Source organism: Dromiciops gliroides, chromosome 2 (genome assembly GCF_019393635.1).
Source record: "Dromiciops gliroides isolate mDroGli1 chromosome 2, mDroGli1.pri, whole genome shotgun sequence".
NCBI classification, from domain to species: Eukaryota; Metazoa; Chordata; class Mammalia; order Microbiotheria; family Microbiotheriidae; genus Dromiciops; species Dromiciops gliroides.
Genome location: NC_057862.1, coordinates 433,929,052 through 434,457,972, shown reverse-complemented (window position 1 = coordinate 434,457,972; position 528,921 = coordinate 433,929,052). Strand labels below are relative to the sequence as shown.

Below are 528,921 nucleotides of genomic sequence, written 5' to 3'. Positions count from 1 at the left end.
CACTGTTGAAGTTTTTGAGTGTTGTGCCCCTAACTCCATTTTCCCCATAAGCCCTGTCATTTTTATTGAGTGATGTTGCATATCTCAATGATTTTTAGGAAGATATATATTAATTATAGTAGAACTAACTGGATATAAGAACACATAAAGAGCTATTGCTGATAGATAACAAATTGGGACCAGAAAGAAACTAGGAAGAGTTATGCTGGATTATATTTGGGGAAAATGCAGTTCTTTTAGTGATCCTAAGCTTTATTTAGGTGTAAAGCCTCATATTTTCAATATTTATTCTCCTATTTTATGGTATGTAGTTATGTCTTAGAAAATACAGTCTTGAGGGGCAGCTAGGTGGTGCAGTGAATAAAGCACCGGTCCTGGATTCAGGAGGACCTGAGTTCAAAACCGGCCTCAAGTCACTTGACACTTACTAGCTGTGTGACCCTGGGCAAGTCACTTAACCCCCATTGCCCCGCAAAAAAAAAAAAAAAGAAAATACAGTCTCTAAGAAATCAAACTTTAGGGGGGCAGCTAGGTGGCGAAGTGGATAAAGCACCAGCCCTGGATTCAGGAGGACCTGAGTTCAAATCCGGCCTTAGACACTTGACACTTACTAGCTGTGACCCTGGGCAAGTCACTTAACCCTCATTGCCCTGCCCTCCTCCCCAAAATCAAACTTTTGGTTGACTTTAAGAGTTATGGGCAAAGTTGGGCTGCTCAATAGTTCCAGTGATGACTTACAATGATGAAGTTGTGTAAAGTATATTATTGGAAAAAAATGATCAGAAAAGGAGATGGTCAGTCGTGGTAGGAGTCAGTGAGAATAAAATTCAATTGCTCTACTACTACCCGGAAAATAGATAAAGATGTAGAAAGACTCCAACATGTTAGGTGGGTTTTCCTTAGAGGATCCATGGAAGAAAATGAATAAGACTCTAATGAGAAGAGCATGTATAGATGGATTGTCATCTGTATTGCTAGAGTGAACCCTGGTCCAGATGAGATCTTAGATCCAATGGAGTATGGCAGCTATGTAATGCATTGGCATAGAATGCTGGGCCTGAAGTCAGGTAGATTTGAATTCAAATTCAAACTCAGACACTTGCATCCTCAGCTTTGTGACCTGGACAAGTCACTTAACCTCTGTTTGCCTCAGTTTTGTCATCTATTAAATGGGAGTTAATAATAGCACCCAACTTGCAGGGTTGTTGTAAGGATCAAATGAAATAAGTTTTGTAAAGCATTTAGCATAGTGCCTGCCCAGAGAGGTAGTTAATAAATGCTTTTTTTCTTTCCTTCCTCCCTCCTTCCCTCCATCCCTCTGAAATAAAAGGATAGTAATGTAGTATGGTGAAAATAGCACTATATATGGTTCTAGAAATGTACATTCTAGTCCCAAGTCTGCTACTTGCCATCTAGGTGACCTTGGCTAAGGAATTTCAAATGTGATAACAGGTGCAAAGTCATTTGCAAACCTTAATGCGCTATACACGTTAGTTATTATTATTTCATCTTTCTAGTAATCACATACCTTATCTATAAAATAAGGCTGTTGGATTAGAAGATTTTGAAGGTCCTTTACAGTTCTAATGCCTATGATGTGACAGCCAGGGTTAACATTGATTATTCCAAATCAGTGTTTCCTACAACTCAGCACTGCCTCTATGCCCCTCCCTCGCCCATTTGGCAACTTTTTAAAGGAGAAATTTACTGAAAGTACAAGGCAACAAAGGCTTTACAAACTTGCATCGGAACAGACTGTTTCTTCTTCTGGGGAAGCAAACACTGTTGCCAGCATGAGACCTTGGTTCCTCCTAGAAAAAAGTACATAGAGAGTCCAGCCTATTCCTCCGGGCAACTAGGGAAAGATGTGTCAAAACACAGGGCAAAATTTCTCCAGAGCTAGGAGGAAATAATGGTTTGACTGCTGGCCCTTTGAATACAGAAAGAATAAGGCCTCTGTCTAAAAGATTCAGGCTGAAAAATGGGAAGAAAGAAATGGATTAGGAGAAGGAAGTATTTTTCTTTTTTTGTGGTTTTTTAAAATGATGCTTTGTATTTTTCCATTGCATTCATTTCTCTCTTCTCTCCCCAGCAAACCATCCCTTATAATAAAGATTTTTAAGAGGGGGAAAAAAGCAGTTCATCAAAACCATTCAAGGCTAATGACTTACATTAGTGCGTCTAATGTCATGTACCACATTCTGCACTTACCCATAGTTCAATATTTCTGGAACAATGAAAGGGACATCTACTTAATTTTGTCTATTCTTCCTCCCAACCAAAATTTATTCTTCCCTCCTGACTCTGGACTTTTATGCCTTACCCCTGCATAGACCTTTCCCTCACAACTTTTCATCTCCTTCTTATGTGTTGTCTTCTTCCATTAGAAGTGCCTTGAGGGTAGAACTCTTTTCTTTTTGTTTATATTTGTATATCCAGTATTTTTTTTTTTGCGGGGCTATGGGGGTTAAGTGACTTGCCCAGGGTCACACAGCTAGTAATTAAGTGTCTGAGGCCAGATTTGAACTCAGGCACTCCTGAATCCAGGGCCCGTGCTCTATCCACTGTGCCACCTGGCTGCCCCAATGTAAACTCTTAATAAATATTCTATCCCCCCCCTCATTTATCCATCAGCCTGTCTATTCAGCTACCTTTCCATGTATGTTGTTGCAGTCTTTGTATGTAAGAAACTACTCCCTTCATATACACATATTTTGGTTACTGAAAGGGATACATTTGTGTATGTAACACTAATAAAATTTGCCTGAGAAGAAATTTCCCTGACATAAAATGTTGAGGAGAGACATAGACTCTTCTGAGGACCTTAGAGAGAACTGCCCCCTATATTAAATGAAATAAATAAAAAGTATGAGGACTTTTTTAAAGGCTGAGCACTGACTGCAAGGCACTGTAGTCCATCAGCTCATTTGCCTTTGACAATCTTCAACATTTTGAAGTATATAGCTGATAAATTATAAATCAAATAACTGTTTGGGAACCACGGGAAGATTATATAAGGACTGCTGGGATCATACTGGACAGAAGAGTAGAATTTCTGAGTTTTACACTATAAATTAGAAATGAGTCACTGCTGACAAGTATGCCCTGATTTGAAGCATTAAAAGCTAGAGAGCAGAGGAGAGGTAACATAGGAGATGACCACATGAATACAAAAGCAATTGAGGCGGCAGCTAGGTGGCACAGTGGACAAAGCACTGGCCTTAGAGTCAGGAAGACCTGAGTTAAAATCCGGCCTCAGACACTTGACACTAGCTGTGTGACCCTGGGCAAGTCACATAACCCCAATTGCCTTACAAAAGAAAAAAAAAAAAAAGGAAGCCAGGAAGCCAAGCTCAGGAGCCAGAAGAGGGAGAGGAGGTAAGGAGAGGAGCTGTTGATAGAAAACAGAATCTGGGAGGTGATAGCAGCTGATCAAAGTTACTCGGCAATATTATCAATGTGTTGTTTTTTTTCTGGGAGTTGTGCTGATTGGAAGACAGGAGTTGCTTTTCCAAGACCTGATTGACTGGAGAAACACAAGATTGACCTCTAACACTATCTATAGCCTGAAAGAGAGAAGGTTTAAGAGGAAGAAGGGGCAGGGGTGGGGGGTGGGGGTGGAGAAGGGCTTTTCATTTTCTTTGTTGTGAGAAAAGACATTGCTTTGCTAATTACTGATTGAATAAGACAGAATCTGCAACTATTTGAAGAGTTGTTATCTATAGCTTGGGACAGCTAGGTGGCACAGTGGATAGAGTGTCAGGCCTGGAATCAGGAAGACCCCAGTTTAAATCTGGCCACTATCATCTCTGCAGGTATTAGGGGGTAGGAAGGATGTTGAGAGAGAAGAGACATGGATTAGGGGTAGAGGAAAATAAGAAGGTGGTAGGAAGTAGAAGGGAATAAGTAATGATTTTTCATACTCATTAAAATTCCTCCCTCTCTAAAACAAATTCATAAACCATTACACAATGGCTAAATGATCAAAGGTTATGAACAAATAATTCTAAAAAGAATTGTAAACTATTTTTTTTTTTAGTGAGGCAATTGGGGTTAAGTGACTTGCCCAGGGTCACACAGCTAGTAAGTGTGTGTTAAGTGTCTGAGGCCGGATTTGAACTCAGGTACTCCTGACTCCAGGGCCGGTGCTCTAGCCACTGCGCCACCTAGCTGCCCCAAGAATTGTAAACTATTAACAAACATGTTAAAGATTGCTGCAAAACACTAGAAATAAGAGAAATTAAAGTCAAAACAATTCTGGGGTTTCAGTCTTTTGAAGGAAGTGAAGTTAAGTGACTTACCTTGGGTTCACACAGCTAGTAAATGTCTGAGGCTGAATTTAAACTCAAGTCCTCCTGACTCCAGGGCCACTGCCCCAGCTAGCTGCCCCCACACCCAGTAAACTGGAAAAAGCCCCAAAATGACAAAAGCTAGAAATAGTGTTGTAGGGGTGATAGAAAAAAATGACTATACTAAGGCACTGGTGGTGGAACTGTGGCTTGATATGGAAAGTAATTTATAATTATGTAAATAAAATTGCTAAAATATCCATACCCTTTGACTCAGATGTTCTATTGCTAGACATATACCCCAAGGAGATTGATGATAAAGAGAAAGGACTTATATACAAAAAAGGGCCAGCTAGGTGGTACAGGGATAGAGTGTCAGACCTGGAGTCAGGAAGACTCAATGATTCCCTGGCTTAAAATCTGACCTCAGACACTTACTAGCTATGTGACCCTGTTTACCTCAGTTTGCATCATCTGTAAAATAAGCTGGAGAAGGAAATGACAAACCAATTCCAGTATCTTTGCCAAAAAAAAAAATCACAAATGGAATCACAAAGATCATCAAGATATATCAGTCTTGAGGAGCAGAACCAGGAGAACATTGTACACAGTAACAGCAACATTATGTGATGAACAACTATGACAGACTTGGCTCTTCTCAGCAGTACAATGATACAAAACAATTTCTTTCTTTCTTTCTTTTTTTTGTTGTTGGTTTTTTTTGTGAGGCAATTGGGGTTGAGTGACTTGCCCAGGGTCACACAGCTAGTAAGTGTCAAGGGTCTGAGGCTGGATTTGAACTCGGGTCCTCCTGAATCCAGGGCTGGTGCTCTATCCACTGCACCACCTAGCTACCCCTCAATCCAAAACAATTTCAAAGAACTCATGATAGATAATGTTCTCAACATCCAGAAAAAAAAAGAATTGTGGATTATGAATGCAGATTGAACCATACTGTTTCTACTTTTGGGCTGTTTTGTTTTTTCCCCTTTTTTCTGAGGTTTTCCCCTTGTGTTCTGATTCTTCTTTCACAATATGACTAATGCAGAAATACGGTTAATGTGATTGTGCATATATTATCTATATCAGACTGCTTTCCATCATGGGGAGGAGGGAGGGTGGGAGAAAAAAATCGGAACTAAAAATCCTATGAAAACAAATGTTGAGGGGGCAGCTAGGTGGCACAGTGGATAAAGCACCAGCCCTGGATTCAGGAGGACCTGAGTTCAAATCCGACCTCAGACACTTGACACTTACTAGCTATGTGACCCTGGGCAAGTCACTTAACCCTCATTGCCCTGCCCAAAAGAAAGAAAGAAAGAAAGAAAGAAAGAAAGAAAGAAAGAAAGAAAGAAAGAAAGAAAGAAAGAAAGAAAACAAATGTTGAAAACTATCCTTATATGTAACTGGAAAATAATCAAATACTTTTATTAAAAAAAGATATATCAGTCTTTTTCGATATGTTCATTAGTTTTACTAAAATGTTTTCCCAGTCCTTTGAAAAATGCCTTGTGGGGCAGCTAGATGGCGCAGTAGTAAAGCACCGGCCCTGGATTCAGGAGTACCTGAGTTCAAATCCGACCTCAGACACTTTACACTTACTAGCTGTGTGACCCCGGGCAAGTCACTTAACCCCAATTGCCTCACTAAAAAAAGAAAAGAAAGAAAAATGCCTTGTAAGGATGGTGCTCTAGAGGAGGCAGGGGAGAATAATTCTTTGTAAAATGTATTTGTAAAAACAAAAATATCAATAAAATTATCTTAAAATAGACGTATAAATCAAAACAACTCTGAGGTTTTAGTTCATACCTAGGACATTGACAAAAATGACAAAAGATGGAAATAGTCAACGTGGGAGCAGCAGACACTTTAATCCTAGGTCTCTCTAGATCTCATCTTCCTCATCTATAAAATGATACATAGCCGCTAAGGTCCTTTCCAACTCACAATCCATGAGCCTATGATCCCATAATACATTGTTGGTAGAGGGGCAAATTGGTCCAACCATTTTGGAAAGCCATTTGGAATTATGCTTATTTTTAAACTTTTGTGGGGCGGGCGGGGGAATGAGGGTTAAGTGACTTGCCCAGGGTCACACAGCTAGTAAGTTTCAAGTGTCTGAGACTGGATTTGAACTCAAGTCCTCCTGAATCCAGGGCCAGTGCTTTATCCACTTCACCACCTAGCTGCCCCCTATTTTTTAAAAAATGATTAAATCATTTAAAAAATTATTAAAATGTTCATCCCACTGGGGCCAGAGATCCCACTTGTGAGGCATAGATCCCAAGGACGTCAACAACAGGAAGGTCCCATATAAACCAAAATTTCATAATAGCACTTTTTGTGGCAACAAAGAACTAGAAAAAAGAGATTGCTGATCAATTGGGGGATGGCTAGACAAATTGTGGTGTATCTATCCATCAATCGATCCACAAGCATTCAGTGCCTGGGAATATTAAGACAAAAGTGAAACCAACTATGCCCGCCTTTAGCTACTAATAATCTAGCTGGGAAAGACAACATGCATGCGTGTGTGTGTGTGTGTGTGTGTGTGCGCGTGTGCGTGTGTGTGTGTGTGTGTGTCCAGATGTATTTTCATTTTTGCCATTTTACTGATTGTAAACTGAAACCTCAGGGTTGTTTTTATTTATATTTCTCCTTTTTGAAATAAAATTGTATTGATTTCTTCTGTTTTTATACCATCTGCATTTCCTACTGGTCCTTCTTTCTCCCTTTCCCCAGAAAGCCAACTCTTATAACAAAGAATTAAAAAAAAAAAAGTTTGGTCAAGTTAACCACTACATAAAAAAAGTCTGATGTTATGTAATAACAATAACAATAGTCAACATTTATATAGGACTTTCAAGAGCAACTGGTTGGCATGGTGGATAGAGCACTGGGCTTGGAATCAGAAAGACCTGAGTTCATATCTGGTCTCAGATTATACCTGTGTGATCCTGGGCAAGTAACTTAACCCTGTTTGCCTCAGTTACCTCAACTGTAAAATGAGCCGGAAAAGGAAATGGCAAACCATTCCAGTATCTTTGCCAAGAAAACTTGTCCATGGGTTCATAAAGACTCAGACATGACTAAAAAAATTCAACAACAACAGCATGTGCCAGGCACTGTGCTTTATTGTTATTTCATTTGATACTCACAACAACCCTGGAAGGTAGGTGCTATTATTATCCCCATTTTACAGATAAGAAAACTGAAACAAACCAGGGTTAAGTGACTTGCCCCAGGTTACACAATGAGTAAATGTCTGAAGCTGGATTTGAACTCAGGTCTTCCAGACTCCAGCCCTAGAGCTCTATATGTAGTCTTGCATACCCATAAGTCTCTAACCTCTTCAAGAAAGGGATGATCATATTTCTTCTTTGAGCCCAAGTTTAGTCATTATAATTGTGCAATATTTTGTTTTATTTGTTTTGCTGTTGTTGTTTTCCATTTTTCTATCTGTAGCAAGGACCATCTTCCCACATGTAGCATGGGGCTGTGACTGTGTGGCTCAAAGGGAGGCAGAATGGATATCTCTAGCCTCTTCTCCCCACCCCCTCATCCTTCTCCAATGGAGACTTTAATTCCTGCCAGGAGTGGAAGTAGGAGATTGGGGCCAAAAGCTTGGCCTCTCTTCTCAGAGAGTAGGGTTACAAGGCTAAAATGATATCTGTCTGCTCCCTTGAATATTATCAGTCTTGGGGATGTGGTTGTCAGGTTCAAGCGAACTTTGAATTTGTTTTATTACTGGAGAAAGGAGGATCCCAAGCTTCATATCCAAAGTTTGCCACCTTTTGTACCAAATACAAGTTCCACAGTAAACACACATACCAGGTAGCAAAGAAACCCATTTATCCAAGTCTATAGCAAAAAAAAAAAAAAGAAGAAAAGAAATCAGAAAAAATATAATTAATAGAATATATGCCAGATAAGACAGAGTGAAGGAGCTTTTTTATTGAGAGCTCAACCAAGAGAATCCTAGATCACACCCACAAGAAAATTCCCTGAAGTCTTTAGTGTAGCAAGATGGGGATAGGGACATGATAGAGCTGGCCAGCTCATCTTATTGTCATCTTCTCAGGAATGTATACAAAGTACATACAAGATCATTTGAGGGGAAAGTCACTGGCAGCTGGGGTAGATCAGGAAAGGCTTCATATAGAAGGTGACACTTGAGCTAAACCTAGAAGGAAATGAGATTCTAAGAAGCAGAGGTGATAAAGGAGTGCACTGCAGATACTGGAGACAACCTAGTACAAAGGGGTAGAGATAGCAGATGGAATACTATATAAGAGAAACAACAAGAAGCCTAATTTGGCTAGACCAATGTGTTTATGAAGGGGAGTGATGTATATAATAAATCTGGAAAGGCAAGTTGGAGATAGGTTGTGAAGGGCTTTTTATGGCAAAGAATTTTATTTGATCCTTTAGGTTATAAAGAACCACTGGAAATTATTGAATAGGGGAGTAACAAGGTCAATAAGTATTCATTAAATTTCTATTATATGCCAGGCACTGTGATAATTGCAAGGGATACAAAGAAAGGCAAAAGACATTCCTTACTCTCAAAGAGCTTACAGTGTAATGGGGAAGCAATATGAAAACAACTATATGGTAACAAGGTATACACAGGATAAATTGTAGATAATCAACACAGAGAAGGTGGTAGCATTAAAGGGAATCAGGAAAAACTTCAATGCAAATTCTCCCTTAGGGTCCAAGGGTTAATCTTGGTTTGGGAGTGAGATTTATTCATACCATTTACCATGATAACTCCTGAGCCCCTACTAGTGTATGTCCCATTTATACAAATCAATCACCATTTGTTAAGCTCTTATTATTGTTCAGTCATTCAGTCTTGCCTAACTCTTCATGACCCCATGGGCCATATTTGTCCATGGGGTTTTCCTGGCAAAGATATTGGAGTGGTTTGCCATTTCCTTCTCCAGTGGATTAAGGTAAACAGAGGTTAAATGACTTGCCCAGGGTCATACAGCTAGTGCCTGAGACCAGATTTGAATTCAGGTCTTCCTGACTCCAGTCCCAGTGTTCTATCTTCTGAGCCACCTAGTTGTCTCCTTAATAAGCTATAAGGCCCCCCAAAATCATATTTACTCAATAGAAGGCAGAGCAGAAATGATAAAATATATCATATTATTCATAAATTTGGGTCACATTCTCCCACTGATGCATAAGGAAGAATGAACACACACACACATATACACACACACACTTATAGAAACCTAGCAGGGAGACACATAAACAGGAAAATTCATGTATCTGAAGCAACTCATTACTCTTGATGTCCTTGGTCTCTTTCACAGAGAACAATCTGCACCGGCTAGGCAAAACTACTTCTCTGTTATTCTGGAGTGGTGACAAACTCTTTTAGCCTATAGTCATCCTTGGCAGGGTACTAAGAAGGTGTAATACCTCAGTGGCAAACAGTTGCCTTAAGCCAGAACATTTCTAGGCTCTCTCAGGTCTGTTCAGAAGGTCTGAATAGTTTCTCCTTCTCAAGCTATAGATGACTTGCCCAGGGTCACATAACTAGTATTTGAGGACATATTTGACTCCAGGCCTGGCACTCTATCCACTGTGTCACCTAGCTGCCCTACATTTGGCTTAGACATTTATTAGCTGTGTGATCCTGGGCAAATCACTTAACCTCTCTTTGCCTCAGTTTCCTCATCTTTAAAATGGGGATAAATAATAGCACCTACCTCCTAGGCTTCTTGTGGGGATCAAACGAGATAATAATTATAAAGTGCTTAACATAATGCCTGGCACATAGTTAATATTATATAAATGTTAACAGTCCTCCCTTCCCCCTAAGCTCTGGGGACAGAATCTAATACCAAAACCATCAGTTTAGAGACTTCGTATCCAAATTTCTTCTTTGTGTCCTTGAGGAGACCCTAATCTGAAGGGAGATATGGTTTCCACTCCCTCAGGGATTCTAAAGAGGAAGGCAACATCATAAAACATAACTAATGTAAGAGCAACAGTAATCTAGGAAATTGTAACACGTCCGATGAGGACATATTAGAACGACAGGAGTTTTAATGCCTAATGGCAAATATTGAGAAAGAAGCATTCAGTAGCAAAATGAGTCAGCATGTATTTGCCCAACATTGTCCTTCAAGGGAGAAGCCAGTTTCAATTTAATGGCTGGTCCCTGTATTTTAGACAGCAATACTCCCTAGATTACAAAGTGGGAAAAGTAATTCATTGGCCTACTGCAATTTGATGGAAATAGATTATTGTAACATACGATGCCTTTTGATTTGGTCCCATGTTCACCACTGGCTTGGTCTACAGTGGGAAAAGAGTTGAATGTGGATTCAGAAGACCTAGGTTGAGGTTCTGGCCCTGAGCGTTACAGCCAAGCAGAATAGATGGAATACCTTTTAGTATTTGAACACAGCTATTATGTCCCCCTGAGTCTTCTCTTTTCCAGATTAAACAGCCTCAGTTTCTTCAACTGATCCTCTTGTGTCATGGGCTCAAGGCCCTTGACCATTTGGGTTGCCCCCCCTTTAGACACTTTTCAGCTTATCAACTCCCCTCTTCCCCCTTCTTCTTCTTCTTCTTCTTTTTTTTTTGGTGAGGCAATTGGGGTTAAGTGACTTGCCCAGGGTCACACAGCTAGTAAGTGTTAAGTGTCTGAGGTCGGATTTGAACTCAGGTACTCCTGAATCCAGGGCCAGTGCTCTATCCATTGTGCTGTCTAGCTGCCCCTCTCCCCTTCTTCTTAATGGTATTTTAATTTTTTTCCAATTACATGTAAAGATAGTTTTCCAATTACATTTTTTTTTGTGGGTCAATGAGGGTTAAGTGACTTGGCCAGGGTTACACAGCTAGTAAGTGTCAAATGTCTGAGGCAAGATTTGAACTCAGGACATACTGAATCCAGGGCTGGTGCTTTATCCACTTCGCCACCTAGATGCCCCCCCCCTTTTTGTATGTCTTTTTTTTTTTTTTTTTGCAGGGCAATGAGGGTTAAGTGACTTGACCAGGTAAAGATAGTTTTCAACATTCATTTTTGTATCAAGTCCCTTATAATGTGTTGCCTAGAACTTAACACAATACTCTATATGAGATATAAGGGCAAAGTACTGCCATAATATCATCTCCCTATTTCCAGAAGATCTACCTTCTTCTTTTTTTTTTTTTTTTAGTGAGGCAATTGGGGTTAAGTGACTTGCCCAGGGTCACACAGCTAGTAAGTGTTAAGTGTCTGAGGTCAGATTTGAACTCAGGTACTCCTGACTCCAGGGCCGGTGCTCTATCCACTGCGCCACCTAGCTGCCCCAGATCTACCTTCTTAATGCAGTTGAAGAGTGAGCTAGCTTTTTTAGGCTGCTATATCAAACTATTGACTCACCCAGAACTTGCAGTTCACTAAAACTTCCACATTTTTATCAGAATAATTGCTTTTTAACCACACTTCTCCCATCTTATACTTGTGAACTTGATTTTTTTGGACCCAAGTCTAAGACTTTGCCTTTAACCCCCACTGAATTCCATCTTATTGGATTCAGCCCAGTATTCTTGCTTATTAATATCTTTTTTGGATCCCAACTTTGTCATCCAGTGTGTCAGCTGTCCCTCCCAATTTTGGGTTGTCTGCAACATTGATGAGCATTCCATCTATGCCTTTGATAACAATGTAGAACAGCACAGGGCCAAGCACAGATCCCTGGGGCACTGCACTGGAGACCTCTTACAACATTAACATTTTTTGGGGGAGGATGGGGCAATGAGGGTTAAGTGACTTGCCCAGGGTCACACAGCTAGTAAGTGTCAAGTGTCTGAGGCTGGATTTGAACTCAGGTCTTCCTGAATCTAGGGCCAGTGCTTTATCTACTGTGCCACCTAGCTGCCCCCACAACATTAACATTAAACTATAAACAATGACTCTTTGAATCTGTTTAGCCTGCCAGTTCTGAATCCATTCGATTGTACAATTTTCTATCGATATCTCTCTATTTTTTCCACAAGAATAATATAAGATACTATTATTAAAAGCTTTGCTAAAATCTAGGTAAACTATATCCACAGCATTCCATTCCTTGACTAGTTCAGTAATCCTTTTCCAAAAAAGGGAGGAAAAAAGGTGAATCTGGCACGACCTGTTCTTGATGAAGCCTTCCTGACTCTTTATAATCACCACTTTTCTATCAAGATGTTCAACCATTATCTTTTTAATGATCTGTTCTCTTAGAACTCTCAGAGTTGTGTTCCAGACCTAGATCTAATGATCTGTAATCTTTTCTCATGAGCAAATTTACTCACCAAGAGAAAGGGCCCCTGGTACAGCCACAGACCTAGCCCTGCTTCCCCCTTTCAGGTGTATTTCTCATTGTAAATTAATAAATGGTTATCTTGTTTACAAATTGGTCTCTTGTGAGTTTTACTGGGTGCACTCATTTCCTTGGAGCGTGATCCTCTCTGAAGGAACTGAAGAAATTGGTTTTTTGAACCTGCAAAATTTGAGTATGAGAGCCCAAACTCCAGGAAAACCCACTGCACAGAGATGCCCTTGGCACAAGATGAGCAATCAGCTGTCCTTTTAGTTAAAACAGGGTGCCATTTTTTTCTTCCCCAACTCTCAAGAAATTCAGACTCTTGAGTTCTTGATATTCTGCATTTATTGTCCCCTGATGGGGGATCCTGAGGTTAACCAGCAGCTGTGGTAGGAGACTGGATGAGACCAGAATGGCCATACTGAGAAACAGATAAAAGCAGGGACCAGTTGTCTCCAATTCTTTAGCAGCAGATGGGTAAAGATGGAGGTGGGTCTGGTAGAGGGAGCCAAGATGGGATGCAGTCTGTAGAACTTGGGATGTCTAGAGAAGGAGCCAGGAATGGGAGAGTGAGACCTAGGAAGTAGGAGCGGGACTTGGAGTGGATCTGGGTGCTAGTTTGGCATGGTTCATAGATGACACAGTAACAGAAAGAGATTGAGACAAGGAAAGAGACACAGACAAATAAGAGACAGAGAATGGGGGAGAGAGAGAAGTAGGGACAGAGGCAGAGAGAAGGACAGAAACAGAGACAGGAAGGAGAAGAAAATGGAGAGAGAGTCACAAAGAAAACGATACATGATACAAGATACAACACTCACCTCAGGATACAAGAATAGAAGGAATGGGGAGAAAGAAAAAGATATAGAGGATGAGGATAAAGCTAAGGATAGTGATAGGATGATGAGACAGCAAGGGAAAATTGGCAGTCAAATACAGAAACAGAATAGATAAGGAATAAGAGTGTTAATGAATCACATTTAGATATCAGAGATATAGAAACAGAAGAAGAAAAAGAAAGACAGACCATCAAAGGGAGAAGGTGAGATGTAGGAAGGAAAATAAATTGCAGAATAGAGAAGAGGGAAAAGCACAGAGAGGAAAGCAAAGAGAAGAGGACAAGGAGATAAAGAGATACTAGGATTCTCCTCTGTGGGAAGACAGAGGTGGGTACGTGGGGCTCCCATCTCCTCTGTACCCAGATTGGCCCAAGGCCTCTAGGAAATACCCCTCCCTTTGGTGTTCTCCTAGGTCCTGGAGGGGCTCATACTCACATCATACTCAGGTCTCATCATTGATACACTTCTCTGGGGCAGGTGAAATTTGGGGAGGAAGGAAAGAAATAGAAGTCATCAGTGAGGGCGGGGAAACTCCCTGACCTCCAAAGACATACTTTCTCCCATCCCCACACAGATACACACCGTCCTAGGCCTTACCATCTTTGGGGAGGAAGAGAAGGAATTCACCAGTGAGGCCTAATGATTGGGCAAATTCAATGAACTTTTCCTTTGGCTCAGACTTGAGCTCTTTTGTTCTCCCTGTAGCCAAGGGGGGCAACAAAACTTCAGTCCCTGAGCTTTTCTCCTGGGGTCCAACTCCTGGACCTATTCCTCTCCCCAGTACTCACCTCAAACCCTTAATGCTGTCTTGAGTTGTGGCTGAGCCCTTCCTAAGAGACTTAATTCCATGTGCTTGGCTCCCCAACCATCAAGCAACAAGTGCAGAGACAGTGCAAGAAGCCATTGGGAACAGAGCCAGAGTTTTAAGATTCTAAGATGTGAGTGACATGTCAGTGACTAGAATTTGGGGCTAAGTTCCACGGATAGGCAATCTCCCCCTTAAATGTAGGTGAAGGGGAGGGAAGAGAGAAGTGGAAGAAGGGTGAGGGGATCTATCAACAAACATTTATTATGCACCTGCTATATGCCAGGCAATGTGTTAAGTTAAAAGGTCAGTAAAAGGAGGGGGCTCAGTAAAAAATGTGGCCAAAGCACATTTATTATTATCCCTTCTAAGGAATTATAATAACATAGATGTATAAGAATATATACACATATAAATATATGTATATTATAATGATAGCTAGCATTTGTGGAACTTTAAGGGTTGCACAGCACTTTATGTATGTTATCTCATTTGATCCTCACAACAACTCTGTGAGGTAGGTTCTATTATTATCCCCATTTTATAGATAAGGAAACTGAGGCTGTGAGAGGTTATATGACTTGCCCAGGGTCACATAAATATCAAGTATCTAATATAGGCTTTGAACTCAGGTCTTCCTAAGAAGAAATACAGTGCTCCATATGTATATGTGTATATATATATGTGTGTATAACTGTATATGTATATGTATGGGTGTGGGTATGCATGTATATATGTATGTGTGTGTACAGCAGCTAGATAATTAATATGCATATATAGGTGCTAAATATATACATATACATGTGTATTTATGTATATAGATAATATACACATATGTATAGATAGTATGTATATACACAATATGTGTGTGAATTTGCATATATATATACACACATATATGTCTATAGCTATATCTATATCTGTGTTTGTTTTCAAGCTTACAAATCACTTTCCTCATTATAACCCAGCGAAGTAGTTGGTATGAGTATTATTAATCTCACTTTACAGATGGGAAAACTGACAATTAAAATTTTAAAAAAATTTTTTTTTTTTTTGTGAAGCAATTGGGGTTAAGTGACTTGCCCAGGGTCACATAGCCAGTAAGTATTAAGTGTCTAAGTCCAGATTTGAACTCAGGTCCTCCTGACTCCTGGGCTGGTGCTCTATCCACTGCACCATCTAGATGCCCCAAACTGACAATTTAAGTAAATGGCAAAGTAAGGACTTTGTCTTCTGACTCCACACCCAATGATGTTTCCACAATGACCTTTCCGCCAGGTTGCCCCTGACTATGGGAGGCAGCTGGCTGGTGGGGGATAGGGATACATTGAAGGAGAAGAAGTTCAGTAAGTGGGACCCAGGGATTCTCTCCTCCCCTGGCACTCCTGTCTCCCAGTCAGGAACTCTCTGGTAGCATGGGAGTGGCCAGAGATGCCACCAGCAAAGGAATTGGAGAAGCAACAAAAGACGTACCATATAGGCTCACCATGAAGTTCACCTTGTTGTTTTGGGCACTGTGAAAGTATAGGATGGCAAACTCGTCATAGTTGGTCTTCACCACTCTGAACACATACTTCGTAACTCCATAGGCTGGTCACGGTGGGGGAGGGGTGGGAATGCAGTCAGAGACTCAGTAATCAGGAGGGCTGGTCCCCATCTGAGGCCCCAAGTTGACCTCTTCTGGCAGTGCTTCATCAGAAGAGGAGGATGACACTAGAATCCTCAACCCCAACCCAAGGCAGAAGATGCTGTTGGGCATTATCCCTTTCTCAGTCTTCTAGCAGGATCCCTCCACCTAAGCAACTTGTCTGAGTGAGAGGTCCCCATACTTACCTTTGAAGTTGTCCAAGGCAAACTGACCTGGTTTACCCTGTGGGACAAAAGTCCTGAGCCCAATATCACAGGACTCACCCCTGGAAAAAGGAATGGGATGGGGTATGTGCATGTGTGGTGGGGTCCCATACACTCTGATTCCCCAGACCGCAGAGCATACACTAAGACTGTTATCAAATCACTAGGTGAGATATATGCTGGGCCCCAGTGTGAGCAAGATGGAGTCCTGGAACCCAAGGGCCTCAGGTGCTTGAAAAGAAGGGGGAGAGGACCCTTCTCCCCACTCCTAGCCTCCCCGCCCCCCAAGTGCATCCCTCACTTGATCAGATTGGAGATGACTCTGTAGCTGTGGTCTGCTTGTAGCTGGTATACAGTGGCATACATCTTATAGTGACTCGGGCCTTCAGTCGTGATGTTTCTCCCTGCCAGGCCGATGACGTACCATTTCCCTTGGAACTAAAGGGAAGGCTGGTGACAGGAGGTCCACAGAATGCTTACCCTAAGTACCCGCTAGGTTGCCCTAGCAACCATTTTTTAGGAACCCAGGGGCAGTACAACCCCAGAGAACAGAGAAGCTAGAAATGATCTAGTGGCAAGTGGGTAAATGGGGCTAAACTGGAAAGGGGAAGTTCCTTGGGTTCTGTTCTGGGTGGAGGTCGATGTTTTCTCTACAGAACCTACTATGTGCAATACATTTCACGAAGAGCTAAGAATATGCAAAAAAATGCAGTGAACGAAATAAAATTAAAAATAGCACAGTCCCTTCATGGATATCAAGAAGTATACAATCTACTATTAGGAAAAATAATTCAAGATATACTTTGAAAGGGGCAGAGCAGAGGTCCATTCAAGTGTCCTGAGAAAAGAGGAATGAGAGAAGCTATCTAGCGGGGTGGGATCAGAAAAAGCTTCCTAAGCATTGGGCTCCTGAGCTGAGCCTGACCAATGAATGGGGGATTTCTATGGATTGCTGCCATTCTGGGTGATGAGAAAGCCATACTGTAGAGTAGAAGAAAGAGCACCAGATGTGGCATCAGGAGACCTAGGTTTGAGTCTTGGCATTGTAACTTACTACCTGTGTGATCTCGGGTAAGTCCCTTGACTCCTCTGGTCTCAGTTTCTGCCTCTTTAAAAATGAGGAGCCGGAAAAGATGGTCTCTGAGGTCAATTAACCAAAAACCATCCTGTAAGCACCTACCATGTGCCAGGCACTGTGCCCCATGCTAGGACTACAAAGACAAAAGTAAACTATTCCTGCCCTCCAGGAATTCAAGTTCTAACATGTACATGTGTAAATATGGATGAAACACAGACAAAGTGAACCCAAGGCTATTTAGGAGTTTCTTCTAGTTTATGACATTCTAAGTCCTATGTCTGCCCTGAACAATTAATACTCATAGAAAGGCTCCAGGAGAGTGGGAATCAAGTCTCCCCCATCCCATCAGTAGCTTCCTCAGGGCTGAGATGCCTCTGACATCAGACAGAGACAGAGCTGGAACCAGAACTTCAGTCTTCTGACTCATACTTGACCTTTCCTAATATCACCCAACTTTGTTCTTTTCATACATCTTTATCACCTCTATCCTTTCCCTGCTTCTCAAACTCTATAACAGGAATTTGATGTACAACTCTACCCGCCCCCCCTCCTTTCCCATAATACCTGGAGTTCTATTGGACCCCACTTACCTTCTTTGCTTGGAAATCAAGCTGCAGAGGAATTTTTGACAGGACTGGTTCAGAATCTTGAAGATGATCCCTCATGGTCCCAAGCAGGAGCATCCCTGTCCACATTGGACTTAAAGCCATCTCTCTTTTGGTTGGCTGGATCAATGGAGAGATCCTGAGGAGGCGTTGGGGGCTGGACCTGATCAGGTAGGGAAGGAGGTGAATGAAGGACTAGGCCTTTTATGGGCCCAACTTGGTGCCTAGCCACTGGTCAGTTCATTCATTCACTGCCACATTTAGCAAGGGTTATCACCTTGTACTGCCAATACTTTGCCCCCTTTCTCCTCTTGGTTGGGATTTCAAAAACTGGTGGAGGAGAGAGGGTGAGCAGGAAGGTTTTGGTGGAGAGAAGAGGTAGAAGAGACTGAGAAGGCCCTGTGCTGATTTCTTCCCTAGCTCCTCCTGTTTTTGTGTCCCTGAAAACATCTACCCATTCATTCATTCATTCACTCATTCATTCATTCATTCATTCATTCATTCATTCATTCATTCATTCATTTAAGCAAGTATAGAATGAGCACCCACAACATACATAACCCTGTGCTACATGCTAGCTAAAGAGAAAGTGCAGCTGGAAGGCTGGGGAGCCCAAGACTCTGGGAGTCTCTACCTCTGTTCTAGTGTTGTCCTCTTCAGGGGAGAGCCCAGGTGGTTCCCTTCTACTTAAGTTGTTGGGCAGGATCCATCCATTATCAGGTGCCGGCTGAGGAGCTGAGGCGAACCCGTCTCTGCTCAAAGTGGGATGGGCTCTTCTCAATAGCCAAAGGGAAGAGTGTAGGTGTCCAGCAGTACACCGTCTGGCAGGGTAAGGGAACCACCTTCTTTCCCTCAAAGCCTCCTGCATGTCAAGAATGTGGTGTCCCTAGCATGGAATGTCCTGTATTTTGCTCCCCAGGCCCCATAGATAGGATCACACTGAATGTTTTTTGAAGAGAAAAGGACAGGTCTCCTGCTCTATTTTCAAAAGCCTCCAGACTACTGGCACAGGGAGAAATGGCATCCTCTGAATAGAAATTCCAACCTAAAGGGACAGGGCCAAGGGTGTACAGAGAGGACTTGGCATTCAAAGCAGGGCCCATCCAGCTGCCAGGACACCCCCTGGGCAGGATGAGAAAACTCATTTCCACTCATTCCCAGCTGGTCCATATGAGGGGCTTGGTCTAAATGATCTTTAAGGTCCCCTTCTGTTCTAAATCATCTGTCCCCTACCCCCATGCTCAAAGCTCCATGGGAGGATATGGCAGGTGGCTCCCAGGTGATGTGGTAGGGATGGGGTCCTTAGTCATTGCTCCAGAACCCTCTTACGGACAGTGCTTTCAACATTGCTCAGGAAGGACCCAGGAGGGAAAAGAGTAGGCCTGGAGAAGGATGTGACAGTGAAAGCAGCTCTTAACCTCATTGCACCATCCCCACTGTTAACCTTAGCAGGAATATGGTCAACAGGAAGGATTGAAGCCAGCTTCCTACCAGGCTGTGTGGGGAAGGGGCAGCAGATGGACTCCACATGTATCCACTTTGTAGATAAACATGATGACAGGGCAGTTTTAGCTGGAATTTCACAAAGGATGGGGAAAGGGTGAAAAGGTTATAATTATTCCTCACTATCACCACCCATCAGACCCCAAATAGGACCCACTTGGTAGGTGCAGCAAAGTTTCAGACTTAGAGAATAGAATCATCATGGAGAGCAGAGATTCTTAAACTGACATCTATGGACTTTAAAATTCTTTGTATTATTTTGCTAACTTTTCTCCTTTGCTTTACCTTGAATTTATTTTTAATTAAATTTTATTTTTTTAATTAACAAACATCTTCTGTCTCTCTGCATCTTTCTGCATCTTTCTGTGTCTGTCTGTCTTTTTTTTTTTCTCTTTTTCTCTTGCACCACCCTCCTCACCACGAGGGAAGGAGGGGAAGGAAAGACCCTGCAAGAAAAATACAAGCAAAACACATTTCCACCTTGACTGTGTCCAAAAACTCATGCCTCACCCCGCATCACCTCTCTGTTAAGAATGGGGTAAGCGCCGGCCCTGGAGTCAGGAGGACCTGAGTTCAAATCTGGCCTCAGTCCCTTAACACTTACTAGCTGTGTGACCCTGGGCAAATCACTTAACCCCAATTGCCTCACACACACAAAAAAAGAGTGGGGTAGCATTCAAAATCATCAATCCTCTAAAACTATGGCTGATCATTGTATTTATCAGTGTTTTTAAGTCTTTCAAAAATGTTTGTTTTTACAATGTTGCTGTTCTGGTATAAATTGTTCTGGTTCCTCTCACTTTGTTCTGTAACAATTCAAAGTGAGGGGATGCCAGCTCCCCTCACCCCTTCCTTGTACTTCTAATTATGTGGGATAACCATCTTGCTCCTCCACTTTTCTTCCCTTTTTTCCCCTAGCATTCCTTGCCCCGCTCTCCTTCATTCATTTAAGAAAAACAAAATATATATCAAAAGCCCTACCAGGCCCTCCATCTCATTTGGATTCCTCTACCACTCCAGCTAACAAAATTCTAAAGGGATATATATCATCCTCACCTCCATTAGAAAGTAAACACTTCATCCTTATAAAGTCTTTTCTTATTAGCCTTATTTACCTTTTTTAAAAAATTTTTTTAATTAAAATTTTTTTTTTAGTTTTCAACATTTTTTTTTAAATAACATTTTGAGTTCCAAATTTTTCTCTCTCTCCTCCTTCCTTCCCCCCTCTCCAGGACAGAAAACAATCTGATATAGGTTATACATGTACAATCACATTATACATATTTCTGCATTAGTCATGTTGTGAAAGAAGAATCAGAACAAAAGGGGAAAACCTCAAAAAAGAAAAAAAAAACACCAACAAAAGTAGAAAGAGTATGGTTCGATTTGAATTCAGATTCCACAGTTATTTGTTGGTTTGTTTTTTTTCTGGCTATGGAGAGCATTTTCCATCATGAGTCCTTTGGAATTGTCTTAGATTGTTATACTGCTGAGAAGAGCTAAGTCTATCAAAGTTGATCATCACACAATGTTGCTGTTACTGTGTACAAGGTTCTCCTGCTTCTGTTCACTTTACTCAGCATCAGTCCACTTAAGTCTTTCCATGTTTTTCTGAAATCTACCTTGGTTTACCTTTTTATGTTTCTTTTTACTTTTATATTTGTATTTCAAAATTTCTGCTAAGCTCAGGTATTTTCATCAATAATGTTTGGAAGTCTTCTATTTTTATCTCTCTTTTGCTTTTTAGAATATTATATTCCATGTTCTCTCCTTTATAGTGGTAGCTGCCAAATCTCTGATCTGACTGTGGTTCTTCAGTACTTAAACTCTTTCTGACTGATTGAAGAATTTTCTCTTTGATCTGGAAGTTCTGAATTTTGGCTATGACATTCCCAGGAATTTTCATTTGGGGATTTCCTTCAAGCTTATGGATTCTTTCTATTTTTACATTACTCTTTAGTTCTAAGAGATATGGGCAATTTTCATTTATGATTTTCTGAAATATGATACCCAGGTGCTTTTTTCTTTTCTTTTCTTTTTTGTTTTTTTTTTGTTTTTTGTGGGTTTTTTGGTCTTGACTTTCAGGTAGGCTAATGATTCTTAAATGATCTCTCCTTGATCTGTTTTTCAGTTCAGTTATTTTTGATATTTGATAGCTATTATTTTCTTCTATTTCTCAATCTTTTGACTTTGTTCTTCACATTATTGTCTCATGGAATCATTAACTTCTTGTTGGACCATTCTAATTTTTAGGGAATCTGTTACTTGGGTAAAGTTTTGTAGTTATTATGCTAAGATATTAATTCTCTTTGCAAGATTCACCTCCATAGCTTTCATTTCTTTTCCATTTCTTTTCCTCTATTGCTTTCATTTCATTTATAATACCCATTTATACTTATTTTAAAATTCTTACCTCATTTCTTCCAGGGATTCTAATTAATCTGGTGGACAAACTATGTTTTTCTTTGAGGCTTTGTTTATAGGCAGTGTTTGGAGTTATTCTCCTCTTCTGGGTTTGTGTCTTGGACATCCCTAGCTCCATATCCTTTTTGGCTTATTCATTTTTTCTAGAGATCTGCTTTGGGCAACCTGGCATTGGTGGATTATCTTAGGGTTCTTTAGGGGCTTAGTGGTACCACTGAGAAACACCCCTGCACCGCTTCCCTAGGTAGTGACTGAGTCTATGATCTGCTCTGCATGATCCTAGGCTGGGGCAATTGGGCATTGAGTCCATGTTCCAGGTTTCTGAAGCAGTTGGTCTGAACTAAGGCTAAGCCAAAGGTCAGTTCTGAAAATTTGTGTGCTGTGGGACTAGCTAGGACCAGCTGGGTATGAAATCTGAGCTCCTGAGTATCTGGAAGAGCCTTCACTTTTGAGTTTGAAGCCTGTGGCTGAGTGATTAGCTCTGGGTACACCCTGCTGCCGGTCTAGCTTAGAACTCTGGGCATTGACTCTGGGATCCCAGTCCACTCTTGTTCCAAAGATCCTATCCTGGCCATTTGCCTGTAGGTCAAATTTATGACCTTGGACTGGAAAGATGACCCATTGTCCTTCAATTTCCTACTCACTCCACTGGCATTCTTAGATCATTGTAGTAGTGGTAGGAGGAGCTAGCCACTGTACTGTTTCCTCCTATTCTGCCATCTTGGGTGGTTTTAAGAGTAAACTGTATTTTCATATAATTAAGTTTCCTTGGCCATCATATGGATTTTGTTTTATGCATTTAAAAACAGTATTCTGAGAGGGGGCCCAAAGGCTTTACCAGATTGCCATGACACAAAAAAAGATTGAGAACTCTTCATCTAGACCAGTTCTTTCATTTTGCAGTCAAGGAAGCAGAGGCCTAGAGAAGGTTAAGTGACTTGTCCAAGTCTGAAAGAGTAAAAAGAATTTGGCATGAGCCTAAAAGTTCTAAATTATGGGGATAGCCAAGGAAAGTAGCTGACAAGCTTATTTTTTGCTTTGTTTAGTTTTGGGTTTTTTGATGAGGCAGTTGGGGTTAAGTGACTTGCCTAGGGTCACACAGCTATTAAGTGTCAAGTGTCTGAGGCTGGATTTGAACTCAGGACCTCCTGACTCCAGGGCCGGTGCTCTATCCACTTTACCACCTAGCTGCCCCCAAGCTTGTTTTCATATCTGGAAAGAAAACTGTATGCAGGGGCTACTCCACAGAGATTCAGAGTGTCAGACAGAGCTCAAAGGACCATAGGGAACTCTCTAGTCTAAACCCTTCATTCTACAGATGAGGAAACTGAGACCTAGCAAGAAGTACTTTGCACAAGGTCACATGGTCAGTGGGAGGAGGAGTCAGGATAGGTACCGTATCTCCTCCTTCCTGGACCAGGCCTCTCTGCCCACTACTCCACACTGCTTCTTCATCTGCTATCCCATCCTGGACAGAGAATAGCCCATGGGTTCTCCTCTTTCCTCCCTGGTATACAACTATCTCCTCCCCCAACATTTCTTGGGTAACTCGGTCTTCCAACCTCATGCCAGTCCCTGCTCTGGGTCCTCTGCCCTCTTATCCTCAAGGTCCCTAGGACAGGGACGCTATGGGAAAGCGTACACTATCTCAGGAACAAACTGTTTCTTTTGGGCTGAATAAATACTGTTGCCACTGTGAGACCTTGATCCTTCTTCCCAAAGCATCCTGAGAGAGAGTCCTGTGAGCAGACAAGTTAACCCCACCCTAGGCAAAGGTTTTTTGTTTCTTTTCTTTGAAACAAAAGGCTGAGATAGATGCCAAAATAGAGCATGTGTGTGTGTGTGTGTGTGTGTGTGTGTGTGTGTGTGTGTGTGTGTGTGACCAGAAATGATGAGTCAGAAACACAAAAGCCTAAGACAGTTAAAGAGTCTACCAGATGTTGGACATGAATTCTAGGGCAGACTCTGTCAGAGAGAAATGAGACAATCAAAAAGAAATCATCAGATGGGACAGGAACAATTTTAATGAAAAAACAAATCACCCTCATACTTCAGTCTCACCAGTCCTTAAGTGCCTTATGGACTTGGGAAATGCCTTCAGACACTGGGCAGGCCAAAGAGCTAGAGTCACCTGGAAATTAACGGCCCTGCTAGGGTCAGGGGTCAGCACAATCAGAGGTCATTGTAATTAGGGTCATTGGCTTAGAGGATTGGGGAGATAGGGGGGTCAAAGGTCTGGAGAAAGCACCAGGCCTGGACTCTTGGGAACTAGGCCCTGATCTCTGAATGGACAGCAGTCATGATGAGGCCCTGGAAGCAGCTGATAAGCCCTCTGCCCTCTCAGTGGAGAGTGCACTGTGCCAGGCCCCGGCCTCTCCGTTCAGACTCAGCTTTTCATGTCTGCAACAGAGAAGACAGACCAGGCACTGTAGGCAATTGTAGTCTTTGCCCCTACCACCCAGACCCAGTGATCTCGTAACACTAATGGCTCACATTCATATAGTGGTGTAATGTGTACCAAACACATTCTTCATCACAACCTTGTGAAGTAAGGAGTGAAAGTATTGCCCCATCTTACAGATGAGGAAACTGGGGGCTTTCTGGTCAAGATGAAAGAATCAGAAATTCAAAGGGAGCTCCCTACTCATATGCCTCTCAAAAAAATAACAAGTGAAATAAAAAGAGGTGAATAACTTTTTAAAAATCACACAAAAGGGCAGCTAGGTGGTGCAGTGGATAAAACACTGGCCTTGGATTCAGGAGGACCTGAGTTCAAATCCAGCCTCAGACACTTGACACACTTGACACTTACTAGCTGTGTGGCACTGGGCAAGTCACTTAACCCCAATTGCCTTGCAAAAAAAAAAAATCACACAAGAAAATGAAAATCAGCCAAAATACAGGAGAGAAGTGGAGAACATTGATATGATAAGGAAAAAATGAAGTGAAATAGCAAAATTATTAGAAACATCACAGATGAAAAAAGAAACAATGCACACTATCCCCAAAGACTTCCTCAATTGGATAAAGTGACACATTTGATTTAGATATGAATTAACACTGTTAAGAAAATCACAACAGCTTCAGAAAAAGTTTTTTTAAAAATTGGTGGGGGGGGCAGCTAGGTGGCGCAGTGGATAAGGCACCAGCCTTATATTCAGGAGGACCTGAGTTCAAACCCAGCCTCAGACACTTACTAGCTGTGTGACCCTGGGCAAGTCACTTAACCCCCATTGCCCTGCAAAAAACAAAAAAAAACAAACAAAAAACAAACAAACAAACAAAAAAATTGGTGGGGGGCAGCTAGATGGTGCAGTGGATAGAGCACCGGCCCTGGAGTCAGGAGTACCTGAGTTCAAATCCGGCCTCAGACACTTAACACTTACTAGCTGTGTGACCCTAGGCAAGTCACTTAACCCCAATTGCCTCACTAAAAAAAAATAAAAAAAAAATTGGTGGGAATGAGGGCTAGAATAAAAATATTTTTAAAATATTTTTTTTAAAAATTAGGAAGAATAGCTGTGTGACTCTGGGCAGGTCACTTAACCCCAATTGCCTCACCAAAAAAAAAAAAATTAGGAAGAAGTAATAATAATTGTTAAAAACCCAGTGAAGAGGGGCAGCTAGGTGGTGCAGTGGATAGAGCACCGGCCCTGACTCCCTGGAGTCAGGAGAACCTGAGTTCAAATCCGGACTCAGACATTTAACACTTACTAGCTGTGTGACCCTGGGCAAGTCACTTAACCCCAGTAGCCTCACCAAAAAAATTTTAAAACCCAGTGAAGAAATTTTAACAGGGAAAGCTCAAAAAAAAATCAAGTGAAGCAATGAACAAAAGACTTACCATAGCAAAAAACAGGACTACAGGGCAACATACACTAGAGTAGAAAAAACAAGGCCGGAAAATGATTCAATTATTGAAAGAATTGTAAAATATAGCCTCAAGAGACAGTCCTGGAAGCTAGGTCAAGCCACAGCAGCAAGCACAAATTTAGGAAAACAAAAGAATATGAACACCATATTTCAGGAAATTGTTCAAGAAAACTTTCCAAAATGAACAAAATGAAGTAGCAATCCTTAAACAGAAAGAATTCATGGTAGCCCACTGAGGAAACTGAGGTTCAAGGAGGCTTAGTGATAAACCCATAGCTAGTGTCTGAGCTCAGATTCTGGTCTCTCAACTCCAAGGCTGGAGCTTTTTCTATTAAACCACATTGACATTGTTGGGCTCCTGGAAAATGAAAAGCTGACGTTCCCTAAGGATATAATGATAATATAATGAGGATATATAATGAGGTATTAAGGAGGATTGTGTGTTTTAGGTGGAGGGAGAAGCTAACCATGAAGTGCCCATTCTCCTGGACTGGAGATGATCTGTATGTTCCCCTGTAGAAAGCCCAGAAGACAAGTCCCTCTCTGTTCCCTCTTCCCAATCCCAACCCAAGGTTGCACTCACCATCCAGGATCTGGAAGTCATGGGAGGAGTCACAAAACCCTGTGGGCATATAGGTCAAAGGTCAGGGCATCAGAGCAGGCACAGAGGGTACCATGGGACTAAAAAGTACCCATTAAAACTCTTTATAGTCTCAGTTTTTGTCCAAATAGAGGGAAGAAGAGAGGGCAAGGGGGAGATCGAGTCAAGGTTAGAATCACCACTTGTCCACTCAGTCAAAGGCCCATAAAGTTTAGGGCTGTAAGGGACCTTAAGAAATAATCCTGATTTCATTTTACAGCTTGAGGAAACTAAAGCTTAAAGAGGTTGTGATTCTACCTAACCTAGATATAAAGGGAGATATATCATAAGTAAATTAGAAGAGCATGGAACATATTAACTATCAGATTTATGGATAAGAGAAGACTAGATGAATAAATAAGAGATAAAGAGAATTGTGGGATATAAAATGGATAATTTTGATTAAATTAAATTAAAAAGGTTTTGAACAAATAAAACCAATGTAGCCAAGATTAGAAGGAAAACAGAAAATTAAGGGAAAATTTTAGAGCCAGTTTCTCAGATAAAGGCCTTATATCTCAAATATATAGAGAACTTAGTCAAATTTATGAGAATGAGTCATTCCCCAATTGATAAATGGTCAAAGGATATAAAAAGGCAGTTTTGGGAAGAAGAAATCAAAGCTATTATAGTCACATGAAAAAATGCTCTAACTCATTATTGATTAGAGAAATGCAAATTAAAACAACTCTGAGGTACCATCTGACATCTATCAGATTGGCTAAAATAATAGAAGGGGAAAATGACAAATGTCAGGAAGGATGTGGAAAAATTGGGGCATTATTACACTATTGGTAGAACTGTGAACTGATCCAACCATTTTGGAGAGCAATCTGAAATTATGCCCAAAGAGTTATAAAACTGTATATACCCTTTGGCCCAGCAATACCATGATTAGGTCTTTTTCACAAGGTGAAAAGGAAAAGAACTAATATGTTATAAAATTGTAGCAGTTCTCTTTGTGATGGCAAAGAACTGGAAAGTGAAGGGATGTCCATCAATTAGGGTATGGCTAAACAAGTTGTGACATAAGATTGTGATGGAATACTACTGTACTATAAGAAATGACAAGCAGTTTGGTTTTAGGAAAACACAGAAAGTCTTTCATTAGATAATGTAGAATGAAATGAGCAGAACCAAGGGAACATTGTATATAGTAATAGCAATAGTATTTGAAGAGTAATAGTGAATAACTAAGATATTTTGAGTAATATGATCATTCAAATCAACTATGAAGGACTTATGAAGGAAAATGTTATCCATCTCCAGAGGAAAAAACTGATAAATGGAAATATGTATTATATGGTACCAGATATATATGTCTATATCCAGTGTTACCCTTTTCTAATGTGGGGTTGGGAGGAAGAAAGGGAGAGAACTCGGAACTCCAAATGTAACAAAAAATTTAATAAGACTTTTTCAAAAGAGAGGTTGTGACTCATTCAGTGTTGGATAGTGCCTCAGAAGGGAATAAGGACATGCATGGACAGTGGGATCCCTTCCAACTCTGAGGCTCTTTGAATCTGTGGGCTGGGAAAGCCTGGAGTGTATGAGACTGGTTCCAACAGCTAAGATAACATGGGTGGGAAAACTCACCATAGGTAGGGAAGTAAAAGGTGAAGTCTTCACTTAGTGCAGCATCAGTGACACGTTGCTCATACCTGCTCAAGACATCATCACTAACAGGGAAGGACCTAGCTACAAGGGGAAAAATGAAGTAGTCTTTTTTTTTTTTTTTTAGTGAGGCAATTGGGGTTAAGTGACTTGCCCAGGGTCACACAGCTAGTAAGTGTTAAGTGTCTGAGGCCAGATTTGAACTCAGGTACTCCTGACTCCAGGGCTGGTGCTCTATCCACTGCGTCACCTAGCTGCCCCTTGAAGTAGTCTTAAGAATGGGTCTCTGGATGGAGCAGCTAGGTGGCACAGTGGATAAAGCACTTGCCCTGGATTCAGGAGGACCTGAATTCAAATTTGACCTCAGACACTTGACACTTACTAGCTGTGTGACCCTGAGCAAATCACTTAACCCGAATTGCCCTGCACCAAAAAACCCCAAACAATCAAACCAAACCAAACAAAACAAAGGAATGGGTCTCTGGAAGCTACTTGGGCAGGCAACTCAGAGTTGAATCTGTTTCTGTGTCTATGTCAATACAAGTGTCAGAGGCTAGGGACAGGGATGGGAGGTGCATCAGTCTCAGCTCTTAACTCTTTTTCTCTTTCTCCACCATCCTCTGTGCAGCTCTCTGTCCCACGTCCATTTCTACCACCCCCCCTTACCATAGAGCTTTATGGAGAATTGCTGGTCCCTCTGATAGTACAAGATGGCATATTGGTGGTAATCTGTTTCCCCTACCACCACTTCCACACCACTGCTTCGTTTTCGTCGGCCTAGGAACAGATAATACTGTCATCTCACCTTGGATCCAGTGCCTTAAAGAAGGAGACTGAGCACCTGTCTCAGGGCTACTCTGGAGTGCTTCCTCTCCCTTGCTACCAATTCTTTACCACCCTGACCTATTCAATACCTAGGGTCCTTACCCAGAATTCTAAGCACCTATTGCCATCTCTTTAATCCCCCTGTCACTCCCTCCCAGCTAGGACTCATTGGAGTTGAGTCTGGACCTAAGATGTTTTGATTCTGGGCCCCTCAGTCACTATCGTTACCCATAGCACTGAGTTTAGCCCCCTCCCCCAATGCCCACTCTCACCTTGGAGATGGTATCTGCCCTCGAGCTTGGTGGGCCCATACTTTTGTTTGATTTGCCAGCAGATCCCATCCCTAAAGAACAGATACATTAGGACTCCAGAGATGGGGAAGGCAATCTGTCATTCTGGAGGGTTACTCAAGAAATAACTTAGGTTAGATATTAAGGAGCACTGAAGCATAGGATGTCAAAGGAGACTGGAATGGGATACAGAGGAAGACTGAGAATTCTCTGAGATAACTTCTCTGAGCCTCAGTTTCCTTATCTGTAAACTGGGGATAATAATAGCACTTACTTCATATGGTTGTTATTGGGATCAAATAAAAAGGTTATGTTAATATGTAAAATCCTTTTCAAATCTTAAAGTTCTAGTTATTATTATGATAATGGTAGGATAGAGGTGATCCTGGGTTCTTGGAGGTTATGTCAATGAAATGTAATTTTTTATAGGTCCTATCAAGCTTGAAAAACCTTAAGTTTGATTACTACATGTCTTGTTCAAGGACCAGGGTTGTTTTTTTGTTTTGTTTTGTTTTGTTTTGTTGTTGTTGGTTTTTGTTTTTTGTTTTTTGGAGGGGCAATGAGGGTTAAGTGACTTACCCAGGGTCACACAGCTAGTTAAGTGTTAAGTGTCTGAGGCTGGATTTGAACTCAGGTCCTCCTTAATCCACGGGCCAGTGCTTTATCCACTGTACCACCTAGCTGCCCCCCAAGGACCAGTTTCAAAAAAGTTTTTTGAGGCTCATTCAGGTTGACTTCTGGGAGATTTTATTATTATTTTTTTTGTAAGGCAATTGGGGTTAAGTGACTTGCCCAGGGTCACACAGCTAGTAAGTGTTAAGTGTCTGAGGCCAGATTTGAACTCAGGTACTCCTGAATCCAGGGCCGGTGCTCCATCCACTGCGCCATCTAGCTGCCCTGAGATTTGATTTTTTTATCCACAGAATCTCTTGAAGGCTTATCTCCTAAGGTATAGAGGGATTGTGATCTCCTCTAGTGGAAAGAGCACCTACAATGCTAAAATCTTGAATCCCTGAAGTATTGGAGTAATAAAATAATAGCTATACATTTATTACCGATTGGGTGCTGAGCAAGACATGACTTGATGGCTAAAATGATGCAACAGAAGCTCTCTTTCTCTTTCATGAATTGACATGACAAACTGCCAGACTACAAATACAGAGTTAAAACATTCTGGAGTACTCAACCAATAAACCCAACTAGAGCTACATCATTATCATAGTTTGAATTGTTGCCCACAAGTGCCTGGACACAACACTGATTCATAAAAACTCAAGAACAATGAGGTGGTGGTTTTTTTGTTTTGTTTTGTTTTTTGTTTTTAAATGGGGCAATGAGGGTTAAGTGACTTGCCCAGGGTCACACAGCTAGTAAGTATCAAGTGTCTGATGTAGAATTTGAACTCAGGTCCTCCTGAATCCAGGGCTGGTGCTTTATCCACTGTGCCACCTAGCTGCCCCCAAGAACAATGTTTTTAATAGATTCCAGCAGGGGCATGTAGGGGCAGAGCTGATTTTTAAATTTTTAGGGTGAGCATTTACAGCTTGGAAATTGGTAAACACAAACACTAGGAATCAGGGCTTGATTTATCATCTTGTTGATTGTCTAGGGTCTAGATTTTTAAAAAAATGATAGAGAAAAAGTTAATAATGCAGACTAAATGGGGGCAGCTAGGTGGCACAGTGAATAAAGCACCAGCCCTGGATTCAGGAGTACCTGAGTTCAAATCTGGCCTCAGACACTTGACACATACTAGCTATGTGATCCTGGGCAAGTCATTTAACCCCCATTGCCCCGCAAAAAAAAAAAATGCAGACTAAATGTAAAAACATGTCCTGTATCTTTAACAGCTGGAGAGCTGGCTGTTAAAGATTTATCAGGACATTTTATATTCATGATTTCTTAGCTACAGGAAAGAAAAGTTTTCAAAGTATTGAGACCCAGCAGAAGGAGTGGAAAACATATATGGATGGGAAGAGGTTTGTGGATCCATTTTCTTGTCTGCTATTGTATTTGTAGGTGGCTCAGTGGATAGAGCACCCCCTGGAGTCAGGAGGACCTGAATTCAAATCCTACCTCACACACCAGCTGTGTGACCCTGTGCAAGTCACTTAACCCTGTTTTCTTCAGTTCCTCGTCTGTAAAATGAGTTGGAGAAGGAAATGGCAAACCATTCCAGTATCTTTGCCTCCCCACCCCCACCCCACCCCAAACAAACAAACAAACAAAATCCAGATGGAGTCATGGAGAGTCAGACATAACTAAAATGACTCAACAGCAACATTGGGGTTGTACTAAGGACACTTGTGTCTAGCCAACAGAAGATAAGCTTCTATCCTAATGCTTGTATTGAACTGCAAAAAACAATCATTTCATCCCCATGTACAGTCATCTACAGAACATTATATATAAATGAACGTTAGCAGAAGATTCATTTGTCTACCTAAACTCCATTGAAAAAAATGAGAATGAGATAGTGATGATAATTTTTCTTTCCCATCTTTCAGCTGAAAACAACAACAACAATCTTGTAACCAATATGCATAATCAAGCAACACAAATTCACACATAGTTGATGTCTAAAAATGTATGTATATCTCATCCTGCATTTTGAATCTGGATGATAAATCTTCCTAAAGAGAAACAATAAGCCCCTCCTGGTTCCACTTCAGCCCCTTAGCCTGAGACAGGCTTGACCCCCTTTAGAGTATATAAGATATAAGATACAGTGTGCTGCAAAAGTCTTAGTTCAGTTTTAAGCTTTGGGGCACCCTGTGAGAGTATATATATATATATATATATATATATATATATTTGTGTGTATGTATTATATATGTATGTGTGTTCATTTAGACATCTAGGTGGTGGAGACAGAGCAATGGATTTGGGGACAGGAAGAATTTAGTTCAAATTTGTCCTCAGACATTTACTAGTTGTATGACTTACATGTAGTTACTGCTTTTTGCCTCAGTTTCCTCATCTGTAAAATGGGCATAATAACACATACTTCCCAGAGTTGTTATAACTCTTTTTTAAATTTTAAAAATTAAAAAAAAATTTTTTTTTAGTGAGGCAATTGGGGTTAAGTGACTTGCCCAGGGTCACACAGCTACTAAGTGTTAAGTGTCTGAGGCCGGATTTGAACTCAGGTACTCCAGGGCTGGTGCTCTATCCACTGCGCCACCTAGCTGCCCCTATGATAACTCTTATAAAATGCTTTGCAAACCTTAAAGCCTTTGTCAATGCTTTATTATCATAGGAGAAGACACTTGTAGGATTAAAGTTGCTGAAGCAAACTCAGAAATCATTTACTACAATAACCTCATTTTACATAAAATGAAATTGGGGCCCCTAGAGAGGAAGGGCTTTCCATCTAGTTACCCAAGGAGCAAGTCACACATTCTATCATACATCATGTCACAAACACTATCAAACTCATGCCTTCTGTGAAAGGCTATTTCTCCATATGTTACTCACAGTTTCCTGAATGTGTTGACAGCCAACCCCGGGCTGGACACTGCAACCTGCATCAGCGTGGCCTCCGACCTGTGGCTAGACTCCAGCAGATGGCTGCATTTGGAGGCCACAGCCACAAGGAGCCATGTTCCTGAAAACTGAGGGGACAGGTAGACTGGGACTAGAGAGCCTTGACCATGGGTCCCAGGTTGGGGAACAGACTTAGAGTGTCCAGGGGGCCAAGAGGGGAGTGGGGAAATCTCCAGGACACTAGGAGGCAGAGGCAACCCTTTCTTCCCAACCTGTTTTAGTCACTAAGGGTAGCACAGTATCTACAAGACAAAATGAGCCTAGGATCCCAGAAGTCTTAGGGCAGCTGATACAGAGACAAGCGAGACTGAAGGTATTCCTGTTCATTTTTTCTGTATCTTTGGGGAACCCTTGTTCTAGGAAGGTCTCTATAGCTTCGTTTTCACTTCTGCCTCTGGGAAGATCCTGCTTTGGGCAGAGGGGTCCTTGGGTTTTCTAAAGCAACCCTGCCTCTGCTCCTCTCTGTAACCCCTTTTCCCCCTCAGAAGATGAAAGCTGAGAAGAGCCATGCAAAGGGCCAACTCTTTCCTCCTTCTTTCATTGTCCCTACCTGATGTGGGTTGAAGTTGACCTGAGGCTGGATTTTGTCAATGGGAACCAGAGGCTGTGGGGGCTTCTTCCGTCTCTGACCAGGGGTGCCAGGGACCAGGAGCAGAGTGAGGAGGAGAGCAGTCCTCAGTAGTATCATGGTAGGGGTTACTCAGCTTGGGAGTGGGGATGATTGCTAGAGCTGGGAGGAATGGCCCTGGAGCTGGGGAAAGGCTAATCAATAAGTCAAAGTCCATTTGTCCACATGAGGCTTCAGCAAGGCTCTTTGTAGCCTAAATGGGTCATGGGGAAGAGGAAGAGTGACTTCACCAAAGGGGGAGCCTTCATTCTTAGATGCCTTGCTTTTGGGGAGCCCCTGGCCTGAACTCTGCCATCATCAGAAGCGTATGGTATAGTAGAAAAGTGAATATAAATTTGTTGATTGATTAAAACAGATAGGATTGGGCAGCTAGATGGCGTAGTAGATAGAGCACCGGCCCTGGAGTCAGGAGTACCTGAGTTCAAATCCGGCCTCAGACACCTAACACTTACTAGCTGTGTGACCCTGGGCAAGTCATTTAATCCCAATTGCCTCAATAAAAAAAAAACCAAACCAAAACCAAACCCAGATAGGATTGTGGAAATGAAAGATCATTTCCCTCATTTCAGCTAGGTGGTACAATGGATAGCACACTGGGCTTGGAGTCAGGAAAACCTGAGTTCAAATCCAGGCTCAGACACTTACTAACTGTGTGATCCTGGACAAGTCATGTAATCTCTGTTCACCTCACTTTACTCAACTATAAAATGGGTATAATAATAGGACCTATTTCCCAGGGTTGTTGTCAAAAACCAAATGTGATAATATTTGCAAAGTGCTCAGCACAGTGTCTGGCACATGGTATGTGCTATATAAACACTAGCTATTGCTCTTTGTATATAACTTATATCTCTCTTTTTCGGGGGGGTGGGTGCAATGAGGGTTAAGTGACTTGCCCAGGGTCACACAACTAGTAAGTGTCAAGTGTCTGAGGCTGGATTTGAATTCAGGTCCTCCTGAATCCAGGGCCGGTGCTTTATCCACTGCACCACCTAGCTGCCCCCTGTCCTTCATTCTTGAAGAGGACTACGACATTGGGGTGATATTGTGACTAGCAGTAAATTGGATTTAAGTGAGGGAGAGCTGTGTAAAGTCACCAACCTACTCTTTCCTCTAGAACCATCTGGGTCCACGGGCAAGATATATAACAGGATGACTGGAGAGGGTCCTGGGTGTTTAAGGCAATTTGGGTTAAGTGACTTGCCCAGAGCCACAGAGCTAGTGTCTGAGATAAGATTTGAACTCAGGTCCTCCCAACTTCAGGGCCAATCTGTATCACTTAGTTGCCCCAAATGTGAGATAACAATAGCCAGGCAGACCAAAGGGTATGTTTTTCCTGTTTCCCTTCCACAATACTAAAAGAACCAAAGGAAAGACTCCAAAAAATGGTGGATCCTTTATGGGAAACCGAGGACACACAAAATCCCATAGGATAAAAAGATGTGAAGGAAGAGCTACCTTCTTCTTGTAGTAGAGGGAAACCCCATAAAGGGGATGTAATGGTGGAAAATGGGGTACGGGTTTGTTGGGAATTGGGGTTCTTAGGAATTCCTCTTTAAAGAATTACACCCTCTTGCACACAAAATGTAGTTAGAATAAGGTGATAGTTTATTTAGGAGCAAGGGAAGGGAAGGGTGGGGGGAGGGAAACCATGAAAGAAATCCTTGGACTTTTCATGGGGAGATTTGGCATAAAGCACATGGCTCAGAGGTACCAAATCTCCTCGAACAGGAGACTGGAAGGTACTTTTATAGAGGACTGATGGGGGTGGACCATCTGCCCGTGAAAAGTTCCTCTAGTGAGAGAGGACCATCCCCCACTGGTGGTAGCTGGGGGAATTGGGTGAGGAGTGGAGGACCATCCCCCACTGGTAGTGACTAGAGGAATAGGGTGAGGGGTGGCTACGGATCCCTCTTCAGAACACAAAGGCCGCAGCCACACCCAAATTTATCTCCCCAGGGTAAGGGAGACCAGAATGAAGGGTAGGAATCCGAAGCTAGCTCAGTCCGATTTGGTTCAGCTTATCTTTCTAGGCATTATCTGTCCTCTGGTTTAGTTTCTCTAGGAGAAGATTCCTTGGTGTGCCCCAGAGAACTTCTGTAGTGCCCTGCACCCCATGACAGGGAGATGCTGAATTCACCAAAATACTAGGTATGACATGTTTCTTTGTGTGTCCTATCCTTCCTACTGCACTGTGTTAGCAATAGCTCTCGTTTCCTTGGAACAATCCTGTAAGGTCCGAAGTAGGGTTGGGGAGGGCAGCTAGGTGGCGCAGTGGATAAAGCACCGGCCCTGGATTCAGAAAGACCTGAGTTCAAATCCGACCTCAGACACTTGACACTTACTAGCTTTGTAACCTTGGGCAAGTCACTTAACCCTCATTGCCCTGCCCCCACCCCCACCCCAAAAAGAAAGTAGGGTTGGGACTGAACCTGTGATTTCATTGATCTAGAGAATTTCCCTCCACCAAAGCAGGTTAGCATCTTCACTGTAATACATAGTCCTAAAGAATTGTCTACGTCCTGGAGCACTGAAAGAGTAGGTGACTTGTCCAAGTAAGTACGTAAAAGAGGGAAGACAAGGCTTCCTGTGTCCAAGGCTGGCTGTCTATCCACTACTAGGCCACCCTGTTACTGAGGTGGAAAGTACAAATATCACCGTGCCCATTTTATAAAAGAGGAAATTGAGGCTCAGAATAATGAAGTAGAAGTAGATTACCAAACTTCTTTGCCTTAGACAGTCCTTCGAAAGTTCCAAAAAATCATTTTCCCAGTACCAAACCCCTGGTGATAAACAGCTCTGAATTTAGACAGGTTATATCCTTGCAAGATAATCACAGGCAGGGTTTTTTTAATTTTGTTTTTTTGTTTGTTTGTTTGTTTTTTTACCAGCCCGATCCTCAAATCCTTTCCAGCTCTGTAAATCTGTTCCCTACTTGTTTCCCAGTGGCGTAGCCTTTAAGAACTCAGAGTTCAGTTCAATTCATCAATGTTCATTAAATGCCTGATATGAGCAAAGCAAAGGGGGAACTAAGGTAGATATGAAAGACACTACCTTCAGGGAATTTATAATCTCTCAAGAAGGCATCAGAGGATGAGGGTGGGGGGCAGCTAGGTGGCACAGTGGATAAAGCACCGGCCCTGGATTCAGGAGGAACTGAGTTCAAATCTAACCTCAGACTCTTGATAACTTACTAGCTGTGTGGCCCTGGGCAAGTCACTTAACCCTCATTGCCCTCAAAAAAAAAAGGCATCAGAGGAGTACTTTGATGGAGGCTGCCTATGTTATTTGCTGAATTCATCCATTTGACAAAGATTTATTAACCATATACTATTGAGCTCTGTGCTCAGCACTGAGGAAGAAAGTTTAGAAAAGTCATGGATCTTGGCAAAGAATTGGAAATTGAGGGAATCACTGAACAAATTGTGGTATATAAAGATAATGGAATATTATTGTGTTATAAGAAATGATGAGGGTCAGCTATGTGGCACAGTGGATAGAGCACCAACCCTGGAGTCAGGAGGACCTGAGTTCAAATCTGGCCTCAGACGCTTGACACTAGCTGTGTGACTTTGGGCAAGTCACTTAACACCAACTGCCTCACTATTAAAAAAAAAAGAAATGATGAGCAGGCAGATTTCAAAAAAACCTGGACTTACATGAACTGACACAAAGTGAAGTGAGCAGAACCAGGAGAGTGTGGTACACAGTAACAGCAACATTGTTTGCTGATCAACTAACTATGGATGATTTAGCTCTTCTTGGCTGTACAATGATCCAAGACAATTCCAAAGGACTCATGATGGCAAATGCTATTCACTTCCAGTAAAAGAACTGATGGAATCTGAATGCAGATTAAAGCATACTATTTCCATTTTTTTTACTTTTTGTGTATGTGTTTTTTTCTTTTGGTCTGTTTCTTCTTTAACAACATGACTAATATGGAAATATTTTACTTAACTGAACAAGTATAACCTTTATCAAATTGTTTATCATCTTAGGAAGGAGAGAGGTGAGGGAAGGAGGAAGGGACAAAATTTGGAACTCAAAATTTTAAAAAAATGAATGTTAAAATTTGTCTTTATCCAATCATTCTGGAGAGCAATTTGGAATTATGCCCCAAGGACTATAGAACTCTGTATACCCTTTGATTCAGCAATACCACTGCTAGGTTTATATCCCAAAGATATCCCCAAAAAGAGAAAAAGACCTATTTGTACAAAAATATTTATAGCAGCTCTTTTTGTGGTAGCTAAGAATTGGAAATCAAAGGAATGCACATCAATTGGTGAATGGCTAAACAAACTGTGGCATATGATGGTGATGGAATATTATTGTGCTATACGAAATGACAAAGCAGGATGACTTCAGAAAGGCCTGGAAAGACGTGTATGAACTGATATATAGTGAAGTGAACATAACCAAGACAATATTGTGCACAGAGACAGCAATATTGTTTGATGAAGAACTGTGAATGACTTGACTGTTCTCAACAATACAATGATCCAAGACAATCCCAAAGGATTATTGATGAAACATACTATCTACTGCCAAAGAAAGAACTGAAATCAATGGAATAGACTGAAACATACTAGTTTTAATTTTCTTTTGTTTTTTCTTTTAATTAAGTTTTCTTGTACAAAATGACAAATATGGTAATGTTTTACATAATCACATATGTATAACCCATATCTGATTGCTTGCCACCTTAGGGAGAGGAGAGGAGAGGGAGGGAAGGAGGGATAAAAATTGGAACCCAAGGGGCAGCTAGGTGGCGCAGTGGATAAAGCACCAGCCCTGGATTCAGGAGGACCTGAGTTCAAATTCAGCCTCAGACACTTGACACTACCTGTGTGACCCTGGGCAAGTCACTTAACCCCTATTGCCCTGCAAAAAAAAAAAAAAAACTGGAACCCAAAACTAAATTTTTTTTTTTTGCAGGGCAATGAAGGTTAAGTGACTTGCCCAGGGTCACACAGCTAGTAAGTATCAAGTATCTGAAGCTAGCTTTGAACTCAGGTCCTCCTGAATTCAGGGCCAGTGCTTTATCCACTGCACCACCTAGCTGCCCCCCCCAAAAAACTATAAATAAAAATGTTTATTACATTAAAAAATTTGTCTTTACCTGGAATTGGACAAATAAAATACTATTTTTAAAAAAGAGAGAAAAGTCATGGACCTTACCATTTACTTGAAGAAGTAAACAAAATGATTATGGTTAGTGCATAAGAGAGGAGAAAAAATGTTATATGGGTGTCTAAGGTGAGAGGAAGGTCATCACTCACCAGGGAGGGTTTCATGCTTAAAGTAACATTTGTGCTGGACTTTTCAGGATGGGTAGGAATTCTTTTTTTGTTAATTGTACAATGTAGTTTATTATAAATCACAGAATTAAGATTTAAATTTTAAGGTTAACTTTCTTGACTACATTATATCCATATAATTATATCCAGCTATCAGCAATCTAAATTTATAGCCCAGTGATACTAATAATCAGAATTTCTCTGTGATTCAGTGGAGTGTTTAACTACTAATATGCTGTGTTCTATAATTTAAAATATCAAATTTATTAAAATTACACCAGATACATCATATATACATAAACAAGAACTATCACATTCACTGGTTAACTAAATAAATGTTGCTTTCATTTTCAAAGGTATTATATTTCTGGGGCAGCTAGGTGGTGCAGTGGATAGAGCACTGGCCCTGGATTTAGGAGTACCTGAGTTCAAATCCGGTCTCAGACACTTGACACTTACTAGCTATGTGACCCTGGGCAAGTCACTTAACCCCCATTGCCCCCCCCCCCAAAAAAAAGGTATTATATTTCTGTACCTGAAAACTTTAAAGAATCAACCTGCAGCAAGAGTAGGCTGTAATGTCTAGTCTTTAATTAAAATTTGTTTCTATTATTCAAATATTATGAAAAGTAATTCTAACACCAAACTCTTCAATTATATACAAATAACAATGCATATATTTTCTTGAATTGCTAAAGAACTGACCATGTATGTATACTGTAATATAGCTTGTCTGAAGAAATGTCCTCCAAAGAGATGGTTAGGAATTCAACAAGCAAAAAATAAAATAAAATAAAATAATTAAAAAGGAATTCAACAAGCAAAGATGTTGAGAGGGGATATTTCAAGCAGAAGGAATAATTTGAAGAGAATGAATGAATAAATGAACAATGACTTCCAAAAGGTCAGAGAGAAAACATGCTGGAAAGCACACTGAATTCAGATTCATGAGATCAGGTGCTTCACTTGTCTGGGCCTCAGTTTGTTCATCTATAAAATGACGGGGTTGGATTAAATAATACCTAAAGTCCTTCCCTGCTCCAGCTCCAGTTTCTGTGACCTGGTCAGACACAGTCATCCTGGATTACCTACCGTGGGTTCTGAGACCTTCCCTTCTGCTCCACAAGTACTAGTTGTGCTTGTGTGGACTCCAGTAGGGGATCTGGTTCCCTCTCTCTATGGAAGGCTAGGGAGCAGTCCAGGGGAATGTTATAAATTGTCTCCCAGGATTACTGAATCTCCAAATTGGAAGATAAGAGGTTGGTAGATAAAGAGCACTGGCCTTGGATTCAGGAGGACCTGAGTTCAAATTCGGCCTAAGACACTTGACACTAGCTGTGTGACCCTGGGCAAATCCCTTAACCCCCATTGCCCCACAAACACAAACGCAAACACACACACACACACACACACACACACACACACACACAGAGAAAAAACCCACCTTATTAAAAAAACAAATAAAAACATTAATTTGTAAAGGCTAGTTAGTAGTAGTGGTAGTAGCTGTGTGACCTTGGGCAGATCACTCAACCGCTCTGGACTTCAGTTTTCTGATTAATACAATGATTGGGTTGGCCTAGAACGTCCCTAGCAAGTTTATTGCTAAGATTCAGGCCACCTACGGTTCAGGAACGTAGCCTTGCTGCCCTCTGGTGGCCGATGGCAATCACGGTTCGGGAAAGTGTTCGGTCTCGCGCAGGCGCAGAATAAGAGGGAGCCCAGCGCGAGAACCAGAACCGCTCGAGAGAGGAAGGGGGCGGAAGCGGGGTAGAACGACTGGGAGGAGCCTTCATCGATGCTTCTGTGTTCGAGGCATCAGGCCTGGGGAGGACCCACATCATAGAGACGCGGAGAGAGCGACGGCAGCGGCGACTCGGCGCGCGAGCGGAAGTGGGGGCCGGGGGCAGAGCGGCCCGGCCCGGGGCTTCTCTCGCCTCGCCCCTTGAGCCCCGCCCCCCTTCTCGACCCGGCTCCGGCTTCGGTTCCGGCTCCGTGAGGCGGCTCCCGCGGGGTGAGTGGGGGAGCGCGTCTTGCGGCCCCGCCCCGTCGTGGGGAGGGGGCCCCCCCCTCCTGCTGTGAGCGCGCCCCTACAGTGCCCCGCCGAGGCAGGCCTCCTCCCATCAGGGCCCCCACCCAAGAGACGCCTCCCTGTGGGAGGACCTCCCCCCCAGCCCAGCTCCTGACACACCTCATCACCCCCACAGGGCCCCCCCCCCCATAGGGACTTTCCCCACTTCCATGACACACCGCCTCAGGGACTCCTCAACTTCCCTGACATCCCTTACCCCCAAAGGTACCCCCTCCCCTCCGCAACCAACCTCTCTCCCAAGCAGGGATCACCCCACCCTCCTGACACCTCACCCCAAAGAATTCCGAGCAGGGACTCCTCCCCAATAGGTACCTCACCACTAAAGGACCCTCCAGCAACGACCTTCCCCAACAGATACTTCACCCTCAAAGGACCCTTCCCAATAGCAATCCCCCCCACCCCCCAGGACCCACTTCCCTAACAGACGCCTCATCCTCAAAAAACCCTCCCAACAGGGACCCCTTCAAGGGAACCCCCACCCACCTCCCTAACAGATACTTCACCCTCAAAGGACCCTCATCTCCAGGGTCCACTTCCCTAACACCTCCCTCTCAAAGTATCCCCCTACCAGGAATCCCTTCTCAGTAGTGACTGCTCCAGGGGAACCCAACTCAACAAGACACCTTTTAAAGCCTTAAAGAGATTCCTCCCCAACAGAGACCTCCCCAAGTGACACCTTCTCCAATAGTGAATCCTCCCCCCTTGGGGTCCCTTCCCCAATAGTGATATCCTCTCCTCAATAGCAGATCTCTTAAGGGATCCCTTTCCTAAAAGCATCTTCTCCAACAGAGAATGTCCCAAGGGATCCTGTCCTCTAAAATGACTCTCCCCAACAGCAAGCACATCCTCAAACATTACTTTCCATCCATCTCTGACACCCCCTTCTTTATTCTGTTTTCCTGCCAACCCTGACCTCCTCCGCCCCTCCCCCCAAATTCCCCCAGCTACCTTGAGGAGGGTTTCCTACAGCTGGACCCTGGTACACTGAAAAGGCTCTGGAGTCAGGGACTTGCATTCAAACCCTGCCCTACATCAATCATTGTGTGACCTTGGGCAAGTCATTCTATCTCTCTAGCCTCAGTTTCCTTATTTGTAAAATAAGGAGGGGAGTGTGGACCAGATGGCCTCCAGGACAGAGTCTCTTTCAGCTCTAGATCTCTGTTCCTGTGATTCCTATGTCATCAATCCTCCCTTCTCTCTCAGTGTCTTCAGGATTTAAAAACCCTGCTTTTGCCTCCTGAGTTATGTTGGAGCACTGAATGTGTGGACCTTCAGGAGAATGGGAGAGATTCTGCTCCCTAGGAAGTTGCTTTGAGGAATACGAAGCTCCTTCCTTAAGGGACCATTTAAAGGGGAACCAGCCATTATTGGAAAAAGAAATCTCTGCCAGTGCAGCCACTTTTGAGAAATTTGGGAAACACAGGGGTCTGTACTTCCATTCTAGCAAGGCTTCCCTGGGGGAGCCTGCCTGAGTAAACCCCAGGACTTGGGATTGGGTCTTACGTGGAGAACGTCATGGCCATATCTGTCTATAGATAGTAAGCATCATTACCAACCATGTTAAACTATGTCTTCCACTTAGGAAAGCATATTTGGGATTCATGTGATAGCAAGGCATGAGAAATCTCCCAGACTAGAGAGCCTTAATTTCCAGGGACTTAGATGAAAACTCCTCAGGTTAAGAAAATCCTGCCAATAGCCCATTTCATTTCTATAATCTAGAAATATGAGTCTCATATTCTGTGTAATAAGCATGTCTCAATATCTGGGCGTATGCAAACTATATATTTTGCTTACAATTTGCTTTTGATTTTCAATTTTCCAGTGCCCTTTTGTCCCACTGCTGCTAGCAGTTCTAGTTCCCTAACCAGGGAGATGTAAATCACATTTTGATCTGTCACCTGGAGGATTCCTTACACAGATAAAGTCTTGACTTCAACTTAGGTTTCAGAAGTCAGGGATCAGCTCCCTTCTTTGGCCTTTCATTGGGCAGGATAAGCTGGTTCTGACCTGCCTCACTTTTTCAGTACCCTGTTTTGTCCCTTGAACCTATGTGGTGAAGGTAGCTTGCTTTTCCTCTGTAGGGAAAGGTCATTAGGTGACAAGTCAGAATGGAATGGTGTCAGGCTGTAGTAACTCTTAAAGGGAGTAGATAAATCCAGGGACTTGGTTTAGCCTGGCACCCTTTGTTTTGTACTCAGAAATCCTTGAGTCTCTCAGACCCAGCTCCTCAACAATTTCAGGCCCGGTCCATAGAAAGCTGATGTTGCAGAGATTGTTAGCCTGGAAGAAGGCAGGTTGTGATGCAGGCTTGAGGTGGCCTTTTTTATCCCTAGATTATTGGTATATCCTTGGAAAATCGTAGAGGAGTCCCCAGCTCACTCATGGGTAAGAATTCCTGGGGCTGATGGTGATCATAGTATAGTTGCTGTTGTTGTTTGGGCTTTAGCATTTAGTCAGCAAATATTAAGTGCATGTTTACTGGTTTACATGTTTACAAGAAAGTCTTCTATAGTTTCTGGGGCCTCAATATAGCTGGTGTTTAGAATCCCTAGTTTCCTTCAAAGTTCCACCAATATGCCAACTTTTACTTAAAGACTTTCCTGGGGCAGCTAGATGGCACAGTGGATAGAGCACCTGGCCCTGGAGTCAGGAGGATCTGAGTTCAAATCCGGCCTCAGACACATGACACTTACTACTAGCTGTGTGATCCTGGGCAAGTCATGTAATCCCAATTGCCTCATCCAAAAAAAAAAAAAAGACTTTCCTATTTCCCCCAGCTACTAGTATTCACCCCCCCCATTATCTTCATACCATACATACATACATACATACATACATGAATATATCACACACAAAAATGTATACTTTACTATTTCTTCCATGTCTACCATCCAGAATTATCTTCTACTTTTTGTATACATAGGGTAGATATATAGAAAGTGTCCCAAGAGTCTGTGCAATTTTAAGTTTTAATAGCTTAAGTTGAGTATTATTATCTCTGTCTCCTGCTTAGATCATAAACTTCTTGAAGGTAGGAACTGTTGAGCTTTTGTCTTTGTATCTTCATTCCCTAACTCCGTGCCTGACAGGTAGCAAGCATTTAATGAACCCTCATTTGATTACTGTGAGAAACAGTGTGGCCATTTGAGTCTCAGAGCCCTGAATTCTTTGTTTCTGGTCTTGCTTTCCTTAATCCATTTCTTCTTAGCTCCCTAGTCTTCACCAGGCCAGGCAACCAAGCTAGACTTGGGGTCAGGAAGACCTAAATAAAAAATATCCCTCAATCTTATTAATTCTGTGACCATAGTGAAGTCTTTTGAGCCTTAAATTTCCTTCATCACTAGATTGTGAGCTTCTTGAGGACAGAGACTTTATTTTGCCTACCTTGTATCCCCACTGCTTAGCACAGTACCTAGCACATAGTAGGTGCTTAATAAAAGTTTATTGACTGATCTACAAAACAGGGATGATATCTACAGTACTTACCTCAAGTTGTTGTGAAGATTAAATGAGATATATAAATGTTAGTTTTGTACTTGGTTTTTATTATACCACTGCCTTGTCCCTCCATTCTTGTTACTCTGTCTGACTCAGGTGCATGTGATTTCAGAGTCCTTGCGGACAGAATGACACGATGGATGATGGGGGCAACCCCTTCCTTCCAGACAGTATTATTTACCAGATCTTCTTGAGCCTGAGCCATGAAGATGTGCTAGCTGCAGGGTTGGTGTGCCGCCAGTGGCAGGCAGTATCTCGAGATGAGTTCCTGTGGAAGGAGCTGTTTTACCGATACTACCAGGTGGCCCGAGATGTTCCTCGTCATCCAGGTCAGTGAATAGATGGTGAGGTTGAGGTTGGGCATCATTTTCCCCTTGGGAAGGAGAGGGCTTTTTTTTTTTTTTTAAACCTCTGAGCTGAACAGCCAGGCTGGAGACATATTAAGCTTGTGTCATAACTTGCTGATGACTTGATGACTGATTCTTGGTCACAGTGAAATAACATTACCCAGGACCATAGATTTAAAGCTGGAAGAGACAGAGACATCTAGTCTAACTCCTTCATTTTAAAAAAGAGGAAGGTGAAGTCCAGAGAAGGAAATTGAGTTGCTTAAGGTCCAACAGTTCTCTGATGCCTTCTGTGTACAGAGCAGTATATTAGAGTCTTGAGGAGATACAGTATTTGGATAAGACAGGCTCTCTGCATTCATGGAGCTTTGTATTTGGTAGTTTCTGGGAAAATTTGGGGGAGATTAAGTTCCAGCCCATTTACCCTCCTCAGCTTAGCCCAGCCAGTGGCTATGCTCTTGCTAGGTCAAGCTGTAATAAAGAATTTGCTCCTTACAAATCATTTGTACCTTTCTCTTCTTTTGCCCTGTTGCTCCCAAATGATACCATCTTATGGCTTTGTGTGATACAGCTGCTGTCTCCTGGTATGAGGAGTTTCAGAGACTCTATGACACCATTCCCTGTGTGGAAGTACAGACCCTGAGAGAACACACTGATCAGGTTCTCCACCTCAGCTTTTCACACACAGGATACCTGTTTGCATCCTGTTCCAAGGACTGTACTGTAAAGGTAAGGGTGTTACTGTAATGGTCGACTTGGACTGCTGTTCCTATTGAGCCAAGGTGCCTTCTTGGGAGCACTGGGAGAGTAATCTGGTATGGTCGACATTTCTTTGTGTGCAGAAATAATCATGGTGACTGGCCAAGGTGTTGTCACTATTGCTCCCTTGGCCTCAGCCTTTTGGGCTAGATTGTCCTGAGCTTGTAGCTTAAATGCTTTCAGGAAAGTGTTAGAGAATAGGCAGACTTAGTGAGGGAGAAATTCAATGGCTTTTGTATCTCTTTGTGGCCTAGGGCCACAAACACTATCTAGGGAGCCTTAGCCAAAGTCCTTTGCTAACATAGGCCCATATCTTAATTCAGTTGTCTAGTAGAAATAGGAACTAGTGGGGGCAGCTAGGTGGTGCAGTGGGTAGAGCACTGGCCCTGGAGTCAGGAGTACCTGAGTTCAAATCCGGCCTCAGATACTTGACACTTACTAGCTGTGTGACCCTGGGCAAGTCACTTAACCCCCATTGCCCCACCAAAAAAAAAAAAAAATAGAAATAGGAACTAGCCTGAGAGGTGTCTGGCTCCTGACCTCTAGCTTCTTGAGTCAAACATAGACCTAGGTACAAATGGAGTTTTGGAAGGTCATGTGTGAGTTCTATATCTAATTAAAAGGAGAATTGCATTGATTTAAAAATGCAAAACAACAGTGGAAAGAATGTGAAGATTTCAGTTTATACTTTTAACCTCGCTGATGGGCATTTGGCATTTTAAGTCCTTGTGTCCAATCTCAAAAGAGTGGAGAGGTTGAGACTGTGGCCATGCTGAAGCCCAGCCAGTTACACTCTTTTGGCTCTGAGATTACCTTCTAGCCCTAGTGACCTTGAGCTACATCTAAACCTTACTTAAAGGGAGGCTACTTTGGGAATGTTGGTGAGTATTCCCAGTTTTAGGGTTACTTAGAGATCTCTGGGTTAGAAATCTTATTTAGTTACCACTTACAGCTCAGCTAGCTGAAACTCAAGGTATGTAGTCCCTTTAACTCTTGCCATCACCTCTGCCAGCTTGAGTCAAGGCAAAATCCCCAATCAACTTGGCTTTGGGGGAAAGAGCTTCCCAGGTCCCAGGATAGTTTTCTCTGTACCTTTTGCAGCTGAAGGGAATGGGAACCATTCCACACACAGCTGAGTTATTGGGGCTTACCACTTAGGACTCTTCTTCCTGTATCCACTACTACTGGCTTACAAGATATGCCTTCAATGGTCGTTATTAGTGGGCATCTAACCCTTTGAAGCACTTTCTCCTTCCTGTCTTTCCTCCTCTATTCTCACAGATCTGGAACAATGACCTGGCCATCTCACTTCTGCACAGCTCCAACATGAGGCCTTACAACTGGAGCTACACCCAATTTTCCCAGTTCAACCAAGATGACACACTGCTCCTTGTGTCAGGAGTCTTCCTGGGGCCCCACAACTCTTCATCAGGAGAGATTGCTGTCATCAGCCTGGGTAAGAGTATGATGCCATCCCCGATCTGTGCAGCTTCTTCCAAAACTACCCCCAGTTCCCTTTGCCAGATGAGTTATCAGGAGCCTGGTCTTATCTTACTGGGGGCTCCTCAAAGAGAGCCTCCTCCCCTCTGAAAGTAGGGGGAAGAGACTACACTCCTATCCTCCCATTCACCCCCAGTTTCACTGTTGGCTTCTTCACCCCCTCCTCCACTTCTTCTCTGCTCAACAGACAACTTTGCTCTCCTCTCACGAGTCCGAAACAAGCCATATGATGTGTTTGGATGCTGGCTCAATGAAACCAACCTGATCTCTGGGAATCTACATCGGATTGGAGACATCACATCCTGCTCTGTGCTTTGGCTCAACAATGCATTTCAGGTTGGGAAGACACTCTCTGAGATTCTTGGAGGACTCTAGCACTAAGAGGGGGAATAGAGGCCCTTGGAATTTTTATGGCCAGGGTTCTTACATGCCATCACACCTAGAGGAAGTTCTAATGGGAAGGGCCCTGAGTGGAAAGCAAGGAGCCCTGGGTTATATATAGTTATGGGGTTTTTTGTTGTTTTGTTTTTTTGGGGGTTTTTTGTGGGGCAATGGAGGTTAAGTGACTTGCCCAGGGTCACACAGCTAGTAAGTGTCAAGCGTCTGAGGCCGGATTTGAACTCAGGTACTCCTGAATCCAGGGCCGGCACTGTGCCACCTAGCTGCCCCCTTATATATAGTTATAATCCTAATTCCATCCCTGATTTTCTGTGGCACCCTGGGTGACTCAACCTCTTACTCTTCCCACTTATGAGAATAATAATCTATCTCAGGGTTCTACAGGTATACTGGAAAAGCAACACACACTAAGCCAACACTGGCAGCTAGAATGCTTCTTACTCTTAGTTTTTCCTTTCCCTAGGATGTCGAGTCAGAGAATGTTAATGTGGTGAAACGGCTCTTCAAAATCCAGAACCTTAATGCCAGCACAATCCGCACTGTGATGGTGGCCGACTGCAGTCGCTATGATACCCCTGACCTCCTGCTGGATACTGGACCCCAGCCAGCTTCTGTCGCCACCTCACCTTGCCGGGTTTTTGACCTGGGTAGTGATAATGAGGAAGAGGAAGGCTGGGTCCGACCCCCACCTGAGGCCCAGCCCCGTCGGGGCCCCAAGGAAGGGCTCCGGCGCTTCCTAGATGATATTATGGAGGGCCGGGCACGACCTGTCTTGTCAGAACAGGAGCTGGAGAGCAAAGTTGCGGAGTTTCTGGCCCAAAACCGGACCAAAGCCCCAGAGGCCAGCAGAGAGAACAGCGACAAGAAGAAATATTTGATCTTCACCACTGGCTGCCTCACATATTCTCCACACCAGATAGGTAACAGCACAAGCTTATATAGCCTAGTGATCAGCTCATGGTGCCCAAGAGAGAGTCAGTAAAGGAAGCATCCCACACAGACAGGCAATTGGAGCGTTATTGAAGGGAAGTGGGAGAGGAGATCTGAAGAGGCCCCTGAGGATGAAGAGGTTATCTAGGTGCTCAAGAACAGGAAGAACCAAACGGGGATAAATTGAATGATCAGATGGAATGGCTAGAGCAGAAATCGGGTAGAGGGATTGGAGAGTAGGCTTAGTAAAGAAAGAGCAGAACTGGGTGTCCAAAACCCAAAAAACTAAAAAAAACTGATGTCAAGCTCCGCACAATGCCTGGTAGTACTGTTGAGAACCACAAGGTGGCAATATTGTGGGGGCTTTTAAGTAGACATTTCCAGGTAGCTAACTAACTGTATGGGGTTTGCAGCCTTGGCATCACAAGTAGCAATTCCTAGCTGAATGGTTGATCCTTATATTTGAGGTAGGTAGAGAGATGACAGAAATACTTGTGGCTCTGTAAACTAATGGAGTACTAATACCCATTTATCTCTGGCCTGTTCTCAACTAAAGGACAATTCACTTGGATTCTGATGCTAGTTCCTTTTACTTGCTGAGCAACTTAAAAGGGCAGCTAGGTGGTGAAGTAAGTAGATGGAGTACTAGGCCTGAATTCAGGAAGACTCATGTTCTCAAGTTCATATCTGGCCTCAAACACTAGCTGTGTGACCCTGGGCAAGTCACTTAACTGCCTCAACTCATGCCTCAGTTTCTTAGGTGTAAAATGAGTTTGAGAAGGAAATGGCAAACTACTTCAGTATCTTTGACAAGAAAACCCCAAACAGGGTCACAATGAGTTGGACGTGACTGAAAAACAGCTCAACGATGACAAATCATTTGGTGTGCCTCAATTCTTGTTGTTTTGCAGGGCAAGGAAGGTTAAGTGACTTGCCCAGGGTTACACAGCTAGTAAGTGTCAAGAGCCTGAGACCGGATTTGAACTCAGGTCCTCCTGAATCCAGGGCCAGTGCTTTATCTAATGCACTACCTAGCTACCCCCCCACCTCCACGCCGTGCCTCAATTTCTATATTTATAGATACATGTCCTAGAGACATTGTGAAGAGGAAATAAGAGAACCTAAGTTAGATAACCCTTTGGAAAAAAATTTAAAGTCCCTGAGGAATGTTAGGTATCATCTTTTTTCCCGTTGCTTTTGTACTCCTAGGCTTTGTCATTTTCTTAGTATCTGTTCAGCTACCTTAAGTAATGCCTTTTTTGGGGGAGGGGGAGACGACAGAAGTAGCAGCATTTAGGGTAGAGTAGAAATGGAAAGGATTTTTAGAGACTTATCCTGGCCATTTTGCTAATAGCCTGTCTTCTCTTGTACCTTCACTTTAAATTTTTCTTCTTCCCTGTCAGGAATTAAGCAGATCCTGCCTCACCAGATGACAACAGCAGGGCCAGTGCTGGGAGAGGAGCGACGTTCAGATGAGTTCTTTGACTCGTTGGATCATGTGATCGACATCCATGGACACATCATTGGGATGGGTCTATCACCTGACCACAGGTGGGGTTGAGGAGCAAGTTATCAACCAAGCAAGCTCTTAGGGGCAAGAATTGGTCATTGACTCAGGCAGGGGTTGCCAGCATGGGGGAATTAGTGGTTCTTCTTTTGGGATCCAAATTCTTCATTCCCCCTACCCAGGTACCTGTATGTCAACAGCCGCTCATGGCCCAGTGGCTCAGTGGTGTCAGACCCCATGCAGCCACCACCTATTGCTGAGGAGATTGACTTACACGTGTTTGACCTTAAGACTATGAAGGAAGTGAAGAGGGCTCTCAGGGCCCACCGTGCCTATACACCCAATGATGAGTGCTTCTTCATCTTCCTTGATGTCAGCAGGGATTTTGTTGCCAGGTACTATCCCCCAGAAAGCCCAAATCCATACATTTAAGCTCCCATCCCAACTGGAATTGACAGGTTTCTTTTTGGGGAGTGAGGTGGGGGAAGAAGGAAGACTATACCCCTATCCCAGCTAGGGTGGAGAAATTACTTGGGAAATCTGGGTTGAGGTGATTTCTACTCATTTACACAAAGAAACCATATGAAGAGTATTCAGGATGACAGGAGATGCTAAGTGTGAAGTATAATAGAAGCCAATGAACAGAGCTTACAGTAGGGGAAGATAGGGCAGAACATATAACCAGCTCTCTCTCATGTCTCACTTTGGGTTTTTTTTGGTGAGGCAGTTGGGGTTAAGTGATTTGCCCAGGGTCACACAGCTAGTAATTGTTAAGTGTCTGAGGTCAGATTTGAACTCAGGTCTTCCTGAATCCAGGGCCGGTGCTCTATCCACTGTGCCACCTAGCTGCCCCTCATGTCTCACTTTAAAGGTTGGTTATAGAGTGAAGGGGCCTAGGCAGTCTAGCACATAGCTGCTTTGGACTCCTACAGGGATCTTGTCTTTTTTCACAGAGTAAGATCCTGTAGTACCAAGCCTGGGGTGGGAGGGGTGAGGTGAAGGATTTGGAGATGGAATTCCATTAGCTCTGACTCCTATCTCACATGTACCTAACAGTGGTGCAGAAGACCGACATGGCTATGTCTGGGACCGACACTACAATATCTGCTTAGCCAAGCTCCGGCATGAGGATGTGGTCAACTCTGTGGCCTTTAGCCCCCTGGAACAGGAGCTGTTGCTGAGTGCCAGTGATGATAATACCATTAAAGTATGGCGGTCACCCGCACTGTGCGCATCCACCAAGCCTCCCGTCCACGGCCCCGTCCACTCTTCTTCTCCTGGTTGGGCAGCCAAAAGAGCTGAGGAACCCCATATAGCTTATCTTGAACTCACTAGTTCTTCTGGAGGGGCAGATACCTTGGTTTACAGGAGATTGTTCTAAGTGCCCAGGCCATCAACAAACCAGAGAGAAGCAACAGTCAAGATTTGTGTGGCTGGTCTGACAAATTAGGACTAAGTCCTCCACCAAGTGATGACTCCCATCTTGTTCTCCTTCAAATCCTAGTTCAGGAACTGATTTTGGAGAGTCCGCCAAGTGACAGTGGCTGTCACACACTTGCTCAGGACCCAATTTTTGTTGATGGCAGTTTGGTACTGATCTGAAGAATCCTTTCCCATTCTTGGGCTTGCAGTAGTTCTGCCACAAGATGAGGCCCAGCCATTAACATGAACTGTTTGGGGGGCATCGTCTGTGTATGACAGCAATGTTGGCAGAATTATAGGAGAAAGAAGAGTTCAGACACAGAGTGCTTCACCTCCAACTCCCACCCCTTTAATTCTAGCACAGGGACAACTGAGTAGGATTTATGATTAGAAATAATTTTACAAAATAGGTTATTTGAACCTTCCTTTTATTTAGGTTTCAGATGTGTTCTATTTCAAAGATAGGGTTCCCAGTTTTTGAGGTTTGTAAGGAAGCTTAATGGTATGGGCTTACCAGGAAGACCTGGGCCCCCTCTTAGAGCAATTGCTCGCTACCCACCTGGAAGCTAGGGACAACCATTCTGATCAAGGGCTCTCAGAGGTTTTCACTTCACGTGTGTTTTTTTGGTAGCACTACAGTTTATTTCACATATGCCATTGACCCACTAAAGGTAAATGTTCTCAAATCTGACTCAAATGAGTTTGTTTGGTCCTTGAGATTTACTTTGGTTAGAGCTTCTTGGCCTTGGCTGAACCCAGTTTGGACCTGAAGCACCTCCATTGCCTTGGCCTAGCTGAGGATTACAAAGAGTTGGGGCAGCTGACAGTTTCAAAGAACCTATTAAAGAATGGTACTGTCACACAGGGTCCAGGGACAGAGGTGGTTCCTTCCTCCTACTCTGCTTTGCGCCATTCTTTTCCTAAGTAATTTATTTGAACACCAGCATCAGTAGCTCCTTTCCTAGTAACTTGGTCAGGAGCCTGTCTGGGAAGCTGCAGGAAGGGGTTGCTGGGTCTACCTTGGTCAACCTGTTGGCATAAGTCCTTGTGGGGTCCTGGGGTCAAACTGCATGTCTGCCTTTCCAGTGCACCTCACTCCAGCCCTGAATAAACACTCATTGAATACTTCTTGTGTCTTACTTTGTGTATGTGTTGTACTGTAATTAAATAGTGTCCTCTGCTTAAAGCAAGGCTTTCAAGGCAGTGCTATTGCTGAAATTCTGTGTAAACTTGTGATTTTAGGTTTTGCTGTCATATGGCTTGAAGTTTCATGCAGTTAAGAGCCACAGATGTCATCCCTAATGCTAGCCAGTACTGAGGTGAATAAATGGTTCAGTATCACTCTCACAACTTCCTGTCAGAATTGTAAAGTGCAAATGCCCAGCCAAAAACTGCTCATCTCATTTGCTAAGGCTCCTGACCAAACAAATGAACAAAGTCTTAAGTAACCTGAGAATCATCTAGCTTCTGTTCTTGTGAGATTCATGATATGAGTAGGGATTGGACCAGATGACTGATCTCTTCTATCACAAATCTAATGATTCCCCTTTCTCTGCTTGAAAGAGCTCAGCAACGCTTCACTGACCCTTTTGGGGACAGAGTACATTACACTTCAGGACAGCTCTAACTTAAAATGCATTTTCTTAAGTTGAGGTATTAAATTAGCTCCCGGGGCAGCTAGGTAACACAGTGGATAAAGCACCAGCCCTGGATTCAGGAGGACCTGAGTTCAAATGTGGCCTCAGACACTTGACACTAGCTGTGTGACCCTGGGCAAGTCATTTAACCCCCACTGCCCCGCAAAAAAAAAAAAAAAAAAGCAAAAATGTAGTTAAGAAAATTCATGTATTTTAAGTTGGATGTCAGGGAGCACTATAAGCCCCAGAAACTGAGGGGGGAAAATTAATTCTAGTCAATTCCCATCACCACACTTTGCAAAGAGAATCTGAAGCATTCTTTACTACAAAGGATATTTTTAATAAGTTAGTAAAACTATCAAAGCCAATAAGGAAACTACTTTTCTCTATTCCACACTTTTTAGGTTGTCTCCATATGCATAATCAAAAAAAGAACTGATTTATAGGAATAATTAGGTTCTAAATAATTTTTGCCTACAGGTAATAGAAACAAAACTGATCCGCGTTAGCCAGATTATTACCTCAATAAGGAAATGGAGCTGGAGAGACTTCACAGGAGCTGTCAATAATCACTTTCTCAAGCAACAAGAATTTATTAAGGGGCAGCTAGGTGGTGCAGTGGATAGAGCACTGGCCCTGGAATCAGGAGTACCTGAGTTCAAATCCGGCCTCAGACACTTAACACTAGCTGTGTGACCCTGGCAAGTCACTTAACCCCAATTGCCTCAATTAAACCCCTCCCCCCCAAAAGAATTTATTAAGCTTACTATATGTTGTGTTGTTTGAAATTATATGGGATCGCCCTATTACTGTCCCAAGTTTTAGGGAATTTAGCTACGGTTTCTAATATATTGTTACTTAGAAATTAGAGGCTATAGCACCAGTTTTGGGCATTAAGCATTTATTAAGGCATATTAAATATTAGTAAAGAGAGAGCATGTGGCTCTAAAAGTTCAGAAGCCCTATATACCTAGGATAGAGGGGAGAGAGAGCCTGGCCGCCTCCTTCCCTGTCCTAGGCCAAGAGAGCATGTGAGAGCGTAAGCTCCCTGCGGTCCGGTGGAGAGGCGGCGGGCCCTTCCACATTGCTTCAAGCAAATTTCTAGCATCATTCAAATCTATTTGCTTTACTGGATTTGAGGGTGGTCCATGAGCATACATGCTGAGGTCATAGTCCAGAGAACAGACCCTCTGAGAGGAAAGCTTTCAGGTAGATGTAGTTTTAATCTCTATTGTTTCTATTCACAGTCCAAGGTCCAACTTGACTGATTCTGGGCTGGTCTTAAAAGGCCAGGCAGTTAGGCCCTCTAGTTGGGGAGTCTCTAGGATCCCAAAACCCATTATTTTCTCACAATGTTAGGCATCAGGCCAGTACAGTAGTCACTAGAGTGCAGGGAAAGGTTAGGAGAACCTTCAAACATCACAGCACAGCATGATTCCCTCCTCAAAATGGGAGAACATTGGTGCAAAATTAGGCCCTACATTTTCAGACATAGCCAATGGTTAAGTGTTTTCCCTATGTTACAAGGGTGAATTCTATTGGTGAGGAAGTCATTTGGGAATGGCAGAGCCATTGATAAAACATTTTTTTTTAAAATTAGGGATCAGATCTGTTAAGTTTAGAGATGTACATCTAGTACAATTTAACTAATGGTGGTAAAGGGGAATTCTAATTACTTCCTCTCAGCTAACTCACAAATGATGCATTAGAAGAGCTTCATTAGCCTGCCATGCAGTAACATGGGAATTTGAGGAATACCTCCTCCTTCATCCTTTAAGAAGTCAAGGGGTAAAGGGAAAAGGACCCACATGTACAAAAATAATATTATAGGTGCTCTTTTATGTGGTGGCAAGGAATTGGAATTGAGGGGCTGCCCATCAATTGGGGAATGGCTGAACAAGTTGTGGTATATGAATGTAATGGAATACTATTGTGCTGTAAGAAACAATGAGCAGGGAGTTCAGAGAAACCTGGAAGGACTTGCATGAACTGATGATGAGTGAGATGAGCAGAACCAGAAGAACACTGTACACAGTATCATCAACATTGTGTGTCCATCAACTGTGATGGACTAGATTCTTCTCACCAATGCAATGGTACAGGAGAGTTCCAGGGGACTCATGATGGAAGGGGATCTCCAAATCCAGAAAAAAAAAAAAGAACTATGGAGTATAGATGCTGGTTGAACCATACTATTTCTTTTGGTTTTGGTGCTGTTTGTTGTTTCTCTATTTTGAGGTTTTTCCTCATTGCTCTGATTCTTCTCCTATAACATGACTAATTCAAAAATATGTTTAATGTCTATATATATATATATATATAATAAAAATATCAGATTACCTGCTGCCTAGGGGAGGGGGGGGAGGGAGGGAGGAGAGAGGGAGAAAAATCTGAAATTAGAAAACTAGTATAAACAATGTTGAGAACTATCTTTACATGTAACTGGAAAAAAAAATACTTTTATCAGGGAAAAAAAAAAGAAGTCAAGGGGTGGGGCAACCAGTTAGGTGGCGCAGTGGATAGAGCACCAGCCCTGGAGTCAGGAGGACCTGAGTTCAAATTTGGCCTCAGACACTTAACACTTACTAGACTGTGTGACCCTGGGGCAAGTCACTTAACCCCAATTGCCTCACCAAAAAAATAAAAAAGAAGAAGAAGTCAAGGGGTATGGGGAGAGGCTGGGTTCCAGAGTCACAGATTATGTGTCTATGGACTTACTAGCCCTCTTCTCCAAAGGAATAAAGACTTGGGGCTTTGAGAAATTCCAGAATTCTCAAAGTATCAAAGGCAGAGCTAAATCTGCCTTCAAAAGGATTAAGTGCTTAAGGGTCAGGCAGTTTCATAAGACTGTCACGTGAAAGAACCTGGAATAAATATGACTTGAATATTATGTGAAACTCACCCCTCAGGTATAGATGAGATAGCTTGGGAATTTGTCTCAATTATTTGTCCACTGGTAGCTTTTCAGCTTCTGAAATTTAGCTGATGCTTTATAACTTTCCAAGCTGGGGATGGAAGCAGGATCACAGAATGGTAACTAAAAGGTCTGGGAATAGTTTGTACCACAATGGTTTCTCTAGAACCTTTGGTTGCTATTATCCATCTCTTATCACAAAGTTTCAAGCCATGTTCAAGGTGGGGAGGGGCAAGAATAGAGGACTCACCTTCCTATCAAACCATAGGACTTGAACCCTATGGTTACTCAGAAGCAGCCAGGGATGACCCAACCTTCCAAATGCTTGTACTGATTCAGATCAGAAAAAGCATTTGAAGAGAGAGAAAGTATCCAAGTACATGTATGTCTTCCCCAACTTAAGTCTGCCCTTTCCACATCTGGATTACTTTGCCTCTGTACCAACAAGCACACAACTGCTCATCCTTCAACCACTCTTCCATCTGGCCTGCTTCCTGACAACAGGTGACTTATGCTCAAGGTTCCCCATGTGAAGGTCACCAAGGAAGTAACCAAATGACTAATGACCCATATTCTAGGCAGTAACTGCAAAGACAGGGTAAGGGGTGGGCAATGGGGGAAGACGACACTGAAAAATCTCAAGTAAATAGTTTCTAGAAAGAACTATAGAATAGTTTTTCAAACATTCAAGGAAACATATAGTTGAATGCATGTCAACATGTTACTATCCACAAAATGGTTTTGTTTTTTTAAAAGATTTAATAGTGATTTTTTCTCTCGTTGGATAATGCAGATAATACAAATCATTGAAGTGGGCCCAGGGGGTGGATATTCCCTACTTATTCTTCCCACCTCCCCCTCCATGTGGTATGACATGAACTACTCAGTTTAAAATTAGTAGGGATTGAAGGACATGATTAACCACATCCTATCATAGAAAGCTCCCTGCATGGCAACCCAATAGAATAGCCTTTGCCACATAAAGTGGGTAGAAGCAGGGAATCAAGAGAAATGAACTGACCTTCCTAGAGTGAAAGGTCATGTTGGAAATTCTTTGGCTGGCTAATTAGTAGTTACTTCTATGAGCAATTCTATCCCCTGGGGGGAATCACTCCCACTATCTTAAGGTGCTCTGTGTCCCTGCATGATCAGATTTAGGTGATCAAAGTGATACAAACAAAGTGATTTCCTACAATCACAGGTGCCAGCAAGAGGCACCTTTTGAACCATAATGGGTCCTTGACAGACTTTTCTTGTCAATTCTCCTGGATCTTTTTCTGCTCTTATGTGCATACTGTGGGCTGCAGGGTCTGAACTAACAACTCTGCTTGGAAGAACCCTCTAAGCACAGTGTCAGAGAGAAATACCTTCTTTCTTGACTAACATGTTTCCCCATTCCCCCCCTCCCTTAAAGTAAGTGTGCTATCCCCACCCTCCCTTATAACAAACACAGATAGTGTTTCAAGTATCTTTATAGGTAGGGGCTTGCAGACCCACAGCAAATTTCAAACCAGTCCTGGGTTGAATTGCCTGTTTCCTAGAAGTGGTTACCCATTCACTGACTCCCAATCTCTGTTGACAAGTCTTAAACCAAGTGCCTCTAATAACCAAGGTCTAGCCAGTGCCTTCTCCTCTTGGTCCTGAATATCACTCTTAGCTGAAGGTCAGGGCCTTTCCCTGCAGGCCTGCCTTGACCCCACCTCTCTGCCCTATGAGCCTGGAGTGTGCTAGGCGGGGCAGGGCCCCTGACCAAGGGTTGTGTAGGTGAGACCCCCTGCCTGAGACACTTCCAAACCAGGCTGGCACTAGGCTCCCATAACTTGATGGAAAGGTGGCATTAGAGAGCCCGTCAAATCAACGATGGCTTTGATGAAATATGCGTCATCGCCGCACATAAGAATTCTTTGACTCCATTTTGGAGACAGGACAGAAGAGGGGGCAGCCACTGGGCAATGTTCATATCACTGACTGGCCTTTGGAAGGAGGAAGATGTCACATCAGGCCTGAAGGCATCAATCACATGTTCCCGGTTTGTTCTGATCTAGCAGCATTAATGTCACCTATAAGCAGAGAGTACAAACAGAAGACAGAGGAAGTAAGTAGTTTCATAGTGTTAACTTGATCTGAAAGCTCAATTCTATTCTCCTATATTCAACTTCCCACCCACCACCTCCAGGATTCAGCTGGGCTGAAAGCCTGGAAAGCCCCAGTAGTAAAGAAACTATCAGCATAGCACATCAGATTCCAAGCTTTGCAATCAGAGCTTCCTGTTTTCCCAGGATCCAAACTGAAGCAAGACAAGATCATTTACATTCCACAAGGAACAGGATGAGTCTTGCTTTTTGCAACAGTAACCATGAAATCCCAAAATCCATACCTCAAAGGAACCATGAATGGCACTAAGTGTTTGATAAATTCTTGGTATTAATTTTAAAGAATCCAAATATTGTCTATTCATTGGCTGATTTAAAGTGAAGAGTTACAAACTCAACACTGACTTCTGTGTTTTTAATCTTTAGTGCTCACCCCATAAAGGTGTTTGTTTATCCAACAAGATTCAGAAGCATATGTTATTTTCCCTGTAGAAAACTTTTCCAGAGGAGAAACACAATTTAAAAGATCTAATTTCTTCAGAGCCATTTGCAAACATAAGAACGAGGGAAGAAAGGCTCTTCAGAGACAGCAACCATTACTCTAAAAACAAGGGCTAATAAATCATTTGGCCCCCAGGTTTAGGACCAACTGCCAGGAGTGTATCTTCCTCCTTTTATTTCTAGTAAGAAATAGAAAAAGGCTGCTTCTCCTTCTGGATTAGCTGCATATTAGGCATAAGAGGCATCGGTAGGTTAAAAAGCACATTACTCTGGCTACTGCAACAAGAAAGAACACTTTTTATTGGCTCAATCGATGGATCTTTAATTCAGCTGACTGAAGACTAACTTTTGGTAGCCAAAATGTAAGATCTATAAGCTCTCAGTTAGAGAGGTGTATAATGTGATTAATATTTGCTTAAACTTCACATGCCAAATGGCCTTTCTAAAGCAGGGTAAATTTTGTAGGTGAAAGACCTAGTCACAGTATCTTCTACAGCAGGACTCATGCTTAATTCTTTAAGCCTGACCTTGGAGAGTCCTCTGGGAACTAAGTGGGTATTTGTGGAGGAGAATGAGATGCAAGATAGTATCTGAGAAGCCCTCACTGCTACCAGAACTGAAAGACAAGCCCTATGTTTACTAGGTCAAGCTTACCTTTTGGTTAAAGGGCCAACGCAGAAGTGCATCATTTGGTCCTTTCATCACGACAAAGAAAAGAGAAAGGTGGGTCCCACGTCCAGTGCCATCCCCATTCAGATAAATTCTCAAACACATCTTATAGCCATATTTGCTCGTGTAGAAGGCTAACAAAGCGATGCAAAATGTACATAATAAATATCTGGACAAAAATGGGGGAGGAAAGAGAGGGAAGAAAAACCTGACTTGTTTTCAAGTAGGACTGTTTTTACAGAAGCTCTCTTGGGGGTTTCCCAACAATCAGGCTTCCAGTTTCCAAAAGAGAGATAGAGGGCTCCCTGTCTAGAAAGGATTCAGTTTTTGGAGCCAAAAAAGAAATGGCTGAGAAGAAAACGTTTTAAATAAAGCAACAACAGCCACCACATTAGTGTCTAAAGAAAGAGCTATCACGTAAGTAAATGAAAACCAACACTTTTTAGGATATATTACTAACCCAATGATAAATTCCCAAAGATTAAAAAATTCACATTAAATAAAAAATGGCCAAATAAAGGATTTAGCTTTAACAATCTAGCTCTAAATGCATAGGTTTTAATGTGAAATTTGAAAGGGGAGGTAGAAAAAGGCAGAAGTCCAAATGCAGAGAAATAGCTGGTCCTAGAATCACTGGTGAAGACATGATATTAAAAATAACAAAGGAGGGGCAGCTAGGTGGCGCAGTGGATAGAACACCGGCCCTGGATTCAGGAGGACCTGAGTTCAAATCTGGCCTCAAACATGTAACACTTACTAACTGTGTGACCCTGGGCAAGTCACTTAACCCCAACTGCCTCACCAAAAAACCAAACAAACAAACAAACAAGGAAATATGACAGGATGTCACAAATGCTGTGGAGACTTTCCCATTTCAAGGTTGTTATCTCAGAAAGATGTGCAGTTTGAATAAAGAGATCCAAAACACAGCAAGGAGAAAATAAACTTCATATTAAGTGCCATAAACTCAAGACCAGAGGAAATTTATAATCAAATTTATGAATTTAATAAGAGCAGTTATGACTGTCTGAAATATCAAACAGCCCTTTCCCCTGATTTATATAGGGAACAGCTGAGAAGCAGTACCCTTTGGTTGACATTAGGGGAATCTTTACTAATCTTTTTTTTTTTTCATTTTTGGTGAGGCAATTGGGGTTAAGTGACTTGCCCAGGATCACACAGCTAGTAAGTGTCAAGTGTCTGAGAACGGATTTGAACTCAGGTCCTCCTGACTCTAGGGCTGGTGCTCTATCCACTGCGCCACCTAGCTGCCCCGAATCTTTACTAATCTTACTGCAATCTCAACTCAAGTTTCATTGAGAAAATTATCTTTTGTTACCTCTGTTTTTTCCTTCCTAATCAAACTTCTACTTTTCCAATTTCAACTGAGAGAAGCCTAGATTTGTGTGATCAGTTCCCTTCTCAATCATTTTAAAGTTATCACTAAGATGACTTGAATAACATCCCCAAAAAGTTAACTGCTTGACACTTTCAAAGTGAATAGGGGGGCAGCTAGGTGGCGCAGTGGATAGAGTACTGGCCCTGGAGTCAGGAGTACCTGAGTTTAAATCCAGCCCCAGACACTTAACACTTACTAGCTGTGTGACCCTGGGCAAGTCACTTAACCCCAATTGCCTCACTAAAAATAAATAAATTAAATTAAATTTAAAAAAAAAGCGAATAGGAACATTTGTGGAAAAGTTGCCTTCAAGGAGGCAGAATTTTTTGCAGGGAGATGTCTTGTATAGAAGAAATATCTTAAACATTTTTATTGTCAAATAAAGCCTTTCATTTTGCCACTAAAGGTCTTCTTTCACATTTGCTCTAGATTAATTCTTTTGAAACATCAGGATCCTATAACCAAAGATCTATGATGTCTTTACATAAAAGTGGAAAAACCTCATTGGAGTCAATTCTTCACTACATGAGCTAGCAAAGAGTGTTAGGTAAAGATAATTCAAAACAAGAGAATCCTAAAAACATTCTTCTTTAGTTCTGGAATATGAAAAAAATTTTGAGGCAGTAAATTTGTCTTATTTAACTTGATCTTAGTCCAAAAAGGCTGAGAACCTGCAATTTCTAGGTTCCCCAGCTGATGTTAAAGATGGGTATATCAAATACCTCTTAGGTAGCAGATGGAAACCAAACTAGAATTCAACATTTGCTTTGGATAAGTCACGTGAGAATAAGAAAAGGCTAACTATATGTCAGGAACAACATGGCTTTCAGGTAGTGATGCTATCACTATGCCAGGACACTGATGGCAGAGTACCAGGAGAAGAAGAGGAACTTAAAGAAATTCACTAGTTGGAGAAGAGCTATTTCCCCTGAATAGATTCCCATTCTTTCTCCTGTTTCACTGCCCAAGTCTAGTCAGTGGTTTTGATTCTTTCATGAAAAAATTAAAATGACTAATGAGGAGGGGGTGTAAATATTCTAAACCTGATTTATAGAACTGCAGGTGACATTTCCACATGCCCACCTGAATAAATGAAATATGTGGAGCACAGAAAAAGATTCCAGTTACAAGGTTATTTTCGAGAGAACAACCTGGAGAGAAGATGGCAGGAGAGCGGCCGGCCATAGCTTCCTGGCGTTTCCTAGCAAAGTCTGTTATCTTCCATATGAAAATTCCATCATAAGTGGAAGCTTCCATCTCAAGGATCTTCTGTTCCATGTCTGCCATTGCCAGGTCTTTCAAGCCTATACTCCTTTCCAGCTGCTGGACCTAATGGTTGGAATACATATTATAGTCTTCTTAGATCTACATATCTGCTATAGCTCCAAGGGAGTGACTGGGGTCCTGTTGGCATCTTCTGACACAAATTCCATCAAGAGCACTCTCAATTGTTATGGGGAAAGCTAGAGAGAGTATAATTTGCCACCGAAATCCAATTCAACAAAATAGACAATCCCAATTTCTCAAATCTGAACTATCAATTTCTTCTAAGATAGAAATTTTAGAGAGACATTTCCCGAGGCATCTCTATGGACTGTTCCTTGAAAGACTGTATTGGGATGTATTTAACTGATGTCTAAAATACAAATCCTTTCCCAAATGTGATCTGGGAATTAAGATTCTAGGCACCAAGAATAACACAGATACCTCAGTCTCAAAAACTATAAAAAGCTGCTGCTATAGAACATTAAAAAAACACCAAGCTCCAGGAATATTTCTACCATTGTGGTCCATAGGATGAAGGAAAAAAGCAGTGACAGTAGATTTCTACTTCTTGAAAACAACGTAACAATTAAAGTAAACAACTAATGTTCACCTGGTAAGGAGCTATCTGGTAAGGATTTTGGGAGATAAGAAAATTAAGTCTTATAATACCTTTTAAGAAATCTTTAGAGCCAGGTCTTCAGCTCCCAACATCACTACTGAAAGAAGGGAGGTAGCACAATGTAGAGAAAACAACAATGAACCAGGAATGAGGAGACTAGGGATATACTCCCACCTCTGTCACTAACTAGATGTGGGACCTTGGTTTCTTCATGTGTAAAATGGAATGGTTGGACCAGATGACATCCCTTGTCTCTTCCAGCTCTAAAATTCTATGCTTTTGAAATGCAAGATTTAAATAAAAAGCAGTAAGAATAGACAGAGTGCCACACATGCAAAACACATGGATCGTGCAAACACAAGTACAGTGCAAAAGGAAGAAAACTTCTGCAACTCTCCAACATTACAGACCTTGGTACTGAGAGATTCAATTTTCTCCTGGTCTAGGCGATGCTGCCTGCTGCAAGCTTCAGCTGTCATGGACACTCTCTCCACCTCCCGATTCAAAACACAGACAATGTTCTCAAAAGTGATTGTTTTTCTTTCCAAAGTTTCACATCTCTCCACCAGCTCTGTAGACTTGGACATCTCTGATCCTAAGGCCAATGAGTTGTTTCCCCAGCCCCCCATGTCACCTTGGCCAAGGAGAGGACCAATATCTCCATGGAAGTGCCTGGTCTCAAGGACAAAGTTTAACAACATGCAGAGGTGCTCAGCTACCTTCTGAATTTCATGATCCTGCTGTTTCTCATTTTCCACCTAGAGAGCAGAGGAACAACTTAGTTAAGTGATTAATTATAGCTTTTATTAACAATTTACAAAGAAGTTAAATTTACAATTTAATTCAAGAAGTGAAAAGAAGAGAAATATACACTTCAGGGTGTAAAGATGAAAATATGGAAAGATGAAGGACCTCAAAGATGTCCAGAAATTTTCATTCTGTGATAAACTCTGAAGAAACAAAATGTTAAAACCATGACAAATTTTGACCTCCCCTCTAACCTCTTTTCCAAGATACCAGTTTATATCCATTATTGACTACAGGTAAATCAGTTAAATTTTACATTCAAGATTAAAAACAGATACATTTCCCATTTTGAGCATAATTTAAGAATCTGAAATGTGATAAAACTGATAGCAATTCTTTCTACTTTCCCAATGAATATAATTGACCAGATCAACCATATTTTGATGTCCCAATCAATGTACAAAATACCTCCTTCAAGGAGCTCATATATAACATTTGTCCCCATGTACCTTACTTTATGCCAGCCTCCAACATAAGCTTCTGCAGAGCTAATACTAACACTCATGTAAATTAATGCAGAATTAATTTTTTTTCAAATCTTGGTCCCTACACTGAGAGTTTTGCTTAAATCCTTGTCTTAGGGGGCAGCTAGGTGGCAAAGTGGATAAAGCATGGGCCCTGGATTCAGGAGGACCTGAGTTCAAATCCAGCCTCAGACCTTGACACTTACTAGCTGTGTGTTCCTGGGCAAGTCACTTAACCCTCATTGCCCCAGGAAAAAAAACACCAAAAAAATAAAAACAAAAACAAAATCCTTGTCTTGGTCCATGAAATTTCCTTAATTGTATATAAATCAACTTACCCTTTTATTTATTTTTGTTTGTTTGTTTTGTTTTTTTGTAGGCAATGGGGGTTAAGTGACTTGCCCAGGGTCACACAGTTAGTAAGTGTCAAGTGTCTGAGGCCGGATTTGAACTCAGGTACTCCTGAATTCAGGGCCGGTGCTTTAACCACTGCGCCATCTAGCTGCCCCCTCAACTTACCCTTTTAAATCCATAAAATCTGTAAGATTTGACCAATGGATTTGAAAGTTCCAAATCTCTTGAGTTAAAGACAGGTTGTATTATTTACAATTGGGTATACAGCATACTCAACACAATGCATTATTGGTATGTGGTCTGAAAGTCTTGTAGATAGGAAATTTCCTTGGTAAATCACTTTGTATTTATTTATTGTCTAGTAATTTTATGGTATTATCATGACCATCTCTGAACATCTACATTTGATGGCTCAAGACTTACTTTACTTTTTTCTAATAAGTTTTCCCTTTATTAGGGATCTACTAGTTAATTTACTAGTTAACACAGATCTACTCTTGGAACTTAAATATTTTTAATTCGTCCTATTATTACTTTGAATATTTTGATGCTTGCTTCCTAAATTTTTTTGTGGCAAATCATGTATATATTTTGCCTCTCTACCACAGATTTAAGTTCCTAGAAGGTTGAGCTGCTTGTTTCAAATAACTATTCAAATTCTGAAAAGGGAAACAAGAAGCAATCTCCTGATAAAATAATCCCTTAGTGTAAGGAATTTTAGGAGACATTCACAGCTGTCAACTTATTAATAAGAATGCAAGATAGAACATAAATTTTATCTAAAAAAAATATGATCTTAACAAACTGAGACAGCAGTATAACAATTTTATATATAAGATTCATTCTGGGGCTTGTAATGTTTCAGCTCTCGAAATAGAAAAAGCCTAAAAGGGTAAGATTCAATTATTCTCAATTTTTCTTTATGAGCTACATACACTGAATGGCAAGAGTCTTCTGCCACTACAAATAAACACAAACTGCACTCACCATTTCAGTACAGCCAACGACATGGAATTTGCAAGGCCCTTTGCATTTGCCACAGGCCTTGACATGGTCCTGAAACTAAACAGAGAGAGAAAAATACAATGTGTATATGATCAATTCAATTCAAAAAATATGTGCTATACCAACTATGTGCTAGTCACTAGGGGGATACAAAAATGAAAAATCAAACAGTCCTGATCCTCAAGGAGTTTCTGATCTCTTCCTACAAGTTAGCATATAGGACAGCTCTTCTTTCCACAGAGGGCAAGATATCCAGGGAGGTTAGGATCACCATCCCTCTGTAAGCTAAAATTAGCCTTGGGCGCCCCAAAAGGGCCACCCCTCCCCCAAGGCGACTGCACTCTCCAAAACCACCCCAGGCATGTAAGCCTCATGTACCATGCCCAGCTCAGCTGAGATATGCCCCAGGTTCCGGGTTCCTCTGCTCTGTGGGGATAAGCATAGAAAACCTCACGCCCTGGGGGTGCCAGCAAATTAGCTTCGTGTGAGTGGGCACAGCTCAGCCCGAGTTTCATCTGAAAGAGAAGGTTAATAAAAGGGGGATGCTACAGAGACAGAGGGAGGAGTGAAGACCCAGTGAAGGGGAATATAGTGAAGACGGATGAGAGGGCGTGGCCAGAGGCACAGAGATGGGTGGAGTGAAGGAGAAGCAAGGAGCCACAGGGGAGCTAGAGTGAAGTGGGGGGGGGGGGGCAGAAGCTATAGCCACCCGACACACCCACAGTCAAGAGATGCACAAGGGGATAGAGAGAAGCAGAGAGTCTGGTGGACGGATGTTCCTTCTTTTCTAAGTTTATTCCATATCAATAAACCCTGTTTGTTGTTAAATTGAAAGAGGCTTCCTAATCTCATTTTCATTCAGTCTGAGAGGGGCAGTTTGGGACAGGGCAGGCCTTTACAGACACCTAACAGCTAATAGCCCCACAGACAGCTAGCCAGGTAGCTAGCTAAAATTTAACAAGAGATTGGCTTAGTGGGGAAGACAAAGTTACAGATTACAAAGCCAGTTATAATTTCTCAGATCAAACAGTTATAAATTTTTTTACACCTCTCTCTCCTCCCTCTCAGAAGAATATGCCCTCCTCTACTGGGAAATAAAAGGCCATATTAGGAGCTCCTCTCTTTCATATTTGACACCCCAAAACTCTCTACATCAATTTCCCATTTCTTCTTTCTTTGCTCCAATCTTTGACAAATTTTCCTTGCTAACACCACCATTATAATTGTGCCATTAATATCATCACTTGCTATTTCCAATGGGAAGCATGTCTCTTTGATCATATCTCACTTAAACACACTTTTAATTTCTCCTTATGTACTGGCTCCTTCCTTTCTGTCTATACAAATATTCAGGTCTCCTCCATCCATGAAAAACTTTCACTTGACCCAGTCCCATAAATTATCATTCCATAATTTTCCTCCCATCCATATCAAATCCTTTTTGACTGATATATAGCTAAAAAACTTAGAAAAAGCTGTCTAGGGGGCAGCTAGGTGGCACAGTGGATAAAGCACCCACCGGCCCTGGATTCAGGAGGACCCGAGTTCAAATCCAGACTCAGACACTTGACACTTACTAGCTGTGTGACCCTGGGCAAGTCACTTAATCTCTGCCTGCAAAATGGAGATAATAATAGTACCTACCTCCCAGGGTTGCTGCAAGGATCCAATGTGATAATGATTCCAAAGACCTTAGCAGAGTGTCTGGCACAGAATAAGTACTATAAAAATGTCAGTTCTAATGATGATGGTGGTGATGATAATGATAGGCAGAAAGTCTTTGATCAGCCAAAGTGAAATCGGATAGAAAATATGTCTGGATTGGCTGAGGGAACTTTGTCATGCCCTATGAGTTATTTATGAAATATCAAGCTAGTATATGGTCCTGAGAGACTGGAATGAGCAAATGCCAAGAGAAAGCACTCCAGCAACACCCCTGAAGAGGAGCTGCTTGGGAGGGAGGAAAATGGCTCAGCTTTTGGCCACGGCCTAGGTCTCCTTCCCCACTCGCCTGTTGGGTTGGAAGGGGACCTTGAAACTTTCAAAGGTCCAGAGGGTTCTGGACTTCTCATCTTCTCATCAGTGTCCTAGCAATGTCCCCTAGGACAGCAGCAGGTGGTGGCAGTGTGTGCATAGGCAGCAGAATAGAGCCTGGATGTGATGTAGAAAAGCAGATTCATGGCACCACAAGAAGCCCAGAAAATAACTTACACTATGCCTAAGGTGAACATCTTGAGTATCCTAAGAAGGAGGAAAATGACTTACAGAAACCAAGATATGTGAGTTACCCTTTTGCCATGTGATCTCTAGGCTTGAATCCACTTTCCCTTGGACTCTGTATGTACTTGTGGGAGAGTGTGTTGGATTTTGGGGGGAAAAGAATGTTCTGTATCAATTGTTCTTACTCTACCATCTTAGTAAATAATTCTTCTAAAAGCTACTTAAGTTTGGCCAAGATGGATAGGGGCTCTGGAAAAGATACTCACCAATTCCTCAGAGCAAATCTCAGAGCACTGAGAAGACCTTGTAGCCATGATCTGGGGCCTAGCCTCATCAGTATGAGTAGGAACTGATATTGTAGTTCCATAACATGTGCTACATGCACATCTCATAACAATTCCTTTCCTTCCATTTATTTGGCTATCCACCCAGCCTAGGCCCTCATCACCTGTCAACTCGACTGTTGCAATAAATTTCTTTTTTCCAGACTCTATGCTCTCTAATTTATCCTCCACAAAACCAATATAATTTGCCTAAAGCAAAGGTCTGACTATATCATTCCCTTATTCAAAAATCTTCAGTGGTTCCTATTCAAGACATGTCTATGACAACATAAATGTCCTAAGTATATCTAAGCAACTCTCTAGCAATCTGTATAATTCAGATATCATTTATTAGGCATATACCATCTGCCAGGTACTGGACTAAGTACTGGGGATGCAAAGATAGAAATGAAAATAGTCCTTGTCCTTAATATACTTAAATTCTATTGGATAAAAGATGAACTCTGGCTTGATTTCACTTCATAGTCTGGCTCCAGCCAATTTTCCAGCTTACTTCATATTATTCCTCTTCATTAAATCTATGTTTGTCATCACAGTGGATGCAACATGTTTTCTAACTACAATCAATAGTATTTGCTCCACCAATTATGAAGGGTAGAATGCTTCATTATAAGGTGAGGATGTTCTCAAAGGGTTGTGGGTATGGCCTGACATTTTAGAATATTGGTTTATTTTTTAGGGTTTTTTTTTTGGTGGGGGAATGAGGGTTAAGTGACTTGCCCAAGGTCACACAGCTAGCAAGTGTCAAGTGTTTTGAGTCTGGATTTGAACTCAGGTCCTCCTGAATCCAGGGCCAGTGCTTTATCCACTGTGCTACCTAGCTGCCCCCTAGAATATTGTTAATGACTTTTTTTGTTTTCAACATCTGGGTAGTAGAGAGAGCATTCAAATTTACTCTAACAAGAAAGTGTTCGTTCTTTTTTTGTCAATGTTTATTAAAATATATAAGGACAAATTTTTTTGTATGATGGCTCTCTGGTAACTGTGAAGGTTATAGTGAAAATATAGGTGATGCAAAAAATAAAAAAGGATCAATAAAAATTTATTTTTTATGAAGAACAAAAATTCAGGACATTTGGACACTGAACCACCTCTGTCAAGAAACTGTAATCTATAAAAGGATCCTGGAAGGTGAATCAACAAATAGTCTTCAACATTAAACAGTCCTCAGAGGAATAGTAGAAAGTATTATTCACTTCCACATCAAAGGGAAATGGACATGGAACAATTAAATGATGTAAATGGGCTTAAATTTATCCATCATTTGAATGAGTTACCTTGAGAATGAGTTACCAGTGAAGCTTTTGCTGGGATACCTGAAATGGGATATACAACCAATTGTCTAATACAATTTCGGTTAACTGACAGGGAAGTAGAAACATGAACAGAAGTGAAAGCTAATGGATTACTATCATTCCTTCATAGGATCACAAAATTAGAATGGCAAAGGACATTAGAGACCATCCAGTCTAAGCCTTTTAGTTTATAGATGAGGAAATACAGGCCTAGAGGGGTTATCTGCCCAAGAATGGCTTAAGGAAATGTAGCATGTGAATACTATGGAATATTACTGTACTCTAATAAAAGTTGACCATAAGATCAGTGATACATGGGAAGACTTATATGAACTGATGAAAAGCAAAGTAAGAAGAACCAGAACAACGATTTTAATAACGTAAACAAAAAAGAAGCTCAATACTGAGCAGCTGTTTTGACCAGTTCTGATCTTGGAGGAAAAAGAAGGAAATATACTTTTCTTCCTTTGACAGAGATGTGAGAGACTGAGTACAAAATATTGCATATACAGCCAGACATGGTAACTGTATCAGATTTTGCTTAACAGGGAGAGCTGGAATTTGATCCCAGGTTCTTGTTAACTTCAAATATAGTGTTTTTCCTACTATATCTTACTTTCTAACTTTATGATACTATAACCTTAGTTAAGCCTGTTAATCATTATATTCCTTGTTTTTCCATCTTTAAAAAAAGGAATAAGTTTGTTGACCTTACTGACCTCAGAGGAATATTATTTTTTGTTTTTTGTTTTTTTTTTAGTGAGGCAATTGGGGTTAATTGACTTGCCCAGGGTCACACAGCTAGTAAGTGTTAAGTGTCTGAGGCCAGATTTGAACTCAGGTACTCCTGACTCCAGGGCTGGTGCTCTATCCACTGCGCCACCTAGCTGCCCCTCAGAGGAATATTATAATAACCATAAGGAAAATGCAAATAAAAGACCTATCCTAGTCAGTAATCTATCTTTTTTTGAGAACCTGTGTCTACTATTATTTATAAAAGTAAATTGTCTTTGCACACAATAGATATTTAATAAATGTATCAACAAAATCAATAAAATGGGCAAGGATAGGTAGACTCGCTCTTTCACAGATTTCAAGACATGTCTATGACAACATAAATGTCCTAAGTATATCTAAGTAACTCTCAGAAAAACTCAATTCCCTAAATAAATTATTGTTTCTTGAGGCCTGCGGATCTTGTGTGTCACTGAGAAATTTTTTTAATTCACATTTACTTCAATACTTTGTTCCTGGTGTTATCCTGGATTAACCAATAAAATCTCATTTGATACACAATTCTCCTGAAATGAAATAATATTGACTGGCAAATCATCACAGCACTAAAAATAATGTGGGGGCAATAATGATCAATCAGCCTAGAAAAAACAGGAAAAAAGCCAGATTGTGAATAGCCTTAAAATGTCAAACATTTATATTTTATCCTAGAGACAATAAAGAGCTACTAAAGCTTCCTGAAGAGAGGAGGGACATGGTCAGACTTGTGCTTTAGGAATATAAGTTTGGGGGCGGCTAGGTGGCGTAGTGGATAAAGCACCGGCCCTGAAGTCAGGAGTACCTGAGTTCAAATCCGGCCTCAGACACTTAACACTTGCTAGCTGTGTGACCTTGGGCAAATCACTTAACCCCAATTGCCACACTGAAAAAAAAAAAAAAAAAAAGGAATATAAGTTTGGCAGCTGTGTGGAGGATGGATTGGAAAGAGGAGAATCTTCATATAAGATGAACAATTAGGAGGTTGGTGTAATGGTCCAGTAGAGGTAAGTGCATAAGAGATGTATAAAACTGTGTAATGTCCAAGGTAAAAGGTCACACTCAGGAATCAATTCATAGGAAAAAAAAATTTTTAATATTTTTAAAAAGCTAATGGAAAGGGGTAGCTAAGTGGCGAAGTGGATAAAGCACCAGCCCTGGATTCAGGAGGACCTGAGTTCAAATCCGACCTCAGACACATGGCACTTACTAGCTGTGTGACCCTGGGCAAGTCACTTAACCTTCATTGCTCCACTTAAAAAAAAACCAAAAAACTAATGGAAATAACCACTTGACAACTTGCCTATAGTAATTTTTGCTGGAAAAATAAAAGGAGATTCCATTTTTTTGTCACTCTGCTATCAATATACTGTAGCCAATAGGAAGAAGGAATATATTTCTATTCATTAGTGCTCTTATCTGCAAGGTCCTTGGCATGTGAGAAATTATTTTTTTTAATTTTCTGGGCCTTTTAGGCCTGAGTCTGTAATTTTGTCTCAATGTCATTCAATATAAATGCAATGTTTACAAAATGAGCAACATTCTCCGTTATATGAAAGAAACTCAACTTACTTTTTCTCGCAGAATTTTCTTCTTACCACAGCCTTCACAAGTCAAGGGAAATTTGGGACAGATCTCATCATGGGCCTACAAAAAAAGAAACAAGAATCATTAAGGCTAACAGTCAAAAGTGACCCTGGACTGAGAATATCTTCCCTCTCAGTTTTTTCAAATTTATCTAATTCTAACTAAATAGCACACCTGGTAATGAAGATTAATCAAGAAAGTTAAGTATTATTTGAGTAATTCTTCCATTTACATAGTTTCTTAAAGCCATGAAAAAGATTTCTTTCCATGACACTGATACCTGAATCATAATGCAGAAATTGAAACCCTTTTCAAAGAGTTTCTTTTCACAAAAGTAGCACTATGTAGAAATTTAACTTCCTAATTCAAAACGCTTTATTGCTCTCAATTAAGAGATTTGTGTTATCTGAATACAGATGGAAGTATATTTTATTGTTGTTGTTAGTTCCTTTTTCTTTTTTTTTCTTTCTTTTTTTTTTTAAGTGAGGCAATGGGGGTTAAGTGACTTGCCCAGGGTCACACAGCTAGTAAGTGTTAAGTGTCTGAGGCCGGATTTGAACTCAGGTCCTCCTGACTCCAGGGCCGGTGCTCTATCCACTGTACCACCTAGCTGCCCCCAGTTCCTTTTTCTAAAGATTTTTGTCTGCTATGTTTTGCATGACTGAACATGTATAACTTATATTGAATTGCTTGAGTTATTAAGGGGGGGAATAGGGAGGAAGGATGAGAATTTGGAACACAAAGTTTCAAAAATCGATGTTACAATTTGTTTTTACGTATAAGGTGGGAAAAATTACAAATAAATAAATAAATTTTAGAGGGGGGGAAAAAAGATTTGTACACCGAGGACAGAAAAGGAGAGCATTTCATCTTTCTTGCCAATGCTCCTTAGAAAAGCAAGTTTGTTCCTGGGCAAGTCACTCAACCCTCATTGCCCTAAAAAAAAAAAAAAAAAGTTAAAAAAAAAAAGGGGGCAGCTAGGTGGCGCAGTGGATAAAGCACCAGCCCTGGATTCAGGAGTACCTGAGTTCAAATCCGGCCTCAGACACTTAACACTTATAGCTGTGTGACCCTGGGCAAGTCACTTAACCCTCATTGCCCTAAAAAGAAAAAAAAAAGTTAAAAGAAAAGCAAGTCTGCCTAGATGTCTAAAATCAGCATCACAAGATCCTACTTCAAGACATCCATGGCAAGTGAACACTACCCCTATAGGCTTAGGCCTTTACATGACCATTCTAAAAGAAACATTAAGATCTAAAGACATTACTAACACTTTGCTTTTATTACCAATGCCATGTATAAGTCATGTCCCCAAAAGTCTTAGTGCTATTTTCTTTTTCTTTTCTTTTTTTTTTTAGTGAGGCAATTGGGGTTAAGTGACTTGTCCAAGGTCACACAGCTAGTAAGTGTTAAGTGTCTGAGGCCAGATTTGAACTCAGGTACTCCTGAATCCAGGGCCGGTGCTCTATCCACTGAGCCACCCAGCTGACCCCGTCTTAGTGCTATTTTAAGCTAAAGAATAATAATAGCTTAAAACTATGCTAAAACTTTTTTAGGACATCCTTTATACATCAGGTCTATTTTTGTTGTTGTTGTTTTTGTTTTTTGCAGGGCAATGAGGGTTAAGTGACTTACCCAAGGTCACACAGCTAGTTAAGTGTCAAGTGTCTGAGGCTGGATTTGAACTCAGGTCCTCCTGAATCCAAGGCCAGTGCTTTATCCACTGCACCACCTAGCTGCCCCACATCAGGTCTATTTTTAAACATTAGTTTTCCTTGCCCTCTTTTAATGTATTTCTTTTCCATCCCAGTACTTAGCAAAATGCCTGGCACATAATAAATACTGGCCCTGAAGTCAGGAGGACCCAAGTACAAATCTCACCTCAGATACTTGACACTTAACTAGCTGTGTGACCCCAGGCAAGTCACTTAACCCTGATTGTTTCAAACATCTTGGGCCATTGCCAGGTGTCCTGATGTATATCTTGCCATTGGACATAGAGGGCTCTGGAGGAAAGAGTGAGGCTGGTGACCTTGCACAGCCCTCCCTAACTTAAATCCAATTCAGTGCAAGTCATGACATCATCTCCCAATGTCATAGTTCTCTTCAAGAATGAAGGACAAGGGGGGCAGCTAGGTGGCGCAGTGGATAGAGCACCGGCCCTGGAGTCGGGAGTACCTGAGTTCAAATCCGGCCTCAGACACTTAACACTTACTAGCTGTGTGACCCTGGGCAAGTCACTTAACCCCAATTGCCTCACTAAAAAAAAAAAAAAAAAAAAGGAATGAAGGACAAGGGGGGCAGCTAGGTGGCGCAGTGGATAGAGTACTGGCCCTGGATTCAGGAAGACCTGAGTTCAAATGTGACCTCAGACACTTTACACACTTACTAGCTGTATGACCCTGGGCAAGTCACTTAACCCCAATTGCCTCACAAAAACAAAACAAAACAAAAAGAATGAAGGACAAGGGGGCGGCTAGGTGGTGCAGTGGATAAAGCACCGGCCTTGGATTCAGGAGGACCCAAGTTCAAACCCGGCCTCAGACACTTGACACTTACTAGCTGTGTGACCTTGAGCAAGTCACTTAACCCTCACTGCCCCCCCAAAAAAATTTTTGGTGAAATGATTTCAATAGCCAGTTATCAAGTAATGAAATCCAAGCTATCTGTACCTATATGAAAATAATCCTCTAAATCACTTGTAATTAGAGAAATACAAATTAATACAATTCTGAGGTTCTAAATCACCCCAATCAGATTGATAAATGAAAAAGGAACTTGACAAAAGTTGAAGGAGTTGTGGAAAAAGAGACACATTGATGCACTACTGGTAAAGCTGTGAATTGACATAGCCATTCTGAAAAGCAATTAGTAACTAGATACACAAAGTTACTAAACCTTGCATTCCCTTTGCCTCAGCAATATCACTATGAAGTTTACACCCCAATGAGTTTTACAAAAGAAAAAGAAAAGGTTCCTCTATATAGTACAATATATTTGTAAAAGCTCTTTTTGTAGTGGTAAAGAACTGGAAACTAAGGGGGTATCAATCAACTAAGAATGGATGAACAAATTATGGTATATGAATGTAACGGAATATTATCGTGCTATAAGAAATAGAGAGAGAGGAGCCAAGATGGCGGAGGAAAGGCAGTGAGCTCCCGAACTCATGACACGATCGCTCCAAAAACCATCCAAATAAGGTCATAGGAAAATACCCGGAGCAGTGAAACTCACAGAAGAATGTGCTAAAATCATCTTCTAACCAAGAATGGCTTGGAAGGTCAGAAGGAGGGAGCTTCTGTGCTGAGACAGGAGTCAGGCCCAATACCACAGACACCCTGACACAGATCCAGTCTCAGGAAGTCCTCACCAGAGAAGGAGACCCCCAGAGCCTCTGAATCAGTTGAAGCACCAGTGTCGTCTGGAACTAAGTTCACAGTCTGGTGAGTGGGCTGAGCCCTGGGCAGGGGAGAGACTACAGGGGTCTATACTGGTGCTAAGGCAGAACTTGGATTTTACACTCCTACTGAGAACCAGGTGGTAGGCTTGAGTGGAAGTGGCCCAGGTTGGGGAGGGGCACAGGCTCGTCAGAGCTAACAACTACAACACACAAAGCTGGTTGATTGGCAAGTTGGTCTGGGGTCATCTAGGACCAGGAAACAGGCCAGACAAGTGAAGAACCTGGTTCTCCTTAAATCATACCACCTGGGACGTCTTAAGCTTGGGATACTGCAGCCTGAAAACAGTGCCCCACTTTAAGGAGCTAAAAGTCTAGTAAAAGAAAGGCGAGATGAGCTGACAGAGAAAGGTGGAGACCATAGAAAGTTTATTCAGTAACAAGGAAGACCAAGGGGCACCCGCAGAGGAAGATGTCAATATCAGGGCCCCTATACCTAAAGCTTCCAAGAAAAATATGAATTGGTCTCAGGCCATAGAGGTGCTCAAAAAGGACTTTGAAGATAAAAATTAGAGAGGCAGAGGAAAAAATGGAAAGAGAAATGAGGGTAATGCAGGAAAGACATGAGAAAAAAGTCAACAGCTTGAAAAGTCAAATGGAAAAGGAGGTACAAAAGCTCTCTGATGAAAATAATTCCCTAAGAATTAGGATTAAACAAATGGAAGCCAGTGACTTTATGAGAAATCAAGACACAATAAAGCATATCCAAATGAATAAAAAAAAATAGAGGGCAATGTGAAATATCTTCTGGGAAAAACTGCTGACCTGGAAAATAGGTCCAGGAGAGATAATTTGAAAATTATTGGTCTACCTGAAAACCATGATCAAGGAAAGAGCTTAGACACCACCTTCCAAGATATTCTCAGGGAAAATTACCCTGAAATTCTAGAAGAAGAAGCTAGAATAGAAATTGAAAGAATCCACCAATCACCTCCAGAAAGAGATCCCAAAAAGAAAACTCCTAGGAATATTATAGCCAAATTCCAGAGCTCTCAGGCCAAGGAAAAAATATTGCAAGCTGCCAAAAAGAAAGAATTCAAGTGCTGTGGAGCCCCAGTCGGGATAGCACAAGTTCTAGCAGCTTCTACATTAAAGGACTGGAGGGCATGGAATATGATATTCCAAAGGGCAAAGGAAATGGGATTACAACCAAGAATCACCTATCCAGCAAAACTCAGCATTATCTTTCAGCAGAAAAAACGGGACTTTAAAGAAATAGAGAGATTGCTTCAAAGAGAATGGGAAGGCTTGTCTGAACTGATTCAGAATGAAGTGAGCAGAAGCAAGGGAACGATTTATACTATAATATCAATATTGTAAAAATGAATAGTTCTGAAAGAATTAAAAACTCTATAATGATCAAGCCTGATTCCAAATAATGAAGAATGCTACCTAGTTCTTGATAAAGAAGTGACAGACTAATATGCAAAAAGATATACATTTCTGGATATGGTCAATATGAAAATTTGCTTTGTTTAACTATGTTTGTTACAAGGGTTTGGGTTTATTTGTTTTGTTTTGTTTTTTCATTGGGGGAGGTGAAAAGGAAGGAGAAAAATTGTCACTCACAAAACCTTCAAACTTACTAGTCTTCAAATATTCCTACTAAATGAAATAAAATGGCTAGAAACTCTTTGGGGGAAAAAGATGTTTCTTATTAACATTGGTCTAATAAATCAATAAAATATGTTAAATCACATCTTTTTGTTATCTTTGTTCTATATAAATACCATAAAAGCTAGAACCCCAGACCACTAAAACCATTGCCACTAGAACACCTTTTTTAGACCATGTATCTGCTTTATGACAAATTACTTTAAAATTATAAAATGCTGTATGTGAGAAATGCAAAAGAACTGAACAGTTTTTAACACATTCACTTCTACCTCAATCAAAAATATTAAGAGCACTCAATGCACCATCCCAAATAATATTCTGTTGCATATCAATTGAATCTTTCACTCCAACAGATTGTTTTTCTCTCCCTCTACCCAATATTAAAACTTCCTACACAATCGCTCAATCTAAAAGGAAAAAACAAGACCTCGACATAAATGCAGAACATCCAACAATAACAAATCTAAGGCAAGTGAACAGATTTCATGTGCATCTGATTCAAGTCCAATAACTGACTTTTATAGCCATCACAATGAGTTCATATTGAGATAATCACCAGAAGTATGGCACAGAGCAGGCACTTAAATACAAGTTTGTTGAACTAAAGGGAAAAGAGAGGAAAGAAAATAGGAACAAAGGAAAAGTCTTAGTAGTACTTCCTCCATCATATAACAGGGCATACCATGCTGTCTAATAATCAACCAAGACTGCTTATGAGAACAAAAACTACTTATGGAAGAGAAAGCCACTGCCATTTATAGATAACATGAAGGTTGGTTCCAGAAGGCAGAAAAAGTGCATCAACTGTGCTCTCTCCTTGTATTCCCTTCAACTCCAGTTCCCCAAACAGTTTGCCCTGAGCCGTACTGAAGACTGGCTTTAAGATGAAATCTGAGGGGCAGCTAGTTGGCGCAGTGGATAGAGCACCAGCCGTGGATTCAGAAGGACCTGAGTTCAAATCCGGCCTCAGACCCTTGACACTTATTAGCTGTGTGACCCTGGGCAAGTCACTTAACCCCAATTGCCTCACCCCCCCCCCCCTGCCCCAAAAAAGATGAAATCTGAGATCCAAAGTGAGTATGAAAGGATTTTACTGAAAGTTTCCAATACAGATGTCATAGATGGTCCTCAAACAATTCATTTTTTCATCCTGATATGATCACAGGGCAGCTTGAGAAATGCCATGGGGAAAATGAAAGCATTAAAAATTGTTCTGTAGGGGCAGCTAGGTGGTGCAGTGGATAAAGCACTGGCCCTGGATTCAGGAGGACCTGAGTTCAAATCCGGCCTCAGACACTTGACACTTACTAGCTGTGTGACCCTGGGCAAGTCACTTAATCCTCATTGCCCCACCAAAAAAAAAAAAAAGAAAAAGAAGAAAAAGAAAAAGAAAAAAAAATGTTCTGTAGTCACTTTACATATCCAAAAGCTAAGTCATGCTACCATACAACTCACCTATATTGTAATTCTTTGTGATGAGAAGAATGAAAGTAAGCAACAGAAACAAAAAATAAAACCAGAAAAGAGAACTAACTTTGCAGATTTAAAAACTAATAAGGTTATTCTATCATGTGTGTACTGTTAATAACCTACCATCATTTTACCTTAAAAAAAAATAAGTTTAAGAGTTCCCAAAATGACTGTCTCTACAGCCCATTAGAAGTTTGTCTGTTCTGTGGCAGATTTCCTCACAGATTACCACAGATCCTAAATTGGTCAATTTGGGTGAAAAGGCAGAACTACACTATAAGAGCGTGATGTGGCCAAGTGACTCCTGCTTTTGGTCTCGTACCTTAATATCAGGATAGTAGAAAAGAACTTTGCAGTATCTGCAGTTGAGGCTTCTCTTTGGGCATTCCCGCTCAGAATGATGCTCCTTCTCACCCAGTTTGATCATCCACTTACATGCTGGGCACTCGATTAGCATGAATGGGCAGTGTCCTTCATGGCAGCTCTGTGGCAACAAAGGGAGCAGGTTCAATAGAGCAAACAATGGGAGGCTTACTGGGAGTTACTGAAATCTGCCAGCTTAACTCCCTGACAGTGCCACAAGAAGAGGGTAATGTGTATATGCCCTCATTTTCTCATTCTGGAATTAGGTTTAAAGGTGCTACACTAAAAACACTAAGCGTAAAATAGTCAAGATTGAACCAAAATGGTGGTCATAAGTTGAAGGAATGTTCTTTCTTTTGCATCTTTTGGTAAATTTGAGAATGGAAAAAATGAACTAGATCCCTTACTGATTGATATGGCTGGATAGCTGTAGCAAAATAAAAGCATGATGAAAATCTGATCTTGTTAGATTTAAGGGGGAAAGAAAAATGAAGATGATGAAGAGAACTCCCCCAGACTTTGCTGAAGAGGAAACAGAACTATCACCTCTTTTAAAATCCATCAAGAGATACCTTTAGAGTTGCTGGCTGTGGAAGCAGTCAGAGGTATAAGAACTTTATTTTCATATGTTTCTTTGCCCTTCAGCAAATTTCCTGGAGTAATAAAACTTGTGACCGCCCTCAGAAGAAGCACGTCTCTCATACCAGCAACAGCCTGGAGAGGCGGTCAAAGGAAACATTCTCCATTTCTCAAAGCGTCTGTTTAACTTCCTGTTGGATTTCCACTATCTGGACTCCCTCTCACATTTATATCACTTGAACACTCAGCAGGCACACTTTTCATCTGCTAACATTGCCATTTCCTCTTCTTGGTGTTCAATTTAGCTCAGAGTGCCAAGCCAGTGAAGACCAAATACCAAATTCTCAAATGTGCCCATTGAAGAAACATTAAACTTAAAGAATGTAACTGATTTTTTACTTTCATTTTAAAAGGCCCAACCCACTAGACTGCTCCTGCCTTGATCACTTTCCTAAGATGCAGGCTATATCCTAACCCAGGCCAGCTGTCTTGAAGACACTTAAGATAAACATCTTTATTTAATTTAGCCAAAATTAGTCAAGAAAAAATGGTTGAGTCAATGCAATTTCAATTACTTAGGGAAAAAAAATCCCTCCATATATCCATAATACTGACATTAGGGTGGGAGCATTAATGTTAGGGACTGCACCCTAAACCTTTGTTGTCATTCTCTACCTATTCCTGTTTGCCTCCTCCTTTTCTCACATTTGCTTTATTCCAAGTATTTTAACATTTCCTCCATTTTGCCACCAAGCTAATTGTACCTGTACAAATCTTTCTTTAAAAAAAAAAAAACTAGGGCAGCTAGGTGGCGCAGTGGATAGAGCACTGGCCCTGGAGTCAGGAGGACCTGAGTTCAAATCCAGCCTCAGACACTTAACACTTACTAGCTGTGTGACCCTGGGCAAGTCACTTAACCCCGAATGCCTCACTAAAAAAACAAAAACAAATAAAAACAGTGGTAAAACATTTAAATAAATAAATGGATGAATAGATGAATAAATAATTTAAAAACAAAGCCAAAAACCCAAAACACTGGCTCCATAGGCTTCACCAGACCACCAAAGGAGTCCACAACAACAAAGTTAAGAACCCCTACAATACATAACTGCACTGCAATTTCTCTGAGCAATGCTAAATGAAAGACATTGACTATATAGTCCACCACAAAAATTCTGCTACAAATATTTTTATATGCAAAACCTTTACCTTTGTGTTTAATCTCCTTTGGACATATGACCAACAGTGATGTCACTGGATCATAGTGTGTGAGGTTTAACGATCTTGCAATAGAATTCCAAATTATTTTACAGAACACCTGGTCCAATTCACCCCTCTACCAACAGTACATAACAATCAAGAATTCCAGGGGTAATGGGGAACTCAGTAGCTATTTACCTATCCAGAATCCAACCTACACCCAAAGAAATATATCATAGCAGAAACACATCTGCTTCTATAACATATCTGATAAATTGTCAACTATCTTGTGCTTGTAGACCTCTAATAAAAAGGAAACAACCACCTCTCACAGTGGCCCATTCTACTTCTGAGCTGTTTTAATCGTTAAAAAGTTTTTCCTGACATCCAAGTTTTGATCTTTGAAATGTTTACTCATTGCTCTCTGAGATCAACCAAACCCAGAACCTCTGACTCCAAATCCCAGGTTTTATCCATAGTATCACACTGTCATGCAGAGAAATCCATTCCAAGCCCCAAATTTTACGAGGTAGGAAAATGAGACACAGGGTCACTGTCTTCCACAATCCCTTCCACATTGATAATTTTGGTCTTTCATCATCTTTGCCAATCTGATGGGTGTGATACAAGGTAAAATCACAGGAATATTTTAATAGGAATTTCTCTTATTATTAGTGATTTGTAGAGAAAAGGACCTATATGTACAAACATATTTATAACAGCCCTTTTTGTAGTGGCAAAGAATTATAAATTGAGGGAATGGCCATCAATTGGGGAATGGCTGAACAAGTTGTGGTATGATTATGATGGAATACTATTGTGCTAAGAAATGACAAGCAGGATTGTTTCAGAAAACCTGGGGAAATGTATGTGAACTGACACAAAGTTAAGTAAGTAAAAGCAGGAGAACATTGTATGCAGTAACAGCAGTACTGGAAGGATTGATCAACTGTGAAAGATTTAGCTACTCAGGTTAGGACAATGATCCAAGACAATTCCAAAGGACCCATGATGAAAAATGCTATCTACCGACTTCTGGGGTAGAGCCAAGATGGTGGAGGAATGGCAGTGAGCTCTCGAACTCATGACATGATTGTTCCCCAAAACATCCAAATAATGCCATAGGACAATGCCTGGAGCAGCAAACCCCACAAAAATGCTATCTACCTCCAGAGAGAGAACTCATGAACTGAGTAGAGATTGAAGAACAGATTTTCATTATGTTTTTTGCTTTTTGTTATTATTAGCAAGATGGCTAATATGGGAATGTTTTGCATGACTTCACATGTATAATTGAGACCACATTGTTTGCCTCTTCAATGGATGGAGGGAAGAAAAAGAATTTGGAATTTAAAAAATTTTATTGAATGTTAAAAATAAAGACAAAAATAATGATCTGAAACTTTCACATGGTAGTTTTTTAAATCTTATTTTTATTATGTTTTTGGTTTATATATCACATTTTTTTATTGTAACGATTGGAATGACGCCACCTGCTGGAGGCATGTCATGTGGTTTTCCTTGGAGTCAGGAAGTGATGTTTGCTTGTGGGGACTGTCTATAAAAGAGGTGAGGCTTGCTCTCTTGGTCTCTTTCTGGAGGACCTGGGGGGGTGGGGGGTGGGGAGGGAGAGAGGAGCTGGAGACATTGGCTCCCTGAGATAGACAGTTGAATCTAGGCCTTTCTCTCTTCACCAAATTCTTATTCTCTTCAATAAATGCTTAAAAGTCTAACTCTTGCTAAAGCTTATAATTTATTGGCGACCACTCATTAGATATTTTAGACAGACTAGATAGAATTTTAGCCCCTTACATTATGAACACATCCTTCTATTCTCTACCAACCATTCCTTGTAACAAAAATTAAAAAAAAAAAAAAAACGAATAAAAGCACTTCACCAAAACTAAGCAATACCTTGACTGTGTTTGACAGTATATGTAATATTCCACATTTATCATCTCCCACCTTTGTAATTAAGGGAGGAAAGTGCAGTTTCTCAACTCTTTTCCTCAGACAAGCTTGGTCATTATAATTATCTAATATTCAATTTCTTTTGCCCCCTATTTCTTTCCAAGTCTATTGTTTTTCTGCTTCTGTTTACAACAATTTGCATAAATCTTCCAATGCTTCTTTTGATTCCCCATATTTGTAATTTTTTATGGCACAGATATAGTCCATTACATTTATGTAATGGGGTTTTTTTTTGTATTTTACATTACATAATGTTTTTATGTATGGGTTTTTTTTTGGCCATTCTCCAAGTGACAGGCATCTACCATCTGTTTCAGGTTCTGTGCCACTATAAAAAATGCCACTGTGACTATCTGGGGACATATGGGTCTTTTTTTTTCCTGTCTTTGACCTCCTTGGGTGCACATATCTTGATTTCAGGGTCAAAGGGTATGGCTATTTTATCTACTTTTATAAAGTAATTCCAAATTGCTTCCCAGAATGATTGTGCCAATTCACAATTCCACCAGCAATGGACCAGTGTGTCTTTCTTTCCATAACCAGTTAAATACTATTCCTTTCTTTTTCATCTTTGATCTGAGGTGACCTTAGAGTCATTTTAATTTGCATTTCTCCTATCAGTGATTTGGAGAAATTTTTCATAAAGCTGTTAATACACTGTCTGCCCTTTTTTGGATAATTATTTGTTCACATCCTTTGACAACTTATCCATTGGGGAACAGTTCTGGGTCTTTTTTTTGGCAAGGCAGTGAGGGTTAAGTGACTTGCCCAGAGTCACACAGCTAGTAAGTGCCAAGTGGCTGAGGTCGGATTTGAACTCAGGTCCTCCTGAATCCAGGACCGGTGCTTTATCCACTGAGCCACCTAGCTGCTCCTGGTCTTATTTTTTGTTGTCGTTTGTTGTTCAGTCATTTCAGTCATGTCCAACTCTTCATGATCCTGTTTGGGGTTTTCCTGGCAAAGACACTGGAGTAGTTTGACATTCCTTCTCCAACTCATTTAACAGATGAGGAACTGAGGCCAACAGGGTTAAGTGACTTGCCCAGGGTTACACAGCTAGTAAATGTTTGAGGCCATATTTGAACTCAGGTCTTCCTGACTCTAGGCCCAGTGCTCTATTCACTGTATCACCTAGCTGCTCCTTGGTCTATATTTGTATTAATTCCCTATTTAAATCGCATATGAGAGATATCTGATGCAAAGGATTTTTCCCCAGTCAAAAGTTCCCCTTATTATCCTTAATGCATTGATTTTGTTTGTGCAAAAGCTTTTCAATGTTATGAAATTTAATAAAAAATTTTTTTATCTTCTTTGTTCCTCATTTGGTTAAGAATTTTCCCATATTGACTTAGGTCTTCTCAGCAATACAATGATCCCAGACAATTCCAAAGAACTCATGATGGAAAATGTTCTCCACATCCAGAAAAAAGAACTGTGGATTCTGAATGGAGATTGAACCATACTGTTTCTACTTTTGTGTGTGTGGTTTTTTTTCTTTTTTGAGGTTTCCCCCTTTTTTTTGGATTCTTCTTTCACAACATAACTAATGCAGAAATATGTTTAATGTTATCGTACATATACAACCTATATCAGATTGCCTTCTGTCTTGGGGAGGGGGGAGAAAATTTGGAACTAAAAATCTTATGAAAACAAATGTTGAAAACTATCTTTACATGTAACTGGAAAAAAATAAAATACTATTATGATTTAAAATAATTTTCCCATATTAGGGTATAGTACTTTATCTTGTTCTTATCTAATTTTTAAAAATAGTGTTATCTTTAATATGTAGGTCCAGGATTAATATTCATTTTGAGTTTACTGTGGTATATGGTACAAGATACTGGTTTAAAGCTAATTTTTGCTAAACTGCTTTCCAATCTTTACATCAGATAAATGAATGTTGACCTTTTCACTTCTTCGGAAAATTGCCTGAGAATAGTTTATTTTCACTGACATGAAACTGAATGTGACATGTATTTTAGAAGGTAAGGAAAATAAGTCTAATTAGAGAACATTTAAATTGGAACACAGAGAAAATAAAAAGATAAGTAGCAAAGTTAGGTGATGGATGGTCCTGAATGCCAACATTAAAAGCTAAACATATTTTAACAGATAATCTTGGTCTTTTTTGTGTTAAGCAAGTCAATCAATCAACTAACCAATCAAAAAGAATTCATTAATTAATTATAATGTTTTACAGACTGTGCTAAGTGTTGGAGAAATAAAAAGGGGCAAAAAATATCCCTTTCCCTCAAGAAGTTTGTATTCTTTTTTTTTTTTTTTTTTGGTGAGGCAATTGGGGTTAAGTGACTTGCCCAGGGTCACACAGTGTTAAGTGTCTGAGGCCGGATTTGAACTCAGGTACTCCTGACTCCAGGGCTGGTGCTCTATCCACTGCGCCACCTAGCTGCCCCGGCAAGAAGCTTGTATTCTAATAGAGAGAACATGAAAATACATAGGTACATGCTATATCCATGCAAATTAGATGGAAGGTAATCTTAGATGGGAAGGTTTTAGCAACTAAAAGGGACCAAAAAGATCTCATGAAGTAGGCAGTAGCTGAGATGAATCTTGAAGGAAGCCAGGGATTATTCTAGTAAATAAAGGTGAAAAGGGAGAGCATGGGGAACAACCTATGCAAAGGCAAAGATATGGGAGATGTAGTGTCATGTTTAAGGAACAGCAAGGAAGGCAATACAGCTAAACATAGACTGCACTAGAGGTGAGTTTTGGTTTTATCTATTTTTATGTTCTCAAACAAAATATAGTTTGCTATATTTACATTGAGGATTTACTAATTAGAGAACACAACCTATTCTGTCACTGGTGACTGGGATAGTATTGACTGGTACCATGCAGTATATAATTATATGTAAAAAAGGAGCCAATGGGTACAAGTGCTCATATGAAGATTGGCAATAACATACTGCATGCATGAGTTTTTGTATCATACCAAAATACTGCTTTGCCAAAGGCCCAAGAGACAAATGAAACACAAAAGGCTTTGTCTAGATTGAAACTATCACCTGAAGATATATCCCCTTTCCCTAATGTTACTTTTACAAAGGATCAAGAATTAAGAAGCTTTCAAATATTCAAATGTAATACATAAATTGGGTATATGGAAATTAAAAAAAAAGTTTTAACTAAGGACATCATAATGAATTCTGGAAAGTAGCTGGACTTACAGGCAAGAAAGAGTAGCTTAGTATAGGGCTACATATTACATGTAATATTACAGTTTCTTTTTAAGAGAAACAGCCACCAATTCTTTAAAAAATGACAAGTGAGGGGTAGCTAGGTGGCACAGTGGATAAAGCACCGGCCCTGGATTCAGGAGGACCTGAGTTCAAATCCGGCTTCAGACACTTGACCTTTACTAGCTGTGTGACCCCGGGCAAGTCACTTAACCCTCATTGCCCCGTAAAAACAAAACAAAAAAATGGCAGGCGCTTTTTGTTTTTTGAGGGGTTTTTTGTAGGGCAATAAGGGTTAAGTGACTTGCCCAGGGTCACACAGCTAGTAAGGGTCAGGTGTCTGAGGCTAGATTTGAACTCAGGTCCTCCTGAATCCAAGGCCAGTACTCTATCCACTGAGCTGCCCCTATATGTTTTGTTTTGTTTTTTGACAGGTGCTTTTAAAAAGCTATTCTTCAGGAACTCTAGAGCAAACGGTCCGGGACCACCTGAATGCATATGACCAGGAGGGAAACCAGTCTGTGTCTAATACTTATGTCTGACACCAGTTCACATATCACTAACTTCTGTGAAAACTGGTGCAGAATTTCAGAAAATTCTTTGCTGTTTTTGATGCCTGCCCTTTTTTTTGGGGGGGGGGGGTAAAAAAGATGGTGGATAGCATAACTTGCTAGATGAACCTTCTCTGACCATATTACCTCTTTCATCATTTTTTCCTGCATTCAAAAGCAGACTGAAATAAGTTTAAATATGAACTATCTGGGGCTCTCCCTAATATTAGTGTTTGTTCTTCAATGATATCCAATTAGTTTAGCAATTGTTTCATTACATGAGTTATATGACCTAAGGGGATTTTTTAGGGCTTCTTTGGAAAACAATTTGACTGACTTTGAAAGGAACATGCCAGAAAACACAGATTTGGTTTACTGTTGTATTACTCTACAGCTTTAAGTATCTGCAAATATGCTCACTGAATATTTTCATTCCATGTGAATTAACACAGCTGCTAAGAGCAAAGATTAGATATTTTAGAAGTGAGCAAAATATATGAAAATCCCAGGGAATTACTAATACAGCCTATGTTGTAACCTCTTTTCTAAGCACTTGGTCTATTCAATCTCATATCCAAGTCAGTCCTTGGGGTGTCATAGTGTAGGGTTTGGATTGACTTTTCAGATCTGGTATCTAAATACCATTTGCTTTTTCTCAGACTTTTTTTCCCCCTCACACACAGTTCTGAGGCTTTCATCTATGGGGCCTAGACATCAAATCCACAAACCCATTAACATTAATGAGGTAGAGGTCTACATCTGTTCAACCTCCCCCTCAAAGTGTCCAAATGTTGCCCAAAATAAGGCAAGAGCCATTGCTTCTAATCAACCTATCAATAGTGGGTTGCTATTAAAATCCTGTTAAGAATGGTGTGTTCACTAATTCATTGTTGGTGGAGCTGTGAACTGATCCAACCATTCTGGAGAGCAATTTGGAATTATGCCCAAAGGGCGATAAAGCTGTGCATACCCTTTGACCCAGCAATACCACTTTTGGGTCTTTTCCCCAAAGAGATCATGGAAGGGGGAAAGGGACCCACATGTACAAAAATATTTATAGCTGCTCTTTATGTGGTGGCAAAGAATTGGAAGTTGAGGGGGTGCCCATCAATTGGGGAATGGCTGGACAAGTTGTGGTATATGAATACAATGGAATACTATTGTGTTGTAAGAAATGATGAGCAGGAAGAGTTCAGAGAAACCTGGAGGGTCTTACGTGAGCTGATGATGAGTGAGATGAGCAGAACCAAAAGAACATTGTACACAGTATCATCAACATTGAGTGTTGACCTACTGTGATGGACTATATTCTTCTCACCAATGCAATGGTACAGACGAGTTCCAGGGAACTCATGATAGAAGAGGATCTCCAAATCCAAGAAAAAAAAAAGAAAGAACTGTAGAATATAGATGCTGATTGAACCATATTATTTCTTTTGTTTTGGGTGCTGTTGGTTTTTTTTTCTATTTTGAGGTTTTTCATCATTGCTCTGATTTTTTCTCTTATAACAGGACTAATGCAGAAATAGGATTAATGTTATTATGTGTATATATGTATATAGATATAGATATATAGATATAACTTATATCAGATTACCTGCTGTCTAGGGGAGGGGGGAGGGAGGGCAGGGAGGGAGAAAAATCTGAAATGGTAAAGCTTGTATAAACAAAAATTGAGAACTATCTTTACATGTAACGGAAAAAATAAAATACCTTATATGTAAAATTAAATTTAATTTAATTAAAAAAAAAAGAATGGTGTGTTCAGACAGAAATAAAAACTTCTAGTAAATCTTTCTTCATAGCACTTAAAGCTCTAATACCATTAAGTATATTGCTTATATATTTATAAGTATTTCTAAATTTACAATAGCACCACTGAGGGACTAATAGGGATTATATTAAAACCTACATTAACAGAAACATTAAAGGCTAGTCAGGGAATCTCAAAATAAATTTTAGTAATACCAAAATTACAAAAACCCCCAAGTCTATAATGGAATTCAATCTTGCCATCAAAACAATAAATGGAAAAATCACTATGGGTCCTACAAATAATGTGGCTAGTGGGGTAGAGGTATGTATGTATGAAATGGGTAGTACTTATTTTGGGGGGAGATTCTCTTTTCCAAAACCACTTTTCTGCCAATTTCAGAAAAACTCTTTCTGAAACAGTAGCATAAAACTTAAAATATTAATTCATTTTACTGAGAAAGCCTGAATTCTAGGCTCCAATACATATGTAAACCCAGACCAATGTTGTCTATAACCTGGATTTAACACACGTTAATTCTCTCAGTCTAATTAACTGGTTTTGCTTCTTGGCTTTAATAAATAAGATTTCTCCAGCAATTCCAAATGGCCAAAGACTAAACCATACAAATCCAATTTCCCACTGAGCTGATTTAAATCCTGTATCACTATGGATTTAGAAGAAGTGCTTTCCTGTCTTAATCCCTAGATGAATCTGGAGTTCTTACACTGCAGCAGATACCACTGCCCCATCTTTCTCACCTTCCAAGAAACCCTGTGACTACATCTTTTTAACTAAAAGGAAGTAACTATTTTTCTCTCATCAACCTTACCTAGATTAACATCTGAGTCATCAATATTTCATTCAATTACAGTCAATTTAACTGTTTTAAGGAAATGTAAGCATACTTCCAAGTTTCAAAATGAGACCAATCTGACTTGATTTATTATTTCAAAGACTATTAATTTCTCCCTATTGTATTGTACATTGGATTTTTTATATTGCACTTTATTCTACCAATGATTAAAAACCAACCTGCATCATCTTTTGGTAAATTTTTTGGTAAGGGTTTCAGAAAAAAGAAAAAAACCAAACCGACATTCAAAGGCCAAATGGGATTTTTCTGACTTTAATTCAAGTATTTTATAGTTTTCTACAGCTTACCAAACAATTCAGACAACTTGGAATTAGAGTAGAAACAGATGTATTCTGAGCAGCCTAAAGGGAAAATCAATTTTGCTAGTTTTAAGAAGAAAAAGGAAATGTTAGTGCCAGAAGGTAGTTGTGTTTAAACTTTATCCAACTAAGGGTATTTAATCTTTTTTCTGGCCCTGTGACATTTGCTAATTTTAAAAGCTAGTGATAAGGCTTTATCATTCATAATCAAAGGCTAACCAGATGAGGAGTCCCTACAGAAACACTTTGCCCTTTTCAAATGAACAAACAATGACTCCTCTTAGGTACTTTCCGCTGCTGTTCTCAAATGGCACAACTAGGGACTTTCCACACTGCATGCCTGGCAGGAGTTACGATTACAGCCCACAGCCCACAGCCCACATTTTTTGGCTGCGGTCTGTGGAGCAAATCTATGGAGACAGAGTTTCTATAAAGCTGCCCAACCACTAAATATACTTGTATTCAGGACTTTCATACATCTTGTGCATTGGGTACAGGCTGAATAAAGCTGTATAGGAGAAACTGGTAAAACAAGGTAACTAGTCCTTCCTCATGCAGTCTCCATTTATTTGTACTCATGCAAACGATAGTACCACACGCCACTCACAGGCTCTCTAGTCAAACAGCCATACCAAATCAAGTATAGAAAGGGTTAGGATATTGAAATATCCAAGCTAGGTCAAATTCTGTTTCATGATAGGCCAGATTGTGCCCTACCTTACTTCTAATTTAAATGTGTTTGTGTTTAAGCAAACAAGCAGACAAGTGATCCTAATAACCTTTTCCTTCCATCATCTGACTAGCTGTGTGATTATGGGTAAATGATTTAATCTCTCTGAGTCTCAATTTCCACATATGTAAAATGGGGATGATAATAACACCTGTGTTAGCTACCTCAAACTGTTATGAGGTAAGGCTCAATGAAATACTATATAAAACCCTCTGAAAATCTTAATGTACTATATAAACATTAACTTATGAATCATCTAAAACTGACTATTCTTTTATCCAGTGGCTCCCAATTTATCAGGCATGTCTTCCTCCAAGGGTTATATACCTCTTCACTTCATTTAATTGTGAGCCTTTTAAATAAATATACGGGATTGCACACATATAACCTATATCAGACTGCTTTCTGTCTTGGGGAGGGGGGAAGAAGGGAGAGGGGAAGAAAAATTTGGAACTAAAAATCCTATGAAAACAAATATTGAAATCTATCCTTATATATAACTGGAAAATAATAATACATTTTTATTTATCAAAAAAACAAACAAATAAATCGATAAATACATGGGGTGGGATCTTTAACATTAAGTGCAAGCACTTTTAGACTGATAATACTGTACAACAAAATGAATTTTAAGATTTCAGATATTAATCAGGGCACAGCATAAAAGGAGCTGAATGCCATTAATTGATAGTTATTTTTAGCATGGTTTCCCAACACCTTAAAATTATTTATAAATGCACAACAATATAGTCATGAGTTTATGAACTCTTCTCCATTGAAATAAGATTTCTTTTCCAAGGAGACACTGGACATGGCAATAAGTTCCCTGAGGAAAAGCAAAAAGAGGACAACAACAAGAGACCACCTCTTCTAGAGAGCAAAAAATGAGCTAGTCAGGACCAGTCAAGACATATTGCCTCAAATGGAGCAGGTACTCCATGAGTCTTGTGTTCCTTGTTTCATGCTCCCAAACATGGATCATTCCTTCTCCAAAGCAGGTGAAGTATTTTACTTAGAACAAGAATCAAAGATCACAAAAAGAGAGGTAGTATAGTATCACCGAACAGAAATGGACTACAATTCAGAAGACCTTAATTGGAGTGGTTCCTCGATTCACTAGTCATGTGACCCTGGGTAATTCCCCTGGCTGGTGAATCAATCTTCTTATTAGTAAAATGGCATTATTGAAGCCTACTTCATCTGCTTCACAGAGTTCTTGGGATGCTTGAATTAATGTACATGAAAGCACTTTATATACAAATATATCATGTTATAATTATTACAAAATTATTTGTCAGAATTACAGTAGAAAAACATGAAAAGCAATGTTTAGCCCAAATGGGGAAGACACTCTAAAGCACAGACTCCACATTTTCTTACTGACAAGCAAGTCAGGATTAACTAAGTTGTCAAAATTTTATACCTAACTCAAAGGAGAATATAAATTATGCCTACAAACCACCAGATTTGACTCCACATTAAAGTTTTTCTTGGAATATTCAAGCTCTTAGCAGGACTGATTATGATTAACCTCTAAGATCTAAGGAAATAATACGTCTTCTAGCCAATAATTATTAAAAAAGCTCAAGCATTTATCTACTAGTTCCTACCTTTTACTCACTGAAATGAAAATTCTCTGCCAAATTTTTTTAAATTACCAGAACACAGAAGGATTTAAGTAACAGTAGACCTTACTCTTCAATATTAGCTACACACACACACACACACACACACACAAAATTTAGCCACAAGCAAGGAATCTTGACAATACTACATTTTAGTACTTTGCCAGCTGACTGTCTGCAAGACAGACCTGCTGTGCAAGCTGACATTGACTCTCCTTTCCCTCTGCCCCCATACAGAGTCAAACACTAAAAGGACATTTGATGAAATATAAGCTCTTTCAGGACAGGTATTGTTTCATATTTGCCAAAATTTTGTATCCCCCACTTTCCCCAGTAGTGTCAGGCACATGGTAAGCATTTTTTAAATGTTTGCTTGCTTCAATTAATTATAAATGTCGGGGCAGCTAGATGGCTCAGTGGATAAAGCACCGGCCCTGGATTCATGAGTACCTGAGTTCAAATCTGGCTTCAGACACTTAATACTTACTAGCTGTGTGACCCTGGGCAAGTCATTTAACCCCAATTGCCTCACCAAAAAATAAAAAAATAAATGTCAAAGGTCTACATGAGAAAAGCTAGTCACTGGTAGTACAAAACTATATTTCCTTTAAGGAATGAATACACATATTTCGACTATACCCTCAATTTTGTGTGTTTTCAAAAGACAAAGAAGGTCCTTGTTTGAAACTGCTGCTATGTAAGTGAAGTGATATACCACACCAAAAAAACAAAGCTATATATAAAAACCACTACTGAATTCCCAGGAAAAGAAAAGTTACTGTACACATTTCCAACAATTTGAATGCTCTGAGTAAGTAATTTTTTTTTATACTTACAGGCTCAAGATATTGTCAATATTTTACATGGAGCTGTCAATAACTTTCATGTCAATCATGTACACTATAAATTCATATTAACCAACTTCAATCAGGCCCTTATTCCAGCAAGACAATCTTCTTATTTCTCCTTGATTACCTCTCTCACTCCTCACAGAAGCTCATCCAAACCTCATCTCTCAAGCTTACATACTTTTGTTTTCTCCTGAACACTTCTCCTACTTCTAGGAAGCAGCTATGAACTTTGCTTCTTACCTAAGAAAAAAACAAGGCCATTTCTTATCCCCTTCTCTTCATCACAAAACCCCTTAATATCATCCTTTAGGTATTCCTTCTCTCCCCTAGTCCCTGATAATGAGGTAGATGGTGACCTTACTCCTTGCCAAGGCTAACCTTGATAGTATCCCCTCCTCTCTTCGTCAGTAGGCTGCCCCCTCCTTCATTCCCTCCTTTCTCTAAATTTCAATATTTTTCCATCTCCCCATTCCTTCCTGCCTTCAAACATGTCTAAGTCTACCCTCATTATTAAAAAGAGAAGGGAAGGGAATAAACATTTATTAAGCACCTACTATGTTCACCATGCTACATGTTGTTGTTTTGGGGTTTTTTTTTGGTGAGGCAATTGGGGTTAAGTGACTTGCCCAGGGTCACACAGCTGGTAAGTGTCAAGGGTCTGAGGCCAGATTTGAACTCAGGTCCTCCTGAATCCAGGGCTGGTGCTCTATCCACTGTTCCACCTAGCTGCCGCAAACATGTTTTTAAAATATTGCTTCATTTGATCTTCACAACAACCATGGGAGGTAGGTACTCTTATATCTCCATTTTACAGTTAAGAAAATTGAGGCAGAGGTTAAGTGACTTGCCTAGGGACACACAGCTGGTTATGTGTCTGAGACCAAATTTGAACCCATGTCTTCCTGACTCCAGACTCACTGAGCCATGCAGCTAGACCCTACCACCTGCCTTCAAGCTAATGTCCTAAATCTTTCTTCTCTTCCTCAGTCCAACTCCTAGAGAAAACTATCTGCACTTATTGCCTCCATTTCCTTTCTTCTCTTTTGCATCTGGCTGCCAATCTCATCACTAAAATGAAATGTCTCTCTTCAAAGTGACTAATGATCTATATTGTCAAATCTGATGGTTTTTCTTCAGTCCTCATCCTTTCTGACTCCTCGGTTCGATTTATCACAGTTGATCACATCTCTCCTTCTAGATACTTGTCTTAACGGGCTTTTGTGACTCTATACTCTCTTAGTTCTCCTTCTCAGTCTCCTATGCTGGCTCACTACCCATACCCTAACTGTGGGTGTTCCCTAGGGCTCTGTTCTTGGCTCCTTCTTTTTCTTTGGTGATCTCATCAGTTTCCATGGAAGTCATTATAATTATCATCTCTATGCAGATGATATGGATGTGTATGTCCAGCTCTACTCTCTTCTCTGAGCTTCAGTACCACATCACTATCTACCTACTGGACACTTCAAACTGGATGTTCTTGTTAAAAACAAATTCAGGGGCAGCTAGGTGGCGCAGTGGATAGAGCACCGGCCCTGGAGTCAGGAGTATCTGAGTTCAAATCCGACCTCAGACACTTAGCACTTACTAGCTGTGTGACCCTGGGCAAGTCACTTAACCCCAACTGCCTCACTAAAAAACAAAACAAGGGGCAGCTAGGTGGCGCAGTGGATAGAGCACCGACCCTGGAGTCAGGAGTACCTGAGTTCAAATCCGGCCTTAGACACTTAACATTTACTAGCTATGTGACCCTGGGCAAGTCACTTAACCCCAATTGCCTCACTAAAAAAACCAAACCAAACCAAACCAAACCAAACCAAAACAAAACAAAAAACAAATTCAACATCTAAAATAGAATTCATTACCTTTCTCTTCAAACCACTCTTCTTTCCATCTTCCCAATTTCTGTCTGAGGCATCATCATTCTTTTAGTTTCCCAGGCTCATAATTTTGAACTTATCTTCACTTTCCCCCAGTACACAGATCCAATTACACACCAAATTTTGCTTTTTTTTTTTAAACCCTCTCCATCTCTTGTATTCAACCCTTTTTCTCTATTCAACACAGCCATCACCTTTGTTCAGACCCTCACTGCCTATTTACTAGATAATGGGAATAGCCTAATTTTTCTCTTTGCCTCAAATTTCTCCCCACTCCAGTCCCTCCTCCACATAGCTAATGAAGTGATTTTTCTTGAGCAGAGGTCTGATCATGTTGCTCCCTCACTCAGTAAGCTCCAGTGGCTCCAAAGTTCTATTTTTCCAGCATGACTTACATTATTCCTTATCCCTGCACTCTGTGATTTAACCAAATTGGCCTTCTTTCTACTTGTTACACCCCATGCCTGGAATGTACCTCCTTCCTAACTCTACATGTCATAGACTCCCTCTCCTCTTCCTTAAAGATACAGATCTAGTATCCTCTTCCAAAAGAAGCCTTTTCTGATCCCAAGTTCTAGTGTTCACCCCCCTCCCTTATTACCTTGTATTTAATTTATTAGTATTTATTGTTATATTGATTCTGTAATTACTTAGATGAGAGGCAGTGTGGTATGATGGATAGAGCTGGCCTTAAAGCCAGGAAGACCTGGGTTGAAGTCTTCCTTCTGATTTATATTGACTTTGTGACCCTGGGAGAGTGACTTGACTTCTCAGTTCTCTAAGCAACAATTCAAGCCTATATACTACAGAGATGGTGCCACCTTGCATTGGTAGAGGGAGTTTTCTCACCCAGGAGTTACCTATACCAATGCAATCAAATAGTAGGTTCAATCCTTATCCCTATCTGCTGTCTTCAGGATATGAGGAATGCCATTACACTAGCTCCCTTCACTGGTCCCCTCACCTGAACTGTCTAACACCTAGGGATATTAATAACCCCCTTGAATTTATTCTTTAGTGATTAACAAACTCTCATCTGTTACACCCATCCCACCACTCCAGTGATTCTGAAGGTTTTCCCTGCCATTGTTCAAACCCCTTTTCTGTCCCCAACAGCCCACTCCCTCATTCCCATCCTCCTCAACCCAACCACCCTAATTTGTTACTCTAAAGTTATCTACCCCCTTCCACTGTGCTCATTGGAACCTCTGCTTCATAGGTAACAGACTTGCTTTAATCTTAAATTTTCTTTCCTACCCTATCTTCTGACATTTACAGAGATGACTCCCTCTTGATGATGCAGCCTCCCAGGCAACCCTTTCTAGCACTGGTTGTACTTTTATTCATTCCCTGACTCATGTTGAGGTGAAGGAGTTGGAATACTTGCTGCCCACTGCCAATTCTAGGCTCTCCATCTACCACCATCATTCACTAACTTCTCTTTTGAGGTTCATTCATTACATATCTACCATCCATCAACCATCTCCTCTTTTTAAAATAGGTTCAGTGCTTGGTTCACAGCCTTTCCTCCTCAACTCCTGAAGCAGACTTCAATATACATACTGATACTCCCTCAGACACCTTAACTCTCCAATTCCACAGCTCAGTTATTTTTTCACATAATCTATGCTCTTCCATCCTATTTCAGCTACACACAGGGATGGTTATAGCTTCCATCTTGCCATCATCCACAAATGCACTACCCCACATGTTCATGCACTCTGAAATTCCTTCGTCTGATCATAATCTGTCGTTCCACCTTTCCTTCTGCCTTGAAACCCCAAAATCTGTTCATCTTCACCATGATCTCCAATCCCTCAGCTCTTCAGTTCTTTCCCAGGCCAATATCCCTGTGATAGCAAGAGTGTCCTCCTTTCCCCTAATTCGACCCTTTACTTGGTGAACCAATTCAATGCTATACTTTCTTCTCCTCTTGAGTTCCTTGCCCTGTTATCCTACTGCCAATCTTGCCCTGCCTAGCCTCAGCCTTACTCTCACCATCCACTGTCTTCACTCCTACTCACATGTTACTAAACAAAGGTGAAGAAATCATGAAGGGGGCAGCTAGGTGGCACAGCAGGTAAAGCACCAGCCCTGGATTCAGGAGGACCTGAGTTCAAATCCAGATGCAGACACTTGACACTTACCAGCTGTGTGACCCTGGGCAAGTCACTCAACCCTCATTGCCCCGCGCAAAAAAAAAAAAAAGAGAGAGAGAGAAATCATGAAGCTATGCTGACTGGAGCCACTACAAATTTATGTTACATAATCTCAACTGGACCTTCATTGTGGCAAGGCAATTCCTTTCTGTCTGCTGAGTCATTTCACACTTCACAGCAGCTTTCTAAACCTTTTCATCCCTCCTCAAACCTCCAGTGGCTCCCTTTCCTCCATTGACCTTCTCAGCTTAAAAACTTGTCTCATCTTTCCCTAAAATTCTCTCTTCCTGCTCTCATCTCCTATCACTCAAATGCCTTCTCTCACCATCTTCTCCACCTGTCTCACATGAAGAGGTGACCATTCTCCTTGCCAAAGCAAATCCTTCTACATTCAAAGTGATCCTAACCCATCCCATCCTCTCCAGAAGATTGCCCATCTTATCAACTTTCCAATTTATCTTCTATTTCTTCCTGGTTATCTCCCTACTAACTACAAATGTGCCCGTGTCTCCTCCATCCTCAAAAACCCCTGACTTATTATGACCATCCCTGCTAGCTGTCATCCTATATATCTCCTTTTTTGTGGCTAGATTCCTTGAGAAAGCTGCCTACAATCCATGCCTTTACTTTCTTTCTTCTCATTATTTTCTTAACTCTATAGTCTGGCTTCTAACTTCATCATTCACCTGAAACGATTCTCTGTAAAGTTACCAATGATCCCTTAATTGCCATATCTAATGGTCTTTTCTCAATCTTCATTCTTCTTGACTTCTCTGAAGCATCTGACACTATATTGATCACACTCTTCTCCTGAATACTTTACTTCCTTTAGGGTTTTCATGACACTACTTTATTCAGATTATCCTCCCACCTGTTCTACAGCTCATTCTCAATCTCCTTTGCGAGACCTTTATCCAGGCCATGCCTGATAAAGGTGAATATATACTAGGGCTCTACCCAAGGTTCTCTTCTCCCTCTATACTATTTCCTTTGGTGATCTCATCACCTCCCATGACTTTAATTATCATCTCTATGCTGATGATTCTCTTTCTTTCTTCTTCTTTTTTTTTTTTTTTGGTGAGGCAATTGGGGTTAAGTGACTTGCCCAGGGTCACATAGCTAGTACGTGTCAAGTGTCTGAGGCCGGATTTGAACTCAGGTCCTCCTGAATCCAGGGCCGGTGTTTTATCCACTGTGCCACCCAGCTGCCCCCTATGCTGATGATTCTCAGATCTACTTATCTCTAGCCTTAACCTCCAGACTCTCATCTCCGACAGTCTACTGGACATATGTCCTGTACATATTCATAAACTCAACATATCCCAAACTGTAGTCATTATCTTTTCCCCAAAGTCCTCCCTACTTCCTAAATTTCCTATTACTGTTGAGGGCATCAGAATCCTCCCAATCACCCAGGCTCATAACCTAAATGTCATCTTTGATTCCTCACTCTCACCCCACTCTATCTAATCCATTGCCAAGTTCTAGTATTTTGACCTTCATAATATCTCTCCCATATGCCTCCTTCTGTCCTCTGACATTGTCACCCCTCTGGTACAGGCCTTCATCACCTCTGCAACACTATGCTAATTGGTCTCTCTCCTTCAAGTCTCTCCCTGCTCCAGTTCATCTTCCACTCAGCTGTCATATTAATTTTCCTAAATCACAGGTCTGACCATATCATCTCCCTGTTCAATTAACTACAATGGCTCCCTATCATGTCCAGAATCAAATATGGTATCTCCTGGTGTTCAAAACCTTTCATAACCTGGCCCCCTCCTATCTTTCCAGTCTTCTTACAGGTTACTCCTTTTCGTGAACTCTGCTATCCAGTGACACTGGCCTCATTGGTATCCCTTGCACAAAACACACCTATCTCTTGATTCTGGGAATTTTTGCTGGCTCATCCTCATGCCTGGAATGATCTTCCTCCTCATCTCCACCTCCTGGCTTCCTTCAGGTCCCAGATAAAATTAAAATCCCATCTTCTACAGGAAGCTTCTCCTAATTCCCCTTAATGCTATTGTCTTCTCTCTGATGATTACCTCCAATTTATCATTTGTAAATATCTTATTTACACAGAGTTGTTTTCATGCTGTTTCTCCATTAGACTGTGAGCTCCTTGAGAACAGCAACTGTCTTCTGCCTTTCTTCTGCAATATCCCTGGCACTTAGCACAATGTCTGGCATATAGTAGAAGCCTGAGGAATTATTTTATTGATTGAATGAACAACTCTATCAAAATCAATTCAACTTCATGAAATATACATTTAAGGATGTAGCTATTACTATCCTGGGCTAACAGAATTTTAATTATAAGGTGCACTTTGGGCATGTTTGTGCCATGCTCCAGTGGTATACCCTTTATTCAGCTTTCATCACATGGCTGTCTGTTCTGGATTAGTAAGAGTTCACATATCTAGCAGACAGACCCCCCCCCCCAGCTGTTTTCAGGCCATTTCTGCCAAGGTGGGCATATCCTCATTAAATAAATTTTAAAATGGATGAATAAATGATTGCGCATGTATAACCTATATTTGACTGCTTACCACCTCAGGGAGCGGGGAGGGTAGAGAGGAAGGGAATGAAAGAGGGATAGAATTTGGAACTCAAAACATTAAATAAATAAATAAACAAGCAAGTTAAGCATATCCTGTTCTCTCTAAAATCCCCATCTTCTTTCCTCCTCTTATTGTGAGCATTCCTGTAAAATGCACCATCCCACTGACTTTCCATATCCATGATCACCATTTTCCTGTATTATATAGTTTTCTCCTCTTAAAATATAAGCTCCCATTCCCCAATTGAGAAATGGTCAAAGGATATGAACAGGTAGTTTTCTGATGAAGAAATCAAAGTTATCTATTGCCATATGAAAAAATGCTCTGGGGCAGCTAGGTGGCTCAGTGGATAAAGCACTGGTCCTAGATTCAGGAGTACCTGAGTTCAAATCCGGCCTCAGACACTTGACACTTACTAGCTGTGTGACCCTGGGCAAGTCACTTAACCCTCACTGTCCTGTGGGCCCCCGCCCCCCGCCCCGGCCCACAAATGCTCTAAATCACTATTGATCAGAGAAATGCAAATTAAAACAACTCTCAGGTACCACCTCATACCTATCAGATTGGTTAATATGACAAAAAACAAAATAATAAATGTTGGAAAAGCTATGGAAAAATTGAAACACCAATGCATTGTTGGTGGAGCTGTGAACTGATCCAACCATTCTGGAGAGCAATTTGAAACTATGCCCAAATGGCTATGGGACAGTTCATACCCTTTGACCCAGTGGTACCATTGCTAGGTCTGCATCCCAAAGAGATCATAGAAGAGGGAAAAGGACCCATATGTACAAAAATATTTATAGCAGCTCTCTTTGTGGTGGGAAAGAATTGGAAATTGAGGGAATGCCCATCAATTGGGGAATGGCTAAACAAGTTGTGGTATATGAATGTAATGGAATACTAATGTGCTGTAAGAAACAATGAGCAGGAGGAGTTCAGAGAAACCTGGAAGGACTTACATGAACTGATGCTGACTGGGAGGAGCAGAACCAGAAGAACATTGTACACAGTAACAGCAACATTGTGTGATGAACAATGGTGATAGACTTGGCTATTCTCAGCAATGCAACAACCCAAAACAGTTTCAAAGAACTCAAGATAGAAAAAGTTCTCAACATCCAGAAAAAAGGACTATGGATTATGAATGCAGATTGAACCATACTGTTTCTACTTTTGGGCTGTTTTTTTCCCCTTCTTTATTGAGGTTTTCCCCTTGTGCTCTGATTCTTCTTTCACAAGATGACTAATGCAGAAATATGTTTAATGTGCTTATACATATATGACCTACATCAGACTACTTTCCGTCTTGGATAGAAGGAAGAGAAGGGAGGGTGGGAGAAAATTTTGGAACTAAAAATCCTATGAAAACAAATGTTGAAAACTATCCTTATATGTAACTGGAAAATAATAAAATGTTTACTCATTTAAAAAAGAATCTAAACTCCTCGAGGTTGAGGACTAGCTTGAATTTTACCTTTGCATCTCCAATGCTTATTAAGCACTGGAGGCAGCTAGGTGGCTGAGGGGATAAAGTGCTTAACCTTATTTCTCCTGTAAAGTGAGAAGCACCTACCTCCCAAGAGTGGTTGTTAAGATCAAACAAGGTAAGATTTGTAAAGCGCTTAGTACCATGCCTGGCATTAGTAAACATTAAATAAATGGTGGTGGTGATGATGGTGGGGGTGCGGGTGGTGATGGTGGTGGTAGTGGTAGTAGTAGCAGTAGTGGTGGTAGTAGTAGTAGGAGGAGGAGGAGGAGTGCCTGTCATATAGTAAGCACTTAAATGCTTTCTCAGTTCAGTCATGTATCCACTGAGACATGCATAAGACCATATAAAAGCAAAATAATAATAACTCTAGTCTTTACCTCATATTCTTTTATAGTGCCTTTCCATGTGCAACCATCATTGACACAGACAGCGGGTAGGCTTTCTACCTCTCTTCGAGCAGCATTATCTGGAAAAGCCTTAGAAAAAACAAAGAGAAGCTCTTCTGAGATTACAATTTCCTCTTTATTACATGGCTCTTTATAAATATCAAAGATTCACCTGTTAGTCATATACGAACCAAACTAATGACATGTTACAGAAGTTAAAGATGAATGCTTAAGTTAGAAGGGCTTTCTAAACATCTTTAAAAAATGACTTGCGTAGAAGGAACACTAACAAACCCACATCATCCATGAACATAAGAACTGTCTGCTTTTGTCTTTGTAACCCCAGCTAAGCCAAGTTTCTTTACAGAACAGTCTCTTAATAAAATTGAAATTTGTTAAGTAATTTTACAGCTCTCTAAAATTTTATCCTATGACCTCTGAAACCAAAAGAAATTCAATTTATCAAATAAAGTATTTTCAATTTAGAGAACTCTTACTTACCGAACTACTTTCTAAAATAGAGATGCCTTCTTCATATATTCCCTCTTGAATGCAGGCAGCGCAATTTTGAGGCCCAGTGCTTATGAAAATAGAGAAGCAAAACCTTACAAATATTCTCTGACAAGGTACAATATCCAACAAATAAATGCTGCCAAAATCATGATTTATTGTTTATTCAGACAAAGCATCATATTTATGTAGATATAATGGAATCCCTAATCCTCCATATCCATTATCTAACTAGCACCCAGATCTTAATTCCCTACAACAATAAGAAAAGACACAGGTCCCCTTGCTGTTCCTCACACAAGACACTTCATTTCTTGATGTCCTCCTGGCTTTCTTCTTGTCCCAGATAAAACTCAATCCCACCTTCTACAGGAAGCCTTTCCTCATCTGTCTAAATGCTAGTGTCTTCCAGTTGATAATTCTCAATTTATCCTATATATACCTTACTGTACGTAGTTGTTTGCATGTTGTCTCCCCCATTAGACTTGGAGCTTCCTGAGAGCAAGAATTGTCTTTTTTGGGGGGGTGGGGGGGAGGAAGAGTGTAGGGCAATGAGGGTTAAATAACTTGCCTGGGGTCACACAGCTAGTAAGTGTCAAGTGTCTGAGGCCAGATTTGAACTCAGGTCCTCCTGAATCCAGGACCAGTGCTTTATCCACTACACCACCTAGCTGCCCCCAGTGATTGTCTTTTGCTTTTCTTCATATCCCTAGCACTTTAGCACAGTGCCTGACACATAATAGTTACTTAATAAATGTTGACTGACTGATAATTCTGCACAAGCAAAGAACACATTCTTACTTTGCTGGGTCTTAAAGTTTCAAAAATCATGATCAGTACCTTATAATGCTGGTCAGACAATAGGAGCAGTATCGATGTCCACACTGAGCTTGAAATGGTCTTCTCAAAATGTTCTTGCATGCAGAGCAGAGATATTTATCTTCTAGTTTTGTTCCTAGGATATCCTTTGAAAATCCAGGCTGAAGCAAATCTAAAGAGCCTGGAGGAGTAGAATTTGCTGTTGCCATGTGAGCCACAACCCCCAAATGAACTTCAAGACCCTGTAAGAAAAAACAGTGGGTTATAGTTTAGTTGAGATTTTTATCTCACTGTTATTTCTTGGGGTAAACAACCCCTTAGCAGAAAAGAACACTGTGTTCACCCAAAACTTAAGAGTTTGGGTTTATGACTATGAATCCCTAATTATAGAATTTTACAGATGACTGGGATTCTAGATATCATTAAGTTTAACTTCCTTTAGAGATCAGGAATTTCAAGGAAGTTAAGTGACTTCTCCAACATTCTATAGTTAGTGAGGGTAAGAACCAGGGCTGGTACCTAGAAGTCCCAATCCAATATAATTAAGTATGCTGAGTAAGGCTCCTCTTTCCTACAAAAGAAGCCTCAATTTCCAACCAGTCAATTTAGAGTGTTTTCATTTAGTAATGTCCAAAGCTTACAGGAAAGGAAAACTCATTACAACTCAAGTTTCAAAGCTGGATTCTTGGACAAGTTAAAGCTGCCCCATACCTGATGGAGGGCAATCTAATAATAGAACTCCCAAAATAGATAGGCTAAGATTGCCCTCATATACCCTACCTACATAGCATCAAATAAATTATATATAGTACATGTTTTCTGCTACACATCTCAAAGTTCACATAGAAAGCCCTATTAGCCTAGCTTTACCCACTCAGTGGAAATGTTTTATTAGCTCAGAATGAAGTAAGCAGAACCTAGATAACAAATTATACAATAAAAATATCATAAAAACAACTTTGAAAAACTTGTTAACTCTAATTCATGTACTGATCAACTGATTCTAGAAGACTAGAGATCAAACATGCTATCCACCTCTTGACAGAGATTTAAAAGACTCAAGATGTGAGAAATAAGATATACATTTTTGGAAACAGACAATATACCTGACTATGTACATTCATTACTAAGGCTTTTAGAGCTTTTTTCCATATGGGGTGGGTGATGAGCTTGAGGGAAGATGAGGAAAGCAGAGGAAAAGGGAAGGGAGGAAAGAGTCATTAAGGAATCTTTTTTCTTTTTTTTTAAATGCAGGAAAGAAGACAGAAGGAAGGCCAAGAGGAATCATAGGCAAGCAAAACAACTTAGAAAGTTTCATGATGAATTTATTATATAATATATTATATATATATATATTATATATTATATAATAAATTCACAGTTTCGTGTACAACCTCCTTTTGTTCTATAATATATAAGGGAATACTTTTTACTTGGTGTTTGTTAAGGTCAGAACAAAAAAATAAAGACAGTATCCTTCTGGGATGGAAAGACTTTGCTTTTAAAAAAAAATAGACAGAGGCAGCTAGGTGGCGCAGTGGATAGAGCACTGGCCCTGGAGTCAGGAGTACCTGAGTTCAAATCCGGCCTCAGACATTTAACACTTACTAGCTGTGTGACCCTGGGCAAGTCACTTAACCCCAATTGCCTCACTAAAAAAAAAAAATTAAAAAAAAAAATAGGCAAGGTAATATAATAAATCCTGACTATCTAGAAATTGGTTATAAAGGCCTTTTGCTTTAACTGTAAGGTTTTCTTTTGGCAGGAAAATTCAAAATCTATTCATGTTATCCTTTATACAAAATTTTTGTAAATTCTGAGGAGGAATAAGGTCAAATGTGTTAGCTAAAGTGAAGCTTTAGATTACACATATGTGAAGTTCTTTTACGGGTGTCTTCTAATTCCTCCAGTAGAAAGTAAAAGTCCTTGAGGACAAGGACTATTTCCTTTTGTCTTTGTCTCTTGAGCTACTACTACCCCTGAACCTATTTGTTGAACAGAAGTGAATTAACATATACGGTAAGATCAAAATAGGAAAAGAGGTTAAGCTGACATGACTTCTTGCTAACCAGTTCTGTGACCACTATTCTCTTTTCAAGATGTTCACTAACCACTCCCTTTAATAACATTTTCTAAATTTTTAAGTATAGAATTCAGGTATATTAGCCCATACTTTTAAGATTTTTTCCTCTTCCTTTTTTGGAAAACAGAAATAACATTTATACCCCTACAATCTCTCCCATTTTTCAATCTTCAAAAGATCACAGATAGTGGATCAGCAATCATACTTACTAGTTCTTTTAGTTTCAAATATCTGTGATTTCATTGGTATGGGTTCCTTCTTCCACCAATGTAGTTTTATAATCTAAACTCTTCATGTGACTAAAAAATTCATCAACCTAAAGTCAATCTGGTGATGAACCTTTGAGAACTTAGCTAGCCTTATCCTCTAACACAGATCAAACTCTGAAGGCCTCTATAATGATTTTTTAAAGTTTTAAATTGACATTGTTTATGATGTCATCTTAATTTCTGAAAATATCCCCAAATACTTATTTCCCTGTCCAAAGAGCTATCCCTTGAAGCAATAGTAGCAACAACAAAATTAATGATACATCAAATAAATCTAATATGCATTCCATGCATATTCTTTGACGTCTGCAAAAAAAGGAGAGACGTTTTCTTCTTTTCTTGGAGAACAAGTTTGGTTATTAAAATTACAAAGCATTAAGTTTCAATTTCTTTTGTTCTCATTTACATTGTTATATACTGTTTTACTGGTCCTGCTTACTTCACTCTGCAACTGCTCATATGTCTTTCCTAGTTTCTCTGAATTCTTCATATCCAAATTTTTTACGGCATAATATTCAATACTTTTATATACAGCTTTGAGGCATTTAAGTCTAACCTTGTCATTTCTCTACTCAATAAACTCCAGTAACTGTTACCTTCAACTCCACTGAAAACTCTTCATAAAATCTGTTCCCTTCCTATCTTTGTAATATTATTATCACTCTCTTCCATATAAGGTGTCCTTCTCCATGTCTGAAATGCTCAGACCCCTCCCCTCTGCTTCTTAGTTTCCTTGGCTCTTTCAACTTATATCCCACCTTCTGGAAGAGGCCTTTCTCTAACACCTTCCTTCACCTTCAGTGCCTGTACCCCCCCCCCACTGACATCATGTTATCTTCCCCTTGAAAGCAAGGACTGTTTTTGACTTTGTATCCCTGGCACTAAGCACAATTAATGAACGTTCCTGAATTGACTTTCCCCAACTGCTTGCCATCTTTGTTTCCATTTCTTTGTAACTACAAAAAAAGTGATACTATGTGTATTTTAGTGTTTATGAGACCCTTCTTTCTCTCTTTGACCTCTCTGAGGTATATTGTTGTTAGTCCTTTGTTTTACCAGTGGGAGCCTACGGTCAAAGGGTATGAACTTTCTCAGTATAGTCAAGCCAATTGGCCCCACCAACAAGGCATATACTATGCCTTTCCTAATATAGTACCTCCAACACAATTTTCTTTTTTCATCTTTTCCAATATACTGGCCATGAGCTTAAACTTCAGAAATGTTTTGATTTGCATTTCTCTTATCATTAGTGATTCAGTTTTCATTTGAGGTTCACACAATTCATCTCTACCACCCAACTAAAATCCAGGTAGTTGTTGTCTATAGACCCCCAGGCCACAACTCTCCCTTCCTCAATAAGTTCAGTATCTCCCTCTTTTGCTTTTTCTTCATTTTATATCATTCAGATGCCCTCTGCCACTATCTTCTTCACCCCTGCCTCACATAAGGTAGCCTTATTCCTTACCAAAGCTAACTCTTACTTGCTCAAGTGATCTCACTCCATCCTCTCTCCTCCAACATGGACCTTTAGTCTCTCTCTGTTTAATGACTCCTTCCTTACTGTCTACAAACATGCCCAGGTCTCCCCCACCTCAAAACACCCTCATTTGATCCTTCCATTCCTGCTAATTTTCATTCTATATCTTGTCTGCTTAAACTCCTGGAAAAGGCATCTTACAAGAGGTGCCTCCATTTTCTCTCCTTACTCTCTTAACCTCCTACAATGTGGCTTCTGACTTTATTATTCCACCAAAATTGCTCTCTCCAAAGTTGCCACTAATTTTTTAGTTGTCAAATCCAATGACCTTTTCTCTATTCCTATTCTCCTTGACCTCTCTGTAGCCTTTGACACTACTGATCACCCTCTTCTCCTTTATACTTTCTTCTCTTTAGATATCCAATTGTTCTCCTAACAATTGTTCTGGTTCTCATATCCAATTGTTCTGTCTTCTCATTCATATCAAATCCTCCAACTATATTTATTCCCCAAGGTTCTATCCTAGGCCCTCTTTTTTCCCCTCTATACCACCACACCTGGTGATCTTATCAGCTCCCATGGATTTAATTACCAGCTCTATGCTATTGATTCTCAAAACTAGTGATCTTGCCTCAACCTCTCTGCTGACCTCCAATCTCATACTTCCATCTGCCTTTCAAACATCTCAAATTGGATATCCAGTAGATATCTTAAATCAACATATAAAGACTGAACTCATTATCTTTCTCCCTAAACCCTCTCCCACTCTTACCTTCCCTATTATTGTCAAGGACACCATCCCTCTCACTTCCCAAGATCTGCTACCTTACTATCATCCTTAACTCCTTACTCTCAGTCCCCATATCCAAACTGCTGCCAAGGCCTGATGATTTCACCTTTGTAACCCCTTCTCTCCTCTGACACTGCCACCACTCAGGTACAGTCTCTCATCACCTCATGCTTGGACTACTGCAATAGCTTGCTGGTAGTTAGGTACAAGTTTTCTTTTGTAATGCTTCTATTAAAAAAACAAACAACCCACCACCTCAATAATGATAAATTTAATTCTGAAAAACTACTTCCAGGCAGGCGTTAGCTTCTATACAAATGGTGAATTTCCCAACAGAACTTTAGTAATCTGCTTTGTCATTTTTACTAAATGTATTAGGAATGAACTCTAAGGTGCTTTTTCTAGTCTCTCTTCACTCTATTTTATTCTTTCACTTGTCTCACCATACAAATGTTTTCCTACAAAGAAATTACAGTAACATCAAGAACTCATTGACCTAATCTGAAGGTTATTAGGAAGCTTTTCAACAAAAGGTTATACATACATACACACATACATGTATAGACACACCTACGTATGGGGAGATTTAAACCTAGCTCTTAATTCTTAGGCAAAGCAGTTGTTTTTTTGTTTTGCTTTTGAGAATTTTACACTTGAGTTATTGTTTTGTCTCAAATCCACATAATCTCTTTAGGAAAGCAGAAAAATATGTCTCCATTCAGCTTATGAACAAGTTGACAAAACTCCAAAATATAGGCATTTTAACACCTCAAGGCTTTAAAGCAGAAAAACTTACTAGTTCTTTTTGTTGAAGTTATCAAAAATCATAAACTTCCTATCTACACTAAATGTTCTCCTTTATCCCAAAGTACTCTTTGAAAGCGCATATAATGATATCTCTACTTGTATGGTACCTATACAAGCCTCATAAGTTATGTTGACCCCTAAAACCATATTACTTTTCACTGGCTTCACATAAGGAAGACAGCAACCAATTTTCAAGCAATTAAAAAAAATAGTCTATACTTTCCCCTCTCCAGGGCAATGCCAAAATATTAAAAAATATTAGCAAAGCTAATTTAAACAATGAATTTAAAATTGGATCAAATCCTGAAATTAATATACAAGTATTCACATAATTTGGAGGGAAAAAAGTTTTCACTTTCAAACTACCATGTATACATTGAACACCACAAAAGACCATTTGTTAGTCTCTAGTGGTCCTTTAAGATTCCAGCAAAAATAAGCTATGTACTCCCTCCTAACAAGCAATATATATCAATAATAACTCACAAACTCATTGAAACACAAAGCAGTAAGGGATCTTGACTCTAGGCAGTATAACATCTAAAGAACTTTCTTTATCTGGGGAGAGAGGTGTTAATTTTTCAAGACCAGAATAAAAACTACACTATCCCTTTTTAACAATGAATTTTAGTGTACACTCTATTCTTTTAGTTCACATATGTCCCTCTCACCTTTCCCAACCAAATCATAAATTCTGTAAGGACAAGAGCTCTTGTCTTTCTTTTTTTTTTTTTTTTTTTTATTTTTTTTATTTTTTTTTTTTTTATGGGGCAATGGGGTTAAGTGACTTGCCCAGGGTCACACAGCCAGTAAGTGTCAAGTGTTTGAGGCCGGATTTGAACTCAGGAACTCCTGAATCCAGGGCCGGTGCTTTATCCACTGCGCCACCTAGCTGCCCCCGCTCTTGTCTTTCTTATCTCTTCTAGAATACCTTGGCATAATGCTGGATTTGTGGATTGATGGTATCCTTTCATATCTCCTTCAATTTAAGTCCATTTTATCCATCCTTAGAGAATATGTTAACAAACAGTCCTATACAGGACTACAAGAACAGATCTTATTTTTCAGAGGAATTTGATGGAAGAAACAAAGATATTTTTGTTTCTAATATCTTTACATCTATATGTCTTAAATCTTAAAATCACTTTTCTGCATCATATTTCCATGAATTTGATATAATAGATATAATGGTTTGCTTAAATATCTAATGTTCAAACTAGCTCTATGAATCAGGTATTCTGAACCCCACATCGGTGTTTTTTCAACCCATCCATACCCAGATATTCATGTAAGTTATTCCAGGATCTTCCTTAGCTACATAAAGGAAATACCTACTAGCCCACTGTTTCCTTTGCTGGATCATTATTTCATGTACTGCCCCTCTAACTCTAGATATATCCAAAGTTTCTGTTCTGAGCCTCTTTTCTCTCTCTATGCCCAAATGAGATCATTAACTTCCATGGGTACAATGAACATTTCTAAGTAAACAATTCTTAAATCTATATATCCAGCCCTAATCTGTCTCCTGAGTCTCAGTTGCACAACACTAACTTCCTATTAACATTCCAACTGGATTTCCCATAGGCATCTCAAACTCAACATGTTCAAAAGAGAATTTCATGTTTTTTCCAAAATCTATTCCCCCCTTTCTGACTTCCCCAATTCTGCCAAGAATACCACTAGCCTCCTAGTCTTTAGAATTATTCTCAACTCTTCAAATATCCCTCACCCTTGATTTCTTTCTTTCTTTTTTTTTAGTGAGGCAATTGGGGTTGTGACTTGCCCAGGGTCACACAGCTGTTAAGTGTCTGAGGCCAGATTTGAACTCAGCTACTCCTGACTCCAGAGCCAGTGCTCTATCCACTGCGCCACCTAGCTGCCCCACATCCTTGATTTCTAATCTGTCACCAAATTTGTCCATTCTACCTCCACAATATCTCTCACACCTGCCTTTTACCTACTAACACATGTGGGTACCACTTTAGTTGAGATTCTCTTACCTGAACAATTAAAATAGCCTCTCAACTGGTTGTCTTCTCATCAGTCTTTACCCTATTTGATCCATACTCCACACAGTTGCCAAAATGAAAGTCCTAAATCATAAGTCAGATCATGTCAATCCCCTCCTTAAAAAGCTCCAAAGGTTCCTTACTGCTGCTAGCATAAAGCTATGAACTCCTCTGTTTTGGGACCAACCTACCTCTCCAAGCATTATGTAAGACTTCCCTTCACATAAACCAAACGATCCAACTAAACTGACCTACCTGCTATATCCTTCACACGACATTCCTTCTCTCATTCCTCACCTTTGCATCTTAGCATACCTAACTTCCTTCAAAGTTTAGCTTAGGTCATACCACCACCTATATGAAGCTTTTCTTGGTGCTACCCAGTTCCTAGTGGTCATAATTTTGTATTTACTTTATAGAGATTATATACCTAATTATATGCATACATTCTCCCTAGAGTACAAGTTCCTCCAGGGCAGGGACTATTTTATTTTTATCTTTGTAACGCTAATGCCTAGCACATAGTAAAGGATGTAATAAATGTTTGACTGATATGAAATATGCCAAATACAGGCATTTTATTGTGCTTAGCTTTATGGCTCTTCATAGATGTGTTGTTGTTTTAAATAAATTGAAGGTTTGCCAATCCTGCATCAAGTAAAGTCTATCAGCACCATTTTCCCAACAGCACAAAGGAAATACCTATTAGCCCACTGTCTCTGAGAAACATTTTGGTAATTCTTGCAATGTTTCAAACTTTTTCATGATCTGCAATCAGTGATCTTTGATGTTATTGTAATTGTTTTGGGGTGCCACAAACCATGCCCATATGGACTGCAAACTTAAACAAACAAATGTGTGATTTGACTGTTCCACTGACCAGTCATTAGAGACACCACAATACTGAATCGTATTACATAAACACAGTTGATAAAGCAGCAGCAGAATTTGAGAGGGCTGCCTCCCAATTTTGAAAGAAATTCTATTGTGGGTAAAAGACTAACAAATAGCATCACATACTATAGAGAAACCTTTCATGAAAGGAAGAGTCTGGGCAGCTTGGTGGAGCAGTAGATAAAGCACCAGCCCTGGATTCAGGAGGGCCTGAGTTCAAATCTAGCCTCAAACACTTGACACTTACTAGCTGTGTGACCCTGGGCAAGTCACTTAACCCTCACTGCCCCACCAAAAAAAGGGAAGGAAGAGTCAATTGATGTGGCAAACTTCATTGTTGTCTTATTTTAAGAAATTGCCAAACACCGCCTCCACAATCTTCAGCAACCATCACCTGATAACCCTCTACTAGCAAAAATATCAATAGCTAGCTTAAGGCTCAGATCATGATTAACATTTTTAAGCAATAAATTATTTTTAAATTAAGGTATATACATTTTTTAGACATACTACTATTGTACACTTTTTTTTTTTTAGTGAGGCAATTGGGGTTAAGTGACTTGCCCAGGGTCACACAGCTAGTAAGTGTTAAGTGTCTGAGGCTGGATTTGAAGTCAGGTACTCCTGACTCCAGGGCCCGTGCTCTATCCACTGCGCCATCTAGCTGCCCCTATTGTACACTTAATAGAAAACAGTAAAATGTAAACAAAACTTTTACATGCACTTAGAAACCAAAAAATTCATGTGATTTGCTTTATTGCATTAGTCTGGAACCAAACCCACGTTATCTCCGAGGTATGCCTATACTCCACTGCAGCATATTTCTATCATTTTTCTATCTCTTGTTCAGCACCTGCCAGATAGTAAGTTGGTAAAAATTTAATTAAAATCCTACCAAAGATATTGGACTGAAATGTCACATGCAATACTATTTATGGGATTAAAAAAAAATTAAAGCTTTGGGACCTATTTAAAATGCAACTAGTCAGGCTAAAGCAACAAAAGCAAATCAAGCAAGCCACTGTTGCTAGGATAATTTCCTTTCCAATTTTGCAATTTCTGATTCTTGTTTATACATGCAACCTTAATATGACAGGGAGATGGAGAACAAATACTTGCCTACAGCAACTACATTATTTTGCAATGTTATTATTTGTGTTGGTAACGTTTTCCAAAACTCCATTTACTACAGACTCAACTCTAGAATACTGAATCTGAAACTACAAATAATGACATCATTTGATATTAAAATAATGCCTGATATCTTCAAAGCACTTTCTTATTATCCGGAGTGTCATTACATAGCACCAAGCAGAGGATTTTTGCATTTGATCCTAAAAATGCTAGGGATCCACTGAAGCTTTTGAACAAGTAAGTGAAAATGTCAGACCTGTAATTTAGGAAAATAACTTTGGTGGCTAACCTTTAGTTAGATGCCTCTGTGAGCTGATCCCTGGATTTGATGCCATAACCACATGTTTCACTGCTCTCCTTAGTTGCATATGTAAATGTGGTTTTAAGAATGGATAACTACTCCAAGAAAACATGAAAAAGAGAATGCTTCAATGACAGAGATAATGTGATAGCTGTTGCTGAGGAGAAGTTAAGTATTGACTCATTTTGCTGAGAAGTTAAGTGTTGACTCATTAACTGTGAAATAGTATCAATAGTACTAAAGTGCAAAGGAAAGTCAAGAAAAGAAGAAAAATGACAAGACTCAATAAACTGTCCATGAAAATCTGCCTAATCAACACACAGAAAACAAGCAAAGACCTTCAAAGGAACCTGACAACTAATGGGATTATTATTGATTCTACTCTAGAGCAGGACTTCTTAAACCTTTTCCAATTGTGACCTCCTTTTGCCCTAGAAATGTTTATAGGTATACATAACCTGTTACTGTTGCCAAATTTTTTGTAACCCCCACATTCAGTTATATAACCCCATATAGGGTTGCGACTCATAATTTAAGAAGCGTTGCTCTAGAGTATGGCATAGACTTCCTTTAGTTGGAAGAACAGTTAAAAAAAAAAGCTGTTAACCAATGCTGAAAAAAAGCTTATTTTGGACATGACAGTACAAGGCTTGGAGTACTAACGATTGTTTTGTTGTTGTTTTTACTGATGAGCCCCCTCACCCCAACCCGCCCCATGAGGGTTACTTAAGTGACTTGCCCAGGGTCACACAGCTAGTTAAGTGTCAAGTATCTGAGGCTGGATTTGAACTCAGGTCCCCCTGAATCCAGGGCCAGTGCTTTATCCACCATGCCACCTAGCCACCCCCATGATAAGACTTTCTTATTCAATGTCATGCCAAAAACACTGGGAAGTCCAGGTGAGCCTTTACGACCTGGGCATTTTAATCAGAATGTAAAGCATTCACTCAAAAAAAAAAGTTTGGGGGGAATTAAAAAATCCAGCATGCCTGAAAGTCTTGTCCTCCTTGAGGTAATGATGAGCTCTAGCAGCAAATATAATAATATAGAGAATTGTTTCAGAATTTACAAAAATTCTCAAATGGAACAACTTATACTATGCCATGCACCACAAAAGGTTACATACGTTTAACAAAGAAGATGGAGATAAAACAGGGAATTTGTTGATTTAAACACCATTCAAAACCTATATGGCTATAATCAAGGCTAAACTTGGAAAGATGGAATGTTTGTCAAAGTTGTGCTTAATATTCAATGTGATGTGTGGTTTCATAATGAAACATTAAAGAGAAACTTGATGCCAAATTCTGTAAAACAAGTGACTATAGCAAAAGGAAAACATTGCTTATTAAGGTTTTTTAAAAATAAAAAAGTATAAGCTTTATTTTGTCAATAAATTAATTTACTGTAACCAAGTTAATTTGTATACCATTGTATTAAGAATTGTTTTTCTAGGTAAAATTGCATTATTGTCACCCTTGATTTTTTTTCCTCTCTCACTTGCTTACTATAAATAACTAAGATTTCCTACACCAGAATCTTCTGGCCAAAAAGTCAGGGAAACAGTAAGCAGGGCATGGGTAGGAACCTTTAGAAATCTCAGCTAGACCAGAGTTTAGAGAAGACTATAGACATTTCATCAATTTTCTGAACATTTCTGTGAGATAGTCATTTTCTCTTTTTTTACCAGGAAAGGAATTAGAATCAGAGTCCAGCTCTAATTAGCTCTCTAGATCACAGTTTAAATATCAAATAACCTTAGATACAATTGCAATCTAAATTATAATATAGTTATAATCTTAGAAATAATTTAATCGGTTCTCCTAACATTGCCATAATACAGGTCATGGGTAATTTTTATCCTGACTTCATAAAAATGGAAGCAGGAACAGGGATCAGACCTAATTCTTTAGTTTTAGGAAGCCTAACTTTAGATATTAATTAATCCAAAGAGATAGGCCATGGGTAGGTTTCAGTTTCATTTTAGCAGAAAGAACAGAGGATAGACCTAAATAACTAAAAAAAGAAAAAGTTAAATAAAATGCATTTAGCACTCTTAGAAGAAAATCTTTTCTCTAACTACAAATTATTGCCATTATATGTGTATCCATTCTAATATTCTAGTCTCAACTAAAATCCCATCTTCTAGAGGAAGGCTTTCCTACTACCTCTTAATTCTACATCTTCCCTCATTTACTTCCTATTTATTCTGTATATAGCTGTTTGTACATATTTGTTGCTTGTTGCCTCCCCCATTAGATTGTGAGTTTCTTTTTTTTTTTTTTTTTGGTGAGGCAATTGGGGTTAAGTGACTTGCCTAGGGTCACACAGCTAGTAAGTGTAAAGTGTCTGAGGCCGGATTTGAACTCAGGTCCTCCTGAGTCCAGGGCCGGTGCTCAATCCACTGTGCCACCTAGCTGCCCCAGATTGTGAGTTTCTTGAGGGCAGAACTATCTTTTGCCAATTTTTTATCTCCGGTGCTTACCATAGGGGCCTGACAAATATGAGGCGCTTAATGAATATTTATTGACTGGACTAGTCACTAAATTATATGTAATAATTCCACTATTCATTCCATGGGCACTCAAAGATGAATGGTATTCATATTTATTTTAGAAATATTTAAAAATATTATTTAAATAATAAAATAACAATCTATGTCATAATAATTCCAGCTGAATCACAGAATTAAGCACAAGAAGATTAATTATAAAATGTTAGAAAAAATAAAATATTTATTTCAGCTGAGGGCAGATATCAATTAATTAAACAAACATAAGAAATTACAAAAAATGTAAAGTTCTAGAAAGCAAAAACAATATAATAAAAAAGTAACAATTAGGGGAAAATATTTTTCTAAATATAAGCAGGCATAACCAAATATAACAGGTAAAACCTTAATATAAACATTAATAAAGCCTAATATGAATATTCAAAAACAGCACCCGATCCCCATTGTATGGTTAAAAAATAGGAGCATAAACAATCTCATTGATTTCACCAATAATCAGAAAATTTTTAATTTAAAACAATTCTTAAGTACTCTTTCCCCAGCTTCAAGGCAACACTAAATTTTTTAACTTGTTAAATTAAAACCGTTCAATTTTCAGCACAGTGGATGGAGCACTGGATCTGGAGCCAGGACAGCCTGATTTCAAATCCAGCCTCAAACATTTACTAGCTATGTGACCCTGAACAAATGACTTAACCTCTACCTCATTTTCCTCAATTGTAAAATGGAGATAATAATAGCACTTCCCTCCCAGGAATGTTGTGAGGATTAAATTAGGTAACATTTGCAAAGTGCTAAGTACAGAGCCTGGCACATAGTAGGGTCTATATAAATGCTAGTTATAGTAATCATTACCATTACTGTCTAGGCAGCTATTCACTAGGAGAACAAGGCTTAGCTGAGTACCACCATCTTTCTTGTCCCATTAACCAACCAGTCAGTCATTCCCCCAAAACTTTCCCCCATCTCCCAATCAAGAAACAATAATCGGGGGTCGGCTAGGTGGCACAGTGGATAAAGCACCGGCCCTGGATTCAGGAGTACCTGAGTTCAAATCCAGCCTCAGACACTTGACACTTACTAGCTGTGTGACCCTGGGCAAGTCACTTAACCCCCATTGCCCCGCAAAAAAAAAAAAAAGAAAGAAACAATAATCAATATTGTTGTTGCTACTTTAAGAATGTGATAACCTATTGGCATTTATCTCCAGTCACTATCCCTGGGACTGTGTAAACTAAGAGATTACCTCTCTACCCCTCAAGAAGAAAGAGGCTCCAGAAGGAGGGGCAGGTCTGTCTTATTTTTGTGTTTGTATCGTTAAAACATGACACATTGTAGGTTAACAACAATTGTTATTGATTTATTACTACTTTTATAACCATCAAATTTTTTAAAAAGTGATAAAAATGTTGGCAGAGTTGTACACTCATACATTTCTGGTGGAATTGTAGATTGGAAGAACTTTTTTGTAGGGCAATCTGGCAATATACAAGAGTCACCAAAAAAAGCATACCCTTTTACCCAATAATCCTCAATAGCGCTGTGACCATGGAGAAGTCATTTGACTTCTCTGAGCATCAATTTGTTCATGTATAAAATGGAGAGTCCTTATCTCACAGAACTGTTGTAAAGATCAAAAGATAAAATGAAAGGGAAAAGGACCCACATGTACAAAAATATTTATAGCTGCTCTTTTTGTGGTGGCAAGGAATTGGAAATTGAGGGGTTGCCCATCAACTGGGGAATGGCTGAACAAGTTCTGGTATATGAATGTAATGGAATTCTATTGTGCTATAAGAAACAATGAGCAGGAGGAGTTCAGAGAAACCTGCAAGGACTTGCATGAACTGATGAAGAGTGAGATGAGCAGAACCAGAACATTGTACACAGTATCATCAACATTGTGTGTTGATCTACTGTGATGGACTAGATTCTTCTCACCAATGCAATGGTACAGAAGAATTCCAGGGGACCCATGATGGAAGGGGATCTCCAAATTCAGGAAAAAAAAACCTGTGGAGTATAGATGCTGATTGAACCATACTATTTCTTTTGTTTTTGGTGCTGCTGTTTTTCTATTTTGAGGTTTTTCTTCTTTGCTCTGATTCTTCTAACATGACTTATGCAGAAATATGTTTAATGTATATATAATAATAATTATATATATATATATATATATATATACATACACACACACACACCCTATATCAGATTGCCTGCTGTCTAGGGGAAGGGGGAGGGAGGGAGAAAAATCTGAAATCGGAAAGTTTGTATAAACAAATGTTGAGAACTATCTTTACGTAACTGGAAAAAATAAAATATTTTTATCAGCAAAAAAAAAAGATAAAATGTACATGAAGTGCTTTGCAAACCTAAAAGCACTAATAGATGCTATTATTACAAAGTTAGTTCCTTGCAAATAGAATTGTTTGATTAATTTTACTTGACTCCCCAATGTTTGGTACATAGTAAAGACTAATTAAATATTTATGTATTGATCATTTGTTTTAAAAAGAAAAAAAATGCTCCAATACAGACATGAATGAATATAAGGGGCAAGAGAGTAAGCATTATACAATTCAACAAGCATTCATTAAGGACCTGATTATGTGTAAAATACTCTATAATAAACTGTTGTAAAGATAACATATGTATAAATTAATTTTTAAGTATCAATAGATACAAATGTATATTTGTTTAGATTTGTATATAATTGAACACAAAAATTATTTAATTTTAAAAGGAGGGGCACCTTTCATTCATTCATCAAATATTTACTCAACATATACCAGTTCAAGTAAGTACAGGAAGGTGCAAAGACTCTACAACATACAATTATTCATTCCAATTAGTCCTTGTTATTATACAAAATTGATTCTTATACTAAACAATTCAACAACTGAAACACTACTAAAATTATTTTTATAAATAACTTTGAAGATATCAAGTCTTGAAAACATTTTAAAAACAACCAGCAACCAGAATTATATGCTGGTTGAAGCATGAAAACAGCAACTTTTTTTCTACCACCTAAGTAAATCTTCCCAGTAAGTAAGAAAGTTTTACAATATGAAGTTCTCAAATACATGGTTGTTAGGCATTTGTATCAAGAGCTAGGAATGTACCATAGCACACTTCTGCCCATAACCAATCTAGCTGTTGGTCATGCCATGGTCAGTAACATTCTAACTACCTGTCCTATACTGTACCAAAGACCATGAAATATCACTTAATAATAGCCTAGATACCTAAATGCCAGAGTTCATGAATGTAGTGTGGGAGGGATTTTCATTAAATATGGCAAAAAGATACAGTCTAACTACATTAACTATATACAACTATACTACTAGAATCTAGCTCTTCTGTACTTTCAAAAATTGGCCAGGTTGTTCATCTAAACATAGGCTATTATTTTTTTATCAAAACATCATCCAAATGTCACAATTTTCAGAAAGAGCATTCTCCCACTAAGTTGAAACCAAAACCAATTATTTTTAATTTATTTTTAGTGAGGCAATTGGGGTTAAACGACTTGCCCAGGGTCACACAGCTAGTTAAGTGTTAAGTGTCTGAGGCCGGATTTGAACTCAGGTACTCCTGACTCCAGGGCCGGTGCTCTATCCACTGCGCCACCTAGCTGCCCCTAACCAAAAACAATTAAACTGTAAGGACCAATCTTGCCCCCCCCCCCAAATGAAGAAATGTACCTCCTCTTTTCCTTGAAGAAGTGAGAGGCTATGGATGTAGAATAAGATACAGACACAATATCACAGGTCCTAAAGTGGTAATTGATCTACTTCAACTCCATTTTATAGATAAGGAAACAGAGGTCCAGTGAGGTAAAGTGACAAGTCTACAGTCACATAGAATGTCAAAAGTGGAATTGGAACACAGGTGCTCCGTTAGTGGGTTTTGCTTAAATGTTTGTCTTTGTCATAGGAGAAAGCTGTTGGGGAAGGAGTGGTACAGGAATATATCTGTAAATAAAGACAAAAGGCATCTAAATAATTTTTTTTTAATTTTGCATACTAACATGGAGAACAACTATTTCACAGCAATGTCTTCATAAAGACTGTTTAGATATGCAGCAATTTGGGGTAGACCCCACAAAGTAGAAATACTAGATTATGGTAAAATACCAGCTTGTGTTGAAATAGTTACAAAACACATTTTTTCATGAATTGAAAATATGATACATTATGGGAGAAAAACAGTATCTTTCATTTATAAAGTATTTTTATCCCTTTAAGTGATTTCACAACTTATTTTATCCCTACAATAACACAGTGATAATAACACTTTAAGGTTTACAAAGGCACTTTACAAATATCTCATTTATCCTTACAACTACCCAAAATGAAAATGCCACTATTATTTTCATTTTAAAGATGAGGAAACTAAGCCAGAAGTTAAATGACTTGCCCAAGGTCACACAGCTAAATGTCAGGTGGATTTGAACTCAGGTCTCCCTGATTCCTGGTCCACTGAGCCACTTAGATGATTCTAATAGATAGGTGGCACAGTAGATAGAGTATAGCGCTTGGCGGCAGGAATTTGGAAGTGTCCTTCCTTCTATCAAGTGACTACAGATTTAGAACAGGAAGCAACCTCAAATGTCATCTAGTCAACTCTCATTTTAGAGATGAGAAAACTGTGTTCCAGAGAGGGCAAAAGATCATAGCTAGAGCTGGACAGGCTCTCAATGGCCATCTATCTTATAGATAAGGAAACTGGCACAAGGAATTTAAGTGATTTGCCCAAGGCCATATTGGTAATATCAAAGACAGGTTCTGAATCTAAGTCTAGAGACATTTTCCAAAATGTAGCACTTTCCCCCCTACACCATCTAAAATCCTACCCATTCTTCAAGGCTCAACACGTATCTATCCTTTAAGTCCTAAGAAGCCTTCTGACTAATTCAGCCCATACAGCCCATCCTAAGATAGATAGATAGATAATACACACACACACACACACACATATGAATGATCTATGAATGTATTAGTCACTATAATAGTTCTGCACTTAACTGTTAAAATTATTTTCCAGTGGCTTACTTTTGATCCCCTAGTAGAATACAAGTTTCTCAAAAAGTAGTACCATGGGGAAGCTAGGTGGCGCAATGGATAGAGCACTGGCCCTGGATTCAGGAGGACCTGAGTTCAAATCCAGCCTCAGACACTTGACAATGTGACCTTGGGCAAGTCACTTAACCCCAACTGCCTCAACCCAAAATAAATAAAAATTTTTTTAAAAGCACCATATATTATATTTCTATATTCCCCAAATCACCTAGAACTCAGTGCTGGGGACTTATGGAATGTTTTTAGAGAAAGCTGGGGTGGGGGGGCAAAGAATCACATAACTTCAGAATTGGATAGGCCCTCAAGAGTTTGACTATAGTCCAACCCACACCCAAAAAAGAATCACCACAAGTACACACTGGCAAGTAGTTAATCAAGCTTTGTAATGAAGAATTCCAGAGAAAGAGAATTCACCAGCTCCCCAAAAGACCCATCCCACTTTGAGATAGCTTTATTTAGTAGGAAGTTTTTAAACAAACTTAAAAATTGTCTCTTTGCAATTTTCAAAAATCCTGACAGTATATCTAGTTCACCCTCTTCCCCATGTAGTCTTTGACTTGCCCAAGATCACATTTTCATCAAGTGGAAAAGCTAAAACTTGAATCCAGATCTCCAGATACTATGTGACAAAATGGATACCTGTTGATTAACCGGTTTGCTCGAAATGATACAACTTGTTAGTAATATGGAGACTAAAAACCAGATCCAGTGTTCCAAATAAGGAGGGCCCAACTTCATTCTAATCAGACTTCCATGCCTTGCCATCAAGGTTTTAAAGACCCTGGTAAACAACAAAATGTACTGTCCTTGATCTAAAAACCTGGCACTCCACCAAAAATAGAAAAAAAAATGTTTTGAGCTTCTTTTTCAACAATGATAAGAGGTTACACTGAGCAAATCACACTACTGACCTGTGAGCCAGTAAAATGCAGCCTGCTAGAGGTAGTAAGACATTCTGTGACCTGGAAATACAGTGAATCTAAATGGCCCTAATGGAGACAGAACATACTCTTGAAGAGCAGTGTGTTAGGATTGGGCATAAAGTGTTCATTCTGCCACACATTAACTATAGTACTGTATGAACTTAGGTAGTCACTTAAAAGTTGCTGAGATTCTCAAGCTTCCTTATCTGCAAAACAGTAAAAATATTTCTTGTATTACTTATTTCACTGGATCATTGTGAGAATCAAGTAAGATAATTTCTTTCCAAAAGCACCAATGTGAAATCTAACGGTTGGAGTCTCTTTTGCCCTATCCTGAACCCCAACACTATGAAAAGTAAGGGTTTAAAACGAATCTATCTTCTATCCAAACAGAACACTTTAGGCCTGTCCCTGGAAAAGGTATGTACACATACATGTCAGGAATCTTTGGAACACTTTAAGAAGGATGTGAGCCAAGTCTGCCCAGGGAATTCATTCATGGAGTACTTAAATTAAACCATCACAATAACAAAAAATTGGTTTTCCGTTTTAGGACGATTCTCAAGTAAAAGTCCTGTGGGTGGGGTAGGGAGACCATGGGAAGGATCCCAAGGGGCCTTCTCCATTTGCAGAGCCCCTCTCCTCCGCACAGAAATAAGCCAAGGGCTCCCAGCGAAGCGCTTCCTGTCAAGCCCCGATCCTAAAGAAGAGCTGGAAATTCCCCTCCACCGGCTCCTTCCCCGCCTCCCCCCCACCGACTTCCTCTCTCCAGGACTCGATGCAAATAAGAGCAAACCGGAGTTTGGAAATCTCGGTTTCCCCCCACCCCCCAAGGTGGCCTCCCCACACCTTTCCCACCCCCGGCCCAATTTCCGCGAGAGTGAGGGTCCTCCCGGGCGGCGCGAGAAGGGGAAGGCCGAGGCCGAGAAGCGTGCCCTGGCCCAGGCCGGCCTGCCGGAGGGGGAGGTGGGCGGACGGAGCCCGGGAGCAGGAGGTCCGGTCCCGAAGGGCCCGGAGGGAACGTTTCCCCCCACCCCCACCCCGCCCTTCTTCGGACGCCTGAGGAGGTGGAGACTCAAGAGACCGGGCCCCCAGCTCCCAGCCCGTCTACCCTCCTCGAGGGGTGGCTGCGGCCACAGCTGCCTCTCTCGGCTCGGGACGGCCCAGCCCCGCTAATGGCAACGGAATTCCCCCTCCCCCTCTCCCGCTCCGGGCTTCAGCGGCTCCGAACCGCCTCCAACTCACCCCAACGGCCGCCGCTCGCCCCGGAACTGGAGCCTGAGTCGCCGCCGCAGCAGCCGCCGCCGGCCCCACCCCCCCACTCCCGGGGAAGTGACTGACAGACAGGAGGAGGGCCCAAGAGGCGGCGGCGGCAGCGGCGGCGGGGAATAGAACTGAGGGGGTGGGGGTGGGGGTGGGGAGAGGGAGCCGCAGCCACTGCCGATTGGCTAGCCCGGGGGCGACCGTTACTACTTAAGTCGGTCTCCCGCCTTTTTCGAGCGCGGTTGGGGGCATCTCTCCTCCCGGGGCGGTGAGGTGTGAGGGAGGCTCCCAGGGGACGCTTGAGTAGCTCGGGTTTAGGAGACAGCCGAGAGGCACTGCCTAGTTTGGATATCCCGGCGGGCCGAGCTGGAAGCCCTTCATATCTCAGTTACTTATGCTTTAAAGAATTAGCATTTTCCCACTCAATTGAAACCAGACACAGTGAAATTGTAATGACTAGTCATTGGCCCCAGGGGGGAAAAATGAAGAAAAATGCATCTCCTCTTTTCCTTAGAGAGGTAAGACACAGTGGAGACTCGCGTGCCCTTTTGATATGGGGTGGGGGGGATCCTTTGCACATAATTCCAACGTGGGACTTAGGGCTACTCTTCCTAGGGCTTCAAGGTCAAGGGTGTCACCCTTTCTCTTTCTTTAGTCTTATCCAGCCAGAGGAAATTTGAGAATACCCCCCACACACACACACACACACACTCACCCATCCTCTTCTTACTGAAAAATGATCCTAGAATTCTCAGATTTTTCATATCCTTTTCCCTTGTCACCTTCTTCCTTCTACCATACTTATTTATATTTATGTCCTATCCTCCCCTCCCTCCATTAAACTGTAAAATACTTATGAGCAAGAGCTGCCTTTAAAAACTAGCACTTCGGGGTAGCTAGGTGGTGCAGTGGATAAAGCACCGGCCCTGGATTCAGGAGTACCTGAGTTCAAATCCAGCCTCAGACACTTGACACTTACTAGCTGTGTGACCCTGGGCAAGTCACTTAACCCTCATTGCCCGACTTAAAAAAACAAAAATCCAAGCACTTCATATCTCCAGTGCAGGACACCTCCAGTAGGTGCTTAATAAATGTTGGATTGAGATGGGGATCCTGAGGTCCAAAAGGAGGTTTTTAACTATGATGACTTGTGCTTCCTGGCCACCAGGATCTTACATTATGACTGATTAGCTTAAAAACATCATTCCGTGCCCCCCAAAACGTACTAGTTTTACCCTGAATGAAGTGTGAAGTAAGTCACTGTATCCAAGAGCTAGAAACAGGTAACCTCAAATTCAAGTCATCACTTTATACATTTCACACAGTTCTCCTCAATGGATAGCAGCAATAATTACTATAACAAAATGTTTTATGTCAGAAGGTTCTCTGGAGGAATAAAAACCACAGACAGTGAAACTTTGCCTAGAAAATACCCTGAATTTGACAACTTTTCAAAAATCATCTCTTTTCAGTGAATTCTTCTGTATTTGATTCTGAACTTATCTAGGGTTATATTGGTCTATAAGGTTAAGATTCTAGTGTTCTGAACAAAATAGAGAGGAAATTAAATACGAGTACCTCAAGCTAATGTTAATTTCTCTTGAGTACTCCGGCACCTTCTAAAGAATGTTAGACTAGAAGGGATCTCTAAATTACCTGAAAATCATTTTTGAAGGCCTAACCAGTTAAGCTCCTCCAGTATAGATCTATATGGAAGATATGGTACCTGATATTGAGATATTAGAGGCAAACAACAAATACCTGGTAGAAATAGCTACAGCTAAAGCAGGATTGTCTACTTTAAATAGGAGAAAGCTAGGAATCTGGAGTTCTGGGCCTGCCACTAACTAGCTATGTGGCCTGTGCAGTCTTATTTACCTCAACTGTCAATGAGGAGAGAGCAGTACCTACTTCATGGAACTAGTGGGATTTTTTTTTTACCCCTTGGGGAGAGAAGTGGAAAGAGAAAGAGGAAATCTGTGCCTATAATTTCATTAACATAGCCAGTTCCCCATGTAGACACTCACTCTACCAATACATTTCAGCAAAGCAATTTCCTTGAAATTTATAGTCTTACAGAGTTGTCTAGAACACTGAGTTTAAGCGATTGGCTCTTGGTCTCACAACTAATATGTATCACAGGGTAAGACGAACCCACACAGCTAGTAAGTATCAAGTGTCTGAAGTGGAATTTGAACTCAGGTCCTCCTGAATCCAGGGCCAGTGCTTTATCCACTGTGCCACCTAGCTGCACCCCACCCCTTGTTTTTTAACTTTAAAGCTAGCACTAATCCCTTACTGCCTCTTAGAAGTGAAAGGTAAAATGAGAGGGTTGTACAATTTAATCTCTAAGATCCCATTCAACTCTAGCATTCTTTGATTCTAAATAGCTATAAGGATGTTATATAATTAGTTAAAATAATCTGAATAGCACACCCTAAATGCTGAAGAGGCAAAGAATAAAGAGTTATCATTAGATTATATTTTACTTAGAGTAGAAATTTCCCCACTATTCCATTCCTATAATAAAACAAGACCTTTTGGGTTGTCAACAAAGACAGATCTCAATTATTATATTAAATTAGATACAACCTAAGAATGAGGCTTATGTCATTAAAAGTAGAAATTTTCTCCATAACAATGATTGGAAATAGTCAAAGTTTCTTCCCCAGGGCTTTATTTTAAACTAAATGGATAACCTAGCTCTCAAGCATTTTCTATTGTAGCACAGAATCTCAGATAACAGATAACAAAATGATACTGTTAATATACTACCACACTAAACAGGAAGCCAATGTGGACCAGGATATGAGGAAGTTGTTCAACCTTATGTCATTCAATTTCTGAGGAATTACAGTAAAATTTCAGGCCCAACCACTACCACGCCCCCCCCCCATTCAAAACCTGAATAATTTAAAATAGATTATACTGAAATTTGCTTTTGTTAAGAAGGGATAGAGAAAGGGCAGTGGTGTAGACTAAGTCAAGAGAGCAGACTGACAATAACTGTGTGGACCTTAGGCCTGTGACTTGATAATTTCTCTAGGCCTCAGTTTTAACATCTGTAAAATGAGGGTATAGGACTGGATGATCTCTAAGATCCCTGTTAGCAATGTTATTTTCTGAACAAATTCATTATCTTTTTTTTTTTTTTTTGCAGGGCAATGAGGGTTAAGTGACTTGCCCAGGGTCACACAGCTAGTAAGTGTCAAGTGTCTGGGGCTGGATTTGAACTCAGGTACTCCTGAATCCAGGGCCGGTGCGTTACCACTTCGCCATCTAGCTGCCCCCAAATTCATTATCTTTTAAAGAAAATTACATTGAAAAAGAGTCAGCATGGTCTAATACAGGGCTTCTTAAACTTGTTCCACTTATGACCCCTTTTCACCCAAGAAATTCTTATACAACCCCAGCTATATAAGTATATAAAATAGTTATACATAACCTTTTACCATTGCCAAATTGTTCACAACCTCCACATTTAGTTACATGACTCCCTATAGAGTTACAAACCACAGTTTAAGAAGCTTTGGTCTAAAGACAGAACCAAGGAGGCCTGAGTTCATATGCTACCTCTCAATGTGATCCTAGGCAAATCACTTAATCTCTGCTCTAGGCAGCCCTCTCAAGGTATAAATTACAGAGAAGCAGGTTGCTGACCTAACCCACCTTGGTAAAAGGAATTTCTCTGGGGAATTCCCTGTACCAATGAAATCAGAGGTCCAGGCCCTGTCCTTAAAGAAAATAAAAGTTTTAAAAGCACTTCAGAAGTATCACTGACATACAATCTATTGTTTTATTAACTATTAATTCTTTTATAAAACTTCCTATTAAGATTATTTGGCAACAAGGTAAACCTGGTGGCACTTTTTATTCTGTATCCTTGAAAGAAAAAGAATTGAATTTATTTTAACATTTTTTTTCTGTAATTTAAATTGGCTTTCCTCTTTATTCTTTCATCTCCAATATGGGAGATTTTATATTACCTCAGAAGAACAATGGAATCAGAAATATTGAAGGGATGATGTTCCCTGGAAGAGACAACTAGGTGGTCCAGTGGATTCAGTGGCCTGGAATCAGGAAGACCAGAGCTCAATTGTGACCTTAGATACTTACTAGCTGTATGACCCTAGGAAAGTCACTTAACCTCTATCTGCCTTAATATTCTCAACTATAAAAAGGGGAATAATAATAGCACCTACCTCCCAAGGCTTGAGGATCAAATGAGATAATATTTGTAAAGTGCTTTGCACACTGCCTAGCACATACTAGGTGCTTTGTCAATGCTTCTTTCCTTCCTTCAAATTATCTTTTGAAACCCTCAGAAGTAACATTAGCTGAACTTGAAGTTGGAAAATAGCTGTATTCAAATCCCCCCTCCTCCAATACTGTAATGTTTATAAAGTGCTTTATAAGTTTTAAAGTACTATATACATTTTAGCTATTGTATTCCATTTCCTGTGTTTCTGGTCCCACTCCTATTACACTGCTTGACATAAGTTGAAATTGTGTGACTCTGTGTTTCCCAGTCCAAATATCAGCACACACTATTGCAACATTTATACCCAACTGCTTGGCTTGAGTAAACAATGCTTTTCCCCATAGTATCAAATCCTGGATGTTCCCTTCATAGATTGCCTCAGTGGTTGGCCCTGCCCATGGGCCCTTTCCTCTTTGATGCATGCCCTTCCTGATTCTAAACCTGATATGGAGACTGCCTGAGATTAGGGTAATTTCTACATCTCATATGAGCCACCATCTTCTGCCTTCTGGCTTCTCTTTTCTCTTTCCCTTATTTGATTAAACTTACCCTTTTCAGAAGTTGACCTCCACCCCTGCTCAGTTCACCACTGTCTCCACTGCCAAAGAAATCCTTTTATCCACTGGACTTACTGACCAACCAAAATAACATCTCTTTACCTTCTATTTTACTGCCTTCCACAATAGATGTAGAGTTCCCTCAGATTATAAGGATAATTAAATTTTTGTAATTTAAACAATTCCCAGTTCCATAAGATAAAATATATACAGGAAAAAATAAGGACAGGATTATGAAAAGGCTTAACAAAATTATTTCTCATAATAAAATATCGCAAATATATTCTCTCTGGAATTAGGGACAAAACTACCAGATGATTTGATGATAATGGCTTTAGGGAAGTTAAAGAACCTTCCCCCCAAAACCCTTACATTTCAGACCATACCAAACCACCACTACCACCCATCACACTCTCGGGAAAGCCATGTAGGTAGGGGATCTCCCAACTTTTCAATCCTGAAATGAATCTAGGGGGTTCCCTCATTTAAATCATACACTCATTCCCCGAATAAGCAGCCCTGGAAATCCTTATCTCCAATTTTACTATCACTGTCATCCAAAGGGTAATGCCACAGCCTTAACTAGCTAGTGGCCCCAGTTGAATTAAAGGAATAATTTTCTCTGTTACTACCCAAGTTGTACCTACCTGATCTGGAGCTGGACTGAGGGGTCCAGAATCAGAGACTACCTGTCCAGGGTCTTGCCCAGAAGTCAGAGAAGCTGGTACTGCATTTTGCCCATGTCTCATTGATATCAGGCTCCAAGGAGTGTCAACCTGTCTCTGCTCACTGGAAGGGAATGTCCTGAGGAGAAAAAAAAGAATTATTAAACCAAAACACTTTAAAAAGTTCTACATGCCAATTTTGAAACACACAGAATAAGTCATCAACCTTCAGAGAAATACAAGTTCCAGTTCCAGATGTTACCTGTTGTTGAAAAATAATCTCCCCATTGTTACAGAGGGAGAAACTGAGGAACAGCGGGGAGCAGTGACTCCACCAAGGTCATGTAAAAGATTGGCAGCGGAGTTGGGAAGATGACCCAGGAGCCCAGAATCAAGGTCCATGCTAACTCTAGGGAGAATTGTGACACACCCACAGAATTAGCACCTCTTGTCTTCCTCCTTAGTAGCCTGTGAAGTTAGTAGAGTTAGTTGGGGCTTGCAGATGTTAAAAACCCAGACTCAATTCTGACGTCACATTACTTTAGCACATTGGGAGGGGCTGCTTACTAGTTTAAAAAAGAGAGTGACTCATTCCAGGTCCCTGAGCAGTCTCTGATTCTCTGTAATCTCTCTCTCTCTCTCTCTCTCTCTCTCTCTCTCTCTCTCTCTCTCTCTCTCTCTCTCTCTCTCTCTCTCTCTCTCTCCAGAAAAGAAAGTAAAACTTGCCCTGCTAAAAGCCTGACCAGCAAGTTTCAGATTTTGATCAGCAAATGAAAATCATAAACTATATGTCTCACTCATTGGACAGGCTTGGGGAAACAGCTTCATGAACTTTAAACAGGAACAAAATACTGAAATGAGCAATAACAAAGCTCTGAGAGAGAATTTGTTGAGAATAAGTAGCTTAATTATTAATGTTTCAAGGGCTAATTTCAGCCCTTCTCAGTCATTTTCTTTAAAGAAGGTCATTCATGTGACATTTTGATTTTTTACAAATTTAAGCATACTGTATTGGAGATCAGGACATTTGCGTGTGTGTCCCACCACAGGATAAATTCTATATTGTGCCAGGTTCCCAAGGATTCAATTTCCCCATCTATAAAATGACACCAACTTAGAGATACTGGAAAAATAAACAGGATTTCTACAAGAACCAGTCATCATACTTGAGACTCAGAAATACCTCTCCCCCCCCCCTCCCAAAAAATCAAATGGAATATAAGGTATGTATAATGTTGGGGAAAAGGTCTTGTGTATGCATAGTGTCTCATTTCGTTTTTCTCCATGTGGAGGGTGTTAGGAAGCCTGTTTCTCAGAGAATTGTGATGATACAGAATGGAAGCACCCTATAGAGACATTGGTGTGTATGGGGACCCCTAGAAAATGTAGTGTGAATACTCTGTTCCATTCTTATGGGGCCAGGCAAACTATACATCTCAGGGTTCTAGAGGGGTCGAGATGTCTCTCTTTTCTACTCTCCATTGACTCAAACCGCCACCAGAATTGCTCCCATTATTAGGTGCCAATGATACCATTTCTGTTCCATTTAACCACCTAAGCTCAGACCAAAGGAATATATACTTCAATGATATGACAAGAGCAGTGTATAAATATTTCCCGATATTGTAAGGCTATGAACTCTTCCCCTACACTACTTCAGAGGGAGAATGGGCTTGACCTAGCTCAGTTCCTACATAGCAATTGCTATTGTTGTATAGTCATTTTAGCCACATCCAACTCTTTGTGACCCCATTTGGGTATTTTTGGACAGAGTTGACATTTCCTTCTGCAGCTCATTTTACAGATGAGAAACTGAAGTAAACAGGGTTAAGTGACTTGCCCAGAATCAATCAGCTAGTAAGTGTCTGGGGTCACATTTGAACTCAGAAGGATGAACCTAACACTTTATCCACTGTGCCACCTAGCTGCTCTCCTATATAACATAGATCCCATCAAGTCCATGATCAAGTTTGGCATCTCTGGTCCATGCATCCTTGTTTCAACTGCTACATGACTAGTGTTCAGAAGCTTCTACCTTGCCCCTCAGGACATCAGTGCTGCACTGACTGCAAACCCAGATGGGATGCATAGGGAGGGTCTATTTCCTTTATATCTCAAGTGCATCAATGTTTCACTGGCTGCAAACCCAAACTCTGGAATTTGAGGATATTTTAGTGACTTCTAGACCTTCCTCATAAGGTCATAGGTTCTACTCCCTTTATCCACCACAGAGCAAAGGTTAGTCAATGAAATCTCTAAGAGAATGAAGGCAAAGAGGCTGTGGCTGAGCCTGACAGATCTTTTTGAATGGCTCTGTAGCCAAATAGCCTCCTCTTCACCACCTGGTTGGTAAATCAGAACTAGCTACAGAACATCTAAAAGTATTCCACAGTCTCTCCAAGGCATTTCCATTCCATATCATCACAGCTTTACTGAAAGTAGGCTCTTCACTGGCCTCTAACTGGCAAGATGCCACCTGGGGGATTCTGTCAATGTGCCAGAATCTCATTACATCTGTTAACACCAAGTACTAGTGGCATGCTAGATGATAATAGCAAATTGAATTTATGCAGAAATTTATACCAATTAATTCATTTGGTCAGAGCTACTCTGGTCCAGTGAGAGAGACCTGTTCACCAGTCAGGAACTCTCTGGTCCTATGCCCTAGACTGTGGGATAGGTAACATCTGCCCCATCACATAAATGAGCATTTTATGTAGGACACTCATTAAAGTCCCTTTGATCAAAACCAGGACATTTGTGTGAGGGTAAGGACCACAAACCATTGACTGGCTGGATACAAACCATGATTGTCTGGAAGAGGGATGGAAGTGGGAAGGGTAGAGGAAGAACAGCATGATTTGTGCCCTCAGCTCAGGAAACAAAGACAGACATTTCCAGGGCACTATTGTGAACCTACTGGTAAGGAGACTACCTTGAAAGAGTGGAGGGAACAGAGTGGGTTGAGGGAAAAGTTCACCCCTCCCTACTGTCTGGTTGTTTGCTTAGTCATTTTCAGTTGAGTCCCACTCTTCATGACCCCACTTGACAGGTTTTCTTGGCAAAGATACTAGAATAGTTTGCCATTTCCTTCTCCAGCTCATTCTGCAGATGAGAAACTGAGGCAAACGGGGTTAAGTGACTTGCCCACATAGTTAGTAAGTGTCTTAGGTCAAATTTGAACTCAGGTCTTCTTGATTCCAGGCTTAGCACTCTATGCACTGCACCGTCCAGCTGCCCATCTGGCAACTTCCTATTAATTAGCTTCTTGCTAGCAAGGTGCTAAACTAAACTCTGTTGTTTCTACCTGGAAGGATTGTAGGCATTGCTAGTGGTCTCTAAATTTTGTCTACTTATAAGAAGCTGCAATTGCCCTTCCCTAGTTATGGTTTTGCCTTTGACACTAGGTAAATTGTAGTAGTCAACTCTGAATCCTAAACTAATTAGAATCCAAGAAATATGTGGTGACACTTTCAACACATACATTTCAGGTTCTAGGAGTCAGGACTTCATTATAGTATTATCTGTCAATAACACATGGATAGGATAAGGGAGGACAGCACTAATTTTCTGGATTCTAAAAGAAGACATCATTTCCCTGCAGATAAGGAAGAAATGATTTTACCTGGAGGTTGATGGAGTCTGTAGAAAAGTGAGGTTCTAAGTCTATAGTATGATTTTACTGTATTTATTAACCAAATTGTTCCTCAAAAAAAGCTTCTTTTTTGAAGACTAGCTTTATGATGTGTCTGGGATTTCAGAACGAGAGGCTAGTTTCATAATCACTCTGAAGTCATCTGACAGCAGCATTTCTATAAAGGCCTATCACCATATTTGGGGCTCAGAAATCCCCCTCCAAAAATAACACCAAAGGGTAGTTTACCAGGCTTTAAAGTCACAGATACAAGCACGAATGTGCAAGTATGCTCATGTACAGCACAGTTCAGAGGCAGCAGAAAGATTTGATTAGCTGGATATGAATATGTTCTCAATCTTGTGCATTATTATTGCATAGCAACTTTTATTCTGGACTGGCTTCCCTCTTCCACCCAGAACACCTCCATTCACTGCCAGTAGGTGTGTGTATACAGGAAATACAAATTCACCTGAATGTTAACCAAAATTTAATCCAATTAAGGTAGCAGTATAAAATTATAAAACCATATAAAATAAGGCTTGCGATATATCCTAGGCTCCAACTGAAATGACCTTTTAATGAATTTTGATATTCAGGAGTAGACTGAATTACTTTATGGAATACTCTGCTGTCTGCAGGTGGTCTTTGAGGAGAGAAAGTAACCTGTCAGAATCTCTTCCCCTTCCAGAAGAGAACTGTGTTCAACTTCTAGATCCCGACACTTTGTAACTGTGAGATCTTAGACAAATGCTTTACCTTCTAGTGCTTTGGGGTTTCCACCCACAATATAAGAATTGCCCCAGTCCTCTTAAATAACTCACAAGAATTCAGTGAATTAATATGATGATTTTATGAACTCTCTGAGAAAATACAGAATTGTTTTCAGGGGTATGCTGGAGCAAACTCTTAACTGACTTGCTTAACAGATTCTTAAACTTTCAGTGGGAGGACATATGCTTCAGAAATTGGCTCATGTTTTGTTGATTGGCTAGACTTAAAGTGTTAATGATGCAGGTTAAACTTAAAATTGTGTGCATACCTTAGTTTTTTTTCTGGAGAACCTAGTTATTAAACACTTAGCAGCACACCCTTGTATTGCTCCATAAACATTGCTTGACCTCAGGAGGAGTAAACTAGATAGCTCAGGGAATGAAGTCATCACCAGATTGGAGACCAGGTGATGTCTACTACATTACTACTACTATTACTATTACCACTACAATTACTACTACTACCACTACCACAGAACTATCATACAACTACTACTACCATACTACTAGGACTATTACTATTGTTACTATTGCCACCATACTACTACCACTATACTAATTGTACTACTATACTATACTACTAGTATTAGTATTATTACTACTACTACTACACTCCTCCTCCTCCTCCTTCTATTACTATAAGTGGCAAGCATTGGGCCTGGAGTCAGGAAGACTCATCCTCGTGAGTTCAAATCTGCCTTCTGATGCTTACTAGTTATGTGACCCTGGGCAAGTCACTTAACCCTGTTTGCCTCAGGTTCCTCATCTGTAAAATGAACTGGAGGGGCAGCTAGGTGGTGCAGTGGATAAAGCGCCGGTCCTGGATTTCAGTACCTGAGTTCAAATCCGGCCTCAGACACTTGACACTTACTGACTATGTGACCCTGGGCAAGTCACTTAACCCTCATTGCCCTGCAAAAAAACAAACAAGAAAACCAAACAAACAAACAAAAAAAGAAAAACATTTTTTAAAAAAATGAACTGGAGAAGGAAATAGCAAACCACTTTAGTATTTTTGCCAAGAAAACCCCAAATGGAGTTAAGGAGAGTTGGACACAAACTGAAATGACTCAACAACAAAAAAAGATAATAGGCATTTATATAACACTTTAAGGTTTGCAAAGTGCTTTATAGCCATTATCTCATTTGAGGATAATGACACCCCTAGAATTATAATTCATTATTTATACTATTACAAAAGCAGTCAATTAGTGTGAGTTATTGCCATCTGCTGGACAAAAAACAGCATTACTTTTGGGAGCACAACTGGAATTTATGCAATCCTGCAATCAATTATTCATTGTAAATGCTTTCTCAGGCTTTCAATGCAAGAATCTGACAGTCATTCTGTTGAATACTAATTCATCTGGTGATACCAGTGACTAGAGTTGTCTCATTATGTCAAGACTACCAATGCCTGTGGACCTAATTGGAGGCTATACTTCACTCAGTGGACTTAGTCATGGTTCTCCCAGGACCCTGCAACAAGAAAAGAAGTTGAGGAGTTAGGAGGCTAAACAAGAATTTCATGTTCTATAGGACTTAGACTTGGAAGGCTCCAAAGAAATCATCTAATACAATTCCTCTTTCTTTACAGACAAAGAAACTGAGGCCCAGAGAGATTAAAGGACTAGACTGTTACATATATATCAAGTGGAGCCATAGAGTGCTGGAACTGGAGTCAGGAGGAGTTCAAATTTGGCCTCAGACACTAGCTGTGTGGCCCTGGGCAAATCACTTAATCTTTGTTTACCTTGAGGGTCTGCAGGAACCTATCTCACTCTACTGTGAAAATAAGTTCCTATGAAATAGAGTGGCCTATTTTAATCAAAAGTCATTTATCGGGGGCAGCTAGGTGGCGCAGTGGATAGAGCACCGGGCCTGGAGTCAGGAGTACCTGAGTTCAAATTCGGCCTCAGACACTTAACACTCACTAGCTGTGTGACCCTGGGCAAGTCGCTTAACCCCAATTGCCTCACTAAAAAAAAAAAAAAGTCATTTATCACCAAAAAAACAAAAACAAAAGTCATTTAGTACTTCCTGTCAACAAATACCAAGGTTTGGTATAAAAGTCTAATGCTGTGCTTATATTGGGAGGGAGGGGGTGGCTCTGACTAGCTGTTAGCATTGAGGCTGGGGGGAGAGCTTTCCCCACCTTGGATTGCTGGTACTTTCAAGTCCCTGGATTAGGAGGCACTATGATGCAGTGAAGAGTCCTATACTGTGTATGGAGTCAGAAGACCTGAATTCAATTCATTGCTGTCACTTAATAAAAATAGCTAACATGGGGGCAGCTAACTGGCCTTAGACACTTGACACTAACTGTGTGACCCTGGGCAAGTCACTTAAGCCTCATTGCCCTGCAAAAACAAAACAAAACAAAAATAGCTTACATGTATATAGCACATAGTATGTGCCAGACAATGTGCTAAGTGCTTTTCAGTTATCTCCTTTGATCTTCACAAACACTCTGGGAGGTAGGTGCAGTTATGATCCCTATTTTGCAGATGAGGAAACTGAAATAGACAGAGGTTAAATGGCTGCCCCAGGGTCACACAGCTAGAAAGTATCTGAGGCTGGATTTAGACTGAGAGCCTCCTGACTCCAGGCCCAGTGTTCTATCCACCAAGCCACCCAGCTTCAATTATTGTTGTTGTTGTTTTATGAATGTTATCTTTCTGTATGTTCTTTTTTCTACTTTGCCCTCTCTGGTGAACTTCTTACTTTATCTGTGTTATCACTCTTTTTTTTTTTTTTGGTGAGGCAACTGGGGTTAAGTGACTTGCCCAGAATCACACAGCTAGTAAGTGTTAAGCGTCTGAGGCTGGATTTGAACTCAGGTCCTCCTGAATCTAGGGCTGGTGCTCTATCCACTGCGCCACCTAGCTGCCCCTGTGTTATCACTCTTAACAGCACATAAAGAATGACCAGCCAATGATGCTGGGTTGGTCAGGGCTATGTGTCCTTAGGCAAGTCATTTAACTCTCTTTGCGTTTGAATTTTCCTATCTATAAAATTAGGGGTTTGGAATAGATGGTCTCTAAAGACCCTCCCAGTTTTAAGCTTCATGTCCTATGAATATGAGCTGAGCTGGCTTCTGGACTTCAAGAGGTTGGACACAGGTGGTTACCTTTTTCTCTCCCCTTCTTCCCAGTTATGTGTGACATGATTTTGCTGGACTCTGTAACAGGCAGGTTACACAGACACTTCTTGATGCCCTTGATGAAGAAATGGAATTATCTTGGTATATGAACTATGGAAGATGGGGAGGAAGGGAACAGTTAGAACTCCTGGGTTCTGTTCTAGTCTCTGGGCCCAGGCTTCTCTAATCCAGACACCTGGTTTCTCCTTGTCTCTGTGGTGACTTTGTGGGGAAGGTAAGGGACAGTCCTTGGTAACGTTAGAGAGCAGTAAAACTGGGCAGAATCTGAGGCCGAATTGGAGAACTACATTACCCAGCAAACCTCTAGTTGACCTTCCTTGGGGGTGTGATTCATACAGTTGCAATGTATCCTGGTCTATGTAGTCTCCTGAACTTGTGGCATTTTTCTAACCTATTAAGAGTCAAGTTGGAGCTGGCTGTCCTAGCCCTTGAAAGGATCCGGGGTATTTCATCAGATTAGTTTCCCACCTCTAACCCAGTTATAGATTATGCCTAAACATTGGAGAAACAGCTACCTCTCTTACTTTTAGCCAAGAAGCCCAGCCTATGGGAGAAGGGGACTCAAATGGCAGTGCATACTATGCTAAATTTTGCCAAGCACTAAATCTGTGATGATTCATGTGCAAAGAAGTGTGTCACTACCTCTGGCTGAGGTCAAGTGTCTAAACAGTTTGCTGGTTATCACCTCTTCCTCCACCACCCTTTTAGTCATTCTTGGCTTTTCTGTCTTTTCTCTACCTCCCCTCCCTGCTCTCCTCTCACATGGCCACCAATCTGGTTTAGTTCCTCTACACTGTCCATTTCTCCTTTGCATGCACTGTTCCAATCAAATTGATTTCCTTGATATTATGAGAATTTAATATACCAGCTCCTGTCTCTGGCTTCCTATTTTTGCCTAGATTGTATTCTCTACATGACTTCTTCTTCTTCTTTTTTTTTTTTTGGTGAGGCAATTGGGCTTAAGTGACTTGCCCAGGGTCACACAGCTAGTAAGTGTTAAGTGTCTGAGGCTGGATTTGAACTCAGGTACTCCTGAATCCAGGGCTGGTGCCATATAGCTGCCCCTGTCCTGACTTCTTTTACTCCTAGCTTCCTGAAAGGCTCAGCTGAGATGCCACTGTCTAAAGGTTGTTTTTCCTATTCTTCACCCCTACCTTGTCAGGGTTCTTTCCTTCTTCCAATTAACTTGTTTTTTTAAAAATTAATAATAATATTCTGATAGTATTAATTTAATAAATAATAATGGCGATCTTTATTAGTAATAATGTAGCAATGAGTGTTGTATGTGGCTTGCAGGGAGACAATAATAGACACCTTTACCATCTCTTCCCCTCACCTTTCTCCAATAGAGACTTAATTCTTGCCAGGAAGGGAAGTAGGAGGTTGGGACCAGAGTCTGGCTACTCTGTTCTCCTGAGACAGGGACTACTGGGCTAGAATTATATCTGTCTGCTACCCTAAATATTTTTTTTTCAGGGCAATGAGGGTTAAGTGGCTTGCCCAGTGTCACACAGCTAGTAAGTGTCAAGCGTCTGAGGTCGAATTTGAACTCAGGTCCTCCTGAATCCAGGGCTGGTGATCTATCCACTGCGCCACCTAGCTGCCCCTCCCCAAAATATTATTAGTCTAGGAGATGGAATTTTTAGGTTAAAGCTAAACTCCTGATCATTATTTCCTAATTGGGGAAGATTGGTGCCTTTGCAGTCTTTCTATTCTCCAGTTTATCCTATACACAATGGCCAAAGTAATATACCTAATGCAAGTGCAGATTTGGCCATGTCACTCCCCTGCTTAAGAAATTTCTGTAGATCCCTACTTTCTCTGGAATAAAGTACAAATTCCTTAAAATTTAAAGCCCTTCATAGCTTGGTTCCAGCCTGTCTTTCAAGATTAATTATACATCATGCCCTCCCCATCCACACCCCACACACACTGTGTTCTCTGTGACCCAGCCAAATTGGCCTTTCCTATTCCTCATACATAACATTTTATCTCATGATTTCATGTCCTTGCACAGGCTCTCCTCCATGCCTATTTAGAAAGGGTAATCAGGAGAGCACCCCGATTTACCAAAATGAGGCACTGCTCATGAAGCTGAGCATGTGCTCTGTAACTGCCAAGGGTGGACACATCTGTTTCTCAGGATTACTGATCAGTGATCAGTGCTCAGGGAAAGAAACACAAAACACAAGAAGCATTCAGGACTTGAGATCCAGTTTCAGGTTCATCTGGACACACATGTTCTCTTTGCCATATGTTCATAACCATCATTGTATTGGAGGCTTTGGGGGAGGGAGGAAAACTACTTTCTCTTCCTCATGAGACCGCACTTAAGTAGGTGCTTAATAAATGCTTCTTGATTTATTGATTGAATGGACCCATTTGGCAATAGAGGGGATTTTCCCCCCTCCTTTTGCTCTCTGGAAATCCAAGAGGGAACTGGCAGAGTCCCAAAGTGATGAGCTTACAAGAGGAAAAAAAGAGGTGAAGCTTTTCTTCTTTCCTTTTATAGACTACTGGGTGGGTGGCTCTTCCTGGTTCAGTAACATATTATCTTTAATAGCCCCCGGCATGGGGAAACAAGGGGGCCAATCAGGAAATACTGGTCACACATATTTTTTGTTTTACATTATTATTTTATGTTATTATTATATATCCTCTAAATTTACTATCCCAAACCCAACTACTGTCAGTTTGAATGTCAAGGCTACTCCTTGTACCTTCAGGGCTCTAGGGTTAATTTCAAGGGGTTGGGGGAGTGTTATATTTCTATTGCTCTATAGCTCACAAGTCCTCACCTGTGTGGTGCTTCTTGACATGATTGTCAGTTGATTATCTTTTCATCAGCAAGACTTAGTTTTTTTAGAAAGGGAATATTTACTAAGGTAAATACTGTACTGGATGACCAAGTGGATAGAGGGCCAGGCCTGGAGTCAGGAAGAACCTGAGTTCAAATCTGGCTTCAGACACTTACTAGCTGCGTGATCCTGGGCAAGTCACTTAACCCTGTTTGCCTCAGTTTTCTCCTTTATAAAATGAGTTGGAGAAAGAAATGGCAAAAATTCCAGTATCTTTGTCAAGAAAATCCCAAATGGGGTTATGAAGAGTCAGACAACTGAAACGACTTAACAACAATAATTTACTATGGTAGAATACTAAAAACGATTGGTACAAACGTTTGGAAAACACACTCAGAGCTTGGAGAACATATGTAGCAAAAAGCCCCTAGAAATCCTTTTGCTAGAGTCCTCAAGATGTTTCCTTTAGGTGAGATGTAACATTTCTGTTGGGTTCTTTGTATTCCAGAATCTGTGTCTGGGAGGTCCTTGGCTCCCAATGTATTCTCTGCCATCTGCTGTTCCAGGGACATTGTAAATTCAAAGATGGGAGGTGGAAGTCCCAAATCCTTCAGATCTTTTGAAATTTACAGGAACTTCCTCCAAATAAGGGTAGGAAAGAGACCAGGCTAAGACTGAGCTCAAAGCTCTGCTCCTCTCCTTCAATCAAGTCCTTTGTCAACGGTTTAACTAGTTGGAACAGTACTGAATAGTAATCCTGAGAAACACAGGTGCCCATTCTTGGCAGTTACAGAGCATATTCTCAGCTCCATGAGAAGTGCCCCAGTCCAGCAAATCAGGGTTCCTTCTAATAATTTCCTCTAAATTGTACTCTCTTCTCTACACTTGCTCAAATCTCTTGGCTTCTAAACTGGGTCCCCTTTTTATATGGGTTGCACAGAATGTTACTGAATCTTTCACTTGATTGCAAAAGACTTCCTGGGGCAGCTAGGTGGTGCAGTGGATAGAGCACCGGCCCTGGATTCAGGAGGACCTGAGTTCAAATTCGGCCTCAGACACTTGACACTTACTAGCTGTGTGACCCTGGGCAAGTCACTTAAACCTAATTGCCTCACCAAAAAACCAAAAAACTGTCATGGGGCGCAGAGCACCCCAGAATTTCTCTGGGGCACACCGAGGAATCTTCTCCTTGAGAAACTAAACCAGAGGACAGATAAGGCCTAGAGGATCCAAATCGGACTGAGCTAGCTTGGGATTCCTACCCTTCATTCCGGTCTCCCTTATCCTGGGGAGATAAGTTTGGGTGTGGCTTCGGCCTTTGTGTTCTGAAGAGGGATCCGTAGCCACCCCTCACCCAATTCCTCTAGTCACTACTAGTGGGGGATGGTCCTCCACTCCTCACCCAATTCCCCCAGCTACCACCAGTGGGGGATGGTCCACCTTCATTAAAGGAACTTTTCACGGGCAGATGGTCCACCCCCATCAGTCCTCTATAAAAGTACCTTCCGGTCTCCTGTTCGAGGAGATTTGGTACCTCTGAGCCATGTGCTTTATGCCAAATCTCCCCATGAAAAGTCTAAGGATTTCTTTCATGGTTTCCCTCCCCCCACCCTTCCCTTCCCTTGCTCCTAAATAAACTATCACCTTGTTCTAACTATGTTTTGTGTGCAAGAGGGTGTAATTCTTTAAAGAGGAATTCCCAAGAACCCCAACCCCAACCCGTACCCCATTTTCCCACTATATCAAAACAAACAAAAAAATAGACTTCCTGTGCAGTCACTGCAAGTTATCTGATGACTTTCAAGGACTTTTCCCACTGAGTTTAAACTCTTGGAATGACTGATTGAGTCCTGTTTTCACCTAATAAATATCCAGATGAAGTGGTTTGAATATATTCTTACATGATATCATGGCTAAATGGGATAGAGTGATTTTAACCCCACTTATGTATGAATTGATCTCTAGAGCTTAGCACAGTGTTTAGAACACAGTAGGTGCTTAATAAATGCTTATTGACTCTTGAATATGCTTACTTTATTCTCCTTCCGTTCATAAGTCTTCTGAAATGTCTAAAACTATTCTTTTTGTCATTTCTCATGATGAAATAATGTTTCATCGTATTCATCTATCATAATTTTTCAGCTATTTTTGTTCATCTGCCATAATTTTTGTTCAGCTATTCCTCAACTGATGAGCACCTTATTAATTTCCATTTTTTTGCCGCTACAAAAAGAGTTGCTATAAATGTTTTTGTACATTTAAATTCTTTGGAATAGTAGTGGTATTATTATTTGGGGTATTAGTGGTATTTCTGGGTCACAGGGTATGCATAGGTACTGACTTTTTGGATATAGTTCCAAATTGCTTATGAGAATGGCTGTATCAATTCACAACTCCACCAACAATGTATTAGTGTCCCTTTCCAACAACTGTCATTTCCCTCTTGTGGTCATTTTACTAATCTGATAGATGTGACATGAAAATCAAGTCAAGTCAACAAGCATTTATTAAGGCCTACAATATTCCAGAAATTGTTCTAAATGATTGGTTTTACAAAGAAAGGGAAAAAAAGATACTCTTCTAAAGGAGTTCAGAGTCTAATGGGGATAAATAACATACAAATTATTGTGTACAAATAAGACATATGTAAGGTATGTGTTGAGTCATTCTTAGATGTGTTCCCCTGAGACCCTATTTGGAGAAGGAAATAGTAAGCCAGTATCTTTGTTAAGAAAACCCCAAATGGAATCACAAAGACATAGATAGACATGACTGAAGAACAATTACTACTGAAACAAGATTTCTCTCTTTCTTTCTCCCTTATTCAATATTTCCTTTTGCCTCCTCATTCTTCTGTAGGTTCTCTTCTTTCTGAGAGACTATAGGAATTATTTTCACTTCTTTGTTAGCCTTTGACTTGATTAGAGTATACTGCATATTCTCTCTCCATCTTTTTCTTCCTCTCTTTTATGTGGTTTCCCATTCTTTTTTTTTTTTTTTAGTGAGGCAATTGGGGTTAAGTGACTTGCCCAGGGTCACACAGCTAGTAAGTGTTAAGTGTCTGAGGCCAGATTTGAACTCAGGTACTCCTGAATCCAGGGCCCGTGCTCTATCCACTGTGCCACCTAGCTGCTCCGCTGGGTTATTTTTAACCCCATCCTAATGACTATTGCTTTTTGGAGAACTGGCATGTAATAGCTATTTGTTTAAATAACCCAAGCTGCTTCCTCCAGGAACAGGAACCTTACCAACTCACAATAAATGGATATGGAATGAGGTTGGGGGAGAGAAAACAGCTAATTTATTTGACGGTAAGAAAAAATAGTAGCCACTTCTTTTCAGAAGCTTTTAATCAGAAGACATTTAAATTATCCAAGAGAATAAGACAATGTCAAAGTAATGTGATTGATGTTTTTCTTCATGTATCGATGTATTTTCCCTTTATATAAAATTTCATTAATATTCATAAGAATGAACCAAATTCTTTCTGAAGGAACAAGGATTGATGTACTTTAATCTTCAGAGTCACTGAATATGAATATTATATCCTTTTCAAGACTTAGAAGCCATTAAATCTAATTTTGTTATTTTGTATTTGAGAAATAGAGACAGAGAGATTAAATGACTTACCTAGGATCACGTAGTAAGTGTCTGAGGCAGGATTTGAACCCATATCTTCCTGGGTACAAATCCAATTCCATATCCATTACACTATGCCATCTAGACTCTAAGCCCTGATTTTACAAAGACCAGGTTCCATCTTGGTAACAACCCCACCCCAATCATGTCTCTTTGACTTGTTTTCTCCACTGCTCTATAAGGAGGAATGGTTGGATGAGAACAATTTGCTCCAATGTCCATGAAGGTGGCTGAAGCAGGTACTGTGGAGTGCTTGGAGCTTAGTTAGACATCAAAGAAGCCAAGGTCATCCACTAAATACTGAGCCCAAACCAGTAATCTTGACTTTTGTCTTGCCACTGGACTTTGATGACTCTGGGAGAGTAAGGCTGAGATTTTAAGCAACTCTGTCTCATTGAAATCCAATTTATGCCCAAATCAAAAGATAACACTTATACCATTTTACTCCAACACAGTGATGGCATTTTAGTCCTCAAGAACAAAGGACAACAACCAACCAGTCAACCAACACTAACTTCAGACTTACCTCTGGGAAATCTTAGAATTTATCCTGAATGTAGCTCATGTCTAGGTTCCCACAGGTAAAAGGGGCTTCAACCACCATACAAATTCTCAAGTCTCTTCTACCTCAAAACCTATAATCCTTTTCAAGCTTACCCCTTCGATCATCCCCCCTGTCTCTCATCTTCAATCACCTATGAACATCTCCAGGTTTTCCTCATCTACAAAAAACCTTTCTCCATCTTCTCAGACTACCATTCTGTATCTTTCTTCCTTTCCCATCCAAAATTATTGAAAAGGTCTTATTGTCCTGCAATCCTTTTCAGCCTCCTTTGGTGTATTATTTATCTCCCAACTACTAATGTTCCTCAAGGTTCTCTCTTGTGCTCTCTTCCCTTTCCTTTTCTTGGCAATATTATTGGTTCTTATGGTTTTAATTATCATCTCTATGCGTATCTCCTTCCTTAACCTTAACCTGTATTGTTTGAACTGCACATTTTAACCCAAATGTTTCATTAGTATTTCAAACTCAACATATCTCAGAGAAAACATTATCTCCCCTTACCCCCCTTTCAAATTAATCCATTCTCTAAGGTTCCCTCTTTCAGGTAAGGACACCAACACCTTCCCAAGGTTTTCAACCTTGAAGTCATCCTTGACTTTTCTCTATCCCTTAAAACTCATAGTTAATCAGCTGCCAAATCCAGTCAGTTTTCTCTCTACAACACCACTTGCCTCTGTCCCTTTTTGTTCATTCACATGGCAAGCACCCTAGTCTAGGCCCTTATCATCTCTTGCCTGCATTATTTTAATAGCTTCCTAATTGAACTTACTTCCAACCTCTCCCTTCTCCAAACTGTTCTCCAGTCAACTGCCAAATTAACATTCTGAAATGAAATTATAGAGGCAAATTTAAGCTAAATATAAGGGGAAATGTCCTGACAATTAGAGTTACCTAAAGGTAGAATGGAGTACCCAAGAAAAAGGAGGTGCACCCATTACTGATCTTCAAGAAAAGACTGGATGACCACTTGTCAATGTAAATAGGGGAGGAGATTCTTTTTCAGTTAAGGATATAGTTATTGATGGTCCAGGAGAATGTCAGCTCCTTGATGACAGAGACTAGTTTTCTTAGTCTTTCTCTACCTCAAATATTGTAGGTGCCTAATAAATACAAAGATACAGGTGTTTCCCCTGTCTGGAACATAGTAGGTGCTTAATAAGTACTTCTTGAATTTCCTTGACACAGAAGGCACCTGTCTTACAGGGCAATTAAGAGCAAAAAGGCAAGGTGGATTGACAGACCACACCCAGATGCTTGGGAAGTAGTATGTGCTCAGAATGCAATCTCTATATTAGCCACTAGGTGGTGCTCTGAGACAGAGTTTACTAGGGCAAGGCCTCCGTTCTTCATGTACTTGCCTAGACCTCTGCACAATCAGACCAGCCTGGCTTCCCATGGTCCTCAGTTTGTATTTTGTTTAGTCTATGGTTTAAAATGCAATAAAGATTATCATACAATATTTCATAATTTTATCTAAATGAGCTCATCCTCTACCCTCATTAAGATTCTTTTCTCCTTCCAACTTTATGGAATTTGAAGAAATATACAATTATATTACTGATTAGAGTAGACTTACTGAACAGTATTACAAATAAAATTACAACATATTTCTTAATTTTAAAAAATATTTATTATAAAATTCTTTTTTTGAATTTTGAGTTCCAAATTCTCTTTCCTTCTAGCCCTCCCTCCCCACTGAGAAATCAAGCAATATATCAATTACACATGTGAAATCATGCAAAACATATTTCTATATTAGCCACATTGCAAAAAAAAAAACCACAGGAAAAATAAAGAAACTTAAAAAATTATATTTCAATTTATACTCAGAGTTCATCAGTTCTCTAGAGGTAGATAGCATTCTTCATCACCAGTACTCAGAATTGTCTTGGATCATTATACTGATTAAAGTAGCCAAGTCTTTCACAGTTGATCATCATTACAATATTGCTGTTACTGTGTACAATGACCTCTTGGTTCTACTCCATTCTTTATCAGTTCATTTAGTTCTTTTCTGTGTTTTCCTGAAACCATCATCCTTGTCATTTCTTTTTTCTTTTCTTTTCTTTTTTTTTTTTTGCGGGGCAATTGGGGTTAAGTGACTTGCCCAGGGTCACACAGCTAGTAAGTGTTAAGTGTCGGAGGCTGGATTTGAACTCAGGTACTCCTGAATCCAGGGCCAGTGCTCTATCCACTGCACCATCTAGCTGCCCAATCCTTGTCATTTCTTATAGCACAATAGTATTCCAAAATCATACCACACCTTGTTTAGCCACTCCCCAGTTGATGGGCAACCAACCCCTCAATTTCCAATTTTTTGCCACCACAAAGAGAGCTGCTGTAAACATTTTTGTATATATAGGCCTTTTTCTTTTTTTGATCTGTTTTGGATACAGACCTTGTAGTGGTATTGCTGGGTGTGCACAGTTTTATAGCCCTTTGGGCATAGTTCTAAATTGTTCTCCAAAATGCTTGGACCAATTCATAGCTCCACCAACAATGGATTAGTGTATCTACTTTTCCCCATTCCTTCCAACATTTGTCATTTTTCTTTACTATCATTGTTAGCCTATCTGATAGGTATGAGGTAGTACCTCAGTTGTTTTAATTTGTAAATTTCTCTAGTCAACAGTGATTTAGATCATTTTTGTATGACTATGGATTATTTGATTTCTTTTGATAATTGCTTAACATCCTTTGACTGTTTATCATTGGAGAATGGTTCTTATAAAATTACTACATAAATACTCATGAACAGCTTGTTATTCATTGCTTCCTGAGAGGTCTGAACTCTCCACAGATTGGTGTCAGCTATAGCTCCTATTAAGATCTGATCTTACAACTTCATTTTCTCCAAGGGAACATATTTGCCCAGAGGACACTTGTGGAGCGAAGTGTCAGGTGTCCTTCACCTCAATATCAATGTTTAAAAGGGTAGAAAAGGACATTTTCACAAATGTGGTTGAGGGTGTTCCTTATGCCAACTCTTGTAGAGATTATGGCTGCTTCCTGGCCCATTGACAGGCAAAATCTGAAGTATAATGTTCAACAAGAAGTTTTCTTTGCTGTTTCTAATATTCATCCCCACTCTTCACCCTGCTGCATCTGGGCCCCATGATTAATTGCACTGCCCATACAATGTATTAGGCATGATTTTCCCAGTTTTCTCTTCCAGACTTTTTGGTGAGCTTCTCATCAGAGTGACCACAGCCTCATTAACAGTTCACAAATTACAATCTCAGATCCATGCATGGCCAGGAAAAGGGGGAAGGGGGAAGAGACAATATCCCCTATTTAATAGAGTCCTTACAACAGTATACAAGCTTACTATGCTTCATCTCTCTCTGGTGTGTCTGGCCAATCTACCATAAGGAAATCAATTGCCTTTGTTTTAAAAGACTTGGCTGCAGTGCAACAATTAGACCATGTTTTAGCACATTTGAACAACTACTTTTATGTTAGTCCCCTGAAACTACGCAGGTCATACACTTTCCCTCTATTTGGCACCTTTAGTATGTGAGGAATATGGGGGAATACTGAAGAAAAGATGAACAAGACCAAGTAGGCATTACATAAAGGTTTGTGTATTGAACTGATGGAATTGGATTGATTCAAAGTCTGTTAAGTTTCTATATCCAAAGGAAACATTCGTTCTAGGAATGTCAGAAAAGTAACCTTGAAAATAATGGTGGCTGATAATGTCATACATTTTTGATGAGTTGGTTAGTTTTGCTGACTCTCCCCCCCACCTTTCTCCTTTTAACTCTTTGTTGTAAAGAATGGCTCTGAGGTAGAGGGCAGGGTGGAAGGGTAATATAATGGGAAATGTAGATGATATAAAAACAAAAGATATTGTAATGCAGATTGGCTTATATCACTGGGTTTAAGCCAGAGCCACGGGGTCCCAGACTGGCTATGGTACAGGGATATAAATAGATAATGTCTGGGATCCAGAAAGCCCAATTTCTATTTTTAGTTGAAGTAGGAAGAGGGCAATGCTACTCTCCTATCTCCAAGAGGGATATTATTAGGCTAGAAGGATATCTATTTATTACATATCAGTTATTGACAGCCTAGGGACACAATGCTCTTTGGAGGGTTCAGAATAAAATCCACTTTTCCTGGTCATTTTGGGAGGAAGGTCCTGTTCTAGATGGGGAGATAATAGCTTCTTCTTAGTCAGCTTAGCTCCCTCCAATCACATGCCTGTCACATAAAAGACAATCATTGTTAGCTAGCAAACACATTTATCCAAGGTAACAGAAACTGGGGAAGTGATACAGAGTAGAATAGACAATGTACTACATGTAGGGGGAGGGTGTGGTGCCCATGTAGGTTATGTAGTATATATGTGTGGGCTTTTCTAAATGCAGCTTGACATGAGGATTTGGTATGTAACTCAGGAATCTTACCCATCCTTCTCAAAAGGAGGCTTTGATTCCTGCCTGGAGGGGAACAAGTGGAGTCAGCTAGAAGGCTGGCTGCTTTGCTCTCCTCAGAGATTGTATATCAGATCAGCCAGGTTGGTGATACAGTGGACAGAGCACTACACCTGGATCTAGACCCTAATAGAAGTCCTAAGTTCAAATCCAGCCTCAGACACTTACTGGCTGTGAGACCCTGGGCAAGGCACTTATCCTTTGTTTGCCTCAGTTTCCTCAATTACAAAATGGGTATAATAATAGCACCTACCTCCCAAAGTTGTGAAGATTAAATGAGATAATATTTATTTAGCACTAAGTATACTGGCTATTATATAGTAAATGCTATATAAATGCTAGCTATTATTATTATTACCCTGCTCAATATTGGCATTCTAGGGGAATAATTTTATCGAGTTAAAGATACTTTCCTGGTCACTCTCCTTTAAAATGGAAGGAGTACCTCAACCTTATATCGAAAGGTTTGACCCTTCCCCCAAATTCTAGTTACACAAGACCATCACAAATAGTGAATAGCAGGGCAGCTATGTGGCACAGTGGATAAAGGACCGGCCCTGGATTCAGAAGGACCTGAGTTCAAATCCGGCCTCAGACACCTGACACTTACTAGCTATGTGACCCTGGGAAAGTCACTTAACCCTCATTGCCCCGAAAAATAAATAAATAAACAAACAAATAGTTAATAGCAAATTAATACATTTATCCAAGCAGATAACAAATAGAAATCAAAGTTATTAAAATATGCTATGCAATAAACAATAAATGAACTCTCCCATTAAGCAAGCTATCTTAGGGACCTAGAAAAAGGTTCCAATATCACTCGGGTGAAATTCCCTGAAGTCTCTAGTAAGGGAAGCTAAAAATTAGGGACATATTGAGAAGCCAGTTTTCTCCTACATGTCAGCCTTTTAAATTGCATTCTCTTTCTCCATAGGTCTCTCCCCAGGGAGAGTTTAGAACTGTGTGTGTGAACTCTCTTAAAAAAGGAAGAAAGAAAAATGTCTCTCTTCTTCAAAGCTCTGTTGTCAACTACACCCCCATGGAGATATGCAACATCCTGTCATCATTCTCTCTACTAATGAAGAGAGTCTTATGCAAATGATACAGGCCTGAACCCTGTTACCTACATAAGAATAAATGAGCTCTTTGACTCAGGAATGATATAAAATCTCAGCTCAACCAAGGAGAGGCAATATCACTGGAGAAGTCTGCTCTTAGCAATCTCTGGGGGTGCAGGTATGGGGGATCACAGGACATGTTGCAGAGCTGGATGTCTGCTGTTCTCATAAGAACTCCCATTATGCACTCTAAAATTTATATGTAGCATCATAGGCTTAACCTTCAGGGAACAACCTAAACCAAGGTGTTGTTACAACATAAATAGCATTTTTTTTTAATTAAAGAAGAGAATGTTGCTGCTACCTTTTAAAAAATAGTGGTTTTGTGTTTTACATTTTGTTACACTGGGATTTCAAGTTCTACAGTAATACCACAATTTCTGATCTATATGGTGTTATGAGAGAGGTGGAGGTATTAGATCAAGCAGGTATATTGGTACCTGACCCAACAGCAACAGATCAGTAGTACCCTGCTAGTACTTTCCCCTTGACAGAAAAAGACAGAAGTTATATCCATTTACAAAGTAGTTTGTAATACACTATACAGCATGGTAATTGACTCTTCTTTAAAAATCTGATCTCAATATCAAATATCAATGATTCAAAGCATTCCTTGGCTCCATAAATTAGCAAGGATTTACTGCCCAAACTATATTGTTCTTGACCGATAACAAAATAGCAGTGATTGGCTGGGCTAATTTAAAGGTTTGGGCAGGATCTCTAGTGACCATCTTTTTAATCCCAGAACTGAAGTGAAAAAACTTATCACAAATCCATGTTTATATCTTATTCCTGGACGACAATTTTTGTTAGTATTTATCAATATGTTGAGCAGTGAGTGTACTGATGGGTCAATTCATGTGATCTCCCAGCTCTTGCAAGAGATTTTGTTAAGTAAGAGAATGTTGGAAAGCAAAGAACACCAGCTTTGAGTTTGTTGGCACTATTTGACATTCTTCTGCAGTCAACACTGAACCACCGAACTGCTTTGTTGAATCTTGAAATGGCCTCTAACCTGTGACATCAGTGACATATACTATCATAGTCAGGGTGTGCTCCCCCAAAGAAGATGGTGGGCTCCATCATCACTAAGGTCTCAAGTGCCATCTATTCTTGAGAACACATAGTCTGACTTCTCCCTGAACAGGAATCCCCTAGAAATAAGGATGGTAATTAGGAGGATGTTATAATAGTGATACGAGTCTATGAATCTTCAACTCTGGGCTAGTCTGTTTCCCCTACTAGAAAATATGCTCTCTGAGCCATAGGAAATAGCTTGGAGCCTCTAGAATACTTCCAACTAGAGATCGGCTCCTACTGTTTCTCAATCTGGTGGCCAGGATGGTCCCATAAAAGAATGAGAGAGAGAGCAATCAGCTCTTTCCTGCTTGAAGTTGCCTTAGTATTGGTGAACTTTGACCTCCTTGGTATTGCTTTAACCACTGAAGAGTTGGGAACTGATTTAGTAGGGTGTGGCTTGAGAGCCTTTTTATAGTCATTCAGCCAGTTTCAGTTGTATCTGATTCTTCATGTCCCTATTTGGGGTTTTCTTGGGAAAAATATTGGAGTGGTTTGCCATTTCCTTTTTCAGCTTATTTTATAGATGAGGAAACTGAGGCAAACAGGGTTAAGTGATTTGCCCAGGGTCACCCAGCTAATAAGTGTTTGAAGTCAGATTTGAACATTCCATAGATCCTATACCCATGAGCCTCTAGAGAGACCCCTGGATTTGAGCTTCCCTCACTCTCAGGCTAGGGAGATCAAAAAGTGTTCAAAGCACTTTCCTCACAACCACCTTGTGAGGTAGGTTGCATGGATGGTATCATTCTTATTTTATGGTGGAGGAAATAAAGTCTGACAGGTTATGGAACTCCTCCAGTGGCGTGACAACTATTGTCAATGTTATAAAAATAAACACATGTATCTCACTACCTTTATATTTTACGTTTGAACCCACTTTCCCTGGGGACTTTGTGTGCAAGGGGAGAGTATTCCTCAGGAGTTTTTAATTTTTTCAAGGCAGTGGGGGTTACGTGACTTGCCCAGGGTGACACAGCTAGTAAGTGTCAAGGGTCTGAGGCTGGATTTGAACTCAGGTACTCCTGAATCCAGGACCAGTGCTTTATCCACTGTGCCACCTAGCTGCCCCCTCAGGTTTTTTTTTTGTTGTTGTTGTTGTTGTTTTGAGGGAAAGGGTGAGGATTGCTTTGTACCAACTATTCTTGTGGTTCCAACTCAGTAAATCCCTTTTTTTAAAAAAAGCTAATAGAGTTCAACTGGTTGGCTGTCATGAGGAGTACATCAGTAGGGGGTTGTGAATGATAGTACTAGAAAACTTCACCCTAAACTTAAAAAGAAAAGCAAGCCAGACATAATAGGGAACTTCACTTTCAGTTATAACCCTCATTTTCTGTTTCGCTGTTGTTAAGGAGTGTTGAGGGGTCCCTTGAACTCATCTTTTTTGGTTGCCTTATTTTCCAGAAATACTGGACCTTGAATGCCTTGAGCTGACATAATTTGTTGTTTGCTTCCCAAGCTGGATCATGTGTCCTTGGGAATCAAAACAGGCACCAGTCAGTCTACACTAAACTGGGAAATTGCTTATGCAGCTGGGTCCCTTGTAGATAAACAGATCATCATATCTTTATGGTCCAGCAGTTCCCAAGGGAAAGAATGTCTTTTACCATTGCTTGCTCCTCCCCTTTGGGAGGGGTTTTGTCCTTTTCCCACCTTTACTGTACCTTTTCCCCTCCCATACCACTCTCCTTTAGGAGGGGATTTTGTGTTTTCTTCTCCTTCCTTTGTTGTACTGTCATAAATATTCAAACTTCTGTATGAATTGTAAACTCCATGAATTTGCTTAGGGGTCCACATGTATGTTCATTTCTCTTATAATAAATCTAGTTGCAACACAATGTCTCATGGACTTGTGATATTGTTTTTCGTTAACACTGTATATTCAGGGCAGCTAGGTGGCACAGTGGATAAAGCACCAGCCCTAGATTCACGAGGACCTGAGTTCAAATCTGGATTCAGACACTTGACACTAGCTGTGTGACCCTGGGCAAGTCACTTAACCCTCATTGTCCCACCAAAAAAACAAAACAAGGGGCCGCTAGGTGGCGCAGTGGATAGAGCACCGGCCCTGGAATCAGGAGTACCTGAGTTCAAATCCAGACTCAGACACTTAACACTTACTAGCTGTGTGACCCTGGGCAAGTCACTTAACCCCAATTGCCTCACTAAAACAAAAACAAAGAAAACCAAAACAAAACAAAACAAAAACCCCACTGTAAATGGAAATCTCCATTTCATTTGGTGCTAGGTTCAGAAAAAAAAAATTAAGCAAAAAAATTATTATACAAAGATTTTCACATAATCATGTTTTCATATAATTTTAGTTACTATTACTCTGCACAGAAAGGCTGCTTCTGAATACTCTGCACAGAAAGGCTGTTTCTGAATTTTTTTATAGTAATAGCATGCATTAATGTTGTGGTATGAGAGACCCCAAACCCCAAAGAATCCTCATACTTTCCTGGGGGAGGGGCAGCTCTTCTCCTACCTCAGGAATGGGTGATTCCTGTACACTGATAAGCAATACCAAGGTTTGCAAGATGATAGGCAGAATATGAATAAATGTGGCAAATCCTACTGATACCCCATTATTCAAAGATCCTCTTCCAGTTATTTTGCTCTTCCCTCCCCTTTGTTTTGTAAAGACACAAAAGACCAGATCTTCTCTCACTCAGGTGGGACAGTTTTCCATAGTGATTGTCCCCCAGCCATATATTCCTCTCTCCTAATAAATCTCTTTTTATTTTACCAGATTTTTGATGAGCCTCCAATTCTTTGGGTGAGTTAGCCACCGATCCAGGTCACAAGTCCCCCCAACACTGAATTCTGATTTCTTAGTTAAATAGTAAAATGCCTTAACTGATTTAAGTTGAAAGAAGAACAGCAGTATGAGTCTTGCATCCACTGTTAGGAATGTACAAATATCTTCCTGTTCAAAAGGAATGTTATTTGTAGGTATAGATAATGATAGCAGTAAACCATTACATTTTTTTTGGTCAGTTTAAACCAGTACCTGATCATCACAAGTGATTTTCTTAAATCAGCCTTTTACTTCAGTCAGTATCTCCAACTGACTTCTCTGAAGTTAGTCCTCTGCCTTGAGTCATCTCTTGCATCACATTTCATAATGATAGACCACAAATCTGGGAAATTAGACTATACCACCTTCCATGCCCCCACCTATGTCACCCATCCCTCCCATGCCAGATTCCTTCTCTTCTTCAGAAATTTCAGTGACTATAGTTAACTGGGAAGCTACATGAGTGGTATAAGCTGGTCTTACAACCTTAGTTTGGACAATTGTTTTTTTTTTTTCATTTTCTCAAGTATGACATCTCTGACTGTGACATCATAACTGATTTCTAAAGAGCTCTGTAATAGTTCCTCAACTATCAATGATCCTTTAACCCCTGCATTCTTAGGAATGGTCACTTCGAGGATTTTCAGTATCTTTTCATTATTTTTATTCCAAATTGTTTTTAATCAACATTAGCTAGAGCTATGATTTCTAAGACTTTTGGAATGCATCAAAGCCATGCACAGTTATCTCATGGATCTATGCCTTCTTCAAAACCTGCACATGTAGTATTTAGTGCATCAATAACTCAGTCTTTCTTTCTTTCTTTTTTGGTGAGGCAATTGGGGTTAAGTGACTTGCCCAGAGTCACACAGCTAGTAAGTGTTAAGTGTCTGAGGCCACATTTGAACTCAGGACCTCCTGACTCCAGGGCCAGTGCTCCATCCACTGTGCCATCTAGCTGCCCCAGTCTTTCTTTTTATTCATTTCTGTATTACTTGTTTCACTAACCTTTATTACAGTTACTCCATTAGAAAATTTGGCTATACATTTATATTTAACTTCTGTTTTTCTTTTGTTTTTGTTGAGGGGCAATGAGGGTTAAGTGACTTGCTCAGGGTCACACAGTTAGTGTCAAGTGTCTGAGGTCAGATTTGAACAAAGGTCCTTCTGAATCCAGGGCTGGTGCTTTATCCACTACGCCACCTAGCCGCCCCCAACTTCTGTTTTTCTTAGGCACTAGAAATAATCTTTAACTGTTTAATGATTTATTTTTTTTCTGATAAAAGTATTTTTTTTTCCAGTTACATGTAAAGATAGTCCTCAATATTTGTTTATACAAGCTTTCCAATTTCAGATTTTTCTCCCTCTCCTCTCCCCTAGACAGCAGGTAATCTGATATGGGCTATATATATAATAACATTAAACATATTTCTGCATTAGTCATGTTATAAGAGAAAAATCAGAGCAATGACGGCAAACCTCAAAATAGATAAACATCAGCACCAAAAACAAAAGAAATAGTATATTTCAATAAGCATCTATACTCCACAGTTCTTTTTTTTTTTCCTGGATTTGGAGAGCCTCTTCCATCATGAGTCCCCTGGAACTCTTCTGTACCATTGCATTAGTGAGAAGAATATAGTCCATCCCAGTAGATCAACACTCAATGTTGATGATACTGTGTACAATGTTCTTCTGGTTCTGCTCATCTCACTCATCATCATCCTATGCAAGACCCTCCAGGTTTCTCTGAACTTCTCCTGCTCATCATTTCTTACAGCACAATAGTATTCTATTACATTCATATACCACAACTTGTCCAGCCATTCCCCAATTGATGGGCATCCCCTCAACTTTCAATTCCTTGCCACCACACAAAGAGCAGCTATAAATATTTTTGTACATGTGGGTCCTTTTCCCTTTTCCATGATCTCTTTGGGGAAAAGACCCAAAAGTGGTATTGCTGGGTCAAAGGGTATGCACAGCTTTATAGCCCTTTGGGCATAATTCCAAATTGCTCTCCAGAATGGTTGGATCAGTTCACAGCTCCACCAACAATGCATTAGTGTTCCAATTTTCCCACAGCTTCTCCAACATATATTATTTTCCTTTTTTTAAAAAAATGTTTTAATTTTTTAAAGTGAGGCAATTGGGGTTAAGTGACTCACCCAGGGTCACATAGATAGTAAGTGTTAAGTGTCTGAGGCCAGATTTGAACTCAGGTACTCCTGACTCCAGGGCCGGTGCTCTATCCACTGTGCCACCTAGCTGCCCTATTATTTTCCTTTTTTGTCATTTTAGCCAATCTGATAGGTGTCAGGTGGTACCTCAGAGTTGTTTTAATTTGCATCTCTCTAATCAATAGTGATTTAGAGCATTTTTTCATGTGGGAATAGATAGCTTTGGTTTCTTCATCAGAAAACTGCCTGTTCATATCCTTTGACCATTTCTCAATTTGGGAATGACTTGGATTTTTATAAATTTGATTTAGTTCCATATATATATATATATATATATATATATATATATTTTTTTTTTTTAGTGAGGCAATTGGGGTTAAGTGACTTGCCCAGGGTCACACAGCTAGTAAGTGTTAAGTGTCTGAGGCCGGATTTGAACTCAGGTACTCCTGACTCCAGGGCCGGTGCTCTATCCACTGCGCCACCTAGCTGCCCTAGTTCCCTATATATTTTAGAAATGAGGCCTTCATCAGAAGTACTGGCCATAAAAATTGTTTCCCAGCTTTCTGCCTCCCTTCTAATTTTGGATGCTATTTAGTGTAATCAAAATCATCCATTTTGCATTTTATAATATATTCTATCTCTTGTTTGGTCATAAACTGTTTTCCTTTCCAAAGATCTGATAGGTAGACTATTCCTTTCTCTCTTAATTTACCTATGGTATCACCTCTTATGTCTAAATCATGTATCCATTTTGACCTTATTTTAGTATAAGGTGTAAGATGTTGGTCTATGCCTAATTTCTGCCATACTATCTTCCAGTTTTCCCAGCAGTTTTTGTCAAATACGGAGTTCCTATCCCAGAAGCTAGAGTCTGGGTTTATCAAACACTACATTAGTAGTGTCATTTACTACTGTGCCTCCTGTGCCTAGCCTATTCCATTGATCTTCCACTCTATTTCTTAGCCAGTACCAGATAGTTTTGATGACTGCCACTTTATAGTAAAGCTCCAGATTTGGTACAGCTAACCCACCTTCCTGTGCATTTTTTTTCATTATTTCCCTGGATATTCTTGACTTTTTGTTTTTCCAGATGAATTTTGTTATTATTTTTTCTAGCTCTATAAAATAATTTTTAGGTAGTCTGATTGGTATGGCACTGAATAAGTAAATTAATTTAGGTAGAATTGTCATTTTTACTATATTAGCTCTGCCTATCCATGAGCAATTGATATCTTTCCAATTATTTAGATCTGATTTGATTTGTGTGAAAAGTGTTTGGTAATTGTGTTCATAGAGTTCCTGGGTTTGTCTTGGCAAGTAGACTCCCAAGCATTTTATATTATCTACCATTACTTTAAATGGAATTTCTCTTTCTATCTCTTGCTGCTGGACTTTGTTGGTCATGTATAGAAATGCTGATGATTTATGTGGATTTATTTTGTATCCTGCTACTTTGCTAAAGTTGTTCATTGTTTCCAGTAATTTTTGAGTTGATTCTCTAGGATTCTCTAAGTATACCATCATACCATCTGCAAAGAGTGCTAGTTTTGTTTCCTCCTTGCCTATTCTAATTCCTTTAATTCCTTTTTCTTCTCTGATTGCTAAAGCTAACATTTCTAGTACAATATTAAATAATAGGGGTGATAATGGACATCCCTGTTTCACCCGTGATCTTATTGGGAAGGCCTCTAACTTATCTCCATTGCATATAATGCTTGCTAATGGTTTTAGGTAGATACTGCTTATTATTTTAAGGAAAGCTCCACCTATTCCTAAGCTCTCTAGTGTTTTTATTAGGAATGGGTGCTGTATTTTGTCAAACGTGTTTAATGATTTCTTTTTTTTTTTTTTTTTGCAGGACAGTGAGGGTTAAGTGACTTGCCCAGGGTCACACAGCTAGTAAGTGTCAAGTGTCCGAGGCCAGATTTGAAATCAGGTACTCCTGAATCCAGGGACGGTGCTTTACCACTGCGCCATCTAGCTGCCCTTTAATGATTTCTTGAACATATTTTTCAATTTGAGATTTCACCCTTTTCTTTCAAAAGCATTCTATCTTCCTTTAACGCAATAACCTCCCCAACTTTTCCAAAGTCATGACTTTGAATATCTTTAAGATTAAGGTCAATCCCTCTTCTCCAAACACTTCTCTACCAGTGAAATAGCCATATCTTCGGGTTAGTCTTTCTATTGACAAAGAAACGTGGAGATTTTTCTTCAACAACTTCCAGTCCAATTTTTAGCCTATCCCAAACCAATGTATTGGGTGATTCTTTTTTTTTTTTTTTGCAGGGCAATGAAGGTTAAGCGACTTGCCCAGGGTGACACAGTCAGTAAGTGTCAAGTGTCTGAGGCTGGATTTGAACTCAGGGCCTCCTGAATCCAGGGCCAATACTTTATCCACTGTAGGAATAAAAATCTGAATCTGAAAATCTGGGGAAAAGAAGATCAAAGTCATGTACCCGGCCCCTTATTAGAAAAGGCCCACCCAAGGAATTGGAAATTGAGGGGATGCCCATCAATTGGGGAATGGCTGAACAAGTTGTGGTATATGAATGTAATGGAATACTATTGTGCTGTAAGAAATGATGAGCAGGAGGAGTTCAGAGAAAACTGGAAGGACTTACATGAACTGATGCTGAGTGAGATGAGGAAAACCAGGAGAACATTGTACATAGTATCAACAATAATAATAATATTGATCAACTGTGATAGACTTGACTGTTCTTAGCAATACAATGGTCCAAGATAGTTCCAAAGGACTCATCATGGAAAATGCTCTCCAAAAAAGAACTATGGAATCTAGATGCAGATTGAACCATACTGTTTCTATTTTTTTTTCTTTTTTGAGGTTTTTCCTTTTTGTTCTGATTCTTCTTTCGCAGCATGACTAATGCAGAAATATGTTTAATGTGACTGTACATATATAACCTATATCAGATTGCTTCCTATCTTGGGGAGAGGAGAGGGAGGGGAGGGAGGGAGAAAAATTTGAAACTAGAAATCTTATAAAAACAAATGTTGAGGGGAGCAGCTAGTTGGTGCAGTGGATAAAGCACCGGCCAGGGATTCAGGAGGACCTGAGTTCAGATCCAGCCTCAGACACTTGACACTAGCTATGTGACCCTGGGCAAGTCACTTAACCCTCACTGCCCTGCCCCCTCCAAAAAAAATGTTGAAAACTGTCTCTACATGTAACTGGAAAATAATAAAATACTTTTATGGGGAAAAAAGAATACTCTGTTGTATTACTATTACATTAAATACCTTTGTTTATTAAAAGAAAGAAAGAAAGAAAGAAAGAAAGAAAGAAAGAAAGAAAGAAAGAAAGAAAGAAAGAAAGAAAGAAAGGGTCCACCTCTCATTATAATATTCATTATCTTGTTAATTGTTAACCTTAGGCAAACAGGGTTCAGTGACTTGCCCAGGGTCACACAGCTAGTAAGTATCTAAAACCAGATTTGAATTTAGAAAGATGAATCTTCCAGACCCCAGGCCCAGCATTCTATCCACTTCACTACCTAGTTGCCTTCTTTGAGAATGAAGGACAAACAACAACAATTGTTAGCCAGAGTTGATTTTCATCTGTCAGGGACAACCACTTTTCCAAAAGTAAACATTTAAATGGACTCCATTCAGGGTCTTTGGCTTCCAAATTATTGATTATCTGCTAGCCTAATTAATAAATTGATTTTAATTACCCAGAAATTATAACTCTCTGTGTTTTCCTTTGTCTCAGGATCACAGAATTCATATTTTTGACCTTTGGTTTATTAATAAAGTATATAGTGATGCTACCTCTGTAAAACTTCATGATTTCAATTATATTTAATTCATTATTCATTTTTTTTACTCCATCCTTTACTGTGATGATACCCTTTCTTCTAGCCTTTTTCCATTTTTATAATATCATTAGATATTATGCTGCCAATTTCTTGGTCTGTTTGCAGAAATGGAAACAACTAGAATAATTTCTTTAGGAGTTGTGACAGGTTTATACTGCTTAAGCTCAGCAATGACAGCCTTAACTGCTAACAACAAACCTCTACTAGTATCCATTAGACTTGTTCCTTTGCTAATCTTCTCAAAGCCTCCTGGCAATGTGGAAGGAGGGTGGCAATGTCACTGGGATAATCCTGGACAAGCCTGACACCAATATTTTTTTTTCTTTCAAGAAATTTATTTTGCAATCATCACACCATCTTCTGTTATCTTAGGAGTTCCCCAACACTCTTCAATAATCACAATTCTCTCCTTTAGCCTCATTGATGGAGGAGGCTAAAAGGGTTAACAGATAAACTGAGGCTTGAGTCCTTATCAATAGTACTTAGGGGCAGCTAGATGGTGCAGTGGATAGAGCACCGGCCCTGGAGTCAGGAGTACCTCAGTTCAAATCCGGCCTCAGACACTTAACACTTACTAGCTGTGTGACCCTGGGCAAGTCACTTAACCCCAATTGCCTCACGAAAAAAAAAAAAGAAAGAATAGTACCTAAAAGTGTTAACAGAGAAACTAAGGTTTGTGTTCATATCAACAGTACTGTAACCAAGAGGGTTCAAGTCCCTATCAACCAACACCATCAACAAAGACAGTAACTAGGGACCATTAACCATTAGTAGCCGTTAATATTCCTAGATGACAGGACACCCAGAAACCAACTCTTAAGTAAAGATATATAAAAAACACAGTGATCCTCTGAGTCTGACAAGTTTAAGCATGTCTTTAGGAACATGTGCAGAAAGAACCAAATGTATCCTTAGGTTCACCTTATGACATGTAAACCCCAAAAACACATCTTCAAGGAAAATGGTATCTGACTTGGAGGTTGTCTTAGGACCCCAGGAAGTCCAAATTAGGATAAGACCTCCCCTGTACATCCTTAAGGAGATTAAGATAATGAGGAGATAACCTACTTTTTCTCACTTATAAATATAGCCATTTTTCTCTCCCTATTTGAGACACTTATCTCCTTGGTGCTCTCCCTGTGGTCATTCCAGTATTTTAATAAAACTTGGGAAACTGAGTCACTGAGTCTTGTAATTCTTTGGGACGTCTCACGATCAATTTGATCAGTTAAATCCACCCTACTACATCACATGGTAACAGCAATATTGTCTACACCTTGGGGCATTAAAGCTCAGATATCTGTTTTAAACTTGACATCTTTAGAATAAACATGAGTAAGTTATGGGGTACTGTTTACTGGACACCTGGAAAAACCATAGTCAAAGGAAGTATTTCTGTTAGAACAGCCTACAAGCCTGTTGATCAGTCAGTTAAGCATTTGTAATTGATTACTATATGCAAGTGCAATGGAGAGAAAAGGAAGAATCATTTATACAGTGCATTCTATGTGCCAACCATGTTACAAAATATTCTTTCATTTGATCTTTACAATAACCTGGAAGGTAAGCATTATTATTATCCCCAATTAAGGAAACTTGCCCATCTAAGGCCACATTTGAACTCAGGTCTTCCTGACTCCTAGTCCAGCACTCTCCATGCTAAATTGCTGGGAATACCAAAAAGAGCAAAAATAGTTCCTGTCCTCAAGGTAATTACAATCTATTGTGGGAGATAACATACAAACAACTAGGTACAAACATGATATATATAGGACAAACTGGAAGTAATCCCAGAGAGAAGGGACTATCATCATTAAGGGGATCTTGGAAAGGTTTCTTGAAGAAGGTGGCATTTTGACTGAAACTTGAAAGAAGCTGGCAAAGAGAAATGTTTTTTAAAGGAGAGAGTTGGTCAAATGGTGTCTAAGGGTTGTTATGCAAAACTTAATAACCTAGATACAAGTAAGATAGAAATACAAATAGATATAAATAAGATGGTTAATGAGTATTGAAATCATCTAGATTGGGGGAAACTAGGCTTCAGGCACTTGACGCTTCCTAGTTGTGTGACCCTGGTTAAATCATTTAACTCTCATTGCCCCACAAAAAACAAAAAACAAAAGGAGTCTTTGAACTCTTTCTTTGGAAGGAGTCTCCGAATGTACATGCCTGCTTGCACTTGGGACAAATAAACTGGGGTTGTGTTTTCCTAACTGCTCTCTGATGTGTTCTGTGAGTTTCTGTTTTCTGTAGCAGACAGGTATGAAAACAATATTTTCACAGGGCCCTTCTTGCTCTAAAGCCTGTGTCATTTGAATATGTGACTGAATTAATTTGGCCTCCCTCTGCTGTGCTTTCCCCCCACAAATGGATTGGATTGTGTCACAGCTGGGTCCCCAGCTCTCCTTCACTTCTTTCCAGCTGTATATGATTTGGCTCCTCTGGACTCAGTGCCAGACAGTTTTATGTGGGAAGAAGAGGAGCAAACAAACAGGTACAAGCCAGAGGCGCAAACTGAGCCCTAAGGGGGCGGTCACAATTCCTGGGTCTTCTTATTGCTAGCTCAGGTTTCTGCAACCAAGTTTTTCCCATCTCTGTAGTGAGTCTGCGGAAAATATAAGGGGCAGGTAGAAGAAAACTTCAGAGACTTCCGGAACTCGAGGCCAAACTAGAGCACTTGTCCAACACTACAATCCCCAGCAAGCCTCTTCTTTAGCGTTGCCCAACTTTGGGGCTGGGGAAACAGTTAGTCAGTCGAAATGCATCCTGGTCTTTGTAGTTTACTCTTCATCCATTAAGTTTCCCTAAACCAGTCATGCGCCGAATTGCATGCTGGAACAGGTAGTTTCGGCAAGCGCGATAACTGCCCTCCCCCTTCCCCCCCAACACTCCCAACTAGCCCCGACACAGATTGTTCCTGACTTCCTGGAGGAAACAACGGCCTCCTTCTCTTGTTATTGGCCAATCGGGGCCGAAAGGTGCGGCTCGCGGTCCGAGAGGGCGGGGTGTGGTTTCTTTGACCGCGCAGGCGTAAGGGAGGCCGGTGAGCGAGGAGACTAGCGAGCGATCGAGGCAGGAGCGTTGCTTTGCGTTGCTCCCCGCGTCCGGCTTCCCCTCGAGTGGAGACTCCTTCCTCACACCCCCGCCATGGCCGAGAGCGACTGGGATACGGTGACGGTGCTGCGCAAGAAGGGCCCCACGGCGGCCCAGGCCAAGTCCAAGCAGGTACGGCCAGCCGGCCGCCACTGCCGCGTCCTCACTCGAGCGCGGGGCTTGCCAGGCCGCGCCGCCTTCCCGGCCGCCTGCCGCAGCGGGCTCCCCGAACGGCTGGGGCTCGTGGGGCCCGACGCCATCGGGCCGAGGCCTCGGCTGCAGCCGCTGCTGAGTCACCGGGCCCGATGCCTCGTCCGGGCTGGACAGCGCATCCCGGACCGCGACCCTGCCACGCGAGGACTGGGGTAGAGAAGAGAACGATGCCGGCCCGGCCTGGGCCCAGCCTCGGAGCTTGGGAGCTGAAGGCCTGGGAAGGGCAGGGCGAGGGAAGGCTAAGGGCCCGCAGCCCGGGCCCCCTTGTGCCCGGGGCTGAGGAGGGCCCGGGGGGCAGTAGATGACGGCAGCTTCTCCCTTGGCATCACAGTGCGTGGGACTCTGGAAAGAGACCTTGGGGTTTCAGTTGGAGTTATCCGGGGCTCATGTCTTAGGCATGTCACTTAACCTCCTCTGGCCTCGGTTTCTACACTTGGATGGTCCCTTCCAATGCCAAAACAGCCCAAGTTAGAGTCCATTCCGCAAACTTGTGCCAGTTGCCTCCTGGCCTCAGGGCCCTCTGCTGGGCCTTGGAGAGATAGATAACATCAGCCTGCTAGTAGGAACCACTCCAAGTGCATCAAGGGCTGTCTTTGTTGCATAAAGGATAGTGTGTTGTCTGTTTTCATTCATGAAATTGTCTTCAAGTGTTTGTGATTTTATCTGTGGGGGTGGCTTCTTTATCCTCAGATACAGCTACCCTGACTGCTTAGTAGTTTTGTGAACTAGGCTTATGATCAGAGGTAGCGTACTCCTCAAGAAAGTACCTGGTAAAAGATATTTTTATGCTTTGCTGGATGGTTTAATGAGTCACTGTGCCCAAACCCTTTATTAATGAGCCATTCTCAACTCAACTAGGCTGATCTTTGAACAGCAAATATACAGACTGTTAATGGCTCATAAAGCCTTTCCAATTTAGTAATATCTGACAGAACTTGCACCGTGTTGGTATAGCTCTTGAAAATTTAGGGTTACCCCCATATTGAAATTAGGGATATGAAGAGGGCTTTATTCCTATTCCATCATACTTTTTAAAAAAGCTGTTTAAACGGGCAGCTAGGTGGTGCAGTGGATAAAGTACTGGCCCTGGATTCAAGAGGACCTGAGTTCAAATTCGGCCTCAGACACTTGGCACTCACTAGCTGTGTGATCCTGGGCAAGTCACTTAACCCTCAATCCCCCCCCCCCCCAACAAACAAAAAGTTGTTTGGGGTGTGTGTGTGAGAAAGAAAACACTGTTTCATAGAAGTGCCCCTAGCAAAGGTTGGCTAATGGGGGGAAATTTAGAGTTAAAAGTTAGAGAAGCTGTTATTAGCCCCATTCATCATTCAACCATGTAATCTAATGTCTGGCACAGTTTTTCCTATCTCTTTGATCTCTTGACCTGGGTTGAGGAATTAGAAAAGCTCACCCACCGATTAAGGAGGATTTTCATCAATGCTTGTAATCTGAATCTCTACTTTAACTCCTTTACATTTAAAATCCTCAATTAAGAAAGCCCAACATCTTTCTGTTGCTGGATTGTGTACTAATGTAAAGAAAACTCACTAAGTTTTTCTTGTTGTGCAACTGTGGGAGGTGAAATTTAGCAGTCTTACAGAACTCCTAATCAGTTATCAGCTTGTATTTCCATATTTTCTTGCCACCCTGCCTTTTGTTCACATTGTCCCCCATGCCTGGAATGCTCTTACCTTCTTAACTCTATTTCTTGTAATACCTAGTTTCCTTCTACTGTTACCCCAAGTCAAGCCCTTTGCTAATTCCTCCCCCTGCCTTTCAGATTACTTTGCATTATCTCTGTAGACATGTTTTCCCCCTAGTACACATAAGTTCCTTGAGGGTAGGGACTTTTTCTTCTTCTTCTTCTTCTTCTTTTTTTTTTGTTTGGTATTAGGAACTAGGGATATAATAATTTGCTTGCTAAATTTTTAATTGGGAGGTCAGTCTGTTAAAGATGTCAAAAGGGAGAGTATATAATTTTTACTCTGGTTTTGTGTCCTAGAAACTTAAGACTGTTTAAGAAAACAGTTCTTTTCCGTCTCTGTGACTAGTTATGGATGTCTGATATTGTTTAGGCTTTGGTTGACCTGTGTTGATTTGAATTTTGTTCTAGTGATTGCTACATTGATTTTATTGGGGGTGGGGTGGGGGAGACTATCCACAAGCATTTAAGACTGTATACAGCTATCAGAAGAGTTGACCAGAATACAGATGTTAAGTCTTTTCATGTTCATGTTCAATATGTAAGCAGCTTTGAGTTTTACCAGAAATATCTTATCAAAATGTTCAGAGGCCTCAAGGACTTAAGATTAAAGTCTAGCAATTAATGCACCTTGTTCTTTTGAATATTTATTAGTGGATTTTTTAAATAGGGAGAACAAATCAAATATATCAAATAAAAGTACAGTCAGAGCCGTGTCTAAAGCTGTTTCATTTTCTAAGAAAATTTCATTGTCATATGACCACCAGGTCCCTTCCTACCCCTCTTCTCCCCTCCAAAAAAGCAATTTCTCTTTCATCTGTTAGTAATTTATTGTGAACTGCTAAAGCACATACTCATGGATGATTTTCATATCAGCAGCTTTGGCTATGTAACCAAATATTATTATGTGCCAGTTTTCTTAAAAAAAAAAAAAGTAATCATTAGGAAAGAGCAAATTGGCTAGTGGTAGCTTAAATGAATACATGCCAGATACTGTAAGACCTAATTCTGACCCCAAAATATCTTCTGATTTTTATAGGCCATCTTAGCAGCTCAGAGAAGAGGAGAAGATGTGGAGACTTCCAAGAAATGTAGGTGCTTTTTAAGTCCAAAAAGGAAGCTGTATATTAGGGATGTGTGTGTGTGTGTGTGTGTGTGTGTGTGTGTGTGTGAGTGAATATTACTAATTCATGGCAAAAGAACTATCTAATCTTTAGACAGCCTAAGGACTTGGCAGCTGAATTTCTGACGTGCTTGGGTGATTGTATTTTCTGGATTATATATAGGAAATAATAATGTGGTCATATCAGAGCAACTTTCAGAGGCAGCTTTGGTTAGATTATGGTCAAGAAAATTTCTCATCTTTTGCCCACCTTGGTGCCCTAGAATCTTTTTCACAATTGTAAAAACATTAATATTAGCATCTGGAAAGCTACGAAATCTGATTTAACATTTTGAAAAGGTTTTCATTTGCTCTGCTCCAGTCCTCTTTACCTTCTCTTCTCTCTTGTTTTGTGCTTAGGGGCTGCTGGCCAAAACAAACAGCACTCCATCACAAAGAACACAGCCAAACTGGACCGAGAGACTGAAGAGCTTCACCATGACAGGGTCACTCTAGAAGTGGGCAAAGTGATCCAGCAGGGCCGGCAGAGCAAGGGACTGACACAGAAGGATCTGGCCACAGTAAGTACTTAGTAGATATAGCTTCATCTAAGTGATTGGAGTTTTTAGAAGAATAGCTATGTTGCTAGTTAAGTATTTGTTGAGCATACTAACTACACAGTAGAGAAGTCAGTGTGTTCTCACTTGTTGAATTGAGACTTCCTGAAATCAAGGTGGAACATCTAGTCCAGTTAAAACTTCCTTTTGCTGCTTCATGACTTTAATCTCATATAGCATATCGCATGGTCCTTCCTAATTGATCTCCCTGTTTCTAGGTTCTCTCTATACTCCATCCTTTATATAGTTGCCAAAATGATCTTCCCAGGTTATAGGTCTTAGTGTATCATCCCTGACTCAAAAAACGTTTGAATCACATTGTCTCTGGCCAGGATCAAATAGAAGTTCTTCACACTGGCATTTAAGGCCCTCCACAACTTGGTTAGAACAGAGCTTCCCAGCTTAATTCGTGTGACTCCCCTTTTCATGAGCTCTGGTTTAACCCAATCAGACTAATAGCTATTCCCCCAAATTCAGCATGCTGACTCCTACCGTTGTGCATTTGCCCCAGCTGTCCTTCGTGCCTAGTACACACTGCCTTCTTTTCTCGGCCTCTCATAGTCCTCACCTTCCTGTAAGGTTAAGTTCATGTGCCACCTTCTTAAAGTACTCCCTTATTCTTTTCCTTCTTCCTTGTTAGTGTGCTTGTCTTCAGATGACCTTTTATTGGTCTATGATTATGTTTTATCCCCATGATAGAGTTTCATGATAGAATTGATTTTGTTTTGGTCTTTGTATCTGCCTTACATATCACAGTGCCTTGCATATCACAGTGCCTTGCATGTAGTAGACACTCAATGTTTGTTGAATAACTCAGTACCAAGAATCCCATGATCATGTTGGTGTTATTGCATGTACTACCTCTACTAGAGTTCTGTTTCTGATGTCTTGGGACCTTTGATCTTATAGACTTATTATGGTACCAGAGGCAACGTAGTACTGTGGAAAGAGCACTAGTTCTGGCAGGATCCAGAACTACCTAGGTTAAAATCCCACTTCTAATGTTTACCTATGGGAGATCAGGCAAGTGACTTAATTTCCCTGGGCGCTCATTTCCTTATTTTTAAAATGAAGAGTTTAAACTAGATAGCTTTTTGAGGTCCCTTTCAGCTCTTCTATATATGATCCAAAATTTACAGTAGCTCTATGAATATAATCATGCCATCTGTCAACTCGCATGCCCTTTGAAGAACATGAAGGAATTTGTAGGATGTATTGGCTTGTTTATTTCTGAGAATTTCCTGTACTGAACTGATGTGTTTAAAGCACATCTTCTCTTTAGAAAATCAATGAAAAGCCCCAAGTTATCGCTGACTATGAGTGTGGACGGGCCATTCCTAATAACCAGGTCTTGGGCAAGATCGAAAGAGCCATTGGTGAGTATCTTTATTTGGCTTGGACCACTATAGTATGACACTTAAGCTTAGAGACAGTTTTATATTTCCCTTAACAACCTAGCCACAGGGAAAAGTAAAGTTAATGGGAGTGCAAGGGGAAAGAGGTCTGGTGTTTTTCTCTTCCTTGTTTAGAGGTAGTGATGTTATCTCTGTTGTTACTAAGAGCTTCATTTAGAAATGATTTGGAAATGAACATAATTGGCCTTCACGCTGTCTTAGGGTAAGTTTGAGAAACTTTAGGGAATGAAAGAAAACCTGGCCTCAAGATAAGTTATATGAGAGTACCTTTCAGTTTTCTTCCTTTAGGGATTTCTCTTTTCAAATTAAAAAAAAAATTTTTTTCAAACTTTTTTTTATCACCCCTCAAATTAGAGACCTCTCATTAAGAACTAAGGGTTGTTCTCCTTACTGTGGTCTATAAGCTATTTGCAGAGGCCTCTGGATCAGAAATTCCCTCATAATTAAACCAAGATTACTTCTTCACAAGTGAACTCTGAGGGGGCAGCTAGGTGGTACAGTGGATAGAGCACAGGATCTAGATTCAGAAGAACCTGAGTTCAAACCCGGCCTCAGACTCTTGACACTTACTAGCTGTGTGACCCTGGGCAAGTCACTTAATCCTCATTGCCCTGCAAAAAAAAAAAAGAAAGAAAATATGTGGGTGTGCCTGTCTCTGTTCTAGGTTTTGGGGAACTTAGATGGGGTTTCTAATATATTGCTACTTATAAATTAGAAGCTATAGCACCAGTCTTTGGTATTAAGCATTTATTAAACCATATTAAATGTTAGTAAAGAGAGAGAACACATTGCTCAGAATTAGAGTACAGAAGCCCTACATACCTAGATAGGAAAGAGAGTGGGGGCCACATGGCTGCCTCCTCCAGTGTCCCAGGCCCAGCATAAAATCCCAGGATGGGGAGAGGTACAGTGAGAAGAGCAGGGGAGAGAAGAGAATGACCCTTGCCCCAGGGGTTTTTATCTTCTCTCAGATAGAGGTGGGTCACTTCAAATTGATCCAAGTTAATTGGCCAGTCCATTGATTGACATGACTTGGGGGGAGCCACCTAGGTGAATTAACTTACTTTAGGTAGTCCAGAAGGTCAATCTACATTTCCTTTGCAATTCTGCTGACTCTGAGCTGGCCTTAAAAGAGGTCAGACAAGGCTCCCTTGAATGGGGGGCCCTCTGGGTCCCCCAGAGCCCCATTTTTTCTCGGCTAAAGAAAAGCCCATTATTACCCATGATAGAAGTGCCTTCATCCTACTTTCCTGCCACTACCCATTTGAGTGGCAGTGAAAAAAAACAGAACATTTTCTTTTAGTTCTTCTCCAAGAGATGTTCCCACAACTCTCATGAATTAGGTTGTTTGTGTTCCGGTTGTCCTTTTTAAGATCTGAAGTGATCATGGACCTTTTAAAGTGGCCATGGAATAATCAGCCCAATTCCCTATAAGGAGTGCCTCATTGCTTTAGACTGACCAGATGAACAGGCAGCAAGTGAGCTGAAAAGTATGGCCTCCTGTTATTTTCGTATATTATCAGGGTGAAATGAACATGTATCACATGCTGGGGTGTATTAGTCTGGTATGACAGGGAACTAGGAGGGTGAGGAGAGGATAGTTGGAGGAGGGCTAAGGTCAGTGGTGATTTTGGAGGTCTGACATCTGCAAACGACTTGCTGAACTTTACCATTTGTTTTATCTGAGAGCTCTCTAAGCAGAGGGCAGGATGAAGTCTTCAGCAGGTTTACTCTTCCCATTCTAGGTCTCAAGCTTCGTGGGAAGGACATTGGGAAGCCACTTGAGACAGGACCAAAGGGGAAATGAACACAAAGCCTCGAAATCAGTTTGTTCAGACTGATCTCATCTGGCAGGTTCTCCTTCACCACCAGAACCAATGTGTCTCTTCACATTGCCAAGCTGAACACAGGGGTATCAGACTTGTTTGGGGGAGGAACCTTCCAAATCTATACCTGCTGTAACAAAAACAAAAAACAAAACCTTGCAAATTAAATGATTCTCCTGACTTTTTTTTCCCCCTTCCTTTTCTGAAGATCGAGGAGCCAGAACGAATAATCCTCTTAATTTTGTCAGAAAATGTTTATCTCTAGAAGCAGTTATAACTTTTGGAGGCATTGGGGCATATGTTGAAATGGGATCAATTTAAATTAATGTGTTTTAAGGGGAGGGTTAGTGTGGAGGGCATTATATCTGTCTGGCACCCAGGGATCTTGCTCCCTGTTTTTGCAAAGAGTGCAAATGTGTCACCAATTTAAGTGACCTCTGTTCTCCCTAGCCTGCATTTTCAAGAGAAACCAATAAAAGTTTGTTACCCTTCTTGTTTGTGGCAAAGAGTTACTTTTTAAGTTTGCTGAATCCTGGCCCTTCTCAGACTTAGCTACCAGACCTTCTTCTAATGAAACACCCAGGTCATTAAGTGTGTTTTCAGTAAGATCTGACCTGCGCTCAGACTGAGAGGGAACAGCTCTTTTTCTGCAGCAGAACTGTCTTAACTTGACCTGTCCAATTAGCAGTGCAGTTGGAGTGCTTCACAGTTGGCCTCTGGCACCAGAGAAAATGTAATAGCCTAAGTAAGTTTTAGGGTGATGGATCCAGACTCCTGCCAAGAACATATTTTGTTTTCATCTTGAAAACTTTTCAGCTCAGATAAATCTCTTTCAGGAGAGAACAACTGTTCTCCTCTTCAGGGTAAATTTACATTACCCGGTATGTATACTCTAAATTGAGTAGGAATAAAACTTTTTTCTTCAACCAAGGCTCTACAGGTAATGGTCACTTCTTTTAGCTCTATCTACAGGTCTCAGACCCTGAAAGCAGAGATGCTTACGTATTTGAAAAGAAATAATCCAGCCAGATGGATTTTAGTTTTTCCTATACATCTAGTGGCAAAGTAATGAGTAGCTAGGTTGCATAAAGTGTTAAAGCCAACTTTATGATATTGTTGTAGTCATTGTACCCCTCCCCAAACAAGGTTGAAGATATTTAGGATTAAGGACAAACACTAGGGACATGAAATGTGGTTCAGCGATAGATGTCAAAACCATGAGACCTCACATGTGTTGAGATTGCTCTTAAATGTTCAAAGACCAAGGTGCCTGGGGCATCCTGAAGCATTGGTAAGCTTAGCTGGACTGGCATTCAGTGGCAGGGAGGGTCCCAGAGGATGTTTTAATCCCTACACATATCCATGGCCCTTTACTGACACATATCCTCCCTCTTACTGAACAGAAGTTCCAAAAAGATCTTTTGGAGATTTTTCTTTCCCTTGGTGTGTATAGATGGTGCTTCTCAGTGTCTTCCGAGTACCACAGCTCTATCCTCTGAACAGGAAGGAAGCTGGTGAAGGCTTCTGCTGGAAGGATTCCTCCTGGTCTTTGAAGGCAGGATTTTGGCCTTCACACTTATTTTCCCTAAGCTGAATTTTTGTCTTTCTAAATTGAGTCTGTATCCTGACTGAACTTTTTTCTTCCACTTCCCTGTAATTTTTACAGCTTCTCGTACCCCTCCTAATAAGAGAAATAAGGGTCTGATCAAGGGAATAAGGGGGAAAAAGGGGGAGAAAATTGACTTTTATAATCCTATTACACCTTTACATTGTATTTTTTAAAAAAATGTTTGTCTTTGGGGCAGCTAGGTGGCACAGTGGATAGAGCACTGGCCCTGAAGTCAGGAGTACCTGAGTTCAAATCCAGCCTCAGACACTTAACACTTAGTAGCTGTGTGACCCTGGGCAAGTCACTTAACCCCAATTGCCTCACTAAAAAAACAAAACAAACAAACAAAAAATTTTTGTCTTTAAACAAAAATACCCTAGTGCTTACCAGCCTGCTGTGTCCCTTTAGTCTTATACTCTTGCTGTCTTGTATGGGTTAGTTCTGGTCTAATACCAGAGTGCCCTTTTTCAGTTCTGCTTAACTGGATCTCTGCCTCTTGGCAAGTTTGCTGATTCAGCTTGCTATCATATAAAATAAGGAGTTCTACCTTCAAGATCATTTCACAGCCTGTCAACAGACAGGTAAAAGGGTGCTACCAAGACAAACATCCAGTGACTCATAATGCTCAAGCATAGGTACAGCAATTGATTGGTCTCTTGCCTAAGTATTCACCACATGATGGAAAGTAGGTGTTTTTAGTTTGTTGAGTAAGAAGTATTAACACAAAGGGTCTTTCACCAAACTTTGTGACATTCTTCAATTCTGCAGAAATTCATCATTAATCAGTGAGAAGTCAAAGTGCTTTTATTCAAAGAACAAGAAGGCCCATCTTCCCACTCACTCAGATCTCAGTTCAAAACCAAAAGGGAGGCTGCCTTGGATTGAAAACAGCTGTCAATGGGAATGAATTTCCAGAAGTTTAACTTTTGCATTAAATGATTTCTCATGCAGCCGTGGTCCATACTGCCTTTCTGTTGTCCTGGGCACCTCTGGCCTGCCTCTATGTTGAGGGGCCATGCCCCACCAGGGACTGAGTTCTCTCCTGTACCTGATGTTGAAGTTACAGAACAAATGGCAATTGATCTCCTTTCCCCCTCAGAATATCTCAATCAGGAGGCCAGACAAAAGATCCTGAATTTCATCTGGGGTGGTCTACTGGTCACCTGTTACTGGGGGCAGGGTGACATGATCCTGAAATGGAAAGGGTTGACTTTATTTTAATGAGCTGCATGATTAGCACTTGGATTATAGCTCAGTGATTCAGTGGATAGCATACCGAGCCTGGAGTCAGGAAGATTCCTTTATGTGAGTTCAAATCTGGCCTCAGACTTACTAGCTGTGTGACCCTGGGCAAGTCACTTAACCCTATTTGTCTCAGTTTCCTCATCTGTAAAATGAGCTGGAGAAGGAACTGGCAAACCACTCTAGTGTTTTGGCCAAGAAAACCCAAATGGGGTCATGGAGAGTTGGACATGGCTCAACAACACAATCACCACAGAGTTCTGTGTGATACAATACCCAAGTAGGTGCAGTATACATTGTTGTATAAAGCTAAATACTGGATCTTCTAATGACTTACCTCTTTTGATATCACCCAACTTAGCAAAGACATGTTCATACAGCAACCTCAAAAAACAGGCGATTCATGCTATAGTCTCCCAATTCTAATCCCTTTTGGCCAAATGTCCCCCAATCTTAGGATCATAGATCTAGAGCTAAAGGATCTCAAGAGATCCAACCCTATCATTGTACAGATGAGGAGGCGGGCTTAGCCCTAGGTAATACAGGTAATAGCCAGAGGCAGGATTTGAATCCAGGTTTAGTGACTCCAGTCAGTGCTCTTTGGTGTCACTGATCAGACAAGTGTTTTGCATACTTTCCCTTCTATATTCTCCCACTTTATAAGTTTGGGAAACCAGAGCTCAAAGAGAAGTGGTTTAGACAAAATTAACATGAAGATTAGGGGTCAGGCTTCCCCTTGAAAGGAGGGAAAGGGAAGCCAGTGTTCATGGTCCCCAACTTCTCCCCTCCCCTTCACAAATAAATTCCCAATACGGGAGACTCACCGAGTTGAAAACAACATTATCAAAGCCAGAGGAAGTGTTGTTCTCCTCTTTCTGTCTCTTAAATGGGTGGCCTCCCTTCTTCAGCCGGCGCCATACAACAAAGGCAAGCAAGCCCAGGATCAAAGCAATCAAAAGGGTGATGGTGACCACAGGTATTGTTGCAGATTTCGAGGACTCCTCTGTGAATGGAGAAGAGAAGTATGGATGTAGCTCTCAGGATCATGAAGGGCTCAAGTCCAGGAGCCCTTCTGGACTGGAAGCTTTCAACCATACCCTTTCAGAGCCCACACCATGGCAGGGTGGGACCCTCCTTGCCACAGAGTCCCTGCCCAGCTCAGATCGCCAGGGTCTCGGGGTGCCAGACACTTTGAACTTGGACAGTAATGAACAAGTTGTCCATTGTTGGGGATAAGCACCAAGAATCATGTTCTTTTTTTTTTTTTTTAGTGAGGCAATTGGGGTTAAGTGACTTGCCCAGGGTCACACAGCTAGTGTTAAGTGTCTGAGGCTGGATTTGAACTCAGGTACTTCTGACTCCAGGGCCAGTGCTCTATCCACTCTGCCACCTACCTGCCCCAAGAATCATGTTCTAAAACCCTCTTCCTAAAGAACCTATTGAAGGTGATGGCCTTAGCTGTTTCTCATATAGCTCACCCTTGGAACAAGGTCTCGGTTCTTTCCTCTCTCGGAGCTGAGAGCCAGTTCAGTGCTACAAAGACCTCTGTCTTTTTTTTTTTTTTTTTGCAGGGCAAGGGGGGTTAAGTGACTTGCCTAGGGTCACACAGCTAGTAAGTGTCAAGTGTCCGAGGCCGGATTTGAACTCAGGTACTCTTGAATCCAGGGCCAGTGCTTTATCCACTGCGCCACCTAGCTGCCCCGACCTCTGTCTTAATCTCTCCAGACCTGCAGATATGTACACCCTTTTAGAGACATGCTACTGTACCCCTAAAGAAGAGGAGGGATAAGCTTTCTTTGGCCAAGGGAGCCTAATTTGTAAAGGCAAGTGATGAGGAGACCAAAAAGAAATAAGCCAGTCCTGGAAGCTGCTAACACAGGCACCAAGTGACTTCTTTTGTTTCAAGAGTAAATGCAGGGGGCAGCTAGGTGGTGCAGTGGATAGAGCACTGGCCCTGGAGTCAGGAGTACCTGAGTTCAAATCCAGCCTCGGACACTTAACACTTACTAGCTGTGTGACCCTGGGCAAGTCACTTAACCCCAATTGCCTCACTTAAAAAAAAAAAAAAGAGTAAATGCAGGGCAACTAGGTGGTGCAGTGGTGCAGTGGATAAAACACCAGCCCTGGATTCAAGAGGACCTGAGTTCAAATCCAGCCTCAGACACTTGACACTAGCTGTGTGATCCTGGGAAAGTCACTTAGCCCTTATTGCCCCACACCCTCCCCCCAAAAGAGTAAATACACTAACATCGTGTGATGATCAACTGTGATAGATTTAGCTCTTCTCCACAATACAGTGATCCAAGAAAATCCCAAAGGACTTATGATGGAAAATGCTCTCCACAGCCACAAAAAAAGAACTGTGGAATCTGGATGCAGATTGAACCATACTGTTTCTATTTTTTGTTTGTTTGTTTGTCTTTTCTTTTTTGAGGCTTTCCTCTTGTGCTCTGGTTCTTCTTTCACAACATGACTGATGCAGAAATATGTTTAATGTGATTGTACACATATAACCTATATCAGATTGCTTTCTGTCTTGGGGACGGGGAGGGAAGGGAGGGAGGGAGAAAAATTTGGAACTAAAAATCTTATGAAAACAAATGTTGAGGGGGCAGCTAGATGGTGCAGTGGATAAAGCACCGGCCCTGGATTCAGGAGTACCTGAGTTCAAATCCAGCCTCAGACACTTGACACTTACTAGCTGTGTAACCCTGGGCAAGTCATTTAACCCTCATTGCCCCACCAAAAAAAAAAGATAGAGAGAGGAAACAAATGTTGAAAACTGTCTTTACTTGTAACTGGACAATAATAAAATACTTCTATGATTTAAAAAAAAAGTGAATGCACTAAATTCAAGCAAAGGAACCACCCATGGGACGCTGCCCTATTCTGGGCCTCAATTTTCTCTGGCAGAATGGAGAAGATCCCTGTCAGGTGATAATGTGTCACCATTCTGAATATCTCAGCTCCTTCTGAGCTCTAGTTTTAGGGTAAGAAGGAAGAAGCTGGAAGCGGGACCACCATGACAGGAGAAAAGAAAAGAATGTGAGGGTTAGCTGAGCGGAATGTGGCTCTTTCATTTTATAGAGACCACAGACATGAATGATGGAGAGATACTGCATAAGGCTATATATGACCTATCCTAAGGAGGGGCGGGGGGGGGGGGGGGAATTAGTCCACCTGCCTCCTTAGAAAGACCTATATTCCCATGACCCCAACAATGTCTCACCTCCAGCAGGTACCAGTGGCTCACAGCTCTGCCCTGTCTGGTACATGATGTCATCTAATGCAATGGGGCCTAGGACAGGCTGGCCCCCCAGGGTGGCCTCAAACACAATCTTCCAAGGGTAGAAAGAAGAGTCAAGGGTCACAGTGGGCAGAGGAGATGCAGATCTGAACCAGACTCCACTTCTGCCTTACCACACAGCCTCCCCCATCTCCTTAACCCCTATCCTTACCTGAAACTCCACCTGGCTCGTCACCTGGATATGGCCTTCAAGCCACTGGTGGCGCAGATATCCCCCAGTACCCCACAAGGTCAGCACACCCTGGGAGCTAATTAGGAGGACTTTCAGTTCGCCCTTGTCTGCCAAGACACCAGTGGGTGAGGTTAGGAGACCTGTCTGTCTAGGCCCACTGTCCCACCTTCAGCCAAGGCATCTCTACCTGACCAGAGAAGAAGGTGGGGTAGCCTTTAAGGCCCTTGACCACTGTTCCACCCTACCACCCTTCTTTCTCACAGCTAAGGCCTTTTTAGTTTCCCTCCACAAGAAGTTAGTCCTTCCCTTGGCTTCCTATTCTGTTTGAATCCCCTCCTTTCTCAGTCAGTCCCGCATGCAGACTCCACTCACAGAAATGCTCTGGAAAGCCCATGTGATACCAGAATCGAAGACAGGAACCACCCATGGGAGTAGGGGGGAGGGGCTCACTTCGAAGCCAAGCTGCCCGACCTCCAGGACCCAGAACACTGGTGTCAAAGAAGGCAAAGTGACCTGGGAAGCAGAGAGAGAGGTAGACACCTGAAAGGAGGCTCTGAGCCCCTTCTCTCTGCACAGGCCCAGGGAGAGCCCAGCAGGGTCTATCACCCCAAGATGGGGTGATCCTGATCCCAAAGATGATTGGAGTGTCTCAACCTGGGGTCCCCAAGGGGTTAGGTCACCATTGGTAGATCTATAAAGGTCTAGACCAAACTATACCCTCTGGCCTCCAGCAGTAACACTGAATGATATTTGGCAATCCCTGAAATTCCCCTCTGCCCCAGTATCCCACTCTAAGTGAGCCTGAAGTCCATTCCCAAGGCCCATAGCCCTCCTGCCCTAGGTTCTGCACCTATTCCCCCAGGGACTTGGGAAAGGTTGGGAGTAGGTAGAAGGGGAGGCTAAGGGCAGCAGAGTTAGCTTTGTCCAGGATGGGGATGGGGATGAAGTTGGGGCGACAGGCAGGGGCACATAGTTCCTCTAAGTCCAGCCCTGCTTTCTCAGGAGCCAGATATGAGGTGGAATTAGGAGAAGCCCAGCCAGGACTTCTGGCCACCAAGAATGACCAGCTCCAACCCCTCCCCTAGACACACCATTGTACTTACCGGTTTCAGTGCCCAGGGTGTGGTCCACAGAGGGCTGGGGGTACCTGGAGGGCGTGGCACCACTGCTCCAGTCCCAGCTATAGCCCCCTAGGCCTGGCCAAGGTGTGTGACTCCAACTGCACATGTCTGATTCAAAGTCACAGGACCCTGCAAGCAGCCCCCAGCCCTGTCACCGTGACTGTTTCAGTCACGGTCATCTCTATCCCCATCCCTGTTATTTTCTCATCCTTGTCCTGATGCACCATCCTCAGAGGACACTCAGACCTGAGAGCCTGGGGGGAAAATCTGTCCCGGTCCTTTCCCAGGAAAAGATTTGGGAAAGAAAGATTCACATGCATTCTGACCAATTAATGATATGCAAATGAATGCAAACATATTGTTCTTTGTTTCTGGTACGAGCATCTTGGGGGAGGGGGGACCTAGACGGTTCTAATCCCCTCCCTCCACTCCAAGCCTCTTTCCTGAGGCTACAGGGATCCTGGACCTCTTCTACCTGGCTGAGGGCAAGGCCCATCCTTCAGGTGAAGATCATCCACAGCAATGTATGTGTGCTCCACCCCAGCTCCAACGGCCTCAAACACCACCTGGGGAGGTGTCAGGGTATCAGGGATAGCTGACACTCAGCAAGGGCCCAGGGTCCCCTCCCCTCACTAGATACCCCATGACCCCAAAAGGGTTGCTGTGAGAATTCCTGCATCCCTGCCCCACGCACTCACCTTCCAGTCTTTTTCAGGCTGGACATACACACTGCCCAAGCGCCAGGCGAAACCACCTTGGGCACTCACACTGAATACCTGGCGTCTCTTGCCCTCTTCCACGTGGACACGGAGTGTGCCTGGTAATGCCCCAGTGGGAAGCTGAGGAATAGGGCAAGGCAGGGCCAACTACCCACCCCTATCCTGAGGGTTTGGCATCCTTTCTCCAAGCTCTGTGACTCCCAAAGGGAGTTCACTGTGACATGGACCAAGTTAGAAATGTGCTTAATTCTTTGTGGCCCTACAGGGAACTCTGAGTCCCCATCAACCTGATAAAAGTTTTCTTTCACTTCTCTGGGAGGGGGTGCTGGTGGTGGCATTTTCTTCCCAGGGTGAGGAGGCAGGGTTAGAGAGGGAGATAATCCTAAACTATAGCCCGTAGGTTGTCCCCCATCTCCATCCTTCCTCACCAGGATTCTGGAGGCTCAGATGATACCAAAAAGTCAAGCAGCCAGGCTGGGCCAGGGGTGAGTACTCTTCAGAGGTCAGGAAGGCTGTCTGGCCCTGGGGCAGGGCACTTGGGCTTGTGTCCACCATCATGTAGTGTCCTGGTAGAGAGGGCCTGCCCCATATCAGCACTTCCCCTGGGTATCCCCATGCCTGCCCGTGGAGCCCTCTTTTCTGACCCAGGGCCCACCCCGTTCTTCACATTCTCTCTCCCAATCCACCCCACCCCCCAATGTGTGCTTTGACTCCTGACTCCCAGTCACCTTCAGGGGTCTCTGTAGTGTGGTCTGCACGTGGGCCCCTTATGGTGGTGCCGGTGGCATTGCCCTGTCGTTGCCAGGTTCCCTGCCCACTAGATAAGAATCCACAGGCTGAGCTTTCAAAGGAACAGCGTTGAGGAGCCCAGCAGGGGCCTGGTCTCACGGTGATGTCATCCACTGCCATGTTGCCATGGTACCCGTTCCTGTGAGCCTCAAACGCCAGCTAGAGAAGAGAACGTGGTGTCTGAAGTTTCCCAGCCCAAGACTTTACTAATGGACAATTTCAGTATCCAGTGAGGAGCTCCCATCTCAACGACAGGCACCAGGTCTGGAGCCCAAGCTCCTCTGGTCATTGACACTCACAAGGACAGGCTCAGCTTTGTGCCCTCTTCCCCAAGTTTCCCCATGTTGTCTCCCTCAGCAGAACTGGAGTTCCTTGCAGGCAAGGCCTGGTTTTGCCTTATTTGCATTAACACCCCACATAGTGCCTGGCATATTGCTTACTTTTGTCTTTTTTGTTTGTTTCTTTTTGCGGGGCAATGAGGGTTAACTCACACAGCTAGTAAGTGTCAAGTGTCTGAGGCTGGATTTGAACTCAGGTCCTCCTGAATCCAGGGCCTGTGCTTTATCCACTGTGCCCCCAGCTGCCCCTGCTTACTATTGTTTATTAAATGTTTGTTGACTGTTTGGCTGGGATTGAACTTCCTGCGGGGCTGGGGGTGGAGAGCTTTCCATGAGGTTGGAAGGGCAGCAAGAGTCTCACATGGTACTTGGTGACAGAATCTGGAGGGTGAGAGAGGGTGGCCCAGGCCTGCTGCCATCGGTTGCCATGAGTGCCTGTCCTCGCCCACAAGTGCATATCAGCCTCTCCATCTCGTCTTAGCATCAGACTTAGTGTCCCTGGGGAGGTAGTAGTGGACTCCATTAGCCAAGCCAGGATCTAGATAAACCGGCCAAATCAGGGTTCCCTGACATCTACTTTGCTTCTGTGCCCTTCCCATTCCTCCTGATTGTTCAGACCCAGCTCAAATGAGCCCACCCTCTGCCGGAGAATCCCCTCCTCTTCAGAGGGCTGCTCACCAATTTGGGGCCCATAAAGGTGGTACCAGAAAGAGAGACACTCATTGTGAGTTGGGGGAACCTGGAGAGCTGTGAGGAGGCGGGCACCTCTTCCTCGGGCTGGAGGCTCCGAGGGATCCAAATACATGAAGTGGCCTGTAGAGAGATAGGAATGCTTGGGGTGGCAAGCCCCTCTCCCACTCTTACTTTCATCTTTACCCTAATCCCTTCCTGTCTCTTCTCCCCTTCCCTGTGCCCCCTCCCCCTTGCTTGCTTAGGGTTCCCTTCCAGCAGGTAGGCGGCACAAAGGACAAGGGTGCCTAGGACACAAGTCCAGCCAGAGGGGATCCAAACATTTGACCTCACCTTGGCTGGTGGTATGGTCATAGCCTGGGCCTTGTATTGAAGTCCTTTGCCACAGGGTATCAGTTTTGTGTTCAGGATACCAACCACAGGAATCCCTTTCAAAGTTACATGAGAGCTCTGTCCAGAAGGGAGGGAAGAGGGAGAAGGGGACTATGAAGAGAGGCAGATCCCATGTACCAGATATCCCCGACTACAGTTATGGTGGGGGGACCCCCTACTGACGTCAGCACCTCTTGCCCTTTTTGCATCCCTCTCTCCATGAGGGGAATGCCCTCCAGGTGTGGGTCCCAGATAGAGGCTTCCAAAGGAAGATCTTTAGGAATAGTTGGAGAATGGGGGTGGGGTATGGGGGGAGGAGTCATAGGTTGTTATCCAGTGTGGGTACCTGTGTCCTTCTCTGTGGTCTCAATAGGGTTACAGTTCACAAAGGCAATTTCATCTACTCCGACCCCTTTTGTCCCTGGGACATTCAAATCTACCATCCCCAGGAGCTCCAACTGAGGAAGATTTGGGGTTCACATTGGAGGTCCGGGTAGAAATAAGAGAGAAAAAAGAAATGAAGGAACCATCTCGGGGCCAGAGGCCTGTGTCCCCTCCCTCAAACAGTCCCCTTACCTTAGGGAGGTGCCTAGAAGTGATTCTAAGTTGTGGCTGCTGCAGCCTCCCTCCTTCAAGAGATTCAATGAGGTTTTTTCCCCAACTGTCTTATTGTTAACAATCATCAAACAAATTTTCCAATAGAGGCAACTAGGGGGCACAGTGGATAGAACACTGAGCTTAGTGTGAGGAGGACCTAAATTCCGATCCTGTTTCAAATACATACTATCTGTGTGGCCCTGGGCAAGTCATTTGATCTCTTTTAAGTCTCAATTTCTTCATCTGTAAAATGAGGGTGATGAGAAGGGGAAAGGAACAAGCATTTATTAAACAGCTACTGTGTGTCAGGAACTGTGCTAAAGCACTTTATAAATAGTATATAATCTGATCCACACAATGTCTCTAGGTGGTAGGTACTATTATTATTCCTGTTTACCGAAGAGGAAATAGAAGCAGACAGAAGTTGTGTCTTGTATAGTGTCATACACCTAGTTAGTACCTGAGTCTAGATTTGAACTCGGATCTTCCTGACTATAGGTTCAGCACTCTATCCACAGTCCTGCCAAGCAGACTTCATAATATAACAGCATAATAGTTGTTATGATAATAATAACAGTACCTACTTTATTGGGTTTGTATGAGTATCAAATGAGATATGAGGTAAGTGCTTTGCAAATATTAAAGCACTCTATAAATGCTAGCTATTGTAATACCATATTCAGAGAAGAGCAAGAAAGAAAGTTATATAAGAAACTATGAACTGTTGCATATGGTTTGCTTTTAAGAAATATATAATTTAAACCAATTGCTCTATCTGTATCCTCTTCACACATCTCATTTTTCTTCTGTGCATCGTTAAAACGTTTTGATACACTCTTTTATTTTGCATATCTATCACTGCCCACTAAGCTACCACCCCTAGCCCAATAGAAGTCTTCCATTGTAACAAATACATATGATCAAGCAACACAAATCAACATAAATCCTTTTGATTGTGTCACATCATCTCAAAGTTGGAGGGCGTTCAAGAAGTTACTTGCTCCTCTGGTTGTCTTCATGACAACCTCAAGAGCTCACCTCATCTCCATTTGATAACTTTCAGGGCTAAGCAATTTGCTCCCTAGCAAGGCAGCTAATTCCATTTTTAGACAGCTCTCTTTGTTAGCAGATTTTCCCTTGTGTTGAATGGAAATCAACCTTTCTGCACTCATTTTCCCTGGCTCTTCCTTTTTGGGGACAAGCCTGAATCTAATACTTCTTCCACATGGCAGCCTTACAGATTCTTTGTGTGTGTGTGTGTGTGTGTGTGAGGTAATTGGGGTTGAGTGACTTGCCCAGGGTCACACAGCTAGTAAGTGTCAAGTGTCTGAGGCCAGATTTGAACTCAGGTCCTCCTGAATCCAGGGCCGGTGCTCTATCCACTACACCACTTAGCTGCCCCCTTACAGATTCTTGAAGAAGCTTCCCCCTTGGGCAGCAGCATGGTGTTATGGATAGAGCCTTGCATTTGAGGCTTTGAGACCTGTGTCTGAATCCTGGTTCTCTTGTTTACCAGCTTTTTGGTCAAGTCTCTCGAAGTCTCAGACTCATTTTCCTCATCTATGGAAAGAGGGAGCTGGACTAGATTATCTCTAGAATTCCTGAACTTTTCCTTCCTCCAAGCTATACGTTCCCAGTCCTCTTAGTCCTTGTCACCCAATGCTTCTCATCTAGGGCCCCCTCTGGGTACCTGGAAAGGCCTCATCCTTTCTCCAAGTGGCACTGTCACCCATCTCCATGTGTCATTGCTGTTTGTCTGAATATGCCAGGCCAACTTATGGGCACCATCTTCTACCACCCGGAGTGCCAGGAACCCTGTGGACAGAGGGAAGTCCAAACTGTTTTTGATACTCTCCTGCAATGACAATCCAGGAACTAAAGAGCCAGGGGAGGGTCTGTGACAGGATATAGAGAGAAATGGGGATTGGTAACAACTTCAGGGGCAGAAACATAGATATGGAGAAGTTCACAGAAGGCCTATGTTCTGAGCTGGGGTTGACAGAGGATACAAGTTAGAAGTGAATTGGAGGTGGGAAGAAGGATGGGAAAGTACCTTGTGGGTGGCCTTCGAGGTAATAGGCCATCCTGAGGGCACAGGCTGGGCCAGATGGGCCTAGAACAGGGGTACGTGCCCTGGCCACCCCCATCAGCTGCCCCCAGGCCTGCTGCACCAACAGGAAGTGTCCTGAGGAAAGAAACAATCCCCTTTTAACATAGTGACCCACCAGTTCAGAAATACCTCCTCCCAATTCGTAGAAGCCCAGCTCATGAACTTTACCCCATACTTTGGATCCTCTGGATTAGAAGAGGCAGGGAGACCTCTGAGAGCATGGGGGTTCACTGAAACCCAGTGTGGGGGAGGTTATCTATGGCATCAGCAAGTACTTAAGAATAGATGAGGAAAAGGGATGCCATTCCTGGGGGGGGGGGTGTCTCGGAGCTCACCAGTTTCATTTCCTTCAGAATCGGTCCTGGGGTCAGAGTTGTTCTGAGCACTGAGCCTCTGCCACTGTAGGTGGCCCACACTGGCATCCTCCCAGCCCCCAGTGTCTGACTCAAAGTTTGTTCCACCTGGAACCAAGCAAACCACTCAGACTGCAGCCCCACCAACTGCCCCTCTTAGACTGCTCCTAGTCTCACTCAGAAAACTTCCTCCCTGCCCCCTCCACCTCATACATACATCCCTTCTCCTCCCAATCAGATCCTCAGTGGCCATCTTTCTCTATTAGGTCAGTCCAAAGCAGAAACCCCAAGAAAAGGAAGGCCTGGTGCTGGCGAGAGGGACCAGCAGGTCCTTCCCTTGCTCAAGATATCCCCTTTACCACAGTTCTCTTCATCCACACCCCCTGCACACTGGGGCACAAAGTCACACAGTTGTTCTGGACTGAGACACAATTCCCCACAGGAGAAATGCCCAGGCTCGCAGAAATTGTCCATCTGAGTCCTGGAGTCAATTTTGGTGAGCTGCTGAAGGTACTGGGGCACACCAGGCAAGGGTCCAGGAGCAGAGGCCTCTGGGGATAAAATGGGTTATCTGTGGTGGGCCCAACTAAAGCAAAGCGGGGCACAGTGACAGCCCTTGGGCCCTAAGCTCTCTGGAGTTTCCTGAGCTGGTCTCTCTTGGGTAGGGAAGGGAAGGATTGGGAGGGAGCTCAGGGCAGATGCAGAATGATTGCAGAAGGTGTGAGGGTGGGAGCATCACTCACTGGACACTCGTTTGCATTGTTGACTTAGGATCAGATCATCAAGGCCCACGACCCCTCCAGGTCCAGTTTCTCCCTTCAGGAGGATCTGTTGGGAGGCGATGGGGAGCTCAGCTCCCAGTTCCAGGTGACATCCCTCCCATATAGTGCTGGTTCTTTTGTTCCTAACAAAGACTCTTTTTTTTCAACCCTCAATTAATCAATAAGCATTTATTTATTATTTTCTATATGTCAGGAAGTATGCTAGGTGTTGGAAATACAAAGACAAAAGTAACAGTCCTGCCCTCAAGGAACTTACTTTCTACTAAGGGAAACAAAATATGTTCAAATATGTCCAAGGTAAATACAAAGTAATATTGGGCCCAAGGACAAGGAGGGGACAGTGGCTCAGAGGATCAAGACACACCTCATGTAGCAGGTAGCACTTGAGCTGAACTTCAAAGGAAATAAGAGACCATAAGAGGTGGAGGTAAGAAGAAAGATTGTATTCCAGGCAGGGAGGCTAGAGTGTACAGAGGTCTGGAGATGGGAGAGAGGAAACTCTGGGTCAAGAGTTTCAAGTAGGTCAGTTTGGCAGGACCATAGAATGCTTGAAGGAGAGCAAGGTGAAATAAGCCTGGGCAGGTGAGCCACCAACCAGAGGAGACTGCCTTGTAGTCTAGAGATGACAGGGAGCAATTGGTGTTTTTTTTTGAGCAGGGGACTGACATACCCAGACCTGTGTGGACAATGGATTGGCATGAGGAGAAGCAAGTCAGGGAGACCAATTAGGAGGCGAATGTAAGAGTTCAGTCAAGAGGGACTGGGGGCCTGGGCTATCGGGGTGGTCATGAGAATGGAAAGAAGGGGAAAGACGAGGGAGATTTGGTGGAGGTGCTATTGACAAGACTTGGCAAATGATTGGATATCGGGGCGGGGCACAGTGAGGAACTGAGGATTGAAGATGATTGAGGATTGGAACTTGGGTGACAAGAATGATGATGGTGTTCTCAACAAAAGTAGGGAGATGAGGGAGAGAGGTGAATATCATATGTTGGGGTTAAGATGCCTATGGGATATCCAGTTGAAAATGTCCAGTAGATACCTGATGAGGTGGGATTGGAGCTCAGGGGAGAAATTCTGCTCTGAGGCTCTAAGGATAGATCTAAAAGTAGGAATCTTTTGAGAGCAGGGCATGCTTGTATGTCCAATCTTTAGGGAGAACATCTGGCCACGTTCCCTAAACTAACCTGCTGCAGGGAACACCAGGCTCATCCCGACCCCTCCTGCTGCTTATAGATCTCTGAGGCATAGTGTCTTGGTGCTTCAGAAATCTATCCTTAACAAGGGCTTGAAAAGAGGGGATTGGATTGAATTCATTTTTGAATCAGACATTTGATGCTATCTCCAAGACCAGAATTCTTCATGCCCTTAGACGTGTCTTGTATACAACACCCAGGACCATGACCTCACTTACCCGGAAGGGATGCTCAAAATAGATGGTGACCCTGTCTCGGACCCAGGCAGCCCCCAGCTCCCCTCTTCGAGTCCGTATGATGTCTGTCTGGGGTGATTCAGGGTCCTGGCTCTGCAGGGACAGCTGCAGACTCCCAGCCTCAGAACCATGTAGGTAGTAATAGAATGTGAACTGGGGGATAGTGAAAATAGAAGTCAGTCTGGGGAGAAGGTGCCTGCCCTATCCTGCCTCACCTTGATGATGGGTCCAGATGGACTTGGGCTCTCCAGCACTGGGACTGGATAAACATCATCCCCATCCCCTTCTCCCATAGCATCCCCTAATGTGGGTGTTGCCTCCTTGGCCCTAGTCGACTTACCAAACAGGTGTTGGTATGTGAAGGATGGAACTCTGGGCTGACAAGGACAGCAGTTCCTTCATCAGCCTTGGAGAGTAGGAAAGAGCCTGGAGCAGGGGTGGGAAGGGGTGGAGAGGGAGTTAGAAGGCAGACTGAGGTTTCAGGAGGAGATGGAAGCAAGAGGAGATCTGGGAGGACTTGAAAGGGTGGAGGGGTGTGCTAGAGGTTAGGGCTCCCTTTCCTGGAGGCAGCCTCTGGAGTGGGCTCGAGTTTCCCACTACGTGTACTGCCTCCACACGCCTCTGCTCCGAGTCTTACCTGATGCACTGTTCTTGCTGTGGTCCCGGATGGGCTCAGCTGATGCTAGGGAGGCTTCAGAACCTTGGGTTATCACCCACCCGGAACTGTTTGTCCATTCGCCCAGACCATTCTCAAAGTCTGTCACTTTATGGCGCACTGCAGAGAGGAAGGAAGGGTTCAGGGAACATCCCTCTCCTCTCCTCCACTGTGTCTCCCCCACCATGCCACACCATCCCCTTTCCATTGTCACCCTCACTGCAGGAGACTTGGTTCTCATCAGAGGTATCCCCACAGTTGTCCTCTCCGTCGCAAAGCTCAGTCAGTGCCACACAAGCATAGTTGTTACAGTGGTGTTGGTATATGGTACAGCTGTTCTGAGGGGCTGAGCCGAGGAAGAGAGGGGTTAGTTCACCTGTCCCAGACCCCCAAGGCAAGGAGGGAGATGGATCAGGAAAAATCACTTAAGGGAGTGAAGGTTACCCAGGAATCCCTATGGCCTCTAAGTATGCTTTAAGGTCACATTATGGGAAGATAGGCAGGCCTGAGATCCTGCCCCTTGTGGTGTACCCCTCTCCCCAGGGGAGGCTGCTGGTCTAGGGATGGAGAGAATATAGATGAGCCAGAACCCAGGGATTAGGCCTTAGGGAGCAGGGGGGAGGAACAGGGGATTTTACAAGGGAGACCGCAGTTCCAGAATTCCATGTCATCCAGGGCCACAGCTCCCCTATGTGTGGCATTGCGTGTAGCAGAGATAGTGACCTAGGGAGACAGGGCAGGGGGGAATCTCAGTTTCTGTTCTGTCCAGGCCTATGTGAGATTCTTCTACAAGGTCACCTTCCTCCCTAACCCCCCACTCCCAGACTCCCTCCCTGTATTAAAGCCCTTCTCCCTGGGCCACAGCTTACCCAGAAATCTCCCTGAACACGCCCTGTGGCCACCACCAGCTCTTGCCAGCCATTTCCTCCCAATTGCCCTAAGCTTTGCCACAATGTAAGCGTCTCTGAGTTGTGTGTTAGCTCCATTCGAAGATTGGCCACATCTACAAGGCAAAGGCTGGGCTTAGGGAGGCTTCCCAAATTTCTTTTGGGGTCCTGAGGCTCCTCCAAACTCCTCAAAGACACACAAGCTTCCCTTCTCTAATGCCTTTCTTTTTCTTCCTTTTAATTTTTTTTCAAGTAACAAAAATTTATTTTTTCTCTCTTACCTCCCCTCCTCATAGCAAATATGCATGGCCAAGTAAAACATATTTCAGTATCGGGTGCCCTTCCAGTTCTCCTAGACAGCGAGCTTCCTGAGGCTGTGAACTGGGTATTATTTATTCATCTCTGTCTAGTACACCCAGCAGGCATCAGTAAATGTGACTAAAAAAATGAACTCTTTTCTGAGGATTCCCAGACAACTCACTCAAGTTTTCTTAATCTGCTCCTCGGGAGAGCTCTTCCCCAAGGAGTCCTCTCTACCTGGAACTTCCAACCACCCTCCAAAACTTTCCCCTGGAACTCCCACTCCTTGCAACACTTCCTCCAACCTAGGTTTGGGAGATAGTGTTGTATGAGGGAGTTACCGAGGCCTGGAAGTCTCAGGGGATTCTGAGGAGGGAAGTAAAGTTGGTGTTTGGGAAGAAAGGATGGAGGAGGGTGGAAGGCAGTGTTAGGTTAGGTGGGGCTGATGGCCTCCTACCTTGGATATTTCCATGGTACCAGAACCTTATTTCACAGGTGGCAGCTGCCTCATGAAGGACAGGGGAGCGCAAGGCAGCTATGGCTGGTTCCTTGCCTTGGTGGGTGCCTACAGCCATGTACCAGCCTGGGCAAAGAGAACCAGATTCAGGAGAGAGGATGAGGGCTTTGGGGAAAGGATGAGGTCCTAGGGAAGATAGTAGAGGATCTCAGGGATGGGAGAGAAACACTCACCCAGGTCAGTGCCAAACGTGTGGTCTGAGTGGGGCTCTGGACTCCTAAAGGCTGACCCTGCCCGGTCCCGGAGCCAGCGGTAGCCAGAAGTACTGATGTCCTGCCAGCCACAGGTGTCTTGCTCAAAGTCACAGGCGAAAGGAGCACGCAGGGAAGGAGACTCTTGGTGGTAACCTTGGGATATCCAGGGAGTTATGTCAAATCAGACTCCCTAGCCTTAGGATAGGGAGTGGCAGTGACTATTATTACTATCCCTCCAATGCCAGGCTCAGAGGTACCCAATAGGATGCTATGGGAGAGTAATGTCTCTTAGCTTCCAATTAGGACCCTGGGGTAGAAAGCTACAGCCAAAGAAGTCCTTTGTCCTTCTCTTGGTGCAAGACCAGTTATTCCTTTGGGGTCTCTCATGTATCTTACTTCATACTACGTCTTTTCCTGGAGGCCCAGGCCAGGGTAGGGGCTGGGGTAGGAAGAACAACTGAATTTGGCTGGGCAGGGTCCCTCAGGTTGGAGCCCCTTCTATGGTCTGGGTGGAAGGAGAGGGGGCATTGGCAATATCTCTCACCACACTGGTTTTCATCGGAGCAGTCCCAGAAGTCACACACGAAATTGCAGATGGTCTTCCTGGAGCTCACGTAGTGACTTGCTAGTACAGATTGAACAAGTGACTGAGTTGGAGGAGAGGGGGCTGGGGCATGGTTCTGGATTCCCCTCTACCTTTCTCCCATTGCTATTCCTCCCGCTTTGAAACTGGGATTAGGGGTAGAGGCAGGAGGTCTAAATGCCCCAAGATAAGGATCTCTCTGTTTGCATGATGCCCTTCCAAGTTTGAGACTGTCCCCCTAGGTCAACTCCCAGACCTAAGGAAGAGGAGAAGGACATTGAAAGGGGAGATTTTTCCAGTCTATTAAAATGGCTTGTGCACCAATAGCTTATTTTCAGAGGGGAAACTGAGACATGGAAAAAAGAATGAATCTTTCTTGGATCCCGGGAGAAGATTGAGAACAGGACCCAGGAATTCTGCCTCTAGCAGACCTCAGAATTAGGGATACCTCCTATAGGAGGGGTTCAAGCACAGGTTTCTGGGCATCCAAACCAGGTAGGCAGAGAATCTAGGTAGGGTCTCTGAACATGACAAGGGCAAGGGAAGGCAGTCATGTGAATTATCCCCAATGAGTTACTAGGTGTCTAAACCTGATAGGATCTGCAGATAAAAAAGGAAAGGCATCTTCCCCACCCAGAAGGTCCAAATATAGCCCCCTTCCTAAGGAGGGGATCCGAAGACTTCGAACATTTTGGAGAGTGATGGTCACAGAAATGAGATGAGATCCTCTCTCCCTCAGGCAGGGTAGGGCTCCCTTTAGCTTCCCTAAGTGTTTTATCTGCTGACCGGGAGTCAGACAGCAGAGGAAGAGCAGGCGCTCTTCAAAGATCTGCCTCCAGTCCCCCTTCCACACCTCCCAGTCAGGGAACACCTACTAGCTCCCAAAGACCTAGTTAAGCTCCTGGATGGAGAACTGCCTTCATGACTCCTCTTGGAAGTGTCTGCACTCCTCCCCCACCCCCCACATCCCTCCATCCTTCTCCAGGAGGGAACTGATTCCCCTGATAACTTACCTGAAAATGAGGCCAGGAAGAGAAGAAAGAGGAGCGGATACATAGTCTCTGGGACAGGAGAAATTGTCTAGGGGAGAGTGGATGGCAGAGTAGAGAGGAGGGGTGCTGTGTGAAGAGGAATGAGGGCAGAAGAGAAGAGTGGATGAGAGGTCAGGCAGCAGAGGGACAGACTGTGCAATGACCAGGGAGCAGGCAGAACTTGGAAAGCCCAAGTGGGGGGACTTTGCCCCAGTTATCAGCTTACTGTTGCTACACAATGCTGATCCCAGGGAAGCAGCATTTCCTAGGACTCCCAACTCCCCCCACATCAGCCCTCAAGCCGACGACGCTGACAATGCTGAACATCCGGCTATAAAATGCATTCCAGAGAGGGGAGGGATGTGCCCCTTGGGCCCCATGGGATGGGGGGGGTCACTTAAACCTGAGCTTGCATTGATCCCTGGACCCCACACGGCAGGCTACAACATTCCAGAAAATGCCTTAGCTTCCTTCCCTGCCACCCACCCTGACGTGGGCTAGCCGGAAGGGTGCACTGGGCATACTGGTGACTGACTTAGAAAAGAGGGGCCAGGACTAAGTGCTTCCCTGATAGAGGGGCAAAACAGAAGGACTGAGGTTAGGCTCCATCTTCAGGGATGCAATCAATGGGACTCTACCTAGCACATATAAAAGACACAAGCTTGGCTCTGCCCTTAGGGCCTATCCTTGGAAGACCATGAACAACCAGTCAACCATGGGAAAGATGCTGGAGGTTAGAACCTCAAAGACAGCAATAAATTCAAATTGAAAGGGAACCTTTTCCACCAGAGAGCTAGGCAGGAGCTGGAAGTCAAAAGGCAGCATGGGTGGATGTTTGCTGGATTATTGGCCTCTTATGACCAAGCACATCCCACGGGCTTATGTGGGGAGAGATGAGCTGAGTGAGTGCCCCAAACAGGGGCAGAAAAGCCTTAGTGGCTTGAAGCTGTAGTGGGCTAAATAGAGATTGTGGACTGAGCTAAGGGAGCTGGGACATCATAATTGTCAGGAGTTTGCTATTGGTTGGGAGAGTGAAGGGAAGTCAGTGGAGCCCATCGCAGGTCACTGGAGCAATTGCTGACTCCACTGCTGGTGGGTTGTCTTAGTCTGGGGGAATGGGCACTGCCCAATCTTCCCTTCCATTAACTGGCTCTGGCTAAGTCCATTGTCCCGCTGGTACTTGATCATCTTATTCAAGATGAATAGGTGACAACTTGTGTACTGTGTTTCTTAGCATGCATTTAGGTAGAGGGAGGTAGAATGAGGGGAGAGAGAATGGGAAATCTGGTTTCCAGGCTAGATTTTCCCACCTCAACATGACCTAGGAAGTTACTTCTCGCTGGATCACATCTCTGCATTGAGGGTTGTTCTATTTGATCCCTAAGGTTTCTTGCCAGGCTGACCTACTAGGATTTTATTATTCTAAAAGACTCTAAAGGAGCCTACTCTGATCTGTTACTACCCAGGACTTTTCTAATCCATTAAAAAGGTGGATTTTGGGGCAGGTAGATGGCGCAGTAGAGAAAGCACTGGCCCTGGATTCAGGAGGACCTGAGTTTGAATCCGGCTTCAGGCACTTGACACTAGTTGTGTGACCCTGGGTAAGTCATTAACCCTCACTGCCCTGCCCTTGCCCCCCCCCCAAAAAAAAAGGGAAAAAAAAGTGATGTGATGAGTAAAACTAAATGTGTGGGTCTCCTATTCCTGTCCCAAGTGTAGGGAAAATTAGCCGGGGTTTCTAATATATTTGTTACTTAGAAATTAAAGGCTACTGTACCAGTTTTGGGCATTAAGCATTTATTATATTAGATATTAGTAAAGAGAGAACACGTGCCTCTGAAAGATAGGAAGGCCTAGCTAGGATCTATGGGAGAGAGAAGAGAAAAAGAACCAAAAAAAGGAAGTTTCTGTGTCTGGGAGAGCAGAAGCTCCCATGCTGGTCCGGAGGCTAATTGGTTGGTAGTATTCAAGTCCATTGATTGACATGACTTGAAGGTGGTCTTAAGTTAGTTAATTTCCTTCAGTTAGTTAGGAGTTTATGTGTGTGTGTGTGTGTGTGTGTGGTGGGTTTGAGTCCCCAAACTCCATTATTTTCTCACAGCCTATAAAAATCACTGTTAGATCTCACAACCTTGTCAACAATGACTATTTCTGGTTTTTTTGTCATAATTTACATTGATATAAGGTGTGAAGTGTGCCCTTGGAGTTGTTTTAACTTATATTTCCATTATTATTAATCTTCATATGGTTTGTTAATATCAATTCTTTTTGAGAACATCCTTTGAGCACATATATAACTGTAAATCTGTATAGTTCTAGAAAAGTTTGGATTTATGTGAGAAAAGTCACTAAACCATTAATATCCATTGATCCGTTATTCATTATACCCCAAGGAGGCCCAAGGCAGAAAACCCCAAATATGCCCAAATACTCATATCAGTACTTTGTAGCAGTAGAAACAAAGTGAGTGTCCCCTGATTGGGACAAACTGCAGTATATGAACATGATGGAGTATTACTGTGTCATGAGAAACCACAAATTTGAGGAATTTAGAAAAAATGTGGGAAGATTTAGAACCAAGACAACTATTTGACCAGTGACTACAGTTAAAGGCAGCTGTATGTTGATTAATTGACCAAAATTTGTCCTGGAGAACAGGTGAAAAAACATAACTCCCTACTCTAGGTAGAGGTGGGGTACTCTAGGTAGAGGTGGGGTACTACAAATACAAAATGTGGCATACTTTCCCAGATGCCTTCCCATAAGTCACTGCATTGGTCCAGCTTAACTGTCTTTGTTACAAGAGAGGGTTTCAGGGGCGGTGGCGGATATCAGAAAAAAACTGTGGTATAAAACCCAAAAAGGCATGAATAAAACATTAAAAAAACAAATACAGGCTGGTTTTACCCAGGTGGCACCAACCTTATTTTAGTTTCTATTACTAAGGGATATGGGGACTAATTGAGGCCCTAGGAGGGAAAGGAATCCCTGTTTCCAAGTCTCCTGGGTTTCAGGAATTACCAAAGGCTGTTGAGTACAGGTCCAGGTAAATGGAACATTTAGGGGCACGGCTACTGAGTTGGGTGGAGCCTGAGCAAGCAAAGTGAAGGCAGAACCTGGGTCTCAATTGCGCAAGGTCCTGCTGGGGCCCCTTCCCAAGATGTCCTTGAGGATAGTGGCCTCAGGCAGAGGCAATCAGGCCATAAACCAGGGCAGAGAAGCCATTAGGAGCAGGCACAGGGGGCTGGGGGAGACACTGTTCCCCCTCCTCTCCTTATCAGGTCCTAAAAGGGGTTGAACTGGTGCTCTGCTGCCCTTCAGCCCCAGGACGAGTCAGCTCACACTGTGCTGGCCTCTGGCTAACGCCTTTGTGGGACAGGAGGGTGGCTTCTCTAGTACTTGGTGCAGCAAGAAGACAATGCATTGATACTCGAGATAGTCTTCACTGTACCCCAGAAAACTGAAAAAGATCCTTCTTCCTGTCATTAAAGATTGGTTCAATTAGGGATGAGGAAACAAATCAAACCAAACCTGGATTAGGACTGGCCTGGTTCAGCTGGAAGTCAGATTGTGAGGCTGGGGAAGGGGCTTTTCTGAGGGTAGGGAGACCTGGAATAGAGGGCTAATCCTTGCTGGCTAAACCCACATATGGGTTCCAGTTCTCACTCCTTCTGCTTTTGTATGGCCATAACATCATAAAGGAACACACACCCTTTTCCCCCAAGATACTCTCACCTAAATGAGGTCTTTCCTGATTCTTTTTCCCACTTTCATCTAGTTATGAGACATCTCTTTCTCTTGTTATTCCTTTTTATCTACTTATTTGCATCTATATTGAATATCCTCCCTCAATAGGATGTAAAGTCATTGAAGGCAGGGTGAATTACATTTTTGTCTTTGTAATCTCAACACCCAGAACGATGCTTTGCACACAGCAGATGCTTAATGTGTTGGGTATTGAAGATGAGTGAAGGTCTGACGCACACGTACACACAAACCAGGGCCCAGAACTGGTGCTACCACTTTTAATTACAGTTGGGGACTCTGTGCCTGACTGCCCCTTGGGGCCCAGCTAGGCACCACAGCACTGGAAGGCACAACAGGAGGCAAACACCAGGGCATCACAAACATGCCTCCTTAACACAACACAACAAAGAGGTGGGGGCCAAGAATTCAAGGATAGGTTTGACAGCTTAGGAAGGCAGCAACCTAGGCCCCATCAGTAACCATCATCAGCCCAAGTGACTTCATAGTTGGGGTAGTGTGCTTTGATTTTTTCCGTCGAGAGAGAATGTTGAGCACGTCCAAAACCCTACAGAAAGAGACAATATTGTCAGATTCTTGGGTCTCCCAGGGCTCCCACCTCCTCTGTTCCAGAGCCCTTTCCCTCATCTACCATCATGCCTCATACATCCCATGCCTACCTCAGAGCACACCTTGGGATAGTCAGCAAATCTCTAACTCTATTCCTAGCTCCAGGGCATGGAACTAGTTTCTCACCTCAGGCTTGGGGACTCAGCCTTTAGACCTTTTCATATACTTTCCCTCTTCTTTTCCCACCTGCCTTCTCCCTATCCCACACATATTTTCCTTTTTCAATAGGGAAACAGCTTTAGAGAAGGGGACTTGAGAGATTATAACCCTAATTCCTTCTTTTATTTTTTGTTTAAAGTTTATTATTTGATTCTGAACTCTAATACCAAAGAAGGGATTATCCATATATACAGCAGAACACAAAAGAGAATTGAATGCAAAACTGTGAATCTCAATTAGTTGCTTTTTGGAAAAAAAAATTAAATTAAAAAAATATACATACACACACATATATAAAAATAAAATAAATTCCATATACTATTTTCAAAACTATCCTGCTTGTCTGTACTCCAAATTCCTCATATTACTGACAGGGAACTGAAGACCAGAAAAGCTAAGTGACTTGCCCAATATTACACAGAAAGTAAATAAAAACGCTAGGATATGAACCTCAGGTTCTATACCTCAAAATTCAGCGTACTTTAAGTTTTAAGACTCTGAATGCCATGAGCCAGGCCAGCAACCTGATCTTGTTGCTCTAAGGCCAGGGGTATTCCGGGTGCCAGTAGGGAGGGGCTCTTGCTGCTGGAAAGACAGAAAAGGGAAAGGCTGGTAGGGCTAGTGGACCTTAGAATTTGACAAGAGGGGCACCCTGTTTGAAACAAGAGAATATATGTAAAGATATTTGCAGAGCTTAAAGTGTTATATAAATGTTAACTGTTATTATTTCTTAACCCTGGAGAAACAGAAAGGAAACAAAAGAAGGGAAGTGGACAAATGAATCTTCAAGGCTTTCAGGGGCACAAAATCTCACCTGCTGTCAGTTACTCTTGCCTCTTTGCAAATATCAGGGGAGCCTCAGACACAGAAGCCCTAATTACCACTACAGAGCCAGTGACCCAGTTAAGGACAGCTCAAGTCCTTAAGGAGGCAGCGTATCCCCTAGTGTAGACTGGCCCTTAGCAGAGAATTGAAGCCTTATCCTGCTCTTCCAGTCTAATGAATGAATGCCCAAAGTGCACAAATCAGAAGAGGGGTCTCAGGTCAGGTCTAGAGACAATGTCTTTCCTTTCCATATCATGGTGCCTTTTCATAGGTGGACTTTGTTTTATATACTAGATGCCCTTTTGAAAGGTTGCCTACAGTCATGTGTCATTTGGGTTGTGGTTCCAGGAATGGGGATGGGTTTTCTTGAGCCATCCACATTCTCTAGCCAATGAACAATGACATATTTAGTAAGAGCAATAAAAATTTTCCCCCTTAGAAGACCTCACATTTTTTATTGGACCTGTAATTTCGTCAGGATAGAGAGATCCTATTGAAAACTTGTACCAGAGCAGATCAACACCTTGAGAGTCACCTGTGGGCATCACGCTTAAAAAATGTTTATTGACTAATTGACTGACTGAGAGGTTAAGTGACTTGGTCTGTTTGACTCAGAGGCCACCTTGATTGAATCTATACCATCCTACTTCTCAGATCTCACACAGCAATATATTTTGTCACTATCTGATACTCTAATCATGTAATATTGTATATTATAACTATCTGTATTCGAATCATCAACTGAACTCTAAGTCCCATGAGGAGAGGCATAATATATACCAACTCTCAGTGCTCTGCATGTACTATGCACTTAATTAAATGCTAACTGAATGAATGCAATTATTTGTAAGGCAGAAATCTGGGGTCAGGGACATAGGCTCTGGCTAAAAGAAAGGGAATGGGGGTGGGGGGGTGGCAGCTAGGTGGTGCAGTAGATAAAGCACCAACCCTGGATTCAGGAGGACCTGAGTTCAAAGCCAGGCTTAGACATTTGACACTTACTAGCTGTGTGACCCTGGGCAAGTCCCTTAACTCTCATTGCCCCACAAAAAAAAAAAAAACCTCCCAAAAACTAAAAAGCAAAGAAAGAAAGGGAACTACATTTTTCTCTATGCAAAAACAATTCCAGGTACAACTTACCATGGAGTAACCATACACATGAATCTTCTTGTCTTGGCTCTGGTGGGAAATTCGGCCGCCACCCAGACACTCACAGTCAAAGCCCTTCTTCTGGATTTCCTCTGACACTTTATCATAGATATCAGCTAGGGAAAAAGGGAATAGTGATTTCACAAAGACAGCCTTGACCTTGATGTTACCATAGATCCAGTTAGCCCTGCCCTAACTCTAAGGAGTTCCAACTAAATTTCTTTTTATATGTTTTTTTTCTCTTCAGTATTATTTTTCCAATTACATGTAAAAACAATTTTTAACCTTCATTTTTACAAACCTGAGTTACAAATTACTTCTCACCCTCAATCACTTTGCCCCTAATTGAGAAGGTAAGCAATTTGATAAAAGTTATACATATGCAGTCATGCACAATATATTTCCATATTAGTCATGCTGTGACAGAGAACAGAGACAAAAAAATAAAACAAGAAAAATAAAGAAAGTAAAAGAAAAATAAACACCAGCATGTCTCAATATGTATTCAGATTCCATCAATTCTTTCTCTGGAGGTAGAAAGCATTTTTCATCATAGGTCGTTCAGAATTGTCGTATTTTGTGTTGCTGAGAACAGCCAAGTCCTTCACAGTTGATCATCATCATACAATATTGCCATTTCTGTGTAAAATGTTCTTCTAGTTCTGCTCACTTCACTTTATCAGTTCATATAAGTCTTTCAGGGTTATTCTGAAAGCATTCTGCTCATTGTTTCTCATAGCACAATAGTTTTCAATCACAATCATATGCCACCACTTGTTTAGCCATTCCCCAAATGATGGATATCCCCTCAATTTCAATTCTTTGCCCACCACAATAAAATCTGCTATAAAGATTTTTGTACAAATAGGTCCTTCACTCCCCCCCCTTCCCTTTTTTAATCTCTTTGGGATACATACCTAGTAATGGTATTGCTAAACCAAAGGATATGCAGTTTTATTGCCCTTTGGGCATAGTTCCAAATTGCATGGATCACTTCTCAACTCCACCAATAGTGTATTAGTGTCCCAATTGTCCCACATCCCCTCCAACATTTATTTTATTTTCCTTTTCTGTCATATTAACCAATCTGAGAGGTGTGAGGTGGTACCTCAGAGTTGCTTTAATTTTCATTTCTCTAATCGATAGTGATTTGGAGTATTTTTTTCATATGACTATAGATTGCTTTGATTGGTCTGAAAATTATTTATATCCTTTGACCATTTATCAACTGGGGAATGCCTTATATTATTATAAATTTGACTCAGGTCTTTATATATCTGAAAAAACGAGGACTTTCTCAAAAATATTTGCTGTAAAAATTTCCCTCCAGTTTTCTGCTTTTCTTCTATTTTTGGATGCATTGGGGTTTTTTTGTTTTGTTTTGGGTTTTTTTTTGTGCAAAACCTTTCTAACTTAATATAATAAAAATTATTCATTTTATGTCTTGTAATGCTTGTTACCTCTTATTTGGTCCTAAATTATTTCCTTATCAATAGATCTGACAGGTAAACTTCCATGCTTCCCTAATTTGCTTATGGTATCATCCTTTATGTTTAAATCATATACCCATTTTAACCTCATGCTGGTATATGCTATGAGATGTTGGTTTCTGCTATACTATTTTCCAGTTTTCTTGGCAGTTTTTGTCAAATAGTGAGTTCTTCTTTCAAAGGTTAGGTCTTTGAGTTTATCAAACACTAGATTGCTATGGTCATTTACTACTATGTCTTATGTACCTAATCTATTCTACTGATCTACCACTCTATTTCTTAGCTAGTACCAGATTACTGTAATGATTACCTCTTTATAATAGTTTGAAATCTGGTACAGTTAGGTCACCTTACTTCACATTTTTTTCACCGATTCCCTTGATATTCTTGACCTTTTGTTCTTCCAGGTGAATTCTGCTACCTTTTTTTCTAGCTCTATAAAATAATTTTTTTGGTAGTATGATTGGTATGGCACTAAATTGTAATATTAATTTAGGTGAAATCATCATTTTTATATTGAGCAATTAATATTTTTCCAATTTTTTAGATCTGACTTTATTTGTGTGAAAAGTGTTTTATAATTGTGTTCATATAGTTCCTGGGTTTGTCTTGGTAGGTGGATTCCCAAGTATTTTATATTGTTTGCAGTTATTTGTAATGGAATGTCTCTATCTCTTGCTGTTGGACTTTGTTGGGAATATATAGAAATGCTGATAATTTTTGTGGGTTTATTTTATATCCTGCCACTTTGCTGAAGTTGTTAATTATTTCAGTTCCTTTTTTAGTTGATTCTCTGGGATTCTCCAAGTATATCATCATATCATCTGCAAAGAGTGAGAGTTGTTTCCTCATTGCCTATTCTAAATCTTTCAATTTCTTTTTCTTCTCTTATTGCTATAGCTAGCACTTCTAGTACAATTATCAAATAATAGTAGTGATAATATTAGGGCATCCTTGCTTTACCCTTGATCTTTTGGGAAAGATTTCTAGCTTATCCCTGTTATAGATAATACTTATTGTTGGTTTTAGGTAAATACTACTTATTGTTTTAAGGAAAGCTCCATTTATTCTAATACTTTCTAGAGGGTTTTTTTGTTTGTTTGTTTTGTTTTTTTAGTGAGGCAATTGGGGTTAAGTGACTTGCCCAGGGTCACACAGCTAGTAAGTGTTTAGTGTCTGAGGCTGGATTTGAACTCAGGTACTCTTGACTCCAGGGCCGGTGCTCTATCCACTGTGCCACCTAGCTGCCCCTCTAGAGTTTTTTAATAGGAATAAGTGCTGTATTTTGTCAAATGCTTTTTCTGCATCTATTGAGATAATCAAGTTTTTTTTTGTTTTTGTTATTTATGTGGTCAATTATGCTGATACTTTTCCTAATAATGAAACAGACTTGCATTCCTGATATAAATCCTACCTAATTATATTGTATGATTCTTGTGATAAATTGCTGTAATCTCCTTGCTAGTATTTTATTTAAAATTTTTCTATCTATCTTCATTAAGAAATTGGTCTGTTTTTTTTCTTTGTTTTCCCTCTTCCTGGTTTCAGTTCAGTATCATATTTGTGTTGTAAAAGGAATTTGGTAGGACTCCTTCTTTGACTATTCTTCCATTATTGAATGTTATTTTTATTGCATTATTCCAATCAACTTTCAAGGGAAACAGTTATGAGTTCTGAAGTGGCATATTTGTTCTGCTTTGGAATAGTCTGTTTCATGTCAGGGATGATAATTATAATAACCTCTTACCTGTTCTTTGAACATAAAATGTCAGAACTGCAAGGAACTTTAAAGAGGCTCTAAATCCAACCCTTTCATGTGAATAGCACTTTATATAACTTATATTCATTAGTTTTGGATCAGGACATGAGTTTGAATCCAATCTTAGATATTTACTAGCTGTGTGATCCTGGACAAGTCATTTAACCTCAAAGCCTCAGTTTTCCCATCTGTAAAATGAGAATAACAAAAACTTACTGGGTTAGTTTGAGGAACAAATGAGATACTATGTATAAAACCTAGCAAATATTAGAAAAGGTGAGTCATTATCATAGACTATTACAGATTTAGGGAATTTTATAGAAGGAAACTTAAGAGATCATCTAAAACAATCTTCTCATCTTATCTTAATGAGGATACTGGTCAAATGACTTGTCCAAAGTATGGCTGTAAAACGTAGCTGAAACAGCATTTGAATACAGTTCTCTGACTCCAAATCTAATCCCCTTTCCACTATCCTGTACTACCTCTCATTTGTGCCTCATATAGTGAGGAAGGCAGGACAGGATTAATGACCCCCATTTTAAAAACGAAGAAACTGAGTTTCATGGAGGGGAAATGACTTTGCCAAAGTCACACCTAGTAAGTGGCAAAGCTGTGATGGGAGCCTTGAACTTTTTTTTTTTTTCGGGGCAATGGGGGTCAAGTGACTTGCGCAGGGTCACACAGCTAGTAAGTGTCAAGTGTCTGAGGTCCTATTTGAACTCAGGTACTCCTGAATCCAAGGCCGGTGCTTTATCTACTGCGCCACCTAGCCGCCCCTGGAGCCTTGGACTTTTGACGTCTACTTTGGTGTCCTTTTTCACTACACCACATTGTTCTTCCTCTTCCATTTTCACCAAGATGAGGATGCTAGTGACCTTGCACCCAAGACGGTAGGAGATGAAAGCCCGTCCAATTCCTCCACTTTACAAATGAGGAAAATAAGGGCCAGTGAGGTGAAGAGACTGCCCAAGGTCAAGATGGTTAAGTGTCAGAGCACGGATTTGAACTCAGGCACTCAAACTTCAAATCCAATGCTCTTTCCACTGTACCACAGTAGTTACTGAGATTAAAACAACTGCACAGCCTTCTGTGGGCAGTGGGAGCCACTGGGATTTGGGAGGAGGGCACAGGAACCGACGCATCTGGCCACTGGAAGAAGACAAATGGGGGAATCCACCGCCACCAAAAGGGTCTTTTAATGTCGCCCAGGTGAGCGGCCCTTGGGTCCACGTGGGGTTCAGACCTGATCTCGCACGGGGGCCCCGCTCGCAACTCCAGGCCCCGCCCTGCCCACTGAGAGCCCAGCCTATAGGCTCGTTCCCTCTTCCCTAGACCCCGCCCAGCCACGCCTCCCCCCTCATGGCCGCGTCTCGTCCTTTCTCACCATGGTACTCGGCCCACTTGTAGCCGCGCACGATCTCTTTGCTTGGGCAGTCCTGGCCATCGGGGTTGGAGTCCCGAGCAGAATGTACTCGGATCAACACATACTTGAAGACACCGTCGGGATCGATGTCGACATCCGGGATCTCAGCGAGGTCGGCCTCCGCCATCTTACCGCAGCGCGCAAACCGGCCCCTCCCACCGATACTCTACACACTTTCTCCCTCTTCCCTTGATCTGCCCGTAGAGGGCGGGCGCAACCTGCAGAATGGCCAATCACGCTATGCAGAGTTCTCTCGCGGTGCGAATTGTAGAAGCGACAGGATTGACCAATCAGAACTTAGTTGATCCTGGTAACGTGGTTGTTTTCGTTAGGGTAAAGGTTCAACTACGGAAGGGGAAAGGAGATTTAATTTTCTCAACTAGAAAAAGGAAACTTTCTTTGCCTTGGATGGAGGAAGGATCTTGCATTAATGAAACAAACGAGGATTTTCGGTTGCGGGGGTTTTGTGGGAGGACTGTTTTTAGGTTTATGGAGAAAGCCTGCCACATTACACACAAGACATGTTTATTCAATTCATTCCCTGAACAATATTCCGGGAACAATATTCTCTGCTGTGTTCAAGACCCCTGCTCTCTGAAGGGAGACAGAGAAGGCCCAGGTCATAGGAACATAATCCCCCTTCATTTTACAGACATGGAAACTGAGACCCAGAGAGGGCAAGTTTCTTGCTCAAGTCCAGCCAAGTAGTAAGTGCCAGAGCCCACTTATAGAAGCCTGATGTCAGAGAGTAACTCATCACTGGTTGCAAATTCAGCCCTCTGGGGGAGTTTACAGTTTTACAGTAGGGAGCACAAGAGAGGGTTCATCAATATACAAGATGAGGTAGAATGGGACAAAGGCATTGAGTCAGGTGCAGCCCCATTGTTAGGAGGAGATAAATTGTTGGAAGGAGGGCAATATTTGGGAAGGCCTCCTAGGGGAGGTGGTCTATGAGCCAAGGGATGTTATAGAAGCAGTGATGTACATTTTGGTTGGAGTTAAAGTATGAAAAGATAAAAATATTACCCCGATTTCCACCATATTGATTTTATAATGTAATTGGTTTTAGGCTGTATTGATTTTTATAATTAAATTGGTGTCTATCTGCCTGAACTCACCTTCCTCAGGAATGCAGTTTTCCCTCCTTGTTAGTTTAAAGGCATGGTTGAAAAGGAATGTTACCATCTGTCCCTGGGACATCTGCTTCTTGTCTGTAAGCCCCAACCAGCTTAACCTGATGCCTCCTCCCCAATACCTGTCAGCTGTTCTGGCCTGTTCTTCTGTAAATAGGGAAAGTTTGGTCTCTCCCCAAGGGAACAGCTAGCCTGGTTATACCTAACAAAGATTACAAGAGGCAGATGAGTCCCATAAAACAATGAACATTGTTAGAGAAGGGCATGTTTAGCCATTCCTGAGTGCCAACCCACGTTTCCCAGTATAGCCCAGTGCAATGTTCCAAAACTACCCATACCCCTTCCATTCCTGTGTGTCCATTTTCATTGGGGTTACTGATCTTCCTGAGGTGGCCAGTCTGACCTGCTTTGTTAATAGTTATATACATTACTAATTAAAACTAATTTTGCTCAGAGTAGGTATTTCAATTTACCTTTATTAAATTTACTCAACACAAAAGGCTGGAAGGAAAGGCAAGTCTGGGGACAGACTGTATAAATCCTAGACTGAGGGGTTTTGGTTTTATTTGATTAAAAAAATCAGGGAATTATTGAAAAGTTTAACACAGGTGTAAGATAGGTTTACATGGATAAGTGGAGTTATTAGTCAATTAGGAGTTGGAAGTGGAAAGGACCTTAAAGACCATCTAATCCAACTTCTCATTTAAAGGAAACTGGGGCCTAGACCAGAGATTTGGCAAAGGTAGTAAGTATCAGTCAGGTTTTGAACTCGGTTTCTTTAACTCCAATTCCATTGTTCTTTCCTTGATGTATATGTGGGTGGGTGTGGGGAATGGGTTTAATGGAACATATGTGTCTACAAAGATGAAATAAGATACTATTTTTGCTCCAAAGGAACTTACGGTGTAATGGAAGTACGGTTGGGTAGGGATAATAGCTGTGCCTTGTGGTGACGTGGTAGAGAGTCTGAAAGAAAACACACCAGAAGCCTTGATATTGAATGGGCTTCAGGGGACCTAGGTTCTGCCTTGCTCCCTTACTTTCTCTGATCTTGTTTCCCTATAGAGGAAAGATTTCGCTAAGATTGCTTCCAGTTGTGATATTCTTTCTCTTTCCCTCTCCCTCAGTCTATCAAACTTCCCTGCCATCCCTTCTCGGAGAGTATTGGATAGGACTGCTGTCCAGGGTACTGTCTAGCCGTCGGCCAGTTCCCTCCTTCCCGACCCTAGCAAAAAGACGCTGTAGTCAAGTTACATTCAAGTTCTATTTTATGATTATCTGGAGGAACTCCAACCACCTCTGAAAGAATTGTTCCCTCTCCTAGGGAACCATCTTCCCCTTGCGGTCACTCAGGACCCCGTTCCAGGGTGTGAACGGGACGCAGCATTCCACGCATGATCCGAAATATTCATGCACGGAGCATAGCCTGGGCTGGAGTTAGGGATCCCGTGGCTTTAGGGAGTGCATGGGGAGGAGAGGGTTGGCTATAGCCAAACAGAGGGGGTGGCAAAGAGATGCCAGTGAGCCCATCCCTTCGGCTCCTTGGTGCAACTTAAATTTATGGGGAAAGGTGGCGGGGAAGGGAAGGAGCGGCGAGCCGCCGTGCAAACACGCGATGGTGCAAAAGAATCCGGGATTGGGAAGAATATACAAGCATAAATCTCTTCTGTGCCCTTCCTCCTTCATCAGTCGTGGGAAGGGTAATTTTCCTCTCCTCTCCCAGCTGGATAGAGCGATAGAAGGTGGGGGTGGGGGGAGAGGTTAGTGGCCAGGGCGTAAAGGGAAGGGGCCGTGGGGGTGAAGGCCAACTGTGCAGCTTAGAGACAAGTGATTTGACTTAGGTCCCCAGAGGCCGCTTCACTTCATTATATACTCCACCCCCATCCCACCCACCCCTATCCCCCGCCCCCCAGCCAAATACACACAGGGTTCCAAGCCACTCCCCATCTCAGCGGTCGTGTAGCTTCTGTAATTCAGCTTTCTCCCCACCCTGCCCCTAGAGGCAGCCTCCGCGATGGAGAATTTCAGGCCCAAATCACTCTCTCCCTCCAAAGGAAAGGGAGAGAATTAATGCAGCACAGACATAGACAAGAGATATGTGTGGGGACACACAAGAAAAGTAAACCTAGCTATATTTGGGAGGGGGCACTTGCCACAGTTCTCTACACTCCACATAGATCCTGTTCCTTGCGTGCCTGAGAATGAGAGATACCACATGAGTAGGGGGGAGGGCAGAACTTGGGATCCCCAGGGGAGAGAGTGAAGGAATGACCAATCTAATTGCATCTTTTGTAACACAGGAATTAAACTAGCCCATGGACACATGTCACTCGTGGGAAAACTGAGATTCAGAGAGGCCTGGCCCTAGTGGACCCAACAAAATCTAAGCAAAGGCATATGGATCTTAGCATGGAAAAAGTCTCTTTGTGTATGTTTATCACATGTAACTTTTCAGTATGAACTTAAAGGCCCTTCTCATCTCCCCTCACTCCATTGCCTGCTCCATTCCACTTTAGCAAAGCAGCTTGCTGTTTTAGCTCTAATGCTCAAACTAAAATGTCACTTCTGATTCCCATCTCTCATTCTCTGGCCTGTTCCATCGCTGTGCATTTGTTCTTGGTGTTTACCGATTTGAAATGCTTTCCTCTTCTTTTTCATCAGTGCATGACCCCTTTGTTTGACCTAAATTGACTCAAATTCCACTTCCTCCAGAAAGTATTACCTGACTAATCTCACCCTACATTGATCTTGTGATATTTTCATAGCACTTGAATATACCCTTGGCATTTATGTTACTATGTACGGATTTTTCTATTTTCTTTTTGTGTCATGAACATTAATAGCAGGAATTGTCCCCCCCCCCCCTTTTCTTCACCATATTACAACACACATTTTTGAGTGAATGTTCAGATCCAGAGAGCGACTGGTGTGCACTGCTTGACCAGTGTCTTTGCATGGAGTATAAATTCTTCCCCCCCCCCCCCAGCCTCTCACTACTTCAGGCTTACTTTCTTTTCCCACAGCCTTTCCTCCCCCACAGCCTTGTTCTAATTCCTGCACCTATACTTCCATCCCTTGATTCCCTTTGAGAATCTTTCCTTCCCTTATTCTTCCCCTCCTCCCAATTACTATAAACTGGGGTATTTCTGTTCTACTGAAGTTAGGTATTTCCATCTCATTTCCATTTATGAGAATGCTTTCTTTCAAGGTTCAGCTCAAGTGCCCCCTCCTTTGGTAAATAAAGCCTTTCTTGCTTTGCTTGTCTTTTATCTTAACTTGTGAACATCTTATCCCTGTCTCCCTCCCCACCCCCTCACTTCCATCATAGAATATAAGATCCTTGAGGTCAGGCACTGTTTTGTTTTCTGTCTTTGTATCTACAGCACCTTGAATACAGTATGTGCTTAATAAATATTTGTTGGTCAAATGTGTCTGTGCATATCTTTTTATGCACATATACATTCTTCAGTAAAATGATCCTTTGTTGCCTCATCATGACATTGAGATGACCTATATTAAAAAGGTTATGCTATCAGAGTACAACCCTTGACTGGTCCTAACATATTGTATGACTTTAGGCCTGGCGACAGCCTATATACATCTGTCATCTGAGAACCAGTCTAGCTAAATTTGGAAGGCCTCGTCACCAGGAAGTTGAGCATCAGGTGAATTTTTCAGTCACAGCAGCTTCTGAAAACTGATTACTAAGGTATAAAGGAAGTTGTGATTTATATCAGTTGTGAAGTCACACTGATGAAATTATAGGTTCTAATATATATGTATATATAAACGTATTCTAATAAATATATTAATATTATGTATGTGCTCATCCTAGCTCCATAATCAGAGTGGGAGCTTCCTAAGATAGCAGGGACTATGTTACCTTTTTCCCCTAATACACAAGACAGGGCACTGCCCAAAGAAGATATGTTTGGTACATGGTAGGGGGAGAGTTGGGGTACTGACTCATCTCTCATTCCTGAAGCTCAGGGAAAGTCCTGCCTGGTTTCCTCCAGCCATTTAGGCAACAGCATTTCCTTGTGTTCCCCTCATTATCCTCTTTTGGGGCTAGAGAATGGAATTGGTGTTAAGGGGCAGGAATATGGCTTATCATCTGATCATAATGTTGGAGGTGTTGGAGGTCTGTACAGCTCTCTTCCCTCTCAAAGTCTTTTCAAAGATCATGAATTCAAACAGGTGACAACATACCCAACCACACGCATCTAGTATGTGAACACCTGCCCACTCTCCTGGGGCATAGGCTTCTACCTATAGATGTGTACACAAACATACAAACAGGCACATTTATCCCCTCCCCCAGACTTGGGAACATTTTTCTCCAAAGAGAGAAAAGCTCCAGGTTAGGCCCTATTCTCCTCTCCCCCCAGTTAAACTTACATACACACACACACACACACACACACACACACACACTCACCTCTATGAGACCAATGTCTCTGTAAAAAGGATTGGGAAGGGGGTGGGGGTGGGGGAAGGAGGCTACAGTAGCAGAACTTGAGCATCCAGATCCTCTACTGACATGGAAGTTCTCCATCCCTTCCCCTTGTCTAGCACCAACCCCCTCCCCCCCCTTCCCCTACTTCTGTTCTTTATCATTGAAAGCCCAGTTTTGGATTCCAGCTGAGGTGGGCTATCTTTCTAAGAGAATGGAGTAGGGAGCAGGGGGGAGAAAGGGCAGGAACTTAGAATATGCCTTCTCTTTTTGAAGGAAACTGGAGGCCTCTCCCCAAATCCTACTTGGAAATGACCTGAGTAGGATGAGGGTATTTAAAGTGACTTAACTGTAGCTTTGGTTAACAAAGAAGTTCAGGATTGGGGGATGATGAGTAGGCATGAAGAAGCACCTGTGGGTGGGGATTAGGAAAGGAGAGGGAAGGAACACGTGACCCTTCACATCCCAGGCAAGGGACTCGATTTTTCTTTTTGTTTGGAGTGGTAGTGACCAGGAGAGACTGGAGAAGGCAATCGATAAAGATTGGCCTGGGAGTAGTAAAGAAGAACGATGGGCAGAGGATGGCCTGGGCCAGTGTACTTTCCCCACATTGCGCCAAATTAAGGATGCCCCTGCACTCCCACATACACACTTTCTGAAGGAAGAAAAAGGCAGGAGAAGCCCCAGGGTGGCCCTTACACCATCAGTTTAGCTAGAAAGCAGAGGAGGGTGGAAAGAGGGTCAACTTATGAGAAAATTAAGCAGAGGATGTGGGGAAAGGAGCCAAAACCAAGAGAAGAGTGGTCCGGCAGGGCAATAACTGGACGGGAGGATGGGGGCGGGCCACACCCAGTAGGAGAGGCTAAGGGCGGGGCCCCAGCCAGAACTGGTGTGTTTGTGGGGGGTGTTGGGGCAGGGGAGAGGCAGCCTGAGGCAGGACCAAATCCCAGAGGGGCGAGTTGAGGGCGAGGCCAAAACCAGGGATTGGTCGGGCTGTGGGACTGAGTGTAGGCTGGGAGAGGCCGTTGGGTGCGAGGCCCAATCTAGAAAGGCGGTTGGGAACCCATGGCGGTTGGAGACAGGCGTCCAAAACCTACGGCCTCCTAGGAAAGGGAGAGGGGTGTGTGTGTGTGTGTGTGTGTGTGTGTGTGTGTGTGTGTGTGTGTGTGTGTGTGTGTGTTGCGGTGTGTGTCACATGATGTCATCGAGCAGGTTGGCACTGGCCACCCAGTCGAGGGCTCGGGGCTCTGAGGCGGCCATGATCATGCACATGAAAGGGCGGCCAGTGCGGCGGTCCGTGGGGTAGATGGTGGTGGGAGTGAAGCGCCGGTTGGCCTCCACGTACTCGCAGAGCTGCTCGTAGATGCGTGGGTACTCGTGGCGCAGGAAGACACCGCGCAGACGCAGCTCGCGCTGGATGTGGATGAAGGCCACCTCGCGCGCGCGCCGGCCGGCTTCGCCTTCCTGGCCCAGGCCCGCTGTGCCGGGCGGCGGCGTCAGGATCAGCGTTTCCATTTCGGGTTCGCGCCGAGGTGCGCGCCGTCTTCGCTCGGGGCTCCCGGGCGTCGCCAGGGCCACCTTAGCGAACTTGCGCACAGTGGGCACCGGGCTCTTGGGCGACGGCCGTGCCGGCACGTCGGGCCCCACGGCTACTGTCACGTTGAGCAAGAAGCACTCGGCTGGCTCGTACTGGCGCCCGGCCGCCTGCAGTTCCTGTCCATAGCCTCCCAGCGGGTCGGCGTAGCCGCCCAGCTCGCGCAGGGACAAATAAGTGGGCGACATCAGCAGGCTCTCCAGGCCAAACTGCAGGAAGTTCTCTGCCGAACCCGGGCTGGGAAAGCCCAGGAAGAGGACCCCGCGGCCGCGCGACAGGAAGCCCACGCGCGCTATGCGCGAGAAGGCGCGGTGCACCGGCGGGCTTTCGCGGCAGAACTGCAGCACGTGGCGGCACACGCTGCCCACTCGGCCGTAGACGCAGCTGGCCTTGTGCACATCCCAGTCCTCCCGGCGGCAGTGGCGCGAGCAGTAGTAGGTGTAGCAGCTGTGGCACGACTTGAAGTAGAGGCAGGCGTTGAACATCGTTTCGGTGCGGCGGCACTTGGCGTTGGAACACGTCATGAGGTCGTCCTCGTCCGCACTCAGCTCCGGGGAGCCGCCGGCCGTCTCGTCTCGTCGTGGGGCTTCCGGGCTGGTAGGCGATCCGGGCTCTGGCTCGGCCTCGGGTTCGGGCCCTAGCTCCGGCTCGGGCGGCCCCCGGCTCTGCCCGTCGCTCAGGAGTCGGCGCAGCTGGCGGCCCAGGCTGTCACTGTCCGGTGGCGTAGGACCCGTGGGGGGCTTGGAGTCGATGACCAGGTCGGTGATAAGCTCGTCCAGCTGCTCCAGGCTGCGCTGCCGAGCTGAGGCGGGGCCGTCACGAGCCGGGGGCCGAGGGGCCGGTGGAGGAGGGCGGCCTCCGAGGTGTTCCCAGCCTCCCACCCGACGCTCCGCAGCGCGCAGATCGTTGTCAGTGATGGTGATCTCCGGGGTGACGTACCAGGCGCGGCTCGGTCCTTCCCCAGCCCGGCCCTTTTCCTGCAGGGACGTCTCCGACAGCGACAAAGCCGCGTACCGCTTGGGAGAGCTGGACAAATTGACCACAACCGGAGGCCGTCGGCCGTCGGGGGAGAGGCCCCGGGATTCCCTTGGCTCGCGGCCCAGCAGGTTTTCATAACTGCGGCCCCTGCACAGAGGGTCCTCTCGGCGTGGGCCCGGCGCCAGTATATTGTCCCACGAGCGAGAATAGTGGCGGCTGTCTGTGGCCAGCCGAGGTGGGCTGGTGCCAGTGCCTCCATGCCAAGAGGATAGCAATGCCCCAGGCCCGGGAGGCGGAAGGGGAGCAACTTGTAGGGTGCGATAGGGGAGGGGTTGCCAGTCTCCCCAGGACTGGCTCCCTCCCCGGGGGTACGGGTAAGTCCTGGAGAGGGCATCCCGTTCGCGGTACTTGGTATAGTCCTCAGTGTAGAAAAAGCGGGAGGAGAAGGCCCGAGAATCTTCTATGTAGCGGGGATCATCTCCAAAGCGGGGACCATAGCAGCGTGGGGCTTCCCCGTAATAGGAACGAGTGGGGGGCTCCTGGATGGGGTAGGTACGAGCTTCTTCCATGTAGTAGCTCCGTGGAGGGCTGGGCCCCTGGGGTTCCTCAGGGTAGTAGGACTGGAGGCCGTGTCCGGGGTAGGGGCGGGCGCCGTAGCTGTCGAAGGCTTGGGCTGGGAGAGTTGGGTAGCCGCTGGGCTCCTCAGTGTAGAAAAACTTAGTGGGGCCTGGAGGGGCAGCGAAAGGAGGGCAGCCCCGTTCGGAGTAGTCGCGGGAAGGCGGCCCAGGGAAGGGACCGTCGCAGTACATCGCCCGTGGCTCCCCACTGTAGGAGTCACTAGGCGTGGGCGTGCGCGACAGCATCATGTGGCGAGGCCCAGGCACTGTGAGGCCCCGGGGAGGGAAGGGTACCCGTGCCCAGGCCGGACTCTCTGCTGGCGGTACAGATCGGGAGGCACGGGCGGCGTGTTGCAGCACAGCCTCATCAGGCTTGATATCTACGCGGCAGCGTACGTGGGGGGCCGGGGCGGGGGCCCGCGCGGGCTCCTCAGGTGGCGGGACGCAGCGGCTGGCAGGGCAGAGAGGTGAAATGCGGTTAGTGCTGCTCCGCTGCGGCTGCAGCTTGATAGGATGAAGTTCATTGGCCAGCGCACGCATGGCCGGGTAGGTGGGCTCTCGCCTTGGAGAGGGCGGCTCGCGGGGCGGAGCCCTCAGCACTTCACGGCCCCTCCGAGGGACTGGGGGAGAGGCGGGCGCCGCTGCTGGCACCAGATTGGTTTTGGCCCTGGGAGCGCTTTTGGAGCGGGCCCGACGCTTGGGTTCTCCATCCTTTCCGCGGTGGCGGGGCCGGGCAAGTTCAGGGCCGGGTGGTCCGCACCGCTGCGCCACGAGAGGCGGCTCTTGCTGGTGCCGTTCGGGACCGCGGGGTTCCATGGCCGGCCCGTCCAGCGCCTCTAAGAAATCAAAGCTGCGGCAGTGGCGCTTGTTGAAAGGCGCGGGAGCCGCGGGCCGGGACATTGGGCTTTCACATGGCGGGCCACTGGCTGCGGGGCCCGGGGCGGCCACCTTGATGTCCTGGTATACGGTTGACACCAGCAGATCCGGTGGGTCCGTTCGGGTCATCTTAAAAGAGGCGCCCACGCCACCGGCTCCGTCTCAGACGGCCTCGGGGGAGTCTGGCCCTGTAGAGGGGTGGGGAAGAGGAGCAGAGTTAGAGTTGGAGACCTGATAACTCTAAATGCCGCATATGTAAGGGATTGGAATTAGGAATATCACAGTTTCTGTAACCCAGCTTTACCTGGCACCGTAGTGCTGTAGTGGCTCTGGAGGTCTGATGCTGGTGGATTGCTTGAAGGAAGCTCCATTCTTGCTGGTCAGCAGCACCTAGAAGAAGTACCTAAGAATCAGTTGGAGGTTTGAGCCCCTTCCAACTCCTTCCCTCCCACCTGGGGCAGCTTAGCTTGGCAACACCGTCAAAATAGCTAGAAGTCTGAGAGCAAATTTCTGGTTTTGTGGTTTGTCCACCTCTTGGCCACTGACAACCAGTTCTCCATCTGGGACTTGGGAGAAGTCCTTGTCACAGGATCTGGCATGGCTCCCTTACCAGGGCTAAAGAACATTTCCTATCATTGGAGCATGCAGGGGAAAGCTAAGCGGATTTGAGCTCAGGAAAGCTAGTTTTGACTCTGTTTTCACACTCACTAGCTGACCAGTATCTGTGTGCAAGTCACCCTTCTAGGCTAGTTACCCCATCTGTAAAATGGGGATAATTCTTGTTCCACCTACCTTACAGTTGTTAAGAGAGCTCTAAGAGCTGAGCTATTCAGCAGGGAGTTCCTACTCAAGAATTAGCAGCTGGTGTTGCCATGGTTACCCAGCTCTGATTATGGGATGGGGAGTATTCATTAATGGTCCTATATGGCCAAGGCCTTGTCATGAATTATTTTTTTGCTATTTGTAAATTAATGAATTTCCTATATGAAATCATAAGGCTGACTTCTAAGAAATCACAGAGGAACTAGTTCTTTTGTCCCTGCATCATGGGTACCTGTTAAACATAATTTTAGAGCTGGAAGGAGACTCAGATGTCTTCTAGACTAGGCATCTCTTCTCCAACATCCTCAGGAATCTTTGCTTGAAGACCACCATTAATAAGGAAGCCCCCATTCCACTTTTTACAGTTCTAATTGTTAGCACACCTCCCCCCTATGCAGAGTTGAAATCTTCCACTCTGCAACTTCCAGCCACTGCTACCAGCACCACTTTGTGTGGCCAAGTAGTATAAAGCTAATCCTATTTTAGAGAGAAGGCATGGTGAATGCATGAGGACATGGGACTGGGTCATCAGGGTACAGTGGAAAAGAGGAGTTGCTCTAGGGTCTGAGAATATAGGTTCAAATCCTTCCTCTGAGTCTTACTCTTGTTTGACATTGGCCAAGTAAGTCATGTTAGCTTCCGAGTCTATGTTTCCTCAACTGTAAATTGATGGTGTTTGGCCACATGGCCTAGGATGATTTCCAGCTGTAGAGCTGTGACTTTATGATGGAAAGGAGAAAGGCATATGGCTGTAGGGCAGACTTCTCCCTTTGGACCCTTTGCCTGGCTCACTTAGGCTAGAATGTAGGGACAGTGAGGCATGGTCACAAATATACACTTGACCCTTTCAGTTTCTACACTGATTATGGCTAAGCAATCAGGAAGACCAGGGTTCAAGTCTCACTGACGTATACTGGGTGTGGGGTGTAACCCTGGCAAATCACTTAACACATAGTACTTTGAAGGAACACTGTACTTGGAATTATAGGATGCAAATTAGGTCTGGTTCTACTTATTATCTGTGCAACCTTGGGAAACTCCCTTAATGGTAACTCTGGCCTTCAGTTTCCTCATTTGTAAAAATGATGGGATTGGATTAGGTGGTCTCTAAGATCCCTTTTAGCTCTAGATCTTTGTATTATCCTATATTCACATATGCATAAGGATACTCATATAATTTCAAATGAAGGTGCACAGAAAGTAAGAAATGTGCAAAATAAAAATTGGTAACTTGCTCCCCGCCCCCAAAGGCTGAAATACATCAATACATGCTACACAGGAGGGTTGTGCCATAGTTAACTCATGATTCCTGCCCCCAAACATACTGAGCCCCAAATGGCCAATATCACAGTAAGGGTTGGGGGAAAATGTACAGTCCCTAAAGTTGAATGTTCCCCACCATAAGTAGCACAGATGGCCCTAAATAGTCTTAGCCAGATAGAACTTCCAACTATAAGCTCCTTGAAGGTTGTTATTAAACTTTTATCATCTGTTTCCCCATGGTCTCTTACAATGAGCTGAACATAATGGTAGGTGCCTAAATGCATGTTAGTTTATTTGAAGCCATGGTGGTCCTATATTGGTAAAGAATATTCAGGTGAATATTCACATTCCATTCTACTGACATACTTTCAATGATTCCCAATTCATACTTTCCACTTGAGCTAAACAACAGTAGTCTCCAGGGCCCAAGGAATATTTAGGAATCAAAACTAGATCAGTTTTCAAGTGGCCTACGTAACACCATACCACCCTGGGAGAAACTGTTAATGTCATGGAAAGTCATTGAGCACTGAGTTTTAAGAGTCAAAGTAAAAAACACACACACACACACACACACACAAAACAACCAAATCAAAACTCTGAAGCATTGAGCACTTAACTATGTGCCAGGCACTGTACTAAGTACTAGGAATGCAAAGACAAGCAGAAATGCAAAGACAGAGCACGAGGCAATATTTATTAGCCTTGTGACTGTGGGTCAGTCACTCTGCAGAATCTGCAATTGAGGATGATATTTGCCTTCCCTCACAGGACAGTTATGAGGAAAGTACTTGGTATTAAATTGAACAAACATTCAGTCCCCATTATAATGTGTATAATAGTGGATAGAAGGCCAGTTCTGGGCCAAAGACCTAGGCTCAAGTCCCCTTTGACACACTGGATGACCCTGGGAAAGTCACTCCACCACAATTAATTCAGCAGCCTCACAGCTCTAAAAGTCACCCCCAAATTTTCCAATCTGTATTGGTAGTAGGAGCTTTCTTCACTGGGAGGCCCTACACTGATGCAATCCTAGTGGATATTAGGATGGAAACCTAATACTTTGCAAATGCAAAGTATTAGTAGAGCCATATATTTTTATGCTGATAGTCTCCCAGAGATGGAAATATTGGCATATCTTATCAGAAGAATTAAACTTTCTGGGAACCCAAGAGGATAGGTAAACAGTGATGATGTGCATCAGCAAGGACATGGATGATGTGAAAAGGGGTGAGCGAATCATATGATGAAAGTTAGGGGTAAGAGAATGGTTATGTGCTTTATTAATTGCCACAAAACATTAAGAGGGCCAGAGAAAGCTCTAGGTACAGTGGATTTCCTATGGTGAATTAATGAAAGGATGTGGGCAACAAATGTATAGAATAAGAAGGTATCTAGAGCAGGTGCAATCTGCACTGGTAGAGGTAGTATGTACACTGATAAGATCACAGACCGATGAGATTGTGGATCCATTTTAGGATGAATAGACAATTCTGTGTACCTGAAATCAGGCTGCCATCACTAACTCAGAGAAGCAGATATTCATGGGCTATGGCACCCACATGAGAAAGCACTTAGGCAAAGAACTGACTGAGGCAGCTAGGTGGTGCAGTGGATAGAGTGCTGGGCCCGGAGTCAGGAAGACCTTAGTTCAAATCTTAGCTGTGTGACCTTGGGCAAGTCGCTTACTCTCTGCTTCAGTTTCTGCATCTGCAAAGTGGGAATAATAGTTGTAAAGATAAAATGAAATAATAGCTAACATATATCTATAGTACTTACTATGTGCCAGGTACTGTGGTAAGCATTTTATAGATATCTCATTTGGTTCTCACAACAACCCTGGAAGTAGATGATATTATGCCTATTTTACTGTTGAGAAAACTGAGGCAGGCAGAGGCTGTGAAGCCAAATTTGAACTCAGATCTTCCTGAATCCAGGCCCAGCACTCTATCTATTGCATCACTTAGCTACCAACTAAGTGATATTGGTAAAGTGCTTTGCAAACCTTAAAGTTTCATATAAAAGCTAGTTTAAAAAAATTACACACATATGCTTACAAATACATGCTTAAATATAAACATTTCTCCTCTTAAGTACCCTGCCTTTCAATTCATCAACCTCCTTATTTTTCTTGATTTGTACTGTCACTCTACCTCAACCCACTTAAAGTGATGATTGTAGCCTTTGATCTGTTCTTTGGAGTTGTTCCTCCTCCATGATCCAAAACTCATATTTCCTGACCATAATTATGTTTCCATTTCTTCCCATACCTAATTCTTTATCCTTATCACCACCTCCAGGCTCTCTATCTCTCCTCTTCCAGGCCATCACACTTGCTCTGGCCTCACTTTCCTCCATTAGTGGTATTGATCTTGTAGTTAACTAATTCAACTACATGGCCTTCTACCCTTCAGTCCCTTGCTCCTTGTCCTGTGTCTCATTATATTTTGTCAGTCCTGGTTTGTCCTATCATCCACCTTCTTCCATCTTGCTGAAAAGCTGCTGAGTGCTTTGTTTGGCTGAATGCAATGTGCTGCTGAAAGCTACACAGCCTTGTGGATGGGCCTACTACAAATTCAAGTTGATATCGAAATCCAGACCCTTTCTGCTGCATGGTAATTCTGTTATTCTTCCATAATTAACCATATTCCCCACAGTGGATGTTCCAAACTTCTCTGAAATCCTCCTACACCACCTTTCTTTCTCCCTCCTCCAGCAGAATCTCTTTTCAGGTCTCCTATTTTATTAAATAGAATCCACCCATCATTCTTTCCCTTTTTGCCCACCTTTATGCCTCAAAACCTCTCATCCCAATCCCAAGGGAGAGTGCCAAATGAGGACATGTGTCAGGTCCACCTCAACTACTATTTCCATTCAGACCCCCATGGAGATAGTCCAGAACCCTGAGCTCAAGAGCCTTGGGAAGAGCAATGCCCTGGTCCACATCATCAACCCTGCCTGGCCTCTGAAGTTATGATGTGTGTGGGGGGGTCAGTCCCACTGGAAAATAGATTCATGACCCTCTACATTACCACCAACCATTGATGGGCTGGTAAACTCAAGAGCCCTGGAAAAGGCCACAACTCCCAGACCACTGACCCTGCTTCCGGTCCGACTTCCAAAGTCACCATCCAGAGGAGCAACCAAGGTGGAGAAAAGGGGCCAACCATCTGTACCAAATGCTGAACAACTGCCATCACCGGGGCAAATAAGGGAGCTGAAGTGAAGAAGCAAGGTCCCTGTGCCAGGCAAGTCAGACAACTGCCACACCCTCACCAGCCCTTCCCCTTGGACCTTGAGAGGAAACAATGGAGAACTTCGTGTTCAAGAGTCTTGGGAAAAGCAGTCTCTCCCCTCCCCCATCTCCCCTTCTAGTCCAGTGCTTGCAGCCATCATCCAGGAATCCACTTGTGGAGTTTCAACCTGGCAAATCTATCTGGAGTGCCAAAGACCCTGCCTCCTCAGCAGCCATAGCTCCTGAAGACCTGGAAGAGAAAGTCCTTGGCCTTGTTACCTAGTTCAGTGTCAGAAATGGATATAGTTTGTCAGTGGACATGTTAAAGAAGACATAATACCATTTATTCTGAAGCTGTACCAAGTACCATGAGGCATTTTCATCTGAAACTTTTATATGTTGCCTCTCTCCCTAGGACAGTAAGCTCTTTGAGGGCAGGGGCATTCTTCTGTATTTGTATCCCCATCGCAGCATAGCCCAGTGTTTTGATCATAATACGCACTTACTTAGTAAATGCTTTTCTTCCTTCCTTCCTTCCTTCCTTCCTTCCTTCCTTCCTTCCTTCCTTCCTTCCTTCCTTCCTTCCTTCCTTCCTTCCTTCCTTCCTTCCTTCCTTCCTTCCTTCCTTCCTCCCTCCTTCCCTCCCTTCCATTCATTCATTCACTCTTCTTTTGCTATAACCTCTAGCCAAGATGTTGACTCCTCTCTCCAAGCTTGTCCCTTGGAACAGCCCATCTCTAGTCTGTTCATATTGAAGCTATTTACAAACTAACTCAGGCCTTCCTCATCCTTGGAAAGCCTTCACTTAACTCTATATCTTTCCCTCAAGATATTGGCTCGTGTCTTTACTCCCTTTCATACCAAAAAAGTCCCCCCCACCCCACTTCTTTACCCTCTTGCAATGTGACTTCTAACTCCAAAACCCAACTAAAACTCTTCTCTCCAAATTTACCAATGACTTCTTTTAATTGCTAAATCCAATGACTTTTTCTGATTTATTGTTAGTGACCTCTCCTGCAATTTATGATGTGGTTTGCCATTCCTTCTCCTGGAAGGGATTTTAGAGGTTATCTAGTCTAACCTCATTTTACAGACAAGGCAATAGAGCCCAGAATGGTTGTGATTTGCCCACGTAATAAGGAAGTGTCAGAGGCAAGATTTGAACTCAGGCTCTCTGACTTCAAAGCTGGTGTTCTTTCTATTCCACCATACCGTTCCTTTTGTCTTCTTCCTTAACTTGTGTGACACTGCCAATTTCTGGTTCTCCTCCTACCCTTCTGACCTATCCTTTCCAATCTCCTTTGCTGGATTATCCATGTCCAGCTCTCTAACTATGAGTGGTGCCCCTGGCCCCTCACAAGGCTCTGTGGACTCTCTTTTAATATACCCCAATTCTTGCAGAGTTTATTTGGTTTCTATCCATTTAAGTGTGTGGCTCCCAAATTTTAATAGCCAAATCTTAATCTCTCTCCTGAGTTTTAGTCCCAGATCAACTATCTCTTGCATCTCCACCAGGATGTTCTATTTGTACCAAACTCAACTTGTCCTTAGGCTTTTCAATTTTCCTGTATTTGTGACTGAGGTTCAAAACTTTAACTGTTTTAAGGCCCCATCTTTCTCCCCTACAGATGGGCAGATTCTATGCCCCTGGAAGAGGAAAAAAAGGTCTGGGGAGGCCTCTTCATATGTATTTATTTCCCAGGTCCCAATACCCATTCCTACCATTTTGCTACCCCTTTCTCATCACCACACATGGCCTGAGCTCTTTCCTCCTTCATTCGTCAATCTCTTCACCATTCCCCCAATGATTGCCAAGTATTGACAATTTTATCCTCACATTTCTTGAATCTGTTACTTTCTTTCCTCTCCTGTAGCCTCAGTTGAGGTCCTAACCCTCTCTTGCCTGGATTATTTTCAGCTTCCTGATTGGTCTCCCTGCTTCAATTCTCTTCCCTTCTTCTATTCTTCATTCAGAAGCAAAAACTATCAGCACAGGCCTGACTATGGTATTCCTGCTCCTCTAGGAGAGAAGACAAATTCCTCACCTTAGCATTTAAAGTTCTTTACAATACAAATCCAGACTCAATCTATTTCATGTTGCCTCCCTTCTTGCATACCATATTACAACAAAATCACCTGCTTGCCATTCCCTGAACTTCATGCCATTTCTCCATCTCCATACCTTTGCATAGATTTTTTCCCTTCTTCCTCATGCCCAGAATGCATTCCTTCCTTGCCTCCTCCCTTGTCTTCTTAGAATGCTTAGCTTCTTTTAAGATGCAATTCAGGTGCCACCTTCTAAGTGAAAATTTTCCTCATGTATTTTAGTGCTTTCACTCCTCAAATTATTGGTATATGTCTTTTCCCAATATAGTGTAAACTACTTGAAGGAAAAGACTTAAAAATTCTTAGTTGCTGATCTTGTGAAGTTCCTTGAGACCAGGGACTTTCATTTTTGTTATTGCACCTTAGCATTTACCAGATGCTTAATGAGTGTTTGATTGTTCTGCATTGGTGGAAGTATTTTTCACACCAGGAGTTACCCATACCCAATCCAAGTAATAAGATGTTATACCAAGGAGGAAAAATCCCTGCTGCTTAGTGCAGCACTTCACATAGAGGAGGCACATCATAAATATGTACTGAATGTTCGAGTGTCCTGAAGGAAATTCCAAGAGAATTCACCCCTTTCCAGATCAGTTGTGGGGGCATGCTGGTGAAACAGAAAAGAGAGGGAGCTCTTTCTTATCTGATATTGGAATATGAAGGGCTGGTCCTTCTATGGATGAGCTCCATGGAAACTAGGGACACGTAAAATATGCACACATGCTGCTGGGAACAAAGGGTAGGGATTAAAGATGTCCAAAAACTAGACTGCCTTCTCATTTCCTTCAGGAAAGAGCCTCTGGTGTTGGCAGAGCCCCCACCCTGCAGGTACACAGAGAACTACTTCCAGATCTTCCCCACTCCCCCACATCCTGGAGTCCCCTCTGCAGTCCCCAGGGCTCCCGCCTACTTGGTGGTAACTGTCACTGTTCAGCATGGCCCAGGAAAACCCAACCTGGAGAAGGGATGGGGACAGAGTTTGTTCCTGTTCTCACCAATTGATGCTCAGACCTTGTGCCCTGGGGAGCTAAAGAGCAGAACATTTCTTTTCCTAAAGTTCTTATACCTGTCCTCTCTGCCCATATCTCAGGCACAGGGTGGACAGACCAGCTGAGGGCTCCATGGTGCTGGCCACACCTGCAAGAAGTTGTGGGGGGCAGAGACATGGCATGACAGGCTGCATGCAGCCCCCAGGGAGGTCAGAGGAGGAGAAAATGGCAATTTTTGGAGGGAGGTGGGAAACAGTTGTGGTGCAAGCCACATTAAAGATTTCAGGGGACTCCACTTATTTGAGCAGGAGCTTTAGGCTGTTTTAAGCCCCTATCTCCCTTATAAATGGGTAGACTCTGTGTACCTCTGACGAGAAGAAAAAGGCTTGGAGAGGTTTCCTCTTGCCCAGATTATTCCTCCCCCCCCCCCCCCCGCCCCCTGCTGCTTTCCAGGTCTCGCCTCCCCACCTCATGTCTACCCTTCCCCCATTCCTTTCCCATTACTATACACTCAGGGCCAGGAAAGAGCTAGGCCTTGGGGGGTTGTGTTAGGACGGCCTGGACCCCCCTCTTCAACCGGGGTGGGGGCATCTTATAGGTGCAGAGACCAGTTGCCGTTCCTTTTCCCCGCCTCTCGCTTTGGGGGTCAGGCGCCCTTCCCTGGCGGGGTTACTGGGGGAGGGTATGATCTGGCGAGAGGAAGAGGGGGACCTTCCGGGGGGCGCCCTCCTCCTGCAGGAACTGTTCTGGGAGGGGGCTGCGTAGCTGCCCTGTTCCCCTCCCTCCCGCTCCCCAAGAGGAATGCTGTACAGGTCCGGGAGCTCAGAGTCGCCCCACATTCTAGCCCTGCAGCTCCCCCGGCTGGTCGTCTCCCCTAGAATCTGTCCTGGGGACTCCCCCATCATCATCCTCATCACCATCATCCCTCAGGTCGCGGGAGGACATCTGGGGACAGAGGGAGGAGGGCTCAGGGTGGGGGTCCCCGGAGAAGATTCAACCCCACCCCCACCCCCCTTTCTCCTCTTGGGCACTTACCTTGGCGCCCCCCACCCGGGCGCCCTCTGGCTGCCACAACGGACCAGGGAAGGGGGGCAGCGCGGCCCCGCACGACCGGCCCGGCCCCGGCCCCGCTGCGGTCGCCCCGGCTCCAGCAGAAGCTTCGAGGCAACCGCGCCGGCCGGGCCCCAGCTCAGTGCTGCCCCCGACGGCCGCTCCTGGGGCCGTGCTTAAAGGGGCAGCGCATCCGGGGACCGCCCAAAACTAAGGATAGGTTAGGTTAGGTGAGGTGGGCCACCAGTCTCCGACCCTGTGCACAGTCAATTCTAACATCTGGAAGTGGAGAGTAACACTTCAGGTGATCTCAGCAATTCCCTATGCTCGAAATCCAACGAGGTGAAACTCTCCCGGCACTCCAAAGCCACTAAGGTCCGTTTTCAAGTTAATGTTTCGTCCTGGACATCCTGTCAGATCTTCCTCAAGGCCAATCTTCCCATACCGCGCTGCCACCCCCTTTTGAGACAGAACCTCTGTGAGTTGTTGACTTTGGGCAAATACTATCTTCTTCCTAGATCTTAGTTTCCTCATATGTAAAGAGGAGGTTGGACCAGGTTAGCTGTAACTTTTTTTCCCCCCATCATGGACCCCTTTGATAAGTCGAGTGAAGTCTATGGACCCCCTCTTCAGAATGTTTTTAAATGCAAAGGAATCCCCAAATTAGTGAAAAATAAAGATGTCATTTCCCTGCCTCCCCTTCCAAATTCATGGGTTCCCTGAAATCTGCGCCTAGCTTATGAACCCCTGGAGTACATGGTCTCTTCCAATATTAACATTTTGTGATTCTGGCTGTGACCGTCTCTCCTTATGTTAGGTCAGTTCTCTCTCAGCCTCATGTGCCTCACGATCCCCTTTGCTGGGAATAAGGACCATAGATCTAGATTTGGAAGGGACCTCAATGGCCATCTAGCTCAATCATGTCATTTGGAAACTGGACCAAAGAGGTTGTGACTTGACCAAGGTCACATAGGCAGGGAATGGCATTTGAATCTGGGTCCTTGTACTCCAGAGGTGGTGTTCCTTCCTTTAAGTTCAAGAAGTTTATACCTTTTCTCTGGGGAAGAGAAATCTGGAATAAATGTGTGGGGATTTCTTTTTTTGGAGGTGGTGGGGGGGGGGGAGAGGGCTTGGCCCCGTTGAGCCAAAGTATGTACTGAATGTGAGTCCTGGTTTTTCTGCTGAGGAGGAGGCCATAAGTGGAGAGGAGAGGATCATGTTTCTCTGGTCCAAGGTGGGAGCAGATGGGATAGTGACTTGTGTGGGGGAGAAGCAGTTCAGCAGGGTCTCCTATTATGTTCCTCCCTCTACAGGCCACTATCCATGAAGGCATAGAACTGCCTGGCATTGGCCTTGACTCTTTGCCTTGTTCTCTTCCTCATAAATTTCCCTACACCCCCCCCCCCCCCCCGTTTCCTGCCCAGTTCCCTGATTCTCTGCCTGTCAGCTCTCCCCATGATTCCATCTGATCCAGGCTAGAAGGTGCGAACACCTCACCTATATAAATACCAGAGCAGATGGAGCTACGCTTTAGGAAGTGGCACTAAGGGCTGGGACCAGGGCCATGGCCTGCAGTCTCCTATTGCTCCAGCTGGTCCTATTGTTGTGCCCAACAGCCACCCTGAGTGCCCCTTCCCACAGGGCAGCTGGAAATCAGGTCCATGAGGTGTCCTATGATAACAGATATGTATATCGCTTTTTAAAGTTTGCAAAACACTATATACACATACATGTGCACACATATATACAGTACATAAACATACGTACATACATACATACATAATTTGACCTTCACAACAGCCCTGAGGTAGGTAATACAGAAATGATTGTCCCCATTTCACAAATGAAGAAACTGGCTGAGAGATTATGACTTAAACTTTGTCAAAGGAATTCCAACCAAGGTCTCATCTTCAGGACCAGTATAAGCTCATCTCCCCATCCCCCTTGCCACATCATTTCACACCCTCCCATCCCCCCTTCATGGAGGTTGCATGTCCCTACTACCTCTGAACAGGTATACAGATCATTTTCACCTGGAGACCCCTCCCTTCCTTGCCCTCAGTCATTAAGGCCTTGTAATGTTTTGCTCAACACTTTCTACACAAAAGGCTTCTGATTAAAATCATGTCTGACTCTGTAGAATGGGAAGAACACAGAAGTGGAGTCTTCCATTTACTAGTTGGGTGAGTCTGGATGCATTTTGTCTCCCACTGTTTCGTTGTTTATAAAGTGTTCACAATTACACCTGACATTTCCATAACTCAGAATTTGCAAAGCATTATCCTGTGTGACTTTCACAGCAAACCTATGAAGTGTTGCAGCTATCAGCTCCATTTTACAAATGAGGAAATTGAATCTGGGAGGTTAATTGACTTGCCCAGGGCCACCCAGTAAGTTAATGCCTGAAATAGGATTCAAAACCCAGGATTTCTTGAATCCAAGTCCTGCACCCCATTCCACTTACCATGTCCTCGAAAGGGGGTGAAGTGGAAAGAATGCTGGTCAGGGATTAAGGGGAGCTTGCCCTGCCTTTTAAAACCATGGGCAAGTAAATGAAGATTTCTAGACATCAGTATCCTCATCTTTAAGAACCCTATAATCTACAACTTGCCCCAGACGATCTCCCTTGGACTTCACACAGCACTTCGTTTTGTGTCTCTTTTGCATACTTAGCATGTACTAGAATGTATTTGCATCTTATTCCCCTAGTTTATCACTTAGGGACTATGTCTTTCTTATCTAGACCTCTTATCACTCCCAGTCTCTAGCATAATACTCTGCACATAGTAGGCACTTAAGGCTAATTTAATGATCAAATAACATGTTAAAGGACATATGATGTATAAATGAATTGAGGCACCTCACTTCTGTGACATGACTATAAAGTAATGAGACCGATTTTCTGCAAATCATACACAATGATTTTCAGTCACAATTTATGTTGTTCTAGGGACTCCCTGAGAACAGGGAAACAGCTTCTGCATCACTGTAAACCCATCTCACAGTTCTATTTTGCTTTTTTCCTCAATGAAAAGAAGCCCCTCCCCCCAAATTTACAAATCATCTGGATTAATCCCATTATGCAAAATTACTGGAAGTCTATGAGCCCTAGAAGGGAAGGTGAAAGAGGCCTTGATATCTTCTACTTAGCTTTTGGATGCTAGAAACAGATATGGGAAGCAAGGGGAGATGGCAGACCAGGATGGTATACTTCAAGGGTCATTCAAGACATCCTTGATAAAATCGTGTTGGGAAATCACTTAATCCCCATTTTTGGTGTTTACTGAGAATCTGTAGTAGCCCCTCAGATGGGTAGGTGGATCCTTGTTATAGTGACTGGTGCCCAAAATAGATTAGGGGAAGGGGAAAGAAAACATGTTGCTTAGCAACTATTAGTTTGAAGCTCTCTAAGAGGGTCCAGCAGTTGCCCTGCTCCTTATTCTGTGCCACCCTTTTCGGCTCCCAGAATTCCTTTAGATGTGTGTGTGTGTGTGTGTGTGTGTGTGTGAGAGACAAGATTCTGAGACACATGGCTGATCCCCTTCCCTTACTTCCAATGGGGGAGGTGGGGCTATGGCTCCTACATTGGTAACTGTTCCCATGGCAACATTGTGGGGGTGGTGGTAGATGCCAGGGAACCATCAAGCTTTTGGAACACGGGTGGAAGAGGGGCAAACAGGGGCAGGGCACTTCCTGACCCAATCCCACTGTGCTATCAACCAAGAAAACAGCTCCCTGGAGGAAGGTAGTAGTAGAGGGGATCAAGGTACAAGGAATGGTGGGCAAATGCAGTCTTTTTCTTTTTTTTTTTGTGAGGCAATTGGGGGTTAAGTGACTTGCCCAGGGTCACACAGCTAGTAAGTGTTAAGTGTCTGAGGCTGGATTTGAACTCAGGTACTACTGACTCCAGGGCCTGAGCTCTATCCACTGTGCCACCTAGCTGCCCCTCAAATACAGTCTTAAGATGTTGCAGTGGGAATCCCTCGTGGCCTCCAGCAAAGGACTCATCCCAGCCTTCTTGGGCCTGAGTAGAAACAAGCACTGGGGTCTTGGAGCTTAGTTTAGTTGTAGAATTATACCTCGTGAAAGGAAAGACTAAGACCTATTGTGTAGGAAAACAGAATCATTGGGGAAAATGGGAGGCAAATTAAGATTCTAGAAGGGATCCTATAGCTTATCTCAAGGTGACCTTGGACAAATCACAATTTCTCCGGGCCAAGGTTTCCTATCTTCTATGAGTTGGTTGGATTAATTAGATGCTTTTTGGGGTCCCAGGCCTTAAAATCTATGATTCTTAAGCTTTGGCCCAGTCTGAATTATGTCACCAAGGATTAGGGGGGAAACATCTTGCAACTCCACAATTCAGTGAGAAATGTTTTCAATAGGATACAATAGAACAGTTAGTACCCTTCTATCCTATACATTTCTCTCTCTACTTTAGAGTTGTACTGTGTCTTCACCCCCTCAATTTTGGGGAGTCCTTGTTTCTCAGTGCCTAGCATAGTGCTCTACATACACCATTAACATGAATGGAATATGTTGAAGCTGGAGGATCAAGAGTGGGAGTACTTGTTTCCTGAAACAGTTTACAGGATTGAGCTCAAGGTTATTTGTATTCATACTAAGCAGGACCTAAAAAGGGACTGCTATATAGGGTCCTTTTGCTCCCCTCATGGCCAAGTCTGGGCCTTAGCTACTGCTTGGAGCATTCACACTGATTCTAGTTTTGTAAATTCAGGGACCAAAAACTATTAGTATTTTTGGGGGTTCATGGAAGGAGGATGCTTTAGTTCAGAAGCATTCTGCCTTTGCCTACTAAATGTATGCTCCTAGGGATGGACCTTTCTGACGTACTTTTTTTTTTTTTTGGTGGGGCAATGGGGGTTAAGTGACTTGCCCAGGGTCACACAGCTAGTAAGTGTCAAGTGTCTGAGGTTAGATTTGAACTCAGGTACTCCTGACTCCAGGGCTGGTGCTCTATCCACTGCACCACCTAGCTACCCCTCTTACCTACTTTTAAGAAACAAGAAATAGTAGTGCTCTCAACTGCTTGGATATTCCCTCCCAATGCCACCTTTAGCCTAACTTCATGATCACCCCAAGTGGTAGGTGGGATGTGGAAGAAAACACAGACAGCAGTAAAAGAGCGCTTTATGGTCAGAGTGGAGCATCCAACAGAACATGATGGGAACAAACCTTTAAAAAAACACAAGTATTTTTACACCCCTGCTTCCCTGTGGTATTTCCTCTCTGAGCCCAAATGCTGATAATTCCCTCTTTCTGGCCATAGCTGAGGCTATGATTCTGAGATCAGATTTGGAAAAAGAAACTGCCTTCCAAGAAGTATTGCTATCCAAGACCCCATTCCCTTGTCCAGTACACACAGATCAGCCACTCTGAAGATAATGGAGCCTGGAAGAAAATGGGCAGGGCTAGGCTGGAGAGAAGCAGCTGTGATTCATTATAATTTCCTCTGGCCAAGTAGAACAGATCCTGGTCTTTGGAATAGGAAAGGGTAAATTTGCAATTTTTTGGAGAATGGGGTGCTAGGAGAAACACTGAACCTTGGACTGGGGTTCTAGAACATTGTGGAAGGGTGGAGAACCCCTTACCCTTATCACCAATACTCTGGAATGGGCTGGTTCCTGTACATGTCATGGTATCTAGGAATGTCCTTTTACTCTAAGGTGAGGGAATGCAGAGCACAAGAGGAGACCATGGGTTTAGGTAGAGATAGGGGCCTGTAATATGCCAAAAAATAGGGACAACCAGGAGACAAGAACTATATCTGGAATGCTTCTGGAAGCCTGAAAAACTCAAGTGGTTCCTTGCTTCCACAGCTCCTCTGCTCCAAAATCCCCTACCCCCCTCCTATGTAAACAGGCTGGGATTCCTGCAAGTGCCTCAAAAGGCTTTTGTCACGTCCCTGAGAAGTACTGTAGGGTTACTGGGGCAATAGGGCAAAGGAATCTGGGCCATGAACCTGGCCAAGGTGGATGAATGGTTTATTAATGTAAAAGACACTTGCATTCTACCACCATTCCCCTTTCACCACCTGGACCCATATCTCTCTTGTGCCCTTGCCTGTAGAGCAGATACTATCAGCTCCTAAACACCATGGATTTCTGGAGCTATGGGGGATGGGGGATGGAGAAAGGTACAGCTGGAACACTTAGTAAACTTGTGCTGGGCCTCTGCTGTCCCAGAATGGCAGGTAGCTCAGCAAAATTTCCCTTACCATCTCTGTCTTAGATTTTCTTATACTGACTACTACAGGGTAAAGGTATCTTTCATTAAGGAAAAAAAAAGTTATGAAAAATAGAGCTGAAATTTCTGATTCCTCCCAAGATTAAGAGAACAACTGGTTAGACTGAGAGCTGCTATTTCTTTAGCAGTCAGAATTGGAGTATCCTGTAAATAGCAATGAATGGGAAGGGTGGGCAGGGATGATGGAGAGCTGTGCCCCTCTCCCCCTTGCACTGGGCTTATTGAAGAAAGGGGTGGGTCAGAACTAAGTTTTGTTTTCCCAGCCCCTCACCCAAGCTTTATACCTGAAAGTTTCCCACCTGATTGGGTACTGGTCCTTTCACACTGGAATGTCTTTACCAGGACACACACTGAATTCCCCATCCCCCTACCTTCATGGCCTCTGAGGGGCATTTGGCAGACCCAGCCCAGGTCCCACCTGGCAGCCCCCATCCTGCCAAGGCTCAGAAGCAGAGATGAATGACAGGTCTGTGGGTTCCCATGCACCCCAGGGCCTAGAGCTCCTCATAGTCTCCACCCCCGTGTTGTTTGGGGGCTATGGCCCCACCCCCAAGGAAGGCTTCCAGTTCATCAATCTCCTCAGTCTTGTCCTTGCTCCGCTTCTTCTTCCTCTTCTTTTCATCCTTTCCTTCTTCCTTGTCCTTGGCTTTTTTGTGCTTGCTTTTCTTTTTTGCAGCTTTTTCCTCCTCCTGGAAGGTAAAGACAAATGATATATTAAGAACTTTGATCGTGAGCTGACCCCAGGGATGGGATGGAGAAGCAGTCTGGCAGCCTTCCTGTAAGCCCAGAGAAAATCAAATTGGGTCGATCCTTCTAGAAAGGCTAATAAAGGCATTAAATCTAACCCCCTCCTCCCAATGCAATAAATTGCAGGTCTGCCACATAAGACAAACTATTATTTTGGTGATGCAAAAGCCAATCAACAAGCATGTAAAAGGCACTATTTCTGAGGTACTAAGCTAAGTACTGGGGATACAAAGACAAAAGACAAAAATATGGTCCCTACCCTTCAAGTGACTCACATTCTAATGGGGAAAGCAACAAACAACTGTGTACACAAGATATATATACAGTAGAAATGGAAGTCAGAATACTTCTTGCTCCCCGCTGTTACTTCCAGATTGTCCCTCTACCACCACCACTCATCAACTGCTTCAGTAAAGGGTAATTCAAATATATCACTCAGATTCTTGTAGCCATTATCAATTGCTAGAATATTTTCCTTCCTCAATGAATTCAGAGCCCACTGGCTTCACAGTGTTTATTCCTATGCCAACTCCTGCCCTTATTCTGATGGTCCTTTCAAATACCCAAATAGCTCAGGTCTCCAAGCAACTACATTCCCATAACCTTTATTCCACCTTGGCTACAGATATAGGTGATGACAAGATCAAGAATATGACTGTAAGTGTTCAACTTTTATGTTCATGATTTCCAAAATTATTTTACATAATCAAAACCTTTTATTATTCCATCTTTCCTTTAGACTTACAATCCCTAACCTTGTTCTTCCTCACTGTTAAACCCCAATATCTCCACCTCTTAGTTCTTTCCTAGGCCATGACATATGCACTGGGTTCACTCCCCCTCCCTATTTTTTTTTTTTACGGGGCAATGGGGTCAAGTGACTTGCCCAGGGTCACACAGCTAGTAAGTGTCAAGTGTCTGAGGCCGGATTTGAACTCAGGAACTCCTGAATCCAGGGCTGGTGCTTTATCCACTGCGCCACCTAGCCGCCCCCTCCCCCTCCCTATTTTTGACCCCTATCACTTCCACTCTATACCATTTCTATACTTGAGTCCCTTGCCCACTTTTTTTTTTTTTTGGGTGGGGCAATGAGGGTTAAGTGATTTGCCCAGGGTCACACAGCTAGTGTCTGGGGCTGGATTTGAACTCAGGTCCTCCTGAATCCAGGGTCAGTGTTTTATCCACTGCACCATCTAGCTGCGCCACCCCCCCCCCTTTGTCTTTTCACTGATCATGCCTAATCAAGCCTCAACTTTTGATTACTCCTACCATGGTATCTTTGCTGATTCACATGCAGTTAGACTGGAGCTGGAGAAAATCATGAAACCATGAGTACTAGATCCACTACAAATTTATTAAATATCAACTGGGCCTTCCTAACCAATTTGCTTTCCACTCACTGGCTATTCCAAACCTTTCTATCCCTCTTCAAGCTTCCTATAAAGCACTTCTTCCCCACAATTTTCAGCTAAGAACATTTTCTCATGCTACCCTGAAAAAACTGAGGCCATTTACTGAGAGCTGCCTTTTCTTTCCTCTTCATTCAGATGTCTTCCCCTACTAATTTCTCTTTTACTCTCATCTCTAATGAAGAGGTGGCCCTTTTCCTTGCCAAGGCAAACACCACTCCATGCATTCCATTCCATCTTCTCTGGCAGACTATTCAATTTCTTCCCATCTATGGGCTGTTTCCCTGCTGCTACAAATCCACTCATGTCTCCCCCATCCTTAAAAAGATCTCACTTAATCCATGTATCCCTACTAGTTACTGACTTGTATCTCACCTCCCTTTTGTGGCTAAAATCCTTGAGAAAGCTGTCTTTACTCAGTGACTCCTCCTCCCACAAAATCTAAATCCTCAGTAATCAGGTTTCCAATCTCATTGCTTAAGTGAAAGTTCTCTCTAACGTTACCAGTTGCTACTTGATCTCTCAAATGCCAAATCTGACAGCTTTTTCTCAATCTTCATCCTTTATGAATGATTTTTCTTGAAGCCTTTGGCACTGTTGATCACCCTCTTCTAGATAGGTTTTTGTGACATTATTCCCCCCGGCTCTTGTTCTGCCCCTTTGACTAATTTTCTCTCTGTTACACCCACTAACAATGTTTCCTAAGGTGTTGTCCTGAATCCTCTGCTCCCTTGATGATCTCATAAGCTCCAATTTCAATTAAGACAATTCCCAGATCTATACATTTACCCTGAACTCTGTCCCGAGCTTCAACTCAAAGAGGATGTACCACCGGCACCTCAAACTCAATGGAAAAAGGCCTCTTGCAGGTGGTATCTGATTTAAGTCTTAAAGGAAGCCTTAGAAACTAAGGATGCAGAGGTAAGGAGGGAAAGCATTCCAAGCATGGGGTAGAGCTGGGGAAAAGGCCTGGAGTCAGGAGATGGAGTGTAGAATGTAAGGAAAAACAAGGAGGCCAGTGTTACTTAATCATAGAGTATATGGAGGGAAAAACAGTGTAAGACGACTAGAAAGGCAGAAGCCAGGGTGTGAAGAGCTTTCTGTGCTAAACAGAGGATTTTTTATATTGGATCATATAACAGAGAGCCACTGAGGGTGTGTGTGTGTGTGTGTGTGTGTGTGTGTGAGAGAGAGACACAGAGACAGAGACAGAGACATGGTCAGAGCTGGCATTACTGAGGTTGGCTGGAAGTGAAGAGACACCTGAAGTAGGGAGATGAATGAAAGGCTATTCAAAGAGAACAGGTGTGAGAAGATGGAGGCCTGCACCAGAGTGGCCATGGGAGAGTGGAGAGGAGATATGGTGTAAGGTGAACAGGATGTAACTTGATAAAAGACTGGATACATGGGGAAAGTGTCAGGAGCAGAGGATCACAGCTATTTTACTTCTAAATCTTTTTGCAGCTCTGAGAAGGACATGAAAAGACTTGGGAAATCTAGCTAGCTCTTGCTTGGGGAAGGAGGCATAGGAGAAAGACACTGCATAGGGAGTGAAGGCAATTTCCTGGATGAGCCTGGATGCTCCATGTGGGGAGGTGCTTGCCCATGACTGGTGTAATTCAACTCTTTCCCACATGGGGATAGCATCATTCTGAAGTCAACTTTAGAAATAGCAAAGCCAAATCTTGCTGGGAACTTGTAGGTTTGGAAAAACAGGATCTTCTCTGTCATTTTTAGGTGTAATACTTCAAATCAGGACAAGAAGGCCAAGACCATAATCATTTAATTGGTGTAAAGGATAGAACAGGACTCAATATGCTTGGTTCCTAGGATAATATTAAGTTCACTGGAGACCCCTTTTCTCAAAGGCCCAAAAGGATTGAACAAATGCTTCTTCCCAATTCCAGTCATTGGAATAGTATTTCCTCCCAACCCTCGTTGGTCCACAATAGAGTGGGTACCTCTTTGATTTTCTTCTTCTTTTTCTTCTTCTCCTTAGAGGGGAGTTTACTTTCCTTATCTGCAAAAAAAATAGGAAATGTTTGTCAGGCTAGAACTTTTAATACTAGGGAAAGTTGCGAACTGTGTCAGGTAGATTCCATCTTCTGCTAACATTGGCTCTGGAGCCGATTTCCTCACCTTTTAGGGAGAGTTTCCCAGATTATTAGCCCTAGAGGTACAAGGGGAGAGGTCTTAAGTTTTTCAATAGGTAAAATGAAGGGGCTAAAAACTCTGTTTTTGAGGTACCTTCAAGCTCAACAGTCCATGTTTCTTAGATACCTCAGAGGATACTATCTACATGAAGGTCTGTATCTGCTGCAAGGAAACCTAGGTGAGGTCATCAGGCTGCCCAGAAGTACTCTTAGGTGTCTTCCATAAACTTCACACCTTGTCCTAGACCTTCAACTCTGTGGGTTAGTCAGTAGTATCTGTGTCTGGAGATCAGGATTATGTTGGAGACAATGACCATAAAAAATGAATGTGATTCTTGTTTTGGAGAAATATGCAATTCAATTCAATTCAATTCAGACTACACATTTCCAGATCATGTTCATATCTCTGCCTCAGTGATGTTCTGCTGTACAGAATGCCTTCCTTCAGGGATCATCAGCTCAGGACCTTTACCTTCCACACAGTCTTCTCTGATTCTTCTAGCTTCTGGTGATCTATCAACTCTCAAATACAGTTTACAGTCCCTGAGATACCAGCACCCAGCTTATGAATGCTGTACTCATCTGGCTGCAGCTATTTCTTCCCTTCCTCCTCTTGGGAATTCACAATGATTGTTGCATAAGCCTCCACTCCTGTTGCAGGTTTAGGGAAATCCATGTTCCCATTATCATGCAGGAGAAGAAAGTGTGGGGAGGGGAGGAAAGATAATCAAGCCATTATCTAGCTAAAGTATTAACTACAATTCAGTTACATTATGGATTAAATTGGCAAAGATTGGCTTAGAAACTCAATCGTTATTTACTTACAAATATTTGTATGGAATAATACAGAATTTTAAATAGTTGACTTATGGTGCTTTTGGCATGTTGGGAAGCCCTAATCTTATTCAATCATTCATTACTTTATAGTATTTTCTACTAAATTTCTAAATGTTTTGCTTCCCTAATCAGTATGGTGTAGCAGAAAGAGTGCCAGATCTGGAGTTAGAAGACATGGATTTGAACACCTTTGCCAATGACTCTTGTGTGACTACTGGCCCACTTATCTCACCCCTTTGAGCCAGTTTCCCCATTGGTAAAATGACAGCATTGGACTAGATGACTGCTAAGGCCCTTTTTCCAGCTCTAAATACAGGATCCAATGATCCTTAAAGGTAGAAACTATTGAGACTGTCTCCTCATCAATTTTGTGCAAAGCTATGTATGCAAACAATAACATTTTGTTGGTTGATTTATTCTCAGTATCCAGCCTCATAATGCCTTACCTCATAGGGAAAATCTGTGGCAAGAAAAGGCTCAATAACTTCCTCCAGGTCCCTCAGAAAGTGAGCCCTGGTGCCCGAGGTCTGTCTCAAGCCAGCTCGGCATTTCTATTCTGGACATGATGCCAAAGGATGACATGAAGGACCTATTAGTGATGAAGTACATCTAAAGGAGAAGGAACTTCCACCTGATGCCAACACTGATCTTGTCACTGTACTCTATAACACTCACTGAACTTTTGACAAGTAGTTGGTTCAGATGTTGAATCTACAATAGTTGGTCTTGGTCTGGTGTACTGACCCAGATGCCTTTAAAAAACCCAACACATTAATATAGCAAGTATCAGGCTTAATAAAAATATATATAACCCACAGCCAGTTAGTAATCAGCCTACCACACTTCAGGCTGAATAAATATCCAATAAAATGGCTTTCAGAAATTTTTTGTTAATTTTTTTAACATTAAAAAAATACAACAAAAAACCCCCCACACAGTAGCCTAGAATGACTTGAATGGTCAACTGTACTGGGCTGTTAAGCCCAGTGCTTCTTGGTTATATTGTAATGTCTATGTTTTCTTTTTCTTCAAGTAAAGAATGTGGTCAGTGCAAATGTAAAACCAGCAATATGGGGATTAGTGGCTACCACAGTGATAAACCCTAAATGACAGAAATAAGACAAAGCAGAAAAAAGAATTTCCAGTTGTGCTATTTAGATGGTCATATGGATAGCTGGCCTTTTCAGAAATCAAGCTGCTAGAGGTGTTCATTCCTGTCACCTGCTCAGATGCTCCCATAGAGAATTAAGCTTCCTTAGGTTATGGAAGGGGACCATGTTCTCAGACTTGGCTGCTGGGAAGCAACAAGAGTGTTTCTACAGATGCTGCAGGTTCAGGTCCTGTTATACTATCTCTTAGGTCCTGTACTTTCTTCTTTTCTAATTCTTCTGCTTTTCCAAAAAAACCTAGAATACTAAATAAATAATGTGTAATAAAACTTCCACTGTCTTAGAAAAGTATCATAAAGTCACACAACTTTCAAAATAGTATATGCTGCAATGGTGACTAATTCCTGAAATTTTCTAGGAAGTTAAAGTGAAAAGAATGGTACCCCAACATCACAGCCATAACTTAGATTTAGATAAGTACGAGGTTTTCTGATCCACTACTTAATGTTTCTGAAACGGTGCCTTGTGGTGCAGCCTGGCTTTGGTGAGAAATGACTTGATAACATGTATGCTAAGCACTTTACCTTCGTCACTGCTTTCTTTAGTCCCAGTCTCTTCCAGGCCCAAACCAAAGAGGTCAGAGTCATTTTTCATTTTAAAGGAGTGAATTGTAGGCTTAATGGGCTGGGGGAGCTTTGCAGTGGGCATGTCTTCATCTGTAACATCTGAGAGGTCCTCTCTCACTGGAAACTCTTCCTGATGAGAGAGAGTGTTATAAGAAGGATCAGTCATAACTCAAAATCCTAGTTTTCTTCAATAAAAATTGTATATTATCTTATTTGATTCTTACAATAATCCCATGAGAAAAGTACTACAGATGTTCCTTCCCCTATTTTACAGATAAAGACAATGAACTTGGAGAAGGTGAGACATACTCATAGTCACAAAGATAGTGTTAAGAGGCAGGATTCAAACCCAGAATTCTTGACTTTAGGTTTAGCATTCTTTCCATTATATTATTCTTTTTCTACAAGAGTGTATGGAATCATAAGATATGAAAGACAGGACTTATGTTGGAGTGTTCAATTTGGAGCCAGAAGATTTTGATTCAAATCCTGGTTCTGTAACTTACTTAGGTGATCATGGGCATGTTACTTAACCCCCTTTGAACTATTTCCTCATCTATCAAACCAAGGGCTTGGAGTAGAGAACTTATTTATCTATGATCCCAGTTCTTCACAAGTCCAACAATTCTTATAGTCCTCAGTATGCATTCAGGGTGGTATCTTCATGGCTGTGCCAAGAGTAACAAAGTTCTTGTTACTCAGTTATTCCCTGAATTTTCCTTCAGTTATTTATTGTACTTGTTACTCAGTTGTTCCCTGAATTGAGAGTCAAATGGAAAGAGCACGGGGTATAGAGTAAGCAGAGCTGGACTTGAATCACTCCAGGGGAGATGTAGACCATTTTGCTTTAAGGCCAGACTTCCTCATCTGTATAATGGGGATTATAATCCTTGTACTACTTACACCAGAGGTTTGTTGTGTAAAGGTACATTGTAGGGGCGGCTAGGTGGCGCAGTGGATAAAGCACCGGCCCTGGATTCAGGAGTACCTCTGTTCAAATCTGGCCTCAGACACTTGACACTTACTAGCTGTCTGGGCAAGTCACTTAACCCCCATTGCCCTGCCAAAAAAAAAAAAGTACATTATAAACTCTAAACTGTTTTATGGGAATGATTGAAGTCTGATTTCAATGTTTCTAAATTCAATTTTAATTCTTTCCCTCCCTCTTCCCCCATCTATTGGGAAGGCAAGAAAAACAAAATGTAAAAATGTACAGACATCCAAAACAAATACCCACATTAGTCATGCCAAAAAGGGAAAAAGAAAAGAAAATATGCTTTGATCTGCTGAGTCTATTTGCCTTCTGTTTGGAGGTGAAAAGAATGTTTCATCATGAGTCCTTTGGAACTGCAGATCTCACCTTCTCTGGACAGTGAGACATTTGTTTTTAAAAAAATATGATCTTTGGGTAGTTTTTTTGGGCAGGGCAATGAGCGTTAAGTGACTTGCCCAGGGTCACACAGCTAGTGTCAAGTGTCTGATGCTGGATTTGAACTCAGGTCCTCCTGAATCCAAGGCCAGTGCTTTATCCACTGTGCCATCTATCTGACCCCTGGGTATAGATTTTTAGAGGCAGATCTTGCATAATTAGGAGCTGGGTGTGACTTGTCAATAGGCTTGGACTCTTCCTATACAAAATGGGTAAGGACTGAGAAAGAGAAAGGAAGAAAGAACTGGTGAATGTCTCTGTAGCTTCCTGATCCTGTATTAGCTTCCCCACAGTTATAGGGTGTATGAGGGAAGGAAGAAAGGGCCTTGGTGCTTGTCATGTTATCAACCTGGATTTTCTTCTCTGTTACAGAACAGCCTAGGGCCAGGCATATCCCAGCAGAATTCCTTTCCCTTTCTGAGCTGTAGACTGGAGAGACATGACTCTGAAAGTTTCTCCTTGATTTCTGCCTGGAGGGCCCACTGCTGCAGTGCAGTGCTCCTATTGCTTTATAACCCTCTCCTTCCTTCTGTTAATAGAAATGCCCAGGATTCCCATTGGAGAGCTGGGAGTGGCAGTCCCTTGAGTGTGATCCAAGATAGTACATGGCCAAGGTCAGAACCTGTCTCAGGCTGTGATACTCCCTCTGGGGCCCATGGATATAGTGACTCATTCCCACTGCTCACTCTCCTAGGAGACTTCTGGGGCAAAGTGGGGGGAGGGGAAGAGAAGATAAAACAAATGGAGTAGAGTGAGAATATTTAATTTACATTTGCTGTTGGACATCTTTTTAGCCTGAAGATGCCTTATGGCAGAGACAACTCAGCAGACTTTTCTCAATAGGACAAATGCCCCAGACTTACTCCATAACAAGCATAATGTCCTGGCAGGTTGGAATTGAAGTGAAAAGTCAGTTCCAGTTCACACAGTCTGCTGAACAGTAAATGCTTTGAATCACCTCAGGAAGATAAAATATTGAAAGTACACCTTGCTGCCCAGAAAAAATGACTTGCCCAAGGTCACACAGCTAGTGAGTAATAAGCAAGCTATTGTCTGGGAATGTCTCCCCATGGGTGGGCTTCATGGCTTGCCATCAGAGGTGATCTGTCTCTACCAAAGGATGGGGGAACACTGGTCACTCAGTCATTTTAAGTGTGGGAGAATATTTTGGGCTAAACTGTGGGAAAGGAGTTGAAAGTCTTGGTAGGGCAAGGAGAGGAGGGAGGAAAGGTAATTCCCTTGTGTCTTGGGAAGCAGGGAGATGTTGGCATCTCTTCTACTTTCATGTATCTAGAACAAGGAACCAGAGATAATACCACCCGTCTGCCAGTGTTCCCCAAGCTGACTCCACCTCGTGAGAAAGCAGATCCCCTCTGTCCCCTCATGCCCTCAATGCTGCTCGGCTTCATTTTTTAGTGGATCAGGACAAAATGGCTAAACCCCCTTCAAGCCCTACCTCTTTTCCCTCATTCCTCAATAGCCAGACAGTGGAGACCATCAGCAGAGAACAAAACTTCCCCAATTCCTGCCCCCCCCCTTTCCCCTCCAGTCACTCAATCCATGAATTCTTGGGAGCCCCAGGTCTCAGGAGAGAAACTGGGGGGAGGAAGACTGAGAAACCAGTGAGTGCTGTTTCTTCTTTGTTTTTGTTTGTGGGTTTCCCCCTCATAATCTTTTGTTGGGGAAGGGGAGTGTGTATTTTTGTTCTGTTGGGCATTGTATTTGGACCCCAGCTGTGGTGTTGATGTTGCCTGCCTATAAATTCAGATGTGCTTCATGACTGAGGAACCTTGTGCTTAAATTAGGTAACACATTATAGTTTTGAACTATACAGTATATATATATGTGTGTGTGTGTGTGCGCGCGCATATATGTGTGTATATGCAGGCATACACATGCACATATATATATATTCCTAACCCAGCAAAAAGGAAAAAAATGGGGCGGGGAGGGGAATATATAATTAGGGGGAAATTGTGTCTCTGAGTGCCTCAAGATGAATGGTTTTTGTTTTGTTTCTCACTTAAATAAAAAAAAAAAGTAATTTTATACAAGTGTCAAAACAGCTGGCTGGATTATTTGGAATTTTAAAATAATCCTAACTTTTAAAAGTAGATCTTTTGAGCACTGTCTTGTATATAACAGTAATGTAGCAATAAATGTGACATTTTATAATAATAATAAAAAAAGAAAGTACTCCTCTCTGAAGATTAAGTGGGAATTAGGTTTAAAAAAAATTCATGCTATAATTTGAGCCAGTGATCTAGACTACATGGTGCAGATTTCTAGCCTCCCATGATAACTATCACTGTATTTCACACACGTCTTTCCTTAAAAAGAGCACATTTTTGACCTTATAAGTCTATTAATAAAATGACCCTGTATTTTACATGGTGCTTCAAATATTCACACATTTTTCTCACTTGTTATTTCATTTTACCTTACCCTCAAAGCCTTCCTGGATGAGGCTTTGGTAAGCAGGAATACTTCATTCCCATCCACTAATGGCAAAGCTAAGATGAAGGATTTCTCAAAATTGTACAGTTAATCAGGGGCACAGCAGGATTCGGGACCCAGCAATTCAACCTCCCAGGCCAGGTTTTTATCAACAAATTCTCCTGACCAAAGCAACACAATCAAAAAGAGTGAGAAAGAAGGCTGTTTTCATTACCGCTTTCTTCTGAGTGTCAGACTCTTCACTCTCAAAATCAGGATCATCCATGACAAAGGACAGCATCTGAGCAGCAATGGGTCCTTCTGGATCACTCTCTGAGGACTCTCGTTTCTCATCTTTCACCTCTCTGAATTTAGAAGTGGAATCCTTGTTCCGAGAAACTGTTTTGAGTGGCTGGGATGGGGCTTCAGCATCAAGCAGGGCTTCAGAAGTAGGTTTAGTGTTACTGCACTTCTCGGGTCCTGAACTAGTGGGTAAACTAACTTGAAGTTTGGGGTCAGTGGCTTTGGTGGAAGCTGCTTCACTTTGTGGCTTCAAGGAATTTCTGGAAGACCTTGAAAAGGGAATGAAGAAATGGTGAGACACGTTTTATTTAAATAACATCATGGGGGCAGCTAGGTGGCACAGTGGATAGAGCACTGGGCCTGGATTCAGGAAGACCTGAGTTCAAATCCAGCCTCAGACACTTGACACTTACTAGCTGTGTGACCCTGGGCAAGTCACTTAACCCCAATTGTCTCACACCCCCCCCCCCAAAAAGAAAAACAAACAAACAAGCATCATGGAAACTTAAACACAGACCCTGCAATTGGCAAAGAGGTCTCCGCTCCTTTGACTGGTATGTGCTAGGACTTCAGCTGGCTGTATATGTATCTTTTTTTTTTGTTTTTGGTGGGGCAATGAGGGTTAAGTGACTTGTCCAGGGTCACACAGCTAGTGTCAAGTGTCTGAGGCAGAATTTGAACTCAGGTCCTCCTGAATCCAGGACCAGTGCTTTATCCACTGCGCCACCTAGCTGCCCTGGGCTGTAAATGTATCTTGCCCTGCCAGAGGGGGAAATTATAAACTACACCAAGTGTTAGAGCAGGGTTGGCTTGAGGAGGATAGACAGGCTGCTGGATACAGCACAGTAGCAAGAGCACACCTGCTGGCATTCAAACAAAAGTTCTTTCTCTAGCCTCACACAACATACTTTGTTTTAGACCTAATGTACCTATTATCCCTGTGTCACACTTATCTGCATATCCAACGACAGCCAGCTGTATTGAACAGAGAGCTGCTGGACTTGGAGTAAAGAAGACCTGGGTTCAAGTCCTAACCCTCATATTTACTAGCTGTGTGATCCTGGGAAAACCATCTAACTTCTCAGTCTTAGACAGCTTCTACCTCAGGACTTACTGAATGAACTGTAAGAATCCTGTGGGAATTCTCCAAGCTGATGAAATCACTAGTGCCCGCCGAGATCCTTTTCAACCTTAGATATATGATCCTCTTTATTGTTACTGTAAATACATCACCTCTCTCTTCTAGTCTAGAAGCTCCAGATAACATGCTACAACTAAACTTTCTCTTCATACCCAGTCTCTACAATGGCCTACATAGAGGTGTTCAGAAAAATCACCTCTTCTTGTACACCTCCCTAACATGCAGGGGAAAGACAATCTCTTTCCTCCTGCTATACTCACCATTTTGTCTCAGGTTCCAAATTCTCTTGGGTCGTCAGACTGATGACTTGAGGACAATCTGACACCTCATCAGCTTCATCCTCACTGGAGAGCGTGATGTTTCTACTTGGGATGGGACCTCCTGGCAAGGAGGACTTGCAGGACGGCTTGTCTTCTAGGTCCAGGTCATCTTGGAACCCAGCTACCATGGGGTTTCCCTCAGTGGCTTCCCCATCACTACACAGAGGACACAATTATTACGGGGGAAGCTCTAATAAGCAGAGCACAGAGTAACTCTTAATTAGCAATTTCTCCTTGCTACCCATCCTCTGGTCCATAACCCAGTCAGTACCTGCACCAGAGGAGAAAGAAGGTAAATGAGGTTTTCAGCAGTCAGTATTTTACTGTCACTTCTGGTGCTCACAGGAGCAGGTGGATAGAAAAGGGTTCAGTCAGTTCTGCTATAATGTATTTCAAAAATGAGAATTTGTTCCAACTTGATTGATATCTTAGGAAACATTTTGAGCCTAACTCAGATTCTGAGTTTCCTTCTGGGTGATTTCTTCCTCAAGAAACTTCTAGAATGCAGAAAATGGAGTCACTTCACAATTCACAAGCTGAAACCCTTCTGACACCCACTTCCACAAGCAAACTTCAGGTCTTTGTCAAGGTAAAGTGCCATATTTACTGCACATCTTCTGGTGTGGTAGGAGCTGTGGGCAGAGAAAGGCTGGTTTCACTCTTCACCCCTCAACCTTTTGCCATGGCAGCCTTTAGGCCTGGAGTTTCAGCCTGCCCTCTGAGGTCAATGACACAGCCACTATTTATGCATTTTCTAATCATTTGACATGAATAAAATGGTGCCTATTTATTAGTTGCCTATCATTTTTTATGTGTCACTGATGAAGTTTTAAAGTGTTGTGCCTCAATCTCATTTCCCCCATAAGCTCTGTGATCTTCATTGCACGATGTTATATAGTGCAGTGGTTTTCTAGGGCTGAAAACAAGATTTCTTCTATATCTTTTTTTTTTTAAAGTGAGGCAATTGGGGTTAAGTGACTTGCCCAGGGTCACACAGCTAGTAAGTGTTAAGTGTCTGAGGCTGAATTTGAACTCAGGTACTCTTGACTCCAGGGCCGGTGCTCTATCCACTGCACCACCTAGCTGCCCCGATTTCTTTTATATCTTACCAAGAGTTACTGATCCAATTGTAAAGGAGTATTTTTCAGTGACCTAGGGTAGCATTCAGTGATTAAAAACCTCACAAGAACCACCTGCCTCAACCTTATTGTTTCTATGAAATGGACACAGTCAATGTTCCCTAAATCCTGTCTCAGAAACAATGACTGGCCCATGAAAAACGCTGTTAATTACCTCAAGTGAAGTGAGAATACATGTCCTCTTATAGCCTAAGAATCTCTAACCCTCTCTTGTCAGATCATTATTATGGCTTTGGAAACAATTATTGAATTAAAAATGGAGATCTGTGGTTACCTGATTTCTCCAAGGGCTGCCTAATGTTTTTCCTTAAAGATTTTTCTACTAGAAATCCTCTCCTCCTCTCTGCAAGAATTAAGTACATATCCCTTCCAATTCTGAATAGATGCTCAGTATATTAAGTAATTGTTTAAAAAGAACTCATACTCTCTGAAAACTGGGAAACAGATGGTACCTGGGAGATGGGTCACCAATTTGAGAATAACCTGTCTTAGTCCCTCTCACTCTGAAATCCTTATGCTGCATGTTTGGCAAATCTGTCCAAGCAAGTAAGTTTCAGTCACAATATGCTAGAGATCAAGGTGCCTGTCAGGCATTAAGCATTAGAGCCAAAACCTTTAGAGATACTTAACCATGGGACTCCCAACTAACAGTACTCTTCAATGCTCCAACATGTTACAGCATATTTCCCACCCCGCCTCCCGACCCCCTGCACTAACTACCCTGCCTAAGTTTAATGCTCTTACCAGCTTTATATCAATTTGACTCAGATCCTTTGAATTCTTAAAAATCATATGACAAGATCTACTTTGCAAAGACATTGGATATAAAACAATCAGCATCAGAGCTCTTTCCCCTCTGACTGGTCAAGGATTTAATAGTTTAGAACGAAGGCAGCTCTTACTCTGAGAAAGCAAATGCAAATGTTGGCACTTGCAGAACCCACAGTGCTGGAGGAACACTTGGGATCTAACAGGAAGCTTTTTTTTTTACTCCCAAAGGAGTAATAAGCAGAAAACTCATGAAGGAAATGAAGGCAGCGAATGGCAGCTATAATTGTAGGCAAGAATTTGGAATAAATCCTCAAAAACTATAACTATTAAACTTGATGGAACTTTTGCATCTAGACTAGAATGAAATTAGAAGGGGGCAGCTAGATGGCGTAGTGGTTAAAGCGCTGGCCCTGGATTCAGGAGTTACTGAGTTCAAATCCAGCCTCAGACACTTGACACTTCCTAGCTGTGTGACCCTGGGCAAGTCACTTAACCCCCATTGCCTGCAAAAAAAAAAAAAAAAGAATGAAATGAGAAGCCTGATTTATCTAACCTCTCTTACCTGTCACTTTCATGCTCAACCTTTGTTCTGGTTTTCTTCTCGTCCTTCAGATTTGTATCTTCTAGGAAGCTCCTATCCAGACTGTCTTCAGGAACAAAATCTTCAACACTCTGGACTTTTGCTGGTGCTTCTACAGAGTGGGCAGGCTCTGCATGAAGTGTAGATACTCACATAAGAAACCAGGAGCTAAGTATATACCTAAGGATCTGATCACTCTCGGGAGGGAGCAAGGATTGCCCACTGTTGACAAAGGCTGCCTAAGGGCTCATTCAGACGGTATTCCACCCATCTTCATGCATGTTACCTTAAATACAGTCATAATTTTGAGCAAGGCAACCTCAACACAAACAAGTTAACAGACTAGCAAAAGCCATGATGTATAAAACAAAAACAAAAACAAAAACAAAAAAGAAGAGGAAGTCTAAGGCAACCATTGGAAACTCTAGGAACTGAAAGGACCTCAAGGTTTCTGAAATCACCAAGTGATTTCTCAACTGTTGGGTCACAAAATCTCTTTAAATAACATAGGCTAGGTGGTGGAAGAACTTGCTATATCCAAATGTACTGAGGCTGCTATTCTATTATGCCGGCTAAATATGCACATCTACAAGAGTGCCCCAGTTATAGGAAACTCAATGTTTACCAGGAGGTGAAGGTGTAGCCTCTGAAGCTGGTGAAGTTCCAAAAAGTCTTGAAATGATGCTTCGACGCTGGGGCTGAGGCTGGGGCGGTGCTGGGGCTGGTGGGCCTGGGGAGGTGGCAACAGTAGCTGGGGAAGCTGCCTGGGTTTGTGCCTCTGGTGGGGGCACAGGGGACATGGAAGGTGGAAGGGAGGGGCAGGTAGCAGAATTTGGAAGAAGCTGTTGAGGGGCTGGCTGAGGTGTGCTGGGACTGGAGCTTCCTGTGGATGTTGTGCTAGGAGGCACAATGGGTGACTGGGAACCAGAGGATGGACTCTGTCCATTAGCTGTTAATGGAGATGCATGCCCTCGACTTCTTGCTTCCATCATTTCCAGAAATCTGAAATACAGTAAGTCAAGGAAATGAGACAGTGGCAACAATAATAATAACCGAAATTCATAGAGTACTTTAAGGTTTGCAAAGCACTTAACATACATTCTCTCATTTGATACAACCATGTGAGGTAAAAACTGATATCACTGATTTCAAATGAGGCTCAGATTGAATTAGAAATTGGGGTGATGTCCATCCATAGGGGATTGGCTGAACAAATTGTGGGATGAGATTAGGATGGAACACTATTGTGCTGTAAAAAATGATGAGCAAGATGCTATCAGAAGCACTTATGAAAAATGCACTCCATCTACAGAGAAAGAACTGATGGTATCTGAATACAGACTGAAGTGTAATTTTTTGTGTTAGTCTTAATGTGGAAGTGTTTTGCATGACTGCACATGGATAACTTATTGAACTGCTTGAGTTATTTTTTTTTTGAAGGGCAATGAGGGTTAAGTGACTTGCCCAAGGTCACACAGCTAGTAAATGTCAAGTGTCTGAGGCTGGATTTGAACTCAGGTCCTCCTGAATCCAGGGCCAGTGTTTTATCCACTGTGCCACCTAGCTGCCCCTACTGCTTGAGTTCTTAAGGAGGGGTGGGGAGGGAGAGAAGAAGAGTATGTGGAACACAAAGTTTTTTTTTTTTTTTTAAGTGAGGCAATTGGGGTTAAGTGACTTGCCCAGGGTCACACAGCTAGTAAGTGTTAAGTGTCTGAGGCCGGATTTGAACTCAGGTCCTCCTGAATCCAGGGCCGGTGCTCTATCCACTGCGCCACCTAGCTGCCCCGTGGAACACAAAGTTTTAAAAAATTGATGTGAAAATTTGTTTTTACATGTAACTTAGGGAAAATTCTAAATAAATAAATTTATAAAAAAACCAAACAAAAAATGAGACTCAGAAAGGTTAAATTCATACACTTTTAGGATCACACATTTAGTAAGTATCTGAAGCAGGTTTCAAATGCAGGTCTTTCTGATTCAAAGTTCTGCACTCTATCCACTACACTACAATACCTCTGACTTCTTGATCTAAAAGTTACTACAAATGACTGAGATGGGACCTCAGAAATGTCTATTCAGCTCTATTTCCCTGATGATTTTCCCATGAGTAATACAGAATTTTTGTTGTTGTCGAATATTTAGATCCCAAAGTGAAAAGATGGCCTTAATAAGCTCCCTGATTTCTTTAAGCTTCACATGAGGCACTACATACACACCACATACATAGTACATATGTGAACAAATTTATCAAAACGGTGTAGTGTATAGTGTACTGGATTTGGAATAAGAAAGATCTTGGTTTAAGTTTAGCTCCATACAATTACTAGTTGTGAGACCTGGGCAAGTCATTTATCCTCTCTGAGTCTTTTTTTTTTTTTTTTTGCGGGGCAGTGGGGGTTAAGTGACTTGCCCAGGGTCACACAGCTAGTAAGTGTCAAGTGTCTGAGGCCGGATTTGAACTCAGGTACTCCTGAATCCAGGGCCAGTGCTTTATCCACTGTGCCACCTAGTTGTCCCAACCTCTCTGAGTCTTAATTTCCTTATCTATAAAATGAGGCAGTTGGACTTGATTGTGTTTAGGGTCCTTTCCAGTTCTGAACGTATGATCTACGATGCTGAACAAACTGGACACAGTAAAACCAGCCTTATACATGTATATTTTTATATTATGCATACATTATATGCACCTGGAAGAAAATAAGTTTTTTTTAAACTTCACTTAAATTCAGCATACATGATAAAGTGCCTACTATATGCACAACATTGAGGATACAAAAATGACTTGGTCTCAAAAGGCTTATATTTTACACACTCTCTCTTTACGTAAGTTGAGGTAGGGTGAGAGTAGTGATAATCAAATAGATTAGGGAAGATTTCATGAAGTAAGTGACCTCTTAACTGAGCCTTGAATGAAGTTAAGGATTATGAGGGTACGCAATATTTGGGACAACTTGGTCAAAGGCACAGGGATGAAGGATGAAATGTCAAATTCAGGGGACAGCTAATAATTCAATAGAACACTTGAAGGTAAATGATATAAAGTAAGGAAAGCAGGTGGGGACCAGATTTTAGAAGACTATAAGTGTTAAGCTGATGAGTGTCTACTTTATTCTAAGGGCAACAGGAAGCAGGAGAGTGACATGGTCACAACAATGCTTAAGGAAAATTATTTTAACTGCTCTGTGGAGGATGGATTGAAGAAGGGGGAGAATTGAATAAGGGAGAAGTGGGAAGTTATTGTCCAGGCAATTGATAATGAGGGCCTGAAATAAGTTAGCAGGCATGTGAAAAAAGGTAAGATGTTGTAAAGGTAAAACCAACAAGACAACATGCTATAAAGGGTGAGGAAGACAGGAGAATCACAGCTGCAAAATGACTGAAAGGTTGAAAAACTAGGTGACAGAAGGATGGTCGTTGTTGTTTGGTTGTTTTTCAGTTGTATCTGACTGTTGTCACCCTATTTGGGATTTTCTTGATAAAGACACTTTAGTAGTTTTGCAATTCCTTCTCTAGCTCATTTTACAGACAAGGAAATGGAGGCAAATAGGGTTAAGTGACTTGCCTAGGGTCACACAGCTAGTGTCTGAGGCTGGATTTAAACTCAGGAAGAGGAGGCTTCCTGACTCCAGGCCCAGCATTCTGTCTACTGCACCAACTAGCTGGTAAATTAGAAGGCATATTACAAAGTGTGGAAGGCAAAGAGTAGAGTTTTTCTTCCACAAAGGAACTGAGCAATGAATGGAAAGTGGAAGCAGCAAGTAGAGATGATGGTTGTGTGCATTCATTCTGATATTTTCAGGAGTACAAGAGTAGGGGTAAAGGTGGACATTTCGGGAAACCTAGTATTTGTTGTTGTTGTTTGTCTTTCATTCTTTTTTTTTTTGAAGAGGACCATGACATTGGGAGGTGATGTTAGGACTTTCACTGAATTGGATTTAAGAGGGAGGGCTTGTGCAAGGTCACCAACCTCACTCTCCCTTCCAGAGCCATCTGGGTCCAGTGGTAAGATATATATCAGGACAAATGGAGATGGCCCTGGATGTTTAAGGCAATTGGGGTTAAGTGACTTGCCCAGGGTCACACAGCTATTAAGTGACTGAGGTGAGATTTGAACTTAGGTCCTCCCACCTTCAGGGCCTGTGCTCTATCCACTGCGTCACCTAGCTGCACTCCTAGTATTTGACAAAAATGGGACAATGGAAAAGGGGCAAGAGATTCAGTGGCTAACAACTGAGCTGGTCAACTAAAGATGGTGAAGAGAGGAAAGGGAGGCTAGAACATGGGTGATGGATAGGCTGAGAGAAAAGGGAGGGGTAGACTAGTTACAAGTTGTTGAGAATTAAGAGTAGTTCATGGTGAGGCAGAGCAGGAGATTAATACCACAGTTCAGGCTCCTGAAGGAAGCAGTTATGTGTGATGGTGAGATCTAAGGTATGAGCCTCCGTGTGGCAAAAATAATATTCTCAACTTCCATGACCTATTAGGTTGGGTATTTGGGGGACATTACTACATATGCTGAAATTCCTAAGTATAAAGATGAGGTTGAAGTGAAAAGATATTTCAGTTACTGTAAAAATAGTCCTTAGAAGATTTTCCTTCTCCCAAGCTAATGAAAATAGCAGTGTCAAACTCAAAAAGAAGTAGAGGTCCACTAATCCATACATAAGGATTCCTTCAGGCTATATGTATATTGAATTAATTTTAAAATGTAATGTTATCTTTTATTTATTTAAAAAATATTTTCTAATTATGTTTTTTTTGTTTGTTTTTTTGCGGGGCAATGGGGTTTAAGTGACTTGCCCAGGGTCACACAGCTAGTAAGTGTCAAGTGTCTGAGGCTGGATTTGAACTCAGGCACTCCTGAATCCAGGGCCAGTGCTTTATCCACTGCGCCACTTAGCTGCCCCAATACATTCTTTTTTTTTTTTTTTTTTTGCGGGGCAATGGGGGTTAAGTGACTTGCCCAGGGTCACACAGCTAGTAAGTGTCAAGTGTCTGAGGCTGGATTTGAACTCTGGTACTCCTGAATCCAGGGTCGGTGCTTTATCTACTGCGCCACCTAGCCGCCCCTGCCCCAATACATTCTTAACATTTAGAAGTCCTAAAGGAAAATTATAAATTAAAATAATATAAATGAACAATTTTCATTCTATGGATTAGTTCTTATTAAGTATAACATCTGCTTTGTTATAGTAGTCATTTTTTTGTTTTGTTTTGTTTTTGGTGAGGCAATTGGGGTTAAGTGACTTGCCCAGGGTCACATAGCTAGTAAGTGTCAAGGATCTAAGCCTGGATTTGAACTCAGGTACTCCTGAATCCAGGGCTGGTGCTCTATCCATTGCACCACCTAGCTGCCCCTATAATAGTCATTTTAGAGGGGCTTTAAGCTGTATAGGCTCAAAATAAATTTAATGAAAAAGGCTAGATTGAGATGTGAGGTGAGCCTTTATTTTATTTTCCCAGTCTTGAAAAGGTGGGATTTGAGAAATATACAGAATAAGGGGAAGTATGGTGTTCAGCAGATGTGTAGGAATGAAAGAACAGGGGTGGGGGGTGGGGGGGAAGATGGAATTATTCATACATAGATAGGTAGACAATATCAGTGGACTGTACATTAAGGTAATCTTAATGTTTAAGTTAAGTTACAAGTTATCTCTTGATTAAAAAAAAAAAGACATTTACTATAATTCTACTAGATCCCTTATGTCACTAACATGCATTAGCAATTCAATAAGAGTCCTGTGCCAGGTATTATAAAGGCGTACCAAAGGAAAGGGAAGAGAATTTCTGCCCTTAAAGAGTAATTTTGGGGGCAGCTAGGTGGTGCAGTGGATAGAGCACCGGCCCTGGAGTCAGGAGTACCTGAGTTCAAATCCAGCCTCAGACACTTAACACTTAACTAGCTGTGTGACCCTGGACAAGTCACTTAACCCCAACTGCCTCACTAAAAAAAAAAAAAAAAAAGAGTAATTTTGGTAATCTTTGTAATCTTAGCAGAGAAGAGAGTGGGAATCCATACAGGATCAGGGTAGGAGTACTCAAATTTTTATTGGGACTACACCAGCATTTGGGCCAAGGAGGAAACAATCAGCTTTTTTATGAGTTTGGGGAGGATGGTGTGTAAATGACTATTCTCAAAGGTTGCTTTCCCATATGTAATATTGGACAAGACCTTGTTTGTCATCTCTCCTAGGGATGGCCTGGGCATTAATAGAGTGCTTTTTGACTATTCTGAAGTTAATCGTGCATAGGTAGCTACTCTCCAACCAGACTGTCATGTTGAAGAAAATATGCTAGTACCCACAAAAAAGTTTGCTAGTATCCACATGACAATCATTGTTACAGCTACATTTTTGAAGGAATGGGAAAAATTAGGGGGTAGAAGAGAAGGAAGGAGGTTTGACCTAGAGATCATAGCATAGTCCTGGTGGGAGGCAATGCTCTGTATTCCCTGGCTATAGGATTCTGGAGAAGTCTTTTGTGTACAATTTCTGCTACCTGTTAGATATTTTGAGGGAACTTAATAAGACTAGTCATGCAAATTTTTAAGTGCTTTCCAGAAAGATGTTTTACTGTAATTTATTGTTCTTCTCAGGACAGGAGTAAAAATAGTACAATTGTGCAAACCCTTCTAGAATGTGGTTCACAGACTGTAGTGATAGCCAAAATTCATCATAAAACTATTTGGTGTTTAATCAAAAGAGATTTAAAGGAAGCCTTGAATTTCAAGGCTGGGAGTAAAGCCAGGAAGAGATATAGAGAGGAACAACCATTTTCAACTCTATACTTTTCTTCCTCCTGGAGAACAGCTAGTTAAATCCTGATTATCTCCCTCCCCGGGCTCCCCTGGGGATTTATCTACATTGGACACTTTAGAACAATCTTTTCTGTAGCTACCAAAGCTCAAGTTCCAGCTCTCACCCAAGCCATTTAATCTCTTGCAGTTTTCAGACACCATCAGCCAAATCTGGTATCAGAAAGGTTTTAAGAGGCAATTAGTTTGGTTGAACTTACAGGTTTCCTCAAAAGGCAGCCAATTCTGTTGGATGGTAACCTGAGAAAAGTTATGGGCAATCTAGGCATGAAAATCCCCAACTGACCATTTCCTAAATAAACTAACCTCGCTCCATGAATTTAGCACATACAGACAGGGATACCTGTCAGTTACCACATAGTAATTCCAAGATCCCTACCTGACCAGGTCCAAATTTCTTTCTTTTTTTTTTTTAGCGAGGCAATTTGGGTTAAGTGACTTGTCCAAGGTCACACAGCTAGTAAGTGTTAAGTGTCTGAGGCCAGATTTGAACTCAGGTACTCCTGACTCCAGGGCTGGTGCTCTATCCACTGCGCCACCTAGCTGCCCCTACAGGTCCAAATTTCTAAAACCATAAATATTAGTTGTCAAACATCCCTACTGATTCGGATCCCATTCTAGTTGGAGAGATAATTATGGTGGTAATTAAATACTAAGTGCTATTTTCATCACTCTGTGTCTGTTTAAAAGACCTATGTGGTTTTTTTTTTTGGGCGGGGCAATGGGGGTTAAGTGACTTGCCCAGGGTCACACAGCTAGTAAGGGTCAAAGTGTCTGAGGCCGGATTTGAACTCAGGTACTCCTGAATCCAGGGCTGGTGCTTTATCCACTGCGCCACCTAGCTGCCCCAGACCTATGTGTTTTAAAAAAAATTTTCTAATTAAATCTTATTTCATTTTCAGAGCTGCATCCCCCCCCCCCCCCCCCGTCCTCGCCCTGACTTTCCCCATCCCCCCAGCCAATTCCTTGTTATAGACATGCACAGTCAAGCAAAGTGAATTTCTACATTGGCCGTGTCTGGGGGAGGAAAAAGTCACCATCTGTATTCTGGGTCCATCACTTCTCTATCAGGAGGTAGGTACCAAGTTTCATCCTGAGGCCTCTGAAATTGTGATTGGTCAGTTCCTAAGTCTTTCAAACTTCTCAAAGGATCTATTATGTTAAGTGACTCACTCTATATTAGGCTTTATATTTTTAAAAGCATTTTTATATCTATTATCTCCATTTGATCTTCATAAAGAAGGGATAGACAAGTGCACAGCACAGAACAAAAGAAAACTTGGAAGTGCAAAAAAGCAGGATAGATTTGAAAACAATGTATAGTATTTATTACATAAGTTTTTTTTTTTAAAGTAAACAGTCTAAAATGTAAATTCATGGTTTTATATTAAATCCTCTATGTTGTGCCATGTACATGGAAATATTCTTTTTTTTGGGTCATTTTGTATTTAAATTCAAAATGAAAAAAGAATTTAAAAAAAGAAAAAAAGAAGGGATAGACAAGCATAAAACATTGGTGACTGACTTTAATTAGTTGGTAAGAATCAGAAAGTTTATCTTCACCCCAAATCCATATTTTTGCTGGGAAAAAGCCCCAAGGTAATCAGAGATCCCTTCATTAGTTTTGTATATATATATATATATATATATATTTTTTTTTTTTTTTTGGCCAGGCAATGAGGGTTAAGTGACTTGCCCAGGGTCACACATCTAGTAAGTGTCAAGTGTCTGAGGCCTGTTTTGAACTCAGGTCCTCCTGAATCCAGGGCCAGTGCTTTATCCACTGTGCTACCTAGCTGCCCCCGCCCTTCATTAGTATTGAAAGGCCATAAAATTTGGCCTTTGAAGGACGCAGATGCACTAAAATCTCTATGAAAATCAAATTAGCCACAATAAAACAAATCCATAAATGTTGAATTAATATCTTCTTTTAAAATTTATAGAAACACCCCACATAAAAATAACTATAGATTAATACATTGGGAAACATGTCCCATAAATGAACAGTCAGAAAAAATCTTCAGCTTGGGAATGTTTCCCTAGTAAGTATATTCCTTAAAGGTAAGGACTATATTTCTTTCTTTTTTTTTTTTTAGTGAGGCAATTGGGGTTAAGTGACTTGCTCAGGGTCACACAGCTAGTAAGTGTTAAGCGTCTGAGGCCAGATTTGAACTCAGGTACTCCTGACTCTAGGGCCAGTGCTCTATCCACTGTTCCACCTAGCTGCCCCCCGCCCCCCTTTTAGTGAAATGTTATTAGTATTCTTTTTCCTTTTCTTTTCTTTTTTTTTGCAGGGCAATGGAGGTTAAGTGACTTGCCCAGGGTCACACAGCTAATAAGTGTCAAATGTTTGAGGCTGGATTTTGAACTCAGGTTTTCCTGAATCCAGGGCCAGTGCTTTATCCACTACGCCACCTAGCTGCCCCCTATATTTCTTTTTTTTGTTTGTTTCTGCATCCCTTCGGGCTAGGACAATGCCTACTAGATAAGAGGAGCTTAACAAATATTTGTTGAACTAAAGTTACTAAAAACTCAAAACTTTACTGGAGAGTTCAGACACTTAGGTTGTATCTATAGTTGACTTCTTTCTTTTCCAGGACAATAATGGTTGATAACCATATAATCATTTCCTCGATGAAATGATTCAAGTCAGCAAAACTATGTCACAGTCCATTAGTGACCAAATAGCACCAAGTGTGTGGCAATCAGAACACTAAACTGTGTGTGGGCATCAGCCACTGTCCTTTTTTAAAAAAAACTGCTCAGAGGCTGTATGGTTATTATTATCTCACAAGTAGTTATTGGATCATATATTTAGAGCTGGAAAAGCCTTTGGAGACTAGTTCAATAGTTCTCAGAGTGGTTAAATGACTTATCCATGATCATATAGGAATTGTCAGAGTTGGGATTTGAACCCAGGCTCAACGACACCAAATCTAACATCCTCTCTGCTGTGGCATACTGTTTGGCATAAAGCACTTTGTAAACTTTAAAGCACTTTATATCAGCTGTTACTATTATCACTGGTTATGCTAAATGAATACAGATCAAGTGGTCTTGAATTCTGGCAGTGTAATTTTTCTCTAATCAATTCAAATACTAAGTGAAAATCTAGTCTTAAGAATCCTTGTGATTGCTTAACATTTGACCTTCAAGCACAGTTTGTCTCTGTTGTTTTCCTAAGGAACTAGGAGTAACCATGGGAGATTGGAGCCTTGGTTTAGGTACACTAAAAGAGCTAGATATTCTTTTTCCAAGATAGGGTATGTTACATTTAAAGTTTAATTTGTTTCCTCTTAAGAACATAGGAAGCTAGACAAGAGTTTAATTTACTCTAAATATTTTATTGCACATTAATAATTAAAAAAACACAGCTAATATATTGGGGGCAACTAGGTGACACAGTGGATAGAGTGCTGGGCTTGAAGTAAGGAAGACTCAATTTCCTGAATTCAAATTCAACCTCAGACACTTACTAGCTGTGTGACCCTGGGCAAATCATTTAACCCTGTTTGCCTCAGTTCCTCATCTGTCAAATGAGGTAGAGAAAGAAATGGCAAACCACTCTAGTATCTTTTTCACGAAAACCCTAAATGAAGTCATGAAGAGCTGGACACAATTGAAATAACTGAATGACAACAACAAAAAGGTCAATTTTCATACTGAACAAGATTGTTCTCATCAGAAAAATCTCAGACTAGGCACTAGAGTTCCCTGTGTGCAGGTATTTTGTTTTTATTAGAAAGCATGAAGTATTTAACTAAAGACCTGTCATTATTTGTGTCAATGATTTTTTCTTTTTACTCAAAGGCAGCACACACATTAAGAAAAAAGGGTGTATATACATTATTTTTTTCCAGAGGGCTGCTAGAAAGCCTTAAAAACACACTGAAATGATACTTCTCTGGGACCCTAACCTGGAAGAAGAGGAAGGGTAGGAATAGAGAGATGTCAGTGACATAGAGCTCCCAAGATCCTATCAAACTCTAGAAATGAAGCTTAGCTGACATACATTTCGTAGTTTTGGTCCTCAGTCTCTTGCTGCACTGACAGCTCTTCCAATGTGGCATCGATGTCTAGCTGATTAGTCTCTAGCTGCCGTAGCAACGTCTCTCTCTGAAGGAAGAGAAATAAAGATAGGTTTGAGTAGGAAAGGTTACTGAAATGGAACTCCATGTCTTCTCTATCAGCCCAAGTATCACCATTTTGCCTAGGTTTAATGAATTAAATAGTAGATGAGTAGAGATGGTAATGCAAGAACACACTGAAAGTCCAGGATAGGATAATGGAGTATTTAATTCATTGCCATCATGAAGGGATGCTGCCTCACCTTTGAAATAAGAAACCTATGCCAAAGGCTGCCTTCTGCTAGGCACAAAAGAACACTGTTTTAATCTAGGCCACAGAGCACCACTCTAGCCTATTTATAGGTTCATCTCACTAAGGTCCATGTCCCATTAAACTGCCATGACATCTGCACCATTTTCCCCTCATGAGGAAGAAAGAAATATAACAAGTGATCATGATGCTTCCATTCAGCAGAGCAGAGCAGTACCTGGAAACAAAGTGAGTTTAAGTAAGTGGAACCTAAATGTCTGGAATGCTCTTAATTTCAGTTTGAGTTCCTAGTCCTTCAACTCTAGGAATTAGATTTTCTAGTCAGCTTCAGAGATAATAAGAACCTATGCTTCAGCAATTCCATCCAACACAAATAGTAAGATGCAAGAAGGAGAACATGCTTTACACCAGAAGGATGTAGTTAATTTCTAACTTCCTTGTATTTCTTAAGAGAAGATGTAGAGATGTGTTTTAGTTCATGTTCAAATAACTTAGCAGTATACAAACCCATCTGTAAAGATTTCATTTTCTGTTTGAAATGATCCAAAGGGCAAGGAAAATAAAAGGTCTATAAAGCTAAACTCAGTTTGCCCGGTGGAACATTTTATTATTAATCAAGCAGTAAACATTTATTAACTACCTACTGTGTGCCAGGCACTGTGCTAAGCAATGGGGATACACATAAAGAGGCAAAAAATAGTTCCTGCCCCTCAAGAAGCTTATGATTTAATGGGGGAGACAACATGCAAACAAATATGAAGACCAAGTTACATGCAGGATAAATAGGAAATAATTTTAGCAGAGGGAAGGCATTAGAATTAAGGACTGAGTCAGGAGATGGAGTGTTGTGTTCGAGGAATAGCAAGAAAGCCAATGTCCCTGGAACATAATATAAACAGGGAAGTAAAAAATAAGAAGACTGGAAAGGCAGGAAAGGGCCAGGCTGTGAAAGATTTTACCAGCCAAACAGAGAGTTCTGTATTTGATCGTGGATGTAAGAGGGAGCTACTGGAATTTATGGCTGGAGTGTGTCACATGGCCAGACCTATATTTCAGGAAGAATACTTTGGCAACTGAGTGGAAGATGGACTGCAGTGGAAAGAGATGAGGCAGGGAGACCAATCAGAAGGCTCTTGCAGTAGTCTAGGAGTGAAGGGATGAAGGCTTGCACCAGGAATTGTGAAGAGAATTTGAATGCTATTGTAAAGGCAGAATTGACAGGACTTGACAGCACATGTGTTGAGAAAAGAGTGAAGACCGGAAGGTAGCTGCCCTCAAGAGTAACCAAGAAGCTGGGAAGAAAGGAAGATTTGGAGGGAAAGTTTTGGACACATCGGATAATAGATATTAAAACCACATGCAGAGAGATAATTTAATCCAAGGGAGATGATGATTTTACCAATTGAGATAGTATAGAGGTAGAAGACAAGGTGGCCCAGGGCAGACCCTTGTTAGCAGGCATGACTTGGATGAAGATACAGAATAGAAAACCAAGAAGGATGGTCAGACAAGAAGTCTTCATATGTACAAACACACTGCTATAGACATAAATCCTACTGAAGTGTTATAGGAAATTCAAATGTTTTATCTGAAAACCAAACCATTGTTGCCTGCAAATTCTGCAAAGTTAAAGAATGTTTTGGGGCAGTTAAGTGGTACAGTGGGTAAAGCACTGGCCCTGGATTCAGGAGGACCTGAGTTCAAATCTGCCCTCAGCCACTTGACACTTAGGAGCTGTGTGACCCTGGCACCAATATGATGAGTCTTTGGGAGTGGAGGGCCACCAAGGTTGCCAAAGGAGGAATGAATCAGTCAAGATTGGAAAAACAGAGCAGGAGAAAGCTTATGTGCCAATCTTTTTTTTCCCCCTATATAAGTATTTTATTATTTTCCAATTACATTTAGAGATAATTTTCAACATTTGTTTTTATAAGATTTCTAGTTTCAAATTTTTCTCCATCCCTCCCCTCCCCAAGACAGCAAGTAATCGGATATAGGTTATATATGTACAATCACATTAAACATATTTCTGCATTAGTCATGTAATAAGAGAAGAATCAGAGCAAAAAGGAAAAACCTCAAAGAAAAACAACAAAAACAATAGAAATAGTATGGTTTGCTCTGCATCCAGATTCAACAGTTCTTTTTTTTTCTGGATTTGGAGAGCACTTTTCATTATGAGTCCTTTGGAACTATCTTGGACCATTGTATTGCCGAGAAGAATCAAGTCTATCACAGTTGATCAACACACAATGTTGTTGATACTGTGTACAATGTTCTCCTGATCTCACTCATCAGTTTATGCAAGTTCTTCCAGGTTTCTCTGAAATCCGCCTGCTCATAATTTCTTACAGTTATGTGCCAATCTTTACTGGAACTGGGCCCATTAGTGGTTGCTGAACTTTCAGCCTGGGTCAAATAGGCCCAGTCTCCAAAAAACCAAACTGAAACAACAACAAAAGCCCCAACTAAATATTGACTTCTTGCTAGATATTAGATAAAAAGATAGATATTCTCTAATTGCATTATAAGAATAGTAACAGTAGATATAGGTAAATTTTCTCTAATGGGGTCTCTCATTCCTATCATGGTTATTTAATTTTTTAAAAGTAATTTAAAGTATAAATTTATTTCCTATGGCACTGTCCATTTCAGGGTCACAACTAATCCTATACATTGTAAGCAAATTTAGGTATGTCATTTTTTTTTTTAAGTGAGGCAATTGGGGTTAAATGACTTTCCCAGGGTCACACACCTAGTAAGTATTAAGTGTCTGAGGCTGGATTTGAACTCAGGTCTTCTTGACTCCAGGGCTGGTGCTCTATCCACTGTGCCACCTAGCTGCCCCAGTATGTCATTTTATAATGATGATGTAAATATATAAAAAGGAAGAATTTACTTTCTGAAAATGTTTGCCTTAAGATCTAGATTCTATAGTTCTCAAAAAGATACAGATTCCAAAGTAATGATGGAGCTACACATCCAGAGAGACGGTAAAGAAGGGTAAAAGAAGTGATGCTAAAAAAAAAAATCCAATTCCATAAATGGGATTAGGATTTACAGAAAATATCCTTAGAAATAATAATATGTAACAAACTTGGGGGGGGGGATGTTGCATATAGTTCAGACCTGCTTTGAAGGCTGGTTAGATTGGCTGAACTGCTTTTTTCTGTCTCTGTTCCAAGGGAGTGTTTACTGGGTAGGGGAGCATAGAATTAGAACTGAAGAAAGCTGTGGACACAGACTTGACACTCTCTCTTTCTACTTGAAGCCTCTATAGCTAATTCTCTCGTGACCAGTAGACTTTCATAACATTTTCAAGGATACAAATGATTATTTATAAATTACATTTTTCTTTTTCCCCCCACCTTAATAGCATTTTATTTTTTTCCAATTACATGTAAATATAATTTTCAACATTTCATGAATTACATCTTAAGTTGGATATTTCCTAATATCACACAGGGAAAGAGCACATAAGAAAATTTATTTAATACATTATGGAACTCTCAGGTTTCATTCACTTATTTATTGAACAAATATTTACTGAGTGCCATATTTCTTTACAAATGTTTGTAATTCATGAACACAAGAGGATTAGGTATAGATACAAGAGAATCAGGTCTGTGTTCACAGCTTCCTTCAGTTCTAACTCTATAATCATCAAGCAATTCTGTGATCTATGACCTAGTCTGCAATTAGGAAAGATGGACTACTATCCCCTATTCCCAATTTTAATTGTAGTTATCTAGTTCAACATCACATTGTTCTCTACGCAAAATCTATGTTAGCTAATATCAATTGGGCTCTCACTATAGCAATGTAATAATTTTACTTCTCTCTAAGTGATTCTTACCCTCCAAGTCACATACTCCACATTGATTGTTTCAAACCTCTTCTCAAGTTTCCCATACTATCTCCTACTTCAAACCTTTCAGCAGAGGCCTTTACCTCATACTTTACTAAGAAAAGAAATTATTGCTGTGAGTTTCCTCTTTTCTGTATCTCAAACCCCATGAAATTATCCATTTTTTCCTCCTTTACTACAGTCTCTGAAGAAGTGGCCCTTTTTCTTACCAAGGCCAAACCCTCCATGTTACCTTGATTCTACATCCTCTCCTCTCTTCAAGCAGAGGCACCTTCTCTCCAAGGTTCTGACTCTCCTAGACTTCTCCTACCATGACTCAGTTGGTTTCTCCCTATGGAACTTCCTTCAGCACCTAGGGCTTTCTCATCCTAGAAAATCCTTCTGCCATGTCAGCCTTCTCCCCTCACTGTTGACTTCCTTCCAGGGACCTCAATTTCAGGAACAGGCGTAGCTAGGCATGGTTAATTTCCCTCTTGCTGTATTTCTGATTCTCTTGGATTTTGTCCACATGCCCCCACGAGGATACCTTTCCAGCCCTCTTTCATGGGCTGTTTCCTTCAATAGAATGCAAATTCGAAGGCAGAGTGTGTTTTTCTTTTTACTTGTATTTGTATCCTCAGTGTTTAGTACAGGGCTTGACAGTAAACACTTAATAAACGCCAGTTGTCTTGCCATGTGGGTAACTTGCAGATCTCTCTATCTAGCCCTACTGTCTCCAAAGTTCCAATTCTACATTACCCACTGCCTACTGTATGCATTTAACAGGATATTTCAGATACCTTAAACTCCATACGTCAAAACCTGAACTCATTATTTTTGGCCTCAAAGCTTCCCTTCTTTCTTTCTTTTTTCTTTTAAGTGACTTGCCCAGGGTCACAAAGCTAGTAAGTGTCAAGTGTCTGAGGCTGGATTTGAAGTCGGGTCCTCCTGAATCCAGGGCTGGTGCTTTATCCACTGTGCCACCTACCTGCCCCCTCCCTTCCTTCAAACTTTCTTATTTCTGTGAAGGCTACCCAAATTCTTCTAGCTACTTATGTGTATGACCTAGGAGTCATCTTCATTTTCTTTTTCCCTCAGTCTACATATAACAGTAGTTTACGAATCTTGTTGATTCATCTTCCACATCTTTAAAATCTTCTGGACTATCTACTAATATTCCTAAACCACAGGCCTGATTATGTTACTTATCTGCTGAATTAATTTCAATGGTTTTTACCTCCAAGATTAAGCCAGATTAACAAGCATTTATTAAATACTTAATATGTGCCAGGCATTCTACTAAATTCTGGGAATATAAAAAAAGGCAAAAAGAATGTACTTGACCTCATGGAATTCACATGTATATACAAGATATATCCTGGGTAAACTGGTGGTAATCTCAAAGGGAAGGCACTAGCAGTAGGGAATAAGGAGAGAGAAAGAGAGGAGTGGGAAAGGTGTCTTGCAGAAGGTGAGACTTGACCTGAGTCTTGAGGGAAGCCTGGAGGCAGAGTTGAAGGAACTCAGAATTCCAGGCATGGAATGACGAGATGAAATATGTTATGTTAAGAACAATAAGAAAGTCAGTATTGCTGGAGGGCAGAGTATGTGGGTGAGGAGTAAAGCACAAGAAGATTGGAAAGGTGGGAAGAAGCCAAGTTGTGAAGGGCTTTAATTATATAACTAGAGTATTTTATATTTGATTGATGATATAGCAGGAAGCCAATGTATTACTGAGTCAGTTTACCGGTCAGAACTGCACTTTAGGAAGATCATTTTGGCAGCTCAGGGGAAAAAGGACTGGAGTGGAGAGAACTGAAGCAGAGACTAATGAGAAGGATATTTCAATAGCAGAAATGATAAGACTTGGAAATGGACTGGATATATGTGGTGAGAATGAGGAGTTGAGGATAAACCCTGCAACCTTGAGTCACTAGAAGGATGGTGGCACCATTGACAGTACAAGCTGATTTTAAGATGCCAAAGGGCATCCAATTAGAGATATCTAATAGAAAGCTGAAGATGCAAGACTCAGGATTGAAATATAAATAAGTGAAGATCAATGAACGGAGAAACAGAAATAATTTTGTCATTATAGACCCCCTGGAAATAAAGAATAGATGAGTAGTTTGGGAAACAGATCACCAATCTGACAAAGTTATGGTACTACAGAGTGATGGTAAACTTCAAATTATTCAGATATCTTCTGTAATTGTCTCTTTTCTACCAAAAGCAGAACCAATAACTTGTTCATTTGCTTTAATGATAATTTCAACCTTCAAAAGGTAGAGGAACCAATGAGGAGAAAGTCTACTTTGGATATAATTCTCACTAAGAGTAAGTGTTAGAGTGGAAATGATGGGAACCTTTGGGACAAGTGCCTTTTTAGAGTTTGTGATAAAGAAGAGGAAAGCCTAACATGATGTGACATAAATACTGTATTTGGAGAGAGATTTCAAAGGGATTGGAGGGAGAAGTCAGATCCTATGGATCTACCATGTATAAAAATTCTACACATGGTATAAAGGTTAGAGTGACGAACTTGAGTCAGAAAGACCTAAGTTTAATGCTATCTTTGGCATTTACTATCTGTATGACATTGAGTCTATGTTTCCTTATCTATAAAAATAGTAGGTAAGTTGGCTTCTAAGCTCTCTTCCAGATTAAAATTAATGATTTTATGATCTTATGACTAATGGGAAACTCAAGAATGAAATACTGGGGGCAGCTAGGCGGCACAGTGGATAGAGCACTGGCCCTGGAGTCAGGAGTACCTGAGTTCAAATCCGGCCTCAGACACTTAACACTTACTAGCTGTGTGACCCTGAGCAAGTCACTTAACCCCAATTGCCTCACTAAAAAAAAAAAAAAAGAAAAGAAAAGAAAAAGAAAACAATGAAATACTGAAGACACAAAGGAAAACTATGATGAAGAAGAAAAAAGGGGAGTTGTGTGGAGACTAATATGGATGCATATTTTAGTCTTATCTGGGTAAAGGTGACGATCAAATGAGAGATAGGAAAAGAGAATTTGAGTAAAAAGGAGAAAATTGTGCAGCTGAGTTGGTGGTGTTTGGATTAGTGAAGTAGGTGAAAGGTTGAATTTAGGGAGGAGAAATATGAGGGAAATTAAGGAAAATATGAAGAACAGTCTTCAGGTCAAGACAGCACTCTAGATTCAATTTCTGGGTTATAAAAGAAGATCAAGGAAAATTAAGGTTATAAAAAGAGTAAGAAAGGCTGAAGATCAAATGATTAGAACTAGAAATAGATCTAATAAGGAGAAGGTAGCTAGAAAGATAAGGCAAGGTACAGAAAAAATAAAGCAGAATAATAAAAGATTAAACAAACTGATAAAAGTTGTGGGTGGGGCATACTGTTGAAACAAGAGGTTGGTACAAGGCTAAAGGGAAGGTGGGCATGGCCATGGCATTATAATTTTTTTTTGTTTGTTTTTTTTTGGGGGGGGCAATGAGGGTTAAGTGACTTGCCCAGGGTCACACAGCTAGTAAGTGTCAAGTGTCTGAGGCCGGATTTGAACTCAGGTTTTCCTGAATCCAGGGCCAGTGCTCTATCCATTGTGCCACCTAGCTGCCCCGGCATTATAATTTCAAGAAACAAAACTGAAAAATTTCAACCATCAGGAAGAAGAGGAGAAACTATACAGTGACTTGCATCAAGTATTCAATGTTTGAATTTCTGTCAAATCTCTCTGGATTCTTTCAATGACTTTTCCCTCCTCTGAATCTAAGACACTATAGGGAAGCTCTCAATAATTTCCTAAAATATGCTGTCCAGGCTCTTTTTTTGATCATGGCCCTCAGGTAGTCTGATAATTCTTAAATTGTCCCTCTTGGATCTATTTTCTAGGTCTGTTGTTTTTCCAGTGAGGTATTTTACATTTTCTTCTACTTTTACATTCTTCTGATTCTTTTACTGCTTTCTAATGTTTCCCTGAGTCATTAGTTTCCATCTGCCCAATTCTGATTCTTAAAGAATCAGCTTTTTTACCTCCTTTTCCATGTGGCCAATTGTATTTTTTAAGGAGTTGTTTTCTTTTTTGAAGCTATTGACTCTCTCTTGCATAACTTATTTCTTTTCTCAATTTTTCTTCTACTTTTCTTATTTGATTAATAAAATCCTTGAGAATCCTTGAGAACAATTCATCTTCCCCTTTGAGGCTTCCATGTAGGCATTTTGACATTGTGGTCCTCTTCTGAGTTTATGTTTTGGACTTCCCTGTTGCCATATTAGCTTTTTATGGTGAGGGTTCTTTTCTGTTTCTTACTCACATTTTAGCCTATTTGGTGCCTTTTAAAGTTGAGCTCTGCTCCTGGGGCAGAGGAGGCACTGTCCCAAGATTCTTTCGCTGGGGTGCCAGGGGCCTGATCACTGGCTTTCTGCTCTGAGGTCTCAGTGGCTTGAAGCTTACTCACTGCCTGGCCTAGTTGTACCTGTTATACAGTGGATACCCCAGATGGCAGATTGTCTTCTGCATTGGGGCTAGGGGGCCTCATAACTGGCCTGCTGTACCACTAGCCTGCTGAGCCAGGACCAAGGGTCCTCAGCTGCTAATATGTTCTATGGCTAAGATTGCCATGTGCTGGCTTGCCCAGACACCCTCTGTGCTGCGCTATTCTTTTACCCAAGTGAGAGAGACCTTTCCTGAAGTCCTTCTAGGTTATGTTAAGCTGGAAGTGTTTCATTCCATCTTTTTGTAGGTTCTATAGCTCCAAAATCCATTTAGAGACATAATATAACATTTCTGAGGGAAATTTGAGAGAGCTCAGGCAACTTCTTAGCTTCTCTATGCCATCTTGGCTTCACTCCCTATCCACATCTCCCTCTGGAAAGATAATATAAAGATACTAGAAAAATGCTTTTCCACTCTCCAAGAGATCATGAATGAAGAGTTTCTAAAGGAAAAGGAAACAAGGCTGCAACGGGAAAAAATAGTTCTGAAGTAGAAGGAAAACTTGACTCCTATCAGATGGAGAACATAAGAGTATTACATAGAGGGAAAAGTGAATGAAGCATATACCTGTACAGTAAGTAAGAACTTAAAACAGATTTAAGGCTTTTCCTACAGAGGAAAATTAGACACTCTGAAGATGCAGAAGATTCTTGTACTTTTACTGAGTAAAACAACAATAGCTATCAGGTGAAGAATCACTCAGTAAAAGCATAAGGGGAAGAATAGTAGCAGTTGGTGATTCTCTGATCAGAGAAACTGAGACTTTTTTGTTGACCTGATAAAAATAACAGAGAAATCTGCTGTCTTCCAGGAGCATGTATCTGAGATATAAAAGAAAGCCTTCCAAAAGAGATAACTACCCAGTTCAGTTGATTCAAATGGACAAAAATGATACTTTCAAGAGGAACCTAAAAATATGGTCAATGATTATGAAGTTTTCTTCAAGGAACTAAAGATTTGTGAGATAAAAAGAAAATCCTAAATCACAGAGGAGTATAGGCTATGTTTTCCTCATTGTTGCCCACTGAAGGCAAGTGAGATAGAAGATATATTCCTAGCTAGAGATGGAATAAATCTAATAAAGAATATATTTGTCAGAATTTCTTTCAAATTTGATCAAAAGGACTATAATTATAAACTATGAAGAATGGGGGAGGGACTAGACTGCTTATGAATATATTCTAAGTTAGATAGTACAGAGAGTAGTCACAAAGAAGGAAAAATATCAACTGAATTGCCTAGAAATCAAAGACAAAACCCAATGGTCTCAAACCCATGGTTTCAAATGTCAATATACAAACACCCAAAGACTGAGCAACAAAGAAAAATTAGAAGTCCTAACCCATGAAGGCAAATCTTGATCTAATAAATATCACTGAGACTTTGTGAGATAAAATCTGACTGAATTATGATTTTATAATTGGGTACGTTTTATTCAAAAGAAATAGGAAAGGCAAAAGAGGATAGAGTAGCATTATATATTATGAAGATATAATCATAATCATTTGATGAAATTCAGAAACAAGGGTGAGGATATATAATGGAGAATATTTGATGAAGAAAAAGAAGGGAGAAACAGATGTGACTTTGTTATTGGAGTATATTATAAACTATCTGGACAGAAAAAAGGAATACATGAGTTTGGTAAACAAAAGTATGATGTAGTGATGAGGACTTTATTATATAGGCATCATCTGCTGGAGCACTCCCTCTTTCCAAGACAGAGCTATTAATTATTGACCTACTTTAGTGATGATATCATACCTCAAAAAGTTGAGGAACCAACAAGGGGAAATTCTATTTAGGATCTAATTTTCACCAACAGGGAGAAACTTGCTGCTATGGTGGAAATGACGGCATCCTTGAGGGGGAAATGACTAATTTCATCCTAGTTTTTGTAATAAAGGAGAAATCTGGGGAGTCCAACATGTACAATAGTTTTTGGAAAGCAGATTTCAAAGGGTTTAGAAAAAAGGCAGAATCTCATGGACTAAAATGCTTCATGGGAAGTCAGCTCGATGGGAAATGCTCAAGAATGTAATTTTTTTTTTTTAATGCAATTGAGGTTGTGACTTGTCCCAGGGTCATACAGCTAGTAAGTGTCAAGTGTCTGAGGCTGTACTTGAACTCAGGTCCTCCTGACTCCAGGGCCAGTGCTCTATCTACTATACCCCCTAGCTGCCCCCAAGAATGTAATTCTTAAGACATAAAAGGAAATAATTCCAATGAGGAAGAAGAATGGGATTTGTCTGAAGAGATTGATGTGGCGGCACACACATTTTATTTTTTTTATTTTTTAATTTTTTTTGCGGGGCAATAGGGGTTAAGTGACTTGCCCAGGGTCACACAGCTAGTAAGTGTCAAGTGTCTGAGGCCAGATTTGAACTCAGGAACTCCTGAATTCAGGGCCGGTGCTTTATCCACTGCGCCACCTAGCTGCCCCTGGTGGTACACACATTAACAAATTCATGTTTAAGAAGAAAAATGTGTAGGAACTGGAAGTAAAGGTAACAGAAGATGAATACAAGAGTGTGGCATCATACCATAAAAATGGTACCAGTTATGCTAATGCTCAGAATGTGCTGAGGCTGGTAAGGGAAATTAAGTACAATAAAAAGTTTTGGGCTTTTTTGTTTGTTTGTTTTAAACTATATTAGGAGAAAAATAAGATCAAAGAAGGTGAGGAGCTTTGCTTGGGGTGAATGATAATCACCGACAACATAGAGGAGTCAGAGCTCAACTCTTGTTTTAGTTTTATTTTCTCTCCAAAGGAGAATGACCTTTACACTGGAAATGAGAGGAAAAAAATGACTAACAGAATTTATGACTCCAATAATTAATAAAGTCTGGACTCTGTTGCCTCCCCTTTTTTGACGATTGGGACATCTGGCATTCTTCCATCTTGTACCTCTCTTGTTTTCCCTGATATTTCAGAAATCACTGATAGTGGCTCAGCAATTAGATCTGCCTGTTTTTCCAGGTTTGGAGGATATACTTTATCCAAGTTAGGTTACTTGAATTCGTCAAGGGTAGTTTCTTACAGTTTCTTTACTTACCTCTTTCCTGAAATTCTTCAAGCAGAAGTTGGACTCTCATTTGTTGGGCATATTATTGCAGGGATTCTTTTTTGTGTATAGGTTGGATTGGATGGTCACTAAGGTATCTGAAATTCAGTGATTCTTTTTCTGGATTCTTGTCAACCATTTCTTGTCCCCTATTTTGTGGGTGTTTCCTAAGGTCCATAGTAGAATATTCTCCTCTCTCTTTTCACTCTCTGAGATCTCATCAGTTTCCAAGAGTTCATTTATTTACAGATAGTCCCAAATTTCTTTCCTTATGAATATTTCTAACTGTACATAATTAATCTTTTTATCCTCCATTATAAACCCAAACCTCTGTATATGTTGTATTTTTTTTTTGAAGACTACAAAAATTCTTGGAGGGACTATTTTTTTTTCACTTTTGCTTTTGTGTCCTCAATTCCTTGAACACAGTAGACACATAATAAATGCTTGTTGAATTTAAAATTCCTAAATCCTTAGCGAAGAAAAATATGAACTAGGGAACAAAATATTTTATTAAAATCTAACTCGGTCACAAAAGCCAGCAGAGTCAAGATGGCTGAGAAAAGGCAGGAAGATGCCTAAGATCTCTCCAATTCCCCTTGAAACAACTTTAAATCATGCCTCAAATGAATTTTGGAGTGACAGAACCCACAAAAGGATGGTTGGGGTAAAACAATTTTCCAGGCCAAGATAACTTAAAAGGACTTCAGGAAAGGCCTGTCTCATGAGTAGTGTTCAAACATGGCAGTGGGAGGCCCTAGCTCCAGCACAGATCAGCAACCAGGGCACCACAGTACCAACTCAGCAGGTCAGTGGCACAGTGGGCCCGCTGAGGGAAGGTCCAAAGGCCCTGGTGCAGCAGGTACAACCAGGCTGGGTGACCGTGGTGCAGCCAGTGAGCCCCCAGCCCTGGAGGTCCCAGGGCAAAGAGCCAGTGGCCAGCCCCCTGGCACCAGATGTATGAAGCTTGGGACATTGTCCCCTGACACCAGGAGTAGGGATCAACTTTAAAAGTCATAAAATAGGGGCAGCTAGGTGGCACAGTGGATAAAGCATCGGCCCTGAATTCAGGAGTACCTGAGTTCAAATCTGGCCTCAGACACTTGACACTTACTAGCTGTGTGACCCTGGGCAAGTCACTTAACCCCCATTGCCCCGCAAAACAAAACAAAACAAAATCATGTTAAAAGTCATAAAATAGGCTGGAAGATAAGCAAACAAAAAAGAAAGCTACTAAGACAGAAGATCAAAACACAATCTCAGAAGAGGACAACAATGTCAAAATGCTTACATGCAAAGCCTCAAAGAGAAATACAAATTTGTCTCAGGCTCAAAAAATCCTCCTGGAAGAGCTCAAAAAAGATTTTAAAAATCAAATAAGAGAGGTAGAGGAAAAATTGGGAAATGAAATTAGAGTTATGCAAGAGAATCATGAAAAATAAGTCAACCATTTGGTAAAATAAGTACTTAAATGGAAGATGATGTATGAAAATCCACTGAAGAAAACAACTCCTTAAAAAGTAGAACTGACCAAATGGAAAAAAAAAAGGTACAGAAGCTCACTGAAGAAAATCATTCCTTAAAAATCAGAATTGAGCAAGTGGAAGCTAATAATTCTATGAGACATCAAGAATCAAACAAAATCAAAAGAATGAAAAACTAGAAGAAAATGTAAAATTCCTCACCAGAAAAACAACTGACCTGGAAAATAGATCCAGGAGAGATAATTTAAGAATTATTGGACTCCCTGAAAGCCATGATTAAAAAAAAAAAAAAGAGCCTGGAAAGCACCTTTTAAGAAATTATCAAGGAAAACTACCCTTACATCAGTCACAAAAGCTATTTTCTTCTCTTTTGTCTCTTGATTGTTCAGTTTCACTCCTTTCCCCAAAAGAAACTTACCTGCAGCTGTAAGAATGGAATATTGAAGAATTTATGCAGGTACTTTAAGCCAAAGCTGTTCTTCATGGAAGATTCAGCATATCGAAAGTAAGAGGAACCTGGGGGTCTGTTAAAAAACAAACAAAAAACCAAGAAAAAAGATAACGCGAAAGAAGTTACAAAATTACCCAAAGGAAACGAAATAGAAAAAAGGATAGTTCCTGAATATGGAATGTCTTATTCTGGGCAAACCTCTTCACCTAAGATGACTACCCTTGGCTTGGAGGTGATATTCAGTTCTAAGGGAAGCTCATGGTTGAATTTATATTCTTAAACAAAAGAAAATAGACAACAAAAAAGTGAGACTTAAGCTCTTCTTAGAAAGCTAGAAAAAGGTTGACAGAGTTGTTCTTAGATGTGGAGGTCTGACTGCTGCCCCAGAAATTAATGGATTACTGAACAAAACCTCATAACATTAACTTTTTCCCCAATTAAAATGGATTAACTGGGGTTTAAGCTATTAAGCATTACAAAATAACTGCTTCATATAAGGATCATGTACACATGACCTAGGTGTGCAGTCTAAGCTCAATTACAGATTGATGGAGACCATAGCATTAGCTAGGAGATTTACAAATTCAAAAGAACAAGCAAACTATGTGTGACAATACTTCATGACTTCACATGACAACATTTCAAGAATATTTAATTTAATCAGTAAGGGTATTTTATTAATGCCAACATTACAATTTGGTATATGGATCTTCACTAGCTGCATTTGTCAAAAAAATTTTATCTTCTGGTGCCAAGCCTATGGTGAACTTCTACTAACTTGGTTTGTTAATCCTGAATAAAAGGCATGCAAATCCATTGCTGAAGGCATTGTCAAAGCCTTTGTATCTTGAAAGGGCCTGCCAGCATGTGCACTTTGTTGGCTCAGCCTTTAAGAATCCAATGTTACATCTATAACATAACAAGTTGGTAGAGTAGTAATATGCTGTGTTAAAATTACTTTTTTAGTGGAGACATACATATGAGGTGTATGGGATCACATCCATGCATGGGAAACTGTAATTTGGGAACACAAATAGAGAAAAATATGCAAAGAATAAGGCTTTAAATTGATGTTTATATCTTAGATCTGGCAGATCTGTAGATCTTTAACTACAGAATCTTAGAAGCAGAAGAAATTTCAGAGGCCATCGAACACAACCAATACCTGAACAAGAATCAGATACACCTAACAATAGTTACCCATCCTTTTCTTGAAGATCTCCAGTGGGGAAATCCTATTACCTGAAGCACAGGGACTGAGGCAGTCCATTCCAATTTTTTTTTCCTTTTTTTTTTTTTCAGGACAATGGGGGTTAAGTGACTTGCCCAGGGTCACACAGCTAGTAAGTGTCAAGTGTCTGAGGCTGGATTTGAACTCAGGTACTCCTGAATCCAGGGCCGGTGCTTTATCCACTGCGCCACCTAGCCGCCCCCCATTCCAATTTTAGATGGCTCTGTTAGGAAGTTTTTCCTTACATCAAACCTCAATTTCTCTCTTTGCAATTTCCACCTATTGCTCCTAGTTCTGCCTCATAGGGTTAAACAGACCAAATTCTTCTTCAGATTTAACACCTTCAATTCCACCAACAAATCCTCACATGACATGAACTGAATGAAGCCATCTTCATTCATCATCTTGTATACCTTTGTCTGGATACTCTCCAGCTTATCAATCAAATGTCTTTTCTAAAATGTAGTGCACAGAACTGAACATAATATTCTTCCTATGCGGTCTGAAGAATAGTGCATAACATCACCTCTCTGGCCTTGAACTCTATGCCTTTCTTAATGGAGTCTAACACTGCATGAGTATTCTTGGCTGATTACCTTTTCCTTCTGGATCCTATCAATTATCTAAATTTTCGTTACATTGCTTTTTCTTGGTACTTCTACCTGTCTAACTGCTCCTTCTTAGTTTCCTTTGCTGGATCTTCATCCACACTAACAAAGGCTCTATTGTGTGTCCTCTTCTTTTTTTTTCCTCACTTGGTGATCTTATCAGCTCTGATGAGTTAAACTATCATCTCTATGCAGATGATTCCCTAATCTACACATCTAGCCCTAGTCTCTTTCCTGAGCTCCAGTTTGGAATCAGCAACATCTTGAACTCAAGTCTAAAATTCAACTCATTAACTTTTTCTACAAACCCTCCCCTCTTTCCATCTAATTAATGTCTAACCTAGTCAAGGAGGTTGGTAATCTTGGTGTCATCCCTGATTCCTCACTCTTAACCCATAATCTGTTGCCAAATCTTTGACTACCATTTTCATTTCTACTTTCACATCTCTTGTACATAGCCTCTTCTCTTCTCTTCCAAAGCCACTACTTCAGGCCCTCATCAGCTGTTACTTAGGCTATTGCAATCTCTTTCTAATTTGTCTCCATACTTTCCAATCATCCTCCACTTGGCTGTTGAAATGACTGAAGTGTAGGTCTGACCATATCACCCTGGAAGTGCAGGAAGGAGCCAAGTTGTAAAAAGCTTAAAATGCTCCTTCCTACACTTCCAATTTTCTCATATTTTCCTCCCTCCGTGCACTTCTACAATGCAGTTACACTGGCTTACTTGCTATTTCTCACACTAACATATCAAACAGGTGTCACTATGCCTTTGCATTGATGTCTCCCATGCCTTGAATGCTCTTCTTCCTCATTTCAATCTCTTAGAAACCCTGGCTTCCTTCAAGACTCAGATAAAATTCAATCTTCTGCAAAAGACCTTCTCCAGTGTTCTCAGCAGCTACAGTCTTCTTTAAAGTTACTTTCCATTTCCTCTGTATGTATCTTTGTAAAAATCTATTTAAGGATGTTATCTCTCTCATTAGAATGAAAGCTCCTCGAAGTCAAGGACTGTTTCTCTCTTTCTTTGTATTCCCAGTGCTCAGCACAGTTCTTGGTACATAGTAAGAGCTTAATAAATAAATGCATGTTGACTGACTGCCACATTACACTCTTGACTTATATTAAGCTTGCTATTTGCTAAAAACCTATAGATCTTTCTCTGAAGAATTGTTGTAGAGCCATACCTCCATCTTAAATTTGTAAGGTTGAATTTTTGAAGCCAAGTATAAAATTGTACATTTATTCCTATTAAACTTCATCTTGATAGATTCAATGTTTTAGTTTGTGATATTTTGAATCCTTACTGTCATCCAATGTATTAGTTATCCCTCCTAGTTTTGTGTCACCTGCAAATTGATAATCATACCACGTATGCTTTTATGTTAACTGGCACTTAAATGGAGATTTCATTCCAAAATGACACTGAACAATTCATTAGTGACTAGTCTTTGGATATGGCCATTCAATAAACTCTGAACCCATCTATCTATTATTATGATTGCCACATCTCTATCCTTTCCACAACAACAGCATTAGAGGTGTCATCAGATGTTTCACTAAAATCTAATTACAGCATTTCCCTGATCTACCAGTCTACTAAACCTGAAATAAGAACATAAAAAAAAAAAAAGAATAAGGTTGAGCTACTATGGCTTATTTTTCATGAACTGTGATCCCTTGTTCTAATATGGGATATGGTCCTTAGTGTATGAGAAGAGGTGACCATATCAATATTAAAGAGGGGCCATTGCTGAGATCACAGTTTATTTTCATTTATGTGCTGAAAATTCTACATGTACATTCCAGCAGCATTTCATAACTTAAGTGCCTGCTATACACAAGGAAAAATGTTAGGTGCTGCGGATAAAAAGACAAAAATAAAACAGTTCCTGCCCTCAATAATTTATGGGGTGGGGGGAGAATATAACAAAAATGGGAGCTCCTAGAGGGCAGGAACTATGTCTTACACTTTTTCATCAGTCCCTTCCTCCCCCCTACTTCTCATATGGCACAATGCCCTGTAAAGTACAGGTACTCAATAAGTGTTTGATTATTTAGGCATCTTGACCATAGGGACACTTTTGTCTTTGTCTCTGTATCCCTGGCATCTTACACATAGAAGGTGCTTAACAAATATTTAACTGAATGGACTGTTATCATTTATTCGGATGAAGAGGTTTTCATCCAATAATAATGTGCACTTTGAAACACAATTATTTTGTTCAATTCAAAAAAACATTTGTTATGTGCTTCCTATGTGCAGGGCACAGTACTAATGCTGGGGACACAAAGATGAGAACTGGGACAGTACCTGACTGTCCAGGTAAAGCAGAACAAAGACGAAAGTGATTATAGAAAACAAGCACTGCCTGACACCACCTACCTGTTGAGGTTATCAATAAACTCCCGCACATCATCTGGCAGGATGACTCGGTGTTCCCCCATGTCTCTGTAGTTCCCCAGCACACACACGGGGACATGGGTCGGCACTTTGGGAAGTTCCCGAAGTATGTAGTTGAAGGTCCTTGATCATACAGGACAGGTAAAGTTATTCCAGTTTTAGCACATTGCAGTAGATTCATTTTTTGACCCTTCTAAAAATGCTTTGCCCAAAAATCAAGTAGAGATCTTCCTGATTAAACTATGTTGAAGCCCAAATGCTTATTCTTCCTCCATTCTAATTAATAGCTAGCTAGCATTTATGTAGCACTTTAAGGTTTGCAAAGTGCTTTACAAATTTTATCTTCTCAACAATCCTAAGAGGTAGGTACTACTTGTTATTCCATTTTACAGAGTAAGAAAATGAGGCATACAGAAGTTAAATGAGTTGCTCAGGGTCCTACAATGAGGAAGTGCCTGAGGAAGTATTTGAGGTCCTCCTGACTTCAGGTCTAGCACCCTGCATCATCTAGCTTATTACTTTAAATCTGGTAACTAGTTTTGGAAATTTAAGCAACACAAGCTATTTTTAAAAACAGCACAAAGAACTTCAACATTTTGGATTGGTTGGGGGAGCACATATATAAATTAGTACAAAATTTTAATAATATGTCAAAAAAAATAAGTTTTGCTACCAAAAGTGTCCACATATTTATTCATTAAAACACTTATTAAGTCCTTACTATGTGTCAGGCATTGTGCTATGTGCTAAGGATACAAGATAAATGAAACTGCTTTAACATCACAGATGAAGTACCTCTGTGAGGTTATATAAACATAATTATTATATAAAATATCATGCTAATGTCCTTTTAAAAGTTTGTTTTTTAAATATCTGATATCTTGTTAATATAAATTTTTGCGTGAATTTCCTTCACACATATTTTGAAGTAAATTTCAGCCTCTCAGTCAAATAATCAGATTCTGAATACAGCTCAAATTAATGAAGTATTAATATTCCTATTGCTAAGAACAAATTTTGCTTAACTAAGGGCCTAAATCTGACCTTTAATTTGAGTGGTAAATCATAGAGAATAGAAAAGCCAGACACTTTAAAATCAGTAAGGTAAAAGAATTTCTAGCAATATATTGGAAAACATTTTGAAAGCCCACTAAAAATTTATGTCAGCAACACTGATTCACTCAAATGGAATAATCAGATACTGATCTATCTTAAAGCCAAGGGACTCTCCTATATAAGCTTTGCTATATTCCAAATAGTTTAAAGAAATGCGGTAATTCAGTGACTTTCCATTGTCACCTTTTCTAAGTATTTGAAACTAAAAGGATCCAATGGATTATTTCTATCAACCAACTATGCCCTTTGAGTACTACTGAACAGGCAACAGTTGTTAGCTGAAGATAACAGTCTATCACAAATCATACAATCTAAGACTGTCCTAGGCCAGATGGAAATAAACCAAATGGATAATTAATGGAAAAGCTTTACTCTGTCTTTATATGTTGATACATTTAAGTTTGGGAGCTCTCTGCATAATTAGTAGCTGCTGCTGTTTTTCACACGGGATGCTCTTTTCCCATATATTTGTATCCTGCTGAGTTACTTGCTTAAAATAAGTTCCTACAGAAGTAAGCTGCATATGTTAATTACCAACTGAATAAAATTCCCCCCTTTAATCCATTTAAATTGGGTTAGATTTTAAGAATTCTATGATTTCTTGCCCTTGTATTAACTTATTAATTTTTTGATAGAACTATGATCATATTGATGCAGGTAAACCCTCCATTGGTTTAGATCACAACCCATGCGCAATTCATCTTAGGATAATGTTTTTCCGCGTCCTCTTGTAAAATTTCCACAGGGCTTCCACTTAATATAATGGAATTGCTTTGGTACCAATGAAGTATATAGGCCATTCCTCATTTTCTACATGACCAGTTCACTTCCCTTTCTAGCCAAACATTTCTCTTATAATCTTTTGTTTTGTTTTGTTTTTTTAGTGAGGCAATTGGGGTTAAGTGACTTGCCCAGGGTCACACAGCTAGTAAGTGTTAAGTGTCTGAGGCCGAATTTGAACTCAGGTACTCCTGACTCCAGGGCTGGTGCTCTATCCACTGTGCCACCTAGCTGCCCCTCTCATAATCTTTTATGCTGCTTCTCCTGCATAATCCTTTATTGGTAATATTGAACAGTCTACTTAGTCCTATCATTCATCTCTTTATTGCCCTTTGGGTGAACTGTAACTTGAATTCTTTGGGAGAATTATGGCACTCCATGCTTTGAACCACCAAAGGAATAGGGACAGGGATAGGGTCTGGATTTTTTATTTCATCAGTATAGGGAACTCTGGGGTAAGAAATTCTTTCTACCAATGTAGGTTGGCACATTCTCTGCAACTCAAAGTCTTAAGAGAGTTGCCTGGAAATAAAGAGAGATTAAGTGATTTGTCTAGAGTCACAAAACCTTTATGTGTTTCAGGCAGGACTTGAACTCAGGTCTTCCTGGTTCTGAGATCAGCTCTCTATACACCATGATAAGCTATCTCTTAATAGAACACTATTAGTATTAAAAATATGAGTTTGTTTTAAGAAGCAGCTTGGGATCATTAAAAATATTGTATAATTTCCTAAGTGTAATATAACTTGTTCTTTTCTTCTTGTCCAAGTTACTATCCAGCATTGTCCAAGATAGATGTACCAATGAACTAGCTTTATAACTGTTCATCCAACTGTAATATCATAGTCTGGACAAAAGGCATTCTTCATATATAACTTTATTCCTGTGTGAATAGTTAGGCCAAACTCTTTGAGTGATTGTGAATTTCATTTAACAGGTTCTGTAATACTCTGGGGCTGTATGCAATTAGCAGAATCACCTGAAAACAGAAGCATATGAAAGACCTTACCATTTAGAGGGAAACCCTCTTCGATCTAAACTCTGTGTTGGACATCCTTCAAGATAAATGCAAACACCTTTGGTGAGCATGTCTCCATATTTTATTCCCATTCTGACATTAATGATCAAAGGGTTAAAGTTTCCTTGACTATGAAATGAGGATAATAATAGCATTCACTTCATAGGGTTGTTGTAAGAATGAGATTAAAATTTGGAAAGCGCCAAGACAGAGTAGGTACTTAAATGCTTGTTCCCACCCCTCTCTCCCTTTGTTTCATCTTTCATGGGAGGGATCATGTGTGATTTTGATATAAGCAAAGGAAACACAAGCTTTCTGGAAGTTAGTGTTTTAAGGCTGTATTTTGCTCCATGAACTCAAATTTTATAAAGAATCAACAAATGGGATTTAAAAAAAGATATTCTTTGCATTTTAGTCAATTACATAACAGTAAATATGTGGCCTAGTGTAGCATATTGTTTGAAAAAGCCTGTTGGTTCCCTTCTCTCTCTCTCTCTCTCTCACACACACACACACACACACACACACACACACACACACACACTCACACACACACACACTCTTTTTGCAAGGAAATCCTTAATACCTGTGTAGCCCATTCTCATAAAGTATGTGGGTCAACAGACTTTCACTCAGTCCTTTATGAACCTTTTCACCTTTTTGAGGCAGTAATACTGTTCCCTTCTCCCCTCACCCCAAATATTTGTTATTATCCTCTTTTTCCAAATATCTTGATATTTGATAATTCCATTTCTGAAAGCATTCAAAATTGTGCTGAGGGTTTACTTCCTCTTGGGTTCAAGACATCGGTTTGCTGGCAGGACCTCAAGTGGGTGATTAGGAAGGCTAGGATTTCCATGCTATAAGGAATCTGATCGCAATCTTTCTCTCTGTTTACTATCTTATATCTTTTAATAAACCCTTAAAGCCTAAACTCTTGGTGAATCTATCAGTGATTTTAGCCAGTTTACCCCCAAAACTGGGGGGGACAGATGAGAACCCACATTTAGAATTTTAAAATACACAACTTCAAGAAGCTTAAATACTACTGGTGAGGAATGTACAAAAATGAGTAAATGAAAATATACACAAAGTAAATACGAAGTGATTGGGAGAGGGAGAGAGAGCACTGATATCTAGAGGTGAGCAATTGGGAAACATTTCATGTATTAAGAGGCATTTTAAGCCTAATCTTACAGGGAGCTAGGAATTCTAAGAGGCTGAAGAAGGGCAGCATTTCCAGCATAAGGGGCAATCTGAGCAAAGGGAGAGGTAGCAGATAGAATGTTGTATATAGGAAACCACAAGTAGGCCAGCAGGCTGCTACATAAAGTATGAGAGTGAAGTAATGTGAAATCAGTCTAGAAAGAGATTGGAGCCAGACTGTAAAGGATTTTTAATGCCGAACAGAGGAACTTGCATTTCTTCCTAGCAGTGATAGGGAATTACTGAAACTTCATGACTAGGGGAATAACAAAGTCAGACCTGTGCTTTAGAAATATCTATTTGAGGGGCAGCTAGGTGGCGCAGTGGATAGAGCACCAGCCCTGGAGTCAGGAGGACCCGAGTTCAAATCCGGCCTCAGACACTTAACACTTACTAGCTGTGTGACCCTAGGCAAGTCACTTAACCCCAATTGCCTCACCAAAAAACAAAAACAAAAACAACAAAAAAAGAAATATCTATTTGGTGGCTATATAGAGAATGGACTAGAGAGGAGAAAGATTGAAAACAGGGAACAATCAGGAAGCGATGACAACAGTATATGTTTCTAAATCTAAGGTGATACAGAACTTGAACTAGAGGTAGTAGCTGTCTGTCATTTGTCCTTCATTCTGCTAAGGGCTAAAATTCTAGCTATTCTGTCTAAAATCTCTAATGAGTGGTCGCCAATAAATTATAAGCTTTAGCAAGAGTTAGACTTTTAAGCATTTATTAAGGAGAATAAGAATTTGGTAAAGAGAGAGAAAGGCCTACATTCATCTATCTATTAAAGGGAGAGGACATTTCTAGCTCCGCTCTCCACCAGAGTCCAAAGGAAAGAGCCCCAGTCAGAGCACCAGGTTCCTCCTTCTTCCTCCCACTAGCAAACGTCACTTCCTGACGCCAAAGAAAAGACGCATGTTCTTGCCCTCAAAGACCTTCCTTTCATGGCGGAACTTTTCTACAGTAAGTCTCCAGCAGGTGGCTCATTCCAATCGTTACAATTCTCAAAGAGGACCATGACACTGGGGTGATGTCATGACTTGCAGTGAATTGGATTTAAGTCAGTGAGAGCTGTGCAAGGTCACCAGCCTCACTCTCTCCTCCAGAGCCATCTGGGTACAGTGGCAAGACATATATCAAGACAACTGGAGATGGCCCTGGATGTTTAAGGCAATTGGTGTTAAGTAACTTGCCCAGGATCACACAGCTTGTAAGTGTCTGAGGTGAGATTTTAACTCAGGTCCTCCGGACACCAAGGCCAGTGTTCTATCCACTGTTCCACCTAACAGGAAAGAAGGGGACAGAGGTAAGAGAGTGTGTGGAACTAGAATCAAAAGAACCTGAAAACTGATGAGTGGGAGATGAGGAAGAGTAAAGAATGGAAGATGATGCCACAGTTGGAACTTGGGTAACTGGAAAGGTAATGGCATGCTTTACAGCAACAGTTAACTTAGGAAAAAGGGTGGGTGGTTTAAGTGGGAGGTAATAACATCTATTTGAAGACTGGACACAAAGATCTGAGTGTCATAAACAGAAATAGCTAAACTAATGGGAGCTGATATGATTATCCAAAAGGAAGAGATAAGGGCCTGGGATAATGCCCTGCGGGAGCTCTCACACAAAGCATCAATAGGGATGAGAATGGGACACAGATGATAATAAAGCCAAGAAGACAGAGAAGAAACTATCAGACAGGTAGGAGACAGCAAAGAGAGAACAGTCATGCAAGTCAAGGGAGAAAGTATTTAGAAAGGGGCAAGCATGGCCAACACAGGCATAAAGGTCAAGAATGATGAGATCTGAGAAAAGGCCAACATATATAGCAATTAAGAGTTAGATAAACTTTAGAAAGAAGTTTCAGTCAATTGTCGAGTCAAAAATCAGACTGCAAGGGGATGAGAGCTAGAGGGTAAGTAGAAAGCACAAATGTAGATAACTTTTTCTGGGAGTCTGGCTATTAAGGGGAGAAGAGATACAGGGGAACTGGTTCGATTATTCTGGAAAGCAATTTGGAACCATGCCCAAATAATTTAGTGTAGACCCTTTAACTCATCAATATTGCTACCAGGTCTATCTTCCAAAGAGATCAGAGAAAAAAGAAAAACATCCATTCATACAAAAATATTTGTTTGCTGTAGCAAAGAGCTGGGGACAAAGAAGATGGCCATCAACTGGGGAATGGCTGAATTATAGATTATAATGAATTATGGAATAGTATTCAGCCATAAAAAAATGATGAAAAGGATGGTTTCAGAGACACCTAGCAAGATTTACATAAAATGTATATAGTAACAACAATGTTGTAAAGAAAAATGACTTGGAAAGACTTAAGAATTATTACTAATTCAATGACCAATGTCAACAGAGGACTAACGATGAAGTATGCTACCTATCTCCTGACAGAGGGGTGATGGACCTAATGTGCAAAATTATTTTTTTTCCTCTTTTTTGGGGGGGGCGGGGCGGTGGGTGGTGAGGCAATTGGGGTTAAGTGACTTGCCCAAGGTTACACAGCTAGTAAGTGTCAAGTATCTGAGGCCAGATTTGAACTGAAGTCCTCCTGACTCCAGGGCCCATGCTCTATCCACTGTGCCACCTAGCTGCGCATTGACATGGCAAATGTGTGTAGATTTGTTTCATTTTACTATACTTATTTGTTACAAGGATTCCCCCCGCCCTTTTACTGAAGATGGGGATTTTGGGGAAAAGAGCAAAGCTAGTGATAATATTACCAAAAAATAAATAAAAGAGGGTCAACTGAAGCATTAAAAATGCACAGAAAAGAATAAAAAATAATGTTCAGATGGAAACACAGACAAACAAGTCTTCTTCAAAAGTAACATGGGTTTTTTTTGTTTGTTTTTGGGTGGGGCTTAGGGGGGTTAAGTGACTTGCCCAGGGTCACACAGCTAGTAAGTGTCAAGTGTTTGAGGCCTGATTTGAACTCAGGTACTCTAGAATCCACTGCGCCACCTAGCTGCCCCAAAAGTAACATGTTGTTATACCATATTCCAATAATAATCACAAGAGAAGCAGATCATATATACTTCATAGCTATAGGTTTAATTACTTTTTTTTGTTTTGTTTTGAGGGGCAATGAGGGTTAAGCGACTTGTCCAGGGCCACACAGCTAGTGTCAAGTGTCTGAGATTTGAACTCAGGTCCTTCTAAATCCAGGGTGGGTGCTTTATCCATAGGAGATGTATTCTTTTTTTTGTTTTTGTTTTTGGTGAGGCAATTGGGGTTAAGTGACTTGCCCAGGGTCACACAGCTAGTAAGTTTTAAGTGTCTGAGGCCAGATTTGAACTCAGGTACTCCTGACTCCAGGGCTGGTGCTCTATCCACTATGCCACCTAGCTGCCCCCAGGAGATGTATTCTTGTTTTTGTTTGTTTGTTTGTTTGGTTTTTGCAGGGCTATAGGGATTAAGTGACTTGCCTAGGGTCACACAGCTAGTAAGTGTCAAGTGTCTGAGGCCAAATTTGAACTCAGGTACTCCTGAATCCAAGGCTGGTGCTTTATCCACTGCGCCACCTAGCTGTCCCCAGGAGATGTATTCTTAACCAAATAAGGGATTTATTCTTTATTCAATTCTCAAAGATAAAATAGATAATTTTGATTACATGAAACTGAAAATCTTTTGCACAGACAAAATCAATACAACCTAGGATAAGAAAAACTGCTGAAGATGAGAAAATCTCTAACACATTTATCACAAAAAAGAATTGCAGGGGCAGCAAAAAAAAAAAAAAAAGAACTGCAAAGTATGAACCACAGTATGAAAGAATGATCCAAATCACTAATAAGAAAAGAAATGCAAATCAAAACAACCCTAAGGGTTCACCACCCCACACCTTGCAAATTAGCAAAGAACAAAAAAATGGAAATATTCAGTGTTGGAGGGGTTGTTGTAAGATAGGCACATTCATATATTGTTGACAGAGCTGTGTACTGGTACAAACATTTTGGAAAGCAATTTGGAATTCTACAAAGAAAAGAAAACGTTCATAATCTTTGATCCAAAGATTCCATTATTGGCCTATACCTCAATGAAGCTAGTGATAAGAAAAAAGTCTTTATCTATACCAAAATATTTATAGCAGCAGCACTGTTTGCAATAGCAAAGAAGGGGAAACAAAGTATATACCCATCAATTAGGGAATGGCTAAATAAACTGTTGTTCATGAAATGTAATGGAATATTACTGTGCTTTAAGAAACATGACTGATGAATATGGAGAAGCATGGAAAGATCTACATGAATTAATACATAGTGAAGTAAGGTGAACCAAGAAAACAACAAACACAATCACTACAAAAATGTAAATGGAAAGAACCACCAAAAAACACTCAAAAGTGAGTGTTGCAAAATTATAAAGTAGAAGCATGGCTCAAGAGAAATGAGAACACACTCTCAAATCAGCCCTTCACAGAGGTGGAAGGTCCACAGGTCTTGCATTTTATATGTGTTTTTACACTTTTTCAATGTATTGTTTGGGTGTGCTGATCCCCCCCCCCCAATCTTATGCCTTTTTTTTGGGGGGGCTTTAAAAACATCGTTTGTTTTATGGAATGGCTCTTTGGGAGGGAGAACAGGAAGGTAGAGGAAGGATACTGGGGAAAACTATGATGTAAAAAAAATCAATTAAAAACAAGCAACATGTTGAATTTATACACACACATAAATAAAAGTGAACTATATGAAATGGAGATACATCATTTCACATGTAATCCTCTTTTTCTGTTTTATTTTGTATGGACCCCCCCCCCCTTTTCATTAGATTCAGAACAAACTTTTTTTTTCAAGAGAGATATAGGACATCAGATTGAAAAGTGAGTAGAGTTAAGTGAAGTTTTTTTTAAGAACAGGGGTAAGTATAGCAGGTTTGTAGGCACCAGGGAAGGAATAGAAGATACAGACTAAAGATTAGAGAAGAAATGAGTGAAGAAGGGTATCTGTCTAGAGGAGATAGGAGCAAAGGCAAAAGTGGGGAGCCTGGCCCTGGCAGAAACGACTGACTTTCTAAAACTAGAGCAAAATCAGTCAAACTTTTATCAAGTGCCTACTATGTGCCAGGCACTGTACTAAGCTCTAGAGATAAGAGAAAATATCAGTCCCTTCCCTTGAGGAGGTCATAATCCAATGGGGGAGACAACAGGCAAAAAACTATGTATAAACAAGCTATATACAAGATAAATTGGAAATAATCAACAGAGTGAATGCATTAGAACTGAAAGAGATTGGGAAAAGCTTCGTATCAAACATAGGATTTAAGCTGGGCCTTGAAATAGGGCAGGGAAACCAAGAGGCAGATATGAGGAAGGAGAACTTGCCAGGTGTGAGGGACAGCCAGAGAAAATTCCCAGTTGAGAGATAAGAGTATCTTATGCAAGGAACAGCAAGGAGGCCAATGCCATTGTCCTGATGAGTATATGGTGGGATATAATGTATAAGAATGCAAAGGTTGGGGGAAGGAGAAGAACTAGATGGTCAAGAGCTTTGAATGCCAAAAAGAAGATTTTTGCATTTGATCCTGAAGATGACAAGAAATCTCTGGAATTTATTGAGTAGGGGAATGCACTGGAGGAGGGAGAGACTCATGGCAGGCAGACCAAGTAGCAGGCTACGGTAATAGTTCAGACATTAGATAATGAGGGCTCATATCAGTATGGTGACAGAGTCAGAGGAGAGAAAGAGACATATAGGAGAGAAGTTATGAAAGTAGAAATGACAGGACTTGAGCAAAACTAGTGTGTGTGTGTGTGTGTGTGTGTGTAGGGGGGTTGTTGGTGGTATGAGAGTGAAGAGTCAAGGATAATATCTTGAATGCAAGCTCAGGTGACCATGAGAAAGGTGGTATCCTCAATAGTAATAGAACAGTTAAGAAGAAGGAAAGTTTTCCAGAAAAGACAATGAGTTCAATTTTGGACACCTTAAGTGTAAGACTTCTGTAGGACATCCAGTTTGAGATGTCTAATAGAGTAGTCGGAGATGTGAGACTGGTAGGACTAGATAAGCAGAGATGAGGGTCATCTGCATGGAGATGACAATTGAATCCTTGGGGGCTGATGAAATCACCAAGTGAAATACTATAGAGGGCGAAGAGAAGAGGTCCCAGGACAGAGCCCTGAGGGACACCCATGGTTAGCACGTATGACTTAGATGAAGATGCAGCAAAGGAACCTGAAAATGAGTGGTTATATAGGTAAGAGAAACAGGAGAGAGTAGTGTCCCAAAAACCTAGAGAAAAGAGTACTGAGAAGAGGATGGCTGATAGTGCCAAAGGCTGCAGAGAGGTAAAAAAGAATGAGAACAGAGAAAAGTCCCCTGGATTTGGCAATTAAGAGGTCACTGGTAACTTTGAGTGGTAGCAGGGAAAGGGAGTTTTCACCTAGACAGCTTTGAATTATGAATCACATGGACTGTGAGAAGGGAACAAGAGAATCTGTTAGTCACATGGCAGTAGATTGTTACAACCATTAAAATAGTAAGGGGAGCTGTTCTCCAGGCCCAGGATAGGAAGATGATTTGTTTTACTTCCCACAGAGTATGGGAGAGCAAGGACAAAGATTCTGTACCTGGGCCAGTCTGAGTAGACAGGAAGCCTAGTGTCTGGGTCCTTACTAATTATGAGGCAGCTGATTTATTTACTTTCCTCTAGCAGGACTATTGTTCATAATTTTTTACCATCTTCCTCTGTAGGATTTTACAAATGAGTTTAAAATCTGGACTAGTATTGCCCTTAGTTGTTATCTTTCTGTTTTGCAAGGAGATCAGATGTTTGCTGACTCAGGCAATTTTTAGGCTTTTTTGGACCCTTCACTCTGGCAAATACTTTATATTAAACTTCCACAGGAAATGGTGATAGGTCTATCTATGTATGTTCTTTTATTTGTTTCCTATTTTTCTCCACATTGCTTAAATAGGTCATACTGGAGCTGTTTTAATCGAATTCCCATCTTTTATTTTTATTCTTTCTTTTGGTTAAGTATTGACTTTGGTATTTGCTCTAAGAAGTTGACTTGTCATACAAACGAGATCAACTGTTAAGGTCTAACCAATTAAAAAAATTTTTTTTGTAATGTTATTTGGTATTCGCCATGTCTAATACCTACAGGTTCTCTTTTCATGGTAGTATAACATACAGGATTCTGTGTAATCTACAAACCTTTGGATTAAAATTTTTTTTTTCCTAAGCCACATTTTCTTCTGTTTGTTTTTATAGGGCAATGAGGGTTAAGTGACTTGCCCAGAATCACACAGCTAGCAAGTGTCAAGTGTCTAAGGTCGGATTTGAACTCAGGTCCTCCTGAATCCAAGGGCCAGTGCTTTATCTACTGCACCACCTAGCTGCCCCTGCCACATTTTTTCAATTTGCTTTTTTGGCCACCCATCCCTATCTCCACCTTCACATTCAAGTTACCAGATGCATCTCAAGAAATGATATTTCTTGTTCTCTTTGGACAGTGAGTGCCCTCTGGTTTTATTTAGAGCAATACTGTCAAAATTTTTATAATTCAGTTCTTCCAATAATGTTAAATAAGGTATTTATAGCTAGTCTAAAAATTATATCAATCTTAGCATTTCTGCTCTTTTTTCTACCAATGACCACACAAACAGAAAGGGGCCACATAGAACTAGAGACCACTTTGAAATTTTCTTTTTTTCTTTAAATTACAAAAGTATTTTATTATTTTCTAGTTATATGTAGAGATAGTTTTCAACATCTGTCTCTATAAGATTTCCAGTTTCAAATCTCTTTCCCTTCCTCCCCTCCCTTCCCCCTCCCCAAGACAGCAAGCAATCTGATCTAGGCTATATACAGAAGGATTTTTTTTTTGGTGGGGCAATGAGGGCTAAGTGACTCACCCAGGGTCACACAGCTAGGAAATGTAAGTGTCTGAGGCTGGATTTGAACTCAGGTCCTTCTGAATTCAGGGCTGGTGCTTTATCCACTGTGCCACCTAGCTGCCCCTCAAAAGTGTGTTTGCTCTGTTTTGTTTTTGCAAGGCGATGAGGATTAAGTGACTTGCCCAGGGTCACACAGCTAGTATCAAGTGTCTGAGGCCAGATTTGAACTCAGGTCCTCCTGAATCCAGGGTCAGTGCTTTATCCACTGTGCCACCTAGCTGCCTGAAATTTTCTTTGTTCCTTAGTTTCACTGGCCAAAGAATTCATTATATTGTTGTTAGTGTCTAATGATAAACCTTTCCATATTTGACAAGGCTAGTCCTCACAAAACGGTCTGTCTTCAGGACTGTAACTGCCTTTCCAGGATGGTAGAACCTTTCAGGCAGTGGGTTATAGTGGCATAGCCTTCAAGAATCCTAGGTCATCTTTAAGGCAAAGGGATCCAGATGTGGAGGCAAAAAGAAAGAGGCACTGCATATTCCCACTTTTGAAATGAGTATATGTATTTTAGAAACTGGATTCCACGGCATTCCATTCTAAGCAAAAAATCATGCAAGTACTCCTTATCCTTGTTTTTTAAAAACTCTTCTCATCCATGTCCTTGGTATTGGGCTGAAAAAGCTAACAAACAGTATTTGAAGGCTAGACAATGATAAAGTTATATGTCATAGTCAAAATGCAGACAAATCCTCTTGTAAGACTACTGCAAATTGTCATAGTATAAAAGCTTGTAAAGGGGAAGAACGCTGCTTTGTTAAATAAGCCTCTCCATAGTAATGTGTACTTTGTTTCTAAATAAAGCTTCTATAACCTGTCTTGAAGTGTGGAAGCTATGGTATAAAGTACTGCAACATCTAGGTCAAATGACCAACAAGTTCTGTATTCCTTATATAAGAGCTGATCTATGGTGTTTATCAATCACTAGAAGCCATACTCAAAAGGTTATACAAACGCTAGTAAAAGGGAATCACAATAAACTTCCAAGGTACTGGTGAAGTATTAAAGAGGATAAAGGTATCATTGTTTATGTAAGCAGATGAGTATCAAAAACTGATACTTCAAAACAGACATTAAGATGTACAAATGGTCAAGTCTGAATAAAGAAGATGTTTGGTACCTGGCTATCCTCCAGATTGTGGCATTGGTGAACTTAAGAGATGAGTAAATGTACATTAACCAAAGACTGACCTAACACAGCTAACCTAGATCTTGTTCACTCTTTACCCAACCAACCTGTGACTATAAACCCTGTTTGTTCTTTTTTAGACACTGATATCAATTTTACATAAAGAATATGAAATTCCAATTTAACTTCAAGTACTTTCTAGGCATTGGTTCTCAGCCAGGAAATATATACATTAGTAATAACATCTTCCCAAAACATGCAGAGCCCAATGCAATAATCTGAGTCATTAAGGGATCTTGTTTTAGCCACTTTATCAGATGAATAAGGAGGCTGCCATGTTAAGTTACTTGATAAACAGTGAATATGCAGTCATACTGACTTTTCTAAAATAAGTGAGAGCCTGTTAATTTAGAGAACCACCTTACTTCTTCCTTACCATTGCTTTGTGATATCGAACATCATGACTACCCCATTACAGTTCTTATATACATCCAGGAACTCAGCATCCAGAGCCATCTCTGATTCTGCCTAGGAAGAGAAAGGAACAGAAATCATAAATTATTTCATTCCCCCAAAGGCATTTGTAGACATTTTTTGAAATTCAAAAAAACTTTAAAAAAAAAAATTTTTTTTTGTCAGGGCAATGAGGGTTAAGTGACTTGCCCAAGGTCACATAACTAGTGTCAAGTATCAAGTGTCTGAGGCTGGATTTGAACTCAGGTCCTCCTAAATCCAGGGCCAGTGTTTTATCCACTGCGCTACCTAGCTGCCCCTGAAAAAACTTTAAAGATTAAGTAGGTAGGCATCTTTGACTGAGAGAATAAAAATATTTTGTCATTTATACTAATTATCAACAATATTCAGCCTTCAGGGTTTAGAAGGTTAGATACTGTCATTATATCAACAAATTAGTATCCAGAAGCAAGGAAAAAAAGTCCTTAAGTAGGCAGCCATTCTGGGGCAGGATATTTCTTCTGGTTTAGTTCATAACATGTTTCCAGAGAAATTTTACAGGGCACAATTAGCAAAATGTTATAACCCTTCCTAGCTCCTCTCCTATTTTGTGCCATATTTGCTGTTTCTGTGAAACTCTAAGGTACCTGGCCATGGTGCTCCTAGGAAAGAATAAATTACTCACTTCAGCCCTCTGACAAAAGACTCATGTATTCCTAAGGATGTCCTCCCTCCTATTCAATCGGGATAGAATTTCACTCTAAAGTTATCTGCAGACATGCAAGCGGGACTGCTGAAGTCCAATAACACTGTGCATCATAGCTAGGGTGCAGAACTCTATTAAATACTAGCCATTTTAAATTTCCTTGATAGTGTAGCCTAGCACTGGATTGAGATTCAGAAGATATACATGTTCTCTAATTCTGGCTTTGTCACTATCTCAACCTGTGATCTAGACAAGCCATTAAACTCCTCTGTTAAAGAGTTCTGTTCTTTGCCTATAAAATGTATATGATAATACCTGCTTTGCCTAACTTCCAAGGATATTATGAGAGCAAAAATGACCAAAATAGAAATTAAAGCACAATGAAACACTTAAAAAGTTAAAAGCAGCAAGTTATTCTATTCAATACTTCAAAAGATTTATCATCTCAAATAGTGTGGTTATTACTCTATTAATGAAGATTACAATCTCACTCCCTCCAAACAACCCTACATGAGTTTCCATGAACTGCTATGGGGAAAAAAATCATTTTATGGCTAAATTTCTAGTGAGGATCTCCTAGAAACCTGGTTAATCTGATCCTCAAATAAAAGATACACAGTTCATCTCAAGGCTTATATACTCAAAGCTTTCTAGCTTAGTAGGATCTGCTAGAACTTACAGTCCCACTGGGATGGACACCAAAAACTTAAGTTCACCTCCATTACACGATGAGGCATTATTATTGGAGGAATATTATCTTAGTTATTGGAAACTGGGCCCTATATAAGATTTTTTTGTTTGTTTGTTTTGTTTTGTTTGCGGGGCAATGGGGGTTAAGTGAGTTGCCCAGGGTCACACAGCTAGTAAGTGTCAAGCGTCTGAGGCCAGATTTGAACTCAGGTACTCCTGAGTCTAGGTCCGGTGCTTTACCACTGTGCCACCTAGCTGCCCCCCCATATAAGATTTTACACCTGATTTTTAGGTAACAATAAAGATACTGCAGGTATCTTACTGGTAAGCATCTGAAACAAAGCTCATATTTCTGAAGTCAGATCTTGAATTTCAGAATCTCATAAGCTATAGCCTAACATGTTGCCATGTAAATGAAAATCACCCAGAATCTGTGAAGCACTGGTACATCTCTGATATAAAGAAGGATCTATGCATGTTCACTGTGAATACAGGATATCTTTTGATTATGTCAATTCATCTTCAGAGTTTGTGCTAGAGTACAAAAAGTATCTCAGAGTCTGAAGAATGGATTTATCTTCAAATCAACTTTTTCACTATGAAATCTGCTTAGGAGCTATGATTTTTGTGAAGGGCACTTCAAGAGTGATTAACTAATTTAAAACACTACTCAGGTAGCTCAAATATAGGTGGTCATTCCTGGGTATAAGAAAAGGTAACATATACTTCACTAACATGTGTTAGATAGTTCAGATGATATTTGGCATAACCAGACAATAGATAAAAAAAGTTTCTAACAAAATGGGTAGGGGACACATGAATGGGCAACTAGTACCATTTGCATCTATTGTTACCATATATGGGCTGTGAGGAGATGCAACAAGTGTTAGTACCTGAAGTAGGTGGATCTGATCTGGGCACTTAAGAGATGAGGAGAGTAAAGATGAGGGAAATGTGGGGATCCAGAATAATAAAGGTCCATTATTACAAAGTAAAAAATCTGGACATTTTTATAGGATTATCAAATAAACTAACTTGGAAATACATTATGTGCATAAAACAACAGACCTGTAACATTAAAAAAGACATAACAGAGGGAAGATGAAGAAACTGGGCATCTCAAAATGGCTTACCTCCTGAGGATCATTTTCCAGTTTCAAACCATCTCCTCGTTTTTTGCACTTTCCTTATTAAAAGACAGAAAAAAATTATGGACTAGAACTGCTAAATATATAAAAATGCAAAACTGTCTAATGGGATAGAGTGTTCTTCCCCACTTATTTTCCTCCCTCACACCCATATGAAAGCAAGCACAGCTGTTGTAAAATCATAGAATCCAAAGAGCTAGAAGAGCCTTCACAGTTTAGCTAATCAAATATTACTTGGATACATGATTTTCCTTTTCCTCTCTAAAACATCCCTAATAAATAGTCCCAGGCTCTGCCTGGGTATTTCCAATGATGGAGAACTCACTAGCTAATGAGGCAACCCATACCAATGTATTTCCAATCTTATGAACTTGAAACATGTTGCTGGATCAATTTCATCTAACTGGTTTCATATAAATGTCAATAAAATGAACGCTAGAGTGAAACTGAAACCCTGCCCTAAGCAAGAAACAGCAATGTAACACTGATTAGGGACTAGAATGAGGCAGCTGCCTGAAAAGCAATTAGAGCTATTCTAATTGTTCCCTACTCTACTGCAATTGAAAGTAAAATGCAACATTATTTCAAAACTGAAATGCAGCATAAATTAAAATGCATACAGGTCAAAGTAAATGTGCAGACTATTTTAAACAAAAGGCAGAAAAACCAGGTTGCACTAACCTGAAGCCTTAGTGCATGACAAAGCAGGGTTTCAATAGGGTGTTGGGAAAAACTGTTAGACACCTTCATGTGAATTGCTTCTAGTGAATTCAGCAGCAAAAATGATCATAAGGCTGAAAAGACTGGCCTAGGAGGAAAAGTAAGGTCTCAATATTCTTAAACTAGATCCTGGACCTGTTTTAATAAAAATTTTTAGAAGAAAGGCAAGGAACCTTCTTCTGATAGGTATTTATGGAATCATGAAAATGGTAACTAAGAGTTTGACTTCTCTTTCTTGTCACGGTGTCACTTAATGACTTTGATGTTTGTGCACTGTGCACCAGTGATGGCACTGAGATATACTGAGTACTCATTATAACTGTTAAACTAGAGGAAGAGGTCAAAAAAAATTTCTGAAACATTTCTAAACTTGTAACTCTATGTGCTTCCCCCACCCCCTGAAAAAATCACAAAGGGAAAAAGATTTCACCAGATAAAAAATATAGGCTACCTAATACGCCTTTAAAAGTCAATGGCTTGATTCCTTAAGTAGTTAACCATATATATTCTTTTGGTTAAGGATGAGAGAATGATCAGTGTTTGTGAAAACAGGAAAAACAGCTCAAAGGCTTTTATTCATCAGAACCAAAGAAGGTTTCCACAATCAAAGAAGAAAATGTTTCAGTGGTAATAAAATTGCTTACCTTTAAATCTGAAAGGATCATATATTGCTATCAGAATGTCAATACTTTTGAGTCACAGAACATAGAACTAGAAAGGGCACTGACTGATAAAATATCTGTAAACAGGACTTAAACCCATCCAAAACAGGTGGCTATCTATAGATCTTATTCTTACAGGTCCAAGGAGGGATTTCTTTACAGCCTCTCCATTACCCTTGCATTTGGCAATCTTCCTCTTGAAAACCTTTTCAATACAGAAAAAAGGTCAGGGCCTGTCCTGGGCTTTTTCTCAATACACACTCTCTTCAACTCTCAAGTGTTTAATTATCATCTGTAAGAATATGACACCTAGATTTAAATATTCTGGTCTGTCTCTTTTGTGGAGGCAACTGGGCTTAAGTGACTTGTCCAGGGTCACACAGCTATTAAGTGTCTGAGACCACATTTGAACTCAAGTCCTCCTGAATACAGGGCCTGCAGGGCCTGGATTAACCCTCACTGCCTCACAAAAAAAAAAAAAAGGACCCCTCCACCTCTTAGAATCCCTAATTACCTTCAAAGCTTAGCTCAAGCATCACCTAATACATGAAGTTTCCCTGATAGAATTATCGTGTATATATTTTATATACATTGTTTTATATATAATTAATATGTGTGCCTGTTGTCTCCCCCAATAGTATTTCAGTTCCTTGAGGGTAAAGACCTTTTCATTTTTGTCTTTGTATCCCTAGTGCCCAGCACATAGTAGGCCTTTGCTGATTGATCATTTTCTCTTTCATAGACAAAACAATCCCAATTCCTTTAATTCTTCTTCAAAGATATTTTCCAAATCCCTACCTATTTTTTATGTTCATTTTTGGACCCTCTAATCATCTCTTTTTATGAACAACAACAAAAAAAACACACCTGGAAATTAATTTTTAAAATCCTATCAAATATTTTATTTTTTTAATCGCTGGTGATTTTATGAATCCCAAGTTCAAAAAACAGGGTTCAAATCTTTTTTTCCCTATCAACCTTGTTCCATAAGATCACACCATTTGGAGGTAGAAAGATTCTAGTTCAATCTTTTCTTTTTTACAGATGGGGAAATAGAGGCCCAAAGAAATGAAGTGAATTGCCTGAGACCTATGCAACTATTAGGTAGCAGACTTAAAATTTGAGTCTGGGTCCTCTGGACTCTCAAACCTATACTTTCTCACTATATCATGATGTAAATTTATTAGTGTTTAAGAGGACTTGTAGGAACTTGCACTGTATAGAAAATTGAGGCCTGGCCTTGGAGGCACTAAGTACCACCTCCTACATATACAACCTAAGTTAAGTCACAACTTCACTGTGCCCCAGGCACAGTCTTAGACAGTTGTCTAAGACTATCAACTGGAGAAAAATTGCTCATTAGCTCTGGTAGAGGGAGTTTCCTCACTGGTAGTTCTCTATTACCAATGGTCAGAGAATTGTAATCTGTCATCAGAAGGGGTGGTGGTCTTAGCCTTTATTTTTTTTTCTCTTTAGGACACTAACATCAGTCTCAAACATCCACAAAAGCACTGTTTTAGTATTATCAATATATTCCTTGTATATTAGTGCTACTGAATGAATGAAAAAACATTTATTAAGCATAAGCACTTACCATGTGCCTAGCACTGTGCTCAGTGCTAGGGATACAAATATACAAAGCAAAAAAAAACTAGCTCCTGCCCTCCAGTAGTTTACATTCTAATGGAAGAAACTTTTTTTTTTAAGCAGTCTTAGGAGGGGCAAAGCACAGACATGCAACAAGCTGCTCTGGCATCTTGGTTAACCATATAGATAAATTGAAGAGCTGCTTTTACCAGAATCAAAATTATAACCAAGGAATACTGCAAGGTGATGGAGTATTTTCTGAGAAAGCTTGGCAGTTCAACTATCTGTTTATGGTAAATAACCTACCCTTCATAATATACTCAAATACTGTTACAAACTCATAATGCTCCAAATTGGACTGCCTGATGGCTCACTCAGTACCATACATCCATATCAATCTGGTATTAATTATATTGATGCATACATGTATATATCTCATTTTAAGCTATACTCTCTAAGGGATTATAAAATGGTTAAACAAGTGAACCCACAAAAGGTTAGAATCATTGTGGTCCAAACTGCCTCAATTACACTCCAGCAGCTCCAACCTTCCTCACACTGTGGTGAACCGAAAACAGTAGGATAGTGTTCAAATTATATGTTTAAAAAGGTAATAAGGATGACAGATTGGTTCTGAGAGGTATAGAGGGCTGTCCTTTCACATAAAAAAACCTGAAACTCAACACCAACAGGATGTTATTTTTTAAAGTAACATTAAAAGGACTGAGAGCAAGCACATCTGAAACTCTGAGCTCTTTGTTTCCACATTACTATTCTTTTATTTTTTTTTGGGGGGGGGTGTTGGGGCAATGAGGGTTAAGTGACTTGCCCAAGGCTCACACAACTAATAAGTGTCAAGTGTCTGGGGCCAGATTTGAACTCAGGTCCTCCTGAATCCAGGGCCATTGCCTTATCTACTGCACCACCTGGCTGCCCCTCCACATTACTATTAAACATCAAGAACAAAAAATGAAAAACCAGGCAACGGTACTACTGCCCTATATATAAGGTTAAGCAAGTGAGCATAAATGATACTAAAGGCACCAAGCAAGAAGTTAAGGCTTTCTCCATACACATTTACATGTACCTATTATTAAATATTAGCCTCTTTTCCCATTTCTTCTATGTCTTATTTGTGTCAAATCAATTCTAGTCCCATTTCCCTTTCCCCAAAGAAGTATAAATTAGTTTCTATAAGAAACTAACATGAACATGGCTTGTTGTTTTTTTTTTTGAACATGTCTTGTTTTAACCCTGGATGTAAAAACTTACATATATTTGGTATGACTGCTTATTCACTGGTATGTAGTTATAAGCCAGTCCTCTGAGGTAATGTTTCTCTCATTAAAAAAAAAATGCTACCTTTAATCAATTGCTTAAATACAGCATACTTACAAACAAAACCCTTTACAAACTATATTTCCACCTCTATCTCCATCCCCCTCCCCTGCCCCTGCCAAGTCAGATCACTGGTTTTAATAGAATAGAGAGATATCAATTTTCAGGACACTGCTCTCTGCTGGCTTTTTTCCTATCTGTGACCACACCTTCTGTATCCTTTGCTGGATCTTCATTTATGTCACATTCATTAACCATGGCAGTTTCCCAAGGCTCTAACCTTCTATATTATTTCACTTCATTAGCTCCCATGATTTCAATGATCACCTCTATGCAGATGACTCTCAGATCTAGTGTCATCTACTTCTCCTGACCTCTGAGTCTCTCATATCCAAATGGCTATTAGACATTCTGGAATGGAGGTCCTATAGACATCTTAAACTCAACATGTCTAAAAATTAATTCATAATTTTCCTCTCAAAACTCTCCCCTATTCCTAACCCTCCCTTTTACTGTCAACTCTCTTCCCAGTCACCAAGGCTCTCAACTTAGGTTACCATCCTTGACTCCTCACTCTCTTAGCCTGCCTCATATCCATATCAGCTGTCAAGTGCTGTTGATTCTGCCTTAGTACCATCCATCACACCCCCCCACTTCTCTCCTCTGACACTGCCACTACCCTGGTGGAGGCCCTTATCACTTCATGACTGAACTATGGTAAAGGTTTGCTGGCTGGGATCCCCTGCCTCAAGCCTCTCCCTATTCCAATCTATTCTCCACTGAGCTGTCAAAATGATCTTCCTAAAATATAGTGCTGACCATGTCACCCCTCCCTCCCATTCAATAATCTCTAGTAGTTCCCTATTACCTACAGGATCAAATAAACAATTCTGTCTCTTTAGAACTTTAGGACCTCACCCCATCTGTGCCTTTCCAGTCTTCTTATACCTTATTCCCCTCCATATATTTGGAGATCAAGTGACACTGGCCTCTTTACTGTTCTTCTCAGAACCCTCTATTTCCTAACTCTGGACATTTCCCCTGGCTGGTACCAGGCTTGTAATTCTCTCCCTTCTCACCCTCTGTCATCTGGCTTCCTTCAAGTTTCAGCTAAAATCCCACCTTCTACAAGAAGCCTTTCCTAGTCCTTAATCTTAATGCCTTCCCTCTGAGGTAACTTTCAGTAGATATCTTGTATATAGTTATAATAAAAACAGCAATTAGCACTTACATAGTACCTATCTACCAGGCAGTGTACTAAGTTCTTTACAATTATTAACTCATTTGCTCTTCACAACAACACTAGGAAGGAGCTATTATTATCCCCATTTTACAGTTGAGGAAACTGAGATAAATGGAGATTAAGTGATTTGCCCAAGGTCACACAGACATTAAGTGTTAGGCCAGATTTTAACTCAGGTCTTCTTGATTCAAGGCACAGTGTTCTATCCACTGTGCCACTGAGCACAGTGAACTGAGCTACTCAGTTCCTTTTATGTTTATATGTCAGGTGTCATCTTAGATTTCTAAGAGTCAAATGACTTTACTATGCATCTCAGATCCAAGTCGACAGATGGTACTAACTGATGCTTAGCCAATAATGGCTTATGAACGAGAACCAAGAATTTCAGGAACTACTTTTAGGACAAGCTTAAAGGTAATGTCTGGTACCATAAATGTATTATTATATATCTTAAAATATAGTGAAAACACAGGTATAGGCTTGAGAGGGTTTTCACACTGTTCCATGAACTAACCTAGAATTTCTGCAAAAGAATGGTGATAATGGATATGTTACAATTTGCTGCTTCTCTGAAACTCACAAGAGCCTCCTATATCACATTAGGGGCACCAAGCATTCTTCAGAACAGGGTCACTTAAACCATTTTTGTGTCAGGGATCCCTTCTGAGAATGTTTTTTAAATGTATAAAATATATAGAATAGTGAAAATAAAGACAATCTTCCCCCCTAGCCCCCAATTCAAGTCCAGAGAACCCTTGATATCTATATGTGGATCCCAGGTTAAGCTCCTACTTTAGATGGATTCTCCAGGCCAAGGGGGGTAAAAGTAGAAAACCACCAGCTAAACACATTATTTAGACATTTAAATGACAAGGTCTAATCAACACCCCCAGCCCCATAGATATCCAATAAATAAACACACACAACAATTTCCAAGAAGCTTTAGAACTAGGAAGCAAAACCAAACCAAAATAAAAAGGCAATTTAATCTCTGACTCAGGAAGTTACTGTCTTTTAAGACAATAATTCCATTTCAACATAAGAAGAAATGCTTTTAGTTTAGGGATAATTAAAATCTTTACTACAAAACAATCCAGTGCTAAGTCATTGTTCACTAGGTATGCAGAAAAAAACCAAACCTGCTTCATGAATTCTTACAGCAGCCTGGAGGGGGAAATTAAACTAACAGCGAGGCTAGGAGGCAAAGCACTGCTAGGTTAAATAGAAACTAGCAGATTCTAAAAACTACCAAATGGCTGCAGAATATTGCCTTTTTCATAATGTAGAAGAAAAATTGGAACTTAGAATAGTAAGATGTTTTGTAATTCTCTGGAAGCAACTTCTAAAATACACTAAAAGCACTGCAGAAAAGAGTTTTTAAAAATGTAAGTCAACACAAGGCTAGATTGGAATGGCTTAATGCACCTCTGGCTATATGAACTTCATTACCACAAACTTAGCATTGAAGTAAAGGTGATCAAAAAATAATTTTCTACTATAAATCAGTTCTAAATTGTCCATTATCTGTTAAATCTTTAATAATATTATGAGGAAGATAAGATATTAATTTTAAGCGAGAAACTAATAACATGGAAATTATGTTCAGACATATTTCTAGTGTCTGCCATTTCAAATAAAGCCTTGTAATTGGATACCATGCAACTTATCGATATATGTTAAGATAAGATCTTGGAAAAGGTAAGGAAAAGACCAGATCTTATTCAGCACTACACTGCAAAAATGCTTTACTATGGCAAGGCTAATGCAACTAGTATAAACTCTCACCTAAAGAATCACAGAGGAGAAATTTTTGCCCTGAGTATGAGAAGAAATAAAAATAAGAGATTGTTAATTAGTGAAACTTCAGACATTTTATTAAATAGCATTTTATTAAATGGCTAGAAAAGATATTCCTATCCACTCCCTCACTCCTTGTTATGGACTAAAACCCACTCTCTGTCAGTTGTTTTCTCACTTCCCCTTAAAAACCAGCAAAAACTATTTCACCGAGTTTCAGCCAGCATCTCATGAAGTCTGGTATTAGTTGTATATGTATGTATTCCACAGTTGGAAAAATACCACAGGAATAATGCTGATGCTACTTTATCTTTCAGGAGTCAAAAAGAATACTCTTTTCTTTTCTATGATGGAGAAAAAATTCTGAGCAGTTTTTTGGATATCTTTGAGGTTTAAAGGAGCTGGGCAACTAAGGACACATGAATAAAGGACGGTAGAATAACCCAATTTTTGTAACACTGGTATTTCATAAGGTTGATGCTCTAGTAAAAATGTAATTATTAAAAAATTATACTCCACATGAATCTCTCCAGTTTTATATGATAACTTCAGAACTCATGCTTTGACATGTTTCCTTATGTTTAAGAATTTAGGACAGGGTTTAAGCCCACTTTTCTAAGATATTTCTACCTTGAATAAATCTACTCTTTTGCCAGATTTGTCAGAATTTACCACAGACTTAGGAAGGTAACTTTGGTAAAGTAACCAGAAATGTTATTTTACAAAGACTTACTAAGTAAAATTGAATAAAAGCGATGTTCTTGACTCTTTATCTTACACTCTGTGGGGCATTAGGGGAGTTTATTTTTTGTTTTATTCAGTTTTTTGTGTGTTTGTTTTGTTTTTTGGTGAGGTGATGGGGGTTAGGTGACTTGCCCAGGGTCACACAACTAGTAAGTATCAAGTGTCTGTGGCTGGATTTGAACTCAGGTCCTCCTGACTCCAGGGCCGGTACTCTATCTGCTGCACCACCTAGCTGCCCCTGTTTTATTCTATCTTAAACTAAAACCATACATAGAATAAAAGATAATTTATGTAAATGGTTAAAAAAAAACCCCATGTGTAAATAGCATTGGTGGTTGCCAACAAAGATGAAATTTATTTCTTTGGATGGGCTGGAGAATGCAACAAGTAGCTTTTCTGTACCAGCAGAACCAGAGGTTAAGTTTCACAATTAATGCACAACATCCCTATCAAAAACTGTCCACAACTAAGACTGTCTGAAACAGAGGGAAAAAAATCTAACATTTAAAAAAGGATAAAAGCAAGGAAAGAAATTATGCTGATCTTCATGCATAAAACACACATAACTTAGGCTTCAGGTTAAAAAAGGAGGGGATGACTTACCCTTGTCAACTACATCCCAGACTTCAACCTTTACAATGTCATCAGTGGCTAAAAAGAGAAACAAAACAGTATTAGAAGCATATACTGTGGTCTTTTGGCTTTATAAAGATACAGTTTTTGCGGAAATTAAGTACAACCTGAGAAGAAAAGTTCAAACCACTATTTCTTCTCTTCACTTGAACTTTTATGTCAGTATGGATTTCATGACCTTTCCATACAGAAGGCTACAGATTTAATCAATAAATCAAGACTGCTAACCAATTTAAATAAGTTTAAGTGAGTCAGCTTTGTCACTCACACACACACACGAATATAAATCTAGCCATAGTAATAGAAGCACAGATTATATTATTTTTCCCAGAACAAGTAGAAAGGGAGAAATTATACAGCTGAGAAAGTGGGACAGATGGCAAGATGCCCGGGTAGGTCCTGGTTTCCTGGGAGATGGCAGGACAGGATGTGAAGCATGGTGTGGGGGGGCTGATTTTTCATAAGATAAGAATCTCTCTCATAAAGTGAAACACTAATACATATATCAGGGCAGTGAGGTGTCACAGTAGATAGTGTCAGGCCTGGAGTCAGGAAGACTCATCTTCCTCAGTTCAAATTTGGTCTTAGATACTTACTTTGTGACCCTGGGCAAGTCACTTAACTCTGTGTGCCCCAGTTTTCTCATCTGTAAAATGAACTGGAGAAGGAAATGACAAACCACTCCAGTATCTCTGCCAAGAAAACCAGTCAGACATGACTGAAAATGACTGAACAAGAAAAATACTGATGTCTATACTTCCAAATGTCTTTTAAATCAATTTTTCAATTGGGTCTATGAAAGAGAACTAAAGAGGTCAAAGACTTTGACACAAATTGCAAGGCCCAAATTTGACTTTAGAAAGGCACTTTTTTCCAGCTCCCAGGCCTTAACCATGAAGTAACAAGGATATGACAGTTTAACATTAAACACACCTCCTTGATACAGCTATTTGTTGGGTCCAATAGCTGAGCAGATCTTATAAGACAGTTACCCAAATAAGAAAAACTCCTCAGTTTTGCTTTGCTCTCTCTCACATGAAGTCCAAAGCATTGACTGTTTTTTGGACCAAACAATGCTGGCCGGTCTAGAACATTTGAAGGGGCAGATATTTAACAGTTATAAAAATCTGGCAAGCAGTATAAAAGAGAAACAAGAAGTAGATTTGGATTCAGGAATATCTGATTCAAATCCTGGCTCTGACATGTTAGTTGTGTGACTCTGGGCACATCCTTTAACCTCCTAGTTTCCCAGGCACCTAAGTCTCTAGTTTAGATGAGTTGTTGATCTGTATCGGCAAAAGAAGTTTCTACAGACAAACCTATTAAATAGTAAATCTAGATGCCCCTCTTCCATCCCTGCAAATAATAATGATGATAATGAACACTGAATGCAGAGATTAAGGAACTTGCTTAAAGTCACAGAGTCTGGGATGAAGTTAGGGGTTAGAAGACCTAAATACAGTGTGTCAGAGCCACTTAGACTTCACTGCTTCCTTGAGAATCTCAGCTTGGTTTTTCACTTGGCTCTATAACTTCCAATGTACTCTTGTGAACAGCTAGAAGCTGGGAAAAGAATATCTTCTTTTAGAAAAAAAATCTGCATTTCAGTGGATTAGAAAGCCTACCAATTAGAACCTATAATTCTTAACATTTTCTTTACCTGATGTATGTACTTCCCAACAAAGGATTAACAGTAATCTGGCTTGAGCCAATGAATTTACATTTAAAACTACCCCAAAAGCCCAACCCTATGTCCAGAGAATTGTATGTTTATGAAAGCCTCAGTTCTTCCCTGGGTGAAGCAGTATGTTATGTGGAGTGCTGACATTGGAACTTGAAATCCTGCCTGACACTTGTTACTTGTCTGACATTAGGCAAGTCCTTAAACCCCTGAGTCCAGTTTCCTCATCTCTAAAATGAGGACAACACTTGGAGCATGGTACCTCAGAGAGTTGTTGTGAGCCTCAACACATTGTAAACTTAAATGTGCTATGTCAGCTAGTAATACCATACAATTCTTATCTTATCATTCCATACAATCTTATTAATCAGTAGCACCTCCCCAAGGTTGTGAACCTTAAAGAACTATGGTATTGACCTCACCTATTATAATTAGATTAAATGAATAGACCTATAACACCCCCTAGACTTGGCCTGTTAATTTAACTCAGTCTGAATGTGATACTCTTCTTTTTATCTCCAACCCATACCCTATTACCATTCTATATATCACTGAATACTGTAAATCATAGAGCCTGCTGTTTATTTATTTATTTATTTGCGGGGCAATGGGGGGGTTAAGTGACTTGCCCAGGGTCACACAGCTAGTAAGTGTCAAGTGTCTGAGGCCAGATTTGAACTCAGGTACTCCTGAATCCAGGGCCGGTGCTTTATCCACTGCCCCACCTAGCTGCCCCCGAGCCTGCTGTTTAATGCTTGGCAAAGTACTAGGCAGACAGCTGGCATTTAGTTGGTCTGTTTTTTGGAGACAAATGGGGTTAAATGACTTGCCCAGGGTCACATAGCTATTAAGTATCTAAGACTGCATTTGAACTCAGGTCCTTCTGACTTTAGGACTGGTGCTCCACCTACTGTGCCACCTAACAGCCCCATGACACTTAGTTTTACCTGAATCCTTCCAACAAGAGGCACCACAGAAATTTAATTTTCCAATGAAGATGCCAGACTTCTGACTCATATTTCAGTACTGTATCCACCAGTCTATAACAGAACAAATTTCCTGTGAGTTTTCTTTGGAATTACTTTGTCTCCTTTCAACATTCCATTCCCTCTGCTCCTTTTCTTTCAGCTCATATTTCTCTTATCATCTTTGTGTTACAAAGTAGTGCATACCCTGCTTTGAACTGTTCTATCTCCTTATTCCTCAGAAGCAAGTTCTTCACTCTAGGGGAGCCAGTAGGAAACTGAAAATGATAAAGGCTAAGTAATTATGAATTTGGTGTTACACCTAATATGAGAGTCTCCTAGGGAAGTGCCAGACTAGAGAGACAAAGGGCTCAATCACCACACAAGGAATTTTTTTTAAACTAGGAGAAGAACAGAAAGGAACAAAAATGCTGAGAATCACGAGCTCAGCAAAGCCATGGGAAAAGCAGTTCTTTTGTGAAAAATGCAACACTGTAGGTATTATAATACATTTGGAGACTGGAAAAAATTAAATTATGGGGTGCTGTGGGAAAAGGTTCAAATGAATTTTACAATCAAAGTAAAATTACTTATCACAGTAGAATCCCCCCACCCCCACCCCAATGCAGTAACAAATAAGCTGTCTGGCAAAAGAGAAAAAAATAAGAATCCTACTATTATCCATCATTATTTTAAAGCTTCACATTAAAATTTGCAGACAGGAACTTGGTTATCAAGTGGCTTCATGATAAATCTTTGTTTATAGAAATGTTCTTAACGCTCCAGAAACATATGATCAGAATAAATCCCACTAATCAACCATTTAGCATTATAATCATGGGATCCTTTGATAAATGTCACCTGACCAGGATAGAAGGATGGAAAGGTGAAGGGGTAGAATACTATATCACTAAATTAAATACTAGCATAGTAAGATCCTAACTAAAGCTAGGGGGGATACCACTCTGGTTCACCACCTACTCACTTTTTAGGTTTATATCAATGGCATACAAAGACTAGAAAAATGCTCTCATTATTCATATTTCAGCACAGGAAAACCTTTTTTTTTTCCCATTAAGGAGAAACAAACACAACTTCAACTTTACAATCTTATATAGAGGGAATTAACAAAGAGTAAGAGTTCTCAAAAGAAGCACATTTTGAAACATATGAAAGACTATTCCAAATCACTAGTAAGAAAAAAGCAAATTAAAAAAAAAATTCTGAGGTTCCCCTCCACAATCAGCAAACTGGCAATTAATGAGAAAGGATAAGAAACTAGTCAATATTGGGAGGGACTTGTGAAAAGACTGGCACACTAATAGTCTTGGTGAAATTATGAAGTGGTTCAACCATTCTGGAAAATATTTGGAATCATGCTAAAAAAATAAGTGACTAAAGGGGGCAGCTAGGTGGCACAGTGGATAGAGCACCGGCCCTGGATTCAGAAGGACCTGAGTTCAAAACCGGCCTCAGACACTTGACACTTACTGGCTGTGTGACCCTGGGCAAGTCACTTAACTCTCACTGCCCTGCAAAAAAAAAAAAAGTGACTAAAGTCTCTAAGATATTTGATCCCCAAATTCCATTGCTAGGAATATACTCCAAGGGGGTTATATATCCCAAAGTTTCCACATAATCTCCCAAATAGCAGCACTTTTTTTATAGTAGTAAAGAACTAGAAATAACATAGATGATCACTGAATGAGTACTGGCTAAAACTGTGGTTCATGAATGTAATAGAACATTTCTACAGGCCTTTTCTGGCTTATTCAAACTCTGGACTACCCTCCAGCTGCTAATGCCTTTCCTTCTAAGGTTACCTCACCATCCATCTGTCCCTCCCCCTGACCCCCCATGTACATGTTTTCTTTTTTCATTAGAACGTAAGCTCCTTGAGGATGAGGATTGTTTTGCATTTTTGTTGTTGTTTTTGCGGGGCAATGAGGGTTAAATGACTTGCCCAGTGTCACACAACTAGTAAGTGTCAAGTGTTTGAGGCCACATTTGAACTCTGTAAAGAATTGTTATTTGAGGTTTTTATGCCTTGGCATGTACTGGCCTGAGGCTCCGCAAACCACATGGTGCTCCACCCAGTGGTTGTAGCCATTGACATGGTGCTGGCACCTCACATCATCACCACTCCCCGAAGTCTACATGGGCCTGTCAAAATTATAATGATTGGAAGCCTAGTGAGGGCAGTCATGTGACTGTCAGAGTGGCCATCCAATTGGCTGGGGACTGTGTGGGGGTGCTGGGAGAAGGGAGGTTTTTTTTTTGGCCGGCATTCTAGCTGGAAGCTAGAAGGCGATAGCAGCGGGGCTGTGTACTCTCAGCTGATTCCTGGTCAGTGGTATTTTTTCAGGTTGTATAATTTCCCTTTGCCCATTTTATTTCCTTTCTCTTGATCCTACTGATCCTATTTGTGTGTGTTTTTTTAAAGTTCATTCTTGTTAAAATAAATTCTGTTCTGTTTTGAGGGAGGTTGCCAGTCTCCTTCCTTGCCCCAATATTGTGGCGAGCTGCTTAGCTAACACTCCCCAATTAAAAATTGGTCCCCACAACTCAGGTCCTCCTGAGTCCAGGGTCGGTGCTTTATCCACTGTGCCACCGAGCTGCCCCTTGCATTTGTCTTGATATCCCCCAGTGTTGAGCACAGTGTTTAGCATGTACTAAATTCTTTAAAAGGAAAAAAAAAACCTTTTTGGTATTTTTTTAACATCACTTTAGTTTTCCTCAGTATCCTTTTCTCTCCTCAAGAACCATCCCATATATAAAATATTATTATTTTTTTTAATTTTAAATTTTTTTGTGGGGCAATGGGGGGTTAAGTGACTTGCCCAAGGTCACACAGCTAGTAAGTGTCAAGTGTCTGAGGCCGGATTTGAACTCAGGTACTCCTGGATCCAGGGCTGGTGCTTTATCCACTGCGCCACCTAGCCGCCCCAAAAATATTATTTTTAAAGAAAAAAAAAATCAATGTAACTGCTCAGTATATTGAAAAAGTATGAAAATATGTGCAAGGTACCATACTTGTGGACCTCAACCTTTGCAAAGATGTGAAATGTGAGTGTTTTCTATTTTTTCTTTTGAGTCATGCTTATTCTTTATAATAAAGCAATATTCACTTTTGATTTTTTGTGTGTGGTTGTTTTTATCTATTTACACTGTTGTTGTCATTCTTTTCTTCATTCTGCATCAGCTTAAGTACATCTCTCCATGTTTCTCCAAAACCATTACATTCATCATTTCTTATAGTACAGTTACATCTGTTGCTGTGTATCACAATTTGTATAGCATAATGTGTTTAGCCATTCCCCAAATGTTGACCATCTACTTCCAATTCTTTGCTATCACAAAACCCACACAGATTCCTTATAAAATGCTTGTTAAAGAAAAAAAAAAAGGAAACAAAGTAGATGTCCATCAGTTAGAGTTAGAGGACAACTAAACAAACTGTTAAAATGAAAGTAACAACAGATAATTGTTTTATAAGAAATGATGAATATGAAAAATACAAAGGAATATACAACATACAACGGGATAAAAGGTAAGACATAACTGAAGGAAAGTGAATGAAGTAAGCACAACCTGGAAAATAATATACACAATGACTATAATAATACAAATGAAAAAGACATTCTCTTCCATTTGCTATTTTTCAAGCCCTAGTCTTATTCTCTAACTCAAGGTTGTACACACTAAATGGTTCATTTATGTATCTCGTGTTTTGGGCAGCAGGATAATAGAGCATGCTAGAGTTTCTAATACCATGGAGAGTTTAACTTCTCACAAGAATATTAGGATTTTTTTAAAAGTTCAGCTAGAAAATTCAAGAGAAGCATAAAAAGGTTAAAAGGAAAGAAAAAACACTTAAGAGACTCAATAACTTTCAACTGTTTATATTCCTACATGGGAAGATGATACTTATAACTCTTTTAAGAACTTTATCACTATTAGAAGTAATACACATAGAGGGTGTGGGTGTGAATTGACTATGATTGGATATTTTAAAACCCACCACAAAATTAAAGGGTGAGAAAGAGGATTGTACTGGGAGAAGAGGGAAAGGAGAGACAGAATGAAGTAAATTATCTCACATAAAAGAGGTATGTAAGAGCTATTACAGTGGAGGGGAAGACAGAGAAGGTGAAGGGAGGGGGGAGTGCTTGAATCTTACTCTTGTTGGAAATAGCTCAAAGAGGGAATAAGATACATACTAAGTTGGGTATAGAAAGTATAAGGGAAATAGGAATGGAAGGGGATAAGATATGAATGGGGTGGAGACTGAGAGAAAGGTGATTAGATTGGGGAGGCAATGGTTAGAAGTTTGTGAGAAGGGACAGGGTGAAAGGTGTGAGAGAGAAAAGGATAAACAAGGGAAAATAGGATGGAGGGAAATACAGAGTTGGTTATCATAACTGTAAATGTAAATAGGATGAATTCAGAATCCTACAACATAATGTAGCAACACATCTGAAGCAGAGAGAGACACACAAAATAAAGGTAAAAGGCTGGAGCAGAATATATTATGCTTCAGCTGAAGTAAAAAATGCAGGGACAGCAATCTTTATCTCAGACAAAGCAAAAGCAAAACCAGATAAGAAAGGAAACTATATCTTACTAAAAGGTCCAATGACAATTAAGCAATATCAATACTGAACATATATGTACCAAATGGAATAGGACCTAAATTTTAGAGAGAAGTTAAATGATTTACAGGAGGAAAATAAGACAGTAAAACTATACTTGTGGGGAACCTCAACTTTCCCCTCTCAGAACTGGATAAATCTAACAACAACAACAAACCAACCAAACAAGAAAGAAGTTAAGAAGGTGAACAGACTCTAAGAAAAGTTAGATATGGTAGACTTCTGGAAAAAACTGATTTGTGAATAGAAAGGAATATACCTTTTGCTCAGCTGTACTTCTTTTGCATCTACACAAAAACTGAGCATGTATTAGGCCATAAAAACCTCACAAACAAATGCAGAAAATGAAAAATATTAAATGCATCCCTTCCAGATCATAATACAATAAAAACTGCATTCAATAAAAGGCAGTGGATAGATTAAAAATTAATCTAATCCAAAAGAATAAGTGGGACAAAGAACAAATCATAAAAACAACTGATGATTTCATTAAAAAGAATGACTAGACAATATACCAAAATTTATGGGATGGAGCCAAAGTAGTACTTAGGGAAAATTTTGTATCTCTAAATGTTTACGTCAATAAAAGAGAGAAAGAGCAGATCAATGAATTGGGTGTGTAATTAAAAAAAACTAGAAAAAGAGCAAATTAAAAATCCCCAATTAAATATCAAATTGGAAATCCTGCAAATCAAAGGAATAATTAATAAAACTGAAAAACCCATTGAACTAATAAATAAAACTAGAAGCTTACTTTTTTTATAAAAAAAATAATAAAGTAGATAAACCATTTGTTAATCTGATTTAAAAAAGGAAAGAAGAAAACCAAATTATCAGTATCAAAAATAAAAAAGAGAAATTCATCACCAATGCAGAGGGAATTAAAGCAATTAAGAGTCATTTTGGGGGGGCAGCTAGGTGGCACAGTGGATAGAGCACTGGCCTTGGATTCAGGAGTACCTGAGTTCAAATCCGGCCTCAGATACTTGACACTTACTAGCTGTGTGACCCTGGGCAAGTCACTTAACCCCCATTGCCCAGCAAAAAAAAAAAAAAAAAAAGAGTCATTTTGCCCAATTATATCCTATTAAATCTGACAATCTAAGAGAAATGGACAAATATTTACAAAAATGTAAATTGCCCAGATTAACAAAAGAGGAAATAGAATACTTAAATAACCCTACGCTAAAAAAAAAAAAAATTGAACAACCCATCAAACTCCCTAAGAAAAAATTCCCAGGGCCATATGGACCACAAGTTAAATTCTACCAAACATTTAGAGAACAATTAATCTCAATATTATATAAACTACTTGGAAAATAATCAAAGAACAAGACCTACCAAATTCCTTTTATAACACAAATATTGTGCTGATATCTAAACCAGGAAGAGTATAAACAGAGAAAGAAAACTATAGATCTATTTCCCTAAGAAAAAATTTTAAATAAAATACTAGCAAAGCGATTACCACAATATATCCTAAGAATCATATACTCTGACCAGGTGGAATCTATACCAGGAATGCAGGGCTGGTTCAATATTAGGAAAACTATCAGTATAATTGACCATATCAGTAACAAAACCAATATGAATGATGATTAGCTCAATAGATGAAGAAAAGCCTTTGACAAAATACAATACCCATTCCTATTAAAAATACTAGATCATAGGAATAAATGGAGACTTCTTTAAAATGATAAGTAGTATGTATTTAAAAACACAAGTAAGCATTATATGTGATAGTGATAAACTAGAAGTCTTCCCAATAAGATCAGGGGTGAAGCAAAGATGCCCATTATCACTACTATCATTCAATATTATACTAGAAATTTTAGCGATAGTAAACTGAAGGAATAAGAATAGGCCAAGAGGAAGCAAAACTATCACTTTGCAGATGATATGATGGTATACTTAGAGAATCCTAGAGAATCAACTAAAAACTAGTTGAAATAATTAACAACTTCAGCAAAGTTGCAAGATATAAAATAAAGCCACACAAATCACCAGAATTTCTATATATTACCAAGAAAGTTCAGTAGCAAGAGACAGAGAAATTCCATTTAAAAATATGGTAGACAATATAGAGTACTTGGGAATCTTCCTGCCAAGACCCAGGAACTAGATGAACACGATTACAAGCACTTTTCACACAAATAAAGTCAGATCTAAACAACTGGAAAAATATTAATCGCTCATGGGCAGGCTGAGCCAATATAATAAAAATGACAATTCTAGTTGATTTACTTATTCAGTGCCATACCAATCAAACTATGGAAATACTTATTTTATAAAGCTAGAAAAAATGCAAATTAGGGGAACATGGAATAGTTTACCTGTCAGATCTATGGATTAGGGGAGAATTTAGGATCAAATAAGAAATAGCATTATAAAATATAAAATGGACAATTTTGATCATATTAAATTAAAAAGGTTTTGCACAAACAAAACAAATGCAAACAAAATTAGAAGGAAAGCAGAAGGGGCAGCTAGATGGCACAGTGGATAGAGCACCGGCCCTGGAGTCAGGAGTACCTGAGTTCAAATCCGGCCTCAGACACTTAACACTTACTAGCTGTGTGACCCTAGGCAAGTCACTTAACCCCAATTGCCTCACTAAAAGAAAAAAAAAAAGAAGGAAAGCAGAAAACTGGGGGGAAATTTTATAGCAAGTATTTCTGATGAAGGCCTCATTTCTCAAATATATAGAAAACTGAGTTGAATTTATAAGAACGTGTCAACTGATAAATGGTCAAAGGATATGAACAAGCAGTTTTTAGACAAATTAAAGCCATCTATAGTCATATGAAAAGATGCTATAAATCACTATTGATTAGAGAAATGAAAATTAAAACAATTCTGAGGTGCTACCTCATGCCTATCAGAATGGCTAATATGATAGAAAAAGAAATGATAAATGTTGGAGGGAAGGGGTGAAATTGGGCCATTAATGTACTGTTGGAATTGTGAATGGCTCCAACCATTCTGCAGAGCAATTTTAAACTATGCCCAAAGGGCTATAAAACTGTGCATACCCTTTGTTTCAGCAATACTACAACTAGGTCTGCATCCCAAAGAGATTTAAGAAAGGGGTGGGGTGGGAGAAAGACCTATTTGTACAAAGGTATTTATAGGAGCTTTTCACACTGAAATAGAGGGGATGCTCATCAGTTCGGGGAAATGGCTGAACAAGCCATGGGATATGATTCTTATTTTGATTTTCTCAGGCAAGCCTATGGTTTTTATTTTTTACTATTATTATTTTTGCAGGGCAATGAGGATTAAGTGACTTGCCCAGGGTCACACAGATAGTAAGTGCCAAGTGTTTGAGGTCACATTTGAACTCAGGTCCTCCTGAATCCAGGGCTGGTGCTTTATCCACTGCTCTACCTAATTGCCCCTGAAAAATTAAATTTTATTTAAAAAAAGTTTAGCTTGGTACCATTAAAACTTTTTACAGCTAAATTAAAAGATTCAAATGAAGTGCCCTTTTTGCAGCATAGGCAAATAAATCTCAAAGGAATCCTAGGAAGTTAAAGTTGTCTTCAAAAAAATTAAATTAAAAAAAAAAGAAATAAATCTTTTTTAGAAAGGAGATTACAGTTTTTGCAATAGAATTTTTAATTAGCATTCAAGACTGGAAAGTTATTTTGCCCATTACACTTGAGATTTTACCCATCTTTACCCTAGGATCCCTATACTTTCTTACTTTTATAATTCCAGTGGATACTGGTGACTTGTATTTCTTGTGTAGGTATATATTCTTCCACAAACTTCTTCCCTTGGAGTCTGTGCCAGAGGGTAGTTTTTCCTGTGTTTCTGTCTCCTCGGATCACTATTTTCACTAGGTCAAAAAGAAAAGGAAAAAGGAGACAAAAACTGGTTAAGACAAACATATGAAAAAAATTTATACAGGCTATTTTCATTTATTTATTCATATGGTCCACATTTCTATGTTACCAAACCATCTTGTTACATGCCCCTGTGACCATAGCAGTTCCATTTCCCAAACCCAATATAAAATTTAAACCACTACACTCAGCTTTAAGGCCCAATTTTTAGAACTTTTCCTTTTCCCTTAGTTCCAAGAACTGCATCAAGCTTCTCAAAGTTCCCTAGATTCCCTTCTCCCAATTCAATTTCCATGCTTTGTCTTAGGTACCTGGAATACTCTCCATCTCAATTTAAGAGTTCTATGATCTATTGAAGCAGTATGTGGCACTGTAGTTGGGGGCTGACTTTAGAGTCTTAGAAAACCTGGTTTCAAGTTCTGTCTTTGACACAGTTGATATGAACAAGTCACTTAGCTAGTACCCTGGGCAACTAAAGCTAAAAGTTCCAGACAGTTCATCTCTACCAGTGGAAGGAACTACCAAACTGGGAGTCCTTTAGGTCAATATAATTAAAAGTCTAGACAAAAAAAATAACACATTACAGCTAATTAATATTTCTCACTCATTTAAATATACTGCTTTTTCTATAAAGCTTTTACAAATAAATTTATTACCCTCTTAACCTAAACTATATTTTAATTATCCACTTCAACTAGTAGTTCTCAAATGTTTTTAGTCTGTTAGTATTTTTGGTTGTGAAAAAAAAAATCCCATGGATCACCTATCCTATATACACTTCTCATTATTACTCCCTGATTTAAGATACCAATGTAGTAATATAGATTTTTTTTTTAATTTAATTTTTTTTTTTTTGGTGAGGCAATTGGGGTTAAGTGACTTGCCCAGGGTCACACAGCTAGTAAGTGTTAAATGTCTGAGGCCGGATTTGAAATCAGATACTCCTCACTCCAGGACCGGTGCTTTATCCATTTCGCCACCTAGCTGCCCCTATTTTGGTTTTAAAATCTATATTACTGGGGCAGCTAGGTGGTGCAGTGGATAAAGCACCGGCCCTGGAGTGAGGAGTATCTGATTTCAAATCCGGCCTCAGACATTTAACACTTACTAGCTGTGTGACCCTGGGCAAGTCACTTAACCCCAATTGCCTCACTAAAAAAAAAAAAACAACCAAACCCAAAATAAAAAAAAATTAATGACTCTGGGGCTAACATATGGAAATTGTTAATATCCCTGAAACCAGGCCGAAAAGGGGCAATACCTCCCAAATGCATCCATAATAAATGGCTATAAGAATATACAGTTTATTTGTCCTTACCACAAGGAAAGAAAAGTTTCTGAGTAATTGCTAACTCTTCAGGAACAGGCAGAGATAATAATAATAATCAACATTTCTATAGCACTTTATGGTTTACAAAGAGTTTTAAATATATTTTACATATCAAATGCATATCATTACATAAATATATCACAACAACCCTATCAGACAGATGCTATAATTCTTATTTTAGAAATGAGGAAATTAAAATTGAGAGAGGAGAAACAGCATATTGAAGGGGCACATAGCTAAGGCAGTGTTCAAATTCAGGTCTTCCTGACTCCAAGCCAATGTTCCATTATACCCTTAACTATGTGAAAGGCTATGGTGGGTGGTCTTCTTCAAACATTAAGTATGTACCCTGTGTACCTGTTTTGCTACAAATGTGGCTATGAGGTAGGGATTCAGGCATTTAAATAGTTTGTGCCTATTTGAGGTCTAGGGTAAATATATACATTTGTTGGATTTTCCATTTTTCTCCCAGGAAACATGTTCCATATATATATATATATACACACACACACACACACACACACATATATATATATATATATATTCTTTCTCTCTGCTTCACAAATTATGGAATATTCTACTTGTACTAGTCTTAAGATCTTTATTCCCACCTTGGAAATTATAACAACATTATTTACATAGTGCTTTAAGAGTTTAATTTCCCTCTATATTTTATCTTTATCAATTAATGTACTTAGATTTCATATTTTCTTCTCCAACATAGCTATTCTTTCAATTTGCTTTTCTATAAAACATAACCAGTAATAATTCATACTTCTTTCCTCACATAGTTATTATACAGATGAATGTGCGAAAGCTCAGAGTTCTTTGGAGAAAGAACACTATAGAATTTTATCTTCAGTATCATTTGATGAAGTCCTAGAAAATATGCTCCAGACTACCACTAATTTGCCTATGCCAAATTAGGGTATTATTGTCTAATTCATATTTTAGTAGCCTGCTAGAAATATTCTTCAGTTTTATAAACTGCAAAATGCTTTGAATGATTTAAACTTTGGTATTCCACAATTTATCAGATATTACCAATCTTACAAAAGTAAATGTTAGTTTTCTGCTAGTATTTTACCTCCCCTGGTGATAAAAGTGAAAAAGCATCAAGTATATTACAGAGAGCTAAATATAAAAATAAAAGGATATCTCTGTTTCTGTTGTTGCTGTTATTGCCATTCAATTGTGTCCAACTCTTCATGACCTCATGGACCATAGCACACCAGGCCTTCTATCTTCTACTATTTCTCGTAGTCTGTCCAAGTTCGTGTTTGTTGTTTCTACAATACTATCTATCTATCTCATCCTCTGCTGCCCCCTATATTATTTTCAGGTAGAGTGATATTAATTTGGGAGGGGGCGGGGCAATGGGGGTTAAGTTACTTGCCCAGGGTCACACAGCTAGTACATGTCAAGTGTCTGAGGCTGGATTTGAACTCAAGTCCTCCTGAATCCAGGGCCGGTGCTTTATCCACTGTGCCATCTAGCTGCGCCCCCCCCCTTTGGGTGAATATTAATTTTTAAAATTTAAATCACTAACATCATAAACTAATCAGTTATTTCAGCAAATTTTAAAAATACCGAAATGATCTAGATAGATGCTGTTAGAGCTTACTAGTCTAAAAGTTTTATGTAGGTCATTTATACCATTTTTTTATGCAACCTCCTTCAGTCTGACAAGATACTAGGTGTCAGTTTCAATATGCTTGCATTTTAATTAAACAGAATTAGAAAATTTGCACAGTGGCAAAACATGTAAAGAGGCCAGATCACAGCTTCCTAAGATTTATCAGCAATTAACTAGCATTCAATTATACTTTTCTAAAAAAATGTTGTTCAGTCATTTTCAGTCATGTCTGATTCTTTGTGACCCTATTTAGAATTTTCTTGGCAAAGATACCAGAGTAGTTTGCCATTTCCTTCTTCAGCTCTTTGTAGAAATGAGGAAACTCAAAGGGGGTTAAGTGACTTGCCCAGGGTCACACAGCTTGTAAAAGCTGTCTGAAGCTGGATTTGAACTTCAGACCTGGAGCTCTATCCACTTCACCATCTAGCTGCCCCATCCATTAACATAATAGGTTTCCCCAATTAGCACTATCAACTGATCATCTATATAGATCTAGACCTGGAAGAAGCCTTAAGATCCTTCTACTACAACTGTCTCAGTTTACAGATAAGGGAACTTAGGTTTAGGAAGGTTAACTGACTTGCTTAATTAAGGTCATACAGTTAGTGAGTATCATCCTAATGAAAAATGTTTGAGCTTTTTTTTGCCTTTATATCTCAAATTATAACACAAAAACCTCAGGTTTCTGTGTCAAGTAAATTCTCTACTTTGAGTACTGATGAAGTTTCCTTTTACTTTGGGACCCTTTTTAATGTGTACTAGAATACTGTGATATCTATTTGAGGAAAAAGTTTTGGTTGACTCCTGGAATGTCTGTTTTTAAGCACTTGGCATTTTCTATGATCAGCCAAGGTGAGGTAGGAAGGGAAATGAAACAATCTGTTGCCTCATATCCAGTCAGGTAATTGATATTATGCTATATTAAGATCTCTTTTAACTTCAATTAGCAAACCAAAAGGGGTGATGTCTCTGATTTACAAGGAACAGAAGGGATGGCTAGGCAGAGATTTCACAAAAGAACTAATGCTAACTTATTCCAAATATTGGATCAGGCAACTGATAATCACTTTTTTTCTTAATAGTAAATAGTCTAGGGGCAGCTAGGTGGCACAGTGGATAAAGCACTGGCCCTGGATTCAGGAGGACCTGAGTTCAAATCCGGCTTCAGACACTTGACACTTACTAGCTGTATGACCCTGGGCAAGTCACTTAACCCTCATTGCACCCCCAACCCCCAACCCCAAGTAAATAGTATATCTCAAATAACAAAAATGAAGCCAAATACTAGCACATGTCAGGTAAACAGTTACATATAAAAATTCAGTTCTGGGAAGAAAACCTGTGATAAGATCAGCAATAAGGAAAATAGGATAAGGTTATTAAAACCTAAATATGATTACCACCAGATATATTTGGTTTGCTAGCAGGTTTGAAAAAAATATATAAACAATACATTTCAACAACTTATTCTCTACATGCAATAAGATATCTCTTATGAAGAACAGAGGATTCACCTGGCTCAGATCAGGTATAAAATGGTAGAACAGGACAAGCAAAGGATCATAGGATTTAGATCTGGAAGAAACCTTTCAAACAGTCTATTTGACTTTACAGATATCTCCTGCCTCTATCTCTGACATTTACTCTCATCCAAGCCTTTCTGAACTCAGCTTTCTTCAAGACTCAGCTGAGGTGCTATATCCTAAGTCAAGCCTTTCCTGATCCCTAGTTGAGGCAGCTAGATGGTGGAACAGATGGAATTAGAGTCAAGAAGACCTGATTTCAAATTCAGATTCTGACATTTCAAATTCAGACATCCAGGTAGATATGTCTTAAAGGCAGGTGGAGGTGCAAGACTGGAGGTCAGCAGAACATTTTGTGCAGGATATTGATTTGAAACTCATCAGCATAGAGACAGTAATTAAATCCATTGGAACGGTTGAGCTCACCCAAGTAAAGAAGTATAGGGAGAGAAGAGAAGAGGGCCCAGGACAGAACCCTAAACTACAAAAGGCAAAAGGTGCCTCCACTTTCTCTCTTCCCACTCTCTTCTTAATCCCTTACAGTCCAGCTTTCTACCTTATCATTCTAGCAATACTCCTCTCAGGTAGCAACTGAACCCGATGATCTCTAAGGTCTCTACAAATTTTGGGAGTCCAAAAAGTAATAGATATTCTTCCTTGTTTTCTCCTTAACAAGTACTTGAAAATTCCTAGTTCTCAGCCCACTCAGGATCAGTGGGCGACCTCCACAGAAGAACACATATTTCTGAGAGGGAAGAGATTCCAGATTGCTGCTCCAAATTTTCAAGGGATTAAAGAGTCATTTAAAAATATTTCTTAAAACAGTGTCATATTAATGGTAGATTACCAGCTTAAAGGAAAATCAAGGGCTTAAACATAAATCCTACTAATTTATATGAACTATTAGGTAAGGTAGTTATTTGACTTCATTTCTCTACCTTGATGAATTTAAACATTTAATGAAAGAAACAAATGAAAATAAATTTATAGCTATAATAAAGCCATAGTGAACTTTGTTTTTAAATATGAGAAAGCTTCTCTGTTCCATCTTCTAAATATTCTAAACTACTACCAAAGCAAGTTACCATGAAGACTGAAAGCTCTGTTTGAAAAAGGCAAAGGGATTCCTGACCTCCCCCAATTTTATTACTGATATTTTAAAATAGAGCCAAAAGAAACACTGTCAAAGTACAACATAAAAGCTTCTATATGTTGCCAATGTTTACTGTCTTGATTTGCAATATAGCAAAATCAAATGTCAAACAAAAAACTTATCTGAGGACAGAACAATGTCTGGGAGCTGTGTAATTTTTTTTTACATTACTTGAATATCTCATGAAAATCTTAAATTCTGCCTTTTTCTATTATCTTCAAATTATCATTTGTTTACAATGTGTAACAGATTATATACAATAAGAGTATCCATGCTTTCTGGAGCTTTAGTAAACATAGCCCCACAGAACTGCTTCTTAAAAAAAAAAATTAAAGCAGGAATGAAAGGAATTAAGGTCAGTGGACCTGGGTTCAAATTCTGGCTGTCACTACCTGTGAGATCTTGGGCATGTCATCTCATCTCCTTAGGTCTGTTTGCTCATTCTGTAAAATAAGAAGGTTGACCTTTGTACCTGAAGTTCTTTCTATGATTTTATAACTTTAATTGTCAATTTTTAAAAACAAAATCCACATTTGAAGGTTAAGACTACAAAGAACACAAGCACATGGTTCAATAAGACTCTATGTTATTATATAAGAGGGTGTATTAATTTAAAATCACATTATTATAAGTTTTCTGGGAAGAATTCTAGAATTAAGTTCAGAGTCATATATATCACAGAACAAGAGGCTACTTTTTCAAATTATGTAGTAATTCAAAATAGCCAATTGCCATCCAAATCATTGTACCAAAAACCTCATCAGAAGATTTAGTAGGGGCAGCTAGGAGGCACAGGGGATAGAGCACTGGCCCTGGATTCAGGAGGACCTGAGTTCAAATCCAACCTCAGATACCTGACACTTATTAGCTGTGTGACCCTGGACAAGTCACTTAACCTTCATGGCCTGCCCCCACCCCCCCCAATCTATGTAGAAGATTTAGTAAGCAATAACTTAAATATTTTTCTACCAATGAGAGGCTTAACAAACTGTTACCTTTTCATTAACATACCATTTACAGAGCATATAGAATGAGTTATATCCTATCCGGAGCTATTTAGGTCATGTAAAGGCAGAAAGAATAGAGTCAATGTCATATACTGCAGACTTTATAACTTCTGTATTCTCATCCACCTTTCCAAAGAAAATTATCACTGTTTTAGAATCACATCTGGTTTGTATAATTTCGATTTAGTGATAATTATACAATTGTACAGCACAGGACCTCTTAGCATGACAATACAATTAATTTGAAATAAAAATAAGACTAAAAAGACTAAAGTTCCTGGAGGGAAAGAACTATGCCTTACCTGTGTCTCGTAATTATCCATAAACCTAGAGCACACATAGATTACAGATTCTGAATTGTAAAGTACTCATGTAATTGAACCTACTTATTTTTAAGATGAGGCATTGGGAGGTCAAATTTCTTGCCCAAGTTACAAAGAAGGTACTAAATAGTCAGGGCAGGAGTTTGAACCCATGTCCTCTGAATCCAAATCCTGCAATTTTCCACTGTTACTATGCTGTCTTGTGCATTCAATGGGTAGTCATATAATTATTTTCCAACAAAAAATGTCCCTATACTTTTTTAGAAAAAGGGCAGAGTTTTAGTTTTTAATATAGTGTATTGATAATAGCTGCTACTCTTGGTCCTGGTTACTTATATTTGTTATAGTATGTCAGTTCAATAGATCATCTCAAAATAACATTTCAAAGAGATTCTAAGAAACAGAAACAAAATAAAAATTGAATCTGGCACATTGTCTACTAACATATAAACTTTGGGGGCAGCTAGGTAGCACAGTGGATAAAGCACCAGCCCTGGATCCAGGAGGACCTGAGTTCAAATATGACTTCAGAAACCTGACACTTACTAGCTGTGTGACCCTGGGCAAGTCACTTAACTCTCACTCCGCCCCCCCCCCCAACAACACACAAACCACCCAAAAACAAAACAAAATATAACTGCAAAATCTTACAAATCTGGGGGTATGGTATGGGACAGGCACAGACTACTGAATGGGCCCAGAAGCCAGAACTAAAATCTGACCACTACTTGAATTATCTAAACTTGGCACCATCCTTTTAAACTCATCCTGAAGTATTTTACTAATGAATAATGACCCCTAATTTCTGTATCTTCAGCATACACCTTAATGCCTGGCAGATAATGGGTGAATTAAACTGAATTTCCCCTTTTCCTTACTTCAGGCCTTTAGTGAATTTCCAAAAAGGCAGGGCTGAGTGTCTGGGGAGTGGTTTTGTGTGTATGGAGGGGGGCGCTAGGAAAAAGAAATTAGATGTGTTAGAGCCCCTAAAATGCTGTAGTCGCTCGAGAAACATTTATTAAGTGGCAACTATGTGACTGGAATTTTGCTATGACTTGGGGATACAAATCACAAAAAAAGACGGAGGCAACATACAAGTAACTATGTGCAAACTATGTACGATATGAATTGGAAATCATCAACACAAGGAAGTCACTAGAACTAAGAGGAATTGGGAAAGGCTTCCTGAAGAAATCGGGATTTTAGCGGGGACTTGAAAGCGGGGACTTGAAAGAAGCCAGGAAGCAGAGATGAAGGTGGGGAAAGCATTCTAGGTATGAGGGACAGCCAGTGAAATATGCCTGGAGTCTGGAGACGAGTGTCTCGTTCGAGGAACTACCAAGAGGCCAGTGTCACTGGATCACAGGGTCCGTGGGAGAGAGTGAAGTGTGCAATGGACTTGCAGGCAAAGCCCAGGACTCTAATTCTGACTTTACCTTCTAACTAGGGGTGTGACCTTGGGCAGGTCATTTCATCTTCTCCCTCTGCCAGTATGCTCCTTCAGTCAAGGAGTTGAACTGGAGTAAATCCTATGACTTAAGAACGAATGGGCTCTTCCTGCTTAAAGTCCTAGGAAACCTGTGATCCGGATGAGCTCATCTATCAATTCTTTCTAACTCTAAATCCCATGATCCTTCCAGCTTTGACACGGTGTGATTCTGTCTACTGATACCAGCCTCCTCCCTCCCACTCCCATGAGAAACTACATTTTAAAAAAAGGGGCGGGGGGAGAAGAAAAGTCAGGATGCTCATTCCCCCCCCCCCCAGTAAGAAGAGGGGGCAGATGGTCTCTTTTAGCTCCAGACCCTACGATGTTCCCAATCCCCAGAGCAGCGGCGCTCGGCACTGACTGCCAAGTACCTCGGGGACCCCCGAAGTTGGCGAGAGCAGTGGGGGGCGCAGGGGCTTCCGGGGCTTTGGGCTAGGGGGCGCCCCCCCCCCACCTCACTTACTGTTGTACTGCACTCCTTTGGCGAACCTCCTCTGCAGCGCCTGGTTCATGGACTGCAGTCCCGCGGGGATGTTCTTGTCCCGGCCGGGAGCCTGGTCCGACCCCACCAGCTTTTTAAGAGCGGAAAACATCTTCCTCCCCTCCCCAGCTCCGCGCCTCCCTCCCTACAGCGGTCCCGGAGGATTCAGAGAGCTCCCCTGGTGTCCTCAGTCACGGAGGGGCAAGCTCCGGGCAGGCGCGGGGGGTACCATGCCCGGGGAGGGGGGGAGAGAGGAGAGCTCCGGGCGGGTGGCCTCTCTCCGTCCCCTTACCCCTGGGCAGAGCCCCCAGCTGGCTCCCTCCTAAAGGCCGGGGGAGGGGGCGGAGGAGGGAGCAGGACGGTCTGTCGGGCTCCTAGCTCTCTGAAGCTCGGCTCGAGACAGTCGCAGGCTAGTGCACGCCTCGGCTCCCTCCCTGGCTTCAGGCCACTGCTCCAGGGGTCCTCACAGGACGTGGCCCAGCTTCCGCGGCCTTCGGTACCGCCGCCAGCCGCTCGCCTGCGTCGCCATCTTGGGCCAGCTCGGGTGGAGGGGGGAGGGCGGTGAGAACCGAGGACCTCGCGGAGCTTCGTCCCGGCTACGGGGGCCCGTGCGGGACACGGCAATGGGGGCGGAGCTAGTGCTCGGAACTGAGTCCCCTCCCCTTTACCCCCTCCCATAGAGCTGGCGGGGGGTGCAGGACGAAAAGGGGTGGTAAGAAGGGGCAAAGGCAGAGCAGAAATCTGAATTTTCTTGAGTCGCCCCACCTACCCACTATTCCCAGAGACTCCCCCTTCTCCAGATACCCCACTCACCTTCTGAGACCCTCTACCTGATGAGGATAATGATGATGACAGCTAGATATCGTCTTAAGGCTTGCAAAGGGCATTACAAAAAGTTATCTCGGTAGCACAGTGGATAGAGCATGGGCCCTGGATTCAGAAGGACCTCAGTTCAAATCCAACCTCAGACACTTGACACTTACTAGCTGTGTGACCCTGGGCAAGTCACTTAACCCCAACTGCCTCACCAAAAGCAAAAGTTATCTCATTTGATCCTAGTAACAACCCTGGGAGGTAGGTGCTTTAATTATTCCCATCTTACAGATGAGGAAACTGAGGCTCAGAGCCCAAGGGGAGGGGGACAGTTCGGAAGGGGTGTCTCTTTTCCAGTTCCCCTCCCATAGGGAGGTAATAATGGCAGATACACAGGATTTAAAACCAGGCAAGTCCTTTGACAGAAGATCCAGCATGTTTTACACTACAGCAGTCCGTACTCTGCACCCCCCAAGTCAGCATTTCTCACATCCAGGTTACATTGTACCAAGAGGCTATGATGTTTGATGATTTGCAATTATATAGAGATGCTGTATTTGCATCTGGAGAATAACAATGTTTAGAAGATGGCCTTTCATGGTTGTGACCAATTTAGGATTATTAAAAGGATTGAATACTCTCCTGAGGATCCTCTATCCACCCACTCCCTTCCAGTCAATTGTGGTCCCAGGTTATTGTCTGTTCAATGTATAGTTGTGGATGCCTATCTGGCTGACAGCATGGTACAGGAGAAGAGTGTTGGATTTAGAACCAAAATGATCTGGTTTCAAATGCTAGCTCTTATACTTACTGTGTAACTATATTCAAGTCATTTAAGCTCTTTGGTCCTTAGTTTGCTCATCTATGAAATGGGCAGGAGGAGATGTTTGAATTAGATGATCTCATAGGTTTATAGATTTAGAGATAGAAGGGAGGTGATCTCTAAATCTATAAACTTATGAGTACTTCTAGATTTAGGATTAAAATTGGAAGGACCCTGAGAGGTTGAGATAAGGAAAAAGGTTCAGAAAATTTAAGAGATTTGCTTAGGTAGGTAGTAAGTGGCAGAGGCAGGATTCAAACCCAAGTCCTCTGACTCCAAGTTTCCATTTCTTGTATCAGAGGCCCATTCCTCACATGAAGGCTACTTTAAGGAACCTCACCAATTTGGTTCGTTCCAGTGGAACCTGGGACCTTCAGTATCTGGCATTTACCCATGTTTGGCCACCAGCTTCCCTTCCCACTCAGACTAACAAGGCTTCAAAATATAGAGCATTTTTATTTATAAAGGGTACAGAAAAGACTGAAATTTGAGTTCACAGAGACAGGCAGAGACCGCTGGCATAGTAAATAGTGTGCTGCACTTGGTGTTAGACCTGAGTTCAATTGCTTCGTCAGTCATTTACTTAGCTATGGGATGCCAAGAGACTTAAATGCTATTGACTTTATAAGCCTCTTTCTCTCTACCCAGGGAGGCCTTGTACCTATAAGGAGGGAATTCTTTTGGTCCTCTGCGTATGGATGATGTCATCTGGTCAATCTGCATTCTTTATCCATGTAGATTTTCCTGAATTATTAGAGCAATTTCTGAGAAGCTGTTGATCTCATTGAGGAGATCCCGTAGTGTTCGGTGATTCAATGCAATCAGTAAAATGTAGTTTGCTGAGGGCAATCATTTAGAGCAGGGCTTCAACTTTTTCCACTCACAACCCTTTTTTGCCTGAGAAATTTTTATGTGACTCCGGGTATATGGGTATATCAAATAGGTATACATAACCTTTTAGTGTTGCCAAAATTTTCTCGACCCCCACATTCAGTTATGTGACTCCATATGAGTTCCCACAGTTTAAGAAGCTTTGATTTAGAGAACCTCCTTATCTACAGGGAATCCCTCATCTATTCAAACTTTACATGAGACATTCAACTCAACAAACATTTAAGTGTCTACCGAATGTATTACTCTGTATGAGGCTCCAGGGATACAAAGAAAAAAGCAATCCCTACTGTGTTGTTCATTCTTTGTTCTTGAAGAGGACCAATGACGTCATGGGGGTGACATCTTGACTTGTTCATGAACTGGATTTAAGTAAGGCAGAGCTGCACAAAGTTGTCAGCCTCGCTCTCTCCTCCAGAGTCAAGATAAGCTGATTGGTGATAGCCCAGCAGCAGCCCAGTCATGATAAAAATGTGTGAGTAGGAATGATAGGGATAAAGACTAGAAATGGAGGTGGGAGCCAGATTGTGGAAGGCTCCAATGGCAAGCATCTTTCATGAACCTGTCTCCCTATTTTACACCTTGATTGACGGTGGATATGGTCAGGGATTTATCCAAGTGATCTCTGAAATTGTATCTTGTATGATATTAATGTGTGTGGAGATAGCTTATTTGAGGTCATAATTGTTAAAGAGAATAGGTTCCATTTAATGTTTTATCGTTTATAAAGTGCTCTCCTCGTCCATCTTGCAAGGTATGTTATCCTCATTTTAAAAATGCAACTAAGATTCAGATTTTATGTTTGAAAGGGAGCCACTGGAGTTTATTGAGTTGGGGTGGAGGTCAAGGGTGAGGGTAGGGGGAAAGTTGACATAGACCTGGGCTTTAGGAAGATGACTTTGACAGATGAGTGGAGGATGGACTGAGGTGGGGAGAGACTGGAGGCAAGGAGGCCAAGCAAGAAGCTATTGTAGTAGTCTAGGGGTAAGGCAATGAGGTAGTCACTGATAAGAAATGGCAGAGTAGGGACCTGAACCTAGACAGTCCTGGGGCTTTTTTCCTGTAACATGTAATCCATGTAATCCAATCCCTATATATTATAGAGGGGAAAATTATAAAGACCTAAAGAGACTTGTCCAAGGTCACTCTCAAAACTCCCTGTACCTCCCAATCCAGTCAATTGTCAAGTCTGTTGATTCTCCCTTTCTAATAGCTCTCCAACATGCCCCCTTCTCTTCTCTGATTATGCCACCACCCTTGTGAAAGGCCCTATCATCTTGCTCTTAGACTACAATAGCATTCTGGTGGGATTCCCTGCCTCGAGTCTCTCCCCACTCCTACACCCCACATCCTACACTCAGCTGTCAAAATGATCATCCCAAAGCACAGATCTGACTATGTCAACCCCTCCTCCCCCTGCACTCATTCCACTCAATAAATTCTAGTGGCTCTCTATCAAACAGAACTTTTGAAATCCTGTATTTGGCTTCTGAAGCCCTTTATAAACTGTCTCCTTCCTACCTTCCTAGTTATTCCCTTCTATGTTCTCTTTCATCCACTGATACTGGCCTTCTTCCTTTTGCTTGCACAGGATGCTCTGTTTCCTAATTGGGCATTTTTTCCAGATTGCCTCCCATGCCTAGAATGCTCTCCCTCCTTATCTCCACTTCCCAGTTGCCCTGGATTCCTAATTTAAGTCACAGCTAAAATCCCACCTTCTACAATAAGTTTTTCCTCATTCTGCTTAATTCTAGTGCCTTCTCTCTGTTGATTATCTCCAATTTATCCAGTGTATACCTTGTCTATATATATAGTTGTTTGCATGTTGTCTCTCCCATCAGACTGTGAGCTTGCTTTTCTTTGTGTCCCTAGCATTTAGCACAGCGCTGGGCAGGTAATATTTGACAGACTGAAGACAAATGAGTTAGTTATAGAGCCAGAACGATATCCCAGGTGTCCCAATCCCCACATCCAATGCCCTTTTTGCTTCCCTGTGCTGTCTTCAACTCTGCCTCCCTGTAAATGGAGTTCATAGAAGGCATTAGGGGCTGCTCCCCCCATTCTGATATGACTATGAAGTCCTATCTTCCCCACCCCAGGAGCTGCTGCATGGACAGGAATGGCTTGTGCTACATTCAGTACTGAAAAAAAATTTATTTGTATAATAAACTGACCATGAAAGTAGGCAGTCCCTTGTGAGCTGGAGAGTTGGACATGTTGGCCCTTGTGGGGTTAAGGAAAGAATCAAGGCTAAAGAAGGAACCATTATTTCTTCTTTAGTTTCTTGGCATTTCTGAGTTTAGCTTCAATCAAATTTTCACTTTGCTTCTTGATCTCATCTCTGGAAGGAACATAGCTATGTTCCACATCAGGAAATTGGAAGGATTCTAGAAAAAGTATAAGGCAAGAGGAGAGGGGAAGAGCTTTGGGGTACCACTGAATAGGAGGCCATCTGTGGAGTGTTAACTTCTCACGAGGGTGGAGAGTCATTGGATTTGGGCTACCATTGTCAGTCCAGGAGAATGGCTTACTAGCAACCCCCAAATTCACTATATCCCATCCCCCTTTCCTACCTACCAGGGTCTTCAGCCTACCATTGTCTACAGTTAAATAGGAAATCAAGGAGGAAATACCCCATAACTAAACCTTCTTCCCATACTGCATGTTATTGAAATAAATCCCTCTGAGATAACCTATAGCACATGTTCCAGTTATTTTCCTCATGCCCTACAAGTGTAAACTTCTATTTCTTAGTCAGCTGATGGGTGTGTGGTTGGGTTGGTGTGGCAGAAAGGCTCATCTCTGCTAATTCAGAGACTAAGAACGGGTGCTGGGGGGCAGGTTCTCAGAACACAGTCCACTGTCATTGTGTGGGGGGAAAGCTGATGGACAGTGTGTCAATCTAATTGCATATTGCCTCGTATACTTCCAGCCCCTCCTCTTTGGGAATACTTCTCTGAATCTCCAGGAATGTTCAGCTACAGGGCTATGTGGGGTGTCTAGCACTCTCCACAGAATTTCCCCAGCCCCATCAGGGACAACTAGAAACTTCAGCTTCTGAATTCTCCTCAGTTAAAACCAGGACCCACCTCTGATTCCTGCCTCTTATCCCTATTGCCTAAGGTTTATTTGTGGGATTGGGGGAGAGGGAAGGTGGATTTGCTGAAGACAAGATCAGCAGCCTCAGACATTAAGCTGAATGGTTTTCCCCCCAGATTTATCCCCTAGGACACTGTAACTCACCTCTCCCATCATCATCACCATCTTCAAAAGTAACCTTCACATTATGTTTCTCTTGTAGAGTCGATTCCTCTAGGAAGTTTATCACTTTCTGGGAGTTCTGAAAAGCAAAGATCTCATCAGATGGACACAGGGGAAAGGATCTTGGGAGAAAGGTTGGGAAAGGGGGTACATATAAGAACTTTTCTGTCTTAGCCCTCCCTCATTTACCTCTTCAAATATCTCTGCATATTTCTTAGTTCTTTCTATAAGATAGAGCAGCTTCCTCTCACAATATTGTAGTTTGCTGTAGGCATCTTTGGTATCAGCAGGACCAGGCATTCCTTTCTGAAGATAAAGAAATGTCTGTTTTCCTCTCAACTTCCACCATTGATCCCCTCTCTGAAGGGAGAGCTTCCCCAGGGTCAGAATTTCAGATGGGAGGGAGTGTTGGGGGATGGGTCATGTCTTTATTGCCTTTTTTATACTCCTCTGGGGAGGTACAAGGTAGGAAGTGAGAGGTACCACCAGCTCAGAAAAACAAGGACCTAGGTAGGGTTTGGGGGACTAAATTCTCTATAGCATCAGAAGTAGGGGGGGTATTAAGGAAGACAGAAGTGAACCGGAGAAGCTTCAGAAAATAGTACATAACTAAAAGGAGGGGGAGGGATGGCTAGATGAGGCTTGATTCAAAAGATTATATATTATAGAGGCAATATTATATAAGGGTGGAAGTTGAGAGGAAAAGAGACACATCTTTATATATTATATATCGCCTCTATTATATTTTATTTATATATTATATATATTGCCTCTATAATATATAATCTTTTGAATCAAGCCTCATCTAGCCATATATATATAAATATATATAAAAATATAAATATATAAAATATGTTATAAAGGCAATAGACTAGGCCTTTTAAACCTACAATGAGCAAGGCTGAAAGGGAATATAACTAAAGGCTATAAAATCATGGCAGGAATGAGAGAGTGCCCTGGCTATATTCACCCGAACTAGATCAAAGCTATTTCCCCACTTCTACCCCCACCTCCACTCCTAACCTTTGAAGCTCCATTTTCGGGGTGAGGGGACGACAATAGGGTTTAAGTGACTTGCCCAGGGTCAAAGAGCTTTTAAGTGTCTGAGGCCAGATTTGAACTCAGGTCCTCCTGACTCCAGGCCTAGTACTCATTTTTTATTCTCTAATTACTACACCTATGATTTTTGTCAATGTAGAAAGCTCCCAGGGAAGAACTCTCTCTACCGATATAGGTCATCATCTTTAGGACAACTTACTTTTCTAAGACTTGCCTGAGAGTACTAATGTGGTTTGTTGAGAATGCCACAGCTGGAATGTGTCAGAGGCAGGCCTTGGACCCAGGTCTTCCTGTCTCTGTGGTCAGTTCTCTATCCATTATGCAATACTGCCTCCCCCCTTTGAAGCAGATCATTTTATGACAAATTACAGCCTGTCCTGCTTCACCCACTGAGGAATAAAGAAATGAAACATTCTCCAAGAATGTCTTGGTGGTTGGGCTGTTAGTATAAAAAGGTTCCATTGACCTTATAATTTTTTTTCTTTTTTACAAATGAGGAAACTGAGGCCCAAGTTTAGACAGTGGGGACAAAGCCAGGAATCCAAATCTAGCACCTTTCCTCAATATACCAAGATATCTTAATGATAGAGACTCGGCAGATTATTAGGGGACTGAAAGGTTTGAGGGGATCATTTCTAATCTGTAAAGTCATTTCTGGCAGAACAACCATGACCTCCTCCAAACTGACTCTCCCCAGAACCATCAAACTGAGAGGAGAACTTCTTGTGTTCCTGAGGGAGAGTGAAGAGAGTTGGGCTGAGCTTTGGCCAGAGCAGCGCTACCTCTGAGGGCAACGTGATGCCTATCAGTCGAATGAACAGATTGTCGATGCCAATCTGGATATTGAGAAGCAGTTGTTCACTCTTCACCAAGTTGTGGTTTTCCAGCTGGAGTCTTTCATTCTCCTCTTCCAGCATCTCCTTCATTTTCTCCTTTAGCTTCTTAAATCTGTAGGTCCCAGAGCCCAGGAAGAAGCAAGGGAATGGGTACTGAGTCAGTCAGTATGGCTCCTGCCTAGGCTAAAGACAGCTTAGTCCTGGGAACTCACAACCTAAGTGCCATTCTCGAGTCCTCACTCTCCTTCCCCTCTTTCCCACATCCTACCAGTTGCCAAGTCCTGTTGATTCTACTTTTGTATCATCTTATGAATACACTCCCTTCTCCTCCCAGCACCGCCACCACCTTGGTGAAAGCCCTCAGAACTTCTGGAAAACTGCAATAATCTCCTGATTGGACGCTAGACCTCAAATCTCTCCCCACTCTAGTCCATCCTTCAATAAGCTGTCAAAGTGATCTTCCTAAAGTGCAGGTCTGACCATGTCACCCCCATATTCAACAAAATTTACTGGATTCCTTTCATCTACAGGATCAAATATAAAATCCATTGCCTGGCTTTTAAAACCTTTATAACCTAGGGCAGGGAGGTGGCACAGGGGACAGGCCTGGAGTTAGGAAGATATGAGTTCAAATCTGCTTCAGATACTTACTAGCTGTGTGACTCTGGGCACTTAATCCTGTTTGCCCCAGTTTCCTTATCTGTAAAATGAACTGGAGAAGGACATAGCAAACCACTCTAGTATCTTTGCCAAGAAAACCCCAAAAGGGGTCACGAAAGGGCTAAAACAACGGAACAACAACAAAAACCTGGTCTCTTCCTACCTTACCCATCTTCTTATACATACTCTGAGATCTAGTGACACTGTACTCCATTTCCTGACTCTGGGCATTTTATTTTATTTTATTTTATTTATTTATTTTTTTATGGGGCAATGGGGTTAAGTGACTTGCCCAGGGTCACACAGCCAGTTAAGTGTCAAGTGTCTGAGGCCGGATTTGAACTCAGGAACTCCTGAATCCAGGGCTGGTGCTTTATCCACTGTGCCACCTAGCCGCCCCAACTCTGGGCATTTTCACTGGCTGTCCCCCAAACCTGAAATAACTTTCCCTCCTCCTCTCTGCTTTCTGTCTTCAAGACTCAGCTAAAGTCCCACCTTTTGAATCCTCTTAATGCTAGTGCCTTCCCTCTATTGATTATCTCCGGTTTATTCTGTATATATCTTGTACATAGTTGTTTCTATGTTGAACTTCTTGAGAGCAAGGACTATTTTGTGCCAATCCCCAGTGCTTGACCCATAGTAGGTACTTAGCAAATGCTTGCTGACTTGACCTGGAACTCCTACTCAGCCCATAGTCCTTTTCATGCTTCCCATGGATACAATAGAAGCTTTTAGGGGCATTCAAGAACTGTGAGAACTTACTCCTAGAAAGGAGCCAGGCTTAGGGGAAGAAAAAAGTCCTGGGCTTGAGGATCAGTAGGGTTACCCCCTCCTGTACCTGTTGATATTTGGGTTCTGATGAAACTTGAGCAGTGCCCGTTCTAAGTCCAGTTTCTGCAGGAAGGCCTCAAGTTCCTTCCGTTTCAGTTCATATTCCTTGGTCTGCTGCAACAGATTTTCCTGTGTGTTTTTCTGGGCCAGGAATCTGCCTGCGATATCCTATTTGGTATGCAAGGAGAGAAGAGTGGGGGAAGAGGTAACACAGGCTGAATAGGGACACCAGGAAGGAGCACAAATAGAGCTTAGCACAACCTCTTCCCTTGACATTGCTGGGATATAGCTCCTTTCTCAAACTCCACAATTCCCCAGTTGGCCAATTATGGACTTTGCACACAGAAGTGTTCAATAAACTGTGCTGATTGTTAACTGGTAGCTTAATTTGAACTTAGTCTATGTGTAGAGTTAGGGCTGGAAAACTTGGGTTTTTAAGTCCTTCTGATGCTTACTGGCTATAACCCCTGGACAAATCATATACCCTCAGATGGACTGAGGAAGCTCTCTGAGATTCTAAGTTACAGAAGAGTGGTTAGTTTTCTCACCAATAAAAAGGAAACTGACACCTCTGTTGAGGTGTCAAACACCTAGCCTTCAGGTCATACCACTCTCAGTGCTGCTGGAAGACTGGATTAAAATGTAATTGGGAAGTAGTTAACAAAGTAAATAAAAATATAAAAAATTGTTGTTTAGTTGTTTTCAGTCTTCTGATTCTTCTTGACTCCTTTTGGGGTTTTCTCAGCAAAGATACTGGAGTAGTTTGCCATTTCCTTCTCCAGCTCATTTTACAGATGAAGAAACAAAGGCAAAAAGGGTTAAGTGACTTGACCAGGGTCACACAGCTAGTATGTGTCTGAGACCAGATTTGAACTCAGCAAAATGAGTCTTCTTGGCTCCAGGCCTTGCACTCTATCCACTGTGTACCTAGCTGCCTTAATAAAACATAGATAATGTCAATATGTGGTTTTCTAAGTCAATCTGTGGCCTGCAGGAATCCTTATGTGGCCTTATTTCAATTGGAGTTTGATACCACAACCCAAACTAATGAAATCACAGGTTCAATTTTCTCCCTGCTCTTTCCCTCCCAGGAAAGGGGTGTGTGTGTGTGTGTGTGTGTGTGGTGGTGGTGAAGGGGGGGAGTTAGTAAGGGGATGGGAGTGGGGAGAGCAGTAGTGAAAAAGGTGGGGAAGCTCATGGGTATAGAATTGGAAGGGACCTTGGAGGTCATCCATCTTTAGGTTGGTCTATATATTGCAGTTACCATCATCTCTTCCCTGACTCCAGGCCACCTCTGGACCCGAGGAAAGAAGAGAAGCCATTCTTACCCAGAGGTGAGAGCACTGTACAGCAGTCTTGACCTTGTCCACTATATGCGTTACAGATGCTTGGTACTCAATATCCGACTTGGACACATCTTGCTTTTTTCCTGGAAGGGGTAGAATAAAGTCATCATGTAGGGATGGAGATGGAAGGTAAGGGAGCTATGGAGTCTCTTCCAAACTGCCTGACCACCACTGTGTCTCTGAAAATACCCAGTCATAGTATGTTTGGGTTGGAAGAGGCCTTATGGGATTATGTAATCCAGGACATTCATTTTACAGATGGGAAAAAGGAGTTTCTAGAAGATGACACAATTCAAGAATAAACTCAAGTCTTCTGTACCCTAAATACCTTCCCTCTTGATACCACTACTTAACAGTCAGGAAAGAGCCATAGGGTGGGGGGATCTGGGGGCTGGGGAGAGGCTGGGGATGGAGTGAGTTGTGAGCAGTACTCTGACTAAGTAGCTTGTGGGGCCATCTTCTCTTTTTTCTTTTTTTTAAAAAGAAGCTGCCAAATTCTACCTCTTTCCTCACCTTTTTATACAATAAAGCCATGTTAACATGAGTCCCTGAGAATTTAGAGTTCTATTCAAATTTGTGTATTTGGGAAATCAAGAGACTCATCCTCCTATGTCAAAGTCATACCCTGTAAAAGCCATTGGACACCAGGGTTCTCAATGCAACTGAAGCTGCTTGAATGCACACAATGACCAGTAAGTGATAGGCTGGGCCAGGCCAGAGGCTGGAGATGTCAGCTCAGCTATGCACCAAGGCTATGGGGGCAGCTCACAGTTGTCAGTTTATTTAGGAAGTATACTCTTAATTAAATTTTTTTTTTTTTTGCGGTGCTATGGGGGTTAAATGACTTGCCCAGGGTCACACAGCTAGTAAGTGTCAAGTGTCTGAGGCCAGATTTGAACTCAGGTACTCCTGAATCCAGGGCCGGTGCTTTATCCACTGTGCCACCTAGCTGCCTGCTAGGAAGTATACTCTTGATCCTGATGGTAGAAGAAACTAATTCTTGGGTATAGTGAAGGAAGAACGCTTTTCTAACCTTTGCAGCTAAAATAATTGAGTCAGTTTAAAGAACAGTGGTGAGGGTGGAGCAGCTAGCTGGCACAGTAGATAAAGCACTGGCCCTGGATTCAGGAGGATCTGAATTCAAATTTGGCCTCAAACACTTGACACTTACTATCTGTGTAACCCTGGGCAAGTCACTTAACCCTCATTGCCCTGCAAAAAAAAAAAGAACAGTGGTGAGGGGCAAGAAGACAGTGGCCAGTTTGATGTGTATGAAGGAATGTAATACAGAGAACATTGAGAGTGAATTTTATGAGTCAGAGGAGATCCACTGTGAGTTAAGGATGGGGTCTGCAATGCTAGGTGTTGTGTAGGCATCCAGGTAATGTTGTGGATAGAGTGTTGGACTTTGAGTTAGGAAGGCCTGACTTCGAATGCTGTCTCTCACATTGAGCAAATCACAACCTTTCTCAACTTTGGGGATAATAATAGCACTCATGTCATAGAGTTCTGAAGATCAAATGAGGTGATATATGTATAATTCTTTGCAAACCTTAAACATATATGAAAGTATTATTATTATTGCATTTAGTGTGAGAGTTCATGAGGTGAGCAGTTGTGTTCTGTTCAGGGTCACAGTATCCTTTCCCATGAACTATTATCACCTATATCAGTATTAGGAAGCAGAGACAAGAAAACCTGACCAGATTCTATAATATATGCACAAACACACACAAATACAAATGCATGCATACATATATATATATACACATACATACATATATATTTGTATATATGCACACGCATGTATATATGTATGTTTGCATGATGAGTTCCTGAGTGCTCAGGGTAGAGGGAAGAAGCAAAGCTTGAGAGTGTGATTTGGTCTATAATAATACTAGTAATAGTTCATATTTATACAGGTTTTGAGCTTTGGCAAAGCACACCACCTACAATATCTGATTTGTAGGGTCTGGAGCTTAGGTAATTACTATTACTCTGAGCCCCTGACCCCTTTGGGTTCCTACTCCAGAACCCAAGCCCTATGAGTTGGTTAGGTAATGCATGGATTGCCCAAGGAATCCTCACGTTCCTTCATATGGGCCTAATGATTGGCCCCTTGGGGCCTGAAGGATTCTTAAAAGTGAGAAACCGTTCACCAGGAAACCAGGCAGGAAGCTAGGACCCAGAGAAGTTACTCATCTTTTTTTTTTTTACCTTTTGGCGGCTCTGAGGTCACCAAGGTGGAAGGAAATTCCAAGTCTCGCCTGCCCTTTGGGGGTGGGGGTAGGAGGAAACAGAAACATTGGTTGTATCAGTCATGGGTGGTTATCTCTTTAGAGGAGGAACTTGGATGGAGAGTGTGTGAAGCCTTAGCCCCTCTTGCTGATGTGGTCGGAACATGGACATTTTTCTTCCAAACACTCACCCAACTGGACCCTTTTACTCCCCACCTCCAAGGGTCTCACCCTCCTGTGCCTGTCACTGGCACTGGAATGAATCTTATCAATCAGTTTCTTCTGCTGTGTGAGCTTTTGTTCCCTGGCCCTGCGCTCTGCGAGAAAGGCCGTCTCCATTTCTGTCATGTTAACCTGGGAAGGAATGGAGAGAGGGGGAATGACCGTGATCCACAAACCGATTCCATTCAGCCAAGCTGATTTACCTCTGCCTCATTGCCCCTGGCAGACTCCTCCAGGGTCAACCCAGGCTGACTCATTTTGTGGCTCAGGGCTCTGTGTGATCACAGGAGTGTGTGAACAAAACTGAGGTCCCAGACACCTCTCAGGAAGCAATAGCCTTAGTAGAATATAGCTGAGGAAGCAACATGATATGTGGGGATATGTGGTCAGGAGGGTCATGAAGGTGAGGTTAGTGAACCTTTGAGGTGGGAAGTGGGGAGAAGTGAGGATTGTTTAGCAAACAAATATTCCCAAAGGAGAAACTTGGTTTAGAGCTAGTCCTGGGGGCTCCTTCATCTTTTTCCCTGCTCCAGTTCCAGTTTCCTGACCTTGGCTTCTTCTGTCATTTTTATGGCTTCGTGGGTCATTACAGTCATGTCAGAAAGATCCTTCTGGTATAGTAACACCATGTTCTGCAGCTTGTCTAGCTGTGGTGGGTAGTGCGCCAGCTCCTGGTAACAGGGACACAGGGAGTTTCTTCATGCAACAAACATTTATTAAAGATCTGTATATATTATTTTGTAATACACTGTGCTAAGAGCTGGGGATACAAAAACAGTGAATGAATGAAAGATAAAGTATTAAGCACTTACTAAGTGCTAGGCACTGCTAAACATGCAAACCTATGCTCATGAAGCTTATACTCTAAGGGGGAGATAACATATATTGGGGAAAGGTGACTAGGGAAGTGTTTTGGTCTGGGCAATCCCAGGAATGTAGAATGGAATGATAGAGCAATGGGTTGACACTCCTATTCTTGAAGTAATAGTAGTGTTGACTTGTTTACAGAAGGAAAAATGAAGTAAATCCTACCCCTAAGAAATTTACATTTAAAATAGAAGGAAGAAACTTATATTTAAATGGGGATACAATATCTAAACATATAAATAAATGGAAAGTAAATTGAGGAAGGGGAGGACAATAGCAATAACAACTGGAGAGACTGGGGAATTCCTTAAAAGGGCTGCTGGGTGGTGCACTAGGTAAGAGTACCGGGACTAGCATCAGGAAGATCTGAATTCAAATCCAGCCTCATACACTTACTAGCTGTGTGACTTGGGGCAAATCACTCAACCCCTATTTGCCTCAGTTCCTCATCTGTAAAATGGGAGCAGATTGGAGAAGAAAATGGCAAACCGCTCCCAGTATCTTTGCCGAGAAAACTTAGGGTCAGACATGACTGGACAACAATAGCTGGTGCCTGAATAAAGAAAAGGGCTCTTCAGGGACTGGGGAGAGGAAGTGCTTTCTGGTTATGGAGGATGGCAATGGGAAATGGAATGCAGAATCTGGGGAATAGCTAGTAGTCTAGTTTGGTGGGAATGTAGAATGCATGAAGGTGAGTAATATGAAACGTATTGGACTGTAGGACGAGGGCTTGAAATGCTATATTTTATCCTGGAGGCAATAGGGAACCAATGAAGATTTTTGAGTAAGGGAGTGACATGATCAGACTTGTGCCTGAGAAAGATTGCTTCAGAGGCTTATGGAAGGGAGAGATTGAAGTAAGCTATTGCGATTGTCCAGGAGAGAGCTTATGAAGATTTGAACTAGGGTAGTGGACAAATGGGCATACAGAAGGACAGATGTGAGAGCATTGTTATATAAGTAGTATTGATTACTTAATAATTGATTGACTGGGGGGCAGTAAAATGGAGAAGTATCAAGATGGAAAACTGATTATGAAATTGCAAAAACTGGGTGACTGGAAGAAGGTGGAAAATCAACAGGGAGAGAGGATGGTTCTATTTTGTATATATTGAGTTCAAGATGCTGATGGGATATCTAGATGGAGATCTTGTCTGGAAGGAGGTGGTTGATAATGTGAGACAAGGTCAGCAGAGAAATTACAAGTAGCTATATCTATTTTGGGGTTAATTCCATTTGTAAGCAGCATTGATACAGAGGAAAATACACTGGCCTAAGTTCAAATCCAAATTCCTTACTATTTGTGTGACTTTGGGGGCATTCATTTAACCTTCTTGGGCCTCACTTTTCTCATCTGTAAAAATGAGGTAGGAGGATGGACCTCTAAGGGCCCTTCTAGCTTCAAATCTATGATCCTGTAATCTTTTGAACCCATAGCAGATAATGAGTATCCTAAAGGAGTAACTTAAGGGAAACAGTATATAGAAAGAAGGGGGCCCATGATGTTGCCTTCAGGTGTACCCCACAAATATGGTGGATGGGAAATGGATGAAGATCCAGCAAAGGAGACTGAGAAATCTATGAGCCTTCTGGATATGACATTCCTGATATATGGAATGGTTAGACAGGTAGGAGCAGAAACAGGAGAGAGCAGTGTCACAGAAGCTGAGGGAAAAGGAGAGGAAGGGGTGGTCATTGTCAAAAGCCACAGAAGTCTGGGGCAGCTAAGTGGTGCAGTGGATAGAGCACTGGCCCTGGAGTCAGGAGGACCTGAGTTCAAATCTGGCCTCAGACTTGACACTTATTAGCTGTGTAACCTTGGGCAAGTCACTTAACCCCAATTGCCTCCCCACCCCACCCCCCCAAAAAAAATCCACAGAGGTCAAGTAGGATGAAGACTGAGAAAAGGTCATCAAATTTAGCAGTTAAAAGAGAGAGAAGTTTCAGGAAAATGATCCTCTCAGAAATCACATTCCAAGGGGGTAAGTAGTGAATGGGAAGCAAGGAAGTGGAGATAGCAGAGTCAGATGGCTTTTTCTAGGCATTTTCAAAGGGGAGATGGGATAATAGTATGAGGGAATGACAAAGTTAAGTGAAGGTGTTTTTTATGGGTGGGAAAGACCTGGGCATATTTGTGGGCACTGGGGAAGGAGACAGTAGAAAAGGCTGAAGAGAAGGATAAGGAGCAATGATCCAAAGGACAAGCTCCTTTTGCTTGGGAAGGAAGGAAGGAATATGATTAGGAAAACAAATAGGTGGATTGTATGTGGGCTTGGTAGCCCCAGTTTGCACACTGGCTCTGACTCTGATTTATGTGGGGAATTAAGTGGCTGCTGTTGCAACAGTGAGGTTTTTGTTTTTGTTTTGCAGGGCAATGAGGGTTAAGTGACTTGCCCAGGGTCACACAGCTGGTGTCAAGTGTTTGAAGGCGTATTTGAACTCAGGTCCTCCTGAATCCAGGGTCGGTGCCTTATCCACTGCACCACTTAGCTGTCTCCAACAGTGAGTTTTTTAATAATTTTTATGTTTGATGGGCATGAGGTGGCAAATTCATGATTTTCCTTTGTATTCTCTTAATAAATAAATAAATAAATTTTTATTTATTTTTTGGGGGTGGGTGGGGCAATGAGGGTTAAGTGACTTGCCCAGGGTCACACAGCCAGTAAGTGTTAAGTGTCTGAGGCCAGATTTGAACTCAGGTCCTCCTGAATCAAGGGCCAGTGCTTTATCCACCTGCACCACCTAGCTGCCCCCTGCTTAATTATTTATTGATGGTGAGGCAGATGGTGTAATAGATAGAGAAAGTAGGCTTAAGAGGATTAGTATCCCTTGTTCAAGGTTGGTCTCTGACAAACTAATGGTGTACTTCTGGGCAAGTCACTTAACTTTTCAAGGCATTGAAGAAACTCAGCTCTTTTAAATCTTAAGTTCTAGGATATCTGTAGATCAGCATGGATAGAAGGAATTTCCTCCATGGGATGCAGATTTCTATGTATGGATGAAGCTTCAGGATTCGAGGTCCCTCCACCCCAAATTTTTAGTGAGGATGAAGTTTTCCAAATGTTTTTGTTTTGTTTTTGTGGGGCAATGAGGGTTAAGTGACTTGCCCAGGGTCACACAGCTAGTAAGTGTAAAGTGTCTGAGGCCGGATTTGAACTCAGGTCCTCCTGAATCCAGGGCCAGTGCTTTATCCACTGCACCATCTAGTTGCCCCCCAAATGTTTTTGTTTCTTCTTTTGTGAATTGACTGTTCATATTTTTTTGGCCTTTTGTCCATTGGACAGAGTATCCTTCTTATGGACTTCCATCAATTCCCCAAAATTGTGGCAATTATGCTTTTATATGACATATTCATTGTGCATATTTTCCATTCTGTTTCTTTTTTTTAAAAGAACTCTTTAATTGCTTTGCATTGTATAATTAAAGATGCATATAATTAGACTCATTATTTTTTCATTTCTTTGACAGAGATTTATCTCCTCTACATTTGGAATAAGGACATTATTTGGATTTTTTCTAATTTGTTTATGATTTCTTTTGCATATTTAGCTGATTAATCTATCTGGAGGCTTTTGTTCTTTGTGGTATGGGGCATGTGCCTAAATTTACTTTTATCTATGTTATAAAACAAATTTTACAATATCATTCATTGAATAATGATTAATTTCCTCAATGCTTATACCACGGTTTGTACTGTACTAATCTTTTATTTGTATTTCTATTTTTAGTAGCTCTTTTCTGTTCAACAGATGTATTTTTCCATTTTTTAAATCCAACATCAGACAGTTTCAACAAATTTCACTCTAACATGTTTTGACATCCATGACAATCCTCACTTTCAAGACAGACCTTGGAGTTGATTCAGCTGGAGAAGATCTTAGTGTGGGTTTAACAGTGGACTGTGTACATGACAGGATAAGCAGACTACAGAGGTGGTGTAGTAGAGAGATGCCGGACTTGTCAGGAAAACTTGAATTTTAATCCTTCCTCAGACATTTACTAGCTGTATAACTCTGGGTAAGCCACTTAACTTCTGTCTGTCTCAATTTTTCCATCTGTCAAATGAGCAAGTTAAACTTGATAGCATTTATAGTTTCTTCCAGCACTAAATCTATGCTCCTATGGTCTCGTTAGAATAAGGTAATTTTTTTAGGCACAGTGAACTTAAGAAGACTGCCTCCTAAGAATTTAAGGGGTTTACAGCGTGTAGGGGTAGAGGGATTGCCCACAGGAATGAAATTCTGTAGCTTAAAACATTGAAATAATATTTTAAAGCTGCAAGGGCAAATCCTAGGATGGAAAACTTTTCAAATTTTCTATTCTAAACTGATTGAAAAATGGGAAAGCTTCCTCTGTATTGTCTTATGAAATTCTCTCACAATGAAATAGGTCCTTAACAAATATTCACTGACTTGGGCACCTGAATCATGTGCGTATGTTGGGTGGTAAGAGAAAGCTCAAATCCTAGCTTCTGCTGGAGGCCTTTTCTGGTTCCCCCCCCCCTCACCCCCAGCAGCTAGTGCCTTCCCCTCTGAGGTGGCTTTCCACCTGCTCTGTATATAACTAGCATGTACCTACTTATGACATGTCTTCATTAGAAGATGTCTTTTAGGGAAGGGACTGTTTTTAGCTCTTTGTACCCAAAGTGTTTAGCCCAGTGTCTGGTACATGGTGAGTGCTTAATAAATGCTTTTTGATTGAAAGAGGGGGGAGCACTGGAGAAGCCAGAGAAGGAACTGCTGGAATACATACTTTTCTTTCTTTCTTTTTTAATGGAGGTGTATGAGATGATTATGGATTTGAGTCAGATTAAACTCTGAGGTACCCAGCCCCACCCCAGTATAGTTAGTTTAAAAGTTTATTGCTTGTCAAATTCTCACCATCTCCTTTAAGTTTTATTGCCAATTTATAGTATTTTTACTTCTGTTTAGTCTCCCCACTTGTCAGCTACATCTTAGTTTTATCTGGAATCCATCATGTGTCAGAACCCCAGTCCCTGCTGAGTGGGTCGGGGAGTTCGCCCACCAATTCAATACTCAGGACTCAAGAAGAAAGGGCAGGTGATCACAGGGCTCGGCACAGGATGCGGCAATTGAGTTGAGACCAGATGTTAAGTGACATGTTTCTTTTTCTCAGAGCAGAATCCCCTTGACCCTAGGGTCCCAACAATGGATTATTCTTTTATTCTTTATTCTATTTCTTTGATTTCCCAACAGATAAATTTTAACCCTGTCATCCTTCTAAAATTAACACAACTACAAAACAATGCTGAAACACCTGAGTGACTCTTCCTGTTATTCAAGTTGAATATCTTTAGAGATAGGGGCCGGGAGAGGGGAAGGGGGAGTCAGTGGGAACTGTGAGATCTGAAACATCTGACTGTCACTCCTGAATTCCCTCTTCCTTCAGTTTGACCTTGTTCCCCCTCCTCTTTTCCCCCTTGTTCCTGGAACACGCATACATGTCACCATACATTGATCACGAGCTAAACATGCACCCTGGGTGAGACAGGATTGGATGTTAGATTGTGAGCTCGCCCTAGTGTGCATGGGGACTTCCCCCCCAGACCAACATTCTTATAAAAGTTCAAGGCATGTATTAGCTATTGCGACTCAGTTATTGAGTTTGCCCATTCCTGCAGGAATGTAATAAATCTGTCTCTGCTTGACTTGGTGGTCTCCTCAAGTTATTTGGGTAAACTGAGGCAGTTTGCTCCAAACAGAGGTGATCTCTCTATTTTGGCTTTTGGTTGGTAGCATGGAAGACAGAGCTAGAGATCCTTTAGCACAGGAGGAGAATTCCCTCAAGGCAATGCTGTAACCCTACTATGGCACAGATTTCACTTTGAATTGGTCAGTCCCCCAGGGGCTAGTAACAGGCATTAGATTATTATTGCGGTGGGTTGAGGTCAAAGTAGGGAAATCATAGGTAGACTCAAATCTGAAATATTGGAAGGCACTTTAGACATGGTCTGGTCCAATGCTTTCATTTTACTGATGAGGAAACAGATCTAGAGAGGTTAAATGATTGCCTAAAACCACAGAGGTAGTTGAGATTTGAAACCAGCTTTCTATAAATCCACTGCTTTCTCTGTACACTAAACAGACTTCCTGTGATTAAACTAGCCTGCTTAAAATGCAGTATGGAGGGGCATGGAAGTGGGAAAAGGAGGGATGGGACTCACTTTTTTCAGATAATCCAACAGACGAACGTAGAGTGAATAGATGTTCTGGCTAGTGTCGATCTTGATCACTGTCTTTTCAATATTGTTCTCTAACTGACGAATGATCTGGACAAGACCAGGAAGTTGAGAGCTTTATGTATGTTGGTGTGTGCATTTGGTAGGAATTACTGGAGCACAAAGGGGGTGCCCAAGGGTAGGAAGATGCTTGAATGGGACAAGAACAGAGCCATAACTAGGGCGGGGCAGGTGGGGCGTTGCCCTTGGGTGTTAAAATTTAGAAGGTACTGAATTTAGAGGTCACTGACAACACTTGGAATTCTTCAGAAGCTAGAAATAACAGAGCTTATCACTTAGTGAAAAAATGAATTTAAAAAGGAAGCTACCAAATAGTGAGTTGGGAGGTACTCCTTCCCAATCCCCATTTTCTCTGCCCCTCCTGCCTCCCCCATTGCAGCACTGGGTTTGCACTCTGTAATCTCCATCTCCTCATGGGGTGGGGGTGGCGGGACAGGGAGGGGAAAGTGGGAGAGATATTTTTCTCTTTTTGTGGGGCTTACCCTGGGAGTGGTTTATGGTATTAGTTCTCTGGACACAGCAAGTTCTGGGCAAGGCTCTCCTTTGGTCTTAACGCTGAGGGGCCTGAGGCTGGGATCTTGAGTGGTCTCTCTCAGAATTGGAATTTTGTTGTTAGGGATGAGGGGAAGTGCTAGCATAGAGTCTCATGTTCCATGGGGCCACCTTCTCACCTGTAGCTGCTGCAGCTCCTCTTTGCTACTGTTCTGCTGGTTCAGCAGATTATCTAGCTCTATCTGCATGCTTTCCAGCATCTCCCCTCGCTGCCGAACCAGGTGCAGCATCACATTGTGAACGTTCACACGGTCAAAAACATACTTACGCAGCTTTTCCCGAGCTACCTGTGAAGGTGCAAGAGGGCTGGGCCAGGGCCATGATGCAGAGGGAAGGAGAAGGACATAGGAATGGATACAAGGGGGAACTTGGGGAAGAAGATATAGTGGAGACATTGGGATGGAGCCCAAGACTAGTGATGGTACAAGGATGGAGGCTGGTATGGGGCAATGGGCCAGGAATAAGATTGTATGTTTCAGCTCTGTAGAGCATAACTTGTCCTTCTTTCAAGGTTTCCTTTTGGGTTTCTGCTTCAAAGACATCATCTGCTACCCTCAATCATGAGCTCCAAAAGCCAATGGCAAGACTTCAGAGTTTATGTCAGTGACTGGGGAGGAAGCAACTTCACAATTTCCCTGTGATCTGAGGTGGGCTGCCTTTGGGGGCCTCTTTGTTCCTGGGCATAACAGGTGGGTATTTTTGAAATTGTTCCACCTTGGACTATTCTTTGAAAGGGGTGGGTAGGAGATACTCCTTCCACATTCTATGATTCCTGACTATGCCTCTTCCCTTAGTTGTTACCTCCACAGTACTTCGGCAGGTGGCCAACTTCAAAGGTAAGTTCTTCCGGCAGGCCCGGGAAATGGTCCATTCATCATACTGTAGGGTTGAGGGAAATTTAGCTGACCAGTTCCAGAGCCACAGCTGGCCCTCCCTTTATACCCTGATGTCCTAGGGTCCAGCCTCAATCCCCAGTATATCCCCCACCCAGTAAAATTAATAAATGTACATATTTATATAGTGCTTTAAAGTTTACAAAGCCCTTTCCTCACAGCTACCCTGTGAGGAAGGTATTGTGAGTATAATTATCTCAATTTTATATTCCCTATTTCTATGAAAGGTACAATTATTCTTTTACCTTCCCAGGTTTGTAGTTGTCAATTCTTGCTTTTTCTACTTCCACAACATGTATTGCATCTGAACCCTTCTCTCAGACCCTCATCACTTCTCAATTACACTATTGCAACAGCTTCCTAATTGTTCTCCCTAATTTAAGTGTCTTCCTTTTCTATTCTATCCAACACATTGCTTCCAGAGAGTAATTTCCCTCAAGTGCAGATCTGATCATGTGATTCCACTAGCATAAAATATAAAGTCCTCTGTTAGCTTCTTAAAGCCCTTTACAACTTGGTCCCCTCTTTCCAGTCTCATTGGACACATTTCATCACATTCACACTGTAATCCAGCCCTCTGGCTTTCTCTCTGTTCTCCACCCAAGACACTCTGTCCCCCATCTCTGTGATTCTGTATTGGCTATCCCTCATGCCTGGAATGCACTCACTCCTTACCTCCACCTTACAGAGTCCCTTTCTTCCTTTAAGATGCACTTAAACATCATATCTCTGTGGCTCTCCCCTCCCAAACGACCCATATTTAGCTACTTTGTATATATTTGTATTTATTAAAACTATGCTACACATATTCTTATATATGTTTATCTTTCCAGTTAGAATGTAAATTCATCGTGAGAGGGAATTTTTAAACTTTTTATCCCCAGAGCCTAGCATAATGCCAGGCGTAGAGTAGGTGCTTCATTAATACTTGATTGATGAGGAAACTAAAGCTCAGATAAAGTGATTTGCCCATAGTTAGTTCTTCAATTAGTGACAGAATCAAGACTCAAAGGTCTTCTGACTTTAAGTCCAGGATGCTTCCCTTCTTCCTCAAATCTATTGCTCTTCCTTGCTAAGTTTCTTCGGTTCTCCTACCCCAAGTTCAATTCTTACTGCCTCACATCCCTCCCTACAACCTGTTCAGCCCAGCCTCTCCTACCTGATGCCATTTTGGGCAGACTGTGAGGCATGTTATGGTGGATAGAACATTAGATTTGGGAGACCTGGGTTCAGTTTTTTGGATGCTATATTTTGGATGCTAGCTAAGTGACCCTTGCCAAGTCAATTTATCTCAGTTTCCATGTTTGTAAAATAAGGATAATATTAACACTCACCTCAAAGACTTTTTGTAAGGGTCAGTGACAATGTATAATGTTAATAATAATAATTAATATGTTAATGTATAATTATAATAGATGGTATATGCTATATATTTAATAATAGAATTAAGATGTCATTTTGCCAACCTTAAAGCACTATATAAACATGAACTATTATTTTTATTATATTCAATTAAGGATCTTCCTCCATATATTCTAGCTGTGCCTTCTTCTTCTATTTCACTTGGTGATCTCATCAACTTTCATGGATTCAATTATCTCTATGTTGATGATTCTCAAATCTACTTATCCAGCTCTAACCTCTCTGCTGACCTCCAGTCTCACATCTTGAATTTGCTTATTAGACATCTCATCTATTTTTTTTTTTTTTTTGGTGAGGCAGTTGGGGTTAAGTGACTTGCCCAGGGTCACACAGCTAGTGTCAAGTGTCTGAGGCTGGATTTGAACTCAGGTACTCCTGACTCCAGGGCCCGTGCTCTATCCTCCTGTAGACATTTTAAACTTACCATGTCCCAAACTGGACTCATTATCTTATCTTTTCCCCTTTCACTAACTTCCCTGTTACTGTCAAAGATCAAAGATACCATTGTCCTCTGTTACCCAGGTTCAAAACCGAGGTTTCATTCTCAACTCTTCACTCTTTCACCCCACCATGTCCAACCTATTGCCAAGACCTGTTGATTTTACCTTTGTAACATCTCTCGCACAGGCCCCCTTTTCTCTTCTGACACGGCCAACACCCTGGTGCAGACTTGAATTTCCTCATGCTTGGGTAATTGCAATAGCCTGTTGTTTAGTCTGCCTACTTCAAGTCTCTTCCCCTTCCAGTCCATCCTCCACTCAGATGTAAAAACGATCTTCCTAAAGCTCAGGTCTAGCTATGCACCCCCTTATCAATAAACTCCAGCGGCTCCCTCACCTCTCCAGGACCCAGTATAAAATCTTCCTTGGCATTCAAAGACCTTCATAACCTGCCCCACCCCTTATCTTTACAGTCTTCTTATACCAAACCTCCCACACCCCATGTACACTTTGATCCAGTGACACGGGCCTTCTTGATGGTCTCTCAAAAAGACACAATTTCAGAGCATTTCCACAGATTGTCTATCCCTCAAGCATGCAACCATCTCCCTCCTCATCTCGGTCTCCTCGCTTCACTGGCTTCTTTCAAATCCTAGCTAAAACACCACCTTTTACAGGAAGCCTTTCCTGGCCCTCTATAATTCTAGTGTCTTCCCTCTGTTAATTTTCTTAAAAATTTTAATTTTAATTAAAAAAAATTTTTTTGGAGAGGGGGAAATGAGGGCTAAGTGACTTGCCGAGGGTCACACAGCTAGTAAGTGTCAAGTGTCTGAGGCTGGATTTGAACTCAGGTCTTCCTGAATCCAGGAGCAGTGCTTTATCTACTGTGCCACCTAGCTGCCCCATCTGTTAATTATTTTAAATTTATCCTGTCTATAGCTTATTTGCACATTTTTTTTTTTTTGCATGTTGTCTTCCCCCATCGCAGGTACTGTCTTATACCTTTTTTTGTATCCTCAGGGCTTAGCATGGGACCTGGCACATAGGGAGTGCTTGCTTAATCAGTGTTTCTTGATTGACTGATCCATAAGATATAGTACTCTCCAAGAGCAGGGAGTGTCTGTCCTGTCATTCTGTAGCCTTTCTGTAAAATGGGGTTGGAATAAACTACCTCTAAGTTTCCTTCCAGCTCTAAATTCCTATACCTCCAAGTTCCTGGAGGCTGGGGAACATATTTCTTTTGCAGCCAGTGCAGTTCTCTTACCTAAGATCCTGGGCTGTGGTGATGTATGAGAGCCTCCTTGGTTTATGGACTCTCCTAATTAGGGAAATGTGGAAAGCTGGGGCTTTTAATTCTGTCCTATGTAATGACCAACTTGTCTCTCCACATCTTATGGTTCCCCTGTCCCATATTCTACTTAGTCTATTTTGCAACCGAAGTTGTCCCCACTTGGGAGGAGGTTCTTTGGAGAAGTCCAATGATCATAGATCTGGATTATAAATCTAGAGTTGGAAGGGGCCTTAGAGTTCAATTAGTCTTGCCTCTTCTCTTCTTTCATTTTATAGTTGAGGAAATGGAGCCATGAGGAGGATAAATGACCTGTGCAAGGTAGTAAGTGTCAAAGGTAGGATACGAACTCAGGTGTTCTGACAAATATTACAAATGACTACTCCTTGTCTTTTTCTCCCAGCCTAGTGCCAAACTCCTTCCATGAAAGGTGGAGATGGGGTGGAGTAGCTTAGGGACCACATGACTTTGGGTCATGGGGCTGAGGGAATCTAGAGAAATAGTTTCTTTCCTTTCCCTTCTAGGGAATGGTCTTATGACCAGAAAAACCCAGAGCAGAGGGAGAAAGGTATCCCAGGGTAAAGTCTTGGAGAATCTAGATGGTGTGTGTGTGTGTGCGTGTGTGTCCCAGCCTAGGTGGCTGTATTCTACATAAAAACTATGGGTACCAGTCTGAGGTCCCTTAGATCAAGTTCCATACTCTTTTGGCAACTGTCCAGTCCTGGTAGAAATGTCGGATGTTGTTCTGCAGTAAGTTAATCACATCCTTGTTCTGGACTGTCTTCTCCTCCAAGGACTTGCATTGTAGAACTCGGCCTTTTTCTGTGGGTAAATCAGAGGCAGCATGGAAGGATTTAGGAGTCAAGACATGAAGGAGTAGTTGCCAGAACTCCCAGTGGCACCCTGCTCCAAGACTGACTTGGAGATCTTATCTAGCTAATCCTAGTGATGGTCTCTGAGAGTAAAGCCCTGAAAGACACCTTCTAATCAGTCTGACTACCTCACCCCCATTACCGACATGGACCAATGGAGTATTTGAGGGGGAAATGACTTCTTAGGATTGGTCCTGAATCAGTAAATAAGGTATCAGATTGTATTGTTTCCTGCTCCTCTTAGCCATGTTCTTTCTTCACAGAATATAGAGATTTGTTCAAAGCAAACAACACTCATTCCTAGGAGAGTCTCACGGGTTCCAAACTGGTAAGAATGGTTCTAGGAGGGAGGGAATGTAGAGGATGTGGGGAGAGGGAGACACTGGGAACACACTCTCTAGAGTTCCACAGTTTATGCTGCTCCCCATGACAGTTTCATCTTTTGCCTCCTTCTCCTTCCCTTACTGCTATACCTTTCCTCTGATTTCTATTTGGTTGCCCAAATCTCATATTTTGGGGCCCAGTTCAAGTCTTACAACCTTCCTGGAACCTCCCCCAAGCCCATACTTTGACCTTTCTCTCCCTGAATTCCCAGAGCCGTATCTGTGCCATATTTCAAACTTTTGTTACTGACTTGTTCAGTATTGTTTTCTACTCATTTGTGTTAGACTTTTTGGAGTCTGAGCCTCATAAGGTTGAGGTCCAGATTATCTCTTCCATTTGTATACCCACAGAGTACCAAGTGCATGTCTGGGCAGACAGTAGATATTCTGTTTCCAATAGTTATCCACCCATCATGCCAGGGTCCAAGACTGAATGAATGGGTATAAAGCTTACCCTGGAATTTGATGATGGTTTTTAGCTCTTGGATCTTATCCTTCAGGTTATCTATATCATGGACCCTCATGGTGACACTCCCAGGTCCCTCTCAAGTCTTCTTTCCTTCCCCAAAGGGGGAAGCTCTCAAAGCTCTGGTGTTAACTGCCCACCTTCCTCTACTCTGCTCGATGGGCTAAGTAGTGTCTCTGATCCGATTGTCTCATTAATTGTGAGCTCAGTGGAGCTTTCTGTGACATAGTATAGGATTCTCAATTCTCATAGAATTCTGGAGTCCTAGACTTGCAATTACTCAACTAGTCATTTTCCAATTCCCTAAGAGACCCCTTAGGCATTATTCTTGGACCAAGTAAAATTAATTTTGTGGTAATTAATTAATTATAATACTCTAATATTGGGGTAAGGAGGGAGAATTATCTATTCACTTGATATAGCCAAAAGAACATTGGATTTGGAAACAAAGGGCGTAGTTTCAAATCCTTTTACTTATTACTTGTCTGACCAAAGATGAACCTTTTCTCTTCTCTGCACCTCAGTTTCTTCATCTCCAAAATGATCCTCTCTAGGGTCCCTTTCGGGGCCAAATTTTATTATCTATTCAGGTTAACTGAGCATTTTACTCATGTAGATCTGAATAATGGCCCATAGGCAAATTAGCAGGGGCTTGGACCTAGACACAGGCAAATATTTTTGAATTTGCTAATATCACGGTGTGTGTGTGTGTGTGTGTGTGTGTGTGTGTGTGTGTGTGTGTATCCCTATTTCTTTTCCCCCCCATAGTGTGTAACATCTCAGGTCAGGGTATTTTGTTTGTAAATTTGTTTTGTATTTACCATGCTCTATTTATGCCTGTATTTTATCTCCTTATTCAACAGAAAGTTGTATGAGGGCAGGGATGAGGTCTTACATGAGTTTTGTATATCTCTCAATACTAAACACAATCCTTAGCCTAAATTAATTTGTTTAATATGTACATATTAAAATGCTAGATTTTTGTTTATGATGGTCCCTCCTCATCTTCTCTCCATTTATATCCTCCTCTGGGGCAAAACTTCTTAAATTGGGGGTCATGAACAATTTGGCAACAGTAAAAGTTTATGTATACCTATTTTATATACCTATATACCCAGGGTTGTGTAAAAATTTCTCCAGTGAAAAGGGGTCATTAGTGGAAAAAATTTAAGAAGCTCTGGTCTAGGGGAACCACCTTTGAAAGTTGAGAAGGCCCCCATAGCACATAAGCCCACTCTACTTTGGGCCATTTTCACCTCTGACTTTTTGATACTGAAAGGGCCAAAGATGTTAGACCTTAGAAATGACTGATGAAGGAAGAGATAACCTCTAGTGTTTCCTATTCCTCACTCCCCAAAACTAATTCTCTAAGCATGTCCATACCACAGGTACTGTCTTTCACTTCAAAACAGTTTGAAGTACCTTTCTCACTTCCATACCAGCTCTAGTCACCCGTCATTTCTAGTCCTTCTGGTTAGGGAGCACAAAGGCAGCAGACTGTACAGGATGTTGGAGCACTTTTTATGTGTATTTGTGGATTAGAGAATGGGGTGCTTGTACACAGCTGGAAAAGCCATGATGATATAGACAAAATCATGCAGGACCTTTACTCCAGAACGTCCCCATACTGATTTTTCTTCTGTTCTGGATCTGAACATCCTCGCAAGGCCTGCTCTGTAAGAAATGAAAGAAACATGGCATCTACTTGTTGTTGTTGTTTTTTTTTTTGTGCTGATTTCACAGAGGGAGAAATGGAGGCCTGATATAAGATCATGCTGCTGAGGAGGAGGCTAGGGGATGCAACTCAAAGGAAAAAAGAGAATTGTTTGGTTTCCTGAGATCAGCTGTCCAAAACATTTTAATAAAGTCTCTGCCTTTAAATTTGTTTTGGCTAAGTAGGGTCTACAATGTTGCAGTCCTTGGTGTGCAATCTGTACCTCATAACTTTCCCTAAGCACCACGCTATTTTTCCTGAAACTCATTGACCCCAGGGCTTTCTACCTGCTCTACACTAAGGTACCTCCTTCTCAGTCCCTATTCCCCTACCCATACCCCAAGGCAGGACAGAGGGCAGAAGACAAGTATTTGAATAGACTTTAGGTACTGTACTCTCCACCCCCCTTTTTCCCCCTTCATGACATTTCTGTAATTGATTCACATCCTCCTTTCCTTCATACCCATAGCTCATGAAGTTTCCTGGGAGAAGGTTAAGATAGTTTGTCCACCTGCCTGGCCTTTGAGCTCCTCTTACCTGGGGAATGGTCCTGAGGTAGCCGTCCAGTCTCCAAGAAGAGCCAGAGATCAGAGCATTTCTGTGTTTCAACACGGGTCACTGCATAGCTGCATGCCGAGCCAGCAACTAAGGGAGCAGGATTGGATTCCAGGAGTGAAAGAATAAGAATAGGGGGAGGGACAGACTCTAATCCGCAGTTTCTTTAGCCTCTCCCAGATCTTTGGGAAAAGGAAACCAGGGCTGGGGTCTGGTAGCAGGAAATAATTTCCACCCAGTAGAGGTAGAATGACTTGGGGACAAGGTTACCACTGGGACACCCAGTAAGATCTCAGATAATTGAAGGCTCCCAGGGTGCTTGCCTTAATCTCTCTTCCCCCAACCCTTTCATTTCTTTAAGGGGAATTGATTGGATGGAAGGCAAAATCACAGTACTGGTCCAGGTCAGGGTCATGGGGTGGTTGGCAAATCAAGACTCAGCAATCTCTCCCAATCTATAGACACCCTCCCTGTCCTTTCCCCACCCCACCCTCTCCCACAAACTTCAGGTACCCACCCATGGCCAGTAGCACGGTCCACTGCATGGGATAGGGCAGCTTCCTCTGGAGAAACTTCTGTAGGAAGAAGGCTGCGCCGGTGCCTGCTTAAGGCCAAGTCTCCGATTAGCCTGATCTCCCTCTTGCCCAGTGCGCCCTGGCCAAGGAGGGGGGCACCTCGGGGTACAAATGGGGATAGGTACACAGGTCCAGGGCAATCCCACCCCGTTCCCACCCAGCGTATGAGCCAACTCACCCACTTACCTGTGATAAATGTGAAGATGCCTTTCATGAAGGCTTGGGATTGGCACGCAGCATACTCCCGGAGTCCCTGGGATGAGCATAGGTTTGGGTGCCGATCCCCCAGGAAACCCTCCCAAAGAAGAGAGCCCGCCCCCTCAAAAACGGGAGACCAATCCTGCGTCCTGCGAACCCCACCCCGTGCATGCGCCTCTTCCCCAGCTGCTGCTCTCCCGGCTCTTTGGGGAACCGACCCTCCATTCCCAGGGCTGGGCCCTCTTTGCTCACGGGGTGTCTAGCGGCCACCGCATCATCCACTCTGGATAGGCCCAGAGTAACCATTGCTGGGCGAGAGGCAGGAAGGGAGGCCTGGAGTGGGCGGGGCGGAGCGGGAGATCGTGGGCGGGGCTGAGATAGACGTCAAAGCTCAGGCGTCTTTCCCTTCTTTTCCAGTGGCTTTTCCGGTAGCGCGGATCAGCTGGAGCAAGCGCAGCTTTCCTTGCCCGCTTGGAAAGAGAGTGAAAGTAAGAGTGAGAGAGTGGGAGTGAAAGTGAAGGTGAGAGTGCTTTCAGTCTGTGAGAGTGGGTGAGATTGAGACTGGTTTCTCCGGGTGATCGTTGTATTTAATACGCCCTAGGATTTAAAGCTTGAAGGGACTTCATTTTTTAATTAATGTTTTCAATTATCAAGCATTTTTTTTTTTGCCGTCCCACATCCTCCTCCTCCTCACTAAAAACAAAACAAAACAAAACAAAAAACTCTACACAAACAACAACAAAAACAAGAACAAAACCAAAATTTTGGTGACAAACATGGCTAGTCAAGCAAAACAAATTTCCAAGTTGCCATTGTCCAAAATACATTTAGTCCATCCCCTCTCTGTCAAGAGATGGGGTAGCATTCTTCATCAATGGCCCTCTGGGATCCAGGTTGAACAGAGTTCTTGAATCTTTCAAAACTCTTCGTTTTTACAGCATTATTAGGAATTGGCTGTCTTTCAGTCTCTGTTCACTCTGAATCGGTTGGTTGATGGTTGAAACCATATCTTTCACCATTTCTTACAGCACAATAGTATTCCATTACATTCATTAATTTTTTTCAGCTATTTGACAAAGAATTTGAAATTGAGGGGATGCCTATCAATTGGGGGATGGTTAAACAAATTGTCGTATATGATTATAATGGAATACTATTGTGCTTTCTGAAAAACCTAGGAAGACTTATAGGAATTAACACATCGTGAAGTGAGCAGAACCAGGAGACCACTGTACATAATAACAGAAATATTGTAAGGATGATCAACTAACTATAAAAGACTTAGCTACTCTGATGAAGACAAAGATTCAAGACAATTCCAAAGGATTCATGATGAAAAATGCCATCCACCTCTAGAGAGAGAAGTGATGGATTTTGAGTGAAGATTGAAGTATACTTTTAAAACTATTTTATTTAACAATATGGCTAATAAGGAAATATGTTTTGAATGACTTCACATGTATAATTTTTTTCTTTTTCTTTTTGCAGGGCAATGAGGGTTAAGTGACTTGCCCAGGGTCATACAGCTAGCAAGTGTCAAGTGTCTGAGGTCGGATTTGAACTCATGTCCTCCTGAATCCAGGGCTGCTGCTTTATCCACTGCACTGCCTAGTGCAGTGTATAATCAATTTCATAATGCTTGCCTTCTCAAAGGGTGAAGCGGGAGAGAATTTGGAACTAAAAAATATAAAAAATGAATGTTAAATTGTTTACATGTAATTGGGAAATATTTAGTGAAATAAATAAAAGTATATTAAAACATTTTGTCCAGCCATAATTCAATTCCTAGATACTTTCTTAGTTTTAATTTTTTGCCACTACAAAAAGAACTTCTAGAAGTGTTTTTGTACATATAGGACCTTTTCCTCTTTCTTCAATAAAACTCTGGCCTAATAGTAGTATTGTTGGGTCAAAGAGTATGCACAGATTAGTAATTTTCGGAGCAGAGTTCTAAACTAACTGATTTCTGTACAAAATGGCTGGACAAATTCACTGTACCACCAACAATGCACATGTACTCCCACTCTCCGATCTCCCCCTCCCACTCATCACCTCCAGTCATTTGTCTTTTTCCATTTCTGTCAGTTTTGCCAATCTGTTGAGTGTCAAGTAGAATCTCAGATTTGCTTAATTTGCTTAATTTTTCTAGTTATTAGTGATTAGGAACTTTTTTCCCATATGGCTATAGATATAGTTTGGATTTCTTCTTGTGGGAACTGCCTGTTCATATCAATTGAAGAACGGCTCTAATGATACATTTGATTCAGTTACTTATATATCTTGGAAAGGAGACCTTTATCAGAGAAATTTACAAAGCTTTCTCTCCCACTCAATTAAAAGTTTCCTTTTTAATCTTAGTTGCATTAAGTTTGTTTCTGCCAAAACTTTTTAATTTTATGTAATCAAAATTGCCCTTTTTATCTTCTGTGATCCTCTCTGTCCCATGTTTGTGTAATAGAGACACATGTGACTACCCATGGTAATAGAGGGACAGTGGAACAAGCACTAACTTTGGTTGCAGGGGTTCAAATTCTATCACTTATACTTACTTGTGTGACCTTGGGCACAACACTTAAAGTCTTTGGGCCTCCAATGGGGTTGGATTAGATGGCTTTTAAGGGTCCTTTCTAGCTCTAACTTGGTAAACCTAGACTGTTATGTTTCTTGAGGACAAGAACCACTTTTTATCTAGACTTTATATATTTCATGGTAAGCATAAAATAGTCACTCAATATCTATTGAATTGAATGCAATAGACTTTGGGAAGTAAAAATCCATAGGATATGGCAAAATGCTGAATGGGAGTTAGGTGTGTATCAAAGGAATTGAAGGGAATAGAAAAATCGAAGATAACCCTCCTGTTTCTAGCCTGGGAGGAACATGGTGCCATTTATAGAGGTAAGAGAGGCAGGAATAGGAAGATGGTAAGGTGGAGGGTGATGGATTTTAGACATATTGAGAATGGACTGCTACACGAGAGTATGCAGGTTGAGATATGTTCTACAAGCAGTTGGAAAGTGGGGACTGCAACTGTGGTGGATTATGGTGGATAGCACCCACTCTATCCTGTCACATAGTCTAGAGATTTCAACTTTACTCAGGAGCTTTAGGAAAGCACTTAAGGGTTTAGAGGAAAAGAATTTTTCTGGCAGGTTGTATGAAAAATGGTTGAGAGAGGGGGTGTGGAAGGAAGAGTATGGATGTGGGAAGAGGGAGGAGGGGTTGTCTTGTACTGTGGTGCCCCCACAACATTTGCTCAGAGGTGAAAGTTGATAATGTAGTCTATAGGCTGGAGGCAGAAGGAAGGTGGGATCATTCTTGCTCAGACAGAATCACCAAACATTTATAAAGCTGCTACTATGTGTGAGGCACTATACTAAGTGCTAGGAACAAAAATATAAAGAATGAAACAATCCCTACTTTGGAAGAGCTTATATTCTAATGGGGGAGGGGGAGAAATAAACATCTTTGTAATGCCTACAGTATAGCAGGCACCATACTAAGCATTTTTTTTTTTTTACAAATATTATCTCATTTGATTCTCACAACCTTGTTGAGGGAGGTACTATTATCCCTATTTTACAATTGAGGCAGACAGAGGTTAAGTGATTTGTGCAGGGTCACACAGCAAGTGTGATGATTAAAAAGGTTTGAGAGATAGTTTCTGGGTAATTTAATAATTTTATTAATAAGGCTAGACCATTATTAATATATGTTCTTTTGGGAGAGGAGTGGCAATCAACTCTGATTGGTTAACACAGTGGGAGCTGGGTTATATTAAAAAGAGGGGCTGAGAAAGACATCATGTCACCCTTAGAGAAATGATCTCTATATCCAGACCACCCCCAGTTTTGGGCTATCTGTTCAAAGAATGTATGCCCCACCCAAGCCTGAGCAGGAGACAATGGTGGCCCCAGGGTGGGTCTAATTTTATTTTTAGCAATGATCTTCAAGAAACTGAACTTTTTAAAATCAGGAATTTAAAAGAAACCAACTCTGAATCTCCCCAAATTATTGGTTATTAATAATAATTTCTCTCACAAGTATCTGAGGCTGAATTTGAACTCAGGTCTTCTTGACTCCAGGCTCAGAGCTCTATCCATTGTACTACCAACTGCTTCTAAGGAGGCTGGAGGAACTTACATTCTTTTTTAATTTTTATTTTAGCAGGGCAATGGGGGTTAAGTGACTTGCCTAGGGTCACACAGCCAGTAAGTGTCTGAGGCCGGATTTGAACTCAGGTACTCCTGAATCCAGGGCCCGTGCTCTATCCACTGCGCCACCTAGCTGCCCCAGGAACTTACATTCTAAGGGTTGTGGTGGAGGAGGAGTGGGGTGAGAATGTAGCTGAAAGAAGAAAGGGAGACTGGGTGGGGATGAGGAAAGAAAAAAAAAAAGAAAAGAAAAGGGCACATGTTCTTAGCAGCTCGTCCTCAGTTCCTTAGATATCTTGGAAATGAGGCTTTTATCAGAGAAACTTGCCACTGATTGCTGCCAGGGGCTGAGTTTGTAAAGTAGAGCCTGACTCTTCATTTCTTCTTCTTCTTCTTCTTCTTCTTCTTCTTCTTCTTCTTCTTCTTCTTCTTCTTCTTCTTCTTCTTCTTCTTCTTCTTCTTCTTCTCCTTCTTCTTCTTCCCCCCTCCACAAGACTTCAACCAGGTTATGTATGTACAATCCACAATTGCTCTTTTTATCAGTTCTTTCTATGGGGTGGATATCATGCTTCATCATCAGTTCCTTGGGATTGTCTTGGATCATTGTATTGCTGAGAGTAGTTAAGTCATTCACAATTGCTCATTGAATAATACTGCTGTCACTATGCACATTGTCCTCCCAGCTCTGCTCACTTCACTATACATCAGTTCATGAGTCTTTCCAGGTTTTTCTGGCATCATCCTGTTTGTCATTTCCTATAGCACTACATTCCACTACAATCATATACCACAGCTTCTTCAGTCATTCCTCAATTGATGGACATTCCCTTGATTCTCAATTCTTAGCCACCACAAAGAGTTGCTATAAATATTTTTTGGGTACAATTCCCCCCCTTCCTCTTTTTCATGATTATTATTGTTAACTGTTTCCCTTCCATCCTATTCCCTTCCCCATGATATTTATTCTATTATCCATTTTCTTTCATCCTATCCCTCTTCAAAAGGGATTTACTTCTGTCTGTCCCCTCCCCCCCAATCTGCCCTTCCTTCTTTTGCCCCTCTCTCTTTATCCCCTTCCCCTCCTATTTTCCTGCAGGGTTAGAGAGATTACTCTACCCAATTGAGTGTGTATGTTATTCCTTCCTTGAGCCAATTTTGATGAGATTGAAGTCTTTGAGCCAATTCTGATGAGTGTTAGGCTCATTTACTGCCCAGATTAAAAACAGATTACTCTACCCAGTTGGGTGTGTGTGTTAATCCCTCGAGGCAACTCTGATGAGTTTGAGGTCTTTGAGCCTTTTCTGATGAGTGTATTATTCATTTACTGCCCTGCTCCTCCCCCATCTCCTCCCCCACTCCATAAGCCCTTTCCTGCTTCTTTTATGTAGAATTTCACCCCATGCTACCTCTGCCCTTCCCCCTCCCCCAGTGCATTTCCCTCACCCCTCAATTAAACCTTAAAGATGTCATCATGGGATAGCTAGGTGACATAGTGGACAAAGCATCCACCCTGGACCCAGGGGGATCCCAGACAAAACTCAACCTCAGACACAAGACAGTCACCCACTGCATGACTCCAGGTATGTCCCCCAACTCCAATTTTTTATGGTTCTCTAGGGTCTTGTATTTGCAAGTCAAATTTGCCATTCAGTTCAGGTCTTTTCATCACAAATATCTGAAAAACATCTTTTTCATCGAAGTCCCATTTTTTCCTCTGAAAGATTATGATCAGTTTTTCTGGGTAGGTGATTCTTGGTTGTAATCCCAATTCCTTTTTCCTCTGGAATATCATATTCCGTGCCCTCCAGTCCTTTAATGTAGAAGCTGCTAGATCTTGTGCTATCCTGACTGGAGCTCCACAGTACTTGAATTCTTTCTTTTTGGCAGCTTGCAATATTTTCTCCTTGACCTGAGAGCTCTGGAATTTGGCTATCATATTCCTAGGAGTTTTCCTTTGGGGATCTCTTTCTGGAGGTGATTGGTGGGTTCTTTCAATTTCTATTTTATCTTCTGCTTCTAGAATATCAGGGCAATTTTCCCTGACAATTCCTTGGAAGATGATGTCTAAGCTCTTTCCTTGGTCATGGTTTTCAGGTAGACCAATCATTTTAAAATTATCTCTCCTGGACCTATTTTACAGGTCAGCATTTTTTCCCAGAAGATATTTCGCATTGCCCTCTACTTTTTTATTCATTTGGATTTGCTTTATTGTGTCTTGGTTTCTCATAAAGTCACTAGCTTCCATTTGTTCACTCCTAATTCTTAGGCTATTATTTTCATCAGAGAGCTTTTGTACCTCCTTTTCCCTTAGACCAATTTGGCTTTTCAAGCTGTTGACTTTTTTCTCATGTCTTTCCTGCATCACCCTCATTTCTCTTTCCATCTTTCCTCTACCTCTCTAACTTTATCTTCAAAGTCCTTTTTGAGCATCTCTATGGCCTGAGATCAATTCAAATTTTCTTGGAAGCTTTAGATATAGGGGCCCTGACCGTGACATCTTCTTCTGAGGGTGCACCTCGATCTTCCTTGTCAATGAAGAAACTTTCTATGGTCCTCACCTTTCTCTGTCTGCTCAACTTGCCTTTCTTTTACTTGGCTTTTAGCTCCTTAAAGTGGGGAACTGTTTCCAGGCTGCACTATCCCAAGCTTCAGAAGGTCCCAGGAGGTATGCTTTAAGGAGGATCAGGTTCTTCACTCGCCTGGCCTGTTCCCTGGTCTGTAGATGACCCCAGACCAAGTTGCTAATCAACCAGCTTTGTGTGCTGTAGTTGTCAGCTCTGATGAGCCTGTGCCCCTCTCCCAACTGGCCCACTGCTACTCAAACCTACCTCTTGGTTCCCAGCAGGGGTGAAAAACTCAAGCTCTACCTCAGCACCAGCACAGACCCCTGTTTTCTCCCTCCTATCAAGGGCTCAGCCCTCTCACCAGACTGTGAGCTTAGTTCCTGACAACACTGGCACTGCAGCTGATTCAGAGGCTCGGGGGGGGGGGGGGGAATCTTTCTCTGGCAAGGCCTTCCTAGGACTGGATCTGTGTCAGAGTGACTGTGAGGTTGGGCTCTCCTACTGTCTCAGCACAGCAGCTCCCTCTTTCCGACCTTCTAAGCTGTCCTTGGTTGGAAGATGATTTCAGCACATTCTTCTGTGGGTTTTCCTGCTCCAGGAATTGTACTATGGCATTATTTGGATTTTTTTGGAGTGATCATGCCATGAGTTCGAGAGCTCACTGTCTTTCCTCTGCCATCTTTGCTCCAACCCAGAAGTCTGCTTCATTGCTTCTTGATATTTCTTCTGCTTTTGGAGTTTCATCCCTCTGTAATTGTCCCTTCATTCCTGGATCCTCCAATCCTTTTCAGAGGTTCTGGGGAGACAACAAAGTGTTACTCTCCGGGGACTCTAGGAAGACTCTGCACTGAGAAAACCTACTTTAGTCTTAATCTGTGCTTCTTCCTAGTCATCCTGGTTCTTTGAAGATCCAGTAGAGATTTCTGATACTATAGCTCCTGAGTTGTCCCCAGTGTGCTTGCCCTTGATAACAATTGCCTTTTAGGAGAGGGATTTATTGAGGAGGTACAGCTTGAACAATTGATATAAAACATTCCTTCTAAACCTGGGGTGCAGATGGGAGGCTCTTCTTGCATACATAAGATCTGTTGGAAGAGACTTTGCTCAAACTGAAAAGTACAATGGTCTTGAGGTACTTGTATGAACACATGTGGCCAAGGGGGTGCCTCCTAATTCTTGGCTCTGGAAGTTCTTTTCTCTTTTCATGGAATCCTCATAACATTTTCTAGGGGGTATGGCATTAGTGATAGATGAATCATTCTGCTACTCAGCTGGACTACTCCTCATGGAGCATGGCATCTCAGCGGAGTGAGTCAATTTGCTTTTGGCTAGACCAGGCAGGGTACTTGACCTAAAATTTCTCCCCACCCTTCAGTTCTTTCAAGGTTACTGCCTGGGCATATTCATCTCCAGGTTGATGCTTGGTCACCTCCCAGCTTCTGCGGCTGCTACTACTGGCTTCTGTGGATTTTGCTGCTAAGTCTGGTTGCTGGTAGGTCCTTTGATGTGAGCTGTGGCTCTCCCAAACTCATCCATTTGCCTGGGCACTCTCATTTTGGAATTCTCATTCTTGTAAAATCAGGAAAGAATAAATTTATTTATTTATTTATTTTTTAAAAAGAGGCACCATGTACTCACTCCCACCAAGATGGAGAAATTTAGCCAGTTCTCTCCCCCCGCCCCCCTCAGTACTCTTCCTCTTACTCTAAGTGGCCAAAAAAGAGACAGAGATGTGTGGGTCAAACCTTTTGATTGCAACATTCATTTCTAGCTCAGCCACTCCTGAGTCATCATTTCTTCCCAGCTGCAGCCACTTAGAAGACTTTTTATATAGTCCAATCCCCTGAGTCACTCATGGTCTGAAATCAGCTCCCTTGGATTGGAAACAGCAGAATATGTGCACATATGATCTAAAGACTAGCTCTTATTGGCCAGTCCATCACATCACACTTGAATTTATTTTGCATGTATCCTCTATAAATGTATATATTGTCATCCTCAATAGAAGGTAAAGTCCTCGAGGAGAGGCGCTGTTCCATATTTGCCATTGTTTTCTGCAGTACCTAGCACAGTGCTTGGCAAATAATAGGGGCTTGATAAGCACTTATTGATTGAAGGAGAGATCACTATCAGGGAAAGCTTCATAGAAGAGGTGGTATATGAATTAATATTTGAAGAAGGGGAGAAGAACGATTCTTCTTCCAGGGGTGTGCTAGAGCCAACTCAAACTTGGCATTGTTAAATTTTCACTATGAGCTGTTGCACCTTGAAAATCAGCAAATGCTACAAATCAGGGCTCTATTTATGGTTTTATTGATTGTCTAGACTTAAGAAAGTGATGGAGAAAGTTATGTTAATAATGCAGAGTAGGGGGCAGCCAGGTTTCGCAGTGGATAAAGCACTAGCCCTGGATTCAGGAGGACCTGAGTTCAAATCCAGCCTCAAACCCTTGATACTTACTAGCTGTGTGACCCTGGGCAAGTTACTTAACCCTTATTACCGCGACCAAAAAAAATAATAATAATGCAGACTAAGCTTAAAAACGTACCATGCATGCATACATTCCCCTCTCCACTGTTTAACCACCTTCTCTCCCCTGTTGGCTCATCTGACCTCAGGGAGTTTGTACCATTCTCATTTTCTCATTTGAGGCACATCTCACTCAACACCTGGACTTGAGTTTGCTAGCCCAGAGCTGTGATATATAACCCTTTGACTTTTCAGAGGCACAGGATTATGGGGGTTGGAAAGGCATTACAGTCCCACCAGTGCTGGACACTTCCCAACAGTGATCATTAATCATCTTGAAGAGAGGGGAAGCAGTTTAAAAATGTATATTCCCCACCTCACATATAATTCATATGATTATCTTCTTATGGAGTATATCAGTCTGTACTTTTATAGGGTTGTACTTAATCATCTTGAAGTCTTTCCTCACCTTCCTTATCTGTAAAATTAAGGGGTTGGACTAGATGGCTTTTGGAGTTCCTTCTAGGCCTATACCTATGATCCTGTGAAAACAACCTTGAGGTTTTTAAAAAATTTTTATTTATTTATTTGGTGAGGCAATTGGGGTTAAGTGACTTGCCCAGGGTCACACAGCTAGTAAGTGTTAAGTATCTGAGGCTGGATTTGAACTCAGGTCCTCCTGACTCCAGGGCTGGTGCTCCATCCACTGCACCACCTGGCTGCCCCCAACCTTGAGGTTTTATGTCATACCCAACAAAATAGAGAAGATGGAAATAGTTAATGTTGGTAAAACAATTAGAGGCAGGCATACTAGTACATTGTTGGTAGAGTTGTGAATGAGTTCAGCTCTTCTGAAAGTCAATTTGGAATTATGCTTTAAAAAAGTGAATAAAATGTTAATACCCTTTGATTAGAGACCCCACTGTTAAGCATATCCCCATAACATGTAATTTTTTTTTTTTGGGTGAGGCAATTGGGGTTAAGTGACTTGCCCAGGGTCACACAGCCAGTAAGTGTTAAGTGTCTGAGGCTGGATTTGAACTCAGGTCCTCCTGATTCCAGGGCCAGTGCTCTATCCACTGCACCATCTAGCTGCCCCCCCCCACCCCCATAACATGTAAAAGAAAGAAACACCAAGATAATCATAGCTACCCATTTTGCAGTAGCAAACAGGAAGCAAAGTCGATTCCCATTGCCTGAAGCATGGCTAAATATATTTGGGCACATGAATGTAGTGGAATGTTTCTTCACCATAAGAAGTGACAAATAGGAAAAACTCAGAAAATTATGGGAAGGAAGATATATAAACTGATTTAGAGTGAAGAAGGACTAGGAAAACAATATGCACAATGTTACAACAATGTAAATTGAAAGAAGTTTTTTAAAAAAAGGAAAACAGAATACTGTGTCATTATAATGACAAAGCTTGACCCTGGAGAAGACTTGACAAAATGTACCTCTTTCTTTTCTTTGCAGGGGTGGGGGACTATGACTGTGGAATATTATACATTATCAGACTCAGCTGATGTGTTGGTTGGTTTTTTCTGAAATGCTTCCTCACTTTTCCTCCTTTGTTTTTAAACTCTTGTAACAAGGGATGGCTTCCTGGGTAGCAGAGCCCACGGGGGATACACTTGGAAATGAAAGTGATGTGAAAACAAGAGACATAAGTAAAAAAAGAAAAAACATTTGACTGCCTCAGTACTGTACTGATATTTGATGAAGTGCTGCCTCCCTATGGTCTTTGACAATACATGACACACTCTCTTAGTGTGTTCCCTCCCACGCCCTCACCTCTGAGCAAATGCTGTTGGGTACCACAGTACAAGACAACCCCTCCTCCCTCTTCCCAATCCATGCTCCTCTTTCCTCACCCCCTCTCTCAATCATACATCCTGCCAGAATAATTCTTTTCCTCTAAACCCTTAAGTGCTTTCCTAAAGTTCCTGAGTAAAGTTGAAATCTCTAGACTATGTGACAGGATAGAGTGGGTACCATCCACCATTATCCACCACAATTGCAGTCCCCATTTTTCAACTGCCTGTGGAATATATGTTAACCTGTGTCATAGGGACACAGTATCCCTTCAACTCATCAGCTACTGGATTCAGGAAATTCTGTATTCAGAACTGATACAAAATAGACTAAAGACAAAATATCTGAAGATTAGAATCCATGCAATATAATGGATTATATAAGGATTAGTTGAAGGAAATGGGGATATTTAGAAGAGAAAGTTTAGATAGGTGTCTTTTAGTATTTGAAGGGCTTTCAGGTGGAAGAGGCATTCAATTTATTTTGCTTCCTTTCAGATGAAGGCAGTGGGTGGAAATTGTAGAGAAACAGAGTTCAGCTTAGTATAAGGGAAAAATGAGAGCTATTAAAAAATGAAATGAAGTAATCAATCAACCAATCAATTAACCAATTAATCAACATTTATTAAACTCCTCCTATGTGCCATGCCCTGTGCTAAGCACTGGAGATACAGAAAGAGGTAACAAGTATATGCCTTCAAGGAGCTTACAATCCAATAATAATAATAACAGCTAACATTTATATGTCACTTACTATGTGCCAAGTGCTTTACAAATATTATTTCATTTAACCCTTAATGATAACCCTGAGAGGTAGGTTCTATTAATATTCCCATTTTCTAGATGAAGAAACTGAGGTTAAGTGACTTGCTCAGGGTCACACAGCTGGTGATTGTCTGAGATCACATTTGAACTCAGGTCTTCCTGACTCCAGGCCAGCTGCTTGATAAAAAATTCTTATCACTGGATGTTTTAGAGTTGTAAGAATACTTGTTGGGAATATTGTTGAGAATATGAGAAGATTCCTGTTGAAGGATATTTAGTACAAGATGACCACTGACGCCCCTCAAGCTGAGATTCTAATTCTACTGGGAAGAAAAGACATGCATGGGAGACTGATATAACAAGAAAGTAAATGATTAAGCAAAGGTTAAAATGAGGTTAGGTTTTTATGTGGTAGGCAATATGAAATCGTTTTAGGTTTTTTATTAGGAGGGGAGGGAAGGGCATAAGCATTTATGTAATACCTACTATGTGCTAGGCATTTTACTAAGTGCTTTTACAAATATTATTTCAATCGCTCCTCACAACAACCCTGAAGGAAGGAGGTTTATATAATATTACCTCCATTTTATAGTTGAGGAAACTGAGGCAAACAGAGATTAAATGACTTGCCCAGGGCCATACAACCACTAAGCAACTGAAGCTGGGTTTGGACTCAGTTCTTCCTGAGTCCAGTCCCAGGGGTGTAGTCATGGAACCATCTAGCTGCATATGGATCTAACATCAGACATGATCAGAAATATGTTTTGGGAAGACTGCTGGGGCAGAAATATGTGTTATAGCTATGTAAGCATTGGGAAATACTGAAACAGGGAGACGAGTTAGGAAGTTATTGTGATATACATGAGGTGATGAAGGCCTGTCCTGGTAGTGGGAATAAAGTGGAAAGGATGGTGGAGAGAAAAATTGAGCAGAAGACATTCTTAAGCCATTTATATGCTCTTAGAACTTGTGTACAATTACTTTTTTAAAAAAAATTTATTTATTTAGGGTTTTTTTGTGGGGCAAGGGGGGGGGGTTAAGTGACTTGCCCAGGGTCACACAGCTAGTAAGTGTCTAGTGTCTGAGGTAGGATTTGAACTCAGGTTCTCCTCTGAATCCAGGGCCAGTGCTTTATCCACTGCACCACCTAGATGCCCCCTAGAATTACCTTTTTTTTTTTTTTTGGGCAGGGCAATAAGGGTTAAGTGACTTGCCCAGGGTCACACAGCTAGTAAGTGTCAAGTGTCTGAGGTTGGATTTGAACTCAGGTCCTCCTGAATCCAAAGCCAATGCTTTATCCACTGCGCTGCCTAGCTGCCCCTAGAATTACTTTTAAATCCCTCCCCCCAGTAGCGTCTCTGCTCCATCTTGCCCACACCCATACTATGGTTGGGATAAAAAAAAAAAATTCCTTGTGTAGGTCCCTCCCCTAATAGTCTGGTCTCAAATACTTTCAATAGCTGAGGAGTATCTAGGGCTAGACAGGCCTGAATTTCATTTCAGATATTTTGTAAGAATAATTGTATCCTTTCCCAGACTTCCAGTTGATGCCATTAGCATAGCTTTCATGGTTTCCCCGGAGATAGAGCCCATTGAGATTAGAATTGTGGCAGTTTCCATACCACCAGGCACCCTTGAAATTCTTGGCACAGTTGGAGTCATTGTCTCGGTCCTTGGTGCTAAATGGCTTCTGGTTGTGGTAGGTCATCGAGTCCCCTGCAGAGATTAGGGTACAACCAAAACTCTTAGTTGTCCAGCTCTGTCAACCCACACGATGTTCCAAAAGTAAACAAAGGGACTTAGAGAAATGTGCAACAGAGTGGGCCCAGGTGCACCTGGGTCCCAGTCCTGGCTCTGTCTTTGATTAATTGGGTGACCATTTAACATCTCTGAGTGAGGAGATGGGGAGAGAGGGAGAGAGACACACAGAGAAAGAGGGTGAGAGACCATTAAAAATGGTGAGAGATTAGAGATGATAAGAAATGATTTAGAGAGGGACCTCAGAGGATATCTAGTCAGGATCCCTTATTTTTTGGATAAGGAAACTGAGCTCAAGTCAATTGACTTGTCCAAGGTCACACAGAGGAGAGATCACTAGAAGTTGGGAATATAAGAAAAGCTTCACAGAACTGCGGTACCTGATCTGATCCCTGAAAAAACATAAGGAAGGCAGAAATGAGGAACAAGTGCAACCCAGGCATGGGGGGAGGCAAGAGTTAATGTATTGATTTCAGGGATCACCTAGGAATCCAATTTGGTTTTTTGTTTGTTTGTTTTTTTGGGTTTTTTTATTTGGAGCAATGGGAATTAAGTGACTTGCCCAGGGTCACACAGCTAGTAAGTGTCAAGTGTCTGAGGCTGGATTTGAACCCAGGAATCCAATTTGGCTGCACTGTAAGGTGTATGATGGCCTAATGTGGAATAAAGAAATTGGAGGCAAACTATAAAGTCCCTTAAATGTTAATACTAACAACTTCCCATTATTCTGGAGGCAATGAGGCCATTAAAAGCTTTTTAGCAGGGGAATGACATGATCAGATTTGGTTATGAATCTGATGCTCTGGGAAGATGTGCTCTCAACAGAAATAGGAAAGCTGGAAGGAGGGGAAGATTTACTGGGGAAGATGGAAAGTTCAAATTCTGGATATGTTGAGTCTGAAAGGCTGGTGGAACATCTTGGTCCATTTTGTGGGACTGGAGCTCAGGGGAAAGATTGGGGCTAACTATATAGGAAAGAAGGAAGCACTTATTATGCCTTTAAGGGAGGCAGCTTTTGGGCAGCTAGGTGGCGTAGTGGATAAATCACTGGCCTTGGATTCAGGAGAACCTGAATTCAAATCCAGCCTCAGACACTTGACACTTACTAGCTGTGTGACCTTGGGTAAGTCACTTAACCCTCATTGCCCTGCAAAAAAAAAAAATTAAAAAAAGGGAAGCAGCTTTTTATGTTATTCAGGGCCTTTCTCTGCCCCCAAAAGAATCTATCCCCTACCTTCTCCACCCCACATCCTACAACCCCTCACAGAATTTCCACAAGACTCCCCCTTCAGGGTACACCTTTTCCTAACCAACTCTTTCTAGCACATGTATTATCTGATTACATTTAAATTTTCCTGTTATATGATATCTGCTATTAAGCTTTGTGTTGCCATTATCCCATGATTATTGCCATAGAGTGCCTCATATGGGCAGTGGGGCCATCAGTTTCTGAGGGGTTATCACAAGGGCCTGGGGCTTCCTCATTTTAATAGATCATAGGATCACATGCCACTGGGACACCTTAGAGATGATCTCATCCAATCTCCTCTTCTTATAGGTGGTATAATTGAGGCTTGACTTGCCTAAAGTCAGTGATGGAACAAGTATCAGAACCTAGGGAGATTCTCTCTTGAGCTCTCTGAGAGTGTCCAATGGTTTTACATCCTTGTGATTGTGCCTAAATCATAGATTGTAGGGTGGCAGAAAGCTTTGGCCAAGGAAGCAGAAATGGCGGACAGAGGTGTTGGGGCAAGGTGGTGGAAAAGTAATTATTTTTCTTAAGGAATGGGCTTTTGTGGGGATATTTGAATACATGACTCTTTACCCTTTCCCTGGAGTCCTCTACCTGTCAAAGACACATGGAAAACCCACCTGCATTCCCATCCACAAAATTTCCCAGGATCAGCTTATAGTTCTCTGTCTCTCCTTGGATCTGGAATGATGCATACTTGGCAAAGAAATGGTTTTGGTCAAAGTCTTGGAGGTCAATCCGGAGTTCGTTATTTCCTGTTTAGAAAGGGTATGAAATTATGTTCTATTAGTCAGCTCCTCCTTCCTAAGGATAACCTGTTGTCTCCAGACTGGACTAAAGTTTGAGGCCAGCTGCTGTAATTTATTACATTTCTACCTTCTTTATTCACTTCCCATTGATAGGGCTGCTTGGATTTCTCTAGCCCCCTGGGCTCTTGTGATAACTTGAACCCATAAATGTTCTTCCTGAATTTATCCATGAGCATAGTCTGTGCCTTTCCTTAGCCTGCTTATCATGTTTCCCGGTTTCATTTATATTGAGACTGTCAATATTAGATATTTTTGTTCCCTCACTAGTAAGTATAGCAACCGTTTTTGATGCCTTTCTATGGTTGTGAACTCACATTTAGCGTGTAAATAGTTATGTTTCCATTTCTATATTTATGGAAAGTCTGTGTGAGGGGAAAAAACTCCTAGAAACAAAACCTGGCATGTAGCAGATACTTAATAAGTATTTGTTGGATTGAATTGATTGAGCTGAACTGAATTTATTAGAAATAATTTTGAGCTAAAGGAGTGATTATCTATTGGTAGCCTTCTAGTCTCTGTGACAAATAGGTAGGGAGATACTTTTGGGCAAGGGGACATTTTCTAGTGTTCTTCACATTATACCATGCAGGGACCACCCAACTCTGTGTATCTCCTATATCTATGGACAAGGACCCCGTGCCTGGACCCAGGGGAATGTGAATAGAGATGATGAGTTTTTTTACTCTGAGTTGTCAGGTGGTGGAGGTTGTCATTCCCCATCCAAAATTCCCCTAGCTGACTGCCAAAGCCTCTCTTGTATGCCGCCCAGTCCCGGAAGAAATTCACAGATCCATCAGCTCGTCTCTGGAAAACCTGTGGTGGAAGAAGAGTAAGGAATAGAAGTGTATATATATATATACCTATATATATATATATGTCAGAGCTGGAAGGGACCTTAGATAATATCTAGTCCAACTCCCTCATTTTGAAGATGGAGAAAGAGAAGCTTAGAGAAAGGACATGATTTGGACCTAGGCCAACCTCCTCCTGGAGGTAGTCACTCACAATCCATCCCCCACCATCAGTGTCCATGTCACACAGCACAGTCATGGGGGTGCAGGCATAGGGATAGATGGTGTACCAGCCACTCAGGATCTTCCCCTGGTCTCGCAGATCCTTGCAGGTTCTTGGTCCTGGAGAGAGGGAAATGCCAAATGATGAAAGAGGTAAATGTGGCTCAGGCTGAAAATGCCTACTGGAAATAAAGTGTTCCCAAGGCTTTTTTCTTGGCCTGTTTCTTTTTCTCTTTTTCTCTCCCTAGTGGTCTAGTCCACTCTCGTGGTTTCTGTGATCACCTCTATGTAAGCTGACTCCTAGATCCATATTTCCAGCCCTAATCTTATATCTACAAATGACTGACTTCCACTGGCACTTCAAAAACATGCTCATCCCTGAATTCACCATCTTCCCTCCTAAAGCTACCCTTCTTTTCAATGTTTCTATTTCTGCTGACGGAGCCATCATGCTCATCTACCTCACCGCTCTGCCTACAATCAGTTGACAAGTGTTGTCAATTTTGTCTCTTCCATATCTCTCGAATTAATCTCATCTTTTTTTTTTAAAGTGAGGCAATTGGGGTTAAATGACTTGCCCAGGGTCACACAGCTAGTAAGTGTTAAGTGTCTGAGGCTGGATTTGAACTCAGGTACTCCTGACTCCAGGGCCAGTGCTCTATCCACTGAGTTACCTAATTGCCCCTAAATTCATCTCATCTTTACTCAAACAGCTACCAGCCTAGTTCGATCCCTCATTACTTCTGACTTAGACTACTGAAACAGCCTTCTAACTGGCTTCCCTGCCTCCTTTCTCTCCTCTCTCCAATATATCCTTTATGTAGCCAAAAAATTCACCTTCTTGTTTTTGTTTTTTGCAGGGCAATGAGGGTTAAGTGACTTTCCCAGGGTCACACAGCTAGTAAGTGTCATGTGTCTGAGGTCGGATTTGGACTCAGGTCCTCCTGAATCCAGGGCCAGTTCTCTATCTACTGCACAACCTAGCTGCCCCAAAATTCACCTTCTTAATGTATGGTCTGATCCTGTCACTCTCATGCTCAAAAACCTTCAGGAGCTCCCCAATGGTCATAGAAAAAATGTAAATGCCTTAGTCTGATATGTAAGGCCCTCCACTATATGGCTCCAATCTACCTTTATTTCACTTCAATTTCTTTTATGTGCTTTACTTTCTAGCCAAACTGACCCACCAGCTATTCCCTGATCCCCTTCTTCCATGCTTTTAAGGAGCACACTTCATGCCTGAGGCATACTCCCTTCACTTCTCTGTTACAATCTTTCTCTATTAAGACTTGGTCACCTCCTTTATGAAGTCTTCCCTTATCTCATATCCTTTATGTGTTCCTGCTCCCCTCCAATTGAATGTGATCACTGAACTCCTCAAGTTTCTTATAGAACTATGTCTCCATCTTTCTTTTTTTCTTATCTTGGTTTACCTCCTATCATAATTATTGATCTGCATGTTGTGATGTGCCTACTATACTGCAAGTGTCTTGAGGGCAAGGCCTGTGTTGCTTTCTTTTTCTAAAGTTGTAATCTGAAGAGAGGCAGTGTGGCAAAGTACACAGAGAGCTGGCATCTGAGTCAGGTGACCTTTGTTCTGCCTGATAAATCCTGGCTCTGTGATATGGGGCAAATCCCTTAATGTCTTAGTGCTCTAGTCAACTCCCTAAGAGGTGACAATCTGCATTACAGGAGGGAGTTTCCTCTTTTGGGAGTTCACCATACCAATGAAATCACAAGTTGAGTCCCTAGCCTGACCTACACTAAATTGTTCCCCTGGTGGCAGCCACCTTACTCAGACATAGTGTCTAAGACAAAATAATCAGTTCTGGAATTCCAGCCTTATAAACCCAAGCCTACAGAGTGATGGTGAAAGTTATTTCACTTGTCCTTCTCTCTCAGGTGTTCTAGAGGTTGATGGAGACCTGGAGGTCTCTCTCTAGACCCAGATATCACAGAATGCCTTTCTTTCTCACCTGCTCTGAGAGCTGGTGCCCCATCCTTGGAGGGGCCACTCATAGAATAATAGATTTTGAGCTGGAAGGGACTAAAAAGGCCACCTAGTCCAAACTAGGATGGATGAGGAAAAATAACCAGAGAAGTTAAGTGATTTGCTCAACGTTGCACAGGTAGTAAATATCAGATTTGGCTGGTGGATTCAGGTTCTCTGATTCTAAAGTTGGTGATACCTTTCAGCTGCTTCTCCTGCCATCCAGGGCCACACTTACCATTCTTACACAGCATATTTTCCAGATCCTCTGCCCCTGGAGATGAAAGGAAAAATGGGACAAGTTCAGAGGACCAAATGTGAGACATGGAGTTCAGGGCACAAGAACCAGGATGTGACATGATGCAATAAAAATTACATGTAAGAAAGAGCCAGGGAAAAGTAGAATGAAAATCAATTGGAAACTAAATAATTTCATTCTAAAGAATGAATGGGCCAAACAAGAAATCATAGAAACAATCAATAACTTTATCCAAGAGAATGACAATAATGAGACAACATACCAAAATCTATGGGATGCAGCCAAAGCAGTGCTTAGGGGAAAATTTATAGCTCTAAATGCTTACATGAATAAGAAAGAGAAAGAGGAGATTAATGAATTGGGCATGCAACTTAAAAAGCTAGAAAAAGAACAAATTAGAAATCCCCAATTAGACACTAAATTAGAGATCCTGAAAATTAAAGGAGAAATCAATAAGATTGAAAGCAAAAAAACTATAGAATTAATCAATAAAACTAAGAGCTGGTTTTATGAAAAAACCAATAAAATAGATAAAATATTGGTTAATTTGATTAAAAAAAGAAAGAAGAAAACCAAATTACCAGTATCAAAAATGAAAAGGGTGATGTTACCACCAATGAAGTGGAAATTAAAGCAATAATTAGGAAATATTTTGCCCAACTGTATGCCAATAAATTTGACAATCTAAATGAAATGGATGAATATTTACAAAAATACAAACTGCCCAGGTTAACTGAAGAGGAAATAAAATCCTTAAATAAACCCATATTAGAAAAAGAAATTGAACAAGCTATTAATGAACTCCCTAAGAAAAAATCCCCAGGGCCAGATGGGTTTACGGGTGAATTTTACCAAACATTTAAAGAACAATTAATTCCAATATTATACAAATTATTTGGAAAAATAGGTGAAGAAGGAGTTCTACCAAATTCGTTTTATGACACAAATATGGTGGTGATACCAAAACCAGGCAAAGCAAAAACAGAGAAAGAAAATTATAGACCAATTTCCCTAATGAATATTGATGCTAAAATCTTAAATAAGATATTAGCAAGGAGAGTACAGCAAGTGATCACCAGGATAATACACTATGACCAGGTGGGATTTATACCAGGAATGCAGGGCTGGTTCAACATTAGGAAAACTATTAACATAATCAACCACATCAATAAGAAAACCAACCAAAATCATATGATTATCTCAATAGATGCAGAGAAAGCTTTTGACAAAGTACAGCACCCATTCCTAATAAAAACACTAGAGAGTTTAGGAATAGGGGGAGCTTTCCTTAGAATAATAAATAGTATCTACCTAAAGCCATCAGCAAGTATTATATGCAATGGAGATAAATTAGAGGCCTTCCCAATAAGATCAGGGGTGAAACAGGGATGTCCATTATCACCCCTATTATTTAATATTGTTCTAGAAATGTTAGCTTTAGCAATCAGAGAAGAGAAAGGAATTAAAGGAATTAGAATAGGCAAGGAGGAAACAAAACTATCACTCTTTGCAGATGATATGATGGTATACTTAAGGAATCCTCGAGAATCAAGTCAAAAATTACTTGAAACAATTAACAGCTTTAGCAAAGTAGCAGGATATAAAATAAATCCACATAAATCATCAGCATTTCTATACATGACCAACAAAGTCCAGCAGCAAGAGATAGAAAGAGAAATTCCATTTAAAGTAACGGTAGGTAATATAAAATACTTGGGAGTCTACTTGCCAAGACAAACCCAGGAACTCTATGAACACAACTACCAAACACTCTTCACACAAATCAAATCAGATCTAAATAATTGGAAAGATATCAATTGCTCATGGATAGGCAGAGCTAATATAGTAAAAATGACAATACTGCCTAAATTAATTTACTTATTCAGTGCCATACCAATCAGGCTACCTAAAAATTATTTTATACAGCTAGAAAAAATAATAACAAAATTCATCTGGAAAAACAAAAAATCAAGAATATCCAGGGAAATAATGAAAAAAAAATTCACAGGAAGGTGGGTTAGCAGTACCAAACCTGGAGCTTTACTATAAAGCGGCAGTTATCAAAACTATCTGGTACTGGCTAAAAAATAGAGTGGTAGATCAATGGAATAGGCTAGGCTCAGGAAATGCAGTAGTAAATGACACTAGTAATGTAGTGTTTGATAAACCCAAAGACTCCAGCTTCTGGGATAGGAACTCAGTATTTGACAAAAACTGCTGGGAAAACTGGAAGATAGTATGGCAGAAATTAGGCTTAGACCAACATCTTACAACTTATACTAAAATAAGGTCAAAATGGATACATGATTTAGACATAAGAGGTGATACCATAGGTAAATTAGGAGAGAAAGGAATAGTGTACCTATCAGATCTTTGGAAAGGAGAACAGTTTTTGACCAAACATGAGATAGAGTATATTATAAAATGCAAAGTGGATGATTTTGATTATATTAAATTAAAAAATTTTTGTACAAACAGAAGCAATGCATCCAAAATTGGAAGGGAGGCAGAAAGCTGGGAAACAATTTTTGAGGCCAGTGCTTCTGATAAAGGCCTCATCTCTAAAATATATAGGGAATTAAATCAAATTTATAAGAATCCAAGTCATTCCCCAATTGAGAAATGGTCAAAGGATATGAACAGGCAGTTTTCTGATGAAGAAACCAAAGCTATCTATTCCCATATGAAAAAATGCTCTAAATCTCTAATGATTAGAGAGATGCAAATTAAAACAACTCTGAGGTACCACCTGACACCTATCAGATTGGCTAAAATGACAAAAAAGGAAGATAATAAATGTTGGAGAGGCTGTGGGAAAATTGGAACACTAATGCATTGTTGGTGGAGCTGTGAGCTGATCCAACCATTCTGGAGAGCAATTTGGAATTATGCCCAAAGGGCGATAAAGCTGTGCATACCCTTTGACCCAGCAATCCCACTTTTAGGTCTTTTGCCCAAAGAAATCATGGAAGGGGGAAAGGGACCCACATGTACAAAAATATTTCTAGCTGCTCTTTACGTGGTAGCAAGGAATTGGAAGTTGAGGGGGATGCCCATCAATTGGGGAATGGCTGGACAAGTTGTGGTATATGAATACAATGGAATACTATTGTGCTGTAAGAAATGATGAGCAGGAAGAGTTCAGAGAAACCTGGAGGGTCTTACGTGAGCTGATGATGAGTGAGATGAGCAGAACCAGAAGAACATTGTACACAGTATCATCAACATTGAGTGTTGACCTACTGTGATGGACTATATTCTTCTCACCAATGCAATGGTACAGAAGAGTTCCAGGGAACTCATGATAGAAGAGGATCTCCAAATCCAAGAAAAAAAAAGAAAGAAAGAACTGTGGAGTATAGATGCTGATTGAACCATATTATTTCTTTTGTTTTGGGTGCTGTTGTTTTTTTTTTTTTTCTATTTTGAGGTTTTGCATCACTGCTCTGATTCTTTCTCTTGTAACAGGATTAATGCAGAAATAGGATTAATGTTATTATGTGTATATATATGTGTGTGTATATATATATATCTATATGTATATGTATAGAGATATATAGATATAACCTATATCAGATTACCTGCTGTCTAGGGGAGGGGGGAGGGAGGGGAGGGAGGGGAGGGAGGGAGAAAAATCTGAAATTGTAAAGCATGTATAAACAAAAGTTGAGAACTATCTTTACATGTAACGGAAAAAATAAAATATCTCATAAAGTTGGAAAAAAAAAAAAAGAACCAGGATGTGAGACAATGAAGCACAGGGTCTATCTTAGCTCCTTTAATTTCACCAAAGTATATGCATCAGAGCTGCAAGAAACAGATGAGGCTATTGGTTCTTCCTCTTGGCCTTACCTCTCTTGGTAGTTCTCTGTTCCACCAACCTTCCTCTACCTCTCAACAAATCAAGCACGGATCAATGCTCTCCAGAGACAACCAGCAGAGATGTCTGACCTAATCTGATCCAGTACAGGACTAATTCTCTCAAACATTGCTTCCTTCCTAAATTCTGACCCCTAACTCCTTTTTTTCGCAGGGCAATGAGGGTTAAGTGACTTGCCCAGGGTTACACAGCTAGTAAGTGTCACGTGTCTAAGGCCGGATTTGAAGTTAGGTCCCTCTGAATGCCAGTGCTTTATCCACTGCATCACCTAGCTGCCCCCCCCCTTTTAAAAATTTTGTGGTAAATCTTCCATGGGTCAGCTAGGTGGATCAGTAGATAGGGTGCTAAGCCTGGAGTTAGGAAGACACAATTTCAAATCCAGCCTCAGAGACTTACTAGCTATGTGACCCTGAAATGTTATTTAACCTGTGTTTGCCTTAATCTTCTGGAGAAGGAAATGGCAAACTACTCCAGTTTCTTTCCCAAGAAACCGCCATAGACAGTACTTATGTGCTATGGTCCACAGGGTCATGAAGAGTCAGACACAGATGAATGACTGAACAATTCTTCCATAGAGGAAAGGGTGCTTCCTGGGTACTTGGGCCCCTTTTCAAAACCTATGATTCTAGTATCCTAAAGAGACTCTCATTAGAGGGGCAACTTAATTAAGCTGCCTTGGCCTACCATTTCGGTAATTTTCTCCTTTCCTGTCAAGAGCTTTGAAAGTACCAGGAAACAGCTGGTCAGGGATAGGGAGCATGGGGGAGGAAAAGGAAGAAGCATTTATAAAGTACCTACTATAAGCCAGGAACTATGCTAAGCTTTTTTTTTTTTTTTTTTTGGGTGGGGCAATGAGGGTTAAGTGACTAGCCCAGGGTCACACAGCTAGTAAGTGTCGAATGTCTGAGGCTGGATTTGAACTTAGGTCCTCCTGAATCCAGGGCTGGTGCTTTATCCACTGTGCCAAGCTCTTTACAAATATCATCTCTTTTGATCCTCACAACAACCCTGGGGGGCAGAGGGTGGATAGGTGCTGTTATTACCCTCATTTTATAGTTAAGGAAACTGAGGCAGCCAAAGGGTAAGTGACTTGTCCAGGGTCACAGAGCTAGGAAGTACCTGAGACTGGATTTGAACTTGGGTCTTCATAACTCTAGGCTCAGAGCCCTATCCAATGCACTACCTAGCTTCTGTGTCACAATGTCAGAGTTGTGCTGTACAGGCAGGAGAGCCCTCCAACAAGGGATCTGGGGAGAAAGTACCCCTTCAAACCAAGAGGTTTTTTTCCTTTCTTCACACACAACTCTCCAAACTTGTCACGGGTAATTACGGCGAATATTCTCACCAAAGGAAGGTGATATCCCAGGGGCTCCTTTGTCTCCTGAAAGAGAGAAATCAATTTTAGTTTTTGGCTGTTTTAGAGAGGTTCTTACCTGCTTTTTCTGGAAATTTATTTTCTTGAGGCTAATTATGACCAGTAAGAGTTGCCAACTACACACTTTCCTGGAATCTGTCCAGTTACTCAATTGGTGATAGGGGAAGAAGTAGAATCCTGTCTATCAACCCAGGGAATAAACTGCAATTAAGCCAGAAGGATGAGCTTCTTCTTTTCCTCTTGGTACCTTTGGTCAGTCATGTATTGGCTACAACTGTAGGCTTATTCCCTGAGGATGTATAAAGGATGGAACAGTGCTTTGGATAGCAGACAGATGGAGAAGGATACTAATTTTTTTTTTTTTTTTGTGGAAAGATATTTTAGAGTTGAGTGTGAGTTCTCAAGTTAAAGTCAGGCAGAAGCATAACCTTGGCCTAGATCTCAGAAGAGGTTGAGACTCAACCAGTGGGCTCTGACCCACTTCATTGGGAGACCTTGGGCAAGTATATCAGTTAACTGTTCACTGCTTCAGATATTGGGAACATCTAAGGACATTTTGTACTTCTTTTCTATCCATTTACATAAGGTTACATTCCCTTTGAGACACTGGCATTGCTGATTGAAAGGGCATGTGAGACTTGAATATAAAAAAAACACTAAGAAAGCTGCCAGATGATACAAAGCACTTATCTAGGGCAAAGATAACCTCAGTTCATTGTTTCCCACATGCTCACTTGGGTGTGCTCAATGGGAGAACTTTAGAGTTAATGATTGGAAAACCCTGAATCCCAGAATTCTTTGTAATTGTTGGGTAAATGTAGAGACTTTTAGGGTTATGCTTGGTTATGACTTTGCCTGCAGAGTTGAGGATTTAATAAGTGTACTGGTTAATCATCCTAAGTTAGAAGAGGTCTTTCACTGAGGGTATCCAGCTCTGAAACAGTCATTTATTTAAGCATTTATTAAATATCTAGTATGTGCTAGGTGCTATGCTAATTGCTAGGAATACAAAGAAAGAGAAAAAACAGTCCCTGTCCTCAAGGAGCTCACAATCTTTTGGGGGAAGACAATATGTAAACAACCATGTACAAACAAGGTATATACAATATAAATAGGAAAGAATTAAAAGAGAGTAGGCACTAGAATTAAAAGGGGCTGGGAAAAGCTTCTCTTAGAAGATGGCATTTTATTAGGGACTCGACGGAAGCCAGAAGGCAGAGCTGAGGAGGGAGAACATTCCAGAAATGAGAGACAAGCAGTGAAAATGCTCAGAGCCAAAAGTCTTGTTTGTGGAGTAGCAAGGAGGCCAGTATCACCTGACCAAAGAATACATTGTATATGTGTCAAGGGGGGCAAAGTGTAACGTGTAAGAAGACTGGAGACATGGTGGTGGTGGGATCTGGGCTATGATGGGCTTTGAATGCCAAACAGATTTTGTATTTGATCTTGGAGGTGCTAGAAAGCCACTGGAGTTTACTGATTAGAGGGGTGACACAGATGGATCTGAGCTTTAGGAAAATCACTTTGGCGGCTGAATTGAGGCAGCTCTGGGGGAGTGGGGAGAGAGACTTGAGATAAATAATCCAGGTGTGAGGAGATGAGGGCCTGTACTTGAATGGTAACAGTATCAGAGGAGAAGGGGGCACAAATAAGAGATGTTACAAAGATGAGACTGACAGGCTTTGGCAACAGATTGTATATGGGGAGTGAGAGGTAGTGAGGAATACAGAAAGACTCTTAGGATACAAGCCTGAGGGACGGGAGGACATAGACAGAGAAGTTTGAAAAGGGGAAGGGTTGGGGGGGGGGAAGATAATGAGTTCCAGTTTGGACGTATTGAGTTTAAAATGTCTTCTGAACATCCAGTTGGAGATGCAAGATTAGAGATCAGCAGAAAGATTGGAGCAGGAAAGGTATATTTGAGAATCATCAGCACTGAGCTGTCATTAAATCCATAGGAGCAGATGAGATTTACAAGGGAAGGAGTATAGAGAGAGAAAAGAAGAAGGTCCGGGACAGAACTCTGAGGGAAAGCTGTGGTTGGAGGGTGTGATATGGAGAAGGATCCAACAGAGGAAATAGAAGAAGTGGTCAGACAGGTAGGAGAAGAACCAGGAGAAAGTGGTATCCTAAAAACCTAGAAAGAAGAGAGTATCAAGGAGAGTGTTCAACAGTGTCATTGGCTACAGAGAAGTCAAGGAGAATGAGGATTGAGAAAAGGCCATTGGATTTGTGAAGGAAGATTTATGTAAGGGAAGACCCCAGAGCCTGATAGAAGAGAGGCTATATACTTTTCTGCACGGTCACTTGTTGCCTAGGAGGTGAGAACTCTTCAGGGCTCAGTAAAAGGAACAGATCTGGAGAATTTCTGCAAATCCCAGGCTAAGGTTCTTTGCCCTTTCTGAAAGAGTGTAACGCTACCCAGCAGACAAGAGGTCCATCTTAGTAGAGTAGTAGCCCTTCCCTATAGTCATGGGGGAGACCAATATAGCAGCATAGCCATGTGTCCAACACATCTTCCATATCTGCTAGTGAAGGACAGACCCTGAGAAAAAAAAGGACATCAGTACCTACATTTCCAGAGTTCTAAGTTGCCTTGGCCATATGTTTTTACTACAGGTATGCTTCACTACCAAGTTACTTTAAATTTGCATCCACTCTTTCTATGGATACTACACATATTTAAGGGAGAGAACATCTTAGATTTATGAGTGGAATGTTATATAATTATTGTTCTTGCTTTGCCTTTTGAGTAAATGCATTTGTTAAGTTAATTGTGTCATCTGGGAAGTACACTGATAGGGGCTTGGGAGCAATAGTAGTAAGATAAGAATTCAGCACCTTCCCCATCCTCTCACCATCTGCTATTCTGAAGGTTACTACTAGAACCATGAGAATAGTTATAACAGTTGCTGCTCTGAGGATCCAACCTGCTTATGTGGGTGAAGTTATGGGAATGAACCAACACAGAGTACAGGGAGACCCATTATAATTATTCCAGTTAAATATAAATGTAAATATAAATATAAACATAAACATAAATATACACACATACAAACATACATACATATCTATCTATCTATCTATAATTTACTTGTACACCTGAATTATCTTCTTAACTCCTTGAGAGAAAGGCCTATGTCTTATCCACCAGTCTATCATCAGTCTGTTAAATTCAGTCGCTTTAAGATGATTTAATTTTGGGGGCAGCTAGGTGGCACAGTGGATAAAGCACCAGCCCTGGATTCAGAAGTACCTGAGTTCAAATCCGGCCTCAGACACTTGACACTTACTAGCTGTGTGACGTTGGGCAAGTCACTAAACCCCCATTGCCCCGCAAAAAAAAAAAAAAGGAAAGAAAAAAGATGATTTAATTTTGGGCCTTTCTAGAGGCAGGGGATGTACTTTATGATGCTGGGGTTACTAACAGGATTCTGTTATTGTATAATTCAGAAAGAATATAAGTAGAGTAGATTTCATTCTAGGGTCCATTCTTTCCTGAGTCATTTCCTATAATGTCTTGGTTCCCTTTTCTCTGTATCTACCAGCATCTGTATGCTCAGAAAAGGAATTATAGCAATCCATCAAAGTTTTAGCTTTGACTCCATAAAAACCAAGCATACAATGGGATCTCGGGCAGAAATCTAAAGTATAATCACTTGTCTGACACACCTGACCTGTTCCTCTATCTATCCCAGTTGGAGTTCTCCACTGGAGGAAGCTGCATTTATCAGGTACTATGAAGACTTGACAATACTTATGTGAGTGAATGTGTGTATATTTGTGCATGTGTGTGCATGTACATGCTCAGTGTCTTTTGGGAGTGTGTGTAATTATAGCACTCTCCCTCATTAAATGATAGATATATCTCAGCAAAGAAGGCTGCAAAGGGAATTTATAAGAAGAGTCCAATTTCCCCTTCAACTTTCACTATAAAGTTGGAGATTCATCTGTACAGAAAACAATCTCCAGAGACTGAACTAGAAACTCTTGGAGAGTAAAGGGCTAAGTTGGTGATCAGTGTCATGATATAATGGGTGTTGTCCTGTAGATCAGTGGTATCAAACTAAAGAAACAGGGGTGACTAATATGTACATAAAGATCGCTGTGAGTCACATATTGACTTAATTTTAAAATGTAATATTATCTGTGTCTTATTATATTTTAAAATTTTGTTAAATACTTCCAATTACATTTTAATCTGCTTTGGGCAGTACTTGGCTGTGTTGTGGGCTGTGTGTTTGACACTTCTGCTGAAGATGATCAGAATTGTTATGTAGCTCCAGGAAGAGTTTTGACTTTCCTGTCATCATACTGTTCTTTCCTGAGTCTTGAATTGCTTCTGTACCTGGGAGTCTTCCTTTCCTCCTTTGTTTTGGGTATTCATAACTGACCTCCAAACTCTTTACCATTTAAGGAAGAGGAATCTATGGGAGTCTGGCTGAGCTAAGTAGCAATACCTCACTTCACCAGTAGATGTCATGTTCTCACACAGTGTCTTCCTCCAACAATCAGGTGAGAAACATTAGATTCTGTGAAACAAATCTGTTTCCTACTTTTTCAAGGATGAGGGTTTGAAAAAAAGTTGCCATATCTGTACTTCATTTAAAAAAATTCTCCCCTTCCAGATCCAGAAAAAGCAGGTAACAGCTCACTCTGGTTGTGGAACAAAATAAATTCTCCCATTGACTATACCAAATTTTTCCTTTTCAGTGATAGACAAATTGACCACCCCTTTAGCCACAAGGCATTTTACCAGCAGTTAGTCCAGTGCCTCACACAAATAAGGCATTTAGTGAATGGATGTTGAAGGGAAATAGAGGCAGGTACTGGGGAGCCTCTATGATTAGTTGGTTTTGTCTTTTTGGGGAGGGGTAGTGGAGGTTAAGTGACTTGCCCAGGGTCACACAGCTAGAAAGTGTCAAGTGTCTGAGGCCAGATTTGAACTCAGGTCCTTCTGATCCAGGTCCTATCCTCTATCCACTGCGCCACCTAGCTGCCCCCCTCTGTGATTAGTTGTATATCAAAGATGCTGAGGCATTGTTTTCTCTTACCTTTGCTTCCCATTGGGCCCATTTTGCCTGGGTTCCCTGTAGAACCCTTTGGTCCTGCAAACACAAGGATGAAACCTTAGATCCTTTTAGGATAGAGATGAGACTCGTGACTACCACTTAGTAGGGTAGGGTAGGGCCTTAGCTTTTTTGGACACAAGGATGAAGACCAAGCCTGTCCTTTGCCTAGTCTGAGCCCAAGGACAGGAGTGGAGATAGTGATAGAGAAGCTCTGCAGAAGTGAGTTTATTGGGCTCTTTTGGGTGGGGGTGGGGGTGGGAAGGACATGGAGAGAGATTTCTTAATTTCTTTTCTCTTCTCTTCTATTTTTTCTCTTCTTTCTTCTACTCCCTCCCTTTCCTCTCATTCCTTTTATTTCTTTTTCTTTACCCCCCCCCCTCCATAAAGGCTCTTCCAGGTCAACTACATACCTCTCTCTCCAGGAATGCCAGCTTCTCCTTTGATCCCTGGGGCTCCAGGAACCCCTGAGCACCCCTGGATTATGAGGACCTTCTCTGAGGATTCTAGACCTACCACCTTCAGCTCTGAAACATGAAATGAGAGCCTGGGCTCAGGTTGAGATGCCGAAGAAGCTGCTGCCTTCTTCATATAGTTGAGGCAGCAGAAAAGACCCTGCCTGAAATAACTGTATAATTCTCAGCCTTAAGCCATCACATTGCACATGTACCTTCAGCAGGGTAAATACCTGAATTTTGGTAATGTTTTTAATGCTACTATTAAAAAGTTATTCTTTTATTCATTCATTTGTCTATTTAACTTTGAGCAATAATTACTTGAATCAAAATTATGAGGAAGGGAAACCCTTTTGCATTTCATTATAATTGAAAACTTTAGAAAATTTACTTATCAAATTAACAAATACTTATTAAAATCCTAATAAGTGGAAACCTTTCACCAAATAAACTAGTATTAGAATTGACAATTGAGTATAAGCAAGATCCTCTTTTTTTAAATCATAAAAGTATTTTATTATTTTCCAGTTACATATAGAGATAGTTTTCAACATTTGCTTTTATATGATTTCTAGTTCCAAATTTTTCTCCCTCTCTCCCTTCCCTCCCTCCTCCCCAAGACAGCAAGCAATCTGTTATAGGTTACATATGTACAATCACATTAAACATATTTCTGCATTAGTCATGTTGTAAAAGAAGAATCAGAACAAAAGGGAAAAACCTCAAAAAAGAAAAAAAAAACCCAAAGTAGAAACATTATGGTTCAATCTAGATCCAGATTCCACAGTTCTTTCTTCTGGATGTGGAGAGCATTTTCCATCATGAGTCCTTTGGAATTATTTTGTATCATTGTATTGCTGAGAAGAGCTAAGTCTATCACAGTTGATCATTGTACAATGTTGCTGTTACTGTGTACAATGTTCCCTCGGTTCTGCTCACTTCATTCAGCATCAGTCCACTTAAGTCTTTCTAGGTTTTTCTGAAATCTGCTTGCTTATCATTTCTTACAGCACAATAATATTCCATTACATTCATATGCCACAACTTGTTCAGCCATTCCCCAATTGATGGGCATCCCCTCCATTTCCAATTCTTTGCCACCATAAAAAGAGCAGCTATAAATATTTTTGTACATGTGGGTCCTTTTCCCTTTTTAATGATCTCTTTGGGATATAGAGACCTAATAGTGGTATTGCTAGGTCAAAGAATATGCATAGTTTTATAGCCCTTTGGGCAAAGCAAGATCCTCTTCAATGAAATTGCTAATCTTTCAATGATACATATATAGACAACAGGCAACCTTCCTTTACATTATAAAAAGTAGTGCCTTTAAGGGGTTACACTGCATACACATAAAGGAAACCTGTTATTAAAAGAGTACTGTGGAGAATTATTTTACAAAGTGAAGGATCCTTTCGTAAAATAACTGAGGAGGACAGGGTGTTTCTATCCATATTTTCAGTGACCCTGGATTTTTGTGGGCTGGAAATTCTTACCTGCATGGTGACATTGGCCTCAAGCAACCTTTAGAGTCAACTTTAGTCTTGCAGGCTGTCAGCTGAGCACCCACCAAACTCTTGAGACCTACTAATATCTTTACTGGCAGCACTACTCCTGGGCTTTCTGGAATGGGAAGCCCACAGAGGTACCTGGAACATAGGGGAATTCTACCTGTCCCGTCATGAAGAGGAGATGAAGATTCATTGGCCATTCCCTGTGGTTCTTCCTGAAGAAGAGTTATCTTTGGAAGTTAAATATAATTGTAAAAAATATAGCTGTAAAGGAATTACCCTTCTTGCTTACCTGGGCATGTATTTTCAGCCTGGCACAGAATGGTGAGGACCCAGAAGAATCCTACCAGTGATAGCTGAACTGAGCTCCTCATGTTTGGGGGTTCCTCTTGTGTATGCAGTGCTCTTTTCTATGTCAGGAGTTGTAATATCTTCTGAGCACCAGGAAGAACTCCTTCCTGATTTCTTAGCCCTGCCCACTAGCCAACTGGTTTTCTTACCCTGCCCAGCTAGCTCCAGGCCACTTGGATTGAGAGAACCTTCAAGTTATCAGCCCTTGGACTAGTATTTGGACAGGCTGGCAGTCAAGGGTGATGAGAATTGGGTTTTGTTAGTGAGTGGACTGACCTTTTAGATCTAGTGAGATAAGGGAGGAAGACATTTGGGAATGGAGGAGAGGAAAGCCTTCTTTGGTCTTTCTGAATCCCCTGTCCTGTTTTCTAGCTCTCCTTCATGTGTTGTTTTTGACAAATAGAATGTAAGCTCTTTTTTTTTTTTTGGCTCTTATTTGTATTCTTAGAGTTTAATACCATGTCTGGCATATAGTAAGTGCTTAATAAATGCTTACTATCTCTCTATACATATACATATGTGTATGTATGTATATTTAATTTATTTACATATGTCTATACAAGAATGTATGTCTTTTCTCAATCCTAAACTTTTGTAATATTTGACACTGTTGATCACCTTCTTCTGGATTCTCTATCCTCATTAGGTTTTCATGATACTCCCCTTTCCTGATTCTTCTTCTTTTTGTGTGTCTCCTCCTCAGTCTCTTTTGTTGATTTTTCATTCATATCATGCCAGCTAACCATGAGTGCCCCACAAGTCTCTGTCCTGAGCTCTCTTCCTTTCTTCCTCTATACTAGAGATTCATAGCCTTTTTTTTTTTTGTGTCACGGACCCTTTTGACAGTCTGGAGAAGCCTATGGACCCCTTCTCACAATAATGTTGGTTTTTTTTTTGTTTTTTGTTTTTTGTTTTTTTTTTTTAGTGAGGCAATTGGGGTTAAGTGACTTGCCTAGGGTCACACAGCTAGTAAGTGTTAAGTGTCTGAGGCCGGATTTGAACTCAGGTACTCCTGACTCCAGGGCCGGTGCTCTATCCACTGTGCCATCTAGCTGCCCCCACAATAATGTTTTTAAAGGCATAAAATAAAATAATAGGATTGCAAAGGAAAGAAATTTTATTGAAATGCAGTTGTCAAAATAATAATAATACACAAATTCACATATACCATATCAAGAACCACTGCTCTATACTGTATTTTACTTTATCTTATCAGCTCCCATGGGTTCAATGATAAATTTACCAAGATGATTCCCAATCTCTGTATTCAGCCTTAGTCTGTCTCCTGAGCTATGGTCATACATAACCATATGTTTCTTGGACAGCAACAACTGGATATCTCATATGATGTACCTTAAGCTAACTGTGTCTGAAACCATTATCTTTCCTCCCCAGCCTTTCCCTCTTCCCAGCTCCCCTATTACTATAGAGGGCAATACTGTCCTTCCAGTTACCCAGGCTCACAAACTTAGTGTCATCCTTGACTCCTCAATCATGCTCACCCCATATATTTAATCTGTTGCCAAATCTAGTAATTTTTATTTCCACTGTATCACTTGTATACACTCCCTTCTCTCCACTCACACAGCCACAACCCTTGCTACCTTTCTTTCTTTTTAAAACTTTATTATCTTAATTATTACTTCTCTTTTGGACTATTGCAACAGTTTTCTAATGGGTCTCTCTGCCTCGTCTATGCCTTCTACATTCTATCTTCCACTCAGTTCCCAAGAACTTTTTTTTCCCCTAAAGCAGAGGTATGATCATGTTCCTTGCCCCTTCTCTTCACCCCCTACAATGATTTCCCGTGGATCCTTATTACTTCTAGCATCAAATATTAACTGCTCTGTTTGACATTTAAAGCTTTTCATAACCTGGCCCCATTCCACCTTTCCAATTGTCTTACACTTTCCCCCCCCACCAACTCTAGGTTCCAGCAATACTGGTTCACTTGTAGTTCCTTGACCATGACAGTCTATCTCCTCTCTCCCTGCTTTGCACTAGCTATCCCCCAAGGCTAGAAGGTTCTAACCCTTTCTCTCTCCCCACCCTTATCTTCACTGGCTTCTTTCAAGACTGCTGGCTTTAATCCCACCCACTTCAGGAGGTTTTTTCTGGTTCTCCCAGTTGCTAACATCATTCCCTCTCAGAGCGACTTCTATTTCCTCTGTACATCACAGGGGTTAGAAGCATGGTTCCCCCTCCACCTTCCCGCACCTCAATCTGGAAAATCCATTTAAATTTTTTTGGCCCTCCCTTCATAACAGAGAAGAAGTCTGAATTATTATAGTATTAAAAGATAAAATGGGGTGTGGGGTGGTGGAGTCAAGAGAAAAGGCAGATACTCACCTGAGCTCTTCCCAGAACCCCTCTGAACACCTTTAAATAATGCCATAAAACAAGTCCTGGAGCAGCAGAATCCACAAAAGGACAGGGTGAATTAATTTTCCAGCCAAAGACAACTTAGAAGGTCAGCATGAAAAGTCTGCTGCACCCAGGTGAGAGTGGAGCACAATCCAGAGCAGGCTGTGCCAGCACAGACCTGGCCCAAGTAAACCAGGAACAGGCTTTGGGAGCTACTGCATCCTCATCACCGCCACCATCCTCATCACCACCACCATCATTGATGCTACCATCAGCAGCAGCAGCTGCTTCCAGAGCTCTCAGCCCATACAATGTAAGGGGATTGAGCAAGTGGTCAGGAAATTACGGGGGTCTCTTTGCAAGCACTGAGGCAGGACTCTGTTGCTTTTCTGATACTTGGATCCAAGTCATAGTCCTGGGTGGCAGTAACAGGGTAAGGAGGAGCACTAGCACACCAGAGCTTGGGCTTCAGTGGAGTGGGCCCTCATCAGAATTCCAGGGGAGAAAGGAGTGTTTGTGGTCACTCACAGATGAGAGCACAGGCTAGGAGAGTAGCAAATATACCTCTCCTTAGATCATACCACATTGGAAGCATTGAAAACTTACAGCTCCTAGAAGTATCTCTGAAAACAGCTTCACAAAACCCCTGAAGCTTGGGATGGTGCACCCTCCACCCTGGAAGCAGAGCCCTGCTCTAATAAAGAGTTAAAAGTCAAGAAATAGGCTGGGGAAATGAGCAAACAACAGGAAAACATTCTGACCACAGAAAATTACTATGATGACAAGAAAGATCAAATACACATACTCAGAAGATATCAAAGTCAAAATTCCTACATCCAAAGCCTCTAAGAAAAATATGAATTGGTCTCAGGTCATGGAAGAGCTCAAAAAGGATTCTGAAAATCAAATAAGAGAAGTAGAGAATAAATTGGGAAGAGAAATGACAGTGATGAAAGAAAATCATAAAAACTGAGTCAACAGCTAGGTAAAGGAGACCCAAAAATATACTGAAGAAAGTAACACCTTAAAAAACAGATTAGGACAAATAGTAAAAGAAGTACAAAAAGCCAATGAAGAGAAGAATACCTTAAAAATCAGAATTGACAAAGTGGAAAAAAAGGCACAAAAATCCACTGAAGGACAATCCACTTTTTCCCCTGAAGGACTATACTTGGTTTTTCTAGGTAAGTGATTCTTGGTTGTAATTCCAGCTCCTTTACCCTCTGTATTATCATATTTCAAGCCCTCTGATTCTTTAATGTGGAAGCTGCTAAATCCTGTACTATCTTGACTATGGCTCCATGATATTTGAATTATTTCTTTCTGGCTGATTTCAATATTTTTTCCTAGACCTGGAAGCACTGAAATTTAGCTATAATATTCCTGGAAGTTTTCATTTGAGGATCTTTTTCTTTTTTAAAATTTTTATTAAAAAAATTTTTTTTGAGGATCTCTTTCTTTTTTTTTTTTTTTTGGTGAGGCAATTGGGGTTAAGTGACTTGCCTAGGGTCACACAGCTAGTAATTGTTAAGTGTCTGAGGCTGGATTTGAACTCTGGTCCTCTTGAATCCAGGGCCAGTGCTCTATCCACTGCGCCACCTAGCTGCCCCTTGAGGATCTCTTTCAAGAGGTGGTTGGTGTATTCTTTCAATTTCTATTTTTACCCTCTGGCTCCAGAATATCAAGGCAGTTTTCCTTGATAATTTCTTCAAAGATGATGTCAAGGATCTTTTTTGATCATGGCTTTCAGGTAGTCCAATAATTTTTAAATGATTTTTCTAGGTCAGTTGTTTTTCCAATGAGATATTTCACATTGTCGTCTATTTTTTTCATTCTTTTCATTTTTTGTCTCTTGATTTCTCATAAAGTCATTAGCTTCCATTTGCTCAATTCTGATTTTTAAGGAATTATTTTATTCAGTGAGCTCTTGTACCCCCTTTGCCATTTGGCTAAATCTACTTTTTTTTTTTTCTGGGACAATGAAGGTTAAGTGACTTGCCTAGGGTCACACAGCTAGTAAGTGTCAAGTATCTGAGGCTGGATTTGAACTCAGGTCCTCCTGAATCCAAGGCCAGTGCTTTATCCACTATGCCACCTAGTTGCCCCCATGCTATACCATTTCAATAAATGCCTTTGCCTTGAGCTGACCTGAATGACTAGAGCAATGGTGTCAAATTTAAATAGAAACAAGGCCTACTAAATCATGCAAAAGAATTTCTGTGGGTTGCTTATTGACTTAGAAAACCATATATGTTTATGTTTCTTTTTTTGTTGTTGTTGTTAACACATCAAAACATCAGAATCAGATGGGAACTACATTTTAATCTGGTTTGGCAGCACTCAGGAGTACTTTGAACCACATGAAGCCCTCTGGGCTTTGTATTTGACCCCTTTGGTCTAGAATAAAGGTAAATGAATTGTTGGGGACTTCTGAGTTGTAGTTTTAGGAGTGTGGAATCAGAGCATATCTGGAACCAGGGGACTCAACTTTCAAAAGTTAGTTGCTGGGATATACCATAAGGGGTGCTGTACTTAGAGAATGCTTATTGAATTGTTGAACCATTCCATTTCATTCTTTCTTTACATACCAATGAATCAATCAAGAGACATTTATTATGCAGATGCAAAGGCATCCCACAACTCTTCATACTACATGGCCTAGTAGTCCTTTCTCTCTTCATAGAGTCCTCATGCAGCTCCTCTTGGATGTAATATCTCTGCTGAGTGGGTGATGTGAGTGGTTTCCCAGAGTCTGTTACTCTCCATAATTTGACTCTCTTCTTTGCTGCCAGTTGTCATGCTCCTTGAAGATGCCTTCACTCTCTATTTGTGTCTGGAGTGTAGATCTCTATTCCCCAATGGATGCAATGTTTCTTACTAGTCAAGGACATGGCTTATATAGATGGAAAGGATAAAGAAAATCCATTCTTCCTTCCCTGAAGGAGTCTCCTCCATAGATAGCTCCCTGTTTTCAGTCTCTTTCATCCTTTAACTGATAGGTGGTTTGTTACCTGCTTTACTGCCAAGTGCCATGACAGATGTGGGGTGAGGAGAGAGAAATCCTCTCCTTCTCTCTCACTTGACAAGCATGGGGAGCCTTGACTGCCTTAAGCACTTCAGAATTCAGCAACTTAAAACCTCCCAGAGGTATAACTAATTTGTTTTTTCAGCCAATCCAGCTGTTTTCTTCTTGCTTCAACCAGAGAGATGTTCATGACTCATAAAGAGATAGTGCATAAGCACATCTTACAGTTAATTTTAACAGCTGTGATTACATTCTAGGCCTACTGTGTGCGACTGCATCAATTGAGGGGGTGGGGGAACTCCCTCCCATATATATATTACATATAAATAACTTAATATATATACACAAAATAAATAAAAATAAATTCAAGGACATTTTTGGAGAGAAAACAATAGCAGTTGGAAGATTCAGGAAAACCTTCATGCTTGAACTAGCTCTTTTTTTTTTTTTAACTAGCTCTTGAGGAAATAAGGGATTCTGTAAGGTTGAGGTGAGAAGGGAGTGCATTTCAGGCACAACTCATGGCCACTACAAAGGCATGGAGTTGAGAGGTTGTGGGGAGAGAATGTTATGCATGGGGAATTGGGGAATATTTGTGGAACACTTCAAGAAGGCCACTTTGGCTGGATCACAGAATGTGGAAAGGGGAAATAATATATGATGAGGCTGGAAAGGTAGTTTGAGGTCAGTTTGTGAAGGGCCTTGAAGGTCAAATAGAACATATTACAGTGTGTGATAGAGAAACTAGGTATATGTGGTAGGAACAACCCTTTGTTTTTTGCAGGCTGGGTGTTATGGTTCAATGCAGCTTTTTTTTTTTTTTAAGTGGGGGAAGTGTGTTATGGAAAAAAGGAAGTCCTAGATGATGAAAGTTAGAAACAGAATTTTATTTCTCAGTTGCAAAAGCATTGTTCAAGATATATAGAAGGCCCTCTTTTTGGAATAAAGAGAAAGTGCATATTGACCTGTGTGATTGGTACAAGACATTTTTGAGGAAGTCTATGCTAAAAACATCCCCTGACTCTTATGTTTTTTAAAAAAGTTTATCATTTTTATTTTTTTGAGTAACAATCATTGTATTGTGAGATTTAAAATTGGATACAAGAGCATTAAACTCCCCTTTAACCTTTCCCTTATTTATCTCCCATACCAGTAGGTGGAAGAAGCCTCTGATCTTTAGTTAGAGCTTTTATTGTTTGGAAATTACAAGGTGATGTTGATTAGAGAGATAGGAAAGTAGAAATACAAACAAATAGTCTTAAATCTAAGCTTAGTCTATATTCGGTATAGAACTCACCAAAACCCATATAGGACTCACCAAAAACCCAAGGCCACCTCTGAGGCTGAGAGCTGAGTCAAGCACGTGCTGTTATGGAGAATCAGGCGAGTGGAACCTGAGTCAGCGTCTGTGTGTGCAGCGCAACCAGCGGACGAGGAGAGCGGAGAAAAAAGACCTCACTTCTGTTCTCTCCTTGCCTTTTAAGCTCGCACCCCTGAAGTGGAGTGCTTAGCAGATGTACTGGCGGTTCATCACGGCTTCCTCCGCGAAAGGGTGGTCCTTCAAAAAACTGGTGTCTTTCCGTTATCGCTAACCGACTCTTAAAAACTTTCACTTTTTACCACAGTATTAATCTGTCTCTTTCTCTATTTCCTCACCCCATACTAAGCAAAAATCCTTTCAAAAAACCCAAACCCAAACCTGAAAAATAAATCCCTCAATATAACTCTACATGATCTAGCAAAATAAACTCCCACATTACTAGCTTTTATAACTTCATTGGAAAGGTTGTATTACCAATGAAAGGAGGCTAAAGTAAATTGTCCTTATTTATTATGCAGGTAGAGAAAGAGGTACATGAGCTTTTTTTTTTTTTTTTTTTCAATGAGGGTTAAGTGACTTGCCCAGGGTCACACAGCTAGTAAGTGTCAAGTGTCTGAGGCTGGATGTGAATTTAGGTCCTCCTGAATCCAGGGCTGGTGCTTTATCGACTGGACCACCTAGCTGTCCTCGGTAGAGAGCTCTTAATATTTAAAAAGTTGTCTTAAAAGCAGAGGACATAGGACCATTTCAAAGGTATGTTGATTATCCAGGTGAAGAGGTCAATGTTAATGAAGGCAAACTTTAATAGGCAACAGGTGGAAAGCTACCTGCCTGATACAGAGGTTTTTTGAAGAATGCCTTGAGTTCTGCAGAAATTGAGGCTATTAAAGAGGATAATAAAATTAAAGGTAATTGTGAATGGGAATCATAGCAAGTGGTTAATCCTCACCCCCAACAACAACCCCTCAACCTTACCCCATTATTTGTCCATGTAGTATTGCTTCCCTCAGAGTTATTTCTAGAATGGAAGAGTAAGATGGCCTATAGGCTTTTAACATAGTAATAGCTTTGATGTTTGTAAGAAAAAAAATCTAATGAATCCCTAGAACAATGGCTAATGAGGATGTGGCCTATGATTTCATATTGCAAAATTAGTTTAATGAATCAAAAGTCCAGGATTGGAATTGTCCTTTGATACTTTTCAGGTAGATAAAATGGGGAGTTCTGCATACTTGGCCCCTTAAAGAAGAGTGCCCTATATAGCCAAATCTCTGATGGAAGACAGCAAGGAAAGGGGTGCAATTTTTTTTGTTTTTGTTTTTGGTGGGGCAATGAAGGTTAAGTAACTTGCCCAAGGTCACACAGCTAGTAAGTGTCAAGTGTCTGAGGCCAGATTTGAACTCAGGTCCTCCTGAATCCAGGGCTGGTGCTTTATCCACTGTGCTACCTACCTGCCCCAAGGGGTGCAATTTTTGAAAGAGATAGGTATGGGGGACTGGATTTATGCCTTCTCCCCATGATCACTATTCCCAGATAACTTTTAGATTCCGCCTTTTCTGCACACCCCTATCTGAATTTTGTCAGGCCAAAACAGGCTGATAAAAGACTGGGCTCAGCAACTGGTGAAGTTTGAGTGGGAGATAGGGGCAGCCATAAAACTGTTCGCTTGAAGACTTATTCTGGGAATGATGAGAGGAGGAATGACACCTGCTGCCCTGTTGGATGATGATATTCTTTTTTTTGGTAAAGAACTTTGGGCATAGTTTTAAAAATATAGGGTGGGTAAGAAGACAATTAGTGGTCAGCCTATGAGGTTATTGGTAAAACTGTACTGGTACATCAGGGACCAGGGCTCACATGAAAATTAGGACATCCTTGAAAGTCTTTAACCCATCTGGTTAGCCCCCTACCTCACCTGATCAGTTCTCTAACCCACCTGCTTGTACTGCCAGGTGTTTCTGTCTAGATTTGAAGGAATGTTGGGATGAGTCTCCTTTGTGGGGGGCACTAAAAAGATTGCCTTGTTGCAGTGAGGACTCAACTGAGCTTAGCTAGTATAAATTTCTAGTGGACCCAGTTAGTTTGAACGCATGATTTCCTTCATTTCTGTCCAGCAGTATTTGAGCAGGAATGGAGGCTGATGTTAGGAATAATCCTGGGTTGGAATTTGGCAGGGCATCAGTGTTTGTAGAACAAGAGAGCAAAGGATCTGAGAGTAAATAAAGTACAGATTGAGTTGAGTTGTAAAATGGAGATTTGGAAGGGAAATTAGAATAGAATAGGCTGGAAAATCCTGAGGCATGGAGGGATTAGAGGATACTGTGGACAAAGACTAGGTTTAGAAAGAGGAAGATATGTGAATGATAAGATGATGGGGGGTTCTGATCACATAGAAGAATGTGAAAATTTTTGATCCTGAAAATGGAACACTTGTGAGCATTTCATTCTTTTTTTTTTCTTTTTTTTTTTGGTGAGGCAATTGGGATTAAGTGACTTGCCCAGGGTCACATAGCTAGTAAGTGTCAAGCGTCTGAGGCCAAATTTGAACTCAAGTACTCCTGAATCCAAGGCTGGTGCTTTATCCACTGCACTACCTACTTGCCCCGAGCATTTCATTCTTAATGTTGCATGCCAATTCTCCTTTTTTTGACTAAACTCCTTGAGAAGGCTGTAGGCAATAGTGGTCTCCACTTCCTTTCCTCTCACCTAACTCTGCTGTGTCTGGCTTCTGTGAGAGACAAGATAGTGTGTTTTCCCCAGAGGAACCATATCCTGGTCGCATATTTTGTTATTTCCATAGTTTCTAGCTTACATCCTACCATTGCGTAACTTCAGGGACATGCTGCCTACCATAAATCTTGGAGCCTCCCCCCACTCCCCCCACTCCCAGGATGAGCTCATGGTCAGCTCATGATCAGAGTATGCTATACATCATGCCATTCTCCTATTGGGTTAGATGCCATGTATAGAGTGTACATCCTGACGACCAGCCAGTGGGAGTCGGACAGGGGGTGGGAGGGGGTATTGCGTTAGGAACATATATAATACTTGTTTCTGAACTTGTGTGAACATTTACTATATGTGAGTATGCACACTTTTTTGAGAAAAATAAGTTTTTTAAGAAGTATTTATTATTATTTTCCAGTTACATGTAGAGATGGGTTTCAACCATTTGTTTTTATAAGATTTCTATTTTCAAATTTTTCTCCCTTCCTCCCCTCCCTCCCCCCTTCCCAAGACAGCAAGCAATTTGATATAGGTTATATATGTACAATCACATTAAACATATTTCTGCATTAGTCATGCTGTGAAAGAAGAATCAGAGCAAAAGGGAAAAACCTCAAAAAAGGAAAACAAAAAAAAGTAGAAATAGAATGGTTCAATCTGCATCTAGATTCCACAGTTCTTTTTTTCTGGATTTGGAGAGCATTTTCCATTATGAGTCTTTTGGAACTATCTTAGAGCATTGTATTGCTGAGAAGAGTCAAGTCTATCACAGTTGATCAACACACAATGTTGTTGATACTATGTACAATGTTCTCCTGGTTCTGGATCTCTCACTCAGTATCAGTTCATGTAAGTCCTTCCAGTTTTCTCTGAAATCTGCCTGCTCATCGAATAAACTCCTTTTTTTGCTTTCACTTTCTGACTCCAGGTATTTATTTTGAGTAGGTGGCCTCTGGTCCTACACACTTTTGATCACATCACCCTTTCAATGACACAGGTTTTGAGGAACCTGTCTGGGTATTATTTCTGTCCTATGAAGCCCGATTTCTCCGGAAGCATCACCTCCTGTCAGTTTGGGAATAAGAGTGGCTTTAAAAGCATGAGAGGCTGTCAAGATTTTTGTCTCTGAGAGACTTGCTTATGTCACCCCACTGGCTTAGGTGTGGCTGTGAGGTCACTGGAGCATCACTGGGTCAGAATGAAGCCTTGACAGTGTTGGGATAGGGATCATCTACATTGCATTTCTTACTTTCCAGGGTCTCCACTGCTTTATGGAAACAGGATGTTTGCAGCTCCAGATAGCCTTTCATTCTTTCATCCTACTGGCCAGAAAGAAAGACCCTGGCTGTGAGAACAAAGAAAGTGGGGATGGAGATTGGGGTGGGAAGAGGTGTGCTTGTCTTCACTCTGCATAGGAAGATCTTTCTAGACCCACAAGTAAATATTAGTATCTGCTATTGCCGGAGACACATGGGAAAGTCTCCCACATGTTCCATGTGGTCTGGACAACCTGCTATTATAATAGCCCTGTAAATCTTTCTGATTCCCAACGTCTTAATTTAGGGACATATAAGGCATTTTATTCCTCAATACCTTTTCTTCCCCAGTCCCTTGACTTCTGTCAAGTATGTATTATTACAACTTGTACTTGGCTACTTATAGCTGTCCAAGTGGTTACCAAAGGGTTTCCTTCATTTCTCCAGTCTTTATTTTAGGGATTTCCATCATGTGTGGGAATAAATACAATCCCCTTCACTCTTCTCCCTTCCCCAATAGCCAAGGAATATCTTGACTATGCAACCATTAAATATGAATGAATAAATGAAAAAGCATTTTTAAGTCTTTGAAGTGGGCTGGGCACTGTGCTAAACTCTGGGTTTACAAATAGAAAATAAAAACAAATATTGGGAAAGATTCAAGGAGCTAGGGTTATTGCAATAATGTTCTACCACTTCTTGCAGGCACAGATTCGTGTTGTGTGGTAATCCTTGCTAGTGAATAGAGGGGAGTGGATCATGGTCAGTGGAAATGGGGTAAGAACCATGAAGCAAAACTTGGCTCCCAGCTGGTAGTGGGCTCCCACCTACTCCTCACAGCTGGAAAATAACACCCAGGAGTTCAGAAGCATCATGGAATGAGTATGAACTGGAGATGATGGGTGAATGTTCATCTTGGAGTTGCTGGAAGTCAGCACCTTCTTATGTTCCTACAAAACCCAGAAGTTCATTGCTGTGAATTTGTAGGAATAATTATACCATCTCCCCAACTTCCAATTGATGCCACAGGTATAACTCCCCTTCAGGTAGAGCCCATTGAGATGGGCTTCATGGCATTTATTTACCACTAGCCTCCCCTGAAAATAGAAGCACAGTTCTCTGGTATCTTATTATCATTATTTAGGTCTTGGGTAGAAAACAGTATGTTTTTGTATGTATGTATTTATTTTTGTTTGTTTGGTTGGTTTTTTGCCAGGCAATGGGGGTTAAGTGACTTGCCCAGGGTCACACAGCTAGTAAGTGTCAAGTGTCTGAAGCCGGATTTGAACTCAGGTACTCCTGAATCCAGGGCCGGTGCTTTATCCACTGTGCCACCTAGTCACCCCTTTTGTATGTATTTTAGGAATTTCCTGGGGAAATTAGGACAGAAATCTAGCTGGCCAGTGGCTATTGCTCATTTAACCTACACTTTCCCCCCTCCCCCAATTCCTTTGCCAGGTGGCCTCCCCTCAATGTCCCCACCCTCTGCCCTTTGCCACAGGACAATGGCAGTCCTGGGCAGTAAAGGCTGGTTTCTCAGTAGGGAGAGTACATTCAGGCATTCTATTATTTGGGCTGGGATTATGCCAAATCACCATCATGGCCAACAAACTTTTAGAAGCACTGCTCTTCTGTCAGATTAATCTCCCTAATCTACCACTTTCACTATGGAAATTTCCTGCTCAAAATTTTATAATGGCTCCCTATTGTCATCTTCATCAAATCTAAACATCTCTGCCCAGCATCCAGGACCTTCTAAAGTTTTGCCCACATGACCTATTTATATTCTACTATTCCCCAGTTCATATCTTTCACTTTCTCATGGGGTGATCTCCCTACTAGTCTTACTTCTTATATGCCTTGGTTCCCTCTCTCTCTCCTTGCTTCCTAATCTCCTATCAAAGGCTGTAAGTGACATAACATAACCATAAATAGATTTGGTCAATCTTAATGACTTCTCTTATGTCAGGACCCTGAATTTGCAAGGAAGGGTTATCCCATAGGGATACTCTGACTGGTTGGTATATCATCTACCTCTCCAACTGTGAAGTCTCTGTGCTGTCTGACATGGACACTTATGATGGGGAATGGACCAATCTATGTCACTATTGAGAAACTCTCCAAGACTCAATTTGTACTTCTTAACTTCTCCAGAGACGCTGAATGAATCACACTTGGCAAAGGAGGTCTGATTATCAAAATTTTGGAAATTGATCTGGAGTTCCTAGTTTCCCAAACAATATAATGGGAGCCACAAGTCACTTTCCCTCCGTAGGGTTAATTTACCTTATTAGTCAAAATGAGGAGGTTGGACTTCAAGATTTTATGGCTCCTTCTAGTCCTGATGGTCTATGATACCGTGAAATGTTTAACTGCAGAGTTGGGACTACCCTTTTCTTAGTGGTATTATGGGATAGGAAAAGGAGAAATGCCTGAATTATTGGCTCTGGGTTTTTAGTAGTTTCTATGTGGAAGGAATAAAAGGAACTGGCAGGGGGTAGGGGTCAGGGTAACACTGGACTCTGTCTCAATAGTCTTTTTTGCTAGAGTAGGTGACAGAAGATAAATTGGCCTCAAATAAATCTCCTTGTAAGGAAGAAGGAAGGACATTGATTATGGATTTACCCTGAGCTGTCAGCAGGTAGAGATTTAAATTCTCCAGTCAGAATTCTTTCCTATAACTGCTAAAGCCTCTCTTGTACGCATCCCAGTTCTGAAAGAAGTCCACAGACCCATCAGCATGTAACTGGAAAACTGTGGCGGAGGAAAGAGAGGTCCTTTGGGAGAAAAGTGTTTTGGGGGGCAATTAGGTGGCTCAGTGGATAAAGCACTGGCCCTGGATTCAGGAGGACTTGAGTTCAAATCCAGCCTCAGATACTTGACACTAGCTGTGTGACCTGGGCAAGTCTCCTGTTGGAGAGCATGTAAGAGCATGTAAGAGCATGTAAGCAGCAATAGCATAACAACTGAAAATTTAATCTTAACCTGTTGCAGTAGAAGGCAGGAAGAAAAAGTTAAAACATTCTGATCATACAGAAAAGTGACCTGAATTTTTATTTCCCTTTTTTTTCTCCTTGGACTCACCCCCTTAAAAGAGCCACTCTTGAGATTACCCATCTTCTCCCAGACCTACTCATTTTCTGCTAGTTGGGCCTATGAATTCTGGAGGTAGGGGAAAGCAGGGAAGGCAATTGGAGCTAAAGGAAGAGTAGTCAGTGGACTAGCTGGTTTATGTTTGGATAAAGAGGGCCTGGCTAATAGTTAGTGGCTTGACATTTGTATAAGTTCATTTCAAAAACAGAGAAATTCTGGTCAAACTCCCATGGAGCGAAGGCTGTTCTATCAGATAAGAACTGAAAAATCACAGCCTCTCAGTTTCCCAACCTTATTTATTAATTCATCCAGTCATTTATTCATTTATTCACTCATTCATCTGCCTATTATTTATCTGTTCATTTATTTATTTATCTACCTATTCATTCATTCATCCATTCATTTATTTGATTATCTATTTATTTATTTACTTATTCATTCATTTATTTATTTTATCACTCCAATCATTTATTTATTTATTCACTTATTCATCTATCTATCTATCTATCTATCTATCTATCTATCTATCTATCTATCTATCTATCTATCTATCCATCTGCAGGGTAATGGGGGTTAAGTGACATGCCCAGGGTCACACAGCTAGTAAGTGTCAAGTGTCTGAGGCCAGATTTGAACTCAGGTCCTCCTGAATCCATGGCTGGTGCTTTATATACTGTACCACCTAGCTGCTGCTTCTCAACCTTCCTTAAATGGAACTCAATAAGCCATAGATAATTCTTGGGTTAGAGAAGAAAGCATCCAATTAAAAGAAAGCATATTCATGGTATAGATTTATTTAAGGAGAAAAAACAACAACCCACCACAACCACCAAACTATTCTTGACAGGCCCATTATGAGAGGTAGTATGGCAAAGTGGATAGAGTGGTATTCAACTTGGAGTCAGGAGGACCTGGGTTTAGATCTTGCCTCTGATACTTACTAGCTGTGTGACCATGGGCAATTCACTTAAGCTCTTTGAGCCTCAGTTTACTTATCTGTAAAATGAGGATAATAATACCTGTAGCACCTTGCTCACAGGGTTGTTAAGAGACTCAGAGGAGATAACTTAGTGCTCTTGTGAGCCTTAAAATGCTATACAAAAGTCAGCCATTGTTATTTTAGGGGCCCTGAGTCAAGGCAGCCAGGCTAACCTACCTTTTTGGCATCTGTAGCAGCAGCCTTAGAAAATTTAATTCAACACATACTTTCAGATATTTACTATGTACAGAATGATAAGCTGATGACAAGCAATTCAAGTCAAGTAGAAAACAGTGGATTAGAAGTTCAGTGCTTAAAACCTTTAGGACAGAGCTTCTTAACCAGGGGTTCACAGATTCCTCCCAATCCCAGTGGGTCCATGGCTCTTTCAGGGAAGTCCACAAACTTGTTTTTTAAACATTTTGAAAATTGTATTTCAATATAATAGGTTTTTCTTTGCAATTTGATTTTATGCACTTAAGCTTTATTCTGAGAAAGGGTTTGTAGGCTTCAGCAGACTGCCAAAGGGGTCTAGGACACAAAAGTGGTTAACAACCCCTGGCTTAGAACCATGTTTCTAGACTGTGAGAACTGATGTTCAGAGGAATGGCCCCGAGGTCCTGTGAGCAGCTGAGTCAGGAAATAGAGATTCTGTGATGGGCATTAGAGTCCACTTAGGGAAGAAAGGGAATTAGGCAGCACAGAGAGGTGTCCACCATAAAAGTTGAAACCCAAAGATTTTCTGTATATCCTTAAGCTGCCCAGAAAATTCAAATCAACAGAGACCCTCATTCCCTGGATATTCTTTAGCCTGGTTTGTTTGCACCCAACTTTCCAAGTGAAGTATCATCAGTGGTCCTATTGATAGTTATGGAGGGGTAGAGAGGTTGATAATTGGGTCATAGATCAAATGATGTTAATTTAGAATTGGAAGGGACATTAGAGGCCATCTATTTCAACTCTCTCATTTTACAGAGAAGGAAACTGAGGCCCAGAGGGGTTAAGTTACTTGTCCTAGGTCACACAGGTAGTAATTGGCAGAGCTGGGATTTGAATACAGGGAAATTCATTGCTCCCAGTTCAAGACCTGAGGCATAGTACATCCCTCCTTTCTCCTTGATGACATCTGGCTAGCCTTTAAAATGACCTTGATATTATACACAGAACAACAATGACAACAATTTAGGCATAGGGAAATTAAGTTCAATCTCAGACAAGTTTCAGTTTTATTGTGTTCACTGTCATCATCAGATTAATTCCACTTTATCCAGAAATAGAATTGCATTTTTTGGTGGTATTTTCCCCTATGACCAAAATGTTAATTTTGGAATTTTTCAAATTTATTATGGAATACTCTCCTGTGGCCAACAACCTTAGTTAATAACTTCTCCAACTGCCTCAGTTAGAGTTACTGAGGAAAGGGGTCAATATTCATTTATACAGTACGGTTAAGGATCTAAAAAAATATCACTTCCAAGAAGAATTATTATTTTAAATCAGGAGTATGAATAGAACTCAAAGGAATTAAACCCAAATGGTGGAATTATTGACACCTTGTTAAGTGAGTCAAATAGATATTTTGGGTGCATTTTGGTGCCCCGATATCACAGTGCCTATTCTGTGACATGTGGGTTTACCACTGGGGAGGCCAACTATGTTCTTACATCCTGAATCTCTGTTTACCTGCTGAATCCTGGGTTCTTTTTTTTTTTTTTAAGTGAGGCAATTGGGATTAAGTGACTTGCCCAGGGTCACACACAGCTAGTAAGTGTTAAGTGTCTGAGGCTGTATTTGAACTCCGGTACTCCTGAATCCAGGGCTGGTGCTCTCTCCACTGCACCACCTAGCTGCCCCTGAATCCTAGGTTCTTGTCAGTGCCTTGGAATCTGGGAGCCATGCCTCTCTTCTCTTTAGCAGTAGAAGAGTTTTGGAGGTATTTAGGTCAGTCAGTAGACTGGTCTACTCACCTGGACATGTGCCTCCTTCCTTATGCTGGCAAAGGCAGGAGAAGGAAAGAAGTATGAGGAGAATCTTCAAGGTAGACCAGGCCATTATGTTACTTGGGTGCTTCCCTTAATGCATGGTACAAGTCCTCTTCACCACCTTGGCAGTGAAGGCAAACAGGGCTCTGACCCTGGTCCTTTAAAGCTCAGCTCCTCCTATTCTTCACCTTCCCTATGATGGTGGAACTGATGAAAGTCTCAGCCAGCAATGAACATGTGACATCCCCTAAGGAAGATATCCATGGGTAGAGCCATGAACTATAGTTCAGGTGGCTCTTAGTGATTTGGGGTCCCACAGTCTGAAGGGTTCCAAATGATAGACACCTCCCAAATATTAGGGCTAACATGGCAACCTTCCCCTGAAGGTTCCATGCAACAAGCAACATTTTAAAAGTGCTTTATGTATAACACCATGCTAGCTAAACCTTCCAAACCTACAAAGGAACATTGACACAGCTGGATTCTCAGGGACCAAAGAAGGGCACCATATACACTGCCCAAGAATGAAACTCTTGAACCAGAACTGAAAATAATATGAATCTAGATGAATAATACTTTGGTATACTGTGAAGTTATGATTATGGACAAAATATATATGAGATATCAATAAAGGGAGCCATTCTGGGCTCTGGTTTCTCTCCACCAAGGAAATCCTAAAAAGTTCAAAGTTGTGCAACAAACAGAGGATCTAGGAAAATGATATGGTAGTCTTTTAAGATTTCTTAGTAGTTTACATGGGTGATCTCATTTGGGTCTCTCAATGACCTGATGAGATGGATACAATGAGTTTTGTTATTTCCATTTTGTGGATAAGAAAATTGAAACTCATAAAGGTTAAGGGACATACCTATAACCAAATACCTAGTCAGAAGCAGAATTTGAACCCAGGTTTGCCTAAATCCAAGCCCAACACCAGCTACTACTCTGTATTGCTGCTTCTCAAAAAGAGGTGAACAGAGAGGCAGGAAGGTCTGAATTGGGAGGAAAAGATTAAATGCCAACCCATGTTTAAGATCTAATTGTGTAACATGATGGGGGAAATTTGGGGATTAATCTGGGTTTCTGTATAGTTACACAAATGCCCCATTGTTGTGTACACATAGGGACTATTCTTGTCACATCTAGGGCCCAAGTTTAATGTAAAGAGGCCAATGTGTCCTTAAGGTTCTGTCTGGAGCCAGAGGGAGTGTCAGCCAGTTGGTTTGCCCTTTCTGAGGGATTGTATTGATAACTTAGGGATGAAAATTCTCTTCCCTTTGGAGCATTGGACTTTGTGCCACCTTTAGGCCCCCAAAGATGCCTTGAACTGGGAAGGCAGGGAGCCTGGAGCTCAGTCTGCAACAGAGGAAGGGATGCGGGATGGTCCCAATATCTGATAGGGGCATGGAGTTAGAGGGTAAACTGAAGATGTGTATTAGAGAGTTGGTATAGTATCCTGACCAACCAGATGAGCATGTTGGAAAGTCTTTGAATACCAAACAGGATTTTATATTGGATCCCAGAAGAGATGGGGCACCACTAGAGTTTACTGGGTAGGTGAAGCAACATACCAGACTTTTGCTTTAGGAAGATCACTTTGTCATCTTAGTGGAGGAAAGAATGGAGTGGGGAGAGACTTGTGGTAGGCATTGCAATTTTCCAGCCATGAAGTGATGTGAGCCTGTACTAGGGCAGTAGCACTTCCAGAGGAGAGGATGAGAAATATTTGAAAGATGTTATGAAAGTAAAATCAACAGGCCTTGGCAACAATTTGGATATGGTGGATCAGAGACAGTGAGGAGTTATGGAAGATACCTAAGTTTCACACCTGGGTAATTGGAAGGGTGGGGACAGGGAAAACTGGAATGAATTTGTTTTTCTCCTAACATGGGGAAGCAGAAATGGCCTTAGAATTCCAGTGTTTAAGATTCATAGGATCTAAGAGCTGAGATGGACCTTAGAGGTCATGTAGTCCAACCTCCTTATTATACATTTGAAGAACATGATACTCAGAGAGGTTAAGTGAATTGTCTCTCTTCACATAGGTAGCAAGTTAACTGAAGTTCTCTGACTCCAAATTTAGCCCTCTGACCACTATATCATGTTGCTTCTCCTACCTGCTTAGAAGAGATGGGGGAAACCACATTTGGAAACAACAGACCACCTGTGATCAACCAGACTAATACATCTGAGCATAGGACCATGGATTTAGAGTTTAGAGTTGGAAGGGTTCTTTAAGATGATATAGTTAGGGAGCGGCTAGGTGGCACAGTGGATAAAGCACTGGCCCTGGATTCAGGAGTACCTGAGTTCAAATCTGGCCTCAGACACTTGACACTTACTAGCTGTGTGACCCTGGGCAAGTCATTTAACCCCCATTGCCCTGCAAAAAAAAAAAAGATGATATAGTTAAATCCATCATTTTCAGAAAAGGACTCTCAGGACCAGAAAGGTTGTGACTTACCCAGTCATACAAGTTGTCAGGGGCAATGCTGTGATTCAAGCTCACATTCTTTGACTTCAGAGCCAACTCTTTTTCCAACTCAACTCCTTGAGAGGGCCTCTGAGAGAGTGTTCCAGAGTCCACTGTCAGGAAGGAAGGTGAGTCCAGTTAGGCAGGAAGCTAAGAGGGGTCTAATTTGGGGGACATATAATTTTTGATCACTGGATAAGCAATGTTGGTGCCACAGGAAGAGAAGAAACAAGAGGCTGGGATTAGGGTTGGATTTCCTGCCTTATAAGAGTCTGGGATCTGCTCCTGAGGCAAAGACGAGAGGGGCCAAGATCCCAACAACAGAGCTGCCATGGAAAAGGCTACCCAGATACTCATGTTCCTATGTGCTAAGGTCATGACTGTTCAGGCTGCGGAAACATGTCCAGGTGAGTGATACTCCCTAGGTAGTTTTGGGCATCTGATATTTCAGGGTTTATCACTGTAGTCTCAGAGATGCATTTTTAATTTCTTTATACATTTTGTTGTCAAAGGAGGGGAACTGATATTTGAATCATTAATTTTCTTCTTTCTTTAAAATAAAAAAATAGATTTCTATGTTTAAACCTTGTTTTATTGATTTTTTTTTGTTTTTATATCACCTTCATTTCTTTCCACTTTCTCTACTCATTGAGCCATTCTAAAGTTCAGTTGTGTCCGATTCTTCATGACCCCATTTGGGGTTTTCTTGGCAAAGATCCTGGAGTGGTTTGCCATTTCTTTCTCCGGTTCATTTTATATGAGGGAACTGAGGCAAACAGGGTGAAGTGACTTGCCCAGGGTCACACAGCTAGTAAGTGTCTGATACAGAATTTGAATCCTGGTCTTCTTGACTTCAGGCCCAGCACTTGATATATCACTGTGCCACCACTTTTTTTATATGACCTTCATTTCTGAATACCTTTCTTTACTTTTTCCACTCACTGACCTGTTTTTTGTAACAATGATCCAAAAATAAAGAGGGAAAGAAAAGGCAGTTTGGCAAAAACCAATCAACAGTTCAATCATATCTGACAGTATATATAGTATTCCACATCCATAATTTCTTGCCTCTTCAAGGAATCACTTAATCAACAAGCATTTATTAATAATTTACTAATGCCACTAAGGATAGAAATTAAAAAACTACAAAGGTACATTTTCTCAGTTTGCTTTAGTCTCTTCTGATTCCTCTTGTCTGTGTCCAGGGAGTTATGAATAGGTTTATTCTTGACACCTTTTGTATGTAAAGGCCGGTTTCCACTTACTCCTCATAACTCCTCACCATCTGGCTGTGAGTCACTACCTGAACCAGGGGGAGTGAGGACAGATCTAGTTCTTACTGAAGATCAAATGTGCTAATTAATGTAGACCATCTCCATAGGCTGAGCTCATCTTAATCTTCTCATAGAATCAGCCAGAGAGACCCATAGAAATCAAATGAGATTTTTGAGTCTATCTGCTGATCAAATTTTTATGTTGGACGATTTTAGATTCTAAGAAAAATAGAAATCTTACTGTTTCCTTCATTTCTATTGTCTCTTGGCAGATAATCTTCAAATTGAGACCCCTTAGTCCCACTTTCTCACCCAACCTTTAGGTTCATATTTCCAATTGCCTTCTGGGCCACTTCACTTGGAGATGTCCCAATGCCACCTCAAATTAAACATTCCATCATTTCTCCTAAACACATATAACTCCCCATTTCTGTTAATGGTACTTCTAGTCTCTTAGATCGTCAAGAGTTGCCTGAAACTTTAGAATTCTCTTTCACTCTTCTTTACCTTCCTTTATTCCATATCTACTCAGTCAACAAGGTCCTGTAATTTCTTCCACTGTTCTTCCAGTCTCCCAGGTTTTTTTAGCTTGCTATTATTCTCTACTCTCACTTTCCCTCATCCCACATATCAAACCAAATACTATCTTGACATCTCTCATACCAACCACTTCTTTATGCTCATAAAACCATGTCCTTAGCTCATTCTTCCTCATTTTTTTTTTTTTACCAGCTGGTCTCTTTGCTGAAAGTTTCTCCCAACTCCAGTTTATCCTCCATGAAGCTGTCAAAGAGATTTTCCTTAAGTGACTATCTGACTATGTCACTCCTCTACTCAGTTACTCTAGTGGTTCCTTATTTCCTCTAGGATAAAATACAAACTCTTTCCTTCCTTCCTTCCTCTCTCCCTCCCTCCACCCCTCCCTTCCTTTCTCCCTCCCTCTTTCCCGTCCTTTCTTCCTTCCTTTCCTTGCACAAATCTTTTACAACCTGGCCTGAACCTATCTTTCTAGGCTTACTATATCTTACTTCCATTTATATACTGTTTGGTTCACCCAAATTGGGCTTTTTGCCATTTTTCACACTAGCACTCCTGTCTCTGTGTCTTTGCACTGATTGTCCCCCAGCCCTGGAATGCATTTACTTCTCACTTCCACCTGATAGATATCTTCTCCTTCATGATGTAGTTCTAACACCATTTTCTCCATGAAGATTTCCTGATCCCTTTAACTGTTAATGCCTCCCCTTCCTAATTATGTTGTATTTATTTTGTTTTTATTCTATATATATTTGTTTTTACCCCTAATAGAATGCAAGTTCCTTGAGATTAGGGATTGTTCCATTTTTTGGTATTGGGATCTCCCAGCACCTTGTGCAGTCCACGTCACCTTGTAAGCATTTAATAAATGTTTATTGATTGATAGATTTCAGCTCTAAATCTATCATCTTATAGATAAGATAAAACTGAATTGCAGAGGCTAACAGAATGATGTGGCAACCAAAGCTAACTCGATCTTGGACTGTGGTAAGAGAGACCCAGTTTCTAGAAATAAGGAAGCAGTAGTCCCACACTGGTCGTCTGACCAGGGTAAACCCCATCTGTTTGGTTATGGGTGCCACAATTTAGAAAAGAAGGTAATAAGTTGAAGGGCAACCAGGATAGTCAGGGGCTTTGAAATCAGCTGAAGGAAATGAATTTACTTAGCCTAGAGAAGCAAAGATTGCTGGGATATTATAATATTACAATAGTCATCATTTGTATACTGCTTTACAGTTTACAATGCTTTCCCATTTACTATCAATCTCATTTATCCCTATCCTGTTGGGTAGTAGTAGATAAATGTGGGGCTATGTATTAAATAATCAATCAACCAATACTTATTAATGAAGCTTCAACCATTCACCAGGAGCTGTGCTAGGAATTGGAAATACCAAAACAAGACAAGAAAAGTGTTCAGGAAGCACAAATTAAAACTTTAATGACTTTTTCCCTTTTACCCTTATAATTTAATTGGCACTGAAAAATAAGTTGATGGAGATATAGGACAATGACTTTACACCACTGTAGGGCATGCTCAAGAAGTGTCTGTTGAATTTACGATTCACTCTTTGCAGATGTGAAGATTGTGGGCCTTGGGGCTTCTGAAAAACTGACTATCCTTCAAGGGTGTCCTGGACTTCCTGGAGCAATTGGTCCAAAAGGAGAAGTTGGACCTCTAGGAATGACAGGTATCTTTCTAAGCACAGAGATGTTGATAGAGATTGGGAGTTATATGTTTGCTGGTGCTCCAATCCTAGAGAAGTGGATTATTTCCAGAATTCTAGGCACTTTACCTATCATTCTAGTTGATACAAGGAAGTTAATGTTGTTTAGGTTATAGTTGTATGAACCAATTGACCAGACTTTCTCTGGGCTCGGATTATCAAAAGGGCACAGATTAGCAAATTTATCTAGTCATTTATCTAGTTAGGCTTCTTTTTCCTATAAGGATATAATGCAATTAAAGTGACATAAATAATATTAATTTATATTGAATACATAATGCTAATTGTAGGTAATGTGGGGAAGTGGATAGAGAATTTGGCTTTAAAGTCATAAAAACCTATGTTCAAGTCCTACTTCTTGTTTCTTTTTTCTAGTTGGTTTCCAGATTTTGTTGCTGTGAATTGAGAATATTTTAAAATATATTTAAAAATTTATTTCATTAAATATTTCTCAATTACATGTAAACTTTTAACAATCTTTTTTTACATTCTTTTCTTTTTTAATGATAAAGGTATTTTATTATTTTCAAGTTACATATAAAGATAGTTTTCAACATTTGTTTTTATAAGATTTTTATTTCCAAATTTTTCTCCCTCCATCCCTTCCCTCCTCCCTCCCCAAGACAGAAAGCAATTTAAGTTATATATGTATAATCACATTAAACATATTTCTGCATTAGACATGTTGTGAAAGAAGAATCAGAACAAAAGGGAAAAACCTCAAAAAAGAAAAAAATAACAAAAAAAGTGGAAACAGTATGGTTCAATCTGCATTCAAATTACACAGTTCTTTATTTTGGATGTGGAGAGCATTTTCCATCAAGAGTCCTTTGGAATATTCTTGGATCATTGTGTTTCTGAGAAGAGCTAAGTCTATCACAGTTGATCATTGCACAATGTTGATGTTACTGTGTATGATGTTCCCTTGGTTCTGCTCACTTCATTCAGCATCAGTCCACTTAAGTCTTTCTAGATTTTTCTGAAATCTGCCTTCTCTTTAATTCTTATAGCCCAATAGTATTTATTCCATTACATTCATATACCACAACTTGTTTAGCCATTCCCCAACTGATGGGCATTTCCTTGATTTCCAATGCTTTGCCACCACAAAGAGAGCTGCTATGAATATTTTTGTACATGTGGGTCCTCTTCCCTTTTTATGCTCTCTTTGGGATACATACCTAATAGTAGTATTACTGGGTCAAAGAGTATGCACAGTCCCATAGCCCTTTGGGCATAGTTCCAAATTGCTCTCCAGAATGGTTGGATCAGTTCACAACTCCTCCAACAATGCATTAATGTTCCAGCTTTTCCACAGCTTCTCCAATATTATTTTCCTTTTTTGTCATATTTGCCAATCTGATAGGTTCAAGGTGGTACCTCAGAGTTGTTTTAATTTGCATTTCTCTAATCAATAGTGATTTAGAGAATTTTTTTCATATGATAATAGACAACTTTGATTTCTTCATCTGAAAACTGTCTGTTCATATCCTTTGACCATTTTTCAATTAGAGAATGATTTGCATTCTTATAAATTTGATTTAGTTCCTTATATATTTTAGAAATGAGGCCTTTTGGGGGCAGCTAGGTGGCGCAGTGGATAAAGCACTGGCCTTGGATTCAGGAGGACCTGAGTTCAAATCCAGCCTCAGACACTTGACACTTAACTAGCTGTGTGACCCTGGGCAAATCACTTAACCCTCATTGCCCTGCAAAAACAAAAAAATAAAAAAAAAAGAAAAGAAATGAGGCCTTTATCAGAAATACTGGGGGCAACTAGGTGGTGCAGTGGATAGAGCACGGGCCCTGGAGTCAGGAGGACCTGAATTCAAATCCGGCATCAGACACTTTACACACTTACTAGCTGTGTGACCCTGGGCATGTCACTTAACCCCAATTGCCTCACAAAAAAGAAAAGAAAAAAAGTAATACTGGCTGTAAAAAATGTTTCTCAGCTTTCTGCCTCCCTTATCATTTTAGTTGCATTGCTTCTGTTTGTTCAAAAATTTTTCAATTCACTATAATCAAAATCATCCATTTTGCATTTCATAATATTCTCTATCTCTTGTTTGGTCATAAATTCCTTCTCCTTACCATAGATCTAAGAGATAAACTATTGCTTCCTCTCCTAATTTACCTATGGTAAATCATGCACCCATTTTGACCTTATTTTGGTATAAGGTATAAGATATTGGTCTGTGCCTAGTTTCTGTCATACTGTCTTCTAGTTTTTTCATCAGTTTTTGTCAAATGCTGAGTTCTAATCCCAGAAGTTGGAGTTTTTGGGTTTATGAAACAGTAGATTACTATAGTAATTTACTACTGTGTCTCCTGTGCCTAACTTATTCCATTGACCCCCCCACTCTATTTCTTAGCCAGTACCAAATTCATGTCCTACTTCTAAAACATACTGTCTGGGTGACCCTGGGCAAGGTCACTTAATCTCAGAGTGATTTAGAGGCAATTCTCTAAGATTATAAATTGCAGAGAAGCTGCTGACCTTCATTGATAAAGGGAGTTTCCTCACCCTGGAATTCCTTCTGCCAATGAAATCACTGATCCCATCCTTATCCTTATGTGTTATATATGTTTAATATATTATGAAAATTCCTGAACTATTTTTTGGGGGGAATGTCTTGCTTAACATTCTCTTTTTAATTATTGTTTTTTTGAGGCAATTGGGGTTAAGTGACTTCCCCAAGGTCACACGGCTACTAAATGTCAAGTGTTTGAGGTCAGATTTGAACTCAGGTACTTCTGACTCCAGGGCCGGTGCTCCATCCACTGTGCCACCTAGCTACCACTTCTCTTTTTAATTCTAAGAGCACCTTGGTCTATCTTGGTGGAATTTGCTTTCAATTTGTCCAAGCAAAACTGTCTCCTTTAACTGTATTAATGTGCTCTACCCTTCACCTTCTGACACTAAGTTCTACACCACCACTCCCAATATCCCTCAAGGCTAGCAGAAAAGGTAGAAAAAAATAATTGAGCCATATGGGGCAATGAAGGTTAAGTGACTTGCCCAGGGTCACACAGCAAGTAACTATCAAGTGTCTGAGGCTGGATTTGAACTCAGGTCCTCCTGAATCCAGAACTGGTGCTTTATCCACTGTGCCACCTAGCTGCCCCTCATGCACTATATTTTAACACATCTTTCCCTGTGAGTGTCTTTTTTTGTTCCATGCAGGAAGGAATTACTGTTGCAACTACAATTCTAAGTTATTCAACCCCCTTTCTTCATCAAAACCACCTTTTGTGTGCAAATTAATTTGGTAAATTAAAGATTATCCTTTACTCAGTCTAGCAATGACTAGCTAATCCCTCAAACCTGGCCTTCTGCCAGGAACATCTTGGAGATAATAAACGCTTTCTTTCTCTGATCATTTTTTAAGACACAAGTGAGAAAAACAGAAGTTTTTTTTTTTAAAGACTGAGTTATTTAGTGGTTTTCTGCCAAGAAGGAACAACAACAAAAAAATACATGTTCCTTCCTTTAATATTAGGAAAGCTCATTCAGGAAATGATCCTTCATCCACCCAACAACCACATTACCATTTTCTTTGCACAATTATAAGGCTTTTGAAATTCTGATTTGCTGGATATCATGTACTGTGTGGTTGAGGGATCATGCCTTCTGCTGAGACAGCCTCAATTTTTGTTTTCAATCTGGAGCTCTAAACTGCAATGACTTGCACAATCCTGTCCTACTTCCTTCTCTGTTCCTTTTTTTTTGCAGGGCAATGAGGGTTAAGTGACTTGCCCAGGGTCACGCAGCTAATAAGTATCAAGTGTCTGAGGCCAGATTTGAACGCAGGTCCTCCTGAATCTAGGGCCCGTGCTCTATCCACTGTGCCACCTAGCTGCACCCACTCCCCCCATGCATTTTTAAAAAGATTTTTCCCTGTTTCCTGTTTTCTCCCTTTGTTCAGACTTAGAGAAGGTTCAGAGGAGAATAGGTTGAATAGCTTTGACAGTCATACCTACTTTGGAGGCCACACTTTATTTTTACCTCCTTTCCTCTTTTATTTTTTAATTTAATTAAATTTTTTATAGGAAGAAACATTTATTTTTCTCTCCCTCCCACTAACCACCTGTTCTCCCCACAACTGAGGAAGAAAAAAAAAAAGCTCGTAATAAATAAGCATAGACAAGAAAAACAAATTCCTACACTGACCATGTCCAAAAACATGTATCTTGTTCTGTGCCTTGAGCTTATCACCTCTGTCTGGAGGTAGGTTACATGCATCATCGTCAGATCTTTATCATTGTGGTTGGTCTTAAGTTTTTCAAAGTTGTTCAACCATGTTTGTATTACTGTATAAATTGTTCATTTCATACAAGTATTTCCAGGTTTCTCTGAAACTATTTCTTTAGATTGTAAACTCCTTGAGGGTAGAGATTATCTTTTATATCTTTTTGTATCTTCAGTATTTAGTACAGTGCCTGGTACATAGTAGAGGCTTAGTAAATGTTTATTGGTTGATTGATTCTTATTATTGTGTCCTGGACCCCTTTGACAGTCTGTTGAAGCCTTTTCTTAAAATAAAGTTTGTTTGTTTTTTGTTTTTGTTTTTTGTGGGGCAATAAGGGTTAAGTGATTTGCCCAGGGTCACACAGCTAGTAAGTGTCAAGTGTCTGAGCCCGGACTTGAACTCAGGTCTTCCTGAATCTAGGGCTGGTGCTTTATTCACTGTGCCACTTAGCTGCCCCCTAAAATAAAGTTTTTTTAAAAAATGCATAAAATAGTATTCTCTTATTGATGGATACTTGCTACTACGAAAAGAGCAGCTAAAGGCATTTTTGTATATTTGGCTTCCCAGTGACCCTGAACTTGGGGTTTTTAAGTCAAAATCTTCCCTAACTGGCATTACACAGGGCATTTGTACAAGAAGGAGACCAGATGGGGGAAGGAGGAGGAGGAGGAGGAGGAGGAGAAAGTAGCTAAAGAAAAGCTATCTGCACATGCTTTCCTTAGGTTTGGTGGGTGAGAAAAGAGACAAGCAGAAAAGCAAGACTTTGGGGCAGCTGGATGGCACAGTAGATAGAGCACTAGCCCAGGAGTCAGGAGGACCTGAATTCAAATCTGGCCTCAGACACTTCACACTTACCATCTATGTGACCCGGGGCAAGTCACTTAACCCCAATTGCATCACCAAAAAAACCAAAACAGTACTCTTTTTTTTTTTTTTTTTGGTGGGGCAATGAGGGTTAAGTGACTTGCCTAGGGTCACACAGCTAGTAAGTGTCAAGTGTCTGAGGCTGGATTTGAACTCAGGTACTCCTGAATCCAAGGTTGGTGCTTTATCCTCCACGCCACCTACCTGCCCCTAGAACAAAGTACTCTTACACAAAGGTCTCTTCCAACTAAATCAATGACCATGTGATCGGACATCTTCATTTTATGGATGAGGAAACTGAGGACAAGAGAGGTTAAATGACTTGCAGAAGGTCATAAGGGGGCAGAACCAGTACTCAAGTCCTCTGTTTTCAAATCCAGACCTTTTTCTACTGAATCACAAAGAAGGTAAATAGAAGCAGTATAGGATTTGGGCCTTTCAAGTTTATTACTAGGCCAGTTCAGCTTTGGTCTGTGGATTTGTGAGCAGTTTCAGATATCTCCTGGGGGCAGAGGCCTGGTTTGCTACAGCTATTTGCCAGGCCAGAGTACAAGGCTGGTAACATCTTTAGTTGCTGCTAATTATGTAGGAAAGTTGGCATGGAAGCCTCAGCACTAGGGTGGATAGATGGCCCCTCAAAATGTTGGAGGGAATGGAACTCAAAAGATTCAGTACTTTTGGGGAGACATGTTTTCAGCATTTGTCTTTTTGCTATTTATAGGGGAAAGAGGTCCACCAGGGAGCCCAGGAACACAGGGTCCTAAAGGTAAGAAGGAAAGACTAGAAGACAAATAATCTGCAGGTGAGACCTCAATGTGTTTCTTGGGGACATTCTAGGAAGATGGTAGGGTAGGTCAGAAATTTCTAGGCTCTCCAGATTTCCTCCAGAAACAGACGGAAAATCGCCATGAAAGGAACAAATGAGCAGCAAAAATAAAGAGGTAAAGGATTTGTCTTCCTAAGAGAACTTGTCCTGTAGAAACCTCCAGGCTGCTTTTTTCTTGAGCAGCAGCAGTGAGAGAGATCTCTTTAATGTCCACACTGGATTCTTCATTCCTAGAGACCCCAATTTTTTCAGATAGGAAAAACATGTATTTCCTGTTTTAGGCCCAGGGGCTCTTAGATCTCTAGAGCAAAAACCCCAGGCTTCAGTCTTCTCCCAGAGCCCAGCCTTGGAAAACTTTACAAACCAGGATGCAAAGTTGTACCAAACAGAACCCCATTTTCTCCCCCACTAACTTTCTGGTGATCCAGGCACATGATAAACTAAGGAACCAGCATCTAATCAAGCTAACAAGCTTCCAGAAAGCAAGCTATGTTAAATCTGTGGAAATTAAGACTCTGGATGTGTGCCTCCAGTTATCTGAGTAGTCAGGGATAGTCTCTGCAGGTCAACAGTTAATTCCTCCTATGCTTACTTGTCTCCATTAAGAAAATAGCCAAAGGCAAGTTATTTGTTCCATTCAGAAACTAGCTAGTACCAATTGTCCTGCTCCTTTTTTGCAGTCTCCTGGGTTAGGTCCTTGTAAAAGGTTGCAATCTTAGGTTACTTATTCAGTTCTGAATCAATTTCTTTCCCTAGGAGATAAAGGAGATTCTGGGATGCCTGGAAGAATAGGTAAGACTCTTTCTATGCATCTATGGTTCTATTACCTGTCCTCTAGTTTACACCAGGACCAATCATTTCTACATTTGAAATGTATAGGCATTAAGGTTAGACATGAGATATTTTTGATGATAAAGATTCTAAGATGTGGTAATACATTTCTTTCTTTCTTTTTCTTTTGGTGGGGCAATGAGGGTTAAGTGACTCTCCCAGGGTCACACATCTAGTGTCAAGTGTCAGAGGTCATATTTGAACTCAGGTCCCCCTGAATCCAGGGCTGGTACTCTATCCACTGCGCCACCTAGCTGCCCCATGGTAATACATTTCTGAAGGAGCTTTTTCAAAATGGAAAAGCTAAGTGTAGACATGCCCAGAGATAGGGGGTGAGCTCTAGATAGAGCAGATTGTGGGGGGGATTATAATTATCTCCATTACAAAGACAAGATGAAAGTCTATCCCTGTCCTCCGGGAGTTCATGTTCTCTAGGAGGGAAATATAACACAGAAAAATAGAAATACATACATAACAATAATAGTTAATGTTTATGTATTACTTTAAGGTTTGCAAAGAGCTTTATATTTGTTTTCTCATTTGATTCTCACAACAACCCTAGGAAGTAGGAGCTTTTATTATTATTACCCCCATTGTATGGATTAGGAAACTGAAGACGAGAAGGTGACTTGCCCAGAGTCACACATCTATTAAGTGTCTAAAGCAGGATTTGAACTCAATTCTTTCTGTCCTTAAGTCCAGCACTCTATCAGCCATGGTGCCACCTGATGATCATTTGAGGCAGTAGAGAACATCAATAATTTTCCCAGACAATGTTGGTTCTGGGTATAGAGCTCTGCCTGTGTATGACAAGAGGCAGTGGGGACACAGGTTGCCTTTAGCCTTGAAAATAACTGATGACAAAATGTTATGGTGAGAGAAAGTCCTGAGATCATGGTGCCCTCCATGACTAAGAGATGACAAGACAAAACCTGGGGAGCTCCTTACATAGATGCATCCTCTTCTACTGGCAGTATTTTTGAGTCGGGAGAGGGCTGGAATACTTGGGAACAAAACCACTCTTTTCCCCCCATGCCTCTACCTGGGACTCTGTAATGGGATAGTGGTAGTGATGGTCGGTCAATTGTTTTTCAGTCATGTACTACTCTTTATGACCTCATTTGGGGTTTTCTTGGCAAAACTACTGAAGTGGTTGTCTGTGTCCTTCATTTTACAGGTGAGGAAACTGAGGCAAACAGGCTTAAGTGACTTGCTCAGAGTCACACAGCTAGTAAGCATCTAAAGCCAGATTTGAACACTGGAGGATGCGTCTTTCTGACTCCAAGCCTCTCTCCACTGTGCCACCTGGCTGCCCTGTATTAGTATAAAAATCTTACTGTGGAAATATGAAAATAACAGTGGATCAGGGTACGAGATTGGATGGTGGAAAGAGCACTGTTTCTGGAAATAGAGGAATGCTGGGTCTGGAGTCAGGAAGGTCTGAGTTCAAATCCATCCTCACTTACTAGCTGGGCAAGTCATTTAATCTCTATCTGTCTTACTTTCTTCATCTGTAAAATGGGACTAATAATAGCACCTACCTCTGAGGATAAAATGAAATAATATTTTTAAAGTGCTTTGCAGACCTTAAGATACTATATAAATGCTAGTTATTATTATCTAAAATTTTGCCCCTCCTAAGTGCCCTGTTCACAGGAGGTCCTTAATAAATGTCTGTTGCATTGTATTTTGTTATTATATTGCTTTGTATGTAGTCACAGCCCAAGAGTGTAATGTGAATGAGGTCTTGATTTCCAAGCACTTGATTGTTTTCTTCCCATATATAGGTGAGGAGCTGGATACTCAGCTGTGCAAGACAGGTGATTGCTTCTTCTCACTTTGTACCCCTCTACTTGACCCAGAGCCAGAAGACTGGGTCAGAGGTTCAGATGTGTCCAGTTCCTCCTCACTTTTTCCAGAGGATAACCAGCCTAAATTTCCATAGGGTTTAGGGGACTCTGAGAGACTCTATCAACTTGTTTCTTCTACCATGCAAAGGCATGTGAGAGCAAGTACTGTTCTCCCATCCTGCTCATCCTCCCTTTCAACCTTTCCACTAACTAGGGCTTACCAATGGCACCCAAAGTTGGAGTGGCAGGGGATATGAAAAAGGGGTATTGTCCTTGTGGTTTTCCACTTCTAACCCTGTCTCTCCAGGGGCAAGAAATTGTAAGGAACTGCTGGGTAAAGGGAACACCCTCAGTGGCTGGTATACCATTTACCTCTCAGACTGCAAGTCTCTGACTGTTCTGTGCGACATGAACACTGATGGAGGGGGCTGGACCGTAAGTATGGGCCCAGCTCATCCGGTGCACCTGACCAGCTGCTCTGCACAACTGATTTTGCTGCAGCTTGGTCCCTCCCTTCCCTTCCTCCTGCCCCCCCCCCCCGCTGCCCCCAAAGGGCCTCAGGAAACAGATGCTTCTAAAAGAGTCAAGTTTGCAGTTCTGACCCGGTGTCTCAGTTCTGATCCCATCCACATCTGAGCACCTAGGCTAGCTTATTTATTTCAGCATTGCTGGCCTGGAAGGGAAAGGGCCTGAGAACTAAAGGAGAGAAGGGGAGCTTTCCATAGTCATTGTGAGTAGGGAACCAGGGAGCACTGTGGGGCAGTGCTTGGAGCATCACAGCGGGTGGGGCCGGCTTGGGCCTAGGGTTACAACCATCAACTTTAGGGAACCCAAATGAACCATTCTTTTTTTTTTGCATGATCCAAGCTGTGTCTCAGCCTGGTCTAGCTGTGCTTTGAGGAGAGGGGCAATTATTCCATGTGAGGGTGGGGAATTGTACTGTACTGGAGGGTAAGGACAGGTTTTCTGGGCCTTGCCCTTGGGAGACCAATGAACAGCTCATGCTATTGGTATCAGGTGCTTATATTTTTCTCTTGTCCTTGGGAGGGAGAGGAGAAGAAAGAAGCAGGAACACTTACTTGGATTTGGGGGAGGTGCTTCCATTTCTCCACAGGTTTTCCAGAGACGGGCTGATGGGTCTGTGAATTTTTTCCGGTCTTGGTCTGCTTACAAAAGAGGCTTTGGCAGCAGACTGGGGGAGTTCTGGCTGGGGAACGATAATCTTCACTTGCTGACAGCTCAGGGTGAGCAGTTCTGCTCAGGCTGCCTAGTTTTCTCCTCTTCCTGGGTATGGGATGGGGAGGACCTTGGATCCATAGACTCCTTCTTGATTGTCTGCTCAGCAAGACAGATCAATGGGAGCCTGGAGAAACCATGGGACAGCTGCATTCTGGGAAACTCCTTAGCTAAGCTAGATAGTCCTGACCAAGCTGTGGGGAATGGCTACTCCTGCTAACTTAAGTGGAAGGGTTGAGCTGAACCAGGACAAAGGTAGGCCAGGCAAGTGGCCATCTAAGGCAAAACATGTATGGAGACAAAATAAGGAAGATCATTTAATGCTCTTTGAAAAAGAAATGCAAACATTTTTATTTACAAAAAAATTCTGCCCTCAGGGGCCTATGGGCAGTAATCAAGTCTCCTCAATTACAGTGAAGACTCAGATGCTTCTCATCATGTGGACAGTAATGCATGAGATACAATTTTCAGATCTATTCTAAGATGTCTAAGTGTCTTGTCCTAGTTCTGGGATTGAGGTTTGGCAGGACATTGAGGGATATGAAAAGACCCATTAGAGTTTTCACTCTATTTTAGAACCCCTTCAATTCCACTGCAGCCCCAAATCTGTCCTTACTTCCCATGCTGTGAGCCAGGAACCCTCCCAATGTTCTAGGTTGGGTGAGGGTGATGGTTCAAAGGGAGTAGAAGGTACCAAGGAGGGAAAAGATTCCCTTTTGCTGTACTCCACTTACTCCCAGTAACCTCAGGTGTGTTCCCTCTACCCCAACCCCTCCTGGGGAACATGAGACATGGTGGATGAAGTATTGCTCAATGTTCTCACTCAGATGACAGTGAACTCCGAATCGACCTCCAAGACTTTGACCGCAATCACTACTTTGCCAAGTACAGGTCATTCCAGGTTGCTGGGGAGACTGAGAACTACAAACTGAGTCTGGGGGCCTTTGTGGATGGAAATGCAGGTGGGTGAGGGATTGGTTCATAACCCTAGAGGGGAGAGAAAAATCAAGAAATGGTAAAGAACTAATGGGATGGGACATATAATGGCTCTGAGGACTGTTGTGAAAATTTGCAGATATGGGAGGAATCTGGGATTTCCTCAGTTTGGGGACTCTTTCCACCGACACAGATTGCCATCCTACAGTACGTGTGTCCTAGGGAGTTGTCTGATGCCTACAGAGATTAAGTGACTTGCCCAGGGTCATACAAGTAGTAAATATCAGAGGCAGGGTTTGAACCCAAGTTTTCTGAACTTTAAGCTCATTACTCATTCCATCACACAATTATAATGTCAATACAGTTTCATTGCTTAAAGTGCACAATTGTCTCATCCCAGCTTTGGTCAGCTAACCAGAGTCAAAAGCTCTTCCTTAGTACTTTTTTTTGTTGTTGTTGTTTTTTGCGGGGCAATGGGGGTTAAGTGACTTGCCCAGGGTCACACAGCTAGTAAGTGTCAAGTGTCTGAGGCTGGATTTGAACTCAGGTACTCCTGAATCCTGAGCCGGTGCTTTATCCACTGCACCACCTAGCCGCCCCCTTCCTTAGTACTTATTAGTACTTTTAATTTTTGGAGTGGGTTTTCACCTGATATCTCATGCCTTTCAAATTTTTTTTTTTGAGCAAAGTGTTGGGGGAGATTTGGACAAAATAAGACATAATTCTTGTTCTTTGGGAACTTCTAGCCTAATAGGAATTTTGGAAATGTTCCCAAGTAATTCTAGAGCAAGATTAATTTCACCAAAATTTTTAAAGCACTTACTAGGTACAAAGCATTGTGCTAAACACTGGGGACAGATATAGTTATTAAGTCAACAAATATTTATTAAGCCCTTACTATCTGCAAACATTGTACTAAGCTCTAGAAATACAAATACAAGCAGAAAAGTCTTTTTTTCTGAAAGAGCATACTTTTTTTTTTTTTTGGTGAGGCAATTGGGGTTAAGTGACTTGCCCAGGGTCACACAGCTAGTAAGTGTTAAGTGTCTGAGGCTGGATTTGAACTCAGGTCCTCCTGACTCCAGGGCTGGTGCTCTATCCACTGTGCCACCTACCTGCCCCAAGAGCATATATTCTAATGAAGGAAGAAACATACAAAGGAGCTGAAAAAGGGGAATGTGTAGAGTTATTCATGAAAGGGTCATGCTAGGGAAAGTCCTGTGGAGATTCAGTGGAGCCTGGAAAGGAATAACAACATGGTTGACCTGAGCCTCCTCTTTAAATTGGAGCTTCTGGGAGGAACTAGCCAATCAGAGGGAGAAGCCATGGGAGTGTAGGGCACTTCTAATGTGAGAAGTAGTACAGGGATAGAGACTGGATCTATGATTTCATTGATATAGGGGAGTTCCTGGATGACAAAACTCCTACCAAAGCAGGGCAGGACCTTCCCTGAAACTTGGAATCTTAGGAGAGTCACCTCTCTTGGTTAAGTGACTTGTCCAGGATGATGTACGTGCTGGAGGGAAGACATGAACCCAGGTCATCCTCACTCAGAGGTCATTTCTCTAATCTACTATGCCATGTTGACTCTCAAATACTGGGCATTCAAGAACAAAAGACAAACAGTTCTTGCACTCAAGGATCCTACTGTCTATAAAATAAAATATGGAGTATATGTTAGAGAGGTACCAACAATTCTATATGCACAAGATTTGTGAGGTTTGTGGGACAAGTATTATCATGCTCATTTTACAGATGAGACTATGAAAACCTAGGGAGATGTCATATTTGGAGGGGGCAAGACCATCTCTCTTGTGTGCTGCACATCTGGGGAGGGACTAGGGTAATTTGAATCAGGCTTGGTTTTTAATTCAAGCCTGGGTTCCCCTTCTAGAGGCCTGGTCGTTGCCTCTAGGCTTGCAAAAGAAGAGAAATACTCAGTGTTAGAATTTGAAAAAAGTGCAGGAGTCAGAGGTTTCTCTGAAAAGGCATGGTTGGGAGAGGGAGGGATATTTATATTCCTTTGTGTGAGCACCTTGCTCGCTCTTCTAACAAAAATAAAAATAGAAAACCCACAAAAACAAGGCATTAACATGATCTTATCCCCCATTTGTCTGGTTAAACAGATTAAGATCAGAAACAGGGTACTTAGGAAGTTGAAAAAACCCATTTGAAAATTTAAAGGGAAAACAGCTGGTACTTAGCAGTACTTTGGAGTTTAAAGGGACAGGGTCGGGGAAATTTCTTACCCAACTGGAAGATCAGAAGATTGAGGTTCAGCTTTCCTCTTCATGGTCAGCCATCTGTGGCTAAGATTCTAGTTCTACTGTCTAAAAAAATCTAATGAGTGGTCACCAATAAATTAGAAGCTTTAGCAAGAGTTTAGACGTTTTGAGCATTTATTAAGGAGCATAAGAATTTGGGGAAGAGAGAAAGAGGCCTAGATTCAGCTATCTCAGGAAGCCACCATCTCCTGCTCCACTCCACACTGAGGTCCTCGCAAAAGAGAGAGAGAGAGAGAGAGAGAGAGAGAGAGAGAGAGAGAGAGAGAGCGAGAGAGCGCGCTTCACCCCTTCTTCGTCCCACAAGTCTCCTGTGAAACTGGGAACATTCCATCCACACACACACACAACTCCAAGCTAATTGACTGGTAGCTTTGATAGACAGTACCCACGAGCAAATGTCACTTCCTGACGCCAAGGAACTGACTTTCCAAGCCACATGGATCACCTTCAGATGCCTCCTCCTCATGGCAGAGCTTTCCTACAATAACTCTCCAGTAGGTGGCATCATTCCAATTGTCACAGAGATCATGAGACTTACAAATGGTCAATGAATAGAAAAGTTCATGTCAAAACATGGGTATCATGACTTAGTCCAGGGGACTTTTTAAAAACTACTCTATGATTGCAAAATTTTCTGTTTCCTAATTTCCTCTGGGGCTATATAACACACTGTACTATTTAAGAAGAAGCTCAGAGGGGTGTAGATATTTTCACAACTCACCAAAGTCATGAGAATCTCTTTCCCAAACTCCTCAGGAAGGGTCAGTGACACACTGACTTTGTCTGCCTTTGCTCCTTATCCTTCTTCTTCCCTGGGACAAACCAGCTCCAGGAGTTATATAGTTAGCACTTCCACACTGTGATTTTTCCCATCATGGTTTTGAAAAATCACAGGATGGCATAAGAAATTTTGGGAGTTTTGTTGAAGGATGACACATGAAGGCCAGTAGATGACACAGAAAAAATTTAGAAACTCAGAAATGTGTAAAATATATTTGCATCATGTTGTATAATATAGACTATGACCAAATACTTAACCCAAATTTTACAATAAGGTACTGTAACCACCCCATAAAATAAAAAGAAATCAGGTACAGAGGGCCAAAAAAATTTTACACAGATTTTCCAGATTGCAGGGTTTGGGTGTGGGTATGGGGTAGGGGCCACACCCCACCCTACCAGTCCTTCCCCCTGCCCCCATGTGGAAGGGATAACTGTACTGCTTGTCACTCACTGTGGGAGAATGTTCTATCTATCTATATTTATAAATGATGGCTTCCTGCAGGTGACTCCTTGATGTATCACAATCACTTTGGCTTCACTACCAGAGACCGGGACAATGATGCCTATGAGGGCAACTGTGCTGTGGCCTACCAGGGTGCCTGGTGGTATAATGATTGCCACTTATCCAACCTCAATGGTCAGTACCTGAGAGGGCCTCATGAGAGCCCAGCTGACGGAGTCAACTGGAAGACAGGTCTTGGAGACAACTACTCCTACAAAGTGTGCGAAATGAAGCTTCGGCCCACTTAGCTCCCAGTGGGATGGCAGGTTCTCTGAGTGTCCTCCTGGTGATCTGGAATGTAGTAGGGAGAAAATAAATATATCCCTTTACCCCAGAGAGGAGAGACAGCATCATTACCTAGCTTTTACCCTGAATTGTTACGCTCCTCTGAAATGAATGAAAAAAATAAAACCATTTATTAAGTGCTTGCTATCTGCAAAGAGATACACTAGGAAGAAGGGAAAGGAGATGACCGAATTCCAATCCAACATGTTAACCTGCAATAAGCCTGGGGAACCTTGTGCCTTCTTTCATACACACATCTAAGACAGGTCCTCTTTGTGTCTTGTGGCCCTCATTGGCTCATTGCTCACAGGTTCAAGAATGATGGGGACATCAAACGCTAAGCATCAGCAGGCTCTGTCTATTTTTCAAAGCTTCCTTGAAAATCTGGGTCATCTGGGAAATTTTTAGCTTTTATTCTTAGAGAATTATTGTTTTAATATTTAATAAAAATATAAAAGCATCCAACTTTTTACTGAAGTAGAAGAAGAAAAATATTTTTCTCACAGAAAGAAAGCCGGTGTTATTTTTCTAAAAAGGGAAAAAAGGGGAAGAAGGAGTTTGGCTTCTTTCCCCAAGTTTCACTGCGCCTTTTTAGATTCTCCTGGGGCTCAGGCTGAGTAGAACAAAGAGACTCCTTAACAAGGCAGTTTAGCTTGCCCAGGACACTATAATCCATTCTTAGCTGAGTGGCTCATGGCTCTCCTTCCATCCTTTCTTTTCCCTAACCCAAATCTGGAAAGAACCTCATAGTCTTTTCATCTTCCTCTCCCATTGGCTCCAATGCACACAAAGGATCTGATGACATGATGTGATTTCAGGTTTAACTCTGGGGATGGGTGGGAGCAGACATTCTATAGAATTGGCTGTAGGGATCAGAAGAAGACCAAACTGGCAGAAGTTATAGGGAGGTAGCTTTGGGCTTAAAATAAGGAAGAATTTTCTAAGAATGAGGCTTTTCCAGCAATGGGACTATTTCATAATAATAATTAAAGTTGCTAGCATTTTTGAGCAGGTAGGTGGCACAGTGGATAGACCACTGGCCTTGAAGTTGGGAAGACCTCAGTTCAAATCTCACCTCAGACACTTACTTGATGTGTGACCTTGGGGAAGTCACTTAACCCCAATTGCCTTAAACATCCAGGGCCATGTCCAGTCATCCTGATATATATCTCGCCACTCGACCCAGATGGCTCTGGAGGAGAGAGTGAGGTTAGTGACCTTGCACAGCCCTCCCTCACTTAAATCCAATTCAGTGCAAGTCATGATGTCCTCTTTGGGAACAAAGGACAAACAACAACAATAAGGTTTGCAAAATGCCCTTCTTTGATTCTCATACAAACCTTGTGAGGTAGGTGCTGTTATTATTCCTATTTTATATTTTTCAAGTTGAGGCAGACAGAGATTAAGTGACTTGCTTAGAGTTACATACCTAGTAGTCAGTCAACAAACATTTATTAAGTATCTGCTACGTGTCAGACAGTGTACTAAGTGCTCCAGATATAAAGACAAAAGGATTTCTTTTCTTTTTTTCTTTTTCTTTTTGGAAGTAATTAGGGTTAAGTGACTTGTCAGGGTCACACAGCTAGTAAGTTTCTGAGGCTAGATTTTACTTCAGGAAAATGACTCTTTGACTCTAGGCCTGGCACTCTATCTACTGTGCCACCAAGGTGTCCCAAGACAAAAGAATTTCAAGGAGCTCACCGTCTAATGGGGGAGATAACATGTAAGCAATCCATATATAGGATAAATTGGAAATAGTTAACAGAGGGAAGAAATCAACAGAAGTGGGAGTACATTCCAAACATGGGGGATAGTCAGTGAAGATGCCAGGAAATGAGAAATGGAGTGTCCTGGAGGAACAGCAAGTAGTCCAGTGTCAAAGTGGGTATAAGAGATAAAGACTGGAAAAGTAGGAAGGGGCCAGCTTATGAATGACTTTGAACACCCAGTAGAGGATTTAATATTTGACTCTGTAGGTGATAAAGAGCCATTGGAGAGTCTCAGGCAGGATTTGAACTTGGGTCTTTCTGACTCCAAATCCAGCTCTTTAGCTACTGTAACCACCAGCTGCCCTGGTAGTGATCACAAAGTAGCGAGTGGTCTCTTTTGTCGTTGGCAGTATTTGGGCAAGGGCTCAGTGTAGATGCCTTAGAGGGACTTCCTGCATGGGATGGGAGGTTGGACTCGATGACTTCTGAGGTCTCTTCCAAATCTTTAGATTCTAAGATCTTTGGTTCTGTGAAGGGGAAGGAGAAAGATTAGGGACAGAAAGGGAGGAGTGATGGTAATGGGGGAATTAGTGAGCACAGACAGATGACTAGCAGGAGGCTCCCAGAAAGAGAAAAAAAAATGTCTTACAGTGGCCCCCGGGAGTCAGCTGTGAAATGCACCCAAGGGAAAGGGGGCAAACTGGCCCAAGCAATCTGGAATAAGGAAGGGGCTCCAAAGTAAAGCAGAGGACAAAGGAAGTACAAGGGGAACAGAAGATCCCAGAATGACGCAATCCAGTTCTCCAGCAACAATTCAATCTTGGCCATTACGAGCAACTGCTTCTGATGATTGGGGTGACCTGCCCAGCCTCTCAGAGGCTACATGGGGGACATGACCCTGTTTTTATTCAATATACTGAGGTGTGTGTGTATGTGTGTGTGTTTGTGTGTGTGTGTGTATACCCATCATGTATATGCTTTGACAGTCACTAGCTTAGAAATAGGAAACAAAGGGAGCACTTCTCTGGAAGGAAAAATATCAAGGATTTCCTGGTCCTACAGCAACAGAGCTCAATATTTATGGCAATATTCGTAAACCTTGGGCATTATTAGCAGAATATCTTACAAAGGCCAAACCATATTAGTTTTCATAATCCTATTTGTATTTTTGGGCATCTTTTTTGGCTTCAAGTCTCTCCCCTTTCCCATCCATCTGCTTTGTAACCCTCAAAGTGATTTTCCTGAAGCTCATATCTCTCTCCTTAATAAACCCGAGTGGCCTCTTATGGTCCCCACACCTAGCTCAGAGACAGATCAGTTCAGCTCTGAAGCTACCGCTCCCCTCATGCTCGGATCCATCTCTGGACTGAGGTGCCCCAGCTTTTCCCTTTCTGGCTCTTGTATTCTGTTCTTTTCTCTTTTCATTCTTCCTGGTTATAGTTCACCTTCCTCTATTACCTATTCAGTGCTCTCTGGGATTGTGTTGTCATAACAGGGACAGTACTCTTCCCTCATTCAAGTGCCTGGAAGTTTGGCAGAGACCAAGCAGTTGGTACAACCTGAGGGGACAGCTCTCATCCCCTATAGTTCATTCCTTTCTTGCCTTCTTTTTCTCCTGTGTCCATTTGTTCTTGGCTTTAACTACCTGTTCTTTATCCGACATGTTAGTGCTGTCACCTGGTGGCCATATCCAGGATCGTACCCGATGAGGATGAAATGTGAGTTCGGAATTAGAATGTCTCTTTGGCCTGGTGTCCTCTCCTGACTTCTCTATCCAAATACTCAAGCCAGTAAGTTTATCTTCAGAAGTATTGGGCCTTTTATTTCTGCACATTGGAAACCTCCTCTGGAGTTGGAGAGACTCAGATTCCCTGTGAATGTAGTCACTTTCCATGTTCCAATTTCAGATCCTTGATTATAGGTTGAGGGGTGGGTGACATCATTAAAATGGAGGTGCTAAAGTAGCAGATGTGAATGTTCCCAAATTGGTTGACACACAAAGGCAAGGCGTCTAGATTATACAAAGGACTGGGTACCTGTTCTTAAACCTGCCTGCTTAACCCAGGTCTTCCCTCTATATTGCTGGTGCTTTGCTCCTGAACTCTTAGAACAGTAGTCTCCAAAGCTGGGACCCTACCATTAGTGGTGTGCTGGAGTCAGCTCCTGAACTGGTTGTTACCCTTTCAGTATTAGCACGCCATTGGCTTTCAGTGGCTATAATTTCAGTGACTAGACAGTGGCTTCTATCCCTAAATGCAGTTATAATTTAACCAGATCTAGGTAGTCCTAGCAGTTGCATGGGAAAATTTCTACCCCTCTCACCCATTCTCACACCTTGTCCATCTCTCTTCTGAACTTCCTTTTTTCTATGAAGGGAGCTAAAATTTTTCTAGTGTCCGAGGTTCTCAACCTTTTCCTTCTCCTCAACTCATCATTAAACTGAAACTGCTCTTTTCAAAGTTACAAGTGATCTCTATGGGGCAGTTAGGTGGCAAAATGGATAGAGCACCCACCCTGGAGTCAGAAGGACCCGAGTTCAAATTCAACCTCAGACACTTGCCTTCCTGTATATTTACTCTCTTCAAGGTGTTATTTCTCTCCTATTTCTCCTATCTGTCTGACCCCTCCTCCTCAGTTTCCTTTGTTGGATCACCAGCAGTATCACGCCCCCTAATTATGGATCTTCTGCATGGCTCTCTCCTGGGCCCTTTCTTCTTCTCACTGTACTCTCTAACTTGGTGACTTCCATAGGCTTAACTGTCATCTCTATGCAATGATTGAGAGCTCTATCTATCCAAGTCCTAATTTCTCTCCAGAACTTTGGCCCCTCATCACAGCACTGTCCATTGCACATGTTGAACTGGATGTCTCTTAGGCATCTCAGACTCAACATACCTAACTTCCTTATTTCTGTTGGGTTTACCAACATTCTTCTAGTCATGCAGATTCTCATCTTTCACACCTTCTTTGATTCATAGGATCATAGATTTATAGCTGGAAGGAAAGTTGGAGGCCATTGAGTCTAGTTACTCTTATTTTTACAGATGAGGAAACTGAGGCACAGAGCGGCTAAGTGACTTAACCAGGGTCTCACCCCCTAGTAAATGTCTGAGGTAGGATTTGAATTCGGAGGTCTTCTTTTTTCTGAATCCAGTGCATTCTCCACCTCACCAAACTGCTTCTCACTTTTCCTTACCCTACATATTCAGTGAGTTGCCAAATCTTGTCATTTCCTCTCCATAATATCTCTCATGTCAGTCTCCTCTTTACTTACACAACTATTACCTTAGTTCAAGGCCTTATTGCCTTTCACCTGGACTATTATAACAGGCCTCTAATTGGTCCCCTTGGCTCATGTCTCTCCCCTGTCCAATCTATCCTCCACAAAGCTGCCAAAGTGATTTTTCCTGAAGCCTAGGGCTATCTGCAACACTTCTCTACTCCATAAACTCCAATGCTTTCCCATTTACTCTAGTATCAATTATTACTTCATTTTTATCTCATCTTAAAATTTCTAGTGTTTGTGTAAGTTTTTTAGGGATAGGAACTGGACCTGTGATTTCATTAGGCAGCTAGGTGACTGTGATTAGAGCACTGAGTGTGGACTCCGCAAGACCTGAGTTAAATCTAGCCCCAGACAATAAATACATGATCCTAGGCAAATAACTTAACTTTTGTTTGTCTCAGTTCCTTCATCAGTAAAATAAGAATAATAATAATGCTTACCTCCCAGGGTTGTTTGTGAGGATCAAGTGAGATAATATTTGTAAAGCACTCAACACAGTGCTTGGCACATAATAAGCAGATATAGAAATATTAGCTATTTTTATTATTGATATGGGGAAGTTGCAGGTGAAGAAATTCCCTTTATCAATGCCTATTAGCATCTTCTCTGCAACTTAAAGTCTTAGAGAGTTGACTACTGTGGAGGTGTCAAATTCCCTATATGAGTGGCCTGAAACTTCTGGAAGTGGGAACCAGATTAAAATGTTATTGGGAATTGTTTAACAAAATAAATAAAAATACGGTTCAACATTTTATTGTGGTTGTTTTCTGTTATTTCAGTCGTGTCTGACTCTTCATGACCCAATTTTTTTTTTTTTTTGGCAAAGATACTGGAGTCATTTGCAATTTTCTTCTTCTTCTTCTTCTTCTTTTTTGGTGAGGCAATTGGGGTTAAGTGACTTGCCCAGGGTCACACAGCTAGTAAGTGTTAAGTGTCTGAGGCCGGATTTGAACTCAGGTCCTCCTGAATCCCAGGCTGGTGCTCTATCTACTGCGCCACCTAGCTGCCCCTAATTTTCTTCTTCAGATGATTTTACAGATGAGGAAGCTAAGGCAAACAGGGTGAAGTGACTTGCATAAAGTCATACAGCTACCAGTGTCTGAGGCCAGATTTGAACTTGGGAAGATGAATCTTCTTGACTCCATGCCCAGCACTCTGTCCACTGCACCATCTAGCTGCCCCTCGATATTAATCCGTGGATCTGTTACTATTTGAGTTTGACACTACTGGACTAGATCACTGAAAGGCCCAGTGACTTGTCCAGGATCATGTGAATAGAGGGTGTCAAAGAGGGAGGATTTAACCCCAGGCCTCCCTGACTCCCAGGCAGTGCTCTCTATGCTGTACCACTCTGGCTGTCCTGAGTTTTATAATGTACATTAATTATAAGTGGTATGGTAAGTTTTACCATTATATGATAGTAAGCATAGTAATACTAATTTGAGGGTTAACTCAAGCCTTCCCAGTTCTATCAGTATCCTGGCCCACAACAACATATAAACAAAATTTGTAAGTAAGTGTATATTGGAGGTGCATATGCAACAATTATTTACTGGTAAGGGCTGTGATCTATGCTTGTTAGTGGGCATTTTATTCTTTGTGCCAATCACCATTTTGACATTGGTGTCAATGCCTCCTTTCATCTACTTTGAAAGTTTAGGATGGAGTTGTTCTTATTCTTCTCCAGTTAGCACCTTGGTCCCTGGTATAGCTTTGGGGGTAGGGAGCCATAGGTTGGCAGGGTGGAAATGAATCTTCTCTAGCTGGTAGTATCAAATTCCAGTCCAGGTTCTGAAACTGTGTATGTGCTTGTTCTCAAACAGATCAGCAATGTATGACTCCAGCTTGCCTTAGTCTAGCACTTAGCACAGTTCCCGGTACATAGTAGGCACTTAATAAATGCTTATTTACTGACTGACTGACTGACTTAGGCTCCTTGACTGGAAATTACTAGACTCTAACTGGTGTTTCCGGTCACCGGATAGATCCTGGCCATTACAGGGCCTGGGCAGAAACTGGGTAGAGAGCCAAGGCCAAGCAGTGATAGGGGCACAGATAGAGATCGAAGAAATGTGGATTCTTCGACAGTACTTCTGCCTTTGAGCTGCTTTCAAATAGGTCCTCTCAGTACATTGATGTGAAGGCAATTTTTTTCCTTAGGTTTTCTGAATTCTCTCAGGATGTTTTTCTCATAGGATCCTTTTTTGTCCCCTTTTGGCAAATAAAACATCCATATACAAAAAGGGGCAATAACATAATCTGTGTCTATCTATCTACCTATCTATCTATCTATCCATTCATTTGCCCATTCATTTGTTCATTCATTCATTTATGTATTCATTTATCTAATCTATCCATTTATTCTTTGATTCATTCATTTACTTATTCATCCATCCATCCATCCATCCATCCATCCATCCATCCATCCATCCATCCATCCATCCATCCATCCATCCATCCATCCATCCATCCATTCATTTGTATATTTGCTTTATTTCTCCAGTAGAATGTAAATTCCTTGACAACAAGAACTAATTCCTTTTTTGTTTTTGTGTACCAAGGGCCTTGAAGAGGGCTTTGCACATTGGTTTTTGGTCATATTTGTGATTTCAGACATGAAGGAAACATGATAAAGACTCCTTTTATAAAGGCATATCAGTAAATGACCTGTCACTTAGAGTCTTAAAAAATTGGGGCTCAACTTTTTTTTTACATCATATACTGCTTTGGTAATTTGGTGAATTCTATAAACTTTTCAGAATAATGTTTTTCACTAATTGAAGGAAATACTAAATTTCAGCTAGTGAAAATAAAGATGCATCTCCATCCCCCATCCATATTTACAGACTCTTTGTGGACAGGGATCAAAATTCCTGTCTTTGAGTGTTGCCTGGGGGCACTGAGAGATTATAAGGAATTTATCAGTCAACATGTGTCAGAGTTAGGATTTGAACCCAGTTCTTCCTGAATCCCAGGTTGACTCTCTATACTTTACACTGCCTCTCATCTTGCACACAGGAGGAATTGACATCAGGAGTATGCTGGTAAATGTTTTAACAAATAGCTCTCCAGAGGAAAAAAAAAGTATATCTATGACACACTTTTAAGTTTAATGTGAATAATTAACATTTTCTCCTGCACTTTTTTAAGTCTAGGCAATCAGCAAAACAAATCAAGCCCTGGTTTGTAGCATTTGCCATTTTCCAAAGTTTAAATCCAGAAACTGAAAATTTAACTATTGGCTTTCTAGAACTGGTACAAATTGACTCTAGCACACCCTTGGGCTTGCTACATTTTTGTTAAACTGAATGGCTGGATTGGAAATCAAGGGAATGCTCATCAATTGGGGAATGGCTGGACAAGTTGTGGTATATGAATGTAACGGAATACTATAAGAAATGATGAGCAGGCAGATTTCAGAAAAACCTGAGTGAAGTAAGCAGAACCAGGAGAACACTGTACACAGTAACAGCAATGTTGGTGTGATGATCAACTGTGATAGGCTTAGCTTTTCTCAGCAGTGCAATAATCCAAGACAGTTCCAAAGGACTCATGATGGAAAATGCTCTCCACATCCAGAAAAAACTATGGAATCTAAATGTGGATTGAACCATACTGTTTCCACTTTTGTTGTTGTTTTTTTCCTTTTTGAGGTTTTTCCCTTTTGTTCTGATTCTTCTTTCACAACATGAGTAATGCAGAAATATGTTTAATGTGATTGTACATATATAACCTATATCAGGTTGCTTTCTGTCTTGGGGAGGGGGAGGGAAGAGAGAGAGAGAGAGAAAAATTTGGAACAAAAAATCTTATAAGAACAAATGTTGAAAACTATTTTTACATGTAACTGGAAAATAATAAAATACTTTTAAAAGAAAAAAAAGAAAATTAAAAAAAATTTTAAAAAATCAAATGGCTGGATGGGGCTTGCAGATGAGTGGGGATCAGAGGCCATTGACCCATAGTTGAAAACCTTCCTTTTCTCTCTCCACTACTCCCTAGAAAGATGAACCATGGTTGCCAATATACTGGGACTTCTGCCACTTGTAACAGTAACCCAGGGTTCTCCTGGGATAATCCATTGCAATTCTTTGTTCTTTCCCCTTGGGCCACTAACTCTTATGCATCCATTTAGAGTTAGGTACTTTAATTTCTGATTCAAAGCTTTCATCCTTTTGTCCATTCTGAAGCTGGAGAAATAAGTGATGGCACAGCCAATGGAAGAAGAGTTGCTCTTATCTCTGTTTTCTTGGTCAGTCATCATTTCTACCTCTTTGCTGCTTAGAGTTTGCAGAGCAGTAATAAATTCAAGTCAAGGGGCTAGAGGAAATAGAAGTATTGATTGGATAGTTTCTGCAAATAGGTCTCTCTCTCTCTCTTTCTCTCTCTCTCTGCATGTGGGCAACTGCTGTCCTTTTTCTGCCCTTTTCTGGTTCTTCTTGGCTGTCTTCTGGAGCTTGGATCCTTCTCTGACCTGATCAGAGGATCCTAGATCCTGGAAGGCATCTCAGAGACTTTCTAGTCCAACCTCTTTCCCATATAGAGGAAGATATGTCTTACACTGGGACAGCTAGGTGTTATAGTGGATAGAGTGCTGGGCATGGAGTCAGGAAGACTCATCTTCATGAATTCAAATCTGTCCTCAGACACTTACGGGGGCAGCTAGGTGGCACAGTGGATAAAGCACTGGCCCTGGATTCAGGAGTACTTGAGTTCAAATCCGGCCTCAGTCACTTGACACTTACTAACTGTGTGACCCTGGGCAAGTCACTTAACCCCCATTGCCCCACAAAAACAAAACAAAACAAAACAAAACAAAACAAGAATACAGACACTTATGAGCTATGTAACCCTGGGCAAGTCACTTAACACTGTTTACCTCAGTTTCCTCATCTGCAAAATGAGCTGGAAAAGGAAATGACAAAGCACTCCAGTATCTTTGCCAAGAAAACCCCAAATGGGATCATGAAGAGTGGGAAATGACTGAACAAATGTCTTGTTTTGGTCTCTCCTTACTATGTTTTCTAACTCTTTCTGCTCAGGCTACAGAGGGAAAGAGAAACCTTCCAATCCCAGAAAAACCTTGAGGTAGACAGACAGTCTGGAATCAGAGGATCATAGATTTAGAAGTTGGGGGAGAGAAGTCATTTGATCCAACCTTTTTGTTTAGTGCTCTGAGCAATCTCCAAACAAGTGTTGCAAACCCAGAGAAATCTCAGGTGTTCTGCATTATAAGACAGAATCCTTGCTCTTGAGAGCCCCAGCAGGGAAGAGGAAGAAAACCTTGCTTAAGAGTTCACTTGCCTTGGAAGTACCAAGGACACTTTTCCCACATTCCAAGTTTAGTTGGTGTTCGTGCTGCCACCTAGTGTCCATGCCCATTATTGCATCACCTCTGAACTCTTCCTGGGGAAGGTGGAAGGAAATGTCTCTTGTGCAGCCTTAGTGACAGATATTTCCTAGAATCCTGCACCTTTTTACTGCTTGTGTTAACTTTCCCATAGAGAGGGTAGGGCACTCCCTTAAGGGATCTATTTGTGAAAATGAAATGTCCTGGTATCGTAGGATCATAAATTTAGAGCTGGAAAAGATGTTAGAGGCCACCATTGAGTCCAATACCCTCAATTTTTGTTGTGGTTGTTCAGTGGTTTCAGTCATGTCTAACTCTTCGCGATCCCATTTGGGGTTTTCTTGGCAAAGAAACTGGAGTGGTTTGTTATTTCCTTCTACAGTTCATTCTACAGATGAGGAAACTGAAGCAAACAGGGTTAAGTGACTTGCCCTGGCTCACATGGTGAGTCAGATTTGAACTTAGGAAGGTGAGTCTTCTTGACTCCAAGCCCAGTATTTTATACACTGTGCCACCTGGCTGTCTACCTTCATTTCACTGGTGAAAAAACTGAGGCACAAAGAGGTTAGGAGACTCACCCAGGCCCACACAGCTAGTGAGTGTCAGAGGTAGGATTTGAGGTGATCTTTCTCACTCAAAGTCCAGGGGCTCTGTGATGGTTCTTTTGGCCATTTTTTTTTCAATCATGCTTTTTCTTTTCAAGTGCTTTAAGACTAAAAACATCTGGCCAGGGGCAGGAACTCCAGATGTTACAATTGCTGGATTTTAGGTTGGAGCAACCTTTTCTTTGGAATCTGAGGACTTAAATATGCTTCCTTCCAAACTCAGAATTTTGCACACTGCACTCGACTTGGTTCAGGAGGGGTTTTTGGACATGATCTCACTAAGGGCAGGTGGCATCCCTAGGCTTCTTTGCTTCGCAGTTCAGTTCTTGGCTGTTCCAGAGAATTTCCCCACCTGCTTCTCTGGGCATTTGCTAGGTGCTTATCACAACTGATCAACTGTAAACTTTCCTGGAATCTACTCAATTACGTAAACAGTGATAAGTAAGCTGTGTAATCCCTTGTAGCAGTACAGGAAATGAACTACTTTTAAGACAGAAGAATGAATTATTTTCTCTTTCCTCCTTGGCACCTTTGCTGAGGGGTTGGTTAACTTAGGAGTCACATCTATGCATTGGTATCTCTCTTTGGGACTATTTAAGGGGAAGATATGGATAGTGTTTGAAAGACAGTTGGATAGGAAGATGCAGGGTGAAAGAGTGGGTAGAAAGCTGCTTTTGAAGCTAGAAAAACCTGGGTTCATATTTTGCCTCTGATACATTCTGGGTATGTGAACCTGACCAAGTCACTTAACTTCTCAACGTCCTAGGGTGATGATCTAAGAGTATAAATTGCTGAAAAAATGCTGATCGGCATTGATAGAGTAAATTTCCTGAGCAGGGATTTCTCTATACCAATAAAAACCTAGATGGACAATGTCTGGAGTTCAGGGTTGAAAAATGCATCGAAAGGTCTGTGGGATTGTGTATGGATAATAGAGTAGGTCATGGATGAAAGACAGAAAGAGAGGGCAGTCACTTGGGTGCAGCTCTGGCTTAGATGAGAATTATAAGGGAAAGGTGATTTTATTCCTCTGAAGCCAACATCTGTCTCTGAAGGTCAACAACACTTTAGGAGATATCTTTGTTCATATCACCTCAAATGCCTCCCCAAATTTAGGAAACACTATCTTTGGAACCATCCAACACAATTCACAAAGTTGCAATGTGGTCAGAGCCAGTTCCATATCCTGGTTCCAACACATCCAAGGGAAAAGAGAACATGAGTCATGTTAGACAATCCAAACATTGGGAAGATGCACTGGAATCCCAAAGCTAACTGAATTCCATACAGCTCCCAAAAGAAAACCAATAGCATTTTTAGAACATTGGTTCCCCAATAAATTTTGAAGGGTGAATGGAAATGCTTGATAAAGCTTCCCAGGGAAGAGACTCAAGGGACCCCCAACCACTGGTTTTTAGGACAGGCCTTGTCCATACTTCTCCATATTTAATGAAAGAGCAAGCACATCCTAGGTATAAAGTCCTCATCCAAAATTGGTAAAAAAAAAAAAAAAAGAAAAACAAGATTAGAAAACACTTGTTCAATTGTATGGTACAATGGACAGAGCCAGGCCTATCAAACTTAGGAAGTTAATACCCCAATACAGGCAGGATGTTGTTATTAACTCAGATCTTACACAATCAGCTCCACTGAGTGAAACTAGGCTAACTGGATATGTGGTGGTCACTCCTGGGGTATAAGTGCTGGGACCTTCCACCCCTTTGAGGCATCATCAGTTTCTGAAAGGGACAGAGCAGAAATCAAGGAAAATGAAGGTCATCCTGCTAAGTTCCCTCCTGGGATTGCTCTGTGTGTCCCTGGTACATACAGATGTCCTGGTACAGCCAGACTTTGATGCCAAACAGGTAATGGTTGTGCTTTTCTGCTTTTTTTTTTCCTGGGCAGGGTGGTATAGGAGGAGTATTTAGTACCCATGGAGAGTTCAATCCTTTTGGAGGATTAAATGCTTAGCAAAACACTTTCTACTTTTCTCTAAGTTCAGACTTTTCCTGCCCATCACCCTGCAAAGGACCTATTGAAACTCCCAGGGATTTATCATTCTCAGCTCCAGTCTAACCTGCAAAACAGTAGTCCATGGATCAAATTCAATTGGTCACCTTGGTCATCATCATCATTGTTTTCACCATGAGGTATAAGTAGTCATTTTTGCACCCGAGAGTGTCTGTGCCCTCAATTTGGTGCTGATAGAGTGGAATATGTGGCCTATCATTTCTTTCTTTCTTTCTTTTTTTTTTTTTTTTTAAGTGAGGCAATTGGGGTTAAGTGACTTGCCCAGGGTCACACAGCTAGTAAGTGTTAAGTGTCTGAGGCCGGATTTGAACTCAGGTACTCCTGACTCCAGGGCTGGTGCTCTATCTACTGCGCCACCTAGCTGCCCCTTGCCTATCCTTTCTTTAAATTTTATTCAATGAGTGGTTCCCTAAAGGTCCAGGTTGAATTTTGATGATCTACTTCTTGACCTGTCCATCCAGTGTTTCCTATAGACTGTCCCCTGGTATTTTTACTCCTCTTCTCCTACTCTTGTTTGTTTTTGTTTTTGTTTTTGCAGGGCAATGAGGGTTAAGTGACTTGCCCAGGGTCACACAGCTAGTTAAGTGTCAAGTATCTGATGCTGGATTTGAACTCAGGTCCTCCTGAGTCCAAGGCCAGTGCTTTATCCACTGTGCCACCTAGCTGCCCCTTCTTCACCTACTCTTAACTATGACACTGAACATTTTTTTTTTTTTTGTGAGGCAGTTGGGGTTAAGTGACTTGCCCATGGTCACACAGCTAGTAAATGTCAGGTCCTTCTGAATCCAGGGTTGGTGCTCTATCCACTGCGCCACCTAGCTACCCCAACACTGAACTTTTAAAGTCCTTCTTGACAGGTGATGCTGAGGGTACCCATCAGGAATCTAACAACTAGTTTCTAGTAAGGTCTTAGCTATGCTTGGTAATTAAAAACATCTTTCCTGTAAATGAAGCTATAACTAGAATGGGGTGAGTAGGACTTTGTGCCAAGGTGCTGACTGGAGGACACTTCCTCCTTGTGGTAACCATTGTCCCAAAGGCTCACCTTACAGTCACAAACACCCTTGGGTCAGCTTCCTCATAGTATCCTATCATTGCAGCACCTCTCTTTTGGAGTCCATTTTTGCAATCAACTTCTGCAAGGGTGGGAGTTGGATTGGCCCTTTCCTGGTAAGATTGTACTTACTATTAGGCTGTTCTATGGGCCATTGCCACTCACCTGCCTCTTCTCCACCAGCATTCTCTCCTTTTCCCCTTGTGCTTTCAATCAATATTTAGGGCTGGGATGCCAAAACTAAGCTGTATACAGGAAGCAAGAGGGCCCAAGGCCATTTTTGGAAGCTACTGTTTAACCTTTCCTTTGCATTTGGTCCACCATAAGCTCAAACACAGGAAACAGATACACTAGACTTGCCATGTGACTTATCCAAGCAAATCATTCAATTTCTCCAATGTCTTTATCCACCTGGGTACCCTGAACAGATAGAGGACAGAAGGAAAGATAGGTAGAGTGTCTTGTGACCGTCTTACCCCTGAACTGTTCTCTCCAGTTTTCAGGCTTGTGGTATGTTGTTTCCATGGTGTCAGATTGCAAGGTCTTCCTCGGCAAGAAGGAAAATATATTGATGTCAACAAGATTTATAAATGCCACAGAGGATGGCAACCTCAGTGTCCACATGGCCTTACCTCGGTGAGCATGGTTTATTTCCTTATTTGGGGATCCTCTGCCCTCTCCCTTCCCTCTTTCTGGGCTATTAGGTAGGTAGGTGAATGAATAGATAAAGAAAGCACATATTAAGCTCTTACTGTGTGCCAGCCACTTTGCAAAATTCTGGGAATACAAATAAAAGCAAGTGAGACAGTCTTTGACTTTGAAGTGCTTGGTTCTCATGGGGAAGACGACGCATAAAAGGCAAGTAGAAAGGAGGTAGGTTGTTCAGCCTTGGGAGCATGGCTGGAGATGTCTAGAAAGAGCTGTGGAGACTTGGAATTGAGCGAGATAAGATAAGGCCAAAGCTGGCTAGCCTATCAAGGCTCAGAATGGTTTCCGGAATGAAACCAATTTTCCAGTGGGGAAGGAGGGGAAATGGTTTAGCAAGAGTCCTAGGACTGTGAGTATAAACTCAGAGAAGAACAGGGAGGTATTGGGGAATCAATGAAGCTGGTTGTGACCTATTTAGAAGACAAAGGAGTCTGGTCTACAGGGAGATGGAACACAGGTCTAGGGAGACAGACCTGGCAGGGGTCACTGAACCTGAGGGTGAGGAAGAAAATCATTAAAGAGGTGTGTAGAATATGACTATGGCAGCTAAGTGATTTTTTTCCCTGATGGTATTATCTGTAGGCTTTGGCCTAATAGAGAAAGAAGGGTGGGCGGTGACAAGCAGGATTTCCTTCCTTCTTTTCATAGGGCACATAATAACTCCTTGCAGAGATGCAGAAGGTAATTTGGACAGGGAAATCCTTTGGTGGCTTGGTTGACTGGCTCTTACACAGAGACAAAGGGCTAGGTAGAGAGGTGATAAGATGTAGAGATGTACCCTGTTGCCCTGGTTGGTGGATGGTGAATCACCTGCTCTCAGGAGACTCTGACAGCCTTGAAGAAAACTCCCCTTCTTAGAGCTGCTAAGAATTTTTAAAGTGTGCAATTTCTATTCCTGTTGATCCCCTAGGGCTGATGGCTGTAAGACAATGGATGCAGAGTATATGAAGATAGGGTCAGAAGGTCATTACAAAGTACCTGGTAGGTTGGATTGGTTCTGAAGGGAATCAGTTGCTTCTCTCCCTCCCTTCCTTTACTTGATCAAGAGATGAACGTCCTTGTTTTTACATTACAACAAAACAGGCAAACACCAATGGCTACCTGCACCTTATTTCTAGCCTGGACCCAAGTCCCCCTCCTTCCCTCCAGATGTTCTTCCTTTATTCTATCTCACAGAGGGTCCTGTAGGGAGAACCAGAGAAACAGAAAGTCCAAAAAGAGAAACCTCCCCAGAACTGACTAACTTGCCACCATTTCCCAGTTATTTTTTCCTCGTCCTTTTCCACATTCAATCATTTGCCAAGTACTGCAAATTATATCCCTGCAATATTTCTCCCTCTATCCTTTCTTTTCCATTTTTACTGTCACCTCTCTCTCAGGTTCTCACTGACTCTAGTTTGGAGTTTTGCAGTGATTTGCTGGTATCCTCACCTCTAGTCTTTCCTTACTCCAATTCATGCTTCACTTCCTTGCTAGTTTAATCTTCTTCTTCTTTTTTTTTTTTTTTTTGCGGGGCAATGGGGGTTAAGTGACTTGCCCACAGTCACACAGCTAGTAAGTGTTAAGTGTCTGAGGCCGGATTTGAACTCAGGTACTCCTGAATACAGGGCCGGTGCTTTATCCACTGCACCATCTAGCTGCCCCCTAGTTTAATCTTCTAATGCACAAGATTATAGATACAGAATTGGAAGGCCTGAGAAGTAAGCTAGTCCAACCTCCTTATTTCACAGATAAGAAAACTGAGGACTAAAAAAATTAAATGATTTGCTCAAAGTCATACAGGTAGCAAGAGGCAGTGGAAAAATTTAAACATAATATGATTGTGAACACATTATTTGGCGGCTCAAAAACCTTTAGAAGGTCCTAATTTCTACTGAGTAAAATTTGAACTCCTTTAGCCTGACTTCAAAGACCCTCCACAATCTTAAATCTTCTTAAATCGATTCAATTCAACAAGCATTTATTAAGTACCTACTATTTACAAGGCACTGCACTTGGTTTATAAAGATAGGTATGACTCAGTGCTTGCCTTCAACTATATTACAAACTAATGGGCTAGAAGGGTGGGAGATGAGAACAAAATATTTGTACAGAAATAGTTATACTACTAAGGAGACTGTGACAAATGTAGGGAGTAGGTCCTTCCTCACAGTGTGCTAGAAGAAACTTGAAGAGGGAGGGAGAGATCACTTTGGCCTGGTGTGTGGGAGATAAGAGAAGACTTTATGGAGTGTCAAGCACATGAGTTAGCCCTTGAAGGAAAGGAGGGATTTTAATGGACTAAGAAGGGGGAGAAAGAGAGTCTATTTGAGGCATAGTTATAGTTCATAGAATTAGAGATGGAAGGAATCTCAAGGGTTATCTAGTATAACTTAGCTCATTTTACATATGAGGAACCTGAGCCCCCCAAAGATTAAGTAATTAGTTCAAAGTCACACAGAAAAGCATGGAGATGGGAGAGGGGCAGGGTAAAAACGGGGGATGGAGAGTCTTCTCTTTTGGCTACTACATAGAATACAATGAAGGAGGAGTAGTGTGAGGTAAGCCTGGAAAGGTTGAGTTGAATTCTGAGGGTTGGGGAGGACTGAATATCAGGATAAAGTAATTTATGGTTTATTTGAAAGGCAAAGGGGACCCATTAAATTTTTTTGAGCAGAGAAGTAACATGATTAGGGGGTTCTATTAAGGAGATTATAGGGGTAGCAGTGTGAAGGATAAATTAGAGAGAGGCTAGAAAAATGGAAGAATAGAAGAATGGACGCAGGAAGACCCTTTAGGAGGCTGTAATAGTTGTCTAGGCAAAGAGAGATAAAAATCTGAACTAATAATTGAATAATTTTGGAGGGGATGGATGTGAGGGATAATATAGTGGAAGTAGGGTTCACAGGAGTTGGCAACTAATTGGCTGTAGAGGGGCAGAAAGGAAGAGGGAAGAATCAAAGAGGACACTGAAGTTAGAAGTCTGGGTTCAAATCCTGACTCTGACACATGACCTGTATGACTTTGGGCAAGTCACTTAAACCTCCCTGGTCCTCAGTTTACTCATCTGCAAAATGAAAGGGATTGAACTAGATGACCTCTCGGGTATTCTCCAACTTTATGATCCTTGAGAGAAGGAGTGGACTTTCAGTCAAGTCCAAGAGGACTTGGAGTAAGGAAGACCTGAATTCCAATCTGTCCTTAGATACTTGCTACCTTTGTGCAAGTCATTTAACCTTTGTTGACCTCAGTTTTTCCATCTGCAAAGTGGGGATAATAATAACACCTACCTCTCAGGGCTGTTCTAAGGATCAAATAAAATAATAGTTGTAAAGTTCTTAGCACAGTGCTTGGCACAGAGTAAGTACAATATAAATGCTAATGATTATTATTCTCTGTAAAGAATCAAGGAAAGGTGCTTTCTTATATTTCTATTTTGGGGCCAAACTTGGTCATTACAGTTTCATAGCATTTAGTTTTGTAGTTGTCCTTACCATTTACGTAGTTGTTATTACACACACACACACACACACACACACACACACACACACACACACACACATACACACACACGTTGTTTAATTGGCTTTGCTTATTTCACTTTGCTTCTCTGTGTTCATTAGATTTATTATGTCTTAGAGAATGATAATATTCCATTACATCCATATGCCACAACTTGTTTAGACATTCTCCATTTGTGGGGTATTTATTTTGTTTCCGGTTCTTTGCAACTTATTATCATTATAAAGTAATTTCTGACGGTTCTAGACATAGGCAAGCTGGGCCTTGCTTTTAGGTTTCTAGACTGGTTCCACATCTCACCAGATCTTCCTTTCTAGCTAGTGGCTACCTGGATGTGCGTGTGGCTGAGACCGATTACAAATCCTATTGCATCCTGTACATCTACAAGGAGCTGGATGGGGTACTCAGCACCATGGTGCAGCTATTCAGTATGTGAGCATCAAGTTTTGGGGTGGGCATCAGGAGAGGGGACAGGGGAGCTGCACTCTTTCAGGGTAAATGGGACAGCGGCTTCCCCCTGGGACATGATTGTACTTCCCCAGCCTGGAAAGGAGCTGAAGGCATTTGGTGTTGAAATTGGGGCCTTTCAGAAGTGTGATCTCAGCTTGGAAGGTGGGAGTAGAAGGAGACTAACCCCTGAGGGTTCTGAAGAAATCCTAGCTTGGACTTACTGTCTGTATGACCTTGGGCAAGTCACTTGATTTCTCTGGGCCTTAGTTTCTCATCTGTAAAATGAGAGTATCAGGCTAGAAGGTTTCGTAGGTCCCTTCTAGCTAGAAATCTATGATCATCTAATTCTTTTATTTTCCTCCTTTCTCTGCCTACAGGTCGAACCCAGGATGTGCATGCCAAGGCTCTGAGGGCATTCCAGGATTTCTATCCTATTGTGGGACTTGAGGATGACATGATGTCCATCCTCTCCAAGTCAGGTAGCTTTGGAAGATGTTTCTATCACCATTTCCTTACTTGAAGCCCATCCGATGGCACATGTATAGACTGGGGATGGGGTGGGCTCTTAGTGAAACAACTAAGTTAGTGTATACGGTATCACTACACTGGGTGCAGCTCAGCTGGGTGCAAGGGAGCATAGAATAAATAGATTTTCCAAGTTGTCTTCCCAGGTTCCATAGCTTTTTTTTTTTTTTTTACAACAGTGGTTCTCAAACTTTTTGATCTTGGGACCCCTTTACAATTGTAAAAATTATCAAGGACCCCAAAGAGTTTTTTTTTCTTTCTTTTTTTTTTTTTTTTGGCAGGGCAATGGGGGTTAAGTGACTTGCCCAGGGTCACACTGCTAGTAAGTGTCAAGTGTCTGAGGCCAGAATTGAACTCAGGTACTCCTGAATTCAGGGCCGGTGCTTTATCCACTGTGCCACCTAGCTGCCCCACAAAGAGTTTTAATTTATCTGAGTTATATCTACTGATATTTACTATATGAGAAATTAAATTAGATAAAATTTAAAAACATTTATGAATTTATTTAAAACAATAATAAACTCATTATGTAACCATAAATAACTTATTTTTATAAAAAATAACTATATTTTCCGAAACAAATTACTGGGAAGAGATGCAGTTTTTAAACATATTTTTGCAAATCTCTTTAATTTCTGACTTAATAGAAGACACCTGGATTCTCATACCTGCTTCTGTGTTCATTCTGTTCCATTATATTGTTTTGAGTCTATAAAGAAAACCTTGGATTTGTATAGATACATAGTTGGAAAAAAGAGAAGTATTTTCATAGGCAGTTGATGTCTTAGAATTATTATGAAAATAATTTTGACCTTGCACACCCCCATGAAGGTCTCATGGACCTGCTGAAGGGATCCTGCATCTGTGGATCACATTTTGAGAACTGCCACATTAGAGATATAGTCATTGAAGTTCTTTTGTGCAGAGTCCTGGCCTGAGACAATTCTTCCCTTTAGAACCAATAGAATTTGTGTTAGAAAGGACCTCAGATCTGATCTAGTCTGGCCTTAGAATTCCTGCTGTAGGATTCATCTCTACTGTGTCCCTGGCAGCTGAGCATTTAGACTTTGCACATCCCCAGGGACAGTTCGCTTACTACCTTACAGGACAGACTAATTACACTGTTGAATAGTTCTTATAATAATAAATCACTGACATTTACATGGCACTTTTAAGCTTGTGAAACACCTTGCATACATTATTCCAAATGAGTCACATGACAACCCTGGTGTGGTAGGTGCTACAGTTATTATCACCTCCATTTCAGATCAGGAAACAGTGTCAGGCAAGTTAAATGACTTGTCCATGGTCAGAGGTGAAATTTTAACCCAGGTCTTCCTGACCCAGGATCAAGTGAGGGTCTGTAAACTTATCTTAAATATATTTTGGTAATTATATTTCAATATAATACTTTTTCTTTGATATCCTCTGAATTCTGTTTTATGCATTTAAAAACAGAGAAGGGTTACATAGACTCTATTAAAGCCAAAGGGATCCAGGACAAAAAAGGTTCAGAACTCCTTCTCTGGGTTCAAGATTCTATTTTCTATCTTCTGCTTCCCAGAGCTGAGAATTCATCCTTGGTTTATCAAACAATCAATCAGCCAAGAACCATTTATTAAGTACCTGCTATGGGTCACTTTTGTATAACCAAAGCAGAAGGCTGTTGGATCTCTTGGAGGATAGAAAGGCTACTTATTTTTGAAAATGTAGCAGTATTGCCTTAGACAGCTTTAACATTACATATATCTTCCCATAATCCCTTATGGTACCATATCTTTTCCCCCCAACTCTTGGAAGTTTACCTTAGTGGCATAAATTCTGAGTGCTGACACTGGTCCCACTTCCTCTAGGGAACAGCCATTGAGCTAGAGAACCCAGATAAGCTGGTGCTGACTTGGAGAACATTCCTAGAAAAGCTCTTTCTTGTACCATTCACTGGACCAGATCCAGGGGAAGCTGGAGTTTGGTCTGGAGGTACCTGGGAAATTTTACCTGCTTTGTGGTACATTAGAAGAAACACCTGGTTTTATTACATCCTAGTCTCACAGCAGTGGGAATGTGGGTGTTTGGCAAATGAACAAACCTCTAGTTTGGAAGTTGGTTTCCAAATCTGTCTCATAATTCTTATGTACTTGTTTTTATTTCTACAGATGCTTGTTCCCAGGAAAACATTGAGGTGAGTTAGTCCTGGCTTCAGAACACAGCCTCTACTTCATATTTTAATTAGTGGAGAATCAATTACACAAGCATCTCTAACAATCCAGTGTTCCCCGTTGGGAATTCTAACTGAACTCACCTGATGGTCCTATGTCACAAACACAGCAGGACTTGGTTTGACATACTTTGGCATGTAAATGACAATTTCCTCTTTGAAAACATTTCCTTTGAGACAGAGAATGGTAGCTTCTCCTCCTCTTCCTCTTTCTCCTCCTTCCCTTCCTCCTCCTCTTCCTCTTTCTTGTCTTCCTCCTTCTTCTTGTTCTTCTCTTCCTCCTCCTCTTCTTGTTCCCTTCCTCCTCTTCCTATTTCTTCTCCTTTTTCTTTAATAGAGCATTGATATCTTGTGTTTTTTGGGCACAGTGGATAGAGTACTGAGCCTAGAGTTAGGAAGGCTCATCGTCCTGAGTTCAAATCTGATTTCAGATGCTTACTAGCTGTGTAACCCTGGGCAAATCACTTAACCCTGTTTGCCTCAGTTTCCCCTTTTGTAAAATGAGTGGGAGGAGAACATGGCAAACCCTTCCAGTATCTTTGCCAAGAAAACCCCAAATAGGGTCATGAAGAGTCAGGCACAACTGAAATTACTGAACAACAACAATCTTGTGTTTTTATGCCACCTTTAATTCTGAATAGTTCCCTCCTCCTTCCTTTAATCTAGGTGAGCCATAGAGAAGGGTAGTTTCTTTCTTTTTTTTTTTGCGGGGTAATGGGGGTTAAGTGACTTGCCCACGGTCACACAGCTAGTGAGTGTCAAGTATCTGAGGTAGGATTTGAACTCAGGTACTCCTGAATCCAGGGTCGGTGCTTTATCCACTACGCCACCTAGCTGCTCCCGGAGAAGGGTAGTTTCTAACATGGGTTTTGTTTCTGTTGACAAAATGTGGACAAGTGACTGTGGGCAAGTTGCTTTGTAAGTTGGCCACTCAGCATTCTAAGCAACTTTCTCATACGCTTAGGTTACAGAGAAGGTACTGACCTGTTTTGGTAGAGGGAATTTCCTCATCTGGGAGTTCCCTATGCTAGTGAAATCAGAGGTCCAGTTCTTGGGCTTATCTCTCACAACCACAGGATCATAGATTTTTATCTGGATGGGATCTAGTCCAACCCCTTTATTTATAGGTGAACAAACTGAGGCCCAGAGGAATTAGGAGACTTGTCCAGGGTGACACAGGTAGTGAGTGAGAGTTGGGGTTCAAACCCACATCCTCTGACCCTAATTCTAACAGTCTTTCTCCTGCACCACAGCCTCCTCAGTAAGGGAAGACAATGACATATGGATGCTTTGACTAAAAGTTGGACTTCGGTCTTTAGGAAGGGGAGTAACATGGAGAAAATTCATCCTCCATATTTCTGCTCAGTCTTCTATTCCCTGCTGTTTTTCTCTGCTTAAGCAAGACTTTCTTACCTTGCCTTTGAAGTCCTGAGTCGATATTTGCATTTCTGCATTCTTGCCCTAATTTCCTGTAGGAATAGAAGCTTTGGATGAATAATAGAATTCTAACAACCCAAGTATGGCCCATGAACTCACACTTTTCCCTATACCTGACTGTTGGGCCAGGGACATAAAGAACAAAGGGAGGGTCTGAATGGGCTGGGGGAGAGGTAGTGCTATATATCCCATAATACCTTTCGATTTTTCTGTCCTATAGGGAAAAGCCTAGAGAAGCCTTCTTCAGTCACCAACAGAGAAAACATGATCAGCAAGGAGTCACAGATCTTGGAGTACTTCTTGGAGACTCCATCGGGGGAGTTCTTCACATTCCTCCTCTATGATCCTGCTTTTGGGGTTCTTCCTGGAATTTTCCCTTCTGTATTGAATAAATAGACTCTCTAAGATTCCCCATTAAGCTGCACACAGATCTTTGAAGACATCTTTATCATGTTCATTATATGCAGGGCTCAGAAGATATTAAAGGGAAATTATATTTTTTTGGCCTTTAGAAAAATAGAATGTCCAAGCTGGAGGAAATCTTAGAGATCTTAGATCCAGATCAACTTTCTACCCTAGCAGGACTCCTTGTTATGTCTCTGATAAGTGCTTAATCCAGAATCTGCTTAGATACTTCTGATGATGGTGGCCTCATTACTTCAAGAGTGCCTAGTCCATTCTATTTCTGGACAGTTCTGTCGGGAAGCTCTTTTTCTTTTTTTCTTTATATACATATATATATGTATACACACACATACATACATATACATATACACATACACACACACATCTATCTATCTATCTATCTCGGGGCAATGAGGGTTAAGTGACTTGCCCAGGGTCACACACCTAATAAGTGTCAAGTGTCTAAGGTCAGATTTGAACTCAGGTCCTCCTGAATCCAGGGCTGGTGCTTTATCCACTGTGCCACCTAGCTACTCCCAGGAAGCTCTTTTTCAGCTTGGGCCACACAGGTGTCAGGGAATTCCTCATAAAGAAACTTCTTCTGCAATGCTGATCAGTACCTGCTCTGTAATTTATAACATATAGCATTTATAAATTTATAATAATAGATTGCAATATGTACTCTTAGAGCATTGCGAGGAAACTGAGGGATGGAATGATTGCCCAGGGTGACATAACCAGTATGTGTCAGAGGTGAGACTTGAACCTGGGTCTTCTTGGTGCTGAGGTAAACTCTCTGTTCACTGTATACTATATACCATCTTCTTCATATTAGGCCCAAATTTGACTTTCTGTAACTTCTATCCACTGATCCTGTCTTAGCCTGTGGAATAATAGGGAACAAATGGAATCTCCTTACCTTATAGATTAAGAAAATAAATGATAGGGATAGCACAAAGGGGAACTCAACAATCAGGGTATCTCTGGAAGGAGAGGTTGGCATCTGTCATCACTATGAAGTAAAGATTATAGACAGAAAGATTAGCTCAAAGTCATGGAATCTTCCAGATTCATGTATTCCTGGGGAAGTATATTCTCAGGGTAAAATAGGTGAACTTGGGGATACTGCCTGGTACTGCCCTCTCACATTGCTCCTCTTTTCTCAGCCATGAGTGTATCTTTTAGTGGCACAGCTAAATATTGGGGATCTTTACACCAAAATAGTCCAATGATAGTCCTCTATCTCCACTATAATACAGGGGCAACTTGGGTGGCATGTACACTTTTGAGGGGGAAGAGGAGAGAGGGAAAGAGAAAAAGGAAGGGAGGGAAGGAGAGAGGGAGAGGGAGAATGCTGCTGACAGAGATAGTTTCTCTGACTCTTTTCCTCACTCATCTCTACTACTCTTTACTCTTTCCCCATGCAGACTAGGACTCAGGCAATAAATCCCTTTAAGCTGTGTGACTGATTATTGGGGAGAGAAGGCAGGTATTTCCTGGGAGTTCAGAAGGTTTGGCAGAAGTGGAGGGCTCATTCTAAGTCTCACATCCTCTGTAGCTTAAATGTCATCTGATAGAAGCCTGCAAATATCCCTTAAGGAATTAGTAGAAACTGGGAGTGGGCAGCAGGCTAAATCCCTGACCTGAGGCTGGTTGGGCTCTCAGAGCCTCTTTGGTCTCTGGGTCAGAAGCTGGGTCAACACTGGGTTGTAGACCTGGCATGGTGACAGCCTTGTTGTGCTTATCTATGTAGCAATGTACCAGCCTCCTACCCTGAGTAGGACCCAGTATCTCTGGTCTGTTAACTCCAACCATGTTGAACACCATAAACCTCATGTCTTTGAGATCCATAAACTTTAAAAGACTGTGAAGTTTAATGAAGTAGGGAGAGAGCCCAGAATGTCCGTGCATTTTATCTAACCCACAAAGATCTCAATGTGCTGAAACCTGGACCATATCCCTAATGTAATCAGTCCTGAGTGGGAGTATGTCTTCATTCTTGGCTCAAGGTTCTCTTGGATAAGCTTCTCTGACCTTTGTGTCCTGAGAGAAGGGCCCCCACATAGCAGGAATCTCTCCTCTTGCATTAGCATAGACAGATACAGTCTTTTAGTGCTGGGCTGGACCACTCAGGGTGGGGAGAAAATATGGGAAGCATTATCTGGACTGGGGGCTGGGGTTATCTACTTCTTGACATTCCTAGTATTGAGCAAAATTATGAATTAGGCAAAATCAGTCTGTAGGAGCTTCCAACCTGCCCTTTCATTGTCCTCTTTTAGGCATCTTCCCTAAATTAAGTGTTCCCTGATCTTCAGTCCTCTCGGCCTGTCCTCCGTAGTAGCTTCACTCTCTAGCACCCAGGTATTTTCTTGGCTATGCTCCCTACCCATGCAGCTTCCCCCGATTTCTATCATATCTCCACAGTGCCCCAGGGTAATTATCAAGTAATATGATCAGTTAATAGGGCCTGGTAGTCTTTTTTTTTTTTGTGAGGCAATTGGGGTTAAGTGACTTGCCCAGGGTCACACAGCTAGTAAGGGTTAAGTGTCTGAGGCCAGATTTGAACTCAGGTCCTCCTGAATCCAGGGCTGGTGCTCTATCCACTGAGCCACCTAGCTGCCCCTGGGCCTGGTAGTCTTATGAGAAAAGGGTAGGGGCTACTTGCTATTAACATGCATGAATTGAACAGGAGCCTTAAGGAGACCATTGTTTCAACTTTGTTTACTAACACATTAGTGACTGGAAAGGTGTGATTTTCAGAGAAAAAGTGAAGGAGATGCCATGCATAGCAGAGCCATTTTGGGACAAAAGGAACCTTAAGCAGTCCATGAAATCACACTGCTTTGTCAGCCAGATATTCTCACCTACAGGGCCAGTCCTATCTCTGGTCTAAAGATTCCTCTCTGGCCTGAGGAACTGAGATTTGGTTTGGGTGAGGGCAAAATCAGAGACAGTGACACTGAGACTTCCCTTTACCCTCCTTCTTCATCTCTTTCACAAACTATGAGTTGAAAAAAAAGCTACTACACAAATTCAGGATTAGGATAACTATGGCTAAACAATAATTTGTGTAAAAAGATAGGGAATTTTCATCTCAATGTGGATCAATATTCATCAGTCAATCTATCAACAAACATTTATTGAATGCCTACTGTGTGCCAGCAGCTATGCTGGGTTTTAGGGATGCAAAGACAAAAGTTAAACAGTCCCTCTCCTTGAGGAGCTTACAATCTACCTGGAGGAGACCACGTGTACGTATTTACGTATTTAATGTCTACAAAATAGATTCAAGATAATTCTGCATGAGGTGCTAGTAGCTGAGGACACCAGGAGAGGCTTCATGTAGAAGGGGGTGCTTGGGCTGTCTTTTTTTTTTTTTTTTTTTTTTTGCGGGACAATTGGGATTAAGTGACTTGCCCAGGGTCACACAGCTAGTAAATGTTAAGTGTCTGAGGCTGGATTTGAACTCAGGTCCTCCTGAATCTAGGGCCGGTGCTCTATCCACTGCACTACCTAGCTGCCCCTTGAGATGAGTCTTGAAGGAAACTAGGAAGCCTAAGAGGCAGAGGTGAAAAGTGAATGTATCCTGGGCCTGGCAGTACAGACTGTGCAAAGGCACAAAGATGGGAGATAGAGTAATATCTATGAGGAACGGTAGGAAGGTAGGTTTGGTTGGACACTAGTTTATGTGAAGGGAAGTAATGTGTAATAGATCTGGAAAGTTACTGTGACTAAGCCAAAAATAATGTTTGCCAATGGAAACTCAGTGGTAGGGAAGTCAGGAGAGAATTGAACTCTGCAAGGCTAATCCTGGGAGCAGCTCCTTTCCCGGGTCCAAACTATAGTCTAGAGAACACTGAATGAATTGAAATTAAGATTGAACAAACATTAATTTAGCACCTGGAATGTGCAAAGTATTGTGCTTGGTCATAGAACAGAAAAAATGAGACTCAGTCTTTGCCCTCAAGGATCATACAGTCTGGTAGAAGAAAACTATAACCAAAATTATAGAATGCAGGAAGTGTCTAGAAAAAGACCATAAAGTGCTGGTAGAGTTGAGGGGAGAGATCATTCCAGGTGTGGGTTTTTTTTGGGGGGGGGGCGGAGAATCAGGGAAGGTTTTGTGGAAGATGTGACTAAACAGTCTTGAAGGAGGCAAAGAACTTTAATAATTGATAGTGATGGTGGGGAGGCAGGATGTGAGCAAAGGGATGGAAGTAGGGGAAATCAGGATAAATTCTTGGAATTGTGAGCTTTCTATGCTACAACAGAAAAAATGGGAGTAGGCGGGAGAAAAGGCTGGAAAGGTAGGTTAGAAACTACTGAAAACATTGTTAATGGTGATGATGACAGTGGTGAAGATGACATCCCGGGTGGAGGAATTTGGACTTATTTCTTCATTAAGAGAGAAACATGTTAGGGTCAGATTTACACAGGGGCCAGAAGATACACAAGGGAAGGATTTGGATGCCTGTAGGAGAGTGAAACAGATGGAATGAAATGAAATCATCTGTCAGTGACCAAGTACCTTCTGTGAGCATGATGCTGCACTGGACACATTGGGAGACGTGAAGCTCGTGCAGGAACAAAACTTAATTTTTGTTGCTCTTACTCCTGTGAGATCGTTGTTACTAAATAAATAAATTGAGATTCAACCCATGTCTGTCTTATCTCTTTTGTGGTCCCCAAATCTACAAAAGTGGCCAAAGTCCAGAAAAATATATCAAACATATGGAAATAGGAGCCATGATTTACCCAACTGTGTGTGTGTGTCTGTGTGTGTGTGTGTGTGTGTGTGTGTGTGAGAGAGAGAGAGAGAGAGAGAGAGAGAGAGAGAGAGAGAGAGAGAGAGAGACCATGTGTGTGAAGAGAACTTTTCTCTTTGTTTGGAAGTGTTTATTTGACAATAGGAAGGAGGTAGTTGACTAAAATCCACGTAGCCTGTTCACTGAAAAGGAGCTGGCTTTTTCGGCTCTGTTGAAGAAGAGGGCAATGGGTATGGGTTGGTTGTGATAGATAGCATAGTTTTATAAATATATCTGCTAAATTTGATGATCCTTTGCCCCTTTTTATTAAAATGTCCTATTTTTTAAACTGATTTTGAAGGTTATGTTTTTCCTTTGAGAAGCATATTATATTGGAAGAAGGGTAGGGAGGTCTCAGAAGTTAGTTGAAAGGCAGTGTGGGGGACTTGTCTAACTGTATTATAGACAGAAGGCTTTCCTCTACCTATCCTTGTCCTCCCACTCCCTCCTGCCCAGAGTATACTGAAGTTTGTTTGCTTTTGCTATAATCCCACCTCTTAAATAACCTCACTGTCCTCTCAATTAAAATGAGAGATCAAAAGCACTTTGGAGGGATCACACTCCATTACCCTTCCCCTCCAACTATTAGAAGGAGTTGCCGTGGCCAGAGACCAAAACATAGGACCCCACTGCCTCTGAAGAACCAAAGGTGAGGATTGCCCAGAGGATCATGGGAAGGGCCTATAAGAGTTTGAGCAGTGCTACAACTTGGACACACTCCAAAGATCAGAAGTAAATTATTTCAATGAGGAATTGTATGACAGTAGGAGAAGCTAGGTTGGTTGTGTGTTGAGGGTGGGGGGGTGACAGAAGAATGGCCAGAGGCACCTTTCGAGATGGGGGATGTGAGATGGGATTTCCAGCATGTTTGGTGGGCCTTCTATAGTTAACTTTTGGGAGGACATGGATGGGAAGGACGTGGGCAGATATGTAGAGATTAGGAACTGTATCATTAGAGATAACTCCCAAATCTGTGAGAGCATAGATGCTTTTTTTTTTTTTTGGCAGGGCAATGGGGGTTAAGTGACTTGCCCAGAGTCACACAGCTAGTAAGTGTCAAGTGTCTGAGGCAAAATTTGAACTTAGGTCCTCCTGAATCCAGGACCAGTGCTTTATTTACTGTGCCACCTAGCTGCCCCCCATAGATGCTTTTGAGTATAGAAATGACTTTGGGAGTGTTCTTCATGGTTCTCTCACCCATGCCTCTCTATCTTTCTTCTTTTACTTTTAGAAGGAGCTGCTATGGTCAAAGAATTTATCACCATGTGGCTGAACTGCTGGTACTGAGCCCTTCTGTGTGGTTGAGGTATAGGATAGCTGATGGACAACTAGCATGCTTCATTGATATTCTTAGGAGAATGGAGAGAAGACCCCTGGCACTTTGGGTGGACCCCCTGGAGTGAACCCATGGGAGGACATGGATAAGAGTTGCAATGATGAACAGACATGGGCAGATGGTAACCTTCAGCCTTGGCAGGAATGTCCACATTGGTGACATCACAGAAGATCCTCTCCAATATTTAGAAGGATCGTGTGTGCCCATGTAAAGGTGGTTCACAAGTTGCATTTGCCCTTCTTTCTCCCTTTCCCCCTATCTCAACTAAAGGAGAAATACATTTCCACTTTGGAATAAAAGAAAAATAGCTTTTCTGGAGGCAAGAGAGGGGATAGAAAGTGAGGAAAGGGAAAAGGAGACGAGTCTGAAGCTTTAGGGATGCAGAAAGCAAAGAGATCCATTTGCTTTCTGAACCATTTTGCTATCAGCCTGGACATTATTATTGGGAGTCCTAGTTATGTAGAAGAACTGATTATAGTCTGTTCTTTGTCTCAAGGATTTTACAGGGATGAGTGATCAATACCCTGACTTTTGCCCTCAGGGCCCTGTATGTTCTAATTAAGCCTTTGGGAACAGGTGGTAACAAAATCAGGCCACCTCCAGGACTGTGTCTGAAACTATGCCTGTAATTAGATGAGTATCCTGACTCTAAAGAGTGTGATCAGAATGGGACAGCGGGATAATGAATAGCATAGGTTTGATTTTTACTCTAAACGCTTCACTCTCCTGCTTCTTTGTCCAGATTGCATAGTCTAAAAGCACAGAATAAGGGGCTCCAAAAGAAGCCATAGCTAGGACTATATTTGTCCCAAACTGTGCCCCCTCCCCCAAATACTTAGTACATGTACTTATGTACATGTTGTCTCCCCTAATAGAATGTAAGCCCTTTGAGGATGAATTACTGTGTTCCCAGCTCCTAGTACAGTATAAATGCTTATTGATTGATTGATTGATTTTGAGGACATCACACTTCTAGGAGTTATAATAATAACTCCTGGGCAAAGGAGATTCTCCCCATGGCAGATGGTGTTCTTCAGCCCGGAATGCCAACACCCATTTTGGTAGGTGTGGGTCCAAATCTGATTGAGCTCTACCTGTTGGGAAAATTTAGTTAGCTCTGACCTATGGCCAAGATTTGCTTAGTGAGCTCTTTGCAGCTATTGCATAACAATCTCATGCAGAAGAGTATAAATTCAGGGACTGCAAGGCACCTGTGACTCTTCCTTCCTTCAGACATCATTGGTTCCTGAGGCTGCTTGGGGCAGACAGCAGAGAGAATGAAGACCATTCTGCTAAGTATTCTCCTAGGGATGCTCATCATATTAAAGGCACAAGCAGTGTTCCCTAAAGAGAAATTTGATTTAGTAAAGGTAATGTATGTTTTCTACTTTGGGGGTGAATATCAAGGCTATAGTCAGTGGGGGAGAGGGAGAGACTTGGTTAAGGTTTGCCCAGGGTGGGCAGTCACTCAGCAGTAGTGGGAACCTTCTCTGCCATCCCAGAATTCCCTCCCAGACAGAACCCTTGTGGCTTTTGAGACCTGTCCTGCTCAGGTATCACTTCAAGGGGAGGAAGACAAAGGCGATCATAACCTGGAAATGAATTTTATACTTGGGACAGAGAATCTCCAGGAAAATAGTACCTACTGAAAGGTTCTGGTGGATGGCGATTCAGGAGCTCCTCCATTATGTATTATTGCTCTTCTCTGTATTAGGACAGGCACATTTAGGGAAGTCTTTCTTTCTTTCTTTTTTTTTTTTGGAGACAATTGGGATTAAGTGACTTGCCCAGGGTCAGAGAGCTAGTAAATGTCAAGTATCTAAGGCTGGATTTGAACTCAGGAACTCCTGACTTCAGGGTAGGTGCTATATCTACTGCACCACCTACCTGCCCTTGGGGGAAATCTAATTTTCCTAGAAGACATTCTGGCTGTGGTTTGCCAAACTCATCTTTCATCCACTCAGACTTGGGTACATTTTTTTATGTGGGGGTACAAAGATAATATTCTCATGACCTTAAAGGGAAAGCTTTGGGGTACAGAGGAAGAGAACACTGGTATGGGAGTCAGAAGATTAAGGTTCACATTCTAGCTTTTCAACGTTTTCTCTGAGTGACTTTAACAAAATTCTATAACTGCTTAGCCTCAGTTTCCTCATATGTAAATTGAAGGGCTTGTTCTAGATGACTTTTGACGTCCCTTCTAGCTCTAAATGCATGGGATTAAGAATAAGGTACTATTTATAATAGAAAACAAGTGGAAAAGACTGTCCTCAACATCTGGGGAATGGCTGAATAAAATGTGTTGCATAAAAATAAGGGAATAATACAGTGATCCCAATATTCCTTCTCATGTTTAGAAAGAGGCTCCCTGTTGCTTTTATCTAGAACATAGTCATGATGTGTACAGTCATTCCTGCCTCAACAAGAAATGCCAATAGGACTCATGGGATCTATACCTGTGAACTGCAGAATTGTCTTCCCTGCACTCTCCAGGGGGAAAAGAATGGGCTTCTTCCACATGAGCTGTTCCCTTCAGTTTTCAGGCTTCTGGTATGAAGTTGGAATATCCTCCAGTTCTGACATGTTCTTGAAGCAAAAAGGTATCAAGAGGTTGGGAGCTGCAATTGTGACACCAATGGAAAATAATATAAGAGTGAAAACTATTTACGACAAGTAAGTGTTGACAATGGAGTCTCACCCTGATGATTGGTTTATGATAGCAATGCTCTCTCTGGCTAGTTGTTTTAATGAAATGTCAACTTCCTTACTATAGACAATGAGGAGAAAATGAGTCTGAGACATTGTGCAAGACAATTTTAATGGATTAAGAAATCAAGAATGCTTCTAATCGAATGCAAGTCAATCTATTATTGTCCATTAGGAGAAATAGCTTCTGAATTCAGATTTGGGTGCTGTTTTTAACTGATTTCCATTGGACTCTCTGTCCAGCACCTTTCATAGGGGGATTCTTCTCTCTTCTCCATACTATAATTGTAGCTTGGTCCTAAGTTTCCTGAAAAGTGTGTAAACTTTCTCAGTCGTGCATTCTACTTTCTTACTCCTTTAGTTAAGTAAGGTTTCATGCTATAATGGAAAGGACACTGGCCTTGAAATGAGGGAAGGCCAGGCTTGAATCCTAGTTCTGCGAACTGTGGAGGGCTTTACTTACCCACTTTTTTAGTTCACTTTTCTCATCTGTAAAATGGAAATAATAATACTTGCAATAACTGACAGGATTGTGGTAAGATACTTTCTAAATTTTATATTGCTGTACAAATGTGAACAATTAGTAATATCTCATATTTTCTAAAACATTTGAGCTACTCTCTTTTGTTCCTTCTAACTTTCCTTCACTGTAGCCTGAATATTTATTTTCTTCTATTTGATCCCTTTTTTCTTAGTCTCAGAGACATCTTAGGTCTCTTTGATGACATAGCCAGGCCTCTTATATCCAGTCACAATAAGCTACCAGCCTATAAATCGTTATTTATTTATTTATTTTTTTAGTGAGGCAATTGGGGTTAAGTGACTTGCCCAGGGTCACACAGCTAGTAAGTGTTAAGTGTCTGAGGCCGGATTTGAACCCAGGTACTCCTGACTCCAGGGCCGGTGCTCTATCTACTGCGCCACCTAGCTGCTCCTAATCGTTATTAAATAGTACATATAGTATGTATACATATACACACATCTGTCCTTAGTATAGTTGCTGGCACCTAATAGACACTTGATAAATGTTTGCTAATTGACTGACATGTAAGATTTCATTCATTCAAATACAAAAAGGGGGAGACACTTTGCTATAACTCCTTCTTACTGAACTCTCTTATTCCTCATCTTCTACCACAAAGCCCTTGCTTGGACAATGAACTTATTCTCCCTGGAATCTGACAAAGGGAAATGAGAGTCAAAGCCCTGTTATGCCACAGTGATCACAGGACATGAAGGTTGGACTGTGGTAACCTCCGTAGGTAGCTTACCTGGCCCTGAGTGGCTCCCTGGCCTGTTAGGCTAGCTATTTCTGAAGGTTTTTGCCTAAGCATTTAGCAGAGATATCCTTGCTCTGAATCTTCAGTGGACTTGTCTTGGGAGGGTGGCTATGAAAGGATCAAAAGGGACAGTGTTGGGAGGGATTCTTTTGGGAGATTTTCTGGGAGAAGAATTGGTCTGACAGCTATTCTGTTGCCCTCTAGATCACGAGAGTGTGTTAAGGAAACTATTTTGGGCAAAAAAGTGGACATTCCAGGGAAGTTTGTATTTTCTGGTAAGTACCATCAATAATCATGGGGACTTGCTTGGTCTCAGGAGGGTGGTTTGGTTCGACATTCTCGTGATATTGCATCAGGGTTCACAGCTGAGGCTCTGACCTTTTTATTTATTAGCTCCAGAGGCCCCATTCTATCCTATGAAACTCCACCCAATCATTTCCTCTGAAGATAACAATCTGACTACTTGATCTTGTCATATCCCATTAAGAGTGTAGTTCTAGATCTGGAAGAGTCCTGAAAAGACATTTAGTTCATTTTCCACTCCTCCCCTTTTTACACATGGAGAAACTGAGACCCAGAGAAGGGAACTTTTCCTAGTAATAGGACAACTTACCAGTAGTAAGCCTCAGAGGCAGGATTTGAACTCACATACTCTGACTGCAAAGTCAGTTCTCTTTCCACTATATCATGTTGCCTTTTATGCTCTGGAAAACCTCAGGCCCTTTGTTCTGTTTTTCCATTTCACTTGTCTCTCTGTGACCCCACTTGGGGTTTACCTGACAAAGATTCTGGAGTGGTTTACCATTTCCTTCTCCAGTTCATTTTACAGATGAGGAGATTGAGGTAAATAGGATTAAGTGACTTGCCCAGGCTCACACAGTTAGTAAGTGTCTGAGGCCATATTTGAACTCAGGAAGATGAATCTTCCTGATTCCAGGCCCAGAACTCTATCCACTGTACCACCTAGCTTCCTGTTTCTATATTAGTCATGTTGTAAAACAAAACAAAAAACAATAATAAGCAAGAAACATAAAGTGAAAAAGTATGTTTTAATCTGCATGTAGTTCATTAGTTCTCTCAGTGGAGGTGGATTGTATTTTTCATCATGGTTCTTTTGGAATTATCTTGGATCATTGTATTGATCAGAGTAGTTAAGTCTTTCATAGTTGATCATCATTACAATATTACTGCTTCTGCATCACTTCACTTTTCCATATGCTACTTCAATATAGATGTACACATATACATGCATGTGAATATACACATGTATGTATATATGTACATACCTATATAGGCACATGTACATACATATATATGTGTGTGTGTGTGTGTGTGTATGTGTCCTTTCACATAACCTTACCAGAAAGTTTGTCCTCATTAGACTCTTCATTTTTCTAAGGCTTCTAGGTGGGGTGGATAAAGCACTGGCCCTGGATTCAGACACTTGACACTTACTAGCTGTGTGACCCTGGGCAAGTCACTTAACCCTCAATGCCCCACCAAAAAAAAATAGCTACAGCAGCCATGGCCTGGGGTAGGAAGTGACTGGTAGAATGTCAAGCCTGGTTACTTGGGGTGAGAGGTCCCCATACTTTGTAATGAGCTCAGCTGCTTTAGAGACACAGGAAAAACAAGAGGAGAGCATTCCACCACTTTTTTTTTCTTAAATTGCTGAATTTTATTTTGAGAAAAGAGAGAAACAAAACAAACTAATAAAAAACAAAAGTTAATTTCTGGAAAGCAATGAAACCAAACAACACAAAAGAGTGATTGCACAAGCAACTTTATTATTAACTGCTTATTGAAAGGCAAGAAGGCTGTGTTTTAGTTTTAACAAGGTAACTAGTAATGTCACTCACGTTTCACCTGGGTTTGATAGCATTTTAAGATGGTCTTTATTTATAGAGTTGTAACCAGAAAGTCTAGAACTCTTTCATCTATGCTTCTATCATTCTGTATTGCTTTAGGTCTTCCTGTGTATTTTTGAATTCTTCATAAATCTCTCTATACAGAATAACAATATTCCTTTATATGCATATGCGACAATTTATTTCCAGCTTCCACCCCCATTATATACAATGCTCCTTTGGATATTTTATATGCATAGACTTTTTCTTCTTATTAGTTCCTTATTTAGGGTATAAAACTGAGAGAGGGTTCACTGGGTCAGAAAGTATGAGCATTTTTGAAAATTTTGAGTAGGAACATATTTTATAACTTTTTATTGTATATTGTTTTATTGTATAGTCCCTTATTGCTTCCCAAACCAAACAAGCCAATTCATAGTTTCACCAGCAGTGAATTAGTATGCTTCATTTCACATAGCCCTACCACCATTGAACATTTTCACCTTTTACCACCTTTGTCAGTTTGATGCATCTCTCCTCTCACCATACATTGTCTAAATTGTTTGCTTTGTTTTCAGCTCAGTTATTTCAAATATTAAAGGATAGTATTTCTTTTGTTTTCTTTTACAGGGTCTAGAGAAGCATATGTGATAGAGACAGACTATAAGACTTATGCCATAATAAATGTTTCCATCCTAAGGAAAGGGATGAAGCTTAATATCCTGGAGCTTTTCAGTACGTGCTGGGACCAAAAAGCTGGAGTCAGAGGGATTTTGACCTGAAGGAAGCAAAGTGGCTGTGGGAGATCTGAGAAAAATCAATTAAAAGCAGAAAGATCAGTCTGTGCCCAAGGAAGCTGAGCCTTCAATCAGTCTCAAACATAGATTTCCATGGATTGGGAAGGGGGGAATGTAGCACAAATAGCTTTCTTCACTTGTAAGATCAGCTCTTAACTCCTCAGATCTGAGTTTTATACTTGCTGTTCCCCAAACACTTAACCTTCCTTTTTTTGTACTCCAGAAGGGAGGGGGAGAATTAGTGGCCACCATTTTGGGAAGCCAATGGGGTTTTGCGTACAAGCAACACTGATACAGTTTCTGATGGAGAGGGATTACTGCCAGTCCTTGCTTCATGATTAGCCCAGTTTCCAGGATGATAATTTCTTTTAACATCCTACCACTGGGAACATTGACTCCTTAGCATTATGATTCCTTTTTTCCTCCTTCTGTAAGAAATTTTCCCATTCCCTGTTCTTTGCAATTCTTAAATGGTTCCCAAATTCCAAGTAAACCCATCTACTTTGTATACTTTGCTTATAGGTCGAAATCTGAAGAACACTGATGAAGGTTTGAAGAGATTAAGAGAAATAAGTGAAAAAGTTGGGATCTCCAGGGATAATGCATTCATGTTGATCTATGATGGTAAAAACACTTCTATCTTTCCTGGGGGAAGAATCATCCTACTCTGAAACATTGGAGTCTTTCTAGACTCTGGAACCCCTTCACCCTCTCTGGTTCTCACTGACTTTTCTTTCTTTTCTTAGATACATGTGTGAAGATGCTTAAGAAGGTAAATCCCTTTTTATCACTGTTGTTCATTGAAATCAATAGCATGAGAGATATGACTTCTGTAGCCCAAGATGCCGGTACCATAGTGACACGACATAACTACTTGGCATTTGACGAACAGAGTTTTTCTTCTTTTTTCTGTCTTTTGTCCTATATATGACAAAGAACAAAACATAAGGAGAAAATGTGCTAACCCTGACAATGTTGAGGTATTCTTAGGAATAACTTTGAAAAATGTCTGGGGGACATACTCTGCTCTTTAAAGGAATTTATGGCCAACAAGTATGGCTTCTGATAAAGTAGAACAGGTGGAGCAGTGCTTGGATTTGGAAGAAAGGGAGAGGTGGGATCTATTCCATTTATATTTGGGGAAGTATGAAACCTTTCTTCCATCTGTTACCTTTTGCTCATGGGCAAACCATCTTACTTTATTATCTCCTTCATCATAACAATTGTCCAGGAGGTATACACTCATATTCTACTAGTCTCCTGAGTTCATTGAGGGCAGTGAGAGGATGCTCTAGAAAGGTAGCAGAGGAGGGTTATTTTTTTCCTAGGAGGCACATCAGATATTTATCCTATTCTGAAGGTAGGATTTGGTCTCTGTGGCATTTGTTCTCAATTCTGTTCTTCAGTAGTGATCCACACTAGGGATCTCTTTAAGATCCTTAAAATAACCCAAACCAATTTTTATTTGCCTGCTCTGAGCATGTCAGAAAGAGGGTACTATTTGTTTTCTAACACCTCTACCTTCTAGTGAACAGGCCCAGACATTTTGGTTGTCTACACAAACACCAAGTAACAGGCAGTCAGAAAATTTCTCTCTAAAAACACCAGAATAAATTATCTTAAGCCAGCATTCCAGAAACGTAGAGCATTTGTACATCTACCCCCATTTTAATGGGTTTAGTCTTATTTGTCCTTGTGTAGGTTGAGTAGAGAGGAGAATTCAAAGGTTGTTTCCAGGGGAGGATAATTAGTTCTAATATAAATCTTTAGTGTTCCCTGGGAAGGGGATTATTACCAAAATGTAATTAGAAAATAGTTGTGTCACTTTCATGTCTCTTATAGTTTGATAAAGTTTCCTCAATGATATATACTATTTTCACACTGACAGATACATATTAACTTCAGTCCAAAGTTGTTTGTACATGCAAAACATAATTCCTTTTCTCCTTTCTGTGTTGCAGGATAATTTGTAGAGGAGCGTATTTTGGTTACCAGTAGAGAAAGTTATCTGTCCAAGGATTCACAGACCTGATGGTCCTTCTTTTTCTCCTTTTCCACCATTCCATCCATCCTCTCTTTCCATATGCTCAATCTCTGTTGTGGGGTTAGTCAAAAATTCCTTTCTCAATGGTGAATAAATTTATATTACAAACTGCTCTGTTGTGTGCTGTATGTCTTCTGGGTAGGGGTTGGAAGCCATTCTTGGGGTCCAGATTTAATGACCACAGGATGATCATTAACCTTCATGGGAAAGTCTCTAGAGAACAATGATTTTGCTTGTTCATTAAAGTGATAGTGTGAGCAATGAAGCATTACCATGATCCAAATAACTATTTTGTTCCCAAACTGCAGAGCTATTGAGCTGATGGAACTGCCATATTGGTTACTATCTTGTGTTATTCCTCTTTTTGCATGTCTCTGTTCTGGGCCTTGTAAATAGAAAATTTGTAATCATGTTACACTAAAAGAAGAAAAAAAAATCCATAGAGTTAGAATTCTGGAACTTTTACATTCATTTGGTAGTATCACAGTTCCCTCTATACTTAAAAAAGCTCTCATGTCCATTTATATAGCTAAAAAAGCAAGCCAAGGCTAGATCTCCCCTGGACACTATTGGGGGGGGGAAAGCCCACAGTAGAGTTGTCATACTAGGGGCTTAGTAGACCTAGTCAGATGTTTAAAGAGAGCAATCCAATGACGTGTTGAAAATGGAGATGCCCCCAAAGGTGTAGGTAGCTAGATGGTGCAGTTTTGGGTTTGGAGTCAGAAAAACTTGAATCCAAATTTTGCTTCAGATACTTAATGGTTGTGTAGACCTAAGGCAAGTCAAGTAACCTCATAGCTTCAGTTTGCTCATCTGTAAAATAGCAATGATGATAGTACCAACATTATAGCACTATTGTGAGGATCAAATGAAATACTATTGGATATATAAAGTAATTTATAATCCTTAAAGTGCTATATAGATGCTAGCTAGTATTAGCTAAAATGAACCAAAAGGCAGGTGTGCTTCATGAGAATGAAAGGATTTGTCTCTTTCCAGCAATATTTTCAGAGAACCGAATCAATCATAGTATCATATCTAAAGCTGGAAGGGACCTTAGAGTTCATCCAATCCATGCCCTCATTTTACAGCCCAGAAGACAGTCTTGGCAGAGAGGTTAGGTGACCCTTGCCTGTGGCCATACAACTAGCAAGGTCTCATTTGGTTCCAGATCCTGTTCCCCTCTGCACCTTCACTATACCAAGCTGCTTTAGGTAGCTAGACTAGAGGATACATGAAAATGGTTAGTAGGTCTTCTATTTCCTCTCTATCATTTCTCATAATTCTATGACTGTTCAGTGCAGTGTTCTGCATGCTAAAGAAAATCAGTAATGCTTGGTCTTTGAATGCTTCTATGTTTTTTATTTAATACTCCCCCCCCCAAGTACTTGTGGCAGCTGAGGTCAGATGGATAGAGCAGCAGAGAGAATTTTTAGATGGGATAAAACCAAGTCCAACCAGAAGTCAGAACTAATTTTGAGAAGAGACAGGAGATGAAATAAAACACTTTGAAGTTCCATTACTGAAGTTTTACTAGTCCTTAATCAGAGTATTTCACTTTCATTTAGATTAAGGACATGCATTATGTTAGCACAAGTAGGTAGGAACCCCTGGAATCTCACCTGAGAGAAAGGTCAGGACAATTGGACAAACTTGGTGAAAATGCTTTCATAGGTTTGCAACAAGATACCACAAAAATTGGTCATATAGTGCCAACAACAGCAATGCTCTCCTCATTGAAGAGGCACATTTAGTTGGGAGTTTGAGGTCCTCTTTTTGATGTCTGAATCAAGAGAGAGTTATCATGTGGTTTGGTGCATTGGAAAACTACTAGACTATAACATCTTGGAACATGAATGAATGAATGAAAAAATGAAGCATTTATTAAACTCTTACAAGCAAAGCACTGAACTAAACTCTGACAAATAGAAAAGTAAGATAGTCCATGCTTTTCAAGGCTCTCCCATTCTGATGGGGGAAGCAACATATAAGGAAGGTTTTAGCTGTAAGTCTTAGGAAAGGTCCCATGCTCCTTAAGATGCAGTGGCAAAGCAGATGTCATGCTTCTTCTTTAAGGTCCCCATTAAAAATCCCAATGATACCAATTTCTGATGCTGACCCATTTGACAATGCCAAGGACTTTGGTGATATTTCTTTTCTTGGTCATCAATATTTGTGACTGTAGCACCTTTGGGAATAATTATCAGTCTGCATTCCCCTAATAACAAAATCCTACTCTGATTGCTTATTAAAGTGTGGATATGACTGTTCTCAAATGCCAGTGAGGGTAAGTTCTGACAATTGTTCCATAATGGAGGAAGCCCTGAGGATAACCTGGTAACAGATAGAGTCTGTTATCTGGGAACCAATGCAGCTAAGTCTAAAGAAGATGCTAGGTGGCAGCTGATGATGAATTTTTTTTGAAAATGAAACAAAGAAAAAGTTAAAAATGGTTCCCTACCCTTCTAGCTCTCCTCTATTCCTGCAATGACAATAGTGAAGTGGTGGAAAATGAAGACACTAAGAATCATTATTTTTAGATCATCTATAAATAACTATTTTATTGATGCATTTTGATTTAACACAGCACACAAACCTAAATCTATGACATACTTCCTGAAAACAAGTGAGAAAAATAATAATAAAGAACTGTTTGTTGAATGGTTAGTGAATGGTGCTACCTTGTGCTGTCTATTGTGTATAACATGAGTTTTATTGTTGTTTGATGTTGTCTTTTTCAAGTGAGGTTTTATTTTTTTAATGAACAAAAGTACATTTTCTTTCCTTCCCACCTCTTACCCCATGGGGAGGTGGTAGTGGTGAAGAAAAATGCACTACGATAAATGTGTATGGTCAAGCAAAACAAATTCCCTTATGGTCCATGATTTAAAAAAAGTTTCATTCTGTACCTTGAATCTGTCACCTCACTGTCATAAGTGGACAGCTTGTTCCATTGTTGGTCCTCTGGAATCATGGATGGTCACTATATCGATTATATTTCTTACAGTTTTCTAAATTCTTTGTCTTTACAATGTTATTGTTGTATAAATTTTTTCATTTATTTAATTCATCTTATTAGACACCATATGGCGGGCACTGTGATAAGTACTGTACAAATATTGCCTTACTTAATCCTCACAACAACCCTACGAAGCAGATGCTGTTATTTCCCTCATTTTACAGTTGAGGAAACTCAGACAGACAGAGGGCAAGTGAGATAGATACACAGTAATAGAAAATTTAACTGGACCTGGTGATTGATTAGTTTTGTGAGAAGGAGATATAAAAGATATCTGCTATGTGGAAAACCTGATGACTCAAGCTATGTCATGTCATTGTTACTAATGTCTATATTGGAGGGGAGGTAATTTGGGACACAGGAAATGTTGGTACAGAAGAATGATGATTACATGGTGATTACTTGCTTTTATGTGCTCTGTGTTCTAATTAGATTGAGCTACTTGGTGTTCCCCATTAAAAATTCCATCTCTCTCCTCTTGTGCTTTCTCACAGGCTGCCCCTTATTCCTGGAATGCTCTGCTTCCTCACCTCTTGGAATCCCTATCTCCCTTTAAGCCTGAGTTCAAATGTCATCAATACAATGTTTAGTTTCACTGCTTGGGTTGCCTGTGCCCTCACACCTCCATTACTTATCTGTGGACCTATAGTTTGCTGCCTCCCATACAAAGTTATACAAAGAATACAAAGTTATTGAGGACAAAGACTTTTTTTTGGTCTTTGTATCCTTAGCACTATGCAAGATGCCTGAAACACTGTAGGCAATAATTTATGCTTGTTGAATTGTTGAATGTTTAAACAGGTAATAATAAGTCTTGGATACTGAGGCTCTGAGACACTTATTCAGGAGACCCAAAGCTGTCCATCGGGCTGAAGGCTAACTAGGCTGACTTCATAGCTGTGTCTAGGGCAAGCCTTTGAAACTAGAAAGGAACTAGAGGAATTGAAGTCCCTGCCACTAGTTCCAGGGATGAGCTATTGCATTGGGAAATCCCTGATGTTACTAAGGTCTGATTTTGTCAGGATTCCTATATCTTCAGGAATGATGTTATTCTTACATTTAGCTTAGCAGCTCAACTTTCAACTCAAGTCTTCCTCACTCCAGGTCCAAACCTTTAAGTCTGCTTCGCTTTCTCACCTTAGACACTTACTATCTGTGTGACCCTTGGCAAGTCACTTAACCCCAATTGTCTTAAAACATCTGGGACCATCTCCAGTTGTCCTGATATATATCCTGCCACTGGACTTACATGGCTCTGGAGGAGAGAGGGAGGTTGGTGACCTTGCACAACCTTCCTTCATTTAAATCCATTTCACTGCAAGTCATGACATCACCTTGATGTCATGGTCCTCTTTGGGAACAAAGGACAAACAACAGCTATGCTGTTGTGGAAAGCATTATTTTTTGGGTATAGACTGAGCTAGGTGGCTATCAAGATCCTTTCCAACTCTGAATGTATATGTGACATCAGATTAAAGTTGTTGTTACGTGTATTTCCCAGCTTCTTTTATATTTTATGTGGAAAGCCAGTGTGGCATAGTGGGTAGAAAGCTAGACTTGAAGTCAAGAAGACTTGGGTTCAAGATGTACTCCTGACATCTATTGACTGTGTAACTTTGGATGGTGAGTCACTTGACCTCTTAGTGCTCTAGGCCATTTTGTATAAGTTTTAGAGGAGGTGCCAACCTGCACTGGTAGAGGGAATTTTTTCATGTGGGGGTCCATGATATTAATTACATCTCAGATTCAATTCTTAGCATCTCTCTCATTCTTTATGTGTTCATTCCAACCCTTAGAATTTTGTCATAATTATTTACTTAGGAAAGAACTCTTTATTTGACAAAAATTGTTGGTAAAACTGGAAAGTAGTTTGGTAGAAATTAGGCATAGACCAATATCTTGCACCATATTTTACATTAAATTCAAGATATATATATGACTTTAATATTAAAGATCATACTATAAAATATTAGAAGATAAGCAGATAATACACCTTTCACAACTGAGTATGTGTATTCTTTTTTTTTTTTTGGTGGGGCAATGAGGGTTAAGTGACTTGTCCAGGGTCATACAGCTAGTGTCAAGTGTCTGACGTTGGATTTGAACTCAGGTCCTCCTGAATCCAAAGCCAATGCTTTATCTGCTATGCCACCTAGCTGCCCCCGCCCCCGCCCGAGTATGTGTATTCTTAACCAAAAAAGGGATAAAGTAATTATAAAAGATAAAATAGATAACATTGATTATATGAAACTGAAAAGCTTCAGTACAAAATTAATGCATCTGGAATAAGAGGGGAAACAGTTGAATGGGAGAAAAAATTGTTGTATCAAAGAACTGTGTCATAAACACACATTCTTTGACTTGAACACCTATCCTGTTAAGGGGTGAGTCTACTTTTGCTTTTTTCTCATGTCCTACAAGTACTTAGGGACCCCTCAAATTCTTCTGTGTGCTAAGGTTACTGATTTGGCAATGAACCGAAAACAATAGACATCTTGCCCTTGTGATTCATAAACTTAAAAGGATCCTGGAGTTTAATAGAGTAGAAAGAGTTCAAATTGTTTTTGTGCATCCAGTCAAGCCCATAGAGTTCTCAGTGTGCTGAACCTGGACCATAATACTGATGTAATCAGCACTGAGCCTGATATTCAAGGCCCTCCATTGAGTCAGCTACCATTTACCTTTCCAGCCTTGTTTCAAAACTTCAAACCTTTGGTACTCCATGCTCTTCTAAGTTGAAACATAGACAATTATCTCCTATTTCAAAACTTCTGCTCATGCTATGACCTTCCCCCCATCTTTGTTGTCATCCTATACTCCCTTAAGGCACAACTCAAATGCTGTCTCCTCTGGGAAGCCTTCCTGGTTCCTCTAATTAGAAATGATACTTGTGTGCAAAATATTTTTAGCGGCTCTTTTCATGGTGACAAAAAATTGGAAATTGAGAGGGTGCCCATCATTTGGGGAATGGCTAAGTTATAGCACATGAAAGTATAGATACTATTGTGCCATAAGAAATAGTGAAGGGAATGTTTCAGAAAAACCTGGGAAAACTTGTATGACTGATACAAAGAGAAAGGAGCAGACCCAGGAGAACAATTTATACAATAACAATATTGTAAAGATAAACAATTTCAAAAGACTTAGGAACTTTGATGAACACAATGACCAATCACGGAGCCAAAGGACCCTGTAAATTATTTAGTTTCTTTTCTCTTCTTTTCTTTTTGTCTTTATTTTTTTTTTTTTTGCGGGGCAATGAGGGTTAAGTGACTTGCCCAGGGTCACACAGCTAGTAGGTATCAAGTGTCTGAGGCCAAATTTGAACTCAGGTCCTTCTGAATCCAGGGCTGGTGCTTTTTTGCTTTTTCCACTGAACCACCTAGCTGCCTCAGGACCCTGTAAATTAAACATGTTGCTTATCTCCAGAGAGTGAGTGAGTGAGTGAGTGAGTGTGTGTGTGTGTGTGTGTGTGTGTGTGAGAGAGAGAGAGAGAGAGAGAGAGAGAGAGAGAGAGAGAGAGAGAGAGGAGAAGAAGAAGAAGAAGAAGGAGGAGGAGGAGGAGGAGGAGGAGGGAGGGAAGAAAGAGAGAGAAAGAGAGAGAGAGAGAGAGAGAGAGAGAGAGAGAGAGAGAGAGAGAGAGAGCTAGCTGATGGACTCAGAGTACAAAGTGTATTTTCTTTTTCCTTCCTTCCTTCCTTCCTTCCTTCCTTCCTTCCTTCCTTCCTTCCTTGGACATGATTAATGAGAGAATTTGTCTTGCTTAAGTATACATATTTATAATGAGTTCTGTTTTTTCTTTCCTTCTCAATGGGTAAGGGAGGGGAGATGGAACTGAAAATAAAATTGGATTTAAAAAGTGATACTCATTTAACTTTATTGCACTTTGTACTTCTCTTATTCAAGTACTAAATCTAATTTGTACTAGGTTTATCTGTATTTGTGTATACCTTAAGCTCCTTGATTGCAGGGATCATAATCTTATTTATATTTATGTTTATATTCTGTGTTGCCTTTAGCTTAGTGTATTGCATGTAATAGGATCTTTTTTTTTTCCTTAAGGGAAGGTTTATGGAGAATGTTGGTGAACTGGAGATGTTCCAGGATATTAACAAATGCATATAGATGAAGAAGTTGAATGGAAGCATGGCCTTATTCCTGCTTCAAAGATACCTCTTTGACCTATTTTTGTACTCAAGGAACAGCTTATAATAATAACAACTCATATTTATTTAATTTCTTTTGGGTTACAAAGTACTTTTCATACATGATCTCATCTGGTCATCACAACAGCTCTTTGGGTGGACTAGGTGCCATTTTCTCCCCCCGCCCCCCATTTTACAGGTAAAGAAAAGAAGGCTAAGAAAGAATGAGTGACTTGCCCAGGATCGCACAGTTAGTAAGTGTTTGGGGGGAGATTATAATCCTGGTTTTCCTAACTCCAGGTTCAACCCTATAAGTCTACTTCGCCATGTTGTTGTGGAAAGCATTATTTTCTGGGTATAGGCTGCACTAGGTGGCTATCAAGGTCCTTTCTAATTCTGAAATTCTGTGATTCTGAGCCAGCAGATAATAGTGAAAAGAATGCTGGACTCTGGAAGTCAGGAGAGTCAAGAAATCTGGGTTCAAATCCCACTTTAGACATTAACCAGTTCTTGCACCATGGTGAACTTCCTTAATTGCTCATAGTTTCAGTTTCTTCAGTTCAAATTCTAGGATCATACTAGCCATAATACCTAGCTCAAGGAGTGTTTTGGAAGTATTTTCCATATATTAGGAATCTGCCTTAGAGATCTAGTTACTCCTTCTAGGCATGTGCCTTTCACATGGCAAGTACTCAACAAACCTTTTTGAATGATTGAATCTTTTATACTAGTGTGGACTACTTAGAGTCTAGAGTTAGTAGGAAGGAAATTAGCATTTATTAGGTGCCTACTATGTGCGAGGTATTATACTAAGTGCTTTACAAATATTATCCCATTTAATCCTCACAACAACAACCCTAGAAGGTAGGTGCTGTTATTTCCCTCATTTTACAGTTGAGGAAACTGAGACAGACAGAGGTTAAATGACTTGTCCAGGGTCACACAACTATTAAGACAGGCTGGCCTTGAACTGTGGTTTTCCTGACTTCAGGCTCAGCACTTTATCTACTAAGCCACTTGACTATGTTATCTGATAAGTGTAAACTATCTATATCCATCAATCTATATCTATTATCATAATAGAATAAGAAAGGGAGTCACCAGGCTCTTCTAGATATATGGCTAGTCTTATAACCCTGGGCTTCTCTATTATCTGCTAAGGGCTTGAGAACTCAACTCTCGGAGAGTCCTTGATTCAGTTAAATGTCAGCACTACTGGAGCTGCCCTTTGTCTTGCTTCTTCACCCCCTTCACATGACTCTATTGCCACATATAGTACCCACTCTCTAGCTGAAGCAGCAAGGTACCTTGAGGGAGAGAGAGAAGAACAAACATGGCAGATAAGTTAGACCATTATCTCCCCATAAACCCTGATGGAGATAGCTCAGGACCTTGAAACCAAGAGTCTTGGGAGTATCAATGCTTCCAACACAATGGCTATAGTCATCATCTTGGGAAACAGCTGTTGTAGAGCTACAGCCTAGCAACTGCTCCTGCATGTGCTATAGCCACAGCTGTTGAAGGCAATTCAACAGAAAGGAAAATTCTTGCTATATATGTTGTTGGCATTGTCAGACAGTTCAATGTCAGAAACTGATATGCTTTAAAAATTTTTTTTTTATCTTTTTATTGTTTTGTTATTTTTTTTATTTTTTGGTGAGGCAATTGGGGTTAAGTGACTTGCCTAGGGTCACACAGCTAGTAAGTGTTAAGTGTCTGAGGCAGGATTTGAACTCAGGTCCTCCTGAATCCAGGACCAGTGCTCTATCCACTGCACCACCTAGCTGCTCAATTGATATGCTTTTATCAGTGGAAATGACACTAAAAACATAACATGAACATCTACTTTGCAATTGAATCCTGAGGATTATGGAACTTTTCCTTTTGACTTGCAGCTGAAATTTTCTATATGTATTTTTCTCTTTCATTAGAATGCAAGCTTCATGAGAGCAGTGACTGTTTTGCTTTTCAGTGTGTGTTCCTAGTACTTAGCACATTGATTTGAACATAGTGAATTCTTAAAAAATGTTTCATTCATTCATTCAAAGAGCTATAGCTCTAAGGAGCACATGGGGGAGAATATTACCCCATTTGGAAAAACAAAACAAAATAAAGCTGAAGTTAAAGTTTTGGAAATTTGGAATACAGTTGAAAATTCTTATTTGGGTTTGTTGTTCAGTGGTTTTAGTTGTATCCGACTCTCCATGATCCCATTTGGGGTTTTCCATTTTCTTCCTCAGCTCATTTTAAATATGAGGAAACTGAGGCAAGGAGGGTGAAGTGACTCGTCCAGAGTCACATAGCTAGTGTCTGAGGGCAGATTTGAACTCAGAAAGATGAATCTTCCTGACTCTAGGCCTGGCACTCTATCCAATGGATCACCTCGCTTCCCCAATTTGGGTATTTAATATCAATCACAATCTATAGGGAAACTCCTTTTTAAGATCATCTCCTAATATTTCCCAATGAAAGCCTGCTACTTATCATCTATCTCCAAGGTATCTCAAGCACTTCCCCAACTCCATGCCTATACTTAGGCTGTACCTACTGTTAATAATCCTTCTCATCCTCCTTGAAGGTTCAGCTCAATTTTTGTCCACTGCATGAGCATCACAGCTGGAAGTTATTGCTCCCTTTTCTAAATACTTTTTTTTTTTTTTGGCGGGACAACAGGGTTAAGTGACTTGCCCGGGGTCACACAGCTAGTAAGTGTCAAATGTCTGAGGCTGGATTTGAACTCAGGTCTTCCTGAATCCAGGGCCAGTGCTCTATCTACTGCGCCACCTAGCTGCCCCCCACCCTTTTCTAAATTCTTACAGCACTCATTACATATGACCAGGTACTACAGTAATTTCTGTATATTTCTGATATCCCCAACAATAATATAAATTTCAGAAACACAGAGAGACTGTGTTTTATTCTTCTTTGTATCCCATCAGAGTACTTAGCACAGTGCCTCTCTCATGGTACATTTTCAGTAAGTATCTGTTGAATGAATATGGAATAAATTAATTTTCCATTGGGTTACATTCTCTCCCTTACAGAGATCACTTTATTCAACCCAGGGCCCATTTGGGAAGGTATTGGTCTTCCTGTGACTGAGCTCCACCTTTGTGGAAGATCCAGGAAGCTCTATCTTGTGGCTAAATATATGCCAAATGAACTCCTAGTCATTTTTGCTTAATCACTTGACGTGGATATAAATCTAGAGCAGCTGTTCCTCTTCATTCTCTCTAATACTGTCCTGAAGTTTTTTAGAACTGACACCAGGGAGAATGAAGACCTTGTTGTTATGTTCTCTTCTGGGGACTTTCACAGGATTACATGCACAAAAAAATGCTACCATTATGGAGGATTTTGAAAAAGAAAGGGTAATATCTATTTCTCAATTTGGGGATGAATGTCAAGGCTCCAGTCCTTGGGAGACTGAGGGGGTTAGTTGGAATTTGCTCAGGGTGGGCAGTCACTGTCTGGACAGCTTCAGCAAAAACTGGGGGCCCCTCCCTGTCAACCCAGACTCCCCTTTTAGACTCAGTCCCTCCAGCTTTGGAATATGTCCTGCTTGTGCCTTCATTTCAAGGGTAGGAGGAAAAAGTTGATCATGATCTTGAAATGAATCATATCCTTAGCAAGAGCTTTTGTCCAAACTGTTAGGTTTCAGTGGAAAGAAGATTGCTTTGAGATCAAGAACCCTGTTGGAATATTCTTCTATGCCTCTTAGGGAGTCTGACTTTACCAAAAGCCATAATAATCCAGAAACTTACAGAGATTATTTGTGCTAAACAGCTAGCATTCTTACAAGGTTTCAAGAAATGAGCTTCCTTATAAAAGTATTCCTTATAATAGGCACAGTGGAATGAATACTAGATTTGGAGTCAGAATGATCTGGGTTTGAATCTTGGCACTGCTGTTTATGGGGCAGGTAGGTGGCCCATTGGATATAGTGTCAGGCCTACAGTCAGGAAAACCTGAGTTCAAATCCATCCTCAGACACTTATAAACCATAGGTAAATTACTTAATCTTGTTTGCCTCAGTTTCCTCATCTGTCAAATGAGCTGAAGAAGGAAATGACAACCCACTCCAGTATCTTTGCCAAGAAAACCCAAATGGGGTCACGAAAAGTTGGACAGGACTGAACAACAACAAATCTGCTGTTTATATACTTAATCTCAGGAAAGTCCTTTTTTGTTTCAGCTTTCCCCTTTGTAAAATGAAAGGGTTGGACTAAATAGTCCCTTAATGTTCTTTCCAGTTCTAAATCTATGGTCTATATTTGGGAGTACTACTGATTAAGGGACAAAAAGAAAGTCCACTCCCAGATTCTACTCCTTATGTGGGAACTTGTGCCTACTTACACAAAGGGCAATTCAACAAGCATTTTATTAAGAGTCTGCTATATAAGTATTGTGTCAGACAATTGGGAGAAAAAGACAAATTAAAACAATCCCTGCCCTCAAGAAGTTTACATTCTATTGCTTGTGGATTTTGAGAGGACTTTGTTGTTGTTCAGTCCTTTAGCTGGTGTCCAACTCTTAGTGACTCCATTTGAGGTTTTCTTGGCAAAGCTACTGGAGTGGTTTGCCATGTCCTTCTCCAGCTCATTTTACAGATGAGGAAACTGAAGCAAACATGGTTAAGTGACTTGCTCAGAGTCACTCAGCTAGTGTCTGAGGCCAAATTTCAACTCAGGATGATTCTTTCTGACTCCAGGCTTGCCATTCTATCCATGGTGTAACCTGGCTTAATTAATAGCTAATAGTTAATATTTATATAGTGTTTAATATGTGCCAGGCATCATGCTAGCTCTTTACATATATGATCTCATTTGATCCTCACAAAAATTCTGGGGGGTAGGTGCTGTTATAATCCACATTTTACAGATGAGGAAACTGAGGCAAAAAGGGATTAAGTTACTTGCTCAGTCACCACTCTAATCCACTGCACCATCTACTTGGTTTAGATCTAAAAAGATTTAGATCTTTTTATGCACTCTTGAATACTGGATTTAGGTAATTATATCCCATTTTGGGGGACAGTGAAATATCTATTCTTTGCATTGAAATAACTTCTGGAATATTAAATTCTAATTTTTTTGGATCAATTGATTTAGAGTTGGTTTAGGCAAACGACAAAGCTGAAATGAAGAGAAGGTAAGTGATTTGCTCAGTAAGAGAGCCAGGTTTCAAAACATTCTCTGACTCAAAATCTCCTGCTTTGTCTATTATACCATACAGCTTCCAATTCTTGATGATTCTCTTTGAATACATATTTGTCTTTCAGAGGGGGCTGCTGAAATTTCTGTGTGCCTAGCCCTAGTTCACTTAACTAGTTTGGAAATTATACAAAAAGCTATGAATTTCTGAAGTCACAATGTCTGCTTTATTTCACCTGAGGCTCAAAGACCGGAGTTCAAATGTGACTTCAGATACTAACTGGGTGACCTCTTAGCAAGTCATTGAAGTGTTACCAGCATTGTTCTCTAATCTTTAAAATGTGGATGATAGCATTTACTTCCCAGGGTTGTTGTGAGGACACAATATTAAAAATATTTGTAAAACATTTGCAAACCTTAATCACCATGTAAATCCTAGCTATTATTATGGTAGCTATCAACTAAAGGAATTCTGAGGGAAAGTCAATTACCTTTAGAGGTTTAATCAATACCCTTAAAAAGTCTAGATAGTCCTTGTAGAAAGCCATATAGATCCTTTCAGCACAAAGCTGATAGAAAATTCCAAATCTTGTGTTCTTAAACAATTTTTAATTTCATTTTTTAATGAATAAAAATCTATTTTTCTTCCTTCTACTTTCTTCCCTACCTCCTTTAAAAAAAGGAAAAGAAAAACAAAACCCTTTTGACAATTATACACGGTCAAGCAAAACAAATGAGCACTTGGTCCTGGTTCAAAGGTTAAGTCATCACTGGTCACTGAATCGATCAGTTCTCAAAGTTGTTTGTCTGTCTTTATAGTGTTGTTTTTACTGTACAAAGCATTGTAATTCTGCTTACGTTATTCTTCTGCGTCAGCTCATTCAAGCCTTTGCAGGTCTCTTTGAAATTGTCCACTTCCTTTTTAAAGGCAAAATAATATTCCATTACATGTATATGACATAATTTGGTCAGCTATTCCCCAATGATGGGTATGCCTTTAGTTTACAGTTCTTTGCTTTCACAAAAAGAGCTGCTAGAAATACTTTTTGTATATATGGGTCCTTTTCCTCTTGCTTAGATCTTTTTGGGGATATAACTACTGGTATCTTTAGACCAAAGAATGATCCTATTTTAAAAATATTGTATTAGTCACATCTGTGCACCTTGCATTTTTGCAGACATTTATTTTACTATTCTGGATGCTAGTTTAAACAAATTCCAATGCATCTCTTACTCACTGGGCCCTAGAATTGTGTGGAACATAATTCGGTCCGTTCTTTTTATTTATTTTTTTTAATTTATGGAATAAAACAAGCATTTCCACAACATAGTATAATAAAAAAGATGATTGCACATAAACTGCAAATCTATTATGTATGACTTGGTATTCCTTTTAAATATATAATAGTTATTGTTACAGGGGAAATAGTTGATGGAGGTCCTTAGATATTCCTCTTTAAAGAATTACACCCTCTAACACAATTCAATTAGAATAAAATAGCCTTTTATTTGGGCTCTAGAGAAAGGGACCAAGAGGGAAGTCAAAGACTTCATTTTTTTGAGACTCATTTCTCTTCAACCGGGAGGGAGGCCAAAGCCTTCATAGAGGATAGATGGTGGAGAGACAGATGAGGTGACCACCTGACTATGGGAAGTTCCCTTTAGGGGTTGGGAATGCTCGAGTGAGGGGTGGTGGTCCTGACTTCTGAAGTTATCTCTGTCCCTGGTGTCTGATCAGGCAGCAGTCATGCCTAATAGACTTATCTCCCTTACTTCTCAAGGTGTGTCCATCCTTTAGTTTAGCTGGCCAGTTCAAACTTTCATAGTCCCAAATTCCTTGATATGTCCCAATCCCATGTCAGTTATCATGTATATTTCTTTTTTTCCTTTTTTTTCTCTCCCCTCCTATGTAGCTAAAATTAGACAAACACATATGTATATGTATATACATATGTGTAAAATCATTCTATACATACTTCTATTTATCAGTTCTTCCTCTGGATTGAGATAGCAGCTTCCTTCATATGCCCTTTGTAGTTAATTTGGGTATTTATAATAGTCAAAATGACTTACTTGCTTAAAATTGTTCTTAAAATAATATTGCCATTACATTATGTACTGTTCTCTTGATTCTGCTCATTTCACTCTTCATTATTTCATGGAAGTCTATTCATGTTTTTCTAAGATCATCAAGTTCATAATTTCTTATAGTACAGTAGTATTTCATCACAATCATACCACAACTTGTTGACCATTCCCCAACTGATGAACATCTCCTCATTTCCAGTTCTTTGCTACCATAAAGAGAACTGCTATAAATGTTTTATAAAAATTCCTTCCATTCTAATCCAACTTCCAAGGTAACACTTTCTAGTGATTCTGGGCAGACTCATGCACATTCATCTTTGCCTCTTTTGATCAAGACCCTCAGGGCTCTTGGAATCTGATCTGGGGTCAAACCGCAGTTTCCCTCCTTGCATCCTGGAGAAAGGTGCTTCTCTTACATGAGTTGTTTGTGCCTTTCAGTTCATGGGCCTCTGGTATGAAGCTGGGGTCATCTCCAAATCTGATGTGTTCATGAAGCCAAAGTTTTCCAAGATAGTTGGAGTTGTACTTATGGGCCTTGGAAGAAAAGGAATATTTATAATAATGATGTATGACAAGTAAGTATAATACTGGAGGCTCTGTAACCACACGGTACACATAGATTCTTAGCTATGAACCTATACTTTTTTTTCCTTTGGAAAACAGACATATATTCCAAAGGGGCTGGGTGAGGTTAAGGGAGTGGTACTTCTTGCCAGAATTCAGAGAATCACACCCTGTAGAGAAGGTCATCACATCCCTTCTAGAATCTATATTAAGGATTATATAAAAATTCCCAGTTTAGGTCCAGGCTTCAGTCTCCCTGCTGGAAAAACCCTGGTGGGGAAGAAACCTGGGTAGATGAATGGAGGTAGGGGATAACCATGAGGGTAGGTGAAGAAATTGGAGAGAGACAATTCTGGGAAATAGGGGTGGGTCAGGGAGATACTCATTTCTAGCTTGTTGGAAATCCTTTTCTCCCTTTTATGGGGAACTCCTTAAGTTCATTCTTAGCAATTATGTAGCTTCCTTGATTTTTTTTTTTTTGGTGGGGCAATGAGGGTTAAGTGACTTGCCCAGGGTCACACAGCTAGTGAGTGTCACGTGTCTGAGGCTGGATTTGAACTCAGGTCCTCCTGAATCGAGGGCTGGTGCTTTATCCACTGTGCCACCTAGCTGCCCCCCTTGCTTGTTTTTTTGTAGAGTCTTGAAGCTGTTTTTCTTAGTATAATTAGTTTGTTTTTGGATTCTAATGTAACCATTATGAAAACTATCCTAGGGACACTGCTGGGGATATGACAGCACTTAAGAAGTTCAAAATCCTCTGACCCTCTGAATTTCACAAAATTCTCCTTCAGTCAAGGGGTGGGGTGAGTGGAGAATAGGATGCCAAGACTGAGACTGGGTCTCTTCTCCCTTCAAAGGGCTCCTTTTCAGGCTAAAGGCTTCCACTTTGAAGTTGCCAGATGCTTGAGTCCTAATTATAAACTAGCTTTCCAGCATTACATAAGCCCTGCTAGGTATGACCAAGTCCCCCAACCAATCCTAATAAGACTTTTTATCTCATTTAGTTGAAATGCCTTTGATTGATTCAGTTTGATACCTGCCTTTGTCAAATCTAGACTATTAAAAATGTTGGCACCCTCAACAGAAACAAGGAAATTAAGTATAAGTTTTGTGTTTATCCTAAGGAGACGAGTTCCATTTTGGATATGTTGAGTTTTAGATGCCAATGGGATGCCCGGGTAGAGGCTTCTAGCAGACAGTTGGCAACATGGGACTGGAGTTCAGATCAGAGACAAGGACTGAATTTTGGAATCAACTGTTTAGAGATGTCAATATCTACCAAACTGGGGATATATATGCATGTATGTGTGTAGGTATGCATGTATACATGTACACAAAATAGCGTGTATATATAATATGCATATACCATATACATAATATATACTATATATTATATAGTGGGTATGTATAATATAGACATATAATATATAGACATATAATATACACACAAATATATGAATATAATATATATGGATATATGTTCATGCAAGATATCATTCAAGTACAAAAATGGGCTAGGAGGTTATTTCTTCTAACTCTGCACTTAGGATATTCTCTTCCCCTTCTTTTGTTACCCTGAGCCTTTTCTAGTGTAATGAACTTATCCTTGAATATAACCAATGGATGCTAGATGTGAAGCATTGCTACATCATAGTGAATGCTTCTGGATTTTGATCATGTATGTAGTAGAGATGGAGCTTTACTAGGCGGCAGGTATCTTGAATGGTTTTTATGGGGCATGGTGTGAGTAATGTTCTGATGGGATTTTTGCTGCCTTTCTAGATATGGTCAGTGTGTATTGGAGCAGTTTTTGGCCATTGCAATGGATGTTCCAGGGAAATACAGGCTTCCTTGTAAGTATTATATGGACCTTTGACTACCCCTTAGTGTTCTACCATAGTTAGATGCAGTTTGATTCTTCTAATGAGGGGACTGGGCTAAATGATCTTGAAGATCTCTTTCAGCTCTAACATGCTATAATTTTACCTCTGAGGTACAGTCACTTTTTATGTCTATAATTCAATGTTTCAGCCCAGTGTTTCTCAATATTTGTGAGGAGGAGAGGCAACATGGTATAGTGGAATCAATATAGGTTTTGGAACTAGAGGACATGGGTTCAAATCTTATCTTTGTCACATATTTGTGTGGCTTTGGACAAACCATTTAATATCTTTGTGTTTCAGATTTCTCATCTGCCAAATCAGGCAGTTGTATTAGATGACCTCAGAAGCACCTTCTTTTCTTAGTTCTATGAGGAATTCCTTTTTTAATGCCAAAATTTTTCACTGGTCCCAACACAACAGTAATTAGTACAACTTTTACAGTATGGAGAGCATCAATATTTTTTATTTTTCAAATACATATTTTCTTTCAATGATATACTGATTAATTGTACTACCACTAACTTGGAGGAAAGACATGCCAATACATATATATGTATATATATATATATATATATATATATATATATATATATATATATATATATATATATATATATATGTGTGTGTGTGTGTGTGTGTGTGTGTGTGAGTGAGAAACAGGTAGGTGGTACAGTAGATAAATGCCATGGGCATTGTATGTGAAGTTTCAATCAGTTAGAACTTATGAATGATCTACTACGTACCAGACATTGTGCTAAGTGTTGGAGCTTCAAAGAAAGGCAGAAGATAGTCCCCCTGCCCTCTGGGAGCTCATAGTGTAATGGGGGAGACAATGTGCAAACATTTATTTTCAAACAAATTATATACAACATAAAATGGAAATGATCAACAGAGGAAAAGCACTAGCATTAAGGAAATGAGGAGAGGATGAAGGTGGGAAAGTAGATGAGGAGATTTTTAGGGGCAGCTGGGTGATACAGCAGATAGAATGCTAGGTTTGGAGTCAGGCAGACTCATCTTCCTGAGTTCAAATCCGGCCTCAGACATTTATTAGCTGTGTGACCCTGGGGGAATCACTTAACCCTATTTGCCTCAGTTTCCTCATTTGTAAAATAAGGAAATGGCAAAACACTCTAGTATCTTTGCCAAGAAAACCCAAAATGGGGTCATGAAATGACTGAATTATAATAAGATGATGTGATTTTAGCTGGGACTTGAAGAGAGCCAGGGAAGCCAGGAAGTGGGAGATGAGAAGAAAGAGCATTCCATGCATGGAAACACAGCCAGAAAAAAATGCCTGGAGCCTGGAGTGTCTTGTGTGAGGAACCTGCCTGGTATCTGAGAACTACTGGGTCATGGAACTCCCTCTATCAATGCAGGTCAACACACATTCTGTAAATGATAGCCTCAGAAAGGTGCCCAAAGCATTGAGAGCTTATGAGACTTGCCTAGGGACAGCTAGGTGGCACAGTGGATAAAGCACCAGCCCTAGATTCAGGAAGACCTGAGTTCAAATCCAGCCTCAGACACTTGACACTTACTAGCTGTGTGACCCTGGGCAAGTCACTTAACCCCAATTGCATCACCAAAGAGAGAGAGAGAGAGAGAGAGAGAGAGAGAGAGAGAGAGAGAGAGAGAGAGAGAGAGAGAGAGAGAGAGTGAGAGAGAGACAGACACACACAGAGACAGAGACAGAGACTTGCCTAGAATCACACAGACAACATTGTACCAAAGTTAGGAAGACCTAGATCTGCCTGACTTTAAGAACATCTCTATTAGGCACATTTCTACAAAGTGTATGTAACCACTAACAAAATGCATATGGGTTTACATACAGGGTATCCCCAATACAGGGCGTCCCAAAAGCTTTAGTATGGGTTGAAGCCATTAAAGACTTTTGGAACCCCTTGTACGTGAAGGACATAATTTTCTTAACGTGGTGAACCTTTGCATGTTGGAACCTATTCGTGACTTAGTAAATATGAATGCATTGAGATTAAGTGACATCCCTAGGATCTCATGCCTAGTATATGTCAGAAGCAGGATTTATGAACCAGGTCTTTTCAGACTAAGCCCTACACTCTTTCCACTATGCCAAGCTGCTTTTACATTATGCTTTACATAGTGATTAAAAACTGCTACTATGCATTCAGTCATGCTGTTGTATCCTGTGGGAGGTACTTCCCTCTGGGACCCTTAGTTATACTATCCCAGGTTCTAGTTATTTTGTGGGCCTGAATCTACTAAAAAGTCAAAGCTCATGAACCCCCTTTTTTTAAAATTTTTATTTTATTTTTTTATTTTTTTGTTGAGGCAATTGGGGTTAAGTGACTTGCCCAGGGTCACACAGCTAGTAAGTGTCAATGTTCTGAGGCCAGATTTGAACTCAGGTACTCCTGACTCCAGGACTGGTGCTCTATCCACTGTGCCACCTAGCTGCCCCATGAACCCCTTTCAATGTGTTTTACTTATTATAGTCAACCACAGGATACACTTAGTTCACAACAAAAGCATTTTAATTAAATAGCAATATAAATAAAAATAGCCACAGAACATTCTCCCTACATAAACCTTGAAGAGGTAGTATGGAATAGAGGAGAGAGAATCAGCCTCAGAATAAAGAAGACCTGAGTTCATGACCTCCCTTTACACAGATTGTTTTTGTTTTTGTTTTTGCAGGGTAATGAGGGTTAAGTGACTTGCCCAGGGTCACACAGCTAGTTAAGTGTCAAGTGTCTGAGGCTGGATTTGAACTCAGGTCCTCCTGAATCCAAGGCCAGTGCTTTATTCACTGCGCCACCTAGCTGTTTCCACTTTACACAGACTGTCTGTGCAATTCTGTGCCTGCCACTAATTCCACAGGAACCCCAGGCTAGAAATTACATTGATACATTGATACTCTCCTCACTGGGAGTTCCCTGTACCAATGATTACAGCCTGCTTCCCTAAAACAAACAAATCACCAATGCCTTGAACTTGCTCTCACACAAATACATCCACACTCAATGGGAAGGATTTATATGTGGAATGTCCACGTCAGGGCATGCACATGCAGGTAACAGGTATGACCAGAGCACACATTAAAGGGGCAACTCAAACCTCCTAGATTGCTGAGCTGCTGATGCCTCATCCCACAGTCATTATTCTATTTTCTGTCAGACTTGGTTTTCTCCTCTGCTCTCTGCCAGGGGATGATTGCTGATCCAATTAGTCATCAGCTCTAGTTATTTTTGGGAACACCTAATACCACGTACACGGATTCTATGGTTACATGTGTTTCCTTAGCTCTTTTAGCTATGCCCTCCATCCACTGGGGATGATTTTGTGTTTAATAAGCCTGTGTCCTACAGAGAAGAGGCTATCATTCTCTCAGTATTTTCTATCGACCTGCTATTTCAGTCTCCTTTAATGTCTCCGTTACAGTCTTTTCCAGAGGTGTTAATGTCAGCACCACAAGCAATCCTCTACATACTGGAGGTGAGGTGGTTAGTAAGCTTCTTAACATCAGAAAGGACTATACATCTCAGGCAGCTGCTGGTGAAGGTCTTAGTTTCTCAGGCAATGATTATGCAGCTCTCTTCTTTTTAGGCTAGATGTGTCAGAAGATAAAGAAACCTAGGTTGAGACCTGAGTTATCCCTAGAATTCATAACTCATTATCTGCTTCTCTTTGAAGTACATCTTACTCCATTATCTCTCCTGGGTTTCTCACTCGGTTCACCTGCCAACTAACTTATGGGTAGAAACTCATTTTAGTTTCCAGGGTTGGTCATACTCCCTTGGCTGAAGTAAATCTCCCCAAGGTTCTACTTTCTCAGAGACACTGTGATGGGCAAACTTTTTTTTTTTTTAAGTGAGGCAATTGGGGTTAAGTGACTTGCCCAGGGTCACACAGCCAGTAAGTGTCAAGTGTCTGAGGCCGGATTTGAACTCAGGTACTCCTGACTCCAGGGCCGGTGCTCTATCCACTGCGCCACCTAGCTGCCCCGATGGGCAAACTGTTTTAATCTTATCCCAGAAGCCTCTGTTTTATGTGAAAACTGTACTGGTTAGAAAATTCTGAAAGGTTGTTGACTTTTGGCTTACATCTCCTGAACCACACATCACAGTCAGATGTTTGTCTCCCTGTCTATCTCTGTCTCCCTTCTCTGTCTCTATTTCTCCTCTCTCTCTTCATAACCTGTTCCCAATCTGTCTTTGTAGACACAGTACTTCATTCCCCTTTCTGAATTCCATGATTTAGCTAAACTTACTTCATCATTCTTGACACAAGGCAATCCATCTCCTGTTTCTGTCTTTGTACTGGCCTCCCTCATTCTGAAATTTACTCCCCCTCCAATTCTGCCATATAGAATCTTAGTTATTTCAAGACTCGGCTCTAGCACCACATTCTACAGGAAAGCTTTCTTTATCCTCACAGTTGCCAGGGTCCTTCCTAATTAAATTACATGATATTGATTTTTTATGTTCTAATATATGAACAGGCTATCTTCACCAATAAAGTGTAATCTTGAGAGCAGGGACTATATCCTCACTGTCACTGTATTACCAGCATTTGTCACAATACTGGGCAAATTGCAGAGATTTGATAATACTTGTTGGTTGGCTTATTTTGTTGTTCAGTTTTTTTGTTACTTTTGACTCTTTGTAAGCTCATTTGGGGTTTTCTAGGTAAACATACTGGAGTGGTTTACCATTTCCTTCTCTGGCTCATTTTACAGATGAGGAAAAGGAGGCAAACAGGGTTAGGTGACTTGCCCAGGGTCACACAGTTAGTAAGCTGGATTTGAACTTAGGTCTTTTTTATTTACTGCACTACCTACCTGACATATTTTAGATGAATTTATATTTTATTAATCATAATATCTACATACATTTAAAAAAATCCATGTAAATACTGTGAACATGGGCTCTATAATGCTTGTACTAACCAATTAAGGATATTAGAGCTTCCCTTTTTTACAAGGGAACCAGACAATGGAGTAGCCTAACAGCTAGCCAATCAGGAGGACTTCTGATGCCCAGGGCTTCTTGACATACCATTGATCCTTTGCAAAGTAAACTTTAGCTGAACTCAGAGATACCTGCAACTGCTGAAACCAGTCTTGACTAGCTCAGAGAGAAAAGCAAACATTTTGGTTCCTGCCTTATCTAAGGAGCAGCAAACACCCTGCTTTCTGATTTATTGTATTAAACAGATATCTTCTCCTTAGGCCCCTACTTCTTGCCTGACTTCCTAATTTATTGTGTTCATCCCTTAATCCTGATTTAGCAAAAAAGAATAAATATTTAACCCTTTCCAACCCTCCTTTGAACAGAGGAGAACACTGTCTCATTGCTCTAGCTTGCAAGCTGCTTCTTCTCAGGTAATAAATGCCGTTATAATCTTTGTAAACTGGTGATCAGACTCTGGTTCATTCTGGGTCCCACTTTTTGACCTTTTTTTTTTCCATTTTATCAGTTCACAGGGGTTTTTATTTTAAGAGTACAAAATATTTTTATTCTGTCTAGAAGTATATTTGTTTATGGATTCATAGATCTCTTACAATTATTCTGTTGTAACCCAAGAGTGTCCATTATCCTAAACCATTCTATTTTCACTAGCCTTCCTTTTGGGAAGCACCCATATGAGTACCTGGTATGTTTTCATTCCTTTCCTACTTTTGAAAACCATGATTTTTCCCAGATTTTTATAGATTCTTTAATCATTCATTATAAAATCTGATAGACTTTTGTTCCTGGTTTTGAGTATCAGTTAAAACTACCATAATCTTTTGAGTTATTACAATGACCTAGAAATAACTGATATTAGGTTCACAAGATTTGAAAACAGAGAAATATTTGTTGAGCCCACAGAGAATCAAGACACTCCTCACTTTTCCTGGTGGGTGAGTCCTTCCCTCCTCATGTCCCTGTCTTGCCCAGGAAACTGTATAGACTCTGTGACAGAGTACTACTCTTGGTGGGGAGTTTGGTCCTACATGTCATTGCTCCTGTGCCTTGTTGTTTTTACTTAAAACTCTTTTCCCATTGGTATTTTATCACTCTGCTTCCATTTTCCTCTCCTATCAAGGTTATTGATTTTATTCATTCATTTCAGTACTGTCACTCTTTGTGACCCCATTTGAATTTTTTTTTTAAGTGAGGCAATTGGGGTTAAGTGACTTGCCCAGGGTCACAAAGCTAGTAAGTGATAAGTGTCTGAGGCTGGACTTGAACTCAGGTCCTCCTGATTCCAGGTCTGGCATTCTATCCACTGTGCCAGTTGGCGGCTATAGAAGGGGGTATGGTTCCTTAATCTTTCTTGTTGCTGTCAATGTCCTCAACTCTGCTTTGATGTTCTCTTTGGTCCATCTCTTCTCCAGCATGCAATGGAAGCTCTTGAATGACTAGACTGTGAACCACTTACTGAAGCCTTATCTGACAGTATTATAGCTTTTCCCACCATTGGGCCATTGAATACTTCTGGCATATTTAAACCCTTCAATATTATACATCTGTATCCTACAGCTCCACTTCTCTCCCTCATCACCACAACGGATCCTTTCAGGTATCTGTGAGAACACCTCTTTCTGAAGAAAGACCTCTTTTTAGCACTTTGGGTTAACCCCATGATGATTCCATAGCTCCTTACTTCGTTACCTGAAAATGTATTCATCCTCTTGTATCAGGCCTTTCAACTTCCAGGGTTTTGAAAAGGCACTCTCATTCTCATTACATTCCATTCTCATTTCTTTGTCTTTCTATCTCCTATTTCTTCATTGGGTATCTGGAGGGGTTATTTGGATAGCCCAGGGCTACTTCTCAGGGATCTTCCAAAAGAGAGAGGGAGAAGGGTGGAGCCCCCAGTTTCTAGCAGCAGCTCATCATGTCTATCTTAGGAAAGGGGTAATCTTACTCTGAGGGTGAATATTTGTATTCTCACTGTAACCCATACTTAAGATGGGATGAAATATCTAAGAATTCCATAAGGTGTTTCAAACACTGTCTTTAGCTATTTTATTGTTGTTTAGTCGTTTTCAGTCATGTCTTTCTGACTCTTCATGACCCCAAGGTTTTCTTGGCAAAAAATTGCCATTTCCTTTTCCAACTCATTTTATAGATGAGGAAATGGAGGCAAACAGGGTGAAGTGACTTGCCCAAGGTCACACAGTTAGTGTCTGAGGTCAGATTTGGACTTGGGAAGATGAGTCTTCCCTGACTCCAGGCCCAGCACTCTATCCATTTCACCACCTAGTTGCCCCAATTTAGTTATTCTATTTTTAATTCAAGAATTTCAGTTAATAATGTATGATACCTTTTGTTTTCTCTTACAGATTCTAGAGAAATGCAGGTGTTGGACACAGATTATGACAATTATGCTATATTGGAATTTGTTTTACATTTGAATAAGGAGAAACATATTGTTACAAAGCTATACAGTAGGTTCAGGGCCCCAGAACTGGGGAGACAGAGAACAAAATATCTTGAAGGAAACACAACAGATGTGGGAGAACTGAGAGAAACCCAGCTGAGAAGAATATCAGGATAACAATCAGACTGTCTCCGTTTTGGTCCTAGACATAGATAAAGGGGCAGGGTAGGGTTGGATGGATAGCACAATTAGGCTTAACTCTCCTGTCTCTGTCCTGTCTGATCTCAAAATTGGCTCTATCCCCTTTTCTTTACTACAAAAATGAGCCCTATTTGGTACTACTCTGGGATGGGGAAGAGGGAAATGGGTCCATAGTAATGAAATGGATATGAAGAACCATTGCCCATTATATCGACCTACAGACAGTTTTCTTCCTTAGTTCCATTTCTAGGTCGATCTTTTCCTCTTATAGTCCCAGGGGCATTCTGATCCCATAGGCCCCCCCCCCCTTTTTATTAATCCTGCCTCCCTATATTCAATAGACACCTTAACTGTTATTTTTGGAACATTCCTTGGTACCTTGATTCTAGACAAAACCAGCTTTCTTCTATGCTTTGTTCACAGGTAGAAGTTTTTTTGCCAAACCTGATGACATCAATGCATTCAAAGAATTCTGGGCTGAAAGAGATTATTTGGAAGATCAGATATATATGCTCCGTAATGATGGTAAAGCATGACTCATTTTTCTAGGCAGAATTCATCTTATTCTGAAGCCTGGAATTCTTTCCTAACCCCTTTCTTCCTTTATTTTCTCCAGATGTAACTGATTTTTCTTTGTTTTCACAGAAAAATGTACAAAGATGATCCTATATGTGAGTCTCTCTGAACTGCCATTCCAGTGGACTGGAGATCTGACCTCTGTATTCCATGACTTTGGTGTCCTCAGAAAACAGCTTTAACTGTTTAGCATTTAAAGGAATGAGAATTATTTCTCCTCTCCAAATACAATACAATTTTAAAAGGGTGCTATGGGGATAGAGGGAAAATGAATGCAAATTTTGAGATGCTCTTAGGGTAGTAAGAGGCCCCCAGAGACTCAGAACTCTAGATTCTGAGGATTTGGAAATAATTTTCTTTTCTTTCTCTCTCTCTCTTTTTTTTTTTTTTGGTGACTCAATTGGGGTTAAGTGACTTGCCCAGGGTCACACAGCTAGTAAGTGTCAAGTGTCTGAGGCCGGATTTGAACTCGGGTCCTCCTGAATCCAGAACTGGTGCGTTGTTCACTGTGCCACCTAGCTGCCCCTGGGAATAATTTTCCAGTTCTAGAGAGCATAAGCCCCTAAAAGTGTCTTTTTTCAATTTATTATCATTTGATATTGATTAGACAGAATCTAGGAGGCAGCTAGGTTGCAAAGTGGATAGAGCTCTGGGCTTGGAGTCAGGAATTCCCGAGTTCAAATCTGGCCTCAGACATTTACTTGCTGTGTGACCCTGGGCAAGTTACATAGCCCCTTTTGCCTCAGTTTCATCTGTAAAATGAGCTGGAGAAGAAAATGGCAAGCCACTCCAGCCTTTGCAAGGAAAACCTTAAATGGAGTCAGACATAGGTCAAACAAATTAATAACATTAGCAACAACACTCACTCAAATGGGTATTTACTAAAGTGGTAAAATAGTTGGTATAAAATTTCTTCCCAATCGAAGGGCATAATCTACCCCCAATATATACAGAGTACAGAGGAAAGTGGCCATATACTTAGAACACATGCAGCATGGGGTAAAACTCACAGCTCCTGGAAGTCCTTTTCTTCCATTCATGAAGCCCTCATGAAGTACCCCTTATGTAAAGTGTAGCTCCCCATCCCGCACCGGGATCCTTCTAGAGTTGTGAAGCTGCTTTTTCTCAATGTTAATTTGTCTTTTAATCCTCGTGGAGACACTGCCACCACCTGTTTCAGAGATGATATTAGGATGCTGATTAAAAGTCCAAATTCTCTGAACTTTTGATGTTCATAAGGTCCTCCTCTGGTCAAGGGAAGGTGGAGGAGAGAGAGGATCTTTTCCTTTTCCTTTTTCCTGAGAGATTCCTTCTCTTCTCTCTAATGGCTAGACATCTAACTAGCTGGCTATTTTATACGAGACCCACAGGGCCTGGCTGAATTTCCTCCAGTGCTATGTAGTCATTGCATTGCATTGTATTGCATAACTTTTTATCCTTCCAAACTTAAATTAGGTTGTTCACAATATAATGCTCTTGATTGATTCAGTAGAGATGTCTACCCTTATTCATACTTCATATGGGAGATAGGTGCTTCTGATAGAATGAATCAATCTAGAAGTCTGAGTTCTTCTTAATTATTAAGGAAAGGCTTCTCTTTTACTAGAAATAAATTTGAAAAATTGCTATAAGTGCTATCTTCTTTTTAGATGAATTAAAGGAACTCTGATTTGGATCCTGGTAAAATGTTATCTGGGCAGGTAGTTGTTACAGTGGATAGAGCCTTGGACCTGGAGTTGGAAGACCCGAGTTCAAATCTGGCTGCAGACCCTTATTAGCTTACTAACATTGGGCAAGTCACTTTAACCCCATTTGCCTCCATTTCCTCATTTGCAAAACGAATGGGAGAAGGAAATGGCAAACCACTGTATATATTTGCTAAGAAAATCTCAAATGGGCTCATCAAGGAATGGAAACAACTGAACAACAGGAAAAAAGTGTTATCTAGCATAAGTGCTTGAACATGGAAGAGAGGATGAGACAGCATTTATGCCATTCATCTTTAGGGAGAAGAAAACCCTTTTCTATCTGCTACCCTTTATATGTGGATAGATTATAGTATGGTAGATTTAGAGATGGAAGAGACCTTGGAGACAACCAATCCAACACCCTAATTTTGTGGATGAGGAGAGTGAGGCTGAGAAAGGTTAAATCACACTCTGAAGTTCACAAGGTAATAAGCAGTGGGGATGAGATTTAATCTAAGTTTCTCTGACCCTAGAGTCAGAACTCTTTTCACTGTAGCACATTGCTTCCACCATCACACTACCATCCCATGACTTCTTCTCTTTGTTAGAGGCACTGTTCAGGAGATTTTTCTATATGTAGCCATCCTAATAGATAGAGTGACAATAGTGAGTGGATTGTTGGTTGGTCCTTGTTTTTGGTTATGCCCGACTCTTCATGACCCAATTTGGGGTTTTCTCGGCAAAGATAGACTGGTTTGCCGTTTTCTCTTCCAGATCATTTTACAGATGAGGAAACGGAGGCAAACAGGATTAAGTGACTTGCTCAGGGTCATACAACTAGTACATATTGGCAGTTAGATTCAAACTCAGGTCTTCCTGACTCCAGGCCTGGCACTCTATCTACCGCGCCACCTAGTTGCCTCCCGGAAATTGGTTGAGTGATGACTTTAGAACCCCCACACTAGGAATCACATCATCTATTTCTTCTAACCTAGAAATAAGGGATGGTCCCCAAGGCCCCTTACCCTCAATTGTCCTTTCAGTAGTGACTCCCTTGGGGTTGCAGTTTTTACGAATCTTCAGGCTGGCCAATGTAATTTTTGAATCGCCTGTTTTGATGGTATCCAAAAGAGAATACAGTTTTGTTCTCTAACATTTTACTTTCTAGGAGTTAGTGAACAGGCTAAGCCATTTTGGCTGTTTACATGAGAACCAAAAATCATGCAGGCAGGAAAATTTCCATTTAAAAACATCAGATTGTCATCTTAAACTAGAAGCCTTAATATAACATGTTGTTCTAGGGAAGCTAATTTGTGAGTCAAGTCCTGTTTTTAATGGCCCTGTGGGTTTTTTGTCTTTGTATAGAATTTGTTTCAAAATGTGTCAGGATATGAAAACTAGTCGTTCAAGTTAACAGGAAAAGAGATTATTACTGACCATCAGTAACTTGGCAGGGTCTTTTTGTTTTGTATACTTTCTATTTGATAAATACTTTTTTATTTCTCTCTCTCTACCTGGGGATATGTTGTAGAATATGGGTCCAGTGTTGTTTCTCTGTTCCTTACTTATCTTCTTCATTCTCTTGTTGCAGACACCTAAACGAAAGGAATTAAAGAAGAAACAGTGATTCCTAGAGCAGTTTTAGCTTCCTGATTCCTCTTCCATACTCGGTGCCTGTTTTTCCCCTTCCAAACTTCTTTTTTTTTTTTAAATCCTCCAAGTGTTGCTCAAACCTCCCTGATATGCTCAGCACTTCTTTATGGAAGGGCTGTAAACTGTTCCAGGAGTCTTGATTTAGTGGCCCCAAGACATGAGATAAACTTATCATGAAAGAGCTTTGGAAATTTGAAAATGGGCTTTCTGCTTATTAAAATTTTCATACTGTAAAATAAACTTTAAAGTTTATTAAATTTAATACACTTTTCTATTTAGTATATTTACAATGTGAGCAATATAGATCCTTATGTGCTCCAAATATTTTCTTACATGCTGGGAAAATAGTGAGCCTAGGAAATGACCAAATCTGGGTCCTTCTTGTTTGGACACAAGATAGTTACAACTACTATCATTGTCCTTTTGCTTGTATGAAGTATGCCAATCATGACATACTTCATTCACTTTTTTTTTTGGGTAAAGAGGGTTAAGTGACTTGCTCAGGGTCACATAGCTAGTAAGTGTCAAGTGTCTGAGGCTGGATTTGAACTCCGGCCCTCCTGATTCCAGGGCCCATGCTTTGTCCATTGTACCACATAGCTTCCCAAATCATGCCATACTTCAAAGAAGGATAGGGAGTGAGAATGCTGGGAACCCTATCCAAGTACAGTGAATCTAGGTAACCCAAGCTGTGATTTTCCAAGAAGTTTGGACTTGAAGGCAGGAAGACCTGGGCTTGAATCCCACCTTGGTATTGAAGAGTCTTTTATTGGCTGTGTGCTCCTGGTCAAGTCACTTTGCTTGTCTGTTTCCTTATCTGTAAAATGGGAGAGTTGGATTTGTTAACTTCTAAGATATCTGATAGCTGGAAATCCATGATTTTATGATGATCTTTCTTCCCTTGGACAGACCAACTCCACGAGAGTCCAGGAGATGCCCACAAACATCAGCTACATAGTGTTTTGAAATAAAATATACCAAAGGGTCCATAAAGACTATGAGGATAGGATTTATTTCCTCTCAATAGTACAGTCAGTATATTAAAAGATGAATCTCAAAGTTAAATGTCTCACATGTTGTAGAAAAAGTTCAAGAGACATGATTTCTGGGCAATTAATCATTTTATTAATTATGGCTAGTGAATAACTAATAAAAAATTGGTCATTTGGCCGTCTCTCATGAGTCAAAGATGGATCATGGCAGCCTATTGATACTTAAATGCCCTTGGAAGAGTGGGCACTCCCAACAGATGGTAATCAACTCTGATTGGTTAACAATTAATGAGGATAAAGTAATATTAATTAAATAAAATTAATAATTTAATGAAAAATTAAATTACTAATCATGAGATATGGATCTGTTCTAATGAGGGGTTGTGTAACTTTGATTATGTCATTTTTTCTCCCAGACCACCCCCAGACCTGGGCAATCTAGACAAAAGATCTCCTCACCCCCCAAGCTTGAGTAGAACAAAATGGACTTTCCCATTTGGGTGGGGTCTGAACAAGATTGAGGAGAATGTTAAATCCAATCTCATTATCAGTCATATTCTTCAGGGGCTGTTTTTTTGTTTTTTGAAGTGAGGCAATTGGGGCTAAGTGACTTGCCCAGGGTCACACAGCTAGTAAGTGTTAAGTGTCTGAGGCCGGATTTGAACTCAGGTACTCCTGACTCTAGGGCCAGTGCTCTATCCACTGCACCATCTAGCTGCCCCCAGGGGCTGTTTTGACTTAGCAGAGAATGAGGAAATAAGGGAAAAAAATCCTGCATCTTCCCAATAGTAAATGATTATTAATATAAGAGAGAAATAATAATTTCTCTCACTCAGTCATTTTTCCTCCCAGGTATGAATGGGTTGTTATAGTTGGCACTATCTGGTCAATATTTGTGTTATCTCTTTTAAAACCTAAACAATTTCAGTGAATCTGCCCTGTTGTTATGAGGGTTCTCCAGAGTGAAATTCCTGGGAACTCTGCCTCTTTCTGCTCCCATCACTAACAATGTCTAAATTAAATGAAAGAACACGTTAATTGAGGGCAAATAAAGCCTTGAGGTTGAGTTTTTCTCTATAGCTATATTGTCAATTTCATCCACATTTATTATTCAAATCAACATGTTCAGAATTCCTAGTAGAGGCAGCACAACAGGAGAATTGAGACACCACTCATCTGGGATATTTGCAGAACCAGATCCAGCTTTGAACTTGGTTTGAGTGCTGGTTTATCCTCACTAAAATCTCAACTTTTTCTCTCCTGTCTGCTTGGGACTGAAAGCTAGAATATGGAGCTTAAAAGCATTCAGTGAAAAAGCACTGATAGTCATGCAATTGTACAATGCAAAGAGTGATGGGTCTGATCTAAATAGAAGACCCTCTTGTTTTCCGTAAATGATTTTGAGTCCAGCTAGAATTGTGATACCTGGAAGTATTTACAAAGCAATTTATTTATAAGCACAAAAAAATGTAATAAGAACTTAGTACTTAAGTGTAGCAGGGGCACAGAATCAAAGAGAGGTCATGGCAGAGTGGAGTCCTCTAGAAAGGCCACATGAAAGTGAGGGATTAGAAATTAGGGAATGGATTGTTGCATATTCCAGGTGTGTAGTGGTAATCTGAGAAAGGACCCAGAGGTTCATATAACAGGACATCAATCAATCACTTGATAAGCATTTAATAAAAGCCTCATGTGCCAGTCAATGCTAAGGGCTGGGGATACAAAGACAAAAGTAAAAACAGTCCTTTTCCTCAAGGAGCTTACATTCTAGTCGGGTAGATAACATGCTCATATAGAGATAAACACAAAATATGATAGATACATGGTAACCATGGGGAGGGAAAAGGAAAGGATTCATATATAGGAAAGAAAGTGCTTGAGTTGAGTCTTGAAGGAAACCATGGATTCCTAGAGGTTTTTCTCCTTTTCTACTTCATCATTCTAAAATCAGCCCCTGTAGGTTACTCTGATCTGTTCAAAAGATAAAGTTTGATGAATTGATGGATTCTGGGCCATTGTGTTTTACTCAGACAAATCTGGGAAAATGTAGATTCTCCCTTTTGTCAGAATGGTGATATGGATACAGGTAATTCTCTTTGACCAAAACTGAGTGATCAAATTTATTTACCCCAGATTCTCAGTAGAATAGGTCCACCTCTCATTATAATATTCATTAACTGTTTAGTCTCTCATTATTGTTATAAGAGTTGATTTCCCCATTCAGGATCACTTGCTCTTCCAAGGGCATAAAAGTGGTGAGTGGGCTATAAGTGGTATATAAGGACTAAGTGAGTTCCATGGGAGTCTTGGTCTAAAAGAGATGGCCAAATCACCATCCTTTTCTTAATAATATGCTAGCATTATTGATAAAATCATTAATGACAGAGAAGCTATCTCTCTCACACTTCTTATGCTCTCACACTCACATTGGCCTCCTTGCTGTTCCTTGAAGAAGAGACTCTCTCTGAACTCTGCATTTTTTTTGGTTGTTCCCCACGCCTATATAATTTTCCTCCTCATCTCCATCTCCCGGGTTTCTTGACTTATTTCAAGTCCCAGTTAAATTCCCATTCTCTCTGAAAAGACTTTCTCAATCCCCTTTAATGCTAATGCCTTCCCCCTACTGATCATTTCCAACTTATTCTGCATATATCTTTTTTTTTTTATAATTGGTTGTGTGTTGTCTCTCCTTATACTGTGAGCTCCTTGAGAGCAGGGACCATCTTGTGCCTTTCTTTGTAATTCCTGCACCTAGCATAGTGTCACACAGTAGGAGTTTGATAAGTGCTAGAGGTAATAGGGAGCTACTATAGTTTCTTGAGTAGAAGTGACAGTCAGAATTATGCTTTAGGAAAATCACTTTGATAACTATGTTGATTTAGGAAGATCAATTAAGAAATGACAAAATGTTCTAGGAGACAGGATTGGGACTATCCAACCTGAGGAATGAGAAGAGTTGTGGCTGAGGAGAATTAAGATAGGTGTGGGGGCTATGGTAGCTGTTTAATAGAAGGTCTTGAATGCCAGGCCAAGGCTCTTGAAATTTGATAAGGTCTGTGAGCAATAATATGTTAATATGAAAACAATGATTCAGGAAAATGCCTCTGGCTACAGGGTGTAAGATAGACTACGGCAGGTTGAGCAGGGGACCAACTAAGAGGCCTTATAAGACTAGTCCAATCTCCTAATTTTACAGATGAGGAAACTGAAGCCTAGCAAGATAAAGTAATTTGCCCAAGAGCACACAGTGAGTGAGTAGCAAAATCAGGATTTGAAAAGAAGATATATAGATGCAGGGAAGAACATGAACTAGCACAACTGAGGAAGTGTGACAGATAGTCAGGAGGAACAAGAAGTCTAGATTGTTATCAGAGGAGGTTATTAGAGGCCCCCAAAGTATGTCATACAGATATATAGAAGCTAGTTAGTTTCAGGGAATTAAAGAAATAGAGACATAGCCATACTCTCTTTAAGCTGAATAGATGTCAGTAGGTTAATCAATCAATCAGTCAATTAGCAAGCATTTATTAAGTGCCCATCATGTGCCAGGGAGTTGTAATATACAGGGCATGCCTATCACATTTATCATTAAATATGCTTATCATATACAGATACTTCTCTTATTGAAAAAAAACCAGAGAAAAACAACTTAGTCAAGTCAGCTTAATCACAAAACAGAAGCTTAAAACAAAATGGAATCAGTTATGCTAAACTAACAAACTGTAGTTCAGTCATTTTTCAGTCTTGTCTGACTCTTTGTGACCCCATTTGGGGTTTTCTTGCCAAAGATACTGGAGTTGTTTTCCATTTCCTTGTCCACCTCATTTTACGTATGAGGAAACTGAGGCAAACAGGGTCTTGCCCAGGGTCACATAGTTAAAAGTGTCTGAGGCTGGATTTGAATTCAGTTCCTCCTGACTCTAGGCCTGGCACTCTATCTACTATGCCACTTAGCTGCCCATGTAACTTCCTTTACTTTAGGCTTATATTATCCCTAGACTGATATCATCTATATAATGTTGTATCAGGCAGGTACCTGTGTCAATTTTGTCTAAGTCTTGTTCATACAAGTTATGGTATAGCACTGGGCTTTTAACACATCCCTGTGACAGTCTACAGGATATATATATATATATATATATATATATATATATATATATATATATGTATATATTTTTTTTTTTGGTGAGGCAATTGGGATTAAGTAACTTGCCCAGGGTCACACAGCTAGTAAGCGTCAAGTGTCTGAGGCCGGATCTGAACTCAGGTACTCCTGACTCCAGGGCTGGTGCTTTATCCACTGAACCACCTAGCTGCTCCCAGGATATATTTTTTGTCCCCTGCCAAATGAAGGCTAATTGGTCCTGACTTTTTTGAGCCACAGGTACAGTGAAGAAAATGGTATTTATTTTAATTTAATTTAATTTTAAAAATATACTACAATCATGTTAAACATATTTCTATATCAATCACATTGTAAGAGAAGAATCAGAACAAAAGGAAAAAAACCCACAAGAATAGCATCCCCTAAATTTCCAATTCTTTGCTATCACAGAAAGAGCAGCTATAAATATTTTTGTACGTGTGGGTCCTTTTCCCTTTTTTATGATCTCTTTGGGATATAGACCTAGTAGTGGTATTGTTAGGTCAAAGGGTATGCACAGTTTTATAGCCTTTTGGGTATGGGTTCAAATTACTCTCCAGATGGTTGTATCAGTTCACAGTTCCACCAGCAGTGCGTTAGTGTTCCAATTTTCCCACATCTTCTCCAACATTTATCATTTCCCTTTTTTGTCATATTAGCTAATTGGATAGGTGTGAGGTAGTACCTCAGAGTAGTTTTATTTGCATTTTTTAAATCAGTAGTGATTGAGAACATTTCTTCATATGGCTGTAGATAGCTTTAATTTTGTCATCTGAAAACTGCCTGTTCATATTCTTTGACTATTTCTCAATTGAGGAATGACTTGCATTCTTATATATTTTATTCAGTTCTCTTTATATTTTAGATATGAGACCTTTATCAGAAACACTATCTGTAAAAATTGTTTCCCATCTTTTTGCTTTCCTTCTAATCTTGTTTGCATTGGTTTTAAGAACATGGTATTTAAATCAATATGCTAAAAAACCAAGGTCTATCATGTTCTTTTAATTTCATGAATCATTTCTGAAATATGACAAATAATATTTTTCAAGAGGAATTAGACTCAGTCTTGGTCAATCAACCAACATCTATTCAATAAACTATATAGTAGCTCCCTATTACCTCCAGCACTTATGAAACACCTACTATGTGACACCATACCAGGTTCTGGATCATAAAAAAGGGAAAAGGACTCATATGAATATAATGGAATACTATTGTACTGTAAGAAAGGCATATTTCAGAAAAACCTGGAAAGACTTAAGTGGACTGATGCTGAGTGAAGTGAGAAGAAACAGAACATTGTCAAGCAGTTATGCTCCTGTCCCTGCAAGGTGCATCCTCTTCCTCTCTTCCTCATAGAATCCCAGCTTCCTTCAACACTCAGTTCAAATGTTGCCTTTGTCACAGTATTTCCTGATACCTTCACCTGATAGTGCCTCTCTTCCAAAGTACCTTGTGTTTTTTTTGTATACATTTTATTCTTGTGTAACCATGCTTCCAACCAATCTCAGGGCTTTCTCATACTACTAGTTTAAGCATGAGATGTAACTCCTAATCAGAGATAATATGGAGGAAGAGGTGATGAGGGACAGAGTTCTTGCCGGAGCTCCTTCAGAGAGAGATATTTATGGCTTGATACTTTAGGGAAGAGAAAGAGAAACACTTTGGAAGCAGCAGCAGACATGTGGGGGGAAACCATTCCTTAACATATCCTTGATTTCTAGCTTGCTTCCCTAAACTGTGGGTCATGAAATGAATGTGGGGGTCATGAAAAATTTGGCAGTATACCTATTTTATATACCTATATATTAGGGGTCATGTAAAAATTTCTTGGGAGAAAAGGGGTCCTGAGTGGAAAAAGTTTAAGAAGCCCTGGGATAGGGCCTAGATTTAGGAAGACCAGAGTTAAAATTTAGCTTCAGATACTTCCTAGCTGTGTGATCCTGGGCAAGCCACTTAACTTTTGTCTGTCTCAGTTTCCTCAACTGTAAAAATAAGGATAACAACACCTAGCTCACAGGGCTGTTGTGAGGATTGAATGGAATAATATTTATAAAGTTCCTGGTATATATCATGTCCTCAATAAATACTTGTTCTCTTCCTTTTCCATCTAAAGAGTTCATTAATTCTTATGCTTCTTCCCCCTCCTATGCAGTTTAAAATAGCTAGAATAGTTTATTTTCCTCTGTATAATTTCTCTGATTTCTTTTTGCTTTTCACTTGGACCAAGTGGAAAGAAAGGACAAAGCTGCCAGAAATGACCACAGAGTGCTAGGTGAGGGAACACTTGGGGAGCAGACAGATGGCAGGATATGGTCTGGGACAGAGTCCATATGGTTTAAGGCAATCAGATTAAAAACTGCATAGATTTGGTTGACATGTTTCCAAGAGTAGACCATCGAATAGAAGCTACAGGGAAACAGATTTGAGATTAACATGCGATAGAACTTTCTTACAAGCAGAGCTGTCCAACCAAGGAGTGGGCTGCCTCATTATGTAATGAACTCCCTGTCACTGGAAATGTTCAGACAAAGACTGGATGATCATCCTATAGGGAACATGTAGAAGCTAATTCTTCATTAGAGTTTGGATTGTAAGTGGAATGATTTAAGGTAGAAAGCTACATGTTAGAAGTTAGAAGACCAGGATTCTAGTTTCAACTCCGATATTGAACTAACTAGGTAAGAAAGGAAACAAGGGTTTATTTAGTACCCATTAAGTCAAGCACTGTACTAAGGGCCAACAAATATTATCTCATCTGATCCTAACATCAATACTGTGAGGTAGGCTCTATTATTATCCCCATTTTATAGATGAGTAAACTGAGACTTACTTGGGGTCACACAGCTAGCAAGTGAGGTCAAATTTGAACTCACGTCTTCCTGACTCCAGGCCCATCTCTTTATCCCCTGCACCACCTAGCTTCTTCTGGTCCTCAGTAATCACTCTCTACCTTAATTTCTTCAACTGAAGAGTAAAGAGATTGGATTACACGATCTCCAAGCTATCTTACATAAATATGCAAAGGATCTGTGATTTCACCAGTTTGGGAACTCCTATCAATGCAGATTTCCACGTTTTATATGATTTTATAGACAAGTCATAGGGAGTTGCCTAAGGCAACTGGAGATCAAGACTTGCTCATTGGTTACAAACCTACAAAATTTGAAAGGCAGGTTTTGAACCCAGGTCTTCCTGACTTCCAAGCAAGCATACTATGTACTCTATTGCTTAAATTCTCAGAACTCTAAGATCCTATTATATATAAATTATCACCTCTATGCTCATGGCTTTTCAAATTCATACTTTTCAACACTCTAGGTGTGAGGTGGTACTTCAGAGTAGTTTTAGTACTTAAGTGCAGCAGGGACACACAATCAGAGAGGTCATGGCAGAGTGGAGTTATCTAGAAAGGCCACATGAAAGTGAGGGATTAGATGTTAGGGAATGGATTGTTGCATATTCCAGGCATGTAGTGGTAATCTGAGAAAGGACCCAGAGGTTCATATAACAGGACATGGATCGATCACTTGATAAGCATTTAATAAAAGCCTCACACTATGACCACATAATGAGAAGCTCCAGCTTCAGTATTTGACCTGCCAGTGAATAGTCCTAGTTAATTTCTTTAAGTGTTGACTGATTTGATCTCCTTGCTGTCCAAGGGACTCTCAAAAGTCTTCTCCAGAACCACAATTCAAAATCTTTGAATCTGCAGTGCTCAGCTTTCCTAACAGTTCCACTCACACAGCCTCTTATGTGCCAGTCAATGCTAAGGCCTGGGGATACAAAGACAAAAGTAAAACAGTCCTTTCTTTTCTTCAAGGAGCTTACATTCTAGTCAGGGAGATAACATACTCATATGTAGAGAAACACAAAATATGATAGGATATATGGTAACCATGGAAAGGAATGGGGAGGGAAGAGGAAAAGATTCATATATAGGAAAGAAAGATTTCTAACTGAATGCTAGACATTTCAACCGAACTATTGGCTACTTTCACACACCAGCCAAGATTATGCTTACTATTCTGCAAACTAGACTTTAGTAATATGTGAACCAAAAATTACCAGAAGAGCAGGCTGGTGAGGATAAACCAGGACTCAAACCAAGTTCAAGGCTGGATCAGGTTCTGCAAATATCCCAGATGAGTGGTGTCTCAATTCTCCTGTTGTGTTGCCTCTACTAGGAATTCTGAACATGTTGATTTGAATAATAAATGTAGGTAAAATTGACAACATAGCTATAGAGAAAAACTCAGCCCCAAGGCTTTATTTGCCCTCAATTAATGTGTTCTTTCATTTAATTTAGACATTGTTAGTGATGGGAGCATAAAGAGGCAGACAAGCTGAGTGTTATCTCTTTTTAAACCTAAACAATTTCATTGAATCTGCCCTGTTGTTATGAGGATTCTCCTGAGTGAAATTCCTGGGAACTCTGCCTCTTTGTCATATTGTACTCCTTTTCCAATCTCAAACCAATCAGTTGTTCCTTGTTTGGTTCTAACTGTTGCTTCTTGGCCAGCATGCAAGTTCCACAGGAGACAAGTAAAACAATCTGGTACTCCCACCTCTTTGAGGATTTGCCACATTTTATTATGATCCACACAGCCAAAAGCTTTAGTGTAGTCAATGAAGCAGAAATAAATATCTTTCTGGAACTCCCTTGCTTTTCCTATAAACCAGCAAATATTAGCAGTTTGGTCTCTAGTTCCTCTGTCTCTTCAAAAACCAGTCTTACCTTCTTCCCTCTAAGGACAGGCAGGTATTAGACACATTATTAAGTTGATTGAAGAATTTTTTAAAGTTAGTATTGTAACAACAGTATAGAAATAACTCACATCACCTATTTGTTAAGTCATCTCCCATGATCCTGGAAATTTATAGGAGCTAGATGGTTTCTGTTTTCTTCTGTAATTTGAGATAGCTATTTTCCTCTTTAATTTCCTGATTTTTTAGTTTGGATTCCGATCTCCCAGTCAATGATCATATGGATTCTCTTAGTATCACTGGCTTTGCCATTACTATCTCTGTGACTGGGTAAACCATTAATTCTCATCCATAAAATAAAAGGGGGCTGGATTTATCCAATATACTTTATGGTTCCATGAGTCTGACTCATGGGTAAGCAGCTAACTATTCAAAGGGATAATTGTTGAAGAGCTTCAGGTGGTTTAAACAATTTCCTACATTTAGAAGGATTTTATCTAGTGAGTTAACCAGTGTTGATTGGGAAACCTTGTAAAGAAGAGAACAAAGCTCAGTAATTTAATGCTGATAACTGCCTTGACACAAGTAGTTATACCTGGAGAGGGCTGCTGATCAATTTTTACTTCCTCTCCCCACCCCACCCCTCCAAAGGTTAAGTAAAGATGATGTACTTCTATTACCACCATCTATAAATAATGCCCCTCTTCCCTTGTGCATGCTATATAAATGCTTATTCCTTTCCCTATTCCAAATTCTTCTGTTGCCTTAGCAGTTGTCTTAGGTGGGCACTAGAATAAAAGTAGTATTGGCTCAACTTGTAAGGGGAAATGGCCTTGTAACACGTACAAGTCTAGATCAGTGTTTTCCTAACTGCTGGGGACAAATAGTCTACCTTTACCTGTGTGTAAAACAAAACAAAAGATACATCATTATAAACCTGTTAATTAAAAAAAAAACCTGACATGATAGACAAAGTGAATTGGATACCCTAACTCAATAGGTTTATTATGAATGGTTCCTTACTTATTTTTGAGCATGTATTGACGTGATCTATATGCATATATAATTTTAGCCAACTGAAGCAAAGGGATTGGGTATTTTACCAGCTCATAACTGAAACATCACAGTACTAATGGTGCTATATCTATCCATTTCCTGGAATTGGCAACCTAATAATAACTTTATGGATAGATGCATCTTACAGTTTTAGACCTGAGTTGTAGGAAATCTATTACAGACAAATCTTTCATAACCTTTCCTTGACCAATGTTATAATGCAATCATTAATGTATTACGTACATAGAGCCCACTGTGATATCATGACCACTGAATGGAATCAGATAATAGGATATGCTTCTAATTTGGTGCTTCTTTGACTTGTGAGTGAAGGTCCCTTTCCATTAAGCTGAAAAGCATGCTGGCATCTAATGTGAGATTGAATATTTTTATAAGTTGAGTTCAAAACCTTGTTGAACTATTAGTGCCAGTTTCTAGGTCAAGTTCATTTGACCCAATACCTTTCCATCTTAGAAATGCATATGCTTGAATATCTCAAAAGAGTTAATTTTTTGAGTTAAGTATTAATAGTATTTAGTCCATGGGGATATAATTGTTGAAGGTAGTCTTAAATCTGTGGCAAAAGAATATGCTATTTTTGAAAACCCCAGCATAAGCAGCTATTAAAAGCAATCTTGCTGAGTTGTTAGGTCGGTTAAATCAAGGGACTGATATTATTCTTCCTGCATACATTGTGAGAAAGTTGTTATTAAAACCAGATACCTAGTGATGAAAGCAGTATGTCATGGTAGATACTGGATTGGACTTAGACTCCAAGAGATCTGGGTTCTGATCCCACCCACCTTCTAACACCAGCTCTATCAGGGAACTCTACACCTCAGTTTCCTCATTTGTAAGATGGCATGTTAATGCTTCTTGTACCTACCTCACCAAATGAGGTAATGAATGTAAAAGCCCTTTGGCAGCCTTGAAATTCTTTATAAATGTATTTATCTCCGAGATGCTAAGTGAAGGGGTTGGATGCAGTGGGGTGAGTGTCCAGAGATTCTCACATCAGCCAGAAGTTGGCATTAAAGGTCATGTTAAACTCCAGGAAAGGTGTGGAATTCTTGGGAAATTACCAATTATCTTGTTCTGGAAGTACTTGTCAATGTAAGAATGGTTTGAATGTAAAAGTAATCATATTGGATACCCAGTTAAGAGGTCAAAGTCACTGCTCAAAGGGTAGGATTTTTCCAAGACCTCCAGTGGGTCCTGATTTGGGGTGTCAAGTGTCCCATTGCTTCATTCTGTTGGCCAAGGTACTTTTTACCCTTCTTTGGAAGACAGTTTATAGAGAAGCATGGGGGACTTAACACTCAAACCTAAGAATGAGAACTAATTAGTATTAGGCCTTTTTCACTGTGAGCAGTACTTCTTTCACATGACATCTTTTAAGAAATTTGGTTTTCTCGTTACCTTCAAAGGAGAGAATGGGGAGTTTTTTATCCCCTTGTGTTGAGGTGACCAATTATTCTACTGTTCTGTACTTTAGACTGTTGGCTTCATATATCCTAGGGGAATCATGGCTTTTTTTTTTTTTTTTTTTGCTATGTGATCTTGCCTCATTAGTTTAGGTAAAGTAGCTAGGCTCTTTTGTGTATCTCAGAAATAGTAGGTATTCAGTCAGTACTCTTGGAATTTCTGGAAGTTTCTACAATTTCTGCATGTTGGATATTCAGTAAATGTTGACTGACATCTGTGAGGTAGTGGCGCCTGACTCGTGAGAACTATCATGTTATCAGCATAACCTTGTCATAAGGAAAGGGTGGGTAAACTGGAATTTGTACTGAAATTTTGCTATCTGCCAGGGAAAAGGATAGTTAGTATCTTAAAACAACATCTTCTGAATTCCAGTGACATGTATTCCCATACAGTCTTAATGGGATATAGTAGCAAAGAGGTCTGGATCTTGAGTCAGATGACCTGGGTTTAAGTCCTGCCTCTTACAGTCTGTGTGATCTCAGACAAGTCACTTCACTAAGGAGGTGGGACTAGTTCTCAATCTGATCTTTTTGGTATGTTAGCTGCTTGCGTGTGTGTGTGTGTGTGTGTGTGTGTGTGTGTGTGTGTGTGTGTGTGTGTGTGTGTGTTAGGGAAGTTCTTGGAATGGTAAAGTGATCGATCATTAGCAGGGCCTCTGAACCTCTTTTGCTATATGTTGTTAAAATAGCTTTTCGGGGGTTTTGTGGTTGGTTTTTGCTGGTACAATATGCTTCATTTCTACTTTTTTCAGGTATCAGTACCAATAACAGCCACTGGGAGTCAGCCTTGCTTTGTGCAAGTTTTGGATTAAAAAAAAATTCAGAACTCAAGCAAATTAATCACTAGTTTTAGTTCATAGAAGAAGATTTGATGATTCCTCAGAATGGAATGATCTTCAGGGAAGTATCATGCATACCATATTTCTCTGGGCATGGTCTAGAAATTTAGAGATGGAAGGAACTGCATAGACTTTATGGTCTGTGTAGTGGGCTCTTATCATGAAGATAATCTTTTAAAGTATTTTGATAACTTTTTTAACATTAAAAAATTTAAATTTATTGATCTTTTGTTTGTTTTTTATATCGTCAGTTTTTACCAGTATTCCTTCTCCCTTTGCCCTTTCAGAGAGCCAGCCTTTATACCAAATAACATTTTTAAAGATGAAAAAAAAAAAGCAAAATCAATCACTACATTTAAAAAACTGTGAAAATGTATGCAGTATACTTTAACCATGGGCGTCTTGGCTCTACAAAGGAATGAGACAGGCACTTCTTTTATTATTACTTCTCTGGGGCCATGTTTGTTGCTTGTAATTTCACAACATTCACTTTTAATGGTTTTGTGATTTTTTCCTATTTTGTAGACTTTGTGTATATTGGATCTGCTTAGTCCACTTTCCATCAGATGTTGTAAATGTGCTTCTCTGTATTCGTTGTATTTATTATTTTTTATAGCATAGTAATATTCCATTACATTCATGTTGTCATAATTTGTTTAGCCATTATCCGATTAATAAGCATCTATTTTCCAGTTATTTGCTACTACAAAACATGCTGCTTTAAATATTATGGTGTATGTAGGAATTTTCTTATTAGTGACTTTTTTGGAGTATGAGCCTAGTTTTGTAAAGCTGAAAGGGGGAGGGGAGATTGAAAAATGGTAGAGGATGCTGGGGCATGGTGGACAAGTCAGTCAGACAAGTCCCAAAGTAGTGAAGCCAAGAGAGCAATGAGATGTCTGAGCTGAGCTTTTTCCTTAAATGGAAGTTTGGAATTCCTGTCCCCACCCTCCAATCAAAGAGGCTGAGGGTGGAGATGAGGTCATACAGGAAGATGAGGCTATCCTTATCCTATATCTTATGTAGGTGTGTGTGTGTGTGTGTGTATAAGTAATCTTTTAGTATATAAAACTCAAACAATACCCACCTAACACCAGCACTACCAAACAAACAAACAAAAAGCCAACTTTATAGTTATTGGGACTCCAAAAAAGGAAGCAACTTTCAACTGCTCACTATTCTCTGTACATGACATTCCATCTTCCAGTTTCATGCTTTTGCACAAAATGATCTCCCATGCTGAGAACCATCGCCTTCTACACCTGTTTCTTGGAATTCTTCTTTCCTTTCAAGGCTCAGATCAAGTGTCACCTCCTACACAAAGCCTTTCCTGATTCTTCCTGCTTCCCTTCTCAATTACTTTGTATTTACTTTCAATGTATTTTATATGCATATTTCCCCTCCCCAATAGAATATAATCAACTTGAAGACAGGGACTATTCCATTTTTGTCTTTGTATTCCCAGTGCCCACCACAGTTCTTTATATAATGTTGAATTGAAGTGCTCACCATTTATCCATTTCTAACCATTGGAAATAGCTCATTGGAAATAGCTTGCTGATGACCTACCATCATGATCTTGAGTCAAATAGCTTCATCCCTAGAAGTTCCATTTAATTGTCCTTATAATAGTAGAGATCCACTGGAGAAACTTGGGGAGCCCTTTGGTAAAGAGACCCAGAAGGAGTTTACCTAAATCTCCAAGGTACTTATGGTGCCTGGAGAAATTTTTGTGTGCCATGTGTGGAAAGATACACCTAGAAATTCTGTCCAGACTCCAGTTGGATGGCCTTTGCACTGAAGGAATCATGACTTTTCACCCCACACAGTTTGGAGGCTTGATTTTTTTTTTCTTTTTTAAGTTAGTCAAGGATTAATCCTAGTTTATATGTTCAGTTTCAGAGTAGAAGGGCCCCTGGTAGGAGAAGAAAAATATCTTATTCCCCCCAGATCTAATGTTGCTTCATTGTAGCACTACATTGTAGTAATGTACTTACAATGTAGCTTACATTGTAGTAATATACTGAACTGAGACTAGAGCAGAGAGGGCCCCCCACAGAGGTAGAAAGAAAGAACAAAAGCTCCAGCTAGCCAGTTTCTCACCTGAGGGTTGAACAAGTGACTTCCAGTTGACACCAACTCCCTAATCTTTGTGATAATAACCCTGTGTGCTCTGGGCACTCTGTAGGGACCAGACTTTTCTTTTTTAAATAGAAAGTTTTGATTTTCTGTTCCTTTTCCTTATTGTTTTTGCATCAGAGAAGGCCTTTTGCAAGTACCAAGGCAGGTAATTACCTATGAGAACTGAAAAATTATGCTGTGTTTTTTTTTTTTAAGTTGTATCACCATGTATTTGGAATTATGGACAAATGTTGATGTCTAGATTTGTTGACATAGATTCGAGACATAGAGTTTTCATTAGACTCTTTAGTAAAAGATACTTTGAAAGATACTCAAAAAAGAGAATGCTGAACCTATTCAAGTCACTGCAGAGCTATGAAATATTTGGGACTGTGGAACTTGCCAAATGTACCCCTTGTAGATTTGCTGAAGAGAGTAAATATTAAAATGGGGAGGGAGCCAGGGGGGTGTTTCACACCTCCAATCCAGTAAGAATATTTTTTGATTGTTATGAAATCAAAAGTCTAAAATAGGTGTTAATAATTCCTAGGCACCTCTATTAAATCAATCAGTCAAGGGGGCAGCTAGGTGGCGCAGTGGATAAAGCACCGGCCCTGGATTCAGGAGTACCTGAGTTCAAATCCAGCCTCAGACACTTGACACTAGCTGTGTGACCCTGGGCAAGTCACTTAACCCCTGTTGCCCCGCAAAAAAAAAAATCAATCAATCAATCAATCAAGGACATTAAACAAAATGCAAATAATCTAGTCCATTTTGATACTTCAGACCATTAAATTGAGGCTTCTTGTGACAAGTTGGAACTTTGTGAACCAAGATGCTTAAATGAGGGTTTCGAATAAATTCTGGACAGTGATGCTTCACTTCATTCTCCTTCTTTTATCAGGACCCAATTTTCTGGTACAACCCTCTCATTGGTATTACTGTGGTGAGCACAGCTATCTTTGAGGATCCATTTCTGCTTTTCTTTCTTTCTTTCTTTCTTTTTTTTTTTGGTGAGGCAATTGGGGTTAAATGACTTGCCCAGGGTCACATAGCTAGTGTTAAGTGTCTGGGGCCGGATTCGAACTCAGGTACTCTTGAGCCCAGGGCTGGTGCTCTATCCACTGCGACATCTAGCTGCCCCCTCTGCTTCTTTTTCTAAAAGTAAAAGGGGGTCCTAGGAGGGGAACATTCCTGGATTGGGAAAAGGTGACCAGAGAAGAAAATATAATGGTACATTAGCCTTCTTAACGATTCTGCCTTAGCCTCACCTTACAAATGTATTGGAAGATCTTTAAAGTGGGCCCTGTACTGTTTGTGCTTAATCAGTCAATAAATGAATAAATAAATAAAAGAAGTTCCATTTAATTGTCCTTATAATAGTAGAGATCCATTGGGGAAACTTGGGGTGCCCTTCGGTAAAGAGACCCAGAAGGAATTTACCTAAATCTCCAAGGTACTTATGGTGCCTGGAGACATTTTTGTGTGCCCTGTGTGGAAAGATACACCTAGAAATTCTGTGATGCTATTGCAGAAGGAAGAGAAGAGGGAGACCCTTGAGCATAAAATTGCTTGCAATCAAAAGAAAAGGGTATATGGATTATATACAAGATATAATCAATCCCAGTTCTGGCCCCTGTTATCTTGTGACCTTGGGCAAATCACCCTTCTGGAGCTGAAGCTTCTTTGTTTTTCAGTTAAAAGGGTCAGAGTAGATTGTGTCCAAGGTCTTTTCCAGCTCTAAATCAGCAATCCTATGATCCTAAGATGATAAATTGCATAGCCTGGACCTCTAGGTTCTACTGGACACCAGAAAGGAGCTAGAAGTCAGAGGTGATTTCAATGGAGGAAACAGCTAGACTTTGATCAGCAGCATTGGGTGGAGTCTCAAGTCAGAGAGTGTACTGTACTGACTAGCTTGTCTAGCTACTCTGCTACTTCCCTACTCACAGACACCCTTCCTTTTATAGATTCCCTTTGTTGTCATGGGGCCTGGAGTCAGGAAGTTCAAATCCAGCCTCAGACACAGACTTTGGGCAAGTCACTTAACTGTGTTTGCCTTAATCTACTGGAGAAGGAAATGGCAAACCACTCTAGTATCTTTGCGAAGAAAACCACAAATGGGGTCACAAAGAGTCAGACATGACTGGACGACTAAACAACAACAAAACAAACTCTACATGAGCCAGCTACAAAGTCCTGCCTCTTCCTTCCAGGTACTCAGGTTCATGATCTTGAAATTGTGGACAAATTGATCAATACTTCCACTGTTCTTGTTTGTCTAGAGAATTTTTTATGATTAACCCGATTATAGAAATACCAAGGAAATCCATAGCTTTGGCCCAGATGGGCATAATTGGAACATCTTACTGTCTTTTGAACTGGGGTGGGAAAACAAAAGATAAATAAAGGCAGAGCAGAGTTGGAAGACAAATAAAGATCACATAGGACATAGTTAAAGGAGCAGGAGAAAAGTTTCCTTTGAGAAAGAAAATGCTTTTTAGTCCTTTAGTTACCAATGTCCCCATACTATCTTTCATCAATGCCAGGATTCTATCAGCACAACAGCTAAACACCAAGGCTTAGAATCTTGACTCTCCATGCTTTGAAAACACAAGAATACTCTAGACCATTTCTAAACCATGCCACACATACTCCTGTCATCATCCTCATCTCCCTTTCCCCCCAGAAACTGTGTTCCTGGAACTATTCTGTAATCTTTCCTGGAACCAGGCTTCCATATTTCTTTCTTGGTTACAGTCACCCTCCCCTTCCCAGCTTCTCTGTATGTGTTGTCTTCTCCCCATTAGAAAATAAGCTTCTTGACAGCATGGACTATCCTACTTGATTGTATATGTATCTTAGAAACAGCACAGTGTTAAGTAAACTGGCATAGTGGTTTATAAATCATTCATTGGGGCAGCTAGGTGGCGCAGTGGATAGAGCACTGGCCCTGGAGTCAGGAGTACCTGAGTTCAAATCCAGCCTCAGACACTTAACACTTACTAGCTGTGTGACCCTGGGCAAGTCACTTAACCCCAATTGCCTCACTTAAAAAAAATAAATCATTCATTAATCAATCTAAATTAATTAGCACTCAATAGATAATCTTTTTTAAAGAATTTTTTTCTATTGAATAGAACTTTATTTTCCAAAATATATGTAAAAACAAATTTTAACAGCAATTTAAAAAAAAATTTGTGTTCCAACTTCTCTTCCTCCTCCATTTCCACCCCCCACCCATTAGAACTCAAGCATTTCAAAATAAGTTATACATGAGTAGTCATGGAAAACATTCCCACATTAGCTAGGTTGTGAGAGAACACAGTCAAAAAAACCCCCAAAACTTCAGATTGAGGGATTGTCAAAGAGGAAAAAAATTTTTTAAAAAATGTGTTTCCATCTGTTTTCAGATACTATCAGTTCTTTCTCTGTAGATGGGTTGCCATTTTCATAAGTCCTTCAGGGTTATATTGGATCATTACATTGATGAAAATAACCACATGCTTCCCAGCAGATCATCTTACACTATTGCTGTTATTTTGTATAAAGTACACTTCACTCTGCTTCAGTTCATGTAGGTATTTCTAGGTTTTTCTGATAGCATCCTATTCATCATAACCTGTATAAAGTACCTTAAACTTGACAAAGAATTTTCTTCATATTTAGCCTGGCAAAGTAGGTACCATACGTTTTGCCATTATGATCAATCATCATAACTATTTCCCTCCATCCTATTCCCTTCCCATGATATTTACCAAATTTATGTTTTGTTGTTTGTGGGGCAGACAGGGTGGGGTGTCATGTCTGGGGCCAGATTTGGGCTCGGGGCCTCCTGGGTCCAGGGCTGGTGCATTGTCCACTGTGCCACCTAACTAACCCATGATGACATCTTTAAAATAGAGTTGAGGTGTAGGAGAAATAGACTGGGGGATGGAGAAGGGGAGAGATGGTCTGGGGAGAGGTTGTTCACATGAAGGAAACAAGAAGGAATTGGGGAGTGAGTGAACCTTAATATCATCAGAATTGGCTCAGAGAAGGACTAACATACATAGTAGTAGGCCTCCACCAGTTGCGGATGACTATGGATCAGCGCCTTGAAGAGCCACAGGCCACAGCGTGACTGTGCAGTCCGATACGGGAGCCGCAGCTCTTGAGTGACTTATAACCGGTAACTGGCGCATCCTGTGTTGTATCTACCCCATGAGGAGTAGCTGGAGTGTCCTCTCCAGGGCGCTGGCCTGGGCGGATCAATATGGAAAACAAGCTGTTGCCCATGCAGCAGGTTTTCCCTCTCTGTGACATTGGTGGATCCAAAGGAGAGGCAGAGCCAATACAGTCTGGCACCAGTGCCGCCACAGGAGTTGCCAGAGGGATGTGATGTCCAACATCCAACTGCCTAAGGGACTCAGACTCCTGATTTTTCCTCGGGGTTAACTCCTGAAGCCTTTCCCATATATGGGTATAGAAAGGGAGTGGAGGTTTAAAAATCAGGGTTTCCTTCCCCTAGGCAGGTCGCCTGCCAATGCTAATGAGCCCCACCTGCCCTAAGCATACATACATAACATACATATTCAAGTAGGTATAATAATATATTTTTGCCCTGAAGGAGGGGAGGGAGACAAGGGGGGGGGAGGGAAGAGGGGAAGGAGGGAAGGGAAGATTGGGAGATTGGGGGAGAGAGCAGTAAAAAGCAAAACACTTTCCAGGAAGGTGAAGATGTTCTGCATAACTGCACAAGTATGACTTTTTTTTTTTGAGTGGGGCAATGGGGGTTAAGTGACTTGCCCAGGGTCACACAGCTAGTAAGTGTTAAGTGTCTGAGGCCGGATTTGAACTCAGGTACTCCTGAATCCAGAGCCGGTGCTTTATCCACTGCGCCACCTAGCCGCCACGCAAGTATGACATATTGAAATGCTTGATTTCATAGGGAGGGTCGAGGAGGGAGGGAGGAAGAAAATTTAGAACACAGCATTAGCTCGAAGACCTTAAACTCACCAGAGTGGGCTCATGGAGGGAATAACATTCATACCCTTTCCCCATTTTATTTCCTTTCCCTTAATCCTACTGATCCTGCTTGTGTTTTTTAAAGTTCTTTCTTGTTAAATAAATCCTGCACTGTTTTGAGGGAGGCTGCCTGTCTCCTTCCTTGTCCCAATATTGCAACGAGCTGCTTACCTAACACTCTCCAATTAAAAATTGGTCCCTACACTAGCTGTGTGACCCTAGAAAAGTCACTTAATTCCATTGACCCACAAAAAAAAAAAGAAAGAAGCATACAAACAAATAAGTGTAAGAAATGCTACAATAGGTAAGAATGGTACTCAATCAATCCAGCCTAAAGAGAAAGGAAGCATTAAGTGCCTACAAAGTACAAAGCACTGTGCTAAGTGCTTACAAATATTATCTCATTTGGTCCTCACAACAAACCTATAAGGTGTTATTATTCTCCCCATTTAAGAGTTGAGGAAATTGAGGCAGAAAGAGGTAAATGACTTGCTCATGTGTCTGAGGCCGATTTGAACACAGATCTTCCTGACTCCAGCTCTATCTACTGGGCAATAGAGAAATTATATAGTGACACCTTTGCTAACTACTCCCCCCACATTTCTTTCTCTTTTTGGTTTTTGTATTATCTTCATTTTCATATTCTTTCTTTCTCTTTCTGGTACCCAATGAAGCATTCCTTGCAACAAAGAAACAAGAGATAGAAGAAAAAAAGAGTTCAGCAAAATTAACGAACAAAATGACCAAACCTGCCTATAGTTCTCTATCTTTTCCAAGAAGCAAAAAATCATTTTCTTACCCCTTTTCTGGGGTAACGCTTGGTCATTAAAACACCCAGCACCACTTTTAGCTACATAATAATTTTTCAAAAAGAAATTAGTGCATCATGAGGGCATTTCACTAGACCTTCTTGACTCTCAAGTCTACTGTTTGATCCCACTACGCAGATGAAATGCTACGAGTATGTTCCCTTTAGCAGGAAATTAAAATGCCCACTGAAGTACTCTGTGCTGAGCCATCAACATGAAAGACTAAAGCTGGGCACCTGGCCTTGCTAAGGTTTCCAGGGAATGAGCATTATAGTAGTTACCATGAGACCTTTGGAATAGAGCAGTCATGTACTCAAGGACAAGTGCCTCTAACACAAAGGTTCTTAACCTCTTTTGTGCCATGGATTCCTTTGGCACAGTCTAGTAACGTCTGTGCCTCCCTTCTCAGGATTTAAAATGAGTTAAAATAAAATACATAGGCTTATAAAGGAAACTCAGATTAATAGTCCCAACCAGGGAGGGTTACTTTTAAAATTTAATTTAATTTTTATTTTATTTTTTATTTTATTTATATTTTTAGTGAGGCAATTGGGGTTAAGCGACTTGCCCAGGGTCACACAGCCAGTAAGTGTTAAGTGTCTGAGGCCGGATTTGAACTCAGGTACTCTTAACTCCAGGGCTGGTGCTCTATCCACTATGCCACCTAGCTGCCCCGAGGGTTACTTTTAAAATAAGCTGCAATATGAGTAAGAAACAAAAAACAAAAAAGAGCTCTCACCATTGAGAGATTCTGTGTCGACAGGGAAGAGGCAAACACAAACAGATGAGGACAATACTCTCAAATTGCCTACATGTGAAGCCTCAAGAAGGAAGATGAATTGGTATCAAGACAAAAAATCAATCGAGAGAGGTAGAAGAAAAAAATGGGGACAGAAATTAAAACCAACACAAGAAAGTTATGAAAAAAGAATCAGCGGCTTGGAAAAGGAAGCACAAAGATTGACTGAAGAAAATAATTCCTTAAAAAGTTAATTTGGCCAAATGGAAAAGGAGGTACATAATCTGACTGAAAAAAACCAAAGCCTTAAAAATTCGAATTGGACAGTTGGAAGCTAATCACTCCATGAGACATCAGGAATAAAACAATCAAAAGAATGAAAAAAAATAGAATAAAATGTGAAATACATCATTGGAAAGACAACTGACTGGAAAACAGATTCAGGAGAGACAATCTGAGAATTATTGGACTGCCTGAAAGCCATGATCATAAAAAGAGTCTAGACACTATATTCCAGGAAATTGCACTGATATTATAGAATCAGAGGATAAAGCTGTCATTGAAAGAATCCGCTGATCACCTCCTGAAAGAGACCCCAAAAGGAAAACTTGTAGCCAAATTTGAGAATTATCAGGTGAAGGAGAAAATACTCCAAGCAGCCAGAAAGAAGCAATTTAAATATCATGGAGCAACAGTCAGGATTGCTCAGGATCTGGCAGCCTCGACATTAAAGGATCACAAAGGAGATTGGATTGCAGCTAAGAATCTATAACCCAGAAAAACTTAGCATTCTCCTTCAGGGGATGGACATTCAGTGAAATAGGGGGCTTTCAAGGTTTCCTGATAAAAAGACCAGAACAGAATAGAAAATTTGATGTTAACATACAAAATTCAAGAGAAGTTTAAAAAGGTAAACGGGGGGGGGGGGAGTTATTCAATAAGGTTAAACTGTTTACATTCCTACATGGGAAAATAATACTTATAACTCTTGAGAACTGTATATATATTTGGGCAGACAGAAGGAATATACACAGAGGGTATAAATAGAAATTGTCTTTGATGTGATGATATAAAGAAAATTACAGGGCTAAAACAGGAGTTTATGGGGAGAAGAGGACAGGGGAGGTGGAATAGGGTTTCAACCTTACTCTCACTAGATTTGATTCAAAGAGGGAATAATATATACGTTCATTTGGATAAAGAAACAGCATATTATTTAGGGAAGTAAAAGGGAAAGGGGAAAAGGGGGAACTGATAGAAGGGAGGGTAGAAACAGGGGAGAAAAGGGTAAGGCACATTGGGGAAGGCAGGGGTAAGAAGAAAACCTTGTTGAGGAAGAATAGGGTGAAATAAAGAGGGAAAAGTACAAAGGAATATAATAGAATATAATAGAATGGAAGGAAATAGACAACTAGTAATAATAACTGTGAATGTGAATGGGATGAACTCTGCCATAAAACGGAAGCAAATAACAGAATGGATTAAAAACCAGAATCCTACAATATGATGTATACAAGAAAAACATTTGAAGCAGTGAGATACACACAGAGTAAAGGTAAAAGGTTAGAGCAGAATATGCTCCAGCCGAAGTCAAAAAAGCAGGGGTAGCAATCCTTACTTCAGACAAAGGCAAAAAATAGATCTAATTAAAAGATATAAGGAAGGAAGGAAACTACACCTTGCTAAAAGGTACTATAGATAATGAAGTAATATCAATACTAAACACATGGTATAGCATCCAAATTCTTAGACGAGAAGTTGAATGAGTTACAAGAGGAAATAGATAGCAAAACTATACTCAGAATTTATTTTGTGGCTACATAATAAATAAGAAAGAAGGTAAAGAGGTGAATAGAATGTTAGAAAAGTTAGATATGATAGATGTCTGGAGAAAACTGAATGGGGATAGAAAGGATGCAAAAATCTTAAATAAGATATACAGCAAGTGGTCACCAAGATAATACACTATAACTAGGTGGGATTTATACCAGGAATGCAGGGCTGGTTCGACATCAGGAAAACTATTAACATAACCAACCACATCAATAAGAAAACTGACCAAAATCATATGATTATTTCAATAGATGCAGAGAAAGCTTTTGACAAAATACAGCACCCATTCCTAATAAAAACACTAGAGAGCTTAGGAATAGGTGGTGTTTTCCTTAAAATAATAAGCAGTATCTACCTAAGACAATCCGCAAGCATTATATATAATGGAGATAAGTTAGAGGCATTCAGTGGTGAAACAGAGATGTCTATTATCACCTCTATTATTCAATTTATAATTTAGCAATTGGAGAAGAAAAAGGAAATAAAGGAATTGGAATAGGCAAGGAGGAAATAAAACTATCACTATTTGCAGATGATATGATGGTATACTTAGAGAATCCTAGAGAATCAACTCAAAAATTACTTGAAACAATGAACAACTTTAGCAAAGTAGCATAAATAAATCATCAGCATTTCTATACATGACCAACAAAGTCCAGCAGCAAGAGATAGAAAGGGAAATTCCATTTAAAGTAACGGTAGATAATATAAAATACTAGGGAGTCTACTTGCCAAGACAAACCTAGGAACACTATGAACACAATTATAAAACACTTTTCACACAAATCAAATCAGATCTAAATAATTGGAAAACATATCAATCGCTCATGGATAGGACCAAGTTAATATAATAAAAATGACAATTCTACCTAAATTAATTTACTTATCCAGTGCCATATCAGACTACCTAAAAATAGAGCTAGAAAAAATAACAAAATTCATCTGGAAAAACGAAAGGTCAAGAATATCAAGGGAAATAATGAAAAAAATGCACAGGAATGTACATTGCCAAATCTGAAACTGCAGTCATCAAAACTATCTGGTACTGGCTAAGATATAGAGTGAAGGATCAATGAAATAGGTTAGGCACAGGAAACACAGTAGTAAATGACTTTAGTAATGTCCTGTTTGATAAACCCAGAGACTCCAGCTTCTGGGATAGGAACTCAGTACTTGACAAAAACTGCTGGGAAAACTAGAAAAGAGTATGGCAGAAACTAAACATAGACCAGCATCTTACACCTTAAGGTCAAAATGGGTACATTATTTAGGCATAAAAGGCGATACCATAGGTAAATTAGGAGAGGAAGGAATAATTTACCTCTCAGATCTTTGGAAAGGAGAACAGTTTATAACCAAACAAGAGATAGAGAATATTATGAAATGCAAAATGGATGATTTTGATTACATTAAATTAAAAAGTTTGTGTACAAAGAGAAGCAAAGCATCCAAAATTAGAAGGGAGACAAAACTGGGAAACAATTTTTATAGCCTGTCCTTATGATAAAGGCCTCATTTCTAAAATATATTGAGAACTAAACCAAATTTATAAGAATCCAAGTCATTCCTCAATTGAGAAACAGGCAAAGGATATGAACAGGCAATTTTCTGATGAAGAAATCAAAGCTATCTGTTGCCATATGAAAAAATGCTCTAAATCACTATTGATTAGAGAGATGCAAATAAAAACAACTGTGAGGTAACACCTGGCACCTATCATATTGACTAATATGACAGAAAAGGAAAATAATAAATGTTGGAGAAGCTGTGGAAAAATTGAAACACTAATGTATTGTTGGTGGAGCTGTGAACTGATCCATCCATTCTGGAGAGAAGTTTGAAACTATGCCTAAAGGGCTATAAAGCTTTGATTTAGCAATACCACTATTGGGTCTTTTTCTCAAAGAGATCACAAAAAGGGAAAAGGACCCACATGTACAAAATTATTTGTAGCTGCTCTTTTTGTGGTGGCAAGGAATTGGAACTCGAGGGGCTGCCCATTAATTGGGGAATTGCTGAACAAGCATGTGCTGTTAGAAACGATGAGCAGGAAAATTTCTGAGAAACCTGGAAGAACCTGCATGAACTGATGCTGAGTGAGATGAGCAGAACCAGGAGAACATTGTACACAGAAGCAACAACATTGTGTATTGATCAACTGTGATAGACTTGATTCTTTTCAGCAATACAATGGTCTAAAATGAGTCCAAAGGGAAAAAAAAAAGAACTGTTGAATCTGGATGCAGATCAAACCATACTATTTCTGTTGTTGTTTTTCTTTTTAGAAGTTTTGCCTTTTTGTTCTGATTCTTGCTAAGTGGTGCAGTGGAAAGAGCACTGGCCCTGGATTCAGGAGGACCTGAGTTCAAATTCAGCCTCAGACCCTTAACACTTACTAGCTGTGTAATCCTGGGCAAGTCACTTAACCCCAATTGCCTCACCAAAACAACCCAAACAAAACAAAAGATTTATAACCTATATCTGATTACTTGCCGTCTGGGGAAGGGGGGAGGGAGGGAGAAAAATTTGAAACTAGAAATCTTATAAAAACAAATGTTACAAACTATCTCTAAATGTAACTGGAAAATAATAAAATATTTATATGGAAAGATATATTTATAGGAGGAAAGATTCATATTTTCTCCCATCCCTCTCTGGTACTCTATATCCTTTTTTCTCTGTACCATATGGAACTTTTTTTTTTTTTTTTGGTGAGGCAATGAGGGTTAAGTGACTTGCCCAGGGTCACAAAGCTAGTAAGCGTCAAGTATCTGAGGCCAGATTTGAATTAGGTCCTCCTGAATCCAGGTCTGGTGCTTTATCCACTGTGCCACCTAGCTTCCCCCATACCACATGGAACTTTACAAAAATTGACCAAATTAACAAACAGACCAAAAAAAAAAGTGTGTGTGTGTGGGAGAAATATTTAATACATCAATTTGTGGTTCAGGCACCACAAATAATAAAGACTTCTATGTAGACTTCTATAGGTTGATGGAACAAGGGAGATTCAGAAATAATAGAACTTAATACCACAGGTTTTGGTGAAGTAGAAGACATAAATTACCTAGGGTAAAATTCCCTATTTAGTAAATTGCTGGAAAAACTAGAAAGCAATCTGGCATAAATTAAGCTTAGAGTAATACTTTAACACCCAATTCACAATTCATTCTAAAGGGATATGTGACTTTAATATTTTTCTTTTTCCTCGGGGCCATGGGGGTTTAGTGACTTGCCCAAGGTCACACAGCTAGTGAGTGTCAAGTGTCTGAGGCCAGATTTGAACTCAGGTACTCCTGAATCCAGGGCCGATGCTTTATCCACTGCTCCACCTAGCTGCCCCCTGTGACTTTAATATTAAAGGTCATACTATAAAGAAAATTAGAAGAGAAATATACCACATAATTCTCACAGCTATGAGTAGTAGATGTATTTTTAACCAAACGAGATAGGGGAAATTACAAAATATTGGAAAAAAAGCTATGATTACTTGAAACTGAAAAGCTTCTGCAGAGACAACATTAATAATACATATCAGAAAAGAAGGGAAATGGTCAAGTGGGGGGGAAAAACAATTGTGTGTCAAATGTCTGATACATATATGGTTCTGGCATCCAAGGTGAAATTAAGACTAATAGACATTCCTCAAAGCATAGCAGTTCTCAAAGAAGAGCTACAAATATTCACAACAACATAAAAAAATGCAAATCAAAACAAGCCTGACATTTTGCCTCACACACTGAAAATTGGCAAAAATAGCAACGGTGTTGGAGGGGTTGTGGAAGAATACACTATGTGTTACATTGTTGGTGGAGCTATGAAATAGTATAACCATTTTGGAAAGCAATTTGGAATTATATAAATAAAGTTACTAAAATGTCCATGATCTATGAACTAAAGGTCCAAAAAAACCCCCCAAAAACCACTTGCTCAAGGTCATAAAGCTAATCACTGACAAAATTAAGCCTATAGATAATAATCCTAAAATTCAGATGGGTTTTAAGGTGTGTAAAATACTTTAAATATCTTATCTCAGTTCATCTTCACAACTTTGTGAAGATATCCATTTCCTAAATGGGGAAACCAAAGATAAAAGGTTAAGTGACTGCCCAAAGCCACACAGTTAACAAATGCCCAGGACAGTATCTGAACTCCGGCCTGACTCTTCTCAACTTTATGTACCTTTTCCATTGCTGTTTCCATTGCCAGTCACTTCTAATCATCCAGAGCTTTCCTCTGATAAGCTCTGGCCCTCCCTTCCCACCTTTCCTCACTTGTGCCCTCCTTTTTAGAAGTGGTATCTTTCAAATTGTACTCACCATAGAAGATGATCACCATGGTCATTCCAAGTGCAGCTGAGAACCCAGTGGGATGCTATGCCAGGAGTTGTCTTCTTTATGTAGAGACTGCCAGTGGAAGGGGAGCAAGGTGTGGTAACCTGGGCTATCGCTGCCTTTCTGACAATTGCTCATCAAGAACTGGTCACACACATAAACTTTGTCCCTCCTTTATCAGTCTGTGCTCAACATCATGTTCACTGTGGCACCTTTGTTCATAAGGTCTTCATATATGAAATGTGAACAGGAAGGGCTGTGCTTCTCCCCTTCACACCTTGATAGCTGGGCTTCGGAGTTGCAGCTACCTTGTCCTGACAATAATTGCTCAGTTGCTAAACATCAAAGCCTCCTAGGAGGTGGGCTCTCAGTCTGGGTCCCCTTTGTCAAACTCTGAAGCTGCCAACACTGCTTCTGGTCTTTCTTTTGCTGGTCCAGGCTAGGTTTTCTTGACCTTCTTTCTTTTAAAAAATCTCTTGACCTATGACACCTTGATTGGAATCTCTACCACCTTCATAGGGAAAAGGAACCCTCTCTGCTTCTCATTATTTGGGGGTGGGTCCTGGGGGGGGAGAACTAGCTTGGGAGCCCCTTTGGCTCTCTCCCATTCTTTGTTCCACACATCTGTGGAACCCAGTCTGGACTGTCCCCACTGATTCTTTAGGTTGAAGCTGTAGATGTCCAGTACTTAAAGGAAAGGAAAACCTGGCCCCAATAACTAGCTCAGCACTGACTCCTGAGCTTTTTGTGGTATCTGCTCAAGATATATCAGAGATTAATGTCCCTGGTGTTATAGGTAGGGCCTCAAGTTTGCCTTTGGTGGCCTAGCCCAAGTCCCTAAACCTGACTGAAATGGCCTAGGCTGGGACCCCAAATCTGCCTGAAATGACTGAGAATATGTCATCAAACCTGCCTGAAATGGTCCTTTTCTGTTCTCTCCATGTACCTGAAAGGCCCCCAAACCCACCTCAGATGATTTCTTCTCAGCTTCCAAATCCACCTGAGATAAGTCTGGCCCAGCTGCTATGAGTTAGACCAACCTGAGTGTTACAAGCACTGAAAACACAAGATCCCTTGGCTCTGTAGCTGGGTTCTGAGCCTTCTGACTAGACCTCTATCAAGGTCTCAGTAGATGGATTGCCTAGCATTGATTCCTAAATCTTCAAAAATACAGCCATTCCAAGGGTGCAAGGGGAGAAACCAAAGCCATAAAATTTTTAGTCAGACAATAAGAAGGGAGGGGAATGGAATAGATCTCGAACAGGGAGAAAAATCTGAGAAGCTGGGTCTTACCCCACCCATCATGCCCTTATCAACCCTCAGTCATTTAATGCTAAAACCTCTCACCTGAGGCCCCACTCTTTGGGTCACCTAATTCTTCACTCCCCCTTTCCTTCCCCCCCTTTCCTTCCCTCCCCTTTCCTTCCCCCCCCCCACCCTTGATTAGTAACATCTTTATGAAGACATTAACAATTGAACCTTATTTTCATATGGATATCACTTTTCTCTTCCTTGGATCTCTAGCTCTCTCCCTGCCTTGTATTTAAGAAAGAAGGAAATATAGTCCTTCCAAAGAATTTAGACAATATGGTAACACCTCGATTATGGTGGTGATGATTTAAAAAAAAACAACACCCTCATTCATAACGCAAAGCCATCTAGGTATGTGGAGGGGGCCGGGAATGACAGTGCAGCTGAGCTTCATTACGACCTTTCCCCATGGTGAAATCCCTTCACCTGGGAAACTTCTCTTTTTTATGCAAGACATGTCTTTAGGTAGTCTTGATTTGATTCTCGTTACAGTGGTGAGAAGTATATGCAGAAATCTGGAGAATTTTGGGTTGCTTGGATAGAGTGTATTGTCTCTAATCAGGCAGGCATAGTACCAGGGTAGGGCTGAAGGACTTGGTTGGAGGGATAGTTTAAAGTGTGTCTGCTGTATGGCAGGAAAAAGTCTGGCACCTCAAGGTGCTCTAATATGTGGCACGTCCCTGCCATTCTAACTGCCTCAATGTTTCCCATGCTTTCTGGACTGCTTTCTCCACACCAGTCCATGTACTCTTTCCACTTCTGTATTCCAAGAGGAGACTGCAACCTCCTATTTGACTTTTTAATTCCTACCTATCCTTTAAAGCTCAACTTAAATGTCACCTTGTTGATGAAGCCTTCTCTGATCATCCCCTACCATATACCCCCACAGTAAACAATTCTCTTCTCCCTTCCTCTTAGACTTCACATGGTACTTTGTGCTGCAAATCTCTAATGAATTTATCATGCATGCATACATTATTAGTTAGTAATGTTTGACACAAAGGGAAATTTGGGTTCATGCATATTAGGGACATCATGCTAATAAAACAGTATGTGGAAGATTATAATTATAATTGATATAATTGTATAGGGAAAGGCAAATGATTTTAAAAGGATAAGCTTTCCTCTTTTATTTCTTTGACATATAAGTATAATAAAGTTCTTATTTTTTCCTTTTCCTTTAGGAAAATAAAGATTTTTTTGTCTTTTCTTGCCTTCATGTCTCTTCTATCTCTCACTTATTTCTTCTGGTAGTAAAGAGAAGCCTCACACAATGTAATTGGCCATCAAACAATGCTAAGATTGTTGCAAGCTTGGCCATCCATAGCATAATGATCCTTCTGTACATCACAATACCAAAGTGATCATGACACACACTCTTCTTTTTGTTCACTCATGAGTAAACTGTGAAAGGCAAGGACAGAAAAAATGGGTGAAGGGAAGGTAAAGAGCAAATATGGGTTATTAAAATAGAAAGTTACCAAAAGAGAATGCCAACATTCCCTTAAGTCTTGGTTTTCAGTATTTTATAGTTTTATACTTTTAGAAGCCAAATGTGGACATTCAGATCAGTCAGACTTGAGTGACTGAATATGAGATTTCATTTAAATATATATCTAGGATCACTACTACAGGTAGTCAGGATAAGTGTCTCTTCTCCGCCCCCCCCATCCCAAAATACCCCCACCAAAGTCCTAGTAACAGAAGGCAAATATGGTTTAGATAATAAGGTGAGATTAATGTATCCAGAAGACCAGAGTTGAAATGCTCAATGCAGTGGGTCCCTTATCCTTTTGTAACAAGCAGTATTGATATTATATTAGCTAGTTAAAAGGAAGCATGGGATGACCAAAGAGCCAGCCTTGGAAGTAGGGAGGCCTGGGCTCATGTCCAGACTTGACAGTGCCATGTGACCTTGAGCAGGTCACTTAAACTTTAATCTCTCAAGGGAACTCTCTGAAACTATAAATTGCAGATAGGAATCCCACTAACCATAAGTTCTCACTCTTGTGCTAATGAAATCACAGATCCTCCTATTTTTTTTTTTTTTAGCTAGCTGACACCTTGGACACATTTCAGAAGTAAGCAGAGAGGGAATAGAGAGGGTAAAAGAGCATCTCAGCATGAAGCACCGGGTATGAGAGACAGAATGAAAAAACCAACATAGGGAGGGCAGGCACTGACATTTGTGGGTTAGTCATTGGAGGAGTCAAAGCATAGGGAGAGAGACAGGATAATTCCAAAGATAAATGTTGGCTGAACTTGCCCATTCTCTATCCTTCCCCTATCCCTCAATCATAGTCGCATCAATCATAGTCCTCTCTTGCCCAAGATCAAAAGATATAGCCAAAGAAACCGAAGATAAATTGAAAAGACCTGCAAAAATTTCTACCTTTTTATTTTCACCATCAATAGCAGAGCCACAATGGGATCTAACATCATTGTTCAGAATGCTATTAAAGAGAAGAGAGAAAATACCCTGAAGAAAATAAAAACAGGCAAAGAAGTTTCATTTGACCAAGTTCACATAAGGATGATCTATATAGCTATTATGTCCTTCCCTATTAAAATTTCAGACCCTTTGTTCCTACTCAAATGCTCAAATAGATAAGTGTTCTAAAGGATATGAATAGTCTCTCCTGTGATGAGCATGTCACCCACTTGTGCCTTCCCACTGTAACTTTTACAAATCTTCACCTAAGGGATCCATTCCAAATATGTTGGAGGCCCCTGACAGCCCACTTTTTTTTCACATTGAGAGACTAATATGGAGAATTTGAGTTGTCTCATGTAGTACTTTCTATCAATTAGAACTGTTTAGCATTGGAAGTTATAGTCTTAGTAAATAGTGAGCAACTCTTGATTGAAAGCATTAAAATGGAACCCCAATTCAACTGTAGGGGATGAAATAGACAATATCTCTAGACTGGGGTTAGGTTAAAAAACCCCTTTTAGGGGCAGCTAGGTGGCGCAGTGGATAAAGCACCGGCCCTGGAGTCAGGAGTACCTGACTTCAAATCCGGCCTCAGACACTTAACACTTACTAGCTGTGTGACCCTGGGCAAGTCACTTAACCCCAATTGCCTTACTGAAAAAAAAAAAGAACCCCTTTTGACTCAAGAATTTTACTAGAATTTCACGAATTCTAATTCATAAAATCCTAGAATTCTAATTCTATAATTAGAATGTATAAATTAGAATTTTAAAACTGTAAAATTTGAGAATATATAAAATTCTAGTATTTTCCAAATGTGGAAACTGAAGCCTAGGAACATGACTTGCCCAAAGTTCCATAGCCAGTATGCATGAAAACAAAGCTGGAATTAACATTTCATAGTTCCCTGATCCATTCTTTTTCCACTATACTATATTATTATATTAGTAACTTCAGGCAGGTCCTAAGCAAAGTGAGCAACTTGAAATAACAGTTGTTTGATGCCAACCTTCCCTCAGACTCAAGCTAGAGAGTCATAGATAGTCATAGTTGGAAAGGATCAGAGAAGCTACCTCCCTCATTTTAGGAACAAGAGAAATAAGGCCCATGGGATTTAAGTGGGGCTACCTAGATAGTAAATATAAGAGGTTGGAATGGAGATGATGGTAGAGATGGTGTTCTTTCCACTGTATCATGCCACCTATATGGCACCTTCATTATAGTAAAAGGAGTATCACTCTCCTTTCTTCTCTACTGTACCTTCAACTACACATCCTCTTACCTCTTCTGTCTCCAGATACACACTAACAAAGAATTTACATCCTTTGAAAAACAGGAGAAAGCTTTGACTTCTCAGAGAGACAGGCTCTCCACTGATGTGCTAGAGCCAATTCAAACCAATTTGGAAAATCCAGTTGTTAAAATTTCAGAGTGAGCATCTATACCTCAGAAATCAGCAAGAGCTACAAATCAAAGCCAGGTTTATGATTCTGCTTATTTTTTAGTCTTAAGAAATTGATGGGAAAAAGGTTAATAATGCAGAATAAACTTAAAAGTTTGTCTTGTGTACTTTTTTTATCCAGAAAGCAGATGGTTAAATATTTGCCAGCTTCCTTACTCCTTACTCTCTATCCCCAATGGGGGAACTTTGGAAACAGCTGCATATTCCAGCAATACTATGTGGCAGAGTAGATAATATAACAGACTAGGAACTGAAGGTATGAGTAGGAGCCCCAGTTAAGACATTTATTAGTAGTGTTTGGTTCTATGTCCCAAAGCACTCTTGGAGTCTACCTTTGTTTTGTAAAGTAGAGATAATAATACCTTTCCTTCACAACTCACAGGGTTATTGTGAGTTCCAAGTATAATAATATGTATATAAAATGTCTTGAAAATGTAAAGAATTATATAGTGATAATGTGCTGCTGGTGGTGTGGTCTCAGAAATAGGAAGACATAGGATCAGTTCCTGCCTATGATACATATTGACTCTATGACCTTGGGCAAGTCACTTAACCTTTGAGTGCTCTAGGCAACTTTCTAAGACTAAAAGTGATAGAGAAGGTGTGGAGAGGAAGATTCCTCTTGGGTGAGACTGTAGATCAATAAAATCACATCTACTTCCTCTCCTATAATAATTATTATCTTTCTCATCCATCCATCCATCCATCCATCCATCCATCCATCCATCCATCCATCCATCCATCCATCCATCCATCCATCCATCCATCTATCTATCTATCTATCTATCTATCTATCTATCTATCTATCTATCTATCTATCTATCTATCTATCCATCCATCAATCCACCCATCCATCCATCCACCCATCCATCCATCCATCTATCCATCTATCTATCCATTGACCTGAGGAAGGTACCAAATTGCAGAATAGGTAACGAACACATTGAATGTTTCCTGACAAAAAATTCTCAATTTGCATTAAGAATTCCTTTTTCTATTAGAGGAAATTTTAAGTTTATTTGAAAATTTTTCTTATAGGACTCACAGATCAGCTGAAACTCAGCAATAGCAAGTTGTCTTACACTGTTCATTTACAGGCATGTGGAATGTTGGCTTGATGTAGAAGATACAAGCATCCTCATACATGAGCTTGGTAGTTTCAGGGTTTTTTTTGTGTATGTGTGTGTGTCTAAACATAAATACTACTGAGAATTAGGGGACATTTGTTGTCAGCTCAAGACCTTTTCACAGTTTGACGAAGGCTATAATGAGGATTTTCACTTTGTTTTAGCCTCAGAGGAGATTGAAAACAAAACAAAACAAATTAATTATAAGGTATAAATACAAAAGAGTACATATATATATATATATATATATATATATATGCCTACATATAGACATCTCCTCTAGCTCTTATTCCACTAATATTGGAGCAAAGGGAACAAGCATTTATTTCTAAATAAACATGTATTCTAAGGTTTGGGATTGGACCTGTGTTTCCACTGGCACTGGGTATTCCTAGAGAAGGAAACTACCTCTACTAATGCAAATGTACATCTTCTCTGCAACTTCTGGTCTAAGAATGTTGGAACAATATGTGGCTCTAACTCAACCCCGGCTTCCTCCAACTCATCAGACCCACAATGGTGGGGACCCCCAGTTGAAGATATATGCCCTATCAGACAGAAGTTTTGTTTCACATGGAAACATTTGATAGAGTAGCTGATTCCCAGGCACAGGCCACTGTTGTCCATGGTCAGCTTAAACAGGAGCAGTCATGCCTAGTGGAAGGTATATTAGACAACAGGTCTCCCTTTGGCACTTTAGGGTATACAATCTGTGAAATTGAAGCAACAATATCACTAAATTTGATTCCCTATGCATACCTGGCTTTACTTGCACAGACTGCTCAAAAATCAAATGAAGTCTGGAGGAAATACAGGTCTCTTCTTCAAGTCTGGACTATGATGGATCCAATATCCCAGATTCCCTGTTCCAGGCCTACTAGCCCTTTGGAAAGACTCTTCTTGGGCATTTGGAAGAATGACCAAGTTGTCCCTGGAAACCATGTAAGTATCTGCTCCCTCTTACTCTGACTAAGTCGAGATCATACCCAGGTCATGTTTTCCTTTGTGATAATCTTGACTTCCTACTCCCTTCCAATCAGAGAAACAAGGAGTAGATACAACTATACCAATCGAACCATCATATTCTGAGCATCTACCAATGTGTTTATTCCTATGCAAGATCCTATGGAGGATGAAACTGGAGAAGTAAAAAGTCCCTGTTCTTCAGGGAGATAACATTCTTATTGATGAAGCAAATAATGTATACAGAATATTCAGAGAATAATTAAACACTAAATTGTATGGTTTCAATACACTGAGGGATTTGAAGGAAGGAGAGGTCAGTTTGGATTAGAGTGGTCCAAGAAGGTTTCATGGGATTGTGGGACTTGAATTGGGTATGGGGGAAGATTAGAACTGATCTAGGTACAGAGGAAGATGAAGGACATTACATGCTTAACCACAGATGTACTTATTTCCTGAGGTAGGATGGGGTGGGACAGAGGAAACCAGTCTGTCCAGAGTGAAACAGGGAAGTAGGAGAGCAGTGGGGGATAAGGTTGGATAGGTTGAAGCAAGGAGGGGCATGATGAAAGCAGAAATATTTGCTTGCCAGTGGGTACAAGGTGTATCACTTATTTAATTAATTAAATCTAGCCATCCATTCATCTGTTCATTCATTCACTAGGTAGCTATTGATCACATTATATATGTCTGTTATTGAAGACTCCAACCATCCAAACTCATTTTGGTTGAGAGACTCAAACTCTTAACATCTATTAAATGATTACATATACTCAAGTCAATAGGCAATTAGGTGGTGCAGTGGATAGAGTATCAGGCCTGGAGTCAGGAAGACTCATCTTCTTGAGTTTGAATGTGGCTTCAGACACTTACTAGCTGTGTGACCCTAGACAAATCACTTAACCTTGTTTGCCTCTGTTTCCTCATCTGTAAAATGAAATAGAGAAGGAAATAACAAACCACTCTAGTATCTTTGTAAAGAAAACCCCATATGGGGTCACAAAGAGTTGGACACAACTGAAGAAGTGACTGAACAACAACAATCTGATACTTACAACCTTTATGACCTTGAGAAAGTCACTTCCCCTATGGTACTGGTAGGCTCATAGGATTATAGATTTAGGACTGGGAGAGGCTTCAAAGGTCATTGAGTCTGACCCCTTCATTTACAGATAAGAAAACTAAAACCCAGGGATGTTAAATGATGGTAAATGAGAGGTGAGATTTAAACTTGGGTTCTCTGGCTCCAAAGCCAGTTCACTTTCTCTATGCCACCATCTCTTTCTTTGGTTTTCTCATCTGTAAAATGAGATAATTGAACTTGTGTCCCTAATTATTTTGATCTTACAAATATCATATAAAACATGATCTCTGCCATTAAGTAATTTACAATATAATGGAAAATGGGACAAATATACAAACAAATTTAACTATGGTATAACATGGTACATACTTAGGAGATGTCCAAATAGAATGATAGGAGAAATTAAAGAAAGGAGACAACAGGGAAGGCTTTTTGGAGGAAGTTGCCCTTATAAGACATTTCAGTTTGTGCTTCTAGAAGTCCCTATTGGTCTAAGACCATACCCTTTTCAGGTCACACTGTTTTCTTTTATGCCCTCTAGTCCTTGAAGAATGGGAAGATGTAGAATATTAAAGGAGTGGGGGGGGCAGTTAGGTGGCACAGTGGATAAAGCACATCAACAGAAATAGGGAAATTAAGAAGAGGGACATATTTTAGGTGGAAGAGGATGAGTTTCATTTTGAACAGGCAGAGTTTGAAGCAACAGTGAGACATCCATAATTCATGAGTTCACAATTAAGAGAGAAAGGAAATGTGCCTTAAGACTTAGTGTCCCTGCCCTCCCACTAGGATTTGGCTGTCCTTTCACTGGGCAGCCTTCAAAGTCATATAAGGGGTACAGGTGGGGCCTGCCTAGAACAGGTTATCCCTTTGGACCACTATGGGTGTGAGTCAATTTGGAGGTAGCCAAAAAATGAGGGCTGTATTGCTGATGTTTCTTCTGGTTCTACTCTCCCAGGCACAGTCGAAGTGGCTAGGAAGTCTTACCTTCAAACAGGTAATAGCCATGATAGATGTGATTCTTTGGCACAATGTCAGTAACCAGAAGGTTAAAATGATCTATCCAGGGCATGCTGTGAGCATAGTCAATATCCCTCATACAAGTTCCCCTTTTTATAGGCCAGGGTGCTATACCACTATTTTTAGACTTCTGTTCCTGTTGCCACTGTCAGAATTTAACATCTGGAAGGGTGTTGTCTAATTTGGCCAAATACACCTGTCTAGTACCCATCCCCTGCTGAGAACCACAGATAAGTGTTAGTGGGCTGAGGAAGTAGCTGTCTTCTTTATTGTATGTAGTGCAGAGGAAGGTTGGATTTGAGGAATAGAGATTTATGTCATTGTGCAGGTCACTGGGAATCTTTAAGACAGTAGAATGCTAAAAAAAAAGGTAGTGCAAATCAATGGGCAATGATGTAATGAAGATGATCCCAATGACAAGTGCTCAGGAACCAGGAGCATAACTAGACCAACTAGGTTATCACTACCCAACAAGCTCCAGGCTTTTCATGTCAACCTCTTCTCTCCAGTTTTCAGGGCCTTGGTACATTCTTGCCACTGCATCTCGGCAAAGGGATTTCCTAGTGATCAAAGACACAAAGACTATCATAGGCGTCATTGTAACATTCCTTCCAGAAAACAAAGTCAAAATATTGTTCTCCCAAGAAGGGTAAGAGATGAATGCTGCCTTTTACACAGGACTCCCAACTAAAGTCTCTTCCTTGGTGGTGAATTTGTTGGTGTGGTGGGGAAAAGATATGACTCTATTTTTAGGTGCTCTAAATATTAGAATATTAGAATATCTAATACCTAAAGATATTAGGCAACAAGCCTGAGAATCAGCAGATCATACCAGCTGAGATCATACCAGCTGGCTTCTGAGCTAGAATTTTTTTTTTGAAATTTCATCAAATCTATCTAAATCTTTCTTAAAACCTTGTTTGATTTTCTCCCTCAATATGTCTTAATTTAAGGGTTACTGGTTCTTTCAGAAAACAGTTCACAGAGAAACTGATTGAGACAATAAAAGTTGTGGGTTGGTAGGTAGTAATCTAGGGCCACTTAGCTGAGTTTACACTTAAATGTAAATGATCAAACAGTCTTGTAAACAAATTAGTTCAAACAAGTTAATGAATGTCAGCAGTTAGATTTAGAAGTAGCTGATTGGGCATGGGAGAATTTAAGACTAAAAAAAAAATCACCTCTAGACTGGGGAGAAAAAGTAATAGAATTGCAGGGGAAAAATATTCCTTTAGTATGTCTTGAAAGAAGAAAAAGGGGAGCTTGATGCAGGACCCTGGAGAAGGAATGCTTTGTTTTTCTCTTCTCCAATTACAATTCTTCCTTTGGTATTTAGTTAAGAGAAGATGATCCTGGGAAGATAGAAACCTTTGTAATAGGAGGAAGCAGCATAGAGGCAACTAATGGCAAAAACCTGAGAAATCAGAACAGCTTGTGGGGTGGGGGTAGGAGGAAGTTTGGATTGAAAGTTAACACAAGCAGGGTGAATTTGAAAGGATTATTCTGATGACAGGGACAGGATAAACAGATGAATAAGAATAAAATAAGCTGGTATGGGGTGGCTAGTATTAGTGAAAAAGATGCCAAAATAGCTTTTGGAGATAGTGTCAAACAGGAAAGTTTTCATGTTTGGATAAGAGCAAATGTTTTAGTTTTAACAAATGAGAAGAGAGTGGGTTGTTAAAATAAGAAACTTATGAGCTTGACTTTGATTCCTGGCAAAATTCTAGAGCATATGATTAAAGACATGATTAGTGAACATTTTGAAAAGGACATGCTGACCACAAAGAACCATTGTGGCTCAGGAAGAATAGGTTATTCCATATTAACTTCCTTTCACCCCACAGGGTTATTAGACTGATTGGTTGGGGGAATGCTATAGACATAGTTATCTAGATTTAAGCAAAGAATTTGACACAGCATCTCCTACTATTACTGTGGAAAATATGAACAAGGTAGCATTGAGACAATAGCACAGTTATGTGGATTTGGAGGCAATTAAATGACTCCACACAAGGAATAGTCAATGATGTGCTGTCACATTGAAAGGAGGTTTATAGTGGAGTATCCCAGAGATCTGTATTTGATTATTTAATATTGGTTTTAATTTTCTCCCTCAATATGTCCTAATTTAAGGGTTACTAGTTCTTTTTTAAAAATTGGTTTAGCATCTTTATCCATGACTTTGATATAGGTATTAACAGCATCCTTATAAGTGTAAACTCAGTTAAGTGGCCCTAGATTGCTACCTACCAACCCACAACTTTTATTGTCTCAAGACTAGGAAGTATAACAAAGAAATTGGATGACAGTTATTTCCCAATTGATGGCATCCCCTAAATTTCAAATTTTTTGCACCAAAAAAGAGCTGCTATAAATATTTTTTGTACATATAGGTCCTTTTCCTTTTTTTAAAATCTTTTTTTGGATATGACCTAGTAGTGGTATTGTTAGGTTAAAGAGTATACTTGGTTTTATAGCCTTTTTGGCCATAGTTCCAAATTATTCTACAGAATGGTTGAATCAGTTTACAACTCCACCAACAGTGCATTAGTGTCTCATTTTCCCCATGTTCCCTGCAACATTTGTCACTTTCCTTTTCAGCATTATTATCCAAACCAATAAGTATGAGGTAGTATCCCAGATTTGTTTTGACTTGTCTCTTTATAATAAATAGTGAGTTAGAACATTTTTTTCAGATGGCTATAGATAGTTTTGATTATTTCATCTGAAAACTGTTCATATCTTTTTGATCATTTATCAATTGGGGGAATGGCTCTTTTTTCTTTTGTGGGGCAATGAGGGTTAAGTGACTTGCCTAGGGTCATGTAGCTAGTAAGTGTCAAGTATCTGAGGCTGGATTTGAACTCAAGTCCTCCTGAATCCAGAGCCAGTGCTCTATCCACTGCACTACCCAGCTGCCCTCCAATTATTCTTACTTTAATAAATTCAACTCAGTTCTCTATATGTTTGAGAAATGAGGCTCTTCTCAGACAAATTTTCTTCAAAATTTTTTCACAGTTACTATTGCTAACTAAATTTTCCTCTATCCTATTCCCTCCCTATGTCATTTATTCTATTCTCTATCTCCTTTCACCCTGCCCTTCCTCAAAAGTGTTTTGCTTCTGACTGCCCCTCTCCCAATCTGCCTTTCCTTCTATCACCCCCCAACCCCTTCCCTCCTACTTTCCTGCAGGGTAAGATATATTCCTATACCCAATTGAGTATGTATGTTATTTCCTGTTTGAGCTAATTCTGATTAGAGTAAGGTTCACTCATTCCCCTGCACCTCCCCCATTTCCCCCTCTACTGTATAAACTTTTTCTTGCTTCTTTTATGTGAGATAATTTACCCCATTCCACCTCTCACTTTCCCTTTCTGCCGGAGAAATTTTTACATGACTCCAGGTATATAGGTATATAAAAGAGGTATACATAACCTTTTATGATTGCCAAATTTCTGCGACCCCCACATTTAGTTACACAACTGCTCAATCTACAGTTTAACAACCTTTGATCTAGACTATAAACTAGGATCCCTGGAAGAGGGGGATTTGAGATCTTTCCTGAAGGTTTTGGATAGCCAGAGAGGAGGGGTAGAGCTTCCTAGGAGTGAAGTGAAGTGAGAGACATTTGGTGTGAGTAAAGGCGTGCAGGGGATATGCACTTTTTTTTTTGGTGAGGCAATTGGGGTTAAGTAACTTTTCCAGGGTCACACAGCTAGTAAGTGTCAAGGGTCTGAGGGCAGATTTGAACTCAGGTCCTCCTGAATCCAGGGTCCGTGCTTTATCCACTGTGCCACCTAGCTGCCCCTTATGCACTTGTTTTGGTTGGCAGATTTTGAAAAAGTCACTTCTCTGTAAGTATGTCTGTGAGCTAGGCAGCAGAGACAGGGGAAAAGATGTTTCTGAGATTATTACTTACCTCATAGCCCATGTTCTTGGACACCTAGATTTCTGGAGAGAAAGTAGTATAGGTCCCACAAATCCTGAGGTAAGGAATCCAGCTAACCAAATTTCTTTGGAAGTTATGATATGTTCTACTACAGTTCTGCTACCACATATAGGCACAGTTTTTCAGTTTCCTGACCTGAAAAATGGGAATAATAATTGTTATTTCCTTAAGATTTAAGGAACTTTAATTAGATCATCCCTGTAAAAGTCTCGAACATATCAGAAGAACATACTGTAAGCTATTGTATTGGAAGATCATTTGTGCTATTTGATTTAATCCCATGAAAAGATACCACACACATATTTCATGTGCTTGGGGTAGAGATTGGGATAAACAGACAACTACACTGAGGGATGACTAACTCAGTGTATTTTGAGAAAGTCCATTGCCTCTTTCTGCAACTTCTCTTTTGGCCCACCCCACCTCTTCCCCTCCAGGTCTCATGACTTCAGCAAAGGAGGTCTATATTTTCCAGAGAATTTTGCTTTTTAAAAAAATAGTAATGAGAGTAGGCAACCAAGGTTTATTTCTCACAAGGACATGAGAAAATTATTGTAGCTCATAGAATTACAAAATTTTAGAGTTGGAAAGGAGCTCAGAGGCCATCTAGTCCAACCTGAAAAGATTTCCCACCAAAACATATCCAACAAGTGGTTAGCCAAACTTTGCCTGAAGACCTTGAATAAGGAAGAACCTATTATCTCCTGGAGTTGTCCAGTCTATTTTAGGACAGCTATAATTGTTAGCAACTATCCCCCCCCCCGCAACAAGCCTATATTTATCTCTTTATAACTTTCATATATTAATTTTGGTTCTGCTCTATGAAGCCAAATAGGTCCTCTTTCATGTGACGGTCCTTCAAACACTTGAACCCAGTCATCATGTATTCTGAGTTTTCTCTTTTCCAGCCTAACATTCCCAGTTTTTTCAACTGATCATTATTTGATATTTACTCGAGGCACTTCACTATCTTGGTTACTCTTCTCTGAACACTTAGTGGCTTATCAATGTTCTTCTTAAACTGTGGCACTAGGAACAGAGCACAGTACTCCAGATGTGTGTGGTCTGATCAGGGACAGATGCAGAGAGACTGACACCTCCTTATACTCAGAAGCTATGCCTCTCTTAGTTCAGCCCAAGGTTGAATTAACTTTTTTGGCTACCATATTGTTGATTTACATTGGTCTTACAGTCCACTGGAACCCCTAGATATCTCTTAGACAAACTAGTCTAACCATTTCTCCCTTGACCTAGTATTCATGAGTTGATTTTTTGAACTCAAATACACAAATCTATATTTATTACCTTGACTTTACATTTATCTGCATCTATATATGAGCTCTCACTGCTTCTTCTTTCTTCCCACAGCAACCTGTGCCCATACCATCACATTGGTAAATTGTGATTCTGCTCCTTTCTGGCTCCTTACCACGGGGTGTTTCTAAACTGCTATTATTGTACCAAAGTCACAGGCAACCAACTCCTTGCAGAGTTCTTTGTAATATCTGGGTTATGTGATATAGCAGGAATCCCAGGGCCACAACTTTGACCCCCTGGAGGGATTTTTATGACATGACTACCTTACTTCCCAATTATATTTTTGGACTTTTTATCCTACAGCTTCACAGATACTTGCTCTCTGTGAAATATGCTACATAAAGGGGCCATACATGACCTTCACTGGCTATGTCTGCTATGGGCTCCATTCCTGCTACTTTCTTCCAGGAATTCAAACATGCAACTCAACCAGAAGCCCTCCTTGTAGCATGTCCCTCTTTTCAATGTATCTTACAATTTATTTTCAAGGCCAGGGAAGAACCATGCACACCCTTCAGGGCTTCCTTGTCAGTACAACTTCAGGAAGATCCACTGATGTAATGACCAAGGCTTTATTCAGTCCTCAAGTTATTGAAGGGTTTTGGGCCTAGCAGGCCTACAGGAGTCTATGCTCAGTGACCTATATTTCAGTTTGGGAATAACTAAGGAGATTTCAGGGGGTCACTGAGGGTTCCTGGGCAGCTGGTCACTTCTCTGTGGGACATTAGGGGCTCATGGAATAGTTTCATGTGCCTCTTTCTGCCCATGGTTCCCACCATTTGTTCTTTCCAGTGAAAGACTAAGGCAGCAAAAACTCCATACACCTTAGAAGAATACTGAACATCTGGAGAGTCAGAAATTTGGGCCTTTTTAACCCATATTCTTTTCTTTGAATTTTTCCACACGTAGATACTTGTTTTTAGTTCTCTTCTCTCCCTCCTCCCCACCCCAATTCTCTTCTCATACAGGGCTTCCTTTTCCTTGATAAATAAACACATGTGTTCCACAAATGGTGACTTCTCTCTCTCTGATTTACTCCTCTCCCAAACCACTCTCTTTCTGCAAAATCCTATCCATCTCCAAATTGGAGCAGGGTTCCATCTTTTCTAGGAAGTATTCCTTGCCCATTTCAGCCCACACTCATCTCTCCCTTCTCTAATCTGATGTAACACTTTAAGTCTGAACCCTTAGCATTCAACTAGACCTCATCTTGTAAGGTATATAACCCTTTCATGGGTATATGAGTTTGATCTCATAAATAAAACGGAAAATACCTCAGGAACAGAGACCCCAGGAAGAAATGCTATAGTGGAAAGAGCTGGGACATCTTGGTTCAAATGTCACCTCAGACATTCAATGGCTGTGTGATCTGTGATCCCAGGCATGTAACTCTCTGAAATCAGTTTCCTAATCTATAAAATGGGGATGATAATACTTGTACTAGTCACCTCATAGGGTTGTCAAGAGGAAAGTGCTTTGGAAACCTTAAAGCATTATGTGAATATAAATTAGTATTATCATCCTACAGCTTTGAGTCCTGACTCTAGATACTGCCTGGCAGGGACACCAAGGTCATCCACTGCATCCCAGGCCATCACCATTTGTCTTGACTTTTGTCTTGCCACTGGACTTTGATGACTGTGGAAGTGAGAGTGAAGCTGATGACTTTGTACAGCTCTGCCTCCAATTCTCTCACAAGTCAAAACATCACTACATGATGTCATTAGTCCTCTTTGAAAATGAACATTTCATCCCAACATTGAACTTCAACTAAGAGTGTCCTAAAAAGGTGCCAAAAAACATGAATGCATGAAAAGAATTGTTTCCTTTTCTTTGAAATTAAAATTTCCAAAGATCCTATAAAAACCTCTCCTTCCAAATATCCCTCTGTCCTACTCAGGGAGTTATCTCTTAAAATAAAGAATAAAAATGGAAGAAAAAGAGTGGTTTAACAATATCAACCAGCAAAGATTAACATGGCAGTGTGTACAGGATAGGTCATTTAAAAATGACAGATTGGAGGGATGGAGATCATTTAAGAAGCTTCAATCATGGTGTAGAGGTGAAAAGAGATTGAACTAGGGCTAGCGAAATGGGAATGAAGAGACTAATTTGAGAGAGAATTAAGGGAGAATTTGACTGGGACATAGGACTGATATGGAATACCACATAAGGGAGGAGGAAGAATCAGCCAACAGCAATGACTCTAAAGTTTCAATCCTGAATGACTAGGAGGTTGGTGATACACATGGTGACATGGCAAAGTTGGAACAGGAAATGGTTCTGACGGAAAGATAACAAATTTATTGTAGAACACTTTGAATTAGGGCTGTATAGGTTAGGTTGATCCATAGGTCAGTCCTTTTTGGATAGTGCTCCAATGTAAAAATGTTTAGGGAATGCTGGTCTTGACAGGGGTGGGCCCAGCAGTAGAGGAGGGAGCAGAGATAAAGGATGATAGAGGGGAATAGTGGGAAACATGGGAGATAAAGGGAGCTCAGCTTAGACACCATTCTGTCTTTCCAGAAATGGCCTGTGCATCTTCCTGGCCCTGGCATTGAGTTAAAAGTTATCCTTGATCACATCTTAGCTATTTCCCCTGCAGTATGCCCTGTCTATGATCCCCACAGCCTTCATTGTCAGTACTTGGTGTTCTTGGAAGCTAGAGGAGTTTTAACTTCAAAGTACTCTTAATAGGGAGGAGAGATATTTATTTGATCTTATCAGATTTATCAGGGCCTCCTGTCTCCAGAGATCCTGGAGAGACTAATTTCAACATTTCTCTAATCTGTCTCTCATTGCATCTACCAGACTGAGAACTCCTTGAAGGTACGTACTGTTTTCATCATCTCTATATCTCTCTGTGCATTGAGCTCGGCACAAATTAGATAACCCCATCTTAGCTCCTTCTCCCCAGTTTTAAATCTTTCTCTTAGCAACTGCCAGTCAGGGAAGTTCCAACAATTTAATTCATACTAAGCTATTAATGAGTAATAATAGAATTATTATTGAGCTATTAATGAGTAGTAATGGGATTATCCTCCAGGATGTGGCAATCTTCCTAGGCATATTTGAATATTCACAAGGGCCTTCACTGTTTTAAGGGTAAGGTAAGGGGAACAAATATTTACTAAGTGCCTACTACTTGCTAGACACTCTGCTAAGTGCTTTACATTTATTTTATTTGATCCAACTCTTTGAGTTAGGTTCTGTTATTATTCACATTTTACAGTTGTGGAAACTGAGGCAGACAGAGGTCAAATGACTTTCCCAGGGTCATGTAGATGGCTAAGTATCTGAGACCTGATAGGTCCAGTATTTTATCCACTGAACCACTTAGTTCATTCTTTTGTCTTAGGAATACATTTTTCTTTCTTTCTTCCTTCCTTTCTTCCTTCCTTCCTTCCTTCCTTCCTTCCTTCCTTCCTTCCTTCCTTCCTTCCTTCCTTCCTTCCTTCCTTCCTTCCTTCCTTCCTTCCTTCCTTCCTTCCTTCCTTCCTTCCTTTCTTTCTTTCTTTCTTTCTTTCTTTCTTTCTTTCTTTCTTTTGGTGAGGCAATTGGGGTTAAGTGACTTGCCTAGGGTCATACAGCTAATAAGTGTAAAGTGTCTGAGGCTGGATTTGAACTCAGGTCCTACTGACTCCAGGGCTGGTGCTCTATCCACTGCGCCACCTAGCTGTCCCAGAATACATTTTTTAATGGGAAATTTCAAGTACCAGCTACTGGTAGTAAGGTATTTCTGGCTCAAGGTGGGAGAGGTATGCCCAACATATCACACCACAGATGTGGTTTTCTAGACACTTCAATTCAAGTCAATCTAATTCAATTCAGAAAGCATAACAGAGCTTACTGTGTGTGCCAGGCACACATGTTGAGTTCTAGGAATACCAGGACAAAAGCCCAAAACATTGCTAACCTCCAGGAGCTTACATCATACTAACATAAAACAACATGCACACAGATAAGTTAATACAACATACTGAGGGGTCAACCTCAAGCAATGTGGTGGTGGTGGGGAAAGCAACAATAAGGTTGATGGTGGAGGAGATTAGGGGACAAAGGCATCTCAGACTCAACATCCCTCTTCTGATCTTCCCTATCTCAATCAAGCATGCTACCATTCTTCTCATCACCCAAATTCACAACTTCAGTTACATACTTAACTGCTTTTTCTCCTTCAACCCACCTATCCAAACAATTGACAAATCTTGTCACTGCTTCCACAACATCAACATATCCCTTTCTCTTCACACACACAGCTGCCATCCTAGTTCTAACTTTCATTATCTTTCTATTGCAACAGCTTCCTTGGCCTCTTTGACTCCGATCTCTTCCCACTTCAATCCATCTTTGTCTCAGTTGTCAGAATTTTCCTATTTAATAAACTCCAGTGTCTCCCTATTATCTCTGTAGTACTATAAACTTCTCTATTTGCCATTTAAAAGTCCTTTACCATCTGATTGCAACCTACCTACCCAGATTTAATACATATCACTCTCCTTCACATTCCTTATAAACTAGTTTAACTGTCATTATTGCCCATAATGGTGCATCACTCTATTTCCTGCTTGCCTGTCTTTGTGTTGGTTGTCTGACCCCCAGGCCCGGAATGCACTCCCTCCTCTCCTTTGCCTCTTGAATCCCAAGTTTCCTTCAAGCCTCAGCTCAAATGCCGCCTTCTACAGGAAGATTTTCCTTATCAACCCAGCTTCTAGAACCCTCCATATACCCCTCCCCCATCATCTTATATTTACTCTTTATATATTTTGTGCATTCCTATATGTGTATGTACACGCTGTCTCCCCTGACACAATATCTAAGCTCCTTGAGGGTAGGGACTGTTTCACTTTTGTCTTTGTATCACTAGGGATTAACATGGCAGTTGTCACATGATAGGTACTTGTAGAAATGCTGATTGATTGATTGAGGTAGCATTTAGCTAAGCCTTGGGAGGGAATGATGCCTAAGCGCTGAAGGTTAGTAGGGGCAGAATTCCAGGCAAGGGGTATTTTCTGCACAGAGTAGGATATGTTGTGTTTGGAGAACAGAGTTTGAAATGTAGCATTTACAAGGAGGAGTATTGTGTAATCAATCAAAAAGATAGGTAGGAGTGAGATTGTGAAGCACTTTAAATGTCAAACAGATGAGTTTATATTCTGTCCTAGGGGTAATAGGGAGCCAATGAAGCTTCTTGAACAGGTGAGTGACATCATATGATCTATTTTAGGCATATGGGTTTGATCTTGACCACTTATTCAGCCCAAAGGAGCCAAGATATCTAGAAAAAACCTGATTAATTCACTTTCCAAGTAGAAACAACAGAGAAGAAAATGCTTCAGCAGAGGGAAGGGATGACCGAAGGGGATTCAAAGGTGAGAAGGGACTGGGTAGGAAGTACAGGGCAGAAGGGGCAATTGGCTGCATGTGGGTTTTCTTTCTTTCTTTCTTTCTTTCTTTCTTTCTTTCTTTCTTTCTTTCTTTCTTTCTTTCTTTCTTTCTTTCTTTCTTTCTTTCTTTCTGCCTGTCTTTCTTTTATTCTTTCTTCCCTCCCTCCTTTCCTTCCTTCCTTCCTTCCTTCCTTCCTTCCTTCCTTCCTTCCTTCCTTCCTTCCTTCCTTCCTTCCTTCCTTCCTTCCTTCCTTCCTTCCTTCCTTCCTTCCTTCCTTCCTTCCTTCCTTCCCAGAATCTCATTAGTAACAAACAGAGCTACTTAAGGCCAACAGGCAGGATGAAGATTCTCTGTAAATCATGATGAACTCCATCCAGATGTGGATTTACAATGTGCCTTGTGGGACCAATGGATATAACAGGAGGTGCCCCCTGGAAAATAAACAGATCAGTGGAGCAATTATTTGCTCTGATAGTGAGACCCAAATTTATTGCTGTTGGGATGCTCCTTCATTCTGGGCAGGTCCAGGTGTGATGGAGGGGAGGCGGTTATTTAAGGATTATGCCCGTATGATTTTCATGACTGCCTTTGTCACTTCTTTCACTTGTAAGATCAAAAGTAAGAGCAATCCAAGGCAGAATATGGTAAGATCTTAGAATTTGTCCTTGATGGAAGCAGCTAGGTGGCATAGTGGATAAAACACCAGCCCTGGATTGAGGAGGATCTGAGTTCAAATCTGAACTCAGACACTTGACACTTATTAGCTGTGTGACCCTGGACAAGTCACTTAACCCTCATTGCTCTGGAAAAAAAAGAAAGAAAAAGAAAAAAGAACTTGTCCTTGATTTCCCTCTACCTCAGTTTTCATGGAACCTTTCCTCTTTTTCCTAAGTCCATGACAAAGCTCTGACTAATAATTCAGAAGTTAGTAACAGTAAGAGGCACCCTGCCTGATACAGTGAACTGAGTTCTAGCTTTGGAATTTGAGTATCTGGTTTCAAATCAAAGCTCATCCATGTTCACTACCTGTGTAATCCTCAGTTATTTTTCATCTCTAGGTTCCAATTTCCTTATCTATAAAATGAGGAGCTTTTCCTAGATCTTCTAGTCTAAAATCCCATGATTTAAGGTATGGCCTCTCTTCTTGGGACAATATATATATATATATTTTTTTAATTTTTATTTTTTGGTGGGGCAATGAGGGTTAAGTGACTTGCCCAGGGTCACACAGCTAGAACATGTCACGGGTCTGAGGTCGAATTTGAACTCAGGTCCTCCTGAATCCAGGGCTGGTGCTCTATCCACTGTGCCATCTAGCTGCCCCGGGACAATATATATTTTAAAGAGGAATATTTTTTTTTCTTTTTTCAATTAACAAGCATTTCTTTTTCTTTTTTTAAAATTCAATTTTATTTTATTTTTAGGCAAAGAATCTTTCTTCCCCCACCCATTGAGACATCAAGAAATACAAAGTCCATTACAAATATGAAGCCATACAAAATGAATTCTTGCATTAGCTATGTTCTAAAAAAAATGAAAAAAGTTATCTTTCAATCTGCACTTCGAGTCCATTAGTTCTCTACCTAGAGGTGGATAATATTTTTCATGAGTTCTTTGGAACTGTGGTGGGTCACTGTGTTGATCAGTTACTAAGTATTTCACCATTGATGATTTTTATAATATTGCTGTTATTGTGTACATAATTCTGGTTCTGTTCACTTCACTTTGCATCAGTTCATACAAGTTTTCCCAGATATTTCTTTTTTTCTTTTTTGTGGGGCAATGAGGATTAAGTGATTTGACCAGGGTCACACAGTGTTTGAAGATGGATTTGAACTCAGGTCCTCCTGAATCCAGGGCCAGTGCTTTCTTTATCCACTGTGCCACCTAGCTGCCCCCATTTTCCCAGATATTTCTGAAGTGAACTCCTTCATAATTTCTTACAGCATGATAGTGCTAATCACTTTCACATATCATAGCTTGTTCAGTCATTCTCTGATTGATTGGCACCCCTCAATTCTTTGCCACTAAAAAAAGAGCTGATAAATACTTTTGTACATATTGGTCCTTTTCATTTTTCTTTGATCTTTTTGGGGAATAGACCTAGTAGCAGTATTTCTGGGTCAAAGGCACAGTTTAAGTACTTTTTGCTTATAATTCCCAATTATTTTCCAGAATCAATCTACTGGTTCACAACTTTTCCAACAGTACATAGTGTACCTATATTCCTACCTTCTCCCAAGTATTTGTCATTTTCCTTTTCTGTCATCTTAGCCAATTTGATGTGTGTGAGGTGGTATCTCAGAGTTCTTTTAATTTGCATTTTATAATTATTAGAGATCTAGAACATTTAAAAAATATAATCGTTGATAGCTTTGATTTCCTCTAAAAACTGCCTGATTGTATCTTTTGACCTTTTGTCAAAGGGGGAATGGCTCTTATTCTTGTAAACTTGACTCAGTTCCCCTCTGTATTTGGGAAATAAGATTTTTATCAGGGAAACTTACTACAAGGATTTTTGCCCCAGTTTCTTGCTTTTCCTCTAATTAGCTGTATTGGTTTCATTTGTACAAAAAACTTTTAAACTTTATCTAATCAAAATTATTCATTTTGTGTCTTGGGAATCTTTGTGCATCTTGTTTGATTACAAATTCTTCTCTTATCTAAAGATCTGACAGGCAATTTCTTCCATGCTCCATTAACTTACCTATGATGTCACCCATTATGTCTAATTCATGTGCCCATTTAGTGCTTATCATTGTATATGCTGTAAGATGTTACAGCTCTATGCCCAGTTTCTGTCAGAATGCTTTCTAGTTTTCCCAGCAGTTTTTGTTAAATAGTGAGTTCTTACCCCAATATCTGGGATCTGTGAGTTTGTCAAATGCTATACCTATTTGTTCCTATTGTGAACTAATCTATTCCATTGATCAACCATTCTATTTCTTATCAAATACCAATTTGTTTTGATGATTATAGGTTAGAATAGTTTGAAGTATGGAACTACTAGGTCCCCTTTTTCTTATTTTTTTTTTTATTGATTCCCTTGATGTTCTTGAACTTTTGTTTCTCCAGATGAATTTTGTTATTTTTTTAAGCTCTACAAAAGTAGTTATTTGGTAGGTTGATATGGCACTGAATAATTAAATTAATTTAGGTAATATTATAATTTTTATTATATTGCTTCAGCTTACCCAAGAATAATGAATATTTCTCTAATTATTTAGATCTGTCTTTAATTTTGTGAAGAGTATTTTCTGTGTTCCTATAGTTCCTGTGTGTATCTTGGCAGATGGACTCCCAAGTATTTTATATTATCTGTAGTTATTTTAAATGGATTTCTCTTTTTGTCTCTTCCTGATGGATTTGGTTGGTAATATGTAAAAATGCTGATGATTTGTGTTTATTATTATTATTATTATTTTTTTAATGTATGAGGTATTTTATTTTTTCCGTTACATGTAAAGATAGTTCTCAACTTTTGTTTATACATGCTTTACAATTTCAGTTTTTTCTCCCTCCCTCCCCTCCCTCCCCCCTCCCCTAGACAGCAGGTAATCTGATATAGGTTATATCTTGTGTTTATTTTTAAATATCTTGCTAATACAGGAATTTTGAAGTCTGAAAAAAATGAAGGTAGAATAAAGGAATAACAGAATAGAGGAATAACAAGTAGTGGGGCTGATATTTTAGAAAGAGAAAGAAACCCTTCTGGGAAAGCCACACACGCATCCTTCCTATAAAGCCAGACCTAGCTATATAATCCAAAAAGCCTGGTTGTGACACAGTCCATCTGAATATTTGTGCTGTGGAGGCCCATTTAATTAAGAAGCAGACCATAACATTAGGTCAACCATGAGTTGGCTAGTATAGCTGCTGCATCTAGATGTGGCCAGCATAATTTAGACTTCAGAAGCCAAAATGAAATTCTTCAAATATACTATAGACAATAAATTAACATCAATACTTATCATATATGAAATAAATGGTATTGTTCTTTACTGAGTATAATTTTTTGTTGCATCATTTTAGTTTCTCTCTTTTAATAAAGATTTGAGATCATGACTGCTACTCCCACTTTTTGAAGTTCAGTTGAAGCATAATAGATTTTACTTCAGAGTCTTATTTTGACTATATGTGAGTTTTCTTGTTTCAACTGTGTTTCTTATAAACAGCGATTTATTCTGTTTCTATTCCATTTTACTACCCTCTTCCATTTTATGGTTTTCCCTAGGTGTACTGTAGGGGGAAGATGCTGGTACTAAGAACAGTGCAAGGCATCTCCACTGGGATGGAACACCATTATGTAAATATGTGTTCTTATTGCTTCTGGTGGTAGGTGGACAAACCTGTCTGTTCAGAGATCAGCCTGAAGCATATAAAGCTGGGCCTGACCTAGGAGTTGCTGTACTCCCTTTCATTTACTAGCTGCTTTTGATATCAAAATGGGTGGGGGGCTGTGGGGCTTCAGAGTGGCTGTGGTGCTGCTGAGTTTGGGGCAGGCTCCGATTTGCACCTTTCAGGTTCAAAATAATATCGCCTTGATGCCAGATTTCAATATTTCTCAGGTAACAACCTTCAAAGGGCCCCTTTTGAGAGCATCACATGTTTCTTTGGTGATAAGGGTGAACTCCCATTAGAAGATTTTGGGCTAAGATTGGAGTGGTGAACTTCTTGATATTCCCAAGGGCTTCATTCCTGGGCCGGGGCAGGATACTGGTGTAAGATCCTTAAAGCTATAGTTTCAGACAGGTCCTTTATGTCTTC

At 40.9% G+C, this 528,921-nt stretch overlaps 16 protein-coding genes and 1 pseudogene across 31 annotated transcripts in view; 6 read left to right on the top strand and 11 right to left on the bottom strand.

Moving 5' to 3' along the window:
* Positions 1–12,150: 12,150 nt before the first annotated feature.
* Positions 12,151–19,460, bottom strand: LOC122743821 (neutrophil gelatinase-associated lipocalin-like). Of its 10 annotated transcripts, none has more exons than XM_043989002.1 (8): positions 18,054–18,377; positions 17,762–17,939; positions 16,395–16,531; positions 16,076–16,155; positions 15,716–15,832; positions 14,035–14,136; positions 13,873–13,905; positions 13,003–13,141 (listed from the first exon to the last, which is right to left on the bottom strand). In XM_043989002.1, exons 1-7 carry the CDS (start codon positions 18,224–18,226, stop codon positions 13,880–13,882), a joined length of 813 nt encoding a protein of 270 aa, XP_043844937.1. In that variant the 5' UTR covers positions 18,227–18,377; the 3' UTR covers positions 13,003–13,141; positions 13,873–13,879. The 10 variants fall into 10 exon arrangements, 9 of the variants coding, with proteins under 9 accessions (XP_043844939.1, XP_043844935.1, XP_043844937.1 ...); XM_043989003.1 differs by having other exon boundaries at positions 13,006–13,174; XM_043989004.1 differs by lacking the exons at positions 14,035–14,136; positions 18,054–18,377 and adding an exon at positions 18,411–19,460 and having other exon boundaries at positions 12,151–13,141; positions 15,729–15,832.
* Positions 19,461–23,704: 4,244 nt separating this feature from the next.
* On the bottom strand, positions 23,705–33,246 carry C8G (complement C8 gamma chain). 3 transcript variants are annotated; one of them, XM_043989010.1, is made up of 8 exons: positions 33,042–33,246; positions 32,423–32,559; positions 28,928–28,998; positions 28,497–28,607; positions 27,813–27,938; positions 26,160–26,198; positions 25,548–25,581; positions 23,705–24,103 (listed from the first exon to the last, which is right to left on the bottom strand). In XM_043989010.1, exons 1-7 carry the CDS (start codon positions 33,177–33,179, stop codon positions 25,565–25,567), a joined length of 639 nt encoding a protein of 212 aa, XP_043844945.1. In that variant the 5' UTR covers positions 33,180–33,246; the 3' UTR covers positions 23,705–24,103; positions 25,548–25,564. The 3 variants fall into 3 exon arrangements, with proteins under 3 accessions (XP_043844945.1, XP_043844948.1, XP_043844947.1); XM_043989013.1 differs by having other exon boundaries at positions 27,813–27,914; XM_043989012.1 differs by lacking the exon at positions 25,548–25,581.
* Positions 33,247–40,169: 6,923 nt separating this feature from the next.
* On the top strand, positions 40,170–50,759 carry FBXW5 (F-box and WD repeat domain containing 5). Its single transcript, XM_043988999.1, is given in 10 exon segments — positions 40,170–40,436; positions 44,112–44,344; positions 44,934–45,091; positions 46,403–46,577; positions 46,809–46,957; positions 47,484–47,940; positions 49,354–49,501; positions 49,640–49,852; positions 50,514–50,677; positions 50,680–50,759. Coding segments are annotated over 9 exon segments (1,737 nt in total). The 5' UTR covers positions 40,170–40,436; positions 44,112–44,151.
* A 4,748-nt stretch (positions 50,760–55,507) lies between these two features.
* Positions 55,508–120,825, bottom strand: TRAF2 (TNF receptor associated factor 2). Its single transcript, XM_043987532.1, is given in 14 exon segments — positions 55,508–57,316; positions 57,318–57,377; positions 57,379–57,462; positions 57,464–57,490; positions 58,679–58,827; positions 61,244–61,421; positions 62,388–62,735; positions 64,590–64,664; positions 70,810–70,884; positions 77,694–77,855; positions 99,837–99,935; positions 100,347–100,425; positions 101,196–101,416; positions 120,703–120,825. Coding segments are annotated over 13 exon segments (1,605 nt in total). The 5' UTR covers positions 101,384–101,416; positions 120,703–120,825; the 3' UTR covers positions 55,508–57,235.
* On the bottom strand, positions 120,674–156,658 carry LOC122739073 (annotated as a pseudogene).
* A 2,467-nt stretch (positions 156,659–159,125) lies between these two features.
* On the top strand, positions 159,126–166,696 carry EDF1 (endothelial differentiation related factor 1). The gene is made up of 5 exons (XM_043986007.1): positions 159,126–159,462; positions 162,285–162,336; positions 162,768–162,928; positions 164,247–164,340; positions 166,125–166,696. The coding sequence occupies exons 1-5, from the start codon at positions 159,385–159,387 to the stop codon at positions 166,184–166,186; spliced, it is 447 nt and encodes a 148-aa protein (XP_043841942.1). The 5' UTR covers positions 159,126–159,384; the 3' UTR covers positions 166,187–166,696.
* A 1,904-nt stretch (positions 166,697–168,600) lies between these two features.
* MAMDC4 (MAM domain containing 4) lies at positions 168,601–186,310 on the bottom strand. Its single transcript, XM_043986006.1, has 29 exons — positions 185,988–186,310; positions 184,936–185,012; positions 184,371–184,544; positions 184,138–184,263; positions 183,363–183,496; positions 183,132–183,216; positions 182,708–182,839; positions 182,476–182,613; positions 182,179–182,264; positions 181,821–181,991; positions 180,368–180,452; positions 179,984–180,175; positions 179,607–179,732; positions 179,215–179,346; positions 178,852–178,976; positions 176,911–177,022; positions 176,526–176,642; positions 176,181–176,315; positions 175,864–176,000; positions 175,104–175,323; positions 174,804–174,941; positions 174,355–174,473; positions 174,132–174,222; positions 173,639–173,785; positions 172,908–173,048; positions 172,515–172,642; positions 172,286–172,394; positions 169,881–170,059; positions 168,601–169,005 (listed from the first exon to the last, which is right to left on the bottom strand). Exons 1-29 carry the CDS (start codon positions 186,293–186,295, stop codon positions 168,967–168,969), a joined length of 3,903 nt encoding a protein of 1,300 aa, XP_043841941.1. The 5' UTR covers positions 186,296–186,310; the 3' UTR covers positions 168,601–168,966.
* A 3,687-nt stretch (positions 186,311–189,997) lies between these two features.
* Positions 189,998–197,375, bottom strand: PHPT1 (phosphohistidine phosphatase 1). The gene is made up of 3 exons (XM_043985456.1): positions 197,149–197,375; positions 192,504–192,628; positions 189,998–190,317 (listed from the first exon to the last, which is right to left on the bottom strand). The coding sequence occupies exons 1-3, from the start codon at positions 197,312–197,314 to the stop codon at positions 190,225–190,227; spliced, it is 384 nt and encodes a 127-aa protein (XP_043841391.1). The 5' UTR covers positions 197,315–197,375; the 3' UTR covers positions 189,998–190,224.
* A 2,851-nt stretch (positions 197,376–200,226) lies between these two features.
* On the bottom strand, positions 200,227–216,440 carry AJM1 (apical junction component 1 homolog). Of its 2 annotated transcripts, XM_043984198.1 has the most exons (4): positions 216,289–216,440; positions 210,425–210,633; positions 207,143–207,228; positions 200,227–207,026 (listed from the first exon to the last, which is right to left on the bottom strand). In XM_043984198.1, the coding sequence occupies exon 4, from the start codon at positions 206,965–206,967 to the stop codon at positions 203,965–203,967; it is 3,003 nt and encodes a 1,000-aa protein (XP_043840133.1). In that variant the 5' UTR covers positions 206,968–207,026; positions 207,143–207,228; positions 210,425–210,633; positions 216,289–216,440; the 3' UTR covers positions 200,227–203,964. The 2 variants fall into 2 exon arrangements, with proteins under 2 accessions (XP_043840133.1, XP_043840132.1); XM_043984197.1 differs by lacking the exon at positions 210,425–210,633.
* Positions 216,441–221,438: 4,998 nt separating this feature from the next.
* Positions 221,439–311,841, bottom strand: RABL6 (RAB, member RAS oncogene family like 6). 2 transcript variants are annotated; one of them, XM_043983631.1, is made up of 16 exons: positions 311,233–311,841; positions 302,167–302,301; positions 291,133–291,180; positions 289,774–289,803; positions 282,424–282,476; positions 279,878–279,969; positions 266,268–266,408; positions 262,010–262,115; positions 248,397–248,500; positions 238,196–238,572; positions 237,553–237,700; positions 235,021–235,236; positions 233,552–233,888; positions 229,410–229,581; positions 226,688–226,746; positions 221,439–223,259 (listed from the first exon to the last, which is right to left on the bottom strand). In XM_043983631.1, the coding sequence occupies exons 1-16, from the start codon at positions 311,360–311,362 to the stop codon at positions 223,065–223,067; spliced, it is 2,343 nt and encodes a 780-aa protein (XP_043839566.1). In that variant the 5' UTR covers positions 311,363–311,841; the 3' UTR covers positions 221,439–223,064. The 2 variants fall into 2 exon arrangements, with proteins under 2 accessions (XP_043839566.1, XP_043839568.1); XM_043983633.1 differs by lacking the exon at positions 289,774–289,803.
* A 4,201-nt stretch (positions 311,842–316,042) lies between these two features.
* On the bottom strand, positions 316,043–337,729 carry CCDC183 (coiled-coil domain containing 183). The gene is made up of 14 exons (XM_043980931.1): positions 337,660–337,729; positions 336,651–336,772; positions 332,709–332,786; positions 332,027–332,194; positions 331,281–331,385; positions 324,778–324,900; positions 324,239–324,361; positions 323,988–324,042; positions 321,753–321,853; positions 320,432–320,592; positions 318,880–319,045; positions 317,228–317,344; positions 317,021–317,117; positions 316,043–316,164 (listed from the first exon to the last, which is right to left on the bottom strand). The coding sequence occupies exons 1-14, from the start codon at positions 337,727–337,729 to the stop codon at positions 316,043–316,045; spliced, it is 1,608 nt and encodes a 535-aa protein (XP_043836866.1).
* Positions 337,730–339,175: 1,446 nt separating this feature from the next.
* Positions 339,176–341,127, bottom strand: TMEM141 (transmembrane protein 141). 3 transcript variants are annotated; one of them, XM_043981268.1, is made up of 5 exons: positions 340,966–341,127; positions 340,702–340,768; positions 340,458–340,544; positions 339,923–340,030; positions 339,176–339,345 (listed from the first exon to the last, which is right to left on the bottom strand). In XM_043981268.1, the coding sequence occupies exons 1-5, from the start codon at positions 341,017–341,019 to the stop codon at positions 339,278–339,280; spliced, it is 384 nt and encodes a 127-aa protein (XP_043837203.1). In that variant the 5' UTR covers positions 341,020–341,127; the 3' UTR covers positions 339,176–339,277. The 3 variants fall into 3 exon arrangements, with proteins under 3 accessions (XP_043837203.1, XP_043837204.1, XP_043837205.1); XM_043981269.1 differs by having other exon boundaries at positions 340,458–340,541; XM_043981270.1 differs by lacking the exon at positions 340,458–340,544.
* A 12,626-nt stretch (positions 341,128–353,753) lies between these two features.
* LOC122742781 (ficolin-1-like) lies at positions 353,754–372,233 on the bottom strand. Its single transcript, XM_043987281.1, has 9 exons — positions 372,143–372,233; positions 370,298–370,411; positions 369,870–369,923; positions 364,786–364,821; positions 359,540–359,575; positions 357,304–357,431; positions 356,982–357,111; positions 356,110–356,244; positions 353,754–354,195 (listed from the first exon to the last, which is right to left on the bottom strand). Exons 1-9 carry the CDS (start codon positions 372,222–372,224, stop codon positions 353,957–353,959), a joined length of 954 nt encoding a protein of 317 aa, XP_043843216.1. The 5' UTR covers positions 372,225–372,233; the 3' UTR covers positions 353,754–353,956.
* A 19,519-nt stretch (positions 372,234–391,752) lies between these two features.
* On the top strand, positions 391,753–409,573 carry LOC122743170 (ficolin-1-like). The gene is made up of 10 exons (XM_043987937.1): positions 391,753–391,828; positions 394,810–394,923; positions 400,798–400,842; positions 401,659–401,694; positions 402,350–402,357; positions 403,526–403,553; positions 403,891–404,018; positions 404,698–404,827; positions 405,647–405,781; positions 409,326–409,573. The coding sequence occupies exons 1-10, from the start codon at positions 391,753–391,755 to the stop codon at positions 409,571–409,573; spliced, it is 948 nt and encodes a 315-aa protein (XP_043843872.1).
* A 12,756-nt stretch (positions 409,574–422,329) lies between these two features.
* Positions 422,330–432,877, top strand: LCN15 (lipocalin 15). The gene is made up of 6 exons (XM_043980917.1): positions 422,330–422,425; positions 424,142–424,281; positions 425,264–425,334; positions 428,172–428,282; positions 428,682–428,783; positions 432,702–432,877. Exons 1-6 carry the CDS (start codon positions 422,330–422,332, stop codon positions 432,875–432,877), a joined length of 696 nt encoding a protein of 231 aa, XP_043836852.1.
* Positions 432,878–440,192: 7,315 nt separating this feature from the next.
* On the top strand, positions 440,193–447,812 carry LCN8 (lipocalin 8). The gene is made up of 7 exons (XM_043986257.1): positions 440,193–440,397; positions 441,564–441,700; positions 443,218–443,288; positions 445,491–445,595; positions 446,180–446,281; positions 446,404–446,429; positions 447,619–447,812. Exons 1-7 carry the CDS (start codon positions 440,305–440,307, stop codon positions 447,628–447,630), a joined length of 546 nt encoding a protein of 181 aa, XP_043842192.1. The 5' UTR covers positions 440,193–440,304; the 3' UTR covers positions 447,631–447,812.
* An 80,787-nt stretch (positions 447,813–528,599) lies between these two features.
* LOC122739062 (lipocalin-like) overlaps positions 528,600–528,921 on the top strand; it is an 8,250-nt gene continuing 7,928 nt past the window's right edge. Inside the window, exon 1 of the mRNA XM_043980916.1 lies at positions 528,600–528,722. Coding sequence (XP_043836851.1) covers positions 528,600–528,722 — 123 coding nt within the window. The remainder of the gene's footprint in view (positions 528,723–528,921) is intronic.

Bases quoted from the DNA above. Each gene is read 5' to 3' on its own strand.
- LOC122743821 (XM_043989000.1), bottom strand. From the start codon at position 18,226: ATGTTTTCAGGGACACAAAAACAGGAGGAGCTAGGGAAGAAATCAGCA. The intron at 17,940-18,053 runs GTGATAACCCTT...CTACCTGATCAG, and splicing joins CAAAGTATTGGCAGTACAAG to GTCCAGCCCCCAACGCCTCC. The intron at 16,156-16,394 runs GTGAGGGATGCA...TCCTTTTTCCAG, and splicing joins GTCATCTCCAATCTGATCAA to GGGTGAGTCCTGTGATATTG.
- C8G (XM_043989010.1), bottom strand. From the start codon at position 33,179: ATGATACTACTGAGGACTGCTCTCCTCCTCACTCTGCTCCTGGTCCCT. The intron at 28,999-32,422 runs GTGAGTAACATA...TCTGTTCTTTAG, and splicing joins GTCAACACATTCAGGAAACT to GGATGGGATCTGCTGGCAAA. The intron at 28,608-28,927 runs GTGAGAGTGGGC...ATCTGTTCCTAG, and splicing joins GGGCAGATACCATCTCCAAG to GCCGACGAAAACGAAGCAGT.
- EDF1 (XM_043986007.1), top strand. From the start codon at position 159,385: ATGGCCGAGAGCGACTGGGATACGGTGACGGTGCTGCGCAAGAAGGGC. The intron at 162,337-162,767 runs GTAGGTGCTTTT...TTTTGTGCTTAG, and splicing joins TGTGGAGACTTCCAAGAAAT to GGGCTGCTGGCCAAAACAAA. The intron at 164,341-166,124 runs GTGAGTATCTTT...TTCCCATTCTAG, and splicing joins CAAGATCGAAAGAGCCATTG to GTCTCAAGCTTCGTGGGAAG.
- MAMDC4 (XM_043986006.1), bottom strand. From the start codon at position 186,295: ATGTGGGGGGAGTTGGGAGTCCTAGGAAATGCTGCTTCCCTGGGATCA. The intron at 183,217-183,362 runs GTAAGCTGTGGC...CTGTCTCCCTAG, and splicing joins GTGTTCAGGGAGATTTCTGG to GTCACTATCTCTGCTACACG. The intron at 177,023-178,851 runs GTACCCAGAGGG...AATCTTCCTCAG, and splicing joins AAAGGATGAGGCCTTTCCAG to TTGGAGCTCCTGGGGATGGT.
- PHPT1 (XM_043985456.1), bottom strand. From the start codon at position 197,314: ATGGCGGAGGCCGACCTCGCTGAGATCCCGGATGTCGACATCGATCCC. The intron at 192,629-197,148 runs GTGAGAAAGGAC...CTTTTTCCCTAG, and splicing joins CAAGTGGGCCGAGTACCATG to CTGATATCTATGATAAAGTG. The intron at 190,318-192,503 runs GTAAGTTGTACC...CTCTTTCTGTAG, and splicing joins ATGTGTATGGTTACTCCATG to GGTTTTGGACGTGCTCAACA.
- AJM1 (XM_043984198.1), bottom strand. From the start codon at position 206,967: ATGACCCGAACGGACCCACCGGATCTGCTGGTGTCAACCGTATACCAG.
- RABL6 (XM_043983631.1), bottom strand. From the start codon at position 311,362: ATGTTTTCCGCTCTTAAAAAGCTGGTGGGGTCGGACCAGGCTCCCGGC. The intron at 289,804-291,132 runs GTAAGTCATCCC...TCTCATACTCAG, and splicing joins CTGGGATGTAGTTGACAAGG to GGCAAAAATTTCTCCTCTGT. The intron at 279,970-282,423 runs GTAAGCCATTTT...TTCTCTTCCTAG, and splicing joins TGGAAAATGATCCTCAGGAG to GCAGAATCAGAGATGGCTCT.
- CCDC183 (XM_043980931.1), bottom strand. From the start codon at position 337,729: ATGAGGGTCCATGATATAGATAACCTGAAGGATAAGATCCAAGAGCTA. The intron at 332,787-336,650 runs GTATGGAACTTG...TCAACCCTACAG, and splicing joins ACTGGACAGTTGCCAAAAGA to TATGATGAATGGACCATTTC. The intron at 332,195-332,708 runs GTAACAACTAAG...GCACCTTCACAG, and splicing joins CCTGCCGAAGTACTGTGGAG to GTAGCTCGGGAAAAGCTGCG.
- TMEM141 (XM_043981268.1), bottom strand. From the start codon at position 341,019: ATGGTTACTCTGGGCCTATCCAGAGTGGATGATGCGGTGGCCGCTAGA. The intron at 340,545-340,701 runs GTAAGTGGGTGA...CTTGGCCTTAAG, and splicing joins CATCTTCACATTTATCACAG to CAGGCACCGGCGCAGCCTTC. The intron at 340,031-340,457 runs GTGGGTACCTGA...CTGCTCCCTTAG, and splicing joins GACCGTGCTACTGGCCATGG to TTGCTGGCTCGGCATGCAGC.
- LOC122742781 (XM_043987281.1), bottom strand. From the start codon at position 372,224: ATGAGGAGCTCAGTTCAGCTATCACTGGTAGGATTCTTCTGGGTCCTC. The intron at 357,112-357,303 runs GTGAGTGACTAC...CTTCCACCACAG, and splicing joins CTGATGGTGGGGGATGGATT to GTTTTCCAGAGACGAGCTGA. The intron at 354,196-356,109 runs GTGGGTTTTCCA...TAATCTCTGCAG, and splicing joins TTTTGTGGATGGGAATGCAG to GGGACTCGATGACCTACCAC.
- LOC122743170 (XM_043987937.1), top strand. From the start codon at position 391,753: ATGGAAAAGGCTACCCAGATACTCATGTTCCTATGTGCTAAGGTCATG. The intron at 394,924-400,797 runs GTATCTTTCTAA...TGCTATTTATAG, and splicing joins TGGACCTCTAGGAATGACAG to GGGAAAGAGGTCCACCAGGG. The intron at 404,019-404,697 runs GTAAGTATGGGC...ATTTCTCCACAG, and splicing joins CTGATGGAGGGGGCTGGACC to GTTTTCCAGAGACGGGCTGA.
- LCN15 (XM_043980917.1), top strand. From the start codon at position 422,330: ATGAAGGTCATCCTGCTAAGTTCCCTCCTGGGATTGCTCTGTGTGTCC. The intron at 424,282-425,263 runs GTGAGCATGGTT...TTGATCCCCTAG, and splicing joins GTCCACATGGCCTTACCTCG to GGCTGATGGCTGTAAGACAA. The intron at 428,283-428,681 runs GTATGTGAGCAT...CTCTGCCTACAG, and splicing joins CACCATGGTGCAGCTATTCA to GTCGAACCCAGGATGTGCAT.
- LCN8 (XM_043986257.1), top strand. From the start codon at position 440,305: ATGAAGACCATTCTGCTAAGTATTCTCCTAGGGATGCTCATCATATTA. The intron at 441,701-443,217 runs GTAAGTGTTGAC...GTTGCCCTCTAG, and splicing joins GTGAAAACTATTTACGACAA to ATCACGAGAGTGTGTTAAGG. The intron at 445,596-446,179 runs GTACGTGCTGGG...CTTTGCTTATAG, and splicing joins TAATATCCTGGAGCTTTTCA to GTCGAAATCTGAAGAACACT.